Source organism: Schistosoma haematobium, chromosome 6 (assembly GCF_000699445.3).
Source record: "Schistosoma haematobium chromosome 6, whole genome shotgun sequence".
In the NCBI taxonomy this organism is placed as follows: Eukaryota; Metazoa; Platyhelminthes; class Trematoda; order Strigeidida; family Schistosomatidae; genus Schistosoma; species Schistosoma haematobium.
Genome location: NC_067201.1, coordinates 13,422,408 through 13,920,456, shown reverse-complemented (window position 1 = coordinate 13,920,456; position 498,049 = coordinate 13,422,408). Strand labels below are relative to the sequence as shown.

At 34.7% G+C, this 498,049-nt stretch overlaps 15 protein-coding genes across 26 annotated transcripts; 9 read left to right on the top strand and 6 right to left on the bottom strand.

The window, feature by feature from the left end:
* Positions 1–12,176: 12,176 nt before the first annotated feature.
* DGCR6 lies at positions 12,177–16,575 on the top strand (the record flags this gene model as incomplete). Its single annotated transcript, XM_012939304.3, has 4 exons — positions 12,177–12,388; positions 13,826–13,986; positions 15,586–15,692; positions 16,318–16,575. The coding sequence occupies exons 1-4, from the start codon at positions 12,204–12,206 to the stop codon at positions 16,573–16,575; spliced, it is 711 nt and encodes a 236-aa protein (XP_012794758.1). The 5' UTR covers positions 12,177–12,203.
* A 7,196-nt stretch (positions 16,576–23,771) lies between these two features.
* MS3_00008567 (uncharacterized protein) lies at positions 23,772–40,405 on the top strand. Of its 2 annotated transcripts, none has more exons than XM_051216904.1 (4): positions 23,772–24,289; positions 24,339–24,470; positions 24,509–24,595; positions 39,129–40,405. In XM_051216904.1, the coding sequence occupies exons 1-4, from the start codon at positions 24,263–24,265 to the stop codon at positions 39,486–39,488; spliced, it is 606 nt and encodes a 201-aa protein (XP_051065534.1). In that variant the 5' UTR covers positions 23,772–24,262; the 3' UTR covers positions 39,489–40,405. The 2 variants fall into 2 exon arrangements, with proteins under 2 accessions (XP_051065534.1, XP_051065533.1); XM_051216903.1 differs by having other exon boundaries at positions 24,509–25,898.
* A 9,415-nt stretch (positions 40,406–49,820) lies between these two features.
* MS3_00008565 (uncharacterized protein) lies at positions 49,821–55,203 on the bottom strand. The gene is made up of 4 exons (XM_012937583.3): positions 55,069–55,203; positions 51,765–51,866; positions 51,368–51,725; positions 49,821–50,842 (listed from the first exon to the last, which is right to left on the bottom strand). Exons 2-4 carry the CDS (start codon positions 51,798–51,800, stop codon positions 50,604–50,606), a joined length of 633 nt encoding a protein of 210 aa, XP_012793037.1. The 5' UTR covers positions 51,801–51,866; positions 55,069–55,203; the 3' UTR covers positions 49,821–50,603.
* Positions 55,204–67,572: 12,369 nt separating this feature from the next.
* Positions 67,573–113,012, bottom strand: PC3L (PC3-like endoprotease variant A; the record flags this gene model as incomplete). Its single annotated transcript, XM_035731604.2, is given in 14 exon segments — positions 67,573–67,678; positions 67,769–68,046; positions 70,547–70,780; positions 72,382–72,397; positions 72,409–72,729; positions 74,684–74,784; positions 78,437–78,658; positions 80,498–80,670; positions 81,293–81,381; positions 83,035–83,273; positions 85,489–85,587; positions 91,664–91,792; positions 110,795–110,929; positions 112,866–113,012. 14 exon segments carry the CDS (start codon positions 113,010–113,012, stop codon positions 67,573–67,575), a joined length of 2,289 nt encoding a protein of 762 aa, XP_035585961.1.
* Positions 113,013–119,343: 6,331 nt separating this feature from the next.
* UBE2C (Ubiquitin-conjugating enzyme E2 C) lies at positions 119,344–122,865 on the top strand. The gene is made up of 5 exons (XM_051216901.1): positions 119,344–119,606; positions 119,649–119,676; positions 121,431–121,517; positions 121,620–121,824; positions 122,590–122,865. Exons 1-5 carry the CDS (start codon positions 119,581–119,583, stop codon positions 122,697–122,699), a joined length of 456 nt encoding a protein of 151 aa, XP_051065532.1. The 5' UTR covers positions 119,344–119,580; the 3' UTR covers positions 122,700–122,865.
* On the bottom strand, positions 122,865–196,636 carry BUB3_5 (mitotic spindle checkpoint protein Bub3). Of its 2 annotated transcripts, XM_051216899.1 has the most exons (22): positions 196,549–196,636; positions 187,964–188,050; positions 180,566–180,682; positions 175,949–176,151; positions 173,129–173,282; positions 170,913–170,995; positions 167,877–167,999; positions 164,180–164,348; positions 162,533–162,652; positions 161,122–161,504; positions 156,680–156,778; positions 153,351–153,441; positions 152,018–152,169; positions 148,025–148,340; positions 145,293–145,371; positions 137,042–137,133; positions 133,728–133,754; positions 131,687–131,788; positions 130,280–130,453; positions 129,444–129,595; positions 128,159–128,707; positions 122,865–123,174 (listed from the first exon to the last, which is right to left on the bottom strand). In XM_051216899.1, exons 1-22 carry the CDS (start codon positions 196,576–196,578, stop codon positions 122,922–122,924), a joined length of 3,555 nt encoding a protein of 1,184 aa, XP_051065530.1. In that variant the 5' UTR covers positions 196,579–196,636; the 3' UTR covers positions 122,865–122,921. The 2 variants fall into 2 exon arrangements, with proteins under 2 accessions (XP_051065530.1, XP_051065531.1); XM_051216900.1 differs by lacking the exons at positions 122,865–123,174; positions 128,159–128,707; positions 129,444–129,595; ... (14 more) ...; positions 187,964–188,050; positions 196,549–196,636 and having other exon boundaries at positions 142,299–145,371; positions 150,789–152,476.
* A 3,110-nt stretch (positions 196,637–199,746) lies between these two features.
* Positions 199,747–225,211, top strand: MS3_00008561 (uncharacterized protein). 2 transcript variants are annotated; one of them, XM_051216897.1, is made up of 12 exons: positions 199,747–199,964; positions 201,661–202,294; positions 204,091–204,458; positions 206,406–206,529; positions 209,671–209,914; positions 210,928–210,987; positions 211,756–212,132; positions 212,779–212,985; positions 214,308–214,559; positions 220,024–220,271; positions 221,784–221,901; positions 224,835–225,211. In XM_051216897.1, the coding sequence occupies exons 2-12, from the start codon at positions 201,695–201,697 to the stop codon at positions 225,096–225,098; spliced, it is 2,862 nt and encodes a 953-aa protein (XP_051065529.1). In that variant the 5' UTR covers positions 199,747–199,964; positions 201,661–201,694; the 3' UTR covers positions 225,099–225,211. The 2 variants fall into 2 exon arrangements, with proteins under 2 accessions (XP_051065529.1, XP_051065528.1); XM_051216898.1 differs by lacking the exons at positions 199,747–199,964; positions 201,661–202,294; positions 204,091–204,458; positions 206,406–206,529 and having other exon boundaries at positions 208,909–209,914; positions 221,784–222,525.
* Positions 225,212–229,471: 4,260 nt separating this feature from the next.
* On the top strand, positions 229,472–307,543 carry MS3_00000605 (uncharacterized protein). Its single transcript, XM_051208307.1, has 21 exons — positions 229,472–229,951; positions 240,932–241,323; positions 243,303–243,575; positions 251,546–251,723; positions 255,667–255,912; positions 257,549–257,755; positions 263,321–263,761; positions 268,467–268,946; positions 272,375–272,833; positions 273,625–273,738; positions 277,417–277,676; positions 280,340–280,859; positions 283,013–284,175; positions 286,317–286,549; positions 292,386–293,688; positions 296,598–296,812; positions 299,028–299,171; positions 301,855–301,931; positions 304,438–304,735; positions 305,502–305,675; positions 306,660–307,543. Exons 1-21 carry the CDS (start codon positions 229,571–229,573, stop codon positions 306,938–306,940), a joined length of 7,839 nt encoding a protein of 2,612 aa, XP_051065527.1. The 5' UTR covers positions 229,472–229,570; the 3' UTR covers positions 306,941–307,543.
* Positions 307,544–328,815: 21,272 nt separating this feature from the next.
* Positions 328,816–339,152, top strand: ALG10B (putative Dol-P-Glc:Glc(2)Man(9)GlcNAc(2)-PP-Dol alpha-1,2-glucosyltransferase; the record flags this gene model as incomplete). Of its 2 annotated transcripts, none has more annotated exons than XM_051216896.1 (3): positions 328,816–331,861; positions 334,815–335,750; positions 337,263–339,152. In XM_051216896.1, exon 1 carries the CDS (start codon positions 329,522–329,524, stop codon positions 330,998–331,000), a length of 1,479 nt encoding a protein of 492 aa, XP_051065526.1. In that variant the 5' UTR covers positions 328,816–329,521. The 2 variants fall into 2 exon arrangements, with proteins under 2 accessions (XP_051065526.1, XP_035585965.1); XM_035731608.2 differs by having other exon boundaries at positions 329,366–330,451; positions 337,263–338,060.
* Positions 339,153–353,713: 14,561 nt separating this feature from the next.
* Positions 353,714–381,397, bottom strand: TRA2B_2 (transformer 2 beta). Of its 4 annotated transcripts, none has more exons than XM_051216894.1 (5): positions 381,311–381,361; positions 376,038–376,140; positions 374,628–375,013; positions 374,017–374,191; positions 353,714–353,981 (listed from the first exon to the last, which is right to left on the bottom strand). In XM_051216894.1, exons 2-5 carry the CDS (start codon positions 376,112–376,114, stop codon positions 353,843–353,845), a joined length of 777 nt encoding a protein of 258 aa, XP_051065525.1. In that variant the 5' UTR covers positions 376,115–376,140; positions 381,311–381,361; the 3' UTR covers positions 353,714–353,842. The 4 variants fall into 4 exon arrangements, with proteins under 4 accessions (XP_051065525.1, XP_012793053.1, XP_051065524.1 ...); XM_012937599.3 differs by lacking the exon at positions 353,714–353,981 and adding an exon at positions 363,141–370,482 and having other exon boundaries at positions 381,311–381,397; XM_051216895.1 differs by lacking the exon at positions 353,714–353,981 and adding an exon at positions 363,141–366,397 and having other exon boundaries at positions 381,323–381,361.
* A 9,557-nt stretch (positions 381,398–390,954) lies between these two features.
* On the top strand, positions 390,955–419,008 carry MS3_00008558 (uncharacterized protein; the record flags this gene model as incomplete). Of its 2 annotated transcripts, XM_012937593.3 has the most annotated exons (12): positions 391,887–391,966; positions 393,511–393,614; positions 393,651–393,806; positions 394,755–394,927; positions 397,380–397,619; positions 401,876–401,975; positions 408,373–408,500; positions 410,752–410,901; positions 412,280–412,382; positions 413,945–414,253; positions 416,308–416,374; positions 418,960–419,008. In XM_012937593.3, the coding sequence occupies exons 1-12, from the start codon at positions 391,941–391,943 to the stop codon at positions 419,006–419,008; spliced, it is 1,605 nt and encodes a 534-aa protein (XP_012793047.2). In that variant the 5' UTR covers positions 391,887–391,940. The 2 variants fall into 2 exon arrangements, with proteins under 2 accessions (XP_051065522.1, XP_012793047.2); XM_051216892.1 differs by lacking the exons at positions 391,887–391,966; positions 408,373–408,500; positions 410,752–410,901; ... (2 more) ...; positions 416,308–416,374; positions 418,960–419,008 and adding an exon at positions 390,955–390,992 and having other exon boundaries at positions 401,876–403,000.
* A 7,877-nt stretch (positions 419,009–426,885) lies between these two features.
* HID1_1 (cell wall biogenesis protein) lies at positions 426,886–458,248 on the top strand. 2 transcript variants are annotated; one of them, XM_051216890.1, is made up of 16 exons: positions 426,886–426,986; positions 427,021–427,234; positions 427,267–427,379; positions 427,417–427,464; positions 427,498–427,551; positions 429,196–429,549; positions 429,941–430,168; positions 437,018–437,249; positions 439,949–440,100; positions 441,793–441,871; positions 443,782–443,946; positions 445,318–445,709; positions 448,892–449,188; positions 451,530–451,828; positions 453,955–454,113; positions 456,643–458,248. In XM_051216890.1, the coding sequence occupies exons 1-16, from the start codon at positions 426,921–426,923 to the stop codon at positions 456,704–456,706; spliced, it is 2,916 nt and encodes a 971-aa protein (XP_051065520.1). In that variant the 5' UTR covers positions 426,886–426,920; the 3' UTR covers positions 456,707–458,248. The 2 variants fall into 2 exon arrangements, with proteins under 2 accessions (XP_051065520.1, XP_051065521.1); XM_051216891.1 differs by lacking the exons at positions 426,886–426,986; positions 427,021–427,234; positions 427,267–427,379; ... (8 more) ...; positions 453,955–454,113; positions 456,643–458,248 and having other exon boundaries at positions 445,213–449,188; positions 451,530–452,108.
* Positions 458,249–459,701: 1,453 nt separating this feature from the next.
* On the bottom strand, positions 459,702–467,977 carry MS3_00008555 (uncharacterized protein). 2 transcript variants are annotated; one of them, XM_051216888.1, is made up of 6 exons: positions 467,571–467,977; positions 467,472–467,528; positions 467,354–467,435; positions 465,988–466,163; positions 463,477–463,501; positions 459,702–459,865 (listed from the first exon to the last, which is right to left on the bottom strand). In XM_051216888.1, exons 1-6 carry the CDS (start codon positions 467,694–467,696, stop codon positions 459,774–459,776), a joined length of 558 nt encoding a protein of 185 aa, XP_051065519.1. In that variant the 5' UTR covers positions 467,697–467,977; the 3' UTR covers positions 459,702–459,773. The 2 variants fall into 2 exon arrangements, with proteins under 2 accessions (XP_051065519.1, XP_051065518.1); XM_051216887.1 differs by lacking the exon at positions 459,702–459,865 and having other exon boundaries at positions 462,337–463,501; positions 467,571–467,654; positions 467,691–467,977.
* On the top strand, positions 466,385–483,902 carry TRAPPC3 (Trafficking protein particle complex subunit 3; the record flags this gene model as incomplete). 2 transcript variants are annotated; one of them, XM_012937580.1, is made up of 7 exons in its annotated part: positions 466,385–466,462; positions 475,764–475,861; positions 475,908–476,007; positions 476,901–476,967; positions 480,011–480,237; positions 480,571–481,042; positions 482,656–483,902. In XM_012937580.1, 7 exons carry the CDS (start codon positions 466,385–466,387, stop codon positions 483,900–483,902), a joined length of 2,289 nt encoding a protein of 762 aa, XP_012793034.1. The 2 variants fall into 2 exon arrangements, with proteins under 2 accessions (XP_012793034.1, XP_051065517.1); XM_051216886.1 differs by lacking the exons at positions 466,385–466,462; positions 480,011–480,237; positions 480,571–481,042; positions 482,656–483,902 and adding exons at positions 474,012–474,167; positions 475,655–475,719; positions 479,618–479,932 and having other exon boundaries at positions 476,901–477,080.
* Positions 483,903–486,417: 2,515 nt separating this feature from the next.
* MS3_00000604 (uncharacterized protein) lies at positions 486,418–491,829 on the bottom strand. Its single transcript, XM_051208306.1, has one exon. The coding sequence runs from the start codon at positions 488,016–488,018 to the stop codon at positions 487,143–487,145; it is 876 nt and encodes a 291-aa protein (XP_051065516.1). The 5' UTR covers positions 488,019–491,829; the 3' UTR covers positions 486,418–487,142.
* Between the last annotated feature and the right edge of the window lie 6,220 nt (positions 491,830–498,049).

Genomic DNA, 498,049 nt, shown 5'->3' with positions numbered 1-498,049 from the left:
CAAGAAAGTGGAGGCCCTTGTGAACAACATTCACACTTACAATGGTTGCGCTAAAAGTATATGTGCTTTACTTTTCTTAAACATCCCTTCTATTACTAAATAGTTCACTGTTTATTATCAAATAATATATGTTAGTCAACATGGCAAGATTATTACTGAATATTGGTTAAGGAGACAAATTTTTCAGTAAATATAGAACATCAGACTAATCAACGCACTAATTCTTTTAAAAGACCGACACACTTATATTTCAAAACTTTGTTATCTAACACATTCCACAATTCTTCCATCTATTAAGCTGTAGACTCAAACCCCTACCCACTTCTATTTTGGTATGCAACATTACAACTAATACATGACTAAAAGCCGAGTACATGAATTTGTCAGTTGGTAAATTAATTATGTTTACGCATCTTGTGGTCAATGTCATCGTTATTCTCCTATTCTCAATAGATCATCCACGCATTCGTATAACATAAAAAAATAATTGAATGTAATTGTGAAATAAATATCACCATGATCTACTCACTCTTCTTACTAATGAATGATAACTCAACTTCTATATATATTATCAAGATCACGAATCAATTCAAGCTAGACAATCATCGGAAAGCTAGAAGCACTGGAAGGTCGTTTCATCTTAGTATGGGACTTCTCAATCACCTACGGCCACACCATAGGGGGGTCCTAACCCTGGGTCTTCGGTTTCAAGTGCTAATGCTTAACCTGTAGATCGTTGAGTCATAATCTATTGGTGTACAAGTGTAACTTCAATCAATCCAAGATATTGCGTGATAATCTTTTATTGTATTAGGTGAGAATTTTTCTCACACCCGATACAGTTAAACTATACTGATTGCGACTTCTGTATAGAACTCCAGAAGTCTTTCAAAACTGGTTATTGATGAACACTCAATTATTGTCTGTATGTGGTTGTGGAGATTATTGAACATATCTAAGTTAGATAATTTTTCGCTTTCAATACAATCTACATAGGATAAGTCATCTTTTTCTAACTAAACATATATATATATATATATATATATATATATATATATATATATATATATATATATATAAACTAGCTATTGGTCGTTGAAAAGTAATTTCTAAAATTTATCACAACAGTAAAAAGTAGAATTTTTATGAAGAGAGCAAAAACTATTACTGATTATACTTGGTTAAAGCAACGTAATACTATGACAGATGTTTTCTATTTTACAATTCATTTACTGGAAATTTTTTCATATAGCCTATTTGAAATCTAATTATACTATGAATTATATTTACTGGTACACTTTACTACTGTTTTACATACATATTTAAAATCTAAGTATATCAGTTCATTGTTTGCTTTTTCTCTTGTTATATCTTAGCCCTTAATAATTAAGGTCATTCAGCTACAACTGTTAGTTTTTTATAAGCACCTCATAAATATTGAATCTTAATTTTTATGATCGTACAGCTCCATGTACTAATCCTTGAGCTACACTTTTATTTTATGCTTTATTATCGAGACTTAAGCATATCTAACCTGTCTTATATCTGCAACACAACAGTTGAAATTGATAGTCCACGCCGTTTACACACGTTTATTGTCAGTATTATCAGGATAGTAGTCATCATCATAAGCAACGTAGGACTTGACACATATGTAGATTGATTCAATTTGCCATAAAACATGTGCACATCGAGGTAAAATTATTTCAAGACAAATCCTAGAGCAACAGAATTAGTAACAATATCAGCAGTAGCCAATGAAAGAGTTTTAGAGAGATTTCGGGACTCAGGTTCTAGAGCAAGACTAGGAATGGATGCACCTCTACGACTGCAAAGGATTATGAACCATGTCACCCAGCGTTCTCGAACCCTTTGTTATGATAATCGCACGAACCTCAACCAAGGAAATCTACATCTATTAACGTGACTCAAAAGTACATTAATAATAATTAAACATGCTTCTTAGCTGTTAAATCACTGAAGCACAAATCCTTATTTAGAGAAAAGTGAATAGAACGGCAAAAGATTATTTTTTTAATACATTTGTCATCATTAAGATTCTACATTAATGATAATGAAGTCAGCACTAATCGAAAGATAGCATATTATGTAGCAATATTACAAATTCTTAAGTATTTTTAAAAGTAGTGCTGATTAAATAGCAATAAATAAATAGTGTAAATGGTTAGGATAACTTTAATACTCAAAGACATTGATTAATAAATGAATTAGAACATACGGTATTGCAGCATCGATAGATTACCAATAATTGCTATGCATTTGATACAAAGTTGAATAATAATGATATCGGTTATGCAAGAATAAAGATAACGCTATATAAAAATATAAACGATGAGAACGTTGACAAAGGAGGTCGTAATAAGTTTGTAAATCACTTCAGTATCGATTATTTTGATGATCAAGGTAGGGAGGAAGAGTGGTTGTACAAAAATTTTTTATAAACATTTTCCCTCGTGAGTTTTATTAATCATATCATTATCATCAAACCTTTTAGCGTATAGTTTTGAGCAAAAACTAATTAGATCACCAGTTAACATATGTTTAAGCGATGAGTGATATGTTCTAAGTCTATAGTTGACACTTTATATTTATGAAATATTTGTGGACTTTTAGGAAAAAGTCTAATAGTAACAACTAAGCTAGATTTGATGTAACTGCTAAGTTTAAGTAACCAAAGTAAGTCCTTTCTAGATTAAGTTAGGCCATGTGATATATTATTTTGCAGAAGGTTTCGTTTTCTCAACTGAGTGGTTTAATGGTGAGGTTCCCATTGTTCTTCACAAACTTCAAATAGAAGTGTGCTATTCGAATTTCGCTTATGACTAACAGCTTGCTCTGTTGATCTTAACTGGTTGCTAACTCTTGTTTCGTCATCACCTAATTGTTTATTTTAAATATCTCTTTTGACCCGATTCTTGACCTTATTTTCGTTGACGGACAATAGCAAGACAAAGGTCAACAACTACCAGCTAATATCAAGGTCGACAGAACAAGCTACTAGTCATCTTTAGAGAAATGTAGACAGCTCACTTTTACCTAAGGCTTGTGCTGAACGTATTGTTTAGAAGAATAATGGAAACTTCACAATTAAGTCACTCAGCTCAGAGTATGAAACTCCACCAAAACCGTCCACCTGAGCTACAAATCACTGTGCGGTATATTATCTATTTATTAGGCTATTTGACATTGTTTTGGTTGATAAACTGAGATTTGTATGTAGGAATAGTGATTTAAATAGGAAGATAATTCTTTATCAGAGTGCGATGAAATTGTAACTCATATTTCATATAATCGAGGGTTTCTAAGGTAGTTCAAATGCTTCTGCCATCAAGTTTTTTTTAACCAGAAAATCAGTCGTTTATGTATTTCGTTGTTTCTCACTTATTAAATTGACTAAATACTTATTTTATAAAGTCCAACTTCTTTAAAAAAACGAAACACAAAATTCTGTTCATATCTTTGAGTTTGTGTATGGTGAAAAATCTTGCGTATATATAAATTTGATCGTTTCGTGTTATGATTGCTCATTCGCCAATGAGAAAGGTAATTTCAAAGATCACTGATTATCAATAACCACGGTGTTTTCTGAGGATTATCTTTCTATAGTCTTTGATTGAAAGTATATGCTCTTACTGCTTGAAAAGTTTTTTATACAACTTATTAAATAGCATTCAACAACGTGGATTACAAACCAATCTAAACATCCAATATGTGTTATGACTAAATGATTTTATTTTTATGAAATCAATATTTCGGACCTCCAAAGAATTGTCACTCAAATTTAATGTCCTTCTGAAATATTCTTAAGTTTCTTTTTCTTTTTAATTCTCAATGACATTGACTCAGCAACAGTATTGTGAAATGTTCACCAAGAATAACAAATACTCCCTTTTTGATTTTTATTGACAAGTTGAGACTATTATAACACTAAACTAAATAATTATAATATAGTAAACTATGATTGACGTAAACCTATTCTCTAAGAAAACTAGACAAAAGTTGATTCATACTTACTTTTATTATCAAATTAAATATATTGCATAATCCTTTTATCATATTCATAATATCGACAGAGAGATGTTTTATTAGAGCTACCTGTTATCTTAATGTGTAATCCATGGTCATCTGAATTCTAGCTTTTACACTATCCTACAGAAAATAAAAATACAGTGAATGTTGAACTCTGAAAAAAGTGGTCATCATTAATCGACTCAACACCATGTAAGTTATCATTTTCAGAAAATAAAATAGTACTAGTATGAACTTTTTTACCTACAAAAAAACAATGAAAACTTGAACATATCAACAACGTTATGTATGATCGTAATCAGTGGTGGATGGTGGCTAGCAATGAAATCCAAGGTATGCATTTTGTTCCATTTGAGACTCGTCAGCAGGCTGTACGTGCATCCCAGATTCGATGTGCTAGCTTCGAGTCCCAGAGTAAACATTAACTCCGGTATGCAGGCACATCGCGTTGACGAGTCTTAAGTAAAACGTGACGCTCGTCGAGGCAATCTGCACAGAATCCACATATTCTAAAAAAGAGACTGATCAATTGGAAATATCAACATCAATGTGAAAATTCAAACAATCGATACAAATAAAAAAAATGTATGAGCAATCATAGATGATATCATTTACAATCTCTCACTATTTGTAATGTTTCACAGTGGCTTATAAATGTGTATCCATATACTCGGTCCGGTCCAGTGGCTGATGCGTTTTTTCTGCTAAAATAATGTCCTAACTTTCTAAGCGCTACGCCTTCATTTTTATTAAAAAAAAATCTTATCATGTAGACGTTCAGCTGCGGTAAAAGTATTTTTTTATTACTGTAATAACTTGAAACATGACTGGTTTGTTAAGGTTGTGACTTGAGTTAATTACTGATCTCTATAACTGTGAATCACATTTGTCTGTCTCCTACTTAATACAACGGAACAGGACTGCTTTTGTTGACGCAATGAATAAAATAAAATTGTAGAATGGAGTGATTTATTCGCCAACCACTAAGTGACATTCAGGGTTCATAAACTACGTATCATTTTTAATGTTCTAGTCAATAATAAATGTGAATGTATTGAACTAGTAGTTAAGTCAACTGTCTAATATCTGCATATAAAATTTGTAGTATAAATGAATTCACTGAGAAATATAATTCATCACCAAATTATCTGTTTGTTTTATTCTTGACAAGTACCATAATACCTGTTTTTATTTGTAAACGGCTCGTATTTTCCATCTGCTAATATTAAGTTATGAAAATAATCAGTTTGTGTTGATATATATGCACCCTGAGCGGATAGGTTCAGTATTATGATTTACAAAACTTTTTATACAAGTCCACATAGCGACAGGCATTAAAATGTAGGACACACATTCGTCCCATTTTAGACTCATCAACTGGAATGTATTTGGATCCCAGTACCAATGTTCATGCTGAGTGAGACTCAGTTTCTTAGTGGACAACGGGTTTGTGTTCGGGACTAAATACAATGGGTTCGGGTCGTAGTTTCAATATAAGCACTGTGATACTGGTACATTCAGGCACCTGCAGTGTTGATTCACTCAGTCCGATTACCGGGTTACGATTTGGCATGGTGGGTACATTTAATAGCTCAGGTGGACAATGTTGTTTTGTTCGATGGTTTAGTTAAGCTGTCTACCTCAGAGGATGAAATACTAAATTGCAACCTGATCGATAGAATTTGATTAGCAATAAAGGAATATACAAGCATGAAACCAGGCACTTTTAAGTGATTGATCAATTCTAAATATTGTAGTCCATTAGGAGATCAGCCGTGATCCAAATATCTGAGTGAAAATGTCTCAGACTGGGACGCTGGGTAATCGTACAAGGCGCATCGGTCACCTGAAGCTCGCAGTTGCAACAGTCCCCAGGATTTCCTGTCGATTACCTTCAACCACATGGCATTTTTTTGTTCTGATTTATAGATAATGCAGTATACATAACGGTTTTAAAGAATAACTGTACAATATATCCACATGAACAGCCTGCTTCCTAAAAATAAGTTTCAGATCATTGTATAGTATTCTTGAGTAAAAATGAATTTTTCCGACCCGGTAAAATTTTGTTGCAATAGTAATATTGAAAATTGAAAATACAGTCGATCTAATCAAGTTTTATAGATTTTATAATACTAAAAATACGGCAGTGACTAACTTGTACGTATCTTCAAGATCCGTTTATTACAATGTCTTTCTTCCTAAAGCTTTTTATAAGACTGATCTCTAGATAATTGTAAACAGTACTGTTGTTGACCAAGAAAATACATGGAATAATTATACTTAGCACTAGCTGTGATTATAAATTTTATTAATCACATAAGCATTCAGTACAACTAAACACTTATAGAGAATGTGATACATCAAAACAAAACAACAGATTTGTTGAGGAAGTAGTCGTATTATTAATAAAGAGAAATAAACAAGTATAGGCTAATGGATAAAGCGTATAATTTTGTTTAAATTCGAAAAAGATAAGTTTCATTTAATTTTAGAATATTCATGTTACTTATTTGAGGGATGTAATAAGAATGATAGCATTATTGTTACTAGTTTTTATTCTGAACAATATCTAGTACACATCTCAATACATTGAAATAGTATAATCTCTATAGCAATGCAATCAGTGCGTTATAGTGAACTAAATAGGAGTATTAGTCCCAAACATCTATCTTTTATTCTAAATCAATAATGATAATGATTAGTGCAAAAGAGAATGTTTATTATAAAGATTTTAATTGAGTATATTTATTAGTGTATTCTAAACAAAACAAGTCTTATGTGTAATGACACAATGTATAATGTTTTTTTAAAATCTAAATAAGAATTGTAAATTATATTTCTATCTTCTTGAAACTAGATATAAAAACAATACAGATTGGTACTAATGTCGAATATGCTTTACCCAAGAATTAGAGATTCCTATAATTTATAATTCTTAACATTAATCATACAGTATTTTGAAGCATGTGCAAAGTCTTGTTTCTACAGTTGAAGAGGGATTTCAGTAAATGCTCAATCGGTAATTATTCGTGCATCCAATGATGATGTATATTTTAGTTTGACCAGTGATTGGGGAAGAAAAATATACAAAATTCAATATTGTTCATGAGTAATCTATTAATCATTTACGGATTCCCCAATCCATTTGAATTACTAGCATTTACTTTGAATGAAGTTATAAATTGTGTTTGGAACTGGGTGTCACTGAAATACAGGATGTATACATGATTGTCTATTGGACTCAACTGAATATTCTTTCCTTATTTTTTTAATGTTTTTTTTTATTTCCCCAATTATTTCTTTAAATATTAGACGGTTAATTATCTATACATGTTAGGCTACAGACTTACGGTGGACAACTTCCTATTTAACAGATATCGAGTATAAGGATTTTCTATTTTTCATATTTATCAACTCTGAACAGATAACTCGGTATTGGTTATGGTGGTTAGCAGTAGAATTTCGAGATTACTGTCTCATCTTATTGATAATTCTACAATCTTTAACTGAATATGTCAAAAGTTTCCATCTTATTTTATTTTCTCTATTCTTTATTAAAGCATTGAATCTTAGTTTTGAGGTTTATTTACTTTACAAATGTCAGAAGTTGTATACTTCTTAAATCAATCACTAACTACATGTTCATTTAGAGTATAATCCACGACGGATAAATGAAAGTCTATTTGTGACTGAAAATTATTTTTAATTTCTTGCGAAATAATTTTTTCAATAAGCGATTGATGAATTTTATTCTAGTTAAAGTCAGAATATATCATGAAATAACATTAATTGAGGGACCTTGGAAAACTGTAGAGAAGGCTCGATAAATGCCTTTTCTTGGTTTAAAATTTTTTAACAGTCTGCACCGGTCGTACACAGATTCAACTCCATGATTTTAAGTTATCGATTTGGCTACGGAACTTGAAGCTTGTCGGTGTAAATCACTCTTAGTTGATCTGAATGTCTTCACAACTTAATTTCTGTTGTAGTCCTGATTCATTAATACTCAATTTTGTATTGATCCTTAGGTAAAAGTTATCGTTAATAAACTAAACCGATAACTTATTCATGACAATCGAATTGCTTTGACTTATTCAATTTCAGCATAACTAAGTGCATGTTTTTTCTACATCATATCAGATAAAAGACAAAAAAATTCTAAATGATTGTTTAATACAATTATGGCTGAATGACAAGACGATATTTGAAAGCACGAAGTAAACAACAAGGAACAAAGATAGAAATACAGTTGACCATCTAGAGTTGCAAATGCTTATCGAAAAAATTGATTTAATTATGTTGACACACATAATTTGATTAATATGTGAGATTTTTTCCAGACAAATATACTATTAGCTTGTAGTTATTGAGTTTTGTATCAGGGTAGTGTACAACTTTGGTTTTGTATTCGATCCTATGTTTCAAAATGAAGCGACTAACTAGTATATAGTTTCATAAATGTACATATTTAGTAATAAGCAAAATAGTTTTTTGTTGAATTCAAAGCAATCAATGTGAATGTCTTGTGGTATACTTCAAAGAGAAAATATCGACTGTTTTCTGTCAGCACTTTTTAAAGTCTCGATCAGTAAAGTACCATCTAATATCAACCTGTGAAGTAACCTCACTATCCTAAAATAAGAAAACACCAGTTACTTCTAGCTTTAAGCATCAACTTCCAAAAATTATTCTTTACCTAATAAGTTTTAAACATCGATCGACTCACTGAGTCATGTTTATTCAGTCACTTTTAGGTCTAGTCGAATTCTATCGATTGACTGACCACCAGTTAAGGTGATTTGACATCGCATACATTATGTTTTGATTTTAAGAAGTGGGAGGTAGTCAGCTGAAAATCCTGAACTTAGGTTGTGTACTAATTGACACCTGCCTAGCATAACATACCTTTAATTTTAAACCAACTAATGCTTCCTGGTTGATTCATACCTGGATCATCCTCGACATCTTAGTTTTAGGTATATTCTTGAGTGCATTATAGAGAAAGCAGTTGGAAACTTTTCAGTTTCAACCTTTTTTTCCATAGACTTATTTATTTGATGATAATACTGATTGACAATTTACAATGTAATTAAATGAAATAGTTTTCCAATATTCTCGTTTTTTCACCAGTTTACTGGTGTTGGTTTTATTTTTGAATTTTTTATATACCATTAGTATTGTTCAATTATGTCTTGGTTTATGTACCTGTTAGTGTATGTGTAATGAAAGAGAACTTGGATGGGGATAACGAATTTATTGTTTAACACAAAATTACAGAGCTCTTTCGTAAACTGTGAAAACCACTCATCAATTACTTCATTTGCAAACCCTCCACCAATTGTCTCAAACTTCTTTATTCCTTCATTGATATTACAACTACTCTCTGTTCCCGTTCTCTTCTCTTCGATTTCCTAAACATCCTGCTGCCATTCACTTCTGATTTGTCTGTCAACATAAGTAGCGTACACTAAATATGTTCTATCGTTCAATTGTATTAGGTTATATATGATTAAAAAGCAATTCATGAAAGATATTTCTATATAGACAATTTCACTCTGGTAATTATGTGCAAATGTTTTGGAGATAGTGGTAATCTAGAATAATGTTTATTTATCTTCGAAATGACAAGTGTTTTGAAAAAATTTTTAAATAGAAAACAGTTATTTGTGATTTATTTTTTCAATGTGAACTATTAGTAAGGAGTACGCGGGTTCTAAGTTGTCTAGTCAACTTGCAAACACTTTTGACCATGTGTAATCTTACCAATTTGACTATGTTTTTAGTCAGAGAGTTGCATTAAGCAACCAATATTTCGTTATGTCTTTGTATTTCAGTGTTGTACATAAGAAGAAAAGTTTCTTGAAAATGAAAATGAATATCGGAATTTATGTATTTTTACAACTATGCAAATGGATGGATTAGCAGAGTGAAGTGAATAAATCGTAAAAAAAAGTACTGAGAAATGAAGCAAAGAAAAATTATCCAATTAAGTATTGAAAATTAATCTCACTAGAATAGTACAAGATTTAGAATTGTATCCCTTTTAAATCGAACTTGTACATTTAGAAAGATACAATTGTGTCAACCTCGTATACACTATCCTAGTAACTTAAATTTTCATTCCTTTTCTTAATATAGTTGTTATTACGTAACCTCTGACATCAATTTTCATTTTCCTAGAAATGATAAAAATATAAATATTTAATCATTACAACATTTAACCATAAAAGGATTGTTTCATGTTTATTACTATGATTTCATTGATTTTCAGTAGTATAATATTCGTTTTAAATCATTATTACATTTCTTTATATGTTATAAAGAAGCAGAAATAGATGAATCTATATCATTCTACCATATTTGTTATTATTCTTACTACTTTAGTAATACATTTATTAGTTTTAAAAATATAAATAAACATTAAAGTCAATTAATTCTGGCTAAAATCTAGAGTTTAGTGTAATAGCTTAACTAGTATAATTGAATACTATACAGATTCTCTGTATAAGTTAGATACATACATTTTGAGTTGATAGATAGATAGATCGATTGTTGTTAATGAACTTGTAATACATCACTAGTAACTTGAATACTATTCTCATTGGAGATGGTGAAGATTTGTAGCTCATGTAAATGATTTTGATGAAGTTTTATTCTCTTAGCTTAGAGAACAAAACTCAGAAAGTTAAATTTTCATAGATTATTCCATCTTTGTAATTGATTAGCTGGGATTAATAATAAGATTATTATATTCTTGAATAGTTAGTATAGATTTCTTTTAATTTAGATAAATACTGATGAAATAATTAATTAATGCATATCACTTCGTGTATATAGTTGATACTCTGGTTGTTTTATTAACGTCACTTACCTTATTTTACATAAATTTACATAATGCTGTTGACAAGAGTTATATGTTTATTTATTTATTTCCGAATTGTATCAATACATATTATACAATAATATTAAATTGTTGACTAGATTAAGTTTGAGTAGAATAAATTACTTCAGGAATTTTCACAATTGTATTTCATTACTCTAAACCATAAAAGTTTTATAAACAGAAATTAATGATGGTTAGTATTGGAATGCAGGATACTCGTCTCATCTTATTTGAGACTCGTCAGCTGGGATGTATCTGCATCCTAGAGTAGATGTTCAGTCTGAGATTCGAAACAAGTACCGTCCACTCCAAATGTTGTCTTGTTATCCACTTAGCTACTGAGTCCAGATAGCCACTGGTTTATACAATGAGGTGAATTTAAATTCATTTCTATCGATTGTTTGGATTTTCCCATTGATGTTGGGACTACAATTGAGTCTCAGAGTAAAAATCAACTTCAGGATGTAGGTATATATATATATATATATATATATATATATATAAGGTTCAAGCAACTAGAAGCATCAGGTGTCTTACATCGTTGTAGGCATCTGAGTAGTATCGCTCGCTACCTTTCAAACAAAACTAAAAACCTAGTTAAATTAGAAGTAAACGAACCTAAATTTGATTACTCGGTTACATTAAGTTAAACTAAACTGGTTAGCGCAGCATTTTATTGCATTTCCTTCTTTTGGATTCTTGACATTCAGATTTTTTTGTCTAAAGTCCCTTAATATTAAAGCGGAAATTCATTGTTTACCATTCAATTATTGGGGACAGAGCGTACTGTTTATGTTCAAGAAAACGACCAGATGATGAATGAGTCCGCTGAAGGTATTGTTAACTATGAGCTAGACTAAAGCATTTAACGCAGAAAACACAACACGTTCAACAAGATTATTCTTTTTTTTTTCGAACTGTAACCTATCTGCCATGTAAAGGTGTTTATGTATTCGATATTTTACAAAGCTATTTGTATAAAGACTAGTTACACTACTTTACTACCACAAACTAAAATGAATAAAACTGGGTTTAAACCTTCGGTTGTTTGTAAGTTAAACGCTTAAACCACTAAGCTGTTTATTCGCCACATTATATTAGTCTGTCGAATTGAATTCATAGGTACCTTATCATTCAATATAAGACACACTTCTATTTGTTTTAATTACTACATAGAATAGGGTTTTCAAATCTTTAATCTGTTTTCTTGTATTATTGTTTCTTCATTTTTGTTTATCTAGGAGTCTAAATATATTGTCATATCATAATGAGTTTTCAACCAGCATCATCGTCGTCATCATCACCATATTATTCATCAGATGTATCAAATTCGAATTATTTAACTCATACTAACACTGATTTAAGCGATAATCATGTTGATAGAGAATATTTTCAGCAAAAAATTTATTATTATTTGAATGAATTACGTAATTTTGTTCAACAAGCTCCTTTGTAAGTTTCATTTTCTGGTGTCCACTCTTTAGTTTTATGAACAAAAACCCTTTGGAATTTCAGTTGTTACAAAAGTTAATACAATTTTAAATAAAAATTAAAGTATAAAATAATACCTGATTAATTTCATCATGTCCTGGATTCATCAGTACTATACACTTGCGATAGAGTATGGTTTTTCTCTATTTTTGTTCCTTTTTGTGTAAGATATTGTAGGGGCTGGTACTAAGTCAAGCCCAGATAAGTTGTTCTAGCCTCTGGACAGACCAATCTATTCATTCTTCTCAAGCCACATTTTTACCCTATCACTTATTCGCTTATAAATCCTGACCGTTTTTTATACGATCGTATGTGTGTTAATTACTTACCCTACTCATTATGTGTTTATAACCTATTTTTATTCGACTATCAATATCGATTCACGCTTGGTTAAATCGAGTTGGCTAACATGCCTTCTCTAATTCGTTTCGCTTGCTTCACTTTGTCTCTCTGATTGTTCATATCAACGATTGTATGGAATATACGTATTCAAACCTTATTCTCGTATTTGGCTTATTTTGTTCCGTTATTCATTAACGAGATTTAAGTCGATAATTTTATACGAGGGTTGACAGCATTTATATTTGGATAACAATCATTCTTACGACCCAATTAGAGTCAGATACCGTGCCACCTAAAAGTGATGAGCCCGACGACAAAACTTATGCAACAAATTACATCGCTGACGAATTTTCCACACTCCATACTTTCGACGAACTAATTCAACGTAGCTTACTCAGTCGATAAACAACGCAGTTCTCAAACATGCGAGCAAATCTTAGAAAGATCACGGCACGACTAAAATGTGCATCGGAACTGGGAATGATTTGTTTTGGTATTACGGTATTCCAGTTAACTATTGTTATCAGAGATTTATAATATTCATTAAGATTATCAATTATTGTCTGACAATGTTTAAAATATATTAGCCATTACAATCAGTTTTCACATTCTGACTTATTCCACCGACTATAGCTCAACAGTGGTTTAAAGTTCAAAACACAAGTCAATGTGTGAGTCTTCTATTGTTTTCTTTTATCGGAATCGCGAACTGACCTAAGGTAGACAACTGTTAGAAGCCTGAAAGCACGGACAGCTGTTTTGTCCCAGACGGGACTCCTCAGTGGCGTTTTCGTTTGTTGCATGAAATAAAGTTATCCTGAAATGGACAATATTGTTAATCTTTATTTTCAACACTTTATTTATGAGGACTGATTTTCAGCTAATAAGTTCCAGGCTGGAATATCGTTTATTATTCTGTAATATTCATTCAATAACAATGTAACTGAATGCCCAGTTCACGATTCATTCTACTCTTGGATGCTATGTCTTACCATGTGATAACTAAATCAATGTTTTTCCTGAAATTCCCATCCTCGTTCTTTTGTCACCCTCTAGTGATATTCAAACAGGAATTTCGGAAGATATGATCACACAATTAGCGCATATATTAGCAGAGGGTAAAATATTTCCAACGGTTTCTGAGTTAGTCAGTAGTCAACGTGTAGAAGAACAAATATTGCATAAACAATTGATTGATTTACGTGCTGAACAATCTGGTCAGTTTTTATCGTTTCGATCAATCATTCTATAATTTCAATGCTTTCATTTAACTGTGTTTTTCAAATGTCTATGACATAATTTTCATTCTCATTGATATATGAATTAACTAAGTCTATGTCTGTATACTGTATATAAAAAAAGTTTTCTAGCTTGTTTACTGAAATCCTTGAAATGCCATGACTGTTGGATTATCAAAGTAGCTAAGTGTGATATGCTTACGATTATAGTTATAATGTGTAAATCCCACTTGGAATCATTGTCCCAAAATGTTGTTACTCTATTGTACGAAAAGAAATCTTCAGAATATTGAAAGGTAAAATAGAAAATTGAATTGAAATCGTTGAATCGTAATCGTGGATTCTCGAAAGATGAAAGTCTATTTCTTAACGTTATTTCTGTTTTTGCTACTAAATTAGTTGAATGTTAATCAAAGACACGTGTTGAACACAAATGTCAGTTTTCAGCTTTGCTGATTGTGAATATTATCGTTCTTGGTTTGTTTAGATATGTTTGGTTTTGAGTTCCTTTTCAAAAGTGGGGACAGCCTATGTTTAAATGATCATAGATACTTGGTAATGTTTCTCAACATATTACAACTTAATCAATGGGATTAAATTATCATAAAAAGGGCTAAACAAACATGACATATTTCAACGCTCAGTGATTAGTAAATTGTAAATATATCAGTACAATAGGAGATTAGTAGCTCAGTGTAAATGTCTCAGACTGGGTAATCCCCATTCGAATCCAACAGAAGCACCAGTCCCTTGAAGATTCCAAGTACACCTTTTTAACTAATGTTAACTAATAAAAAAGTTAGTCCCATTGTTTTCTGTCTACTATTTCCGAACAATTAAAACCTCAATATAGTGCATATAATGTTGAGTTATTCAGATTAGTGACCACATCATTAGTTGGCCATTAGATTCTAATCAGCATTAAAGGATTAGATAAACATTACATTCATCTCTTCATTGGTCAATCAGTTAGAAAGTTGTTTGTGTTGGGACGGCTTCGAGAATCACGAGGAGACTTCTAAAGCCTTTAAAGGAGCTGGAGAGATTCCATCCAGCCAGAACCTGGTAGAACCCCCTAGAATATCAACGTGGCGTTCTACGGTTGAACGATAACATAAATTGCCTCCTTGCGGATTGACTGAATTATAATGATGTTATAGCCAATACTAAAAAATCTAAATACCCCTGTTTTTATGTACATTTTTGACTCTTGCCCAATAGTCCCCCCTGTTTTTTTCGTCTTCTGATTTGCGACCGGTGGGTTCTACACGTTTGATGAAGTTAGTTGTATATCGTACTCTGCTGTAATCAAGTAGAGGACGTAATACTTTACCTTTTTTACAATCTTTCACAATGTGATTTGCATTTTCCTATTTCCAATCTTGTTAATTTCTCTTCTATCTCTTCCCCCTCTTCTTGTGTATACTCTTATTCGAAAATTGCCAAATGAGATCAATAGTCATTTCATTTTGATAATTTATTTTTTATAGTTGGCTTAACTAAAAATGAACATTTTTTATCGTTGTATAATTTGTGCTTGTTTAAAAATTAATAGCTTCTTTTTGCATTCAACATTAGCTTGTCGATCTGCTTTAAGACGAAAACATAAAGAAGAAATGTCTATGAATGCATCTCGACCACATCATCTACCGGTGTTACAAAAAGAACATGAACAAGAAATGCACGTAAATTACTCCATTTTATTTATTCTTTTCTACATTGTGTTTTTAGATGTTTGTTGTTGTTTCATGCTATCTATTGATTTGAAAAATCTGTACTTCATTTTCAAGAGTTTTTTTCAAATCTTAGAAATGTGTACTTTTAAAGCCGCGCGTTGACTCCTGTCTAATGACGATGATCTACTCTCTCGACCGATCACTGTAATACACCTTAGAAACAAAAGTTGAGTGAGAAATGTCTTATATATTTTAAACATGAACATTGACCACAGACTAACAATAAGAAAGCAATGAATATAGAAAGCTAATAGGGGGGTACAGATAGAAGAGGCCGTAAAGGACCCGCTTCAACTGTTTAACTATGAATCATCTTTGTGTTTGCAAATAGACAACGTATAAGGTACATGTAAGGTTATATATATATATATATATATATATATATATATATATATATATATATATATATATATATATATATATATATATATATATGAAGGATCCTTCCACAGTCTTTTAACTGACTAACTGGTTTCATTTAATATACATGAATTATTTTTATCTCCCTAGTCAGTAAGTGTTTAAATACTAATTGGAAATGTAGAAAATACTTTTTTAAAATTGTTTTATTTAGCGTTTATTGAAAAATCAAACTGATGCTTTACGTAATCTATCATTAAGAATATTGGATTCATTAGATGGACGTGTTGTTGAACAACAGCTAACTTTAGAACGTATAGGTGTCCCAGCATTTCTTCGAACAACAAATGCTCAGATAATACGTATCCAAATGAGAATCTTAGATTGGATTGTACGTTTAAGTCGTCGATCATTACCACAATCTTCAAGTTTATCGAATCCTGAAACTATATCATCTACATGGCCTCCATGAATCTCATAATGTACATTAAACGTTTTCATCGTATCTCATTTTCGTTAGAATTTATTTGAAAGCCTGGTTTTATTTTCAATTCAACATGTTTTACAAGTTTATTATTATTAGTTGTTATTTGTCATTATGAACTTGATTTTATATCTGATTAAAGCCATAAAACAGTTTACATTATATAAAATTTATAGGTTGTAAATGTTTAAACTTTAGCTCTTTAGGTTTTTGATAAGATTATTTTGTGTTTTATTTCATCAAATGAATAAACAAAATCAAACAGTGTATACCTTTGATTGAATGTTACGAGTAGATATGTAATTGGACAATGGAATTATGTAATAACTTTTGCACTCATCAAACTATTCTTCCAAGTTATGAAGAAAATGAATATTTATAATCTGTCTTCATCTAATTTTAATTTCGAGATTCAAATTGATTCTTTTGTATACGTATATGTGCACTTCTTTACGTATGAATATCACTTTGGAATAAAATAGGTTCAAGGGAAAGATACTTTTAAATGTCATCGGTACTATTTTTTGTCTAAGTAGACCCTAAGGGGTGGATTTTAATTTTTAGCTAGTATGATTTGACTTGATTCTATTCATGGTTAATGGGTTCTATATATCTTTATTGTAAATAACTAGGTGGAAAATGAATTAGATTGAACAACAAATGTCTCTTCACTTAAAAATAATTCAGCCAGCAGTAATAGATCTGGACAATATTTTTATGGCTCCCTTTACTTTCTTGTCAAGTTGACCGGATTGAAACGTTAACAGTTATAAGTCTAGTTAATTTTCTGCATGTTGTACACTAGATTTCTTCAAAACTGGTATCGGTTATTTATCTTTAACGTATTGATTATACGAAATATCTACAGTCTGACAACTGATTATACCAGTAGATCACCGAACAGAAACGTCACTGTCTAAAAATTTCTTGTCTATCTATATCGTTTAGAAGATCTATATTTGATTATATGTATAGGTTGTGACCAAATAGTCTATTTCCGGTCTTTAACCATAGAGGTAATTTGGAAGTTTAATTGACTACAGTTGTCTAAATATCAATGGTAGGAACAAGTATTGTTCATACCCATGCTGGTCACTCTGATGGACCGCGCGCTTCAATGGAGAAATGTCGAATCACTGGACTCAACGTAAACCACATCCGGAGCTGCAAATTTAGAGCTGTCGGCGCCAAGGGGCGTTTTTTTAAAACTACTGAACGATACCGATGTATCAGCTCCATGACTCGACCGTTCAGGAAATGTTACACTTTTTACATCTTTATTTCAAATGAGCAATCATGTGATTGCCTTCAGACAACTAATAATCGATGTAAATAGATGGAACACCAGAGTACATAATGGTATTCTCAAATATGGTGATTAATTACTTGCAACACCAATAAACACAATGATAATTAATGGAATTACAACTACGCATTTCAGTGGAAAACACTTTGAACGTTTTTCAAATCTTCATTTGTATTTAATCTAGTAAAATTATTAGGGTCTGTGTACACTAGATAAGAATACCATGTTCTGTGTCTTTTCATGTGACTTTGATTTTGCAACAACTCATCTCTTAGGGAGAATAAATAACTTAGAGCCTGGAGACTATTATCAATCATCAAGATTGATTTTCTGTATATTTTCTAGATGTTTTCCTATAGCTAGTTTATTGGTCCGTAAGTGATTTTTGTGGTCCCCGTTCCCCAGCATCTAAGTTGAAGGAATCGCCGCATTCGAGATGAATAGGAGCAATTATTCAAGGTTTTTCAAGAAACTCAAAAGCAAAGTTCAGAGTTATGGCATGATGTACAGTTAGTTAACCTCGGTTGGAGCTGTGATTATTTTTTATTTTGGGATAATACAAATGAAACGGGTTAGGTTCACTGAGTAACAACCTTAGTTTCTAGGGGTACCAATGTTATGAATCTCTCAAAGCATTTTGGAAGACGATTCGTGGTAAATAGAACTTAACTAAAAAGAGCAATTAGGTAAACCGCTTCTAAAGCCAATTCCCTATTATCAAATTCTGGGGATGGAGAATGTCGCATTTTGGAGAACCCTCAGTACCTACAAGTCGATATTGCCCATTTTTACAGCTTACAATTTCCCTGATAGGGTATATGCAACTCTTCTGTACGGTTATCAAAGCCTATTAACGATATTTCAACGGTGAAATCATAACTAGCATTCTGAAGGGTGTTGGTAGTACGAAAAGTACGGTTACTTCACTGAATTTCGGAAAAAGTTTTGAAAGTGATAATAGTAGCGATAACCCTTCCTAAGTTACTGTCTGTGCATTTTAGCTTTTTAGATACTCTCTGTACGATAGAATCAGACAATGCTAGTCTTCATTATTCTCATATAAGATGTGTCAAAGACAAACAAATAAGATTATAATTATTTCAATTGACGGTGTGTCTAAATACATGTAGAGATATAGTGTTAACTTCTATTATATTCTCTCTCCATATTTTTTTCCTGTTCCACTGCCTTTTGCATATTACTCGATTCTGTTTACTAATACTCAGTTACTCGTTTAATTTCCCATAACGTTTGAGCATATAGTGCAACTTATAACTTTCATAAGATATTCTTGAGTATTTACATGTGCCCATTATATTTAAAGTACAATTGTAATCGTGCCTTCTTAGAGCCTGGAATATAGGTCCTTGATTGCAATGTATCTGTTAGACGTTTGTTTTGTTGTGTCAACCTTGTGAAATGCCACTGAACTCAAGCCAAACTGTCCATCAAGCAGTCCGGTGAATGTCAATGCTCGGATGCGAACAGCTTGCCGTTCGGAGCCACCGCAATTTTGAATTCTGCTAAAAGGAGTATTAGCAAGCATAATTGGGACACATCGAATGATACTCGCTTGGTCGAAACACAAGTTGATGTGAAGTTATCTCAAATAAACAGAGAGTTGCTTGACGTACATGGGTCGACGGAGGAAGGATGACCTAGAAAGAGGTATGTTAGAAGTGAAACCTCAAGAAAGGGATTTTATTCTGTCCCTCACTCTCGGAGTGACAGTGCACTGGGAACGTCTTCAAAACTGGATAGCAATGCAAAGTCATTTATGGCCTTAAAGATAAAAACTTGAATACCTAAGTCATCGAGTATCTTTCAGGATTCCACAGTGTGCGTAGCATGACTGTGATTGCTACTCAGTGAATGTTGATGAATAGGTACAGATCAAGAATAAGAAACGACCTAGTGTTACTAAAGAAATTTCAATACACCAAACGGTAGCTGAGAAATTGGAGACTTATCGTAGTTTATAAACTAGGTAGCCAAATGGACTTGTGACAGAATCAAATCAGGCTGCTAAAAGTAGCATCCAAATAAATGAGTGACATAAAACTAGAGAATCGACATAAACCAACGGGATCAGGAGTATTTGTCCACTAGTGGACCGTATGAAAAGACGAGAAATTGAAAAAAGTAAAACTAGGGCGAGATAATCGCGAGAAGGGCCTTAGAATTGAAGGTTTTTGGGTGGTGACGCCTTGACAAATGATGACGCCGAAGCTACTCTGGGTTCAGCACTAATCAATTTAAATGTTCTTCGGATCTTCTTCGAGTCCTTATTACATCTCATAATAACCCATCATGAAGATGATAGCCCAATCCTCTATTATGCGCCACCCCTAGGCAAAAGTGGTCCTTGGACTTTGGTTTCCATGTAATTTTCGACAATGAGGATGTGTCAGCCCAAGTAAGACCAAACGGCTGGAAAGCAAATATGCAAGATATTATACATATAGCTTCCTTGGTAGATTGGTCAATAGAACCAGAATCCCTCGTTGAAACGATTTGGGATGTGGTGGGAAATTTATGGGTAAAGGTCACTGCACCATACATGCCTTGAACTACACCGAGGGGTTCGACAAACTCCACCGTGGTTCAGTAGACAGTTTAGCACCCTTCTCTGTAAGAGGCAAAGAACGTGAGAGAGACAGGTTAATGGATACTGACAAAACGAAATTTTAATGTTGGGAAGCTCGAAATATTTTTACCTCGACCCTCCGCCAATCCAGCAGGTTGTGCGAAGAAGAACATATCAAAAGACCTACTACAGGACCAATGGAAGATGAAACATTCCAGTATCATGGAAAGACAGTAGTACTGCATCATCAGTGGAGGAAGATTATAGTAAAGCTCGGTTATTCTAAAATTACTTTGGCAATGTATATACCGCGGCGATACACTGCTCTTCAGCCTCTTCCCATACACACATACTGGACGCTGTCTTTTGTCTGTTAAATGACCTTGATATAGGCAAATCCATGGATTACTACGGGAATTAGCAAACTGTGTCGCGAGTCCCTTAAGTATATATTTTAATCTATCTGTAACCCAGGGTCGATTACCTAGAGACTAGGACAGTGTTATAGTAAGTCGTATCTTTGAAACATATACGAGACATAAACCCGAGAACTATAAACTCGTAAACCTAACTAGCGTAGTTTTTAAAATTTTAACAAAGATTATTCAGGAGGCGTTGTCTAAGTATCTCGACGAAAACCGGGTTCTTTCTGAAAATCAGCATGACTTTAGAACCGGTGATTTTTATCTCACTAACTAAACTTTACCTATAAGTGTCATCTACATTAAATTGCACCCTAGAATAATGTTTTAAGTTATAATTAGTTTAATCACATCGTTGTTTTTAAGTAGACCTTCAGTGAATAATGTTACTGGAGAAGGAGTCATTGTGCTGTAAAATACTGTAAACTGTTGCCTTCATTTTAAAAACAGTATATTTTGTCCTCTGTTAAGTCGTACTGGCCTATAGTTCGTGTTCTGAGTTTGTGGGCTTAGTTAACTACATTTAACTACTTTGAGTAACATGTATGTGCAAATGAGACAATAAATATGACACATGCTTAATTTAGTATTCTTGGTTATCGTGTAACTAACTTCGTTAGATACAATCATACTATACTTCGATATAGTGTTTGGGGCAAATAATGAAGGCAATCAGTTTAGTAAGTAGAGTTACTCACCCATTTCCTTTAGCATGCCGAAGCGTCACAACCAGAAAACGACCAGTGTGAAATTATGTATGCATTACGGTGTATGTAACTACAGGAAGATAATGTTGTGAGCTTAGACTTTGTGCAGAATAGGAGGAGTCACGAGGACGTTATATTGATATATCATGTTTACACTTATTTATACATCACATTTAAGACTGATGCAACTCCAATACCAGCCCGCTTTTAATGAGTATACCGATTCTAATCAACCTGCTTGCAAATATGAAGAAAAGTAGCATGAATGCTGTTGTTGCTATGTATTATAAGGTAGCGTTCATTAAGTGCACTTAACAACCAGAACCAAATTACGGTTATGAATCTGTTTGATGATTAAGCTCAGGAATTAAATTTCGGGTTTTCATCACGAACTGACATAAGCTTTAATGGCAAAAATCTATTTATCCAAATGGGTGAGCGAATTTCGCGCCAAAATTCGAGACCTGTTATCTTATACATGATTATTTCGTCCATAAATTATAGTCTCGCCCACATCTTCGTTGTTTTCTTAGAAAACCTACACTCCGGGACTTCTTATAACATAGTACAACCACCATGACTTGTCACGGAAGTCTGTGAATGAACACGCATCTAATCCCATAGATGCTTGATGGGATGCCCTGATATGCAAGTAGTGCCTTTACTAGACTTACGGAGCACTAAGAACATGGTGATACCGAGTAAAGTATTGCACAGGGGTCTACGCGTTCCCTTAGGTTTCCGGTGAAAATACCGTTACAGTCCTAATAAATATGTCATAACCCCCACCTATCGCCATCATAGCAAATAAGCCTATATTCACTAAATATAAAGCTTATATTTATTGGGAGTAATATTTGTTGAAATAACTCGTGCTGAGAATTCTATGTTGTACCAAAATATAATATTGAAAAATCCATTAATAATGACAGAATTTAAAAATGAGAGTACAACGGCAATATACAGCAGATGCACATGGCGCGAATTATTTTCATTGATTACCTGAGACATAGAATATGGATATTAACTTAACAAATACATTTAAAAAGACTTTGATTTCTATTCTGAAGAAAACCATGGGAAAGTTCTACTGCTACACCATTTCAGCACTGTGCCGATATGATCTCATATCTTAAGATATGTGCCTATTGCACATCACTCATCTATTAATGTTAGGTAGTGTATTTTCAATAACAAACTTTCTGCAACAGATCGATAGCATCTCTGATTTAGTTCCGGCTTGTGAGGTGCCTGGGTTTCATAATCCTCTCGAAAACATCACTGGCATCCACAATTACTGGGTAGGCAGCATTAGTTTGACTCGTTATTAAGTTTGAATTATCCATAATACTGAAGAAAATAACAAACCGGAGATCATTTTCTTTGATTGCTCCCGATAACATCATAAATGACAGTTAGAAACGAACATGTAGACAATGAGTGTACCATGCGGCAACAACACTAAGTTTAGCTGAAAAAACTAATTTTGGCTTTCGATATCTACAAAATAGTACTAATAATAAAACGGATTAAGATTTTATGACATAAGACAAGCGAGCTTGCCTGAAGAAATAGACTGACTTTAGTAGCAGCAGAAAAACCCTAGAAAACTAGGCTGATTCAAAGAAAATTTGTGACAACACTTAGAGCATTACACTAACAACGGATATTTCAGCACTGCAAAACACCAAATGAAGCAGCAACAGAAAAAACGGTGGGAAAAAACGGAACGAAAAAAATTGACTGCCGATGCTTACAAAGGTGTTGGATATAATAATTTCCACTTCATTCTGATTTGTCGCCATGCAGACTGCTACAATTACGAAATCGAGTTGAGTTTAACTGCAGTCAGGACCTCTCAGTCGAGCGTCAGCAAGGTGTAAGGCTCTGCTTAGATGATTAATCTAGGCATCCGTACGATCTTTTTTGAGTCATCCCTAGCTAAGACTTCAAAACTACTGCAAACTACTGTGAGATAGCCTATAGAAGTTTTAGAACCTTATGATCAATATGTAAGGCCTTTAGCCATGTCGATGCTAAAACACTCTTGATTTCGTATACAGTACTCGTTCGTCCTAAACTCGAGTATTGCATACAGGTGGCTAGCTCCTGCCAAAATGAGGCAGTGAGTTGTCGGAAAGGGTTCGGAGAACCGCAACTAAGCTGATTCTCGGGATGGTGAAGCTCCTATATGATGCCCGACTGGCCAGACTAAACCTATTTCCATTGTCATATAAAAGAACGAGAGGTGACTCGACCACAGATTTTAGATTACTTAGTGGTAAATTTGCATCTGATATGCCCTCACTCTTCCTGTCTTTCGGAACAGAAAACTTACGAGGACACTCTAAAGCGTTCACAATCCCAGAACAGATTACTTGTCAGCTGACTATCGACTTCCCCATCGAATCATCAACGAATGGTATGCATTAAATCAACACGTGATTGAAGCTCGATCTGTCTACGCTTTCAAAAGAAAGTTGAATCAACTGAGAGACCACTACTGCCAAGACTAACGGAAGCTTCCTGATCTTCTGTCCTTTTCAAACTGGAACTGAATTGGCATGTGTTGTTATTTACATCATCAGATAGCGCGCTCTAAATACTGTGTGCGTTACAATGTCATGAAAGGCAGTCCTAATTCCAGAAAGTTATGGCTTCTGAAGAACTCAATAACCTAGTTGGGAGCATAGTCATTTATTAGTAACAAATTCTCTTTTTTTTTACAGAGAAAACCATCTGCAAGACGTTCGAAACCTAATATGGCGGCTCTAGTAGACCAGCAGAGGCTTTTCGAAAATCCTTGGAGTCGGAAGCCCTTATTCCAGCTAGAATCACTCGTACCAGTTGTCTCTTTGCATGTAAGAGTGTTTCATAATGTTCTTGATACTGGTTTTAGGATGTAGGATCTCACCCAAGTAGTATTGAACGGGTTGATATGACTTCAACATCCCTTGCTGAAAAACGTTTCCTCAAACATCCATCTGTTAGTTTCAAAATACACAAGTTTTGTTTTGTACTCTTACTCTATTTTGTCACCCAGTTTTGAGCAATTGTACGGGGGTTCGTCTTCCCGAAATTAGTTGATGTAAAAGTGATAGCTGTTTAACTTACTACTGAAATGTTATGTTTAACAGTTTTTTAATATAGCCCTTCAATATGTGTAGCGATGAGCCTAGTTTGCTTGGTTATATGCGTCTGAATGCATCACTTGCGTAACGAAGTCTGGTCACACCGCTGATTCATAGGTACTCAATTAATTCTGGGATCCTATTTTTTTCATTTACTGTGACCAGGAAGTCTTTCCCTTTTAACATGAATTAACCACATTCACTGGCTTAATAAAATGTTGGTATGTCTTAGCCGTGTAACTCTGCTTCCTACTACCTTCGTCGTACTCTGGTAAGCGCATCTACAGAAGTTTGAGATAACAGATCATGGTTCTTATCATGTGAATTGATAGTTATGCAACATTAACTAGCTTCTACTTTGTTTGAGACTTTCCCATTTATATTAGCATCGTTTTCTTTGTGGTTTTGTTCTGTTTTAGAAATATTTCGAACACCCCTAGTCAAATATAATAAATATAGTGGTTTTTTAAACATTACATATATATTAGTCTCGTCCTAAAGCTTTTCGTTAACATGTGATATATCACTTCTCGAGTGAGTTTATTTTGTAATAGTGGGGATCCGGGTATATCCAAACAAAAATCTCTTAGGACAGCATTAATGTTAAAACCAGATTACCTTCAGCCTAATTAATGGGTATAAGCAGTTAATGAAGTGACTGCTTTAAATAGTGCACATTACTTAATCTTGTGAAACTTGGGAGTTGTGTTACTGCTAACCGGTCAAACAGCAAATAAATGTTCTATCGGTTTCTTACTTTGTACTTTTATTATTTCACATGCTCTCAGTCTGTTTTCGTCATATGATTTCATTATAAATTCTATTCAATTCGAATCCTTTTCCATCATTTTTCGGCATAATGTTCTTTTGCTGTGCATGTTTAGAAACTTTAGCAGACCCTGTCTTTTACCAAATATTCTTTCTTAACTGTGTTTAGTTGGCTTGCCAACCTAAGTAGTGTCAAGCTCAAGGATAAGTGGCATATTTGTGATACCTTTTATTTATGGATATTCAATTTTTAAGCATATTTATATTGTCGATTGTTTCCCTTAGCACTCAGTTAAGTCCGTCAAGGATGGCGACAATATGACTGTAAACCGTGGCTCCCTATGTGTTTACTCATTTAATAAATTGGAAGCGAATAAGATTCATGGTCAGGTATAGTTTCCATGTATTTTTATTGCTGCATTATATAAATTACTACTATGAGGCAAAGTCCATATGGATTCGCCATATAAGTCTCTTTAAATGTTACCACGTGAACAAAATATTTAGAAGAATTAAACCAACATATAAATGATTACTTTACATGTGACAGCTAATAAAATGTTCTGAATATTTAGGATCTAATAACCTAGATCTTAAATATTTTACGTTGAACCACTAGCTATAGCAATTAAACTATTATTCTTTTTATCAAGTTGTTCCATTATAGTAAAACTTGTAGGAGGACTTATTCCTTCATCTCCTATCATATGCCCATATTCGTTTGGAAAGTTTCAAACTAACCTGGTCATAATATGAATCATTGGACGACGAAGAAAGTTGTTGTACCACAAACTAAACTAGGAGATATATCATAAAAATACTGTCTTTCTTCTCTTCAGTCACTATTCTTAAATCTGCTAGTTCTTTAGTATGCGAGGGTGTTTCACGAAAGGTAGTTTACAAACTCATTAACAATCCAATCGACACTTCAAAATGGAATTTCGTCATTGTTATGGAGGAAACATTCAGGAGAACTGGCACATTATAAGCACACTTTGGGATTGCTAAGATTAGTGAGTAGAGTGTTGATTCCCAGAGGAGGAAAAGCCATACGATTTGGCGGACTTATAGTTACTTATAAGATCAAGTTTTATGTATAAGCCTCAAGTCAACTGATATCAAAGCAATGTACAATTGCTCTGTAAAATAGATTTGTTTCTTTTATAAAATATAATGTCTATATACAAAATATATAAAGAAGTGAATATTATATGATTCCATATTTGCTATCGGAGGATAGTAATTTTTCAGGTCATTCACCAACTAATTAAATTAAGACCTGACTATCGATCTGAATTCTTACCAGTCATATCAGAGGGATATCATAGAAACGGAAAAGAATCAGTACACCTTAACCGTTTAAAATAAGTTTTAAACCAGGTGGCTTAAAATTTCACTGATTTTTAAGTTGCTTAAAGGTGAACTTAAAAAGACGATATTTGTTTTCAGTCTTTGTACTCACTCATACTGATTGAATTTGAAGTGATGTAGGTTATAAGTTCTGCTAAAAGCTATGAACAATATTCACAGTGGTCATGTACAAATCTGACAACCTTGGTTCCAGCTGAGCTTTGATATTGAATTGTAAACTTTTTATCTCAAGATTAGTCTTGTGAAGCAATGATTTCAATGCTTGAGGAGAAAAATACTTTGGAAGATATTCTTCTTGATTTTGATTCAAAACACTGGAAGTAGTGATTGTGTAATACAGTTTTGTTGTAACAGTTGACCTTTCGTACTTTTTATTATCTACCACAAAAGGGCGACTGATGAGAATCTTACGTAGCTTGCATCTTTATGATTTACATTTATATAAGGTTTCTAAGTGGTCACTGTTTCTCCGAACAACGATCATGATTTAGTTCAGGCACCCATCTTTTTGTGCATCCAGGTAAATGTTGGTAGCATCTCAGATAAGGAGATCAAGCGAACGGTACTGGGTTCGAGTTTCGAAGTGAACTTCAACTCTGGGATGCAGATGACGAGTCCCAAATAGAACACAACGTACGTCTTGGATTCCACTGCTAGCCACCATCCATCCTTGCTTACAAAGCTTGTGACTTAAGGCAATATTGAGGCAGTCTGCACAGGATTCTCATAGGCCAACAAGAGACTGATCAATTGCAGTCCTAAACAACAATCGGAAGATACAAGCAAACAGTACCGAGTGAATTCATTGCAACATTGTTTAAGCGTTACATTTATCTTAATTTAAAATAAAATTGAGAGGTGGTCTGTTACTTAAGATTAGTAAATGTTAAACAACATCGGTGCATAATGCATTTTTCTTCATTGCTTGTGAACACTAGAAAATAAGGAGCTAATACACAAATGACTTGACACCTCGGTAATAATTGAAGTTGTAATGTGAGTATTGAAATTAACAGATTCATTCATAATGTGACAGTTTACAGTATTAACATTGATTTCTGATGTTCAGTAACCCGTTCGAGGAAAGTAAACTTCGGAAGCAATGGATTAGCGATTTTGAGAAATCTTAGGTTAAACTTTCAGGTAGCTTCCATTTTTTGACTCTTTGGTCAGAATACTGACCTAAAAGTTTTAACCGCCAATTAATTGCCTATGAGTTTGGGAAATGTAGTGTTAGTAGATAATTGGTGCTTTAGACAGTTCTATGTAGCTTTCGGAATGATGATCCTTAATTAATCGGGAAGTTGATATTAGTCTGATTATAAATTGTGAGGGTTAATTTTGTTAACTGGTTTAATTCTTTTTTTAAAAAAGTAAATGAAATCTCTCTTTTTGGTAGTCATAAAAATAAGCCTGATAAACACTGCATCTGAAAAGATAGAATATTTCATAAGTCCCATCTGTAGCTGAGTTGTATCGACAGAAAACCAGGGGGAGAGTTTCTATTCTCATATCTGGCTTAGAATTTTTCTATTCACAGTTGATCTGATTCTGAAACAAGTTCAGATGTACAGACTTCACACCAGTCAATATAAAACTTGTATTTAAGACAATTAAGACTTCTGATCTTCATTTTTCTGCTCACAATAATATTGAGTAGGCAGTTCATTTCGTTTGTTCCTTTCTCCATACTTATATTAGCTTTTATGGATAATATTTTGTGAACTGATAAGAATCAGGACCACAATCTACACTTTCCCAATTTCACCTTTTATTAAAAGCTTAAATTAAGATATGAACATGTACGAACGATCTTTCGTCGATAAATATTTCATGAATCTCAATGATAAAAGCATAGTCTATCCAAGTAGAAGACATGTGTGGATTGCAGGTTTTTGATCATAGATATCTTGGAAGCTGGGGTATCACTCAACACCAAGTAAAAAGTCATGAGGTTAAGGCTAGGATATCATCGGTTGATAAAACTGAATTGTCAGCCAATTAGATGTCTGGAACGTATGATACGTGAACCCAACAGTGACGTCGACGTGCGATGTTAGAAAAAAGCTGGAGGTGGCCAAAAAAGATATGAGAGCCTTTGAAATCATTGACCGTTGTTCTGACCAACGTTGGGTACGCCAGATAATCACGACCATTAGTTAGAAACTGGGTAACGCTGTTCAAAGTTTCTCTTAATGACACTGACGCATTAACTCTACCTTTCTATCGATAACCAATGCCGGTATTTTCTCACATCTTTACACTTTCTCCCCTCAATTCATATTCTCAATATTTAGTTCCTAGTTTTGAGTGATAGCACACCAATTTACATCCAATGTTATTCGTCTTACTAATTTCATCCCGTTGAGCTAATGCAGTGTGACAACTTGGCAAACGCTCATTTACCCCAGGTTCTATGCCGATTATGGCTAACTGACTAATATAATGATTCTTCATGTCTGACCTACATGAAAGTCCTCGTTTACAGTAAAGAGTGAATATTCTTAATTATGGAGTTGTGTCGAAAGTTTTACGCCGCTACTAGATAAAACCTGAATACAAAAACAGTCTTGTAATATGTACTGGGGAGATATTCTAATGTCTATTTGGTACCGAGTATACAACCTAGCAGTACGTTCTTTTTTGTAATACAGCTTTAAGATATGTATGTTAGTGAAATAAGATTTTTTGGTGCCTGAATATTGCTAGTTTTGATTTATTCCTTTTACTTAAACCGTGACTTAGGTAGCATCGCTAAGAGAATCAAATGAAAATGGTTTGAGTATAAAAGTGGGACAGGAAATTGTGTCTTAGTGGTGAAATCGGTCTCGAGGTATCTGATTATTGATTTGGTCAGCTAGGAAAAGTTTAAATTTAATAAGTTAGGTCAGTAGGATTCCCGTAATTACTGATTGAAAATTCCTTTTAATCTAACCTCAAAATCAACCACATCGTTGCAAATTGATTATCTTTGTCCCGAATATTGAGTTCATAATTATCTTATACGTTATCCTACTATTAGCCACAATTCATGTGCTTTGATGTACTCCTGAAAAATATCTTTATCAAGGTAATCCTCATGGGATTCACATATACTAGCAGAGAATAATCAAATTTCGGTCTTGACTATCAACAAGATAACTCAAATGCTTACTAATATTGACGTCAAAATCATATTCTTTGGAGAAGTTAGTAGTTCAGTAAGTAACATCGGCATTTGACGCGAAAGATACGTGGTGTGAGTCTAAACGTAGGCTTAAACACTGAGTGTGGCAGACAAACCTAACTGATGAGTTTTAAATAGGACGAAACATACGTTCTAAATTTCACTACCAGCCACAATTCCTATAAGTTATTAATCTGTCTAGTTATTTTCATAAGTTGGACATTCAGTCCGTTTCATTAATTTACCTACTTTTTAAAGGGACATGCGAACTCATTTCTGTATCATAACTATAAATTGCTCTATTTCCGTCTGTCTATATAATATCTAGTTATTGCTTACTGACTCATTCCTTTCGGTTATGATAATCGTCGAATTTGTAAAAGATTTTTTTACATTATCGTCACACATTTTCATTGTTTACATTTATTACACAGTTTTATGGAAATCTTGATAATCCCTTAATGTGACTGTTGTTTTAGTTTTGCGCCTAATTTCCTCTGACAATCTGCAATGTTTTGTGTGTTTGTCAACCTATCTATTCTATTGTTAAGTAGCGCATTATCAAAAGTAATTCCACAAAAAAATATGAGCAATAAAATATTGCGGTGAGTTCTCTTTTATTTTAAATTAGATGGACAGAATACTGTTCTGGACCAATCAAAATCATGATAATAATAATAACAATAATAATAATAATAATAATAATAATAATAATAATAATAATATGCGTCAAGACTTCATTAATATAAACCAATCTACAATCATTTATTTTCAGGTTTCTCGTTGAATTAGTCTTACACAAATGGCTCGTCGTTTAAGTATCTAATATTGTCTAGGATTGAATGATGTTTGCACGAGTGGAGCAGTAGGTTAATAATGGTAATAATTAACTCATCACATACTTGAGTATGAGTCACGTTTTAAATATAAGGCTGACGGTACAATCTGGTTACCCAAACCGAAGTAGGTGGAGCGGGATTCAAACCTAGAATATAGTGGCTGCATGTCGTACGCCTTGTCCAACAAGCAGTGGATAAGTGGTTAAGACGTTCAGTTTTCAATCTTTACGTTTCAGTTCGCAATTAACCTCCACCTATTTCGGTTTAGGCAGATAGGTAGTAGCACTAGGCCTCTCAAAGTCTAGTTTTTACTTGTTGAGTTGGATTATCATTATCTGCGCGTAAACACTGACTCAATGAATTTTATAGTGTTATTAAATTCTGTCTATATATATCCTGCTCACCACGAGACTTAAAGCTCTTGCGTTTGATCCCCGTGCACGTCCACTTAGCGTGTATTGACGAACGGTTTCAAACTAGGACGTTAAAGGCCTGTCCAATATTCCTTACTTACCAATACTTCTGATTAGTGTCTGTATAATAATAAAAGTTAAAACTAAACTGAATCACGTCCAAAATATCGTCTAGCCGCAATATTTATGAAAACAAATTTCAAAGCTCAATCCATAACTTAGAGAGGATTTCTGAAAAACGTGTAAAAAATACATAATTAGTAGTAGAACATGTACGTCGTATTTATGTGTCCTATTTTTCCAAATTTCAGCGTGTTCATTTTTGACTGAACAAACAATCAGATAAATATCACGCTCTGTTATGCACTTAATAACTATTCAAATACAATTCGTTAAGTGTGATTATATCAAGGTTATCACAGGTTTCAGGCGTATAATTCTATTGTTGTTTAGAATATTTTGTATATTGAGAGAATGTGCTAAATTAGTTCTGTTACTTGTGCGTTAAATATTCGGATCTCATAGTTACTATCACGTATATAGTAGAAAAAACACTATTATCGACTAACAAATCTTAGTTTCAAACACCGTTCTACCTAATTCGGTTTGAGTATATGAAGACTATCACTACTAGACCACACATAAGCAGTATGACTGAAAGTACATAAACTCGCACTTCATATCAGTTATTAAAAAACATTTGTTTGATATATCATGAGTAATATCAGAATATATAGGTTAGTTAACTTAATTTTATCAACAACATAATCTTGTCTGGTTTTATAAGGTCCATCTAAGTTAGTGAACCAAACTTTTTATCAATATACTTATTAAAATTATTTACCACAAGACATACTACATCAGTCCAATGCAGTAGTTCAGCTGTAATATGAATAACTTCTTGTGAAATTCCTAGTGAGATTTGTAAAAATAGTTAGGAAGTCGTATTATCATCAAGTGATGTAACTACAAAGTATGGTATGACTTGTATCGAACATTCTAAAGTTAGCAGTCACTAGTCACAATATAGTTATTAACATAATGCTATCATCCTTTGTTACGATATACCTTTTTACACTAAGGAATATATTGTATGGTCATTAAGCTAAACAGCATATCAGCTTGATCCTGTATTATTTGATGTGCGTTGATTAAATCGGTATAGTGTACAAGAAACAAATTATTATTTGTACTCAATGACGCTTATCAGGAAGATGTATCCTATATCTTGCAAGAAATATTCCTGTGTTCTAATAATCGAATTCCATCTCAAAATACAGCTTTATGAGATTGATTGTTCACTGATTAGTGACCAATCAATTGCAAATACCAGTGGTACAGTAGGTTAGTCTCGACCCAAATATCCTAGTGGTAAAGTCTCAGATTGTAAGCTGGATGGTGTGTGCTAGACTCTGACAGAGGGCATCAGTTACCTCAAGGTTGCAGTTACGTTTTCATTACTGATAAAAAATCAGTTCAAGCGATTCCTCTCAACTACCTACAATTAACACAATATGTTGAACTGTTGTATGTGTGTTTTGAGTCACAACTTCTAAATGTATTTCATCTTCATTATCTAGTCGAATAGTGTCTTTGGTCCTGATGTAATAAGCCTACATGAAAAACTTGTGTTCAAATCTATATTTGCCCTGGTAAGAACGAGAGTGGGGAGAGTCAGCTCTCCCTCTCAAAATGCTCTCAAGTGGCTATGTGCATACCACCCTGCCAGAGAAGTCTTACTCACTGCCTTCTCGTGGCGGGGTGTGGTTTACAAAGTGAATATCCGGCGCTCTAACCGTGTTAGCGGATACGGAGGATCCACCTAGGGGAGTTGAAAAACCCTGATCCCAAACGAATGGTGCACATGAGCTCCAGGATTCTAAAGGAACTAATGGCGTATGGACCAATTGTTTTTCACCGGCTACCATTGGACTGCATCTCCTAACGTTGCTCCACTGTCTTGTGGATCAGACCTTTAGGTCAAAGGCTCTGTGTGTGGCTCCCTAAGAAAAGCACCTGCTTCAGTTTGGGCACCCGGTTAGTACCCCAGCCCTCACATAAATCGAATGATTTATGTGACGTATATCTGTTTGGTGCTTCCTTGTTTCAATGTTTATGTGTTAAATAAACTGACTTATATTCAGTATTTAAGTAGTATTCTTCGAATATAATTATACAACTTAATTATCGTACATGAATTTTATATCTTCCCAGTGAATTTTTCTTCATGGTGAAGCGAAAAATTACTAATCGTTATCATAATTAACTTCATTAATAGTATCCGGAATATCCCTTTGAACTTAACTTTCAAGAGGCTGAGTCATTTACATAACTGAAAAGTCTATTTCTTACCATTTCTTTATGATCAGTGTCGATTATAGATAAGTAACAGATTTTATCCCTCATTCCACACTTAACTGGATAGGGTACAAGTTTCAAGTGTGATTTACTTATTACTTATATTCGCTTTTGTGTGTGTACATGTCTAAAGTTATCCGTTTGTAAATAATAGAATTTAACAACTAAGGTTTCCAATTTATTTATTAGTTCGTAGGGTTAAAATCTGATCAACATAATGTAACTGTCATTACTCAGACTTAGTCCCTATTTCTTTCACGTGTTTATTGTGTGTTAATTAGCGAAACTATTTTTTTTGCTTATTAAAGTCCAGTTTTACAGTCAACATACATTGTCTAGTGTTATTTTCTCTCCTTTAAAAATAAAGGGTTATTTTATTTATAGTAATCATCATTTCAGTAATAATCTAAAGGAAAAGGTGTATGATAGTTCATTTCTTGATATGAATTTTAAACCCATACTTCTAAAATTTCAGCTCACAATTACACTAATGGTGGTATTTATATATTGGTCAGTCTTATGAAACATAGAACATAGTACATCTATGTATCGATTCAAGTTAGCACACGTTGAATGATACTATTTTACACACGTCATATTAACTGTTGTTTATTACTGTATTTGATTTTCAAATAAAATTATGAAAAGTCACATTGTCTTCAGGGATCAAACTTTTACTCAAAAAAGTGTTGTTACAAAAATCAACATACTTACAGACTTCTGAGTCGAGATCTCCACACTAGTTCACATTTCGAAGTTCAGACAGTTCACAATAATAAAACAATTACGATTCCAACCCAGTCAGTCTGAATACTTGATAAAAAGTGATTTTTATAAGATTAATTTAGCAATAAATGTCAATGACTATAGATTGATTCATTTTTAACTCTGTCAACGTAATTTGAGTGTTGATGATGTTTTCGAGTTTAATAATCAAAACTGCACTCACTTGATTCATTTCACTTAGAAAATACAATGAACAAACTTCCAGGTCTTCCTGTAAGCGCCATAGATTTTTATTTCGGAATCCAACTATTCGTGTGTACAACTTCACTCATATTACTTACTTACTTACTTACGCCTGTTACTCCCAATGGAGCATAGGCCGCTGACCAGCATTCTCCAACCCACTCTGTCCTGGGCCATCTTTTCTAGTTCCATCCAATTCTTGTTCATTTTTCTCATATCTATCTCCATTTCCCGGTGTAATGTGTTCTTTGGTCTTCCTCTTTTCCTTTGGCCTTGAGGATTCCATGTGAGGGCTTGTCTTGTGACGCAGTTGGGTGCTTTCCTCAATGTGTGTCCTATCCACTTCCAGCGCTTCCTGATTTCTTCCTCCGCTGTGATCTGGTTTGTTCTCTCCCACAGTACGTTGTTGCTAATAGTGTCCGGCCAATGGATCTGAAGTATTTTGCGTAGACAATTGTTAATAAACACCTGTATTTTCTGGATGATGGCTTTCGTAGTTCTCCAGGTTTCTGCCCCATACAGTAGAACTGTCTTGACATTTGTATTGAAAATCCTGACCTTTGTGTTGGTTGACAGTTGCTTTGAGTTCCAGATGTTCTTCAGTTGTAAATATGCTGCTCTTGCTTTGCCGATCCGCGCCTTCACATCTGCATCAGATCCACCCTGTTCATCAATGATGCTGCCCAAATATGTAAAGGTTTTTACATCTTCCAAATCTTCTCCGTCAATTGTGATTGGATTGGTGCATTCTGTGTTGTATCGGAGAATCCTACTTTTCCCTTTGTGTATATTGAGACCTATTGCTGCTGAGGCTGCTGCCACACTGTTCGTCTTCTCCTGCATCTGTTGTTGCGTTTGGGATAGAAGGGCCAGATCGTCTGCGAAGTCTAGATCATCCAACTGCATCTTAGATGTCCATTGTGTCCCGCACTTCCCTTCAGACGTTGACGTCTTCATGATCTAGTCGAACACCAGGAGAAAGAGAAAAGGTGAGAGTAAGCAACCTTGCCTAACACCGGTCTTCGCTTCGAATGACTTTGTCAACTGTCCTCCATGCACAATTTTGCAGTGTAATCCATCATATGAGTTCTGTATGATATTGACTATCTTCTGAGGCACGCCGTAGTATCGAAGAAGTTTCCATAGTTTTGTTCTGTCCACGCTATCAAATGCCTTTTCGTAGTCAATGAAGTTGATGTAGAGTGATGAATTCCATTCAATTGATTGTTCCACAATGATCCGTAGAGTTGCGATTTGGTCTGCACACGATCTATCCTTACGGAATCCTGCCTGTTGGTCACGAAGTTGGGCGTCTACGCAGTCCTTCATCCTGTTTAACAATACCCTGTTGAAGACTTTTCCCGGTATTGAGAGAAGAGTGATGCCCCTGTAGTTATCACACTTGTTGAGATCGCCTTTCTTCGGTATTTTGACCAGAAGTCCTTCTTTCCAGTCTTTTGGCACTTGTTCCTCATCCCAAATCTTATTGAAGAGAATGTGGAGTATCCTTGCAGTTGCCGCTACATCTGCTTTTAGTGCCTCTGCTGGGATATTGTCCGGTCCTGCTGCTTTGCCCCTCTTGATTTGTCTGATGGCTATGCTTATCTCTTCAATTGTTGGTGGGCCAACATCGATTGGGAGGTCCGTGGGTGCTGCTTCGATGTTGGATGGGTTCAGTCGGGCTGGTCGATTCAAGAGTTATTCGAAGTGTTCCACCCACCTGTTTTGTTGCCCTTCAATGTTGGTGGTTACCTTGCCTTCTTTGCTTTTCATTGGTGGTTCTGGTTTGCGGCGATTTCCAGAGAGTTTCTTTGTCGTGTCATACAGTTGTCTCATGTTTCCTTCTCTTGCAGCCTTTTCCGCCGCCGTTGCTAAATCTTCCACATATTTACGTTTGTCGGTTCTGATGTTCCTCTTCACTTGTTTGTTAACTTCTGTGTATTCAGCTTGTGCCTTGGCTTTTTCTGCTCTTGTTCGACTGGTATTGATTGCTGCCTTCTTGTTCCTTCTTTCTTGAATCTTATCCAGTGTATCAACAGTGATCCATTCCTTGTGATGGTGCTTCTTGTGACCCAGGACCTCATGACATGTTGAAGTGATTGTCTCTTTGATCCCCTTTCAGTTGCTCTCCATAGTAGTTCCTTCTCCATTGAGTAGATCATGAAAGGCCTGGAACTTGTTGCTGAGGACTATCTTGGATTTGTTGAGTTTGTTAGTATCCTGAAGAAAGGCCGTATTGAACTTTTGTGATATTGTCCACCCCGTTGTGCAGTGTTTCTTGAGTTTCAATTTCATCTTGGCGACCAGCAAGTGATGATCTGATGCTATATCAGCTCCTCTCTTGGTTCTCACGTCCTCTATAGTCCTCCTGAACGTTTTGTTGATGCAAATATGGTCGATTTGGTTTTGTGTAGAGTGATCCGGTGAAGTCCATGTGGTTTTGTGTATGCGTTTATGTGGGAATATGGTGCCGCCTATGACCAGCTTATTGAAGGCACATAGATTTGCAAATCTCTCACCATTTTCGTTTCTTTCTCCCAGTCCGTGTCGTCCCATGATGTCTTCATATCCAGTGTTGTCCGTTCCAACCTTGGCATTGAAATCTCCCATTAGAATAGTCAGGTCCTTTGTTGGGCACTTTTCGACGATTGACTGCAGTCTATTGTAGAATTGATCTTTAGCGTCTTCATTGTAGTCGTTGGTAGGCGCATATCATTGGATGATGTTCATTGAAATCCCCTCTTTCTTTGTTTTGAACGAGGCGTTGATGATCCTTGGTCCATGAGATTCCCATCCTATAAGTGCATTTTGCGCTTGTTTGGACAGCATCAATGCAACTCCTTGTGTATGTGGAGCATTTTCTTCTCCATGGCCGGAGTATAACAGGAGCTCTCCTGTAGTTTGTCGTTGTTGTTCAACTTGTGTCCAATGTGTTTCACTGATCCCAAGTACCTCTAGGTTGTATCTTCTCATTTCTGCAGCAATTTGGAAGGCTCTCCCGGTGTCCCACATTGTACGAACATTCCATGTACCTAAATAAATGGTCGCTCTGGTTGTCAGAAGGGGCATCGGCCTCGTAACTTCCGAAGGAATTCGGCTTTCATCATGAGGCGTCATAATTCTTCTAAATGAAGACCTTCTGACTCCCAGGGCAGAGTTTAAAAGTTTGAATAATTTTTTCTGGTTAGCGTTTTTTAGCGAGTTAGTTTTCTACGGGATGGGGACGCTAACCCCATGCCCAACCCTCCTCGTTTATCCGGGCTTGGGACCGGCAGTAGCCCCCGAAGGGACTCCAGGCGGAGTTACTTCACTCATATCCTTATATCTAATTTGTAATGAACACTGTATTTGTCTAACGATCCGAGTTGATATATTTGAATTGTATCAATGAATAATTTTTTTCTTCATTACTTTAAGTTAATTAATTTCTTTATGTTCTACTGTAGTTTGGCAACTCGAACTGATGTACATACGTACGAAGTTCTACGTTGTTACTGACTGAATGACTGTAGAACTCAATAATTTGCTTTCACGATTCATTCATGACTCAATATGATTAATACACAACTTATCACCAATTTTGTTAAAGATTAGTCAAAATATATTGTTATATATTTCATTATCAGACTATCTGGTTATAATCACACAATCATATTTGAAAGTTTAATTTACTATTCCAAGTATAATGACTTGTACATTTTCTAAAATCTATTAGAATAGGTTGGAGTTATCTAGAACTGTTCTACAGATACATTCAATGTGGTAGTATAGCCAAATCTACTGGATGGAAATTTCACATACTAAAAATTACGGCTTAAGATGATATATTTAATGATAATAACTCTGTCATTCTAAGCACTCAACTGAAAAAAATGATCAGAAGTATTGAGTAAAACACATTTGATGAATATGAAGATCACTTGAGAAAATTGTAGTACATTCACAGTTTTAAGTCATGAGTTGTTGAGGAGTCCCTTACCGGGACAAAACAATCATCTAATGCCTCCAAGTTTCTACTGGTGGTTTAGCTAAAGCCAGTTCAGGATTTAACACTAAGAATATAAGAATGTTGCAAATAGCTTTAGGAAATATATAATTATGATTTATTTAGAATACATTTGTAATCAGAATCAATCCTAAATAATGTTTAATTTGTCTTAAATTTATTATGATTTCGTCCATCCAAATTAAAACATATATTTTTGGTGTTTGTTTTCATTATTGGTGGAAAGCGGTACACAAATTAATTACCTGAATTATTTGTTGTGCGCTTCATCTCACTAATCAAGTAAATATATGGATACTCCAGTTTGAAATACACCATTTAGTGTAAGGTCTGTAACCGGACGGTTATCGAACACACTCGCATGCATATGTGGAACCTGTTTAATATCAAACTATTTCGAATAGTTCATTTTTGTTATATTCGTTTATCCATTCAGTGTCTTTTTTGAATTTACCTATTAATGTATCTCACAAATTCTACATTTTATTCATATTTCAGGCTTCGTTCTCTTCATCTGATGATTCAGATATTATGGAAAACAATAATATAACTTCAGTTGATGAAGATGATGATCTACCTTTGTCTACATTCCTTCCCTTGAAATCAGATACTTTGACCAATAATACAACTATTATTACCAATCATCATTATCATAATAATGATAATAATACTAACAATAGTATTCATGATGAAAAAAATTTCATACCATTTTGTCCATGTACAAAACCTGCAGTTCTAGATGATCCACGTTTAGATGGATTATTTTGTTCACCTGAATGTCTTATACGTGCATGTCATGAAGCATTTGATGTATGGTTAAGAAATCATCATTATATTAAAAATAATTCTATAATTTAAGTAATAGAAACGAATGCAGATGATAGTTATGCTTTCATAGTATTTGTTATAAATCTCATTTAAATGTGTACATATTTATAAATATTGTTCGGAATTACTTTTGCTAATCAATGTTGAATCAAATCATATATATATATATATATATATATATATATATATATATATATATATATATATATATATATATATAGGATGTTTGTATGATTGAAATGTGTACAGATCATTATGTAGAAAGAACCATATTCTAATGTTGTTCTCTTTTTTATTATTATTATTATTAATTAACAGCATTTATATGAATTGTGAATAGGAAATCGATTTTGTGCACAAGAAATAGTAGGGAAAAGAAGCAAATCTATGTATGTAATTAAACAATATAATATCCGAGTAAAATATTCAATGTGTGCTTTTTTTTTAAGAAGAAAGATATCAGTAATTCATTTGTTTGAGCTGCTTAGTTTAAAGAATAAATAATGAAGTCAATTGAAGTACCGAATTGCGTAATTAGTGTATGAAAATATACTTGTCATTGTACTGATTATAAGTTCTTCTTGTAATTGACTTAACAAGGATAATTACCCTTCTTTTTTGTAAGATGTCCTAGTTTATTGATAAAATGACTAGGATGGATGATATGATTAGGTTTTTAATGTTTAATCATTGGATCAGTTCTTAAACTTCATTTGAATTAGTCATAAAAGACAGAACTATCAACTGTCATTCAGTGTGAAGTGGTTGTTGGCTTATCTCGTTGGTATTTCTTTACTAGATTTTGATCATTCAACAATGAGGTAATTTAAAAACCATTACAAATGGGAATAAAATACATAAATTATTATAGATATGAGTAGTTGGTTATATGGACTCAGTTGAAAACGCGATGAGTGTTTGAAGTAAATGGTCCTGAATTTGTGCACCCTTTAGTGAACATCGACTCCAAGACTCAGGTATATTCAAATGACACGTTCAAAATACGACGAAACGTTTAGTTTGTTACATTTCATTTATCTTATAGAATATCTATTATTATTTGTTTATTACTACAAATTATTAAACCTAAAAATGTATAACTGAATTCATTTTACAATTGATAAACATTGTCAACAGTATAAGTACAGTATATCATACAACTAATGATTACTTCATTTGAATAAAATAAGTACAAATTGCTAAAACCACAATTTTTCTAATGTTTATTAACTTTTTGTTAATATGACACAACATCCCCCCAAATGCCCTGATACGGCCGAGAGTGGGGAGAGTCGGCTCTCCCTCTCGAAATGCTCTCACATGGCCACGCGTATATAGCCTCTGTTAGGGAAGTCCTACTCACTGCCTTCTCGTGGCGGGGTGTTTTTTACGAAAAGGAGAGGACGAAAAGCGAATATCCGGCGCTTTAACCGGATTCCAAACTAATGGTGCACATGGGCTCCAGTATCCTGCGGGAACAAATGGCGTATGAACCAATCGTTGGTCACCGGCTACCATGGGACTGCATCTCCTTACGATGCTCCACTGCCTTGTGTGTTGGATCTTTAGGTCAAAGGCTCGGGGTGTGGCCCCCTAAGATAACCACCTGCTTCGGTTTGGGCACCCGGGCAGTATCACAGCCCTCACATATATCGAATGAGATTTGTGTGGCGCATATGTATTTGGTGCCTCATTGTACCAATATCTATGTGTTAAAATAAATAAATATGACACAACATTAATTATGTGACAAACTTTGACTTGTTTTCTTCGTAACTGTAATAACATTCTTCCTCTTTAATGTCTCACATCAACTCGGCGCCTAAATACTGTGGGACTATCCGGTCAATTTAGACGAAAGATCTTATTTACTAATTAATAACTTTTGCTTCTAAAGAAAATAGGAACCGTGTCTTTAATTTCGTTCATTCATTCTTTGTTTGTTTGTTTTTCAATCTATTCTGATACTCCTCAATTTTTTTAGCTAAATTAAGTTTCTAGTCTTTCGTTTTCAGTGAATTTGATAACAATATTTTCTTGATTGTGTACTTTTACTTTAATTCTACTGTTGTACCATAAGTTTCTTAGCTCATTTATTAAAAACATAGAGAAGTGAATAGTTAAATGATTTGAGCGTTTAGCTTTCGGCTGATAAATTACAATTACATAATCTGCTTAAGCTAATTTTAATTAGTCAGTTATCAGTAGTATCATTGGCTCTCGCACAAAACACAGTTTAATTGTGTACATTAAATTAGAAAAATGTGATCATTTAATAATTCAGGCAGTTTAGTATTATATTGTAAAGTGACCAATGTAAAGATTAAATCTGTAGTTGTCCACAGCAATTGTATAAATCTAATACAATACACTGTACGAATAAAAGTCGTTACTAATAATAATTTAGAGTTTCATAAAATTTATGAAATATATCTTTGAATATCACAATTAACGGAGGGTCGGTCGCATTTACTATGATTTTAACAAATAAATACACATCAGTACAGTTGTATTCATATATCTGATATTAAAATAAACTGAGATATCTTGTAAATGATACTGAAATCCTACCAAATGTTAGTGCGCCCCCGAATGCCCTGGTATGGCCAAGAGCAGGGTGGGTTCGCCCTCCCTCGAAATACTCTCACAAGGCCACGCGTATACAGCCTCTGTTAGGGAAGTCCTACTCACTGCCTTCTCGTGGCGGGGTTGTTGTTTACAAAAATGAGAGGACGAAAAGCGAATATCCGGCGCTTTAACCGGATCCCAAACCAATGGTGCACATGGGCTCCAGTATCCTGCGGGAACAAATGGCGCATGAACCAATCGTTGGTCACCGGCTACCATGGGACTGCATCTCCCTACGATGCTCCACTTCCTTGTAGGTCAGACTTTTGGGTCAAAGGCTCGGGGTGTGGCCTCCTAAGAAAACTACCTGCTTCGGTCTCGGCACCCGGGCAGTACCACAGCTCACACACAAATATGATGAACTGCCTATAATTATGGAAACTACTTTACTTGCTTCAACTAACAATCAAATGATTACGATTATTATTATTATTATTTGCTACATTATTCACCCTCTTTTATACTTATACAGCGGCTCGTCTTTGGTGGAAATCCGACTCTATCTAAACGTTCTCGAGTCACCGTCCGGTTGAAAATTGTATGTTACCACCGAATACGAGGACTGAAGCAGTTTCTCTGAAACCACGTGCACCATTCAAACTGGCTGCCTTCAACGTTCGCACACTTGTTCAGGTCGGACAACAGATAGGGTTGGCTATGTCATTGGAAAGTCTTAATATCGACGTTTGTTGTCTATCCGAGACCCGTATTCAAGACTGGTGAAGTACTACAAATTCGCTCTCCATCTGTCGCTTCAAAAAGCTTGTTTTGCGTGCGTTTATCTGGGGACCCTGTAGCATCTTTGTCTGGTCATGCTGGTGTTGGTGTCGCACTAAGCTATAGAGCTGAGGCAGCACTAATCGATTGGATCCCCATTAACAGTCGGTTACGTGCTGTTAGATTAGAAAGTTCCATCAAAGTGAGAAGAGATCGGCGTGAGAAACCCTATCTTTTCGTCATCTCCGTCTATGCTCCGACAGATTGCAGCCCGGATGCAATCAAGGGTGAGTTTTACCACCAGTTATCTGTTCTTCTCCAGAAAGTGCGTTCGACAGATATTGTAGTACTAGCCGGAGACTTGAATACTCAGTTCGGGCGTCTAGGCACAGAAGAGAGTCGTTTAGGTGGCCGATGGGGACTCGTTGGTCGCAGGACAGATAACGGGGACCGTCTACTGCAACTTTGCACAGACCATAACCTGTTTCTGGCTAGCATCAACTTTCGGCACAGTCATCGCCGATGTGCCACCTAACGTCCTCCCTCTGCATCTCAAGCCTGGACTCAGAATGATCACATCGCGATCAGCTACCGCTGGCGTGGTTGTGTGCAAGACTGCCGCTCCTTTTGGAGTACATATCTGGACTCTGACCATGCCTTGGTCTGCGCCAATCTTACCTTACTTTTTAGTGGACAACGAAGTGACCACCACCAAAGGATTGATGTCAGCAAGTTGGTTGCAACTTCTGTTGCAACTAATTATCGAATTGAGCTTCTAGGCTAGCTATCATTCCACCGAGAGGTACAGATGAGCACTGGTTACAACTTCATGACGCCATCAAAATGGCGAGTTAAGCCGCTTGCGGCTTCGCGAAACGTCCCGCTTATAAGTACTGGGTCTCTTCTGGCTCCTTACAAATCATTGAAGCCTGTCGGTCTACTCCGGGTGACCGTGAGTTTGACCACAAACGAAGGATGTTACGTAAGGAAATCGGGCAAAGCTTGCGTAAGTTCCTAGAAGCCTAGTGGTCGATGCGTGCTAATGAACTGGAAGCAGCAGCTGCATCTGGTAACTGCCAGTTATTCCAACTCGTCCAAGCCACTGGCAGCATGAAGTCTGGTGTGAGCGAAACAATCTACGAAGATGACGGACCGCCAATCACTAACATCAATTGACTTCTTGGACGATGGGCAGAATTTTTCGAAGGACAGTCCAACTAGCCCGTTGCTTCGGCAACATCGGTCGGACTGTCCTGCCCTCCATGGCAGGTGACGACTGATCCACCAAATGAGGCGGAAGCCCGCAAGGAACTTTAACTCTTGAAGCGCTACAAGTCACCGGGCCCAGATGACTTACCTCCGGCTCTTTTTAAAGATGGTGGTGCCTTTCTGACTAAGGAATTGACGACGTTGTTTACAAAGGTCTGGGAGCTGGAGAGTGTATTAGCGTGATGGGATGAGTCGATAGTTGTCCCTATCTTTAAAAACGGTTCACGTCGTTCCTGTACCAACTATCGGGGGACAAGTCTACTTCCGATTGCGTCCAAGCTATTGGCTTCCGTCATACTTCGTAGGTTGTTCAAAACCCGAGAAAGATTGACTCGCGAGGAGCAGGCTGGGTTTTGTTCTGGTCGAGGATGTATTGATCATATCTTCACCCTCCACCAAATGTTAGAACACCACCATACGTATCAAAGGCCAACAATCGTAGTGTTTCTTGACATCAGGGCTGCCTTCGATTCGTTGGACAGGACTGTTCTCTGGGGTTGTCTATTGAAGAAGGGTGTGCCTGAGAAGTTTATTAACATCCTAAAAGCCCTATATACAAACACCTCAGGCAGAGTGAGGGCATACAACCACCTCTCTCCATTGTTCCATTCGAGCAGTGGGGTTAGGCAGGAATGCCCAATCTCACCATTCCTCTCCAACTTTGCCATCGATGACATTCTGGAAACAGCTGTGATGGATGTAAGTAATGGTGGTGTGGATCTGTTGCCTGGAGAAAGACTTCTCCGCATTGAGTATGCGGATTATATTGTCTTACTGTGCGATAATGCCCAGGCCATGCAATCCGCGCTTAATCAGTTGGCAATCACTTTCCGTAGGTATGGTATGTGCTTTGCACCTTCGAAGTGCAAAGTACTTCTACAAAACTGGCAGGATTCTAATCCTGTACTCACCCTGGATGGTGAGCAGTTAGAAGTAGTCGAGAAGTTCGTGTACCGTGGTAGCTGTATAAGTGCTGGTGAGGGTGTGAGTGATGAGATCAATGCACGTATAGTGAAAGCCAGAGCGGCTCATGCCAATCTGGGCTACCTTTGGCGCCTTCGTGATGTTAGTCTGGCTGTAAAAGGTCGGATCTACAACGCGTCGATGAGAGCAGTTTTGCTCTATGCTTGTGAAACCTGGCCTCTCCGAGTTGGGGACGTTAGACAACTCTCTGTGTCCGATCATCGTTGTCTTCGAAGGATTGCTGACATTCAGTGGCAACACCATGTTAGTAATGCAGAGGTTGGGCATCAAGTGTTCGGGCACAGAGATGATAATTCAATCGGTGTCACCATCTTGAAACACCGACTTCGGTGGCTTGGACATGTTCTCCGAATGTCGTCCCAGAGAATTCCACGCCGTGCATTATTTGCGGACGCTGGGACTGGTTGGAGAAAACGGAGAGGTGGTCAGTGTATGACATGGTGTCGTGGTATGAAAGAAAGCTGCAAACGGCTGGCTTCTGTCGGCTCTTCACGACTCCCTGGCTGGGGTCCGAGAGATGGTGCAACACAGTGGCTAGAGACGTTATCAGATATGGTTCAGAATAGAAGCCAGTGGCGATCCTGCTGTAAGCTTCTTTCACTTTCTCCATAAAAAAATGACTGTTTCTTCCTTAACTGAAGGGTTTCTTCTGATTGTACTTTGCCGTTTTTCCATTATTACCACTATTATTATTACACTACCTTACACCAATCTCTTCCTTATTGTTCTTTTTTTACCCTCCTTACTTTTTCTTTTTCCTTCCCTTTAAATTCTCATTGTTTTGTGTGGTGCATATATATTGGCGCTCCTTGTACCAATATGTATGTGTTCAAATAAATAAATAAAATGTTAGTGCGTATTCAAGACATGCAGACTATTCACAGTATATCATACTGATGATAATGATCATTATCTATTGAGATCTAAACAGATTATTTTAACACAATGCAAGATATCGATACATACTCGTTTTATGGATGAGCATTCGCAACTTCTCAATTACTTATGTATATTCTTCAGGCGAGACTATAATTTATGGACGAACCGATCAGATTTACGATAACATGTTTTAGACTTTGGCGCGAAATCCATTCATCAATTTGGCAAAATAAAGTTTCGGCATTATAGCTGATGACAGTTCGTGATAAAAACCCTAAATGTTATTCCTAACCTTAAACGTCAACTGCAAATCACGATTTAAGGTCCTTACACAGGTTTATAACCCTCATTTAGTCCTAGCTATTAGGTGGACACTCTCAAGGTCACTTTAGCATCGCTCAAAGGTTGTCCATAAACTATAGTCTCACCACTCTTCAAAATAAGTTATTCACTTGAAATTATTCCTTGATGTTTTGTGAATCTTCTAAATATTTAGTATTCTGTTAGTGAATCTTAGTTATTATTATTTTTCTTCTGAATATGTTTTTATTATGATTGACCTACTGAAACGTCGATAATTTCCTAGTTAAATAAAGTCCGTTTTTTCGTTCTCTGATTTCATTTAACTAATCGATCTTTAGTGATCAGTCTGTGTTGAACTTTTCAGAAGAATTTAAATCTCAAATTGGTTTTCATACTTAACTTCATTCATGTGCTATAGGATATCGAATTGATAACTATAACGTAGAGTTTGTTACGGATCAGATCATTCTCTTATTTCGTATACATGTTTCCTTTTTTTGAATTTTTTTCTCACCTATAGAGTATTCAACTAAAAATAGTTTTCGTTTTATTTCTTGACAAAATGAACTATATTATAATTTGTCTTCAAATACAAACAACGAAAATAATGTAACTTGTAGGTTTGGAAAGCCAGTTTGCTCGAGATTGTAAAAATTAAGACTAAGTTAATCTCATTCTGTTAACCTGTCAGGTAACAAGATCATGGTAGACGACTACCATTTAACACATGTTTATTACAGTTAAATTTGTATATATATATATATATATATATATATATATATATATATATATATATATATATATATATATATGGATACATTCTTGTGGTGCAAATAAAGTCAGACTATGTGAAGTATGAATAATAACGAAACTACTTACAAACAAACTTACTTACTTACGCCTGTTACTCCCAATGGAGCATAGGCCGCTGACCAGCATTCTCCAACCCACTCTATCCTGGGCCTTCTTTTCTAGTTCCTTCCAATTCTTGTTCATTTTTCTCATGTCTATCTCCATTTCTCGGCGTAATGTGTTCTTTGGTCTTCCTCTTTTCCTTTGACCTTCAGGATTCCATGTGAGGGCTTGTCTTGTGACGCAGTTGGGTGCTTTCCTCAATGTGTGTCCTATCCACTTCCAGCGCTTCCTGATTTCTTCCTCCGCTGTGATCTGGTTTGTTCTCTCCCACAGTACGTTGTTGCTAATAGTGTCCGGCCAATGGATCTGAAGTATTTTGCGTAGACAATTGTTAATAAACACCTGTATTTTCTGGATGATGGCTTTCGTAGTTCTCCAGGTTTCTGCCCCATACAGTAGAACTGTCTTGACATTTGTATTGAAAATCCTGACCTTTGTGTTGGTTGACAGTTGCTTTGCCGATCCGCGCCTTCACATCTGCATCAGATCCACCCTGTTCATCAATGATGCTGCCCAAATATGTAAAGGTTTTTACATCTTCCAAATCTTCTCCGTCAATTGTGATTGGATTGGTGCATTCTGTGTTGTATCGGAGAATCCTACTTTTCCCTTTGTGTATATTGAGACCTATTGCTGCTGAGGCTGCTGCCACACTGTTCGTCTTCTCCTGCATCTGTTGTTGCGTTTGGGATAGAAGGGCCAGATCGTCTGCGAAGTCTAGATCATCCAACTGCATCTTAGATGTCCATTGTATCCCGCGCTTCCCTTCAGACGTTGACGTCTTCATGATCTAGTCGAACACCAGGAGAAAGAGAAAAGGTGAGAGTAAGCAACCTTGCCTAACACCGGTCTTCGCTTCGAATGACTTTGTCAACTGTCCTCCATGCACAATTTTGCAGTGTAATCCATCATATGAGTTCTGTATGATATTGACTATCTTCTGAGGCACGCCGTAGTGTCGAAGAAGTTTCCATAGTGTTGTTCTGTCCACGCTATCAAATGCCTTTTCGTAGTCAATGAAGTTGATGTAGAGTGATGAATTCCATTCAATTGATTGTTCCACAATGATCCGTAGAGTTGCGATTTGGTCTGCACACGATCTATCCTTACGGAAACAAACTTAATCTATATTAATTATCATTAAAAGTGCTGCGGAGTAGTTTATACTCTTTCTACTTGTTCGATGTCAGTCAGAGATAGAAAATTCTATGACTATAATTCAAAAATCGACATGCTATCTTCGAATGATTTTCCGCATTAATAAGTACTCAGTTAATAGAAACCTTATTACCAACTTCATTACAATTTTGTGTTAGGACTGACTAAAACGAGAGATCATGTTTTAATTTAATGTAATATTTACTCAGTATAACACGCAGTATTTATGTAAAATCCGTTTTCTTATTACGTTTATTTCAGTTATGTATGATTTTTCTTGGTTATTCATCAAACGATAGTCACATCTACCTGTTAAATGAGTGCGTTTAGTCAAGGCTCTCGTTATGTTTTTCCGGAGGTTAGTGAAATCTACATCTGTCGTACATTTTCCTAGAATCATGGAAATCTCAGTTTTTAGCCATTTAAAACATCAATTACCCACAGGTTACATCTTTCAAATTATTCATTCTCTAAGTTGTAACAAGTATATTAATATTTAGAATAACCTAACCTTAGTAACCTGTGTATTTCTGTAAAGATTTTAATCTAGCTTCAATTACCACAAGCGGGTTACGTGACGATCTACAAGGTTAAAGAAAGATAACAAGACATAAACAGTTTCTGGGTTGAAGGAACTAGGGATAATTGTTCACTTGATGAGAACATAGATACGGGGAGCAACAGAAAACCTGGAGATGACAGCCACAAACATAAGAATTTGATGATGATATCAACAAGGAATGACCGTGTTTGAAAAATTAGACGTATTAAGATCGTGGTAGAATGAGAGGTAGCTCATGATGCTCCTGAACAGAGTCGCGCCTAAACCAATCAATTTCTAAGGCCTCTGCAGTGCACAGATTTTTGATTTGTACTACCTCTGAACCCAACCAACACATCATCAATCTACACCTAAGAATCACTTTAACTAGAAATAAAATACTAAACAGAAAACTGTTATTCGCTTTACACAAAACCTACTAACAATTTTAATACATAACGTAAGACCATCAACCGTTGCCTATCTTGATAGGTGATATTTGCTTATGTAAGCGGGATGAAAGATGGCAACAGTCCGTGATGTCATTGGCAGTTGAACTAAGTGATGTTGGTAGGTGTAGACTACTTGATCATGGTTTGAGAAACTAATGGGACCAATGTTTGGAGACTGACAAGGCTCAAGGTCAATTGCAACGAAGCAGAAACAGTCTTTTAGATCTTGAACTGACGAACATACGCGCTAGTATATGCGTTGCTTATGATTAACACTCAACCACAGTTATAAGACAGAGGGATTGCATTCAAAATATTTCTACTACACTATGTAGTCGGTAGATCGAAAAGGACATTGTACAGTTCATAGATTCATGCGATCGAGGTGCACACTTGAGCGATTAAATATTATGAACACAGTGAAAACAACTTAAGTTTACTTGATAAAATTTCCAAGATGATTGATACAATTCACGTTATTTATATCATACTTTCATATCTTCATCCAATATTTTGCCCCATATCACTATATCAACACGACCGAATTAACCAGTTCCAGAGGACATGTTCTTATTCATGAGCTGATTAGTATCCTTTATATTAAATAATAAGTGATAATAACAGGGAGCCTAAGTGTCTGATTGTCAGGTTTACCACGATTAAAAAAAGTATATCTAGAAATTTGAGTTTATCATCAACATGTGAAATTCACAAACTGACTATTAAATGGTGACCAATATCATCTTCGAATAGCCTTTAGTGCTGATCAACAGAATTCAATCAAAAAAGTAACCAAGGGATGTAGATATTCTTGTTACTAAAGGACATCAATCGCGCCCTGAATAGCCTAGTAGCGATAACATCTTCTACCATAAAGCTGGGTGATCCGGGTTCGAATTATAGGTGTTATGTCTATTTCGTCAAGTTTCCAGGTACACCTTAATGACGAATGTTGTCCCTGTAGAATGGAATGTATAAGAATTATAAAGATCGCATTTCGAATATCTTGATATTATTTCGAATAATAGATTATACCAGGAACACGCTTTGCCGATTGATACATAGCATAATTTACAACCTTGTAGACCAATGAAGAACTGAGAGTTCATTTGGTACTCATGATATACTGAAGTAACTAATTGTTAATTACTTAACAGTCAATTTGTGATCCAACACTGAGTAAACCACCTGATTCAAAGATTTATTAAGGTATTCAAAATAGGAAACACTACTGATCACAGTCGAAACACGTAGTATAAGACAATAAAAACAAGAAAAGATGATCATGTAAAAACTGATTTATTTACAAGTCAAACACTCCTCATCATTACTACTAAGCTTTCTCACACGTTTTAAAGATTTGCGTTTTGACTGCTCAGTAGAGGAGCTGCAATCAGCCTTAATAACATTATTATTATTAACACGAGACAGTATTTGACAATTTTCTTCATTAGGATTAGTTACACTTGATTTAATATCATTATTGTCATTTGAAATTCCCACTGGACCCGGATCTTGTTCAATCGAATTATGCTGATCTGTTAACAAAAAAGACATAGGAAAAAGACCAACTTCACTTATTAAACAATTTTCAACTTCTAGATTTTTACAAAACAACACAAGAAAGTAACTGGAATTCTTTGATAAACGCGACAGAAACAGCGGTAACAGCACACCGAGATAATTAGTAATCATGCCACATCAAGGCACATAGATGTACATATGTGGATAAATAGTGATGTGAACAGGGAAACAAGAAGCCCTGACAAACTACGAAAGCTATTTTTCGGGACGTTATTTCATTTTATTCAAAGCTTGTAAAACACTGACACTTATTTGTGTCCCTATTTTATTCTACAGAACATGAGCTTTCGTCCTATGTGTCATTCATTGCCATACCCCTTTTTGTTCCGAAGCTATTGTAATTTAAACACTATTTTGCATCTTATTTTCTACTCTAATTCTGTATTGCGATACATGAATAAATTAAATAAAGTTGTCAACTGTATTAACTGCCTTACTTCAAATGATCAGATTAAGCGTGATATTTAAACATAACATACCTCGATTTTGGTGCTGTATTGACAGCTCTCTCAAAGTTGCATCATTAAATGGAGGTGAAATACTGTTAAGTGATTGATCTAATTCATTCAATGAGGCAAACAATTCCTTTTCAACTAAAATATGACGAGCTCCTGATGATTTTAACATGACATTCAACGAGAAAATAATGAGTTCTGTTTCCACTATGGAATTTAGATAAACTGTATGATCGTCTGTAGATTTCATAGCAGAGATAAGATTTTTTGCTATATTGGAAAATTCTTTGGCATGTTGTTTGAATAAAACGGAGTGTTCCGCTAATTTCTCCACCATACTAAAAATCTTCTTACGATTTTCCTTTATTTTAGCTAAAAACAGCTTGTATTATTCGTTGTAATAGATGAATCACAAACTTACTTTCGGATCAAGTTCTAAACGTTGCTTCATAACCATTATAAGTAGTGGTTTACGTTATAAGCGTTTTCGTCCACAAGAATAAATTGAATGACGACTACTTAGCTAAAATTAATAAACGGCGACAATTAAAATTATTTGGTACTTAAGCAAAAAGATAGTAGAAAATAAGTTACCAAAATATTCAGTTCAAATACTTGTTTCTGTAATTATACGCACTTTACCACTCCACTCTTGTTATCATCAAAAGTGATACTAATTTGTGATCATTCCGCTTATGAAGTCTACGGCAACCACTTGATCATAAAATCAACCTTCTTGAACTAAACTTCGTCTTTCTTCTTGGTTCAAAGAGAGTTGTAAACTATGTCCATGTACCCCACCTCGTTATTGTTTTTCAACTGTATCTGCTTCCTTGACGTAGTGATCAGGCATGCATATAGTAATATTCCAGTTGATCTATATTGGCTGGAATACTTTTTTCTTTAGGTCTTGCTACTCCAGAAAATCATTTGAGGGACAGTAAGACTAAGAGCAGCAAGCTAGCGGTCTGATGTTATGCTGCTGACCGTGAAGTGTGATAACTAAGGCGTTTGCATCAGACAACAAGCACCTATAGCGACGCCAGCCTGTTACAACGGAAGGAATTAGAAAAGCCCGACCGTACATATATCACATATTATTTACAATACGATCATCAAGACAGTCCTACTGTACGGATCTGGAACTTGGAGAATCGCCACAACCATAATAAAGAACGTATAAGTAATTATAAACAGTTGTCTACGTAAAATACTGAATGTCCGTTAGCCAGATGCCATCAGAAACAGCCTGTGTGAGAGAACAAACCAACTTCCAGCTGAGGAAATCAAGAACAGACGTTGGAAGTGGATAAGGCACACATTGAAGAAATCATCAAACTGCATGACGAGGCAGGCACTAACTTGGAATCCTGAAGAGAAATGAAAAAGATGAAGCCTAAACAACATACTGCGTCGATAATTGGTAGCAGACGTCACAAAGGACCAATAGCAGCTGGAAAGGATTGCCCAGGATAGAGTTGGATGGAGAATGCTGGTGAGCGACCTATGCTCCTCCATGAGGGGTAACAAGCGTAAGCATCTTGCCCCACGAATCGCCATCTCCTGTGGTTTTGACCACAGATGCCTTAGAAATATTGCTGGCGTCTGCTGGGATCACCGGGTAAGTAAAAGTGAGGTTAAACGCAGGGTATTAGGGAATGATGGTAAATCGGTTGATGAGTTTGTTAATCTTCATCGACTGAGATGGTTGGGTCACGTGTTATGTATGCCCGAACACCGATTACCACGACGTGCAATGCTAACCGGTGTTCGGGATGGTTGGAAGAAAGTTAGGGGCGGCCAAACCAAAGCCTGGCATCAGTCCACAAAGTCACTAACTTCTAGTTTGAGTCATGTTGGTAGATGCAGACTACTTGGTTGGGGTCCGCGTGACTATCGTAACCAATGGTTGGAGACTCTTGGTGACATGGCTCAGAATGGGTCACAATGGCGTCGGTGTATACACTCTCTGTCTTCTCTTAAACTAAGAGATTAAAATTGCTTTATATCTTTCTTTCTACGAACTAATCCTTTCTTCCTGTACTATATCCTTATTGCAATCTTTCTTTTATATATTACCACCTCTGAATTAACTACTTTTATGAATCCGGTGTCCATCTTGTTGTGTTAATGAGGTATGGCAACTTGGACCGATGCATATATGTGCCTGGTCCTACGTTGTAGCTGACTGACTGTGGTAGTACCTTTTGAAGCTAACACATAAAAAGCCTGCCACAAGACAGTCGTGTGTGACCAGTTTTAAGACGATGTCCCATGGGCCTTGAGGTTACGCTCCCAGGTAGCTAAGACTGTCACTAATCCAGTTTGTTCTTCAGGTCTCTCAATAAGAAGCATCTTTCTATGGTGTGAGCAACTGAGAAGTGATAAGTGCTCTCACACATTGGTGATGCGATTAATAGATGATAATCCTAAAAACCCCATGCGCTATATCTTGTCATACGTCATAAAACCTGAAATTGCCAGACACATCTGACTATCTGGTAGTTTATCGAAAAGAGCGCCTCAGAAGTGCATGTTTCACAATAACACACGAAGTTTTTTTCTTCCCAACTAGGCACGCTAAAATCACGGTTCTTATTGTCACCCGTCACGTAGGAAGAACCTACCAAACTATATAACGTCGCGAAGCAAGGGCAAATCCATGGAACGAGAGACATAACAGAAGTTTCATGGAGAGAAAATAGAAAATGCGAGTACTAATTGCAAATGATAACCTTTCTATGGGTTCAGTGTTCAGCATTAACGAACATCACCGTAAATCTCATTTTAAAAAATGATGGGAGTTAAACATTGTTGTAGATGTTGGTTTATTACACTTCGGAATTCACGAGAGGATTAGTTTGATTCAGGATAGTAACACTGCAGTTCAAAATGGGGGGGGGTTCTTGGGAATTTATTTTTATGTTAAAATTAATTTCCTAATAAAACTTTCTCTTACCATGCATTTACTTCCTCACTTGGATGTAGTACGTTGAGACTAATTACGTGTATATTGTTATAGCGTGTCTGATTTCATATTCACTGAACAATTATGACACAATGAATAACGCATTACATTTAATTTATCTACTACATCGTAAGTAACAGCAAACTTGAGGTAGGATAAAACACACTGAATGTATTGGTAATTGGGGTCGGTCTGTTATTCATCATGGTTTACATTACATCAAAATGCTGGAAATGGAAATAAATTCACGATGAAATGCTAACATCTCAGTACTCCTCATTCACCAAATGAAAATGCGTGACGAGCATCTATTTGCTAATAATCTACCTGCAAACTGTTATTTCCAGTTAATAAAGGTTTCTGCCCAGTATGTTTTTACAATTAATCAAGCGCAATCAAACCTTTGTTTTGTAGTGGAAATAAGGGGGAACAAGGAGAACATTTGTGGCTAGGCGAAAAGAGGAAATTTGGCGACATTTCAAACATAAAGCGAAAGGGGGTCCGACACAATTCTATTTTTAGTCCTCTATATGCATATGGAATATCACGAAGATTTATCCCGAGTTCGCCTCTATTTCCCATTTCGTTTGCTTGGGAAATTACCCTGGAAAACGTCATCTAGCTGGATGACTAACCACTAGTATACTAGTGGTTAGAAATTTTAAGTGGTGAAAAAAATTAACCATTGCATGAAGTTAGAAAACGATATTAGAAAGGGGACTCATAAATTGGTCTGGAAAACAGAAATACCACTAACTTTAATCAATCCGTGCACTGAAAAGTCAATGATTCAGTGGCATCGCCCATCGTGGATGTAACTGAGCAATTGAAGGTCAAACTGCTGTAAAACCATTGGTGCGTCACCTCGACAATTCGTAAGGTTTAGCAGAAGCGGTCAAATCGAAATAACCCCAAATTTGATTTGGGTTTAGCCTCACTGTCTGATAACCTTCATCCTTTAAGTGACGGAGATGATCTTAACATAACGATGTACAATATAGGACGAATCTGCACTGATATTGTGCTATCGCGACGATTTACCGGTTGGGACAATTTTGAGACCTGCCTGAAGTACATAAGGTAATAGAACATCCTTGATTAATAGTTCTTTGTATAGTATACGCACACTAAGCATGTTATATCAGTATACAAAAAACAGAGACGACCCAACTCCAAAGTATTTTTCATCATCTATATTTGTACAAATGGACGCCCAAATTCCCAACTTTGGGGAAATCCTCAAAGTGAAATAGACTTCCCCAACGTTTGGGGGAAATTCGGAGGTTTTGTGCCATTCCTTCAAAATTTATTATAGCGGCTTCCCCAAAATGGTCCAAATTTTCCCCCAAATTGGCAGCTCAGGCGTAGACTCGACTCTACGTTGATCAGCACACCGGGACCAGATACTTGTCATCAGGATGCAAATAGTGGTAGTGATCAGCATTCCTGCAAAGAGCATACACCTCCCAACTCACCATCACAAGCTAGACAAGGAAAACGACGTCGGTCATCTACGTATGCTTCATTTCGAATGAACTTATCCTTAAGGTCAAAGTATTGCCACTGGATTTCGGGTCCGTGCAGCAAATGATGAGCTTAAAGTTACCTCAGTTAAAACCCTGCACAACTATCCTTCCCCAGAAGGATATGCTTCTGTAGATCACTCGAGATGACAGTTGTTGTCAAGTGAACGATTATATTTAATACAGTCTTTGTTGAGTAATACACCAATGCGTAGCATTCGACATCTGGTTTCTTGGAAAATTCACAAGCAGCTTACCGAGGACGATGTTGCCATAATTACGTCACAGTTGTATCCAGGTTGTTAAACATATAGTCGAATTAATTGAGTTTTGACATTAAACATAACAACGGGATCTTATAGAGCATTCAACCAAACAGAATTATTCGGAGAAAATGGGAATATTTCTATGATTTGTTTCAGTAGCAGGGAGAAAATGGCTATCTGCCACGCGTTTCTAGAGGTAGTATATATCGCCTCGACAACAAGGTTGAGGAAGTAACGAGTAATAACAACCTTAATTCGAAGTTTTTCACCGTTCTAGCTAGTCGTTACTGACAATCTTAGGCAAGAGAACATCGTTATGCATGCTCTTCGCAGACAAAAATGATGCGAAGACGTCGTAAGGCTACTCGAGTACTTCAAAGACACGTGTGGTACATATAATACACACAAAATTGTTATGGATTCCGTAGTACAGTCTGGGCACAGTCGTGCCGACATAGTGCTATGACCGTTCCAATTTTTAGGAGTACTTTTCAGGAAGCTAAGCACTAACTGCACAAATCATTTGCTGTAGTTCAGAGGTCCTGATCTTCGCAAACTCTTGGGATATCTTATAAGAACCAGGCGATCTAACACGTCAAATTCATTTTTTTAATAATCTACTATATTAAGATCTACTATGAAGTGAGAGTGCCTGAGAACCCATTTCTCACGAGCCTGTGGATACATAAGAAATAACCGGATTGACTGTAAGTCAATGTGCGTTCCTGTTATCAGCGGCCTGAACTAAGCCTGGGTAACCACACAAACAACGGTGTGGAAAGTGCTCATATACACTTAAGAGAACATCTCAGGAGAAGAGTAAGGCAGACGTTAACCTACATTTCCGTCTGTATAACGCAATAAAGAATCTTCAACGTTTCCCAAAACTTGAGGCAAAGGATATAATCAAAGTACCATCAATTTCAAATTTCAAGATCACTCCAAACTCTTGTAAATGAGCTCACAGCTTTCATAACCAAGATTGTAGTTATTAATTGCGGACGATTAGAGAGAATGAGACAGGAAGTAATAGCAGAAAAATGCATCTTATGTTACGACGAAGACAGTGTGTGAGACTGAGATGTGTTTCTGAACGTTTAAATGAGTACATGTTGCAGTGTGGTCATATTTTATATGCACATGTCAAAGATCTAATTCGTGGAGGTAAGTGTGCATTTGATGGTCGCTATAACCATCACAGCAATCACTGAACAAGATACTACATAATCGACTTAGTTCTCCGTACGTTGAATAGCATGTCGTGCTCCACGTAGAGCGACGATCTCTCGGTGAGATTCATTAATAACTACCATTTAATCCGTGCTCTTGGTGAACCTTTGACCAGAAAGTTTATTCATCTGTGCTTTGGAGCATCCGAAGATGTGTACACAAGTCCTATTGGTGGTAACGGAGAAGCTCCGTTGTTCTGACTGATCATAGCTATGCTCCTTGATAGCAAGACGTTTGTTAGTGCAGTTTCTCTTCAATTTTACATAAATTCATCCACGTGGCTATCAACTTGTTCTCACAGCGTTACGGGAGGGAGAGTGTACTATTCAGTCTTGTGATACTGTTTGGTTGTGAAATATGGGGATGATTGTTGGACGATGATACTTTTGCGTTGCCTGTTGTAATGGTCCAAATGATTTTAATGGTTGTGGGTGTGATACGAGAAGCTTTCATTAAGCAGGCTTTCGTTTCTTTTACCACTGGGTCACCGATGCCTCATTTAGGAATGCATGCATATTTAACAAATGGAAGGAAAATCTTAGTAAGTTGTAATGAAATACTTCCACGAGTCCCTGAGGATATACCAAGTTTTCTATCGAAGGACTCCAAGTAGGCTTCTTGAACTATTCCAACAGTCAGTGAATTCTGGGACTTAACTATTCATAAAGAGTATAAGGCTTGTCTTTAGTGAAATTTAGTGCGCTGTGCATCCGATTTCTGGATATTTCACCTTTGATTCCTGTTGTAACTGGGCCTAGGTAAGAATTTGGGGAGATGCTAAACAGTGTTTGTGATGACTCAATTAATTATAAGGCGATTTCTGAATTTATGAATTCAAGTGAATACATATTATTGAGAGAAAACATCGAAGTTTTATGTTTCGTTCGTGACATCTTCCAAATGGACTACTTTACACTTTTGATTGTTGTAGAAAGTAAGCCCATGGTTTTCCGCTTAATGAGTGGCATGAAAAGTATCGCTATTTAGATAGTGTAGTTTTTAATACAGTAATCAAGTTCTTAAGCTTGCCTCTGAGACCCACTTTAAGTCGTATGTGAAGCTCTTATTGGTTTACATTGCATGTGATGGCTAAAATCTGTGAAAATACTGTCGTGTTAGGAGCTTTGTGGCATAATCCTAGTTGTTAGTTTGGGTATCCATCAAAAACTAATAACTAGGAGACTACGGCCATGTCCTTTCGAAAAAAGGCTGCAGTACGCTTTCCGATTTGATACATATTTGTTCATTAGCTCGATCTAATAGCGCAGCCTATCCTCTTTCAGCCCCTTTCTGCATTGCTTTTTTGTTTTTTTAAACCACCAATGTATGTTTTCATCACGGGCTAATTTGTATTCCCACCAGTAGCACCTTTTTTAATATAAGCATTCGAAGAGTGCTATTCTTTATCACTTTAAATTGCACGTATCTTTTAGGGACTGTTTGTGGGATGAACTGATTTGAAACCCGTTAGGCCGTGTGGAGTGAGAAACGTCAGTGAGCAACTACATCAAGTTGAGGATAAATGCCCTGTTCACCTGCTGTATGTTTTCTTTTAAAGCTGACATATCTAGATGCATGAAATTCCAACTCCTATCAGTAGGATATTTGATCATAGTTTTGGTAATGAAGTCAAAGGATATAATGTGGTAACGGGTTTTACAAGGAGAGCTAGGATTAAGAAGTTCTCAATTAAGAATTATTCATTTGAAAAGATACAGTCTAAGTGTGATGAAAACTGGCCTTTTCTCCATTTATTTACCAAGTTAACACTTCTGAATAATCCTAATACTCGAATAAAGAATTCTAATAAATTTTTGGTATAGTCACTACTTTCATTGTGTATGTGTTCAGTGAAGATGAATTTATGAAGACTGACATTTGTCTGAAGATTAGGATGTGAGTGTATCACAAATGATTGAAGCAGAGTGATAGCTTCAGCATTCAGTTGTCATACTCAGTTTCAGCAGTGAGCTTTCTGCAGATGATTTCAACTCAACGTCCTGAAGTGTAACACAGTCTTAATGGGCACCATTTAAACTGATGAAGATTCATGGATGCTTGAGTGTACACTTGATGTTTAACCAAGCAAGAGTGGGTATATGATAGCGGCGCCTCCCAGTCCAGTTTCTCTGTCGTTATGAAACAATGACATGCCTCGTGTTTCCAGTTATTCAGTCGTGTTTTCAGGTGTCTATGCTACATATATTCCTGTCAAATAAGTATTACTGGCATTACTTAGTTTGAGAAATGCATCCATTTATCTTGGTGAATTGGTTATGTACGTATACCAGCGCTTCATGCTTTTGGTTAGATGCGCATGAGAGCTTTATTTTAGCCAGTCCGAATGAGCGTAATAGGGATGAAAAGGAAAACAGGTCATGATTTTCTAAGGTTGTAGAACGATTCATCGCTATGTTTAACACGTATTACTGCGAATCCGCAACCAAAATAAATAGTGCAAAAAGCTACTCTTAAACTTCTTAATAGCTTGTAAATCAAAGCACTGTACTCACAACGGAGACGTGGCAAAAAGAATCCATTTTTGGCCGCCCAATTTCCTTCAATTCGATAGACGTCATGAAGTGGAAGGCACTACAATTATCTATATGCGTTCGAACATTTAAGGATGTAAGTTTGAGAGTGAACATCGTGACGCCAATGCTGACTCCACTTGAGCTACCGTAAACTGCAGATCGAAAAGTCATCTACTGATAGTTTATGTATTACCGGATACTCCATGTGGATACTAAATTTGACAAATTGTCAACAAACATATTCTCCGTTCTGTCCCCCTAAATAAACACGTTTGAAACAACTGGAAGAGGTTTTATTCTGCTAAAAATTGTGTGGAATTCGACTTTGGTGCCGTAACAATGTGACAATTCGGTTGAAACTAAAGATTTATTTGAATGGGCCCGACAGGTACGAAAGCTGACTAGGATGAATGATATACTTGACTTGATATTCGCAATCAAATTCGGCCCTATAGCGGTGCACTTCAGTCATGAGCGTTTTATGAGTGACCATAAGGTGTCATTGAGTATATTTCATTATCCATACACTATATCACTGAACTATTAGTCTGAAACACAGTACCAGAGCATGCAGTTTAGACAACAAAACATGCTGGCGCACTGAAACTCGTATTCAACGCTTACCATGGGAATCGTACTTCACTACAAACAACATTGACATCGTGCTTTTTGACTTATACCACATGTTGGCGCATGGCTCTAACTGAACTGCTCCAAATATTGGCAGTCATTTATAACGCTAATAGGAGCCAAAATACTCCTTAACTGTTCAAGGTAAAGCTGAGAAAATTGGTGTTACGCTATCACGGGCATCATAACATGTATGCGCTTCACATTGTACCTAAGCCAACTGACAGAAACGACTAATGCCGACAAAAGTATCTTTTAACTACCTCGAATAAAGCTTCAGGTAAAAAGGAACCAGACGTACAAATAGTTCGGCTTCTCAAGTCTCGCGTGAAATCGAATCCTCTCAATATTACTAGGTTCTTCATAATTAACGGCAGCACTGTAGACGACCTTAATACTATTTTTGAGAAGTTCAGCTGCCGAATCTCGTAATTCTACAACACGGAAATCGAAACCTTTATCAGTACGTTTCCAATGTTGATATCTAGGCATCGATCCACAAGATCATATATACCAAATAGCTATATAGGGTTACTGACTAGCTCGGTATTAAGTATATTTTTATCCGCTACCAGAATGATAGACCTAATTCATAAATTGTAGATTTGCCACGATGTGACTACCTAACCAGTAAGATCTAACGTGAAAGTCACGTCATTGTCTGTGCTGACGGTCGGAGATATGCTACTTAACGCTTCTGAAGAATGTATTTGGTCTAAGGATGGAATAATATATTTAGTGTGGAAGGGAGAAAATAACATAGAATGACCACTCCTGTATAACTGTGTTATGCCATTATCATCAAGGGTTACTGCATCAACCATTTGTGGACTGTTCTATGTGTTAAGTGCTGAATACAAATGTTCCCAGTTATCGTATATTCGGTTTCGAGGATCTTGCGGTTGAGAACCAAGGGTATATGGTCGGTTATATATTTTTTCCCACTAATTCGACCGCTGGCTGTTTCGCATCTACTACGACATGGTGTTTCACTGGCAGAAATTTTAATTGTATCATCTGGGTCGTCACCAGCAAAACCGTTCATGATAAGGTCTCCTAGATTATGAAGTTCAAGAGATTGGTCGAGTTTATCAGTGGTGGTTTACTTGTAAAGTCTGAGATTCTTTCAGGATCATACTTGATTTTATGATTTTCAGGATTACGATACGTTTGGTATCTTGATGTTAGTGATAACTTGCTTATTCCCCTTTCTCTGACATAATGGCTTATCCGAGAGAATCTTAACATCTCTGGAAATCTGTTTTTTTTTCTGATGGTATTCGAGAAACCCAGAAGCCCAGTCACATCTACCGATGTGCTGAATTTAAACACCATCGGTAGACGCATATCAGCGTGACGTTTTTGGCCTTGTGTTTAGACATGGTATGTGTGTCATATTACTGGCTTTAAGCAACTTAGCCTTGGTAATTTTTACGATGTGTGTGCCTGCACATAAAACACGAATGGGTTTCCGGATCGTCTTATTCATTCAAACACCTCTTAAGCAATGAAATCCAGGAAATTATTTGTCTCACTCATTTGATTTGAGATTTCAGTGAGGTTGGGGTTGAAAAGGTATTTAAGTATATTAGGAATGTACATGTGAACTTCCAGCTCTCTTATGTCATCCATACGGTTGCAGTGACCATTTTCATCATTGTTTACTAAGAGAGTCTTGAAGATGTATAGAATGGCGAGAACTGGCTCAGGCTAGTCTGTTTCTGGGTGGATGGAGTAGCACGAGTCGTTGAAACGTCTTGAAGTTTTTTTCGGTGGCACTTCTAAATAGTGTTATTTTCCTATGTTTGGCTGGATGCCTAGAAACAGGAGCTTGCAAAATTTTTAGAGGCATGATTGGAAAGTGATTAGTAGCAGACTAGTTAAATAGTGTTGAAATAGAAATAAATAGACACAGGTTCAAGCAGAGGGCGCAAGGTAATTTGGAAATCAAGACTTATGTTTGAGATAGATGTGAGGATATATTAAGCATTAGTAAAGACAGCAAGTGCAAGAGGGGGAATAAGCACAGACGAACGTATTATATTTAGAACTCACAATCAGGCACATATCAGGTACAAAAGAATAATTAGTTCGTAAAAACACAATACACCAATTTGAAAGGTAGTGCCGAACTAATATCCAATAAGCTAAAGAGTAGTTTGCCTTCTGAGTGTTATGGTGGAAATTTTAAAGCGACTAACCAGTGTATTATTAATCAGTGCACAACCTAGGATGAGGAAATGTTTGTCACACAAAACTAATCTGCCACTAACGAGGAACGGGCAGAATATAATAACTGAAAGTAATCGAATGGATGTGCCTACTAAAAATTATCGAAATAATCTGGTCAGATAGAAGCTGATGAGGACAACTGAAAGTATTATATTTGTTACATCACATAAAAGAATCAATACGGCATAGAAAATATCACATAAGGCTGAGTTGCTAAATAACGTAAAAGCAGCAGATGTTATCGCTATAGACTTTAGCAAAGGTTTCAAGAATGTCGTGTACATTGATCTCCGTTTTAAGCTAGGACGCATGGGAATCACTGAGCATCTACTTTTGTGGTTTAGGAACTCTCCACTTGATTTAAAGAAGTACGAATGAACTCCATGTGCTCATCTTGAAAAACAGTATTTGGCGGAATACCACAGAGCTCGATACAAAAATTTTTGTTTCTCATACTCAGTGTTGACGGGATTTTAAATATCATTAATTTTCATAAATGTACGAGATACTGTATTACATTGAGAATCCCTTCTTAGAATTGGTTTCAAGCATACGTTCGACTGTGCATGAAGTACATATACTTTCAGTGAAATTCCTATTTTTATTATCTGGTCCTTAATTGTTGATCAAAATTGTTTATTTGTGTATATCTTGATCTAGTTTGCTGGTATGATTATCTTAAATCTAGTTTCGTGGTCCAATATTCAGTGCATAAGTAACATTGTAGCATTTATTTTATTTTGTACAGAATAGCAAAGACCACTGATTTTACCACAGTTGACCTTAACCTTAGGGTCATCATATCCTGCTTCTTTAATTTACTTAGATCTCAGACAAAATCTTGCTAAAAAGAAGTTTCTGATTGAAGTAAGGTAATGTATTAGAGACGACCAGTCCTCTGGGCATATCATTCCATGTCGACGTTAGCCATTTTCGACCTTTGTGAGTTGTGATTAACTATAAAGCACTCGGAAATAAGCCGCCTGATACAAGAATACATTCAGCATGGTAAGTATTTTGGCTAGTGTCCAATGTTTCTTCACTGATCCCACAGACGTATCCTCTTTATTTTCTTTGTCTCTGACCAATTATATCGTATGTTATCGAATTATACACACTGCCAACCCACGTATATATTTGTCGACTTAATTCTCGCTGGAAAATGACGGAGTAAAATAAGCCAAATTCGAGAATGAATTTTGAATACGTATATTTAATACATTCATTGATCCAGACAGATAATGGGAGAAACGGAGTGACGCTTAGAGGAGACTGCGAATAACAACAAAAATTAGTTACAAAGCTGGTCTATGTTAACTCTTCCTACACCTCTCATCATCTGGTTTATTTGCAAAAACAGGCGTTATGAGCATTCTAAAGCATTTTTATCAGGCTTGCTATATACTCTCCTCTAGACTGTCCCAGAGTTCATGATCAAATGATTCTAGCTTTTCAAAATTTGCCATTAGTTTCATCATTTCACTGTGACCTAAGTTTTTCCCTCATTCTTTTAACTTTACAGAGAAAGGTTAGATTTCTTTGTTAAACTCTTGTGGGCTGTTTTGTGGACTTCGCGGTATTGCTCATGGTATGTGAGGTCCCGCAACTTCTACCTGTAAAGACCTCAGTCCATGCAGTTCGTGTAACATTTGTTCTACTTCATTGACTATCATTATGAGTTTCGAACATAAGTAATTATGCAATTACAGATAGTGACTACGCACATATGCCAACAAAAGACTTATCCATTACAGTCTTAAACAACAATGGGAAGATTCAGGTAACTAATACCAAGGGAATTTATCACTAATTAAGGATGATATAGCTGGCTTCTTATACCTATATAGTAAAGTATTAACTTCTTACTGACCGAATATCTATCAATCACAGCAAACCTTATCTCATTCATCTTTCAGTTCATTATTAGTAGTGCATGAATCATATTATTTCTAATGAACAATAACAAAGTCATACATTATATAACTAATTATCACCACAAAGTCTTAACTTCATCCACTATCCCTTATCAACTCCGCCTGGAGCCCCTACGGGGCCAATGCCGATCCCAAGCCCGGATAAAGGAGGAGGGTTGGGGATGGGGTTAGCAACCTCATTTCATAGAAAACTAACTTACTAAAAAATCTCTAACCAGAAAAATTGCTCAAACCACTTAAACTCTGCCTTAGGAGTCAGAAGGTCTTCATTTAGAAAAGTTATTATGCCTCATGGTGAAAGCCGAGTTCCTACGGAAGTCACGAGGCTGATGTCCCTTCTGACAACCAGAGCAATCTTTTATTTAGGTACATAGAATGCTCGTACAAAATGGGAGACCGGGAGCGTTTTTCAAATTGCTGTATTACTGCACTATACCTTGTCTTTATGACAAATTATAATACATTGATTGGAATATTGTAGTCAAAATTTCAAAAGAAACGTTGAATAATTTCAATATGAATTATATCTGAAAAGATTTTATAAGGCTAAAATAAGAAAAATCCATTTTGAGTAATAAATTACATTTTACAATTAATCTGTCATTCTGTCTGTCTCTCTCTCTATTAATTGATATGTATGAGAATAAATATGTAAATTATGTATGCAATAAATAGAGGAAAAATTTTCACAACCATTAAGTTTCAATTAGTCTTTTGAAAGTTGTCTGTAATAATATGAAAGAAGAAAAAAAACAAAGAGGAGGTAAATTTGAATGGGGCAAACATCATATTCAAATTTCAGTTTATTAAATTATACAGTTTATGAATTACTGTATTCTGATTTACTATATCGCTTATTGAAACGGAATAGCTTATATCCTAACTAATGGAGTTTAGGATAAATAATCATATATATATATATATATATATATATATAATTTTCGCGCCACATTAATTGTACCCATTGAAAATTACTCAATACCGTTAGAATACAATCACAATATGAAGGTATTTTTCATAGATTAACTGACATATATAGACGAACAATATTGTTTTCGATTAGATCATCACCATGTTTTACTCTAATATACAGTAGTATTTATATGCATATATCAAATTATTAAACTAATCAAGGCAATTTATGAAACAATGGTAACAATGAAATAACTTACATAACTAAACATAATAAGTGAAAAGTACAAATCGATAGTGTGATGACAGATATACTAGTTGTGATAAGAATAACAAAGACTTGAGTCAATGTTACATAATGGAAAATAGGTTAATGATTAGAAAAAAATATAGACACTGAAATAACTGACGTTAATCATAAAATTACTTGTTCTAATTTACTCCTAATCTGATACAACACAAAAAAGTTTACGAAAATAAATTTAATATAGTTTAGGATTATTTAAGTAGTAAATTTAATTTCAATGGTTAAGATCATGAGTCAGTTGAAGCTAGACTACCATGGGAAATCTGGACGCACTGGACGGCCGTTTTCCATGGTGGTCTAGCTTCAACTGACTCATGATCTTAACCATTGAAATTACTATAATATCCACAAAACCCCTTCAGATAATAAATTTAAATTTGGGAATTGACAGATAAATCACTTACAAACTTTTTTAATTTATGATATAATGAATGAAGTAATTGAATTTCAAACACTTGATTATAATTTCCATTTTGAATAAAGACTTATTTATCAAGATGAAAATAAATTCTTTCTTTTTTTTCTAAGCAATGAAGTTGGAAATGTGACAATAGTTCGTAGATGGGGTTAACTAACGATACTAATGTGTCATAAATAGACGGAAACTGGAATTATGAATAACTTGACACCAATTAAGTAAATAAAATAGTACTAAGCTTATGGTTTTCATGAATAGGTAATGATCAGTTTCAATTCCCTATGAAATTATGGGTTAACAAGATAAAAGTTGAAGTGGCTTTGCTTCGTTAATCAATCACCTTTGTAACCGTTATTATATAAATCTCAATGGTGTTGGAAATCAGAAGGCAATAAGAAGCGGCAACTACAGTTTATTAGCGGATATTATCAAGAGGGGTTTTATGGAGATTTTCACTAGTTGAAATCATGAGTCAATTAGAAAACAAACATGAATAACAAAGCTACAAGCACACCGGGTGAATTAGAAGCAGAGGGGCGAATGTGTGTATGAAAGCAAATACAGAGGCAAATTTCTAGTCAAATCAAATAAGGCACTACTACGCAAGACAATGCCTAATAATAGGACTCGAGTACAAAATATACTTGAGGAAGAAAATGATTCACTAAGAGATATTTAAGCCATCAACATTTAAGCTAAAGAAAGATGTGCATAGGCTGTCGTGTGATCAAGACTAAACATTTCTACATATATGATAGTGATCATAATAGTACAAAGGAATATGCGAATTGTTACTGTTCTAATAACATTGTCTGTTATGTAAGGTGATAGAAGAGCTTAACCAAAATTAACTATAATTGAAATTCATTGTAGGAGTGTTGCTATAGCGTATTTTAATCAAGAATGAAATATCTAGTCAATATACTCCACAATTCCTAATAATTCTTCATTTGAATTAAGGGTTTAAACAACGATTATCTTCATAATCATAGCATTATAAATAAAACCAAAATAATAAAATGAATAGAAGAAACGTCTGATTAACAAACTACGCTAAAGTTAAATCTATCCAATGAACAATGAATGAAATGTCAACTTCACTTGATTAATTCAGTATTTTTCATTCTTAAAAGTTTCGTGGTAAAAATACTAGTGATTAAACTTTGTAAGTTACATCATTCATTGAAGTTAGGTGGAAAATCATCGAAAAATATGAAGCATAAGACAGTGGCTTCGTCGTTTTATGCGACTTATTAGCAACATATATTCACAACCCTACCAGGGAACGAACCTAGAACCTTCGACCTCGCAAGCACTTCTGAAGAAATCCGTACTAGGACGAAACTGCTCTCCAGTACCTACTTTTTCAATAGTTATCCAGCTAAAATCAATGAATAAAAAAGTCTATGGAAAGTCAACAACCCCCACAAACCTCCTGTTAGTAACAGTTAGTAATAAAAAAAGTACTTACTAAAATATTGATTTAGAAAGTGAAAATGATAAATCTCTTTGTTCTATAAATGTTTTTTTAATTTCTTCTGTTTGTAGTTCATGTCCAGAACGAGTGACCAAAGCTTCTTTACCAACTGTTGTCAATAATGGTTCTAGTAGATTTTTATTCACAGTAAATCCGTTATTGTTTTTAGATGTTCCACGAATTGTTAGCTGAACACCTGTGATAAAACCATTGATATTATTATTATTATCATCAGTGGATTGTTTTAGTTTGCATTGTCCATGATCATGAATCTAAATGAATAGAAATAAACGAATATAGATGAATTCGTTAGATATTTTTTCTTGGTGAAATAAAAGTAGATGGATTAAGATGTTTAAATACTTATCAGATATTAAACTAAGCAGTGGACCCTAAATCTGACAACGTGTAGTAAAAGTACTAACACTCCTGATATGAATTTATTTGACTTCGGAAATAGATGGAGACAATATGTGAATACATTACCTTATATGATTTCTTTATGGTCAAATTTGTATAAATTTAACTGAGTAGTACTTATAACAAATTGTTATATCCCGACGAGAATTATGAATGGTAACTTTTGAGAACTATTTATGAACCAATGTGATACAGATATTTTCATTGTATAATTGTTAAGTAGCTAAGTTATGCATGTTCATGTTCCTCTTATTAAAAGCTATATTTTGACCTATAGAGTATTATTATACGATTTACCATTCTTGAGTTATGCTCTATCTATTGATTACAGTCTCCCACACTCACAGTTACTTTTGGCTAGATCTCGGACAAATGTTATTTTCTATTTTATGATACGACGTGGTCTGTTTTGTTTGTATATATATGATTCATATCGCGGAGGCTGAGACTGGTGTTCCGGACTCAACAGGAAAGGCTTGATGGGAAGAAAGACCGATAAAGACTCTAAACTGCTCGTACGGGTTTACGCGTCATTGGTCCGGTCAACAAGTCACTGTTCTCTAATTGATAGTGTCATTACGTTATATATTAATAAGACACAAGGCTGCAAGATATAACACAAATTAATCAATGACTTATTGTTTGAACATATAATTTCATTAAATTAGAAGATCGAACTAATTGACTAATGCATATAATTACTGCATCTCACGATGTGATTACGTGGCACAGACGGTTGGAAGAAGATTAATTTCTTATGTCAATAGCATTTGAATTGATTAAGTCATGGCCCGCCATATCATATGTAATATTATATGATGGTATTCTACTACTATCCAGTATCAACTAAATGACTGTTAAGAAGAATAAATTAATATTTTAACAGCTTCATTCTGTGCCAAGATATTGGAAAATTTTAAATATTCAATTCTTTTTGAAGTGATAGAAAACATTTGCAGCTCAGATGAACGCTTTTGGTGTCGTTGAGTTCATTCAGTTGAACAGTTTAGTTGTGGAGCTGATTATGAAGTTGTTTTAAAGAACAATGCAAGCTCCACAATTCAATCGTCTAACTCAGTGAACTCAACGGTAGTAACAACAATTACAACAGAATCATTGTGAAGATTTACATTCAGCTCAAAGATTTAATGAATTCAGTAAATTAGTATTTAAAATATTGAAATTAACCCAACTGATATGAATTGTTTTCAGAAGTAAGAAACACAATCATTAGAAAAAAGCTTCGTATGTATTTTTATAAATTTTAAAAAAAGTGTCGTGAATCGAAATCATGAAGTGTTCAATGACAGACCAATATTGGAATCCTGGAATCACTGGACGGCCGAGTCAACTCAACACGAGACTACTCACTAATCCCATCACACGATCCCGCACCCGGGAATTGAACCCAGGACCATCGGTCTTGCACGAAGATGCTTAATCTCTAGAACACTGACTTAGCGTCCAACGTTGTGATGTCTGACTTCAATCAATCCACGACTGAAGGTCCTGGGTTCGATTCCCGAGTGTGGGTTTGCAGATGCGTACTAGTGAAGAGTCCCAAACTAGGACTCAATGGTCGTTCACTGCTTCCAAATTTCCAATGGTGATCTGTCATTGATCGGTTCATGATTTAAGCGAAGTTGAATATCCACAGCCCTATACTGACAAGAATAGTGGGTATTCGCAAAAATAGCATTTTACTTCAAGGTATCTTGAACTACCAAACAGTAGGAAATATGCTTAACGTTCCATAAAACTTCTTTTGATTGTGTATATATACATATGGAAGATATATGTGAAAATGTGTTAAAGTACTATGAAGTTGTCTACCACTACTACTACTACTAACTTGGATTCTTAAACATGTTTCTAACTAAAGATTGTACAGATCCGGAACTTATTAAAAAAGTATTTCATTTAATTCAGGGTATTTTATTAACTTAATTTATGTGTATATGTGCGGTTATTGTATTTTTATTTTCTTTTGTAAAAGGATGCCGGATCAGTGGTCTAGTTAGTTAAGCGCCTAGCGCGAGACTGATAGGTCCTAGGTCCGAATCCCGCGAGGCGGGGTCGTGGATGTGCATTGTTGAGGAGTCCCACAATAGGACGGAACGGTCGTCTAGTGCTTCCAGGTTTTCCATGGTGGCCTAGCTTCAATTGACTCACGATCTCAACTGTTAAAATTACTACAACCTCCACTAAACCCCTTCTAATACTAAAAGGAATTTAGTTAAATACTCTATGCAGAGAATCCTATATTGAAACATTTGTTGAATGAAGTCAATAATAATAATAATAGTACCTATAATAACAATAATAATGACGATAATATTGATTCACATTTACCTTTAACTTCCATAAACCAGCAGCAATTTCACCCCAATGTACCACTGACGTAAATATCATTGATCCTTCACCTGCATATGTATCTAATTTTCGTTGACCTAATATTAATGCGTCAGTATTTGATGGACTAATTAAACGTATCTCTAAACTTCCACGACAGGAATGTTTCCATTTAACTTCAAGAATAGCTTGTTCAACAATGTCTACCTGACATGGAGTATTTTCTACAATATTCTGTGGTAATGAATATTGAGTCAGTCCAGATAAATCGGTCAAATTGAAATCAATTATGGTATCGGAATGAGATTTAAGTGGCCTTTTTAATAATAAAAAAATAGACAAATTAATAAATTAACTAAAATTAGATAAGTTGGTCGAGAAAATAAACTAAAAAGACAATTTTACAATGTTTTGTATTTTTCTGTCATTAATATTCAAGTCTTAAGTTTGAATTATTCGTTAACGTATGTACATCCTGAATGAAGTCAAGGTATATCCACCAAATACGCAGTAGTATTTACTGTGTTCCATTACTAGTTATAATCAAAATATACTAAAATTTGGTTAACTTTACAATATTACAGTAATTCATAAATGATATTTCGCCTGTTTTCCTAGACATAGTTCATAATAAATATAAGGGGTTCATGGGAAAAATATGTTTTGAGTTTGGTAGATAACTGTAGATTGTCAAATAAAACAAACCGATGATTAAAGAGTAAATCAATATCAATGTTAGTTGAGTATCATAATATACTGCAAATCTACTGAAGTTTTTAATTTGATCTATTAGATTCTACTCTAAATTCAGATTTCTGAGCATATAAATTACACATTCATACTGGGATCTTTTTAGTTAATATAATCAGGCAAAAAACAGTAGAAGCAAATGAGTGATTAGCAATTATTTGTGATGAATAAATCTTTAAAAATGTAGACTATCACTCTTTTTGTCATACGTTCTTCAAATTCAATTGTGATATACTTGAAACTGTGATAGTTTCTTAACATTATCAGTAGAACAAAAGATTTTGACAATGTAATCCAAGTTACTTGCTAGTGATGAATTAAACTGTATTTATGTAGCAAAAGCGTAAGCATGAAACATTTGATATACTATGGTTTTAGCTGACTTCAAGACTTTCTTCACCTTGGAAATCTTCGACTTTGAACAGTTTCACAAATTAGCTCACACTTTGATGTTGACTTCGATGTAGTTTTGTGAACTGTTTATATGGCAGTAAATAATATCGAAATTCGAGAATTTGAAAAAATGGATGAAGAATTTAGCAACAGTTTATATGTTTGACCAGTTCAATTAGGTAGAAGTATGAATAGGCTGAGCTTTGAGCAATTCTCAAAGAGCTCATTTAAATAACAACAGGCATTTAACAACTGACTGAGATTACAATGAATTTTTATAAAAATGATATTGTAATTTTAAGTGAGTAAGCATTGAAATCCATGTTTTAGTGTATCACGTATCATGTGTTAGAACCCATAGAGCCGTAAGTTATATGATGCTATAGAATATTAACCCATTAATAATTCATTTACCTATTTGAGCCAATCAGTATAAACGAAGGTTGAATATATATATGTCACTTATACATTTTCATTCAATAATTAACTGAGTCACTCAGTCGTTCTTCTGGAAAATTTCAATTATAACAATGATTAATTTAAAATTACACTTTTCATAACCATAACTGATCTAAAAAGCCAATTTATAATCATAGCCACTCGTTAAAAAAATCTAATCAGTAGATAAGTTTAGTTACATTAATTCAGTGTAAATGAAAGCATAATAAACACTAAAACAAATGATCAATCACCAGCTTTGTGCATATTCTGATTTATACTGATGAATAATTCCTGCTGAACATTGGTCATCACATTGAAATAAATGTTGAACATTATTCGTTTTCTTTTTACCCTGTAAACTAGCCCAATTGTCTGGTACACTATATACTTCTTTTTTATAAGTTAAAACACATAATGGTCCGACAAAATTCCATTGTTTAGCTAATTTCACTAGACGATAACAATCAATTGTTCCAAATCCAATAAATGGATGATGAAATAGTCCAGCACCATTGACTAACCAACCTTTATCATTGGGATTAGGAATACGTGAACTCCATGGTAATAAATGTGATATATCGCGCCATGTTAATTTAGGACTAGTATATGATCAAAAAACAGTTTTCCATTAAATAGAGAAAATAATCAGTAACGAAGTTTAAAAAGGTAATTCTATCTTATGTATGATATTCTCTTAATTTAAAAGTAGACTAAATACGAACGAAATATTTGGTATGATGCAGAGGATTTGTAGCTCAGGTGGATGATTTAGGTGGCTTTGCTCTCTGTTGTTTACAATGACAGGTTAAAGGCCAACAATAACCAATCAAGATCAATCTCTACGGGACAAGCTGTGAGTCATATATGGAGAAATTCGAAGACTTCGCTTCTAGTTGAAGTTTGTTTTGATGATGCTGTTCAAAAGAACAATAAAAGCTCGACAACCAAATCATCCAGCTCAGAGAACAAAACCCTACCTAAATATTTGGTCTACAACTTTTCATACTGTTGAACTAAGCTAAACAGATAGATATAGACTATCTGGTAAAAGTGGCATGTCTAAGAATCAGTGACAATGTCACATGTACACTCAATCTTTGTCCTCCCTTAGATCTTGAGTTTTATAATTATTTCATAATTTTTATTCCATAAATGGATTCTTCTTTCAGTTTTTCATACTACTATTGGTACTATTACTACTTCCACCATTCTGGCATTTCTTTTGATAACTTCAACTTACTAGTGGGACATATTGAACTAATACATATATGTACTAGGTTCTCCTGTGTCTATTACTGATTCATATCTTATCAAAAACTTAAAGAGTCCATGTACCAGTACTACTCGTTAGTCTGACCATCATAAGGCATTTCTTCAGTTCAAAGTAATGTAATTTATGATTATTAATATGACAAGTATTTTTGAAGTATTTAACTTGATATATTTCTATAATATCTCTGGCTCAATAGCTTTCTTCATTGTGAAACCAGGTGGATTGCTAATTTGACTGGAAGAAAATATAAAGTTGACAGTTCACAGTTTTAAAAATCAAGCATAGAAATTATGAATATGACATTATTAGAATCAGTATTTATAATGAGACATTAATTTCCATACTTTGTTACTCTTGTTTTAATAAGTCCGATGGTTCGAATGTTGATGTCACTTTGTTAAAAGTGTAACACATTAACCTATTGTCTGATATTAAATGAGAATTTTGTTGGTATCAAAAATCCCTATTTAATGGCATTCAAAGTTCACTTAAACCGATATAAGTCAGACAAACATTGAAAGTCTAAAAGCATTGGACAACTGTTTCGTCCAAGTACAAAATTATTCATTAGTGCTCATCCACGACCTCACGTCAGGATATCGAATCCATTCCCCTCAGTTTTGTGCACGAGCATTTGACCTTTACACCAATGAGTTAAAATCCAATAATGTTCAAGTCAAATTTCAATCAAAATTATGATCGCATCCCTAAATTTTGACGGTTCTCCTACGGATTAAGGATTGTTGTGAATAGTTGTAAACTGGCGTGAAACGCGATTTCAATGCCTTTTGATTTTCATCATATATTTATGTAATGCCAAGGAAGAAGACAATCAAGGAAAATATGCAAACAGAAATCACATTGTTGTGCATAACAACCAACCAAATTCCAGATCAACTCAAATTTTGGAGAAATTCTAATAACTTATTTCTTTTTGAGGGATATGGTGATAAGGTTGCGTAATAAAATAATTAAAACTTCAGAACTAAACAACTCATTAGATAGAACTGAACATGTTTCAAACAATCACTCCTAACTACAGATATTCTGTATAATATCCTGTATAAAACACCATGAATGATACTGACTTTGCTCAGTTATTTATTAGTCTTGTTGTTTTCTTTCAGCTGTAGTCTTTCTAGGGTTACTGGCTGTCAGAAGCTCTGGTAAAGAAAGAGGGATAGGCATATAGTTACTAAACCTATCCTTTAAAAGGACCTTGCCAAAAAGAACAATTGCAAAAACCATCGTTCTTCTTTCCGTTTTCTTTTACAACTTACTTTGCTTCTAGTGCCAATGCTAAACATCCTGCAAACATTGGAGCAGCTGCTGAAGTACCCATAAAACTCTTCATACACTTATCATTTTCCATTGTAGTAGGCTACAAAACGAAATTTTTAAAATTGTTATTATATTACTACTAATAATTTGACAGTGAAAGTTATTTCAGTACATCACATTAATGGAAATAATTCCAGTCAGAGCTCTTCTAGTGTTACTGCCAGTCCGAATTCCTGATAAACAAAGGGGTTTAGGTTTGGAATTATCGGCCGTATCCCAGAAAAAGGAATCTCGCCAAAAATATCGTTGATCATATTGACGAAAATGACCAAAATATTGTTTATTTTGAATGCTAAATTTTATATCATTAAAAAGATAACACTAGTTACACTGATCCTGTACATTTGGAGCAACCATTATCTCGATTTTTTTTCAAGACTAATCGGCTTAAGAAAAGATAACGCTGTAAGATGTTCAACGAACAGTTTAGTCGAAAATTTAGTAATAGTTTATGTGTTGTTTTTGCAAGGTTCAACGTTAACAGAACGTTTTAAATGAGGTTAGGAAATAAGTATTTTGAAAGTTGTAGTTTAAAAGTTAAAGGTTTGCATTATTGTTAAATGAATTAAACTTTCACATTTCTAGAAAAGAACTTAGGATGAATAACATAATCTACAAGAGATGTCCAGTTGAGTTTGCTTCTATTACAGAATAAAAATACAATGATAGGATTCAATTTCATTGTATAAGGATAATAAAAAGGAAATCATAGAGAAATTTGAGTCTAGTGAACCGGTTTACTCATAATGGTGAATGCACCAGTAGTATTTTCGAGAAAATGATAATTTCTAAACTACAGAGTGCGGACTAACTTGAAGAGTTGTTTTTCACTTCGTTAATTGGTCATTAATCAACCTAATAAGTAATGAAACATTTTAATTGTCATACGTCCACATGCATTTACCGGATTAAATGCTCGTATGAAACTAGTAATGCTAGACAAGTAAATTTATTCTAACTTTTTGCTTTGTTGGTTGAGTGAAGAACAGATAACTGATAATCAGAAACTCCGTTTTTCTACATTTAGCTGATACTCTATCATAATTTAATGTGTAAAGATCACACTTCATGTCATTTATGAAACCCTAATCGACTGACACTTTGATTCAATATTTTTCCAAACAAAAATACATTGCAAGTTATAATAATCAGCATAAATAAATCTAATTCATACATTCAAATACATCACTGTAGCCTTTTTCTCTATCTTGATCATATATTTAATCGAAAGATCGGCAAAAGTAACTTTTTCATCCAGATATCTTATTTTTACGTACACAATGTTTAATAATCAGGCAAGCTGTTAAAGTGTTCATAATACTATTCTGCATGATAAACCTATTCATTCTCTTTTTTAACTATAAACGTGCAACTAAGTTAATTTATCATCGGATTTTCGAACACCACCTATTTACAGTTGTGCAAATTGACAAACAAAAAAGAATAAGAGGAACTGTTCTCTTGCATTTGGTCAACTAATAGTCATCTAACTAATAACAAGGTAGTTTTTAAGTAGTACTCACTTAAATTGTAATATAGATATAGTCATAGGAATATACATAGACATACGTAACACTTATGATTAAAGGAACGTTTGTACGATATTTTTCACTAATCTGATCATTTATATAATTCTATGCATACGCTTACATTCTATGTTACTTTTATTATACATACACAATCAGTTTCATGAAATAAACGATTAGTTAATTTATTTGGTAGTCGTTTCATTAACAACATTCTGTCATTTTTCTCTATAGTACTAACATATGATACGTGTATTTATATTAGTACAGAGTCATTAAAAGGACCGATTTGGAAAGAATTATTTCTGCACTCAGTATGTATTCAGATAAGTTAGAAATATGAATCAAAATATTGTACATCAATAGAGTGAATATCGTTTAGTTAACCATGAAGCTTGAACAGGTAAGGATTCAATAACTTCTTAGGTTTATAAGTATATACTGATGGTTCGAATTATTAACCTTAGATTTTCATTACAATTCATCAATTGAAATTTTAATTCATAATATGAATCAATTTCACATTGAACATATTACTCACAAATCATACATCAAAGTATGATCTAAACATTCACTTAAATATGTATCAAATATTTAGTTTTTTTTTCATTTAATTGCCAATTGCTAATGATAAGAATCTCTTAAATTAACTATGATATACAATAAAATTTAATGAATTCATTATTCATTTTGAAACAATACTACTACTACCACTACTACTACTACTAATAATAATAATAATAACAATAATAATGGTAATACTAGTAATAATCATTTTCATATTATGTTGTCAACCGTTTGTTTTCTTATTATTAAATCATTAAAAGCTATAATTATATAAATTAATTTTGTTAGTTATTCACTGAATTATAAAAAGTTCATATTTACTTTGTATTAACTATATGGATTAATTACTTTTTAAATTTCTTTTTATACTACAAAGAATTGTAAATACCTTTGCTCATGTATTATTAGATAGTGTTCATACTATTATCTAGTTACTGATATTCAAGTGATCAATTTTAGGTGGGATGGCGTATCACTATATGAACATTAACATTAGAATGTAAGGCATACAGTTGAGTGTAACAGATATAATTCTACTTTATTTTGCTTTACATATATTTGATTTAGTAATTGGAAATAGATTTCAGAGGTGTACAAGTATTCGAATATAACTATCTTAAAAGTATAGTTTATATGCAGTGGAATCATTGGTTAAGTGAAGTTAGTGTTGAGGACTGGAATTCAACTTGAAAAATGTAAGTTAGCTCACCAGGTTAACAAGTTTTTATTGACTAAGGTCACTGGAACATATTATAAGCACACTTAGTCAATATTTTAAAATTAACAATAAAATGATATCGTTATTCGATAAAATGATGTCAACTGCTCAATTCATTAATCCAAATTTTAAATAATATCGAGGTCGTAAATGAGATCCTTAAAGGATTAGAAATTAGATACGATAACCTTTTGATTTCTTTTATCTGGAAATAAGCAATAAATATCACAGCTTTTCAGCGATATATCGAACTATGTATAATTTATTACAACGGATAGGATGTTATATCTCATATCTAAATATTTGCGACCTACATAAACAGATATTAATCGACCATAGACAAGTAGTATTTCCATTTACTTTGAAGGAATAAGATAAAAAAATACATGGTAACTGATATTGGAGAGCTCAAATTATGCAGTTTTCGTTATTACATGTTAGTCGTTGCCTTAGAGATTAACCTTTCTCAACATTTTTCAATTTCACATTTCCTTCAGTATGCCTTGGTTTTATCTGGTTGGCTATTGTCCTTCTTAGTTTTCTAATTTGCTGTGTCTCAAGGCCATTGGCTAATCCTATCATAAACAGACTGGTTCCATTTTAATTTTTTAATTTTTTTTTGTGAACAAGAAAATCTACCCTGAAAGTTCTATCTTCCTTATATTATATTAGGGTGAAGATCATTGGCACTGAACTGCTGTAGTTTGTCAGTTGCTATTCAATTGAGTGCACCATGAAATCTATTTGTATTTAAATAATATCGATCGTTTGCAAGTAACAGTTACCGTGAGTTTAAGTGGAAATCAAATTTATAACCATTTTTATTGATAGTTAAAAATAACACGATTAAAAGACAAGAATTCGTTATTTGTATTATTTACCAAAATATTCATATCAGACATTTCAGGTGATCCACCAACAGGAACTGATACACGGATTGCAGAACAAGGTTCTGAATACATAGTTTTTTGACCAAGATTATCTACTGCTGAAACAGCAATTACATCCGGTGAACTGACAAATCCATCAGCACCACAACTGTCACCGGACAAACCACCATTTCCAGAAGCAAAAATATAAATTGAACCTAAACCATTTCGACCCTATCAAAGGTGTAGAAAATCAAATAAGTAGATTTTGAATAGATGTTTACTACAATTTAACAATATTATAACAACAATTGAAAGTAAATTTACAAATAATAACATTATGATAATGGTACTCGTTATAAATTACTGTTATTAATTGAAACGATAAATTGATCTAAGTCAGACCAGCATTGAAAGCTTGGAAGCACTGGATGGCCGTTTCGTCCTAGTATGCGACTCCTCAGAAGTGCACATCCACGATCCTGCACACAGGATCCAAACTTAGGATCTTTGATCTCGCGCGCGGACGTTTAACCTATGAACCGCTGAGCTTACCAGCATCCAACGGTGTTGATGTTTAACTTCAATCAATCCACGATATTATACAACGATGTTCCATTGTGTTCGGTGGGTAACTGCTTCACATTCAACATGGATGAGCTCCACTGGTCACCGTTTCTTAATAAAACTTCGAGAATTATCTCTCGAAGTTGTACATCACTGAGGACATGATAAATGTCAATAAAGTTCATGATTTCAATGAAATTCAACAACCTTCACAACCCTTTACTTTTATTAACTTACTATGTGGTATAGACTTATTTACTTGACTTAGAGTCACACTCAAGGTTCAGGTACTAGAAATACTAATCGGTAAACCAAACTGAGGTAGGTTAGGTGAGATTTGGACCTACAACTAAATGGTTAGACGTTGAACGTCTTAACAACTATGCCATCGATCAATGATAATAGTAGTCCTGTTTATTATTGAACTATTCAGTACTATAACACATTGATATCTTATATGAATTTAAATCAACTCCGCCTGGAGTCCCTCCTGGGGCTTCTGCTGGTCCCAATCCCGGATAAAGGAGGAGGGTTATGCATTAGGTTAGCGACCCCATCCCGTCGAAAACCAACTCAGTAAAAAACGCTAACCAGAAAAATTATGAATTTAAATCCTACATAATCATAACAAATATGTATTGGAACATATTCAACAATGCTTAACAGTCATTTATCTTCATTTTTAAACGTTTTCTTTAATACTATCTCTTTTTCATAGTATTACATATCTAAAGTATGAATTCTATTTCTTCAAAGAATAAGTAAGAACATAAATATTTCAACGACCTCGATGGGTGAATAATAAATGAACTGTAGTCAATAAGTATAAACGAATGAATTTTGATTAAATGATCTAGAATTATTACGTTTATCAATAAACTTGAAAGTTTTCTAATTCGAGTCGTCTGCATAATTGTGGCTGTCCAAATATAATAAATCCCTAACCGAGAAAGAAATGATTGTTCATTACTAGAAAGTTTTCATATGTTACCCAGTTAGTGTCAATTTGTAATGAAAAATGACTTCGTAGCAAACTGCATCGATACAAACCGCTTTATCTTAATGAATTGTTTGTTATCTAATAGATACAATTGTCTAATTGATAGGAAAAAGAAAAGAACGTCCAGAATAGTTGTTAAATATCATTCTTTTTATTGATAAAAACTGTTGTGATTGAAATTCTTCTCTACTTTCACTACACAGGAAATCACTGAGCATTTATTCTATTTCTATATGTTTACTTTTCAATAAACATTAATCTAGCCTTACATAAATAAACCTATCTGAGATTGCCATTATCGATTGTGACATGGCTTTAACTACAAGACTACCAGTTTGATGGACACTTGCCTTTTGAATGAGTAAAAAGACTCAACTATTGTTTCGTCCATCCATATAGCTAAGTAGAATATTCGAATACCATGTAAGAAGAGAAAAACTCAAACCGAATATATAAGATGTATAATTTTGAGAATATATATTTATCAATTAAAAGTGCAAAGTTACCTTTGCTAAACCATGACTTAATGAATCTTTTGCATATTTATGTGGTAGATCCATTGTAATACCATCATCAGATGGTCCCCATGATGAACAAAATATATTGATTAATTCAACTTTATACGATAAACCTTTAGCTTCTACAAAATCTGTAACTGGTCCAGTTAACATGCGTATACCTAGGAGGAAGTAGTAGGAAAGAAAAAAGTAACTGTATTGTAATACTGGATGATCAAAACCACTATAATATATATTAGATTATTAACATATGTATATGTATATAGTTTACATCATCGACTAATCTTAATCAGATAACGGTTTAAAAACAGCAAGCACTAGGCATCTACGTGTGACTCTTCAGGGATGCATATCCATAGTCCCACCATAGTGAATCGAGTGGATAATTATCAGATGAATATTAACCTTTAGACCATTAAATTTATGTCAGACGGTTTACATTCACAAATTTAGTTTTGTGGATTTGTAAACTACTACCATGTAATATCATCGGTTATATCGTTTTATTTCCCCTAAGTGTGAACTTAAACCCTACCAATCCAAAACGGAATAAGCAACGTAAACACTTTTCTTGAAGGTATTTTAATTTATTGAGTTTAATTTTATGTCACCTTATATTCATCAAACAATGTTTGTATGCTAAATGAAAACTTATATGCCAAAAATTACTATTAATTTTAACCTTTTATTATGGTAATGTTGTAATGAAATGTGAAACATATCTTACTGACTAAAGAATTAACATCAAAAAGGCATAAAGAACATTGTTTAATTGTAACTTACCACCTAATTTAGTTTTTGGTGCAACACCGTGAGAACAGAAGCTGTTATTAATTACTGCACCAGCAAGACCGGCACATCTTGTCCCATGTCTAAAAGATGAAATATATATGTATATATAATTTAACTCAATTTAGTTATTAAGCAACTAGAATGAACGATTAAAACTGAATTTCAGTCTATCAAGACGTTATATCAATTAGACTTAAGGTCTTGAAATGTCTTTACTGAAAATAACGAAGAACAGAAACATTAAAATAATTAATAAAATATCACCCTGACTAATTTAGGTTACACATCAAATACTCTTTCCATAAGTTATCAAGCCCTTAGCATAACATTATATATGAAATGGTGAACTCATAATAATAATAGTAATAACAATAATAATATTTCATGTGAATTCTAACAGATAAAAAAATGAATAAGTTATGCATTGGTATGGAATCTAATACAGTTTAACATCGGTATACTCCTTTTTAACATGGAAAAAAATAGTGTATTCTTATTATGTAATTCAGAGATTAAATACAGTGCCGTATAGAGAAATTTGAAAGATACGTCTTATATTAGGGCTAATCAAACTACTTAAGTGAGTAAAGTGTGGTAGATAGGATTGGGTTCGTTTCTCTAACCTTCTGGTTAATATTCTGATAGCAACTCATCACTTGGCTGGTGATCAGAAATACAGAGTTAATAAACATATGAAAAGAATATATCTATATCAATTTGAATTATTTTATATATCGACTTTCTTTGCTGCTTGTTTTAATGAAAGTGTAACAAATGAATTATTACATAATGGAATTCGACAGTTTTTCACACCAACATTTAATCATTTACAAGAATATTTGTCAGTTGTACCATGACGTGGAGTACTCTTCAGCAAATTTCGAGTAAAAGTAGTAGTTGTTCACGAAATAAACGGATCGATGAGCCGCAAGGATTATCACTCTTATCTATACTCTAATCAGTACGTTTATTTATTTCATTATTAATATGTGAAGACACTATCCAAATTGATAGAAAAAAGCAGTCATTATGTGATAAGTTAGTACCTGAGATGATGTCACCTCTGTTAAAAACTATCTACATGGAAACTATTCTCGAAAGAGTAATTAGAAAATAAAGTTTTTCTGTATAATATGATGAATTTATTTCTTACATTTCAAACAATCTGATCATACCTTTATGTTTCAAAATATCAAGTTACTAGAAATGTTTTGTTTGAGTAAACGGCGTTGTTCACATCAACTCTGTCTTTTCACTACAGCTTTAAAATTCGTAAAAGGGACTAATAGTTAAAAAATATTATTTTGTAAATATTACTCTTATCACTATGTGAAAATTGGTCAGTCGATCAAGATTTGTGCAAATATGAATAAATTTACGGTTTATCCTATCACTGACTGTAACGAATTACAAAATCGGTAGAGATTTCTCAGTAGTTAATAAAATGAAGAATAAGAGACTACGAGAAACTACATTTTAAATTCTGACTCGGTGGTTGAGTTATAACGTGCTCGTTTCAAAAAGGAAACTAAAGGTCTTCACCTCAATTCGGCATATGATTCCGGATGGATATCATTGAAACAAAGCAATATGGGATGGAACAGTCCTTTAATATTTACTGATTATCAATGATTATTATTAGTTTGTGATAATAGCAGTCACTAAAATAGTGAAAAGTACTTAGGAATAAAGTTTTTAAAAATATTAAAAACGGAAAATAAGCATACACTTACCCATCATTCTCAGGAATAATTTTGCGTGGTCCACGTGGACTTAACCCATTCTCTTGTGGTCTATCCATATTAACAGATATCGTCTCATCGTAATTGGCTTGTAAATCGGGATGACTTGTATCCAATCCATCATCTAATATAACAACACTTGTTCCTCTGCCAGTGACATCCTCCAAGAATATTGGATATAAATTAATATCAAGTCCAATCAAAGGACTAACACTATTACCATCATTGAGCTGTAATTTAAAAAAGGTGTATTAGGTATATATAGATTATACGAAATTATTATAATAGACTTTGAAATCTGATTTTTCATAAAGTTATTTATTATATAACAAGAAATGGATATTGATTAACACCAATATTTGGTAATGTTGTATAGTTGACTCGATATTACTGTGAACTTTGTGGGAGTTTTAATGGAAATAGACAACCGGTAAAACGTCGTGAATCTAACTTCTGTGTCGATGCATAAACGCAAGTCCTTAACCTTTTTATTAAGATTGTATTTTAAATTAACTGATTTAGAATTTGCTAACAATCGTGGCTTTGAGCTGATTAGTTAGTTAGCTCGCTAGATAAATAGATTGAAAGATAAACAGATAGATAGATAGTTGCGATGCTTTCATGAAACAATAATTCCACTGTACATTATTTTGCTCTTATTACGAATCCCAAACTCATTACCTTTGATAGTGTTCACAAAGTTCACTGTGACTTGAATACTGGTTCATACGTGGCTATTGAAGTACGAATTTGACAGTTTTGTGTATTACTAGTTAGCATACTAAATTACTTGTAATTATCATAGTAGTTCGATCGTATATTCAAACTTTTTTAAAAACTGGTCTATACATAACATACAAATACATCCAACATATAATCACTTCAGTTGATAGAAATATTAAAAGTTTCCATGAATTGAGTTAATATTTAATAATCATCCATTTTTACATACAAGTAACTCTCCACAAAATAAAAATGTAAAGTGGTTAGTTTGAATTTCGGCTCCTCTGCACAAATTAGTCGTTAACAGAGGCCTTAAAGACGGTTTCGGTTTTGTTTTCAAGGTTAAGCATGTGAACTTGAGTGGGAAACGGATGATATAGCCAGAAGTTACTTTTTGGTTTACCAATGTACCATTAACTAAGGCAATTGACTTTGTGTGTCATTAACTACTTGAAAAACAGATCAATATTGGAAGTTAAAAGATTAATTTCAAAGTACGTGTTTTGGAATTTACAACGAACGCTCAACTTTTCTTTACTAACACATATTGTCGACAAGTTGATGTAACAGTGATTGATTCACATCTCGGTTCTATCCCTGCTGAATTTTTCCTGCAAGACTAGAAAACAGACCTCTTAAAAAGGTTATTGATAAGCTTGACTTTTATTGCCGTTATACTGATGAAACTTTCATTATCGTTGATCAGAAAATCAGAAAAGAAGAACTCTTATTGCAATTTGACAATATACACTAAGCAATCAGATTTACTTGTGGGGAAGAACTTGATAACAAACTATGTTTACTTGACGTTTTGTTAAACAGAAAAGAAAGTGGTTCTGTCAGTATAAGTGCGTATAGAAAAAAGCCATTAGCAAGCCATGACACATTTCTTGAGCTTTGTACCCATTCTTTACAAGAGAAACTTAGTGAGACGTCTTTTAAATAGAGATAGAAATATATACCCAAACGTCGCTATAAACAAGGAAGATCCAGATCAGATTTCGTGTCTAGATTTGTGTAATAAGAACAGAAGGTTTACGGTCTATGTTAATACCTTTCTAATAAGCTTCTGTAATTGTCCAGTCTTCTGTTAAATGAGTCAATCAAAGGTGTGAACAACACTATCTCAAGTATCATGCTCCAGGAATTGATGAAGTAGAGCTTATTCACAATATGTTATTTGAAATGGGTTATCCAGAAGGTTTTCTTATGAAACACTCAAATGTAATTAACAGGAAAGCAGTTAAAAGTTCCATTCCTGAACATCTTTAATTATGTCACATATCCTCATGATTTTACTCATGATTTATCTCTAAGATCACTTCATTTCATTTTTACCCCTCTATAACCCATAATTATTTTGACAAAAACATTTTAATCATTTTACTTCATCCACATCATAATCCGTCGCTAGCTTATGAATTTCACAAGGCTTCACATTTGTACAAACAATCTTTTATTGCTATTATTCATATTACGTAATCCACTACATCATCATGTTTATTCCTTGTTCATATGTCTTCACGGAGCTAATTAATTTAACAAAAAGATTAATATCATCGTGTTTTTAATGTTTAAATGGGAAAATAATATTGTTCGCTTATATATTTTGTTTTAATTTACTAAATGGAGATTTTTAAAATCCTTCTTCGCAAACAATACGATATCATGTTTACCGAGAGTAATAAGTGGATTTGCAAAAAGTTACTTTGATAAACTTACGTACTGCCATACATAATATGCTGCTGGATCATTTACATTTACAGCACGTCTAATTCTTTTGGCATATTCGATGTATTGTCGATTGTATTCAGCATCCGACTGTTTCGAAAAAATAAGTATATAACAATGATAGTTAATGGATTAGTTAGTTATATATCTGTTATGCGTAATACACAATTAAAAAGTGATAACATGCTTTGATAGATTTCTGTATGTTGCAATATAAAATTCTTATTAATTTTAAGCTTAGTGTTTGTCACAACTCAGAATTTCCGGAAAAAACATGTGGGTACGATGACTAGTTTCCCTTGGTAGACAGAGAGATTCAGTGGATCGTATGGAAGAATTAACAAAGATGTTTTCATCGTATATAGAACCGACATTATGAATATGATTCCGTTTTGTGATGCTTTCACTATTGAAATAGTGTACAAACTGACAGTTATAAACTTGAAAACAATTACAAAATAATCGAACATGTATTTACTGCATTTTAATAGTGCAGTAGTTGTCAAAATACTTATTTATGTATTCAGAAAAGACCATAGTCAGTCTGTCCTTAGTATAAGAGTATCAATTTAATTTCTTCGGTAAATATTTTCATTCAGTAACTCTCTTCTTTAATTTATCTTGGTACATGTGTATTGAATACTCTAGTGAATTCTTAACAAACCAGAATTTGCAAAGGTAAACAAATTTTCGACTTATAAACGTATTTCAGTAATAGAAATTATTTTAGGACAAATTATTCGGACAGGCATTTCTCATAGCTGGATGAAGTAAACATTGTTTATATCAAAAACTGACCGATAACTACCATATTAAAACATGCCAAGTAATATATATGTGAACTAAATGTAGCTTAACTAAATAAAGCCACCTAACAAATAAACATGTTTTGAATGGATCTTTTGAAATCAAAATCACTCTACTTGTTTCCATACACTAACAAGAGCCTAAATTTCTCCGAGGAAAAACTATGAAAAAAAAGATGCCTTCGTCGTTTTTATTCTGCGTTCAGTTAAACTATTTTATGATGTTCGAACTTAAAAATTTGTTAGGGTTCACACACATGTCAAATATTGAAAACTGAAAAAACAGACAACATTTAAACAAGATGTTAGTTTATATCTCCTTTAATTTTAAAACTTCTAAGTTAAATTCAAATTCACTGCTATTTGAGATTTGCTATTTATTACCTTTAAATAGAGTACTATAGTTAGCTTACCATAAACTGTGAGTAAAAACGGTAGACATGTAAATTTGTGCAGATAAACATTCTTTTTTCAATGATCAATATAAAACGCAGCAGTTAGTATATTCTACCACTTTTCATTTTATTATTTGAATCAGAACTGTATGTAAGAGTATAATTTTCATTGGAAATTTTATTTTAATTATTCAGAGCTATCGACAGGATACTGTAGCGTATGCTAAGTTATCGGATAACAACAGTAAATAAAAGTTAAAGGTCGAAATGAAAATAATGTTCTCGTATTTAAAATTTACCCACTAGATGAGTGAAGTATTATTAGCTATTGCATACATAGTGAATACTGAGGGTCAGTTGAGCTAAAACTTCATGGTTACATTTTCTGTTCCTATACATTATTTATCATGATATCTTAATTTTTATCAAAAACTACTAAGAATATTTGAATATTTATAAGTTGATTTTTAAATATGTTACATACGACCTAATAATGAAGTTTTAAAATTTCAGCATTTCATATGCTCTTGGATTCCTTGAGAAACACAGGGAACAGTGGCTTCATAATATGACAGAAACGTTTTAGGTTTGAACTCAGTTTCACCTCATTCGGACTAGATAACAAGCTAACTAGTATTGTGGCGTGTGCTACTGATGTCGACAGATATAAGTAGTATGTGTCATCGATCGAAATTGAAGTGCCTGGAGGCAAAAGGTTAAGAAGATCAAAGAAAAGAGAACGAGAACAAAGAACGACTAGTGTGAAAACGAAAGAACAATGAACTCTGAGACGATTGACTGACATAATGCAAATGAAATATTTACTGTATGGTTCTCAGATTTTACAAACATGTTCTGTAATTTTGTATTCAAATACGTCCGATTATCCCCACTTGTGTTCTCGTTCACTACAGTATCACTAAACTGGTGGCTCATTGATGAGGGCGTTGGACTTTTAACTATTAAATAATAGGTTGGAACATCACTCAATCTCTTTCTCTTGGAACAACTGAATAGTATGTCTATGACTCCCTTTAAATTTGGTTAGAAAGAACTATACTGGTCTCTACCTGATACTGCGTTGTTTAGAGTTTAGCTGATAACCTAATAATTAAATCATGAAATGTTTTAATCATTATATTAGATTGCTTCTCTACCTATCAGTTGTTTATTTATTCATATGTACATGAGTGGTGTTAGGTTATCCATCATTTGTCCAAAGTCCAATGAAGGTTATGTATTTAGCGTTTCCAAGCATTTCTTCCATGCATTTAATCGGTCAGAAATGATTATAAGTGCATAATTTTCACTGATGACTTCATATCACTCATATAAAGATATCTACATATGTCTTTTATGAACACACCATCATAGGGCATCTGAAGAAGAGGCGAACAAAGAGGTTTAAGCTTAATACAAAATCCTCAGTGGAAATTATTCCCTCATATGCAATACTCATCCAGTAAATGAGCGAGATATTCTCAGAAAATGCTTGATAGAACACGCATATTAGAACGTTGAAAAGTGAATATGCTATAAATACATTAATGTGTATCCTACCTCCATGAAATGTAGTCTACATTAAATTATATGACAAGCATATATATTCATGGCTTAATCGAATTTCCAGTGGTAGTCTAGTAGGATAAGGTTATTTGAGCATTCTGAAACACGATGAAATCTCACTTTAACCTTATTAGTTTATATTATGTTAGTTGCCACTTTTTTGTGAGATCGTAAAATGTGATAGCTTGAGTAAACAAACCCTTGTTAGGGTGAATACATATTGGTATTTATTTATTTCTCAGTTTCGAAGCCTGTGTTAAAACTAAGCACAGCAGTCTACTAGCAAAATATAGTTCATGTTGGAAACACATAAAAAACGTTTTCTATCTATTACATTTATATTTCATGGGTGTGCGACTAAAGCTGAGTTAATATAAAGAAAGAGGATAATTTATTGAAATAATATTAGTTATCAAGATGTTCAATAATAAAGCAGTTCATTAATAGATCGTTGTAAATATATGTTTAAAAATATTAAGTGTTCTCAAATGTTTTAATTTATGGGTTGTGGAGATTGTAGTAATTTTAATAGTTGGACTCATGAGTCAATGTAAGCTAGACCACCATTAGAGACTAGGGAGCACTGAACGGCCAGTTCGTCCTAGTGTGAAACTCCTCAGAAGTGCACATCCACAATCCCGCACGCGAGATTCAAACTCAGCACCTTCGGCCCCTCGCGCAAATGCTTAGCCTATAAACCACTGAACTTGCCAGCATCCAACTGTGTCAACGTCTAACTTCAGTTAATCCACGATGTCAAAACATTAACGCCGTTTGATACCGCAAGTAGAGTGGTCAACAGGTTAGGCAGTTGCACGCGAGACCGAAGGTCCTGGATTAGAATCTCACGTGCGGGTTCGTGGATGTTCGCTTCCGAAGAGTCCCATACCAGGACGAAACAGCCATCCAGTGCTTCCAGATTTCCAATTATGGTCTTACTTAGATCGGTTTATGATTTTAATTATTTCGCATGTATAATTTCAAGATTTTTATTATCATATATAAAATGTGTTGATCTATCCACTCGATATTAAATTGATACAATTATCTATGTTCTTTTCAAGAACTATTCTCATTATTTTAAAGAGATATGTAACTAAATTAAAATAATAAATGACCTTAATTTATAATGACTGATATGAATCTGACACTAGAAACTCATTAATATTATCCATCATCATTATCGTTACCCGCATATAAGAAATTCTAGCTATTTTCTGTTGACTATTATCTTCATATAGATATTATCAATAATCATTCAACTTTTTGAAAAGTGCCCCCTAAAATATTGTCAAATTTTATAGTTTGCTTTATGGATTAATCTTAGTTAGACAAACTTTGTAGATCATGAGGCGTTGAATAGATATTTCCTGTTTGTTTAAGATTACTTATTGAGAACTGAACTCATGACCTTCAGGTTAGGTCTTTGATTTGTACTCCTGTAGAATGGTTGTCTAAGATCAATCAATACTGTAAAATATGTAGTAATCTAGTTATTAGTAAGATGTTATCGGTATTCATTGTTGATTCTGTTATATTTCATTGTTATTTTTTAAATTTCTCTTTCAAGAAGGAATTTGTACAAAATTTATTCAATGTTCTGCTTTCCATCAGTTCTACGCTGTTTTATATGATCAGAATGGGGTTTGTGGAGATTGTAGTAATTTTAATAGTTGAATTCCGCCTCTAGCCATAATCTATCTATCTTATAAAACTTATGGAAAAACGGTTATGTCAAGACAGTACACACAAAATTCACATATAACAACTGAGACTAACCAATATCAGTGCTGTATATCAATAACAGAATAATTCAAACCTTTAATCATGAAATAAGTATTTCACTATGAGATTTTACATATCAGTCGTACAATGAGATGAAAATTTAAAAATCAATGAAGTTAAACAATAAAGCTACTTTGATGCAACTAGTAGACATGTATCTCCATGGTTTTGCTAAGTTAATATGAAGAAAAACTTTAATTTATAGACTTAACATACAAATACGTTGAAAGGAAGGTGTTTAGGTACAGATTAGTGCATTTCGAAAAATAAAAACAAACCCGAAATATACTCATAAATCATAAATAAAATAAAACAAATTAGGATCGATATTTTGTGTTCGTGATTCAACAAATTTATGTTTATTTTCATTTATTTTGTATGATACTCATCTCCTTCTTACTGAACAAAGTATATATATATATATATATATATATATATATATATACATATATATATACTTAGTAGTTATATCAGTTTTGATTACATAACCGTCAACAAATGAATTTTGGCAATAAATATTTATTGATTCGTCATCAGTATTGTATGTGAGAATGTATTTTACCAACAAGAAATGTGTTTGTCTTCCTGTTAATGTTAACTTTGTCGGCACCTTTCGTTTGTTCATTTAGGCAAGTGATAATATTCCATGTTGATTTTAGAACACGTTTTACCTATGATTAATCTAAACACATTATTTTAAAGAAATGATTTATTTTTTATTTAACCAGTCAGTCATAAACCGAGTGAGATTTAGTAAAAATGCATGTTGGCTCACTTTATCGCATAGGATATCCAAGGATGAAGCTGACTCATGAACGGAGTGAGAAATAGAAAGAAATTGATCCTCAGTGTTACCCTTTGTTTCCACTCCCCCCTGCTTCCTAGTGACACTAGTAAGTTCTTTAAAACATATTTAGCTAATACAACCAAAACTATTCACATAATGGTTGCATTTGACTATTCTTCAAGTTTGCACTCAAGAGTTGATAAATCTTTAAATAATAATCTAGTTTACTTTTCAGTCGACTGACAGATAATTTCCATTTAAACATTAAAAACACGAAGTTCAGCGAAGAGATCTCTTTCCATCAAGTTGTACAATCATATATATATGAGAATTTTTCACGTTATAATTTATTAATAACTTATTAAGTCTATTGTCATCATGCAAATTACGTAATCTAGTACTTTTCAGTCATTAAACGAAGGCATGTTTTGCGATGATATGAGAATTGAGGGTTTAGTAAGTTATCATACATTTTTTAACACCCATGAAATTGATCTTTCACTGATGGTAGATAAACATGACAACTAATGGATGTCAGCTCGGTGATTGAGTGACTAAGCGTTAACCAAGATACTTTAAGGTCCTGGTTTTAGTCTCCCCTGGTGAGATTGTGTATGCACACTAATGACGAGTTCTATACTACAACAAACCAGTAGTCATACGCTTCCTGGTCGTCCGTAGTTGTTTAACTAAGGTGTTAACTACAAAATGTAACTATAAGCAACTACTCATTTTACTCGGTTTATATAATTCAACTCTAAAAGTGTAAACTCTACAAATTACATTCTAAAGTATATATAAATAATGAAAAAGGTTTTGGTTCTTACCTCAGTCATCATTTCTTTGGGTAATGGAGTCTTTTTTAAACTTTGAGCTACTTTTGCATCGAATTCGGAATTATATATAGTGAAACGTTTTTGAACGTTTAAGGTCTTTAGTGGTTTAATTTCTTGAACCTGCCAATCCAACAAGAAAAAAACTACTGATTAGCATCTATAGGTAAACTAATAAATGTGAGTTGATAGTTTAATATAATGCTGTTCAACAGTGCTAAACATAGAAGTCCTTATATTCATATAGAATATTCCATTGAAAACCACCGGTCAGTGGATAGTATGAGAGCGTTTCACACTATAGATTCACAACCTTGACTGGGATTCATACCAGAATTGATGGTTCTTTTAGAGTAATTTAATTAAGAAACAAAAATAATAAGTTTGGTATTTGTTAAGACAACTAGAAAATATCACTTATTTATAGTATTTGAATTCAACGTACAAACAAATTATATTATAGATTTCCAACAAGACAAGTAATTAATAAATATAACGTTGTAACTTCTAGATAATCATCTCAATAGTTGAAATCATGAGTCAGTTGAAGCTAGACCACCATGGAAAACTTGGAAGCATTGGATGGCCTTTTCTTCCTAGTATGAGACTAATGCGACAGTCCAGTGCTTCCAGGTTTTCCATGATGGTCTAGCTTCAACTGACTCATGATTGCAACTATTGAAATTTCTAAAAATCACAAAACCCCTTCTGATATAAATAATCTGACTTATCATTACAAAAAAATATTAAAAGAAAATAATTTTTCAACAGTTGAATGAATATATGATTATTTGAATAGAATATCACTAGATTTTGTTTGTTTATTTATGTGGAGTAAACACTAAACTATATAAACTATGAACTAAATCAGTATACAGTATGATGAACTTTTCAAACTAAATATCATGCTGTGTATGTTTTAATTGTGCAACCTAATTAGGTTTTTTTTAAAAAGTAATATAATTATACATAAATGAACAATTGAATTGTAGATTATTTAAATATGCAAACGAGTTTCAATGAACTCAAGACTAGTTAAAAGGATTAGATTATGAATAAATTGAGAAAATTCATAATTCTGGATGATTTAAATCCAATTGTGTTCAATAATCGGGGCAACATTTATTGTCCTTTTAGACAAACATCATCAATACATACTTTAAAGACAAGTAACCTAATAAAAATTCTGTCAATACTAGTTTATTTGCATTATTCTACTTACAAAGACTAGATTTAATAATTTCTAAAGACAACCACTGTAACGGAAGAGACTGCATCAGTAAGCCTAAACATACACAAGGGGAAAACCAAGATCCTCAAATACAACACGGAGAACACCAATCCGATCATACTTGATGGAGATAGTCTGGAAGATGTAGAATCATTCACATACCTGGCAAGCATCATCGATAAACAAGGAGGATCAGATGTAGACGTAAAGACGAGGATTGTCAAAGCAAGGATAGCATTCCTACAATTGAAGAACATATGGAACTCAAACCACCTGTCAACCAATATCAGAGTCACAATCCTCAATACGAACGTCAAGACAGTCAGTTCTAATGTACAGATCTGAAGCGTGAAGAACTACTACAGCCATCATCAAAATGTAGTTCTGATAATCTTCATCTTCTTATTACATTATTGATATTTATAAACAGTTGTCTACGTAAGATACTCAATATCCGTCGGCCGAATACCATCAGCAACAGCCTACTGTGGGATAGGACAAACCAGCTTCCAGATGAAGAGGAGATTGGGAAAAGACGTTGGAAGTGGATAGGACATACATTGTGAAAATCACGAAACTGCATCACGAAGCAAGCACTATCTTGGAATCCTGATGGGAAACGGAAAAGAAGGGATGCCAAAGAACACACTGTGCCGAAAATTGAAAGCAGAAATGAAAAGGATCAATAGCAACTGGAAAGGATTACTCAGGACTGAGTTCAATGGAGAATACTGGTAGGAGGATTATGCTCCTCAATGGGGGGTAACAGGCGTAAGTAAGATGATTTCAGTTAGGCTGAAGTAAAGTAAACTTATTTGAGGGCATGATATCTGCTGAACTATAAATCTAACAATTATGATGCATATTCAGAATGTTTAGAATAATAAATATGACAATTCAATCGGCAGTCAATACTATCAACACAATTGGATTTAAAATAAACTCTTTTGTGTCTTTTCTTTATTGACTAGGAGACAGAAAACTCGAGAATGTTTCCTTTAATTACTATGGTAGCTTTCTTGAGATAATAAGGAATACTATAAGAGAAGTAAGCTAAAGCACAGAACTATTCATAATAAAAGAAATGATCTATGCATTTTTATTCTTAAGGTATTCAAAATGCAATCACTTATAAACTCAATCGGTATAACACATTGATTGAAGAGAAAAAATAACACTATCAAATAATCTCAAACGATAGTGAAATATTTAAACATTCTTTTGTATATCTAATGTTAGCTATTTATTATTTCATGATACTTGAAATGTATATGTACAACAGAATGTACTACTCAAAAGATTGAATCGTTAATCAATTCAGTAGTCAGCCATAATACCCATCAAATTGTTCAATATTTCTTTTCTTTTTCAAATATTCTTATGTGTTCACTGAAATTATTTTAAATGGTTTTGTTCGATTTGTTTAATTTACATTTACAATTATTTTATTTACATAAAAATAAATCCTATTTTCTTTTCTTTTTTTTAAAAAAAATGGCTATTTTGTTTAGAGTTTAATTTAATTAGTTTTCCGTTAACTAGAATAATAATTGAGTATTTGTTAACTTATTTAATAAAGAAAAGTGTATTATTGGTACTGTATCGATTTTACAGAAGAAAAAAAAGAGAACAATATGGTTCATGTGATGAGAAAAAAAATTAGAAAAAGAAAGCTACTAAAGATGAACAAAATAGAATAGATGTAATAATAATAAACATGAACTCAGTAGTGTTCCTGTGTCAAATTGTGATAGGTGGAATTTAATCATATTGGAATGGAGGTAGTTGTGTGATGATTGAGGAATATTGTGAATTGGTTGAAGTTTCATGAGAGGCCTGAATGTTTTATGTTTGATCTTTAGTAAGATCATGTATGTGTAAAGGTGTGGAATTATTCACTAGACGTGAGCATCTATCCAATACTCCTGGTTTTTAATGATTGATCAGCTAAATTCAGTCCTTGAAACAAACTATGAAATTCCATAATCTCCACAATAGCCATATACTAAAAATTAAATAAGCAACCAGTGCTTGCTAGGAGGGGGGGGGGGCGTGCGGAGCATTTGATCAAACTAATATCGGAATTTTCAAGCAATGTTTTAATGGTGACTAGCAATCAAATCCTCCTATTTGCGAATCGTCCGTGAACTCTAGTGTTTATATTTCCACCTGGACAGGAATATTAAAACTAATAGTAGTTGATAAGGATTGGTGTCAAACTAAACAATATATAGTTTGGATTTGACTACAAGTGTTCATGTTTCTTAAATCAGAATCCATTATAATTAAGAAGTAAACATACAGCTTTGAAAATATACATCAATTTTTGTGGAAATGCCTTCTCTAAGCTAGATATGTTTGTTGTGAAGCCTTCATTATCTCTACAAATGGCATAATCAACACAAATTTTCAATGTAAGCAAGCTCTTTGAACTTCTTTAAATATCCCTAACAGCTTTTCCTGTGGACATTTAATTTTAACCACTATTGCTGACACTTGACCTTTCATTACATATTTTCAAAATACCTTCACCCTTAACCAGACGTAACTTCGAGAACACAACTCCAGAATAACATTCCTAAACTACTAATATTTCACACCACACAACAAACATTTTTCAAAAATCTTCCAGCCGAAAATTGATTTATTGCTAGGATGTAATACTAAACAAATGTAAATTTAATAAATCTTTGAGTTTAAGATACAGGGATTTCATTAGCAATGATAAGAACACACCGAGTTAAGCAAATAAACTTCACTGAAAAGTTTGATAGATGTTCCGCTTCCTTACGTATTTTTACTCAGCTATCACTTCTTTACGTTTACTTGTAGATTATGTAACAAGAATTTATAAAATTTCATCAAAAATGATTTATCAGACCAATAAACATTCAAAGGAAACAATCTAACTGACTACGAAAGTTTGAAATTACTCCACTAGATAACTAATGAATTAGATAAATAATTGCTTAATATAGACTTTATTTAACTGTAACCATAGTTCATAAATACCTTTTGAAATAATAAAAAACACTACGTAATAAGATATAAAAAGACTAAACGAGATGAGGTTTGTATACATTATGCTAATAATCACCTGAATATAATTATGTTATTTAATAACAAACATTTCTTATTTGATGATGATGATTTCAGTTACCATTTCAGTATACTCAAATAGTTGGAATTAATACAATGATTATTTTTACATTCATCTAAAAATATTCTGAGAAATGAACTTACTGAAAATAGACTAAAATGTAATAATAACGACACTTGTCAGTTATATAGTGTAGTATAAACTCTTGAGAAAAAGTTCATATTCTTTAAGTCGATGTTTTGTTAAATGATACAAAACAATGAGAGAAAAAGAAAAATGATACTGCCTGAACCGTTTAAGAAAACAACTGAGGAGTACAATAAATAACTACCGGAGATCTGTAACTATGCGGTCTAGGGATTAACTATTCAGTCAACAGACCAAAGGTCCTGAGTTAAATTCATGGATTCGCGGTCGTGGATGTGCTTAAGTGAAGAGTCTTATAGTGGGACAAAATGGTCGTTCAGTACTTCCGAGTTCTCTAGGTAGGATCATTTCGTAGTTTTAACCACGAAAATATAGATGTAATTGATTTTTACAACGAAATGTTTGTAAACTTAGTTACAATCTTTTTCCTGTATTCGTTTTTAATTTTATGAATGCATTTCTTAATCATTTTTACATCATTATCCCACAGTATCAGCATGTATGCCAAGTATATTAAACACTTTCTTATAGCTGTATGTTGAAGCGTTTGAACTTTGTGACTCGTAGTTAATTAAGAAATCAAAGAACTCTAACAAGCTCTAAGCTACAGTTCGAGAATCTTAACAGTTAGATTTTTAAATTTCTTAAAAATCAAATTTGCTTTAGTGGTATACTCAAATGGTATTTTCTAAGTCAACTCACAATCTGAACAAAACATTATATTACCATATCCACGCAATATAAAACGGGTTTAATGTTCTTAAATGAGCATTTCACAAAAGTTATAATATTCGTCTGAAAAGTGTTATCGATTCATCTCGTTTTTAGGTAATTCATCAGTACTCATATATAACTCTCTCTAAATTAAATCGTCAAGTAGTCTCGGCTAAAGATATAACCAGCATTAATTTACAATCAATTAAAATCTTGGTGTCTTAGTAATAACAATAACAACGACAAAAAACAATGTTAAGAATATATACTGCAGAAATCGTTAAAGACGAGACGGCTTTCTCATTTTCCTTGGTTTGAAAATTTTCTAATACAAAATACCATCGCATGTAATTATTCCGATTAAAAAATAATTGTAAATTAACATTGTTTCTTTGTTAAACATTGTTAATCCATTATAATATTCACTGAAGTGAACAGTTATTAGCCAAAGGTTACATTACATAAAGAATATTCATAAGAATTATGGTATCTTGTTGAACAGAACTACAGAAATTAACGATTCAAATCGTTTACTTGAGGTCAAGAATACAATAATAATATTAATGATAACAACAATAATAATAAACAGAACAAGAACTTATATCTGTAGATGTAAAGAGAAAATAACTCAACAGCACATGGTACCACTTGTCTGGCACACACCTACACACACATATATATTCTTGTTAGGACAAGTCTTAAACATCATATTATTACGCTTTTTTTCTATTCAGCATAATATTTCGTATTGAAATGTATAGGTTTGTAACAATTGCTTTCTTCTTTTTCACAAATAATCACTTCACATGATTTTTCTAGTTGTATAGAACGAATGACTAAGAGTTGTATTTGAGAACAGCGAACAATATTTGTCTTTTTTTGAATTACGTTTAGTAAAATGTGATATTTAGACAAAATACAAAAAGAGCTAATAGATTATATCATTCATACTACTACTACTACTACTACTACTACTACTACTACTACTACTACTACTACTACTACTACTACTACTACTACTACTACTACTACTACTACTACTACTACTACTACTACTACTACTACTACTACTACTACTACTACTCTACTACTACTACTACTACTACTACTACTACTACTACTACTACTGCTACTGCTACTACTACTGCTACTACTACTACTACTACTCTACTCTACTACTACTACTACTACTACTACTACTACTACTACTACTACTACTACTACTACTACTACTACTACTACTACTACTACTACTACTACTACTACTACTACTACTACTACTACTACTACTACTACTACTACTACTACTACTACTACTACTACTACTACTACTACTACTACTACTACTACTACTACTACTACTACTACTAATAGTTCATAATCGGAAAGAAATGTCAAATTCATCAAGTATGTTATTGGCATTTATCTTGTATGGATGAGTGACGACATGTACAACCATTATCAATATTACTATTCAAAATTGTATATCGTATTCCTATTGTCTTTTGAAAATACATCTTGTTATATAAAGAAAATGACGTTTGTACTATAAGGCAGGATTATATTATTAATATTTCCCAGTTGCTTCAAGACTTTTGCAAAAAAACTGTGTCAAAAAAAGAATTGAATAAACAACCTGTTACTTCACTGAATGGATATTATTCATAGAATATTGTCTATGATTTCCGTTGAGCTACCATATATTTTTCATAATTTTTCATGCTTGCTAATGAGTTGAACATCTTCACTTTAACTGATATTGAGTAGATGAGCTAACAGAGCTTCATAAATATATTTAAGACTTCAAATTATGATAGAGTTTTGTTCTCTGAGCTGGATGATTTGGTCGTGTAGCTTTCATCATTCCTCTGAACGACATCATCAGCACAAACTTTAGATAGAAATCTCTACGACCAAACCATCCAGCTCAGAGAACAAAACTCTATCAAAATCATCCACCTGAGCTACAAATCTTCTCCACCACTTCACATTATAAACAGAGGCAGAATGCAAGCATTTAAAGGTGTACTTTAATATACGAAATAGCAAATAATTATTGATGCAAAGAAAGATATAATAACCCAGCCTTATTTATGTTACTTAACACACTTGGAACAATACTTAACAGAAATGCTATCAATAAACACTATTTTACGTTTAATTGTTCTTTTAAAAAAGTATTTTTGATTTTCTAAGAAATTTATTCGACAATTGGTGAACACATCATCTCACGTGGGATTTAATCGGGGTTTTCAGCCTTCACGTAAAGAGCCTATCACCTAGCAATCATCAAGTCCTGCTCTTCATTGATCTTACTGAAATCAGGTTTCTTAATGGAATCTATAGTGACATGAAAAATACTAATTAATTAATTTCATAAATTAAATAGGTGGTCTCATGAAAAAATTATCCATTCGACCTAACATACACTAATATTATTTTTGATAGGTAGCTGAATAGAATTAAAACAGAGTACCAGTTAAAATGCTTCTTAAAAATATAAAATAACTCTGGGATACAAACACATCCAGCTGACAAGTCCCAAATAGGACGAAATGCGCGTCTTAAGTTCCACTGCCAGCCACCATCCATCTTTTCCTATAATGCTTGTGACTTAAAGCAACATCGGAGCGATCCGCACAGGATGTATATATGCTAATAAGAGACTGATCCATTGCTGTCCTAAATATCAATGGGAAGTTTCAAGTAAACAATACCAAATTAATTTAATTTGACTTAACATACTATACTAATGCAATAAATATTTTCTATGCATCATTTCTTTACTACTTCAATGAAATAGTCCATTAACCCGCGTTTATGAAACACATCAAATAAAAGATACAAATAATAAGTAGGATTTGTATCGAAGCAAAGCATCTGCTACCTTTTAAACAAAACACCCCTATTCATGATTACATCAATATAATAGAAATAAAAAGTTGGCAAGATTTTATTTCTCATTAAAATTAATACTAATTAGGGTATTTCATGATGGTCTTTCTAGAATTTGATTACACAACTGATGAACCATACGATAGAATAAATTACTTACTCCTGTTACCCCCCGTTGAGGAGCATAGGCCTCCTGTCAGCGTTCTCCATCCAATCCTGTCCTGGGCAACTCTTTCCAGCTCCTTCCAGTTGTCATTCATCCTTTTCTTATCCGCTTCTATTTCCCGATGTAATGTGTTCTTTGGCCTTCCTCTTCTCCGCTTCCCATCAGGATTCCAAGATAATGCTTGCTTCGTGATGCAGTTTCGTGATTTTCACAATGTATGTCCTATCCACTTCCAACGTCTTTTCCCAATCTCCTCTTCATCTGGAAGCTGGTTTGTCCTATCCCACAGTAGGCTGTTGCTGATGGTATTCGGCCGACGGATATTGAGTATCTTACGTAGACAACTGTTTATAAATATCAATAATGTAATAAGAAGATGAAGATTATCAGAACTACATTTTGATGATGGCTGTAGTAGTTCTTCACGCTTCAGATCTGTACATTAGAACTGACTGTCTTGACGTTCGTATTGAGGATTGTGACTCTGATATTGGTTGACAGGTGGTTTGAGTTCCATATGTTCTTCAATTGTAGGAATGCTATCCTTGCTTTGACAATCCTCGTCTTTACGTCTACATCTGATCCTCCTTGTTTATCGATGATGCTTGCCAGGTATGTGAATGATTCTACATCTTCCAGACTATCTCCATCAAGTATGATCGGATTGGTGTTCTCCGTGTTGTATTTGAGGATCTTGGTTTTCTCCTTGTGTATGCTGAGGCCTACTGATTCAGAGACTGCTGCTACACTGTCTGTCTTTATCTGGATTTGTTCATGTGTATGCGATTGAAGGGCTAGGTCATTTGCGAATTCCGAATCGTCTAATTGGTTCTGAGCTGTCCATTGTATGCCGTGTTTTCCATCAGATGTCGTGGTCTTCATAATCCAGTCAACCACGGGAAGGAAGAGGAAGGGAGAGAGTAGACAGCCTTGTCTGACTCCGGTCCCTACTTGAAATGCATCTGTCAGCTGTCCTTCATGCACTGCTTCGCAATGTAGTTCATCGTATGAATTCCGCATAATGTTGACAATCTTCTCAGGAACTCCGTAGTGACGAAGAAGTTTCCATAATTTCATCCTATGTTCACTGTCAATTGTCTTTTCATAATCAATTAAGTTGATGTACAGCGACGAGTTCCACTCAATTGATTGTTTAACGACGATCCGTAGTGTCGTAATTCAGTCTGTGCACGACCGATCCTTACGGAATCCAGCTTGTTGATCTCGAAGTTGGGCGTCTACTGCGGCTTTCATCCGGTTCAGCAACAATATGTTGAAGACTTTCCCTGGTATTGACAGTAGTGTAATGCCTCTGTAGTTTTTACATTTGCCCAGATCTCTTTTATTTGAAATCTTAATGAGGTGTCCTTCTTTCCAGTCCATCGGCACTTGTTCCACCTCCCAAATCTTTTTGAATAGAAGATGAAGCATGTTTGTAGTTACTTCGATGTCTGACTTCAGTGCTTCAGCCGGTATGTTATCGGGTCCTGCTGCTTTCCCGTTCTTGATTTTTCTGATGACCATTCTAATTCCTTCCGTCGTCGGTGGATTGACATCTATAGGAAGATCTGTGTGTGCTGCTTCGATATTCGGTGGATTCGTTGGAGCCAGCCTATTCAAGAGTTCCTCGAAGCACTCTACCCATCTCTTCTGCTGTTGTTGAATTTCAGTGATTGGCCTGCCTTCTTTATCTTTGACCGGTCTCTCTGGTTTACTGTATTTCCCTGCTAGTTTCTTCGGTGTATCGTAAAGCTGTATCATATTTCCTTCCCTTGCAGTTTTTTTCGCCGTCGTTGCCAGTTCTTTCACACATTTTTTCTTGTCGGCTCTAATTCTCTTCTTCACTTGCTTGTTTGCTTCTATGTATTCAGCTTGTGCTTAGACTTTCTCTGTTCGTGTTCGGCTGTTGTTAATTGCTGTCCTCTTATTCTTCCTTTCTTTGATCCTGTCCAGTGTTTCTATAGAGATCCATTCCTTATGATGGTGCTTCTTGAGGCCTAGAACCTCTCGACACGTTGAAGTTAATGCTTCTTTGATACCTTTCCAGTTGTTCCCCATAGTAGTTTCTTCTTCCTTCAGTTGATCCTGTAAGGCTTGGAACCTGTTGTTGAGAGTTGTCTTGAATTCACTGAGTTTGTCAGTATCTTGAAAGAAGGCTGTATTGAACCTTTGTAGTGCTGTTTTCCAGTTCTTCTTTAGCTTCAGTTTTAAATTGGCCACAACTAGGTGGTGATCTGAAGCTATTATTAATAACACGAAGTTTGTTTTACAATTGGGAAACATTTATTATGATTTTATTGATATACTTATAAATAAATAGACTTATGCTGGTGATTCTTTTCAAGATTTCAAATTTGTCAACTTCAAACATGATACTAATAAACCTTCAAACACTGGGGCATTTTCCACTAGCTTATTAGATATACCAATTATTCATTAGAAATGTAATTAATTGTTCATAAAGTAAATAACAACTCGCGGAGATATAAAATCAGTTTTGAAAAAATCAATAGTATGAATGCATGAGCTCAATTACGAACTCACTTTTCACGTAAAAATCGGAATATTGTAGCTTACTAATCCGACGGTTAAACCTTGTGCATTTGAACTGATAAAAGTTTACAACTCGTTAGTGCCGATCGAAGTCTATCGATCAAGTTGCAATGTCATCATCAGTCTAAGTGATTCAACATAGTGACAGGAGCTTAATCTATCTCAGGTGAGCCTAAGTGGGGTACTTATACTTATAAGCGACTGGCAAATTTTAAATAAAAGTAATGTTTCCATTTCTAATCCCAACACTGATAACTTAGATAATAGTATTTGTATATAGGAGCCTCCTGCATTAAGATCATTAGTTATTTATAAAAAATAGCACATTATTCTGGAAAGTATTTGGCCGTTAGTTCGAATTACATGAGGAATTTTCTACAACAGTGAAAACATTGTCATGATTTAGTATGAGTGGTTATAAGTAAGCCAACCGTCAGTTATACGTTACATAGAATCTAACATACGTGCACATCGGTTCAAATCGCTACACCCTATGAGCACAGAGAGATTAAATCGTTAAAATGAATCCTGGAGTAGAATAACCTCAAAATAAAAATTTCACTAAAATAATGTTTCTTTATATTTTCACATCTTATATATTTATCATCATCATTCGATAACGTTAGAATGAAGCATATTAACAAGCTCGACTAGCCAAGAAAAAAATTGAACTGGGCGGTGAATATTCTTTTATTCACTTTAGAACATGTTTTTATTTATAGTATCTTAAGTATAAATGTATTTAATCGAATAAAATAAGCCATGAACCACAATTTACAATATTTAAATAGTCATTTACTCATTGATTGTTATTCAGCATGGACGCTTTAAAAGAAAAAAAAGTAGTAGAGACTGGGCCTTTTGATTTGTTACTTAGTTTGACTGTTAACATATTTAATGAGTCAGAAGAAAAAATCAAATCAAAGAAGGATACTGTTCAAAAAATAATACTTTCAATCAGAGACAATGAGTACAAGAGGGGAAATGAAAAATAACATAAACCTGTTATCCAATCTAGAGTTAATATAACTCGAAATGATATATACACTCTTTCATCTACTCAATATATTAAATTTATGATTACTTGATTATTTTGGAAGTTCACATTGTGTCTTAATAGATGTATATCAAAATTTTTGTATCTATTATTTAGTTATCCAATAGTAATCAAAGCTTGAATAGACAGACAAATATACCTTGATTTATATTATTAAACTATTAAATTATTTCATCTAGATATTATGTATTATTCAACCATTAGTATGTTCCCTGAAAAAAATATTTCTTCAGTTTACTGTGTTTTTTTATGTGTGGAGTTTATTCTGTTACAAGGAATATCAACATTGAGATGAACATTCCAGCTGGTTATTATGAAAAAATAATTTTTTTGCATAGACAATCATTTATTTCATTCTTTATCATTCATCAAATTTTGAACATTCCTTTATACTCACATGCATATGGTGTGGTGTAGGTTACTTATATCCACATAAGTAGTATATAGCGGTGGTCAGATATAGAATGTATTTCAGTAGAAGATCGATAAGGAAGGAACGGGGACGGAACGCAATTGGTATGAAAATGCATGATTAATGAAATCTAAGACAATGGACTGATATTTGCAAAAGGAACAGTCACGTTTGAGACGATGGATTGATATTTTGCAAATTAACTATTTACTATATGGTTCTCAGATTTTAGTCAGATGCTTTGTAATTTCGTGTCAAATACATCCGATTGTCCCCACCCGTGTTCTTGTTCACTGTAATGATATTCCTCATTTTCAGTTCCTTCTGTTCTTCAGTTGTTTTAACTTTGACTTTCGGTTGATTTTATGAATGTGTATGTGTTTTTATCTATACAGCTACGCCTGGACCTCTTCTAGAGTTACTGCCGGTCCAAACTTCGGGTAAATGAAAAGGGTTGGGTATGAGGTTAGTAACTCCGATCCATTAAAATAACCTTGCTAAAAGTTATCCGGCCAGAAAAAATAATTTAAATTATACATATATGACAATAATAATATTTTACTCTCTCACTACCAACTTGTGAACGTGAGTACAGTAATCATCTCCTCATCAGGGAAATTTCGTATACTTCATAAGGATACTTATCGATACATCTTACAGTATACAGTACATCGCTTGTCTATCAGTATATTACATCAAAATGACAATATTCTTCTTCATCTATTCATAAATTACATAAATAAGCATGACTATATAAGTGATGTTAAGCTAATTGTGAATTTAATATTCTAATCACAATACAAGAAAAAAAGCGCCAGATGGAATAAGTTTTAATATCATATGAGAATGATAATTTAAACTAACAAAGAACTTTCATATCAAATGATAAAAACGTGAAAGGTATATTACTAAGATAATAATAATGTTCATGTGTAGATTATTTTATAGTTGTTTTATTATTTTCATAGGTGAAATATGATAGTTAGGTTACCTTGAAACAAACTTTATTACATAAAAAAATAATTTGTGGATTTAAGAGATTTTTTATTGAAGCTAAATGATGGCTATTCGCAGAATCAAGGATCCGCATTCCGTTCTGTTTGGGACTTATTAGGTGGATGTACCTGCGTCTCAATGTTAACGCTAAATTCCATACCTAGTATCCTTTTGTGTAAACGTCCAAAGCGTTATCGACTGAACTACTGAGTTTGGGTAGCCATCATCCCATTTATTGTATATGAGTTTTATTTGTAAAATTTTTTACCTTCCCGTTTAATAATCATATCAAGTGTTCAGAGTTCTTGAAAAACACTATTGATAGTTAGTTTTCCATGTAAATGTTTGTACTTGTATTTATTAAGTTCTGAAATAAAATTTCCAAAAATAATGACTGCACAAAAATCGTTATATCATTTCTGTATATAACAAGGTTATCCAAAATCTGTCAATCGGCAATAAAGTGTTTATTTTATTTCTCCACTTCCTCCTAGTTTAAGTATTAATTTCGTTTGAAGAATGTATTTTGCAATCAAATACTCAAATTTATCATACATTTCTCCAGATGATCTCGTAATATTGGTCAGGCCATAAAAAGCAATTCTTCGAATCACATAGAGACTTAGTAGACTTGATATCATATTGAAAGAGCTTCATGAATTAGATTTCTTATTTCTAATACTTTGGAATACAGCATATTTACAACACAAGTTAAACTCATGCTTCCTGTAAAAGATAAACGCTGTTATAACTTAGGGTCTCAGATAAAAATCTAACTGAAATATGAGATTGTTCCTTTGATATATCATCTGTTAACTAAAAATCTCGAAGTCTAAGACATTTAAATAATAAATAACTATATTGGTTACATTGTAGAAAATTGCTAACAGTGGATTTTTACGTGCAACTCATTAAATGAATGCAACTGCAATCAAATATTCGTATTAACATCGAAATTTTAACTCAGTACGCATCTGATCAATCTGTAGAACAGTATCTATAAAACTATTGAGTCACAATAATCACCATCTTATTTGATCATACTATTTTTTTAATAATTATAAGACGTTTTGTTTGTTTTCATCATTTGATATTTAGGACTAAAATTCAATCAATCTCAATGTAAACAAGAACATATAAATGCTGGTACATTACACTGACGAGTTGTATATTTTCCAAAACACATATTCTATTATTCATAGTCGATTTAGTTTGTAGGTATCAACATAACTGGCATGTCAACTCAAGAAATTAACATACAAACAATGACTTACAAAATTCAGTATGTTATAACAAAAGTGAGAAAACTTAATACGCCTTCGAAACTCACCGTAGATTGTATTATTCCGTTATATTATTCTAGATTTCAATTCAGTGCTGGGCTTTCAACTTGCATAAAGTTTAGTTTACTATGTTGACAAATTAATGAGCAAAATGTACAAAAACAGGCGCTCTGAGAAACATAGTTTATGGTTGTCAAAACCTTTAATTACCAGGATGGTTAAAAAGTAAAGCACTTAAATTTGTGACTGATTTACATAACTTTTAATCACTTCCCTGAATTTAATAAAACTGTTATCGTAACTAGTTATGTATATTTCAAGATTTTGGGATTTAAAGTATTTTACAATGATTAAGAAGACAATCCTTTTTAAATATATTTGTGAGCATTGCTAAATTTCATAGTTTCTATCATGGATTGATGTTATATTATTAGTCACGTGATAACTAATTATTAAAGCTGGTTACAAAAGTTCCAATGAACAGACATTGACAATGAATTCCAACCCTGTTGAATGTGAGGAAAATATCACTGATGGTTGTGGAATATTGTAAATTCATTAAATTCAACTGTGTCAATCATTAGATCCTGACAAAGTAGTTTAAGTATTAAGTATTCGTCTTGAAACATGGAGATTCTTACTTCCAGTTTCAGTGTGATCACAAATATAAACTGTCGAAGAATTCCACATTCAGATGAAATAGGAGTTTAGTAATTTCTAGTTTCCAGTGATTTCTTATTTAAAATCAGTTTGTGGTATGAACTATGGTACACAAGTCAGTAAGAAAATCATAACTGAATAAGTGTATTGTGATCCCATTAAAATACTCATAATGATGAAATGAAAGTTTTTGATTTAAAGTAATAATAAATCATACTATTATGGATACAACCAGTTTTGGCTGGATGCAATACTAGCTTAAACGCTCTCTTTAAGGCTCAAAATTATAACTTGTTACTCGTCCAATAATTCACCATTCACTTACATATGGTTTCATTTAATAGACAAATTGAAAACTAGCTACAGAATACATCATTCACAAGGAACCAATTAGTTTGGGGCATTAAAACTATAAAATAATATTATAATTTAAAACTCTGTAAAGAAAGGAATTCAGATTCATTTATACCGCTGTAATCGATTGTAAATCATGTTATGTAAGATCTCAAACCATAAATCATAGCTGTATCTGTTAGCACAACCACTAACTGAATCCATTAAATTGGCTCAAATAAACTGTTATTGGTTTTATCAGCTCCTGTTATCCTTTAATCTAATCAAAGACATTTCTTTTTGACTAGTCAGCAAAAAAACATCTCTCAGATTATAAGCACTCCCTTAGTTATCATGGTTACAATTAATTCAGGTAATTTGGAATCAGAATAATGGGCTGGATTATCTTTAATTTGTCTAATCTGGACTCACAAAGAACAATTAACAACTCAGCAATATCTGGAAGATGCGAACCCATTAAAACTGGTTAATCTCAGTACGATATGTTTAATTAAGTAATTATTTGTCACTTAAATATGCTAGGTTAATTTCAGTCTTTTAAAACTGTTCTTAAACGTCCTCATAACGGTAAAAGATATTCAATTTTAATAAGTAAATATCAAATTAAATAATTGATATATACACATTAGTAACTAATTTAACGAGTAATTTCCTTAAGTTTTAGTAAAAAAATCTTAACTGCTCAAATCAACCTAGTTCACATTGTTAACATTTATGTAATTGACTTGGTATTGTATGGCATAATTCTTTCCATTCAGTTTTTTTTATTTTAGGACTGCAATTGATCAATCTGCTATTGGCATGTGTGCATACTGGGCGTATGCCTCGATATTGCCTTAATTCACAAGCTTTTTGTAAGCAATGATGGATAGTGGCTAGCAGCGGAATGCAGGACGCGCGTTTCGTCCTACTGAGGACTCGTCAGTTGGATGTACCTGCATCTCAGAGTTGATGTTCACTCTGGGACTCGAACCCAGTACCATTCGCTTCAAACGCCACTCAGCTACTGAGTCCTGATAGCCACTTGCTTGTGTAATAACGTGAATTTCAATTCACTTGGCATTGTTTGGCTTGTATCTTTCTACTGAGTTTTTTTTTGTGACTCAATAAATTAATGTTTCACAAACTAATTCACATAGACTAGTAAAATTCCATTCCATTGGTCAATAGATATCATGCTTAATAATAGTAGTAATAATTAAAGATCCTAGGTTTATATTTATCAGACATCATAATTTGTTAAAAGAAATTGAAATATCTGTATTCTGCTTAATAATTACACCTTGGCTGACATCATTGATTTATATAACACTAAATATCGTTGAATGGAAATTAAAATGTAAATTATATTGTTTTAAATTATAAACAAAATTGTACTTAATCCGTTAATCTTAAAAAGAATTTTTTTTAAATAATACTTTCTTAATAAAATAAATTTTAATCACATCAAATTACCATAGAAACGAATTAAAGTACAAAATTATTGAAAACTATGGTTATGAAAATGTTTTATATTGAATAGCCTCTAATAAATATATGGTTTAAAGAAATTTTCACTTTATTGTTTATTGTTAATATCAAACCATTATTTTCCTGTGATGAGTTTTAAAATGAGTATACATTATTCAAAGATTCTATAAGACCTTATAAACATATATATCTTAATGTTAAACACTACTATCTAATAGAAATCCCGAGAAAATATTGCTATTGTGAATCTGATATTGAAAATAACTTCAAGATCAATATTATATTCAACGTCTATTAATAACTGAAACTTGATGAAAGAACAATGAAATTGTAAGAATCCCGACGTTTTATGTTACAAATATTTGCCATAAAATTAGACGTATATGTAGTGAATCCAGTAAATTGCATGTTAAATTAATAAAGGAATAAGTCTTCATATGAAAATTACAGTTTAATTTTTGTTACAGAAAAAGCATTAAAAAATGAATTAAACGTATAGGCTAAAAATATTTTAATAAGTGTCTTTATAGCAAAAATTGACATGTTTTGTGGAGTTGGTAAACGAAATTTATAGAGAATAATGATTATAATGAGAGATCTTAATTTTGGTATATTCACTCAAGTGATGGAAACAACTTTATATATACACATACATACATTGCCATTACAAGTTATGCGCTAAAGCAGGTACAATATCAAAAATCAATCAAGATAATCCACCAAATAAATGGAGTGATTCCATGAATCAACTAGTTATCGGCACTGACTGTCTGATACTGTTTTTGATTTCGAATGATGAGTGAATACTGTAAAGTGATCAAACGTCTCCTCATTAGTCTATATCTTTTTCCATGTTGTTCTGATAACATTTTACTGTAATTCTAAAATTCATTTCTTCATATAACCCAATCCATTTTCACAATTAATAATATTTATCTAGATTCTGTGATATTTTTCATAAATATTCTACGTCTTAATAAATACATTTTTAGTCCTACAACAAAACTAGGGTGTCACTTTTAATTTTATTTTGTCCCACTATTGTTACGCTCATTAATTCCGTTTTCAATAAACATAATGTCAACAGTCATTGTGTAGAAACGGTCTTTATTTGTGACTACAGAATTACGTTGACCAATTAACCGTGAAGAGAATTCTTTTCTGAATCAACCTTTTTTAGTTTTAAATAACTCCAAGTCATTATTTCACTCAACTTACATTTATCTCTTGTAATACTGTACTGAACATGATGTCAAAATTGATGTCAAATGTCCATGAAAACTTTAGTTCAAAGAAAAATGAAACTATAACAACATTTACGAATCAAACTCTAAATCAAGAAGCACTGATTTTCACTAACTACTCAGAAAAGATCATTTCTTAATGTAAACGATGAAAATACTTTGATTTGATAAAGGATAACTACATCTATTCATAATAAAAACTTAATTTATATAAAATGAAAAATCATATTAATTCACTTCAGATTACTAAAGAAACAATTATAAGACTGAACGGCCAATATTTTCAGATAAAAAATGTTGCTTCTGTTATCATAGTGAAAGTCCTTATGTAAAATGATCACTTTCAATGCGATAACATTTTATTTTCGGTTTATACCACAAAATCAAGAAGTTATGAGTATTAATTCCGATTACATATGGAACTTTTCAACAGTCTGCACCTATAAATCCAATTGGAAGAGAACGCTGACTATGAAATACTAAGTCGATTATCTGTAGTCTAGTTACTCCTTGCGATATCTAATGGTCGTGGGTTTAACCACAGATACTGTTAAAGATGCGTTTTGCCAAATAATCTCTCAACAGGACAAAAACGTGTGGTCCTTCTTTGCTTCTAGTGCCTGCCAAGTTGAAGTAAGCTCGTATTGTCAACCATGACTTTTTTAAAACAAGCGTTATGCAAGCAAGTTTAAAAAAAGAAGTTTCATTACACTTTGTCTAAACGTACGATTCGCGCCGAATAAATTTCCAGTAAAATCAATGAAAATTATCCCAGATTTATACCGTTTTAAATAATACAAGTAATTACTTTTTACCGTAGAGAATAAGACGTAAACCTCTAACCTTGGGATGACTTTTAATGCTTTCCTGAAATGTTTCATGATCGCTTCTTCGTGATCGCTTTAAAAAACCAAATGAAGGTCGTTCGTATTCACTGCATTCAGAGTAGCTGATTTCGTAAACATTTTGATGAGGTAGCTAAAAATATATCCGAAATTTAAGAATGAATTGTCTATTCAGTAGTTATTACTTCAGTATGAGCAAAATCAAGAGGTAATTTTTCAAATTGTAACAATGAATACGTTTTGTCTGAACATTCATTGACATAAACGAAGTCTTTTTAATTATATATTCCAATTTATCGACAATTCAAACACTGTAGGGTTTGACTTAAGAAATTCTGTAAATAGACATTACAACACTTAGTTCTGTGGTAGTGCAGTACATTTTTAAAAATTGTTTAGCCAAAATCTGATCACTTAAAGCATGAAAAGTAAAACCAGCTTACTCCTAAATCAAGTTTTTTAATTAATGTTGAGGTGCATCATGACATAGAAGTTGGAATTTATCAAGAAATAAATATAATATAACTTATGTTCACGTAGAGACAATATTTTGTTTAAAGTTATAACAAAAGTAAAAGGTTTTGTTCAGAGAGTAATTTCAGTGCACTTATTCATATTCAGTATCATAGTGTCACGAATGAATGAACAAACCAATAAAGCATCCCTTCTTATACTTCAACGTATTTGAGACCTAGATTACCCACGTGATGGGCAGTGTAAACTTACAGCTGGTTCAATTATCTGATTAGAGTTTTATCAATCTTCCCATCAATATAATATTTTGACTTTTATATTGTTTTTTAACTAGGGATTACATGATGAAAACAATGTACTGTTTTAAGAAGTCAAACGCTTTTCCGATAGCTTATACAAATGAAGTCTCTACGATCAACTGATCATGATTTGCACACTAATTTCCGTGGGGATTAACAAAATATTAACATTTGATGAGCGTTTTAACTTAAAGGTTTATAGTAGTTTTGTAACATAACGACCTATGGTCATGTCTGTCGGTGTTTATTTGGAACTAGTTACTTTCCATTTTATGGGGTTACAACGTGACCAGAATCAGACAAATGGGAATTATCTTTACTTATTAAGAGGCACGCCAGCTTCCTTTGGTAATTCATAAGGGACAAGCCCTCAAAACGAAATAATCTGATTTTATGTATGGTCAACATATGTAACTTTTCTAAATTTAGGTTAGATTGAAAAGAATAAACCGCTTTGTCTATTCAGCTGACCGATAAAAAATAAAAAAACACGACTGGGTTAATGTATCGGACGAATTCTAAATAAAAATACTACTAACCCTAAAATTATATCGTACTAACATCATGGATTGAAGTCAGTTAGACATTCATTTGCAAACAGAAGTACAGACCTCCGGTCATTAAAAAACGTCTACGAAACTACACTCTAGAGATTACTTGATAGGCGGATAAATCAAATAACTGAGGTGTTTATTTGTTCTAGGTATTCAGTGACAGTTAACCGTGAAGAACATGCCCACTATTAAGGACTTTCGTCTTATTTGACTTTGTTTTGTACGAAAGAGCAGTGTTATTGACAAAGAAATATATACTGGGATATTTTTAAGCTATCAAAAAGTGAAATAAGCTTCGGTCATTTACCAACTGACATTTATAGCAAAGTGCATTGATCAAGCCAAAGTATTTGAGGACACAAATCTTCCAGTTGGAGCTCACATAGCGTATTGTTTTGCTAGGAGGTGATTACTTTTGAAATATTGACTCAGCAACAGGAAAAGTCAAACTTTTTCAACTTAGGAATGCAATGTAGAAGTAAAAGTAATTCCAAACACACTGATCAGCGATTTTATTTAAATAAACGCAGGCTTGAAAAGCCCAGTTTCCATTTCTTTCATATACTAAAAGTATATATACTACGTTTTATTTTCAATATATGTTAAGAAAAAAATAGTAGACCACACTTTGTTTTCGGTTAAACAGCAAAGATAACAAACGCAAACAAAGTGGCAACATATCAAAATTCATCTGAAGTCAACATTCATTAAGAAGAAATAATTTTATAGTTAAATTACTTACACTTCCAGTGACTGTACCTCCAAAACCACCGACCAAATCATTTACCTCAACCTCACTTAAATCTGTTTCTATCGCATAAAATCGATGACATGTTGTCAGCACGGTTCCAGTAAGGCATAAATGGCAAAGAATACCAAATATTAACATTTTACTCCGAAAACATATAACATATTTGAGTTTGTAGATAAAGTCATTCATCTGAACATAGAGAGTTAAAACAAAATTCATATAATTAAACTTTACTAACTAAAATCAATCGACTGTTAGGCTTTGAAGTGTAAATCCAAATTTGTAACGAGATTTTATTGTCACGATGATTAATTACTTTTTCTTGAAACCTGGAACTCTAGTGTATAAAAAACTAGCGACCACCAATGTTCTACATTCATATAGTCCAACTTTAAGTGTGGCCCGTTTGTATTTCGTAAAAATAAGCTGTAATAAAAATGGTTCTGTGTACATGTTGATAATATTATTTCACATCCTGTATTACACCACTAGCATGTTAAATGCGCCCAAATGAAATTGGTAGAGTTTACTCCTCGGTTTGAATACACTTTCTGTTATTCTGATTTGAAATTATTGTAGTGGATTGACACACTCGTTGTTAAGTGAGGCTCGTGATGCTGTCAATTGATTCTAGACACAGTTCTTGTCAAATACAAAAAGGCTCCTGATTACTTCTGGAGTAAAGAAACATAGCTTTCGGGATAGAAACCCACTGACAGACTAATTTCTACTGATTTCAGGGTGCCATTGAGCATTAACATCCAGAGCGTTACATATAGTGAGGCCCTGATTCTTTAAAGTCTGAAAGTGTGATACAGGAATCTTCAGGATAGCACAGGATTAATGGATGCAGTACTATCGCATACCTCATTCGGTATTCGAATTATGAATTAATTTTATAAATACTAGGATTCTTCCCTCTGGTTTTCATAGGTCTGTTTTGGCAGTACTAAGCCTTGTGTGTACTGTTGACGTAAATCGTGGTTGAGATGAGAGTACTGAATATAAATGAAAGTACAACTACTGCTCACCATCGTGATTAGTGTGTGAATAGTTTCAGGCTTTGAACGGTTGAAACAGCTATCGCCATATCTAAACTACTGTCGCTTGAGACTGCCATCAATAAACTTGTATCCTCTCTAGCTTTTCATATATTTTCGGTCGTGGCGGTTATTAGAAAGGTTTGAGGGATTTTTTTTCTTTTCTCGAACATTGGTCGTTGCACACAAACCGTGGTGTACGGAGTTTACACTCAACACAGCCTTTCCCAAACCTCCGGGGGCTTTCCTAGATTCATAAGGTAAATACCATCCATATAAATCACATTTGCATATGACTAGTGCCTTATCGTCTTTAAACTCACGTGAAAGAACTCACTTTATATGTTGAACATGTCAAAAATATTTGGAGTTTGACAACGCTTTAACCAGTAATACCTACTATGAATCGTAACCACCTAGCGAAATCAAAAATCAGAAGCTAGGAGTTTTGAAGATATGTTTGATAAGCTAATAATATATCGAGAATCGACTGATCTATGCTGGCTAGCAACTTCAGGGGTAGTTTAGCACGGCGTTTCCACTCGTGATCTGGTGCGGATGCATGACCGAGCGCTTTCAGCTAGGTGAGTCCACTGAAACCAATGTCGTTAGCATTCAATGTCGAAAACTTACAGAGCTATATGTCTTGAGGATTTATTTACCGCTACATTGTCGCCTGGTGAATTGAGTACTGGAAGAATTAGATGACAGCTGATTATACAATATGGAGTTTGTCGTGCCTGGAGAGTTCATAAGACTCTTCTACGAAACCTCAAGAACAAATAAAACCAGCGACAGTCTTAGTGATATTTATTAGTGAGCCTTTGACTCTCAGAGTAAAGACACATCAATATCCCGGTGTACCAGCTCAACTGAATCCACACATCAGTGTCGATGATTAGTTAACGCAATTGCGTAATAAGCACAGAAACTGCTAGCTATTCCACATGTTTAGTTCATTTACTGGTCTCCTTATATAATAATTTTCTCAGTATGCGGCAGCGTTAATTGAAGGCCCAGTGTACGACTGCTAGTTGTGAGAGTCAGTAGAGCCAGCTGTCCGACTATTAGAAGCCAGTCATATCGAATTGTTATATGATCATTCAGCATATTCGTTGTAAAGATAACAGATTTACGCACGAAAACGAACCACAGTGCTCAGTGAATGACCACTTGTTCCTTGAAATCAGTAAAAAGACGATGATAATGTCTGTACGAAGAGTCTAGTGAAGACTGTTTTTGGGGAAGCGATAAAATTCACGATTAAACGGCACAATTCCTTTCTTCATAACCAAGCCCATTAAGACTAGTAACACTGATGTGCAGCGTAGCGTCAGCTTCCTCGTATATTATTCAAAGCTACAGTAAATACAGGGATGAAGAGAGACACGAATTGAATTTCGTCAGTCAATTGTAAATTGACTGCTGAAAGTTGTACTAGCGTGAAAGATATCCTTATCTTTTTACCGAACGTTTCAGGGAGTCGGACATGTACGGAGTCGAATGACTGTAGCTTTGGTAGTTATGACCGAATGATTAAAACAGGTTTCCTTGAAAACATTTTATTTCAAGCTTCCAGACAAGATTTGACTGGGATCTAAATGACATGAGATAATCGTTAGATTATGGTGTGTACAAAATCTGATATTCTCGTCAAGATAATAGATCTGAGAATGTGAAATTACTGTGGCTATGAAGTCTGTACAATGACGCGGAAAATTTACATCGCAGTGTGTGCAAATAGTATCAAATGTATAAATCCAATTATGAATGAAATGCATTCTACAGAAGAAAGTGTCTGCTATAATAGAAGATCAATTAGAAACGGTACGCGACTAATCTTTAAGTATAGGAAGTAAATACTTAGTAAAAATTAACCCAGCCTTCGTTAACCTAGAAACTAAGTTTTGAATCAAAAACGTCAAAGATATCACCAGTTTAATAAAATCAGAGGGGGCTGTGAAGTGCTTCAAATAAGAAACTTTCTTAATGAACAGAAATTATGGTCTAATTCTGTTATGATTTTGTGTCCGGCTTTTATCATGGGGTTTATCCACCAATCAAAATACGGCTTATACAATCTTAGCACTATGCCAAACCAATGACGTTCAACCGGTATGAGCAGTCTAGCGTCCTTATTGGTCATATGTCCACCTAGCCCGTCCACTTGAGTCCAGAATTCAGTACCAGCTTCTGCAATATGAATCGAATCGTTTATTTCAGACATACTCGGTTTATATATCAACGAGACAGACCACAACGTACCATAAAATAGAAATTAACATATGTACACAATAAAGCCAAAAAGTGTCTCTGAGTGACGGATGCAGTAGTTAATAAACTGAACATAGCTTAAGAACCGTAAATCGTACAATAATAAATTATAGGTCAGAACAAAGCTTATAACAAGGGGAATATAGATATATATAATCTAATTGTTGAATAGTTATACAATAAGAATATTTATAGAATATTTGTTCATTATTAGTCCTCGGAAGTTACCCATAGTTTAATCCTCGTTCGGATATAACAAATTCGATATCAGTGCACTTATCATTGCTGCTAGAATGATAGACGGAATCATGAAACCCCAAATTTGTCATGATATGATTACCCAACGCGTAAGATCCGATATAGAAGTCTCACCACTCTACATATTGACTCTTCTCATAGTGACAACCAACAATCTGATGCCTGACGTTTCTAGGGCCATGTTTGGGCTGGGGATGGCATAATAAATGTAATATGAAAAGGAGGACGTTACATAGAGTTACTACGTTTACATGGCCGAGCCATGCCATTTTGATCCCGTCTTCACGTGTTCACTATTTTTTGATCTTCTCAATGTGTTGCATATTGAGAGTAGATCTCAGTTAGTATAAATTCAACTTCGAATATCGTGTGTTTAGGATCCGATAGACGTACAAGTTATCCATACTCCAGATGATGCAAACAATTAATAAGTTTCAAATAAACCAAAATGGAAACCAAACGTATGCAGATGTAGTCAACAACAGAAGAAACGAGGCAATTTATGAAAGGACAAGGACTGTCTGGTAGCAACACGGAGGGATTTACCACATGCTCTCATGGGGATATGGTAATCGGTTCTGTAGTATACATGATTTGTCTCCAGTTTACATATTTCTGCTGCGGCAATTTCATAGATTTGTGACTTTGTGGATCATAAATTACATTGCCTTACTATAGTAAAATTAACACATATTTGAGATACTTAACGCATTGATGTGACAACTGAAGATCTCGAACTTATCATTGTAACCCAGAACGCAGTCTTTTATCCGATGATTTGGATAACAATACATTAAGCAATAGTCGTCAGACCGTATTTCGGTCTTATTTTACCCACTTACAATCTGACATGTAGTAGGTTCATGCCCCTCTCCGACACGTGAATAAACCCATTAGTACGGATCGGTAAACAAATTCCCGAAACAAGTTCTTGAATTCATTAGTTTTACTGAACACCCCCTAACTGAACGCGCTTGGTCCCAATGACATGCGAGTACGCTGTGTTACATATTTTTTTCGAGTAGAAGCCAGTCTAGATCAAACGCTTCTCGACATATCGACAACCATCTAAAAATACATTCGTACTCATTCATCCCTGACTTCTGATCTGATTGGGTTGGTCTCCTTCTATTATAGGTGTTAGAAATAAAAGTGTTATCAAACCTAAATTGTATGTGGCGTCTTCTAATAACCACCGACATTTAGTATGACACTTACATGGTAGTCATCTTACACCCTTGAAATACGCATGCCAAATGACTTCGCATGTTTACTTGGATTCAACCTTTAGGGAATAAATACGACAACAGTGATGATATAAGGAGTCTTGTGAGAAATATGCTGTGGATGTGTTCATTTCATGCACTCGTATAAGCAGATAAAATGAAGAATTATGATCGGGTCGGAAGCTAAATCCATAATTAGATCTTTTAAGAACTTAATCAAGATATTATAAAATGAAGAGAAAGTAGTACTGAGAAAGACGAAGTATTAATATGTCAAACTGAAACGACATTATGTAACCAAAGTGGTGGTAGAAAGCAACACTCAACAACAAGTTAGGTATATTGACTGAAAAAATAATTACAGCAGCTATGTGATGAATGTTACTTTGAAGTCTCTTTTGAGTAACTTCCACAAATATAGTTTACATAGTTATTAAATATTCTCCTATGTGTTTGGCGCCGATGGCATGAAGTGAAGTAATAACCCAATGATATTTTGGAGTGATTCATTCTCTCATTATGTAGAGTGATGTGTAATGGTAATGTGACGCTATTATAATCTTCACCTGTAAGCATTGGCTGATAAGACAGAAGATGGAACGACGTCGATAGTACTTATTTGAACACCAAAGTCACGTAGATACTAACCAATTATTAGTAGTTTATTCACAAGTGACACAAACAAGCAATAGATACTGAATATAAATGTGATTATACGTAAAACGTTACGAAAAACAAAAGGTACCTTCTTTTTTGTAGTTATGAGAATTACTAAATTTACATGTTGCTATGAATTCATCATACTAATAACTGGCGATACGACTTATAGAGCTTTACGTCTACGACAACAAAAGGATATGTAGATTCATATATAAGCAGGAAGTGTCAGGTCTAAATCATAAATTAGGACAAGCACAATTCGATCAGTGAGATAACATGGACATTTATGTAGTAAGTAAAGCAATTAGTAATGTCATAATGACTTATTTTCAATTAGTGGTCAGGTCTTTAATTTTATCTAAAATAAAACATTTGCATAGGGGTCTTCTGAATCTATTACTGGACACATACAATTGTAACTACCAATTTTGACATATATGTACTCACTGAGAACTGGACCCGATATAGATTATAAGGCACGTTACTTTGACAGTGAATTCATAAAGCTTATATTATAACAGATATAGCACAAAAAAGTTACAAAAAAGTATGTGAATGCTAGCATAATGTACACTTAAAATGCTTTGAGACTACTTGTTGTCCTATTCAGTACTCAGAAACATTTATTTTAAATTTACGTATTTCTATGCTTTAGGGACCTGTTATGTTTGGTCGTCGCTGATTGCTGTGCTGGAAAAAACGCTGATCGCTTATACTGGGAACGAGGGACCCCTGCAATTCCCACGATGCGAAGTAAGAACACAAAGACTGGTATAAGTGATGATTCATTAGCCCCAAACACGACGACGAACGGTGATCAAAATAGTTTAAAATACACTGGTTTATATATTGACTTTACACCCATTTTTGATTAATAATACTTAGTTATAACAAATCACAGACTGATTATAGTTCATAACAAATGAATACAAGAATATCATATATTATACAGAATAAAATATCATACGACAAAAGAAAACATATAATACAGTGAATGTTCATCACATTGGATTATAATGTATGTAATGTTGAATAAAACTCATAGTAATTAAATCAATCAAAAATTGAGTTTTTATTTCCCATCATATCAGGACCAAGAACCATGTTTTGTGATCCCGGTATAAATCATATAAACCCTGCAGATCAATATTTACGTTTGATAAAGCCCCATGTTTGTACCTCATACACGCTTCACAACTATGACTACCACTTGCCTTGAACTTCCCCGCGCAGCTGTCTTTCAAAATAATGAATGGGGATAGTGTTAGCAAAAGGTTGTTTGTCTTTTTATCACTAATGATCTATTCCTAATTTAGATTGCAGAAGGAATTAATGGAGTTGCTAGTAAGTTTTCGAGCCATTGGTCTTAGTTTATATGTCAGTTTTATTTACCCTTTTTCTTCTGTTGACTTCAAACCATATTCCCCGTTGACATTAAGGTCATTGTATCCGCTTAGTGTTATTAAATACGCATGAATGTATCTTCCGTTTCGAATTCCTGCTTAAATGAGTATGCAAGGCATCCATCCCCAACATTATAGGGGATACATTGTTATCTTACAATAGAATCCTCAGATTCATCTTTATGGTTAGTTCCACACTTGAACTGCAATCATGGCTGCACTAATATATACTCAGCATACGTCACGTGCCCAAGTCGTAAGCGGTGAACTCCCTGATTAGTAGATCTCAGCCAATTCCCGATAGCTAAAAACCAGGTTAATGGACCAAAATAACCCTGAGTTGCAGTTGCTGACATAGGTATTTACAGACAGGGGGAATTAATCCGAAATTAGTGTATATTGATGCCTGATTATAATAAGCCACAAAAACTACTTGTTTCAGTTTTTGGGTATGTCATACCTGATGACGAAATCATTATTCTGTTAATAAGTGGCACTGATTTTACAATCTGTTAATAATTTTATTTATTTTATTTGAACACATATATATTGGTACAGGAGTGCGCCAAACATATATGCGCCACACAATTTCAGTTCATTAATTGCGTGTGGGCTGCGTTACTGCCCGGGTGCCCAGACCGAAGCAGGTGGTTCTCTTAGGGGGCCACACCCCGAGCCTTTGACCTAAAGGTCTAACCCACAAGGCAGTGGAGCATCGTAAGGAGATGCAGTCCCATGGTAGCCGGTGACCGACGATTGGTTCATACGCCATTTGTTCCCGCAGGATACTGGTGCCCATGTGCACAATTGGTTTGGGATCCGGTTAAAGCGCCGGACATTCGCTTTTCTTCCTCTCATTTTCGTAAACAACACCCCCGCCACGAGAAGGCAGTGAGTAGGACTTCCCTGGCAGAGGCTGTATACGCGCGGCCGTGTGAGAGTATTTCGAGAGGAAGGGCGGACCCACCCCGCTCTCGGCCATACCAGGGCGTTTGGGGGCAATCTGTTAATAAACTAGTTTATTGATGTCTTGAGATGCTTTATCTGCAATCCCTCAGGTGTCCTGTTACTTGGCCCATCAGTAAGTGTTACTGATCCAAATCTCCGCTTTAGTTATCGAAATAGTCGTACTTCAACCTCTGAGTTGGAGACTAGAACCCCATTTTATTTGTAGTGATTTGGGCAACCAGGTCCAAAATTTTTACTTAATTATTGAGTGACAGTGATTGATTCCCAGTTATCCTTCACCAATTGGTGTGTTCATTTGATCTATGCAACGTCTAGTTCAGACAACCGACACCTTACACAATGAAACTCAAGGCCAAGTACGTGGTAAACGAGATACGTTATAACCATGTTACTCCTTTGTGACTGGGCCTCAAGAAAATGTGCAACTCATTGCCTTGGAATGTAAAAATTAGTCAATGCGTGGTCTGTTGAAGCCCCTCAGAGTGCATTGAAGACTTGACACTTACATGATTCAGACAATGTAATAATTGTATTTTATCCCGTTATTTATCGTTTGTATATATGCCTAGTTTCCAAGTTAAAAAAATGTGCAAATCGAACCAGTTAGCTTACCGAGAAAATTAGTCTAGTGAATTTGAAATATTAAGTGACCAGATTTCATACAAACCCAAAGAACACCTTATTATATTTGCTTGATATTAATTTAATGTTAATTGTTTATTACAGATGTCTAACGACAAAAGCGTGACGGCATTTCCAGATGGTGAAAATCTCACTCGTTGGCTAGCGTCTATACGTGGTCCTGATGGAACGGTAAGTATATCAACTTTTTACATAAATGTCAATTCTTGATGCCATTGTCTGGTCCTCATTTTTTTCTAATCATTGATATCTTACTGACTTTGTCTCTTAAAGGTATATGAAGGTCAGCAATACAAACTTTCACTTGAGTTTGGCCCTAACTATCCATACAGTCCTCCAAATGTGCGTTTTGTTTCGAAATGTTATCATCCTAATGTTGATACTCGTGGAGTAATATGCTTAGATATTCTGAAAGAAATGTGGTCTCCTTTACTGACTGTAGAAAATCTTCTGTTATCTATTCGAAGTTTATTAGCAGGTTAGTGTTTTAACATCGCATCTATATTTCTGAATTCTGTTGACTGCTTGTGCACAAAACAGCGTAGTCCTAGAATGTTTAGCATCCTCATCCAACGTGTGTACTAAAAGATTGTATATGTATATATATGTCTGAGCTCCTGTGTAATTGAATTATACACCTGATTGTATGTCCAGTGCTTCATGTCGGTAGAATAAATTAAAAAGCTTAGGTGTTTTAAGGTTGTTGGTACTAACCAATTAGAGTTGATTGTAATGGTGAGGCTCCATATATCTGGATTTCATTCATTTAGTTTGACTAGTAAGTATGTAAACCTAATCCAGGATAATTTTATTCCCAAGCATGATCGACAGAATCCGATCGCTATAAATCAAACAAACATTATACTAGCTACCTATCAGTGGTCAGACAGTGTGAATGTATTATTTTTACAGGTCTGTCGCTACTCAAATAGCTCGGTAGTGACTTGGCTTTGGAAATCATGAGGAGTATCAGGTCCCTCAAGACTAAGTACGCCATGTCAACATATACTAGCCGACATAAAATGTCGCGAAATTCTCTTCTGATCACTTCTAACTATTTAACATCGAAATAGTGCAGTCAGTCACTTAAACTAGTGACTAAATCAATACTAAGTACTAGATAAAAATTACATGGGTCACTACATAGTGATCGAGCAGTGTTAAGTATTCCACAACTGTCATGTGTTATTTGCAATATACTTCTGAACTGAATGCTTCTAATAATGTTTCTTGTCCGTTACAGAACCCAATAATGATAGTCCTTTAAATGGGCAAGCAGCTCAACTATGGTCTAATCCTTCTGCATTCCGTGCTGAAATGATGAAATTTCAAGCATCATCGTCCAACAGCTAGTCTATGTAAATATTTCAGTGTCTGGCTATTGTGTACAGTCAAATTTTCTCCTTAACAGTCCACAAACTTTTGTACTATCCATTCTCTTTCCCTCTATTTTCTAGTTTCTATATTCTACCTAAATCCATGTATTTATCCAAATGCAAGACATACTCAAAAGACTCGCGTATAAATATTATATACATACAAAATAAAATGTTCTATAAAACACTATATGAGTTTTCAACTCGTCGTAGTGGTCAACAAACCATTTCCAAATGAATTCGTTTGATTTGTTGTATTGTAAATTTGATTTATTGTGTTTATAAGTCGTTGATACTGACGTTTATCAGATCGTGAAAGACATGATGCAAGTCCAGTTAACTGAGATCGTGAATATTTAGTCCCATAGTTAGTTAACCAATGCTCCCATTCGTGTATAGGTATGTAAAATGCCTGAATATACTCAATTACATAATCCAGTCTAGGAAATGACCTAGAACAAAAATGTCAATAGTGAATTAATTAATGTTGTATAGATGAGCAGAAATAAAGTAAAATCTAACATTAAAGAAAAACAAAACGGAAAGTAGTCATAACCGAACTATTGGTATCTATGATCTCAGACCAAGGATTTCACTTATCTACTATTTAGTAAGCTCAAAAAAATTCAAACAAATTGTGGTATGTCTAAATCAGAATTTACGCGCAGAAGGTCATTCCAACGAATATATATGTATGTTGAGAAATATGATGAACAATAACAACATAGGTATGGTATTAGTTAGGTTGTGTTTCTAGAATGACAAGAGGTAAGCGAAACGAAATGCTTTTCATCCCGTCAGTAGTACTAGAAACTCTCACTGTTTAATCTTATTTCAACGCAGTTTAGAATGGCAAAAAAGGTTAAAGTCATGCTAAATCATGTTTTGTGTATTCCTTCGTAGGAGCTTGACTTATAATTATAATTATAAGTCAATCCCAGAGAACAGTCCTGTCCAACGAATCGAAGGCAGCCCTGATGTCAAGAAACACTACGATTGTTGGTCCGTGATAACTATGGCGGTGTTCTAACATTTGGCGGAGAGTTAAGATATGATCAATGCATCCTCGACCAGAACGAAAACCAGCCTGCTCCTCGCGAGTCAATTTTTCTCGGGTTTTGAACAATCTACGAAGTATGACGGAAGCCAATAGCTTGGACGCAATCGGAAGTAGACTTACCCCCTGATAGCTGGTACAGGAACGACGTGAACCCTTTTTAAAGATAGGGACAACTATCGACTCATTCCATGACGCTGGTACACTCTCTAGCCCCCAGACCTTTGTAAACAGCGTCGTCAGTTCCTTAGCCAGAAAGTCACCACCATCTTTAAAAAGAGCCGGAGGTAAGTCATCTGGGCCCGGTGACTTGTAGCGCTTCAAGAGTTAAAGTTCCTTGCGGGCTTCCGCCTCATTTGGTGGATCAGTCGTCACCTGCCATGGAGGGCAGGACAGTCCGACCGATGTTGCCGAAGCAACGGGCTAGTTGGACTGTCCTTCGAAAAATTCTGCCCATCGTCCAAGAAGTCAATTGATGTTAGTGATTGGCGGTCCGTCATCTTCGTAGATTGTTTCGCTCACACCAGACTTCATGCTGCCAGTGGCTTGGACGAGTTGGAATAACTGGCAGTTACCAGATGCAGCTGCTGCTTCCAGTTCATTAGCACGCTTCGACCACCAGGCTTCTCGGTCCTTGCGCAAGCTTTGCCCGATTTCCTTACGTAGCATCCTTCGTTTGTGGTCAAACTCACGGTCACCCGGAGTAGACCGACAGGCTTCAATGATTTGTAAGGAGCCAGAAGAGACCCAGTACTTATAAGCGGGACGTTTCGCGAAGCCGCAAGCGACTTAACTCGCCATTTTGATGGCGTCATGAAGTTGTAACCAATGCTCATCTGTACCTCTCGGTGGAATGATAGCTAGCCTAGAAGCTCAGTTCGATAATTAGTTGCAACAGAAGTTGCAACCAACTTGCTGACATCAATCCTTTGGTGGTGGTCACTTCGTTGTCCACTAAAAAGTAAGGTAAGATTGGTGCAGACCAAGGCATGGTCAGAGTCCAGATATGTACTCCAAAAGGAGCGGCAGTCTTGTAGACAACCACGCCAGCGGTAGCTGATCGTGATGTGATCAATCTGAATACAGGCTTGAGATGCAGAGGGAGGACGCCAGGTGGCACATCGGCAATGACTGTGCCGAAAGTTGATGCTAGCCAGAAACAGGTTATGGTCTGTGCAAAGTTGCAGTAGACGGTCCCCGTTATCTGTCCTGCGACCAACGAGTCCCCATCGGCCACCTAAACGACTCTCTTCTGTGCCTAGACGCCCGAACTGAGCATTCAAGTCTCCGGCTAGTACTACAATATCTGTCGAACGCACTTTCTGGAGAAGAACAGATAACTGGTGGTAAAACTCACCCTTGATTGCATCCGGGCTGCAATCTGTCGGAGCATAGACGGAGATGACGAAAAGACATCGTTTCTCACGCCGATTTCTTCTCACTTTGATGGAACTTTCTAATCTAACAGCACATAACTGACGGTTAATGGGGACCCAATCAACTAGTGCTGCCTCAGCTCTATAGCTTAGTGCTACACCAACACCAGCATGACCAGACGAAGATGCCACAGGGTCCCCGGATAAGCGCACGCAAAACAAGCTTTTCGAAGCGACAGATGAAGAGCGAATTTGTAGTACTTCACCAGAGTCTTGAATAAGGGTCTCGGATAGACAGAAGACATCGATATTAAGACTTTCTAAAGACATTGACAGCCCTATCTGTTGTCCGACCTGAACAAGTGTGCGAACGTTGAAGGCAGCCAGTTTGAATGGTGCACGTGGTTTCAGGGAAACTGCTTCAGTCCTCGTATTCGGTGGTAACATACAATTTTCAACCGGACGGTGACTCGAGAACGTTTAGATAGAGTCGGATTTCCACCAAAGACGAGCCGCTGTATAAGTATAAAAGAGGGTGAATAATGTAGCAAATAATAATAATAATCGTAATCATTTGATTGTTAGTTGAAGCAAGTAAAGTAGTTTCCATAATTATAGGCAGTTCATCATATTTGTGTGTGAGCTGTGGTACTGCCCGGGTGCCGAGACCGAAGCAGGTAGTTTTCTTAGGAGGCCACACCCCGAGCCTTTGACCCAAAAGTCTGACCCATAATGAAGTGGAGCATCGTAAGGAGATGCAGTCCCATGGTAGCCGGTGACCAACGATTGGTTCATACGCCATTTGTTCCCGCAGGATACTGGTGCCCATGTGCACAATTGGTTTGGGATCCGGTTAAAGCGCCGGACATTCGCTTTTCTTCCTCTCATTTTCGTAAACAACACCATCACCACGAGAAGGCAGTGAATAGGACTTCCCTGGCAGAGGCTGTGTACGCGTGGCCGTGTGAGAGCATTTCGAGAGGGGGGGCGGGCCCACCGTTCTCTCGGCCATACCAGGGCCTTTGGGGCAACAAGTACAGAACTAACACGAAAACGTCGTATATAACTGACCTCAAGCAGTTATTTCTTGGCTACTGCGGTCATGCTCTCAGGTCACTAAGACCACCTCTAACCCAATTTTCTTCTCAGGTAACTCTAGAAGGACCCTTCCACGGTGTGGGCGACCGGGAAGTGATAATCACCTTCACACCTCTAACAACATTCAAGATCACTGTATTTATAGTCAATCTCCCTATTTGATTCCCATTACTCCCCCTACCTCGACTATCAACTCTATAATTCCTCCTCCAGTGTCACCATGGCCAAGGATTTTAGTGCACGAAACACTATCCTAGGTCTACTGAAACCTCTCTCCAAACTACACATTGGAGCCTTCAACGTACGCTCCCTGTGTCAAATCGACCAGCAGGCCTTCTTGGCTAAGACCCTAGAATTTTGTACCATTAATGTATGCCGTATCTCCGAAACACGCATACAGGATCCTAGTGCATTCATTCACTTAACCTCACTTCGCCAAAACGGAGAGCCGACGGGATACACCCTCCGCGTATCTGGCGACCCGAGAGCAATTTCTCGTGGACTGGTGGGTGTAAATATAGCACTAAGTATAAGGGCAGAAGAAGCACTATTAGAATGGATCTCCGTTAACAATTGCTTACATGCTGTTCGGCTAAACGGCTCCGTAAGAACTCGGAAGGACAGGGACACACGTCGTCGCCTTTTCATCATTTCTGCCTACGCTCCCACTGACTACAGCCCGGATGAAATGAAAGATGAATTTTACAGAAAGCTTTCTCAACTTCTTCAAAAAGCTAAACGCTCAGACAGTACTCGTAGCAGGTGACTTTAATGCCCAAGTAGATAGCTTAAACCAAGCAGAAAGACATTTAGGTGGGTATTTTAGTATTCCGGCTCAGCGAACAGATAATGGTGATCGCCTACTGCAAATGTGCGCAGACAATCGTTTATTTTTAGCAATCACTAATCTTAAGTATAAGGAGAGACATTGTCTGACGTGGTGACTCCCTGCACCAAGCCAGCGGTGGACTGAAATAGACTACGTTGCCATAAGTCATCGTTGGAGAGCATTTCGAAAGAAGCTTACTCTCCGCACCCTCGACCGTACCGTGAGGCTAAAATTAATTTATACCTTTCTTTCTATAAACTTTTTCTTTATTCTTGTATTATGTCTTCATATGCAATCTTTCTTTTATATATTACCACTGCTGAAGTAACTACTTCTACAAATTTGGTGACCATCTTGTTATGCTAATGAGGTGTTGCAACTTGAACCGATACGTATATGTGCCTGGTACTACAATGTAATTGACTGACTGACTGATGCTAGTAGTAGTCTATTCTTAATAGCGATGTGATGTATGTACTAATTAAACTCCGAATAAGTTCAGTAGAATGATTTTAGCAGTTGGAAGTAGCTGAAATTTGTCTTTCCAAATGATTTACTGATATGCAAATAATTTTATACTTTACTTTTGTGTTCCTGATAATAAAGACAATACCATCAAAGTAAACTCAAGGAATGTGTTGAGTTTCAGTTAATACCTCTTGATCAGGAATCAAACACAAGGGGTTTAGGTATCGAGGCGAGGGGATTACCCTTAGGATAATAAGTTGTAACTCAATTGTCTATATTTCTAACTCTAACCAGTTACCTATGTAGCGCAATCATCGTTCAATATCATTGGTGGTAACAACTTCACTACCGACAGATATGACTGAACTCTATTAGTCATGACTCCTCATCTCTACCTTGAAGTTAACCGCTGGAATGCATAAAACTTATTTAGTTGGCTAAATGGTCACGAGGTTTAATCGATTCGACAAAAAAAACATTGGAAGTTCGCAATTTTTATCGAGTAATTCACTACAAGAAAGAATTGTTGAATTTTTAAATTAGGATTCTTATAATAATTTAGCAATTAAAGACTATTTATCAAATTGAATTTTGCGTTTTAAACATACCGTATTTTACTAGCGGATTGAGCGTATACAGCTAAAGTTTGTATGTCTAATAACATTTGACCACGTCCTTCATCTGAACATTGTTGTACACGACTTAAAGCTTCAAGTAATTGTGATGCCAAACAAGATAATAATGCTTTCCAAATAACAATCATAAATACATGGTCTTGTAAATGAAATTCTTTTGATATGTTCTGTAAAATTAATGATAAAGGATGAAATACATTAATATTTATATCATAAACATATGGATTTGGTGTGTTAGCCACTTCTTTAGTTGACCAATTCATTGCACATATATGCATAGTTAATATGTCAATTGAATCGGAAGAAGTTGATACAATTAAGTTGTTATGTACTGATGATGGAGATGGTGAGCTTGTACTGTTATTATTATTATTATTTGGAATAGATGGTTCTTTGTCGATAGTTTGTTGTTGCTGATTTGTATTGGATCCTATTGGCCATATTTTACTGAAACTTGAAGTAATCGATGCACTATTTGTTGCTGTTAACTGCTTACAATTTTTTGTTGCCACACCAGTCATTCTAAAGCGATATAAAAACGAATTTTTTATGATTATAACAATTCGAATTTAAATCTTTGGTAAATTTGGCTAGTAAATAGTTCTTGTTAGTTACAGATAGCTATATGGTTAGAATAATCCCAAGTAAGAGTGGATTAGTCCCGTTTTTTATATAGATGGTCAAACTTATTTTGAAACTATTTAAGTCAACAAAACGTTTAGTTATATATATCATAGTGACAAACTCCAGCTAAATGGATGGAACTCCTGTTTGTTTGAGTCCTACCATACACGGAAATTCAGTTGGAGAATGTTAAAACTAAAAAAAAAATAATTGAGGCACGTTGGTGGATTTTTTACTACTGACTATACTAGGTTGTGACGCCGGTAAGGAATTTCCTTCGGACAATATTGTATCACCAGAGATGGTATTGTCTTCACATAACAAATAAAAATAGAAAAAAATAGGTCCTGAAAATAACAAAACTTACTGCACGAATTTTCGTCGTCCGAGTTCAGGCTAACGCACCTCTAGAACTCTCAAAATGTTCTCCGTGTGATGACCTTCACGTAGTTTTACCCTGGATACTACTTTTGTGACGCTTCTGAGCTGCTAAGGTCAGAAGCAGTAGTTCAGTTTCTCCTCCAGGTACCTCAGAAATGAGTATCATTTTACGGTGTGAGCAATTGGGAAGTGAAAAAATCCAAACTCACATTGTTCGTGATACATAAATATAATTCACACACGACCAACTTACTTTGCGATTATGATATTCAGCAAATGTGGTGCCAGTTCGTTTGCACATGGTTCGCGGATTTGTCTTGCTGCCATTAAAGACTGTTCACGAAATACAAGTGCTAGACCACGTTTATTATCTGGAAGACATGCTGTTAAATGCGGAAGAAGAACCTGAAAGAATATATTACCCGAAAGTGTATTACTTTTGCTTTTGTTTTCCTAAAACAATACATTACTGATATGTATGTAGAAGTTTTTGACATTCAGAACAATTAATAATAATAATCACTTAAATAACTACTAAGTATGCATTGGTTTGACTTCCTACAAAAAAAGTAAATAGGAAAAAGCAGTATTAACCCTGTCTTTGAGTAGCTCGTTTACCAAGCACATATTTGTGTAATACCACAACCTACGGACAGACACACATTTAAGTGACAAATCGTCAGAAATACTTAGATTGACTGGTGGATATACATATACACCACTGGATTTTAGTTCGGTGAACTAAGGGCTATGATCTCGTGTGCGATAGTGAAGGTCCTGAGTTCGGTATCTAGGGGCGTAGCCGCGGATACACACTTCTGAGGATTCCCACACTAGGCCGAGACAGCTATCCGACGTGCTTCAAGGTTTTCAATAGTAATCCAACAAAGGTCAATGCGTGATTTAATCTATGATAGATAGTTATCCAAACGAAACATTAAAAGCGGGTTTAAAGTAAAAATTCTTCCAGGTCATATGTCAACTAATAACATCGAATTCTATCAAAACTTAATTCACGGTCGTTCTCTATCGCAAACAATAATCAAAGTGACATGTCCATAGAAATAAATATTATAATGGTGAACTTACTGTCTCTAAAATGTCTGCCAGGAAAATAACTGACTCAACTGCGACGACGTAAATTTGTATTAATTGGTGTTCACGTTTATTAATATTATCATCTCCGATTGTCGGATTATTGTCAGTAGGATTTAATGTATGCAATAATTCAATAGGTCCATGCAAAGGAAGGGAAAATCGATCCTACAGCAATGTAATTATTGAAAAAATAAAAATAAACCTAAAAATGAATTGAATTATGGTATACAGTACAAAAGAATGTCTCAAGAATCCTCAAAGCTCAAATCACGAACTGATTTCAAATAAACCACCATTGAAACCTGGAAGCACTGGACGGTCGTTTCATCCTAGTATGTGTTCGTGCGTGAGACTGAAGATCCTGGGTTAAATTTCTGGTGCCAGGATCCTGGATGCTCACTAATGGAGAGTCCCATTTCGGGATAAAACATCTGTATAATCCTCTCAGATTTTCATTGAGGGTGTAGCTAAGATCAGTTTGTGGTTTAGACTGAAAGTTCTACAATTTCCACAAAACCCTATACTTAGAATGTTTTAAGTTAGGAAAAAATTAATCAACTCACTACATACAAACCTTAATAACTCGGCACAGTTCACGTATCGACATTGAGTTACAGTCTATAGTGTGTTTGTATGTGAGAGATTATGACGTAACCTGCCTGCTCAAACCGAAGAAGGATTTTGAAGCACACAAATTATAGACCTCTGATAAGTTAGCTAAAAGAATAGATGAAGCACAAAGGAATTCGAACTGACATTTTTGGCCAGTAAACTTCAGTATTCCTAGTGTTACGTATTTGATCTTATCAAATATGATACATCTAGTACTTGAACACTTGATAGTAACATTCTAAATCCCGCTAATTCCTTAGGTTCTCCAGTTCTTGAACTTCAAGCTGAAGATAAAGGTCCGGAAGTATGAAAAGAAGCTTTACCTCCAAGGTTAGTTTGCGCACAGGAAACAGGGGTATATTTATACGTCAATGGGTGACTTTGATATTCTATGGGTTTTCGGGTTTTTCAATACTTTCAGTTAGTTACTAGTACCTCGATAAAGCGGCTCGGAACGCACGTTTCACCCCATTTGGTGCTCGTCAGCTGGATGTGCCCATCATATACCAGTGTTCACACTGGGACGTGAATGAAGGTGTAGTTTTGTTAAGAGATGAAGTATATTCATTAGCTGAATACAGACCAAAATTATTAATTGTACATAAAAGAAGTTACGTAACAATATAGACTTTTCAAATGAAACGAAATATAATCAAAAAGACATGAAAAACTTAATAAACTAAACAAGTGTAATAAAAAACGTTAAGAGAATGAAGAGTGGGGGAAAGTAATAATAATGGAAAACAGTATGAAACGTAAAAAGCATTCGTTGATTAACTAACTAACCCCGGTTAAAATACTTTGATGATTATCAGTTGTTATTAAACGTTCATTGATACGTTTTATTGTTGTCCGTAAACGTTCTGGAAATTCAGATGAATTTGATATCTAACAGAGGAAATGAAAAAAAGAAACATTTAATATTTTCAATTTGGTAGTAGTAAAATCGAATGATTTTCAACAACGAAAATGAGAACAAGGTTAGCAAGTGGAATAAAAAATATGTACCTACTTGATTAATTAGACTGTGATCCTGAAGATAAAAAAACTGATTCAGTTTAATTTGTAATGGGTTTGGACCACACGGTTTCGATATGTTTAAGTGAAATTTGAACAGTCTTGGTTGGTATACGTGGATTCTGAGCAAGTTCTTTAAATATAGTCATCATGATACAAATCCATACATAACAGATGTAATGTGGCTAGTAACGGAGTCCAAAAAATGAGTTTCGTCCTATTTGGAACTTTTCAGGTTGTTGTAACTGCTAACTAGAACCAATCAAATTTCAGTCGAAATATCAAAAACATGATAATTCAAACCAATACAAACTAAAGTTCGTACCAATTCCACAAGTGCGTTGCTGGCTATCTCAACTTAGTATCTAAGTGGAAAGCGCGTACGACGTTTGAAATGAAAGGTACTGAGGTGCAGGTACATCGAGCTGACGAGTCACAAATGGGGCGAAACGGATGTCTTGGGTTCCATCTCGAATCACATTACTTCCGTTCTATATAAACATAATTCAATGTTTTTCAGTTTTTGGTGGTTCTCTCAGATGACATCAACAAGTGATGAAAATTGACATCGAATAGTATTAAACCAGAGTTTCAGTTAAAAAATACAATTGAAAAAACGAGAGAGTGATAACTAGTGCTAACTTCTTCAAAAACAGGGTAAATTACTCAATAGGATTTTACTCAGATCACTTGGCCGTACGTGATAAGACATGGAAATCAGTAAACTTCTATCCTCATCATCTAATCACAACGTGAATTAATTTAATGATAAATTAGGCTACTCTTACTATCAAACATCAGATTTATAGTCTAATGGTTAACAATATAAATCTGACTATTATAATATTACATTTTCTTTTATTTATAGATACTCAAGTTGAGTAACAACTATAATGGACGAGGTTATCCACAATGTTTTCAATGTTCAATGAGTGTGTGTTGTATCCAGTGGTTTCAGTATAATTCTCTTTATATTTATGATTTTCGTCCATCATGTTAAAAGGCGCTACATAGGCTTGTCCATGGTAGACAGTGGCGGATAGCTTTCAAACGCTTGAAATAAATTCTTAATGGAGCATATCTCCAATAAATGAAAGGAAAAATTACTGAAAGTGTTAGATACAACAGACTTATTGAACATTGAAAACAATGTACATATAATTTCAACCAAAACAATTACAGTAAAATAACAACTTCAAATAATCAATAATTTATAACTTATTTAAACACACAAACATCGGTACAGGGAGGCACGAAATATATATGCGTCACACAAATCATTTGGTTTGTGTGAGGGCTGGAATACTGCCCGCGTGCCCAAACCAAAGCACGTGGTTTTCTTAAGGGAACACTTCCCAAGCTTTTGACCTAGGGGTATAATCCATAAGGCAGTGGGGCGACGTTGAGAGATACAGCCCCATGGTAGCCAGCAGTCAACAATAGGTTCCCAAACCATTTGTTCCCTCAGGATCCTGGAGTCCATGTGCACCATTGGTTTGGAATCAGTTTTCAAACTCTGTTAGATGTATCTTCGATATCCACCAACCGGGTTAAGGTACCGGACATTCGCTTTTCGTTCTCTCAACTTCGTGAACAACACCCCCGCCACGAGAAAGAAGTGGGCAGAGCATTCCTGGCAGTAGCAGTATACGTATGGCCATGTGAGAGCATTTTAAGAGGAACAGCTGACTCTTTCCAGCCTCGGCCGTACCAGGGCACAGATATTGAAGAAAAGAGGAACACAGCAATTAATAAATGATCACTTATACACAATGAAAAGAGAAGAATGATGTCGAATTCACACACTTACTTGAATAGGACCAAATAGATTAAGAATCTAGAAATGGGAATTAATTTTATAAAAAAGCAATCCATAAAATGCATTTTATAGAAACATAAAATTTCTATAAATATACACAATTTATATGATTATATTATATACTTAATAAAATCATAATTTATCAAGATTTGTTTTCACTAAAATTAAACTCTATTAAGTCGTTAAATATTGAATAAACTGTATATCATTCAATTGGTAAACCCAGTGTTGTTCAATATTGAACTGTATCACAAACCCTAAATATATGAACTACTGATTTTACGATTGTTTTCAGAAATAAAAACATCTTCCTTGTACAAACACTAAGTAATCAGTATAACTTTGTGTATTATCGTCATCTTACTAATCGATTTATAAGTTCGGGGTAACTTGACTTTAAATTGATCTTTACAATTAAGGATTATTTGATACTATCTGACATTCAGGCAACAGTAGACAGAGAAAGACTCAAACATAAGGTCCAATCATGGAAATCTCATTCCATGAACAATTTAACCAAAGTTTCATATACTTTGATCTTAGCATCTGTTCAGCATAACCGTAACCCATGCAATATTGTTCATTTGAATAGATGGTGGTTAACTATGTATACAACACATACTTCCAGTCAATGAAAGTTTACGATCTCATTAGCTGGATGTATGTTCCTTAATTATATAAAGAGTGCTGGAGACATACATACGTACTTACCTACTTACTAACGTCTGTTACCCCTCGTCGACGAACATAGGCCACCCACCAGGTCTCTCTATCCAACCCTGTCCTGGGCAATTGTTTCCAGTTGCTATTCATCCTTTTCATGTCTGCTTCCAATTCTCGATGTGTGTGTTCTTCGGCCTTCCACTTTTTCGTCATTTCTTTGCCAATCTCCGTCTTTACGTCGGCATCAGATCCCCCTTGTGCATCGATGGTGCTTCCCATGTATGTAATAGATTCCACATCCTCCAGAGCTTCTCCATTGAGTTGGTGTTCTCCGTGTTGTATTTGAGGACCTTGCTTTTTCCCTTGTGTATGTTGAGGCTTACTGATGTAGAGATTGCTGCTAAACTAGTTGCCTTCATCTGCATATGTTTATATGTATCGCATAGAACCAGGACATCTGCGAAGTCCAAATCGTCTACTTGGCTCTGAGCTATCCATTGTGGTCCGTGCTTTCCCTCAGATGTCGAGGTCTTCCCAAATCCAGTCGACCTACAGAAGAAAGAGAAATGGTGAGAGTAGGCAGCCTTGTTTGACTCCGGTCTTGGAATGCATCTGTCAGCCGGCCACCATGCACCACCTTGCATTGTAGTCCATCAGATGAATTCTTGATGATGTTGACGATCTTCTTAGCGACTCCATAGTATAGAATAACTTTACATAATGTCCTCCTATCCACACTGTCAAACGTCTTCTCATTGTCAATGAATTTGATGTAAGGTGACGAGGTCCACTCAACTGATTGTTAAACAATGATGCGTAGGGTCACGATTTGGTTCGTGCACAACCGATCCTTACGGAATCCAGCCTGCTGGTCTCGAAGTTGCGCATCTACTGCGTCTTTCATCCAACTCAGCAACACTCTGTTGAAAACGTTTCCTGGTACTGATAGTAGTGTGATTCCTCTGTAGTTTCCACATTTACTCAGATCTCCTTTCTTTGCTATCGTAATGAAGTGTCCTTCTTTACAGTCCGTTGGCACTTGTTCTTCTTCCCAAATCTCCCTGAATAGAGCGTGAATCACGTTTCCAATTACCTCTATGTCTGACTTCAGAGATTCAGTTGGTATATTGTCAGGTCCTTCTGCTTTCTCACTCTTGATTTGTCTGATGGCCATCCTGGCTTCTTCTGTCGTTTGTGGAGTGACATCTATATGAAGATCTGTGTGTTGCTTCGATGTCCAGTGTTTTCAGCGAAGCTGGTCTATTCTCGAGTTCCTCGAAGTATTTTACCCATCTGTTCCTTTGTTCTTGAATCTCGGTGATTGGTTTGCCTTCCTTGTCCTTGATTTACTTGGTTCACTATATTTACCTGTTAGTTTCTTCGTTGTGTCATATAGTCAGTCAGTCAGTTACATCGTAGGACCATGAACATACATGCATCGATCCAAGTTGCCATATTTCGTTAGCACAACAAGACGAACACGGAATTCACAGAAGTAGTTGATTCAATGGTGGTAATGTATTTTCCTCTCTTGAAGAGTTTTTCGCTCTTCCACGTATTTCAGTTAAATTATATTAGTACCCCAAACTGAATTCCTGATAAAATGCCCTAATCGCTGTTTAGACAGCAGAATGTCATAACATTTGAGACACTAAACAGAAAGGAGACAAATACTGAAAAATATAAAGTTATTATTAGTATGGGGATTGCGGAGACTGCTGAACTTCAGTGGGATTGTAAACCAATCGAAGTTAAACAACCATTGGAAACCTGGAACCATATTGGACAGCTATTTCATTCTATCATGGGACTTCTCAACGGTACACCTACACGACGTAAACACTTCAATAATCATGTGCTCACAAGGGAATAGCTTCGAGGGCAAATTTACAGAGTTCTAGGGGAAACCGTGACTAGTGGAGTTTAACCGTATCGGATTTGAGGAAGGTGATCAGTGAAGATAATGGATGATGACTACGCATAACTCACGTTTGAATGGAATTAAACTTGTCTACCATAGGCGCTTGATTTGGTTGTTTATAGGTTAAACGCTCGCTCATGAGACCGAAGATGCTAAGTCTGGTCTCCGGTAGCAGATTCGTGAATGCGCACTGCTGAGAAGTACCATGCTAAGATGAACCATCTGTCTAATCCATCCAGGTTTTGAATAGTTACCTAACTTAAATTGGTTCGGGATCTCAATATAAAATTATTAATTACTGATTTGCAACCAATGTCATGTTTGTTTAGCTCTTTAGCGCTAATCCATTTTTTTCGATCAAACTGAAATACAACTACCATTTTCAGTGACTTCAAGTCATGTGTATTATATCTTTTATCCTCAGTTGTTTGAAGGTGATCAATGAGAAACCTTGTTATTAGGTTTTGTGCCGAGTGCATACGATCTTGAGGGAATTCGTGATTCCCACCTGATTCAATAAGCACTAGGGATTGCCCTCTTACAATCATTCAGTGTCAATACCTCATATCTACAGGAGGTTGATAACGACTCGAATCCCTCAGTCGTATTGAGCATCAGCTAGCGCAATAGCTTTGGTTCGAAAAACTGTCCCAAGTTGCTGCCAACCATTCAGTGAGTAAAAAAATATTTTTTTATTGTTAAATAATCGCTTTCCACTTACAGAGTACAAATAATAATCAAATACTTGACATAGACAATGCATTACTTCACCAGCAATCGGCTTTAAAAGTCTCATCATTTGCAAGTAACGACCTATTACAGAATAAAACAAGAAATAAAGACAAATTAATAGGTATTCAATAATTAAACATGAAAAGTTGGGTTGGGTTCAAGTGATAAGGCGATATCGCTTGAGTGCTTTCTATCTCTCTCTCTCTCTCCCCTGTCACGTGACATTTGAATTCAATATGTTGACCGTTTGGTGAAAACCAGTTATAGACCAGAAAAAACTTTACCACTAATATGCAATACAGAGTAGTAAGCAGTATCAAAGTGAGATGCATTTTACAATATAAAAGAGTCTCTTATATAATGTAGCCGGATAAGTCTGTTTTCAATTCCTGACCAATCACATGTCATTCTGGACACATACGTATACCTTATTAGTATTATGTAGGGACGCATTATACATATTGTATGCTATAAAAAGTGTATGAAGCAGAAATATTATGGGACTGAAAAAAGGTAGTTGGTGCTGTTTTGCTTCATAGTTCAACAACTATCTACTTAATTCCAACTACATCCAACCTCATGTTTATAATATTTGTCGGAAAGTTTTGTTCAAACACTGAAAAGTCTAATGGTTTTTTTAGGTGGTGTGGCTGAAAGCAGACATTAACAACCCACATTGGACCTAACATTTACGCTATTTAGCACTAGTTAGTAAAGTGTATCTGTAATTTCGAGGAATTTAATATTATTCCATAGAGTTGAATCCATGTTACATAGTGTCATATATAAAGGAGCTAACTCCAAGTTATTTAGTCTACAACTGATCCGCTGTACGATTAAATATCAAAACTAACTGACTACAAAAATAGTGAAAAATTCCATGCTTACACTTAGTCTTCATTGAATTCTATCAATCTGAGTGTGAAATGTAGTTACTAATTCAAAGTGATTTTCCCTGATTTAAGGCGACTGCAAACAAACGAAAGGAATGATGGAATTTGTCGCATTCGTGCTGGCCACCACCTGAATATATATATATATATATATATATATATATATATATATATGGAGAGAGAGAGAGAGAGAGAAAAAGATATCTAAGTTATACTACCACCGAAAACCTGGATAAACTGGACGGGCGGGGTTCTAGTGAGAAGCCCTGACCAATTAAGCTTAACCATGTCGTGTGTGAGGCAGGTGTTCACAGAAAACAATCGAAGATAGTCACTCGATATCTTGGATCGACTACACTTAAACATTAACATCGTTGGACACCACCTCACCGGCCTAGAGGTAAAGGGGTTGGCGAGCGAGACCGAAGGCCCTGGTTTCATCTCCTGGAAGTAGGGTCGTGAGTATGTATTACTAAGGAGTCCCATAATTAAAAAAATGGACATTCAGTACTTCCAGGTTTTTAATATTGGTCAAAATTAGATCGGTTCAGGATTTTAATGAAGTTCAATTATCTCCTATGCTTACAAAAAGAAAATCATTTACGATAGTGAGTAGTAAACAGTAAACTAAAATCAAATAACTGTAATACGATAAGAGAAATATCACGTCATATTATTCAGACTGAAATCATGAGTCAGTCGAATCCCGCGGGGTGCGGGATCGTGGAAGCGCACTGCTGAGGAGTTCCATACTAGGACGAAACGGCCATCCAGTGCTTCCAGGTTTTCCATGGTGGTCTAGCTTCAACTGACTCATGATTTCAATCTATGAAAATAATAATTGTATAAGGTAATAAATTCCAAGTATATTAAGAACGATATACATTTGGAAGAGGTCAATAGTGAGAGAGGATTAAGTTCAAGGTCAAGGGGGAAAATATGAACTTTACGTCATCAATTCGATCCGTAGAGTAGATGGGACGACCTTATGTTTATCAAAGGGTGTGAATGTACTTTAGTTGAACGTAATCATTGTACCTTTTCTTTATTCAGTAGTAACTTGATAAATTCCATTCAAAAAAAAGAAAAGAAATTCTTCCTTATTTTAAACAAGTATATATAACATTCCTGTTTAGTACAATAACAACGTATGATAGTGTTGTTATTAGTATTGCTATATCTATCATAATGAATTATTTTCGAGAAATGGTAATATTTTATTGCATGATTCTGCCTAAATTCTTTAATTTTGTTATTACTAATTAACCGAAATTTATGGATCTAGAAGTTAGATGATTTGAAATAACTGTGTTATTGATTCTATATGCAAAGATTAATGATACCTATATTGAATCGCACAAGCAAAACGGAGCGGAGTTCGAATTTGTAATAAGCTAACCACTGAACTACCATTCAAAACCTGTAAGCCGAAGAAATAGATGAGAATGAGATGTATATGGATTGTTTTAAAGAAAAAGAATGTATGTTGTGGCCTCAATGGCTGAGTGGTAGCAAGACAAACTGTAACGAGGATTTGAGCTTCACTACTGGAAGCACCACTTATCTTAAGATTGTAGGAATACCTTGCTGACAAGTTTGAACTAGCGCAAAACCTAGATGCGTAGTTTCTTGTCAATTGACTCAAACGACCTAACAAAGAATGTATTTATCTGTTCCAATATAATTGATTTCGGTCTATGTTATCTTATCCGTTCCAAAATACGAATTTTGTTCACCCCATAAATAAAATTATATAGGGTGCTTCTGTAGTTCACAAACTAATAATTTACTGGCTTGATTGATTACTGGTATGTGTTTGGATAGACACTCTTAAGGCATTCTCCTTAAACTCTCAATACTAATTAACCCAATATAACAAGCTGTGGTAAATAGTAGCTTCCCATGTGAAACGAATGATCTTAAACACCAGTGTTTAAACTAATTCACAACAGCATTGTCATGAATGAATATCTGTACCTTTGAAACTCTACCTATAGCCTAGAAGTTATGAACTTTATTAAACCTGATGTACACAATCAATCGACTGATCAGTGACCAATGTCAGTTTCCTCTTGTCCTTCAGTTTTAATCGAATTTTATCAATTAAGTTGAAATTTAGTCACTAATCTAAGTGACTCGACACGGCGTGCAACATGTTTTGATGTTAAGTATTTTGAGGTCTGAACAGATCAGTAGTATCATCCTATATTCCAAAACAGTGACTCCGATTCAAAGCTCATAGACAACATCAATTCCTTCAAGATCTAAGGTATCTTACTGATGACGCCCAACTCGCACAAAATCAAGGTTCAGGATTTCCAGATAACTATCCTCAACCACTAAACATACCAAAGTAAAAAAGCAGTACCACAATTTAACTTAATTACTGACCTGAAGAACTTCACATAGTACGACCAATCCTGATATGCCAGGATAAACCAAACAGAACCAATACTATTTCAAGTTCAAATAGTAAAAAGGATGTTTGTTTAAGTAGGCTATTACGAGTAAGTGAATTATTTACCTAGGAAAGGTCACCACTTCCTACAAGCACCATGCCAATCAGGTAACCCACAAATATACATGAGCTGTAAAAATTACTGGTTGGTTATTAATAACAGAGCTTCCTTAACAGTTTGACCTTTTTGCACGACAAGATCAGTTAATCAAGCATCAGAGACGTAGAAGTGACTGGACCGGCTCATGGACTACAATAAATCCATTCAAGGCTTATGAAAACGAGTAAATGGTCCATTTTGACAGCGGTGTGCACGAAAAAGGAAAATAATCCAATCAAACTACCAGCTAATTGAGAACCCAAGTGTCAGTCTATAGTAATAATAGTAATGATAGTAATAATAATTATTATTATTATCACCATGTTCACATTAGCGACTAATTTCGAGTGGTAATTCCAAGATGCCTAGTAAGAAATCATGACCGATGGAGTTCACTCATGTCGGGACGAAAGCACTCACCTACCAATGACATTGGATGATGGTCGCACAACATAGAGAATTAATTGAACTTAAAAATGTAAACCAGCGGATGGCAACTTAGCAGTCTAAAGGTTAAACGTTGTGAATGGACAATACCAGACAGTTATGTACTGGAGCGAAACAGTTTCAAATATATGGTATAAATAAAATCAGTTCATGATGTTAATTAAGAAATTGATTGGTTGTGAAACATTCTCAATGATCACTATCATCAACCAATCAATCAGTAATACTTTTAAGTGTATACCAGATGATACAGTTATAAATTAATCCTAACCCCATAATAATGCACAAAATTTAATGAATATTAGTGAATCTTTTTAAATATCAGCTTAATCGTAAGATAAAATGAGAACTCTACCATACTGATCATATGAGTCAAATATACTTTGAATAAAGGCAGTTTTGTTTTATTTTCATGGTCATTAATACAACCCTTATATAAAGACGTATAAATTTTATATTATAAAAAAAAGAATACTTCAATTCCTCAGTTATGTGGATCCTAGAATGCAACAGGCCAAATCGATAATTAATTTACAAGAAGTATTTTTTTCAGCTTATTGTCACTAAAATAGTCTTTTCTGGATAGTCAGTCAGTCAGTAACAACGTAGAACTTCGTACGTACGTACATCAGTTCGAGTTGCCACACCACATTAGCACAGAGATACAGTTGTCGATTCAAATCCCGTAGTGGTAGAGGTAATAAGAGTATAAGCAGTAATCGGGAAGATTAGGGTTTGGAGATGTTATTTAAAGAGTATAATCCAGTGAAATAAATTTTGAAAGAGGAAAAAAGGGACATGAAGAATTCAGAAGATCAGAATTTGGGAGAACACAAAGAGTGGATGCACCTGCGCCATTGCAAACGATTTTGAGCCATGTAATTCAGGGTCTCTAACCATCGGTTGCTATCATCTCGCGGTCCCCAACCAGGTAGTCTACACCTACCAACACGACTCAGTCCACTTGTCAGTGACTTCATGGACTTGTGCCATGTTTTGGTCTGGCCGCCCCTAGCTTTCTTCCAACCTACTCCTATACCACTGAACATAGCACGTCGAGGCAGTCGGTCGTTGGGCATACGTAACACGTGTCCCAGCCATCTCAACTGATGAAGTTTCACTACTTCATCAATTTATTTGCCATCCTTACCTAGTACCCGTTTCCTAACAACTGCATTACTTACTCGATGGTCCCACGATATACGAGCAATGTTTCGAAGACACCTATGATCAAATACTAGTAGCCTACGGATATCCTCTACTCTTACCGGCCATGTTTCACTGCCATAAAGTAGGACGGAACGAACTGCTGCGCAGTAAACCCGTCCTTTGGTTGATAGACGGATATCTCGCCTACTCCATAAATGACGCAAGTTGGCAAAAGCTAGTCGAGCCTTCTGTATCCGTGCTGAGATTTCGTCACACACCAGACAACAAGGGCTGATGAGACTTCCAAGATAAGCGAAGCGGTCGACACACTCAACTACTTCACTCCCTATCACTAGTTCGGGTGTCGATGTAACGCAATCCTGAAGCAACATTTTGCATTTCGAAGGAGAGAATCGCATCCCGAACATGCTTTCATTGTTGCTTAGAGTGGTCAGAAGACTCTGCATTTTGTCAGCGTCTTCACCAAATAAAACTATGTCATCTGCATATTCTAAGTCAACAAGTGAACCTCCCGGTAGAAGTTCAACCCCTGGAAATTTAGATGAGGAGATTGTTATCTCTAAAAGCACGTCAACGATAAAGTTAAACAAGAATGGAGAGAGTAGACAACCCTGACGAACATCACTTACTTGAGGTAATCAATTATGATGACAGTTCGCCATAAGCTCTCACTCGACCAGTTGTGTTCGAGTAGAGAGCCTTTATAAGGTTAATGTACTTCTTTGGTACTCCTTTCAGTGACAAACACTGCCATAGAACCTCACGATCAGCAGAGTCGAATGCCGCCTTAAGTTCGAGAAATACTACCATTGTGGGGCGTCTGAATGTAACACTAAAAGTAGTAGTACGAAATAGCCTTTTAAATCGCATACCATTCTACATAATAGCTAGAATAGAATAAGGCTAATACTGGAACCAAAGACGCGAATTTCTGTTTAATTGTGACTTGTCAGTTGAATGTACCCGCATCTCAATGTTGACTTTCATATTCGCACTGGAATGGAGTAACTTTCACCTCACATTTCAACCCGTTACCCACAGAGCTACTGGTTTCAGGTAGCTAATAGGTTTTTGAACGAGAATGTTTATATTGCTGTAAGACAATCTGTATATGGTGTGCATATGCTAACAAAGACTGGTAAATATTCAATTCTGAGTATCAACAATGCAGACTAATTCAAACATTGACTAGTAACGATATAAATGAAAAACATGCTACTCCAGTCTTCGTGCTAAATAAACTTGGTTCCTTGATACGATTGTCTCAGTTATTTTATCGATATGATCATGACAGGTTTGTTTTTTCAAGATAGTTACCCACAAAATCCTATTCACTCTGGCAAAATAACCATAAGAATTCTTTAACATAAGGTGTAGTGTACCTTCATGGGATCAAGTAAACGCTAGTCGATATACTTAGATTTAAAATGACCATTTAAAGACCAACGTGTTCTAAAAATAGCTTAATTATTATGAGCATCTTACTTACTACACAGAGATGTTTTAGACTTTAATACGGAAAAATATGGTTTCGAATTTCAAGAAAAGTAAGCCTCAGTGCTGTCATTTCGGTTGACTTCATCGTGAAGGAACAGTGCTTCTTGTGGGATTTAGTAAGAATCCATAGTTTGTGGTGATATTGACGATCTGAAAGCGTAACTGTAGAACCTATGGGACAAGTTAGTCATTAATAGCCATTTTCTGAGTGGTTTCTAACTTAATAGCTCTGTACTTTTCAGACCTTACCACCGAAACCGGAAATCCTTGAAGGAAGTTATATTTCAACATTTCATAGAGCAATTCTATTCTAACTTCCTTTCACTTGTGAAGAATTGAGATCGCTGAATATGCTGGTTATCCATAGGAAACCCTATACTATTACCACAGCCCAGGTGAAACGTCAGTACAATTTTGCATTTGTACCATAAATTTACTGCTTCAGGTTTTATAACCCACCAACCTAACCTACAAAATGTGGTATAATTTCATGCAAAATGTGTTTCAGCTAAATACAGCATCATCAGGTCATCACAATAGGGAAACCCAAACGCCACGTCAGAAAGATAGCTTCTGTTGAGAACCAGAGTGACCAATTTCACGAAGTGAAAAATAAGCTTTTTCTCCAACGATCGTCCTGAAGATACGGAATCCATACCAGATGAGGAATTTTGTCACTTACGTTTTAGATGTAGGTAATTTGTGGTTCGGAGAGAATTTTAATAGCGAATAGGTGAACCGATAGACTGACAGAAAAAACATAATTAACACGGAGTGTGGTAAGGATGTGAGTCGGATTAAGATTAACACGACGAGGTGAATACAACAAGAGTGAGAAGTAATGTGGTATCAACTATAGAAAGAAATACCAGATCTTGGAATATGGTTTCAAAAGGCAAACTGGGAAAGCATGTATGAAGAAATATTAAAATTAAAGATAGTGAGTGAGATAAAGACTGTGAACGATTTTGTGCTGTGTCATCTAAAATCTCCAGTCACTCATCGCAGTTATTACGTGAAACCCAATATGGTAGTCTAGATCGATGAACATGACTCAGACCAATATTCGATGAATACATAGATTGACGTCGCATTTTGGTCTGTCCATTCTAGCTATATTCCAACCTAATTCTGGATATATATGCGTCGCTCATCGAAGTAGGTGGTTGTTAGGTATACTTCTTCATCTGTATCTTGCTTTATTCTCTGCAACATGTCCTAATGAAACCTCATGTATCAATGTTTTCTTTTGTTGTATATAAATAACTGTATCGAAAGGTATTTTGTCAAATAATGTTGTTCGATAGGTTTAATCTCCTTGAGGCTCCAAATAAGAGGAACATTTTAGTGTATATTTGAATCAAAAATGATGTACTTATTTCAGAAATAAGTAGTTTGTAAGAAATAAGAAAATGTACAATGCAGATTTAATCGCACAACTCAGTAAATTACGATAAAACAAGTGATTTTTCACTATGCAATGAGAGTAAAAATGTCATAAACTAAATATGGCGTTCAGTCGTCAATTAAAAATGTTAGGAAAAGTTAAAAAATTGAAGTGTTGAGTGCTTTTCAAAGAATGTCCCTTTCTAACTGATGTATCGTTTTAACCATGAGAGTAAATAGCTAGAAATAATCATATTCAATGAGAAAAGATAAATATGAATGTACTTACCGATCAAACGAAGAACTTCTAATGTAGTTGTTGATAAAAGTGGCCCACTATGATCATTTGAAAACGATGTATCATTAGACTGAAAAGTAAATTATTGATTATTAAATATTTCTATTAAGGCGTTAAAAACACAATTTGATTGAAGAAGTATTTCTTTTCAGTTAAATCCTCATCTCAAAGCTCTACAGTTATATATATATGTAAGCTTTACAGTTAAGGATAAATGAAATCAGTATCAAACAAATGATGGTTGATCAATTTAACAAAGTTCTCCCTAAAATAGTAATCAGTGAGCAGCTCAATAGATGTGAAATGTGTAACCGATCTAACTATACGATTACATAATCAGTTAGGCAAAAAATATCGTTGCGTTAGAGTAAAAATCAAGTTTGGAATTGAATAGTCGAGTAGATATGTTTAGTATTACTTGTAAAATAAGAAATTTGTAATTAATACAGTTGATGCAAAGAATAGTAGGTGACCAATCAGCCTATTAGGGCAGGTAGATCACTTTAAATAAAGTTATAAAATTATTATGGGACATAATTAAAAATTTTGAGAAATATAGTAACTGAGGAAAAGAAGGAGACGGTGAATTAAAAAGCTGAACAAACTTTTTCTGTGTACAAAGATTAGGTTTATTGATGTGTATAATAATGGGTTCGGTTGTATGTAAAAGACGAAGTCTGAAAAATATGAGATAAATTCTACGGAATTCTGTAAACGAATCTAAAAGCTAACTTCGTTTTGATATGGTGACCGCTATCTACTAAGTATGCCAAAACATAGCTTCTTACTGTTCTCTTTTTTCCCTTGATCAACCATAAGGGGTAATGTTCATGAAAATAATATGATGTATTTGCTTGGTTGTACATCCACAATAACTGCCTTCACAAGGTCAGTTTAACTGTAGAGGAGGCTGGACTAGACATTTTATTCTTATCGAATGAGTTCACTATGGGCTAACTGAAGAAAGAAAGACATAATATAGATGAATCTACTTAATTCTTTCTACACTACTTTTAACTCCTCCTGTAGCCCTTCTAGAGTTACTGCCGGTCCCAAGCCCAGGTAAAGGAGGAAGGTTAAGCATGGGGTCGGCAACCCCATCCTGTAGAAAAAAATCTTGCTAAAAAACGCCAACCAGATTAAGCAAATTAAACCCTCAGAGTTGAGGGAAGAATTATGACACCTCATAATGAAAGCCGAGACTCTTCGATCACAAGGCCGATGCCCCTTTTAACAACCAGAGCAACAATCAATATAGATACATGGAACGTCCGGACAATATAGAAGACCGGAAGGACCAATCAAATAGCTGAGGTAATGAGGAGATACAACTTGGCAGTACTCGGAATCAGCAAAAACTATTGGACCCGAGCTGAACAGCAAAGGCTGGATACGGGAGAGATGCTGCTGTACTCCGATCACGAAGAGAAAAATGCTACAAACATTCAGGAAGTTGCTCTAATGCTGTCCAAAGTGGCACGAAACGCACTTGTAGGATGGGGATCTCACGGATCCAGAACCATCTAGACATCATTCAAAACAAAGGAGGGAATTACAGTGAATGTTGTCCGGTGTTATTCACCCAACAATGATAGCAATGACGACGATAGAGATCAGTTATACAATAGGCTACAATCACCCATAGAGAAGTGCCCAAGAAAGAAACTCACCATCCTGATGGGAGACCTAAACACCAAAGTCGAAATGGACAATACCGGATATGAAGATATCACGGTACGACATGGACTGGGAGAGAGAAATGAAAATCGGGAGAGATTTGCAAACCTATCTGCATTTAACAAATTGGTCATAGGCGGCAAAATATTCCCACACAAACTCATACACAAAGCTAGATATATCTCACCGCACCACACTACGGTGAACTACATCGATCATATTTGCATCAATAAAAAATTCAGGAATGGATCTCTATAAAAACCCTGGAAACGATTTAAGAGAGGAAGAACAATAAGACACCAAAAAACAACAGTCGAACAAGGCGCAAGAGCAATATGCAGAAGGAAACAAGAAGGTGAAAAGAGATATTAGAGCTGACAACAAGAATACGTGAAAGAGCTAGCAAAGACAGAGGAAAAAGCTTCAAGGGAAGGAAATATGAGACAGCTATATGACAAAACGAAGAAACTAACAGGTAAATATAGTGAACCAAGTAAATCAAGGACAAGGAAGGCAAACCAATCACCGAGATTCAAGAACAAAGGAACAGATGGGTAAAATACTTCGAGGAACTCGAGAATAGACCAGCTTCGCTGAAAACACTGGACATCGAAGCAACACACAGATCTTCATATAGATGTCACTCCACAAACGACAGAAGAAGCCAGGATGGCCATCAGACAAATCAAGAGTGAGAAAGCAGAAGGACCTGACAATATACCAACTGAATCTCTGAAGTCAGACATAGAGGTAATTGGAAACGTGATTCACGCTCTATTCAGGGAGATTTGGGAAGAAGAACAAGTGCCAACGGACTGTAAAGAAGGACACTTCATTACGATAGCAAAGAAAGGAGATCTGAGTAAATGTGGAAACTACAGAGGAATCACACTACTATCAGTACCAGGAAACGTTTTCAACAGAGTGTTGCTGAGTTGGATGAAAGACGCAGTAGATGCGCAACTTCGAGACCAGCAGGCTGGATATATATATATATAAGGGACAATAGAATATATATATACGCAATACTTGTTTTTATAACTTACGAAATTGTTTTGTGAAATGGTAATAAACTTGGCATTATTATTAACATTACCATGAATATCATTATCTCCATGATTATGATCAGTATTATTGGGAGAAAACTTTGTATTTGACCTTTGTGTAGCCATAATATCGTTTGATGCTGACGATAAATTCATTAAATCAGAGGAGTTGGTTTCAGTTTGACCAAGATGATTGTCACTACTAACACCATTGTCATTACTGTTATCATTATTATTACTATTCTCGGGATCCTCAGGGAATTGCACAAAGGTATAAGGGAAGGCGAATAACTTTTTATTTTGTAGTTTTGGAACGCTAAACATGAAAATAAATTTATTTGAATAAAGAAATAGGTGAAGATCATAAATATGACTAGAATTAACTATTAGCGGAAATTTTTAACAATATGTTCAATACAATTGATCTTATATATATATAGAGAGAGAGAGGGAGGGAAAGTGAAATGAGTTTCAAAGATGAATTTCACAGTGAAGTGACATTCATTTGAAATAGTTTACATTACTCTTTGATGTTAAATGGTTGATCTTATGATGTACAGTGTCCGAGATTTGACACTAATACACAGTAACTAATAGCTGCATTGCAACTTGATCGATGTAATTCGATCAGCACGAAGGATTAAACAAACAAAATCGTTCACTGTCAAAAGAGATGAGATGTTGAGCCTTTCATCTTGTTTGGTCGTACCAACATTCCGTTTTATGGTGCTAGTATCACCATTTTGTGATCGTCCGTGATTGTGTCATGTGCGATTTGCAGTTGGAATCCCGAGTCAGCGAGAATATCCAACGAAATTAGGACATTTAATCCTATTATTGTTGTTTAGACAATTGTAATTGGTATCCTGCTAATATCGTTGTACCAGTGAATGAACTTGTTGTTATTGTTGAATAAACGGATCCCTGTATCATTGTTCATTCACTGTCCTGGTTTGGCAGTTGAGAATAGTTAATTATACTGTATTTCATTCTCTATAAGGAGGTCAGTATTCCAAACGTGACAATCACTAATTGATTAACCAATCAATGTAAGTTTACAGTACAAACTGATTTTAGGTTGATTACTAAATTAGGCAATTGTAAACACCTGTTTCTTTTTAGTTGTTGTTGGCAATGCAAAGCAATGCCACTCATTAGAGATAGAACTGGAGTTCTCCAGAGCTAGATGTGTACGCTCCTTATTTAGATCAGTGAGTTGGGATTCGAATTCTAACAGTTTGAAACATTGTGGTTATCAATCTCTAGTGTAGAAAAAGATCTCACATGCAACATGATTAAACTGCAATCGGTTGAGGATTTTCACTAGTGCTTCAGTAATCTTTCTTAAAATTCATCGCTTGTGACCGTATGATTTCATTATAAGGGAAAGCAGTTGTTCATTGCTCATTGGTCTTCGATGGGTGTCTAGCTTAAGTCAGTATGTGACGTAAACTATAAAACATGATAAGTCATTTGTTACGACGGGCAGACAGAAAAGTGATACTCAATGTCTTTGCATAATTAATAACTGGTTTAGTGTTAAATCATGACTTCGATTCTACATTATATGTACTTCATTGCTACTTAGGAAGTAGATCTGTATTTTGTAATCGATACCTGGAGCCGGCTTTTGGTTAGGTGTATGGATTTTATAACCTTGAATGTCATTCAAAACATGATAGGCTGCTAGCATACTCTGAATCTCTCAATTCCCACTAAAACTAATTAACTGGACGAATATCACATCAATGCTGACAAGATACAAACACGCCAATAACTTTGTTACCACATTTATCCCTTCTTAGAGGGACATCAAAAATTCAGCCTAAGCCCGAGGACCCGGCTGATAACGTCAGTCAAAGACTGGTAATTTAGTGTTGGCAATCTCGCACTCAGATAGACTTCATTGTACGAGTCGCTTCCCCACCACAAGGTCAACCTGCTGGTTATTAAAATTGAAGCCGGACTAAATTATGTATACCTAATACATATTGATCTATTTGCAAATTAACATTGAATCTCAACAATTTCGACTGAGAAACTAGAAAGTACTTTTCTGTGCAATATTAATGTGATAAATTTTGATTTAATTAAAAGAGTAAGTTATAATCTGAAAATTAAAAATGTAAAATTCCAGTATATACTACTTAAATAATTAAATATCAACCGTCTATTATGTAATATATTGGTTGCACTTAATTAAACTCTTTTGTTCCGAAAGAGACTTAATTGTAAACTCGCAATAAAGGTGATAATTAATATGAGATTTTTAAATAAGATCACTAATTCAATTATCATACGATTTATCTACCATATTGTGAAACCTATGCATAGTAATTTTAAGTAATAAGTAGTAGAAATCAGGACCTGATTTTGGCTAGATCGCAGTTGAAAGCCTGGAAGCGCTAGATAAGTGTGTCAATTCTATTATTAGTTTCATCAAGCAAATTGCGTTCACAAACTCGTCCATAAGAATCGGGCAAGGACTTTCGGTTTCGCTTAAGATGTTTAATATCTAGACCATTGGATTTGACATCCAAAGATGTCTATTCTAACTTTATTCAATCCATTATCCTGCGAAACCCTTCACCCATTGTCTGAGGTGGATAACTGTCCCACACTGACACGGATTGAACTCCGTTGGTCACGACTTCTCACTAAAACTCTTGATATCACATCTTGAAGCTAGTCACAGGTAAGGACACAACTGTTATTATTATTATTATTATTATTGGAGGTTGTAGTCTTTTAAAGTTGAAATCACCTTCTGATCATAACAAGATCACTACTGGATGATAGCCAATTGGTTTAGAGGTTAAACGTTTGGGTACGGGATCAAAAGTCCAAGGTTTTATTCTGGCGGGTAGGTTCATGGATGTGCATTGCTGAGAAGTCCCATACTAGGGCGAAAATGCCATTCAGTGCTTCCAGGTTTTCATTGGTGGTCTAACTTTGATCAGTTCGTGATTTCAGGTGTGCAAATACTACAATCTCCACAAATTTCCTATACAAATAAACAGTTATTTGTCAGTGCATGAATGTCACATAGAACCCAATTAAGGCAATGAATACAACAAAACACAACTGGAACACTTCGATTGCTATTTTTTTTCGGTTCAACTAAGAAAACGTAGAAATGTACACCATGAAAGCCATAGACTGGAACCCCAGTAAATGATCGTGAATGTTGTATTGTTCGTTACCTGAAATGAGATTATAGTAAACCTTTAATAAATCTAACTGTTTTCCGATTTGGATGTGTTGAACGAAGTTCTAAAAGAAAATGATTGGATTGTTAATTATGTTCTCGCTATACACTGCATACTTACACTGTACAAATATGCATTTGCACATATGAGCATTTGAATAATTAACACACTTAAGACAACAAAATTTCAGTTTAAAAGCTTTAGTAAAGACTGATTTAGTTTATGAGTTGTATTCGTCAAAGTTTGATAATAATTAAGGTATCAATGAAAACCGGGGTGATAGGTTTACTGGTGAAGTTCAGATATATCGAAATTGAGACAGATGTCCCAGTTGTATTAGACGATCTTCACGTTCTATTGCAAGTTGATTGAAGTTCAAATCGTACCATTAGAAAATGGCTACCGTTTTCTAATGGCTAAGCGTTTTCTGTTAGATCTGATGTTCTTGGACTCAATCTCTGATGGGGTCATGAAATCATGGTTTTTTGATGTCCTTTATACAGGGATGAAAAAGCTGTTCAGCGCCACTCTTCATGCTCTTCAATGGCATCTCAACTGACATCAATTTGTGGTAAATACAAACTATAATTACAATGACAACAGAATTTTTTCAAAAAAGGTTTATGTACACACACAAAAATCACTTGTTCAGTTATTTCCCACTTGAGCATCATTACCTAACCTACCAGTGAATGTCATGATCACTTTTATTTCCAAGCAGAATAATTATAATAATAAAATAAGGAGAAAGGGAAAAAGCAATGGATAGACTAAAAATACTTACGTTATCGTTGAATTATTATTATTATTGTTATCTGAGACTTTGCTCAACCCATTAACCGTAATGCTTTTATTAACATTAGTACCGTTGCTATTATTAGTAATATTGTTGTTAGCTGTATTACTTTCAAATAAATCTTTTACTGCTCTGAATTCCTATAATAAAAGAAAAGGAAATACAATCTCAGTAAATAGTAGGATGGATAGACAGATTGATAAATATGTATTACTAGATAGGAAATGGAAATGTAACAATGTATATTAATCTAAAGGAGTAGCCCAGTCTAAACGACGTCTTGACAAGTGAAATTTTCTTATATTCTTGTGATGATTTGTCAGTTTTGTAGGACCCTTCGTGAAAACCTTTTTTTTTCAAATTAACCAGAATCAATCTTCTAAAAAGATTAATAAAAAACAGTTTTATTTCATAAATCAGGATTCATGATGTACAGACGGATCACTATTCGTAAGATTTAAAAAAGTTTATGTAGACCTTTTCGGTTACAAACAGTCAATTGAAATAAAGAAATTTACATTCATGTTTATAGCCGTTTTTTAACAAATGAATGAAAAATTATACATTATTAGAAAACGTTATATGGTTGATAAAATTATCTTGGCTTGTTACAAGTTAGTTTAGTTTATGGCAACCAAACTAAATCTTGTTCATACAGTTGGCAAATGTATCATTCTTCTAGAGATACTATTTATTCGAAATGCCTATTGTAAAAATTGCTGTGTTCTTTCTATATTCCACTAACAGTAAAATTATAATATCCGATAAAGTACTCATCATGATCGATAGGCCATGAGAATTCCCACGTTCTCAAACTTTCTCCAATCGGAACAACAGAAAGTCATATGATTGCTAACAGGTAGTCTTACTGTTTAGACACTTAACTCTGGTGATTATATGGGTAAGATACAATGGTAAGGTGCACCGTAAATAATAAATTGAAATAATCACATAACTAAGAAATTTTCGGTACACAGTTAAGTAACAGATCTATATATTTAAGTGCCTGGTAACTTATATACCGTGAAAGGCAGTTCGTTCGGTTCTAATTTACGGCTGCGAAACGTGAACATTAAGGGTAGAAGATACTCGTAAGCTACTAGTATTTGATCACAGATGTCTTAGAAATATTGCTCGCGTCTGCTGGGATCATCGGATAAGTAATAGTGAGTTTAAACGCAGTGTATTAGGGGATGACGGTAAATCAGTTGATGAAGTTGTGAATCTTCATCGATTGATATGCTTGGGTCACGTATTACGTACATATATTGACAATGAGGTGAAAAAATAAAATAGACTGAACAAAAAGACATCTTATTACCTGAAGATCCATTACAGTGAATGAATGCTTGACAGGACATATTTTCCACGTTTCGTTTTCTAAAAACATTTTAAGTCGGTCCATATGCTTTCTAAAAAGGAGTAGCAGAATAAATTTGGGAAAAAGGAAACAATCAAACATATATTACTCACAAAGTTTATTCTAATTAATTTCCATGTAAATGAATGTACAAATGTAGGTGTTTTGATCAAGGAAAATGCACGTGAAACACTAACGTTTACTCATTTAAAACAAGTAGCTAATAAATGATAATCTTTGTGTAGATTGTAGAGAATAGGATTATTTGAAAATGATTTCCTTAATGGACTAATGTGAAGAGGAAAACCACTGGAAAACAAAGAGTACTGTAAAGCTGATTTATTAATGTTTAAAACTGTTTAAACAGCGGTGTACAGAGAACCGCAGTCAGTCAGTAACAACGTAGGACTTCGTACGTACGTACATCAGTTACAGTTGCCATACCACAAAGAACCACAACATGAATAGTGGTGGAAAATCAGATTTATAGGCCTAGTATTCAGGGCGTTACCATTCAACCACCCTGAGTTCAAATCTAAAAGTCTGTATACAAAATTATAGTATATTTCCATATTTAAGAACATGAAATTATACACTGTTTTAGTATGAAAAGTTCACATTTTACGGTGCAATAATAAATAAAAAGGATCAAGAAAGTTCGCATACAATTTTGTAATATCTAAAAGTAGTTAAGAAAAACATATGGTCAAATATTTTAAGTTACAAAGTTCGATTCGGTTTAACTAGAGCAAGAGGTTATCAACTTATAAGCTGGTATATAAGAGTGTATTTTTTATTCCTTTAATTAACTCATTTTCCTATTTTATAGGCGAAATTGTAGTCTATTACTGATACAATATGACAGAAATTTTTCGAAAGTAATCTCTTAGCTACCACCATTATCCTGTGGATTACAACAACCCAAAAGTCTGTAACCTTACAATACAGGTCACTTTGACAGTCAGTAACATCATAATGGACTGATCTCATGTCATGCTTCATGGTCAAACCTCGAAATTATTCACTTGATCATTAGATAAAAGGAGTGATAAAATTGAGCATTTTCTGTAGATTTTGAATAGAAAAAAATCGAAAAAACGTCAGGGATGTATTTGGTTTGTGTTAATGATGTCGATTAACAGATACTACAAAAAGATATATGATATTGTCTAGTTTCTATTATGTAGTTATGTGGTTAACGAATATTTGTTCTAATTTTTTGATAAATGGCTGAGTAAAACAAAAACAACCATATTTTAAATCCACTATTCACACCCGCATACTATTTCTTTGTGTATTTGGGTGAATAAAGGGTGCAAACCAAGACGAATTGATCACATATTTCAAAAACATTTAAACCAATCTCTATTTTTTCCAATGTTTATAGTCATGCCCTCAAAATTTACCTTTAAAGCTAAAGTAAAGAAAACCATGATTATTTTAACGTCAGTCGTTTGAGAGATAATTACCTACATTCGTCACAATAAATTAGAATAATTGAGCTAATACGAGCTCAGATTCAATTTAAAAATCTGATCACAACCATGGACAATTTGTTCCTGACTATGCTGTTTGCTGTAGCATTCCAGAAGCTGGAACAGCATTCAGAGAATTCAAAACAGCAATCTATTGTCATTTCTTTGCTTGTAATCTACATTTCCGTAGGAATTAAAAATCATACGTAAAGTTTTTATATGGAAGCAGTTGTCAAACAGTACCACGGATAAAAGGAAATCATATTCAGTAAAGGAAGGTAAGTTGAGAAATCAATTATCCTCTAAAAATTTATCAATACAAGTCATGTATTTAGATCCCTATCGTTTTACTATATTGGGTAACTACACAAAAACAATGCAGATAACATGATATCTCGTCAATTTAGAGATTAATTAAAAAAGCAAAGCACACTATAAATTTCCATTGTTTTAAATATAATAATACATATTGATAATCGTTGATATGGTGATAAACAGCGAGCACATGCAAACAAATTAATCAACATATACATTCCCTTTTTCTCTCCCTCACACACACAAAATCTTGAATAATAGGAGAGGTGGCATGCGAATAAACTTAACCATTGTTCTTGAACATGTGAGAGCAGATACACGAAAAGCGAAACCAGAACGAGAAAAGAAAACACAAAAGACTAAATGAGAAGTAAACGGATATAGAAAAATGTTTAACAGACTAGTAATTAATAAACATTTCTGTACGACAGAATTACACTGAAAGCGAAAGATATTTACATGTATGTAATAAACCAATGAAATGAATCTAAACTATTCTTTTTAATTAATTCTATATATATATATTTACTGTATTTTATACTAAAATGCGAATGTTATATACATGTATATTGATTCATTGAACAGGTCAAAACATGAATAAACTGATCAGACAAGAATATAGACAAAATGAAGAGTACAGTAACATTCAAATGCTCCAAGCCTTACCAATTAACTAACAGAATATTGGCAGATTATTTTCATTGATCATTTAACCAATTGGTGTGTATTATTATAATAAGGATTGATTTTATAGCGTAAAATCCACTGAGGTTATTTGGCTATGACTTTGAAATAAATTCAACGCATTTTGTTTATTTACAAGGGTGAAAACTTTGAGTAGATAATCTTAATATTTCTTTCGAAATAATAACTTGTCAGCCTGAGGTTGTCCGCAACATTTTCTATATTTAATAGGTATGTTAAGTTCAAAACTTTGGACCATTTTTAAAATCATTCGGTGAATGAGTGTTACATATTAGTGTAATTTTTTACCGGAAATTTTATTTTAAGTCTTTAATTACACTACATTTGTGATTATTTGATACCTGATGCTGTGCTATACTACTATGTCAATACGAAACAGTTACGGTCAATTCCAGAGTTTTAAAGTGAAATCTTCAATGGAAACTAAACTCTAATTTGAAGTATTCTGTCACAAATTAAGGAAAAAATACCCGAAGATCTTTGATATATCACGCATTTGGAACATTGAAAATATTATTGATAACCCTTCCATTAAATTATCTCTATATTTTTCGAAGTGTTGGTTTAAAAAGCAAACGCATAACCTCGAGACCACTGAAATATGGATCTAATGGTATATACATCTAACTCCAGTTAGTTCACAACATTGTGCGGCCATCTCCGATTGTTTGCGATTTTCAATACTTGTGTTGTAATCTGTACACATTTAACAAAATCCAAAAGCCACTATTCTAGAAATGGATAGTTAATAATAAACAGTTTTTTAAAAGAAAACAAAAATGAACATTTATTTACCGATGGAAGTCTTTAAAATATTTTTGAATTGAAATTCGTAAAGCTTCCAGTAGTTCATTCGGTGAACATTCACAAAATTCTTCACCTATATGTACAAAACTAAAGAAAAAGATAATGAAGAAAGGTTTTTTTTTACTGATAAATAAAAAACAAAGAAATATGATGAAACTTATGGGTAATGAGATAATGATGAGAATTTGAAGCTCTGATGGATAATTTTGGTAACGTTTCATTCTCTGGACTAAATGGATAGGACAAGCTGTCAATCATATATTCATAGAGGAATAGCTTACCTTCACCTAAAGTTTGTCCTGATTTTATTTTTTTAAAAGAACAATAAAAACTTCATAATTAAAACATCCAGACTAAAGAACGAAACTCAACCAATAAAAATCATTGAATTGATATTGCAAACACTATAATAAGTTATTAAATAGGGTAGATGATGGAATTATTCGTCCACTAGAGCGGTGACTCAGTAGTTAGGACATTAAACTTTCGATTACTATGTCACGGGTCTGAACCCTGACCCATCTATTGCAGTTTAGGCAATCGGATAGTATTACGAGACTTCAAACTTAATGTATGACTTGAAGTCAAGTAAACCAATCTACACTCATCTACGTTGGCGTATAGTTAATAATTTACTCTGTATTATTGTGTGAATTTTGAGTCATGTTTGAAATGAGTGTAATGAAAATTGGTTGCTGACTTTCCTCTAGACTCAAGAGTTGGTGTAAAGGTTTGAGTATAGTGGAGCGATAGGAGCTTAGATTGCGTCAGCTCAAGATTAACTGAAGGTTAGACGTGTAATTGGCCACGTCTGCGACATTAGGCTATAGAATAAATAGTAAATGTGGGATAGAGAAAATTTTGAATTCTAATTGATGACATGAACGCGTGATATCTATTAGCGTCCCTAAACACAAAAAGGTGATTCTAAATACCAAACAGGATATATAGTCCTAGCAAAAACCTGATAAACTGAGAGAGTCTAGGCAAGTTATACACCCGTTCTTGCGTTTATATCAAGGTCAGACAGTACAGTAGGTGAGACATTACAGGTAAGATACGCTACCAAAGGGAATCAAATTTGATTCTATACTACAGAAGGACAAATGTAAGTATACCAATGATTAGTGAACATAATTATTTAATTTTACAGTTCTGTTTTACTAATAAGCTTCCGTTTAACCCAGTATCTACTCATATACGACTAAATATTCCAAATTCGTTACCAGTCAATTAATTACAGCTTTCTCTATATACAGACACTTCTATCTCGTTTATTTATGATTGGCATTTTGCATTTTATGGTGTAATGCGGTCCAGGATTTCTGTAAATAAACCACGTTTGTTTTGAAATAAAAATAAAGTAGAGGACGGCTGCTGATTTCTGGACTGAATGGAAGGGCATAGAAAGGAGCTTGAGAATAACAGACCAATAAGAACATGGCTCAGCATCATAAACAGTAGACTAGATAGATCCACTCATTATCTTACACTACATTTTTATCCCTAGTATTCATAAATAAATATCGATCGACTTCTTCGTCATAAACCATATTCCAAATGTTTATTCGGTCTTTCGTATTACGATTGGTAGTAGGATTACTTTGACTTTATTACTATTCAACTTGTTGACTCTACCTCGACATAATAACAATGTATGACATCCTGGGGTAATGACTGATCATATGGAGGCTCTTCACGATCATATACAGTATATATATATATATATATATATATATATATATATATATATATATATATATATATATATATATATAAACCTTCAAAACATGAATAGTGACGCCTTTCATTTACAAATAAGAATAGTATATTGGAAATCACGAATTTTATCGATGTAAACTAGTTATTGACCACATATTACCATAGATTGAACAATATTCATTAGTAGAGTCATGTAAATAAAGGTGGAAAGTAAAGTGAATCGATTTTTCTCGTCTTAGAAGAGATTTCAACAGAAATTAGTGAATTTTAAACCTTCATTTTCTTTATCCAATAAATTAGTGTTTTTGTTTACTGATCGTTTTTAGTAAATATATATACATATACGCATTGTAATTGTCACTGTTTAGATTGACGGTACACAAATATATGTATGCATTCATAGGCACAAGAATACAACTATTTATCCATTAATATTTCATCGAAATTAATCTTTCATATAGCTTAAAGTGCGATTATCGTAAACAAAAATCGGGAACGTTGAGTGACATGACTCAAAATTCAGTTTCTACAATGTAGACACATTCATTGTTTGTCATCGTTCAAAACATAAGTTTGGGAATAATTTCATACTTTTCAATCTATGAATTCATATTGTCTTCTTGAATCATGTTTCCTACTCATAAAATTTCTTACTACTACCAAAACTTTTGCCACTTCGACGATTTTAATATTTGTCTTGATAATTTCGTGAGCAATATATAACAAATTAAAGTCTCGTATTTTACGTAGATATTCACCTTTTCATTATTAATTCAATAGGCATAACTTAATTTAAAGATACTTAGTGATTGGTGTTGACTGAATAACTGAAAATTCTGAAAGAATAATCAAAAGGTATTTTAGTAAGTGAGATTTCAGGTCGATACCTTGTATGAAATCGTGAATATTTCAGTAATTAGAATTAGTCTTCAATGAAGGTAAAACAATTGTGTGTAATTATTACTCGTTTTCATTAATTTGTTATATTGATTTCTAAGTTTAGGATGAAATCTGTCTTAAAACTGAACAAATCTCCATGAAACACTTATCTAAAATAATAAGGTAAATTAGTATAAATTGTGTAATCCACATCCTTGTTATCAAAGGGGAATCAATTGAACTCCTCGGTAAGTAATTACACACTAATGTATAAAACAATGAATCATGTACATTAGGTGAAAAGACCTACCATTTGGAATTGATAAAAGTATTATCGAAAATCAAATTAATCAATGTTACTTTTTAGTTTGTCAATGATGGTTACCTAATTTAAGGAGATGTTAACTAGATTTATCACTTATACCTGTACTCATCGATTAGGTTATTCCTGTAAAGACAGCTATATCGAACTTACTAGCACAATCAGTGAACACTCACTGAGCTGTATGAAAGGGATCAAACAAAGTCAATATTTCGTTCCGCTTCATCTCACTCGATCGACAGTGGTCATATGTAGTAGATCAAACTAAGGTGTTCAAAGTGATTTTCTGCAAACTCTCACACTCAACCAGTCGGATAAAGTCACATCTCTTATATATACGGAAAGCCATAAAGATTCGAGTCAGCAATCCTAGTTGTGTTTAAAATAAATTTGTAATATCTCGATCATGATCATCCTCTTGTCTTTCTTCACTTCTTTTAAATAACCTATTTACCATAGCATACTTAAATTGATTATTCACAACTGTTTCTTATCAAGTATTTTTAATGATTATCTGATGAACTTTATTTTCTCAAGTGTTGACCAGCTTTTTATGCTAAAATATTTACCCCTATTTTCAAGATATTTATTGATCTTATAACCACTACACATTAGTCATCTTACTAACAATTTGTACTTTTTCATTGAAATCATGAACCGATCAATATTAGACCACCACTGAAAACCTGAGAGCACTGTCCTGGTGTGGACCTCTTCAAAAGTCTGCATCCGCAACCCCACACACGGTATTTAATTGTGCAACCTACTTCACTATCATTGATTCATAAGTTGTTTTGACCGGTTTACCAATTATTATGTATCTATACAAAATGTTACTGTGGATTAAAGTAAAGCCCTATAAACAGCTAATTGAAAACAATACTGTTAGCTTACATAAGTGCTTTTTCTAATTATTAGTTGATAAGACTAAAGACAATGGTTTCGTTGGAAGAGTTTAGCAGAGATTGATTTGATTTGTAGATTGTATTCAGTACAAATTGGTGATAGTTGTTGAATCTTTGAGAATGACGGATTGGACAGCTATTTCAGCCTAATATGCGTCTCCTTTAAAGCCCATACTCAGAACTTCACCAAGTACGAACGCTTAATTCTTAAAAACGTCGGGTCGGCGTCAAACTAAATAATTTCAACTTCAACCAATTTGCCATATTGGATGACGGCCATTTAACGCCGTTAGTGACAAGTGTTTCACTTCAGAAATGCTTGAGCATCACAGGTCAAAACTTATTAAAACTTTAGGAACATCCTAAAATAAGTTTCTGGTGAGATCATGAACGAATATGCACTGTTGGGGACTGTTATACTAGAATAAATCTACTGGTCAACGCTCTTGATTTTCAACGGTACTCCATCAGTTGAGATTAATCTATGACGAATAAAATCTACAAAATGTAGACAATATTGTTTGCTAACAAACATACAATTTTCTAACATGAACACTAACAAAAAAAGACAGCGAAGAAGATGTTACTCAATCAAAACTTACTGATTAATAGTAGATAATAATGAAGCAATCTGATCAAATGTCATATCTCTGGCAAGTTGACTAATAACATTTAAAATTGGTTCAATACGTGAAATGATTTCTGACCATATACGTGACCGACCAGAATCTAATTTACACGTAACATAATCATGCCACTGTCTGGCCAATTGTGGATCACAACCATGATCATTATTTATGATAACGGATGATTTTGTCACTGTATTATTGTCATGATCAATTTCAGTAGTGACAACAATATCATCATGATTGATATTGTCAACTTTTAATTTCGGTTTATGATATTTGGAATTATTAAGTAGAGAATTTGAAGTAAATGATTTATGTTTGGTGTGACTAGATGCAGACGGATATGTTTCAGATGACTAAAAAAAGGAAAAAGGAGTGAGAATAAAATTAGAAAAGAATTAGTAAATAGTGATGAAGGTATGTATTGGTTTTGCTTTCTAGAGTGACTGATTTCAGAAAAACACAATATCAAAACATGGAAGCACTGAACACAGGTGTTTCATCTCAAACAATTCAGACTCGACCTCAGCATTATGCATATACGAACCAATATGGGAGTATGTTATTTCTCTACGGTTACTTCATACACTTCCTATGATATAAGAAGGCATAAATATTAAACCGAATTATAACGTCCATTAATCATGTGTACAAATGATTACCTTTTCGACCTAAACAAGGATATGTGGACTTAGATTTTGATTGAGTACATAATCGAATCTCTTTAGTAGTATGTCTCGTTTACAATTTTTCACTTACGATTTAACGTGGAAATGATTTATGGGTACAAGTATATGATATATCTATACTCGATCAAAATATTAGACTGAACTCAAAATTTTCAAATCTCGTGGCAACTGCTAGACTAAAATACAATGAGGTCTATATTTTCAACTTCAGTTAAAACAGATAATCTGACGATTATTCAATGTCAATGATGAGCAATTACCTCACTTTTGATATGGTTAAACTACGCTACTAGGGATTTTTTACTAAACAATGATGACACACGTTGATTTAGTAAACTGTGAGGACATAAAACATAGTGTTAACTTGTAGCTTATTAATTGAAAAACTAAACGGAATTGAAATAATGAGCATTTTTAGTTAAAGTAGGTTTGATTTCTTCATAAATTAACTCATTATCTTGCCACCAACATCTCCTTCACGTATGTACTTTAATTCCATTTTAATTGTACACAACAACAATGAATTTTTCCACAAAAATATATCTAAAAAACAGACACAAACAAATTGTACCGTAAAACTAGAAGTAACTAAGTATTCGCATAAAAATACATAGACATACTACTGAATTTATTGGAAAAATAATCATGAAATAAACTGTTATATATAAGTTATATATAAGTAGGGGAAAACGTACACTTTTGCCAGACGCTCGATTTTTATGCCATTGAATTGTACGATGATAACATAATAGAATTTCCCACATATTTTGACAAATCGATCTCAAACACCGTAGTAAAGTCCAATGTGGAAGTTGCTATGAACAATAATATAAAAAGAATAAAGAGGATACATATTTAATGAGACGCATCAATACTGTGGAGCAGCTGTTTAGAGGTAATTAAACCTCATTTGATCTTGGTGGATTTTAAGACTCAGATAGCATTAGTGGTCACATTGCAACTTGACTGACAGAATTCAATAAGCATTAATTAATGAGGACTAGACAAACGTAACATAGGTCATCCACAACATACTGATTAATTATTTTTATAGTTGAATTCATGAGTCCATATTAGCTAGGCCACCATTGAAAGCCTAGAAGCTCTGAATGGCAGTTTCTTCCTAGTATGGGACTGCTCAGCAATGCGTATCCACGACCCACCACGCGGAACTCGAACCCAGGACCTTCAATTTTGAGCGCGAACGCTCGACGTCTGGACTATTGAGCCAATATCCAACGGTGTTCATGTTTAACCCTAATCGTAGATCAGCCCGTGAATTCAACAATTAAACATACTTCAATCTCCACAAATCCCCGTTCTGATTAGTCAATTGTAAATATTTTTCCTACAGAAGGTCAATCGTGGCTCAAGTCGTCTTGTGGAAAAGTCTTTGATCTTATTGTCAAGTGCCGTACGTCGAAATACACTAGGGAGTATTAGTCCCTACAACATTGAAGGTTGGTCGTTGATATTAAGTATCAATTGACAAGAAATTTCGGTCGTAGGTTCCCTAAAGACTATGTTCAATCACCTAACAGTATTAGTAGTCACATAATCGAAAGTTGGACTTGAATTTATGTGTACACAATGAGTTGCAATAAACCTTTATAATAATATATACACATAGAAACATATTCTTACTATCTCATGTATACTTACCCAATAACTTCTTACTCATTGGGTTGCGAATATATACTACTTATTTTAGTGTATCAAATTAGATTGAATTTTATCAAATATATGAACTTATAGAAACATTTCATGTTAGCCAATTTTTTAAAATCATGTAAGTCTAAAAAATAAACTTGTTCATGCACAAGGGTTGACCATTTGAGCTGTTAACAATGTCAAGTGACTATTCAGAGTTAACGATAATGGAGAAAATTTATAGTTCAAATGGATATAAATTTTACTGGTGCTGCAGTGCCGTGGAGCCCCTCCGGGGGCTACTACCGGTCCCAAGCCGGGATAAAGGAGGACGGTTGGGCACGGGGCTAGCAACCCCATCTCGTAGAAAACTAACTCGCCAAAAAAACGCTAACCAGAAAATGCTGGTCGGCGTCCTATGCTCCATTGGGAGTAACAGGCGTAAGTAAGTAAGTAAGTATAATCACGATGTTTTCAGACAATATCAACAGTTTACTATATCCTTGATGTGATTAAAATCCATTTATTAATCTTATAATTTCAATAGTATATTTTGTTAAATTCGTTAAGTGAATACCATAATAAATTTTAAAATCTCAACGGACAGACCATTCTTTACCCATACAAAAAAACTCAGTTGAAAAAGCTCTTTTTTTATTTTTATACAAAGTATGTGAATACTGACCACTCACTTGACATAATTCTGGATAAGAATGATCAGTAATTATCTTATTCCCAGATGTATCTGGCTGAGATGCTGAATGCACATGAAATTGAACGAGATAGAATGATTTACGTTGTATAGCTGCTACATAATGCATTTGTAATTGAGCAAATGTCGTCTGAGTACTTCCTAGTAATCTGTATATTTGTAAAAATAACAATATCAAATGATTGGCATTAGCTATATACATGAAACTATGAAAAGAATGTTATCCTTTAATGGTGCCGTGACCTGGCTCCAATTAGATCGGAGGATGATGTTATCGCTATACACATTCCAGTTGTCCTCATATATTGTTATCGACATAAGTCGCGTTAGTGAATAACGGAATTAAATAAGCCAAATACGAAAATGAAGTTCGAATATACATATTTCGTACACTCATTGATCTGAATAGACAATCCGAGAAACGAAGTGATGTGCAGCAGAGAAGGCGAGTGAACCAACTCCATTTGACCAAAGAGTAACTCAATATGTTACAGACACGTAATGACCAGGGTGAGCAACTAACACACATACGAACATATCACAACAGACAGGGCTGATAAGCGAATAAGTGACAGGGTAGAAATGTGGCTTGAGAAGAATGAATAAATTGGTCTGTTCAGAAGCTAGACTAACCTATGTAGGCTCGACATAGTAACAGCCTCTACAATCCTGTTCTGATTTTTTTCGGTAGCAGAAGAAGTCGAGTGAGTTAACCAACAAGTCATGGTTACCAAAAACAGCTCATTCTCTCCTGATTCTTAAAGCTCAAAGCTATGAAGATATTAGGAGCGTGATTAGAATTCTAAAAACACTGCGGTTAAAATCACTATCAGTTTCATTGAACAATCGGTGTACGCACAAAAGCCTAATCCTTTCTATATACATATAATTATTAATGGCTTTATTCAATATTATATTTTGGTACAATACAGAATTCGCAGTATAAAGTTTTTCAACAAGTTTCTTTTACAAAAACGGAAACAAGAAAGGGAAAAGAAAAAAAGTGAAAAAAGAACGGAATCTGTACAACTTTTCAAATTAGAGAAATATTTAAGAATACAGGCTATTGACTAGGTTAACTCTGACAACCTGTTCGTCACAGAGTATATTTGCTTTCGGGCATGGATTTTAATGTATTTATGTCTCCTTCTATCAGTAGATTTACAAGGAGAAAGATATGAGTGAAGGGGATAGTTATTATCTGGTAAGATAACACCTGCCAGGGGTTTGCATGACTTTAGATGTCTATCCACAAACATATTAATAATGACTTCGAAAGATTCACCACACACCTTGCTAATTGCCTTCAGCACTCTCCGCAATACAGCAGTCTTTTCTCAAAAACCCGGGAAAGAATAATGGAGAAGAGTAACGAATAATAGGTAATACACAGGAATCGACAAATTATAAGAGTAAATGTCGAGTAATCCCTAAACCATGCAGCCTCTTTATGTAGTAAGTCAGATGGAAAACTTTCTTCGATAACACTAAAACATGAGAAGATGAAGAGAGATCAGAGGAAGAAGTAACACAAAGATAATTGACCTGAGACACTTTTTATCAGTCTCCAACGGCACAAGCAATATGGGATCCCAAAATGGTGTTTAGGTGCTGTTCATGTCTCAGGCTATAGTTAACAGCTTGCAATTTGGTGGATTAAGCATGAAATCATAAACAACAGACCACCATTCAATACGAAACAAAAACTTATTCAATTCTATGGGATGTAAAGAGGTAGAATTCGGCATACATACCGTGAGATCGTCTGCATATTTCACAAAGTTTTTTCTGTGGAAGATGGTAAATCATGCATAAGACAGAAAAGAAGAGGTGAAAGAACAACTTCTTGTGGCACACCCTCATGAGACAATAGAGACATCGAACACTTTCCTCCAAACACAGTGTCCTGTTCTCTTCCAGAAAGGTAGGGACATAGCCAATTGATTACACAGCTGTCATTGTGGACGCTGATTATCTTGTTAAGTAAAAGTTGTATTGGGATAGAATCAAAAGCAGAAGTATAGTTCGGAAAAATGCATCGAACATACTTCTTACCCTTTTACAAATTGAACAATATATTGCGATGCAGAACAGCAACGGCATCTAAGATGTTTTTTTTGCATTTTCAAGCAAACTGATACGGATCAATGTGCTCTTTTATTACAGGCTGAAGTGGGAGTATCAGTAATTTTCCCATTGTTTTGAGGAAAGGTGAAGTTGTTGCTATGGGTCTAAATTTCACATTCTTATCATCAGATACTTTCTTTGGTACAGAGATTATCTTTATCTTTCTCCACATTTTCGGTATGAGATTAGTTGAAAAGGATATGTTAAAGATACTCGTGAATGGATAACGCAGAACGTCGGCACATTTTTAAAAAGATTTGGGATACCATCAGGTCCTAAACATTGGGATGAATTAAGTGACTGGAGACATTTTCGGACATCAGTTTCAGTGAAACTAGGAACACAACTATTTTTCAAACCTGTGGATAAAGAGAGCATGACATCAGGTGGCTGACTTGTTTCAAGCACAAACATTTAGCTGGTTATCGCTTCTAATGTGCATGTCACCTGTAAGTTCTTTAAAGAGTTTCCACATACTTGGAGAGTTTTTACAAGATAGGGGTTTCTGAGTAAAAAAAAGAGTTGATTCGTTTAATCTCTAGGTTAATTAGACCGTTTAGCTTACGAACTCCAATAGTTTTTCTCCTTGCACATTCTTTCTTATACCTTCTGTAGTCGTTTTACTTGTGGAGATGTAAGTCGATCAAAACTTTTAAAAGGCGTTCAGTGGGATAACAAATATCAAAACGGAATTTAAGATAACAAGTGATGACATCAGTAGTGATTTCCAGTGAGTCATCTGTAAACAATTCCCAGTTAGTCGTACGAAACATGTTTTTCAGATTTTGAATATTTTCTTCTGGGTAATTCCTATATTTGACTTTCTTGGTCTGATGTAAGAGTGTACTCTTATCATGCTTTCCATATACTGTAGGTAGAACACAAATTATACAGTGATCTGAGCTAGACAATGGAGCACGTTTACGAGTCATATATGTACCCACACCATCAATGAAAACGAAGTCCAAATGAGCATCCAAACGAGTAGAAAAATCTACTACGTTTTGGTGATCTAGTGACGTAAGGAAGCTACAGTTACATGAATTGAAATCCTTAGGCAAAACAGTAGGTGACAAAATTATACACGGGGCAAGATACTGAAAGAACTCGGATATGTGTCTAGTCAAGGTCTTACCTATATATCCTTATCTGAATCAAAAGGACGGATGTATATATACCCATGATTTGTATACTCAGTTATTTAGTTAGTCAATTTAAGCTTCTTAATTATGTCTCATTCTTCTCACTTGCGTCGGTGGTAGGGAAAGTGTATATGAGGCGTACCTAACTGAATCGGACGATTATGGGACGGAACAGCGTCTGCAGTCTTGAAAGGATCTAATATTACAACTATTAGCACTGAAGAACTTTAGTAGTAACCGACATTTTCGTAAGACTGACATATTTATACTAGCAGATCACGGAGTGAGAAACAACCATTATCTCCTAATATTCTCTCTGAATCTTACAAGAGTTCAGTGCCACGATGTGAAATAGCATTGTTGTAATATCTTTCTCTAATACTGAAAGTACACGTATACATGACTTACTCAAATGCACGCTGAACAGTTGAGTATGATTTCTCGTCAAAATGTTCACAGCTTCTTTGTAATTCTGAATCTAATTTCTCATCAATACGTAATTCTGATGCTTTCAACTTGCTATGTATGGATCTTTGAGAAACAGAGACAATAACAAAAGACAGTGATAAATATAAAGAAATTAAGAAGGTTTGTGGAAATGAAGCTTGATATTTAATCAAACATTAGATATTGGTATGACGGCAAAATAAAATTATTTACGTTTGTCAATGTTTGCTACTATTATATGATTACATGACCAGTGACTGAGTTGGGAATATTAGCAGTAAACTAAATACTCGACCGATACGCTAGACACATATTGGATCACGTTATAACAGATGCACGATTTAAGACCAGAATAAGAGAATCAGAGTAACGATTGAACAGTAATTTATTTAACACAATTACAAGCAGTCTACACTCAATGAGTTCAGAGTAGGAATCACTAGCTGGAAGGATATCACACATTAAATAGCCAGTGAGTTGAATGTCTATTAGTTTAAACTTACTGACTAATCACATCCTAATTTCACTAAATATATTTCAGAAATTCAAAACTAACGATGTAATTTGTATACAGATTAGGAGTTGAATTCCGAGAACTATTTCTATAGCACACTTAACAAAATATTAATTAACTTCTACATACTTGTTGTTCACTATTTAACGAACTTGATATAGTGGTTAACTTTTAGGGAGAAACACTCCGTTTGATCAAAAAGGCCTTGGTCTTATTAGCACTTAACAAGAATTAAACTCGGACAGTAGATGAAATGTGTATTGCAATTTGGTACAGTAATGGAAACTTATATCATTATTTGAAAGAATCCCTTAATTCTTAATATTTAGAACTGCATTCGACCAGTCTTTGTTAATGTATGGAATGTCCAAAAGTGATGTCTCTTGTTAGTTATGGATGAATAGGTGGAATACATGAAACTGCGAAGGCTATTCTACGGTTGATTACATATGTGTATTTACTAAATATATTTTTATATTGACCTAATTGTAAGCTTTTATTTGACTCAATATCTATTTATATACGTCATACTGTCCATCAATTACACTTAATTGTTTATTAACCCATTACTCAGTTTTCTACTACAAATTGTCTAGCTATTTACAGACTGTCCTTTGTTATTATCAATGAATTCTGGTCATCTAATCCACATATATTATCATTCGAGTTGTGAGTAATAAAATATACGAATTGAATCGACTTGGTTTTATCGTTTTCTAATTAAGCACGTTGAGGACAGAAGTCTCGCAGGCCAACCAGCGTCAGTATCAGTTCGTCAGTCAATCAGCTAAAATGTAAGACCAGGCACATATATGCATCGGTCCAGGTTGCTATACATCATTAGCACAACCAGATGAACACCAAATTCATAGAAGTGGTTAATTCAATGGTGGTAATATATAAAAGAAAGATTGTATATAAGGATATACTACATGAAGCGGCGTCAGTATACTTAATCGACAAGACAGGTACAGAGAAGGTCACTAGTGTTACTTGACAAGCGAATTTGTTAATATTGTAGTTGATAAATAAGTGATTTTAATAAGTGAGTATACAGAAGTGAGGAATTCTCCTCAATATATTGACGGTCAAAAATTCTCATTATATTCTTCAATAGTGGCTAGCGAAATATTCAAAACCTGAAGTGCGAATATATGTAGTTGATGAGACCAAAAAGGGACAAAATGCTTAACTGGATTTTCACTCTTAGCCACTATCCAAAATTATAAATATAAACGATCGAATAGTGGCATTTCAATTATTTTATGTTATATAAGTGGTTCAGTTTAGACATATAATGCAACGGTACACCATTCAACTATATTTATGAACTGTACTGCCTTGAATGGCAAAAAATAAACAATTAAGCTGTTACTAATGTGATAAAAACTATTTGCAATGAGGTTAGACCAATTTTTATTTATTTATGTTCTCAATAAACTTCATACATGAAATACAATGTTCCATTCCATGTTTACATAGGTTTGCTTTTTATTTAGAAAACAAAATTTTTTCAAAACCATTTACATAATTAGCGGCTTTGTGAATTTTGCTGGTTCTAAAAAGGTTCTCTTTTATACTAGAGCGAGAAATGGAACAATCATTAAAATCATAGGGAAATGGATAATTTATTATTCCACATTGGATTTCCAAATGAACAAACGTCATTAAATTGTATCAGAGCTGTGAAAACAAACTGTGGACCTTGTGTTGAACAATTTACTTCTCATAAGATGAGAATTCAATCGTTAACTAGTTTTCAAATTCATTGTATCCAAATTAAAAAAGTGCTTACCTGCCTACAGTACAAAGTCAAGCAAACTACAAATATACGTCTGAAGTCAAGTGAGTGATATATTATTGTATATAATGGTATTTCAGTAAGAAAGCTAGGGGCGGCCAGACCAAAACATGGTACAAGTCCATGAAGTCACTGACAAGTGGTTTGAGTCATGTCGGTAGGTGTAGACTACCTGGTTGGGGACCGCGAGATGATAGCAACCGATGGTTAGAGACCCTGAATGACATGGCTCAAAATCGTTTGCAATGGCGCAGGTGCATACACTCTTTGTGTTCTCCCAAATTTTGATCTCCTTATTCCTCCTTGTTTCTTTTTTTTTCTCTTCCCAAATTTATTTCACTGTATTATACTCTTTAAGTAACATTTCCAAACTCTAATTTTCCCGATAACTGCTTATACTCTTATTACCTCTACCACTACGGGATTTGAATCGACAACTGTATCTCTGTGCTAATGTGGTGTGGCAACTCGAACTGATGTACGTACGTACGAAGTTCTACGTTGTTACTGACTGACTGACTGATATCTATAAATCTTAATAACAAAAACTCATCCAGCATTTTCTAAATACGACTAGTTATTCAATACATTCTAGCCACCACAAACTGAGCATAACTGAGATATAGGAAACATTCATGATGTTATACATATACATTGTGAAAAATCTAATTCTACAACTTACTCAATACACCGGTATGAACGGAAATCTTCCAAAAGGACAAGACTTTCACGATGTAGTTGAATAGCATCATAAAAGTCACCTTGCTATAAAAAAAACAAATAGAACAAATGACTTTCTAAGGAATAAAATGACACAGCTTAGTCATAAGTTTGGGACTATTAAGTATTACATGCTAACGACCCCACCAGAAATTGGAGCCCAAAACGATCAGGGCCCATAACAACCACTTTATATATGAACCATTGAATTCTTGATTTGATCCTCTGTTATGAGACCTCTGGCATGCACTGTCGAAGAATTCTACACAAGAGCAAAACAGTTGTTCAGTGCTGCTTGGTTCTCAGTGACTCCATAACTAAAAACAGACATGATGTAAATCTCCAAAAACAACCAATGATAAGATGTATCATCGTTTCCGATCAAGATAACTATTACGTTGTATAAGGTTAAATGGTATTTTACTGATTAAATAACGGAAGTTAATTGACTAATAGAACTTCAGTGAATCAAATGAAGCGCATCACAATAATCCATTTTTCTAATCAAAATTACTTTCAAGAGTTTTGCAACATGATAAAACAAACATCCATGCAATTGTTATTGATATTGCGAACCAACCTAAGCTAGATATACAATGAAAACCAAGAAGCACTAGATATTTGTACGAGAGTTTTCAGCAGTGAGTGACTCAAGACCTTCGGTCTCGCTCTTGAACGGTTAACCACTGGAACACTGAGTCGATATATAAAACCGATATTGTCTAACTTCAATCAATTGCAACCATAATTCATTGTTTTCAGTGGGTAATTGCCTCATACCCGGTACGTTTGAGCTTTTATAGAGTTGGATACTAGGACGAACCAATTGTCCAGAGCTTCCTGGTTTTCAATGAAAGTCGAATTTAGGTTGGTTCGTGATATCAACAACATTAAGTAATCTCCACAAAAACTTCATAATGATATATAAAATTAATCCGTTTTTCATACCAAGGATGTTACATCAAATTTCTTCAATACTTTGTAAATGAAGAGAAATGTTTCCAAATAACGTTAAATTTTAAAAATAAGGTAAGCTTTGCTATCAGATGGATATTATTACTTCTACAGAAAAAAAAACATTTTTGAAGATAAAGACCAACTATTGGTTGAACCTGAGCATCCAATGCTTACAATAACGGTTTTAATTGATCATGTAGACACTCCTATCAGTTCATAACTTTTGAATTTTAAGTAAATTCAAAAGAGTGGTAATATGAATAAACTTTTATTTCAAAACTAATTTAGGCAAACAAAATATATGAACCAAACAGATCGTTGAAGCATTTGGAACTGTCGTAATCACGTGAACTACTGCTGATAATTGAAAATGGGAAAACCGCTGAAACTTTCAAAATATCCTCAGAAGATTTATTACATCCTCTAAATAAGTTGATAGTTGTAGTAATGACAAACTACTATAACCCGTGAAACGGATAGTGTAAGGATACAAAGACAGTATATGAAGATTTATTTGACCAAAAATAATAAATCAAACTGATGTTTGGATATACTCATTATATATATATATATATATATATATATATATATATATATATATATATATATATATATATATATGCCGCTCTCTATAACCCAACTAGTTCTAAACTTTAACTAAGACAAGGAGAGAAAAGGCGCGAAACGTGAGACCTTCACTCTGGGATTAATGTAAGCACAGAAAATTGAGGGTATTAATCGAATTGTGTAACCTTCGTCTTCTGAAACATCTTGGCAACATACTTAATATGGTAACAGTTTGGGCAATTAACTAAACAAAAATATAACAGGTATTTCTTCATTTTTTTAGATATTTTTGAGAAGTTCCTATTCAATGCAAATTGGATACAAAAAACGTTTTCTGGGCTTCTAGAGACTTGGTTTTGGACTATCCAACATAAATGAATACGTAATTGATATGATTAATGGACGAAATCTAACACTGTCTGCCTAACTTTGAGAACTAATGATAATTAGTTAGCTTCCTAAATTGAAATGGGTTAAGTGATGCTCGAACCGACAACCCAAAAGTTGGGATCTGAGTGCACAAATCGCTTCACAAGAAGACACAGCACACTACTACTTCTATATTAATAATTATAATAATAATAATAAAATAATAGTAATAAACGTGTTGGAAAACATTAAACATTAAAATAGAAATACGATTACAAATCCTACTTTAATGAGTGTATCAAGCCGGTGAACATTATTTTGTAAATTACGCAATCGAAATAAAATGTTTAGTGTTTGTTTCAGCCTTAATTGTCTACGGTGATTACGTAAAACAATTAATCGTGATAAGACCAATGTTTTGTCAGCTTGTTTTAATGAGCTATCATAAAATGAAAAGAGAAAGAATACTAGAATCAAAGATAAACAAGTAAACAAAAGTATCAAAACAATTCATGATATGTTTCATCAATTAATTGAAAGGACTTAATATCAAAATATATTTTTCTGTTTACTAGTGACTAGAATTATTGTCCTTGCCTAATTTCTGCTTCATTTTGATAAAAACACTTATATTTGGCCTGCAATACTTGCATATTAAACAAACGATTGAGCCAGTCTAATATACAAACGGTATTATTGTGAGCTCGATAGTGAGAGTTGACCGTGCACAACACCTCAACAATTTCATTAAAATTGTGAGCCGATATAAGTTAGACCACCATTGAAAGTCTGGAAGCGCTCGTCCTAGTATGAGATGACTCATTGGTGCACATCTATGAATCCGCAACCTGGAAATGAACAGAGGGTCTTTGATCTTGCGCACAAACACTTAACCTTTAAACCATTAAAACGATATCCAGCGGTGTTATTATCTAATTCCAATCAATCCCTGACATTATACTTCAAAAATTAGTCGCACTAACACAGGAAGAAAATAAAATGTAGGAAAACTTGATATACAAGCAGAACAACCTGAAATGATGCAACTCAGTATGTGTAGTAATGAAGGCATGACTTTGAAGCACATGGAAAATTAGTGAACTGTATGTAGTGTGACAACGAATCGGTAAAATCCAAAGGTTATGAGAAAAATTAGATAAGAGAAACGGCACTCGTGCTTATCGTTGTTACTAGTAAAATTTTAACTTTAATAATGAAAATTGAGTGACCCCGTGATCATCTTATCACTATCATAGTTAATGACTAACTAATCCTACTGATCAAATAGCTTTAACAGTTATGAAAGAACTAATCAGCATTATTACTTAATATTTTACTGATTTCATCTTAACACACGCCTAATTCACTATAATTGTTCCGAAATCATTAGTCTACAAAATTAGAGATGTGCATGAATCCATATCCCAATTGTCATTAAGGACTGAAGCCACTTAATATTCAACTAATTGAGTTAGATTATGACAGTTCTTGTGCCCACTAATGGCTAATTTCAAGATGCAGCTCCTGAAGTTCTAGTGAAAAACCATGCCTAGTGGGATTCAGTTATGTCGGGTAAGAGGAAGTTATCCATCACAGGTAATAGATGAGGGCTGGGTAATATTGTAAATTTACTGAAAGTAAATATTAACATCGTTGGATCCCGGCTAATTGGTCATAAAGTTAGGTGTTTACACGCGAGACCGAAGGTTTGAGTTCGAATCCCAGACACGCGGTTGTGGATGTGCACTGGTGAAGAGTTCCATACTAAAACGTGATTCCAGAATTTCAATGATGCTCTAACTAAGATCAGTTCGTGATTTAAATGATGAAAGTTATTTTTCTTATTCTGAGTATAAAGATTAGGAATATTCTACAGTTAACTGTGATGTTATCACTTAAGCAACAAAGCTTTCAGCGTTGATTAAATTTAATCGGTTAATTCTGAGAAGTAGCCATTAAATTATAATGGTTACGTGTTAAATATAACACTGAATGGTTGGAGGCAATCAGACAATAATAGGACAAAGCTAAATTGGTTACCATTTAAGTTATGGAATAAAAGGATGTAAACCTATTTCAAGAACTTCGTTGAATGAAACTTATTTTTTTTAAAACTGGTGAACGGATTATGGCTACATATATTACTACTACTATGTAATTATGAGCTACCTTTCTGAAATGGCTTAGTGGATAGTTTATTTATGAAGTGGCCAAAATGAAGACATGATATCAGTGAATGTAGCCATTGGCTGTTGGACTGAATCATGTTGATAGTTTTGTACTTCAAGTGTGAGATCCAGAACAAAAAATATAATCTGTAGTTAGAGACGACAGATTACGTCATTCAAAATTCGTAGCACCAGTACAGTTGAACTTATATTCTTTATCGTCCTTTAAGTCTGGAGCTTAATATAAAGTTAAACCGTTCGTTCTTTGATCCTGTTCGTTTCTTTAGAACCAGAGTTCATATGTTTAAATGTTAGGGATGCAGAGGAATATACCAATCATTATCATGTTAAGTCTAATGATGTCCTTGGACTTAAAATGGACATTCCCTATTGGCCATTATTTATTTCACTCGTTAAATATTGTACAGATGTTGTCTTCTATTTTTATGGTACGATGTAGTCTGTTTGGTTGGTATATAAACAGAGTATGTTTGAAATATAACGATTCATATCTCAGAGGCTATGACTTGTGTTCTGGACTCAACTGGCTGGGATAGACAGCGAAGCAGGGCCAATCAGGACTCTAGGTCGTTCGTTACGTATTTTCTGTCGCCGAATCGGTCAATAAAACGCTGCTCCATCCATAAACTGCAATCCACACGTTACAACATTAAATTCGCATTAATGTAGGCCGTAGTACATCTCTTCCTTTACTTTCTCTAGATAATTTGCTTTATTACTGTGTTCATGTAAAGTATGGTGACACTTTGGATTGGCATATATTTGTAACAGTTTCTACTTCCTCGTCTATTGGTGACTCTAATATATGTATCACTTAAATCCAATCACCTAATAAGAAGTTAAGAAATGAATCACAAACAACTCTAATTTCTGAAATACTAATACATATTCCTTGCTTAAAAAAGAAGGCATTTACTTTCTAATTTCTCGACACATGCACAATGTTTCCCAGTTATCTGATTGTAATGATAAAACACCTTTCAATTCCGCTTCATATTGTGGATGCTTTTCTAGAACCAATTCAGAAACACGTCTAGATACAGCTTTATTTTGACGATCCAACGCTAAAAGACGTAATTTTAATTTGGATAATTCACGACAATTTGGTCCAGCAATATTCTGTGAAATGAAAAGATTTTGGTGTATTTACAGGAAAACTCAGTTTTTTAAATCACATATAAACGTTTAAATTGGCTAAAATTAAGTGAGGATCTGCTCGACCGCGTTTAAATACATTACTGTGTATACTGAATATCTTGAATTATTCTTGCGGAGAATTATATTTGTAGTGTATAATTATTAAATGTCTAGATTATATCTCTATATTTCTTTCATTATGAGCATTTGTAGGACCTACTAACTGTTGTTATCACCTTGCATTATTCCTTAATTATATCAAATTAACAAATCATATTTTGCTTCATTCTCTCATATATAACTTGATTGTACGTAAGGTGTGATTCTCAGTTTGGAGTATCTTGAGGTCTGATAATTTATGTATAAAAACCTATAAATCTTTACTGTTTTCTCTTACTCGAATTCTAGGCTAAGAGTAGAAGAAACAGGTATCCTGGAACAATATGAATTAAGATTGTTCCAGTCTTAGCTCAAATTTGATAGTGTCAGTTAAAATGAATATTTGGTTATAATGTATGACTTTAGTGTGTAGATAAAAACTGAATGGTGCATCTCTCTTTGTAGTGAACAAGAACACCGGTTGGGAACAATCGAATGTATTTGACAACAAACTACAGAACTTGTTAATAAAATCTAACAATCATATAGTAAATGCTTAATTTACAAAATGTCCATCAATTGTCTCAAAATGACTCAGACTCATTGTTCTTGCATTTTCATACAAATTGCATTCTGTTTCCATTCTTTACTGTTCGATCCTCTTGTCTCTCTGCTGCCAGACCTTCTGTTCACGACTAACTACTTATGTTGATATAAGTTGCACACACCACATCTTAATTGATGTCGAGTAATTCTTTAATTCATATCAGTTTTGAATACAGAGTTGTGTATACTCAATAGTTGACTTCGAACATTACTTTTGAAGGATAAGATAAATCTTAATAATTATTAGTTATTATTCTACTGTTAACTTATTTACCAAGTACAAATTCGGATACTGAGCTTCAAATCACACTTTTATTATGAGGGCTAGTGACACTACTACCAGATTGTTCTTGAGGAAGTAGGTGAAGTCGGATTCGATCCTGTGGTTTAGTGTCTGAAAGTCGATAACGTCTTAACCACTGAGCTACCACTCCTCAATCTTAATAACAAAATAAAAATGTCAAGAATTAATCAATGCTTCTTATATATAGTTGCCCTTATTACTTATTCAACGTTATGAATTTTGTAGGTATGATGGTGAAGAACAATGAATGAAAAATGAAAATTGAAGTGTAACTGTAACCAGAAAGTGAGAGAGAGAAATGAGCACATGTTTGACAAAAACGAAAAGCAGTATATCCAAATTTGCACAGGACAGGTTAATAAAAAACGTAAGAATAAAGATTTGTCTTGAATGAGCTCAATATGTGGAATGTAAACATTCTGCCTTAGACTATAACGTTCCGACCAACATTATAACTATCAATATTACTAGTCTTTCAAATCTTAAATAGGTAAATTGTTATTTCCTTGCCATATACGATTACCGTGAATACGACTGCCAAATTTAGATACGCGGACTTATACGACCAACAAATGACCCGAATAAACAGCCTGGAGTCTCGATTGTTTCGCTCTCCTTGCCTGTTAAGTTCAGAACACAAATCTCAGCCTCTGCGATAAGAATCATATATTCCAAATATACTTGAGTTATATACAAGCCAAGCAGACCACATCACACCAGAAATAGAAGATAGCATTTGTAAAAGATCAAACCAAAACGTGGTTGTGGTTGTAATAGACCGTAATTAATAAACTGGCCATAACTTAAGAATTGGAAACAACATTGCTTGCATAAATATACATGTGTTATTCTAATTTAAACAAGGGGACCTAATAGCAATTCAAAGAATAATTATTATTAATAGTATTGAACAAATTTTCAAAAACTAACTAGTATATTATTTAACCAAATGATTTATTCAGTTAAATGATTGGTTTCTAGAGATTACATATGGAGCTTAGACTTCAGCGAAACATACGTAACATTTAAGGTTCAGCTATTTTAAACACTAATGAAGTGCAAATGACAGTTACTTTCATACTTTTATTATCTAAGGAAAGATAATTTCGGATTAGAAGTAACCTAGAATTCATAAAAACAATGGAGATTACATTACTGCTTTCATGATCAATTCAATAAACGATAAAGATCAACTATAGTTGGTTTTCTTTTAGTCCACTTTAAATAATGGCGGGATTTGATAGTTAAAGCAACAAGCTTTGAATTACTGAATTACAGCTTCAAAATCCCCTTGACTACTCCAGTTTAAGCAACCACTAAGTATCACTGCTTTTCTCTCCTACTGACTTGATGGATGAATCCTTAACTCATTAAACAGTGGATGACCTACAAAATCGATTTGATCTTGTTGCATATGTCATGTGATCATGTTATTATTTAGACAAAAAAAACATTTGATCTTCTAGTTGGTGATCTTGTGTCTTTAATATTAATTCAACTGGGTTCTTACGTCAGTTATTCCGTCTGATGATCAGCTATTACTTAATCACATAGTATTAATGTATCTTATATATTAATTGGGATTCTATTCACTCATTATAACAACTAAAAATCTCATTCACTTATCAAATTTCCATATCATTAACAATTTGAGATGAGATTAATATACAAGTCTCAGTTCGGTTGATATCTAGTTCAGATTATAACACTCATTTACAAATAAAGTGTGGCCCAAAACTGATTGGATTAAGCCTACACTAGAAAACTGATTAATAGATTTGAGGGTTTCATTAACTGATGAAAAACTAACCTAAATAGAACTTCAAATTCATGCATATCGTGAAATGAATCGATGTCAGTGTTTTCTTTTACAACGGGGACAGTATTTACATGTAGATCAATGCTAGTGAACCGGTAACTGCAAAAACACCGGTCAGTATAAGCAGTATTGCTCAAAAAGTGCTCAGTATAAAACCCCATGTGAATTACTAATTGATCAGAAATAAATAATCATTATTTTCATTCCTTTCATTATTATTATTATTACTACTAATTCCGTTCACAACCGTGAGTAGTATTGGTCCAATTTTCAGTGACCTGAAGTTAGTAAATATCTACGTAAATGAAAATTTAGATTTTTTAAATCCTGTCGTGTGAAACTGAAATATTTTTTGTGGGATAAATATATACAATTAAAGTATACTGTTAAGAAAAGCCAACCCCGTAAAATAGAATAACACAGAGATTATTCAGCAGTCATTAAGATTTAAAATAAGGATTCAAAAAAAGTTGTTAGTATAAGGAGTCTGAGGAGATCGTTGAATTTTATAGTTAACATAAATAACTAGCTTTAGCTAGATAACCAATGAAAACCAGGAAGTATTGGACAGATGTTTAGTTCTGATATTGAACTCCTGTGTTTGTGCATTTACATCAGTGATTAGTAAAGGTTCAGCTATGTCAAATGTGAAGCAGTTACTCATCAATGTAATTTGAAGATGGTTGTACAAAATTGTAAGCCGACTGAAGTTAGAAATAACTCAGTAGCCTGAAGCTTACGTACTCGCCGCGAGAGACCCGAAGAATGTTTCAGGACCAATCCCTGGTAGTATAACGGATGTCGACTGCTAAGGAGTCTCATATTAGAACGAATCAGCCGTCTATTGCTTCAGGGTTTTCAATAGTTATCTAATTAAGGTCAATTCATGATACCAACTATAAAAATCTTCGAAAAATAATTGCCCCATCCTTTATGATTTTAGAATATTGTATAAATAATCTTAATTTGTAATCGATTTGATTAGTCCTGATAACAAGAATCGCATGCATGTGATAATTACTTGAACTAGACTCAATATGAAAGCAAAATGTAGGAAGATGTTTATTATCCGACATAGAATCGGTGTCCATTTAACTTGTTTGGTTTAATAGGCATTTAGCAAAGAAAAAATTAGAAATTTCGAAAGAGAGTGAGACGATATACAATATCAAATTTAGTAAATATTTAGCATATTTTAATGTCTGTAGACACATATTTTAGAAAAATGATTATATCTATTACATGCTGTTAAGAGTATCAACTATATGATCCTCCAAAAATCTAAATACGTTTAGATAAGCACAAGTAATGTAACTCAGTTGACAAATACAGATTCAAATACTAGATATTTAGCCGCGCTATCTGTGTGAGAACTAGTAGTGTTGTAGCTACCATACGGTTTAACCTGAAGGAAACTGAAGAGGATTCGAAAACACTATCCAGTGGCTAAATATTTAGCACTTTAACTATCAAGAAGAACCAACCAGTTTATAATACCGTTTTACTATCAGAGCATTTATAAATGACCTTAACTGAGTGGTTTATTTTGATCGACCAGCACAACTTACTTCAATTTCATATTTTCCAGAGTCAAATGTCATTGAATAATAAACATCTTCAACATTATTGATCAACTCTTGCATAACATGTGGATCTCGAGTTGGATTCGGTGAATCGACAGAGCTCTGTAAAAAGAAATTGATTTAAAAAAATACGAGAATAACAATAAGAGAAATCTAGTCAAAAGTGTATGGTCGTAGGTTTTGCATTAATGGGAAGTTAGAGAGTAGGATAAGATAGCTCTTTGTTTGTACCGTTTTCTCCACTTGAAGATTAAGTTTGAATCCACTGAACCGGTCATTATCGCACAGATGCATTCACTTTTTATTCTTCTCTAGTATTCCTTTATACCTTTTTCCAGTTGGTTGTTCTGTACCATATCCTTGACGCTTAGTCTTTCTCATATTACGCACTAGTAATTAGCTAAGTGGTACGTTTTATAAATTTCCAGTTGAAATCATTACTTGTTAGGCCAGTTAAGTCAGAACTGAAGGTTTTGACAGTACATAACACTGACTAAGGCATTACCTTATATTACAAAAATTAATTAAATTTTAAAACATTAACCATCGAATTTCAACTCAGTATTTTTCAGAGTATCGCAGAATGAGTGACAAAATGTCAATAAATATACAGGATTTAATCCTATGTGATGTCATGGGTGGACACAGCTAAGGCATCCCAAAATGGGGTTGGATATCCCTTTACTGATTCATCAGCGGGTGTCAATTCTCGGTAAAGTTTACTTTTGAAAATGATATTTACTTGGAATCATGTTAGAAGCCCTGTGATTCTATCCATTTAAATCAGTCAGTCACACGTAACGTTAGCATACTACATTAACATAGGGAGATAAAATTATTTTAAAACGAATCCCGAAGTAGGAGTAGTGACAACATCAGTAGTAGTAAAGATTTATTCTAGGAAAAAAAGATAAAAGACTTCGGGACTCCGGTCCCAGGGGAAGAAAAAGAGTGAAAGTGCCTGCGCCATTGAGTTTTAATTTAGTCGTTTTCTAACGTTAAGAAATGTTCAAGAACAATAAGTAAGTTTACACAGAAGAATGGTTGATTTAAAGAGCCATAGAGATGTATGGTATCCTAATAATAAGAGTATGATTCTTTACGTTTGTTATGTCCTATGACCCACCAAATATCAAGTGACAAAACCACCAACCAGAATACCAACTAAGAGAAGCGATGGAATTCCATCACTTTTGATACGAGACAATCCGTTAATCTTAGCAGAGAATGATGCCGAAAAAGCTGAAGCTTTATCGGAATATTTTAGCAAAGTTTTTTCTATCGGTAACTCCGCCTGGAGTCCCTCCGGGGGCTACTGCCGGTCCCAAGCCCGGATAAACGAGGAGGGTTGGGCATGGGGTTAGCGTCCCCATCCCGTAGAAAACTAACTCGCTAAAAAAACGCTAACCAGAAAAAGTTATTCAAACCTTTTAAACTCTGCCCTGGGAGTCAGAAGATCTTCATTTAGAAGAACTATGACGCCTCATGATGAAAGCCGAATTCCTTCGGAAGTTACGAGGCCGATGCCCCTTCTGACAACCAGAGCGACCATTTATTTAGGTACATGGAATGTTCGTACAATGTGGGACACCGGAAGAGCCTTCCAGATTGCTGCAGAAATGAGAAGATACAACCTAGAGGTACTTGGGATCAGTGAAACACATTGGACACAAGTTGGACAACAACGACTAACTACAGGAGAGTTCCTGTTATACTCCGGCCATGAAGAAGAAAATGCACCACATACACAAGGAGTTGCATTGATGCTGTCCAAACAAGCGCAAAATGCACTTATAGGATGGGAATCTCATGGACCAAGGATCATCAAAGCCTCGTTTAAAACAAAGAAAGAGGGCATTTCAATGAACATCATCCAATGCTATGCGCCTACCAACGACTACAATGAAGACGCTAAAGATCAATTCTACAATAGGCTGCAGTCAATAGTCGAGAAGTGCCCAACGAAGGACCTGACCATTCTGATGGGAGATTTCAACGCCAAGGTTGGAACGGACAATACTGGATATGAAGACATCATGGGACGACACGGACTGGGAGAAAGAAACGAAAATGGTGAGAGATTTGCAAATCTATGTGCCTTCAATAAGCTGGTCATAGGCGGCACCATATTCCCACATAAACGCATACACAAAACCACATGGACTTCACCGGATCACTCTACACAAAACCAAATCGACCATATTTGCATCAACAAAACGTTCAGGAGGACTATAGAGGACGTGAGAACCAAGAGAGGAGCTGATATAGCATCAGATCATCACTTACTGGTCGCCAAGATGAAATTGAAACTCAAGAAGCACTGGACAACGGGGCAGACAGTATCACAAAAGTTCAATACGGCCTTTCTTCAGGATACTAACAAACTCAACGAATTCAAGATAGTCCTCAGCAATAAGTTCCAGGCCTTTCATGATCTACTCAATGGAGAAGGAACTACTATGGAGGCAATCACTTCAACATGTCATGAGGTCCTGGGTCACAAGAAGCACCATCACAAGGAATGGATCACTGTTGATACACTGGATAAGATTCAAGAAAGGAGGAACAAGAAGGCAGCGATCAATACCAGCCGAACAAGAGCAGAAAAAGCCAAGGCACAAGCTGAATACACGGAAATAAACAAACAAGTGAAGAGGAGCATCAGAACCAACAAACGTAAATATGTGGAAGATTTAGCAACGACGGCGGAAAAGGCTGCAAGAGAAGGAAACATGAGAAAACTGTATGACACGACAAAGAAACTCTCTGGAAATCGCCGCAAACCAGAACGACCAGTGAAAAGCAAGGAAGGCGAGGTAATCACCAACATTGAAGAGCAACAAAACAGGTGGGTAGAACACTTCAAGGAACTCTTGAATCGACCAACCCCACTGAACCCACCCAACATCGAAGCAGCACCCACGGACCTCCCAATCAATGTTGGCCCACCAACAATTGAAGAAATCAGCATGGCCATCAGACAAATCAAGAGTGGCAAAGCAGCAGGACCGGACAACATCCCAGCAGAGGCACTAAAAGCAGACGTAGCGGCAACTGCAAGGATACTCCACATTCTCTTCAATAAGATTTGGGATGAGGAACAAGTACCAACAGACTGGAAAGAAGGACTACTGATCAAAATACCGAAGAAAGGCGATCTCAGCAACTGTGATAACTACAGGGGCATCACTCTTCTCTCAATACCGGGAAAAGTCTTCAACAGGGTATTGTTAAACAGGATGAAGGACTGCGTAGACGCCCAACTTCGTGACCAACAGGCAGGATTCCGTAAGGATAGATCGTGTGCAGACCAAATCGCAACTCTAAGGATCATTGTGGAACAATCAATTGAATGGAATTCATCACTCTACATCAACTTCATTGACTACGAAAAGGCATTTGATAGCGTGGACAGAACAAAACTATGGAAACTTCTTCGACACTACGGCGTGCCTCAGAAGATAGTCAATATCATACAGAACTCATATGATGGATTACACTGCAAAATTGTGCATGGAGGACAGTTGACAAAGTCATTCGAAGCGAAGACCGGTGTTAGGCAAGGTTGCTTACTCTCACCTTTTCTCTTTCTCCTGGTGTTCGACTAGATCATGAAGACGTCAACGTCTGAAGGGAAGTGCGGGACACAATGGACATCTAAGATGCAGTTGGATGATCTAGACTTCGCAGACGATCTGGCCCTTCTATCCCAAACGCAACAACAGATGCAGGAGAAGACGAACAGTGTGGCAGCAGCCTCAGCAGCAATAGGTCTCAATATACACAAAGGGAAAAGTAGGATTCTCCGATACAACACAGAATGCACCAATCCAATCACAATTGACGGAGAAGATTTGGAAGATGTAAAAACCTTTACGTATTTGGGCAGCATCATTGATGAACAGGGTGGATCTGATGCAGATGTGAAGGCGTGGATCGGCAAAGTAAGAGCAGCGTATTTACAACTGAGGAACATCTGGAACTCAAAGCAACTATCAACCAACACCAAGGTCAGGATTTTCAATACAAATGTCAAGACAGTTCTACTGTATGGGGCAGAAACCTGGAGAACTACGAAAGCCATCATCCAGAAAATACAGGTGTTTATTAACAATTGTCTACGCAAAATACTTCAGATCCATTGGCCGGACACTATTAGCAACAACGTACTGTGGGAGAGAACAAACCAGATCCCAGTGGAGGAAGAAGCGCTGGAAGTGGATAGGACACACATTGAGGAAAGCACCCAACTGCGTCACAAGACAAGCCCTCACATGGAATCCTGAAGGTCAAAGGAAAAGAGGGAGACCAAAGAACACATTACGCCGAGAAATGGAGATAGACATGAGAAAAATGAACAAGAATTGGAAGGAACTAGAAAAGAAGGCCCAGGATAGAGTGGGTTGGAGAATGCTGGTCAGCGGCCTATGCTCCATTGGGAGTAGCAGGCGTAAGTAAAGTAAGTTTTCTATCGGTAATGAGGAACGACCAATGATTCATCGTGACCGTGACGGCTCGCTGATGGATCCTGTAGTCATTGAGAAAGATACTGTTTTAAGGCTATTTCAGCATCTCAAACCTGATAAGTCCAGTGGTCCCGATGATATTCATCCTAGGATTATGAAAGCCATATCAGATGAAATTGCTGAACCATTAGCGATACTATTCGACATGTCTCTGAGACAGTCCAGACTTCCTAGAGACTGGAAAGACGCCATAATAAGTCCGGTGTATAAGGCTGGGAGTAGGGATTTAGTTAGTAACTATAGACCCGTTAGCTTAACTAGTGCAGTTGTGAAACTGATGGAGAAAATCATTCGGATAGCTGTTATAAACTATGTTGAAGGGCAAAATCTTTTCTCCAGGGCACAACATGGTTTTCGGAAAGGCCTATCTTGCTTGACAAATCTTCTCATTGCACGAGAAGAGTGGGCTGCGGCAAAGGATCGGAATGCTCCTGTGGATGTAATTTTCATAGATCTAAGTAAAGCCTTTGATAAGGTTTCACACTCTGGTCTTAAATTCAAACTGAAACGTTTTGGAATCCATAACACAGTCGTCGATTGGATAAGTAACTTTCTCCATGACAGGAGACAAAGGGTAAGGGTTAATGGGGCTCTCTCTTCGTGGGTACCTGTAAAAAGTGGGGTTCCCCAAGGCACAATCCTAGGTCCTCTTCTCTTTTTACTTTATGTAAATGAATTGCCAACTGTAGCAAAATCATCCGTTCTACTCTTCGCTGATGACATAAAGATTTGGAGACCCATACATAGTATGTCGGATAGAATAGTATTACAGGACGATCTTAGCTCATTGGTGGCATGGTTAGACAGGTGGTCACTAGAGGTAAATCCTAATAAGAGTGTAGTGATGCAGTTAAATAACTCTGATGAATCGTATGACTATACACTACGTGGATTCGTGCTACCCAAAGCAAGGAACTATAAAGACTTAGGAGTTATATTAAGCAATGATCTCAAAACGACTAGTCACTGTAAGGTTGCTGCTGCAAAAGGATATAGGGTATTATGGTCAATTCGTAGGTCTTTTCAGTATTTAGATGATGAAATGTTTGGATTACTATACCCGATTTATGTGCGACCACATTTAGAATACGGGATTCAAGCAGCGAGTCCTTGTTTCAAATATGAAGCAGATATACTAGAAAGAGTCCAACGACGAGCTACTAAGATGGTACAAGGTCTAGCTGGCCTATCTTATGAAGATAGACTGAGACACCTTAACTTATTTCCGTTATCTTACCGTAGAGTACGGGGTGATCTAATATTGGCTTATCGTATACTGAACGATGACCTTGGTATTAACATGTCTTATCTTTTGCTTCCGTCTAGAACCGATCATTTGAGAGGACATTCGAAGAAAGTTCAAAAACCGAGATCAAACCGTTTACGTCTGGAGTTCCGTTTCTCGCACTGAGTAGTGAATTACTGGAATTCCCTACCGGAACACGTAATATCAGCACCGTCTGTTAATATATTCAAAACGAGATTGGACCTCCACAGTATTACAAACTGCAAGGATTAATATAGGTCGACAGACCTCCTATCCTTATTACTGAAGACTGAAGACTTCTATGACCTTTTTTGTCGTACTAAACTAATTACACGTCAACTAGCACCAACAATTTTGAGTCAGCTCTGAGTCCATAGTGTTCCTCTGTATAACGACTTCCTGCTTAGCCCAGACCGTTCATTACAAAACACAAATATCAGCCTCCGCTGTATGAATCGTATATTTCAGACATATATGGTTTATATGCAAACAGACCATATTGCATCACACCATAAAGTAAAAAACAATGATCATACAAGATCAATTCAAAAGTGCGGAATACTGTAATTGATGAATTGGGAATTAGTTAAGAATGGTAAATCGTATAACAGTAGCGGAATATATCATTACTACATATTCCTGATGTTGTGACCTTGTATGCACGCATCAAGTTACTGGCAACCAGATAGCATAAATAGCATTCGTAAGATGATATTTATCGAACCAAACTACTTATCTGCTCTACCATTTCATTAATCACAAGACATCCCAACGAACTTGACCGAATACATCACTAATAACCCATTGGAACTAGCTAATCATAGGATTATATAATACCCCCATGCTTAAAAAAGCAACACGATTACGATTAATTAAGCTTGTAATTACAAATTAAACAGAAATTTTAAAATATTGGAACTTCCCGTTGTATAAATTAGAACGACATTAATAAGCAAAGAAAATTGCTCTCAACTAGATCTTCATTGAACTTTAATAAACAGTAATATTTATATCCATATATTAAAAAATATCGGATCAATTAGGGTGGTTTGTGGGTTATACTAATATTTATGTAAACATTTTGCTGATCATGTTTAGTTATGTAATCTACTTCGCTGTTATTATTAACTCAAAAACTACCTCAAACAATCATTACTTAGCGTACAACTGCCCTCATCTGCAACTCTTTCAACGTTGAACACGCCAGTTGTACCAAACTTTTGCGACTATTTAATCGTATATTTAGTGGGTAAATGCCTTACTACTAGTGTGATTTTCATCACGAATCTCAAATCAAACACTAACCCTTACTATGTTGGTGTCTTTATCAAGTAGACAGTTGTAAACAACTAGAGATTCTTGGAATGAAATCTCCAGTGAAAATTATGCATAAATATGCAACACTTAACCAATGAGTTAACGAAAAATGGCCATGAATGCTGGACACTATACACTTATTGAACATAGAAAACGTTGTAGATAACCTCATCCTGTCCATAAAAAATGTGCATATATTTGAAAAATTCTCAAGAACAAAACAGGTGGAATGAACTATTCACAAATAATATCAAAAACTGGTAAATAACATACATTACTTGTTTGTTTAGATAAAGTAAGCGGTTGAAATGATGAGACCGACTTCTCAACTTCGTCAATACCATTCGGTAGTTTCGAACGCTAAAATGGTTGAAGAAAAGAAAAGGAAACAATGAATATAAAATAAACACCCATAACATCAACAGCAGAAAATCTGCGTTTCAGTTTTTAAAAATATATGTGAGCTAATTAAAGCATATTATGACGATTTATGTTATGTCTTTGGTTTTTGAAGTATGGGTGGTATAAATTTACTAGCGAATTACGGAATATTTTTACTTTACATTTTTAATTCCGGATACTTTGTATGATTTGAATAATCCCGATAGATATTGCTTTTTCTGCTTTCTTGGGACGAGTGTAGATTAACTGTTGTTTTTTACAGAATAAATTAATTGTGGCTAGCAGTGGAATCTATGACGGAGGTTTCTACTCGTTTGGGATTCGTCATCTAGATGTACCTGGATCCCAGTTTCGTTTTTTTAGAACCTATAATAAAGTTGATTCTCGTCAGAAATTTTGCTACACTAGAGGAAATCATCGAAAAATTATAAAGCAATGGACAATTACTCTTGTTTTTAAAGATTCCCTACAGTGGATGTTAATTCGGGATGTAGGTCAATCAATCAGTCTTCATAAGTCCTAAACCAAATTCTGCATACATCGAATGAAATCTGTCAATTTTATCTAATGATATATAATACCCAAAAGAATTCAAATTTCTCGGTTGAAGATCAACTCTATGGAATCCTTCAAAAAGATATATAGAAATATACATCCAGAAAGAATTTTCGAAACTTAAAAATATCGCTTTGTTCAAAGGTCACATACTATACAATTATTAACCACATCTTATATCTTTCCAAATTTATGTATAAAAAATTGTTCCATATTCTTTTCATTGAATTTACATGATTGACAGCATGTAACCAAAATTGTTTAATTTCTTTTTAACAATTATTTATTTTCACAGTCGAAATCACGAGTCAATCTAAACTGTGCCATCAATGACAGCCTCTATCCTAGCTAGGAATACATGTTGAGGTAGGTGGCGGTTAGATACACGTAGCCTATGTCACATTTACATTGGTTAGCGAAATATCACAGCCTTATTAATAGTTTTCCATCCTCATTTGGTCCCCTATGTTTAACTTCAATACTGTTCAATTGGCTGTTCCAAGGTACACAAGTAATGCATTAGTAACACCTACAGTCAAAAACTTCCAACATACGCCGGTCTTACACTTTTATAGGTCCCTACCATAGCTATGGTACAGAATAGATTGCTGTACAGTATACTCTCACTGGTTGGAAAATGGATATCGCGCCTACGACACTAATAAGGCAAGTCGATGAAAGCCAAGAGAGTTATCTGAATCCATTCTGAGGCTTCCTCAGAAACCAACCCTCCAAGGTTTATGAGATTTTCAAACTAAAGAAAGTGTTTAAAAATCCCCATCATATAAAAATACTAATATTTGTACAAAGGATATTCTTTTCAACAAATTCTCCCCAGGTTCTACAATTATGTATACAAGTGGTTGGTTTGCTATGCTACTTCACTACCTATACAAAATCTACGTTTTAACACTAATTTGCCTCAAGCAAAACTTAGCATTTAGTGGCGAAAAAACACACCCTGAATCCGCTTGTATTCAGAGGCGTTTAGAAAGTGATGAAATTTCTAAATACTCTCCACAAATAGTAACGAAACTACTAAATCCTGACATAAATAAACTCCAAATCAGTGGTAATGAACATTTCAAAAAAGTGGTGAACCCGTCAAATGGAAGAGTAAATTATAACCTCTAAAAGCAATAATTTTAGGGTAAAGTCTATTTGTAGTGTTCGAAATGTGAGAAGCCTATTAGGACTCAAAATGACCTTTTTCAACTAGGTTTTGGTAAGTTTATTAATAGATTATCAATAAGACATGTTTTGATGCAATTATTTGATTCGTACAAACAAAAATTACCTTATGAGTAACGACATGACCATTAGCTAATGAACCTTACCATTTTGTCCTACTCCATTCTAAGATACTTAGTATCATGTCGCAATCGTAAATATTGAAAGCTTTACGTCTTTCACAAGAATGAGTATTGCATCATACTATCCATCAATAAGTGTATTAGATGATCGATGAACCAGGTTTGTTTTACCTAGGACAATGCCTTGAAAAGCGCTGGCACGGCCGAGGGTGAGAGAGTCAGCTCTCTCTCTTGAAATGCTTTCACATGACTACGCGTATAAAACCACTGCCAGGAAAGTCCTACTCACTATCTTCTCGCAAAGGGGTGTTTTTTACGAAATTGAGAGAATGTAAAGTGAATATCTGGCGCTTTAACCGGATTGGTGGACATGGAAAGTCCACCTAGGAAAGTCGGAAACCCCTGATTCCCAACCTATGGTGCACATCGGCTCCAGGATCCCGAGGAGAAAAATGGCATATAAGTCAATCATTGGTCACCAGATACCATGGAAATGCATCTCCTGACGTTGCTCCACCGCCTTGTGGATCGGACCTTTAGATCAAAGGCCCTGGGTGTGGCCTTCTAAGAAAAGCACCTGCTTCGGTTTGGGCACCCGGGCAGTATCATAGCCCATACACAAGTCGTGACTTATGTGGCGCATATGTGTTTAGTGATGCTCTGTACCAATATTTATGTTCAAATAAATAAATAAATAATGCCTAGGGCAATTGATGCTATCTTGCTCTTTGGACATTGGTATTTTTAACAAATCTATAACTAAACGGTTAAGAAATAAGCATTTTGATTAGATCAAGAAATTTGAGAACACGACACTACTACAACATTTCGAACTTCATAAGAGGTGGGGAAACGAAGTGGATTTAGTTAATTACAGCAAATAAATAGGTCAATAGTAATAAGGTTATTTGGAGTTATTCAACGAAAACATTAATACTGAAACTAGTACCAAACTGAAGTGTCTCGAAGTTATCGATCGCCGACTACTACCATTTTTTGGACGATTTAAATAATGACTTACCATAACCTATTATACTCTTCAATTGTATTGCAACGCGCGCTATTTAAAAAGGACAGTGGTATTTTTCCTCGCTGAGTAAATTTCTTTGTTTTGATCGTTTATTACGTATCAAGACTACTGTTTTTCACTTTAATTGAATTTATTTCAGTTAAAGTATTCGACTAAAGTATCGTTTTTACTGTTTTGTCGTTGGTACTCTTGAGTACCTCTTTTTCAACTGTATCTGTTAGTACTTTTGGTCCTAGCAATCTACAGCCCTTCACTTTTGGTCATTGATAAATTTTTTTTTGTTCTGAGTATCATCACAGTTTAAAAAAGAACCCCTCCTAAATGACCGGACAGTGTAAAAAAAAGCAGTTGTCAACGTCCGGGTTGTCGTTATCCTGTTGAAAGCGGCATGCAGTGCGACGAGTGCAAAGGCTGGTACCACGAAGTTTGCACGAACTTAACGCCTGCTGCTTTCAAACGGTTCAGTAAGAAGGGTTGTGTGTGGCTTTGTCAACAGTGCTGCTCGGATGCAAACAGTTTGCTAACCGAGGCCATCTCACTGGTTGATGCTGCAAAGAAGTGTTTTAGCAAGCATAGTCGGAACGCGTCAAACATCAGTCGATCTGTCGACACGCAAATCAACGTGAAGGAAACTAAGGTTAGTCCGGTGATAGATGACTCACCCCCGTCAAAGAAGGAAAAGCAGTCTCCAAAGAGGCCTGCCTTAAAAAAAAGCTCAAGAAAAGTAGGGTCTTCTGTTCCCCGTCTCCCAGATGGGATCCAACAGGAAACACCTAGGAGCCGCAATCGCAAGGCTCGATCGGTTTCAAATGGTAAACATAACACGACCCCTCAGGTCGTCGACATCCCCCCAAAACCCAACACTAGGTTTGACGCAACTGTTATTGCTTCTACCAGCACCGTTGACGAATGGGTAAAGGCTGTAAGGAAGAAAAGTATTGATATAAAAGGGAAACCTGCCCCAGTAAAAGTGGTTGAAAAATCGAAAGCTGATCATAGCGACAGATCAGCTATTTTTCATAGAATTAAGGAGAGTGATAGCTCTGAACCTAAAGCTCGTTTTGAGCATGACATTGTACTGATTAGGCAGCTGCTTAATCAACTCATGCCTCAAAATATGACTGAGGTCACCTTGCTAAAGGTGTACAGACTAGGGAGTCTAACGGACTCGAAACCAAATCATTCCAGACTGCTTAAAGTAGTATTCGGCTCTTCGAACGAACGTGACCTAATTTTACAAAATGGACACAAATTAAAGGGTTCAGGAGTCTTTATCCGAAATGACCTACCGTTGGCAGACCGTGTTAAAAGACGGGAAGCCGAGAAAGAACTACAACATAGGTTAGACGCTGGCGAAAAGGACCTAAAAATTGTAAATTTTCGGGTTGTAAGACTTCGACAGAGAATGATGCCGAAGCCACTCTGGGTGAAGCACGAAGGCACTTAAACAGGCTTCGGATCTGTTACACCAATGCACGAAGCTTACTTAATAAGCGATCGGAACTAGGTGTACATATTGACTCTACAAAGCCAGATATAATCGCAGTAACAGAAACCTGGCTGACACAGGCTATAGATAGTATAGAACTTGATTTCGAGGGCTTTACGTTAGTAAGGGCCGACAGAACACAAAAGCGCAAAGGAGGGGGAGTAGCTCTATTCATTAGGAATGCTATCCCATTTACCATTATCGATAGTGTATCCCATGAGAGTGGGACGTGTGAATTAGTTAGTCTTCGCTTAAAATGCAAGGGACAAGAGCTGCTGATTGGTTTGGTCTATCGCAGTCCAAGCTGTGAGGCAAATGAGATCCTGTTAAGCAGTCTCAATACTTGGTCCCAAAGTGGTCGATGTCTAATCCTAGGGGACTTTAATGCACCTATGGTAGACTGGGAAAATCTGCGAATTAAATCGTCGGAGAATTCTTTCGAGCAGGAACTAGTTGATGGGGTTATCACATGTGCTCTAGTGCAACATGTGAAAGAAGCGACAAGGTACGATCCGGACACTGAATCATCCTTATTAGATCTTATACTGACTCACTATGAGGATGATGTTGCGAACCTCCATCATATGCCACCCTTAAGTAAAAGTGACCACGCAGTTTTAACTTTCGACTTCCATATAACTGCCAGTCATGAGGACGCGTCAGTCCAGTCCAGACCCAACGTCTGGAAAGCAAACATACCAGACATCATGCACTCAGCATCGTTAATAGATTGGACAATAGACCCAGAGTCCTCCATTGAAACGGCCTGGGACGCATTTCGAAATTCATACTTAAAAGTTACCACACCTCACATCCCTTGGACTATACCAAAGGGGCCGAAAAACTCACCACCATGGTTCAGTAGGGAGGTCCGTATCCTTCTCCGTAAGAAAAGGAAAACGTAGGATATATTTAGGTTACTGGGGACTGATGAGTCAAAATCTCAGTATCGAAAGGCTCGGAACACTTGTGCCTCGACCCTCCGTAAGTCTAGAAAATTGTACGAAGAAAAACTTGTTAAGGAATCCATAGAATGTCCTAAACGCTTGTATTCCTATATAAACCAAAGGACAAGGAGAAAAGGAAATATTCCTGCTCTATGAGGAGACAGTACTGCTTCATCATTAGTGGAGGACGACTTTGGTAAGGCTCAAGCGTTCTCGAACTACTTTAGCAACGTGTATACCATAGAAGCGCCCTTCTCGTCAGCGTATACAGATCCCCCATACATACACTGGATAGCGTGACCATTAAAGAACTCGATGTCTTTGGTCTGCTAAATAAGCTTGACATAGGTAAATCCACGGGGCCCGATGAATTACATCCTAGGCTACTGAAGGAATTATCTAACTTCGTTGCAAGCCCTTTAAGTACATGCTTTAACCTATACGTTACGCAGGGTCGCTTACCGAAAGATTGGAAAAACGCCATAGTAAGTCCTGTCTTCAAAACAGGCACGAAACACAAACCTGAGAACCACCGCCCCGTTAGCCTAACTAGTGTGGTTGTTAAAATATTAGAAAAGATTATTCGGAAGGAGCTGTTTAAGTATCTCGATAAAAACCGGATCCTCTCGGAGAAGCAGCACGGCTTCAGAATAGTTTATTCTTGTCTCACTAACTTATTAGTGGCTCGTGAAAGCTGGTGTGCTCTTAAGGACCAAAAGCTACCTGTAGACGTCGCCTTCATTGATTTCAGTAAAGCTTTTGATAAAGTTCCGCACAACCGGCTGTTATATAAGCTAAGAAAAGTCGGGATTGGAGGCAATTTATTGATGTGGATAAAAGACTTCTTAGTTGGGCGTCAACAAAGAGTAAGGGTGAACTCAAAGTTATCTAGCTGGGAAACTGTGCTTAGTGGAGTGCCCCAGGGTACAGTTTTGGGGCCAGTGCTATTCCTCTTGTATGTAAATGACCTTCCTTGTCTCCTATCATCATCGGTCTTGCTATATGCTGACGATGTCAAGATATGGAGAACGATACGATGTGAGGGTGATAGCTTAGAACTTCAAAATGACCTGAAGAAGTTATCTGAATGGTCTCAAACATGGCAGTTGCCGATAAATACTTCCAAGTGTGTTGTGATGCATATCGGTCATCAAGGCACAGATACATACACGATGAATAACACTGAGCTACCTGTCGTCCAGACATATAATGACTTAGGAGTTATCGTTAGTCAAGACTTAAAGACTACTGCACACTGCCGTGCAATAGCCGCCAAAAGTTTTAGAACGTTATGGTCAATACGTAGGGCTTTTAGTCATGTCGACGCTAAGACGTTTTTGACTTTGTATACAGTGTTCGTTCGTCCTAAACTTGAGTACTGCATACAAGCGACTAGCCCTTGCTTAAAAAAAGACAGTGAGCTTCCGGAAAAGGTTCAGAGAACGGCGACTAAGCTGGATCCCGGAATAGCGAAGCTTCCGTATGAATCTCGACTGGCCAAGCTGAACCTTTTCCCGTTGTCATATCGCAGAACTAGAGGCGACTTGATTACAGTCTACAAATTGCTTAGTGATAAATTTGCACCTAACATGCCCTCATTTTTCTTGTCTTCCAAAACAGAGAATTTACGAGGACACTCCAAAAAAGTTCACAAGCCGAGAACAAATTACTTGTCAGCTGACTATCGACTTTCCCATCGAATCATCAACGAGTGGAATTCACTACCTCAGCACGTGGTTGAGGCTCCATCCGTCGACTCTTTCAAAAGAAAGTTGGATCAACTGAGAGACCACCATTGCCAGGACTAACATAGGCCATCGAGCCTCCTGTCCTTCCCAAACTGAAACTGAAACTGAAACAGTTAATTTGACACTTATTCCGAGCTAGACGTTATAAAAACCATAGAACCAACTAGTAAACAACACCACTTCTCAGTTTTCCATTTTACTCTAGCAATTAGCTGAATATATAGACCAAGACAGTTTCACACTGATTCAGCAACTAAAATCTTACTTCAAAAAGTTGTCTAGTCATGTATTTGTAAGGGTTTGGAATATGTTAGTGAATAACAGAAATAAATAAGTTTAATATGAGAATGGATTCGGAATACGTATACTTTGTACAGTCGTTGATCAAGACAAATGATTGAAGAAACGAAGCGAAGAGAAGAAAGCGAAGCAAAATGACGCGCGATGGAGGTGTGTGAGCCAACTCATAGTCAGAAAAAATAAGTTACGGATATGTGGTGAATAAAATGGGAATTGAACACACATGCGCTTACATGAAAACAGTATAGGTTGATAAGCGAATAATTAACAAGGTCAAAACGTGGCTCGAGAAGAATGAATAAGCTGGTTTGCCTAGAAGCTGGAATAAGCTACATGGCTCGACATAGGACCAGCCACTATGACTGACTTGTGACATGTAGATATGGTGTAATTATAAATTCATCGGTCACGGTATTCTTGTCCCACAAATAATCAAACCTTTAGTCTCAAATGACTTTAACTGAAAGCACTGCAAAGTTATTACCATCTATTTACTTGCCTCAATTAGGCACTACACATTTAATCCAATTAGAATAAACCTGTAAACATCACGTCATTTAGCATAATTCTTGCAAAAATGTTCGATGTAAGATTGGAATGGAAAAACTGAGACGGCCAAAGAATATTGTAATCGAGGAGTAAATAACAGGAAAACCAAACTTTAGGTTCGTGCGAAATTTAATACGTTCAACAATGTGCTGAAAAGCAACTATATTTTTCGAAGCCGTGTTTACTTCATTTAAATGAAGTTCACTCTAGGCTTATAACAGTAATGCGTAAGAAGGCACATGAAACACGTAAGATTAGCTCAAAAAATATTGAGCGAAGTAAATATTCTGCCCGTTTTCAGTTCCCTCGAATAGAACTGGCAACGCAAATAATTCTGTATGGCTTTATTATATTTACAACCACATGTTTTTTTTCAGACAATCAATGTGTACATTTTTGGCTATACTAAAATTAAATACATTGTCATAACAACCTTTACTCTTTGCATCAAATAAATATCTGTATAAAACAAACAAGAATAACCCTTGAAGCACTTCTAACATACGACAGTTATGTTAAACTCACTTGAGAGACAAGACGCAATATCTTATCCATTTTATTTAGAGACACGAAAATGACCGCTGCCTTTTAGACACATACCACAAGGTCAATGAGCACTCAGTGAAGTAGAAAAACAAAACATCAGATTTCTAAGATCTCATCACATAGGACATGACTAGTTTCCAACATAAAAACTACAAAAGTGAGCACGTCCTTGATTTATCTCAAGACGAACAAGATGAATAGAAAAATAGGAGACACCAAACTGTTAACCATCACACATAAATCTAGTTTTCAATATATACAATATCCTTACAACAGCCCTAGAAGAACCGACCGAATCTTTTAAGATCGCCTTTTGTCGTTTTAGTACGGTTCCAAATCCTTAATAATGTTTGATGTGCGTCAGTCTAGCTACTCGAGTGTACTAACTCTAGTCATTGTCGTCGTTATTTGAGGGCTTGTTCATCTTAAAGTCCAAGTGAGCCTGTTTGTCTCAAGTCAAAAAGGTTTCCGGAACCAGGAGCCATCAGCTTGTTGGACAATAGATTAGCTGGTTGTTATGTGAAAAAGAATACAGAGAAAGTCTGGATGTTGAGAGAATATGTTTGTTTCAAGAGGTAAATAAATAAGTTTATTAGTTACTAAAGCAGACAGAGTGAACAAAAGGAAAATTTCGGATGAAAGACAAAACGGAGATTGTGATGAGCAAGTAATGAAAAAATAACTAGGTCTGGTACTAATAACGGTAGATTGGTTAGGAAACATGAATCAGTCACATTTATTCCGAGCCAGAGATATCGTTATATTCGATGTTTTTAGTATCGGTGACTGTGGAGTGAGAATTATAATACAAACGTTCTTTGATAAATACTCCAGTAATTAAGTTCACTGGCATATACGGTTCATATAAACACCACACATTCCAATCATACAGGACGAACATCCGTACTTAAGTCAGAGATCCTAAATTATTTAGTTGTCTTCAATGCTTAAGCGGATCCGTTTCTTCCATGGCCCCCACGTGGATGGAACTGTTGACATACTGCCTGTCATAATTTCTGGAGACGCCAAGTAACCAATCAGAGAACTGGAATTTAAATAAAGCTTCTTCGATCTGGAATCATGAAAGCTTTCTAGAGTAGGACAATGAACAGAGACCTGAACGCCCAAATCTCTTTCAATAATCGAGGTAGGATGATCCCCTACTATCCATGCACCTGTAGGTTGGATGTTAGATATCTTTAAAAAAGTGTAGATTCACTTCATACATATGATGTGAAGATCAAGATCCATTTGTACTTTAACTGGTGACAACGAAGATTTATAGTTGCAGTGGACCGTAACCACACGGCCTTTGAAGCTGAGCATATGATTACTAAAAATATTTGTATTCAACAAATGACACGAAGAGTATGTTAACAATGGAGAACGTGGGAACATTCAGTTCAATCCAATCGGATGGCACGGCTCAGCCTTGCGGACAGTGTCATTCTGTATAACTTGTCTTTACATTGAATATATTATCCTATCGTTAACTTAAATGTACTAGATGAGCACAAGTGAGAGCATTGTATTTGGTATTCCTAACCATCCGTCAATTAAGTAAAAATGAATCATTAGTTCGTAAAAATACCACAATATTATGGTTAACATGATTCATCATTGTGATAGCTTATTCAAAAGACATAATGTACCACTTTGTTTTTATCAGCGTTTGCCGATACCTACACAGCCTAATTATCACTTGTGGAGCACAGGCTTCTGACTAGCAATGTCCACCTTACTCTGTCTTGAATTTAGTTGATGGTCGTTGTGTTGTATTTCAGTATCATGGTTTTTCCCTTCTGTATGTTGAGATTTGCTGATGCAGAGATTGCTGCTAAACTAGTTGTCTGCATTTGCATTTGTTCATAGGCATCGGATAGAAGAACCAGACTTTTTGCGAAGTCCAAATCTTGTAACTGATTCTGAGCTGTCCAATGTAGTCCGCGCTTTCTCTCAGACGTAGAGGTTTTCATAATCCAGTCAACTACTAGAAGAGAAAGAGTAATGGTAAGCAGCCTTGTCTGACACCTGCCTTTGTTTTGGATGCATTTGTCAATTGCATTCCACACAGGAATTTGCAGTGTAGTCCGTCGTATGTATTTTGGATAATGTTGATGATCTCAGGCACACAATAGTGTCGAACAAGGTTCCATTAGGTTTTTCTGTTCACACTGTCAAAGTCTTTCTCATAGTCAAAAGAACTGATGTATAGCAACGAACTCCATTTAATTGATTGTCCATCGATTGTCCGTAGTGTTTCGATTTGGTATGTACATCATAAATTATCACGAAACACAGACTACTGATCTTCGAAGTTGGGCGTCTACTGAACCTTTCATTCAGTTCATCAACACTTTGTTGAAAAAGTATCCTGATACTGATAGCAGTGTGATCTCTCTGTTATTCTCACACTTGCACACATCTACTCTCTTTGGTACTTTGATGCGTTGTCTTTCCTTCGACTCTGTCGGCACCCGCAGTAGATGAATTTTTATATTTTCAAAAATATAGTATAGGATCAGGATGAAAATTTATCACTATTTTCCTGATGGGAATACATATATATGCGATTATTTTTTGTGTTGAGGAGGGATAGTCTATTATGCTAAGCAATGATAATTGCAAAAGCGAGGAAATAGAGAAATTGTCACTGGTGTGTGTCTGTCAGTGTAAACAGAAAATCTGGAGTACACAAATACTTATTTGGGAGATGATATTTACTACATCAAGTCAAAAAGATGAGAATCGTTATAAAATTCATTGGAGATTGGTTAAGATACGTATGAGGAAGAGTAAATTGGCTAAGTTTAACCGCGTAGTATGTGGTCCTGCTTTGTCCTATCAGAGGTTCCTCGTTAGGATACAAGAAGTAATACCTTAGGGATTCCTTATATATAAGTGAGTGGTGATGAAATTTCATTTTCCCCCCACCACGTTAAGATTTTTCCTATATAAATGAATCCCACATAACCTTTTCAAATATCGGGACAACTGTAAACTGTTGTACCACAGAAATGCTAGAGGAAATGTACCAAATCTTTCCGATAGATAATCATATAAATGTTCCATAATTAGGATACTTCACTGAGCAACAATAGTCGATATACAACATATTCAGTTGCTTTGGCTTTCTACTAATAGTAACTTACATCAAAGTCCATATTTGTTTCTATGAATCACTTCCTGTTTGTTTGTTATCAGAGGCGTTTCGAACAACTTATTTACGCTTCCTAGATTTGCATTTACTATCACTTTTTTCGATAAAGTGATTGTAACAAGAATTTTCTAAATCATTTCGTTCTAAAACAAAATTCTGCTGTTATGCTTAAGAGATTATAGCAAACTGAATCATCATCATTAATCTGACTAATTTACACAATAACTTGAAGATGGTGAGTGTCCTTGTGACAAATTTCTCCTCGAAAGGATTTTTATAACCTTTATTTAGTTAATTGAAGTATCGTCTTCAAGTTGACCAATTATTGACTCAATGATAATTACCAACACTGAAGAGTATGTATATGGTACTATAACTTTTCAGCATGATCATGCTGAGACAACATAATATCTATAGAGGTTTACGCGTAAAATACTATTGAATAAGCGAAGAACAATATATGATCTACTCGGTTTCTTCCGAAAATGTCATTTGTGATTATGCATTTAAGCCTCAAACAGAACACTGAGCATAATCAGTCAGTCAGTTGGTATCAACGTATAGTTTAGTACAGATATGCTTTGTACTATCTTACGGAGATGGAAACATACACTTCTATTTAATGTCGATGAAAAAGTCTTACTTAATATCGATACATTGTTTGGTACATTCTCAGCAATTGTCTTGAATGATTTATGTAACAACCACATCAGTTGAATTATTTGACGAAAGCTTATATTTGGTAATGTTCCGAGTCTTCAACTTCACATCTGATGTCGTGAATCCCTTTGTTTGGATGAAATGGCCATATATTTTTTATTTAAAAAGTGCTAAGAATCGAAGTTAAGGTACTATGTAAACAAGACAACGATAATAAATGAATAAGTCTAAATTCAAAACCAGCTGTATGGTTTCACAATATGAACTGACAATAAATTGAATCAAATAGTAAAACATTCAAAACTTACTTTGACTCTAATAATTATGTACCATGTTCATCATTGGTGGGTAATAAAGTGAAAAAAACTAATGATCAAGTAGTTGATAACGAACAATAACAAAGTGAGAAAATGAGGCCTGTCTGTTGCAACTGACTTGAAAAGTTCGGATGTATATGGAGTGAGAGGGCCTTACTTTTACCGTATACTTTTAACCCACGTAGAATCTTACTTAGAGATTCAAGTGTACTCTTATTAGTATCTAAATGAAACACTGTAAAGAATCAAGCGCCAACATAGTCTGTTTTTGCAAATCTACATCGACTGACTCGAAGCTGCAAAAAATAGTATCAAAACGTTTGGTGAATTTACAAGTCAGTACAATTTCATTTTGATACACCTTAGAGTGCTGTAAACCAGATACATTTTAGTACTTTATATCTGCACCAAACCATCGAGCGTTCAATTCCAAACTCTCGGTATTCATTTCATCTAACACCATTTATGAGTAGTTTTTGTGACATGTCCGCATATCTAATCTCTGATGCTAAATCTTGCAAAGAATCAATGTTCCGAAATTTCTAGTGAAATTTAGAAGTCTAATTGGGCAGTAAGTTTCAAAAAGCCGACCGACCTATAGCGCTCAATTTCTTCTAACCAATTTTCTTACCAAGCTGTTTACTACATTTTTACAAAAACAACACAACCAAAACACTATAATCACAGCGGAATCACTGTGTTTTATTTTATTCATGAAAATAACAACGACAGAAATATCACTCTTAACAGTTGAGGTTTTTGTGTTTACTAGTGGAAATTATTTTGCTCCTATGGAATCTAGTAGCATAAGGGTGTAAGTGCCTTCAGTACTTATCAAATCTCGGTGTAATATGCAAATAATTAAGGTCTACTAGCTACCTTTTACATCATTCAGAATTATATCACTTAATAACTTCACAATAATTGTAGATCTGGTCTTCTTTTCTGTTTCAGATTTGCTGGATACAGTCATCACAATTTTAACATAATGAATCTCTCTCTTGTCATTTTTGCCTGTCTAATTTTATTCATTGAACGTCAATGCCTAGTCACTGCCCAAAACAATGGTGACGATAGTTCAAGTCCGTTTCGTTGGTTTAAACCAGACAATTTTGATATTATTTCACGTAAAATGGATCAAGCCAATCCAAATAATTGTGAAACAATGTCTGAAGCTGATTTACGCTTACCACCAACGTCACTCAGCCAGATACCACAATATAATGAAATTCCAATGAGGCAGTGGTTTACAAATCGCTCAAAACTGCTACATCTACACAATTTAGCATTAAACCGTGCATTTTTCTATAGTTATATTTTGCAGAGGCTAGATCACCCAACCAGAGATCCTCAGTATTTACCATCATTAATGTATTATTATCTGTCCTCATCAGCCGATATATCTTCAGGTCCCAATGTCATAAATATAAGTGGTGTATTTATGGATACGAACACAACGTATGCAAATTGGTATGAACTCAAAGATATTAACAAGACCTTACCATTATTCGCACCATTAGCCAGACGGTTAGATAACTGGAATGATGAAATGAATTTTTTGAGAATACCAACTAATGCTACAATTGAAGTAAGTGAATTGTTAATAGAATAGCTCTGTTGTACTGCTGACATTTTCAAAAGTCGTTTAAATTTCATCAATAGGTATGGCACAACCATCACATTTGATTTTATAATCCAGATAGCACAAAGCTATATAAAGGTTGAATCTGACAATATTGCGTAAAGATTTTCAATCATATCTCTATTAATGCAACATCCAGCCACTAACCTAGTTTTCCTGTATCAAACAAATTGCCCATTAAGATAGAAAACGTAGACAAATGCTCACTTCATATGACGTCCTACTGTACTTGCCTATTCACGTTGCCGTATCAAAGCACTTACATTGAAAAAAAAGCAGAAAACTGGATATTTTTTTGCACCTCAAAGCTCACTCCATGAAAATGTACGTTAGAAAGCCTAGTGTTTTCGTCTGTGCTCGTCGTTTGCTTGACAGTCAATACAGTGTTGATATTTTAAAACCATTCAGAATGATTAATATCATAACTTCAGATTCACTGCTCTACATCGACAATATCATGATTAAAAGGTTGAATCCCCACCTATCTACCCAAAGGGATGCTGTTTTGAACCTCTCATTAACCTGGTAACTTCTATTTTCCACCATTCGATTACATAATATGTTATTTAATACGCTTAATACCAAATTGTTTTAATGACTAGATCTTTGTAAAGCATTACTAATCTTACCCTGCTAATATTTCCGACATCGTGGTTGTATTTACGCGTCTTTGACATCCTTTTTCATTCTCTAGAAATGCGTCTCAATATGCTGTAAAATGTTTCTTATGGAACTTCTCCACTTAGTAACATACGAGTATTCGTACACTTTACCGCTTCATAATTCTTTCATAATTGTTATCGTTTATTTACTACTCTTCAAAAATATGATAAGAAGTATGTACATTCGTTATAAACAATTTTACTATTGTTTTTACATCGTAAGGAATAGCAAACGATAGTCCACGAAATAAACGGATTCATTGTATTCTACTAAGCTTGTTGTTTTTGCTTTAGTCAAAATAATTTATGGGAAAAATTATTTCTTATTATCTAACCCTTTGATAATCTAACAATTAAGTCTTGTGGTCGAACGATGTCAATCAGTCGGTCACATTGGTAACGAAATCAATATCATTTGTTCTTAATTTATCTAACACATTTAATAAAATGAATTTCTTTCGACCATGAGTGAGTGATTACATATGAAGGTGGTTAGATTCTTATGTAGTTAAGTTTTAATACTGGAACTGTAAGGTATCTAAATGACGAAATAATCACATCGCACTTATTTTGGGCTGATTAAGTTAATGGTAAACTAAAACTGATGACTTATCATTTGCGGTATATAATTGGGAAAGGATCATTGATTGGTGAATGCAAACTCTTTGAGATAGATCAGGTGGTATTTATGGTACCTCACAATAAAATCAAAATCTAGTTTAATTTACACAAGGTATTTATGCGATAAATCGTATTGTGGTTTAAACAGATTTATTCACCAACGACAATAAACAATGTGAAAATCTAAAATGTAATCTCAATTTTATGAACTGACTATATCCAATTATTGTTCAACAGCCAAAGTCTCTGAAAATGATTTTGTCACAATGAACTAGGAATGAGCAGTAGCCCACAGTCTATCGTCTTCGGTTTTGTCAGTAATTGATATGATTGCTTGTGCCAAATAGAAAGTAAATATGATTCATACATACTTCGATCACCTTTCATTTGTCTTTAAGATTTTTAATCACTTTTTTAACTCAGCCCACGTCTTATTGTTTAACATATTCTAAACATCAGATAACTGATCTTGGAGCTGGCCCAAATAATAATTATACAGCATCATGGTATAAAAATAACCCATATATACGTGATCGTGAAATGGGTATAGACTTTATTCCTGATAGACGTGGTACAGCACCTAGTAAAAACCAATACACTACAAAAATACAACTTGCAACTATAAGCGGTGATCCAATAGAAAAGTTGGAGAATACCAAATTCTATGGTCCAAATGCTCCAGGTGTTAAAGAAACTTTTCTACCTGTCCGATTTACTCGTCCTTATTATGATTGTGGGGGAACAAATCGATGGATTGTAAGTTCTGTTGCAGCACTGACAGATTTTATGCCACGTTACTCAAATATTACCAGACTGCGAGGACCAAGGTAAGTAAATGGAGACTCTAAACTAGTATTTGTATGGCCTGAAATATATGGCTTTACTTTTGTAGCAGTGAGCAGAATGTTTTTTTACTCTGAAACACCGAGTTTAATTAAACAAAGTGATCAAATGAACATTGTTCACTCCAGACAGTATCAATTTTATAACACAAATGATAGATTAGACAAGATTATATTGGCTACTACCAAGTGATTTATGATACTGTCTACATTTTCAATACTAGATAATATCGTTTCCCTCGAAATACCAGGCCTATCTTGTGAATAAATACCATTTTGCATGAAATCAGGATTAACAGCTTCGTCTTACTTGGTTCTGTTCACTTATGATGAAGGAAAATACTACGTAGTGTTTCGTCACTTAGTTCAGTAGATGCATCGCAGTTTGTATGAAGTGTATCAGAGTCTTTGGAACTAAACAAAATGATAGTAGTAACTAAAAATTGACAAGTTCGCGTGTGTGATTTAGGTCAACAAAAAGTATCATTTAAGCGTTATTGAAACTGGCATAAAAAGCGAGAAAATAAAATGATATCTTTAATGTCCTAAATCACTACAATTCTAATATATTAACATCAATGAGTGTGACAGAACTTTAGTATTTAACTATAAGTTTTATCGACGAAAATATAAACTTTCTTTCTAATGCGAAGTTATACCTCACTTGTCAGTTGAAAAAGACGAGTTTCCTTCGTAGATTATAAATTTCACCGGTTATTTCCAGACTCACTTGACAATCTTCACTACACATAAGAGCTATTAAAGTGATTTATAGTCAGTACTAAGCATACATTTTACGTTGTAAGTTGGAGTTGGTCTATAATGATAAAACATATCATTATTATCATTATTATTATTGTTTTTAAGTGGTATAAATGCAAATTTATTTTTTTGTTTTAAATTATCTTACAAAGTAAAACATGACATAGATCTGTTACTATTCAGATGCTTGTCAATGAACTCTTTTTAGAAGTCACAGATCAGGGCAAAATAACATTTTTGTATTGCATGACCCTCATCGGTTCTTCAGTTGATGTTCAAATCTTGACAAAACGATCTATAAACTTGACAAAATTTTCACAGACCATGAAATTAAGCATAACTCTGTCGCGTGATATTTTATCATTTATTTTTCAATTAAAACTAAGTTGTGAAAGCATCTTTTACTGAGAATTCCTAATTGTATTTCCGTAATTAATTGACAGTAATATCATTTTTTATCGCTTCTAAGAAACAATCCCATGAAATCATAGTCATACTGTTGTGAAAGAGAACGCAGTTGGGGACAAGTAATTGTATTTTAATACAAAATTACGGAGTACTTTCATCAAATGTTAAAACCATACGTTCAGTTCGTCATTTGCAAATCCTCTATCAATTGCCTCAAACTTGATTGTTCCTTTATCGCCATAACTATTACTATGTGTTTCCTTTCTCTTTGATACGATCATCTCAACCTTCTGTTGCCAGGTTTTTTACCTCCAATTGGTGTTACATATTACTTAAGTCTGTCGACATATATATCACACACCACAATACTTGTTTACCAACTGTTTTATACTGTGATAAGAGATCATTTTCCAAGATTGAATAGCTATATCTGAATATATCACAAACTAGTGTGTTACTTTGTTATAAATTTATCTAATGGCTATTAGTGGATTGCTTCAATTAAAAGACCGGTCATACTTAAAAGAGAAAACTGTGTTCGAATTTGAAATTTAAACTACTAAAACAGTGATATAGCATTCCAGTCAAGCTTATAATTACTTGCTAAGATTATAACAGATGATACAACTGGGACGTAGTGAGGAGTCATGATGAAACCAGAAACAAAGAATTTACTAAGATTATATGTTTACAATTTTCACTAGTTATTTTTGCCTTATTTAAGTGCTTTCATAATATCTAACCTCTTTTTGTTATCTGTAGAATGATTGGTGTTGTTGTACAAAGTATGGACTTTTACCGAATTGATTTTAATCCTTGCCCACCAGGATTGGGAAATCCAAATCATTATTTGGCTGGAATCGCTCGATGCAAACCAACAACTTTGGTATGTTTGATATACTGTAATTTATTATTTTTTTAAAGAATATCAACTACTCATAAGTAGTGTAATATTTTTAGGTAAAAGTTTCATGACATGTCGGCAGAATATGTATTCTGAAACTATAACACATTAACAAAGTTTATTCACTCACATATAATTTTAAAGCTAGAATAATTAAACGTATCCTATCCGAAACCGATACCTTAGGGGAGACCGAGGTAAATATTTACATATATGCCAGTTAATTCTATTGAATTACGTCGAAAACAGGGATATTGTCAAGAATGATCGGAACTCGGTATTAAACCATAGTGAATAGAATAATTTCGTCGAGGACATATGCTTTTATATAAATTACCTTAGGTGGCTTATGAACATTAATCCTTGAGCTAAATGGAGTATCATTCGATGGACAGTTACACTAGTTAAACGTTTTCTTCAGGATTCCAGAAGTATTTCACTCAACAAAAGAAACAACTTTTAAGACTGGAATAATTAAAACCGTAGATGGTGAATTTCCTTTTCCGTCTAGGTTTTAGCACATCAGAAGTTTAACTGAGTAGGTTTTGTAGTGCTAAGAATAATGCTTTTCACATGTTAATGATAATCGAACTGTTGAGAATTGAATAAGTTTTAAACAATTAAATTCTGATACAAATGATAAATGAAATGACTTTTTCTAATGAATTACAAACAGTTGTTGAGATGTTCCAAATAATATTATCCCGTGCTCATAGATTCCTTTGAAATTAAGTAAAGACTTCAGAAAGCTACTAATTTTTTAACCTAGAGAACCGAAGTCCATGAGGAAATAACCTGTTATTTTGAATGCCACTCAATCAAGGTGTCATACATCGTTAGCACGACTAGATGAAATTAATGTGATAAAGAGTGAAAAATTTGAAATAAGTAAGAGCAGTGATAATGGGAAAGACTAAAGTTTGAAAAATACTTTTTAAGAAGAATGAATACTGACATTGACAATCTAGGGAATGATGAAGAGTAGATGCATCTGAGCAATTGTGTTCAACTCTGAGTCACGCAACCTAAAGCCTTCAATCGTTGATGGTGATTATCTCGTAAGCCTTAACCAAGTAGTCTATATCTATCAACACGGATCAGATCAATAATCTATGATTTCATGCACAGATTTCGCTTTACCCGTCCCTTGTTTCTTTCTAATCCATTCTTAAATTGAATATTGGGTTAATAGATGATAATTGAGCATACGTAACATATATTTAAAGCTAATTTCTTCATATTTTATGTAAAACCTCTCATTTAAAATATCTGAGTTTAGAAGATTAAATATTGATACCATTCACTGATACTTTAAAAATGATTTTCATCAAACATCATTTTTCTCTGCTTGATCCATAAATCAACTTATGATTTTACCGATCAACTTTCAATGGTTTTATTTTCTTTTAAGTTTGGTAAATACTACTAATTGAAATCATTTTAAGAATTTACCTTAATAAGGGGGAAGTAGAAGAAGAAGAAAAAAAGACGAAATCAAATCAAAACTTACATAATTTTAAATAAACTATTCTTTTTCTTTTTACTGAGTGTTTATGGGAAAGTTATGAATACATTAATTAATTAGATTATAAATGTGATAAGTTTCATTAGTTTATTGATGAGAATATTGTGAAGAAATGCAAAGTAGTAATAGTTGTAGTCGTAGTAGTAACAGTAGTAGTAGTCGTAGTAGTAATAGTAATAGTAGCAGTAGTGGTAGTAGTACACTGTAAGTTGATTCAGTAAATTTTATTTTCTGTAAAATATGATATCACTGATTAAGTGAATAAATGAATTATTTCATCAAAATGGATATGATTTGAAATATGAAGATTCAGCGAGATTATAATTTATAAACAAACTAATCAAATATAAGATAACAAGTCTTGGTTTTTGTTGAAAAATTCATCCGTCCATTTAATTAAATAGATTTTTGGCATCATCACTGATCTCTGTTTGTGATGAAAACTCTAAATCTAGTTCCTAAACCTAATTATCAATTGTAAATTATAATTCTAATTCCTCTCACTGCTTTATAACCTTCATTTAGTTAGTCCTAGTTAGTAGATGGACATTCTCAAAGTCACTTTAGTGTTGCTCAAAGGTTGTCCATAAATTGTAGTTTCGCCGAAAATCTCTTTTGTCTTGTTTTGTTTTGTTGGTACGGATCAGGATTGTTGAATCTGTATTATTCACTACAATAAAGACTGAATAATTCATATTCTATAATGTAGTAAATAAGTTTAAAATCTTGATAACTTTCTAGAAATAAAATTAACTTGAAAATGTTATTATAGAGAACATATGGTATCTTAGTAATGTATTTATTTTTTTCTAATAAGAAAAAGAAACAATGTAATTACCTGCTCTAGTTCATTTGAAAATTGAATATCTTAAATGATAACTTATTCTTTAAAAGAGTATTTAGTGGGGCCGAGATTCTAACTCCAAGTAGATCGTATAAATGATTGATGTCGAAATGTATGTATCACTTATCCTCGTATATAATCATCTACTTAAATCGCCTTAGTCACTAACGGAATTAAATAAGTCAAATAACGAGAATGGATCATTGAATACACATTTTGTATATGAAGCGAATAGAATGCAGAGAAGCGAATCGATGCGCAATGTAGATGGTGGGTAAGCCAACTCCATTTAGTCAGGCGTTAATCAATATTTTAGTCACACAAAAATAGGCTACATACATGTGATGAATGGGATAAGAAATGTACACACACATATGCGCTCATATAAAAATAGTCAACATTGATAAGCGAATAATCAACAAGGTCAAAATATGACTCAAGTAGAATGAATAGATTGGCCTGTCCGAAAACCAGAATAAGGTGTATGGGCTTCACATAATAACCGACACTACAAGTATGATAATGATTGATGTTTTGATCGGTTTTTATGGATAACCTCATTGATGAAAACAAAATGTACATTTTTTCAATTATCTCTTATCATTAAAAAACAGAAAATTTGTCATTTGGATTATATGAATTACAAGTTCTAAAGAAGAATATTCATTTTTTAATCAATCGATAATCTATATACTTCATAATTATGTTCATTGATACATTTATTATTATCTGTCCTAATTTTATTTTTTATTAGTGTGTACCTCTTCCGGGTTTTGGTTTTAAACGAGGTGGTTATCAATGTGTTTGTCAACCAGGACATCGTTTACCATATGAACAAAATGGACCATTTCGTGGTGTTGATATTGAAGCGGCAACTGAAGAAGAATATCGTAATAATTTTGATTGTATTGCAGTTGGTTGGCGTGAAGTCATACCTGAAGAAACTGGTATGAAAAATAATTTAGAAAGATTTCGTCGTTCAATAGGTCAACAAACAAGTACGCAAATTAATGAACTAAATCAATATACATCTATTTGTATTGACATTGTTATCAAAATAAAATTTATTTCGTTGACAAATTTGACTAAGTGTAAATGTGTATTTACTACTTTCCTCAGGTTTAAAAACTCTTATAGCTTTCACTTAATGTGGTGTTTGCTACTTATGTCGACAGATATAAATAGTATGTAACACCAAGCTGAAGTGCAGTGCCTAGAAGCAGAAGGTTGAGAAGATTGAACTGAAACAAATGAGGGTGTCAACAGAGCGTAATTATAAAGGCAATGAAAGAACAATGAATTGTTAGATAATGGACGGATGATTTTAATGTATGGTTTTCACATTTTAACAAAGAATTCTATAATTTTGCACTAAACAATAATTTGGTTGTCCCCACTTGAGTTCTCGTTCACTACACTAATGTATCTTGATTTTCAATGGCTATCTAACCAAAGTTACTACATGATGTCGAACTTCAAATTTAACAATTCCCACAGTTATCATATTATTGTTAGTTCCTAACTTCAAGAGGTAAGTCTCTGAGTTCTAATAAGTAGTCATAACCAGAAGAGTTCAATTATGTCGGAAGTGAAATAAAAATCATCATGAATGATGGTCACGTGATATTACGAATTAACAAATGTTAGAAATGTAAACTATTGGATGACAGTCAAGCACTCATTGCGAGGCCTGAATGTCTTGAGTTCGATTCCTGTTGGGTTTTAAAAGAGTCCCATACTAAGACAGAACAGTTATTCAATGTTTTCTAGTTTTTAATTACTGTCTAACTAAGGTTAATCCATAATTCAACAATTTACACAGACCCTTACACTAAAAATGATTATCTAACTGAATTCAGTGATGAAAATTATCTTTAACTTAAAATAACTTTATCAAAACTGAAATCTCTCTGTCCTGTTATGATTAAAAATCTTTGATATTTTTAATTAATTTCAGCTGAATCAACTGTAAAGAAGGAAATTCTCATTCTTTCATTATTTTGTTTCTTAGGTACATTATGGAATAGATTTAAAGATCCATCGGTTCATTTATTGAACATGATATTAACAAGTAAGCTGAGATTATTTTCGATTGAGTGATTTCACATAATTAGTGCCCTAATAATTTAATCTTTTATATGGATAACCACCACTGAAATCAACGTTTTTAATTACAGGGAAAAAAACATTTTCAAACTCAATCGTTCGAATGTAGCAAATGTTTATTACTCATTACACATTGTCAAAAGTTCTCACGATAGTACATAAGATACGAGCTTGTTTTCAGCATACAGAAACGTTTGTCAATCATGTATCAGTGTTCATCTGTTTAAATCAAATTTAAACCTATTCAACCTACGTTTACAGTGTCTTGGTAATTATTTTACGACCAAATTACCAAGTAAGGATTTTCAGCCTGTTCTTCCATATCGTTGATAAACTCAACATTAGTCAACTGAACTACTAATTAACACATCCGAATATTTTTTAAAATATTTTAACATCACCTCTTTTCTACCTCATTAATCTGACAAATTGATCAGACCGAAAACAGACCGATTTAGTAAACCATGTCTTATCCATGTTCTAATTCCTCCTTAACTGATAAGTAAGAATCACGAATGATACACTTTAAAAATTAGTTCATTAATGATATTGTCCAACCTAGCAAAGAAAGCTTTATAATGAATGATCCAGCTAACAGAATGTAGCACAATTGAAATAAACGTGCCTCTCTATATAGTTCTAACAAACATCACCAGTTTATTAATTTCAGTATGTGTCGAGAAGGAAATTAATATTTGTATATTAAATTGTTTATTTTCCCAAATCTGACTAGCATTTGGATCATTCAAGCAGAATATCTTCCCAACACCACCAAAATTAGATGAATCACTATTAATCAATGAAATATCGGATAAACCATTTAAAACAACTAATTTAGATGACCAACCATTAGATCGTCTTGTTCCTGGATATCGATCAGTCTCACATTTGCTACCATTGGAACAAAACGATTTTAATTTAACGTATACAGAAGATGTTTATGAAGATGGATTTTTTGACAATGATACTTATATACTTATCAATAAACCAAGTAATATAGATAGTAAGGATCAGTCAAATAACATCAACAAACGCGTACGACGAAATGTTGATACACCATTTTATACAGTAGGAGTTGGTACAGTATTTGATGCAGACAGGTATTTTGAAGTAAGCTGTGTTTTTTGACATAAGAATATGTTCAGAGGAAAAGAGCATCAATTATATATTACAAACAGTTTACATAATAATAAATTAATACTGTATTTATGACTTCAGAGTAATTCGAAGAAGTAGTTTACACTAAGCCATGAAATGTCAGAGATTAAAATCCCAACTTATTAGGATCATATAAATATATCATTAATTTATTATTAATTCTCTACTCAATGCCAAAAATGGATTCGATTTTATCGTCAACAAAATACTGACAAACATTTTCCTTAATTATTCAAGTGTAATTCACATTCAAACAATGTGAATAAGTGAGAGACTATGATGTTAAAAACCACATGGGGACATCTGCAATTTATTGATCATACTGTAGACAACTTTGATAAATTATCAATATAAGCACTGAACTGCTGTTTCGTCCTAGTATAAGACTCCACATATGTAAACATTTACTACTCCAAAGGAGTGTGAGCACTGGATATTCAGGTCTTGAAACGAGCGCTTAACCTTCAGACGATGGAGTTAATATCCAGTGGTTAACATATATAAATTTAATTTCATTAATTTGCTTTATTCCATAAAATTTTATTATTTTTACAAAAACTAATATATATAATATATAATTTTAATTCCTTTTGTAAAGGTTCAACGTTTAATTGCACATGTACGCAAAGTGACTAGTCAAAATTGTCATCTAATGACAGCGGATCAATTAATTTTACCAGGAGAAGTTAGTTATGGTGTTGAGAAACAATTTGAAATGGTTGGAAGAACAGCTCTACGTTTATCACATTTTCTAAGTGCTTATTATCAAAATAATGTTGTTGGTGAACTTTACGGAAGTTTAAAAGTAGGTTTTATGTTGTAAAAGAAGTAAATTAAGTAATTCGACTGGATATATTTCTACTCCTTGGAAAATAAAACCATTTCATGGCCAATCATATGCACTTATCATTAGAAGATTTTTGATTAGCCCGCTGTATTAATTGCATTCTTTTATTGATAAATAATTTATATTCTGGAAATAATTACAGATTACATATTAATTTACAGGAATGTTAGGTTGATGATGTGTTTTTTTTAATGGAAAATAAAATAAATATTCCATCTTATTAATGATTGATTAAGATTTGTAGACAATAATGTGGAGTTTGAATCATTAGTTACTGAGAGTAAATCACAGTAGAAATGCCAACTTGGATCCAAGTACCTTAAGTCAACATTTTCCTTTGTTAGTTTTTCAATATTATACTGACTAGTTAGATGTTTGTTTGATTTTAATACCTCTAAATTAAATTTTTATTATTCATTAGCTATACTACTTATTATACATCACTAGTATTTTGGAGTGGATGGAGTTATGAAGTTCAGAAGTTATTAAATACTGTATGGTACTCGAAATGTACTGTAGTTTAACTAATATGTTATGAAGCGAGCTGTGACTTATTAGTTAAACTACTCAACTCTCAACTATTAGGTTTCCAGCTTTAATCTAATTTAATACCTTTCTGTTTAAGTAACAGTTATTGTTTACCGATCATATCAGCCACTTTGTACTCACGACTCAAAACACATACAATGATATACTGAAGATTACTGAATACACAGCACACCAAATAAGAAACCATACTCTGAACATAATGGAGTCATAAATGGTAGGTGAGAGCAGACAGCACATAATCAATCAGTAGTCATTAAGTAATAGTGACAGATAAAACAGCAGCTAGTAGGTCCATCAAAACACATTAAGCGGGATACAAAAACGTAACAATATGGTTATTTACCAATCATTCAATAAAGATTTTAAAAATAATAAAAAAATTGGTAAATAGCTTAGACATTTTCAACTTTCCTAATATTCGCTTTGTTATAACATAAACCATGAGGAAAATGACCTATACATAAAGCGTCTGTCCAGCAGCTAGAAAAGACTTATGTTATTGTAGAAAAAAGAAACCACTGCAAAAGACTGGCTTTAGGATAGAGTTATCAATATCCTAGCTAAAATCCATTTCTACATAAGATGTTAGTCAAGTTTAAAATGTCACTGATGGTGATGATATCTTGGATAGTTGTTGATGATTCCTTGGGTTTTATCACATTGTCAAATAATGCAAACTTTCCAGGAAAAATCACTGAAGTTAAACAATACTCTCTTATCTTTTATTGTAGACTGGTTTTCCAATTAATCGTTTTCAATTATTTGGTGAAGTTTTTGCCAATGTTTTATCAAATTTTGATATTGTATCAAGTGGAATATTTTTTGATTATCAAATGTTTACTGATCATGATGGTACAACATGGGATCTATTTGCTCCATATGCGTATAAACCACTCTTGGCAACCCAAGCAGCTGAGGCAATTGATATGAGTATAAATGCCTATCGAGACTATACAGAAAAACCATGGTTTCGAACATTGAAGGTATGATTGTTATTAAGCTAGATATTTTATTTAAACAGCTTCGTCAAATTTCTTAAAAATATGATTTGTTTTATGTTAGGGAAAAACACTGCTACATATTTCTCAAGGTTGGATAATTCTTGATCGATATCATGTACTGTATTGCTAGTTGGATCAGAGACAAATTTCAAGATTTTACACATTAACCAAGGTCTGAACACATATTGGTTCTAGAGTCTTCCTAACCCAGTGACCAATCAAAAGACTATGATAAGAAGTAGATTTGTTCTCTATAGTATTCAATTCAGTCATGACTCAAAACGCATACAATTATATACTGAAGATCCCTGAACACACAGCACACCAAATAGGAAATCCAACTTGAAGCAAATCCATAAGTCGTAGAGGGCGAAACAAACAATACATAATTAGTTCACATTAATCAAGCGATGGTTAAATGTATAACAATGGTGAATAGGTCCACTGAAAGCTTACAATATAAATAATAAAAATCCGGAAAATACCTCCAATAGTTTCAATTTTCTGAAATATATGTCCTGTTCAGTAATATTCACGATAACGAGATAGAAAGACAGTAAATACTTCAGTTCATTTTTCTAGGATTGTATATTTTGACAAATATTATGGTTGTTTATTTACTTAAATTATCGTTAGAAATTATTGATAGAAAAAGAAGCCGATCCTCATCGCTTTAATTTTATCCGACCTTCGAGGAAAAATCGTTCAACACCTAATTCATATATATGGTCTTTTACTATTGAACACAAAATATGACATACTACGACATTTGGTCTACTATAACTTCTTCTTTGACTAAGTAATCTCTGATCTTCCAAAAAATATACCGGTAATTTAATTGACTAACAATTAGACGAATGCGTTTTGTTATAATTATTCTCAATACAATTTTCTGATTAATTCAGTTTCAATTCCCGAACCATTAGCCTGCAGTTATCTAGTATTGTTTATATGAAACATTGCCTACTGATAATTTCTTTAAATACAAACACACAGAAACTAGGTATATTATTGTTTTCATTTTTAATAACTTGATCTACTTCTGTTACTCCGTAATTAATATATTTCTAATAATTGTTTTTAGTAATCATCATTAATTACCTGTTGAAAAACAGATTACATTTCTCAGTTATCACTACTTATAATGCGTGTATTAATGTTTGTCTTCAGATAATTTTCAGAATAGTAATAAACCTGAGGACACCCATCGTGTATGAATAGTTAGTGGACACTATGAACAGCCGCTTCACATTATATGTATATACAATACTTTTATGAATTAAACTTTCTCACCTTAGACAAAGTAGATTTTTGAGATAACTGGGCGCCGAAACCATTAGTAGTCAAAAATGCTGTAAATACGTTGTCCTCCATATTGTTGTCATTGCACCGTATTTATGAATTAACTATACATAATATCCTCATTAACGACGGAAAAACCTAATTGATATCACTGTTATTATCAGAATTATAGACTAGTTCACATGTGATATGCTAATTGTAAAAAAAATATGTTGCCATTTTATTTTTCTTTACATGACTGTTGTCAGGCAACTCAAGATGTGTTTTTTTTTCACTTTAGATTGACGTAATTCAGTGAAAAATGTAGTTGAACAGCATAAATATCAGACATATTATTAAATTAAATAAATGAGACATTGAACAATCACTTCATCTGTTTAAAACTATGTGCCGCAATAGTTTCCGTTAAGTGACGTTGAACTCTTCACAGTATTGAAATTTTTTCAAATCTATTTACATGCTTGTAAAGCATTTGAATATGTCACTTTAAATATTGAAATAGAGTGTTATAAATTAATGCACTGTAAATCACTTTAAAGATAATTTCCTTGATACTCTAACCTCATATAGAGAACCACTGAATGTCACTTATTGCTAGTTTAAAGTCTCTTCTTGTTTATATTCTTTACTGAGTTTTAGTAAAAGATGAAAACCGATTTTATCTAGAATAATCCTCAAAATACTCTAATCTCAGTGATAAGAACTATGTGCTCATTAAGGATAAGCATCAAGATCAATATTATTGAGTGATGGTTATAGTGTTTTTGCAAGTAAACCTAATAAATAAAGTATTACACCTTCACCTGAGAAACATAATAGACCTTAGTTTTATACAGTGGCAAATTTCACAAGTGCACTACTGAGTAGTTTGAAACTTAAAACAAAGTAATTATCCAGTATTCTCTGGTTTTTATTAGATTTATTAGTTCAATCAGTTTAGTATACAAGTAGCGTATAAAATCTAACATTATTACCCAAAAATATTCGAAATGGGGAATCCTACTGGTTTAGTTTAAATTACTTGGGATAAAATACCTGCTTACATATGTGGATGATACATTAGCAGAGTTTCCGTCAATGATAGGAAATTTCTTGGATTTATTCCTATCTTTTACGTTACATACGAACTTCTTGATAGTTAACTAATTAAATGTACACTTTGAAAAGATAATAATTAATTCACATAAAAACATTTTATTTCATCTGTAAAAGAAATGAATATCATTGGTAATATGATGATAGGTAACATGAATTCCACCTACCTACCTAACTAACTACCTACCTGCCTACCTGCTTACATACATACCTAACTACCTACCTACCTACCTACTTACATTCAGTTTAACTGAATAGGAATAAAAAAATTGTAAAAAAAAATCTGATTGCATTAATTCAACACAAATTGTGATTAATTCAATTTTGTATCATGTTATGTAATACTTTTTCTTTCTTTCTTTCAAACTCCTGAGAATAGAATTCAACCCATAGATACAATTTTGTTATTTTAATCAACTTCATTTGATTTTTCTCTGATAGATATTAAAATTCAATTTAAATAAATAAATTATATAATTTAATAGATACTGACTAAAAAAGGGATAAGAATTTGAAATAATTCTGAGGAAGTAACAAACCGATACATCTATTGTTAAATCGATGAAATCTAAGATGTTTCATTGACGTTTTTTGGTTTCTTAGTACAATTGTACTTAAAAATCTCAAGATTTTCAAGTTTTAATAGTAAGTCACTATGTTTGAAGTGATTATGAGTTCCAACAGTTGAGATCATGAGTCAGTTGAAGCTAGACCACCATGGAAAACCTGGAAGCATTGGACGGTCGTTTCGTCACTGATGACAATGGTGGATGTGTCGCTCAATTTTGTGGATCAGTTGAAGTTAGACAGTAACACTGTTGGATGCCGGCTCAGTGGTCTAGTTGGTTAAGCACCTGGCGCGAGACTGATAGGTCCTGGGTTCGAATCCCGCGGGGCGTGGTCGTGTACGTGCACTGCTGAGGAGTCACACAGTAGGACGAGACGGCCGTCTAGTGCTTCCAGGTTTTCCATGTTTGTCTAGCTTCAATTGACTCATGATCTCAACCCTTGAAATTACTACAATATCCACAAAATCCCTTCTGATTATGAGTTCACATAGTCTAAGAACGGAACAAAGACACTGTGACCAAATATAAATAAGCTAGCTGCTGTTCCAATGCATCTCAGCTCCGCTAACTAGAGAGAGAAGTCGAAGTTCGAATGGAGAAATATATTCCACAAGCAACTAGAAGCACGAGCAACCACGACAAGTCTAGTCGGAAATACACTCATTTATTGGTTTGTACATCCATTTTTGATTAATAATCAGAATAAATCACATACATGAAGAATAATTCATAAAAGAGTATCGTATATAATACAGAATAAAATGTTATAGGGGAAAACGAAACAAATACTATACATGATCTCAACCAAAAACTTAACAATCTCCACAACCCCCATACTGATAATTAACATGTGCTCACTAGTGACTAGCTTCGTGAGGGAATTCTCGGAGTTCTAGTGAGAAGTCGTGACCAGTGGAGCTAATCCGTGTCAGGTAGAGACAGGTATCTACCTCAGTACAATGGAAGGTGGTCGCGCAACTTCGTGGATTGGTTGATGTTAGACACTAACACCATTGGATACCGGCTCAGTGGTCTAATGGTTAAGTGCTCAGGCGCGAAGCCAGTAGGTCCTTGGTTCGAATCCCGCGGGGTGCGGGATTCGTGGATGCGCACTGCTGAGGAGTCCCATGCTAGGACGAAACGGCCGTCCAATGCTTCCAGGTTTCCAACGGTGGTCTAACATCAATCAATTCATGATCTCAACCAAATACTATACTGAGTGACCATCAAATTGAATGAAACGGAATTAATGTTGAATAAAAATCATAATGAGTAAATCAATCTAATTTTGACTTTTCATTCCGTCATAACATGAGTAAAATATTATTTCAGTTAATGAATCTTTAAGTTATTGACTCGGATTATAAACTTTAATCCGTTTTGTGATATACTGCAATTTTCAGTGAATGTCATCGAGAGATTATTGCCAAAAATCAAACCAATCGAAGATACAATTAAAACAAAGAAGTAAACAATGACAGTTTTAAGATCGACAACATCGAAGTCTACAGAACAAGATGTGAACCATATGTGGAGAAATTCGAACACTTCACTTCTACCTGAAGTTTGTGCTGATGATGTTCAGAAGAATGATGAAAGCTCCACGACCAAACCATTCAGCTCAGAGAACAAAACTCCATCAAAAAGAGATTATTGCTTTATATGTGATATTATTAATTTGAGAAATTCTGGGTTTCTAGTAGAGATTTTAATAAACCGATGTGAACTTATTTAATTATGAGCACATGAAGTAGTTAAGTTAAAAAAATATAAAACTATAACATTCGAAAACGATCTTCTGATTACTTCAGGTGTAATGATTTTCAAAGATACTCGAAAATAATAACAGTGATGACAGTGGAGTTTAATATGTGTCGGGTGGAGACAGTTATCCACTTCAGACAATGGATGAAGGGTTACACAAGATTATGGGTTGATTGGAGTTAGACATTCACACCGTTGGATGGCGCCTCAGTGGTCTAGGGGTTAAGCGTTTGCACAACGTCCAAACGTCCTGAGCTTGGATTCCACGTTTGGAATCGTTGTTGCTGGAGTCCCGTACTGGGACGAAGTTGCCTTTCAGTGTTTCCAAGCTTTCAATGGTGGTCTAGGTTAGATCGATTCATAAATTTAACTATCAGAAACATTACTACAGTCTCTACAAATCCCCATTCTGATAACAATGAATCTATCTCCCAACTAATTTTAAATCAAATCTAATTAACTGTTGGATCATTAAAAGAACTGTGTTTTGACCTGTATTGTTCGACGAGATAGACTTTAGAGTACTAGCGTTTTCTACTATTTTCTTGAAATTTTCAATGGATGTCTTGGATAATATTATCTACAAATATCAAAACAAGCTAAATGTTTGGATTACTGTTGCTATCTATATTAATATTCAGACATAATACATTCCATTATGAAATTATATGATATGGTTAAATTTTTAAAAATGGTATTTGAATTTTGTCCTTCAGTCAAGATGGGCATCAAGCCGTCAGAGCTTAGAGCGAATTACAGCGAAACCATATATAAGAAGTGATGTGAATGGTAGTCAACTACAACGTTATTTCACATTTCCCATCTATTATCGTGTACCACATTATGAAGAAGGTTATTGGACACAACCATATTTCGATTGTGATGGTCTGGTAAAAGATTGGCTTATTACATATGCAACGCCATTTTTCGGTGTTGTCGGTGAAGAAAAAGCTTTAAGATTTATGTAAGTTATATTTTTCCTTTTTTTAATTTGAATTTCGTATTTATTTTACATATAGGAATGAACCTCCAAATGAAGATCTTTCACAGTAGTTTGTTGATTTTTAAAGTTCAAAGTACAAAACGTCAGATCTCATTGTTCAGTAACAATTAGCAGTCAATAGAAAGCACAATAGCATGATTCTAGTTTTATTCAAGCTGTAGGTTTAATTAAGTCAAGACAATTCAGATTTGAATAATTTTAGATCCATTTAAACTAGTTTAAATATCAAACGATACTGCTCAGTGTATATGTGATGTTGAATCATGGTTTTCAATTTAATCGAAGTACAGAATGTATAAGAACTTCAGAAGTCTTCAGGCCAATGTAGTTCAAGTATTTAGTTATATGCCTGCGCTTCGGTGTGTCAGAAAGAACTGGGACAGTAGCCACGTGCTGAATGATATGCCTGTAATGTGTAGTCAGTTGTAGCAAATACGTTTCCAAGGAAGTGATGAACACCTACTCTTCCAGGTGGGTGAATATACCTATATGTATGCTATGAAATGCATGGGATAAAACCTGTGCTTCACCGGTGTGCATGTAACGTATATTTGCTCACACGGTAGGTATACTTATGTGTAAACCAAGGGACACTCGAATGAAAGTTCGTGTGTTACCTAGTATGCATTTAGACTATCCCTATCCAGGGTAAGTGGAAACTTTAAAAATCATGTACTTGCTTTTCGTACGAAACCCAGACACGCTCAAAGACTTGCGAGGCCGCTGTTCCCCATAACATCACATCCACGCGGCGGGTTTGTGAGGCTTGAAAACACGGAATCCATCCCATAAGGGCCTGTGGATTTCACTAGAAAAGGCTTTACAAACCAATCTGGCTGGAATACCACATCATAGCATTATCCCATATATTAAATAAAATATTATCGTGTCAATATTTTGTCAGTAGTGAAAAAGCAGCAAGATTTGTTAAATAGTTGACTCTGTAATCTTTAAGTACAATTTAATAATACCAGTTTATTTAACTTTCAGTTACAATTAGAAGACATTGACAACATCTGATACAACCTCAGTAATGATGAAGTTGTTTTACTTGTTATTCATTGGCGGCATCAATGTATATTCTATTAGCTTTTTTTCCTTGTTTATTAAATAAAAATCATTATCTGCCAAAAATATCTTGAAGACCTTAACTTTCAAGGTTCGCTTAAAGACAATGACCGATTACAGTCTTAAACATCAACAGAGAGTAAGTGCAAACTCTTACAAGTAAAATTCATGCACATTGAAAACAACAATGGCTAACTGGCCCCAATAGCTCAGTGATTCATGCGTTGGCATTAAGGGTAAAAGATCGTAAGTTCTAGTAATAGTATAAACACTGACACTACAATACTGGTTACATTCAGTTAATAAGTTAGAAATAAGGTAAAATGTATGTTCTAATTTTCTCTTCTAGTGTATACCAAACTTGATCATTTTTAGGTATAGTTAAATTTTATTTCTTATTTTCAGGGGTGTTGTAACTGCTTCTGTAAAGCTAACATCATTGGATATAAATCAATGCCCTCAATCGTTTTATACACCAAATTTCTTTAAAAATACAGCAAGATGTGATTTCCGAAGCACATATGTATGTTCTACCCTTTGTTTATCCATGCATTTGATAGAATATATATGTATGTAATGAACAAACACTCCAGTGGAATAGACGAATTTACTGTTTAATACGTAATCATACAGCGATTTAGTAAAATGTTCAAGTCATGCATCACTTGCACATCTTTGTTTTATCTCACAAGTTTCACGGTTTTTTGATCGCTGTTGTTATCCTGATGGCGTTTACTTTCCTTCTCTCTTCACTTCATTCTTATCTTCCCAATCTTCTGCTGCCAGGCATTCCACTCCCGTCTGGTGGTACATACTACTTATATCTACAAACACAAGTAGTGCATACCATATATTTAAAGAGAGAGAGAGAGATCAACATGATTCGACTAGTCATAATAAAGATCACTTAAGATGCAAACTGATATCAAATTATTTTAGTCCATACAGTGGAATGAAAACATTGTTTATTCAACAAGTTTACCAAAATGGCTCACCTATGGATATAAAACTAAAAAAATCTAACCCCGTTTCATTACTAAAAGAAATTACAATAATTCTTCAACTTGATTAAAGCAGAAATAACTTAGATTATTATACTGTTCATAACATTTTACATAGCAACATAAATATTTATAAATGTATCCTGGTAAATTCTCTTTTTATTGTATAGTTTTCCCGATGTTTGTAATTTTTTTTTGTAGTGTAGTAAAAAAATGGCGGGGAAAATGATTACATTTAGAAAAAAACTAATGACATATTTGGACCAGTTTCTTTTTTTAATTAGATTTATCCATGAAAGCAAAATATCATCATTTAAATAGTTGAACAAACGAATAAAGTATGTAGCATAGAATACTAGCTAAGTCCGATCAATTAGAGATATAAATTAACACTTCATAAGTATATGGATGCAACTTCATGTTCATATAATATAGGCATCATGCATTTTACCAGTAACCACATACTTTTAAAATTAAGTTTGGTTAGGATTTTACATACAACAATGATTAATATATAACAGCTTGAGTTTTTAGTCAAGGCATTCCATTTTTTTCAAGCATTGAATAGAGAAAGCAAACAGTCGCCCGAAAATGTTTTGTATTTATTGCTTATACAGTTTTTGAAAACATACTTAACGTTAAACGTATCCCAGAAATTAAGATTCATGTTACTGTGTGATACACATATAGTTAAACAGTAAATGTTTTTAACAGAGAGTAGTAGGTTATAAAAGGTTACAACTATGCCCTGCCCATATTTTCTAAAGGAGTTAGGTAGTATTTATAATATTTGAATCTAAAATTTACTCTTTTCCTAATGAGTGTGTTGTATAGGGTCACTGCAAGAAAATGTTGACTTGAGAGGACGTTCAAGTTTGATACTGATATATACACTTGTCGCATACTAGTTCAATCAGCAATTTCAGTAGGAAAACTTAAGATGAGTAGGAACCTTTTGTGACTAACTTGAATACACAAACCCATTCATTAATATAGATGTGTAGGCCTCAAAAAATCAAGTCAGGTTTTAAACCAAAAGTGTATATCTACCTCCTTTGTATAATTAAGTCAAATCAGTAGCATTCATCCATCAGTGTCTCTCATTTATCATCTGTCCTTGAACATATATGCCTGATTGCTCCAACCTTTCAGGATGGAATAAACTTAATTTGATGACTGGATAACATTCTGGAACAATTAATTAAATGCTGTTACTTATCCGTACTAAAAACGTATGCCAAACAGAAATATAGGGATAATCACTATTTTATTTCACTGATCATTAAGTAATATACACTATCGAATTTCCGTTTGACTCTTCCATTTTAACAGTTGAACTCACGAGTTGATCTAAACTAAACCAACATGAAAAATTTGGAAGCACTAGACGGCTCGTGACTTTAACTTTTAAAATACTACAATCTCCACAAAGCCCCATACTAATAATCTTCCGTTAGGTTCTCATCAGCTGCTTACAACCTAAAATATTTGAAATTTAACGTTATTATAGGTATTGACATACTTATACATCAGAGGGCGATGAAAGATGAATATATATAGCATGATGTAGCAAAGATTTCGTTAGAGTTAATGAGGTCATAAAATTTTGTTTCGAATATATAGAGTTTGGGAGGGAAGGTTCCAGAACATTGAATTAGTGATTAGAAATTATGAAATTAAAACATTAGATTATTATTCAATGAAATAACTGAAAATAGATTAATGTTAATAAAGAGAGATATGAATTGAAATTGGTCAGTTATCAATGATGTAATTATAAAATTCAGAAAGGAGACATCTCCTTGACGCAGGACACGAAGTCGATATACTGAAGTCCTTCAAGGTGATCAACAAACAACCAAGTTCAAACCTTTCGAAATTTGCCGAAGCAATAGCAATCAAACGTTTAAAACCAGATCTTTGTATACAAAAAGAAACAGTAATAAGTCTTTCTTTGCCCTGGTAACATTGCCCCCCCCCTTTTATTTATTACGTCATTCCAACTCTCTGAATTTTATAATTACATCATTGATAACTGACCAATTTCAATTCATATCTCTCTTTATTAACATTAATCTATTTTCAGTTATTTCATTGAATAATAATCTAATGTTTTAATTTCATAATTTCTAATCACTAATTCAATGTTCTGGAACCTTCCCTCCCAAACTCTATATATTCGAAACAAAATTTTATGACCTCATTAACTCTAACGAAATCTTTGCTACATCATGCTATATATATTCATCTTTCATCGCCCTCTGATGTATAAGTATGTCAATACCTATAATAACGTTAAATTTCAAATATTTTAGGTTGTAAGCAGCTGATGAGAACATAACGAAATAAAATGAATTCATATTATTCCGCACCAACCTTTGTTCTTGCTCTCTTTAAAATAATAAAGGGAACTATGTGTATAATACTCTTCCATTTTATTTTATCCATATTTTAGTGCAAATTAATACCAAGACATTATTTCTCATCTGGTAGTTATAAATGTGAATGCCGTCAAGGTTTCGAATATCCATTGAACGATCGTACTTGGTATTTTCATGGCGAAATGATGGAACGTGAATATCAATTAATGTTAGCTGGTAAACCGAATCGTTATGAATTATTACGATGTCGTCAAGGTGTCGCAAGTGGATTATCTAGTTCATCAGTTGTAATACTTGTATTGGTCAACTTTATAGTGATTTATTTGCATTCATTATAACTAAACAATCTTGAAGTATTTTTCCTTAAATGATAATAATAACAATACACTAACTTATTAGCATGTAATTTTTATTTTCTGAAATATTTCGTAAATAAAATGTTTACTACTTATGTGCTCTTATTAAGTAGCATTTCAGGACTATATGTACAATTTGTGAATGTGTTAGTATACTTCAAATCACTTAGAAAACATTATTAATCAGTAGTAACAAAGGACTTCTGTGTAGGTAAGAATGTGATGTTCAGAGATCTTTAGAATACTTAGCTTTTTGCTAGTTATTTATATTCCCATAATTCTTAGCATCCAAAGGAACAGTTAAGTGTATTTGATGTCATAGAGATCGAGTGAAGCAATACGTGGAAGTCTTAAAACCTAGTTACAACTGAAGAGTATTTATTACAATTGAATCAGAAGAAGTAAACGGAGCTATTTCGAAAGACTACTAAAAATACTTTACTATGATTAGAAAGGGTTTTAACAATAATATAACTGACGAACTCGAACTTCGCGGTGGTTCTTGAATAGAAATTCACTTAATCTACAAATGAAAGAATACAAGATTATTGGTGCAGAATGGTTTATATGGATTTTGGAATTATTATGGTTTGGATTATAAACTGGTCTTAAGAAGATAACCATTGAGAACGCGGATGCACTTGACACCTGTTTCATCCTAATGTAGAACTCTTTAACAATACAGATCAATGACCTCCACTACGTAGGGATCAAACTTAGGGCCTTCAGTCTCACATACGAAATGTTAACCAATAAACTACCGGTTCAATCTAAACATGTATACCATCGGATGCCTGTCATGAATTCTATCTCACATATTGTGGTCGTAGAACAGCGATGTTTACAAGTCCCATATCAGAATGAAGTAGCTCTCCAAGGCTTTTTTGGTTCCAAAAGTTGTCAACCTAAGTTTATCTTGTGTTTTAAACTGAGAATAACAAGGTCAAAACATTTAAAATAAAGTATAATTAACTCGTCAGTTTTTCGCAATTTGATTATAATGAATCAAATGATTGATGTGTAATGATTGTTGTCTAAATCAGTTGTAATGGAATAGAACAACCTTATGATATATTTTAAATGATTTGTAAAGACAAAATGATACGCATTAACCTCAAGTTAAAACAAAATGATGACGATGAAGTGACACTTAATGCACATGCACATATCTTAAAAGGTCATTCAGTAAATTAGTAGACAAGTAATGTTTAACATTTAATGCTTCATATTATGTTTTAAAGGGACTTTTTATCGTTACTATTTGGTTTTTTATATCATCAATAACTCAAGCTTAATTCATCTTACGGTTTTGAGAAGATTCACTTATAATTGGTAGAAAAATCATATATTTGTTAAAGATTTAATTATTTTTAAAAAATGCTACCAATATACATTAGACACTAGCCTGTGTTGATTGTTGAAAGAATCTTGTAGAATTTTCTTTGTTGATAGAGTTTCGAAGTAAAACGAATTAATTTACTACGCACTCTTTAGTAATCATTTTATCAGCTTATACTGAATAATTAGTGATATGATGTATGTCCAAATTCATCTTAAAATGTATTGTGTGAACTATGAACAGAGTAGGATGGTAGCAAGTAATGCAATCCAAGATGCACGTCTCACTCTACTCACGAATTGTCATCTGGATATACCTGCATTTCAGAGTTGAGGTTCACTCTAAGACTTGAAGGCAATACTTTAAGGTGCAAACAGAAGTGCGGTATCCACCTAGCTAATGAATTTAGATGGACACTAGCTTGTGTAAACGGGTGAGTTTTGATTCATTTGTATCGGCTGTTTGAATCATCGTTGTCCGGGTCCAGGTAAATTCGACTGACGAATTACAAATAGGATGAAGTGTGTATCCTGGATTTTTTTTAACATCTACCATCCAACTTCGCTTATGATACTTGTAACTTATTGGTAATACCGAGCCGATTCTCACAGGAGCACATATGCCAAAATAATCTAATTAATTGAAGTTCTAAACATCAGTAGGAAGATTCAAAAAACCAAAGGAAATGAGTATAATGTGAACCGTTGACAAGACCATATTGGGTAGGAGAAGAAAATGAAATATGTACAAATCTTGATTTACAAGTTATAACATTTGAGGCTTGTATAGAAGTAATATAACTTGTTTATTTAAATAAACACATATGTTATATTCCAACTCATCTATAATGAAATGTTAACTTGCCATGCATTCGATGTAACTTTCTATAACTTGATAAGCTTTGCTCACAGCGTACCATGTTTTTCTTTTATAATATACACTATTTACTTTAAATCTAGTACTATACGCTATAGACACTGAAGTATTTATGAAAATCTTATTACTTTATGTTTAACATAGGTTTCTTTTGAGACAGATTCCCGGATCCTAACAACAGTGCAAAGATTAACAGTTAACAAGATAAATAGTAAAATAGTTTTAATGAGTAGTAAATAAAGTGAATGATATCTAAACAAAGGGAGTTTTATTACAAAGAAGAATTTAGTTACTTCATTGTGATGGATTCTAAGTCGATTTACTCAAGGTTCCCAATCAGATATAATCTTATTTATCCATGCTAGAACTAGTAAAACTTCACCTTCCATTATTGACTTTAAGAACTGATATCACACCGTGATTTTATCACGGCAAATTTTCTTCCAACCTATATCTAAATTAACTAGCATTTTTGTTGGACATATGTACCAAATATTCTAGATATCTCTGTTGATAATGATGCAGAACAACGTCAATTAATTTACGGTCTTTATGCAGAACTTTAACTAATGATACACATGTTCTTCACTTTCATGAACCAAGTATTACTGTCATCGCGTTTTTCAAAGTAAAATAATCATCAGAAAAGAGAATTCTCTGGAGTAGAATTTTGACCTCTTGCTAAAAGTGGTATACGAATCGTTTTTATAGTGTGGCAAATTATTCAACCAGATGACAAATGTATCAAACCCTATTTTTATACCATTTTTTTGTCAAATTCAATTATAATACTCATGAAATATTGAAGCCTGTTATTCGAGGTTTATGAAATCAGTCTGACTACTGATAATACTTGGATAGGTACCTAGTATCTTAACCAGTTTCTTTCCTTATTGATCATATCATATTTGCGTCAAAGGAATATGATTTACTGGTACAATATGCAACAGGTCATCACAATGGTAAAACAATCAAACGGGCATTGACAAGAACTTAAATATATTACGATAACTGTACCAAAATATTTTCATTACTTCATTATTTCTTTCTGCATTAGTACAAAACAATGAGACTCAAGACATACTGATTGTTGAACAATTTTAAAAAATGAAAATAGTTTGGAAATAAATAGTTACATACCTACATACTAAACGTGAATGTTATCATTTCTCTAACTAAACTAAAAAATGGAACCTATTGTTGGTCATGGGCTACGATGGAACTGCATCTCTTGACGTTGCCCCATTGTCTTGTGGATTAAAAATCTAGGTCAAAGGTTCATTGAATGACCCCTAAGTAAACTACCTGCTTCACTTTAGGCGCCCACACAGTATTCAAGCCATCACACAAATCGAATGATGAAATGTGACGAATATGTATTCGGTGCCTCCTTGTACCAATATTCATGTGTTTAAATAAATAAATAAAAACTAAAAATTATCAAATCTAATTTCACAAATCTACCATAATAAAAGCAAAGCCATCAAACTACTGATTTGTGAAAAATGTAGCGGTATCAAATTCATCAAGTTATATCATTAGGACTCTGTTTATCATTCATTTGCATTAAATTATCTGATAACTATTGGAATATAAAATCACCGAATTTGTTAACACACTATATGGAAATGGCAAATATACTTAGTTAATTCACTTTAGTATCTAACTTGTGAAATATATTCATACTAAGTACTTACTTAACTTACATTGAAAATTTTTCTGTACGGATTAGTACTAGTTCCCTTCACTAAAAATTTACTTTAGTTAAAACTGTACAACTTGAAGAAAATAACTTTTATACGAATATTCGTCCAGATTAGAATGAATAGTTTGACAGAAATTAGGCGCCGAGTATAAAGAAGTCATTATATATGAAAATATAATCTCAGCAACTGATGATTTTGATTTTGATTACCCTGAAGAAGTTCAGACAAGTTAAATGGACGAAACATTTGAATTATTTAAATTTCAAATATAATTTTCACATATAATAATACTTTTGACACAATTATTTTGGTTGGTTAAAATAACACCAATAATTTGATTGGTTATATTATGATAGTTTATGTAAATAGGGATTTAATTGAACGAATTCAGTTAGTTCATTGAACCCTTAAATTCTTATATACTTTCATTTGAACACATTTACTAGCTATGTAATTAAGTTGTATTGACTTGCATTGGAAATTGCATTTTAATTTAACACTTCTTTCTTTTGGCATTCTGTTAAGAAAAAAAAATGAATCTAAACATTACAACAAAATCCATTATAACATTTTTATTATACATTAGCTTATTCATTTCTTTATGTTCAACTGAGAAATATTTCCAAAGATCTAATTCTCCTTTTGATATGATAGATACGAGTAGTAGTAGTAAGGAAAAATCACAAAAGTCACATGATCACTTTATGTTAAATGATTCACCAGCATCAAATGGATATAGTTTATTACGTAATGATGTAATTCGTCAACATTTACATGTATGGCGTGGACATTCAGCACCACTGTTACATGAACATTTGCCTATTTTACCACGTGCTCAAAAAGGACAAGTATGTCATGTAGAAGTTGAAGAATTTCAACCGTTATTATCAATGGTTGGACATTTCGAACCTAAAGTAAGTTATATTAATATCTCATTTATATTCTATCGTTGTTGGTATTCTGGTATAGATTTTAATTAATCACTTTATCAACATAAAGATTTCCTATGTGAATCGTTTAATATTACTTGTAGTCACGTATTAAGTATATTTTTTAGGATAGTGTCTCAATAAAATATATTTAGGTGTATCTGCACTACATTATCGATGTTCATATTATAGCTTTAATGTAATGGACATCGATTGAGGATCTAATTCATTGTCTACTACACTAATGGGTCAAGGAAGCCCCCAAAATGTTCAACATGAACTATATTCATTACTATTCATAAGAGTTTGTATTCGTTTCAGTATTGATATTGGGATAGAATGCGTGTATGTGAATATGTAGTGAATGTACTTTACATTTTCAATACATGTGCAATATCTTGTTCATGTAATGAGTAGATTCTGCAGATGAGAGCATAACTTTTCCTAAGGATTTTATTTTAAGGTGTAACTTTTAATTTATTTGCTTTTTCATCTGGCAAGTTGAGATGCTCTACAGTAGCATGTTCACAGAAGACATGTAGATAGATCTAGATGATTGAGATGAAATTCCTATTGAAAAGTATAAATTATAATAATCGTTAATTCGCAGTTGTGTGAAATAATTTGAAAGGAAAAACAAATAAAAATAATATATTATGGAAGATATAAGCGTAGGCCAAGACCATGATAGAACGAGGGGTTAAACTTACTGCTTTCGTAAACAAATCTTCGGTTAGAGGATGACCATTGCCTCTAGCACACATATGTTTTTAGTTTCTATCCTTTTTAAGCCGATTCATCTGACTATAAGAATGACTTTGAAGGAGGATTCTGGTGAAACAGAGAGATGAAAACTTAAACAGATGTTCCAGAATTAAACTTCCAAATGACTTTTGCGGTCCTTTAGATTGCCAGACAGGGCCAGGTTTTGAGATGAGCCTTGAGAGAGCACGGACTTATGCGGCCAAAATAAAACGTTCCACATCAGCAAGCAAACTCACAGATTCACAGTGATTTGGTTCAAAGAAGGAGCTCGCTCTTCATACAACTACAAATTAAAGGCCGATTAAAGAAGACAATAAGAAAACCAGTCGAACAGAATACTGTTTTCAAAGTTCTCGAAAGTTTGTCTTCTGTGATTTCTGCTGTAGTCTCTCCTTTAAACTGGTTGTTCATAACAAAGGTTTTCTGTTGTTTTAAAAACACTCTTTCACATTGTTATTTGAGTTTCAGATTTTTCTCACTGAATCCGCGTATATACTTATTGTTAATCAGTATCTGCCATAGTTTACCAAGTATGACATCAAATGTATCATCAGTACAGATTTGTCTCACCTTCGTGAATGGAGAATAGATCAGGTTTCTTTTTTGTATAAATATATTGGATTTAATTAGTCACACAATTCTGAGTGTTGTAGGGCTTGACACAAATCTACATACGTCAACTTAACAACAGTACATCAGAACAACGTGTCAGAATCATCAAAATGAATGCCAAATAGAGTTATTATTTATAGTTTCCAGTGATATTAAAAATTAAAGATTAAAAATAGAGAAAATTGCTCAAAAAGCGAGCGATGAATTTGTAAAATAAAATTACAAAATGATTTGAAAGTTTAAGATCATAAAGTAAACGAAAAATTAACGCAAGTTTACCAGAGACTGATTTTTGACCGTATAGAACCAGTGACTACGGTAATTGTGTGGACCCTAGTCACGTGGTCTGCACATACATTTAGTGACTTTATGAACTGATGCCGCGTCTTGGTTTTTCCCATAGCTTTCTTCCTACATACCACTACATCAATCAAGATTTTAAATCAAAGTAAACGGTAACAAGATTACTTTACGCTAGATTTCTTTTCTTTTTTCGAAGCTTATCAATCACAGTTACATGTAAAATTTTATAATCTTTACCATTTATAGAATAAAAGAATAATGTGATAATCTAAGAGCAAATTGAAAAAAACGGTATTATAATCTAAGGGAGTTTTTATTATTAAAACTAACTAATAAAAGTATAAGATCTATTCAGTGAGGAATTATGGCGCGGGTAAGGCATGAGGATGAAGAACACATTTTTTCTAGGGTCGTTCATACGATCAATAACGAGATATAAATGATGAGTGAAAGAAGGTTCATCTCTTCTCATGAATTAATTGAACGCTTTTAATTAATCCTTTCTTTTTGATTTCTCTTCATTCGGAACTTTGTGTCGTTAATATGATTTTTATCATTAATCATCATTCAGCTACACTGTTCACATCGCTTCAGGCGATTAGCTCGTTATAACAGTTAGAATAGTCTGAAAATAAATGACTACAAATGATAAAATATCTGAATTGGCGCTTTTGATTATTTTATCAATTATATAACGATTGATTTATCTAACAACGTAGAGATACCTGTGTAGTGAACGAGAATATCTTTGAGGACAACCAAATGTATTTCAGAATCTCTTAGTAAAGTCTGAGAACCATACAGTAAATAATTCGTTTGCAAAATATCCATTAAGTGTCTCAGACTTTGTTATTCTTTCATTTTTATACCAATCATTCTGTTTTCGATTTCTTTTCTTCGATCTTCTCAACCATCTGCTGCCAGGCATTCTACTTTCGACTGCTAATACATACTAGTTATATATGTCAACATCAGTAGCACACACCACATACGTACTGATATATATGAGGAATGATGTAGTCGAATGAAAGAGTAATATTGATTCTTAGATTACGCGAAATTAATATTTAGCTGAAAAACATAGATTCTTACTTCAACAAATACCTTTCTATGGACGTTTAAGGTTCGCTTCGTGAATTGAACGGTTAATTCATTATGAAATTCAACTATTACATGATGCTTGAAAGCTAAGTTCTTTTCATCAAGTCTAGAATATCTGTTGAATATCCATCTTTAAGTGAAATTTTTTCTAGGGGAATTCTTTCTTTCTATTTTATATTAGATTACTGAATATTCATGAAAAAGGCACATAATTGTGACTATTCAGCTCGAATAATGAGAAATATATTTTCACTCAAATTACTTTTAACATACTCAGCAAAGATAGATTGTGGCTAACAGTAGAATCCAGGACGCACGTTCCGTCCTATTTGGGACTCGTCAGATGCATTTACCTGTATTCCAGAGTCGATGTTCACCCCGGGACTCGAACTCAGTATCGTACGCTCCAAACACCATCTCGTTATCCACTTAGCCACTGAGTCCTGAAAGCCACTTGCTTGTGCAATCGGGTAAAGTCTAAATTCACTTGATATTGTTTATTTGAATCTTCTCATTAATGTTTAGGACTGAAATTGATCAGTCTCTCTCTTATTGATATATGTGCATACTCATCATATTGCCTCAATATTACCGCTGCTAGCCATTATCCATCTTGGCTTAGAATGTTTGTGAATTAAGACAATACTCACAGGATGTACATATGCCAATAAGTGACTGATCAATTACAGTCTTAAACATCAATACGAAGATTCAAGTAAAAAAATACCAAATGAATTGTTTTACTTTTAACATAATCCATAAAGAAACATTTCATTATTTATCATTATTTTCCCAAGTATTCATTAGTTTTAAGATTAACGACATTTGTCATTTACATAATAGTAAAACTATTATTACATAAATCTTGTTTACTGTAATGTTCTTCTGGAAAAACTCAATTAAATATGATAAATTAAGGATCATTAATCATATTTTTGTTGTTATTGTTGTTATTGTCAATTCAATGAATCATCATTGTTGGATTTCATTTATAATTTCTTAAATAAATTATCATTTTCAATAATTTTACAAATGACAATATAATAAATCAAGAAAAAATTAATTTAAATCAATTCCGAAAAACCAAAAAAACTATGCGCACTGCTGAAGAGTCCCATAATAGGACGAAACGGCCATCCAGTACTTTCAGGTTTTCCATAGTGATCTAGTTTCAATGGACTTGTGATTTCAATTATTAAATTACATTGACACTTATAATGGAAACGTTAATGTATTGTAAGTGATAAGTTCACTAACTAAATATAAATATATACAAATATATATATATATATATATATATATATATATATATATATTCATTACATTAATATTCAATTGTGTAAAATTAATCTTTTGTTTAGGTGTATAAGTGAAAAGATCGTTATTATAAGCAATTAGTAGAATCCAGGATGCGTGTTACTGCTTATTTGAAATTTATCATCTGAATATACTTGTATCCCTGAATTGTTGTTCATTAAGAGACTCAAACCCAGTGCCAAGTGAATTCAAAGATTGGTATTATTTATTATTTAAAAATAGCATATAAATTATCAATAAGATAACACATGAAGTGTTTAACAGATGTTTGAACTTATTTTAGGTTATCATTTTTTTTCGACGGGGGGGGACGGTTGAATAAAACTAACTAATCATCTTCATTTTTATGAGCTTAGTTACAAAAATTAAACTGATGGATGTGTAAATTAATGAATAATAAGTTAAATGAAGATTCTAAGTTTGATGCTTGGTAAAATCATGGACGGACCTTCCAGAGTGATCCTATACTATGATGAAGTAGCTGTCTAGGGCTTTGTGGTTATCAATGGTTGTTTTACTACGATCATGATATAAACTATTAAATGAATTAAGTTGATAGACTACATAACGAGGATTGAAATCTTTTGTTAATCCTTAAGCTGAAACTAACTGTACCAAATTTTATAACTATCCATAATCTTTTCAAATAGACAGTGATTATTTCCATGTCAACAAGAGAGTATATTTATTGAAATTTCGACCAAAACGTTTTTTTATTCGTTTCAATCAGGTAATAAAATATACAATACCTTAAACTATAGTAGTATTCAATTTAATGAAGCGAGCAATGATGGTTACGAGTCCCTGGGGTGAACTTTATTTCTGGGATGCAAGAAAATCTATCTAACGAGTAAAATATAGGACGAAACGTGGGTTCTGCTTATAACGAACTGTTTTCAGTTTAGATTCCGGCTATATCTTGATTATTTTATTATCCTACAAAGTGAAACATCATGATAACCAATAAATAATTGTTTATTTTACTTTGTGCTGTTTATTTGAATTTTCAATTAAATTAGTTGAATGGAAGAGCCAAATTTTCATGTGATTTTTCATTTGACAGTGTAACAATTGTTCAATTTTCAGTGTAAAATGATAATAGAATAACAGAGTGTTATCGCGCGTAATCTAAATCAAAATTAATACTATGTGATTAGTTCACTTTTTCGCGAATCAACTTTATTTTTCAAACATGAACTTAAGTCTAAACGTAAGGGTTTGATTATTTGTGTAAGGAGGTTGTTGAAATGGTAGACATTTACAGTTTACATCGAGAAATGATCTTAATTAAACGCCCACTGAAAATTAGAAGGCAACAGTGGATATATGCAGTCTCTCTGGGGGTTGGACCCAGAACAATAAAGTCTTGCGATAAGCGCTAGACGTTTAGGTTGCAGAAATGAAATCCAATGGTTTACATTTCTTAAAATTCAAATCATTTTTAACACTGAGCAACTATTATCTAATTCCATTTGTAAGTAACCAATTCAATTTCAATATTGGTGAACTCCACAAATCTCACGTTTTCAGTAGAATGTGAAGAGTTATTTCTTGAAACTGATCATTAGTGAACGTACGATTATTATTTGTGTAACTGGTTCGAGGATATTGTTATTTATTTATTTATTTATTTATTTTAACACGTAGATATTGGTACAAGGAGGCACCAAATACATATGCGCCACACAGATTTCATTTGATATGTGTGAGGGCTGTGATACTGCCCGGGTGTCCAGACTGAAGCAGGTGGATACTGTTAAGTTTCCTAACTATAAATGTTTCATAATTGAAACTTCAGAAAGTTTATTTTTCACCATAATATATCTAGATTATTAGTGTATATTTTATAGGCATAATTGTTGATGTATATCACATTAAAACAATGTATAAAAACAGAACAGTTAACTTCATAATATAAACTATTTAATGTAAAGTACATTCTTACATACTTTGTATCTGATCTGTTTTGTTTCGTTTTTTTTATTGAATAACATATCTACATTGATAATATTTTGATTTAAGTAGTACAAATTCACACATAGAAATACATAAACACCTTATAAGAATTAATATAAAATATCACTATAAATCTTTATTATTATTTTCTATGGAAAGAGAGAAAAAACAAACAATTGATCATAAAACTATGAACTAAATTATTCGGTTTCTAATTAGTTTTTATATGGAATAGTTTCATATTCATCTATACATTCTGTTATTTTTTTCATAAATATAATGAACAAGTAGAAGGAAGGGAGAGAGAAGGAAAGAAGGAAGGAAGGAAGAAGTGAAAGAAAATCGAATGAATTCAAGTCAGATTTTTCAAAAAAAACTAACTGAAGTACTTAAATGACGTAATAAGAAAAATGAAACTTGATTTATACAACATTCAGTAGACAGTGTACTTGATTGATGTGAGATTACAATCTCCTGTTTTGGTTTGGGCTCTTGGACAGTATCTTAGACTTTACACAAATCAAATGATTTGCATATATATATATATATATATATATATATATATATATATATATATATATATTTTGTTGCCGCGTTGTACCAATGTTTATGTATTTAAATAATGGTAATAATAATAATAGCATCATGTAGAAAAATTTCAACAAATTACAAGAAATGAAATTTCCTTTGTCACTCACTTGCTTACGTCTGTTGCCTCTCATGGAGGAGTAAGGGCCGCTCATTAGCATTTTCCATCCAACTGTTTTGTAATGATATGTTACTATCAATTGATTTGAAACACTCATAAGCCAATTAATTATCTATTACATAATGTTATTGAATGTTTGTTCAATCAATTGTTAAATATATTCATAATGGATTGATTTTAGAGTGTAGAGATGAACTTCATGTTTGTCTAGTCCCCTAGTGCTAATTAAATCCAATAAAACAAGTTGTATTTTGGCCACTAGTCTAACTGACTTGACTGATCACATTCGATCATCATAGAGGGGTAGAGAGATACGTCATTCATTGATCACTAAGCAGTGATTAATGAACTGCTTCATGACTAGGGAACGCTAGCCACAAGATAAATAAGTCAGTGGTAAAATCTGAGACTGCGAAACTGGATTTTATTCTAATTATTTATAAAACATCTAACCTTTTTTTTCTCAATTTGTAACGAAATGTACTTTCATTTCACAATATTAATTCAATTTACTTAATATTACTATTGTTCTTGTTAAAAAAAACTAGACTTTGTAAACAAATACAAAAGAACTAAATGGTTTTTACATAATGTTCATGAAGTAAACATAGTTCTAATTTAGAAATCAAAGTTTACTGTCTAATTTAAATAAGACATTAAACATATTCAGTTCAACCTTGTCCGGACTGTTTGAAATGACACTGGCAGAACGGCCCACAGATGAACTCGAGGAAGCTCTAAGAAGCTCAGAAAGAGCTGAAGATATTCCAGAATCTCTACATACAGCTACCCTACTGGACAAATGGTAAAAAACCACTGTATGCGAATTGGATGACTATAATGATGATTTCGTTTTTACTGAAAACTATAAATACCTGACAGTTTTGTACCATATTTGACACTGTTTGGAATAGCATTCCTTTCAATTGTCTTCTGTCTTCTTATTTGAGATTCGGAAGGTCCTAGAATTCTGGTGCTCAAGTTATACACGGTATATTAAGAATCTAATCTTTAGATATAGCAGACACCAATTGTAGTTCTTCCAGTTATCATAGTCATCATCGCCAAAATTGATAATGATCCGCACTGTTCAACTATTTATATCATTTCAATTCCATGCTGTTCACTTCAATCCGCTCCCACAAATCGTACTTAATCATACTAATAATTTATTCTTTCTTGTCATTTTTTATTTTACTTAATTGTAAAAAGAGAAATAATGTGTAATAATTAAGAAAATGCGATTGTAGGTAATGTCAAAATATACTGGACATTTATCCTTGCTTTCTGAGAATAGTTTTTCAACCGCTTTTCTAAATAATTATGTGGCATATGCTACTTATGTCGACATAATTAGTACATAACATCAATTAGAAATGGAATGCCTGGAAGCAGAAGGTTACAAACATCAAATAGAAGAGAGCGAGAACAGAGAGTGGTTGATATAGAAATGAAGGAACAAAAATCTTCGGGGCAATTGATGTATATTTTGCAAATGAATTATTTGCCATATGATTCTCAGATTTTACTAAGTGATGTTGAAATTTTGTACTAAGACACTTGGTTGGTCCCATTGGCGCTCTCATTCACTACAATTTTATTAGTGTTAAGAAATAATTTTCAGTAAGAAAATGCGTTCTATGCTATAATGATAACAAACTCCGTAAAAGTGTTACCGTGATTTTATGGTGTATAATTATGATTTACAGTTAGTGTTATATTCTAGTGAAGACTAACTTGCGGGTAACTTCTGAGAACTATTAATAAACTAAAATTATATATATATATGTTTGAAATAAATGATTCGCATGGTGGAAGCCGGTATTTGTGCTCTGGACTCAACTGGCAGGGCCAAGAGGAAAAAAGATCAATAAGGACTCTAGACTGCTCATACCAGTCGAGTGTGATTGGTTTGGCACAGTACTAAGATTGAATAAGTTGGATCTCAATTGGCAAATAAATCACGTGATAACTAACCGGGCTTAAAGTCACAACAGTTAGTATATATATGCATTCTTTATATTCCTCAAGTTCCAAGTTTTCACCTGGTTTAAATACTGTTAATATACATTCTTCTGTCACAAAGTTATTAGAATTTTAAGGATGAACCTAATATTCCAATTTTTAACATAATTACCGTGTTTTTAGTACATAACGTATATATTTTTTAATTATTTTGCAATATGATCCAGTTTTCCAAATACTTAATCATATATCTTTTATGAATTAGAGTATTTTTCAATACAGAGTTCAGTACTGATAATTTCTTGTCTTTCCCTGATTGAATCATGTAAAAGGAAATGTCTGTGAAGCCAATCAGAGCCACTATACAGATCATTTATTTAAGGTATTGTGAGAGTCTCCACTCAAGATTAAATCAGTAATCACTGAACTCGTTGATTGTCATTAATGATTACATTAAGTAGCTAAGCATATTAAAAAGACATTAATGTGTTACAAGTCAAGATCCTTTTACATTTAACATAACCGAAGGGCATCAAAGTACATTACGCTATAAACATAAAATATGGTCGAAATTATCCCATTCATCAGATTAAGGAAAAAACACTACAGTATAAATTCAGTTGATGCAGAGTACTTTTTAAGCTAATATAATGACCGGATACGACAAGATTATAGTTAAATTGAATTTCGTTTACATAGCTATCTAATATATCATAATATAACTCAGTCGATCATTAAGAGGTGTGTACAGAAATAGTGAATAATATATAAACATTCTCACTGACCGATCGCTCATTGATTGTCATTATCGTTTTCTTTTCCATAGTCTTGAGTGTTGGTCAAATTCAGTCGATCTGGTTGCAAGGTCCCTCCCATAATCGAAGGACTCACTGTGACGTGTACAATGTTTTAATGTTAGATGGTGACCAATTCCATGTTTGCCTCATCGATTTCTATCGAGAATTAGGTTTTGAAAGTTCTCGTGACCTGATAATTGACTCAAACAAATGATATTTTGTAGCGAAAAATAGTCTACTTTAATAGAATTAAAAAACATTAGAAAACTCATGATCTACGTAAAATCACCATAAACTTTTAAATTTTATCACATATTTAGCCAAAGATTTTCGATTTAGGCTATGATTTTACTCACTGCTCAACAAAGGGTCTAAAAATATCAAAATCACCACAATTATTACTGAAAACAAATAATATAAAATAGTTCTACTAGCATGCTAAATTCTTCATCTTATCAGCTATCAATTATATTTCCTACCAACGTTTTGTCAGTACCCATATATGACCCCGTCGAGAAGTGAATTCAGAATCTGCTATTCTTGCTTTAAGTATTTAGATTATTTAGATCATTGAACAGGTAATTAATGCCTTACATTTCTAGTTCCAAATGATTTAAGATATTACCCAACCATCTCCCTATGTCATATTTTAAATAATTGCCTCACATTCAACATGGTTGAATTGATTTTAGATCATAATGTAAAGTTTTCATAAGAAAATACCACTCTAACAATGTATTTGTGATAAAACATTTTGATTTAGTATACAATAACTATAGAACCTAGATTTAAACAAACAATGACTTGAATTAAATGTTACATTCCTCGTAGCCAAACAGATTTATAATTTCCTTTCTATACTCAACTTAAGTGTATATATTTAATTCATTATATAGGGAAATGAATTGTTTTTTTAGAGTAATTAAATGTAATACAACAATCGTGTAGAATCAGTTATTAAACTAGTCAACTGTTCTAGCTTCAGAGTTTCTTTTGACTTTTGGCCATCATGATATTCGTTCATCAGTTTACTTGCTATTTTGAAACAGATTACATTGACTGTACAAACTGTACACTTGCGTAATGAACATTCATTCTTCAAACTGAATAGCTATTCAAAAATCAAGAACACAAATCAATCAACAGTTTGATCTTTAAATATATACGTCCAACTTTGGTCACTTGTTGTTGTGTAAATAATGGTATAAGATTATCAAAATAATCAAAAGAACTCTCTTAAAAATGGTTTGGATGAGAAATTCATGCAGATTTTTAACTATAACGATCATCAGTTTAAGACTGAATTCTGTGTATTAGAGTTAAACGCATCAATGTTTAGCTTGACAACATTCACAATGAAATTCTTAACAGGATCTTAATATATCTTTCTAAATGTCATCACATCATCGTTTTAATTTTCTCTTCATCTTTACTTTTTAGAAATTTGACTGTTCTTTTGCTAATGGAGACGTGATTTATCGTCATGAAGGCAATCCACTTATAAATCATGATCATGTACAAGTGACCATCTTTTTCTTTCGTAACAATAATTCAGTTGTACAAACTGTTGATATAATGATCGATATAGAGGACCCACCAACACATTTAATCAATAATTATGATATGGACAATGTTACTAATCAAGTTATTCATAATAACAATAATACTAATACAATGAATGGCAATAATGATGACGATAAAAAGCTTAAAATGAAACAAGGTTATTTAATAGGTCCAATACCACAAAGTAGAATTCAATTATTGAAAGAGTTAACAGTGAAAAATCTTCGAGCTACAAGTGAAAGTATTAGTCCAGATATATTGAAGATACGGTAAGAATTAAGTCAATAAAATTGTACATTTTTTAATTCACTGTTAAATATTTTGTTCATTAATGCATACTGTTAAAAATAACGGTAGTAGTGTGGTGTGTGCTACTGATGTCGATAGATATAAGTCGCATGTATTACCAGCCGAAAGTAGAAGGCCTAGCAGCAGAAGGTTGTGAAAATCGAAGAGAAGAGAACGAGAACAGAGAGAGATTAGTATGGAATTGAAGGAACATCAAAGTCTGAAACATTTGATGAATATTTTGTAAATGAATTACTTACTGTATGGTTTTCAGATTTTACCAATATATTCTGTCATTTCGTATTAAAATTCACTTAGTTGTCCCCACTTTTGTGTTCTCATTTTCTACAGTAGTAGTAAGTGAAGAACCCCAAATTTAAATCAGTCACAAACTAAGTTTTTTCCTTAGATCAATAATTCAGTTATTTGATATAAAATGTCATTTGAGTTCATTGGGTTTAATAGTTATGACTTCATCTATACAATGAGATTTGAGAGTTGTCCTATAAGTTATTGGTTAAATATCAATTGTGAAATTCATGTTAAGCAGAAATATTTACTGTGTAATAAATTAACTACTCAAATACCACGATTTCTCAATATAATCAACTAATCATAAACAAACATTCGTTTACAAATCGTGAGTTGGATTAAACAATTCAACTTGAATGGGAATTCTCTGGATTGTCAATCGACAGATCCAAATAGAAATCGAACCAACGTTTTCTAGACAAGAGTATTTCTTTCAAATTACTAAGTTACAATCGAAAGGTTAACAGTTCTAATCTCAAACGATTCACTATGCAGCCTGACGACCATTAAATATTACTGTCATGGGTACTTATTACTGACAAGAGATATTCTGTGTTCTTTGTTTTTCAATCAGTCGATAACAATCTTTAATGAAAATCATTTACAAATAATGATTGTTTTTTAAATCTGTTATTTAGATATTTGCTGAACCGACGAGACTATAATTTATGGACGAACCAATCAGGTATAAGATAACAAGTCTCGGATTTTGGCTCGAAATTCACTCAACCATTTAGCTAAATGAAAACCCTAAATCTAATTCTTAACATTAACCATCAACTGTAAATCATAATTCGAATTCCTCACACTAATTTATAACCCTCATTTGGTCCTAGTTGTTAGGTGGACACTCTCAAGGTCAGTCTAGCGTCGCTCTAAGGTCGTCCATAAATTATAGTCTCACCCACTGAACCTTATCAACGTTTGTACAAAATAAAGATGTAACATTTAACTCAAATCAAATACTATTTTTGAAAAATAATTAAATTCATCAGTGGATACAATTTGGAAAAAACAAACAAATGGAACTTAAAAGAACCTAGTGTTCAAACATAGTGAACTGATGTAACAAAGATATAGATTCGGTAAACATACAAAAAATAAAACCCTTATCACTGAACCAATATCTTACATTCACTTGGTATTGTTGGTTTGAGTCTTCCCATTGATGTTTAGGACTGTAATTGATAAGCCTCTTATTGGTGCACTCAGTAGACGAATCCGAAATAGGACGAAACGTGTGTCGTGGATTTCACTGCTAGCTACTATCCATCTTCGCTTATAATATCTCAAATTTCAAAGTTTATGTGATCACTGGAATTAAAATAATGTAATCAATCACCTTAACTTTCATCCAGTTTTCGAAGAACATTCAGTTTAACAAATAAACCAAGTCTAGAATCAAAACAGTTATCATGGACAACTAACTCAAGTTTGATCACTGATATGATCTTTGGTGTAAATTGATTTAGAGTTCTTGATTTGGAAAAAAATATGTTTACATTTTCTGGACTTTCAATGCTTCCTAGGATGATATCAGTCTATTCATGTTCATCTCTAATCATGTTCAAAAATCAATTAATTTCCATGTCATTTGTAAGCATCTAACCTTTGTATTTCTTTTTAAATAATATTTTCATTTATCTAGTTACAATTTAGATAAAGAAGAATGTCGTTTTGCTTATGTTAGTCCAGAATATTTAATAAATAGAGGACAATTGGCAAAAAATACTTCTGATTGGTCAATATTAGGACGTTTAGGTGGTACACAGACACCAAAACTTGGTATGCCATTAACTTCAGGCAGTGCTGTTGGTGGAGTACGTAGATGGCCATTATTTGGACAAATTGTACATTTTAATCGAACTATGGTTGATTATATTGATAGAGATTGTCAAGAAGCACTATTGCAAGGTTACAGGTAAGTGATGCGTATATACAGAAAGACAATTAAGTTCATTTTAACAATTTAAACCATTGCATCTCGATTCAGTAGTCTAAAGTTTAGTCGCTTTCTACAAGATCTGAGAGTCTTGGGTTCAATTATTGATTGAGTTTAAGATGAAAACTATTGAAGGGCCCGTTACTAAGATAAAACAGATGTTTGTTTACTGTTGGTATTGAACAGTTCTCTAATTAAAGTCATTTTATGATATAAACTTTCAAATCAGAAAATCTCCTCATATTCTCTATACAATAATGGATTCATTTTATTCAACGGATTTATATTGATCTGTCACTGAAGCAAATTTAAAACTGTACCCTATCCGAAGAGTTTATTTTGAAAATACACCATCTTCAGGTATGCTGGAACTTAGACATTATTTTCTTTCTTTTTTCAAATATACTTGATTGGATATGTTCAACCGATTGTTCCCTAAATTGACGCAACATATTATCAGATGATAACTTTAATTAAAACCGATCTTATGCATTACTTACTTACTTTCTAATCGAAAAATTAGATACCTTTCAAAACATAGAACAGCTAGACAGTAAAATAGATAAGGATGTACAGCTTAAGTGGAGGATTTCGTTGAAAAGAAAATTTTCTTCGCTAAATACTACTTATTCTTATTCAATGACACAGTAAGTTATTTTAATTATCTGAAATAGATCATTTAAATAAACTTTCGTTCCAAACAAACATGTGTACATGTCGATAGGATTTGATCTGCACTAAGAAGGACCTGACATACACCCAGTGATCAATCAATGGTAAATACGTCTCAGTCCTACAGGAGGCCGATCGTGGCCTGAATATCTCAGTGGTAACGTCTCTGACTGTGAAGCAAGATGACACAAGATCAAATCCTTCAGAGAGCATCGGTTCCCTTAAAATTACAGGTACACCCTGCTGACGGGTGCCATGTAGCACAAAACCTAGGTCCAGGGTTTCCCGTCGACTAAATTCAACCACCATCTTATCATTTGTACATGGTCAAATCATTTGAAATAGTAAACATTTGAGATAAAAATAAGGTCAAACTATTAATCAATTGTGATTCCAATAAAAATTGTCTGTGATCACCGGCAGTTATGACACAAATCTGCTTTCTTTCCTAATTTTAGAAGTATTTCATTTTATATGATGTTCGGAAATTTTGACACTTATAATTTGTATTAATTTCTGATACATTAGGATATATTGAAATGAAAACAATATTTTATAGTTTACATCACATAATCATGGTAGTTAGAAAATCATAGGAAACTAGGAATTACTAGGTAGTTGTTTCGTAGTAATATAGGATTTCTCACCAGTATGCGTCCTTATTTCCACTGGGGATCGAACTCAACACTTTCAGGTTTCGTGGCAAGAAATATCATGAACTGATTGGAGTCGAACACGCAAACCATTAGATATCGAGTCAGTGGTCTATACGCTAAGCGATCTCATGAAACCTGAAAGTTCTGGGTTCGATCTACAGCCAGGTTGTGGATCAGAGTTGATGTTAAGTTCCATATTAGAAAGAAACAACTGTCTAGTAGTTCCCGGTTTCCAACGGTTGTTTAACTAAAGTCATTCTATGATCCAAACCATAAAATTGAATGATTCCTAAAAATCCATATACAAAATGAGAACAATATTGTACGTTTAACTGATCTATGATCAAAATATCGATAGTTTACTCAGAACGATTCATTTTGAACTAAATTTCGACTTGATATTCGAACTGATTTCAATTATTGTCTTTTAATCCTCTAAAACAGATGAAAAATCTATCTGAAATTCATTTCCATACCATTTTTTTCAATTAGCAATGTAGTCATGAATATTCTGATTTGTCACAACTTGACTAGCTTGTCTCTCATGCGATTTTACACATATGTACAGTAATTTACTATCGATCGTCATGCCTGACAGTATGACTTTTCAGTTCATTGAAAACCCAGAGAAAGAGTGAGAAGGAGAGTCATTGAATGAGAGACAAGATCCTATCATAAAAATGAAACTATAATTGTAAATTTGACAAACTTTATCAATAATACGTGGAAAACAAACTCGACCTACCAAAGTATGATAAATGGAATAAATATCTGATGGTTTCCGTAACAAAGTCCGTCAAATACAACTTCATACATCATTTTTCCTTAGTTCGTCTGAAAACTAATTTTATATCAATTGACTTGTAAACTTACATAAATGAGACTTACTCACCTACTTATGCCTTTTACCCCTCGTGAAGGAGTACTAGCCTCCCACCAACATACTCCATCGAACTCTGTCTTGTGCAATCCCCTATATATTGCGTAATAGTATGATAAGTGTTGTTTATCTTCCGTAAAATCAGACCACTTTATTTTGATAAACTGTTTGATTTTATCTGTCGTGTAACAAATTCTTGATACAATTTGAACAAAAACAACTTCCTACCCCTATAATTAGCCCCTTACTAATCAACCTTAGAAATTAAGTATGGCCTAAAGAATAATTTTAGTTTAGGTGTATTACATATATATGTATTTGCAGTATATTCGGTATTAAAATGATAAACCGACCACATAAAAATATTGGCGAACCAATTAAGTAAAAATTGTCTTTGACCATCAAAGAACATGAAACTTGGTTGTTGTAGAGACTTAGATAGCCTTGAAGAGTCAAACCATTTTCAATAAGAATGTTGAAGATTTGCTTAAAAAACGATACTTATGACTATCAAGGTCTGTCAAATAATTCCCATCGCATTAGTAACAATTTGAGTGATTAAACATGTTATTCTTATATTGCAAACATCTTGACTTTATACTCATCCTTGAGCTATGCAGTTTCCATGTGACTTAACAATAGCATATGACTAGGTTAACCAAAATGATTGAATGACGAATGAAACTATAACTTAATAGTAGAAAACTAAATGCTTGAACAACTAAGTCATCAGTTTGATGCTGCATGGTTGTATATACCATTATTAACAAACTTTTCAATAATCTCATCCCTAACATTTAATATTAGTGAATACTATGTTGAAATCACTGGTACTGGATTTGAACATTGAGCTACAAATACTTTCCATTAAAGAGTTCCAAGTAGGACTACTAATTCATTCTATTCTGCACATAAATGAATAATATATCTGTAATATCCCGATGAGTAGAAAAATTAGATTTTCTGACGTTTCGTGACTTAGTGTAAGGCACTTCTTCAGTGGATAAATAACCAAATTAAAATCAATCCAAGTTTAAATAGTACGACAGAACAACACAAATATTATGTGATTAATCAAAATACAGGTCTGAATAAATCAATGTCATGTCATTTCGGTCAAGGTGATTCATAAGTGACATGTATGCAAATTTGTGTGTTTGTATGTGTGCACTGTTAAGGATGAAAATTGTGTGACCTTTATGATGAGAAAGGATAGAGTTTAATTTGTAAGGTAACAGTGTGAATTGTGAACAATATCAGACTAGGTGGCAAGGATAGATAGGATGCATAGTGAGGCCTTCTTTTCTATTGAGAGCAGTAGGATTAAGCATTATATGGAACGCTTCAGCTACTCGCCTTTTTTGTAATTCGAAAAGCCTTTTTGTAATATTCTGATATTATTGAAATCGATTTGTTTTTCGTTGAAAATGGCGTGAACTGCTATTACCGACTTAATTTTTGAAGTCTATCCAGTTCTACGGGATTATTAGGAGGTTTCTTTGTGTACCTAATATGTTCTTTGGCACCAGTCAAGATGTCACGAGATGACTTTCCAATATAGAAGGCACCACAATCGACACAACCTAATTTGTAGACGCAGTTCTGTGTTGACATGAATGGGATTTTTTCTTTTAAGCGAACTAAAGTTGTTTTGTAATATACTTTAATTCTGTGTTGTTTCAAGATTCTTTGGAGTTATTCTGTTGTGCCATGATGGTATGGTGAAATTGTAGCAACAATCCATGACAATTCATTCGAATTATTATTATTATTATTACGCACTGAAAGGTCTTGTTTTAATAAACTTCCAATAATCTTCATAGGAAAATTATTAACCTGTAAAATGCTAATTACATTCTTTTGTTCTTTTTGTTTATCTTCTTCTGATGTGATGATCTTGTTAGCTCTTCTAAAAAGATTTAAGGCTAGCGAGATCTCGCCACTGAAAGGATTTACTGAATAGAAGTCAATATAGCAATTCGAGTGTGTAGGTTTTCGATAGATGGATAGATTTAGAATTCTATTTAGATTTGTTTTCACTAGGCAAACTAAAAATGGTAGCTCACCATGTTCACTTTCATTCGCGTTCATGAATTTCATGTGAGATGAAAGTGTACTGATCTGTTTTGAAAAAGATCCTGGATGAGTCTTTTTTTATCATAACAAATGTATCATCTACATATCTAAGCCAAATTCTGTACATAGTTAATATGTTCCCTTAAAAATATTCTATTTGGAAATTTTATAGTCAGGTATGTACGTTTGAATTATGTAAATAATAATAACAGCTTCATTATGATTGTAAATATTTCATAATGTCAAGTTTTACGAAAACATTTAAAGCTTCCTACTGATTAAAGAGGAAAAATTGTATTTGTATTTTTGAAGTGAATCCAACGTTTCGCTTGGTAATCTGGTCCAAACTTTCTCAAGAAAATATCCTACTTAATTGTTTTTCTTTATCAACAATAAACAATAAATGAGAGGAACGATTTCAATGAAAATAACTTTTGTTTACGACTGGATATTATTTGTTATTTTTCCCAAATATTATTTACAAATGGTTAAAAGAAAATCGATTGTTATAAAATAAAAGCTGGTTTTAAATAACAACATGATAAAGATTACCATTTGTATAGTGGAAAGTTTGTTTTATGCGCTGTTTCAGGGCCATAATTTCACTGTGAACAGACTGGTTTTCATTTACTGGTTTAGTGTTTTTCCTATCGTTTAATGATATAATTACGTACGATTTATTTTCAATTATTATTGTGATATTTAGATCACAAACCTATCTAAAATAGTCAACCAGGAAGCCCTGTACGGCAGTTTGGTTCCAGTATAGGACTTACCAGTAGTGCGTGCTTATGACTTAAAAGCCTGGAATCGAACCCAGGACTTTCGATCTCGAGCGTGAACGTTTAGCCTGTAGATGAATAGACTGGAATCCAAAGGTAAACAACTCTAACTTCAATCAATCCACGCTGTTAAACGACTATTATTCATCGTCTTTACTGTAAAAATTTCTTAATGAAATTCAACAGTCCTCACAAAATTCTGTGCTGATAATAATCGTGTACTTACTAGTGACTGATTTCTGAATGTGCTTCTGAAGATTTAACGAATTGTAATCAGTAGAGTTTAACGGTGTCGGGTATTAAGAAGTTACCCACTGATGACAATGAAAAACAGTCATTCAGTACCATGGATTGATTGGAGTTAGAGTTGTTCATCTTTGGATTCCAGTCTATTGGACTACAGGATAAACGTTCATGCACGAGATAGAAAGTCATGAGTTCGATTCGCGGCCTAGAACCAAACTGCCGTACAGGGCTTCCTGGTTTTCAATGACTATTTAATTGATCAGTCTGTAGTATAAATAAGATTAAATTAGAATTCTAGACATAATTTTTTGAGTGAATGGTTAACTAGTCTTAACAAATCAATGTCATTGTTATCTTGTTCAACAATTGAAGCAGAAAATTGAGAGGATTTCTTTGGTTAGTGAATGACATTATTCAAACTAATTATTCAATAAAAAATGTAATTAACGTAAGGACTAAAAGGAATTTACTGATCACAAACACCAGTTTTGTATTGAGCTTGATATTTCATTACATTGAAATTTTTTTCGTCTCATGATCTCAAGTTTTTCTCTTTGAAATATGATCACAAAATTAACAAATTCGGATTTCATGATTATGATTTGTCGATTTATTGAATCAAAGTTCTCAGCTAAGGATAATACATTTTTCTGTGACTTAATCAATGTAGGATTGTGGAGATTGTTGAGTTTAAATTGAGATCATGAATCGATTAAAGTTAGACCATCAGTGAGAACCTGGAAACACTGGACTTCCGTTTCGGCCTATTGTGTGACTCATCAGCAGCACGAAACGGCCGTTCAGTGATTTCAGGTTTTCAATGGTGGTCTAATATTGATCAGTTCATGATCTCAATTAAAAGTTTATTTATCGATAAAATTATGGATTACAAGTTCGATTAAAAACAAATAATAGAATACTATTTCACTCATCGTTGTTGTTAAGTTCTTTGATTTACATCATGAATTAGGGGGAAATGATGTTGTTCAGGACGACAGTAACAGCTTAACAATTGAATCTTCTAACTCAATAAACTTATAGTGACCTATTGTGATCCTTAATTACTTTAATAATAAATACTTAATCAAATTTACAATCGTATTATGAATTAACAGCAGACTTATATGAACTGTTATGTGACTTTGTCTGACCCTTGCAAGTGCAATTATTTGTTTAGATTATTCTTTGTCTATTTCCATAAGTGCCCTCCTATTAACAATTTTTAGTTGAGTACGCTTTATGCATGCCTATCGTGTACAGTTCATTTGGTCATCTATAATCATTCACTGAGTACGTTTTTATAGCCGCTGCTGTCTGCATTAATTCAATCTCCATATTCCAGTTATTCAGTGAGTCCTGCTCACGTAAATGTCTGAGATGTACACGTGCTAAATACAACCCGTATTCGACTTTTTATTTCTACCTTTTGCTAACGTAATTAGTAGAGTGAGAATATGCGAAGTTAAATGGATCTTGTATTTTATTGACATCAATATTGTTCTGTAATATTGGATCCTGACAATCAGCAAGAAAAGTTAATCAATACCAAAAGCATCTAACTCAGATGTAAATTTTTGCCAACATTTCAGAATACAGTACATATACACTTCTCTGCCGTGTCAACTGGTAATGTAATGCATCAGTGATTGAAAAACACTTTTAAATTATGTAATCTACCAATATCGTAACTACAAACTCTACATAATGAGTAGAGATGAATGGTACCTAACAGTAGAATCCAGAACGCGCATTTTGACTTTATTTGGAACTCACTAATTGGGTTTACCTGCTTATGACTTAAGATAATATCTCGAAAATCCGCACTGGTCGCAAATATGTCAATAAAAGACTGATTAACTGCAGCCCTAACCATTAATGGGAAGATTCAAACAATCAATACAAAAATGAATATAAACTCTACAGTTTTTCTAATTCTTCACTGAAATTTAATACAATCCGTTTTGAAATAAATCCGATATACGCTAACACGTTACTGGATAATTCAGAAGGAAACGACAGTTCTTAGTTCAATATTCAATGTAAACTGTTAGAAAGTAAAATCACATGCCTGAAAGTGGCGACCTGCTTGAACATCTGTGTTACCTGTTCGTGCCATCTAAATATTTTAACAATTTATCTAATTTTATTTGTTTTAATACATCATTATGGCCATTGATCGCAAAAACTATTCAGGTGAGTTTTTGAAAAGTGTACAACATTTCGTTGTACAAGTTACGAAATATCCAAAGAGAGAATCGTGGCTCCTGGCAATATGCAGCGAAATGAATGTACATTGTTTCAATGTCGATTGACTAGACTGCTAACTTCTAACTGGCGATCATTGAATAGTTATCGTCAGGATCGACCAAGATGTAAGAAACGGAAACTTGTTGAAATACTTCGTGCTGAGAATTCTATATTGTATCAAAAATCTAATACTGAATAAAGCTAAAATTAATAATAATCTAGAAATGATACACCTACAATTTAAGATAAATATATAGGATATCAATCATCAATATTTGCAGAATAACATCATTAATTACCTCATCTAATGGGAATAATTTCCTTTTTCTTTTATAGATAATCATAATATTTCACTAATGAAAGTATTATCATTATTATTACTGTCTATAGGTATTTACATCGTATAGGTAATAGTTACGCAACCGATTACATACCAATTCAAATAACAATATGGAGTCGTATGAGTGATGGTTCAAGAGGTCAACAGATAATTGAAAGTAAATTCCTTAAAGTGACAATTTCAAATGCACAAAATCTGAAATCACCTGTACTAGGAGCATTTCGACAAGTAAATTTATTTGAGTAATTGTATTTTTATTTCAAACAAGAAAAAAAACAATCATAGAAACATATGATGTGGTACTAGCTTTCTTCAATGTTCTGTTCATTATTTGTAATATTATCTATTATGTAATCTTTTTTTATATATGCTGCTACCATTGAAGTAACTGTTTCTATGAATGTGGTATTCATCTTGTTCTGCTAATGAGGTATGGCAACTTGGACGGATGCATATATATTTACCTTGTCCTATGTTGTAGCTGACTGTCTGACTGACTAACATTGGACAATTGTATCATCCTACTTAGGAGCATTTATCTATAATTCCATCAAGGATAGAACTATAAGATGAGGTCGTGTATGCTTGCTGGTGAGGAACGAAACAACTGTCCGTAATGTAGCATAAAATATAACTATCTCCACAAACTTTATTGAACCAACAATCATATATATAAAGTGAACTAACTTAGCAGGCGGTAATACACAGAGTTTCATTTTTAAATCAAATAAAAACATCGACATTACATTCTTACCACATTCTTTCATTTAGTGATCAACCTAATCAAATTAACCTGACAAGTTTGTTATTGAAAAATGACGCTGATGATGATAATTGCGCTGATTACGATAATGTTGATGATGATGATGATGATGATAATCATGATGACGACTTTGTATTGATGTTTCAATAGTTCATTTATTCTTTTAGCAAAATATATAAAATAATTTCATTTTTCTATTTGTACTCACAGCAGGTGTTGACAAAATTCACTAGATATAATCAATGCATGAATATACATCTAGTCAACTTATCAGGATAAATGAAAGTGTTTCTTTGACTGTTAGGTTAGAGATAACAGTGTACCTATCTACCTTATTTTACCTCTAAAAATAAAATAAATTAAAACGTATATTTTGACAAAAACCAAATCATTAAAATAGTTTTCTTAATTATAAATCAGTATTTAACTACATTTCAAATGAAATAATGTCATTACAACTTGTAAAGAACAATATTTTTATCAGAAAGGGTTTCGTAGAGATTGTAGTAATATCAATAGTTGAGATCATAAGTCGATTGAAGCTAGACTACCATTAAAAACCTGGAAGCACTGCACAGTCGTTTCGTCCTATTGTGGGGCCCCTCAGCAGTGTGCAGTTACGATTCTGCCCCGCGAGGTTTGGACCCAGGGCCTATCAGTCTTTCGCGCGAGCGCTTAATCACTAAACCACTGAGCCGGCATCCAATGTCTAACTTCAACTAGTCCACGAAACTGAGCGACACATCCACCATTGTCATCAGTGAGTTACTATTGATTGGATGTTACACTTTTTGAATATATACACATATACATACTATTATAGTTGACAACTTTGTTGCATCGACTGCATAGCATTACATTTTTATAATTATTAGACATGTGAATATAACCCATAATCTTAGCAACAACAACAATCTATCTAATATTAAACACATAATAGTAATATAATAGTTATACTTCGTTGAATTTAGGCATTTCATTTCAGAGGTGTAGAGGTTAAGCGTTTGAAGGCACTGGGTTTGAATCCCACGAGAGGGATCGTCGATGCGCACTGCTGAGGAGTCCCACAATAGGACGAAACGACTTTCCAGTGCTTCCAGGTCTCCAATGTTGATCTAACATCAATCAGTTTATGATCTCAATCTAAAACACTTCATTTTTCTTTTTTTTTGTTTTTCAATTTGAGGTAAAGAATTAGATTTGCTAATAAATTAATTTTTAAATTAACTGTAACTGATTAATGAATAATTTATAACATGAAGGTAATTTAAATTAGAAAATGATTTTGACTAAACGAATATGATCAACTTAAGAGTATTTGGACAACTGTTTCGTCTTAGTTTCCTAATCCTCTAGTGTATGCTTACATGTACTCGACCCTGTTGAAAAAAAATTCTGATATTTGACTGGACAATATTTAAAAACATTCTATTCCATTAACAACTATGTTCTTGTGAATAAATAATTACAAATGCGGATGAAAAATTGAAAATTGTGACCATATAACCTTATAGACTGTGAGACAAGTAACATCGATGACGATTAGTAGCAGTTGTATATTATGGCTAAAACATTCACTTCACTTACAAATGTATACCATCATATTTGAATCCGGTGATAATAGCCTGAACTGAACACAATTACTCATAGAGTAGATGATACTAGATTCAATACTAGTGGAATCATAAATATACATAGTTAAGGAGACCAAAACTAGAAAGAAATATCTTCCTAATGCTCCTTGTTTTCTATCTAACTATAACCAATCTTTAATGTAAACTACACTGAGGAAGTTCATTTTCAGTTTGGCTTCCATAAGAACGGCTACTTCAACAACTTCGTTTAAAGATATCTAGCTAGTCAACCTAGCGTCGAATAACCAACCTCAGAAACCAAGAAAAGAATCGTCTTACATGAGTGAAAAATAACTCAGAAACCATTATAGTGATCGTGAAGCCCTTTGTCACCAACATTACTCACGAACCAATACAGTCACTTCATTCAGTTCTGTGCAGATCGAAAAACATAACACACAAGAAAAATGCAATGCCATTCATTTTAAACAAAGTACACTAGCTGCGGGAAATAATACACAAGACAAAGTGAGCGCCTACTTTACTTATGCATAAATGAACGTAGATTAACAGTGAGACAACATGGTTCACACTCACTGATATAAATGCATTCAGGTAACCATGGACAAAAATTCGACTGAAAAAACTTTGAAATTTCGGATCACGGAAACTAAGACATTCAGATCAATTAGCAAACAACAGACACAGTGGCATTGGCCCAATCTACGGATCCATGCAAAATAGGTCAACCAATCAAGAGGCTAAAATTCAACAGACTGAGACAAAAAACGTTAATCCAAACGCAAATGAGGAAGAAAAATCCTACGAGGATAGCCAATCACAAAGAAGGCTATCAGGATGAGCTGATATAACACTTGTGGAGTAGCGTACACTTAGTTGCCTTTATTATCTTGAAGAGAACAAGAACAAAGAATTGAACAGAATAACCTGTAATCATTTTATTTAAGTTCTCATCAGCTACCTACAATCTATAATATTTTTAAATCAAAATTTTCGTAAAGTCTACATACCTATAACAGTATAGTTTAGTCCCAATCATCATGATAGAGTAACAGTTCGAGTATTTATAATGCGATTGAAGATACGTAAATAATTTAACGTAATACTTATAGGATAGTCACAAAGAAACTCATTTCTACATGAAGTAAGCGGTAAAGATTTTGTCCAAGATGACAGTGAAAACTCAGTCATTACATCATCCATCCACCAGAAATTTCCTATACTCAACCATAATATGTTTTAATAAGAATTGTAGGAACACTCGTGAACATGATTTAACAAAACTTGATAAAACTTGAGTTACAGTGAATAGATAGTATTATTTGACTTGTATCTTCCCATTGATGTTTAAGACTACAAATGATCAATCTGTTATCGGCATATGTGCATACTGTGCGTATGCAGATAACAGACTGATCAATTGCAGTCTTAAACCTCAATGGGAATATACAAGCCAAATAATACCAAGTGAAGTGAAATTCACCCCACTGCACAAGCAAGTGGCTATCAGGACTCAGTAGCTAAGTGGATAACGTGATGGCGTTTGAGGAGAATGGTACTGGGTTCGAGTCCTAGAGTGGATATATATATATACTCAATTCTTCATCAATGTAAGCTAGATTTAAGCCTTACTCTTCCAGAACATTTATTTAAATATTAAAAATGAATCCAAAATTGAATGATCTCAGTCTATAATATGTTAAGGAATATATTCACACTGAATGATTCAACTTGCATTTTTCATCTTATTTCTGTCATTCTACACATTCAACATATTTAACTGATTCTTACCAATTTCTTTTTCCTACTCAAGATAAATGTTACACACATAGGTGGTAGTTTATCAATTCTTCCACGTGATAGTATAAGTATTCCAAGAGATTCAATTCTTAGTTGGGAATATTTAGATATAAATATGACTAGAATGCAAGGTCCATTACAAGCTCAAATAGTGAATCTACGTGACCCAACAAGACCAGTTACAAGTTTTCGTTTAGCTGATCTTCGTCAAGGATTAATAGCATTACAATTATTGAATTATGCTGAATCTTTAGTGAAAGTAAGTTTGTAGACGTATACACATGTAGATAATTTAATAAGTTATTTTCACTTCTATATTTGTTTCAACTGATAATAAAGATTATCTCAAATATTGAATTATCATTCATTATAATGAATATTCTCTGTTACAGTGTTTAGATTTGAATTTATGGTATTTAGTCTTTTCTTCGCAGTCTATACTATAAAAATTAGTCAATTCGGCAAGTAATTAAGATGAGACTATAATTTATGGATGACATTTGAGCGACACTATAGTGACTATGAGAGTGTTCACCTACTAATTAGAACTAAACGAGGATGATAAAGCAGTATGAAAAATTAAAATTATGTTTACAGTTGATGGTTAGGTTTAGGAACTAGATTTAGGGTTTCAATCACGAACTGACATAAACTCTATTTAACAAAATGGATGGATGAATTTCGCGCCAAAATCCAAGACCTGTTATCTTATATCTGATTGGCTCGTCCATAAATTATAGTCTTACCGTAATAAAAACATTTTCACGTGTCTAAGACGAATAGCCTCTAATCTTATGAACTTGTCGTACTTTAATTTGTTTACTCATAGAATATTATCAATTGGATTCTATTGAGGTAGACAGTGCACAAGAATAATGCTTCGAAGATCAGTATGTTAGGAAAGTCCTCATATTTCCCACATTCAGTAGTGAAATCTCATCCGCATTTAATATAATAGTGTGGATTTGAATGCACTTTACATCCTCTTCGATAAAAAAAGTGACATTTTGTCCCTTGATATCCAATAAACATTCCATATACATGTTTCGATTTAGTGATTTAAGAAAACCGAAGTTGATAGCATAATTTTGACATTAAATAAAAATTGCAAAAGAACTGGCAACTTCAAAATAGTTAAAATTGAAGGATTTATGAGAATTGTAAGATTTTCGTAGTTTTAAATCACAAATTTATCTTAGCTTGATCACCATTGTAAAGCTAGAAGCGGAATCATGGATTCACATTGCTGGGGATTCCCATAGTAGGAGGAAATGATCTTCCAATGATACCAGGTTTTCATTAGTGGTCTAACGAAGATGAGTTTGTGATTTAGAACTATGAAGATTTTAAAATTTTTGTGTATTGGTTTCAAAGACATTATTGTTCAATATAATTTAAAAGCTTTTTTTAGTATAAAAATAGTTTACTCCATGGATTGAATCTAACTAGTAATTAAATGAAAATGCAGGAGCACCAGATAAATGTTTCTTCTCTTTATGGAACATCCCTTCAACGTGCACTAATTTACACCTCCCCAACAGGAATCGAATCAAAGACCCTATTGTGTATATTTCACAACTGGTCTAATTAACTTAATTAAGTAGTGTCTTAGATTATCCCGTTGTTGATATTTTTGACTAAGTTTTAATCAGTCTTGATTGGATTACGTGCATCCTATCCGAATTTCTCAACATAACCATTATGATACCAATTTATATAGAATGGATGGTATGTCACTGGCTGCGGTATCCAAAATGTCTGTTTCGTCTTAGTTGAGATGCGTCAGTGGTATGTACCTGGAACCTAAAATTCCTGTTCACCCTAGAATTCGGGTTTCAGATTTTTATTTTCCTTCTAAATAATCTTTTTTACATTCCATTTTTCATTCTATGTAGGTATTTATTATTACAATGACGGCAATTGATCCATATTTTCAAGTTAGTCAACCGGTGAATTTACGCATTGCAACATTTTTACAACCTGTAGTGGAAATAAATTCTCGTACATTGGCATCAAATGCACCGCCATCATTTCAGGTTTTCAGTTTACCATTATTTACATATACTGGTGCAACTTCATTGATACAGAAACATAATATTCAAGTAAGTGCTTAGACTTATGTACTGATACCTAATTTTGTCTTGCTAAATTTGTTCCGATATATACATATATATATTACTAGTCGTCTCCAACGCTTTGCTTCCAAACAATGAGCATTATAGTGGCTGGTCCTATGTCGAGCCCACATAGCTTACTCTATCTTCCGGACAAGTCAGTTTATCCATTCTCCTCAAGCTACATTTTGACCTTGTTAATTATTTGATTATCAACCTTGACTGCGCTTACATGAGCGTGTGTGTGCACTTGTTTGTAACTTATTCTTGTATGGCTATAAATATTGTTTACGCTTTATTGAAAGGAGTTGGCTCATATGCCTTCTCCACTGCGCGCCATCTCGTTTCGCTCACTCTTTTTCTATCCCTTCGCTATGTCTTTCTGATTATCTGTTCCGATCAACAATTGTACAAAATATATGTACTCGAAAATTCATTCTCGTATTTGACTTATTTAATCCCGTTATTCACCGACGCGATCTAAGTCGATAATAATATACGAGTATAGACGATTTATATATTATTAACAACAATCATTCATACAATATAACTGGAGTCAGATATCGGGCCACTAAAGTGGTGAGTCTGTCGACAACATAGTCCAATCTAACTTACGTCAAAATGACGGGCCCCACCAAAGCATTATGACACCGGAAGTTCACTCAAACTGGTGGTTACACTACAGTTTGAATAGTGGATTGACACTGGTTATTGTAAGCGGACGGTTCATGCACAAAATGTTTATGACATGACTCTAAATAACTATCCTTTAACCAGTAATACTGATACTCCGACTAAGTGACCTGGCATGTTAACACTTATTAGCACATTCAAAATCCTTGTCCCCAATCCTGAATCGGAGATTAAGACAGTTGATATAACTTTTTTATCTTTAATTCGAAAGCCTACATTATTATGTACATAAGTTACAGGACTACAATACACCATAAACAAAAAATTAGAATATGTATTTAACTAGGGAAATTCGAATACAAAAAGTAGACGTTTACAATTAGGAAAATATAAAAATCACGTAAACTGTGTGCTTAACACATACACATTAAAAAATGTATAATTGCTGACCTTTCTAAAAAAACAACCTCCAAAGTTGGTCATTTTCACTTACCCCTAACTGTTTACTAATCGATAACCGTTTGCAATCTGACTCAGTGATCAGAAATTATCATACTTATCAAAAGCCCTTATTGGTTCTGACATTTTTTTGGTATGTGGATTTACGAGTGTATAGTGTTAGGCACTTTCAAAGTAATGTTAAACATAAGAAAATTTTCTTCAGTTAAAGATAAATACCTAATAAGTCTTATTTGGAAAAATCTCCACTGAACTACTGTAATCAAACATATTTATGAGATTTAATAAGAAATCAACCATGTAAAATTAACAAGTCTTCCACTTGAACCCTTGTTACTGACTAAGATTGAGTCCATATCCTTAAACTACTTCTAAACTTGGATTGGACCAACAGAAAAAAGGCGAGAAATATGAACAAAAGCTTTACTCCAAGGTTAACTTATATATAGAAAGTCAAGTTTGTTTATATAAGTTTATCCAATGACTTCAATTTGCTGGAAACTTCTGGAAACATGCCTAATGTACTAGCAAAATACAGTTATTCAATCAAAATTTGACAAAAAAATCCTTTATTCCTTTAGATGCTACTGAGATGATTCTATTCAATATTAATTGAAGAATACGTTTTCAAACCTTTCTAGGTTTTTGAAAACTTTTTTGATAGGTTATTTTTGAACTATCAGTACGGGGTTGTGGAGATTATTAGGTTTGCAATTGAGATCATAAAACGATTGATATTAGATCACCATTGAAAACCTGGAAGCACTGGACTTGCGCTTCGTCCTATTGTGAGACTCCTCAGAAGTGGGCATCCACAATCTCTCTCGTGGGATTCGAATTCAGTGCCCTTAGTCTCACGCGCGAACGCTTAACATCCTGACGATTAAGCCGGTATCCAACCATATCAATGCCTAACTTCAACCAACCCGGGAAACTGCGCGACCGTCTTCCATTTTACGGAGGTAGGTACCTGTCTATACCCGGCACGGATTAGCTCAATTCGTCACAAATTCTCACTAGAACTCCGAGAATTCCCTCATGAAGCCAGTCACTAGTGAGCACATTGTAATTATCAGTATGAGGTTGTAGAGATTATTAAGTTTTGGATTGAAATCCTTTTTGAACTATCAACAAAAATAAACAGATACTATTGTCTAATGTTAACTTTTTTCAACTACTTCTTTACCGCATATAAATACTTGATGAGAAATATCTTTAAAACGACCAAAATGTTACAGAGGTAATAAAAAAACATATATAAGTAATGCTTTCCAGGAATTAAATAGTATTAATGAATATTAATACTACTATTTTTGATTTGTCCAGATTTCAGTAATCATGTTCATACTGAAGCTTTAAACTTTATTATATTATTCCCCTTACATATTGAGACCATATGTCTACTCTCTTATTTAACGAATATATTATATTTACGAATACAGATTTATATTATCTCATTATTAATATTCAAAATTGACAATGAATTCATGTTTCTTTGTATATATGAAGATGACTTGATATTAACTTCTTGTTGAATGTACAAATGCCAACAAAGATTGATCACATTTCAGTTCTCATTATATCAATAACGGTATCATGTAAACCTTAGTGTATAGTTAGGGAAAACAAAAGTTCACTTATACATTGATAAACATATAGAGGTTTATCTATATGTACATAGTTTTACCTACATCATTAATAATACTTTAAAACAATGATGATTTATCATAATTTATATTTTATTTTCTAAATAAATAAACAAGCATAGATTATCAAATACATGGAGATTGAACCACGTGTTGTTTATATACAACTACCACGAATTCAAGGTATCTTCGACCATCTTTTTTCTTTTCTTTATGGTCTTTTCAACAAACTATCTTCTTTATATAGTTCATCTTTCATTTTATTTTAACTTGAAATTGGCGCCAAATTCTTTCAATACTTTAGTTTTTAAATTTAGTTTTAATGCTATGCATAATGTCAAACTAAAACACATTACTGTAAATTCATTGTCTATATGTGTTTATGTATATATGTATGTGTATGTGTATCTATGTTTACACCCTCATTATTCATAAAAAGATTACAGTGAAAATTAAGGAGACATTTTGACCATTATTACTACTTAGTTAGTAAGAATTATTACTAACCTGACAATAAAGTATTCACTTATCTCAATTTACAGTGAACTAATAACGATAGCATTAATAAGAATAATAATTAGTAATGAAGTTTACACTAACTAGCCAGTTTATATAACTGAATAATAAACATTAGGGAAGTATAACCGAAATCATAGTTGTGTATGTAAGTGTGATGATGATAATAATAATATTTCACTATATACAAATCCTCAACTTATAGTCAGTTGGCACTACAATTCATTTATTAACTAAGTGTGTATATGTTTAGATTTTCTTCAAATATATTCTCTTTCCTTATTATTCTTGTGTGTATTAAATGAATACCATTCATACTAATAGGCGCCTATACTAGTTATGACTAGTTGCATATGACATTCATTCATTCATTCATTCATTCTATTTTTCTAGTTAAATGGATAAAAAGTTAAGAGTTTAAAAATAGTCATAAGAAAAATAGGCAATAGTAGTAGTAGTAGTAGTAGTAGTAGTAGTAGTAGTAGTAGTAGTAGTAGTAGTAGTAGTAGTAGTAGTGGTAGTAGTAGTAGTAGTAGTAGTAGTGGTAATAATAATAAATGACTTAAACAATTGACGAGTTTCCATCTTATCTCATTGAACATTCACCTTATTAACTTCATCCAACATACAGTCCTATTCAAATATTCATTATAATATTGGAAGCTTTTTGAGTAAAACAATTAGAAAAATAAACAAACAAATAGTAACTGACTATCTAAAACTAAGTGGGAAACATTTTAAAAAATCAAAGAAGAAAAATGTATGACGTATATGTACGAATTGGTTAAAAGAAAAAAAGTGTTAAGTATTTTGTTTTCTACATAATTATTCATGCAAACACACTTTTTGTTTCTTTCGACCTTGATAATCAGATAGCGGAAGATTTTAAATATTTTAAATGTGACACATTGGTGGATTGATTTGGTTTACCTATAAACCAGCCCTCAAATGCCCTGGTATGGCCGAGGGTGAGGAGAGTTCTCTTTCCCTCACCAACTGCCCTCACATGGCCACATGTATACAGCCACTGCAAGGGGAGTCCTACTCATTGCCTTCTCGTGGCATTACTGTTGTTTACGAAACTGAGAGGACGAAAACCGAACGTCCGGCGCTGTAACCGCGTCGGTGAATATGGAAGATCAACCTAGGAGAGGTGGAAAACCCTGGTTCCAAACCAATGGTGCACATAGGCCCCAGGATCCCGAAGAAAAAAATGGTGTATGAACCAATCGTTGATCAACGGCTACCATGGGAATGTACTCCTTACGATGCTCCACTGCCTTGTGGATCAGACCTTGAGGTCGAAGGCTTAAGGTGTGGCCCCCTAAGAAAACCACCTGCTTTGGTCTAGGCACCCAAGTAGTATCACAGCTCACACACACAAATCAATTGACTTGTGTGGCGCATATGTATTCAATGCCCCTTTGTACCATTATTTACGTGTTCAAAGAAATAAATAAGTCTATTTACTTTCAATGACTGAAATTTCTTTCCCTTAAAGTATCGTATTTATTTGTACTTTTAAATTTATCAACTTGACTGTAATTCATTACCATAAAATTTATGGTATTTGAATGCGACTATAAACAATATAAGAGTATGCAAGTTATGTGGTGCATATGATGTGGTTTTTTACTCAAAAGAATCCTAGTAGATTTAATTCAGAAAATGTTGCAAGTTTTTTTGATGATAATCTTTTCATTTGAAACATTTTACATTGAATCAAGTTAACTGTAACAGCAATCAAACGAAATAATTCACTAAGAACATATTTATTCTATGAGCTAACGGAAGATGGATGTGAATACATGAATAATGGGATTACCACTTATTTATTTTTTTGTTTATTTAATTGAAGTATTAATATTTTTCATAGTTAACATCACTGACTGATCTTAGATCAATAACTATTGAAAACCAGGAAGTACTGGATAACCGCTTCGTTCTAGTATAGAAAAACAATCATGTTGAGTGTGAGATAGTGACCAAATAATGGTATTAAGAGATGGTTAAACATTATAAATAAATAAGGGGGGTTAAAGATACGAATCATTGGACTCCGACTCAGTGTTCTAAACGTCAAATCCTTGTTACAAGACCTATAGGTCCTATATTCGATCCTAGATAATGTCATGGAAGCGTATTGTTAAAGAGTCGCGTTTGTTTAACTAAGATCAGTCCCCTAGTGTGAACTATCAAATTTAACAAACTCCGCAAATCCCCTAAGTCGTAACAAATATATTTTGGGTCAATTTTATTTACAGTTTCCTTAATCATATTTTCTTCCTTTAAATTATAGGTTGTTGGTTATATCGATGAAAGTATGATTGTCTATACAATCCGATCATGGTTAAACGAAGATATCAATCTAAACAATAAATTATCAATAAATAAATCACAAGGTCAATTACTATTAGATGGTCAATCAGCATATGATGTCAATTTTGGTCCACCACATATTGCTTCAATGAGTTTAGCATATATTCATAATGGTGAATATGAACCAACTGTAGAACGAATTCCATTATCAATAACAATTCCTAGTTTATTAAATTCACGTTTAAGATTAAAACGTGAACAAAATACAACTATAAATAATGATTATTTCAATGAAAATAATAATAATCTTTATCAAAAATATGGTTCTGGTAAACAACGTAGAAAACATAAAAGAATAGCAAATAGTTTACCTGTTTTACAATTAGAATTATCAATAAGAATTGTAAGATTATATAATCATGTAAGTTGTTTGTTTTGTTCTGTACTTTTAATTGTACATAATCATAAGTTAATGTATTATGAATATTCATTTTCATTGTTACTTAGGATAAAATCTTAGTTATTAACACTCTTGGATGCCGGCTCAGTGGTCTAATGGTTAAGTGCTCGCGCACGAAATCATTGAATCCTGGGTTTGAGTCCCGCGGGGTGCGGGATCGTGGATGCGCATTGCTGAGGAGTCCAATACTAGGGCGAAAAGGCCGTCCAGTGCTTCCAGATTTTCCATGGTGGTCTAGCTTCAATTGACTTATGATTTCAACCCGTGAAATTTCAATAAATTTGTTTAATATTACAACTATGTGAAAGCTTTATTACGTAATGAAATGTTAAATTGACTACTGAAATAATTAAATGAATTAATTAATTATGTTCTAATAAAGAGTGGTAACTGGTTATTGCAATCTTGAAGTGTCAAGTTATATAGCTATGTACAGCTGAAGGTCATTGATATTATGAATGGTTCGGCATTACTTTGGCAAGTTTTACTGACTGTTCATGCACAACATTGGTTTGCTGATTAACCGATTGCATTCATACTGGTGGTTGCTTTTCAGTGTTCTCAAGGGCCATTGTCATTGGGACATTGTAAGGCATGCTGCCATTGCTAATAATAATGAGTTTGACTGTCGTGTAAGTGGACTAGGTCAACTTTGGCCTGTTCGTGCTGTGCATAACTGATTCACGCGATTATTGATCGGAATAACCATACATGTGATGTGAATGTATATATGTATGGTGCGAATGGTCCACCAGGGTGCTTGGTACCTGTGTAGTTGCGCCACAAGATTGAGCTGTACTGTTCAGATTGCAGCGTTAAGGCCTACACGGTGTCTGGTTCTCCTGTGAAGCGGGATTGAGCCGTAATATTTGGACTACAGACTTTAAGCATAGGCAGTGTCTGGCTCTCCTGTTAAACAGGATTGGGCTGTACTGATTGGGTTGTCACGTGAAAGTCTGGATGGTGTTTGGTTCTCCTGAAAGCCAATATAAAATTACCCTGACCCACAAGGGTACATTATATAACTAACTATGAATAATTTAATAGTTCAATTCATGAGACAATTGAAGCTAGACCGCCATGGAAAACCTAGAAGCACTGGACGGCTGTTTCATCTTAATATGGGACTTCTCAGCAGTACTCATCCATGATCCTGCCCCGCGAAATGGCTGAATTGAAGTTGAATCTATTTTAAATAGCAGAATCACTGACAAATAAATTAAACACATAAAAAGAATAATAAATAATTAAAGTCATAAGATATACAAAAATAAACCTTGATTGGTATCAATTGAACAAGTATTCAGTTTAATCTCTACTGATTACTTAGGCTTTTAAAAATAGTGAATAATGAATTAGCAAACTATGAAATTCTCCCTACAATGTTAATTTATCCAATTGAATTGAAGTAATTAACAGGCAATGTATAAAGAAAAACTATATTTTAATGCATTTAAATAAAACGTTAATACTTGGACAATTATAACCTCATTAATTTATACTAAAAGATTATGCTATTTAAGTAAAACACTCTCCCATCCAAATTATAGTCTCCGCTCATATCAAGTTGGTCAGAATGAATTGTCAAATGATTGATGATAATCGACCAGTGACCGTAGATATAAGTTTTATGCTAAATAGAATCTTCAGCAAGATATACCTAAAATCTTAAAAGATCTGACGCTATCTATGTAATTCAAATTCATATTATCCAGCTTCACAATCCAAAACATTATCACAGAGCTATTTGACCAATGACTGAATTTCAATAGAACTAAGATGTTTACAAAGCTTAGATCGATTATTTTCTTTCAATTACTTGTAACTACATGATGATTGATATTATGATTTCTAGATTGTAAATAGTTGAAGTAAATCCATTCGTTATAATCATTGTGTTTGCCTTATTCAAATCTGAATTGTATCATAATTGATAAACTCATTTAGATATTGCAGTCTATAATGTTATTATTACTTCTATCAATCATTTATCACTTTGGAGATACTTGTTAACAAAACATGAGGACTAGCAAACATATATATATTCACTAAACTTGTCTTTAACAATAAGACTCTGTAATTTCATTTTAACATTATTTAAATGAAGAAATATTCTGTCGAATATCATGTAAAACGTTTATTTCAACTATTATTGTTATTATTAACATCATTATATTATTATTATTATGTAATGACTTAAATGAAAGGTGTCCAATGAAAGTAACCATTTAACAGTTGCTTCTTGTTATACGTTTAAATTCATGTTCAATGTTATTTAACATGTATTTCAAATGAACACTGTCTCATACAATAAACAAGAATATCTTTAATGAAATATGAAAAGGGATGTCAATGGTTAAAAAGTATATATATATACCAACTATACATATTAATCATTGTAGAATTGAATACGATGTGATAAAGTGTAGTGACGTGAAATTCTTCTTTTTTAAAAATGAACGACTGTAACTATGAATGACAAACAGTGGAATGATTAAAATAGATGAAGGAAGAATTGTAGAACTATTTTGTTTAGCACAAAACTTTTTACTTACTTATGCCTGTTACCCCCAATAGAGTATAGGCGGCCGACCAGCATTCTCCAACCCACTCTGTCCTGGGCCTTCTTTTTTAGTTCTATCCAACTGTTGTTCATTCTTCTCATGTCTGTTTCCATTTCTCGGTGTAATGCGTTCTTTGGTCTTCCTCTTTTCCTTTGATTTTGAGGATTCTAAGTGAGGACTTGCCTTGTGATGCAGTTGGGTGCCTTCCTCAATGTGTGTCCTATCCACTTCCAGCGTTTCTTTCTGATTTCTTCCTCCGTTGGGATCTGATTTGTTTTCTTGCATAGTAGGTTGTTGTTGATATTGTCTGACCAACGGATCCGAAATAAAACTTATTATTCATGACCAAATGTTCAGACATGATATAAACCAAAATAGATGTTGTTCTATGAAATAATTCAATTTTAGCTAATATTCATTCAGTTTAAATTTGTTTATATTATAGCATGTAAATTATTTAAATTTAGTGGGAAAAATATGTTATTCCCATCGCTGATATCTTATATCATATTTCACAAATTCACATCATCTACTTACAACGTTAGAGAGTTTCAATGTTTATTCAGGAAATTTAAAAACGATTCGTATCATTTAAAGAAATGTTGGTGTTATAAACTGAAAATTCGGTTGTGAAACACTGAAAACCTATAAGGACTAGAGAGTTTATTAACCGAAGTATGAGACTTTTAAAAAGTGCGCACATATGATCGGATACGGATTGTAACTGAATGTGTTTTAGTTCTTTCTTCAACCAAAATAACATTGTAATTAGTGAGTCGAATATTCGGTGACTGATATTCTCAATTTTGATCCATCTGTAACGATTATACAACATCATCCCTTAGTTATTCCCCAAATAGCTTACTTCATTAATCATTAGTGTTTAACAAATTGTATAAATAGGAATATACGTATTCAAATAGATGGACAGCATTTAGGTACTTGGTCTCTATTAACTCAATGGTAATGTCTGGGACCATTCAGTTGATTCAATCAGATTCTAGACCTCATAGATAATACCAGACTTATAGTTTCCTATAGACTACCTTTAATCAACCTACAACTCGTCTCAATCTTTTTTTTAATAAAATTTCTTAGTTGGGAAGGAGGGTAATAATTTTGAATAAATTACTGATGTTGTAGATGCTTGACAACTGCTACGTTTTTATAAACTCGTCAAGATATAATCCGTTTTATATGTTGCTTAATAAACCAAAATTATATCTATGGTGGAAAATGAAACGAATGATGAGTTTTGAAAATATATAATAAAGGATTTTATAGAAATAAAATTAAGTCAGTTCTTTTCAAAGGACTATCTAATTAAATATTAATCGTAACTTCATTAGTAACTATTTTAGTATTGAATTTTTAATGATCTAGTAGAGTAAACAGTATGAACATGCAGATTACAAATATTAAATTTTAGTTACTGAACTGAAAGATCTCGGTTTCAGTTCCAAGTTTTGGTTGTAAGTGTGTACAATGGTATGAAATCTTTTTCTTTACCAGAATAAGATAGCTGATCTAGTTCTGTCTTGTTTTTTTTTCAATAATTCTTTAATTACCAACAACTTGTGATAGGAATCACTTACAATTTCCAAAACGTTTTGCTTTAAGAGGACTCACAAAAAAAGAAGTACATTCACTTTGTTCACAATTTAAATCTTTTATAAACATCAATGACGACCTGCTTGAACATTTAGGTTACCAGTTCTTGCCATCTAAATATTTTAACAATTTATCTAATTTTATTTGTTTTGATACATCATTATGACTAATAATCGCAAAAACTATTCAGGTGAGTTTTTGAAAAGTGTACAACATTTCGTTGTACAAGTTACGAAATGGCCAAACAGTGACATCGTGGTTGCTGGCAATATGCAGTGAAATGAATGTACATTGTTTCAATGTCGATTGACTAGACTGCTAACTTCTAACTGGCGATCATTGAATAGTTATCGTCAGGATCGACCAAGATGTAAGAAACGGAAACTTGTTGAAATACTTCGTGCTGAGAATTCTATATTGTATCAAAAATCTAATACTGAATAAAGCTAATAATAATAACAATATGTATATATACATTTTCCTTGTTTCAGATTAACAATGGTGCTTTAAAATCCGGGAATACATTTCGTTTATCAACATTATCATCAATATGTTTTACAGCTGAAGATTTTCTTACACCAGAAGCATTAAAAGCTATACGTAGTGATATAATTAATTTAGCATTTGTTGTTAAAGTAGCACCTAATCAAGGTGTATTAATTCGATTGCCTATTGTAAAAAATTTCACTACTTATCATTATTTTCATAAAAATAATAAAGATAATAATCAACAATTGAATATGGATTATTTTACAAATGAGAAAATTCATGTAGATAATAATGAAGTAACATTTGTTGAACAACAAGAATTAATGGAGAAATCACAAATTGGTGTAATTCTATTATCTGATTTAGAAACAGGTGAAGTATGTTATTTAAATCAACGTCATGATCGTTCAACTGATTTAATGGGTATTAAACAAATTGGACGTGTTGATTTTCCAACAGTTTATATGACATTTGAAATACAAGTAAGTTACTGTTTTCATTTTTATTCATAATAATAATAATAATAATAATACGAACTCCTACAAATAATCAGAATGGGGATTTGTGGAAATTGTAGTAATTTTAGTAGTTGAATTCATGAGTCAGTCTGAGCTAGAGAACCTAGAAGCACTGGACGACCGTTTTGTCTCAGTATGGGACTCCTCGACAGTGCGCATCTACGATCCTTCACGCGAGATTCGAACCCAGTATCTTTGGTCTTAATCAGGAACGTTTAACCTAAAGACCACTGAACCAGTACCCAACGGTGTTAATGTTTAATTTCAACCAATCCACTGAGTTCAGTACTTTATTTGAAATGGGATCGCTCCTAATGGGTAATAGGTGCTAAGTTCCAGTTTCAGTTTGAACATCAACACTATACTGCACATCTTTCCAGTTGATAAATCTCAAATGGCATAAAAACTTGCGTCATGAATCTCACCACTAGCTACACTTTAAAAATGATACATATTACATATTATTTATTTCTGTTACGCTATGTTACCTATATTTACTCTGATCATGAATATTACAAGTTTATTTAATGTATAACGATTTTGTCTTATTTTACAAACATTCCTAAATTCAAGAGGAAGAATGTATTTGAAGTCCAATGTTTCGTCTAGCAATCTTGTTCAAACTTTTTCAAGAAAATATAATCAAACATCAAAATTATCGAATATAAATAGGTAAATTGTTCTCTGGTTTACTGTATACTCAATACGTTATTCATTCAATGTCAATAATGTTTAAAGTAGGTAATTGCTTTAGTGTGTAAGAGACTTGTCATATGAAACTAAACGTGTTATGATGACATTATATTCTTTTGAACAAACAATACTTTAAGATCATAACTAGTAAGAGTCAAGGATACACAAGGATGAACAACAAAATTGTGTTTATGAAATCATATGTAGTGATTGTAATCCTATATATGAAGGTGAAACATCACAACAACTGAGTGTGAGAGTGAAAGAACATAAACTGTGCTTGAAGCACATTTCTAAATCCTCAGTTGATGTAGGAAAACTTGAGAACTAATCGGCGATAGCATTACACTCTATAGAATCGGATCATACAGTTGATTTCAACGGCACAAGAATCCTTCAAAAAGGTTTTAATTCTTACAAAGAAAGACTAACATATGGGCAAACCTAAAGAGTATTAATAGGAGAGATGGAATACAATTAGCTGTCGCATGGCAACTAATAATTAATAAGTAAACCTGAACTACTTATTCCATTTTATCAATCTCTTAATATCTGAATAATAGCAATGACATTCTGAAATTCTAATCAGTTGTCTTATCTGAATATGTTAAATGATTAACTGGAACAATTAAAATAACACAAAACATTCATTTACAAATACATTCTTCTTCTTTAAATTCAATCCGTTATTTTGTTTATTTATTTTCATTTTATGCATGCTGTGATATATTTGACTCGTATCATGCATAAAAATTGTATGTTTTCTTAAAAATCCACCCACCAGAGATAATATATAGTGAATGAAATTTCTTCTTTCATCACTTACGTATATACACAATTTGTTATCTTAACACTTTTCATTTCATACCACAAGTCTCTTACACACTAAAGCAATTACCTACTTTAAACATTATTGACATTGAATGAATAACGTATTGAGTATACAGTAAACCAGAGAACAATTTACCTATTTATATTCGATAATTTTGATGTTTGATTATATTTTCTTGAAAAAGTTTGAACAAGATTGCCAGACGAAACATTGTATTTATTTCAAATTTATTAGCTGATATTTTACAAATATATTCTTATCAGAAGGGGTTTTGTGGAGATTTTAAAAATTTCACTGGTTGAAATCATGAGTCTGACTGACTTCAAGAGATACTCCTGGAGTTCTACTGAGAAGCCGTTACCTGTGGAGTTCAACCAGGTCGGTTGTGAGATGTCAACTCATTGAAGACAATAGTGTACGGTGGCTCAACTTCGTGGATTGGTTGAAGTTGGACATTAACACCGTTGGATGCCAGCTCAGTGGTCTATTTGGTTAAGCGCCTGGAGCGAAACTGACAGGTTCTGGGTTCGAGTCTCGCCGGGGTCGGGATCGTGGATGCGCGCTGCTGAGGAGTCCCATACTGGGACGAAACGGCCGTCCAGTGCTTCCAAGTTTTCCATGGTAGTCTAGCTTCAATTGACTCATGATTTCATTCAGTGAAATATATTCTTCCTCTTTAATGTTCCACATCATCTTGGCACCGGAATACTGTGAAACTATTCGATCAAATTTAGACGAACGTTCTTATATATTCCTAAATTCAAATGATAGAATTTTCAAAACTATGTAGTTTGCTTTAAATATATCGACTTTTCGGATTGATAACTATAGAACCTGAAGAGAATTTATTGAGAAGAATATTTTTCATTTAAATATTAATGTATTACTACTAAGATTGATTACTGATCAGTAAGATTTTATATTTTACAATGAACAATTCATTGTTTGATCCTTGAATGTGAATTCACTCATCTGGCTTGACGAAAAGTCAGATCTTGCCTGGTCAACTATATTGAAGATGATGCCATTTAATTTGTTAGTAATATAAATAGATTTTCTAGTTATTATTATTGATTAACTGAACATGTAAAATAAACATTTTTATTGTGACTTTTTGGTGGCCCGATATCTGAATCCAGTTAGATCGTATGATGATTATTATCGAAATATACATGCCGCCAAACCTCGTACATAATTATCAACTTAATTCGCGTTAGATAATAACGGAATAAAATAAGTCAAATACGTGAATGAATTCTGAATACGTATATTTTATGCACTCAGATAGACAATCAGAGAAACAAAATGAAGGAAGCGAAGTGAAACGAAGTAACTCTCAGAGGAGAAGTCAAGTGAACCAACACGTCCTGATCAAGTGTCACTCAACGTTTATATTCAGGCAAAAATAAGTTACAGACACGTAATGAATAAGGCCAGCAATTAACACACATACGATCACATAAAAACAGTCAAGATTTTACTTGAGAAGAATGAATAAATTAGTCTCTCCAGAAGCTAGAATAGCCTATGTGTGCTTGATATAGGTGCCAGCCACTACAGTTTATGTGATTTCATACCAATCTGTTATTTACTGAATTGAAATGTCTAGTTTTAAATTGAAGAAGAACTCAAAAACGTTTACTATGCAAGAAACTACAGAGTGGAGGTAAACCGACCCTTATTAAATCCAATTCTTAGAATAATCAGAATTCATGTATATAACAGCAATGAATCCCTCAAGGGTATATATTATAAAACCTTATAATAAGCTTCAATAAAGGTGTACAAATTTTTTTAAATTTTTTTCTTCCATCGTTCTATTTAAACTTTGCTATCTTTTCTGTTTTTTTTTACCTGCTTCATAAAGCCTCCTATCCCTATTATACTTGTTGAAAGAATGGATCCAAATGTTGTACTACGAGTACGTGAAACAGCTTCATATGTTCCATTAACATCATTACACTTAAATTATGGCATGGAATGGAATATACCATCTCATAATTTTGAACAATATAATCAATCAATGTTCAATAATCTTGGATCGGAAAATATTGTTTACACTATAGTTCAAACACCAAGATTAAGACAATTAGAAGACATAATAAAAATGGATAAAAATGCATATATTGGAACACATGATGCTGGTCGTTTAGTTAGTTTATCATCGATTACATCTAGTACACATGTTGGTGATATGAAATTACAAGCTGGTTTAGCAATAAATCTTCGTGAAGCTCAAGTACCATGTGTTACACAATTTACACAAAGACAAATTGATGAAAATGACATTGTTTATGTGCCACCAACTCAAGATATTGGATATACAGTAAGTAAAAATAATGCAATTATATATATATATATATATATATATATATATATATATATATATATATAAAGCAATTTTAATTTCACGGTTTAAGCAAAGACAGAGAGTGTATACACCGACGCCATTGTGATCGATTCGGAGCCATGTCACAGAGTCTTTCATATTAGAACTAAAGTCTTCAATAATGTATGTTTCTGAAAAACGAATATATTCAAATTTTCTTTTATATATACAAGATGTAGTTTAAATACTTCTGGAGATACTCTTTCATCAAGAAACAATGCTATCTGAAGAAATCTTTAAATTCATAAATTATTGGATAAATATTTTATTTTTCACTAATGGTAACGACCTGATGCCCTTGAGATCGCACATCAGGGCTCACTGTCAAAGTATAATATTTAGGATTTTTCAACTTTAATTAATCATGTATTATGAAATGGCCATCATTCAAAATTCATCCATTGTGAAATATTATTCATTCTCAAGTTGACTGGTTCGTGTTAAACAAAATTATTCTAAAAATTCCTTGAAGTAATAAACCGATCTAAGTTAGACAACCATTGAAAACCTGAAAGTACTGGGTGTTCATTTCTCTCCGGTATTAGACTCCTCAGTAGTGCGCACACATGACCCCCGTACGTGGTGATCAAACCCAGGATTTTCGGTTTCCAATGTTGGTTCGACTTAGATTGATTTATAATTTCAATGAAATTCAACAATTTTCACAACCTCTTATTGGCAATTTGAAATTTAATTCAGAAATTGTATTATTTATTTGTTTTTCTAAGGATCAAGACTTAATAGTACGTTATAGTGTTTCTGGTCCCAGTGGCTATGAATTAAATAATCGTGAAATGCGAATACAACTTGTAGCTGAAGATAATCAAATACCAGAAGTTAAGGTGAGCTATTCAATCATCAATTCATTCTTCAATCATATAAACTTTCTATTTTAAATTAAAATATGCGAGAAATTTGAAAGTAACATTCTTTAAATTAATCTGATTTTGTGTTGAATCATTCAATTAATGTTCCACTTTTGATACTTCCCACGAGCGAAATGGATTTTAATCTCACTAAACTTTATACTAATCAACTCAATTCCTGTGACATTATATTCACTTGTAATATTAGATTATATGTTACAATGTAATATGAACACTGATAGCAAGGTAAACGGGTTAACAAGTTTTTGGAGTCGAAAATTATGGAAGTAATCTCTATACACAAACATATATCCAATTGTTATAAGCAACGATGGATGGTGACTAGCAGTAGAATACAGAACGCTCGTTTCGTCCCATTTAAGACTCGTCAACTGGACATCCCTGCATCCGAGAGTTGACGGGGAAGATACAAGTAAACAATACCAAGTGAATTTAAAATTCATCCCATCGCACATACTAGTGGATATCAGGACTCAGTAGCTAATAAGATAACGCGATGGCGTTTGAAGCGAACGGTACCGGGTTTAAGTCCTGTATCGAACATTGACCCTGAGATGTAGGTACATCCAACTGACGAGTCCCAAGTAGGACAAAACGCTCATCCTGAATTCCACTGCTAGCCACCATTCATTTTTGCTTATAAAGCTTGTGACTCAATGCAATATCGAGACAGTCCGCATAGGATGCACATATGCCAACAAGAGACTGATCGATTGCAGTCTTAAACAACAATGGGAAGATACAAGCAAACAATATCAAATGAATTTATATATCCAGTTGTTTTAACTTTCTATAACTCATGACTACCAATCATCCTTCAGTCAGCTAACCATAAGTAATGGATTAATGACTATTTTCAACACGGTGATCAGGACTATTTCTTCTTAATTATTAAGTTTTGCGTAGATGAATATTACTAAGAAACACTTATTGTGCAGAGTAAGAAAAGAATGTCATGCAATTCACCGTTGCTTGAAATATTGTGTAAATTACTGGCTAACAGTTAAACATTCATTTTCAAAGTACTATTTTAATTGATATACCTAAGAAATAACGCATGATTCACTTTATTTCTAGTAAGTGTTCTTTTTAGCAAGGTTCTTACCTAAGGGATGAAGTTGCTAATCCCATGCCCAACCCTCCTCATTTATCCAGACTTGAGACTGGCAGTAATATTAAAAGTGCTCCAGACAGAGTATGTACGCAACTATCAGAAGTAAACTGTAAATATTCTACGAATACAAACATTATACACACTCATAAGGATAAAATTTAATGTAAATTTAGTATCATTCATTAAGTCATTTTGCATTCTCAACATCGGGCAAATGAACTGTTCAAAATAGTACTGCAAACTGTTTCGTTTAAATGAATAAAATAAAATATCTTTTAAACTAATTTTCATGCTGCTTGATACCCGTTATCAAGAAGTATCGTCATTTGTGGTATAACTGGAAGGACTTCGTGTGTGATCTGAAACTTTGTTCATAAGTAGTGACTAGCACGAAACCTATGTCTAATGTTTCCTGAATATTACCCCAGATTACCTTACATGATCATTCATTATAATAAAAGTTGGATACATGAAATATTAGACTCCGATTTGGTAGTTTAAAATTATCGTACTCTTCACAATACAAAACTGTCTTCAGTGTAGGTCTCACATAAGTTGTTTTAGGTGCTTACCGATAATAAGGTCCTCAAGAAGATGAAACACCTATCTCATGCTTTCAGGTTTTCAATGGATTTTTTTATTCCTCAATAATGAACAATCAGATTGCCACCACTATGAAGTTATGGAGGTTGTTGAATTCAGTTCAAATCATGAATTCATTTATTTTAAACAACGACTAAAACCAAGGAGCACTGGTAGGTCATTTCATCTTAATATGGAACTCCTTAACAGTATACACACACCCGGGACGCGCAATCAGAACCTTCGTTCTCTTACGCAAACACTTATCCTGTAGACCACTGGACTAGTACTCAGTGGTGCAAGAGTTCAAATTCAAGCAATCCACAATATTACATGACCATTTGCCATGGTCTTCAGTGGCTATCTTCCTTAAAACTTACAACTTACATTCTTGCAGTGGAAATGTAAACACTGAGTTATCAGATTAAAACCCACTGATAAGAATTAAATATTTCCAATCATTCACTGAATATAATCTTGTATTACCTTTTAATATTCAATAATATTTCAAATAACCCGGTGAGACTATGATTTATAGACAAACCAATCAGATTTAAGATAACGCGTCTTGGATTTTGGATGGAAATTCATTCATCCATTTTACCAAATACAGTTTTGACATTATAGCTGATGTCGATTCGTGATGAAAAAAACCCTAAATCTAATTTCTAACTTAAATCATCAACTGTAAATCATATTTCTAATTCCTCAAACAGGTTTATAACCCTCATTTGATTCTAGTTATTAGGTGAACACTCCCAAGGTCAGTCTAGTATCGCTCAAATGTCATCCATAAATTATAGTCTCATCAATAATTAATTAGTTACTACACAATTCATTTTCAGTATGAATAGCACATTTATCTAATAAATATTTCAATGAAATTTGTATTAGAGTGAATTAGAAAGTAAGTTTTGTTTTAGATACGTTACTTTAATGAATACATGAGAAGAAGAAGAAGAAGAAGAAGAAGAAGAAGATGATGATGATGATGATGATGATGATGATGATGATGATGATGATGATGATGATGATGATGATGATGATGATGATGATGATGATGATGATGATGATGATGATGATGATGATGATGATGATGATGATGATGATGATGATGATGATGATGATGATGATGATGATGATGATGATGATGATGATGATGATGATGATGATGATGATGATGATGATGATGATGATGATGATGATGATGATGATGATGATGATGATGATGATGATGATGATGATGATGATGATGATGATGATGATGATGATGATGATGATGATGATGATGATGATGATGATGATGATGATGATGATGATGATGATGATGATGATGATGATGATGATGATGATGATGATGATGATGATGATGATGATGATGATGATGATGATGATGATGATGATGATGATGATGATGATGATGATGATGATGATGATGATGATGATGATGATGATGATGATGATGATGATGATGATGATGATGATGATGATGATGATGATGATGATGATATGATGATGATGATGATGATGATGATGATGATGATGATGATGATGATGATGATGATGATGTGTGTGATGATGATGATGATGATGATGATGATGATGATGATGATGATGATGATGATGATGATGATGATGATGATGATGATGATGATGATGATGATGATGATGATGATGATGATGATGATGATGATGATGATGATGATGATGATGATGATTTGGATGATGATGATGATGATGATGATGATGGATGATGATGGATGATGAACTATTAGAATTCAATACAATGAAAACTTTACATACTGACTTTTGAAACATACTATCGTCTTTAAACAACATAAAAATCTATACATATTCAATGATCAATTATTTAATACTATATCATTCATTCATTCATTCACTGAATTTTATTGACTTTTTTTCTCTCTTTATATTAGATCATTTCCCCATTAAAATTACATCGTGATGGTGAATTATTGATTGATTCAAATGTTCTATCAGTTATTGATTTAGATACACCAGAAGAAAAATTATTCATTCAATTTGAACGTTTACCAAAATATGGTAAAATTTTATTAAATTTAATTCAATCTACTCAATATAATCAACGAAGTAAACATTCAAATATGACACAATATTCAACAATTAATAAAGCTCAAAATATATCATTTAGTTCATTTAAAAAGAGAAAATTAATGTATGTTTTCAAAGATTTTTTTCTGTTTTTTTCTCGATTCTCAATCAATATTTTTGTTGCCAAGTAATCAATGAAAAGTTGCATGAGTATAATGACTAATACATAATCATTGTTTGTTCATGTTCTCTTTGTCTTCGATCGTCTTAAGCTTCTATTATCAAACATTTCACTTTCGATTGATGATACATACTACTTATATCTATCGATATTTTCATAAAAAGCTTGGACTAGATTGTCGAACGATACGTTGAATTTACTTCAAATTCATTAGTTGAGATTTTACAAATAGATTCTATCTTCTTTAATGTATTAATTGCTTGTTGGCACTGATTTGAATGTTTAAGGTTGAGATCTTTGAATGAATTAGAATCTATGATGAATATTAACAAATATGTTGTACGATCACAGATTGCTATCATTTATTTTCACAGTCCTACCCATAAATATATCATTCTAGTATTAGTGAAGATTAAGGATTACACATTGAGTAATTAATCGCTTCACATAGGCTCTTCAATGATGATTTACAACTCTTCTAAAATATAACATTATTCAAGTTTTTTTTATTTTTATAATGTACTGCAAATACTAGCTGGAGTTATAAGATTAACAAAATCGATAATATTATGCATTAGTTTAGCCGATCACTGAAAATCTTAAAAAATACATGTATGTAGTGGTCTTTATAAACATTAGTCTAGAAAATCTCACTTTACAGCACTAACATACTGGCCACAATTTCAATAAGTTAGGCTAAAAGATCTAAGAAATTTTGTTTACTGAGTTTTCCAGCTAGTTGAAATAAGCGTTGAAATTCTATTGTGGTGTGTGTAACTGATATCGACGGATATAAGTAGTATGTATCTTCAATAGAAAGTGAAATGTCTGGCGGAGTAAGGTTAAGAAGATCGAAGAAAAGAAAACAAGAACAGAGAATGGTTGGTGTGAAAACGAAAGAACAATGAAGTCTGAAACAACTGAATAACATTTACTTTATGGTCCTCAGATTTTACTAAAAGATTCTGTAAATTTGTGTTTAAATGCATTTAGTTGTCCCCCCCCCACCCTGTGTTCCCATTCACTACACTATCTTACCTACAAAGACTAATCACTTCATGATAGTAGTTTGTATAGCTTATATTCACCTTTGAAGTCTTGATTTCACCATTTTCATTCTTCAATATTTAATCAAAAAAAAAGAAAAAAACATGATGACTATCCTAAAACAAGTTGTTTTTACTTCACTGCGTTTTCTAACTAACTAACTATTTGACTGACATTGACATCAGAGAAAAAAAGTCACATTTTCAACATATCAGTATGTGATATACCATCAATTTATCTCTAAAACTATTTACATCATATTTACATCTTTCTATTTATAAAGTTTTAAGGATTCATATAATAATATTATGATTTTAATATGTCAGTCAACTTAAATTGAATTAAAACTACCGCGGAAATGTTCAGTATACAATATATTATAAACATCTCTACCTTGTAATAATCATATCACTTATGTTGCCAAGTGTTTTCCTGATATAAATTTCAAGCGTTACGGAATTTCGGCTACAATAATAATAATAGTAATAATAATAATAATGGTAAGATCAATGATAATAACAGCAATAGTAATGATTGTGTAATAACAACTGGCTCTGTTTATGTATCATAACTGTAAGGTCAGATTAGATTATCCGACAAATAAATCAATTTATTTATTTATTTACTGATTATTAAGTTTATTTATTTACATAACTACTGAGAAAATAATTCACATGTACTGTCACCATACTAGCCATTTGTAAATATACACACAAGTGTATTGTTAACATTATAAAACGCTTAATGAAATGATTTCTGTTTTATAGACAGATTTTCTATTAAATAGATGAATTAGAGATAATATTGGCATGCAGGATGTAGGTCTTCTCTTATCTGCGACTCGTCAACTGAATTTACCTGTATTCCAGTGTTGATATTTAAATGGAGACTCAAACTCAGTATCCGTAACTTCAAACAGTAATAAGATATCTACTGAGTTAGTGGTTCTAGACAGACGCTTACTTGTTCAACGGGTATAAGTGTTTCGAAAAAATCCGCGATGACATAGGAATTTCTAAGACATCATCTTTTACATAGATTACTGCAATTAGTTCTCTTCCCGATTTTAAAATACTAATATAAATAAACTAGACTATTAGATTTGATTAAACAAATAATTCTAATTGATTAAAATTAAATAGAATGAAAAATGTTACGTTGTCAAAGATGGTCGACAGGAAACTCAGGAAGAGGACAAAGTCAGTTAGTTCTGGAACGAGAATTTCCTGTAAACTATCTTCAACCACATAATATAGAAATATAGCCCATACAATTTTAAGTCACTTAGATTAGTTACGTATATTACAACTTGATTGACCAAATTTCAATAACCCTTCAATATAATATAGAAATCATACTGACTATCACTCAGCGATCAGTCGATTGTAGAATAAAAAATTCCTAACTCAAGAAATATCCATGACAATTTGTTACATAATGTGTTATGTTATACACTGATAACTAATCAGATTAAATTCCCACTGTAACATTGATTTACGGTTAATGTGTATTTTGTCCTGCTTCTTTTTTTGTTGTCTCACCATAAAACAATCATCAAGTTATCAACAATCTGGTGAGAATGTTAAACAAGATGATTTCATTCTAACAATAACCGATGGTATTCAAACATCAACACCATTAGAAGTACCAATAGAAATTAAACCAAGAATATTACAAGGCAATAAATGGCATCAATTGGTCAACAATACAATATTAGTGAAAGAGAATTCAAGTGTAACACTTACACCATCAGTTTTCCCAATGGACACAACTGATATGAATGCTTCGCCAACTGATATTTCAGCTATTTCCACTGCACCACAATACTTCGTTATTGTATTTCCAACAAAAGGCAATTTATTAATAGATCACAAAAATAAAGTGTCACAATTTACATATAAAGATATTTTAGAAAATCGTTTAAGTTATCGTCATGGTCCAGCTGAAATAGGTGTTAAAAGTGTTTATGATTTTGCAAGAATATGGGATTTCAATGCTGGTGAAACATTCAGTTTAAATTTCACAATAATGCCAGTGAACAGTCAACCACCAGTATTAAGAAGTGAGACGTTATTACAGGTTAGTTTTCTTGGTATATATATACCGATTTTCGTTTTTCGAAACACTTTATAAGCTACTTATTTGGCTCATTTTATAGTAGTATATATAAGCAGCCTGAAAAAAATGTTAAAGATATTACAATCATTTCATATCATGATGAAATATTGTTTTATTTTCACGATAAATGACTGAAACTAAACAAGTATAACTATTTCAAAGATTTATCTCAGTCGAAGTGACTAACCAGTACATGCAACTTTAACATACAGGCAAATTATTTCGACGAGCTATTAATCATGATTAATTATTTTGAAAATTTGATTTGTCTGAAAGATGTATTCAGTTATAAACTTATATCAATTGGTCATCTCCAGTGAATGTCATATAGAATTGGTCAGTTGTGCTTTTGCTATTTTTTTCAAGTATTACTTTTAATTTGACAGTTGGTCAAACAAAATACAACTACTTAATGGCGCCAAATACATTTTATCAAGCGTCTGACTTTAACATTAGTTTATCGTCATATATATTCTCAATAAGATGATGGTCGAATGTAACTATTTGACACTCGTCACCACCATCTTATCTTAACAAAGTGCATGCGCAATGTCGAGTCATCTAGACTAATGGCTACATGAGAACTTAGTCGATAGAATTCGATCTACACAAAGAAGAACCTAACATACATGACATTGATCATCACCTAGTGATCAATCAATTATGAATATATTCTCAGTTAATAACTTCTACACTTTGAGATGGGATATTTTTATGAACATTCTTACTAAAACATTTTAAAACTCACATCATTTCTATTTGTAGAGAACAAAAACACAAGTGGGGATAATCGAATATATATTTGAACACAAACTCACAGAACGTCTTACTAAAATCTAAAAGCCATACAGTAAATAGTCAATTTGCAAAATATCAATTAATTGTTTCAAATTTCACTGTTTCTTTTGCAAATATCAGTCCATTGTCTCAGATTTCATTGTTCCTTCATTTCCCGTTTCTGTTTTTTCCTTAATCTTTTATTAAAATACATTCTACTTTTAATCATTGTTATATACTACTTATATAGATATATAAGTAGCTCAAACTACATAGTGAAAAATACACAATACTTTGTTATTGTATTTCTAAAATCTCCAAAAACCCCTTCTGATAATAATCATCTGCTCACTAGTGACTGATTTCAAGAGATACTCCTGGAGTTCTACTGAGAAGCTGTTACCTGTGGAGTTCAACCAGGTCGGTTGTGAGATATCAGCTCACTGAAGACAATAGTGTACGGTGGCTCAACTTCGTGGATTGGTTGAAGTTAGACATTAACGCTAATGGATGTCAGCTCAGTGGTCTATTTGGTTAAGCGCCTGGCGCGAGAATGATAGATCTTGGGTTCGAATCTCGCCGGGGTCGGGATCGTGGATGCGCACTGCTGAGGAGTCCCGTACTAGGACGAAACGGCCGTCCAGTGCTTCCAAGTTTTCCATGGTGACCTAGCTTCAATTGACTCATGATTTCAATCTGTGAAAAGGCAATTTATCAATAGATCACAAAAATAAAATGTCACAATTTACATATAAAGATATTTTAGAAAATCGTTTAAGTTATCGTCATGGTCCAGCTGAAATAGGTGTTATTTTTCTTGAAAAAGCTTGAACCAGATTGCCAGGCGAAACGTTGGATTTACTTCAAATTTTTTCGCTGAGATTTTACAAATACATTCTTCCTCTTTAATGGTGAAAAGTGGTTTAAAAAAAACAAAATAAATTTATTATCAGAAGGGGTTTTGTGGTGATTTTAGTAATGTCAATAGTTGAAATCATGAGTTAATTATGAAGCTAGACCATCATGGAAAACCTGAAAACACTGGACGGTCATTTCATCTTATCGTGGTACTCCTCAGAAGTGTACTATTGAAATTACTAAAATCTTCACAACATCCCTTCTAATAATAATCATCTGCTCACTAGTGACTGACTTCAAGAAGCATTTCCTGAAGTTCTAGCAAGAAGCCATAACCAGTGGAGTTCAACCAGGTTTGTTGTGAGATATCATCTCACTGACTTACAGTGATGTACGGTGGCGCAATTTCATAGATTGGTTAAAGTTAAAAAATAAATTTATTATTATTTCATAATTTAAAGTTCATTTTATTTTAATAGGTTAAAGAAGGTGATAAAGTTGAAATTACTCCATATACATTATATGCTACTGATCCAGATACAAATGAATATGATATACAATTACATATAATACATCCACCAAAATGGGGTCATATTGAACTCATTAATAAAAAATCAATATCTAATCAACAATACAATCAATCAAATCATATCCAATTAATCAATAATCAATATAAACAAAATATATTAAATTTTAATATGAAAAATATACGTGATGGTTTAATTTATTATATTAATTCAATACATCAAAATGGACAAGAATCTATTGAAGATCTATTTAGTATTAAAGCATATGATGGTCATTATTATTCTATTAATATTATTGAAATTAAAATAGCTATACAACCAATAAATGATGAAATACCAAATGTACGTTTATTAAAATATTTTTCATGTATATTAAATACAAGAAAAGTATTAACCCCATATTTATTTCATGTGAATGATATGGATATACCAAGAGATATATTACAAATACGTTTTATTAAATTACCAATTTATGGTTATTTATTAATTTATTGGCAACATGGTGAAAAATATATAATAACACAATATAGTAATCCAATTACTGAATCTTATTTAGGTATGTTAAATTTAATTTATATACAAAATAGTTCATTAATTAATCAATCAATAATTAATCAATCATCTAATTCATCAATGATAATTATGGATCAATTTACTGTTGTTGTAACCGATGGTAAACATATTGTTGAAAAAGAAGCTTATGTATTAATTAGACCAATCAATCAATATCCACCAGAAATGTATATTGATAATAATAATAATAATGATGGAATTATATTAGATGGTCAAAAATGGACAAGATTAGATAGTAAACCTAATGGTCTTATTATAAATGATATTGATACATCAGAAGATGATTTAATTATAATAATATTAGAAAAACCAAAATATGGTATTATTCAACGTTTACCACGTATGTTATCAAAAGATGGTATAACAGATAATTTAGATTTAATTGAAGAAGCATGGGATATTGAAGAAATGAAAGCTGGTAATGATTTACAAGCATTAGCACAATTATCAATTGCAGGAAGTATTGGTGGACCGAAAACAATTAGAATTTTAGATCGTGGTGATCAATTTACAAAACGTCAAATGACTACTGGTCGAATTCAGTAAGTATTATGTTTTAAATTCTTTAATTTATTAATATATCATAAGTTGACATCATCAGTCAATTGAAGTTAGACCACTATGGAAAATCTGGAAGCACTGGACGGCCGTTTCGTCCTAGTATGGGGCTCCTCAGCAGTGCGCATCCACGACCCCGCACCCCGCGGGATTCGAACCCAGGACCTACTGGTTTCGCGCGCGAGCACTTAACCATTAGACCACTGAGCCGTCTGAGGAGTCCAACACAAGGACGAAACGGTCGTTCAGTGCTTCCATGTTTTCCATGGTGGTCTAGCTTCAATTGACTCATGGTGTCAACCTGTGAAATTTCTAAAAATCTCCACAAAACCCATTCTGATATTATTAATATATACCATTAATGTAACTAATATAACTAATTAAATTCACTTCATATTGTTTACTTGTATCTTCCCACTGTTATTTAGGACTGCAATTGACGAGTCTAATTTCGACATTTATGTATTCAGTGCGGATTGCCTCGATATAGCTTTAATTCACAAGTATTATAAACAAAGATGGATAGCGGTTAGCAGTGGAACCCAAGACGCGTGTTTCGTCCCATTTGGGACTCGTCAGCTGGATGTATCTGCATCCCCGAGTCAATGTTCACTCTGAGACTCGAACCCAGTACCGTTCACTTCAAACGCCATCGCTTTATCCACTTAGTTGCTGAGTCCTGATAGCAGCTACATCCAGCTGACGAGTCTCAAATAGGACGAAACGCGCATTTTGGATACCACTTCTAGCCACTAGCCATCTATGCTTAATGTAACTAATGTTAATTTTAAAAAAGAAAATTTCCTGACTAATTTCTAAGCTTAATAAACTTACAGCTCGTCACTTTTATTGTCAAGCTAAATGCTATAAACTGTAATTTTTTGTAAAAATGACAGTCTTTAATTCCACCAGTGAATTAAAACTTTTTATGGAGTAGACTACAAAAAATTCATAAACTTTAAACTGAATAAACATGACGACATAAATATAATCAATCAGATAGTTCAAAGAATAACAGATCAAGTGAAGTGATGATCCAGCAATAGTATGGAAATATGATTGCGAAAATCACAAACTAATTAACGTTAAAACAATATAAACCATCGAATGGCAATCCAGTAGTATAAATGTTAGGTGCTCGTAGCGATATCTGATAGTCCTGGGTTCGATTACCAGTGAGCTCGTGAATGAGCACTGTTGAGGAGTCTATGTTACACATAAAATGTAATTAGTTGTTCATTCAATGTAGACATGATTATTCACCCTATTAAAAGGGATTTGTAAGTTCCCTTGTACAAGAAAACATTGAGTTATATCATCTATTTTCTAATATCTTACCTTCCGTAATGAAACGATTTTAAATTAACATTCTGTAAACTGAAATGTAGTTTTGATATTAATATTTCCCATCTGAGATGACATTTTATGAATAATGAGAAACCATGATTAAATCATTTAATTTTGAAAGGTTCACTTTTTCTATAGCCTCTGCTACAGGCTAGATAGTAAAATTATCCCCACTTGTTACCTTCAAGGTGAGATAATATTTACATAGAACTGAAAATTGGGTAAGCCATCGATAGATCATCTATTCTGACTAATAAATACTAGAGACATTTATCTTTTAGAATATAAATTGCCATTTTCAAATATATTAGTTCTTATTTATTTCTTGATTAATCAAATCAATCCTCTCATTTGACGATTCATCCACTGAATTATGGTTATTTAGTCACTTTTCCTACATGAAACTAACTTTTGTCTGTATCTTTGGAGATAAATCTGTAGTAAACTCTGATCCTGATGATTTCGAATACTCATCAAATAATAGTATAACCAACCAGTAGATTTAATAATCGTTCACTATTATGAGATTTTCTCTTACAATCTCATCTCACTATGCTAATGGAGTATGGAAACATGAACCGATGTACACATTGTGCCAGGTTCTAAGTTGTTTGATTGGCTGAGTAATAACTAGAAAGATCAAAGAAATGATGTTTACACTCACTAATTGAAATAATTGATAAACGTTATCTTTTCTAAACTCTCACATTAGTAATTCTTAAAAATGACATCACTCCTCTATCATTTCATATTCTACCTATTTTATTTATACTTATAGTTACCTTTACACAGGTCCTTATCAAGAACAATATCTTACTGATTCATGTGTACTTCGTTTATCTGATGGACAATATTCAACTGATCCTATTACTTTACGTTTCCGTATACGTCGAGTGGATGGAACCAATGGGGGATTAAGTCATTCATCATTGCCTTACCTTCCTATTACTAATCTACAAACTTTACGTCCATTAGAATATCCAGAGATGAAAAGTACAATCACTGAAGAGAGTAAGTAAATATTTATTTTATTATATTCAATGAACTATTGGAATATACACTATAGAAAATGAAATCATATTATCATCAGAAAGTAAAAAATAATTACGTAATTACTGAAAGAATTCGTAAAAGTGAGTATTTATGGATACAATGAGTGTAAAAACAGTCAATTGTAGTGTTGTGCGAATGCCCGATTCTGCTACTGAAATAAAAGCTTCCTATACCAATCAGTTACTTGAGTGAGAAGGAAGCATTATTGTGAAAATTAAATCAACAGTGTACATAATAGCTTATTAACAAAATTATGCCACGTTATTAACCATTAGTGAGTGTATCCTTCTTTCCTTAGTAAGTGAAGTCAGATCTTTGCGAATAGCATGTGTTTATCATTTAACCTGTCTGGTTGGCCTAATGTATCATCAAGATAAATTTCCTATGATTGAAATCTATAGCTTACTAATGATGAAGAATAAACAGCGAAAAATTAAAATCGGATTGTTCATCGTCTCCTTTTTGAGTTTTCTCATTAGCTTCTGTGATGAAGTGAAAAATGTTGACGCAAAAGAACTAAAAAAGCAAGGTAGTCTTTCTAAAATCTTTTAGAAGTTAACTTACTAATAAAATATCCACACTCGTTGTTGACTTTTATACTGCCTCGTATGTTGCTTCATTACTGGCTTATAGACACAGCAATATGTCGATCCATTCCGGTGCTTTCCAGTTTTTTTATAACCAGGTAAACTTAACGTAAGCCACTTGAATATGCTACCAAAAATTATCCTACTTTATGGAAGTTTGTTGGTTAAATCCACTGAAATCAACATAATACATGTAAGTCCTAACATATTAAACCACTGTCATTATAACAAACGATTACAAACTATTGTTCGACGCTAAGTATTTGTTATGTTCTAATGTCTTCCGCTTTTCCTTAGAAAACTTGGTAAGAGACTATTGTTTTATCATTTCGCTGAAGAACTACTGACGTCTATGAGCTTCTGGATGATAATCTAACGATTTTCATATTTAACTTCTCTTCATGATTTTACTTAATGTTTTCATCATATGTAAAGACCATGTTGCAGATAAACTACTATGTTGAAATCAAATGAGTGATATTTCCTACATCCTGTTAATTAATTTGTATTGATAAGGTACCCTTTCAATACCACCTGTGAACGCATATCCTCAGTTATGAAGTGTTCTATCTCCTGAAAAAGTAGTTCTTATTGTAATCATTTAGTAACTTAACGTCACCCCGATCGAAGCTGCTACCTTGACGCGGTGGTCGGGCTTGCCTATCGTGATGACCCAACCGAGCTATATTGGCTGGAACATATGTTCCTGTAGGTTCTACCATGCCAGGCAGGTCGATTGGTGAACGGTAAGACTAAAAGCAGCAACTCAAGGTCTGAGGGCGAAGTCGTACTGCTGACTGTAGAGGGGTGTGACAGCAGTAAGGTGTTTCCTTCGGACAACCAGCATGACAGCGATGCTGCCTTCCCACAAGGAGGGGTGGGGTTAGAAAAGGTCGACCCTAAAAATGTCACACCTCACCTTACCTCACGGATTTCCGTCTCCGGCGGTAAGGCCCTTTGAAGAACGGAGCTAACACGTCAAAAACCTTCCACAAAAAGGCCGTGCGCGACCGGCCTCAAGCAGTTGTCCCTTGTGCTCTGCGGTCACGCTTCCAAGTCGTTAAGACCAACACTAATCCAATTTCCTTTTCAGGTTCCTCAAGAAATACCCTTCCACGGTGTGGGCAGCCGGGAAGTGACATCAGCCCTCATACCCGTAACAGCACACGAGACCAAGTTGGTCATATTCAAATCCTTCCTACACCTCCTAATGCCTCTCTTATCTCCATGACTAACCCTCCTCACGTCTCTTTATCATCTCGCACCGCTAGGGCAAACGATCCGAGTACGTGGAACGCTATTCCTGGTCTCCTGAAACCACGCTTTAAACTACACGTAGGAGCTTTTAACGTACGAACACTGTGCCAAATAGGACAGCAGGCTTCCTTAGCTAAAACTTTAGAATCTCGCGCCATCGATGTGTGCTGCGTCTCCGAAACGCGCATACAGGATCCGAGTAGCGTCATTCATTTGACCTCACCATGCCAAAATAAAGAACCGACTCGATTTACGCTTCGTGTATCTGGAAGCCCTGATTCTGCTTCCCGTGGCCTCGCCGGCGTAGGTATAGCATTGAGTCCTAGGGCAGAACTAGCTCTCTTAGAATGGATCCCAGTAGACAGTCGTTTGTGCGCTGTCCGACTGAACGGAACAGTAAGAATCCGGAAAGATAGGGACACTCGTCGTTGCCTCTTCGTCGTTTCTGCCTATTCTCCCACTGACTGCAGCTCAGATGATGTAAAAGATGAGTTTTACAGAAAGCTTTCGGACCTTCTCCTAAAAGCTAGGCGTTCGGATGTAGTAATAGTGGCCGGTGACTTTAATGCTCAAGTAGGTAAACTTAGCGATAGGGAAAGACACCTAGGTGGATCTTATGGTGTCGTGGCTCAAAGAACAGATAATGGCGACCGTCTGTTGCAGCTATGCTCAGATAACCGCCTGTTCCTTGCAAATACTAACTTTAAACATAAGGAAAAACATCTTTTAACATGGCGACCCCGAATTCGTCCCAACGTTGGACCCAAATAGATCACATCGCTATCAGCCATCGATGGAGGGGCTCGATAGAAGACTGTCGCTCATTCTGAAGCACATGCCTAGATTCAGATCATGCTCTAGTGCGAGCGCGCATTTGCTTGCGTCTTACTGGACGTAGGAAAGACGCTGCAAGTAAACCTCTTAGGGGCCTACTTAATGATAGTCAAGCTAAGAGTATATTTCAGGAACAACTAGGAATAGAGTTAGGCAGCCATGTATGTGATGCCCACCCCGATGCAGCATGGAATGATATCCGAAAAGCTGTGGAAACAGCAGTGATATCTGCTAGTAAGGTAAACCAGAAGGTTAGGGAGCAACACTGGATCTCAGCAGCATCTATCGCACTGATAGATGCTCGGAAACTCATTCCACCCGGCTCTGAACATAATGAAGAGCGGAGTCAGCTTAAGTGCAAGCTGACAAGAAGTCTACGCAATGATCGCGAACAGTGGTGGGTAGCGAAAGCAAGAGAGATGGAAAAGGCAGCGGCAATAGGTAATAGCAGACAATTGTTCAGACTCGTTAAGGAAACCGGAATTAGGAACCCGACCGTTAGCGAAACAATCTCAGAAAAAGATGGACATATTATTCATTCTCAATCCAGGAGATTGGATAGATGGGCAGAACACTTTAGGGATCAGTTCAACTGGCCTTCAGCCACACTTCGGTTTCCCACGATCTCTAGTCAACCTGAATGGCAAGTTAATGTAGGTCCTCCGTCCCTTTACGAAGTTGAAAAAGCCATAGGAAATCTGAAACGAGGGAGAGCAGCAGGCCCTGACAGGTTTACTCCTGAGATTTTTAAGGATGGTGGTCCAGTATTAGCAATGAGATTAACTGAGGTCTTAGGTAGAATTTGGGAACTGGACGTAATCCCATCTGACTGGTCTCAATCACTGATTGTGCCAGTCTATAAGAAAGGACAAAAGTCCTCTTGTGACAATCACAGAGGAATCAGTTTGACTAATATAGTGTCTAAGATATTAGCTTCAATAATACTTCGACGCCTAATCAAAGCTCGTGAAGAGCAGATTAGAGGAAACCAGGCCGGTTTTCGACCTGGACGTGGTTGTATAGATCAGATATTCACACTACGTCAGGTTCTAGAACACAGACACACATTCAGACGCCCCACAATGGTAGTATTTCTCGACCTTAAGGCGGCATTCGACTCTGTTGATCGTGAAGTTCTATGGCAGTGTTTGTCACTGAAAGGAGTACCAAAGAAGTACATTAACCTTATAAAGGCTCTCTACTCGAACACAACCGGTAGAGTGAGAGCTTATGGCGAACTGTCATCAGAATTGATTACCTCAAGTGGTGTTCGTCAAGGCTGTCCACTCTCCCCATTCTTGTTCAACTTTGTGGTCGACGTACTTTTAGAAATAACACTCTCCTCATCTAAATTTCCAGGGGTTGAACTTCTACCGGGAGGTTCACTTGTTGACTTAGAATATGCAGATGACATAGTTTTATTTGGTGAAGACGCTGACAAAATGCAGAGTCTTCTGACCACTCTAAGCAACAATGCAAGCATGTTCGGGATGCGATTCTCTCCCTCGAAATGCAAAATGTTGCTTCAGGATTGGGTTACATCGACACCCGAACTAGTGATAGGGAGTGAGGTAGTTGAGTGTGTCGACCGCTTCACTTATCTTGGAAGTCTCATCAGCCCTTGTGGTTTAGTGTGTGACGAAATCTCAGCACGGATACAGAAGGCTCGACTAGCTTTTGCTAACTTGCGTCATTTATGGCGTAGGCGAGATATCCGTCTATCAACCAAAGGACGGGTTTACTGCGCAGCAGTTCGTTCCGTCCTACTTTATGGCAGTGAAACATGGCCGGTAAGAGTAGAGGATATTCGTAGGTTACTAGTATTTGATCATAGGTGTCTTCGAAATATTGCTCGTATATCGTGGGACCATCGAGTAAGTAATGCAGTTGTTAGGAAACGGGTACTAGGTAAGGATGGCAAATAAATTGATGAAGTAGTGAAACTTCATCAGTTGAGATGGTTGGGACACGTGTTACGTATGCCCAACGGCCGACTGCCTCGACGTGCTATGTTCAGTGGTATAGGAGTAGGTTGGAAGAAAGCTAGGGGCGGCCAAACCAAAACATGGCACAAGTCCATGAAGTCACTGACAAGTGGACTGAGTCATGTTGGTAGGTGTAGACTACCTGGTTGGGGACCGCGAGATGATAGCAACCGATGGTTAGAGACCCTGAATGACATGGCTCAAAATCGTTTGCAATGGCGCAGGTGCATCCACTCTCTGTGTTCTCCCAAATTCTAATCTTCTGAATCCTTCATGTCCCTTTTTTCCTCTTTCCAAATTTATTTCACTGGATTATACTCTTTAAATAACATTTCCAAACCCTAATCTTCCCGATTACTGCTTATACTCTTGCTACCTCTACCACCGCGGGATTTGAGTCGACAACTGCATCTCTGTGCTAATGTGGTGTGGCAACTCGAACTGATGTACATATGTACGAAGTTCTACGTTGTTACTGACTGACTGACTGAACTTAACGTCACTCCCAATTGAATTATGTTGAGCAATTTTCAGTTAATATTGTAGATCTAAACCAAAGACAAGCTCTAATAGTGACCAACTTCCTTTATAACACCCGAAAACAAACCTGGAAATCTATTTCAAGTTCCGTATCACGGACAGGTTTTTGAAATGAATGATCGTCATACGAAATTGCGAAGTGATTGAAATTAGAAATGTAAACCATTGAATTCCAACTTAGTCGTCTAAAAGTCAAATGCTCGTCAAGAAACCCTAAATTTATGTGTTCAATTAAAGGTTTAATCTTGGGTGCGCAATACTGTAAGTTTCAGACTTCGACGAAACAACTATTCAATCCTTGCTGGTTTTCAACTATTGTCTAACCAAAAATCAGTCTGTAATTCGCAAGTTTGGGTTCAACATTCTCCACAACATCTTATCAAAATAATTTTTACTCTCGGTCTCAAATCTGACAAGCAATTAGGCTTATCTGATAACACATTTGTATAAACTAGCTTCGTAGGATCAAGAAAATCAAATTAAATTTGAAAGAACAAGCTCATATAGCGGAGAGTATTTTTTCATCATTTCATTTTAGTTACTTATAAGTAATTCAACTTTATATTCTAAAATCTTTCCGTTTCATTACAGATGACAAAGAAGGGAATCAAATGCATCAAAATGATGCTTCAGACACTATATTAGATTCGTTTAACACTGTTATACTAATGGCTACAATCAACAGATTCACATTTATCCAATATAAAGACATTCAACCGGACAAATTGAATCATAATCAAATCGAAATAACATTTCATTTAAATGACAATAGTTCATTGTTTCCATGTGGCTTAATATCACATATATCAAATCCATTAAAAAATATTATAAAATTCACTAAGAATGAAGTACAAAATCATCAAATTGTTTTTTATGCTATAAATTGTGAAAATTATTTAAATAAACAATTTCAAATCGATTTTCAATTAATCAATTCATACGGTGATTATTTAAGTCAAAAATCAATAATAATATCAATACAAAAAAATAATCATCATTTATTACCTGAATTAGAACAATTTTCTGATTTATTAATTTTACCATATACAGATACATTAATTAAAACTAATCATTTATCTATTAAAGATAAAGATACTAATCCTAATTATTTAATTTATATTATATTAAAATATAATGAACAATATAAACAATATGGTCAATTCATTAATAATAATAATAATGAAACAATTCAATGTTTTACACAATCACAAATTAATTCAAATCAAATATTATTTAGTTCATATTCAATGAAAAATCAATCATTTTCAATTGATTTATTGATATTTGATGCTGGTGATATTGGACAAATTATTGATTTTAATCAATTATGTAATAATATATTATTAGAATATCATTTAATAAATAAAACAAATAATCAAGAACATTTTCATCCATTTATTGAAAGAATGAATTATATTATAAAACAGAATAATACAAAAATGATTCAATCAAATGAACCGCTTAAATTTAACATACGATATAAACAATTGAAACATTTAAATGATAATAATCATTTATTAATTAATAATGCTCCAAAACCTGACACCTTAGAAACTATTCTTCCAGGTTATGTAGGATTTTATTTAAGTAGTGAAAATATTTATACATTAAATCCATGGTTACAATTTAAATTATTGAATAATGAAAAAATGAATTGTGAATTATTTAATAAAATTGAAAATAAATCAATTCATGATTATTTTTATCAAAATGATTTAAATCGACGTAAATTAGTAGTTATTTTATTAAAAGATAAAAAAGGATTTAAAAAATCAAGGAAAAAGTCATCATTGTCATCATCATCATCATCATCATCTTTATCAAACGATACAGTTTGTGAGATTCAATATGAAATTCAGAATGTAAATCAATCAATTGAACGAAAAATATATAGGTAAGTTTGTCTGTTCTATATTTTTGATTACATTACTATTTAATAGGTTATTAATAAAGAAAGCGTTGGGTTTGAAGCGGTTACGAGTTCACTTAATCTGTGAACAGAACAAAGACTCGGTGAACAAAGATCAATAAGCTAGCTATTCGATGCTTCCTAGCCCCGTTAACTAGAGGAAGAAATCCAAGCTTGAAATGGGGAAGCATAATTCACAAAAGCTAGAAGCACGAACAATAACAACAGACACAAATCAAAACGTATATATACAGCAAAAAACTGTCCTTGGGGAGAATTACAAAATAGCATACTAAGAGACACAACAGCATTTAAGATTCTCCCAAGTGGGAAATACGACATGAAGATGACAAGAGCGCTTTTGGCGCGAAAATAAAGAAATTCAAATTTTCTAAATAAAATTACAAAATTAGGTCCTTTTCCACGTGAGTTCTGGGGATCTAACGTCTCCAACAGAAGGATACCTTAAAATTATGGTTATAGTATTCTGTATAGATTTTGAGAAAAAGATTGAAGAGGAAAAAATATATATATAGTCGTCCTATGAGAAGTTATAAAAAAACCTATGCCACTCAATTCATTTTACTTGCTTGAGTCTAAAAAAAAAGCATTTCCTACTTATCATTTAAGTAGAGATGATAGTAGCTAGCAGTGGAATTCAGAATGCGTATTTCGTTTTATTTAAAACTCGTCAGCTAGATGTACCTGCATCTCAGAGTTGATGTTCACTTCGATTCAAATAGTCAGTACAAAAATAAATTACATACACATAGTTCCCTTTATTATATTAAATAAAGCAAGAACAAAGATTGGTACAGAATAATATGAATTCATTTTATTTTATTAGGTTCTAATCAGCTTCTTATAACCTAAAATATTTGAAAATCAACGTTACTACAGATATTGACATACATAAGAAGGTAATTAAGGATGTAGCAAAAATTCCGATAGAGTTAATGAGGTCACAAAAAATTTTGTTTCTAATAAACAAAGTTTGGGTGGGAAAGTTCCAGAACATTGAAATAGTGATTAGAACTCATGGAGTTAACAAACATTAGATGATTGTGTAATGAAGTAATTTAACCGTCAAATAGGAAAATTAGCTTTTATTATAATCAAAATTATCAATCACTTCAACAGAATGAGTTTTCATTAGGAATTTAAGTTGTTCGATTTTATAGATAAATGATCTATTTTGATATTTTTCTATAATAATCGTTGACGAAAATACACTTTAATTGTAAATATACATAATTTAAGCTATTTTCAGTTAGTTATTCTTTCAATCAGTTGGATTGTAGTTTCGGTTACTATGTTAAGCTCATATAACTTGTTCTAGCTTCTGGACAGACCGACTTATCCATTCCTCTTGAGTCAAGTTTTAACTTCGTTGATTATTGACTTATCAACCTTGACTGCTTTTATATGAACGTATACGTGTGTACACTTCTTATCTTATTCATCACATGTCTATAGCTTATTTTTGTGTTTATAAATATTGACTAATGCTTGATTAAATAGAATTGGCTTACATGGCTTCTCCATTGCGCGTTATTTCGCTTCGCTCTCTTTTCTTCGCTTCATTTCCCTGATCGTTTGTCTGGATCAATGATTATATGAAATATATGTATTCGAAATGCATTCTCGGATTTGACTTATTGAATTCCGTTATTCACTAACGTGGATTAAGTCAATAAAGATATACAATGATTGACGATATATATATTTCGACAGCACCCATTCATATGACATAACCGGAGCCAGATATAAGGCCACTCTAAAGGATAAAACGTAGAACCTGACTATTATGGTAATATGTATATATGAATTACTCGCTTGAAAAAACAAGTTGTTTATTATATCTCAGACCATTGCTTGCCTTCAGAAAAACTCAACGTAAAATTCATTCTTTTCTGGAATAATAAACGAGACATAGTAGATTCATTTATATCAAGACAGTTAATAGGATGAGAATAATGTAGGGATACCTATTGAATATTACTGACTTCTAACTACAGAAAGTATTAAAATGAATTGGATTGAGAAATCTGATTTAAATGAATACACTCTTCATTTAAATGGAATCCAATTACTTAGAATATAACATTCAGTAAATTAAATGTTAGTCGACTGGACCAATTAACCAACGATTTGATCAGCAGAAATTCGTTAAAATACTCTTAAGGAAATAGATACTATCATTTATTTTGAGTATGAGCTGAACCGGACAATGATATTATTAGAAACCCTCTGTCAAGTCTACATAGATAAACTATGTCATTGGCTAGATCTTGAATTAGTTTCTCGAGGGAAAACACAACACCGTACCCTAGTTTCTCAAATATGATTTCATTCTGTAAAGTTATTGGAGGTAGTTGACATAAACCCCTGATATTGGAACTCGTCAGCAAGATTTGATGAAACTAATACTCCAAATCAGCACTGAAAAATTGACATACATGACACTGGTCACAGCTATATTGTCAAACAACGGTAAATCTAATCTTTGTCTATCGGTAAAAGAATTACGTTGAGCAATCCAGACGTAAAGTCATTCAGCTTGATAGTAACGCAATATAATTATATTAAGAGGTTTCGAACTACAGTCAAAAGTGCTGCGTAATCGTGGTTGTTATCTTTGACTTCTGATCAGTATGTCATGATCAAGTGTTATGTGTAATAGTGCTACTTCAAGATTTTCAGTTAATTATAGATCTAATCAAATTCAATTTAAATTCCAATAAGACAGAGTAAGAAGATACTGAATATTAAGGATGTGCTTGAAGGGGACTTTCGTAAATTCCATTCAATTATCTAATTTCCAGTGTTATTATTAATAATACCTATATTATTGTACCATTAATAATTGTATTTACCTTTCTCATTCCTGCCAGTCTGGAATTAAGTTGGATTACTCTTGGCTTTGATCATAAAGTGTATACAATCTGTCCAGAAAGAGGTATTCTGACATTAACCGTGATACGAAAAGGTACAAATCAGGCGTTACAATCAACTTTAACTGATGTCTACGTTGGACTATCATCTGATACAGCGATTGAAGGGAAAGATTTCAGTCTACATTCACAAAAACTAGTCGTTTTTCATAAAGGTATTTATATGCATAAATATGAAAATGAGTAGCATATATAATTTGAACTCAATTTTCATTTTCCACCTATATTCATAATTTTGATGTATTTAATTAATGGTTTATGGTTCCAAGTGAATGTGAAGATAATGACTATCATTAAAAATTGATGAGAACCGTAAACATTGAATCACAATCATCATCTTAATCTTGTTCAATGTATATAACTTATCTCTGAATTGTGAATGTTCTCTACCTTTATTTACATGATTTTTGATATAATATCCATTTCTATGATTCCATACACATGATTCAAAGTTATGTATGGTTTCCATGTGAAAGGGACGTACAGTAGGAATTGAGAGAAAAAAGCCTTATCATACCAATAATAAGAATAGTTTATTTAAATTATGTATAATAAAAAGACTGTTAACTTGAATATACATGATAATTATCAAATGGGAAAGAGTATATAAATACGAATTCCACGAGATCACTTAAAAATGATCCCGTATGACTGATCAATTCTGAAAAAAAAGAACAATATTCATTACAAAGTAAATTAATTTAAAGTATGAGTAAACATTTGGAGAGCATTATGGCTTTTTTGTTGTTGTTTGAAACATCTGAATTCTTCATGTCACTTTTTTTACTATCCAAACTTTTTTCATCGGATTATATTCCTTGAATAACATCATCAAACTCTAATCTTTCTGAATATTGTTTATACTTTTACTACCTCTACCACGATGGGGTTCGGATCGACAGTTGTATCTCTGTGCTAATGTGGTATGGCAACTTGAACGGGTGTACGTACGTACATACGTACGAAGTTCTACGTTGTTGCTGACTGACTAAAACATCTCATTATTATTGGCTCTGATATTATGACAAAATATTTTTGATACACTAGTAACAGATGAACTGAACTAAACACAAATAAATGTTAAATATGACTGTTCATTTAACGTTAGGTCAAATATTGAGATTTTAATAGTTATATGAAGCATGTTCATATTAAATTAATGATTGAAATTTTATGAATTCAAACTTTATTTACATGTTGTTATGTTATGATCTTAGGATAAGACTAATTAATTTGTATTCTACAGGTGGTAGGCTAATTTAAGGTTGAATGATTAGTTAAGTGGACCTTTTACAAATTACTTTTCAGCTCAATTATCTTATCCTTAGACGAATTTCGGGATTCAAGTTTATCTACAGATCGTATATATATGAAATATAGCTTGGTTCCATTAGGGTAAAGCGGAATCTTATTCACTCTTTATGTTACCGAATACATTAGATATGTAGTACTGAATGTATTGACGAAAAACTCGCATTCGTCAGGAAAACTTTGGCTGAAAACGGCTATCTAAGACGCTTTATAGAGAAGATGAAAAAAAAGTAGGGACAAGAAATCCGCTAACTCCGTTTCAAAGAAATACCTTTATGTGAATCTGGAGTTTAAAAGTGACTCAACTACTGATATAATTTAAAATCGGTTAACGGCAATGATAAAAAGAACGTTCTGTGTAGAAAAGCTGCAAATAACGTTCACTTGTAGGAACCTGTTTTCTGTATCTGTAATATATATAATTCGTCCAAATAGACCTAGATTTATTCATATCCAACTCCTTAAAACAACAGAAGTTCTTGCCATGTATTAGTTGAAGTCAAAACTGTGCATGCAAAAATAACTACGTCTTATCGTTATCGTTACCTTGACCTTAAACTAATATTGTTACCATTATTGTTTTTATTATTATTTCAATTCGTATTTGAAAATATCCCCCTCTTTCTTTAATTATGTTTCATATCCTCATGATTTGATTCATAATTTATTTTGCAGATCACTTCATTTCATCTTTGCCCCTCTATTACGTTTAATTATTTTAACAAAATCATTATAATAGTTGAATTCATGAGTCAATTGAAGCTAGGCCACCATGGAAAACCTGGAAGCACTGAAGGCCATGGAGCAATTTCGTGAATTGGTTGAAGTTAGACGTTAACAGCGTTGGATGCCAGCTCAATGGTCTAGAGGTTAAATGTTTGCTCTCGAGACCGACAGATCATGGGCTCGAATCCTGTGGGCGTGATTGTGGATGTGCACTGTTGAGGAGTTCCATACTGGGACGAGACAGCCGCCTAGTGCTTCCAGGGTTTCTATGGTGATATATATATTTATTATTTTAACGTTCCAAATGTTGATAACATTATTCCTTTTATTCAGGTGAAGTAAAAAAAGACGTATTAATAAGTTTCCATCCAACCACAAGAGATTTCAACCATCAGAACTTACGATTTTATGTTGATCTTAAATCACCAACAGGAGCTATTCTAGATCGAAAATATAAAGCTGAAGTTGTTGTAACTAGTAAGTTTATATATATATATATATATATATATATATATATATATATATATATATATATATATATATATATATATATATACGAAATTTTAGTACATTCTATAGTCCTGAAGAAATAGTTCTAACCAGATTTATTTTTCATTAGAAATATTAATCGAGTTTCAAGTTATATTTTAAGACTAGAAACTTCTGCCCAACAACAGAATTGTTTACATTTAAATCTATTCAAATAGATTACATAACATTAATTATTCATCTGTTACATAATATAAACATTTAGACAAATCATAGAAATGATTGTAATGATAAGTTTCTCTATGATAAAATATTACTCATTGATACTATAAACAAGACAATATTTTAATTAAGAAAAATTAGTTCAGCGAAGAGTTTTCTTTTCGGCGAATTCATTTTCAAAGCTGTACAATCGCAAATATATATACTTATTTTAACAGGATGATGATAATAATACTAATAATAAACTTATATTAGGCATGTTGATAGTTCCTTCAAATAAATGAATTATTACGGCGGTGCACTTGCAATGTACAGTTTACGTTCAACGACGTAACTTATAGACAGAAGGACGGCATAGCAATGGAATCCCCTCTTTGTCCATTACATACAGTTTGCTTCATGGCCAGTTTAGAAAAAAATCAACTCAAAGCGACTGTAGAAAAACTTCACTTGTATAAGGGATAAGTAGATGATTCTTTATCGTTTGTGACAACAAATATGACTTGAGTCATCTTCTGAAGATATTTAATAATTGCCATCCAACAATAAAATTCAGCTTAGAAGTTGAAAATGGATATCCTTCGATATTCATTGATAAGAATATGAAGCCGAAAACGCCAAAAACACAGATAACTACAGTAGAAAATAAAACTTTGTACATGAACCTCGAATTCAAGGGTGACAGAGCCACACACACACACTAGAAAAGAAAATTTCCAAATCTTAAAATAAAACATTCCCTGCAGCAACATTGCGAACAGTAGCACACACCACAATACTTTGACTGGTCTTTTGACATTAATTTCTAAACATGATAACATGAAGAAATATGTTTTAGTCTGATTGACACTGAGTAATTTAAATCACAAACAGTTAATTACAATAAACTAATCGAATCTAATTCACAAATATCAAAACTTATTTTTACTTTATTTTGAAAGTGATTAACAAAAGGGATACAGAATTGTTTAGACCATATTTGTATTAAATGCCTGGTAACTTTGAAACAGTATTAGTAAGAACTCAGTGTTATATGATGTTAATTAGGAATTAGTGGAGAAAAAATTTCTCTATTCATTCTATTCCTATTATTAGCAAATATTTTCAAGTTAGTACTAATCAACTAGAACCTAGGTGATTAGATTTTCAACTTACATTAATTAATTCATGATGATTAATCAATATGATATAATCTATGGAAAATTAGTAATTACAACAGGAAACTGTACGCAAAGATGGATAGTGACTAGCAGTGGAACTCAGGATGTGCGTTTCGCCCTATTTGGGACTCGTCAACTGGATGTATCTGCGTCCCAGAGTTGATGTTTACTCCAGGACTCGAACCCAGTGCCGTTCGCTTCAAACGCCATCGCGTTATCCACCAGCTTGTGCAATGAGGGGAAGTTTAAATTCAATTGATGTTGTTTTACTTGTATCTTACCACTGATATTTAGGACTGAAATTGATCAGCCTCTAGTTGGCATATGTGCATCCTGTGAGGATTGCCTCGATATAGCCATCTTTGCTTATGATGCTTGAGACTTAAGGATATATCGAGACAATCCTCACAGTATGCACATATGCCAACATGAGACCGATTAATTGCAGCCCTAAATAACAATGGTAAGATACAAGTAAAACAACATCAGGTGAAGTGAACTGTACGATTCACAAAAGATAAAAAGATAAAACTGATGGTATTAGTAGGTTTTATTTATTCTCCAGAAAAAAAACCAATGACAATCATTTCATCAAAATATACTTCTTTATACATTGATATTACATTCGATGACTGATTAACGAATATGACATGTAACCAATACAGGGTAAACAGAAAAATGAATATTACACATAATTAACGCAAAATGAATATACCACTTCAAACTGAACAAGATTTACAATGAATGCAAGGTTTATTGTACTTAGGAAAGATTACTCTGACTTAAAATGACTGTTATGTAATTATTCTTTCTTAAAATGTGATTATATGTTATGAGTGGTTAAAGAAAATCAATTTCGTACTTCACGCAAACTCCAATCAATTTAAGCAGTGCTTATCAGATCACTTCGGTAAGTTACTTACTGTCTTAATGTTAACTTTATCAGTCATGGCTGCTTACTAAAATTACACAAAAATTAACATCAAAGTAGATGACTATTGTTATTAGTTGAGTAACATGACGTTTGTATATTTATTGAAAAACATTCTTAGTATGCACTGACATTTCAGTCTGCAGAATCAAGTTAGGGTAAGATAATTATTCAACAGACCCCAATCCTGTTTGGGCTTCCAGTTTTCTCTTTTAACCATTACCAGATTGTGATTTTTAGAAAATCATCTTGAAACTTTACCAACACCTATCTTTATTGTATTAATTCGTCCATTTTTTATTCATGTATATACTGTCTGTTCATTTTATTCGTTAAACTGTTATTTATCATTATTTAGACAACCATGGAAAGTGTCAATCAAAATCCTACTTTACACCGATAAAACTAGGAAACGAAACAACTAAAACAGCGAATGTAAGTAAATAGTGTTTGTGTACCTTTACATAATATATCGAGATGGTACTGTACTATGATATTTGTAAGCAGTTAGTAATGAAACCAAACATTTTCTTAAATTTATTATCTAAATAGTATACAAATTAAGACTAACGCATACTAAATAAATAAACTGAAGAATGCTAAAGTTAACAATTTCTCAGTAAACTATTGACATTTAACAGATCTCTGTAATTGTAGTACAGTAAACGAATGTAACTCTACGTCTTAAATACCATATGTGGGATAATTCAAACCCTTACTTACAATAATCGGGTAGCCCGATTTGCAAAAGGCTATAGAGTAGTGTGAGGTGGTATTGTTCTGTGATAGATTTAAAAAGACGTGTATGTTATATATATGTGCCCAACTCCTTAATGGACCCGATCAATAACAACATAAACACTACACCCTTCGAACAAGTTCGGACGGTTATCCAGACTCATTAGTTTAACGAATAATACATTGAACGTTTTAAGAGGAAAGTAGAGTTTTGAGTTTCAATGTGAATATCGACGCTAGGATGTAGCAAATACATCCAGTTGATGAGTGTCAAATAAGATGATACGCGCATGCGCAACCCATCTATTTTATGTGATTGTACATTTGAAAACGACCCACTAAAGAACTATACCGAGAAAAAAAGATTTTGACTGGTTAAATTGATTTTTCTACACTTTATAAGACTATTTTTGTTGAATGATTAAATTATCAAGTATAAGTCGTAATGTGTGCCACCAAGATTCATAAACCTTGCAATTTGGATTTCAATCGAAAATCCCGAAATTATCTTACATCTAGATCTCAAATGAGAAGACAACCATATGAAGTTTAACCAATCGGTATGATTATGAATAGGAATTTGATTTAAACCTTTATCTCAACAGTTGAGATCATGAGTCAATTGAAGCTAGACCACGATGGAAAACCTGGAAGTACTGGACGGCCATTTCGCGCCTGGCGCGAGACTGATAGATCCCAGGTTCGAGTCCCGCGAGGCGGGGTCGTGGATGAGTACTGCTGAGGAGTCCCACAATAGGACGAGACGGCCGTCCAGTGCTTCCAGGTTTTCCATGGTGGTCTAGCTTCAATTGACTCATGATCTCAACTGTTGAAATTACTGCAATCTCCACAAAACCCCTTCTGATATTAAATCTTTATATTCCAAAAACAAAAATATTATTTATTCTGTAAAAATTATAGTGCAACTGTTTGATTACAATCAGAAAGAACTCCCTGAACTTCTTCTATAGATTTTGATTATGGCTATCAATGAAATCCATTATCTGCATCAAATTGTATTTGAGATACATTAATGTGATGTATCTGCATCCCGTTATTAACGTTTATACCGTGTATCCAACCTAGTGTCTTTCAACTAAATGCGTTATCTACAAATCTACTGAGTTCAAGTGGTCTCTAACTTGTTAAACGAGTATAAATGTCTCAAAAAAAATCATTTTCCCATTGTCGATATTGTGAACTATTGATCAGTCTCTATTAATATAGGTGATTAGGATGAAAATCCAGTTCTTAATATTAACGACGGGAAAACGTGAAAACCCTTACAATGAATAAATTGAATAGTTTAAAGATGATTTTCATCACTAACTGATATCAACTGAAAAACTATTCTAAACCAGAGAGCATTAAACAATTATTTCATTCTAGTTTACAACTACTCGAGAATCAACACTTACAACTGTACACAAAACTAAATACAGAAACTTCCTGTTTCGCTATATGCGGAAAACCACAGTTTAAACTCAGCGACTTAAATTCTCAACTACGAACGATATGATTCCCTTACTCAATGTAAATTACATAAGTAAAATCAAAAGCTTTTACAAACAACTGAACAGCTGTATAAAAAAACTTGCCACACTCACAAATATTCATGCATCTAATCCTGTGTTACTAGTATATTTGTTACTCTCGTCTTTTAAGATAAATTTATTGGAATATTATTGCGTATCATTTCTCTATAACCGAACTGCAATACAGATTTCCACTCGGAGATACTTGAATTTTTTAAGTTAAACTCTCAATTTGTTAGTATATAAGCCGCTTAGTCTTCTAAAAAAAATTATCACAATACTAATGCCCCCGTGGTTACGTCACTGGTGGCAAAACTAGATGACAAGGGTTTTTATGACATTTTAGGTGGAAAATAGCCTGCTTAAAACTTTATATATGCCTTTTCGAACGATTGCATACATCGTACGTACAGGTCTCTTTTTCGACTGCCCATGTCTAACCCACTTGTTTTCCGTACATCACGGACTGACTTTACTTAAACAACCACAAAACGACCAGAATAAACTTGAAAACTGTTTAGTCTTAGTATGCAAACTACAGTGAATCGAGGCCTTGACCTGAAACTTATTGGTTGTAAGCCGATCACTTTAGCATATATATAAACTATATCAACCCGTTTTGTTGGCACTATTAAACCACCTTTCGTTTATTTTATCTTCCTCTCAAGAATCCAGTAAAACGAGATCTTACAAGTATCATTCATTCCAATCTGGATAAAACGCCTAACAATCCTATTTATTTATCTGATGCACAAATGAATAGTGATAATCACGACGAAGATTATTATTTGAAAGACTTTAATTGGCAATCAAATCAACAATACAGAATGGAAAGTGATCCAATCAAAAATCATATTAGTTTAACCGAATGGCTTGCAACAAATGATTTACCAGATTCTAAAACGTTAAGTGCATCCTATGAAAACTATATGCACTCAAATAAACATATAATGCATTGTTTAAATGGTCAGTAAATTTTATTACTGTTCTTTAGTGAGTAGTATAAATTTAGTTCAGTAAATTAACGCCCCTTCTTCCAGCCTACCCCACGGTTTTGGACTACCTGTTTGGTGTAATTGTAAGGTTAACATAATCTATTGATATATTTAGGCGAAATGTAACTGCTTCAAAATAAATTTATACTGTTGTGGAAATTATTTGATTTATCCCACCTGATAATCTTGACTGAATAATTGATCAGTCTCAGTTGATACACGTGTATTGTGTTCGGATTGCCTCAAAATAGCCACTTTCCGACCAAAGAGTACTAGCTTCAATCACCAACGTGAACATTAACACGGATCCAGGTACATCCAGCTAGAGTCCCAAACAAGATAAGACGCACGTTCTAGATATCATTGCTAGCTGTAATTCATCTAATCTATAAAATATTCGAATGTTGTTATTGGACCTTATTGTGAAAGAAAAACATGCTTTCATCAAATAAAATCTTAGCTGTACGCCGACGTCAAATTTTGAGCGACTTTACATTGTTGATTCGTGTTAGCATTGGGCTTTCATCAGAAAATACCGCCTAAACTAAACCAGTTTCGAATGAATAAATGCATGAATCATACCAGTGAACTGTTGGGTCAGCTTATTAAACTTCTACTGATCCTACTAATTGTTGAGTAACTCAAAAAATCAAGTTTTAAAGTATCTTGATTCGAAATATTCTATCAGAATAATTGATTCTATGGTTCTATTTTTCATTAATACATACGTAACATAGGATGGAAATTTTATCAACATCGTTGTTATCGACTATATGAAAATAAGAAAATAACTTGGGAAGAAGCACGAAATTATTGTGAACTACAAGACGGATTTCTGACTAGTATTACAGATGAGACAAATTTGAAATGGTTAGCTCAAATATTTCAAATACGCAAACCATTTTGGATAGGTAAGTTTTGCTATGGCGTTATTTGAGGAAAGACTGAAATGTATAATTAAATGTTTTTTCGGTAATTTAACACAAATTCCATATGCGAATTGAATCAGTAATATATCCAAAACTATTCTTAAGTTAGATTCATGGGAGCATTGAAGTTATGCAGTACAGCAGTCGTTAAAACATCAAGAGGCTATCAAGATTTTATTTAAATCTTTTCATCAACTAAGAACATCAGCTGGGATTTCATTGAACACAAGGAACCGATAGACAGATGTTTCGCCCCTGTACGAAACCCGTCAGCAGCGAGTAGTTTGTAGGGTTTCAACTATGTTTCAAATGAAACAGTTTCCTGTCAAGGAGACTAAGTGATAGTCACAGTACATCCTGAACTGACCTAAGTTGAAGGTGTGGACTATGTTTCCAATTCAGTAATCTAAATGTGATGGGCTAGCTTCAAGAACTGAAGCTTATGAGTTCAATCACTTGCAAGGTTATAGATGCACAATGCTGAAAAGTCATATCCTATGAATAAACAGTCAGTAAACACTCGTTTTCAACGATTTCTCGAGCAACCGTAATTCGAGACAAAAGCCACCTACGAAGAAATTTATCCCTAATAAAACTCGATAAAAATTATATTCAATTTGATTGGAGTGATCTATTCTAACCACGTTCCACCTACTTCTGAGGTCTGAGGAACCAAATAGGACCACTAGACCTCGAACAAAATAGTGGAAGTTCAAACCCTAAAATATGAAACTGTACTCGGCAAATAAACTAAATGACTAGTAAATTTAGACAAGACATGAATCGAATTTAGTACAAACTTCAAATAAGTTACCCAGTTGAATGATGATTACAATGTAAAGCAAATGACAATGGTTTTCCATTTTAAATTTTCTAATCCGTATTTATACGATGTATATATAAAAACATGCAATAAAATACTAGTGAGATCAAATCTAAACTACAAGCTTTTTTTCTTAATTATAGGTCTTCATCAAACACAACCACGCGGACCATGGGTTTGGCATAATTTCGAACATGTTGGTTTTACAAAATGGGATAAAGGACACCCTGTCAATACGAAATGGCGATCACCAACTAATAAACAGATAAAACGTAAATACTACCTGTCACAAAAACAAAAACATTACAGAGGACCTAAAGCTTGTGTACTCGTAACCCCTAATTTATATTGGCAAAATCGACTTTGCAACCGAATAATTACAAAAGTGAATTTTATATGTATGAGGAATCCCGAAATATTCTAAGAGATAAGAAAACAACTATGATGCTGATAGAATTACTTGATTAACGAAACGGTCATTTCTTTCCATTTGTTTACGCAGACAAACACCCTTTCAGTCTTTTCCTCTTTATTTCTTCTGATATATATCTCTCTATTGGTTATAATTAATTTACAAAACAAAATATGCTTCAACATCACCAATATAATGAGATTCACAGGAAGTATATCACAGTATATATGTATATAAACTTCACTAATATTATTAATATTGATGCTACTTATTATTCAAAAAAGAATTAGTAGCAACTGATCATAGTTAGTTTAACTATTTACATAAACCTATAATCCACTAACATACCTTTACAAAAATACATTCACAGGAATACTAACGCTAGTACAAATAAAAGACGCACAAGTTAAAACTGATACAGTCTGACTTCAAAAAATATCCGGCTTCCTTTCTACTTCCTTAGGAATCATATGCATGTTGTACTCTTTTTTCTACTTCGCAGCGAAACAAAACTGTAACTCTCCACATTTTTACTCACAAATTGTAAACTTTGTGCTATATATCTAACGTTCCGATATAGTTGATTTATGTTTACGATTAGAAAACATATGTACGAATTGATAGGTAACAGTTTTGTGTTTTGAAAATCTTTAAGGATTCAATCAACTTCTAAGAACACATCTAAATGCGGTGATCTCTAAGTAGCGAGCAGTAATAAGCTTCTGATTCTTTACAGTTTGCTCTTTATTTTTTGTAACCTACAGGTTGGTCAAATTTAATGAGTGGATTTCGATATTATCTTTTTCCGAATGGCATTTAAAACTGAGAACTTTACCCAACTTTAAGAAAGACAATTCAACGTTTGACTTCCGACCGACCTACAAATACATCTAAAGTTTGGCTGAAATAACCATTGAAAGAGGGCCAGTTGATAAGTGGAACTTGAAAAACTCGTAAAATTGATACTAATACCACTATTTCATTAAAAGCTTCAATATCTGATATTTGGGCGTGGCACAGTATAAGCTTGCATCTGCATAGTTTTTATTAATAATTATGTGAATAGTTTGACCCATTTATTGCAGCACAGGTCTCATCAGCTAGTACAGAAAAATAGATAAACTAGCTTACAACTGTAATATGAATTACAGTGAGACTATTGCTTAGTAATTGAAATATCCTAATTCCTGCTAATAGACTGAAGGTTCAAACTCTACTGCTAATCGAGCAGCAGGAAGCTATAACTAGCCACTAAACAAGGCAGTTGTAGGCTGAATATGTTAACCCTGAACCTAGTAAATGATTTTAGTTTATAAAACATGAATTTTCTATGCACCTAGAATGAACCATAACATGCGCTAAGAGAAAGTAACAAAAGTTACATACCGAAAGCGATGGCTTTCGTTGTCCTCAGGATTTGAAAACGTACATGGTATAAAGATTTACTGAATTTCTTGATACACTAGTAGGTTATATGACCATACAATTACCAATGCTGAATACGAGAAACTCTGAATCCACGACAATTCTGCATTCTATACACCAACCAATTCGGTTTTTAGGTGTGACGTGTACATATCGGTGCTGAGTTATGTGAAAATGACTACTACAATTCCTATATAAAAAAAAGTTCATTGTGAGCTAATTTTTCTAAATGACACACAGAAAGATCAAGTGAACGAAAACTGAAGTGCGATGGTTATTTATAGTGGATCCAATAATAGGAATAAAAATTTCCAAAACGAGACAAATCGTAAGTAGGTTCACACCTTAGACAACAATAAATCATCTATACCTAGTCCACATATTCCCACAAATTTTATAGGCTAATAGGTACCAATGCAGAAGGCCAACCGCTTTGTTTGCTGCAATTATTTACAGCACAGAATCGTCTCCCAAGAATACTGAAGTCCATATCCCAATCGAATTGTGACAAGATAGTTTGTTGATATCCCAACCAACATTCTATCTCTTACAGTAAGATAAACTAATCACTCAGTCTGGTGCCATTACTGCATAACTTTGAAACTATTACTATTTTCATAAGTGAAAAGTCTTTCAACGACTAACACCACTAATCAGATTACATAGCAGCTCGCTCGTCCTAGCATTATTATTTCAACACATATTGGTACGATGCACGAAATACGCATGCGCCACACAGATCTCATTTGATGTGTGAGGACTGTGATACTGCCCGAGTGACCAAACCGAAACTCGTCCTAATGCTTAAAACCAGGCACTACACTTCTAATCAGAGATTATCTTTGTTGCTTACTAGCTCAATTCCGACATTTGGTTGGGAATGAAATTATCAGCCAAGTAATTAGCCCTCAAACAGGCATACATATTAAGCATGACAGTGGGACCTAACTGAACTGTTTAAAAGCACCGACAATAATGACCAGTTGCAACTAGTCCCGAAAAGTTTGCCACAACTTGCAGAAATTCGAGACTTTACTAACGAATATACACCACACCGAAGATGAGTATGATAAAAATACTAATGGAACATATACGCGACGTTATTTTCACAAATAATTACTGGTTCAATATAGCGACTCATTTAATTTTTACCATTATCTCAAACCACTTGTATGGAATGCTCTACTTAATAATAGTGTGTGAAGCATCTTTGGATAATGGTACTGCTAGAAAAGTCAGATTGGAAGGCGATGATGGGCTGAGGAATAATATATTTTACCCCCTAACTACCAACAATCAGACGTTATCAGCGATGAGTTTGGTACAAACGAGGATTGAGCTGGATTTCCATAAACACTAGTACAAGACAACTTAAGATGAGTAACAGGTGTGCCGAGATAATACAGCAATAGTAATACGTAAAATTGAAAATTAAGAAGCTGGTCCGAGAAGATTGACAGCAACGCATGACGACAAAACAGAAATAAGTATTTAAAGGACTAAAACGAGTGCATATATTTGCGCCAATGACTGACTAGGTTACCACTCAATGTCTGCAACCACTGATCTCGGTGGAGGTTCGAATACCAACCAAATAGTCTTCACTAATCTAGATACCCTACGCCAAAATCGACTTACTAATAGCTATCCGTAATACTGCCAACGTTATGTCCATTCGAAAGACTATTATAAGTTATTTTAGTATAATAGTGCTAGTTGATAAGGTCCGTTTTTTATGCTACGAGTATTTTTGGTTGACTGCCAAATCAAAGCGTATATAGGCTCGGTAGCAGCCAAAACTTTAATTACAACTCTAGTACTTTGTTTAATATACTGAACTTTTGCCACGATCGAAATGTGTGGCTACAACTCCATATTCGATAAAATAAGAGATCAGACAACATAGACTATATGGTTCCTCAAATATGTAGCTGTGACTACTGAACCTTTTACAACTAATTGAATGGTTAGATATTTAAGTGTAATATTTATCTTCAACTTTTCGGCATTTCCAGATAGGAATTCATGAATCGAGATATCTCCTGAATTATCATTCCTAAGCTGTGACAAGAATGTAGACACTATTACACTGTTATTGTCTGACTGCTATATTGTAGAAAGGTTAACATGTAAGCTGTCGGTAGATATTATACTAAACAGACAGACCAACACTTCACAATAATGCATTATAACAGTCAAAGACCATTTAACAGCTGAGTTGTAAAACTTGATTGTCTCAAGATATTACACCAATGACAAATTTCTACTTTATAATTTATTTACGAAGCCACAATCATGTATCAAGAAAAAACCAAGGAATCTGATCATTATAAAAGCCTTAATACCCATCTACTCGTAGCACGAACATATACAGAAGCTACATGTTGTGAGCAGTAGTTTAGGTAAACTAAACGGATGAGCATATACACCAACGACCTGATAAGCTATGTGATCATCGAAACATGTATAAACGGATTTACGCTTACACTAACTGGTCAACAAGGATTCAATAGTTTAACACCCAAATTACAAGCTAATTTTAGGAATTGCCACGACAAATAAGAACCAGATAACAAATACCAGAATTTCCTCTTTAAATTATTTGTTTAACAAAATACCATCAAACTTTGTTTGGAACCATTTCATAGCTTCTTCCTTCTGGACATGATGACTATTGCCAACCCGGCTTTGACAACGACGTCTAGTTCAAAAATTTAGTAACTGAAGGTACAATTACCGATATCTAACGCGCATCCCAGGTCTGCCCAAAATGACGTAGAAGTTCATTCCATAAATCCCAATAGCCGGATCGTATTTTAATCCAAGATCAATATGTTCGGTCAATCCAAAGCCGAAGTTTCCGGTTTTACTGAAGCATGATTTAGGAAGCTCGTATTCCTTCACCTTTAGACCCTTTTCCAAAATTTCTGAAAAATTAGGGATTAAACTGCCGTACCCTCTGCTTTTGGACCCCTCACAGTACAGTGGACAGCAATTTTTTCATTACGTCTGATCGAAAAACTTCTGATAGTCTTATGTGCTTTACTGAAAACGGGTTGCTGACCAGTCAATTGCTCTAAAACTTTGGCAGCTCGAGTTAGTCTGTCACCGCTTTCCCCAACGCAGATATCAAGGCATAGCTTCTGGATTTTTATTTCTCGCATCGGGTTATTTGTTTTCTCCTTAACTTCTTTTTTTACGACCATTGTGCGCAGATATATGGACTAACCACGCGTGCGTACCAACGCGCCAAAAGTGAAATTACTGAGATTCGAACTTCCGAAGCACTATAACAAAAATATTACTTCATCACAGTTATTCAGATATCATTGCACCCCAATAAATGTACACTTTCAAATGAGAATGAGTAAGGATAGGTCACTGGATGTCATGTGTTGGTCCTCGTTCAATAGTCTCATTTGATTCAATTGTAATCGTAAATGGTTCAAATGGTTCAAATGGTTGTGGACGGAATAGAAGAAGCTTTCGCTTAACAGGCTTCCGTGTCTAGTAGCAGGGGATCACCAAATCCTCCAGGCAGGAACCTAGGTATGTTAACAATAAAAAAGGAAAAGAAATTGGTAAATCATAATGTGATGCTGTCCTTGGTCCTTAAGAATAGGTCAAGTTGCCTCTTGAAGGACTCCTGAGAAGTCGCTTGGACTAGCTCGGCCGGCAGCGAATTCCAGCTTTTGACAACTCTTAAGGAGTAGAAGTTGTGTCTACATTCCGTCTTGCTATGTTGTGTTTCCAGTTTCTGGGTGTTACCCCTTAGATTATTATTCGAACTAAGCTTAAGTAGGTGTTTAAGAGGATGTCCAGAAGTGTTAAGAATACTATAAGCCATTAGTAAATCACCTCTAAGACGCCTATATAAATCCACAAATTAAATAGCTCCGTAAGTCCTTGACATCTGATGCTGAACGCGTTAGTCTTGATGGACTCGCCTAGCTGAAGACTCTCGGCACCAGATCACAGGTTATTACGCCATGCTTTACCTCTCGTAAAACCGCTAGCCAGCTTAGAATAGTCACTTCTCAATATATCGACAGCCTATCAAATATATCTTCGAACCACTTCGCTTCTAACTTCTGATTTCACCGGACTGACAAGTCCTGATTATGAAAAATGTTGCTCATTAAAGTATTGTCAAACTCCGAAAACTTGTGGCGTTTTTGCAACCTTCTTAGGGGTATGTTAACCGAAGCATCTCCAACTACCTACTGAGAGAAAGAGTCCCACATGTTGATTTCTTGACTAGAAACCCGGCATTCAAGCATCAAGTTACTGGTTCTTGGCATGAGAGGTTTCTTGGAATCCCGTCGTCAACCTTTTTCAAAAGAAAAAATGGCTCTTCCCATACAACAGCATCTATGTCCCTAGTATCAACTTAGCCGATGTTGTTTACATTTTCCCAAAAGCTTAAGTACTTCAGATAATAACTATGTTTCTCAGTTATATACTCACGTTTTGACGAAAACATTGAGCTCCCGAGCGACGCGTAACCTAACACCAATAAGTGTGTACCTGCTTCTGCCTTGGTGACCAGCATGTTTCATCATACACCTTATAACCTTTATTAGAGCTTTCTAAATACTCAGTCGTTCTGATAACTTCTTGGGATCTTTCGGAAACTCTGATTGATCTTTTTTTATTTTGAACCACTTTCCATATCTCCGTATCGTTAGCACATAACAAAATCAGAAAGATAACTGACAAATAAGAGGAGTGACGCTAACATCAAAGCAGTATCTCTAATAGTGGTTCTACTAAGTATCACTTGCCAGACAGACAACCATTACTTTTTGTTTACCTTCCGTAAGAAGGTTCGAATGGTTCTGGATAGGAAGTAGGTGGCTTTTGCTCAACAGGTTTCTGTACGTTGTAGTAGTTAATCCCTGACGCCATTTTTGCAGGCATGATCTACAAATTACAACATTTGTTGAGTCACATTGTATTTACCAAGTAGCGTCGTTTAATAGATATGATCAAAAAAGTGAATGACAGTACATTCGTGCAGACGTCTTGGAGCGTTAATGGTTAGGTTTATGCTTTAGTATTACACTGAGTACAGTCTTCAAAATATTTTTCAAGATGGCATCGCGTCCACATTACACTCCAGATCCAATCTCAGCATAATTGTGTTATAATTCTGGTCCTGCTAAGTATCTACGAGATACAACTTTTTAGGTTTATAGTTGTTATGAAGTAGGCATGTAGAGCGCCTGGTGTAAACTATGACCTTGAGAAATAATAGTGAGATACCGTCCTGAGACCTGAAGAATATGCCAATCACGGCTACAGGAAGGCATTTTTGAAGATTATGTCGCGTATCTCTTCCGGAGAGAGGACTAAGTGTAACATTCTTCCAGTCTCTATAACACCATCGTTTGTAAACAGCCTGGAGCAAAAACATAAAGGATTTTCGATGAAATGTTTAAGTTCCACCTATGCGTTTCAGCAGGTCTCGTTGCCTGCATTCATCTGGTTTATTCAATACTTTAAGGAGACTGCGGTCTTACGTGTTCAATATCCAGAAAGAAATTAAAATTATTTGACTTGTCCTTCGGGGGAAGAGTCACATCACCTCAGTCACCATGTAAACCTTACAGAAGAAAGTATATAGACTATAACTAAAGTATTAAAATGAGGGATAAGCTCGTAACCGAACAATCTAACTTAGACTATAGTCATCCATGTAAGTAAAGGTGTTTTAAAAAGGCCAATGGTTCCGAAAATTTTCCCTTTTTTGTATGGTTATACCTAATGCTATACTCAAATTAGAGTTCGTTGTAAGTTTTCACCAATTCATACGAAGATCTCATTAACTGTCCCTCGCATTCTAGTAATATCTTATTATAATCTTTATTTCATTTTGCTTGTGTTGCATTCACAACGTTCATCATTTGTGCCATTTAAGCTTACGTCTAAGCTAACCATTTTTTCATCCACAAAGTAATAGGTCTGTGTTGCATTTATCTAATCTCAAGGCACTCATGTAAGTTGAACGCTAATAGGCTCTTATAGGTTACTAAGTTTACATTTAGTGATAGTTCCAGGTGTAAATATCTATGTTTAAAAGTTCTGTCGATAGTTTTTCACATTATTATCTCGTTCGATATGCTATTAAAAAAACAGTTGTAACTCCTGATTCAGAAATCGTTTGCCAGAACTTTCATTTATGGTGTGAGTTTATTTTCACGTTAAATCCCGTATGATCGCTCGCATGTTTAACCATAACTCCATGAAGTCAGAACACTTAGAAGATATAGGATTGCTAAGGTGGACTTTATTAGAAGGGCTAAGATCTCTTCCAGGACGACAGTCGCTCGCATACTTTCCACTAATTGGGTTTTCTTCATGACTTTTGCCCTCTGATCGGTTATCATGTTTTTTAGTTCGCTAAATTGCCTGTAGCGGTAAATAAATCCCCAAAATAAATAGCTCTGTAAGTTTTCGACATTGGATGCTGACCACATGTTTTAATGGACTCACCTAGCCGAAGGCGCTCGGTCATGCATCCACACCAGATCACGTGTGGTAACGCCCTGCTCAACATCTACCGCAATCACTAGCCAATCTCTAGACCACGAGAGACGGATAACCCCGACTGGTGCCGGTATCATAACCAGTATGAAAAGTCCTCCAGAAATTACAGAAAACCCTGCAATTTTCCCAACACGAAACCGACCGACTCGAAAAACAACTCAAAAACTTCCAAGCCGGCACGCGTTAGCGGCAACCGTAGCCGGCGAACACAGCCGTCTGTTATACGTCACAGATGTGACAACGAGAGTTTGCTACCTCGTCGACACTGGCGCAGAAGTTGGCGTTCTCCCAGCGAATCCCAACGACCTGCTTCACGAATCGGCTCTAAACTTGCAGGCGGCAAACGGAAAGCCTATCGCTACGTATGGCAAAAGGTATGTTTACCTTAACGTGGGTTTACGCAAACCCATTCACTGGATCTTCGTTGTTGCAGATTTTTCTATGCCAACCATTGGTATGGACCTTCTACAACACTATAATCTAATCATCGATACGCGCAAACGAAGGCTGGCAGACGGAAACACTAATTTGTCCGTTTGCTTGACTTCCTTCTCTGGTTGCAGATTATCCCCAGTCACAACTAAGCATATGATAGACCCACTTTATCAGCCACTTCTCGATAAGTATCCTGGGATACAATAAACTCTACCGAGATTGTCGTGTGTAACCAGCAACGTTACACATCACATCACGACTACAGCACCACCTGTATTCTCTAAAGCACGACGACTAGCTCCCGAAAAGCTAAGGTTAGCGAAAAACGAATTCGACCATATGATAGTGTAGGATCCAAACCACGTTTGGATTGCTGGACAGCTGCCTGGATAAGTTGGATACGCGCCCTCGCCCGTTTGAAACCAAAACAAGGTAATTGGGTAACTAGCGGTTCTAAACAAATATTATCACCCGGCTATTCAACCAATGATTGTTCAATCAATTAAATCAATCACAACAAATGAACGTTATTCTATCCTGACTGGATAGATCACACACAACAGGAGGAACAAATCAATATGGCTACCGCCAAGAACAAGTGTCAAGTAAAACAACGCAGATGCAGTTCAGGAAGAAACACAAACTTAGTGAATGTGTAATAAAAACAAAAACTATAACAAAAATACAAATATTAACAATTCAAATGTAATCAAAATACAACAATATACAACTAAGGGGATCAATAGGAACAAAGTACAAGTATATACATGGAGGGATTTTCACCAACACACAAAACCTTCAAAATGGATCTTACACCGGCCCCCAAAATCCCTCCATGCCACACAAGCTACCTTGATGCCTACGGTCATGGTTCATTATATAACATATCACACCATAGGAACGAGTAGGACTTACAACAGTACGCCTACTCGACCTAACTACATTAATAACAACAAAGACTAATCCAAAGCTTCAAGGAGACCTGCTTCACCTGTTCTCTGATGATGAACAATAACAGTCGTGATATAGACCTAATCACTCTTCCCCAAACTCCACCCATGCTTTTGGATGAGGGCCTCGCTGACAATTCAATGTTTATCTTCTGATTCGACTGCTGCACAAACTTGCTTAACTCAGAAACTGTCACCACGAAGCTTGACGCACGGTCACTGTAAATCTCCTGAGGTTTCCTTCTTCTTCCAATAAAACGTAATGGAGCCATTAAAAATGAATCAGTAATCAAATTACACATCATTTCAATATGTACTGCCCATGTTTGCAAACAAATAAACACATATCCATACCCTTTTTCTAATGATCTTCCTATGTGTCCTTGTTCTTTATGACAATGTCTAACTATCATTTCCGTCACTAAGTGTCGACTGGGTAAAATTACTGGATGTTTAAAAGCATTTGGGAAATCTGAGTATCTTAGTCGACCTCCAACGCAGAGTAACCCATCAAGCATCATCAACGATAAACCTTTCAGATCATCATGGCTTACTACTTTACTGCTGTTCTTAAATTCACTAAGTAATTCTCCATACACTTCTCTCTGAACCATCAATAAAATCTTACGCTTGGCAATCTCAAGCTCTTTGACCTTTAAACATCCTAGATGAACGGATCCTTCACAACTCGGTAAACGAGGTACCATCAGGAATTCGATGAACCTTCTAAACCAGGTTACAGCTCTGACTAATTTCAACCACTCGGATTTATAAGAGAGAATAGGTGACATGTTTTGATTTATACTACTCAAGTTAACCACAGCAGTTTTTCTAAACTCAATATCGTCAGGAGTAGGTTCCGGACAGTCAGTGATTGTTATATAAAATTCGCCATGCAATAAAGTAGGACATTTGAACCAATATTCAAGATCGGTCATTTTTTGCATACTTCCTCTACATAATAATTCACTTATATGCTTAACGAAACTCTTTGCTTGATCATAAGTGGGAATGGATATCAAGCAATCATCAACATAGAAATTATTCTTGACAGCATCTACAACATAACCATCATAACCGTCTGAGAATATTTGGGCCGTCTTATTCAAGGCAAAGTTCGCGCAAAAGGGCGATGATGTGGCATCAAATGGATGGGATGTCATTTGAAACTCGGATGGTTCCCTAGACATGTCTCCCTCCTGCCACCACAGAAATCTTGAAGCTCCTCGATCAGACTCAGGGACCTTCACTTGCATGAATATTTCTTCAACATCTGCAGGGATTGCAACTGCCTCCTTGCGAAAACTTATTAATATACACCTTAACTCAGCGGTGGTATCGGGTTTTTGATAAATCATATCATTTATGGAAACCCCTGCAACTGTGCGGCACAACCAAGGATCACTCTAAGTTCTTCTGGTTTTTCCATGTTTAATACTGCATGATGAGGTAAATACCATCGAGGGCGATAATAAGACTGCAGATATATTTCAAAGACCCTCTCCGCATAAGTCTTAGTAAAATCACTTTCAATACTTTTGATATACCTGATGTGCAGACTGACATCCTTCGACAACATATCCTTCAAACTTGGTAATCTACGGTTTGCTACTTCATAATTATCCACTTTCATATCTGGATTCTTTTTCCACGGTATAGGAACTACAAAATGACCGTTGCCGAAGCGCGTGCCACCTTCCACAATCTTTATAGCCGCCTTGTCGTCTACTGATAATGATTTATCACTTGAATAAGCATCTGAAAACTCATCATAAAGCTTACGTATTTCGTTCTCCAGTGTCTGTACCTTACTGATATGATTAACAACTCTTTTCCTATATTCCAAGCATGATGGCTTATCATTTACGACGTTGCCTGTCGAGTCAGTGTGCAGCATAACGTGATGTCTCTTCTTACAACTGTCAACGTTACAGAGCCTTGTCATCTTACATTCATTAACCTTATGTCCTTGTCTAAGACAAACAAAACAGATACCCTTGCTTTTAGCGTGAGACCATCGGTCTTGGACTGTAAGCGCTAAGAACTGTGGACATTTATCAATAGCATGGTCGTAGGAACACATACTGCATTTAGTTTTCGTTGTCGAACTATTCCCTTGCTCTGATTGCACGTGACAGTTCGTCTTTACGTTATGTCCTTTTCTTGAACGGTTTACTAACCGTCCAAATCTACTACAAGCCACTCTCGCACGCGATGCGATAAACTGAGTGAGCTCGTCGAAGGTCGGTTCCCTGTTATCTTCAGTCAATTTATCCACCCAGTCCGCCCACTGGGCTTGCAAAGGTTGCGGCAAGAGTCTCACTATTCTTTCCAAGGTAACTAAGGAATTTAGATCAGAAGTATAATTCATCTGTTCCAAGACCATGGCACAGTTTTCCATTTTGATAGCCAAGTTGGATAGTTGGTCCCCATCAATATACTCGAAATTCACAGCACTGAATAAGTCCTCTAGTGTTTCTCTAGCAATTACGTGAGACTGTCCGAAAAAACGTTTTAAAATCTCCCTTGCTCTTTTATAGCCAGAGGATGCCTCCATCATGACGCAACCTTCAATAGCTGTTTTAGCCTTGCCCTTACAGTAGTGTATCAAATAGAGCAAGCGCTGGCTATCATCCGTGACTCTTGATGCTACATACGTCTCAAATTGCCTTATAAATTTCCAATAACCTCTTGGCTCTCCATCGAAATAACTCAGTTCAACCTTTGGTAGCTCTGGGCCAACAACATGGACTATAGGCGACATGCTCTTTCCTAGTAATTCAGGCCTTTGCTCCTCCTTCAAACTAAGATTTTTTACATCATCTGACATCAAATTAAGGCTAGAATCACTGCCATGATAATTAACCCTATTTAAGTCTGAACCATGACCCTTAAGGACGTCAAAAGGCACTTGCTTGACAATAGGGGATTCTTCGTTAACATCGACGAACTTTGAGCCTGATCTCCTTCGACGATTAACTGGCATTATAAGCGAAACGACCAATTATTTCCAGAAAATCCGCGAACGATTACCAAAGGAATTCGGCCAAGTAAGATTTGTTTAGAACTGTAGGATCCAAACCACGTTTGGATTGCTGGACAGCTGCCTGGATAAGTTGGATACGCGCCCTCGCCCGTTTGAAACCAAAACAAGGTAATTGGGTAACTAGCGGTTCTAAACAAATATTATCACCCGGCTATTCAACCAATGATTGTTCAATCAATTAAATCAATCACAACAAATGAACGTTATTCTATCCTGACTGGATAGATCACACACAACAGGAGGAACAAATCAATATGGCTACCGCCAAGAACAAGTGTCAAGTAAAACAACGCAGATGCAGTTCAGGAAGAAACACAAACTTAGTGAATGCGTAATAAAAACAAAAACTATAACAAAAATACAAATATTAACAATTCAAATGTAATCAAAATACAACAATATACAACTAAGGGGATCAATAGGAACAAAGTACAAGTATATACATGGAGGGATTTTCACCAACACACAAAACCTTCAAAATGGATCTTACAGATAGACTTAGGAATCATACGACCGTCAAATAGATCATGGGCATCTCCGTTGCACATGGGCCCTAAAAAGGACGGCAACGATTGGCGTCCAACTGGTGACTATCGGCGATTGAATGCAAAAACCATTCCCGATCGTTACCCGATGCCTCACATTCGCGATTTGACAGCTACCTTGAAAGGTACAACTGACTTTTCGAAAATCGACTTGGTTAAAGCGTATAACTAAATCCCCATGGCCACAGATGACATACCGAAAACCGCCATCATTACTCCCTTCGGACTCTATGAGTTTTGCGAATGCCTTTCGGTCTAAGAAATGCTGCTCAAACATTCCAAAAATTCATAGACGACGTTTTTCGAGGTCTCAACTTCGTACATGCGTATGTTGATGACTGCCTAACCGCAAGTCCAGACTGAGAAACACATCTCAAGCATCTGGATCTTGTTTTCGAACGACTACAAAAATATGGCATTACTGTAAACGTCCAGAAATGCCAGATCGGGACTGACTCATTAGACTTCCTAGGACACACTATCGATGCTCAAGGCATTCGACCTTTTAGAACCAAAGTGGAGGCCATTCTGGATTACCCAGAACCGACCACGATCAAGCAGTTACGAACGTTTAACAGCCTTGTAAGTTTCTATAGACGATTCATACCTAAATGTGCATTACTCATGAGACCTCTTACCGATCAACTTCGTGGAAATGCGAAATCCATTAATTTGGACGACACCTCACGAAAAGCATTCTCCACAATTAGGGAACTTATCGTTAAAGCAACAATGCTTGCACATCAGGACATTGAAGCACCCATTAGTATCGCAGTAGACGCATCCGGCTCAGCAATCGGAGGAGTCTTACAACAATGAGTTAACAACTCCTGGCAACCTTTAGAATTTTTCTCTAGACGGTTGCTAGACACTGAATCGAGGTACAGTACATTCGGTAGGGAACTCCTAGCTATGTATTGTGCTGTACGACACTCTCAACACTATATCGAAGGCTGTGAATTCACTCTTTTCACTGACCATAAACCTCTTACTTTCTCGTTAAGCTCCTCTTCAAACAAGTGCTCATCTCATGAGTCACGACAACTGGACTACATTTCGCAGTTTACTGCAGATATTCAACACATCTCTGGGGCAAACAATGTAGTTGCAGACGCCTTATCTCGCATAACTTCCTTGAACAGTTTCCAAGGAATCGACCTTCTTAAACTCGCCCAGCTTCGAAAAAGAGACACTGATCTTCAACACGAGTTATCGTCTACAACTCTCAAGCTATGCATCAGACAGGTGGGAACAGGTAAGAAAACCTTACTTCGTGACACATCTACAGATAGGGATAGACCAATCGTGCCGAAACATTATCGACGCAATGTTTTCAACACATTGCACAAACTTTCTCATCCACGTGTCCGTGCAACCATCAAGCTTATAGCAGAACGTTTTTGCTGGCCTGGCATGAATAAAGACGTGAGAGAGTGTGCACACTCCTGTGTAAGCTGCCAAAAATCTAAGGTTATCAGACACAATAAATGTCCCTTAGACTCATTTAAAACCCCCGATGCTCGTTTCGACTATGTTCATCTGGATTTGGTAGGACCTTTACCAGATTCAAATGGATATTCTTATCTTTTAACCTGATTAGACCGTTTCACTCGATGGCCAGAAGCAGTACCTATCAAGGATATCACTGCTGAAACAGTGACCCATGCCTTCGTTGAACGATGGGTAGCAAACTTCGGCTGCCCTTCAACCATCACTACAGACCGCGGACGTCAGTTCGAATCTGAACTTTTCCGTCGTCTGACCACACTTTTAGGAACCACTCGCTTCCGAACGACTGCCTACCACCCACAACCAAACGGGTTGGTAGAACGTTTTCACCGACAACTAAAAGCTTCACTATCAGCTGCAAACGTTTCACAGTGGACCGACGCTCTTCCACTCGTCTTACTAGGTATCCGCAATGCAGTGAAAGCTGACATTGGATACACTGCGGCTCAACTCGTTGATGGAACGACACTTCGACTTCCAGGAGAATTCGTGGATCCTTCGTTCTCTTCAATGAACATGGATCTAACCTCCTACACGAACAGGCTTACAAACGCACTGCGTTCAGTTAAACCTGCTTCCACTCGACCTCAATCGACTGATGTTTTCGTTCAACCTGACTTACGATATAGTACACACGTTTTCGTTCGTCGAGACTTGCATCGACGACCATTCGAATCAGCATACGAAGGACATTTCAAAGTTCTTCAACGCGAACCGAAGTACTATATAACCGATAAGAACGGAACCAACGATAGTATCAGCATCGATCGCCTCAAAGCAGCGTATTCAGAAGGAAATCCTATCTACGTTGATTTTCCTTCGGTACAATCGAACGACACGACTCCACTCATAATTCCTCAACCGACAACCAACACTAGCGATGATACTCCGAACGTATCTGAAAATAAACTTAAAACGACGCGTTCTGGAAGAAGAATTAGATTTCCAGAACATTTAAACGACTACTGCAAGTAAGGCACTACTAGACATTTAATATTATCTCGATCTTTCTTTTTACAATATATAATATTTTTTTAAAAAGCAATCTTAATATGCTTATATATGTATATTTTTATTTAAAAAACAAACAAAAAGCATTATAATTTTTTAACGCTATTACGTGTGCATGAGTTTATTTTCATTTTTTTTCGCCGACATTGTGTTTTTACGCACATACGAGTGTATTTACACATGCACTTACATTCTCTTTTTTGTTTTCCAGGATGGCTGGAAAAGAACGATGGAGTTTATGAGGAGCCGAAGTTTTCATTGTACTCCTTCTTTTTTTACTATGTTGTGCCTCGGTCCCATATAGTAAGGAAAGACGACCAGACGCTGCTAAACTTAGCAAGCTATCAGAAGAGTGTTTACCAACGACAAACTCCTTGGGTTTAAACTTCTGGCTGACCACGTCTTGGGGTCATAACTACCCCACTAGGGGGGTGAGTGATCTGTAGTGGTAAATAAATCCCCAAAATAAATAGCTCTGTAAGTTTTCGACATTGGATGCTGACCACATGTTTTAATGGACTCACCTAGCCGAAGGCGCTCGGTCATGCACCCACACCAGATCACGTGTGGTAACGCCCTGCTCAACATCTATCACAATCACTAGCCAGATTAGATCAGACAATTCCGATATATTGGTTATCGCCAAATACACTCTTCCGATCTCCTCGACTCCGTCTTTTGATTTCTCTTGATGGGTACGAATTATATTCGAAGGTGTTGCTGGTAAAAGCGTTGTCAAACACTGAATACATGTGCCATCTTCAGCCATATGATCGAAGGCCATATTCTGCTACTGTAGTGACAACTTTGGTACTAATATTGTTTGAGTGGCTTGTTGTATAACATGTATCAAATTACCTACAATTCCGTCCTCTCCCTATCTTAGCAATCGAGGTTTGACATGTTGAGCATAATAGACTGTTGTCAGTTCCAAAGAGAACATACTGTATTCGGAAAGCACAATCGTTTTTGTTCCTAAATCCATAGCGTCGCAGACTGTACTGAACCACAATAACATGATACGACAAGGACAGATTTAATGAGCAGTGCATGTTACTTACCAAATGGTACTATTTATTACAGAATATAGACGTAAACAACCGCTGTGTACATAATAATAATGTTCCTATTCTGAGAAAATTGTTGACAGATCACAAGCTATTTCTCAGGCACAATCGTGTTGATGTAACTAAGCTTCCATATATACAACAAGTTATTTTAATGGTTTTGGTTGGTGGTATACTTCTAAAATAACGTATTTAAGCTCCCAGGATGTTCGCAGTCGACTGAATTTCAAAAATAAGGAGTTGATTTTAACCATTTCGTCATTTCAGTTATCTGAATTTTTGCAGGCTTGCTAGTTAATTATCAAACAACCCATGTGTATGGTGAGAGACGATAACTTACGTTTTTTATGTTTATTTGTCCACTAAAATCTTAATCATGGAATATAATCTAGTTGCATTAACAGCAAAGAGACGTTGCTTATGTTGCATAACCAGTAAATTTACAAATATAAGAGTGGCTTAGATTTATAGTTTCAAATAAATGATATCCATGAGCAAAGTCTGTTTAAACCAGTTGGTTTCCTTGGACTCACCTCCTTCTGTTTTGCTGAGAGTCTAGGTATATGAATGTTTCATGGTCGGTATCATAGCCTTTCAAATGCATACATTCTGGTCGACTTGTTAGTCATTCATAGACCTGTATAAAATGTAATCTATGTGAGTGCGTTTTTATCAGAGCAGTGACTTTTCGGGAACCAATAACTACCACTTTACTGGGCAGGAGACATTTATCACGCACGGCAAATCTAGCGGGAGATGATAATTTACGTGTTAGTATATGTATGTCAAGTCTCCACTTGAAGCCAATTACTAAGGCGGTTTTGATTACTTCGGGAAAAAGTATGGGCGTGTATGGCTTTTCGGCTCTCGACACGCAACTTTCGAAGATGTGGGTTGCCTCTAGGAATGTTGGTGACACTCCTTTAACATGATTGTTTTGGGGTAACCGGAAGAACTTAGTGTGTTTTGTGCTACTGTAAGATCACCCTCTACTCTCCCACATCTCAGCAAGAACAAGCCGGTGTTGGAATCCACTTTCGTCAACTTCAATCCTTACCCCTATCGCCCATTCACCTGCTCGTCTGCGTAAGTGGTTTGATGTCTCTGTTGAAGAAAGGGCGGTACCATAAACGTGAACTTTGAAGAAAGACCATGAGTAGGATTTAAAGCGTTTTAGAAACAGTCCTCACATGATTTCGTCAAGTTGTCTTTGAATAAGGTGATGAATTCCGTTTGTTTTGACTGCATCTTAGATGTATTTTATGTATTTGTAAAAGCTCATAGATCTAACACACCACTGTAAAAGTATAGAGAGACGAGGAACGTGAGTAAATTATGCAAATTTATTTGCTTAGGATCTGTAGTTACATACGTATTATCTTTGTTATGTTTGCGAGGAAAACAACGATTGGTTGTTTGCCTAGTTAAACCGGTAGATGGCCTAAAAGGTATTAGAATAGTTTTATATTTTCCTACCCTTATCATTACTGTGATCGTTGTCAAATGTTGGTGTGGAAATATATTTACTTCCTAATCAAGCGAGTCACATATTATTGATCCGAAATATGTTGAATCGATACTGGGAGGCTATCTGGTGTAGACATTCGTCTAAGATAAATTAACATCCCATATATGTAAGGGAGAAAACCAAGCGGAATTTCAATTTTACTAGGTTATTTGGAGACGTATACGCCTACTGAAAAGAGCTTTTTTTTCATCACATGCGCTAATATAGAATGGTGATCAGTTGTGACAATGCCATTTGTATGTCGTATAAAACATTGTCAAGTTCTTAAGTAGAACAATAGGTGTGGATGACAATGAGTAGTAGAACCAGAAGGCTATAATTCGTTCAATCATATCGCGAACAGTTTAAACCCAATGGCACTTTGATCCAAGTCAACTTTACCGATCCAACAAAGATATACTGGATTAAATACCCATGATAAAGGTTATATTGACAATGTTGGGCGAACAAAATCTGAGAGTACAATACTAATGCCTTTGAAATTATTCTAGAGCACATTTCATCGCAAAGCGAATGTGAATCTGTTTAATCACAAATCTGGTGTATCAGAAAGGACATGTTGAAAACACCTCCAAAGAGTTGTATTGGATGGTACTGTCACTTATTTATACCTTTTCCCAGTTTTGTATCCTAACATTTATTCCCGTCTCTTTAAATCACACATAATGTCCTCCAGTTTTCGTTACCTAGGCTTATACTATCTGACCTTGGTTAAACATCTACCGGACCATTGACAATAACGTCGTGCTTGACTGAATGCAAGGTCATGACGTGGTCCAGTCTAGGATTATTAACCTTTGACTATCTACTTAGAAAAGTTACTGAAATTTTCGCCGAAAGTTACCTGGTCCTATTTCGTTGGGAATATTTTTTTTATTGATTCTCAGGTATCTAACTCTTATTTACTAACTATTACGTTTGGCGTTTAGTACATTACTCTTTGCTCGAGAAACATTTGACTGTATAACACAGGCTGTACGGCTTGAGGTGCATTGTACTTTGATATAGTGTATCGTTTCCTTAATTAGAAGTGTTTAAGTTGAACACATGGTTCGAGTTTTGATATAATTTAGTACGAATCACTCAAAAACTTCGTATGCTATACAGAATGTAGTTTGGCTTGATCGAATAAGCTTTGGTTCGTTAGTTCAAAATTCAGACTGAATACTGGAAATACGGTCACTACATTTAGATCGGTATTAAATGTGTACATGTATTTTACAGGAATAATAAACTTAATCGACAATTGTAGATTATCAATAATGTGACTACTTAACATATCAGACATTATTATTATTCACATACATCTTATGGGTACATATGTGTTGTGCAGAAACCATTTCGAGTTTCTTCAAAAATGCGATAATACACAAGTTTCAATAATGTTAGCATTATATTTGCCATATTTGAAAAAGAGAATAGTAATAATAATAGAATAATAATGGATCAGGTTATGTGTAATTGAGAAAAATATCGAATTGAGTTTAAAGAAGGAAAGGGGGAAAATAAGGGAAGTCATATGATCGTCTTCACAGGCTTGTCCAGTTGTGGCATTAAAGGTCCTTTGAATTGATGTAGCTAAACTACAACTAGTATTCTCCACACGACCAATAATCACTTCGAGGTTGAAAGATAAATTACCTAGACTAGCCACCTCCTTCTGTATCTATCAATTCAACTGCTCCTGTGGAGCAAGTTATATTGGCAGATGTTCTAGGAATTTGTACATTCGGGCTCGTGAGCACCTACCCGTGTGGTTAAGCAAGGGTGTTGTCAAAACTGTTAACAGCTCCATCTTAGACCATTTAGTCTAAACAGGACATGCAGCAAACATGGAGCAATCTTTGCAATAGTTTATCGTGTCAACAGCAGTCTACCTAATTCCGTCAGACTGCGAATCCTACAGACGGCTGAAGCAATTGCTATACGGATCAAAAAGCCAGAGCTTTGTATACAAAAGAAGTATGTTCAGCCACTCCTTTTACCCTGGCCAACTCTGGGGCCAACTACCTAATAATCAATCTTATAATGTGGTGACGTAATCTGGTTAATGTTCACTTTATGTCCCAAACTTATTATTATTATTATCACTGTTATTTTTATTATTACTATTATTGTCTTTACACTTGATAACCCCTTTTTGAGGAATTTATTCAATATCCACCCCTGAATCCACTATAGTTGACCTAATTATTTTACATATTACGTAATTTCCGATTTGTAATCACAATATTCTCTCTCTCTTACCCAATGTTGACCATATTTATTCTGATAACTTATCTCACAATTTTATTTCGCTTATAAACTGATTCAAGTTAACACTTCATATTAGTCGTCCCAACACTAACGATTTTATTTATATAACAAACAATTCCTGATTCACATATTACAATTTCCAAATGATGTATTTTGCCTTAAACCTGGCCAATTTTATGGATTATTAATCTGGATTTATAATTGTAGAACCTGATGAGAAATTATTGAAAAGGATATTTATATTATTGGCTATATATAACAAGACGCCACCTTTTCTACATCTATGTCTATCACTTCTGAGATAATGGTATCCGAATAATTTTGGTGTAGTGTCCAAGTCATGGACTAACCAAGTTTCTGTCACTGCTACGATGAGTGGCTTTAGTCTGTTCACTAATACTTCTAGTTCATAGAAATTATTTCTTAGACTATGAGCACTGGCATATAAAACTCCTAAGTAGAACGGCCTATCCACACAGGCCTTGGTAGCATTCGCTTCAAAGATCTGAGTATCTGAAAACCCACTAGCCTGAGATTTTCCTTACCGTTTTGCCGATGGGTTTCTAGTTCAGCTAATTCTTTCTTACTTTTTATTCTATCTTCTAGAGACATATCAGGTCCAACCCGTATATCGGAATTGTCGTGACAACGAGCGCTACTTAACAGGAGATCCTGTTGCTTCTCCGATCCTAGGATTACTTTAAGGAGTCTTCATGTTCGGGGTTCAACATTTTCCTCAGTCCTCTTGTCTATTCTAACCAGTTTTTTTTAACCCGAACTCCTTTAGAGTCATCTGGTAAGATACTACGAATATATTCTCCAAGCTTCTCTAAATCATGCGCGTGTCTAATTTTTGGATCAGGGTCGTTTGACTCGAGCAATTTGCTTACAATAATATTCGATGAGATTAGATTCTTCTTCTCGCTCACGCCAGGGTGGGCTTCTCTCTTACTATCAGATTTTGGCAGCTCATCAGGTTTTGGTAGTGCAGTTAGTGACTCAAAGTGGGAGTTCACCAGTGACTTGCTAACCATCTGCGCACTGCATACGGCCTTTTTCTTTTCGTTTCGTTTTCTCCGTGCTGTAGTCCATTTTTCATCCCTCAGGACACTGTGACTATTTGGAGCAGTGACTGTTTTATCCAGATCTTCAGTTTACACTGGGGGGCATGGTTACCGGTATCAGTATCAGGTAGTACTACACCCGTCGTTAATGTTAACGGAGATTTTACTTTGCCGTCAGTCAAAGTCGGTTGTTTAAAACGTCTCGTAACAGCACGTACTACACTGACACATTCGTCACTGTCAGTGCTCGTGTTATCAGCGCATGCGCAATCGTTCTTCTTACAGGCCAGAGCCAATAGGCTCATAGCCTCCTGTATTAGTAATGACTTATTTGCACAGCAAAACATGCAGAGCCAATGTGAGTTAAGCTTCGAACATCTTTTGTATGCAGTGGGACTTAAACGGGTGCACATCTTATGGAACCACTTTTTGCATTCATCATACTGCATTCCTTCTTCCACAGGGAACAAACAGTTTGGTTGTCCACATTTGTGAGTACTACCAACCGTTCTAGTCAGATTAAGGTGTAAAACACAATATGATCGATGTATGAACACAGTGTCACTCAACGAGCAAAAGGGTACTACAAGACAAGCTTTAGCAAGATTTCAGACTTCAAATAATGTACTTTGATTCAGACCAAGGATGCTTTTCATGCAATAATTACACAAAAGCAAGGATAATCACAACATGTACAAAATCACTGCCCTTTTTGAAACACCGAAGATAAACTAGTATGGAAGCAGAAACGATCCTGTAATCGAATACTTTAACTGAAATTAGTTCAATTAAAGTGAAAACAGTAGTCCTGATACATAATAACGATCAAAACAATAGAATTTACTCAACGAGGAAAAATACCACTGTCCTTTTGATTAGCGCGCGCGATGGATCAACTGAGAGACCGCTATTGTCAGGACTAACACAGGCCATCAAGCCTCCTGTCCTTCCCAAACTGAAACTGAAACTGAAGTCAGTCAGCCTGCTGTTCTTATTCATGAACGATAAAGATATCGAATTCCAAGGTCGCTGTTTAACCGTGGACGTAACAAGTAAGTATCCTTTGAATTTGTGTTGTTAATGTCAAGGTCCTGGTACAGACTTGCCGTAGTTTAACACCGTCATTTACTAGTGTTCACCGGTCTTGGGTTTCACTACATACCATTGTCTCTGTTCACTAATTGTGAACTGATGATACGTACATACATATGCGCGTCATCCTAACTCATAATTGCAGGCCACAAATATTAGCCAAGTACCAGAAAATGAGTTACAACTACATAGTTTCTTGGTTGCTTATAACATTCACTGCTGCCGTATCATGTGTCCTGACTTATGTATTCTCTAGATACCAACACGATCCTTACATGGATGAAGTTTTCCATGTGCGCCAAACATTAAAATATATTCAAGGAAACTGGAAGTTCTGGGATAGCAAGATCACCACACCTCCCGGTCTTTATGTGGCTTATGTGTCCGCTCACAAAGTTTTGAGTTTATTAGGTGTACTTCCACCTGAACCTACTGCAATGCATTTTAGGTTTTCGAGTGTCCTGTTCAGTATAATTAATCATGTGATTATACTTAGGATTGCTAAAATCATGAAATGCAACTCTCCTAATATTCTAGCCATCACTATCGCATCAGAACCATTATTCCTCTTTTTCTCTGCCTTCTACTACACTGACCATTGCTCGATATTATTCGTCATGGCGTCTGTTTACTTTATTTTATTACATCGCGACTGGTTAAGTGCTCTGTTTGTCTCCTATGCTGTCTTCACACGCCAATCTAATATTATATGGGTTCCTCTGCTTATGTGCATCCACACTTCCGGGAGCCTATCACAAAATATGTTCGGACATGACCGATGTTCCTCAACCATGTGGATCAAAAGATTACTGTACATGTTCGTCACACATCCACTTTCTGTCACACTTGTTATGCTGAAAAGTGTCTTCCGACCGTGTTTACCTTTTGTCTTAGTTTTATTTTCGTTTATATCTTTTGTTATTATTAATAAAGGTATTGTTTTGGGTGATAGAGAAGCACATACTGCAGTTTTGAACATCCCTCAATTTTTCTACTTTGCTACTTTTTGTGCACTTTCTACTCCTATTCAGTTTGTGGGTTACATAGTAAATAGCATAAAATCATTTAGAAACTTGCTTGTTAATCGAAGTTGGAGGGTGTTGACTATATTTCTTCTGCTCACACCAACTTTTGTCCTAATTATATTAATATCTTTGAAGTATTGTCTTTTTATTCATCCCTATTTGATTTCTGACAATAGGCATTATACCTTTTATATCTGGCGAAAAATAATATATAGAAATGTCTTCACGTACTACGGTCTGTCTGTTGTTTATCTAGTAGCGACAGCGTACTTTGTGAACACCTTGTTCTTTTCTTATCGAAACATACCATTCGGTCCTTTTATAGAACGCTTAGTTTTCTTAGTGTGCACTTTCATTGTTGTAATTGCTTCTGGTTTACTCGAATTGCGATATTTCTTGATCCCATTTGTATTATGGCGCGTCTTCTCCTTTTCACATACTCATTATAAGTACTTGCTCTGTGAAGTTTTATGGAGTTTATTGATTGTGTTTATTACAGCATATCTCTTTATCTTTAAGCCGTTTGAATGGCCAAGTGAACCTGGTGTGTATCAGAGGTTTATGTGGTAGCTTTTTTTAATGCCTTTTAAATAACATTTTATTCATGTCTAAACGCGCATTAATGTGACTGAGATTTATTGAAAATATCGAATGACTGTAATGCGAGCTGTTAAAATCGTAACTAATTTATGTGCAACACATTTGTTCATGAAATGTATTTTTAAACTTGGAACTTGTTCTTCAAAATACCGTGACAGTTGTTACTAGTCAGCCGAGTTACTTCAAATGCCTTCGGTTGATAATTATACTTTTTTTCTATGTAACAAAATACAATCATCTACTGTGTTTTAGTATTCTGGACGACACTTAAAATAACTTACTGGATATAATTCAAGCATTGGTTATTCTGTTTGTTTTTTTTCAAATGGAGAAATAAGAAATTTTTTATGTGAGTAGGGATTAAGATATTTAAACATATCTCGAAGACATTACTTTTATGAAATACGTATAAGTTCATATGGTCTTTAGAAGTTATTACGACGGAAAGAGTTACGAGGCTGCCGTTAGAATGTATTCTGATGCAGCATCAATTCGTGTAGTTCTCAGCAAACTGTCAAGATACTTATTGATATCTCACTAATATGTTTAACTAGAAATAAATTCAGATGAGTTATAAATCTGTAGTTTCAAAATTTAATTTAGGATTTATTTTTATTTTAAAACTTACTGTTATATGACCTTTTAATTAAGTGAACTCACAAATTACTTACCCAAATTTGCTAATTCAAACTTCTAAATATCTCATTATTTTTAACGTCAAGTGCTGTATCTGAAAAAAACAGCTTGTTCAGTACTGGTCGATGTTTAACTATTATTGCGAAACATAGTTCTACCATATGCTTCATGTTATGACAGTTGAAACTTGCACTAGTAAGTGATAATGTTAGGTTTATTGAAATGTTATTCAGTTTCAATCTTAAACGATATTTCAATTCATTCATTGACTTAACCCCAACTATTTTAACCAACCAACTAAAAGAGAACATGAAGAATGCTGTGTAAGTCTGAATATGTATGTACCAACATATGAAATTTGTTGATTCGAAAGAACAGCATAAATCTGTTTTGTTAAAAAGTACTCATTTACAATATAATAGATAATACTCAGTAGAATCCACAAGTTTCGAAATTCCTAACTAGAATTATACCGTATTTACATCTTTTATCCAATATCCAGAATGTAAACCTTTAGTTAGCATTCACTTAGTGGAGATGTTTATTGAAAAGATATTCAGGCTTCGCATGTGCATTGTCAGATTATTAGGAATATAGAAGTACTTGACTAGCGCTATTTTAATGAGTAGTAAGAATTAAACCACAGCGCTTGTAATTAATCCACTTCATAACTAATGATTTTCTAACTCTTCAGTAGATCAGATTTGGATTTCAATTTCCTAACGATCGGCAATGAATATAGCATAACTAGTGTTTATGCTTCTCTATTTAATGCCTAGCGAAGTTTTTTCAAAAGACATCTATCAATTAACTTAAGCTGAACAAGAACAGACCTAAGGAAACCGTCGTCATGAGGTAAATCATCCCAGCACATGCTATTTACTCAAATACTTGTGATTGGGGTTCAGTTCAAAAATAACTGAATTGACTACATTCAGTAATTTACTTCAATACTGCCTATCCTAGTCTTATATACCTCTGCAATATGCCTTTAAGACTAGCTTTTTTGAATTCAGGACTTGATCTGACTAGAGGAATTCTTACTGACTTGTAGTGTACAAACAATATAATTTTGCTGAGTAACTGTTGAAAAATACAGTCTTCCAGACAAACTAAGTAACAGTACTGATTAGTACTCGTTCCTTTAAACCTAAGCGCAAACAGTCGTTTCAGATTTGGATTGTATTGATGCCTATTGCAACATATAAATGAAATAACTATATAAACTAATTCACTTACCCAAAGAGTTATCGTTTTAGGTTAGGTTGACAGTTAATGGTGTCGGAACGGATACAAAAGCTGAATCGATTTTTACCCACTGACAATACTCACAGTACAGGGGATATACGTATATACCTCTTAGAAAGTGAATTTATTTCAGAGAAGTCTGTTCCGTATTATTTTGTAGCTATGAAAAGTGTACTCTAACATTGGAAAATATACATAAGTTCCTAGCGTTTAGCCATAGATATTTCCCAAATGTACGCACATTGGTATACGAGAGATGAAAATGTGAAGTAAAGATTGCTGGTTAAAGTAGTGATTTGGTGGACTGGGTCGTGAACTTTTATAGACTCAGTTGGCTAAGGTTTATTACATGTCTACCATTTACCCTGACAAATTAAACTGGGTAGCATAAGAATATGTCGGAAAAAAGCTATGTGATCAAATTAAAACTTGGCATCAGTAATTAAAGTTACTGGTTAGTAATCTAAGGGGGGGGTATCGTAGGGGCCATAGTTTCTTTGTGAGGCTCACGTTGATGATCGTGGTAAAATAGCTTAAGATCGTTGGCGTTGCCATACCCTCCATAACTTTCGCAATCCAGTTCCATTCATTTCTCGATTCTACTAATTCTTACTATTGACTACTGGAAATAGCGTTACGGCTACCCTTATTAGTATTTTGTTACTGTCTTCTTTCTCTGTACTTATGTGAAGAGTTTAATAACTTTAGCCAAATTATTATTATTATTGGCTCTACCAGGCACAGCTCTACTTACTTTGCTTCGACTCATAATTTACGTATGAGAGCTAGTAATACTGTGTTTCATCAGACTGAAATATGTGGGGCGGGTCCTAACCTAGGATTTAGTATCTAAAATCCAAACACCTTAGTCCAGTTTGACCGATACATGCATATTGAGCAGCTAAGCCTTTAGATTCTGATCTAAATCTAGAAAATGCAACGTTTAACGACCCGAACTCATATCACTTTGAACCAGATGGTGTAAAATCAAGAGTCACTTATAGAAGTCTATAGGGACATACATGTCAGGCAACCAATGAAACTAGAAAGAAGCGGCAATATGGGCGCAATAACAGATTATTCGAAAGAGACAGGTAAAAGTATACGTATGCAGTCAGTGGAGTATAGGGTGTTTTCAAGCAATCAGCTAAATAGTCGAATGTATGCAACATGAAAGTGACTAGAATACAAAAAGCCAAAAATATTTCAGATGATTTACCAACTTTCATGAGTCAGATCAAGTGTTCAATAGTATGCAATATATATATATCCTGCGTTGAGTATACCTGTCTATTGGAAAAATCGCAACTCAGTGGGTTCTATTTATCAACTAATTGAATTTGTTAAAAAATAAACCCATTAAGTAATTCAACAGACTATAAATAAGTAATATATTTGTAATATCCCAATGAGTAAAAAGATTAAATTAATTTTCATTTGGCTTACGCTGAGTCACGAAACATCAGAAAACCTAACTTTTCTACTCATTTGAATATTACAAATATATTATTTATTTATAACAATCTACCCAATGCTCAATTAATTCGAAATTATCAATTCAACAGACTGTTTAAACTTCTGTGCAATTTTTAATCAAGCAAGTTTCGGACAGTTGTGTCAGTCCACTTAAAATATATTTCACATCGGTACGATAAAAGTTTGTAAAGAAACATTAATGACTAATTTTTTTGAAACCAATCGTATTCCCCCCCCCAAATAAATCCATTAGCTTAACTGATCTCACAAATGCTTACTGTCTAAAATAACAAATGGATAATGACTATTTACGTTGTGAATATGTCAAATGATATAAAAGTCCAAAGGTTATAAATCGATTCCGTTTGATTTTGGTTGGTACTCACCTTATCACTAATACTGTCATTATGTTAATCAATTTTAGTCCATGGTTAATCACAAGTTAAATGAAGATCGTTCTCTGAAAGAATTTGATGACTGGCTAACTAGATCATCCAGCCTGCACACTGCATATCCTGGAAGAAGTTTATTGAAAATTTCAAACAACTTAAAATTTGGCCAACGTGGTCTAATTGCTTGTTGTGAAATAAAAGCAAAACAATGCTGTTATTCTGTACCATTAAATGATTTACGCTTGATTCTTACACCGTTACGATGTGCTTATCTACTTAATCATTGTCCATGTTTTGAACATTCCAAACGTTATCAAGCTAATTTAAACTCTATCGATACTCTTATAGCTTTTATTTACCATTGTAAATACTCAACTTCGACCAAATGCATCTTAAGAAAGATTTGGGCACCTTATCTATCTGTTCTGCCAGAAGTTTATTTGGATCCATTATCTTGTATCTTATTCGATACTGACTGTTTATTTGAGAGAATATTGGCAGTTAACCCTTCGCACTATTTTCATTCAAATGATGTAAATATTAAATTACAACGTTTGCTAACACGACTGTTAAGATCGTGGTATTGCATAAGACCAATTTTTACTAATAACAATGATTGTACAAAAGGTTTGCACTATAAAGGTTATAGCATTCCGCCAAAAGAATTTCTATGGGCTTGGTGTACCGTGAATTCACGTTGTGTTTCATGTCCTTTTAAAGAATCTTTATCAGAGGTTCAACATCTTTATAATCTACTAATCAGTTTTGATTTAAAAGATTTGAGCTTTTGTAACGATTTTGAAGTTGTTTCAATTTTTATGAATGCGGAGAATAGCCACACAGTTGCTTTGATACCATTTTTTGATTTTTTAAATCATGGTCAGAATGTACCAACCGCTCTATCACTGTCTAAAACAGAATTATCATTGGAATTATATTTGGAACGTTCAGTATCTGCAGGTGAACAGGTAGTCTTTTGTGTTTTCTCTTTATAATGCGAAGAATGTTATAATTTACCTTTTAGCTGTAATATTGTATACTACTAAACAATAAATATGATGCGATATAATTTACTGTAATCAGTCAATCACAACTATTGGCAAATTAGACTCTGAATGTGTGTAAGTACGCGGTAGGAAACCCTGCATAACCTGGACTTCATGCTAGTTTGCTGCCACTCGTCAGCAAGATGCTTAACTGTACGGTCTTGAGGGAACTGATACTCCACGTAACTTTCTCACATCACCCAACTACATAGTCTGGGACGTCATCACTAAATTATGTAGGCTGGACTAAAGAGCTAGACATTCGTCACTATTCACTGCCTTCTAGTTGCGGTGTTGTTTACGAAATTGAGAGGACGAAAACCGAGTGTCCGGCGCTTTAACCGGGTCGGTGGATACGGAGAGTCCATCTAGGAGGGTTGCAAAGCCCTGATTCCAAACCAATGGTGCACATGGGCTCCAATACCCTGGGGGAACAAATGGCGTATGAACCAATCGTTGGTCACCGGCTACCATGGGACTGCATCTCCTGACGTTGCTCCACTGCCTTGTGGATCAGACTTTGAGGTAGAAGGCTCCGGATATGGCCCCTTAAGAAAACCACCTGCTTCTGTTTGAGCACCCGGACAGTATCATAACCCACACACAAATCAAGTGAGTTGTGTGGCGTATATGTATTCAATGCCCCTTTTTACCAATATTTATGTGTTCAAATAAATAAATTCACTGACCAATCAGTTGTACAGTTCACGATAATACTTGTAACAACTGAATAATTTGTATACAGTAAATTACTGTATTCTGTTATAGTTTTTATTGATAGCCCACAAGCAAAAAGTAGGAAACATGATCAGTTCAATATATTGCCGTGTACTAACACCATTTATAATCACTTGTACATTTCTTCATCTCGACTCAGATAAACAGCCCTATCAATAATACGGAGTATTCACGTAGATCATGCGGCCAATAAATTTCCAAACAGCCTCTGTTATTCATTAAACTCTGGTCCGCAATTCAGAAACCGGATGGAACTACACAGAAAATTCAAAATAAAAGTACACACTATGCCTTCAATAACTTACCAACTCCTTCTCCAACAATTCAGTAGGATATTCTCTCTAACAGTCAAATTTTTAACTTATGTTTCCTTGATAAGTCTAAATAGTTTCCAACTATTACTTATGGTCACCGCCTTTCCCATATCTTTGATTCTCGTTGTCCACCACTGTTCATGATCATTGAGTAGGCTTTTTACCACCCTACGCCTAAGCTGCCTTCGCTGCTCATCGTGTTTGAAGCCTATATATAAGCAGTCGTTATGGAAATTTAATAATTCTCAATAAATTCCCATACTAATAACGTAAATTAACCAAAACCAAATTAGTTACTATTCAAAACCCGGTTTCATTGTTTTGTTTTATTTGTTTCATATCCTGTTGATTATTTTTGTTTCTAATTTCTCCTAACTTCCAGGTTTTAATCAATTACGGAGCACATGATAATTTAACTCTATTCACAGAATATGGTTTCATTCTTCCATTCGATGAGAAAAGCACCAATGAAGTGATTTACTTAAGTTACTGTTTCATCATGGATTTATTTCATAATTTAGTCGATTCATTCATGACATTGACTAGTAGTATTAGTAATAGTAGTAGTAATTCTGTTAGTATATCTAATCCAATCGAATTGTTTACTGATAATCAAACTATCGAGAATAAATTCAAGATATTACCACAAGTCTACTATTCATTACGTCTTTATTTTCATCGAATTCTTGAAAAGTTAGATCTATCGCTACCACATAATTCCACTGATAACGATGACGGTAATGGCAATGATGATGATGATGATATTACATGGAGTTCAGTTTATTTATCACTTGATAGTAATAATAATTTTGGTCCATCCTATCACCTAAATTTAATATTATTTTTAATGTATACATTTATGAGTAATATACATAACAATGATAATCAACAACAGTGTTATCAATCTCTTGATAATTTGTATAATATTTCAGAAGACACTATTTACTCAACTATTCAAACATTATCAAATCGAATTTATACGATCCTTTTAGAACAGCTGAAACATGATCGGGAAAAAATTGTTCATTTAATGAATAATCCCGCCTGTCAGCACTATTCGTCAACATTGATGTCATCTACTTTAGCGACATCTATTTGTTTAGTAAATAAATTTTGTAAAGATTTTTTATATTATTTTGATCAACGTGAATGTTTTATTAAAAGTTTAATGGGTAGTTAATATTGCTATATTATTGTATGTATGCATGTGTGTATGTATTGTAGGGAACATAATTGCCCTTTTCATGTGTATGTTTATTTTAAAAGGTCTCAACTGACTTGCATATCTTGTTATATATTGTCCTTGTTCACTTATTTGTGTTATTTTTGTTGATTGAGTTCCACTTCTCTCGTCTATTTTTTAAAATACAGATTACCTCTATGTGTTTGTACCTAGTTGTACCGGGACAGACGTATTCACTCCTTGCCTTCCTCTAGAACCTGAGTCTCGAAATCTTAAACCTTTTTTTCTTTGTATATACCTAATATCTTCTATTAATATGGGATTTGTCTTAGAATAATTTTATCTCGCTCTACTAATATGGTATGTATGACGACCTGAACATGTGTCAGATTCTACGTTGCATATAACCGACTGAATATTGTACCGGTGTCTATGTGTATTTTCACTTTTACAACTGATCTATTGACAGTTTCCAATAAAATAATGAAACAGAATAACTTATTTTTCTACGAAACCACACCCTCCCCCACACTCCCTTAACATATTAATAGCGTTATTTGTTTGAAAATTGGTTTAAAATTAACATATGTAGCGGTGACGTTTTAATGGGGAAGACGTTCAACTTTGAACGAATAGGCCGCAAGCTCGAGTCCTTTTTCCGTTTCCGAATGGTTATTACTAGCCTTCACATACACGTAATGCAATCTAGTTTTCTATGTCGTAACAAATGTATGTGGTAAGAAATTTTTTGTTTGTTCCGTCTTTAATTCAATAATCTCTACTTATTCAACCGATGAGCTAGATATTCTTTACCCATCTTCATTACTATAAGTCAAACTATGTTGTAATCATTCGCATATCAGCTGAATAGGTTATCCTAAAGATACAACTTGTTGAGGTGTGTCAACTAGCACGAAACATGTATAAAATAGAGCTACTTCCTGCCGTTTGCCTTCAAACACCAACTAACATTTAGACAGTCTTATTCATTTCATTGGTTACGTGAAACAGTATCATATGAAGCTGATGTGTAGCAACATTTCCTTTTCAATATAACAGTCAGTCTCAGTTATGATAAGAATGACTGAGTATATGGTACGTAATGACAATAAAGACCTGTGTATAAAGGGATATTGAAAAACAAGAATGCATCTGTGCTATCGTGTTTGATTTCGAACCATGCCGCCCAAAATATCTAACCATTTTTACTATAACGTCACTAGGAATATGAACAGTACTTTGGTTCTCATCATCCATTAACTGATATATATTAATATATTAGTTATGTATCGAAATTCTATTTGTAAAATAAACAAATCAACGCTATCGTTTACTAAATTGTGTTGGGGTTTTTTTGTACATGTTCGGATTTTTGAGGTAATATTGATGTAAGTTATCACGGAGAGTTTGAATTCTTTCCTCCACTTAACTTGAAAAACATAAACGTAAGTGGTGGATAAAAATAAATATGACAATATTCTAGAAATTCGAAAGAGGAGATATTGAGTATAGTGATGGTAGTAATATCAATATAGTGAACAATTTATAACTTAAAATGTAATGTAATACTCTTCTTGTCCCGTTGCTCTTAAAAGGCTTGCGTATATAAAGGAAAACGGCAATAAGTTTTTGGGTAATTTCCATTATGTTTAGTAGATCTCAACTAATTGGGTTGTTTGATCTCTGTGATAAGACCGTGGGTACATGGAATACCGCATATATAAGCTAACATTTCACAAATGACATTCGTTCTACGTTTCTATGCCATAAATCAATCGCTTTCGCTTGTTGGCTACAGCCTGGACGTATAATAGAGAGATAATTGCTTGACTTTCAACTAGTCGATCTCAACTCCGAAACACACTTCATACACCTCAGTTTGGGGAGTTGATTATTATCATTAGGCGTACATAAACCTGTACTTGGCAAATGAGTTAAGTTACATTACACAATTATCAATATGAAAACTACTGCAATGAAATAAACAAAGTGTACGCGAGCTTCTCATCTAAATTAATTGTTGTAATCAAGTTCCGAATAACAATCTTTATTATTCTCAATAATATTTATCAGGTTTCATTACTACTCATATAATATTGCCATTAAATGTGAGTATTCCTACAGAAACCACCATCGTCAATCACATTAAGCATATGAACGCTCTCATCGTGGTTGCGTCAGACTGCATATGCCTGAAGTAAAACTACATGTTCTACAAACACTAGACAGTCAGATTTCTAGAAAGCATAACATGTTAAAACAGAAATTCCACATCAAGTTTTAGTTTAAGTACCAAAACAGTCATTTAGCTACAACCTAAGACCAGGCACATATATGCATTGGTCCAAGTTGTCACACCTCATTAGCACAGCAATATGAACATCAGATTCATAGAAGTAGTTAATTCAATGGTGGCAATATATAAAAGAAAGATTGCATATAAGGACATAGTACAGGAAGAAAGAATTAGTTCATGGAAAGAAAAGTATGGAGCGGTTTTAATCTCACGGTTTAATGGAGGACAAAGAGTGTATACGCCGAAGCCATTGTGACCGATTCTGAACCATATCGCACAAAGTCACCAACCATTGGTTATGACAGTCACGTGGACCCTAACCAAGTAGTCTGCATCTGCCAACATGGCTCGGACTAGAAGTTAGTGAATTCAAGCACTGATCCCACGTTTTGGTTTGGCCGCCCCTAAGTAACATAACACTTCGCATTTCTTTTTGTAAAATATCACATAATGCTGCTTTATAAGTAATCAGTAGTTAATTGAGCGCTCGAGTAAGATAAAGTTTGTATTCAGCTGGGATATTAATTTAATGTTTATACTATGTGTAAATTCTATCAGAGTTCAACAGCACGATTGAGATACTCGTGATACCAAAGTCCAAAAAGCAACTATTTCTCTAAGGAATGGGTCTATTAATCAAGGAGTAAACGTAAATTGGTTGCAAATCTCAACTGGTGAGGTGTCTGTGGCAGTTAACGCGTCTGTGAGTCTGGAAAGAGAAAGGCTTTCTGTCATCACAAAATAAAAAGCAATTACAATACACGATGTCGTAAATGACAGCTGGGAGATTTGTCTAATGTCAACCGAAATGCGAAATAAGTGCACACAAATATGAAATCTGTCTTGTTCAAACAAAGATTGAAGTTTACAAAAACTAGGAATAACTGTTACGAGATACAGAGAAAGTAATTAAAATAATAATTATATTGTATGTTATTAATTGATTTAAATACTTTAGGAAATTACATAACAAATAAACGTGCGTTACACCATGCATTCATAAACTATTAGATATTGGATTGTTTGCTGAATATTAACAAGTAGTGTAAAACAATTCACAATCATTCGATTAAGGTAAGAATAAGGACAGAAGGCAAAAGAACCTAACATTGTCTGAAACAAGTACTTATACACAAGTTTATTGAAATGTTCGATCGTCTTTTGTGTAAGTAAACTGAATTATCAACCAGTGTCTTTTTATCATCACACAATAAGCGCAAAAATAGTTATTCGGTCTTAAGACACTTTAGACGTATGAGGATTAGTGATACTCTACCCGATGACTGCATATACCGAAATAGATGGAACAGAGCTCGGACTTACTACCTGACGATTGAAAATTTAGTGCTTTAACCACCAAGGCTGTTCATTTGACCTATTCAATTTTGAATCTGAATGTAGATGTTAAATATATATTCAGCCTCATCTAGGCGAGGTAAAGTTGCATATAAAAATTTCCGGAAGCAAATACACGATATTGCACTACAATCTCTAATTGACTTCGGTAAGTAAATGCCTCAACCTGACACGGTTGAATATTTAATTCAGAGTATCCCGGCAACAACCTGTAGTGCTTCAAGGTCGAAACTATAAAGTGAATTGGAATTACCATCAGATATGGGCTCAGTTGCAAGTTAATATGAACAAATCATAGTTTAGTGTAGTAAGGATTAAAGTTAAATCAAGAAATTGTATACAATATTGCAACATACATCATGTATTAGAAAAGTACCCTCGAACATCTTGATAGTCTCGAAAGACTGAATTGTTGAAAATAAAAGAGTGCGCACTGGACACAATACTGATAGGCAAAAAATAAATTGAATAACATTTAGCTAACTAAGAATAAAATTTCTTCGCTAGAAGAGAGTCGAAAAAAGTAAAAATGACAACAAAATAACCAAATGCGCGACGTCACTTAGCGGGAATTGTATAATCGGGATAAAGGAAGGTTGATAATGTTTACTTTTTTGAATAAATAAACCAAGAATCTGGTATTTGATGGCTATGGATTCTGTAAATTTCGTAGAATTAGTGCCTAACTGTTTACTAATCATCAAAGATTCATTTGTGTCGATCCGATTTTCTATACTACAAAGATGTTCAGAAATTGCACTGTTCAACAACCTGAATCCAGATAATTATTTACTTTTACGGAGTTAAATCAGATATTTCATTAAAAAAAGCTATATTTATTGGTTATAACAGTTTGATATTATTATTTTTTAAAATTGTATTATCTACAAGTGCCCAATACTACCCTGTTCAATATAACTGAACTTAACTATTGATCATTTGAAGCAAAAAATGTGGAACTCAGTGCGTTTATTTTTGTTGTATAATAAATCTTGATCTATCATTTGCATTACCTTTTCATTGAGCCATACCAGTTGCTTTACTCTATTAGAACATGAAACTAATGATTGTGAATAGATTTTTAACTAAATGCACCAACGTATATATGATGATTAAAGAATGATCAGCTGTGTAAAACTGTTCGACTTTCTGTTCTCGTTAGCTTTCACTGTCAAATAGATGTGAATTATTCAGCTTCTGACCATTTGGATGGTCAAGCGTAACTTGTAATTTTATAATACCTCAATCGACTATATGTATTGTTTCTGATCTTTAAATGTCTACTAGATATGAATCATTAGGTCATTTAAGGTAATCAGTTTTCTTTTAAAATTACATAATGAATACATTGGAATCAATGAAATCAGTTGAAAAGTTAATTTATAGGAAAAATATATTTGATATAACTGCATAGTTGTAATAACAGGATGAATATTGTAAAAGTTGGAACTGGTTTTCGAATTATTAGTATTTATTTATTTATTTTTTGTTGTATAATTTCTAAGTAACTGGATTATCATATTTATATATTGCGTTTATCTGAAAATCTCATTTAACCTATGAACTATTATTAACAGAGATCGATATTATGAATGGATCAATGTCGGACCACCATTGAAAGCCTAGAGGCACTGAACAGCCCTTTCGTTCTAGTATGGGACTCCTCAATAGTGCGTATTCACGACCACGCACACGGGAACCGATCCCAGAAACTTCGATCTCGCGCACGAATGCTTAACCCCTAAACCACTGAGCTTGCATCCAACGGTGTTGATGTCCAGCTTCAACCAACCCATGATATTGCTGAAGAGGCCCATATCGGAACGAAATGGCCGTACAGTGCTTCAAGGTTTCCAATGGTGGTCTGACATTGATCCATTCATGATATCAATGCAAACTCAACAATCTCCACAACCCTATACTGATTATTATTATTATTATTATTATTATTATTATTATTATTATTATTTCTACTTTATTCCTAATCGATTTTTCCCAGCTTATTCTAATTGAGGCAACTCTCAGATTTCTCGTTTTATAGTGAGATGAGGCCTAATATACTTGTTAATAAACACAGATATGTTTGAAATAGAATAATATTCAAAGCTGACCTTTTGGGCTCAAGACAGTACACAGTAAAAGGTTCGCGAATAGCGAACTAACAGAAAAGTAGATGAATCAGCTTAAGATCAACTGTGCTCGCCAAGTGCATAACTGATCAAGTTATGGAAGAAATAATAGACACGAAAATGAATAAAAATTACAATTGGAATTTTGATGGAGTCCCATGATAGCCGGTGATCAACGACTGGTTCATATGCCATTAGTTTCTCTAGGATCTTGGAGCCCATTTACACCATTGGTTTGGGATCAGGGCTTTGCAACTCCCCTAGGTGGACTCTCTGTATCCACCCACCCAGTTAAAGCGCCGGACACTCGGTTTTCGTCCTCTCAATTTCGTAAACAACACCGCCGCGAGGAGTCAGTGAGTAGGACTTCCCTGGCAGTGGTTGTATGCACATGGTCACTTGAGAGCATTTCGAGAGAAAGAGCTGACTCTCCCTACTCTCGGCCGTACCAGGGCATTTAAGGGCATATTAACAATAAGAAGAAATAATAATAAATAAATGTGTACTTTATCAAATTAAACACAAATTAATTTGTCTTTATAAAAAAACTTACTTACTTACACCTGTTACTCCTCGTGAAGGAGCATAGGTCGCTCACCAGCATTCTCCATCCAACCCTGTCCTGGGCAATCCTTTCCAGCTCCTTCCAGTTGTAATTCATCCTTTTCATATCTGCTTCTATTATCCGACGTAATGTGTTCTTTGGCCTTCCTCTTTTCCGCTTCCCTTCAGGATTCCAAGTTAGAGCTTGCCTCGTGATGCAGTTTGACGATTTGCGTAATGTATGTCCTATCCATTTCCATCGTCTTTTCCTAATTTCTTCTTCAGCTGGAAGTTGGTTTGTTCTCTCCCACACAAGGCTATTGCTGATGGTATCCGGCCAATGGATGTTGAGTATCTTGCGTAGACAGCTATTTATAAATACTTGTACTTTCTTGATTGTGGTTGTTGTAGTTCTCCAAGTTTCAGCTCCATACAGTAGAATTGCCTTGACGTTCGTATTGAAGATTCTCACTTTGATATTGGTTGAAAGTTGTTTTGAGTTCCATATGTTCTTCAATTGTAGGAATGCGGCCCTTGCTTTGCCAATCCTCGCCTTTACGTCTGCATCTGAACCTCCATGTCTATCGACGATGCTTCCCAGATATGTGAAGGATTCTACATCTTCCAGAGTTTCGCCATCAAGGGTGATTGGATTGCTGTTCTCCGCTTTGAATTTGAGGACCTTGGTTTTCCCTTTGTGTATGCCGAGGCCTACTGATGCAGAGACTGCTGCTACATTGGCTGTCTTTATCTGAATCTGTTCACGTGTACGTGATAGGAGGGCTAGGTCATCTGCGAAGTCCAGATCGTCTAATTGGTTCTGAGCTGTCCATTGTATTCCGTGTTTTCCTTCAGATGTCGAGGTCTTCATAATCCAGTCGACCACCAGAAGAAAGAGGAAGGGAGAGAGTAAACAGCCTTGTCTGACTCCGGTCCTTACTTGGAATGCATCTGTCAGCTGTCCTCCATGCACTACTTTGCACTGTAGTCCGTCGTATGAGTTCCGGATAATATTGACAATCTTCTCAGGAACTCCGTAGTGTCGAAGAAGTTTCCATAATGTCCTCCTATCTACACTGTCGAATGCCTTTTCATAATCAATGAAGTTGATGTATAGTGACGAGTTCCACTCAACTGATTGTTCGACGATGATCCGTAGTGTTGCAATTTGGTCTGTGCACGACCGATCCTTTCGGAATCCAGCTTGTTGATCTCGAAGTTGGGCATCTACTGCATCCTTCATCCGGTTCAGCAACACTCTGTTGAAGACTTTCCCTGGTATTGACAGTAGTGTAATGCCTCTGTAGTTTTCACATTTGCTCAGATCTCCTTTCTTTGGAATCTTGATGAGGTGTCCTTCTTTCCAGTCCATCGGCACTTGTTCCTCCTCCCAAATCTTTTTGAATAGAGGGTAAAGCATGCTTGTGGTTACTTCGACGTCTGATTTCAGTGCTTCAGCTGGTATGTTGTCGGGTCCTGCTGCTTTCCCGTTCTTGATTTGTCTGACGGCCATTCTAATTTCTTCCGTCGTTGGTGGGTTGACATCTATAGGAAGATCTGTGTGTGCTGCTTCGATGTTCGGTGGATTCATTGGAGCCGGCCTATTCAGGAGTTCCTCGAAGTATTCTACCCATCTGTTTCGCTGTTGTTGAATTTCAGTGATTGGCTTGCCTTCTTTGTCTTTGACCGGCCTCTCTGGTTTACTGTATTTCCCTGATAGTTTCTTCGTTGTATCGTAGAGCTGTTTCATATTTCCTTCTCTAGCAGCTTTTTCTGCCGTCGTTGCTAATTCTTCCACGTATTTCTTCCTGTCGGCTCTAATGCTCCTCTTCACTTGCTTGTTTGCTTCTATGTATTCAGCTTGTGCTTGGACTTTCTCTGCTCGTGTTCGGCTGTTGTTAATTGCTGTCTTCTTGTTCTTCCTTTCTTTGATCTTGTCCAGTGTTTCTATAGAGATCCATTCCTTATGATGGTGTTTCTTTAGGCCCAGAACCTCTTGACACGTTGAAGTCAATGTTTCTTTGATGCCTTTCCAGTTGTCCTCCATGGTGGTTTCTTCTTCCTTCAGTAGATCTTGAAAGGCTTGGAATCTGTTGTTGAGAGCTATCTTGAATTCATTGAGTTTGTCAGTATCTCGAAGGAAGGCTGTATTGAACCTTTGTATTGCTGTTTGTCCACTTGTCCAGTTCTTCTTTAGCTTCAGTTTTAAATTGGCTACAACTAGGTGGTGATCTGAAGCTACGTCAGCTCCTCTCCTGGTTCTCACATCTTCCATTGTCCTTCGGAATTTTTTTGATGCAAATATGGTCTATTTGGTTCTCTGTAGTGTGGTCCGGTGAGATCCATGTAGCCTTGTGTATACGTTTGTGTGGAAATATTGTGCCTCCTATGACTAATTTGTTGAATGCACACAAATTTGCAAATCTTTCTCCATTTTCGTTCCTCTCTCCCAGTCCATGTCGTCCCATAATATCTTCATATCCAGTGTTGTCTATTCCGACCTTGGCATTTAGATCTCCCATCAGAATGGTGAGGTCCTTTCTTGAGCATTTCTCTATGATTGACTGCAGCCGCTCGTAGAATTGATCTTTAATGTCGTCGTTGCTATCATTGGTGGGTGCATAACATTGGATAATATTCATTAAGATCCCCTCCTTCTTTGTTTTGAATGATGCTTTGATGATTCTGGATCCGTGGGATTCCCATCCTACAAGTGCATTTCGTGCTACTTTGGACAGCATTAGAGCAACTCCCTGTGTGTGTGGAGCATTTTCCTCTTCGTGACCGGAGTATAGCAGCATCTCTCCCGTAGCTAGCCTTTTCTGTCCAGCTTGAGTCCAGTGGGTTTCGCTGATTCCCAGTACTGCCAAGTTGTATCTCCTCATTTCCGTTGCTATTTGGCTGGTCTTCCCGGTTTCCCACATTGTTCTAACGTTCCATGTACCTATAAAAATTTTTGCTCTGGTTGTTAGAAGGGGCATCGGCCTCGTGGCTTCCGAAGGAATTCGGCTTTCACCATGAAGCGTCATAATTCTTCTAAATGAAGACCTTCTAACTCTCAGGGCAGAGTTAAAATGGTTTGAATTATTTTTCTGGTAAGCGTTTTTTAGCGAGTTAGTTTTCTACGGGATGGGGACGCTAACCCCATGCCCAACCCTCCTCCTTTACCCGGGCTTGGGACCGGCAGTAACTCTAGAAGAGCTACAGGCGGAGTTCTTTATAAAAAAGTTAAAACAATATTGTTGAATACGCCTTTATTATCATATAATCATGGGTTAAAAAAGGGTGTTTTGTATTTTCAAGGTTAATTTTGCTTTCATAGATTCAATTGAATTGGAAAACTAGGAATCATTACGTAAATGTTTAGTTTTGGTTTTAAATTTTTAATATTGATCACTATGTATAGGCTTACTAGTCTCATGGACAAAGCGTTGGCGTTTGAAGAGATAGTTAATGAGTTCAAGTCTCACTGTGAACATTAACACTGAATTACGGATATAATTAGCTAACAGATCGCAAATAGGATGGAACACATATTTTGGATTCATCTGATCCAGTTATTATAAATAAACTATACTATCAGGTGAGAACAAACCAGATCCCAGCGGAGGAAGAAATCATGAAGAAGCGCTGGAAGTGGATAGGACACATATTGAGGAAAGCACCCAACTACGTCACAAGACAAACCCTCACATGGAATCCTCAAGGCCAAAGGAAAAGAGGAAGACCAAAGAACACATTACGCCAGGAAATGGAGATAGACATGAGAAAAATGAGCAAGAATTGGATGGAATTAGAAAGGAAGACCCAGGACAGAGTGGGTTGGAGAATGCTGGTCGGCGGCCTATGCTCCATTGGGAGTAACAGGCGTAAGTAAAGTAAGTAAGTAAGTAAGTAATACTATCAGGCTAGAAATCAATTGCTCATATTAAAAACAGGCAGTTATGATGAAAACTAAAGCTGTTTATAATTATCGTCGCTGATTAGATGAGTAATTTACAGTAGATTATCAAAGATTTCGGTAAATGTTTATATTAATCAATGGTTGAAGTTGTTTGTTTAAATGTCAATAGAAATATCAAAAGCGAAAATAACATAGATGTAGGAATTTATTCTAGCATAAAAAACAATCAGAACTTCCAAATGCAATCAAGATATGAGAAACGCTATTCTATTTTAAGTTGTTAGCTAAGTAAATAAACAGGAAAAAAAGACGATCCATAGAAGTTATGTATCGATGATATTAAGGAAGACTTTTGACAATCAACACTTATTCCGCGCCTATGTAAATTGGCGAGATTATAATTTATGGACAAACCAATCAGGTATAAGATAACGGATCTCAGATATTGGCACGAAATTCACACATCCATTTGGTTAAATAGAGTTTTGGCATTATATCTGATGTCAGTTCGTGATGAAAACCCTAAATCTAATTTCTAACCTTAATCATCAAATGTAAATCATAATACTAATTCCTCACACAGGTTTTTAACCCTTATTTGGTACTGGTTATCAGGTGGACAATCTCAAGGTCACTTTTGGTGTGGCTCAAAACGTCGTTCATAAATTATAGTCTCACCTGTAAATTTGAGTCTAATAATAGGTCATGAATTGTAATCGTATACACTAACCTAAAAAAAGTTTATTTTTGTTTACATACCATCAATAGAGCTAACATTTGTAGAATAAAGTGGGTTAGTACTGGTAAATAAGATAATGTTAGTGCTGGCTGAAAATACGCACAATGTTTTTGATGAGCAGTATCTTGTACCCAGCACCTCCAGTCATTTCTTTTCCATCTATTTAATGAATGAAAGCTGCTTATCGGAATTCCATTTTCATTTTAGATTTCATTTCACGTCTCCATAGTTTCTATAACTGTTTTCTATGAAGATTAAAATATAGCTTAGCCCAATATGTCGGATAAAAAAACACAAATTTAGTAAAAACCGGGATTCAAAATGAAATCTTGAGTAAAAATTTCAGTGTAATGTGCAGCACTCAATCAGTATAAGAACAAAAACTGTTCGAAAATTCTGGGTACAGTAATATTTGTTGAACATTGAAAATGTTGAGGATAATCATAGACCTAACAAATACATCTATAGAATGGTCTGAAATATTTATCCACTCAAAGCTTCACTATCGTATTAAAATCTCAAATTAATGAGAAGACTACTGTACTGATAAAACACAGTCATAACTCAACAGACCGCTGGGTGGATGACGTACAAGTATAGATGATATATTATTATTTGGAATATTCACTTTACGAAGCTCAGTTTCATCACTAATTAACAAGCATGAAAACAAGGCATTCTTGTTTAACTTTTTAAGGTAAGGCCTCCTACACAGTCCTTGTCTTCTCTTGTAAAACATAGCTAATCAAGTATTTTCAAAGTGGTTACACGTGAGTAATTGGCAAGGTCAAGCATATGTGTGATAGGATAAATGGAGAGATTTGATCCATTTTTCCATCGAAAGTTTAGAACAAATCACGTAAATATGTGATAACAGACCAGCTAAATTAATTTAATGATCAAAAGTAGTTGATGGGGTAACAGTCCAAGTAACTAAATCAAGGCCGTTAGATTAGAGTTTAATCCCCCACCCAATAGTTGAAAGGTGAGTTCTTCATAAAGTAATTCATTTGATTGATATTCTATAAATCAGCCATTTAAAAATGAACTGAAGAATTTATATCCGACATAGTTACACTTGTACCAGATTGAATTCCCTCGTCCTAAACTTCACGTAATCACACTCAAAATGCACAAAGACAGTACAAATATTTGTAATCGTAAGTCTTAAAATCCCATGCTAGATCGTTGGATGGTTCAAAGAAAATAATATTCATAATTGGCTGATGGAAAATAGCGTTTGGTTATGAAACAAGTTTTGTAAAATTGTAATCACAATTTTGGTTGGTAGGAATTTGAATCAGCAGTCTACATTGTAATACATCTGTTCATTATGAAATTCAACCTATAAAGATTATTTCAGTAACAAGATAATTGTAGTTATGTTTTTTTTTTAATATAACCGATAATTAAAACATGTGAAAAGAAGTTTATCTCATCTACTACTCAACAAACTAACTAAACACCAAACACTGGTTGGCTATTTTGTTAGATATGTGTAAAGAATCGACAAGAAGCCAAAAACCTAGATTTTAGGCTAGTTATTACTAGTCAACAAAAGCTTCGTTACACTATTTAAGCAAATGATGTTCACAGAGTTTTGACCTGCCAAAAGCTATATACAGTTATCCTTAAATGGTCTGAAGTGATTTTATTAACTGTTTTATATAGTCTAAGAAATTGTAAACTGATCATATGAAAATTGGTTTTTGTGTAACATATATGTAGTGAACAAGAACACGGAGGTGGCGGTAACCGATTGTATTGAAGAAAAGAATCTCTTGGTAAAATATGAGAATCATACACTGAATATTTTATTTGTAAAGTTCTATAACTTGTACTTCACATTCTGTATGATTCTTCCAGTTCGTAATTGTTTCCTATTTTCCCTTCTATTATCTTTAACTCTATGTTCTTAGCTATCTGCTGCCAGGTTTCCCACTAGTGATTGGTGTTACATACTACTATATGTCTGTCAACATAAGTAGCATACACCACATCTACATCATCAGTTACTGTTATGACTAGTGAGTTCTTGATTTCAATACATTTTTGTATTAAATATATTGTGTTTAACATCGACTGTTATATTTTCATTTCTGTTTTCGTTACCTATAGCATAATAATTCACTGGATTAAAATTCTACACGAACATTCATATGATTCTTATTTATTTAACAGTTGGTGATAGTTAAACACTTCTTAACAGATAATTATTTCCAGAATTTTTATCCATCAAACAAGTAGAAAACGTAAAGTTGACTTGGGTTTTGGACTTGCTTTTATCAACTTCTCATGTATGGATTTATTTTTCTACTTCATTACATGAATTCGTTACTTTGAACTGTTTAATTTACTACGATATCTGATAATTCAGTAATTATACTGTCAAATTCACTGGGACTACTTACATATGATACTCACTAATTATGTGTAGCTTATAATATGCAGCAAGAATATGAGGATTTATTATGAACGGCTGTCGGAATCAAAGAGTTCTGGACACTATTCATCCTATTTGAATCAAATCAACTTCAAGTACCTAGCTGCTGGATTTGGTCTACTATGGGGTCTCAATAGTGCCTAGACACTAGGTTTGAATTACTTGAATTATGACTAATCTATGTAACTAGTGTTTTAAATAACCCTTTTTTAAGAAGAGATGGATAGTGGCTAGAAGTGGAATCAAGGATGTGTTTCGTCCCAGTTTGTACTCGTCAGTTGGATGTACCTGCATCTCACGATTGTTCTTCGCTCCTGGATTTGAACCCAGTGACTTTGGCTTCAAACATCAACAAGTCATCCACTTAGTTAATAAGTTCAAATAACAAATGATTTTGCAATGGCGGTGAAGTATAATTTAGTTTCATAGGTTTCAATCTCCTTTCACCATGTTCATTATTTTGTAAATAAAAATATTTTTTCCTCGAAAAGAGTTCTACGCTGATCCTTTGTGATGTATTTCGATAGTATAAGCAAATTAATACATTTGGAATATCTCAATGAGTAGAAAAATTAAATTTTCCAAAGTTTTGTGACTCAGTGTAAGCCACTTATTCAGAGAATAAATAACCAAATCAAAATCAATTCAAGTTTAAATAGTACAACGGAACAACAAGAACATATGTGTTCAGTCAAAAAAACAAGTCTGAACAAATCAATGTCATTCCGGTCAAGGTGATTAATAAGCGACATGTATGTAAATTTGTATGTGTGTATGGTTAAGGATCAAAAATGTGTGACCTTTATGGCGAGAAAGGTAATAGTGTGGATTGTGAACAAGATCAGACTAGATGGCTAGGATAGATATGATGTATAGTGAGGCCTGCTTTTCTATTGAGAGCAGTAGGATTAAGCATTATATGGAAAGCTTCAGCTACTCTCCTTTCTTTGTAATTGGAAAAACCTTTTTTAATATGTTGATATTTTTGAAATCGATTTGGTGGTTGTTGAAAATGGCGTGAAATGCTATTGCCGATTTAAATCGGCAACCTATCGAATGCTCATTTTATTCGAAATTATTAAGTCAAACATTGGTAATGATACCTATTTCGATAGTAGTTTATTTGGGAGCTTACATTAATAATCCAGTTCTATGGACTGTTACCAGTCATTGTTTAATATCAATCGATCGATCTTAACTAAATTTCAGTAAGAGTCATTTGATAATCTAGCTTTAATACAGACATGTCACGAATCGGAAAAGATTGTGCATCCATTCTCCAATGTTCAGTATTTATGCGGTATCAAGCATTTTTCCATTCATTTAATGGGTAAGTTTTGGATATAAGAGCGTAACTTACACTGGGGATTTTATTTCAACTTCAAACTTCCACTTTATTCGCTTTTTCCTTCGGCACTACAGTTACATGTTCATAGAAGAGATTTGTAGATAGCCTTAGATGATTGAAATAAAATCCCTACTCACCTACTAAATGAATAGAATAATGTTTGAATAAAAGTTAAATATTGAACTTTTATCGAGAGTGATAAACTGACATTATTTGTGGCAAAATTTAAAATTAACCATATAGACTTCTCATTTTAAAAAAAAAGTAAAACAGTGTATCATTGTTGGTAATTTAATCATTTGAATATCTGGGCTACGTGTTCCTGTCATCTAGATATTTCAACAATCCTCTGAGGTGGATGTTTAGGTTGTGGAGATTTCATTGTTCTTCTGAACAACATCAGAACAAACTTTAGGTAGAAGTGAAGTACTAAAATTTCACCACTTACGACTCAAAGCTTGTCCTGTCGACCTCGATCTTGATTGGTAATTATTGACTTTTAACTCTGACGGCCTGATTGAATATCTGGGCTACCTGTCCCTGTCATCTAGATATTTCAACAAGTTATCCGTTTTCTTGTTTGTTTTAATACATCATTATGGCTATTGATCACATAACCTATTCAGTTGTGTTTCTGAAATGTGTACAACTTTACGTTGTACAAGTTACAAAAAAGAGTTCGATCAGAGATATTGTGATTGCTGTCAATATGCAGCGAAAAGAATGTACATTGTTTAGGTGTCGATTTCCTGGATGGCTAACTTTTAACTGGTGACCACTCAATATCTGTCGTCAATATCGACCAAGATGTAAGAAACGGAAACTCGTTGAAACATTTTGTGCTGACAATTCTATATTATACCAAAAATATAATATTGAATAAAGCTAATAATAAATAAATATTTCTTATATTTAACTATGTTTTTCTTTAGACAACATTTCACATAGAGATATGTTATATTTTTAATTTTAATTTTTGGAAAAGACAATTGAATTATATGCAAATATACGAAGTTACATTTTAACTTAACAATGAACAATTTGATGTTCCTTTAAAGTTTGAAATTAATGGTTCTCGATAGGCTGATTTACGATACACCGAATATGGCAATTGTATGATATCGAAATATTTTCTATTATTTAGATAGTTATATTCATTTCTAGAATCAAAACAAAACAAAACAGAACACCGATAGGAATGTAATACTTATGTTGTATATAAAAAACAATCGATTATCATTATTTTTTCTTTTGACTTATAAGGAATCTGATTTTGTTTTTCTTTCTGATATCAAAATATGATCGATCGAAAGATTAGTCAAAAAATAAGAACGAATTTTGATAAATTTTATGAATAGTAAAACTAGATTTAAATCTTGATTGTAGTTACTAAGATGATGTGGTGATCGGGTTTGAACATTGTGATGATCTAATACTGAGTAAGATACTGATTCGTTTAGTTGATATCACAACGGGACAGATCAGTTGGAGAACAGTAAAACTGAAAAAGGTAACCCCATAGTTCATAAGAGAAGTCAGATGTACTGGAGTATGAAGGCAGTCGGATGCTTCTTCTAAACAACCTCAGTCTGCAACGATTCTGGTTCATAACAATAAAAATGCCACACTTGCAAGACAAAATGGAAGACAAATAGGTAAGTTTTCTGATTTATCAGCTCACTAAACAGATAAGAAAGACTATGCTAAAACGACTTTTAATTTCTAGCAATAGCAAACTTTCAGGATGAAGTTAGATATCGTCTAACATGCCGACTCAATGATAGACGCGAACAGACCATATTACCATCGGCTATTGGTGGAGGAGCTTGGTGTTATATACTAGTGAAGATTAAATTATACGCAACTTCTGAGAACTATTTATGAACAAATATTATACGTATATTCTTATTGTATAACTATTCAGTAACTAGATTATGTACATCTATTAATTACAGCCACTTTTGGCTATTTCCGATTTGATGGCACGATGTGGTCTGTCTGCTTTGTATATAAACCAGTATGTTTCAAATATATATGATTCATATCGCGGAGTCTGAGAGTGGTGTTCTGGACTCAACAGGCAGGGCTAGGCTGGAAGAAGGACCGATAAAGACTCTAGACTGCTCGTCAAGGTTTACGCGTCATTGGTCCGGTCGATAAATCACTCTTCTCTAATTAGCGGTATCATTACGTACTATACTGATAGGGCACATTGCCACAAGCTGTAACATTTAATAGACGGTTCTCACTCTTTCTACAGCACATGTTTTGACTACAAATATGTTTAAACGAGAAAATAAGTTTGCCTGTGTGTTACCAGAAGAAAAGAAAATAGCCCCACAAAGAAAACTCAGAGTTTAAAACTAAAGTTTAGCTTGATGATGATAAGAGTAAAGAGAATAATTTAAGAGAAACTAGAGAAGCAGTTACTTAATCAAGAAGACGATATTCACCACGATAACCAAAAAGATGTCGAAATAGAAATCATATCTCCCAGTAACTTCAAAGATTACGAAACATCAGTGAAGTGTGCTGAAGCGACTAACTGTACTTTGGCATTTGATTTACTGTTTATATTACAAGATATTCAAAATCGTATCCTACCTCGAGATAGTGAAACGGATTTTTAACTAAGGAACGTCATTTTGCTGAAATTCTGCCCTTTTATATAAATCATTTGAGACACGCGAAGCTTACATGACAAAATTTATTAGACATCATCGACTTATTCCCAATAAAATATTTTCAATTTGTAAATGAAATATACAAATAAACGAAAAGAACGCGAATGAGATCATCAATATCCCAAGCAGCGATTATAAACTTTGGTTATACCAATAATCAAACCAAAATTGTGGATCCGTAATTTCGACACAATCTTCACCATAAAAAGGAAGGGATAGAAGTCCGTATAGCTTGATCAACAAGGTTGTAGAAATAAATCCCCCATTGAAAAATCAGCTGAGCAACATATTTTCAGTAGAATTCATTGGTCACTGGAACCAACAGTTAAAACTGCAAATTCAGGTGCATCGAAACCTAACACACATACAGATTAAATTCTCGAATAAAACAACTCACAGAATTAACTATGTACAGATTATATTCAAAAGAGTGAAGATACAGTGTAGCACACCTACCATACACACGAAACGAAGAAAAAATAGTGACTGTTTTTCAAAGGAACGAATTTCAATGGAACTTCATCAAAAAGTGTTTATCGAACATGTTAACAAGCATTAAATCAAAAATGGGAAATAAATAAAGATGAAGTATTTTACCATATATGAAGGACATTACAATACGATTATCGAAGCCATTACGAACGAATGTTGATAACAAGCTAAGAAAATGACATCAATCCTCACCTTGAAAACTAAATGACAAAAGAAAACAAACCGAACATTATACACAAAATAAACTTCTCTAAATGTGAGAATTATTAGATCAGACAAAGTGGATGCCATCTCTTTGTCTTCAATTACATGAACACCAATCAGTTATTAAACGTCACGATATATCTTTGCTTGAATCAATACTTGTAGACAATTGTAGGCATATATTCAACTACAAAAAAACACACTTAAATCTTGGACAGAAGCAACATGAAGAGGACTACAGAATCTTTATAATCTTAGAACTGTCAGTCAGCAATTAAGGTAATTATAAACAACCATTCAAACAAAACGTAAGACTGTTAACATAAATGTTAACAATATTTAATTGGAAATCAAAGTCAACACAATTAGTTGTTAGGTCACATGAGTAGAAATCGGAATAGCTTACTTCTATTTGAAGTTTGTATTAATATTATTATTGTCTATAAAAACAATAAAAGTTACATAATTAAGCCATTCAGTTCACAGAATACAATCTCAATAATGTTTCATACATAGATTTACAGGTTCATAAGTAAATCAACCACCTTGAAATAGGATGATTAAAGTTAAACAACAACAAATAACAAATATATAATAGTCTCACTTTACCTTAGAAATATTTGAGTGCCTTTTTTTAATACTATGTACATATATTTTAAGTATAAAAGTACCGATTTTTTAAGTACTATAGAAAGCTTATTCATATTAGTTATCAATATCAAAGTGGAACTTCATAATTTCAAATAAATTGAACATTGAATAAGAAGTTAATAATAAAACAATCGCACAATTCATGACATCCCAACGCGTAGAAATGTGAATTTCTGAAGTTTTGTGATTTAGTATAAATCGCTACTTCAGAGTAAATGAATAAATAACTGGATTCAATTAATATGTTTTATTAATTTAGAGGAGTAAGCTAGAATACTTAGTCTAACTAAAATAGATCTGATTATATCAATGTAATGTTATTTTGGCAGAGGTTATTCTGTGTGAGACAACTTTGTATGTACATGAGCATGGAAAATGCAAGGTTTGTAATACGAAGTAGAGTTGAAGTCTCTGCATTTGTGTGTCAGAGTGAAATGAAAAGTTAAATGTGGTTTTTTGAATAAACGGTCGAAGTCGGATGACCAGTCAGGCCTTCTTTCTTTCTATTGAGGGTAGTTGTATTTAGCATAATATGAAATGCTTCAGCTAATCACATTTCTTTATAGTTGGAAAAACTTATTTATATTGTATATATGTTGCAAGTGACTGCTACCCTAGAACATTTTTACCAGGTAGTCTAGGAAACGTCAAGGCGTTTCCTTTATCACTGAATGATTTCGAAAAATGACAAAGAAATATTTAACAAAATAAGTTCTGAATTACTAGTGCTATAGTGACGGGCTCTGAAAAATAATTGTCAACTACCTACAACACTGAAGGTAAAGCCATAAAATCATATGAATCAATAGATAATATATGTGAACTCAATATGTGAATTTTATTTCCTTCTTCATCTAGAATACAGTAATTAGGAAACATACTGTTCAACATCGATGTTGTTTTTGTAAGTATACATAAACCTGTTACTTGGATGCACTTTGACCAATCCTATTCAAATGATTACTAAATCTAAGCATTACCTATAGATAAACTACTAACTTATGGTACTTTTATTCATCGGTGAACTAGGTACCTAAAAAAACTAATAATAATCAGTTAACTATACTGCCCGACATAAATATTAGTCAACAGAAAACTACATAAGGTTATAGAGTTATTATTAATTGCCCAATTTGTTCAGGCATAATAGGATTCTGAATGTTTAGTTGACAAAAATCTTGCTACATGTAACAATGAAATTAGCTTGATAAAATAAGAGGATGAGTGAACTTGCTAAACTTATTATTTGCTTACAGAAGTAGTCAGAAAATACATTTTTGAACATAAGCAAAGAACCAGTTCTCAACCAATAAGAGATTAAAGCTAAAATTTTACCTTAATATGATACAATTTATCGGATAGGAAACAAATTAGTGAAATTAAAGGTTACAATGCAACCAATGTCCTTGAACTTCTGTTTGTCATTAAATCGATAACATTTTCCAAAATTCATTTACATTGATCTAATTTACCAACCCTTAAAATTGTTTTTGAAAAACAATATATTATAATTCACTTGGTATTGCTTGGCTTGTATCTTCCCATTGAGTCTTTTTTTAAAGACTGCAATTGATCAGTCTGTTATCGGCATATGTGCATATACCTCGATATTGCCTTAATTCACAAGCTTTTTGTAAGCAATGATGGATATTGGTTAGCAGTGGAATCCAGGACGCGCGTTTTGTCCTATTTGGGCTCGTCGGCTGGATGTATCTGCATCTCAGAGTTGATGTTAACTCTGGGACTCGAACCCAGTACCATTCGCTTCAAACGCCAAACAATACCAAGTGAATTTAAATTCACCCCATTGCACAAGCAAGTGGCTATCAGGACTCAGTAGCTGAGTGGATAACGCGATGGCGTTTGAAGCGAATGGTACTGGGTTCGAGACCCAGAATGAACATCAACTCTGAGATGCTGGTACACCCAGCCGACGAGTCCCAAATAGGACGAAACGCGCGTCCTGGATTCCACGGCTAGCCACTATCCATCATTACTTACAAAGAAAATATATCATAATGTTTAAGCAACGAAAATTGAATACTGATATCATATTAAAAAGTAAATGACACTTTAATTCAGAAATATGGTTCTAATGGACACAATTCTAAAAAACAAACCATCATCCGTAAATGGGATGTAAACTTTATTTATCTTTATGTATATATAACGGAAAGGGGTTTTGTGAAAATTTTAGTGATTTAATGGTTGAACGTATCAGTCAATTAAAGCCAAAGCATTATGGAAAACGTGAAAGCAGTGGACGATCATTCACGATCCATTTTAATGCAAAATGTCAGTACAGTGAATTATTACATTCCACCTTCTTGAGTTAAATAACTGGTGATATTCGAAAACCGTCATATTCAAAATAGTATTTGAACGTACAATCTAAATCAGAAATCATTATTTCACTTGTTCATTTATAATACAAATGTTCAACATTATTACTGTTCAGTTTAATGAGAATCATCATTAGATTCTTGTTATTGTCAGTGGAGTTGTTTTATTATCAAATTAATTACGTTGTATAATTCAACTTAGTCAAATTATGTAATGTATCAGGGGTAAACTGATTTAATTAACACATGAAAGGTTTTTTAAGTAAAGATTCTTAATTACACTTAGTACTAACAGATTTCTTCAAATACTGATATTTATGAAAAGCATTTATTACCGGTTACAGAATACACAGATATTGTTGATATTTATTTCTATGTATAGTAATCAAGTGACGAGTTGTGTCATTTTTTTAATACACAATATGAATGTGATTAGTAAGAAAATTCACTTGGTAACCATAACAACAATGGTATTAAACGTTCAAAAAATAACCACTTTATTTCATTACTTCTTATCAAGAGGTACCATTATTTTGGTAAAGATAGCATATAAGTGGCTCAATTGTTTATTGAAACCTAGTCATGCCTTAAATTTGGCACAGTAACAAAACTGAAATCACATGGCGTCACAGAAAAAACGAAAACATTTCATCGTGTGTTGTATTACACAACATGCCAATTTAAATTAATTGAGATTTGATAATATTTGGTAAGTCCTAGTGAATTTATATTACGCAAAGTAGTAGTATTTCAATCAAATTTGAATTTTTCAATTATAAGAAATTATAGGTGTAGATTGCATGAAATATAACCTGCTTTTCCAACCAATATTGGAAATTATGAATTAATTAAAGTTAGAAATAAACACCGTTGGGTCCCGGCTCAATGGTCTAGAAGTTAAGGGTTCGCGCGTGGGATTGAAGATCATGCTTTTGAGTGCTGGAAACGTCCAGTGATTCCAGTGGTAATCTAGAAAAGATTAGTTTGTGATTTGCACTGTGAGGACCAGAAATGTTACTCACATTATTGATCACATTTGTGTGTAATTAGCCACAGGACAGAACTAAATAACCGTATACGTAGATAAACAACTTTGCAGTATAGCATAAATTCACTAACTGAATATTGACTTTTGATGATTCAACTACTGACAGTAGAAAACCGTCGTGATTGAAAGTTAAAATAATAACAACTTGTTGCTAAGTTTACGGGACAGGTGACCACAACTAATAGACTGACAGACAAAATTAATGGAAGAAAAAGAGATTGTCCTGGTAAATAGCTCACATGATCGATCTTAAGAATTGGTGTAAAGAATCTATGGAGTTGCAGAGTCCTATTGAGGGCTCAAAATGTTAATGTTTATAAGATTCCCACTTAAATAAATATAATCAAATTATCAGCAAATATGAGATTCAAGATAGACTCGATCCATCACTTAATTGATGCACCGAGAAATAGAATACAATGTTTGTCTTCAACGGACGTGGAAATGTAATAAGTTATATGATACTTTAAAGAGAAATATATACAATGAACAGGAAGTCAACAACAAAAATTATTTCTGAAAACAACCTATTTTGAAACTTCACTTTAGCAAACACATAAATAAGGATTTGGCACGGTGGCATAGTGGTTGAAGAGTTTGATTTCTAGCCATTGGACCCCGGGTGCGAACCCCAGTCCACCTACTTACATTTTAAGGACTGTGCACTCCATTTAGCGCTCATATTTAAAGCATGCCTCATACTTGAGTACCTGGGGAATGAGTCCATTTAATAATATTGATGTCATACAGCATAGATTAGCTAGAGGAGTTAAAAGGATTCTTTATACAACCGATGGTTATTTGTCATTTTCTAGTCGAAAAGTGGTGGTTATATTGTGGTGAACAAAGAGCTTTGATGAGCAAAACCGATTTATTTTTTAAGGCAAAATTACACCATGGCTTAGTAAAATATGAAAACCGTACATTAAACATATCATTTGAACGTAATTTTTGCGTTGTCCTTTACATACTTCATTCTTCTTCTAACTCTGTTGTGATTTTGATTCCTCTCCGATTTCCTTTCTGTTCTCTTCAATCTAATCTTCTGCTGTCAGGTATTCCACTTCAGATTGCATAAGTAGAATACACCACAGTATAATTAAAAGAAAGTGTATCTGGTTTCCCCACTTCAATGTGTATTCATCATGTCAATTACTCCCATAGAGGAGTGCTCGTAGTACTTTGGAAAGATTATATAGACTATGGGAAGCTCTTTTTTATCATTTGGTCAACGGTGGTTATGTAGTAGATAAATTCATAGCAGTCTGAGTGATTTATTATACAACACCATACTTCCGTAACAGGGTTTAATTTTATCTTCGAAAGCAGTAAAAGTTTAGACCAAAAACCTAATTCTTTATATTCAAAAGGTGTATTACCTTTGATTCTTCCTTGGCCAGATAAACAATACCTGGGGAACCTTTTAATATTAACCTGTCCTGTTTTCTTTATTACACTTCTTTTATATCGCTTTCATAATACTTTAACATCCACATACATTTTAGCATGTGATTTACAATGGTTTTTATTTTAATAAGCTTATTTACACATGTTTTGAATTAATTCCCATACTGAAATATTTGTCGGTCTTTTTTGCTGGTACAATTACTACTTCTACAAATAAATGATCACAGAGTGAGTAATGGCCAATTCTAGGTACGCTATATCCTTACTTCCTGTCGACTAACTTTATTCACGACCATGTTATAGCTCGATATAGCGGATATGATGTCGAGGCACTTAGACTAGTAGTGGGCATACTATCAATTGATCGATAGAATTCAATTAGTATAAAACAAAGTTTTGACATACATGAGAGAGGGCGATAGATAAATTACGCAAATCAGCACTACACTACCATAGTGAGCTTGTTGGACAGTAATATATATCGATCGTATGTGTTAATATAGATCACTAAGACTGGGAACTGATACAGCAACAAAATATCTTGTTCTGAGGCTAAAACCTAACAACACGGATTCCTATTGGACGAATGATCTTTTACGTGGATGGAATTCGCTAAAAAAATATATTAGGAACTAGAAAACATTTAACAACTATTCCTTCCTAGTCTACGAATGTTATGTAATATCTACGTTTCACTAAATATATACAGTCCGATATCGAATAACATCTAGATTTCGCAAACACCACTATGCTATTTTGAGTAACTAAGCCCAGAATCTAGCAGTCTACACCGAGAATCTTATCTGTGATACTAATAAAATTGTTTATCAATAAAATTACATAGCCAACTGAAGTAACATGAAAAATATTAAAATGTATTCTTGAAGATTAAAAATAGCTACAGTAAGCACAAACTTGACAGTTTCTTTTTCCCATCAGATCAACAACAACAACAACAACAATATTATTTGAAGAATAAATTCAAACTATATGATAGCTATAAGTGATACATTTGAAAAAAGCACACAACCACTTACACATCAATTATCAATCATTTCGAGTGTATAACAATTGTTAATTTAGTTGAGTATAATAAATAAAAACGTCATTATAGCATACATGTAAACCCGTTTTCTATGTTAAATATTCCATGATTAATGACAGATATTAAGATCACAATTACTAATTAATAAAATACACTTACGTAGTGAAGAAAAAAAAGTAATAACAATTAGAATTTGAAGTGAATATTCTATTTTTCACTTGATCAGACAGGTACACTTGAAAGAGATATTACTTGTATATAAAAACTTATTACAACAGAATAACACAGTGTGAATAAACTCGTGTTTATTATAACTGATACAATTATTCACATAATGTCATTTACAGAGAAAAAACAAAAGATGTTTTATTGAATTGAGAAATAAGTTAAAGGACTATTTTGTAAAAAAGGAAAAAAACTAATTTAATTTTAAAGCAAAGTAAAATCTGTGAACAAATTAAAATACAGGATATATTTTGTATGATGAATTGAATAAAGATGGTTAGTTAATGAGTGTTAATTGATGATCAAATGAATTATTGTCATTTGTTTTTATTGTAGACTTATAGTAATGGATAAAATATAGGACAGAAAAGTATAGCTATTTGTTATCCAGTTTAAATTATGTGTAGTTTGACTACGGAAGACATTTACATGATTTTGGGAACGATTTAAAGACTGTTATCATATGTATATTCTTACTGTATAACTATTAATTAACTAGATTATGTCTCTTATTATAAGCTTTCAATTGACCTATTGGCTACTGTTGCACGATTTACTATTCTTAAGTTGCCCATAATCTATTGATTGCAGTATTTCCCACTCATAGCCACCTTTGGCTTGAACTTGAATGATTGTTATTTTCTATTGTGTGGTATGTTGCGGTCTGATTTTGTTGTATATAAGCCAAGTATGTCTGAAATATATGACTTATGGTATGAGCTGAGATTGTGTTCTGGACTCAACAGACACGGCAAGGGGAACCAGTAAAGACTTAGAGTTGACTCTAGGCTGCTCGTGCTGGTTAATGCGTCACTGGTTTGGCACAGTGCCAAATCTACATAAATCGGTGTTCTAATTGGTGATTCAGTCACGTGACATTTGACGGGACATAGAAGATTTTATGTAAGAATATATGGAAAAAAAACATTGGAATTTTGAACACATTTTTACACAGAATAACGAAATAGTTGATGTGTTTTTACTGGACAGATTATATCGTAACTATAAGCAAAGTATTAGAATTAAAAAGTTTGTTTCACTGACTAAATAAGAATGTGCAGCTGATGATATGCGATGACTAACTTGCCAATAAAACTTATGTTTTCTTCAGAATGAACACAGACTACTACTTATAAAGATTGACTAAGGGTAAGTAGATCATATTAATCATATTTTGGCAATTTTCGACTGAAATCTAATTCAGATGTTAAGCGTATAGACAATAGATAATAAACTATACAAAATAAAAGCACCATTTCTACGAAATGATTGAATACCATGTTGTACTCTGGTAACGCGTTAGAAAAACAGTAAAGTTAAACGTGCTTGGCAATAGAATTGTTATTTAGACGGATTTTCTGTGCTTTAAGAAATGAATGACTAGAGTGGCTAATTCAAAAAATTGAATCATACTTTGATAAGAATTACACTAAGAATAGTATACACTGGTTAAAATGAATTATAAACCCAACAAATCAAAACACCTTGAAAGTTGAACGCGCACTGTAATACCGGTTAGTTTGATGGAAAATCATAAACTTGGATGGCAAATATCCCGCAAAATCTTTTGCATATTGATGAAGATCATTAGCATCAACTAGTTTCTTCACCTTTTACATGATATCCACGAATATTTAAATCGACGAGATATTAGTCTATTCATGAAAATTACCAAAGTTCATTATACCGCTATTTATCACGGGACTGAAGAGAATTCATCACATTTACTTGACACGTCATAAACACGTTTGTTATTTATTTGATGAAACTTATGACTCTTTGTTTGTTGCACTCCTGATGCCATATTACTTGGTCTACTTTATCATCAAACATGCACCAACTTCATTTTTATATAAACTCATAATTTGATTATTTCATCATTACTATATCCGTTAATTGTCAAACCTTCTAGTAGGAAATCTTGTTTTGAATTAACGACGTGAAATTCAAAATTAGTGCCTGTTGGTTAAGCGCAATCACTAAGGTGCTTAGGACTCCTTTCAAAACTTTGATCCATGAAAGTTGTATCAACAATATTACACCTTGTCAGATAATGACAAGTGAGCAACACTTCAAGATACCACTTGTCAATTACTAAAGCCTGGAAGAACCTCATGCATAACCGAAGTTACTTAATAATTTAATCAATAACTTACATTAAACACTGCGAACAGTATACAAACCGTTAAAAACAATGCATACACCACCTTCACCATTACTCTTGATATGTAGATGTAGTTTAAATAAAATCCTGTATAGGTAGAAAAATATTTATAAATTGCTAAACAGATAATTACTTACTAGAGTACAATTCATGCCAATATGTTTGATCTTTGATTATTCGATTTGTGAAATGCATACTTCCTATTTTTATGCCTGTCGAGGTAAATCTATGATAATATCTGCAACTTTATGAAGATTCTAAGTACTGTTAGTTCAGCCTACAGTATAACATTAACATTGAGTAAGTCCCTAATACATTATTTAAGATGCTCGACTTTGAATAACCTAACAAAACTACCTCGTAAACATACAATAAATGAAATGTGTGTAGCAGTGGGACCCAGGACACGAATTTCATCTTATTTAGGACTCGTCAGCCGGGTGTACCTGCATCTAATAGCATATCCAGATGACGAGTCCCAAGTAGGAAAAACCACGAGTCCTGCATTTCACTGCCACCCAAATCCCACCTGTTCAATATCAACTTGTGACATAATGGCTGTGTCGAGGCAATCCGTACAGGATGCCCATATACTAACCAAGACTGATCACATTTCAGTCGAAAATATCAACAGGAAAATTCAAATAGAACTATATCGCGTAGGCGGGTACGTACAACAAAATTGCTTTGTCATACACTCCTTTTTAGCAGGTTTCATCAATGAATTGTTTATTTGATTATAGTGAAACAATAAAATTACGGCAACTAAGTTGAGACAACCAAATCGCATTATTCGTCCAGTTTAAATCCCATTAACATGGAATCTAAACCAATCACCTGTAATACAATAAAGGTTTACTTACATTTCGGAATCTGACTTGCAAAAGTAGAGATTTGAGATCAATTAGTCAACAAATTTGTTAGTGGACAATTTGATTTGACTGAAGCCCTAATCCGTATAAGTTGTATTTCAAGAAATGATGTCCGACACTGAAGCATATGTGAGCGAATATAAGTAAAATTGTAGGTTAAATTGGATCTTAAATGTGTTTCATACAGAGGACATGTACTAATCAAAGTACTGGCAATAATTCTTTCTCCTAGTTTACACAATCGATGTGTCTAAATCGAATTTTAGACTTATATAATCGAGTTAGGCGATAACCAGACTCCAAGAGAAACATCAACTGGAATTTCAAAACAAACGAATCCTCTGAAAAAATTATGTATTTTCAAAAAAATAACAAGGAGAAATAATATTTCGCAGTTGATCATTCATAATATCAAGATAAAACCAAGGTTTTAGCAGATACACTAAATGGATTATAAAAACAAGTGGAAATATGGGAAACAAACTTTTTTTGAAAGCGTTTACTAACAAGGAAATTTTTCATAAAACTAAGAATAAATAAACAATGATTAACATATTTAATTTGTGATCAACTCAGTTGTTCAAAATTTCAATTTCTTCATATTCCAAACGCTGACAGTGATAGTACAACGAATTTCAAATATAGGAACTTCACTAGAACATACTGTCGACATAATTAATGGGGTTAGTTAAGGGTAAATTGTTAATGATTATCAAAATTCCTTTTAGAATCATTTATATATTACCCCAATAACTTTATCAACAGAATTAGACTCAACATTTAAGTGGCGAATAAGTAACAAATTTAGTGGCAGACGTTAACTAAACGAATTATTCATAGTACTAAGTATAGTGACCGGTCATGCAGGCTGATGATGGTAACTAAATAAGTACAATTCAAATTAAATAAGTGTAGTATTCATTCGATTAAGCAGTTGCAAGATATCTGGTCAATTAAAAGTTATTTAGCACGATGGATTTATATACAACGGTTATTTAGTAGATGTCAGAGTAACAACTTTTCCACTTGGTTTTCATTAAACCGAAGTTGATTACAGCAGCTATTCTTCTGGATACATGTTACCCGGTTGTTCAAAATAAACATTTACACCAATAACATGAAGGGGTTATCAATACGATTCAGCACTATTTAATTTATCCTTGTCTAGTGACACTTAATTACTATAACAATCCATGTAAACAAACAATTAAATCTATCAATACCGTACGGACTTTGAAGACTCCAAGGCTTCCCACTTAAGATTAATCATTTAACAGGAAGTAAGCTACGATTAATCAACATTAAGTCGACCAAACATATTACATTTCAGTTTATGTTTCATAATAGAACATTTTTTCCTTACATGACTCTTGAGATCAAATCATTTACATTTACGAAGCAAGATTCCACGATCGCATACACGCATGACATTGTGTTTATGGCAAGCAAACATCGGCAAATTCCTGTAAACTCGTTTACATTCTGTCGGGACTGAAGTAAAATTGGCTGACTTACATTTAAATAAAATACAACTCCAGGATATTAGACTTAACAACCTTTCAGCTTTATTTAGCTTCTCACAGAATTAACTGACTGAATCCTTCACGTTTTTGCCCATTGATTCTTCTAAATAAATATTGGAATTTTGAGAATTTTTGACAAGGGAAAAATTGTTCTCTACAATCTCTGGTGTACTCCAGCTTGAAATTCGATTATAGCAGATCGATTAAATTGACAACACACCGACATAACTTCGCACCAACCCTTAAAACAATCAAGTTTAAAGACGCCCACAAGCATTATTAAAATGAAGTTAACATGTAGGTAGTTGGCTAGCAAGTAAATTGAACGAAACCAATTTCTGGGTTTTGTTTACACATTTGCAATCAGCTGCGCCGAATCTCGGTTCTATCAATCCTCACTTTGTAAGATAATCACGCTTTTGATACTAAGTCAATAAGATATGTTTTCACAACTTGAAGGCTAGACAAAATGTGGTTACAAAAAAGTAGTTAAATATGATTTATTTTCGGACAAGTCTTGAAAATGTTAACACCGGAAAGCTGCACACGATGCATTAAAAAGTGATATACATTCGAAAACTATCCATAGACTGTAGGAATCCAGTAGTTTGTTACATCAAATGCAATAAACGTGACTGTTGGAGGGGGGTTGACAATAAAGTTATAGTGATTTTAAGTCGTTATTAATAAATACAAGAGTTGTTGCAGAAATAATTTTTGCTAAATGGTAAGAAGTAGAAAGCGTTCACATCACTCCAAAGGTTTGCTAAGATATCGAAGAATCAGACATGAACAAAAGTAACACCAAAATAAGAAAGGACTCAGTTGGAGTTGCCCGTTTCAAAATATACGCATCTGAACTAATTAAATGCTTTTTATCACGGTTGATGTCTATGAAATTTTTAAACTGATATTTACAATAAAATAATGACGGAGAATCGTCAACAAATATTCAGAGGATATTTACAAAGAGAATGCTAACCAACTTAAAGGTTTGCACAAATTCCAAACTAATCTCAATATTCAACACAAGCAATAAATATGACTTTCGCCGGCAGTTATGAAAGTTAACCCAGTTTATTAATTGTTTTGTTTTAGGATTTTCAAGGATTACATTCTTTTACTCTAGCAAAAGTCCCGAGAATTCAAAAATGTGCTACTGCAATTCACCATTTTACTATGTGCATAATCCTTTAATTTTAATAGTAGTAGTATTATTGTTGTGGAAAGCAATGATTTGGGTAATTGTCGTTGTGATTGCAGTTCGATGGATTGATCTGAGGTACAATATTGCTGCGATTAAAACAAGCCCCATTCTTTAAAAAACCTTTATTTTAATGCAGAATCCGTTACCAACTTCTTTAGCTGAATCATTTTTAGAGAATATTTAACAACGAAAACCAGTTATGAGTGCTTTTAAAGTCAATTGACGGGAATGTGTACCAAGAAACTCCAATAATCGAAGGTTGAAATATACTAGTTTCCACGCTATGAGGCTTATACTACTGGTAGAACTTTGGTAATCTTTCGATGGAAAACTCGATCCTTAAGGATGAAAACAATTTGGTATAGTGATAATCCATGAAAGCTGACACACGCAAACATAAATTCATCAATATAAATCCCGAAAAACATGCAGATAGTATTCCAAACTTATGATTTATTCAATTTCTTGAAGTTTAGTAACAATTTTGATTATTATGTTTTTTGTGATAGATTATTCTTGTTGAATGTCCGTTTGTCTTGAAGAAGAGTACTAAATTAACAGTCCTAATATTTTATTGATGTGAGTAATTTAAGAACGACTGTAGCATGTGTAAGGTAACACATCTGATGGAAAAGTGCCATTGAAAGCACATAAGGGATTAAGATTTCTAAAAAATTAATTTTATTTAAGTTCAACTTAGATAGATGTTAGGCAATATTCATGGATAACTATACTTGAGAAGCACAATACAATCCAGAAAACACTGGGAAACAAATAAACGTGAAGACGCAGTTATGCAAAAAACCGGTATACAGTACTGCATATGAAAAGCAGCCGTAAGAATAGTTACACGGTAATATTTGGAGTGGGATCGATGATTATCTTAAACAGAGGACAAATTCTAAGAGCACACTATGTTAGTGAAGAACCTGTAGGCGGAAAAACTGGAATTTTTCCGAATATTCCACACCATCTTTATTCATCGTTCATGCAATTTTATTATATCGATATATCCATGAATCCAGTGTTATTTGCTTTCTCAGTAACACGTAAAAATCCAAATCCCACTCTCCAATGTACATCTAGGAAATTTCATGAGATTAATCAATTTATTCTAACAATACCATTTTACTCGTGTTTCCAACAGACTACTCATTAAAAGTAGTGAGAAAAGAGGACAAAGCTCAACTTCATTTGATTAGATACTTGATATTGAACTACTCTTGTTCTTCATTAACGTAGTAAGCTCTGTAGCTAACGCGTAAAACAGTTCTTAGAGAATGAAAGACGATGTACACGTTTACTGTCCCAATGAAATTGAATTACACAATTAAATTAACTGAAAACCAACAACATAATGGAAAGTAGTAGTGATATTCAGCCAGTTTTCAGGTAAATACAATAAGTCTATTTTTTTAAAGATACAGTGGTATAAACTGAAATGCATTTTGTTATCAGTGTGTTGTAGAGCTGTAGTTCATTGACGCATACTCATTTTTAGGTTGGCGTCGCATGTTATATGCATTACGCATCACATCAGAACGTGGTTGACGAGAACGACTTTGTTGGACACCATTGTTTGTTCTCACTATGCGACTACGGCTATTTGAATTGTATGCTAACGAATTACGAGGTCGGCTGTTTTCCTCTGGAGACTGATGGTAACGATCGGGTCGCTCACCTGTTGGACGTCGAGATATTCTTTGAGAAGGACGTGGTCTGGAATTTCTATCCCCGTACGTGGATCTCTGGTGCTCTGCAAAGTTCGACCGGCGTCCAGATTCACCATGATTTAGTCTAAAAGAATAATTTCAGAATACTTGCGTCGATATGTCCCAAATATAGAAAAATTCTAGACTTGTAATGTTTAAAATGACTGAGACAGGCAATTCAGAGATTAGGAAAAACGAATACACATGGTCTTAAAAATTTAGTTTCTAAAACCAATCATACAAACTCGATAGTAAATATGACTAAACTGTACCGTGTTATGCACAGATGTCACTTTTGTACAAGAAGTATGTAATACAAAACGAGAATACTGAGAAAACTGACACTACTGGATTTCAGTAACTGGACCTAAAAAATGTTTATCTATAGCTCATAAGTTTTATGGGTTCATGTGCGTGATGTAAATTTTTAATAAATTCTAACTACCTTAATGAAACCATGGATCAATAATCTAGACAGTATGTTACTAACCACTGAATGAGGAGTTTGATTCCCGTTAAATTCAAGCTGATAATAGTTGTCTGGTGCACACTGGAAACTTAGTACAGGAACATAAACGCAAATACTAGACGAACAATGATATCAGCCTAATATTAACTAAATAATGGCAATGTGTTCATTTTTTAGCGTGATGAAAGTTATTTTCATGTTGAATTCCCTATCAGGTAGGAAGCTTTGAAAAAAATCAGGTTTCTTTAAGAGTACTTTTTATGCTAGATGATTCGAAATTCCGCACAAGAACAATGCTTAAGATCTGTAGTTACGAAACTGATGTAATAATATCGCAAGATGAAAGAATTGCTTTCTTATCGCTGCTGTCAATTATAGAACACTTCCAAGTCACACTCTTGAATTCGCGAACGATTTATAGGCAATGAAAAGATGATTCAGTGACAACAGCTTCTAATAATTATTTTCCAAATCCAAAGCATATTTAGTAAAACTGCAGAAAGTTTTTTCAACTGCTTGATAACTACAATAACGATGAGATGAAATAGTCTTAGTTATGAATGAAAATTCACGTTCGCTGAGATATAAAAACATTATCAGCGCGAAAAACCATGAAACATAATGTTAACGCTAATGTACAGCAGAAATTCAGTGTTTTGTCTTGTTTAAGTTTTGGACGATAGAACTGAAAACATGTTGAAAATGTTGCATATAGGATCCAGTTTCATTTTGTTTATGTTGAGTAACTATTGGATTCTGAAATTTTGAGTTGTATATGTTGTCATCAAACTGGCATCTGTAAGATCCTCTTGATTTGATCTTGCATTTTCCTCAGTCGTATGTTATAAATTAGAAAGTTGGCCTTTACACTTAAAATAATTGTTGAGGTAAGATTTGCTATCCTCTGGATATTTAAATTTGGCTTTTTACGTCCAATCAGAGCATGTCAAAACTCCACATGAGGTATAGCGTCTTTCCTTTTGGTGAATGTTGAAGTAGGAAACTGCCATATGTACACTTATTGAGAACGAAACATAATCCATTATTCGGTAACTGTATCATAGGTTGTATACTAAGTACATGGAACATGCAGGAACGAGATGTTAACTAAGTATTGAAGATATCAGAAGGGATGCTTGATGTGATATTGTTAGTCACATGCTTGACTTCGTGCCACGACACCGACCGAAAATTTGAAGACTAGTTGTAAGATAGATAGTTTTACGTAGCATTGAGTTGTATGCAGAAGTTTAGTATCTCTTTACTTTGACTACTGATTATTGAGGACTTTGTGCGACGTGACTCAGATGCGTTCATTTTGTTTTTTGTTACTATTGAGTCCCAGTGTTGCTTCATATATACCTTTCCATTTTGTCATTTTATATCGTATTCTCGACATTTAGTTTTTCGCATTACCATTGCTACTAAGTGATTATGGTTCTTTTGCCATTTAGCTTGTTAATTTCTGCTTCAATCTACATTTTTGCCCGACTCTACATTAATTATGACTGACAGACACAGCTATTCCATAGTATACAAGAATATCAACTTCTACATAGAGTTGATGTTTACCAAATGAGATGATTTAGACGTTTTATATTTTATGTATTCAGCTTGTTAACCATTCTCACAGTAATCATTCTAAAAGCGAAAAATTATTTTGTATTCTTTGATTTGTAAACAATCTTGCAAAAATTGTTAAAATATAGTGAGTAAACTTATAAATAATTTATTGGTTTGGACTCATCAGTATTTCATAAAAATTATGTAAAAATCAATTGTGGTGTTTTAAGAGTTCTTGCATTCCCATTTAACATTCATATCTGGTTGGAATTCATCTAGATTCATTATGAAATTAATTCATAAATAAAAAGTAAGATGCCTTAGATACAATGCGTAAGTTTTCTCTCTCATCTGAAACGTTTTACGCAGATGGAGGTTAACAAAATGGAAATTTACAATAAAATAGAGTAGATTAGCATACATATTATTGAGTTTAATATGACACCATGCCTTATCCATCCCACTCATTTAAAAGCCATGTTATGGCAACCTACATAGATTCAAAAGTCTGACAAGTTTAACAGTGATTATGGCTGGCTGACTTAGGTTGTCGCACTATTGTCTTGTATACATACACAAATACACGAAAAGTTTCACAAATCTTGCTATTTTAATTTAAATGTTTTGAAATAAATTTAAACTAGTCAACATAAATGTTGGTTAAGTAATCTGTACATAAGATTTTGACTAGTGTGATTAGGTCATTAGGAAAAATGTATTCATTATAACCACCAAGACATGAAGTCAATGGTTGTTGATCATAAATTTATATATGGAAATTTGAGTCTTCCGTGGGAATTTGTTGAGATATTGGAAATCAATCAATGAAAAAATATTTCGTCAACAAAAATTATTGACAAGAATTCCATTCAGTATTTCCCGGTCTTAGTATCAATGGGGTGTCATTACATTGTTTTCTTATGAGTAAATCTTCTTAACACACAGAGAGATGACATTTCTTGTGTCCTATTCGAATGATTATGTTTTTGAATTTATTTTCCCTTTTTGTAAGGTTATTGTGGAGTGTTGAGTAGATGAACTGTGTTGGAATTTTAACTTTTTCCTCTACATGTAGTTTCTTGATAACACTGTTCTGAAATTTGTAAAGGACATTAGATACACAGTAACAACAAACTGGATATGATGAGACGATGTTCAAGAACAAGATGAATCCGTTAGAAATAGTTTTTGCATCTTTTATTCAGTAATCTTCATCTAGATATTTCCAGGTTCTCTGTCTGGTGTTGAGTATTTTTTAATAAACCATCAGTATGAGTACAGTACTCCTTATGTATCTTCAAAATGTATGAAGAAACAAACATAAACACTCTTTATATATAGAAAGATAGGTATTTCATTTACGAACAGATGGACAACTGTAGATTAGCTGAAGTTATTTTCATATCCAAAGCTGAAACCAAATCCCGGTTTTTAGTTATTATCAATATCAGTGAACAAGAAAGCTAGAGAAGCACATAATTGAAACGGGGTGCAAATGTACGACAACACAAAGAATACGCAAACCACAGATTACAATATATGCATGAATAATATTTAAGCCATCCTTATTGTACTATGAAAATTTACCGTTTTTCTTTGCCCATATATATTCCAGGTGTAGGATTGTGTGGTCGCTCAGTGTAGCTGTAATCAATGCGAACAATACGATCATGTAGTTCCAAACCTCGAGCGCATGCAGCGCGCGCTGAACGAGCACATTCAATAGACCGAAAATATATAAACGCGAAACCACGTGAACGCCCTGTTGATAGACAATTGAGAGTATGAAGAAACATGAGATGGCATAAGAACGAGATTTTTATCCTTGACAATAGTGGAAACTATTGTGAAGATGATAAACAATATGTACATAAATACTTTTGTCCAAAAAACAACTGAGAAACATTTTCACAACTGTTTACGCAGGATGGGTTATTAGTGTTTGGCAGCTAATTTTACTCAAATACTTTAAAAAAGGGCAAACAAGACCAACTATCCAAAAACTAGTTAACAAACACCGAAATTTGGATATGAAATGTCACTTATCACACCTATTTTGTTTTTATTCATTTAACACATATATTGTGATACAACTGGGCATAAAATAGTATGCACCATACTTTAATCTGACTATATGGTTGGAACATCTTGTAAACATTGTATAAGCTAACTATACAGAATAATCTACTTTGACTTACCAGATAAATTATCTTGAACAAGTTTTATCTCCTCTATTTCGCCGTACTTTTTCATTATGTCATACAAATGCCGTTCCTCGGTACGCATAGACAATCCAAAAGCACCAAGTACACGAGATGGTTTGGGAGGAGATGATTCGACTCGACTGTCCATTTTACTACGTTTTTTCGGAACAGGACTAGTGTTTGAATCACGACTGTACCGCGGGTCTTGGCGAAACTTCTCTACATCATGTTTACTACGTCGAAGTTCTTTACTGGGGGAAACATATTCCTTGTTTGGATTGTAGTAGTCATATTCCCTATCTTTTAAATCATTTTCGAAAGGCATTCGTGACTGGAATGGAACATCCCGATAACGTTTTCTTGAAACGGAATTTTCATATCTAAAACGAAGAAAAAATAATACATCATAGACCCTATTCCACGTTAAGTAGCTAAAGCAGTCTAACCAACGATAAGATTAAATAATTCATTTAGAATTATCTACATTTCCCAAACAATGTTCGAAAAGGCATATTTGGTGAAATGTACGGACGGATAACGATAATTCATATAGTGAACATAACTTATGGGCGATATTTATTCGAGTTATTAAAGATCTCAGTTAAGTATGTAGATTATAGCTTACGAATTTACATATGAAAATTACGTTTTATAATTATCACCTAAATATATATCCATATGAGATCAACAAAACAATAAGTACAAAAATATTTAACTCATCAACTGCAAACAAGAACATGTACCAGACTATGAATCATATCCATTATCTGAGTTCCGATGGTACTTCCCAGTCATCCAGACATCTGTTAAAATATTAGTTGTTAAAAACGAGATCTATAACACAACGTAAACTAGACTGTAGAACTAGGTTTTTTCGTTTGCTCAATCTGAGTTTCATTCAAAATAATTGTTACAGTGTCAAGTGAGACAAAAGTAAGACCGAGTTGGATCTAATATAAAAATTTAAGTTGTTTTGGCGAAATTTCAATTGGATTTATAACCGATACACCAGAGAAAAAACGAAATCTTTGATCAAAGCTTAATAGACTTAGGTAAAGAGCCACAATGATAGCCAAACAAATGCACTGTCTATAGACTACAAATTTCGTTAATTTCTTATCCAGCTCCTGACATTATTAATAATTTTAGTAGCAATAATTCAACAATTATATTTAAGTTTCTATGTAATACTACGAGCTACATCGATTACGATTGAAATACACTGGATATACAAACTTTTACTAGTGTGGTATACAAATTCAGGATGCTGGTTAAAGACTGTATCCGAACCAATGTAAGCTGCAAATCAACATACGTTATCAAACAATGTAGTTTGAATTATTTGGACGTGATAACATACAGTATGACTCATAATAAATGCGAACTATGAATGACTGCACTTACGCATGTTCAGCATGGCGAGAACCGTTACGATAGTCCCGTCCACTATCTCGATTCGAATATATCGTTTCATAGGCCATTTAGTACTTAGCTTTTAAGAGTATAACTGAGGGAAAAAGGGAAAACACATTTTAAAAATGTCAGTGCACTTTAAAAAGGCATCAAACTAATTTGCCGACGTAATTAACCTAATTACCTTAGCAACTAACCCATAGATTGGTGGTTGCGTTAAGATTCTCGATTAAAACCATGAAAACCAACGACGGTTTCAGTTATAGAGGAACTTCGATAATTACTAAAGTACAGTGTATTCAATTCGAATAACTTTGATCAACAGCGACTTATTGTTTGCTAACGCTTGTGAGACTGATTACTCTGACATTTTCCCTACATTAAGTCTATTTACACCCATGGATTATGAACATATGACGGTAAATGTATTCACCCTGAAAATTTAATTTAAATTAGCTAAATCACCAGGTACTTGAATACGAGCTACTGTGTAAGGGCGAATGATACTACTCGATTAGCTAAAATAAGGTCGGTGGAGTGGGGTCTGAACCAGGAACTTAATGAGTGAAGGTGAAATGGCCTAACCACTAGATTACTGCTCCTGCATCCTGAAGTTCATTGAACCAGGAGATTGTATAAAACCTGATTTCACATAACTTAGGTAGTAGAAAATGAAACTATTTACGTCCCAGACTCAAACGTAACTGAAACGCTGAAACATGTGTTTAAGCCGACGGAAGTATGACTACGTGGGAATTATACGGCCATAAAAAGGAAATTCTAGGGGGGAAAATGGGAAGCCAAAACTGAGAGCGGGTACGAAATAGCTGGTGACAAAAATTTCACTAATCTGAAGCTTACACAATAAACTAATCTAGAATGAATGTTACAGAACAGCTCTTATCTGTAAACAAATGTAAAAGTCAATAATTCAAAGCCTTTAACCTCTGGTAGCGTCTATTCGCGGACTCCAACCAAGTAGTCTACCAATAGTTAACGAATGATCACGTATGCTAAATGGAATAAAGTTAGGTGCCCGTAACTACATATGTTTTCAAAAATTTACGACTTTGTATTTAGAAAAGAGCAAGAACAAAGATTCTAGCAGAATAGCATGAATTCATTTTATTTCGTAGGTTCTCGTCAGCTGCTTACAACATGTGATATTTAAAAATCATAATTACATAATGGGTTTAAATTGCTAACTGAATATTGTAAATATATACCTAATGTGAAAGAACATTTTACAACATTAATTGTGACAACAGTTCAAAAGTGTGTTAGAAACAATGATGGAAGTCAAGATTTCTCCGAAATCATGATGCCGATACCCCTTCTGACAGCCAAAGCAGAAATTAACATAGGTACATGGAATGTCTGGACAATGTGGTAGACTGGGAGGTCCAGTTAAACAGCTATGAAATAGAAATACAGCCTTCATTCAAAATACTGAGAAACAACCAAGTCACAACAACTCTCAACAACAAGTTCCAAGTCTTACAAGATCTACTCAAAGAAGAAACTACTGTGAAAAACAACTCGAAATAGATCAAAGCGTTAATTTCAAATTGCCAGAAGGTGTTGGGTCGCGAGAAGCACCATCATAAGGAATAGACCTCTATAGAAAACCAGGACAAGATTCAAGAAAGGAAGAACAAGAAGACAGCAATTAACAACAGCCGATCACGAGCAGAGAAAGTAAAGGCACAAGTTGAACACACAGAAACAAACAAGCAAGTGAAGAGCATCAGAGCCGACAACCAGGAATATGTGGGAGACCTAGCAAAGATAGCGGATAAAGCTGCAAGAGAAGGAAATATGAAACAACTATATGACACAACGATGAACCTGACAAGGAAATATAGTGAAACAAAGATTGGTCGAGGACAAAGAAAGTCAGCCAATCGCTGAGATTCAAAAGCAGAGGAACAGATGCACAGAATACTTTGAGGAACTCTATAATAAGCCAGCTCCACTGAACATCGAAGAAGCACATACAGACCATCCTACATATGTCACCCCACCAACGATCGCAGGAATGAGGATGGCCATCAGACCAATCAAGAATGGGGAGGCAGTGGGTTTTGACAGTATATCAGGTGAAGCACAAAAGTCAGACATAGAAGTAACTGCAAACATGCTTCACGCTCTATTCAGGAAATTTGGAAGGAAGAACAAGTACCGATGGACTGGAAAGGACACATCGTCAAGACACCAAGGGAAGGAGATCTGAGCAAATGCGAGAACTACAAAGGCATCATACTACTGTCAGTACCAGGAAAGGCTTTCAGCAGCGTTGCGAGCCGGATGAAAGAATCAGTAGACGCCCAACTTTGAGATCAACAGCTCGGATTCCGTAAGGATCGGTCGTGCATAGACCTAGTCGCGACACTACGGATCATTGTCAAACAATCTGTCGAATGGAATTCATCACACACATCAACTTCCTTGATTATGAGAAAACATTTGAGTGTGGATAGGACACTATGGAAACTCCTTCGACACTATGGTGTACCTGAGAAAATCTTCAAAATCATACGGAATTCATACGACGGACTACACTACAAAGTAGTGCATGAAAAACAGTTGACAGATGTATTCCAAGTGAGGACGGGAGTTAGAGAAGGCTGCTTACTCTTTCCCCTTCTTTATCCTCTGATGGTTGACTGAATTATGAAGACGTCCACATCTGATGGGAAGCATGGAATAAAATGGACATCATGGATGTAACTAGATGATCTGGCCTCTGCAGAAGACCTGGCCATCCTATCACATACACACGAACAAATGCCTCCAAATGCGCTAGTACGGTCAAGAGTGGGGAGTCCGCTCGCCCTCTCGAAATGCTCTCACACGGCCACGCGTATATAGCCTCTACCAGGGAAGTCCTACTCATTGCCTTATCGTGGCGGGGGTGTTGTTTACGAAAATGAGAGGACGAAAAGCGAATATCCAGCGCTCTAACCGGACCCCAAACCAATGGTGCACATGGGCTCCAGTGTCCTGAAGGAACAAATGGCGTATTAACCAATCATTGATCACCGGCTACCATGTGACTGCATCTCCTTACGGTGCTCCACTGCCTTGTGGGTCAGACCTTTAGGTCAAAGGCTCGGGGTATGGCCCCCTAAGAAAACCATCTGTTTTGGTCTGGGCACCCGGGCAGTACCACAGCACTCACACATATCAAACGAGATTTGTGTGGCGCATATGTATTTGGTGCCTCCTTGTACCAATATCTATGTGTTAAAATAACAAAATAAATGAACAAATGCAGGTAAGGACAGTCAATGAAGTAGAAGCCTCTGCATCAGTAAGCCCCAACATACACAAGGGAAAAACCATGATCCTCAACAAAGAGAGCACCAACTCAATAACACTTGATGGAGAAGCACTGGGAGAGGTGGAGACATTCACGTACCTGTGGAGCATCATCGATGAACGTGGAGGGTCTGATACAGACGTAAAGACAAGGATTAGAAAAGCAAAGACAGCATTCTTACAGCTGAATATATGGGACTCGAAGCTGCCAACCACATATAAGGTAACGGGTCTCGGATTTTAACGCGAGATTCACTTATCCATTTTGGATAAATAAAATTTTGGCATTATAGCTGATGTCAGTCAGTCAGCTACAACGTAGGACCAGGCACATTTATGCATCGGTCCAAGCTGCCATACCTCATTACCACAACAAGAATGGACAGCGGATTCACAAAAGTAGTTAATTCAGAGGTGGTAATATATAAAAGAAAGATTGCAATAAGGATATAGTACAGGAAGAAAGAATTAGTTCGTAGAAAGAAAGATATAAAGCAATTTTAATCTCTTAGTTTAAGAGAAGACAGAGAGTGTATACGCCGACGCCGTTGTGATCGATTCTGAGCCATATCACCAAGAGTCACCAACCACTGGTTACGACACTCATACGGACCCCAACCAAGTAGTCTGCATCTACCAACATGGCTCAGACTAGAAGTTAGTGACTTCAAGCACTGATGCCACGTTTTGGTTTGGCCGCCCCTAACTTTCTTCCAACCATCCCGAACACCGGTTAGCATTGCACGTCGTGGTAATCGGTGTTCAGGCATACGTAACACGTGGCCCAACCATCTCAGTCGATGAGATGGTGTCAGTTCGTGATGAAAACCCTAAATCTAATTTATAACCTTATTCATCAAATGTAAATCATAATTCTAATTCCTCACACAGGTTTGTAATTCTTACTTGATCCTCGTTATGAGGTGGACACTCAAGGTCAGCCTAGCGTCGCTAAAATGTCGTCCATAAATTATAGTCTCACCCTGTTAACCAATGACATAATCTTCAATACGAACTTTAGAAAAATGCTACTATATGAAGCTAAAACTTGGAGGACTACCACAACCATCATCAAAAGCAACAAGTATTTGTAAACAACTGTCTACGCAAGAAACTAGAAGTTTGTTGGTTGGACACTATCAGCAACAACATACTATGGGTATGAAAAAACCGACTCCCATCTGAGCAGGAAACTAGGAAAAAGACGCCAGGGAAGATACTATATAGATTGCGGAATTCACCAAACTGGATCACGAATAAAGTTCTAACTTGTAATCCTGAATGAAAGGAAAAAAGGAAGACTAAGGAACATATTGCGTCGAGGAATCGGAGACGAGATTCATAGGAATGATTGCCACTTGTCAAAAACTGGAAGGTTAAACAAAGAACAGAGCTGATTGTAGAACTCTGTTCGGCGTCATATGCAGCACCACGACGGGTATCAGGTGCAAGTCAGCAACTCGCTGAGCTTTTTAATCAAGTAATATATCACAAATAAAATACACATCCCAAGCAACCAATAAAGGCGAAAAAACGGAAATAAAGGGGACGAAAGCGTAAATAAAGGTGGAACGCCGCTTTTTCGCTTGTACGTCAGTTATTTAGGGGAATGGTCGAATTTTTCCCCTTACGTCGCGTATTTGGGGGATATTTGTCGACAATCATGTGTGTATATACACGCATAAGAAAAGCGCACAGGCTTGAAAGGCAAGTATGTTATTACTAATTGTTTTAAACTGTATTCACTAATACCTCTGTCGTGTTGAGATTGATAGAATAATTTTTGCACAAACGGTGAACGAGTCATATGAATATTAAGCATCTCACTTTCCTAGGCAGAACTAGGGAACTATTTGTTCTAGACTAAAAAAATCTAAAAAACTAAAATAGACATGTAAAAAAGTATTTCTCTATATATATTAATTAGTAAACACAAAACATACAACGCAACTGACCACCTATCGACAACAAGCTTCTTAGTCGAAAGTCGCAACAAGTCCTGCTACTTGACCTACTCAAACACAACCAGGTGGTTCAATGTAAAATGAAATTATTAAATAACCCTTCACACACAAATAATGAAAAGTTGTTATTGTAATGTCAGCTAATTGAAACTCCTTGATTTCAAACAGTACTTTCAGATAAATCTCATAGAACTAAGAGTACTACAAGCCCTAAAGTTTCAGTTTCAGTTTAAAAAGGACAGGAGGCTAGATGGCCTGTGTTGGTCCTGGCAATAATGTTCCCTCGGTTTATCTAACTTCACTTCGAAAGAGTTGGCATATGAAGCTTCAATCACGTGTTGAGGTAATGAATTCCATCCGTTCATGGTTCGGCGGGAGGGTCGATAATCAGCTGACAAGTAATTTGTTTTGGGCTTGTGAATCTTTTCGAACTGTCCTCGTAAGCTCTATATTTCGGAAGGCAAAAGGAGTGATGGCATGTCAAATGCTAGTTATCATTAAGTAGCTCAGTGTCATTCATTATGTACATATCTGTACTTCGATGACCAATATGTATAACAAAACATCTAGTTGTATTTATAGGCAACTGCCAAGTTTGATATCATTCAGATAGTTTCTCCAGGTCACTTTGAAGTTCTTAGCTGTCACCTTTGCTTCTTATCGCTCCTCATATCTTAACATCGTCAGCATATAGCAAGACCGATGGTGATAGGAGACGAGGAAGGTTATTTACAAACAAGAGTATTGACACTGACCCTAAAACTGTGCCATGAAGCACTCGCTAGGCACAGTTTCCCGGCTAGACAACTTGGAGTTCATTCGTACTATTTGTGAAAGCCCAAATAGTAAGTCTTTTATCTACAATAATAGATTGCCTGCAACCCCGACAATGCTTAACTTAACCAACAGCTGGTTACGAGTAACTTTGTCAAAAGCTTTCCTGAAGTCGATGAAAGCTGTGTATATGAGTAGCTTTAGATCTTTAGAAGCACACCAGCTTTCGCGAGTCACTAATAAGTTAGTCAGACAGAAATAAACTATTCTCAAACCATAATGCTTTTCGAAACGATCGGGTTTTCTTCGAGACACTTAAAAAGCTCCTTGCGAATAATCATTTCTTAAAATTTAACAACCACGTTAATTAGGCCGACGGGTCGGTAATTCTCATACTTATGTTTCATATCTGTCTTAAGGACGGGAATTACAGCAACATTCTTCCAGTCTTTTGGCAATCGAAAGATTAAAACACATGCTTAAGGGGTTCGCAACGAAGTTAGCTAGTTCTTTCAGTAGCCTGGGATGCGGTTCATCTGGTACCCACAACAACTGGAATAGAAATTAAAACTTGTTATGGCAAGAATAATTAACTTCGCGTCCCTTGAGATATATCTGCAAACAGATGTAGTGGTTTCTTGGTCATCGGGAAGTATATACCTGCTCAGTTTTGAAGTGCGAAAACATTACTGAAAAATGGGAGAACTGACCGAATATTAGAAGCATAGAATAACTTCCCCCCAGTATATTCTGAAAGAAATTAAGTGTTGAGTCTCATTTCCAAATATCTTTTGAACTCAGGTGAAGGCCAACTGACTTCTTTTAGTTGCTTCTTGGGCCCGTGTGGTCGGACAGTAATTTAAAAGAGTAGTGGCAGTGATTTAGTTCCAGTAGTGTTTGGTTCCCCTAGACTGTTTATCTGGTACCCATAACCTTTGACAATTCTTTGTTATATAAGAATACGACGATATTCCTGAACTTAAATCACGATCATGAACCAATCCCAGACTAGAAGTCAGTGGTTTAGAGACCTCGCACTTTCAGTGAACATGGATAAAGATCAATTAAATGAAAGATGAAGGTACTGAACCATACCTTCTAAATATTATCGAAGTTGTACAACACTATAATAACCAGCTAACGGATAAATTTTCAGACATAATGTGTCACGAATTATGATAAGTCGAGCACATATTCACCTACATTGGCTACAAAGTAGAGTCATTTTAAGACTGTAAGTGATAAGTATGACGAACCAATTATTTATTCCTTCGTTGCAAGCAACCCTCCAATACCACTGAAGCTTGTTAATGAAGCACATAGGCAGCCGACCGAAAATTCTTTCAAAAAGTCATATAATTATCTATACTGACTCGTTTTATGTGACAGTCAGTAATTTAATGTCTAGCACTTCTGAATGCAGATTTGGGCTACGAAGAGAATAATATATTTGACTCGAGAAACGAGAGGTTACATAACGTGACTACACCCGGATATCCGAGCATTCCCACGCCGATAGTGTTTCTGCATTCACCATTTCTGACCTTCTCTATGGTGTTAAATGCTGACTCTAAATCTTCTCAATTATTATGGGTTCGAATTCAAGGATCGTGTGATTGAAAATCCATACCACTAGAAATTTTCCTCATCAGTTGCTCAAATTTTGGAACCAATGTTGACGATGCGTGCAATTACGACTAAAAAATTATGGGATGCCTTTGCCCTTCATTCATCACAATGTCAACTTCACAAATAACCCATGTGCTCACCATGCATGATGGTGGGATTATATTTCAACTCCCATGACTTCTTTCACCTATCGGTCACTTCCCTACTGCCCAGTACAATAAATGACACGTAGTACCTGCTCAGAAAGAATCAACCAATTAAAATCTCCTGAGCACTCGTAACACTGAGTTTGTTTAGATAAATACATCTTTGTCACATTAAGTGGGATAATATCACAATCTCAAATATCAACACAGAACTTCCTACTGTCGTGTCATATCTAGACTTATTTTATACATATACACGCACCGAATTTCCAGCTACCATTCGTAATTCGTGCACTCAATCACGATTCATTTGTTTGAAACCATTTTTACTTACACAGTGTTCGGTACATATAACCCTTTACGATTACCTCTGTAACTAATACGAAAAAGTTTACAAATTACTGAACTTATGCAATCCCATGTATAGTACGAGAATAGAGACAACTTTCTAAGCAAAGGAACACTAGGTGCGGTAAAAATAGACTAAATTTCAAGAGCAACAATAGGCTAATTTGTGGTAGTATTGGTTACTAACTCCATGATTCTCGAAGCTAAGCGTACAATTACCGAGAAGATTTACATTCTATATGTAACACCTTGGGGATGTCAACAGTGATGAACGCAGTAACAACTGATCAGCATGTCATGGCACGACCATGCAGGCGTGGTTACACTACAGAACCTATTGTTTTTCCATTGAATATACATCTACCTACACAGCAAAAACGTGCTTTTTATAAGTGCTAAACGCCATATTGCTGATTGGTACGATAGGGCTAGTCAGTGTAGATGGTGATGTGACTTCCATGTAGTGTTGAAGTGACATTGGACCCTAACCATTGTAAATGATCCGTCCTTAGAGTCTTCTATGTGGAACCCTATCATGTTTCTCACTAAAGTCGTTGCTGACAACATCTGCTGAATTTTCATCATCCCTTCAGAGTACGGGTGACACTCTGGCTGAGGGATTTCCTGAATATCGTAGTCAGTTAGATAGAATTGTATGTCGTGACCTACCTCAGGATTTTAGAATGTAGCTCTTTCAGTACGGCTGCTTCTTCTGTATTTAGAGAGCCTAATATCTAAATTACATTGTCGTAGTCAAGTTCTTGGTAAGTAACCCATCCTATGTCACTGGTTCTGTGCCCAGTTCTTCGTCGAGTGGAGGACCATGAGTGAATACCACCCCGAAGTAATCAACTATGGCTTCTACTTTCTCCCGGTATTACTCTGTAGAATTATGGTCTACTTCGTTATTAGTACTGCTCTGATGATAAAACTAATCTTAAGATTGTAGATTTGTCATGGTTTGACTGCCTAATCTTTAAGATCTTACTTGGACATGTTATACAGAATGGTCACGTCTGCGAGGCTGAGCTATGCCATCCGATTTAATGAATGAATATTCCCGCATTAATCTTCTCTTTGAGTCAACTGCCAAATATAAATTTTTTTACAAGTTATATCCTCGGCTTCAAAGGTCATGTGGTTAGGGTCCAATGCCACTACAACTCTACCACTTGAAATGCATTCTTCAGTAATTGAACAGGGAATCCACGGATGTATTCTTATGATGTAATAAATATATGACTTCATTTTGTGATGATTGATTTTTGTGTCTCATCTATGATACACTTATTGTGTCTTTATACTTATTCCGAAGTGCCTTGTAACGCTTATTTAATTTTTTTGCACCAAGACTGATGATGACTTTCCAGTCCTTTCTAAGTAAATGTCGAACATCTTGGTTATCCAGGGATGGCTGCGTTTTTCTCCTTTGTGATTGCTCAGGGAATAAACGGTCAACAAATTTGGTTGTGTGATTGCTGGATGTAATTCCATTCCTCTCTCACTGGTTTGGCTACGTCGATTTTTCAGTCTTCAACTGAGGTGACAGCTGACTTTCTTCATGTATGCCATACATAAGTTAGGATACACTAACACATTTGCTTAGAAAACTGTGGTAGGAACAAACGTGTGGTGGGTGACTAGGTGATCATTTCTCAAAGTCAGCGTCAAGTATTTTATTAACATGACCTCATACTCGTAAGCAAAGGGTGATCCATGGACGGAAGAAACCGTCATAAGTTGTAACTGATTGGATTTTTAATGTTTTGGACTGAAACTATGGAAATTACGGTTCCCAGAAGTTTGTAATAAAACGATGTTTTTGAAGATCTTGTCTCTAGGTTATTATGATGAGCGTGTGTTCTAGTTAATTACTATAAGGCTAACTTACATGTTTGACTAAGGCTAAGACTTACTTAGAACGAAACGACTTACCATAAGTTCAATTTGATGATACACTACAACTAAGTGGTTGTTTTACCTTTGTCTCTTATCCGACATCTCGTCGATATACAAATCCCCGAATAGTATATCACTTTTTGAACAGCTTGCATAATCAAGGAATTCTTTAATTACTAGTTAACGTCAACCTCCAACGGTTTATTCTACTGTTCAAAAATTAGAAAGCCGAAACACTGAATTTCGATACCATCTGTTCTCGATGTTAGCTCGATTTTTGAAATCACGTTGATATTAGGCCTTTTGGTATTCACCTGACTTCTGAGTTCTAATAAGAGGCAAGCACTTTGTATCTTTTAAGTGTTGATATCGCTATTTCTCATCCGTTTGATTGAAGTATCTTCTTCCACGGTTATAAACGTTTATCACAATTCGGTCATTGATTTTAATTTAACCATAGTCAATAGAAACTCCGCCTGTAGCTCTTCTAGAGTTACTGCCGGTCCCAAGCCCGGGTAAAGGAGGAGGGTTGGGCATGGGGTTAGCGTCCCCATCCCGTAGAAAACTAACTCGCTAAAAAAACGCTTACCAGAAAAAATAATTCAAACCATGTTAACTCTGCCCTGAAATTTAGAAGGTCTTCATTTAGAAGACTTATGACGCTTCATGGTGAAAGCCGAGTTCCTTCGGAAGCCACGAGGCCGATGCCCCTTCTAACAACCAGAGCAAAACGTTTTATAGGTACATGGAACGTCCGAACAATGTGGGAGACCGGGAAGACCAGACAAACAGCAACGGAAATGAGGAGATACAACTTGGCAGTACTGGGAATCAGCGAAACCCATTGGATCCAAGCTGGACAACAAAGGCTAAATACGGGAGAGATGCTACTATACTCCGGTCATGAAGAGGAAAATGCTCCACACACTCAGGGAGTTGCTCTAATGCTGTCCAAAGTAGCACGAAATGCACTTGTAGGATGGGAATATCACGGATCCAGAATCATCAAAGCATCATTCAAAACAAAGAAGGAGGGGATCTTAATGAATATTATCCAATGTTATGCACCCACCAATCATAGCAACGACGACATTAAAGATCAATTCTACGAGCGGCTGCAGTCAATCATAGAGAAATGCCCAAGAAAGGACCTCACCATTCTGATGGGAGATCTAAATGCCAAGGTCGGAATAGACAACACTGGATATGAAGATATTATGGGACGACATGGACTGGGAGAGAGGAACGAAAATGGAGAAAGATTTGCAAATTTGTGTGCATTCAACAAATTAGTCATAGGAGGCACAATATTTCCACACAAACGTATACACAAGGCTACATGGATCTCACCGGACCACACTACAGAGAACCAGATAGACCATATTTGCATAAAAAAAAATTCCGAAGGACAATGGAAGATGTGAGAACCAGGAGAGGAGCTGACGTAGCTTCAGATCACCACCTAGTTGTAGCCAATTTAAAACTGAAGCTAAAGAAGAACTGGACAAGTGGACAAACAGCAATACAAAGGTTCAATACAGCCTTCCTTCGAGATACTGACAAACTCAATGAATTCAAGATAGCTCTCAACAACAGATTCCAAGCCTTTCAAGATCTACTGAAGGAAGAAGAAACTAGTATGGAGGACAACTGGAAAGGCATCAAAGAAACATTGACTTCAACGTGTCAAGAGGTTCTGGGCCTAAAGAAACACCATCATAAGGAATGGATCTCTATAGAAACACTGGACAAGATCAAAGAAAGGAAGAACAAGAAGACAGCAATTAACAACAGCCGAACACGAGCAGAGAAAGTCCAAGCACAAGCTGAATACATAGAAGCAAACAAGCAAGTGAAGAGGAGCATTAGAGCCGACAAGAAGAAATACGTGGAAGAATTAGCAACGACGGCAGAAAAAGCTGCAAGGGAAGGAAATATGAAACAGCTCTACGATACAACGAAGAAACTATCAGGGAAATACAGTAAACCAGAGAGGCCGGTCAAGGACAAAGAAGGCAAGCCAATCACTGAAATTCAACAACAGCGAAACAGATGGGTAGAATACTTCGAGGAACTCCTGAATAGGCCGGCTCCAATGAATCCACCGAACATCGAAGCAGCACACACAGATCTTCCTATAGATGTCAACCCACCAACGACGGAAGAAATTAGAATGGCCGTCAGACAAATCAAGAACGGGAAAGCAGCAGGACCCGACAACATACCAGCTGAAGCACTGAAATCAGACATCGAAGTAACCACAAGCATGCTTTACCCTCTATTCAAAAAGATTTGGGAGGAGGAACAAGTGCCAATGGACTGGAAGGAAGGACACCTCATCAAGATTCCAAAGAAAGGAGATCTGAGCAAATGTGAAAACTACAGAGGCATTACACTACTGTCAATACCAGGGAAAGTCTTCAACAGAGTGTTGCTGAACCGGATGAAGGATGCAGTAGATGCCCAACTTCGAGATCAACAAGCTGGATTCCGTAAGGATCGGTCGTGCACAGACCAAATTGCAACACTACGGATCATCGTCGAACAATTAGTTGAGTGGAACTCGTCACTATACATCGACTTCATTGATTATGAAAAGGCATTCGACAGTGTAGATAGGAGGACATTATGGAAACTTCTTCGACACTACGGAGTTCCTGAGAAGATTGTCAATATTATCCGGAACTCATACGACGGACTACAGTGCAAAGTAGTGCATGGAGGACAGCTGACAGATGCATTCCAAGTAAGGACTGGAGTCAGACAAGGCTGTTTACTCTCTCCCTTCCTCTTTCTTCTGGTGGTCGACTGGATTATGAAGACCTCGACATCTGAAGGAAAACACGGAATACAATGGACAGCTCAGAACCAATTAGACGATCTGGACTTCGCAGATGACCTAGCCCTCCTATCACGTACACGTGAACAGATTCAGATAAAGACAGCCAATGTAGCAGCAGTCTCTGCATCAGTAGGCCTCAGCATACACAAAGGGAAAACCAAGGTCCTCAAATTCAAAGCGGAGAACAGCAATCCAATCACCCTTGATGGCGAAACTCTGGAAGATGTAGAATCCTTCACATATCTGGGAAGCATCGTCGATAGACATGGAGGTTCAGATGCAGACGTAAAGGCGAGGATTGGCAAAGCAAGGGCCGCATTCCTACAATTGAAGAACATATGGAACTCAAGACAACTTTCAACCAATATCAAAGTAAGAATCTTCAATACGAATGTCAAGGCAGTTCTACTGTATGGAGCTGAAACTTGGAGAACTACAACAACCACAATCAAGAAAGTACAAGTATTTATAAATAGCTGTCTACGCAAGATACTCAACATCCATTGGCCGGATACCATCAGCAATAGCCTTGTGTGGGAGAGAACAAACCAACTACCAGCTGAAGAAGAAATTAGGAAAAGACGATGGAAATGGATAGGACATACATTACGCAAATCGTCAAACTGCATCACGAGGCAAGCTCTAACTTGGAATCCTGAAGGGAAGCGGAAAAGAGGAAGGCCAAAGAACACATTACGTCGGATAATAGAAGCAGATATGAAAAGGATGAATTACAACTGGAAGGAGCTGGAAAGGATTGCCCAGGACAGGGTTGGATGGAGAATGCTGGTGAGCGACCTATGCTCCTTCACGAGGAGTAACAGGTGTAAGTAAGTAAGTAATAGTCAATAGAAGCACCGGTAAGGGATCTGGCTGAGGATTAACCGCCAATTGTGGTACGTAATGTGGCGATGCAAAGGCTGATTTCAGAAAACATGCGCATAGCTCTCAGCAACTGTTTGCAATAAACTCAGTAGACCAGCTAGTACGTGATTGTTTTGCCCAATAAATATAAGTGCCGGGGACATGTTGAGTAACTTTTATCTCCTGACAAAAATATGAAAAAGCCGTCTGAACTGGTAGTTATCCCTCGTTTTATATGCATAGAAAGCCAGACTAGTTGTTGTAGTATATCTTTATTTAGATCGTGGAACAGAACAGCTGAAGCGCGGGGTTCTGATTTGAACTCAATATAGGATTATATGAAACAATGCGTGCACAAAATAAGTAAGTGAATAGATATTTGGGATATAATTATTTGACGTTACCAAGAGGTTGTCGGCTAACTCTTAACCACTCCAACTGAAGCTGTGACAAAGCGAAGAAGAGGATCTCTAGTAAAACTAGTGTTGGCGGGCCGGGCACCAACACCAGTGGAGATATATTCTGCATTGCAGCATTGCTATAACATCGACGCTGACTTTGATCATTATCAACGATCTGGTAGATAAAATTAGCTCAACGGCACTGATTTACGCAGACGACGCAAAGGCTTGGAGATTCATAAAAAGCGGAAGGGATGCACTAATGCTCCAAAGGGAGCCTACAATAGTGACGGAACGGGCGGTAGACAGTGGGTTGAAACTTGACCTGTCTGAATTTCATGTCATGAATATTCCGTCTTATTTGATACGATTCGCTGACGCCATCCATGGAAATTATGGGATTAAAAGAAGTTTTAAAATATAGTACAGAAAACGATATTCTGATACACAAACGGCTGTCTCCCATTTTCATCGTACCTATTTCAGCTCATTTTTATTTTTTCGCTTTTACAGGGTCATGGGCAGATTTCATTTTTGGCGTATTGTCTAGTTTTGCTTGCGATAACATTACTCGGTAGGAAGTGAAACCAATTCAACGTTACAAACACGAGTTAAAGAGGTATTTTGCGTAATAAAGCATCATCAATACCATAGCTTCGTGACACCTCTTTTGATCATAATGAGTCGTAATTTAACAACATGTACAGCCCTACAGACATGAGTGAATTGATGTTATCTCCCCACTATCATATTTGCTGGTCAGTAACGCCCCCCATTCTCCTATTGTAATATTAGGCTCTCTTACGTTTGTGGTGTGTATGAATATTGCTTTCACCTAAAATCTTTTCTGGAATGCACTGTCTCGACTAGCTCCATGTTACAAGCAAATTAAATGGTGAAGGCTCCTGTATTGTGGGTTAGACATCCATTAAGTATATCACACTGCTATGAAGATAACTAATGGTATAAGTTATAAGACAGTTGTCAGATTATATGTGGTTAAGAGATGTTAAGGATAGATAGAACATCAAAGAGTATGCAAGAGTTTACGTTGTGAAGTTTTGAGAAGAAAACAAAGCAATGAGCGACTCACAATAATTTAGGACATTATGAGCAACTTATGATCGGCAATACTTTATCAGCATCCATGAGATTAATGAGTTATCTATCTGCTTGCAATAAAAAAGAACATGAAAATCAGGAAGAATAATGCAACTTTAACCATTAAAGGAGTTGGGGATCTGAAAAAGAGGAGTACGAGCAAAAGGCTGATGTTGTCGACTGAGTAGGCTACGTATAGTTCGTTCGTTGAAATTAAGGAGTGTATAAGGCTAAGCGTGAATCGATGTTTAAAATCAAACAAAAAAGTTACAGACGTGTGATGAGAAATGCACACACATACGGTCACATAAGAAACAGTCAGGATTAATAAGCGAATAAGTGACAGGGTAAAAATGTGGCTTAAGAAGAATGAATAGATTGATCGGTCCGGTCGCTAGATGTACATAGTAACAGCCTCTATATATATTACCAGATACCTGGAACCGTACCGAGATAACAACAAGTGAGATAAACAGTCAATTGATCCATTCATATTTTTGATAAATATTCTGGTTATTGTTTAGTGAACAGCGTGTATCATTTTCGGAGGTGTGCGTTACTATAAGAAACCTTCACTCGAATTGGAATCTTAGTTACTCGTAACCATGTTTTTGCAACGAGATCTTGGGACGTAAGTTTTTGCCAACTCCTTTTTTGTTTCAGTCGGCAACTATTATGATTTTTTTTTCTAGACAATTTTCCAAACTGTTCTCCTTTAGAGTAAATGGCGTGCCTATATAGGCAAGTAATATTACTTGCCGTGAATAAGCTAAATTTTGTGCTATGAAATAAATAATACTTGTTCTGGATTACAATCAGTTTAGCTGCTCCAAGCAACCAATAAACGGTGAAATACGCTGAAAAATAAAGGGGGAAATAATGGGGAAACGCGCTTAAATGTCTGCTTTTTCGGCTGTCAGGAGGAAATGGTTCGGATTTCCCCCTTTATGTCATTGTGATGTACATCACAACTCGGGTGGGACATTTGATATCTTCAAAGAAGTGCTATTTTAAATATATCGGGATAAATACTTGCGATAATCCCAACATAGTTTCCCACTTTTACTACCACGAGTAGCAAAGTTTGTCTCTAAAATAACAGACAAACCTCTGCACTAATTCAGACAGTTACGTGCACCTGCCATCCAATTTTAGATTACCTAGATCACATTAGCTTTAGGTGAGTTTTGGGGATTTCCGCTGCAGAGAGAACAGTAACATTCCCTAATTGCATTTATTTTATCCTAAAACAAAAACTTTGATACACCTTGGAAATACATAAATATGCCAAACGAAAGTTAACTGCTATGGGGTCGTTTGAATGTGAAACGAAGCACATGTGAATTTCAGTCTAACTTGTATCTATGCATTACGATTCATTTCTTTTGTAGCGTGCATACCATAGCAAATTCACCACTAGTCTGTTTCTTAACTTTATTTGATAGCTTTCCGAATTCCCTAGTCGCTTATTCCCTGAACATCTATCGTGGGCCATTTTGACAGTTATAATGGGATATTTTTAGCATTTACTTTAACGGAGTATCCCGATTTATAATACTGGCTAGAATAAGATTGGTCTTTAAATGTCAGTTATATCTCGAAAAAACTGAAAATAAACTCATGAGATTTTTAAGTAGTGGTTTTATGTGACTGCAAATATGTACATATTATACAAGCCTCTTGGTCTGTCATTCATTCAGCTACAACGTAGGGCCAGGCACATGTATGCATCGGTCCAAGTTGCCACACCACATTAGCACAGCGAGATGAACACCGGATTCATAGAAGTAGTTAATTTAATGGTGGTAATATATAAAATAAAGATTACATATCAGGATATGGTGCAGGAAGAAAGAATGATATGAAGCGATTTTAATCTCATAGTTTAAGGGAAGACAGGGAGTGTATACACCTACGCCATTGTGATCGATTCTGAGCCATGTCACCAAGTGTCTCCAACAATTGGTTACGATAGTCACGTGGGCCTCTTGGTCTAGCCACAGACTTGTAGTTAAATAGGTTATTTTTCTAAGGTCGTCGTTCAGTCGATTTTTATTGTAACTATTTCCAGTTACTGCTTACTTAGTAAATAGACAATGGATTACTACTGTATATTTACCGTTAGATTGAGTGTTATTATAACTTTTACTCAATAATCTATTTATTCATTTCCAGATCTGTCCCAATGCGTTTGTATACAATGAAAAAGCGTTATTTCGTTGTTGTCACAGTTACATTCTCCCTAATTATTGGATGTTCTATAATTTTTGGTCTAGTTGGTATGCTACAATTATTTTAAAATTTACTCACTAAAGGTCCCAATGTTTCAAATTCCGTTACTGTTTCCACTTTGATTCGTCCAAGTATAACTAGTTTAGAATCTAGTGTATGCGAGGTAGATTCTCCATCTCTTTCAGTTTTTCATCGTGAGCTGTGGTTATCTGCTATAATTAATCGTGCGCCCTTAGAACGTATGTGATTTGTAATCTTTTTTATTTGTTAATTGTTTTCTGTATTAACTTTAGTTTTGTAACGAACTATAGTTTTTGTTATTCTCTGGTTATTTATTCAAATGGATTTTGATCCCATTTCCAAATTATTTGATAAAGTATGTTTAGATGAAATAGAAAAACGAATCTTTAAAAAATCTTTCAAAACGAGATATATAGTGTCAACTTATTTATGCAAGAATTTTTATTTTACCCAGAAAACAATTCTACATGATTCATGGATTTCAGCAACACAGTAGCTTATTAAACTTGCGCTCTGGTTATTTGAACTTAGTACCTTTACATTTGTAGTTTGGCGGCTGTCCTATTTTGCTGTCAACCATCGTTGAACTACGGGTTCAGACCTCGTTTAGTCTTCTATGGTTTGTGTTTCAAACCAGGACACATAAAACTGATTAGTTGCCCAGTTACATTACATTTGAATGCTAGCAGCTGTAATGTAGTTCCAATAAGTGAAAGTCTAAAATTGAAGTTATTCAGTAGTCTATATGGGGTGGCTAGTATTGTAATGCAGGAATCACGTTTCGCCGTTTTCGAGGCTCGTCAACCGTATAAACATGTATCCAACCACTGGTGTTCTGACAGGGACTCGAAACCGCTCCTCTTTATTTCAAACACCCAACGAGTTATTCACTTAGTTTCTAAGTCCAAATAGCCACTCACTTGCATAACGAGTTTGACATGTGTTTCATTATTATTAGAAAGGGCTTGAGTTATGCCAACAGACTCATCAAAATTCAGTCAAGAGTATCAACAACGCAATCATCCAAACCCTTTCTCATAATGACATTAATTAGTGATTTTTTGGTTAACGATCTATGTAACTATGCTTTTATTCCCCACATTTCCATGAACTAACTGTAATTCTTTTTCAAAAAATTCATTAATAAATACTTTTCATTTATAAAGAAAATGCCAAAGTATCAGTAAATATCAATACGTCTATTCAAGTACAGATACCCCATCTAGCTACTGCTGGGAGTAGAATTGGAATGTTTAAATCAGATCCGAATTATAAAACTTTTGTAGTCCAAATGGGTCCAATTCACAACCGGACTATTCAAGTGAATTGTCCCGATACAGTAAGTTGAACATTGTATTTTTTATGCCCAAAATATCCGATTGTTTATCTAAGTCTCCGTTACTTCGTAACAATTACATGATCATACTTCCTCTTCAATTTTTTTCTAGTAATCTGTTGTTACTTACCACAATTAATAGGAAATCATTGGAAGATATGTTTATAAAACTGTCTTTTTGTTACTGAATTGATATTAAACATGCTATTTAAGCTTCCTGTACAGAAATCACGATAATCTGGTCGATAACCTCTAAAAACAGTATTTTCTTTTTGCTAGTAACACCAAATTTACCTTGTTCATTCCTAGATGAGGTGCTACTAAACAGTATTACTGGTCCATAATCTGTTTTGAAACTGAACATAAGTTTATGAAGTTTTACATTTAGGTATGTCAGCCTTTAAACTACTGGGTCATAGCAAAAAATATCATCCATTTGAAAAGAATAAGTTAATTTAGATCAAAAGATTTTCATCTTGAAGCTTAAATGTTGCACATACAAGTGTTTATTTCAAGTCCTACTGCACAAAATATAACCATTACTTATCGTTTCCTAATTTTCAGTAGTCTAATTTATTTCATATTGTAATTAAACCCTTCGATTTTGTTATATGGTTAAAATGTAATAATGGGAGAGCACCCAAGTCAACATATTACTAGTTCTTCAATTTGTTGACCATTAGTCTGAGTCCCATAATAAGATGTAAGTATCTTGTGTTAAGTCCCCATAGTGCTGAGAACTAATGATTAAAGGCCTTGCGTGACAAGGTTTAAAATCTCTCCCAGTAATGAAGATATGTTCTCTCTTCATATTCTTTTGTGTTTGTTAAATACTTAGGATAATAACTGAAACCAAAGTAATTCATTACCGAAGCGCATGTTCATATGATCGACTTTTAGCCACACTCGTAGCGTCAAGCACAATAACGTTATTAAGTTTCCTAAATCAAAGTTGGTGGAATGTGGATGAAACCCGATCTTACTGGCTAAAAGTCAAGTAACTCAATCATTAAAACATTCCCTAGCTTTTGTAATTGCCAACTACTTTATCTATTTTTACTTGTTTTTGTCTTTTTTATAAATTGGCCCTTTACGATTTATAGTGAAAAGATTTTTGAGGATGATTAAATTAATGTATAAAATGCGTTAATCGATTGGTAGTATGTAGTAATACAACGTGCCGCTCACCAGACTGAATTATTGATAGTTACCTAACAAAATAATATATATAAATATTTGTTTAGCTAGTCATTTATTGGTCACTTCCAATTATTCTGATGCGAATCACATCAACTATGACAATTAAACAGCTTAGCTAGCCTTTAAATCATTTCGTAGCATCTGTCCGTTATATGCTTACTTGGATAAGTATGTCTCCAATGCTATTCAAGATTGATGAAAAATTGTAGTGAACTTTTGTTGTACTTTCATCTAGCATTTATTTAGAATTTACAAATTTAGATTAACTCACTCTCCAGGTACTTAAACATAAACTACACCTTAAGTGCAATGGATAGCGATACTACTTGCTTGCTGAAACAGAAGTAGGCAGAGCCGGGGTTCGAACCTCGGACTTAGTGGCTGAACGTCGGACACCTTGGCCACTAAGCGGCTACTTCGGCCAGTATTCACTTGACACTCCCGTGTTTCTACTGACTTTTCGGCGCACTTCAGACAGAGAAGAAAATTAATTATTCCCATATAACTTTAAACAAATGTATCGAATCAGTGTCGTGTGGACTTGTGCAGCATTAAATTGTCAGTATTGTGAACCTTGACGTATAGTCTGAGAACTAATTTGCTTTCATTATTTTATTTGACTTTCATCCGATCAAAGGGTTAACAATAATTATTTTCTAACTGTCTACAGCGGCTACACTGCTGTCATAGAAGTATAGATTATTGATTTAAACAATTTATTCTTCAGTATTGTCCTGAAAGTTTCTTTGCTCTGAACTTTATTGGACAACAATATATTATCATTATGGTGCATAGTGTGTTTGTCGTTTATTAGGTAGATCTATTTATAATAGTTGAACTCTGAGTATATAGCAATAATTTCTATTTGTGAACACAATACAAATTAATGAAGTTTTCAAGATAATAAATTGGGGCTTAGTGAATAACATGTTAGCGTTTAAGGAGAAAAACAGCGGATTCGAGTCTCGTTGTGTGAACATCAAGACTGGGACTTAGGTATATCCAACTAGTGAGCTCCAAATAAAGCGAGATACGTGTCCTATATCCCACTATTAGCCGCAACTAAACTTTAATAAATTTTCACTGTTTTTATGGAAAATGTCATTCCCGTAAACATTTTGAATCAATATTCAGGAGCAATATCAAGTTAGAAGTAGTTTGATCCATTCATTTTTTTTCGAGAGGGCGTCAGAATTCCACTAGTAACTCAGTAACTTTTATGTATTTGTGTTGTTTATTTTTTTATTTTTTTCAGAAATGTGACGAACTATTCCTATTTCATCTTATTCCAGTTGATTTCACCATTTATAAATTCCATGTAACATTCTATCATGAATTAAGTAATAATCATTTAAAATACGAAGATTATGAAGGCGAACATTTATTATTTAAAATAATCAGTGTGGATTTCATTTTTCAATATTATACTATTGAATTTACTTATATGGAATTAGTAGTGAAGTTCATACTTTTTGTTATTTCAGAGGCAGTTACTGTAAGTGAACTTGATTATTATTACTGTCATTATTATTATTATTATTATTACTAAGTTTCTGACCAACACATATATGTGTTTTATGGGTTGTATAACGAATTAGCGTTAGTTAAGCAATCTTTTTAAACAAGGAAATACTGAGCAGCCGTTTCGTCCTAATATGAAACTCCTCAGCAGTGCTCATTCATAACCCCACTAAGGATTGAATCCGGGACCTTCAGATTTCACAGCAGGCGCCCAACCTTCGGACTACTGATTCAGGATCAAATGGTTTGAATTTCTGTGTTCAATCAGTTCGTGATTTTGTGGATACTAGAGAGAGGCAGCTGTCCAGTGATTCCCAGTTTCCAATGTTTGTCTGACTAAGGTCAATTCGTGTTCTACACTATAAAATTCAGCGATCTACACAGACCTCCTACGTTGATATATATATATATATATATATATATATATATATATGATGGCGAATCATGATATTGATAAAAATCGCAGCAAGCGCTTTGCCTCTAGACTATCTCATCGTAATTTCTCTACGATTATGATCTATTAGTTTTCATTTGAATATCTAAAACCAATAATGAGTAACTATCTCACTTTCAAACTAGTTGGAGTTCAGTAGTTATAAATCCTCACCAGAACTTCGCGGATACATGTACAAGTTATTCAATAGTTATGAAGGTGTGACTTGATTAAAGCACTTCAACCATTAGGTCGCAAGCTCAATCCCAGGTTCAACTACTTCGGTTTATGCAACTGGGTAGTATCGTTAGTCCTCACACAAACCGTGTAGCTCATAACCAAGTACATAAACATGTACGCGGTAAATAAATTAAATCACTCTTTAGTCACTAATGTGTACACGGTTAGGGTTTTTGTCATAAATATTCGAGTTCCAGTTGTTTTGAAAATTTTTTACAACAATTTCTCTATTTCGGTTTTTATATCTGATATTATCATTGACTTTCATATAGTAGGTGTGGTCTACATAATGCTTCCTATGTAGTTATTGTATTCTATTTGTTTTTCATTACTCAGTCAGTCAGTCAGCTACAACGTAGGACCAGGCACATATGTGCATCGGTCCAGGTTGCCATACCGCATCAGCACAACAAGATGAACACCGGATTCATAGCAGTGGTTAGGTCAAAGGTAGTAATATGTAAGAGAAAGATTGCATATAGAGATATAGTACAAGAAGAAAGAATTGGTTCGTAGAAAGAAAGATGTGAAGTGATCTTAATCTCTTAGTTTAAGGGAAGACAGGGAGTGTATACACCGACGCCATTGTGATCGATTCTGAGCCATGTCACCAAGTGTCTCCAACCATTGGTTACGAAAGTCACGCGGACCCCAACCAAGTAGTCTGCATCTACCAACATGGCTCAGATTAGAAGTTAGTGACTTCAAGCACTGATGCCACGTTTTGGTTTGGCCGCCCCTAACTTTCTTCCAACCATTTCCAATACCGGATAGCATTGCACGTCGTGGTAATCGGTGTTCAGGCATACGTAACACGTGGCCCAACCATCTCAGTCGATGAAGATTCATAACCTCATCAACTGATTTACCATCATTCCCTAATACCCTGCGTCTAACCTCACTATTACTTACCCGGTGATCCCAGCAGACGCCAGGAATATTTCTAAGGCATCTGTGGTCAAATACTAGTAGCTTACGAGTGTCTTCTACTCTTAATGGCCATGTTTCGCTGCCGTAAATTAAAACAGAACGAACAGCCGCGCAGTATACTCGTCCTTTTATTGATAGACGGATATCTCGCCTTCGCCATAGGTGACGTAATTTGGCAAAAGCCAAACGAGCTTTACGAATCCGTGCTGAGATTTCGTCAGACACCAACCCATTAGGGCTGATCAGACTTCCAAGATAAGTGAAGTTGTCAACGCGTTCGACTACTTCACTCCCTATCCTTAGTTCAGGTGTTGACGCAGACCAGTCCTGAAGCAACAACTTGCATTTAGAGGGAGAGAAGCGCATCCCAAACATTCTGGCATTGTTGCTTAGTGCTACCAGAAGACTCTGCATTTTGTCAGCGTCTTCACCAAACAGGACTATGTCATCTGCGTATTCTAAGTCGATAAGTGGACCTCCTGGTAGGAGATCAATACCCGAGAACTCAGTCGACGAGAAAGTTATTTCCATCAGTAGATCTATGATGAAGTTAAACAAAAATGGAGGAAGTGGACAGCCTTGACGGACACCACTTGAGGTTTCAAAAGTAGATGACAGTTCGCCATAAGCCCTGACTCGACTAGTAGTGTTCGAGTAAAGAGCCTTCACAAGGTTTATGTACTTCTGGGGTACGCCTTTCAATGACAGACACTGCCACAGAATCTCGCGGTCTACCGAGTCAAATGCTGCTTTTAAGTCGAGAAAGACCACCATTGTCGGACGCCGATAGGTATGCCTGTGTTCTAGAATCTGACGAATGGTGAATATGTGGTCGATGCAGCCACGACCAGGTCTAAAGCCAGTTTGGTTCTCTCGTGTTTGTAGTTCACGAGTCTTAGTTAGGCGTCTGATAATTATCGAGGCTAGTATTTTAGATACTATGTTTGTTAAACTAATCCCTCTGTGGTTGTTACAGGATGATTTTGACCCTTTCTTATATATTGGGACGATAAGTGATTGTGACCAGTTAGATGGAATAACGTCATTACTGTATGAAATACAATATGAATTTCACTTTCAAACCTCAGAATTTTCAACCTCGCCATCATTTAGTTTTGAAATAGTGAAGTGATCGAATGTTTAGGTCATTTTGATTATTTACAAATCTTAATGGTCTTCGATTAGCTTGCCGTTGACTAAATGTCAACATGAATTTACCAGGTTCATCTGGCTTGGCAAACTTATACCATTTATGTACCAGGTGTATTTTATCCGACTATTTATCCAAGAGTGAATACTTTTTATAGTAGTTCACTTCATGATGCTCCACAACTGTAAGATGAGGCCATTAAATATTTTAGAGACATGCGTAACTCATGTATTTCTTCTTAAGTATCTTCGAAGATTTTATTGCGTAACGTTTAACTACCAAGTAACCTGTTTGAGGTATAGAGGATAAATCCGTTGAGAATGTACATAATTTACTCTAATTGGGTTTTGTATTGCATAAATATGTATGAACTCAGTTAATAAAAAAACCTAAGGGTTAATCATGTATAACAATAAAATTATTTTATACAGTCTCCGACTTGTGAATAAAGTGGAGTGAAAAAATATGAATTTTTTTAAGTAATATCTTTAGGTTAATAAAAATATTAGCATTTAAATACCTTCAAAAATACATCACAAAATCAATTCTTATCTATGGAAAGATTCGATTTCACAATAAAAACATAAGTATAGGAACGAGCTTGAGCAATTTCCCAAATGATCACGTGGTGTTGAAGCCAATTCGCAGAGATTTTGTGTCAATCAAAATTATTTCTCAACAGAACTAACAAAACCTGTTAGAATTTAATGGTTTTAGGAAGGTTATTAGTTTTACAAGGGTTATTGTCAGTTTTCCAATATTAATTTTGTAAAAATATTGCTACATAACATCATTAATCTTAGTAGTAATATATTTGCACTAATAACTTCCGAATCTTCCTCAGTCATTATCACCTATAAAATGTCTATCCGTAAATTCTCTGTATAATTCCAAAGATGAAATTATAGGTGAACCACCATTGTCACCGTATTTTTGTGAAGAAGTCGTACTTAATAAAATTGTTATCTATTTTAATATTCTCACTCTACCAACTCATTGGTCATTCAATAAATCACTAACAAAATGATTTCCTTACAAGTTTACCATCAACAAAGTAAATTAAAACAATAGTTAATTGTTTTACGTCTTTTTTTTTTTTAAAAAAAAGAACACTTGATATATTGAACATTGTCATGAATACCCTTTAATGAAAACAAAAGTTTGTTTCTAACAATTTCAAATGTTGTAAACACTATACGAAGTGATTTCAATTGTAAATATATTTTTCATATAATACAATGGTAACATTGATTCATCTTTGAATTTCACATTGAAAGGTGAAAGAAGTTCTCTCAATTTTGGTTGATGCCTTTCTTAGTTACAATTATAGTTTTACCGTTTATATTTTCCAGTTAATTTACTCCTAAACTGACAGTCTTTTTTGAGATTTAATTTAATACTTTTATTGAGTTATTGTAAATAAGTGTTGACTTTACTTTTCTTTACAACTGTTTTTTTCTCTGTTTGTTGTTATTAGATTTGGTTTTATATTAAGATGAAAAAATTCAGTCTTAATTATTGGACAATTGAACAGTGTTGTATGGCTATCTTATTGCCTCTACTCATACTTCATAATAGTAAGTATTAAATCATTGAATAAAATGTAAACCTAAGAATAAAAGAAAAAAATTATCTAACAGTTTTAAATTAGTGTATGAATTACCGTAAATTCACTGGTTTACACTGATTTTATATTACTACTGAAATGTGTACTACTTATACAGACAGATGTAAGTAGTATGTATCAGGAATTGGAAGTAGGAACGTTACCGGCAGAGTAGGGAAATGAAGAGAAGCAACAGGAATAGAAGAACTATGGAGCTTGTGAAAGATTATTCAAAGAAGATGAGCAAATTATGTATTCAATGTATTGTTTTCATATCTTCAAAATACAATGTGTGATTTCCCTTAATACAATAAAGTGGCTTACCCTACCCAAGTACTTCGTTCATTACAATACTGTTACTAAACTTAAAATAATCTGTTCACTAGATTTTGATGGATTATGTCTACAATAAAGTACGGACTGAGAGAAAGGTGAGAGTCAATTTAATAACAAAAAGAGAATTCAGCGAAGAAAATTTTATTTTCGATGAAATCATTTACTTAAGCTGTACATTCGTATATACAGATATATGGAAAATGTATGTCTATAGGAAGATAGAAAAGATTGCATAATAAACGGATTCGAGACTAAATAACAAATGAGGTTACGTATTAATAAAAGGGTAAGGAAAAAAAATAATTTATGGGTCAGATAATAGTCCAATTGACAGATATGAAGACAAACGACAAACACAAAGGTCATAATAATAAACTGAATAATAATAATAATGTCAGTCAGTCAGCTACAACGTAGGACCAGGCACATGTATGCATCGGCCCAGGTTGCCATACCTCATTAGCACAACAAGATGAACACCGGATTCATAGCAGTGGTTAGGTCAAAGGTAGTAATATGTAAGAGAAAGATTGCATATAGAGATATAGTACAAGAAGAAAGAATTGGTTCGTAGAAAGAAAGATGTGAAGTGATCTTAATCTCTTAGTTTAAGGGAAGACAGGGAGTGTATACACCGACGCCATTGTGATCGATTCTGAGCCATGTCACCAAGTGTCTCCAACCATTGGTTACGAAAGTCACGCGGACCCCAACCAAGTAGTCTGCATCTACCAACATGGCTCAGATTAGAAGTTAGTGACTTCAAGCACTGATGCCACGTTTTGGTTTGGCCGCCCCTAACTTTCTTCCAACCATTTCCAATACCGGATAGCATTGCACGTCGTGGTAATCGGTGTTCAGGCATACGTAACACGTGGCCCAACCATCTCAGTCGATGAAGATTCATAACCTCATCAACTGATTTACCATCATTCCCTAATACCCTGCGTCTAACCTCACTATTACTTACCCGGTGATCCCAGCAGACGCCAGGAATATTTCTAAGGCATCTGTGGTCAAATACTAGTAGCTTACGAGTGTCTTCTACTCTTAATGGCCATGTTTCGCTGCCGTAAATTAAAACAGAACGAACAGCCGCGCAGTATACTCGTCCTTTTATTGATAGACGGATATCTCGCCTTCGCCATAGGTGACGTAATTTGGCAAAAGCCAAACGAGCTTTACGAATCCGTGCTGAGATTTCGTCAGACACCAACCCATTAGGGCTGATCAGACTTCCAAGATAAGTGAAGTTGTCAACGCGTTCGACTACTTCACTCCCTATCCTTAGTTCAGGTGTTGACGCAGACCAGTCCTGAAGCAACAACTTGCATTTAGAGGGAGAGAAGCGCATCCCAAACATTCTGGCATTGTTGCTTAGTGCTACCAGAAGACTCTGCATTTTGTCAGCGTCTTCACCAAACAGGACTATGTCATCTGCGTATTCTAAGTCGATAAGTGGACCTCCTGGTAGGAGATCAATACCCGAGAACTCAGTCGACGAGAAAGTTATTTCCATCAGTAGATCTATGATGAAGTTAAACAAAAATGGAGGAAGTGGACAGCCTTGACGGACACCACTTGAGGTTTCAAAAGTAGATGACAGTTCGCCATAAGCCCTGACTCGACTAGTAGTGTTCGAGTAAAGAGCCTTCACAAGGTTTATGTACTTCTGGGGTACGCCTTTCAATGACAGACACTGCCACAGAATCTCGCGGTCTACCGAGTCAAATGCTGCTTTTAAGTCGAGAAAGACCACCATTGTCGGACGCCGATAGGTATGCCTGTGTTCTAGAATCTGACGAATGGTGAATATGTGGTCGATGCAGCCACGACCAGGTCTAAAGCCAGTTTGGTTCTCTCGTGTTTGTAGTTCACGAGTCTTAGTTAGGCGTCTGATAATTATCGAGGCTAGTATTTTAGATACTATGTTTGTTAAACTAATCCCTCTGTGGTTGTTACAGGATGATTTTGACCCTTTCTTATATATTGGGACGATAAGTGATTGTGACCAGTCAGATGGGATAACGTCTAATTCCCAGATCTTAGCTAAAATATTAGTCAACATAATCGCTAAAATTGGACCACCATCCTTAAAGACCTCTGGAGCCAATCCATCTGGACCAGCTGCCCTTCCTCGTTTCAGATTAACTATAGCCTTCTCAACTTCAGCAAGAGTTGGGAGACCTACTTCAATGTTCCATTCACTTTGTCTGGGAATGGAGGGTAGTTGTAGAGTAGCTGAAGGCCAGCTGAACTGTTCTCTAAAATGTTCCGCCCATCGTTCTAAACGTCTGGACTGGGAGCAGATGAGAGTATCATCTTTTTCCGAAATAATCTCACTTACACTTGACTTATTAATTCCAGTTTCTTTTATTAGTCTGTAAAGCTGTCTTGTGTTCCCTATAGTCGCCGCCTTTTCCATCTCTTTTGCTTTCGTTACCCACCACTGCTCACGGTCGTTCCTTAGACTTTTTCTTAACCTAGATCTGATTTGTTTACGCTCTTCATCATGTTCAGAACCTGATGGGACGAGTTTGCGAGAATCCATCAGTGTGACAGACCTTGAAGAAATCCACTGGTTCCTTGTAACTCTGTGGTTTAAGTCACTAATAGATGTCACTGCTGTTTCCACAGCTGATTGTATGCCCTTCCAAGCAACATCTGGGTCAGCCTCGTCTTCACAACTACCTAAGTGTGACCTCAGTTGTTCCTGGAATCTACTTTTGGTTTTCTCGTTACTCAACTCAGTTCTAACGGGTCTTTTTAATGTGGCTTTTTGCGTCCAGTGAGGCGCAAGCAGATGCGTGCCCGTATTAGGGCATGGTCGGAGTCCAAGCAGGTACTCCAGAATGAGCGACAATCTTCTACCGACCCTCTCCAACGATGACTGGTGGCAATATGGTCTATTTGAGCCCATCGTTGGTTTGGTGTAGGGGGTCGCCATGTTAGACGATGTCTCTCCTTATGCTTAAAATTTGTGTTTGCTAAAAATAAACGATTGTCTGAGCATAGCTGCAGCAGACGATCACCATTATCTGTTCGCTGTGTCGGAATACTAAAATATCCACCTAAATGCCTTTCTGTTTGGTTTAAACTGCCTATCTGAGCATTACCACAAACTTCAGATCTATCTGAAGTTTGTGCTGATGATGTCGTTCAGAAGAACGATGAAAGCTCCACGACCAAACCATCCAGCTCAGAGAACAAAACACCACCAAAATCATCCACCTGAGCTACAAATCTTCTCCACTATCTGAGCATTAAAATCACCTGCTATGAGTACTATGTCTGAGCGTTTAGCTTTCTGAAGAAGTTCGGACAGCTTTCTGTAAAATTCATCTTTCACTTCATCTGAGCTGCAGTCAGTGGGAGCGTAGGCAGAAACGACAAAAAGGCAACGACGTGTGTCCCTATCCTTCCGAGTTCTTACGTAGCCGTTCAGCCGAACAGCACATAGACGACTGTTGACGGGGATCCACTCTAGCAGTGCTTGTTCGGCCCTCATGCTTAGTGCTATGCCTACACCTGCCAGTCCACGAGAACTTGCCATCGGGTCACCAGACACACGAAGGGTGTATCTCGTTGGCTCTCCGTCTTGCCGAGGTGAGGTCAAGTGAATGACCACACTGGAATCCTGTATGCGTGTTTCGGAGACACAGCATACATCAATGGAAAGAGACTCTAGGGTTTTAGCCAAGGAAGCCTGCTGACCGATTTGACATAGGGTGCGTACGTTGAAGGCTCCAATGTGTAGTTTGGAGCGAGGTTTCAGTAGACCTGGGACAGTGTTTTGAGCACTAGAATCGTTGGCTACGGTGACACTTGAGGTGGAAGCCGAGAGAGGAAATATAGAGTTGAAAGTCGATGTAGGAGGAATAATAGGAATTGAAGAGGGAGGTTGATTATGAATACAGTGGTCTTGAGTGCTGTTAGAAATATGAGGGCGGTTATCACTTCCCGGTTGCCCACACCGTGGAAGAGTTGTTCTGGAGGTACCTGAAAAGGAAATTGGATTAAAGGTGGTCTTAGTGAACTGAGAGCGTGACCGCAGTGCCCAAGGGACAACTGCTTGAGGTCGGTCACACACGACCTTGTTATAGGTAATTTTTGTGTTAGCTCCGTACTTATTGAGACCTTACCGCCGGAGACGGATATCCGTGGGATAAGGCGAGGTGTGCATTTTTAGGGTCGACCTTTTCTAACCCCACCCCTCCTTGTGGGAAGGCAGCATCGCTGTCATGCTGGTTGTCTGAAGGAAACACCTTACTGCTGTCACACCTCTGTACAGTCAGCAGTACGACTTCGCCTTCGGACCTTGGGTTTGTTGCTTTTAGTCTTATTGCTCTTCAACCGACCTGTCTGACATGGTAGGACCTTGAGGAACGGTTGTTCCAGCCAGTATAGCTCGGTTGCTTCATCACGATAGGCAAGCCCGACCACCACGTCAAGGTAGCAACAACGGTTGGGATAATAATAATAATAATAATAATAATAATAATAATAATAATAACTGACTAGAGATTAAAATTGCAAAACAATTTAAAAATTCAATAACAATCAAATAAAAGTTCAGAGAAAAAAAAAGAAGAAAAACCAGGAACAAACCCATTAAGGGGATTAGAGCCAAGAAAGGATGAGAGGTTGGACGAATCGTTTCTGTACGCAAAGTTCAGACTTGAGTTCGTGGATTGCCAATGCCTCAGTAGTGCATAAAATATTGATTCGACCCTCCCCTTCGATGCAGTTCCTTTGACTCTGTAGATTACTTTAAAAGAGGAATCCTTTGGAGCGATGTGTCCACAGTTAATTAAATGCTACTGTATAGAACTAATGATTGTCTTATATTCTCCTTTTAAGAGCCAAGCCGGATAATGTTCTGAGATGCGTTTGGGAAGTGATCTCTTTGTGTGGCCTATGTAACGTTCTAGTCAGTCATAAGCAACATAGAATGTAGCATATATATTCATCGATCCAAGTTATTACACCATATCAATGCAAGGAGATGAAATCATGAGAACAAATATCGTGGCAATAGAAGTAATATCACTATCAGACATGTTACCTATTAATTTAATAACTGGTTAAATATGGTGAGATAGGTAATGGACTAGCTGCAACTTTATAAAAATATACATTCTTCTTCCTGATTTTTATTTGTTCTTTAATTTTAGTCATATTACACGTACTTCACACTAATCACTCTTATTCTTGTTAAGAATTCTTAATAAAAAATACCCACCAATATTTGATAAAAGTATATAAATCGAAAATGATAATTCAGTTGTACCAATAATATTTAAAAATGTTCACATCCTTGTCATAACTGAGTAAGTAATGAACAACATTGAACTTTCGATACTGTACTACTAACTGAAGTCATTATGTTCTTATCCTTCAATAATGAAATATCTAAGTTATTGTATTTTTTATTCTCCTGTTTGTAAGCGTTTTTTTAAATTCATAAACTGTAATTGTATGTTGTGCCTTTCTTAAGTTATTGTTAATTGATTACACACCTACTACTCAGCTCTCACCTATGGCGTAGTTATACTGACAGTGATTTCTTTATTGTATTAATATGTGGTCAAGAGTCTACTCTTTATTGTTGTATGAGTTGAGTCATGAACTGAACCTAATAATTAGAAATTCCTACTTGTTGTGCATGTTCTATCTTGCTATTGCATTTACAAGCGTGAAGGAACTGCTTTCGTTAAGCGTTATTCTTGACTGTTATCTCATTATTTTTGTGTCATTAATTAACCGAAGGTTATAGGTACTGGTCTTGAAACTCTAGGCGAATTAATCAGTACTTGGACTAGGTCAATACCACTTCTTTCCTGTATTACGGTCCGATCACACTCTCGCTAGAAATCACACAAGAAGTCTGTTTGTTTATTCCATCGCATTGTATTGTATGACAAATGTTTTTCATGCTTAAAAATTTGTTTAATCCTATTATATCATGATGTACAGATAATTAATTCGTTAAAGAAGTTTCAAAAAAGAATTTCATTCTATGCATTATGTAGATCCTTTATATCCCCTTCAATATTTAACAACAAATTGGTTTCCATCATGTCTTGGTTATCTGTTTCAAATCACATTTGTCGCTGTATTATTATTAGTTTGGTTATGTATATTCCATGGTATACGAATTGTAAGTAAAAATCTAATTGTATTACTGTCTTTCATAACTGAATTTATTTTGTTAAATCTTTCAATGTGCAATAATCCTCTGTCCAATAAATACATGAACTAAAGTTATAACAAATTTATTTCATAAAATTTAGAATGAATGGATCTTTTTCTTTTCAAAATACTCATAATTTGTGTTAGTACACTTGTACGATCTCCATCTTGATTACTTAAAACATCCTTGAAAGTCTTTGGTAGTCGATGATTTTAGTTACTACTGGTTGCCTCATGCCTCCCATGAATGGTAATTTCGCATTTCAGGAACTAGAAAAAGTCATTTTGTGTTTTATTCTAGTGACTATGTAGGAAGATCCATTTTGTGGTGATCATTGAGTTACGCGTCAGAAACTCATGAATATCCATCCATACACCAACTATTCATTGACTAGTAATTTCATAGAGACAAGCTACCGAGATCAGCCTAAGCGTTTGATTACAATGTAATTGATTATTTATTTCGTTATGTTTATGTAACTCTGGTATTCTTGGCAGCTCTCAGTTTAAATACTTACCAAACATACTGTGTATTAGCTTATCCAGTTGTCTAGCATTAAAAAAAAATCAGAATCAGATAAACGAAATATCGGATCGTATTTTTCAGATTTTAGAATTTGACTGGAACAAATCAATCGAATGTAGATTCATGTGTTTGGTTAAGCTTTAAATCACATTTGTATCATATGTAAGTCAAAGTGCTATCATTCCTCAACTATCTAAACTGAAAAAGGATTACAGGTAGTAGGATGAGAATCTACGAACAAATAGTTACGATTTGAACATGTAATTATAATCCACCTCAACTATACAAGTGAGATACAGCTAAATTAATAGATTGCTTATGATCAATTAAGCTGCGGTATGTTTACTTAGAAATCCCTATAATATATATGTTTATTTTTTATATTTCCATATACGTAATTAATGTATAGACTAATCGGAGTTCTCCATAAAAGTGTATTATCTGACTGATCGATCGAATTGAGAATAATAACTAAATTACTTAGCGATTACAGGCTTCTGTATACCGTTTTGAGCCACACTTTATTGTGTGCGAGGACTACTGATGCTTCTCCCTCACCCCTCAGTTATTCTAACCAAAGTGACCGAAGCCGTGTTCGTACCTTGACAAGTGATTTAACCACTAAGCTATCACTCTTGATAACCAGTGGTCAAAATAGTACCGAGTCATTTACCCTTTACCTTATTCTTTATTTTTAGTCCCAGTATTTCCTCATATGTACCTCTTCACTTAGTCTTGTGGGATCATATACTTCAATGTTGAGTCGTTTTGATTATCACTAGCATCACATTAGTCCAACTCCTTTGTTATTCGTCTTTGTAGATTTGTCTCATCGTACTAATGTGGTACAGAAACTTGCGCTAACGTATATATGTGCCAGACTGTATGTTAATTATCAATGGCTAACTCAATAATGGGACTGTCTAAAATGATCTTATATAATGATTTTTGTTTCTTTACGATAATCATCATTAGTATACTACTATTGAATATAAAATTATAATTTTTGAATCATCAATTCAATGGCAGGTGATATGTTTATTAAACTTCTTTAATTTTAACACCAGGTCATTCCATAAGTAATGAAGTTGTATTGAATTATGTCTACATATATTTCCTATTTATACAGTAGTCAACTATAAAAAGCTTAGTGATTAAATTACGATAATTTGGTTATGTGTGTGGAAAACATTTACGTTCTTCTTTAATGACATATAGACATCAATAGAATTCGGTCAAGACTAAAAGAGTAGAAAGACATGATAGTAATCACCACTTAGTGACCAACCAATTGTAAATGTTTCAGTCATATAGGACTTCAGTCACTAGCTGAATATCTCAGTAGTAACATCTCACACTGTAGAGCTCGGTTGTGAGGATTTGAATCGCACAGGAAGTATCAGATAGACCTTGTTAACAAGTGCCAACTAGCACGAAACCTAAGTCGATCAAGATTACCTGCTGACTACATCTATTCACTTAGCAAACGTATAAGTATTGAATTCATGATGAAAGGTGAGGCAGTACAAATTGTCTGTCGCCTCAAAAATTCCCCTTCAACTTTGATAAACATCATCTCATCAAAAAATACGTTGCTTATTTTATTAAGGCTGTATTCTTGTTGAGTTTTTTATTTGAATTTCTTCTCTCAACTAATCAACATTTGTATCTTCTTGCATATATATGTATACAGTCGAAAAGGACGTTTCAGAAATTTTATCTACCGAAAATCTGTTTGATTAGCATATTCTGGTTAATCATATTCTTATTAATTACTTGGAAAGTTTATGTGGAACATCACGAACCAGTGTTTGATATTCTAGAATATACGGATCTTCTTATCGTAAGTTATTTTTTTGTACAAATTAATGCTTGAATAATTTATTTTGATTATATATTTTACCAAGATATCTATCACGGTAATCACTAAGACTTATTCGTTTATCTGTTTAATACACATAAAATCTGGTACAACTGAATGCCAAAAATAGTGTACACCGCGCAACTAAAGAAATAACACCAAGGAGAATTGAGGATGGGAAGTGAAGTATAAGGAAATATAGGTGGATAAGAACAGTGTTTAATAGAAGATACAGTTTAGATATAAAAAAACTGATCAAGAGGTACATTCGAGAGAATTCCTCTGGGTTTTTCAAATGTAATAGGAAATTTCAGTGGAATTACCATTTTTTTATAACGTCTGAAGCCACTGAATTGTGCATCATCTCCAGGATCTTAACCAAAGTAATATAGTGGACCGATAGATGCCAGTTGTATATAACTTTCTTCTATACCATAGCGGTGCCATAAACTAACCACCTTCCTGCTTTTTTTTCACCCAGTTCCAACCTCAGCAAATAATGCGCTATGTAGACGTCTCCATGACGACATTCATAAAACAAATCTAAGCTACCGAAGCTAGTGTTTCAAGATGATGATATAATTCAACGAAGTATTTTTAATGACTAAATTTAGGGTTTTTTAATCCATATCAAAATGATGTGTAGATATATTTAGCTTTGATAAAACTTTCTATAAATAGACATTTTCGTCTTAAAATTGACTTCAGCTGGAGAATAAGTAACGACAAGAAAGTACTGAATGGTTGTTTCGCCCTAGTCTGGGACTCTACAACAGTGCACGCTCACAATCTCCTCACATCGGTTTGGGTTCAAGACTTTCACGTCTCATAATGAGCAATGCTATTCCAGTTGGTGTCAGACTGTAATGTAAACTATCCTAAAACTGTAAAAGTCACTCCAGGAAAAATGAGTAATTAAGCAATAATCGTGTAGTTAATAATCAGACTATCTTTGGGTTGAATTTTTGTCAACATTGTTGTAGGAAGCCATAATTTTATTGGAATCGTTCAACGAGTGCAAAGCGGATGGATTATTTTGTCTATAACTTCATTTAAGCACTACACCATATAAAAATGGTCGTATAAAGCTAGAATCATACACCATTGGATTGTTGTCTGAGTGTATGGTCTTGTTAAATAGGTGTTCTCATATTGGTTAGTTTCTTGCATATGTTCTGATTATTGCGGGAAATTTACCATAGAAAAGGATTTGCTCACTCCTGATCTTTAATGAATAGTTATTCTCGCAGTGAGAATAAACAAATTTGGAAAACAGTTTTTTTCCTTTTCTCTCTCTCCCTCTCTCTCGAAAAACCATTAAGGTTGTTTATTTTTTTTACCCTTTCATTGTTTGTTTTAGTTTACTGTGGTTTTTATTAGTCTGTTTGGTTTTATCTATGTGGTACTATTCACTGTGCTATTCATTCGAGCCTGTCATAAATTAAGAAAATTACCATATTTTAGTAAGTGATTGATATTTTTTTATGGATTTATCTTACTACCAGGTTTTATTTGAATTATTTTGTGCGCTTTTACAGTATATAGATGGAATATCGCTATCAGTCGAATCCAGTATGTAGGTTTTTATTCTAGATGGAGCTCGTCAACAGAATATACCTGCCATATGTCAGTGTTAATGTTCACAGCCGGACTGGATCCCAGTACGTTCCACTTCAGATGCTTAGCGCATTATCTATTAAGCTACTGAGTTCAAATAGCCGCTCACTTTTAAGATGGATATGAATAATCAATAAGGGTTTGTATTAACGTTTATAAATATAAATATTCATACTCTTTGCACATGTCAGTGGCTATTTACACTCGATAGCTCAGCCGATAACCCGTTGGTAATTTTAAGTGAAAGGTACTACGTTTGAGTCCTAGTGTAAGCAGCAGTCATATATTGAGATTGAGGTTCGTCACGGGTCTGCTATAATGGCTAACTAGAGGAAGATCGAGAATATTCTTATTTGAACAGGTTTTATAGAACACTCAATGGAATGGTGGCTAATATACAACTTCAATAATCTACACGGTAATATGAGACAGAGAAGTCGAGGTTTTCAGGTAGCTTCATACTCCGAACAGAAATCAAAGAGTGAGATCAATCAATTCTGTTCATATTTTCAAATCTAATGTCTTCGAGACGCATGACAAAATTAGGATACTTGAAATGGTAACAACCAGTTATATATCATCAAAAGTCATTCCGGTGATATAATTTAGAAAAAGGTCATCGAGGTTATCCTTTAAAGCAATAAATGATGCATAATAACAAAAACAAGATTACCTGAACTTTCTTTTGCTATATTAACGCTGGAACGTAGATATATCTAGCTCACGAGTCCTTGATAGAACGAAATGTATGACCCGAATTCTTTTGCTAGCCATAATTCATCTATTCTATAAAAACTTATGAAAAGAGCTACATGGAGGCGATCCTCACAGGATGCTCATATGCCAAATAAGACTGGTCAAAATTCAGTCAAAACTTTTAACAATGGGATTATTCAAAGCCTTACAAAATAAATTAGATTTTTATACATTTGTATGTATAGAACTTGTTATACGATTGAATCTGATAATTTGTAGATAAATTACTTTTGAAGTTTAATCATCACCATTTAGATGTTCTGTGTACTCTAGTCTACCTATACTTTGCTTTATTCATGCATGTAGTAATCATCAGTAATGTTCACAATCGTTATTCAGCTTTCTTGCTTGTTATAGTGGGACTTTAAGTAACAAGTAACCCAACCAATACAGCTCGATTAAGTTATCACAATATGTGAACCCGGCCAATGTGTTGAAGTAGCAGCTATAGTGGTGCACCCCCTTCTGTTTAAACAATCAGTTAGTATCATTAATCCTCACACAAACAATGTACCATAAATAATATTAGCTTCATTACCAGTTTTATCGATATGTTGGCTTATTTTGTAACGTAGTATTACGTAATTTATTTAAATACGGAAAATATTTATGATGTCCCCTATAAATTTTTTATTGTTAATTTTCATTTTAGACTTGCGTTTATATTTTCTAACATTCCAATCAATAATCTTCATTATCGTCTTAGGATTTGCATGTCTATTACACTTTAATGAGAGATTATTATCTCAATCCATGGATTATGTCCGTAATGTTAAGGGTAATATCAGTAAAATGACTGTACAACAGCAGAATTCTCAAAATTACATAGGATTACAACATCGATTTAATGATATACTCGGTTATCATTCAACACTTGAATTCTCATTGATACAATTCACTATTAATTCATACATAATTCTATTGGCATTTGTTTACTCTCCACCAAATAATACACAAATAGGTAAGATTGGTTTAATGACTTTAAATATGTGTACATATTGGTAATTTCATTATGCTGCATTGTAAAAATATATTGTGAAGGAAGGGGTTCTGATTGATGTTTTTCGTGTTGTATTAGTCAGTCAGATAGTGATGATCAACTTAGTGCCTAGCAAAAATAAATGTTGACCAAAATTTCCAAATCACAATTACCATAACGAAATAAAGTGAACTAGATGAACAGCAAGGGGATTAAGATAATTTAGTAAATAGTACAACTAGCAGGACTGCTTCACCTTCAGACCATGGATTTGCTATTTTTATTCTTACCGTGCTCTTCAACCAATCTCTATAGTATAATAGGACTTCAAGGTATTTTCTTTTGTTCTGTTAACTGGATGGTCTAATTACAAAGATTTTATTGTTTTATTTGTTATGTCCTATGGCCTGTCAAATATCAAGTGACTAAATTGGATAATCGAAGTTAATAGATCAAATGAAACCTCATGATAAAATGAATATATATACCAATTGATGAGATTACAGATGTGTGAAAATTGTATGCGTGATATCGAGTGCAAAACGAGGAAAATTATTGGAGTACTTGAAGTACAGATGATAACTAGTGGATTTTAGTTATCAGATTCAGATAGTGATGCGTTCGAGAGTAGACAGCTTGTGAAAGTTCATCATATATCTTTACCGGTTTGTTGTCTTTCTGTGGACATCAACTAAAGATGGTTTACGCTGGTCAGTAAAAAGTGTTTCTTCCTTTCAGTTTATGTTTAGAATGAATATTTTTACGGTACAGTCAATTACTGCAAATGATCTTTTACATTTTGATTGTAACTGTTTGAGGACTAAGTCAACACGAGTAAAATGAACCTTTCAATGTTTTAAATACTTACTGACATTTTTGTGATGGGTCTTCATACATAGAAGGATATTAGCTTAAGTTGTCGTACAAATTGTATCAGGGGACTTGCGAATGCATTATTGTTATTCAAGGTTCCATCCTCCACACTAAAAAAATTATACTAGTTTAAAATTATGTTATGCACGAACTGGAGTGTAACTAATATATTCTTGAACGGTCAAGTATTGTTGTTAAGTGATCACTCGGGTTTGTATTTATTTATTTTAACACATAGATATTTGTACAAGGAGGCACCAAATACATATGCGCCACACAAATCTCATTCGACATATGTGAGGGCTGTGATACTGCCCGGGTGCCAAAACAGAAGCAGATGGTTTTCTTAGAAGGCCACTCCCCGAGCCTTCGACCTGAAGGTTTGATCCACAAGGCAGTGGAGCATCGTAAGGAGATGCAGTCCCATGGAAGCCGGTGACCAACGATTGGTTCATACGCCATTTGTTCCCACAGGATACTGGAGCCCATGTGCACCATTGGTTTGGAATCCGGTTAAAGCGCCGGACATTCGCTTTTCGTCCTCTCATTTTCGTAAACAACACCCCTGCCAAGAGAAGGCAGTGAGTAGGACTTCCTGGCAGAGGCTGTATACGCGTAGCCATGTGAGAGCATTTCGAGAGGGAGAGCGGACTCTGCCTACTCTCGGCCGTACCAAGGCATTTGGGGGGGAGGTTTGCAACATTGTTCCGAACTGTAATCGAGCTTTCTAGACTATTGTCTTCTGTATAGTATGAAGTAGTATTTATATGGTCGGGAAGTGATATCTTACCGTTAGCTTTCTTTCTAACTAGGTTGACTATCCGCAACCTCGACATGATACGAAGTAATATATATATATATATATATATATATATATATATATATATATATATATATATATATATATACTCGGAGATTTGTCAAGAAACAATTTCATTTCATTGTGCTCATGTGATATGGGAACTTGAATTGATGCACATTTCTGTTAGGTTCTACGGTGCGTATGACTAATGGATAATGTATGCCATACAGTAATTTGTTCTGAACAATTCACGAATAGTCTAATTGTAAAGATCTATGACCGTTTTATAGATGTTTATTTTTGAAATTAAGTACAATTTTACAAAAATGTTGATAAATTCACTTTTTTCTTCTAATTATAGAAATGGATGTAAAGGATAATCCATCATTATCAATGATAAATGATTCTGACGAAGATGTAATTTATGAGTGAGTTTTTAATGTAGAAAATAAAACTTTAATCTATATTTGTATACATAGAAAGTGGCTAGCAGTAGAATCTTGGACACTTGTTTTATTCTACTTGAGACTTGTTAGCTGGATGTACCTGCATTTTGGCGTCATTGTTAACTACCGTATTCAAACCAAGTACTTTTCGTTACAGACTCTACCGTGTTATCAACAAAGGAGTAATCCAGTCCAATACTATTCGGATTAAAATTCTTACTCGTTACACAAGTGAGTGGTTGTCTAATCTCAGTAGTCATGTGGGTAAGACTTTGGGCGTTCGGAGTGAAAGATATTGGGTTCGAATTCCAGATTGAATATCAATTCCAGGATGCAAATACATCCAGTTAACGAGTCTCAAATGTGACGAAACAGGTGTCCTGGTTTCCACTGCTAGACACATATTATCTATGTCTATCTAAAATTCTGACATTGTGGTTATATTAATTCATACAGAATGCACATGTTCCAATTAAGACTGATCAGAATTTAGTTATACTTTTTAGATGGTGGTTGGAGGTAGTCAACAGGAAACCCTGGACCCGGGTTTCGTGCTACTTGGCACTCGTCAGCAATGTGTACCTGTAATCTCGAGGGAACTGGTGCTCCCTAGCGGATTCGATCTCGTGTCACCCAGCTTCACAGTCAGAGACCTTACCACTGAGCTATCCGAGCCGTGACTAACATGATCGATAGCATTCGATCTGCACTAATAAGGACTAGACAAGCATGACATTGATCACCACCCAGTGATCAATCAATTGTGATAACATCTCAGTCCTATAGGAGGTTAGTCACGGCTCGAATAGCTCAGTGGTAAGGTCTCTGACTGTGAAGCTGGGTGACACGAGATCGAATCCGCTAGGGAGCACCAGTTCCCTCAAGATTACAGGTACACCTTGCTGACGAGTGCCAAGTAGCACGAAACCCGGGTCCAGGGTTTCCTGTTGACCACCTCCAACCACCATCTAAATCTCAATACATAGTGCCCGCAGTGTCGAGTCACCTAGACTGGTGGCCACATTGCAACATGATCGATAGCATTCGATCTGCACTAATAAGGACTGGACAAGCATGACATTAATCACCACCCAGTGATCAATCAATTGTGATTTAGTTATACTGTCAAAAAAGAGATAATCCAAACCCTTACAAATTAAATTTAATCTACCACGTCCAGTCAATCGTCTGCCTTAATGGCTGTTGGTTTTAGCAGTCTTTGGTACATGGACTGCAAAACTTTATAAAGGTGTTTGGGAAGATGTTCGCCCCAAAAGTTAGGTTAAAATCCACTTTCTATCATCATAATCATCATGACTCCGAAAATCCGTCTATTCTGAACCGATAACTATCATTAACTTTTCGTGTTGACATATTGTAGAGGCATCCATGTTACAAAAGCTAAGACTACTGTACTATGGGAAGGATCCCAAAATATCCTTCGAAAAAGTCTCTAGAGGCCCAGAAATGCTAAGAAACGTTTTGTCCAATCAGCGTTAAATTGAATCTTCGCGGAGACATCTAGAAAATTCAGAATCACATGTCACGGTTTTGGTTAAATATTTACGTATACTGCTACTTTATTTAGTGTGGTTTCAGGAATTTTCTAATGCCCAAGGTCGTGTATAACTAAGTACCCCTTTTTTTTCTGTGCGTGAACTAACCTTGGAGTAAAGCCTTAACTCGCATTTCACGACTTCTCTCTGTTGTTCCGGTTGACGTGTAGAAGTAGTTGGAGTTGTAGTAACCGGATAGGAAGACAGTTTGAGCGTATCTCTAAAAAGATTCATCACATACAATTACCGGTCGATATTCTATTAGTTGAAAGTCGGAAATCTGTACTAACAAACCATAGTCCCATTGTCAAATACATAACAATAGAAATTAAACGATTCTGTATGTGATAAATAATAATCAGAGATAGCTCCTTTTCACTTGTTATCACTTTCAAATTCATATTTATGGAGCAGGATATTTCTGTAAACTGTCTTTTCAATAATGTGCAAATTATATTTCACTTCTCTTCATACTGTTTCTGGGTACTAACTGCAAAGTTAGACTGAATCATGCAATTTAGCAGTACCGTAAATGCATATAGCATATCACTTGTTGAAAAGTTTCAGTCTGAACATGATATAACCCACTGATTCACTACAATAATACCGATGTAATCGGATTGACAAAAAATACAATTGCTATCGTGCCCCCCTTCCGTCGCTAGTACCTTATATATCATTTGACCTCACGAATACTATAAAACAACGCCTGTTTTGTAACTGAATAGTATTATTAGTAATTAATGAAATAACAACTCTTTGTAGACCAGCTTAAAATGATTGACTGATTTGTGGTATAGATTCCCCTATACAATTAATCGGACTACATAATAGCATATATCGTAATCTGAAGAAGAAAAATCTCCGCTACCTTATTGTAATCACTGTTTTTCTTATTCTATTTGAAATCATGTCGAAAAATGCCATATCTTTGTATTCAATATATTCCACATGTTTGTTGAGAAATAAATCTGTCCTATATGCTTCCTCGTTTCCACTTTTCTCTTACAGATCAGATACTGAAACAAAGACATTTTTATTCTCCCAACTTATGCACTAACAATGATAATGATGTAACATATCTGTTTATATGTGAACAATTCGTGTATCCGAATCAGCAGTGTATTTCTATGATTAATTCGTTTCGTGTTTGCATTTAAATAAACCAGTGGAAATCATGAAGGTGCTTCCTTTTTACACACACACACACCATTGGATTTTATCATGCGGATTTCATATAGGTTGTTTTTTTAGATCTTCACTTAAAATTCCCCGGCTATTTTTCCTTGTTTTTAACTAAATCATTCATTGTATATGCATGTTTGTGTGTGTGTGCTATGATGTGGTGTATTTAAAGCGTTCACCTTCCAATCATTACTTTACAGTTTCCAACTCTTCCAAATCTGTAAAATGTACACTATCGGTTAACGATCACAATCCACTAGATCAAACGAAATCTATTATTAGATTAAAACCTTGACGGCATTAACAGAGCTCCAATTTGATTATTGAATTATAATATTCATGTAAGAATATCCCTACATTATTATTATTATTATTATTATTGTTTGTACATATTATCTATGGCTGTTGTTTGTTTTTGTTTACCCATTAAATTATTTGGGATTTCAGTAGTTTACATTCAAACAATCATTAATGAACTGTGATATATCTTTATTCGTATATTCATGTTGATTTTATGTAGTTTGTTTATTTTCAGTAGCTTTTTGCATTTAAAAGAAAAAAAGTAATATTCATTTTGTCACATCGTTTATCAATTTGATTCATTTTTCTGTGTTGGTTGTTGTGATATATATATATATATATATATATATATATATATATATATATATATATATTAAGAAATGTCTTGTTTTCTTTGGAACAAACCTATTGTTTAAATAAATTTTTCTGATAACTTCTAATTGGTGTTTTCCTTACGTTGATTTTTCATGTTAACTACTTATCATAAAGTCTTACCAACTAAGTAAATCTACCATTGGCTGTTACTCATATAGGCGACTTTCTTGAATATCTGGGCTACTTGTTCCTGTCTTTTGTTTGTTTCAACAGATTATTATGTCAATTAATTGCATAACCTATTCATTTGCGTTTGTGAAAAGTTCACGACCTTTCGCTGTATAAGTTAAGAAAAAGAACAATCAGAGACATTTTGGTTGCTGGTAATATACATAGAAAAGAATGTACATTGTTCAGATATCGATTGACTGGACTACTAACATCTAACTGGCGGTCGCTTAATGTTTATCGTCAGGATTGATCAAGAAATAAGAAACGGAAACTTGTTGAGATACTTTGTGCTGAAAATTCTGTATCGTACCAAAAATATAATATTGAGTAAAGCTAATAATAATAATTAAAATTTAAAAGATAATACTCAGTGGTAAATATCTTAGTCTTGTGCCAGAATATTATCGACCTTAACATTTCAATAGTAACACGTAGATTCGATTCCCGCTAGATATATGTATCCAATCGAGATGGTAGTTATGCATTGTGTTCATGAGTATGAATTTGCACGACGCCTAGATTCAGAGTCTCCTGTCAATCTTTATTAACCACTTAGTATTTCCACTTCTTAAAAAGTGTAATAAGTTATTGGAGGTTGAAAGATAATGATTAAATGCTTTTAACAACTGGTGAATTTAGTGTGGTAGTCTTTGATTCATTTACTCTGTTCCATATAGTACACAGTATTCTCTCTTCATTGAACAGAACTCGGATCATGAATTAAGTCATTAGTCACATTATAAAGTTTCAAAAAAATATAAACAGGTTACTGGTGTATACCATCTTCAAACGACATAAGTATCTTATCACAATAAAATAGTCATTTTGACTTTAAAGCTGCTAGAAATCATTTTTTCATCATAAGGTTATTTACTGATGAAAAACTAGTTAGTCTTCCGTACGAAGTTAAATTCAAAAATGTCAGTTAATTATTTTAATTGATTATAAAGCCCGCATAATTAACACTCAATTTAGTTCAGATTTGGTGCAAACAATGCGATAAAATCTACTCACCAATGATTGGTCACTTAATGATAAATATTGGTAAAACCTTTATCAGAATACTGGCTTTATTTAAGCGATTAGCTGAATCAAGAGTTTAGGACATCAATTTTCGTTAAATCATTAGAAAATTTTGGTTGTAATAATAAATTCACTTAATGAATATAAAGTCCCAGGTTAAAGATTTCTGCTAATCTTGTAAAGCTACTCGAGGAATTAGCTTCTAGGAGTTGTATTGAGTATGGTAATATCACCCAAATACTGGCCTCAACCCACAATGTGAATGCTTAATTTACACATCTTCGTGTAACGGCTACATATCTCGATAACTGAAGGGCCACTTCACCGCAACCTAATGGCGATCTTATCATGTCACTTTAGTGTAGTCTAGAGAATAATTAGATTCTTAATAAGCAAAGATGACTTCGAGGAGTTGAGACGAGTTATATACCTGTGTTGATCAGTTTTCTGAAATTAAAATTTGATGGGCAGCACTGTTCCTACACTATCGCTGATTTGAAAATTCTTAATTTTCCAGTGTAGTGACTCACTTTCATCACGAGAACACGATTGGTTTACTGAAAACAATTATTATTATAACCAATTGTACCAGTGACTGTTTTAATGTGCTTTTGTTTAACTGTGCTAAAAAGCATCCATTATTCTTACACTTTGATTGTGATTTCGCTCGAATTCGGTTACGTTCTGTAACCAAGCTTGTATCCTAGCACGGTCTCGGTATCCTTTCGATACCACGAGATCGCCAGCAAATATATCTCGACTTGGTCTATTAACTGCCTTCTGATATTTGGCTTCCGGGGGACTTTATGAATTTATTTGGCACGTGTTTCTCTGTAGCGGTGTTCATAGTCAATTGGGACTCGACGCCATGCTACACCAGCAACTGGGGAATTTTAACGCAGTGATAAACTTCCAGCTGCAATAACATTAACTGATCGTTGTTGAATTGTACTTCCTGACGTTTAAAATGAACAACATCGAGATCGAGTATCGATAAAGACGAGTTCTGTTTAATCCGGCGATATACAGAACTTTATGTGCTTACCCACCTCAATCGCTTTAGATACTGCACTTCAGGATTCTTGGACAAGCCTCTCAAATTAAGTCTCCGACTAGGAAAGATTCGTAAAAACACAGATGCTATCAATGTCAATTCTACTTGCATTTTATTTGCATTCTCACCTCACCCTGTTAATTTTTGTGTGTTACATTATACTACTTGATAATAATCAGTATCCATTTTCGATTATAATAATGGTACGGCTTGTTATGTCTATCAGTTGTTTGATATTTATGTACATAGAATTCCTACATACTATTTCTTTATTGTTCTTATTCCATCTTCATGATATTTACAACACTTACTTTTGCTTCTAGAGTATTCATAGAACATTTATTTTATAGTGATAATTTACATTTCTGGTGTTCTTCATTCCCATGTTCTAACTGTCTGGTATTGTAGTTTCGACACAGCTATTAGCTGTCACATAATCAGTAGAAACTTATTGTATTACTAACATGAATATGTTGAAGATAGTAGGTAATTTTTTAGACATTCTCCGAAAAATACAGAGGTAGTTCATCAGTACCATTCTTAGAGAAATGATAGCAATGCAGTACATGCTATTTATATGAAGCAATGATCAAACATGAATTTAGTAAATTACCCGTTTGTGTAAAGTAAAGAGAGATCAGAAGGGCTGCATCATATTACGAGAATTTGGTTTGTTATTGAAAAAGAGAAGTGCAATAAACCTAGGCTTTTTAGGTTATTAGTAAGAAAGAAATTTACATAGTGAGTAAAGTGTAGAAGAGACAGATACTGAAGCTGCTCGATATTAAAAGCTCATCTAAGCGTTCCGTAAGCTTTAGCCTTCTCCCATAGAGCGTTGTTTTAAGCCGTTTGCCAAATACCACCGGATTTTCTTTGTGGTTGTTAATTATCAGGTGGGATTTTGTAATTGTGAGACTCTTGTCGTCCGAGTGTACCGGAGGAAAATCAAGATTATTAGAGTGTTCTCCTAAACGAACGACTTTAGGACGATCGATGCCGATGTTATTGTTTGTTCCGTCCTTATTGATCATATAGTACTTATGTATAAGCTAAAGGACATTGAAGGACCCTTCGTATGAAATTTCAAGAGCTCGCTCTATTGAGTCGCGACGTACAAAGACGTGTGTACTATGTCGCAAGGCAGGTTGAACGAAAACATCAGTTGACTGCAGTTGGGTGGAAAATGTTTAACTGGACACATGGCGTTTGTAAGCCTGTTCATGTGAGCGTTTAGATCAGTATTGAGTGAAGAAGATGGACCAGTAAGTCTCCTCGGAAGTCAGAGTGTCGTTACGTAAACCCGTTTAGCTTCAGTGTACCCAATGTCATCTTTCACTGCATTGGGAATGCCGAATAAAACGGTTGTAAGAACGTCAGTTTACTGCGAAACCTTCGCAATTGGGAGTGAAGCTTTTAAATATCAGTGAGGGCGTTCTACCAACTTGTTTGCTTGTGGGTGGTAGGTGGTCGCTCGGAACCGTGTGACTCCAAGTAGCGTAGTAATACGATGGAAAAGTCCAGATTCCAACTGGCGTTCACGGTCTGTAGTGATAGTTGATTAGCAATCGAAGTTTGCTACCCACCGTTCAAAGAAGGCACGATCCACTGTTTCAGCAGTTATATCTCTGATGGGTATTGCTTCTGGACACAGAATGAAACGGTTTACAAAAGTTAAGAGATAAGAGTATCCGTTTGAACGTGGTAACGGTCCTACCAGATCCAGATGAACCTAATCGAAAGGAGCATCTGGAGTTTCGAAAGGGCCTAAGGAATATTGACCGTGTCTAGTCACCTTAGATTTCTGGTGGCTTACACAGAACTGTGCCTACTCCCTCACGTTTTCGTTCATCATTACAATGCATGGCTAGGAGTTCCCTGCTGAAAGTGCTGTACCTCGATTTAGTGTATAGCAACCGTTCTGAGAAGAACGACAAAGGTTGCCAGTCGTTGTTTATGGGTTGTTGTAAGACACCTCCGATCGCCAAGTCGGATGCACCTACTGTGACACTAATTGGTGCTTCGGTGTCTTGATGTGCGAGCAATGTGGTTTTCGTGATAAGTTCCTTAAGTGTGAAGAACGCTTTATTCGCGATATCGTCCAAATTGATGGATTTCGCATTTCCACGAAGTTGTTCCGTTAAAAGTCTCATGAGAGACGCTCAATTCATTATGAACAGTTAATAGAAACTTACTGGTCCGTTAAACGTGCGCAATTGCTTGATTGTGGTCGGTTCTGGGTTATCCGGAATGGCCACCACTTTGCTTTTTAAAGGTCGGATGAATCGAGCATCAGTAGTGTATTCGAGAAAATCTAGATATTCGGTGCCGACTTGACATTTCTGAGTGTATACAGTAATGCCGTACTTTTGTAGTCGTTCGAAGACGAGGTCCAGATACTGGAGATGAAATACTCTGTATGTACGCATGTACAAAGGTGAGACATCGAAAGACGTCATCGATGAACCTACGGAAGGTTTAGGCAGCATTTCTTCAGCCGGAAGACATGCGCAAAAACTCGTAGAGACTGGAAGGAGTGATTATAGCAGTCTTGGGAATGTCGTCAGAAGGCATGGGAATTTGTTTATAGGCTTTAACCAAGTCGATTTTCGTAAAAAACAGTTGTACCTTTCAAGGTATCTGTCAAATCGTGAACCTAAGGCAATGAGTAACGACCAGGAATGGTTTTCGTATTCATCCTCCGATAGTCATCAGTTGTACGACTGTTGTTGCCTTACTTTTTAGTAGCCATATACAGGCGAAATGCACATGCGCCTTTTGGTAGCCGAACGAGTCCTAAGTCTATCGTGTGATCGAATTCGTTTAAAGCCAACTTCAGCTTTTCGGGAGCTAGTTGGCGCGCATTTGAGAATATAGGTGATCCTATAGTGGTGATGTAATGTGTAACATTGCTGGTTAGACGTGGCGATTTCTGTTGCGTTTCGTATATCTCAGAGTACTTATCGAGTTACGCAAACAGGTAAATTAGTACTCCTGTTTAACAACTTCCATTCGTTCGTGTCTATGCGCAAGTTATGATGTTTTAGCAGGTTCAAAAAAAAGATTGACATAAAAACATCTAATGCAACGTAGATCTAATGGACGGGTTTGCGTAAACACACGTTAAGATAAAGATAACGCATACCATATGTGGCGACCGGCTTCTCATTTGCCATTTGGAAGTTGAAAAGTGCTTCGTGCAGTTGGGCCTTAGAATTCGATGGAAGAACGTTTAATACTGAGTTGACACCGACGGAGTAGCGAACGTTGGTCATCACGCCAGTGATGACTATGTTCGACGGCTACAGTTGCTGTTAACTCATGTCGACGAGGAAAGTTCCAAAGAGTTTCCTCGTGTCAGACTGTTTGTAGATTTCTGAAACTTCAGGGTTCCCTGCAAGTTTAAGGCTTGCCATACTTATTGTGGTACAGGCATCGACCAGTAATATCCGCTTCTCACGGTTTTGAGACAAGTCTTTTTCATGACGAGCTTCTTTAAGGAGTTTGGCAGTGTTTAAGTTATGATGGATATTAAGACGGTGAGTGAGACAGATTTGTGCCATCATTTTGTGTTTTTTAGGCTTCTCTTTGACAGAATAAGCCTCGGCACTGGAGGTTCAGTAATTTTCGGTATCCAGCTAGCCGATGCAGCCAGTTCGTCTACGACATTATTTTCAAATAAGACGAGAACAGCCTGCACGTAGTTGGGAAGCTCGGACAAGAAAAGCTATCTGATTAGGCTGTCGTCAAAGGTCGGTCGACCAATCAGTTTCTCGCAGATGTAGTAACATCTTTATTACTGAGCCATGCTACAGCTCGATGTTGTGAAAAAGTTACCCTAACCTTTCTTGATCGAATTGTTTTCCATGCATAAGGTTAGCCTTCTTCAAAGTGTCGTGAGGTTACGAAACAGTACCAATAACATCCCAGGTGTTACGCATCTGTTAGAGCCGCGCGGTAGTGTCTTCATTATTGCGAGGAGATTTGCACGAGTGTCTATCACTCTGTGCCCATGGAAATCAAATTATGTGTAACAGAACCAGTTTTCTATATTGTCGAGCCAGAATCGCATGAGTTCAAAGGCTGGAGGCAAAAAAGTTTACATCTTAAGTAGCTTAGGTGTCCGTCACGATGTGATAAAAGTAAGATATACAAAGTGCCAAGAAAAAAAGTATCTGAAAATGAAACCAACTTTATTATATGCAAGAATAGAAGTTAAAATTATGATGGAACTAAGAATTCTTGTGGGATACGGCTTTCCCATCGAGTAATCAATACTTGGTTGAAGTGGTATATGCACCATCAGTTGACCTTTTCTAAAGAGAATACGCGTATACATAGAGGCTTATATATAGAAAGTTAATGAAAAAAGTGTCCGTCTGTTCTCAAAGTACAAGTCTGAATTTATGTCAAAAGGTTTTAAGGCGCCTCAGAACTTGACACGTAATGTTCAACAATTTTATTCGTCTACATTTAAAGTACGGGAACAGTAATCCCTCCCTCACTTCAGAAGTGTAAGAACAAACTTATGGGTAACATCCAGAAAGTGGGGAAAAAACACAGCAGAACAGACTGTAGACAAACCCTTATCTAATTAAGAGTAGTCAAATGCTGAACTACTCCAAACAACCTCCCTGGAGTCCTTCAAAAGGAAACTTGACATATTCTTAAGGGATACGGTCGTATCTTACCATGACTTACCATCTTTTTCTCCTCCTTTTTTATTATTATATATTTAGATTCTTGCCTGGAGGTATTGCTGATCCGCTGATACTAGATACAGAAGCCCGTTAAGCGAAAGTTCCTTCTATTCCGTCCTAAACCATTCGAACCGAGTAGCGCCTAGTTCAAACATAAAGCTACGCTGATGGGTGGCGATAATTCTAAGCTAGGCTACCGAAATGCAGTTATACAACTCACTACGAAAACCCAAGTATTGCTAACATTTCAGATTACTTATTGATTAGCCTGTTGATTCTAACGATGATAACTTCTGGGACCAATTTTGGGCTGAACATCCAATGTCTATCCAAGATATTTTTGCTCTTATCCCTGCAGCCGAAATCCGAGCTTTAAGAACAGAAGCCCCAAATAATCTAGCTACTTTGTGCTATAAAGCCATTGAGCGTATTGCACAAGTGTCTGAGTCTGCCTCACCAACCACCAGAGACCAAACTACAGGTTAGTTTATCCAAGTTGTATATGTTTTGCAGTTCTAAACTGCATTCGGTTGCTAACCAGGTTATTGCCATTCATATTTGAAGACACCGGATGGCGCTCGTTTTTCTGGTCCCCTCTCCCAGTTGATCCCTCTGTATCCCGAGAAGTACGTTGTCTTAATATTTATCTTATCAAAAAAACAGCAGGTTGAATTTGTTCCACTTGCTCAAAGTTTACTGTCAGCACTCTGTGTAAGTGGCCTTTTTAAATTCAAACTTCTCTAGGATCTGCTATTCTGTCCAGATTTTACGGTGCATTCCATTTCCAAATCTGGTCCTGTAAGTTTATTCGATGTGTATTGTCTATACATTGTATTATATTCAATAAGGACATAAACATTCGAATTCATAGCTGCTTAATGTACGACTGACGATCACTAGTATTCGTATTGTTTGGAGCAAGGTTTATTTAGTTCATTTGGTAGTACGCAGCCTTTGTATTTATCACGGTTGTATGTCCTCGGCTTTTGAATTTCAAACATATTTCGTAACATGTCGATGATTTGCAACAAAATGCAAAGACAAACCTATAACCACGATAAACTGTAAAGTGATACTCGCTAATGCTGTATATATCGTAGTTTTATTTTTTACCACTTGATAAAGAGACTAATTAAGACTGACAATTCACATAGATGGTTTCATTCTGAAACTGGCCGATTAAGCAACAGTTTCATTTCTCGCCATAATCATTTTCCATCTGAAATCCTATATTTTCTTCAAGTATCCAATGGTTAAACTTCTCATTACCAGTTATGTATGTTGAGTCAATTTGCTCCTGTCATTTTCTATCGAAATAATTAAGGGAATTATTTGTAGTTAAATGCACTAAAGTCACCATGCCATTTTCGTAGTACGGCTATCGGTAGTAAGTGGCGTTTTCGGTATGAAGTTAGTAGTTTAGATCCCGACGTTTTACTTTGAGCTTTCAGTTTGTCATTAAAAATTGCACCAAAGAAATACATCATCCTGGTGAAAGCTTTATATCCGAATACTACTGAACGAGTCAGATTGCGACGTACTGTCACCAGAATATTTGACCTCGAATGTTCGTCAGGGTTTCACACTGTTCTCTTTTTTTACATGAGTTCGTCATATATAACTTGGTAATGACTTTTCGTTCAACATTTTACGGATTGATTTGCCAGAAGGTTCATTTATCGACTTAGAATACCAAAATGAAGTAGCCATAACTAATTAACTTGTGACCACTTTGAACAATGATATAAGCATGTTTGGGATGCGTTTCTCCCTCTAAATTCGAAATATTACTTCAGGACTGGTTGTCATCAATGACTGTACTAGTGGTAGGAAGTGAAGTAGTGGATTGTTTTGACCACTTCACTTATCTTTGAATTCTCATCAGCCCTGGTGGGTTAGTTTCTAACGTATTCTAAGTACTTATTCAGAAATCTTAGTTGACTCCTGTCAACTTGCCCCGACGGGTGATGTCTGATATAGGAGCAGGTTAAAGGAAAACTAGAAGCGGTCGACTTAAGAAAGGGTGTCAGTTAATGGAATTATTGACAATTGGACAGCCACGTTAACAGGTGTAGCCTCATTAGTTTTCCAATATGGACCACATATTTTATGTGACGTACTGTTTGTTCGGTTAATTTGTTCACCTATATGGTTTGGTTCTATCTTTTTTATTCTCGCTAGGTTCCTTTCCGAAAGGTGACTCAATTCATCCTGACTGCGTCTTTATCATAACACATTTGCGATTGTTATTCTATAGAGCATTCTTATCTATGGACAGAAATGCTGTAACTTGTTTTCTAAAAGCAAACGCTTCTTGAGATATTAATTTCCCTAAAATGAGCTTCGCTGATAAATTGTGTAAATAAATTTCATGATAAGTCTGGTTTATTTCTTGTATTAGAGGCCTCTCAGTAATATTGCACAGTTAATTTCTCATTCTAGGAAGGCCCAGAAGATATGCATACTATTGACAGTTGTGAGTATATCTGGCAGTCTGGTGTGGGATTTGCACAAGCTCCTGCGGTAAACGCCATTCATGATTCTAATCGGACAGAAATTCTCAAACTTATTTTGACTTGTTTTTCTGAAACTATGTATTTGGAACAAGAGGAGGCTCACCGTTCTGAAAATAGATGGGTTACATTTTTCACGAGTACGGTGAATCGTCACGCACTGCCATTATTTGCTTCTTTGTTAAACGTTGTTTGTGCATATGATCCAGTTGGTTTAGGTGTACCATACAATCACCTTATGTTTTCTGATTCACGTGAACCTCTAGTCGAGGTAGCTTTACAGGTAAGTTGATAATTTAGTTGTCCTTACTTTTCTAAAGTTAATAAAGGGAATTGTACATATGATACTCGTTAATTTACTTAATTAAACAAACAATTTTTTAAAATCTCTGATGCTTGTGTTAACTTTATACAAGTTTATGATACTTCGCATTCCATATCTATTCATATTTCAATTATAACTTAAGTTTTCCTAACAGATAAAATGAGAGTGGAAAGTGACTTTCTTCCTTAAATCACCCAAATAACATGTTTCTTATGTGTAAATGTGGTTGCCGTATAATCAACCTTATGTCAAAAGGACGGATAAATACATTGTAGTTAATTTTTTTTTGTATAACTAATGTATCTTTCTCTGTCATATTTACTTGGAAAACTATATTTGTTCCCCATAGATACTATGTATAACCTTAGAACCTGATCATATGATATCAAGTCCTACCTATTCGAATGCATCATTTCGTGATTTAAACTCTTCTCACAACCATCCTTGTTCAGATGTTGACGAACAGTTAAGTTTAAATGGTACTGGGATGACTAGTCAAAATAGTGGGAATGGAGATGTATGGAATAACGAGATGAATCTGTTCGTAAATTACATGTCTCGTATACACAGAGATGAGGTTAGTTTTATTTTGATATCATTTTCTTCTAACACACTACTTAGCTATCTGCCTTTTTTTACTTGTTTGAGATCATTAGTCAACCAATGATAATGTTCAATGAAGTCTCATATAGTGTCTTAAAAATAGTACCTTTAGCTATTAGCTATTAGCTACTTTTGAAGTACTTCACATTTTTGTCAAGCAGGTGTTTTGGCACTTTCTATACACTGTATGAGGTTAACATAAATTCGTAAATTTATGAGCCTTAGTATGATGCCTTATAAGTTAATGGATCTCTGTCTTAAATCAGGTGTATTCAAATCTCATCATCCAGATTATTGGTAGTTTTATTTTCATGAATTTTTACTAGCTAGTTTGATAATAGTGAAAACTGTAATCGGCTGTGTCCTTATTTGATATTTATTTTCCAACCAATTAATTTCATTTTTCTATTAATTTCCTACGAACTTAATCAATCTTTTCATGTAAATTGTAAAATCTACAACCATTTAATCACTAGATTTTTTTAAACTAGCAAATAAACAGTGTCAAAGTAAGGGCCGGGATTTTTAATGGGGAAGATAACAATCGTTTATCTATGCCGGTTAAAGTGACCGAGTCTAAAAGGGGTGCGTTTGGCGACATCACTGGTCGACATTTACCCTGATTTCGAGCGTTCTCATCGTTATAGTGAGTCTCCCAAGGCAGCAAAACCAATCCAGAGATTTATACTAAACGTTAGTGTCTTATTCGTGTGCGTATTTCAAAATCCATAAATATGGTCAATAACAATCATGTTAGCAATATAGAGATTGGCTTTTACAGTAGTTCATTCGTACTACATAAGTCATAACATTTATTATTTGAAGTATTAACAGTATAATATTATTAACTAAGTTCAGTTTAGAAACAGTAAAGTTACCCACATCTCATGTCTTATTTAAAAAAATTGTATTGGTCAGTGTGTAGTGTATTCAGTATTTCGAAGTATACTCAAGTATGTCATTTTGTCCAAATCATAATCACGTTAGGTTATGTTGCTTTTTGATCTGAGTAGGATAGGTTAAAGGTTCTAGCTTTGAAAATTGTGTATCCTGTCATATTACAACATCTCATTGTTTCCACTCATGATAGTTCGAATGCGAATCGTCTAAATTATTTCTTGATCTTTCTAGACACAAAATTAACAATCCTATTTTTTATAACTTTGAAATTTTTTCTATTTTTATTTTTACTGTGGGTTACAGAAAGGTATAAATCAATTTTGCACACGTTCGAAAATAAAAATCTCTCTTGACTATAAATGATTACTTCTTTATATTCTAAGATTACCAACATTTTTGCCTTAATAGTTTTTTTATCAGTATGGGCTTGTGGAGGTTACTAGTTGTTTTCGAGATCACGAACGTATCTAAATAAGACAAACAATAAACACCTGGAAGCACTGAACAGAAATATTACTGGCTTATTGAAGTCAGATTTTGGCTTAGTAATCTACAGGTTAAAGATTCACATACGAGACTGATGGTCCTAGGTTTTGTCCTGATGTGGGGCTCATATGTGCTCTCTACTGAGTGGTCTCACAATAAGATGCATCATATGTCTAGTGCTTCCAGGTTAACATTAGTTGTCTAACTTGGGTCGATTAGATATCTCAATAACAATTGTTTCTGCTAACTAATCTGCTTAGACTCCTGACATCAAGCTGTTGTTAACTGTTAACTTTTTTTGCTTAAAATCCCACCTTTCAGTACATGAAATTACAGCCAGTTAGATAAGACTAAAAACTATGTTTGCAAAACGTGTTATTTCAGTGACACTCGTAAGAATAAATTATAGTTATTTATGTAAATTTACCTGACCCATATGGTACCTTATAGGAAGTACTCTTAAAATTCCTGAGGATTCAATCTCTCAGATCCCAGATCCCCCTATCTACCAGTCTTTTAATAGTCGATTCCAGCTTGTACATCTTAGTAGTTTTTAAGGTTTCTACATAAATGGTAAACTTCTTTGCTTTCAGTAAGTCAGATTAAAAGTTGTTAAACTTGCTGCAGGGCGAATAATTATATACGGTTATAGTTGCTGGTAATGTAGGTTCGTCACTTGGAAGGCGAAGGGATTACTTACTTACTTACGCCTGTTACTCCTCGTGAAGGAGCATAGGCCGCTCACCAGCATTCTCCATCCAACCCTGTCCTGGGCAATCCTTTCTAGCTCCGTCCAGTTGTAATTCATCGTTTTCATATCTGCTTCTTTGGCCTTCCTCTTTTTCGCTTCCCTTCAGGATTCCAAGTTAGAGCTTGCCTCGTGATGCGGTTTGACGATTTGCGTAGTGTATGTCCTATCCATTTCCATCGTCTTTTCCTAATTTCTTCTTCAGCTGGAAGTTGGTTTGTTCTCTCCCACAGAAGGCTATTGCTGATGGTATCCGGCCAATGGATGTTGAGTATCTTGCGTAGACAGCTATTTATAACTACTTGCACCTTCTTGATGATGGTTGTAGTAGTTCTCCAAGTTTCAGCTCCATACAGTAGAACTGCCTTGACGTTCGTATTGAAGATTCTCACTTTGATATTGGTTGAAAGTTGTTTTGAGTCCCATATGTTCTTCAATTGTAGGAATGCGACCCTTGCTTTGCCGATCCTAGCCTTTACGTCTGCATCTGAACCTCCTTGTTCATCGATGATGCTTCCTAGGTATGTGAAGGACTCTACATCTTCCAGAGTTTCGCCATCAAGAGTGGTTGGATTGCTGTTTTCCGCTTTGAATTTGAGGACCTTAGTTTTCTCTTTGTGTATGCTGAGGCCTACTGATGCAGAGACTTCTGCTACACTGGCTGTCTTCATCTGCATTTGTTCATGTGTATGCGATAGGAGGGCCAGGTCATCTGTGAAGTCCAAATCGTCTAATTGATTCTGAGCTGTCCATTGTATTCCATGTTTTCCCTCAGATGTCGAGGTCTTCATAATCCAGTCGACCACCAGAAGAAAGAGCAAGGGAGAGAGTAGACAGCCGCGTCTGACTCCGGTCCTTACTTGCAATGCATCTGTCAGCTGTCCTCCATGAGCCACCTTGCACTGTAGCCCGTCGTATGAGTTCTGGATAGTGTTGACAATCACCTCAAGAACTTCATAGTGTCGAAGAAGTTTCCATAATGTCCTCCTATCCACACTATCAAATGCCTTTTCATAATCAATGAAGTTGATGTACAGTGACGAGTTTCACTCAATTGATTGTCCGACGATGATCCGTAGTGTTGCAATTTGGTCTGTGCACGACCGATCCTTACGGAATCCAGCTTGTTGATCTCGAGGTTGGGCGTCTACTGCATCCTTCATCCGGTTCAGCAACACTCTGTTGAAGACTTTCCCTGGTATTGACAGTAGTGAAATGCCTCTGTAGTTTTCACATTTGCTCAGATCTCCTTTCTTTGGAATCTTGACGAGGTGTCCTTCCTTCCAGTCCATTGGCACTTGTTCCTCCTCCCAAATCTTTTTGAATAGAAGATAAAGCATGCTTGTGGTTGCTTCGATGTCTGATTTCAGTGCTTCAGCTGGTATGTTGTCGGGTCCTGCTGCTTTCCCGTTCTTGATTTGTCTGACGGCCATTCTAATTTCTTCCGTCGTTGGTGGGTTGACATCTATAGGAAGATCTGTGTGTGCTGCTTCGATGTTCGGTGGATTCATTGGAGCCGGCCTATTCAGGAGTTCCTCGAAGTATTCTACCCATCTGTTACGCTGTTGTTGAATTTCGGTGATTGGCTTGCCTTTGTCTTTGACCGGTCCTTCTGGTTTACTGTATTTCCCTGCTAGTTTCTTCGTTGTATCGTGAAGCTGTTTCATATTTCCTTCCCTTGCAGCTTTTTCTGCCGTCGTTGCTAGTTCTTCCACGTATTTCTTCTTGTCGGCTCTAATGCTCCTCTTCACTTGTTTGTTTGCTTCTATGTATTCAGCTTGTGCTTGGACTTTCTCTGTTCGTGTTTGGCTGTTGTTTATTGCTGTCTTCTTGTTCTTCCTTTCTTTGATCTTGTCCAGTGTTTCTGTAGAGATCCATTCCTTATGATGGTATTTCTTTAGACCCAGAACCTCTTGACACGTTGAAGTTAATGCTTCCTTGATGCCTTTCCAGTTGTCCTCCATACTAGTTTCTTCTTCCTTCAGTAGATCTTGTAAGGCTTGGAACCTGTTGTTGAGAGCTATCTTGAATTCATTGAGTTTGTCAGTATCTCGAAGGAAGGCTGTATTGAACCTTTGTAGTGCTGTTTGTCCACTTGTCCAGTTCTTCTTTAGCTTCAGTTTTAAATTGGCTACAACTAGGTGGTGATATGAAGCTACGTCAGCACCTCTCCTAGTTCTCACATCTACCATTGTCCTTCGAAATTTTTTGTTGATGCAAATATGATCTATTTGGTTCTCTGTAGTGTGGTCCGGTGAGATCCATGTAGCCTTGTGTATACGCTTGTGTGGAAATATCGTTCCTCCTATGACCAAGTTGTTGAATGCACATAGATTTGCAAATCTTTCTCCATTTTCGTTTCTTTCTCCCAATCCATGTCGTCCCATAATATCTTCATATCCAGTGTTGTCTATTCCGACTTTGGCATTTAGATCTCCCATCAGAATAGTTAGGTTCTTTCTTGGGCATTTCTCAATGACTGACTGCAGCCGCTCGTAGAACTGATCTTTAATGTCTTCGTTGCTATCATTGGTGGGTGCATAACATTGGATAATATTCATTGTGATCCCCTCCTTCTTTGTTTTGAATGATGCTTTGATGATTCTGGATCCGTGATATTCCCATCCTACAAGTGCATTTCGTGCTACTTTGGACAGCATAAGAGCGACTCCCTGAGTGTGTGGAGCATTGTCCTCTTCGTGACCGGAGTATAGCAGCATCTCTCCCGTAGCTAGCCTTTTCTGTCCAGCTTGGGTCAAGTGGGTTTCGCTGATTCCCAGTACTGCTAAGTTGTATCTCCTCATTTTCATTGCTATTTGACTGGTCTTCCCGGTTTCCCACATTGTTCGAACGTCCCATGTACCTATAAAAATGTTTGCTCTGGTTGGGCATTAGTAAACGTTTTATTAGGTTCACAATCGAAATCCGCATAGCAGCTGAAAATGAAAATATTTTATCGTACCTTCACAGTGTGCCAGGGTTTGGTATAGTTTAAGCAGAGTTGGTAACTAAATTTTTCGTCGACTTAGTCGTCAAAGAATTTGAGTTTGGACTGTCAAACAGTTACACGAACCCTGGCAAAAAATACATTGCTTTAAACCGGGTAAAATAGTAATACAATTCATCTTTAAGTACAAATTGATGCACTCGTTCTTATATAATGTTTTTAGTATATTATGTTTTTCATTACCACCTAATTGTCTAAATCGTAGCCGTCGAATTTGAATTTGCACTCACAATACAACAGTTTAGAACTTAGCATTTACTGGGTTGGATATTTCGAATTGATTATAGAGTGAAATCGTACCTTTTTTACTCAGTGAAACATCCTCTATTCAGATGTACAGTTTTTGGTGTAGTAATATGTTTTTAACATCTTCATGGTAGCCAGATATCAGTAGTTTCTTAAGGTGGGCGTAGATTATGAAGGGAACTAGGTCGTATAGTTGAAGTTCTTAGGTTTCCTACAAATCAAACATTCGTTCATTCCTTATCTCCATTTTTTTAATATTATAAACACTATTCCATTCAATACTTATCTGGTGCTTATCAACTTAGAGTCGTTCACAATGACCCTTTATCTTACTCTATATTGAATTTCAATTTTCTCACACACACACCTTTCTACAATATCTTTTGGAACAATATTCTCGATGCTTAGTCTTTCTCATCGTCACATCTACATTATCTTGATCTTTTTTGTTATTCATCTTGTCTTGCTTATATTGTATGGCAGTTTGGACTAACCCATGTTTGTCCCAGTGCTTAGGTGAATGATGTCTTATTGTTTCTCATCTAATTATTCACGAATTCTTGTTTATTTTAAAATTTATCGCTTGTTTTATTAAATTCTTCAGAAAAACGGGAAAAATGAGACTGTGTCGTTAATGGTTATAAGTAGACGGTAGGAAACTCTGGATCTAGGTTTCGTGCCATTTGGCACTTGTCATCAAGATTTGTCTGTAATCTTGAGGGAGATGGTGCTCGATTGTGTCATTTGTTTGTCAGTTTATGTACCTTTTGCCTTGGCCATACTATGATTTTACTTTTCTCAATATAAAAATATTCAGATAGGGGTTTTGTGGATATTATAGTAATTTAATTATTGAATTCTTGAGTCAATTAGAGCTAGACCACCATGGAAAACCTGGAAGCACTAGACGGCTGTTTCTTCCTAGTATGGGATTCTTCAGCAGTGCGTGTCCACGATCCCACCTCGCGAGACTCGAATCGAGAATGATAGATCCTAAGTTCGAGCCTCTCGAGGCAGGATCGTGGATATGCACTGCTGAGAAGCCCCATACTAGGATGAAACGGCCGTCCAGTGCTTTTAGTTTTTCAATGGTGGTCTAGTTTCACTTGACTCATGAATTCAACAATTAAAATAAAAATATTCGTTAGTTCGGGGGTCTTCGAGATTGTTGAATGTCACTGAGTTCACAAACCTGCCTGGTTTAGACAACCGTTGAAAACGTTAAAGGACTGAATGATTATTGCACCTAGTATGAGGCTCATTACCCCTACCACAAGTTACTGAACTCGTGCAAACACTTAACCTGTAAATCACAGCCGAAATTAAATGGTATACATGTCTAACTTAGAAATATTCTTACTCACGTGCTTTAAAGTCTATCAAAATTAAGATTTTCGTATTAGTTATTTCTACCTTTTCTCTTTTATTTTTAAAAGGATTTCGCATTTATTCTCTCTGGAATAACTCGCTTATTAAATAATCCATTAGTACAAACATACCTTCCTGGATCCAGCAAAAAAGTTCAAATGCATCAGGAACTTTTAGTGTTCTTTTGGCGAATATGCGAATGCAATAAGAAATTTATGTATTACGTGTTAAAATCAAGTCAAGTATTAGATTTACTTGTACCTATACTCTATCATCTTAATAATTCTCGTAATGACCAATGTAAGTTGGTTTTTTTCTTTATTGAGGGACGTATACCATTATTACTACTATTATTATAAGAAAATGTATAGCTTGTTTAAACATGAATTAATTCATCAAGTTATTTAATACTAAAAGCCTTTTTAGTGTCTTACTTATACTTAAATCATGAATTACATACATAACTCAAAGAAGATAACTTTTCTAATCGATTTAAAATGATGTTGATTTGTATTTGATATACTTATCGTTTTCATTGTCATTTTCGCTAATATTGTTTACTTGATATATATACTTTTTGGTTTCGAACACATACTGGATACTATCTTGTTCAATCTTTGATTTCATTATATTCTTTTGAATTATTTGACACCATTCAATAAAACTAACAGTATTACAACAATCTACAATATACTAAAATGGTTAACAAGCGACTATCAGGGTATATTGTTGTTATCTTCGCTAGTTTTTTTTTGATGTGAGAAAGAATAAGTACAGGTAGTGGGGTCTTTACAAGTATATTCTGAAGTTCATGAAATTTTACGAAGGGATATCTTCTCAGTGGATTTATTACCATTAGATACTTTCGTCGAATTTTATGTTTTTGATGTTTTAGTCAAAATTATACTGAAAGACGAATGTAATACATTTTATTACAATTCGAAAGTCGCATAAAATTTCCTATAAATTCATTTCTAAACAATACGTATTTCAATAATCTAATTATTTATTTTCTACCGCTAAATTGAAATTTGTTTTGAATGAAATTTCAACCTCTCTAAATACTAATTGAACTCACAAAAAACAAAAAAAATTATTAATTGGAAATTTTGGATACTTAAGATAACTTTTGAAACTTATCTATTCTGTAATTCATCTTATGGAAATTTGAGTTGAATATTTTTGTGCTAAAGTTTGCTGCGTTACTAGTTTTCGTTTACTTAACACTTAAAAGAACTCTGTCATTATTTTGATTCGCTTATATTTTAGTATAATGTTTTGATACATAATCTTCAAGAGCGTTATGAATATAGTTATCTGCGCGAGTTATACACTATAGGATCCTCCTTCTTATGGGTGTAATGAATGTTCTGGTAGAAACTCTGATTCTGTCTGTTATTACCGAGCAAGGAATAGGAGAATAGGGAGAACTTTTATCCATTGGCATTGAAGTCAGAGTTGAGAATTTTTAGTTTGGGACATAGATATTTTAGTTATCGATTCAAGTTAAAGAACGTAAATAACACCAGTTAAATAAAAAAATTCCTTGGAAGGTAAGTTTAGTAGTAACACTGAAGTGACTGTTTAGTGGTTAAAGCACTCAGTTTTCAGCCAATAAATCACACTTTGGAAACCTATTCTATTTACATCAAATCAGTTAGCTGGCTATAATCGTTCGATATCACAAAGAAGTGTGACGTAAAGCCGAGTATATGAATCTGTACTTTTTAAATGTGCCGTTCGTATCCATTAGTTAAAATTTGTTATTAGCTTCCTAACACCATGGGTACTGTTCTGACAGAATTATGGATGGAACTTTTCAAACAATTATTATTATTATTATTATTATTATTATTATTATTATTATTATTATTATTTACATTCTTATCATATCGTTAGTAGAAAACTGTATTATTGTGTTTCTATGTTCTCTTCATGGTAAACTTCCAAGTCGACCTATTAACTGTCGTTATACGTTAAACTGTCCGTAGTTATTGCTAATTAGCTGTGTACTATTTGTTCTGTCTTTTTTCACTTATGATATGATTGTGTCTATAGCGCGATTCCTTATTTGGTGTACTGTGCGGTCTAATAATTCATGTATATAAGCTAATGGATGTTTGAGATAGTTGTTGCTTAGTCTGGATTGTTGAAATGCACACATTATTTGAAGCTAGTTGTTGACTTCTCTTCAGACACAAGACAATGGGTTGAGAAAAGTTTTTGAACAGTCGAACGGTAGGAGTGTGGCTTGCTTTGGCTCAAGATTAACTGTTCAGGTCCGAACGTAAAGTCGGACGCTAGGCTATATAGACGGAGTGTTGACTCGTGATAAAAACATAGAATTCTGACTGGTGAATTTAGCATGTGATATCGATTACTGTCTTAATTCGTAACATGTATTTCAACAACACTAGATTTCTCTATACTGCTCAATTTAATGACTGTTAATTACCAAACTAACAAATATACTCGGTTCCGCGGTACTTTCTATGTATGACGACTTATAATACTATTCATCTTTTGAAAATAAGTAGGTTGGGGGTGAAGTTAGAGTCGGCGACCCAATGTTTATAGGTTATTTAATCTGACCATTGGTTTTTCCATTTACCAATATTTCGTTTCACTATTGCACGTTACGATCAGTAACTGATTCTATTTAATAGCTGTCACATTTCTTTTAGGCAGTCATTTTTACGTTTTCTGTTCTTCTGAATTAACTTAATAACAATTCAACGTCAAACATCGACGTAGCCTAGTTGTTTAGTATCGTGAATTTTATCTGATGTTATTGTTTACGTTACATTACAATTTGTTTATTATTACATCATCTCAGTAACTTTACAGTATAAAACTCTGTGTATGCTCATACATTTTGTTCCTAATGATTTCTATTTCTACAATCAGTGATGTGCACTACTGTCAAATACATTCACATCTTGTGTTGATTATTTAATTTATATTTTCATCATAATATTCTTGGTTTATTTTTCTCTCAGCTCGTATAGGATTAATACACGTTGGTGTATTCATCTTATTATTACTTAGCGGTGAAAGAAATTTTGGTGTGCGTTTAAATAAACCTTATCGCCATCGTTCCTTGTTAGATGTCCCAGTGTTTACAGGAACACATGCTGATTTATTAATCATAGTATGTAATGAGTTATTAGTGTTATTATAACCTTTTATTTGTTTTAAAAATATTTTTTTTGATTCATTTATTTGTAACTTTATAGTATGATATTAAAAGCAAATTCCCTACTCATTGAATTGGTTCTCACCAATTTTTTTTGTAAATTTAATTATCACTTCTTTCTTTGTATATGGTTCATTTAATATAATACTTGGATTCATTGAATAAATCACGAGTTCCCATGCATTAATATATCTACCTACTTGTATCTCGTTAATTAGATTGTAGAGTATTCACCTTCTATAAATAAGCAGATCTTTGACAGTGACCTTTGTAATTAATCGTTTAGTAGGAATATATATATATATATATATATATATATATATATATATATATATATATATACATTATGGACTGGATCTAGCTAGATCATTTATCAATAAGGAGACATTGGACATCTGTTCCATCCTTGAATGAACCATTTTCTGAATGTAGACTCACAACCTCTTCAGAATATGAGCCCAGGGTTTCCTTTGGTTCTGTTAGTCATATATAGTAACCAGAAGAGTTCACCTGTGTCAAGGCAACCACCAGTAAATAATGACCACTCAATAGTGTGAATCGAAGGAAAATAAAAATCTGAGCCATTGAATGGCAACTTACTGGTTTATAAGTAATCCACATCTTTGCCGCAAAGTATAAAGGTCTCAATTTCTATCTTCTACATTACCATGGGTACACGCAGCTATACAGTTCCATATTAAGACAAAATATTTAAATGTCGCTAGATTTTATTGGTCCTTCAATACCATATATACATGTAATCCAGCGCATCATGTAAGTTGGGCTTTAATCTTCATTCACGACAAAGTTCAGTTATATTCACCTACTGATCTTATTGTTTATTTATTTGAACACATAAATATTTGTACAAAAGGGCACCGAATATATACGCACCACACAACTCACTTGATTTATGTGTGGACTGTGATACTGCCCGAGTGCCCAAACAGAAGCAAGTAGTTTTTTTAGGGGGTCACACCCGAGGCCTTCTACCTCAAGGTCTCATCCACAAGGCAGTGGAGCCAACGTTAGGAGACGCAGTCCCATGGTAGCCAGTGACCAACGATTGGTTCATACTCCATTTATTCTCTCAGGGTATTGGAGCCCATGTGCATCACTGGTTTGGAACCAGGGTTTTCCAACTCCCCTAGGTGGACCCTCTGTGTCCACCAACCCGGTTAAAGTGCCGGACATTTGGTTTTCGTCCTCTCACTTTCGTAAACAACGCCCTCGCCGCGAGAAGATATTGAGTAGGACTTCCCTGACAGTGGCTGTATACGCGTAGCCATGTGAGAGCATTTCAAGAGGGAGAGTTGACTCTCCCCACCCTCGGTCATATCAGGGCATTCGGGGGCCACCTACTGATCACTAATGTTTATAGGATCTAGAAGCTTGTACTGATGAACAAATCAGTATTGTCAGTTATAGAAATACATATACTAATCATCGTTTGTTCACTAACAATCCATTTTTTACTACAATTTACAGCATCTCTGTTACTTGTAAATTATAATCATCATCATTTAATATCCTGTCGATTTATTGTTGTTGTACCGGTTGTTTTTTTGCCACCTGGCAATTGGTTTTCTTCAAACCTTATAGAATCCATGATTGGTCATTATTATTATTATTATTTTGTTATTCTAGGTTTCTCATAGATTAATTACAAGCGGACATAATCGTCTAAATCCTTTATTCGATTGTTTGCTAACAATCATAGCTAATGGTAAGCCATCATATACTTTTTTTTATTAAGCTTGCCAATTTACTATATATATATTCACCCAATCAATGTAAGGATCCTTTGTGTTGATTCTTTGTTTGTGATGTTCATTTTTTTCTAACCGTTTAATTAGATCATATGTTATTGTCGTACCATTAAACTTATTGTTTACAGAATGGACAGACAATTGTTTAAATGTCTGCATTGTCTTTATTTATTGGGTCTGTTGTTCAATCGAAAATTCCATGTTAAATTTGCTTTACCATACCACATTTTTATTTTGCGAAACGAACAAGACTACATTTTATACCGTGTGTGCTTCAAGGTTACAGGTTATATATCGATGAAAAATACAGACTAGTGACGTCATCATGAATACTATCAGTCAGGAGGACATGATAAGCTAATTTTAATACGTTAAAGTGTTAAGGGTGACGCTGATTTGAAATTGTAGACGTGAAGCAGTCGTAAGACAATCCCAAACAATATGACATATCGATATTTTTTTAGCGTTTCGGTAAAAGAAATCAATTGTAAGCAATAATTTTCCCCTTCGTCAACTGGAAACTTAGACAAATCATGTTACTTATATTACACTGAGTAAGTGGAACTCGACCATCTACTTCAAGGCGAGTTTGGCAGATGCTTCGTGCACTGCAAAGAAATCTACTCCTGAATTTTGACACAGCTACCATTATCTCTTGCTTATACGTGGGGAGTTGTTGAAATAGTTAAGAGTCATATAAAATCTGTTCATGACCGTTAAAAAGCTGTCAAGGAAGGATAGTCTGAAGTAATATCCTGTACTTATATACCATAATTTTGAATGATATGATTTGCCTTAAACTTAGTCATTTTTGAATAACTTATATGCAAATCTGTAAAATCTCATAATTTATCAAGTAGAATATCTGCATCTATTTCATGCGGGTCGGTTTTTCACCAAACGTTCTTCGACTTCAAGATAGACGAATAAAACAGTCATTTTCTTAATTGCCCAATAATTATATATTCTCTATTCTGATTGGCTGTAAGCTATGAAAACGTGCTCCATTTCCATTTAATAGAAGTAGCTCAAGATGATCCTTTGTCTTATGCATAAGTAAGTTACTAAAGTGAACCAGACAACTATAAACAACATATGAACCTGACAAAACTGTTTCTGTTCAAGTTGATGCACCATATTAGCACAACTTGGTAAAATCGTCAAGAAAAATGTTTTGCAATGGTAGTAGCATCAAGATTAGTGGTCGTAGAAAACATTACGTATAAACAATGTGATTCGAGAAGAAAACGTGAATTTGTTGAATGAAAGTTAAAAATTATTTCGAAACTCAAAATCTAGAGGAAAAGTGAATACATCTGCGCCGTTCCAACCAATTATAAGCAATATAATTCAACGCCACCAATCACTGGTCACTACCATCGTACGATCCTGAACCTAGTCCGTACAAGCGAAATTTACCACATTCTCAAGCATTTAGACGGAATAGGGTAGTGACTAACAGTGAAATTCAACATGCGCGTTCCACCATACTTGGGGCTTGTCAGCTGGATGTACCTGGGTTCCAGTTTGGATGTTCAAATAAAAACTCAAACCCAATACTTTTAGCTTCTAACTCCCACCTCGTTATCCACTTAGCAACGAAGTCCAGGCAGCCATTTATTTGTGCAACTGGGTAAACTTAATTCGTCTTATTGGTTGATTGTCAAACGGAACTGATCAACTGCAGTCCATAACATCAACATAAAGTTTCAGGCAACCAAGATAAATGAAATTACCACAATCTCTTCATTACAAATTTCACGATTGTTTTCTCCACCGTTTATTCGCAACTGTTATTGAAGTAGTTAATGTATCCTGCTCCACTTGTATGTTTATTTTCTCTCAAAAATCTTTTTCCCCTAACTAGTTTCACCTTACTTGAAAAGTTTATCAATGGTCTCATCAAACAAAATATTACATTTATTGGATGCATTCAGTCAGCCATGGTTTTTGTACAGTAATCCATCAAATCATCAGTTAGTCTTTCTGTTATTAGAAGTATTCAATAATATTATTCAATATCAATTTGATGGTAAGCGTGTTTGGATTATCTATTCTCATTTTCTTTGTTTATCATTTAGTCTATCGTTAGTTTTATAGAGCGGCAGTTTAGTGGTTAAAGCATCTGACTTTCAACCAGTAAGTTACGGGTTCGAACCCCACCATGTCAATTTTTTCTGCATTATTATCTCTCAGATGTAATTTTTCATGAAATATGCATTGATCCAATCTGTCCTGCTAATAACTGTAAATACAAAATACTCTCTTATCTGTTAAATGATATTACCAATAATTTGCCTGCTTAATCCGCTAATTCTCATTACTTTTTCGAAAAAACTCACTGTTATATTCTGATGTTCAGTCTTCTCTGGTCATGACACCACTTGACTCTCCCCAATTCAGAACAAAAGTTGTAAGCGAGCAAATGCATTTTGCAAAAAACCTGAACAATGGGAATACAGTAGCAAAAATGTTTGAGTTAGTAACGAATTTGCGTATGGATCTTATAGGTTGTCGATTCATTTACTGACACTTTGGTTAAAAATAGACTGATCAGCTTTTCCTACTTTTAGCGCCTGACCAGATAATGCAATGTTTAGGACTTTTTGCCAACCCTAACCAAGTACAAGTTTATATACGTTTTCCGGAGATGTAGTTTTAAATGTGAGGGCTGGTGATACCATTGAGCTATCCATACCAAACTGGGTGAATAATTGTTCGAATCTGCAACTTAGCTGTGCCTGTAAGCTGAGTCCTTATATCACTAGATCATCTTTGTCAGTATATGGTATTTAATTTTGTGCAAATTCTTTAGTACCTCTGTACGTTAGTAACACATGAATAAACTGTGATATTCGGGTTGTAAATATCGTTAACGATATCTAGTTCCCTCGAAGATTACCCTCTTTTAAGGTTTATTTATAATTATGAATTTTTCGGAACATTGACTAAGTGGTTAAGACATTCGGCTTTGAGCTAAATATCAGGTTCCAACTTCACTCCACCCTCTTTGTTTTGTTCAGCCGGTTAGAATCATTACACGTCGCACCGAGAGTGTAGCTTAAAGCTAATTACATAAATATGTAAGCGAGTTAATAATCTAATTAATTCAGTGATCCAGTTATTGTCAGCTATTAAATTTGTAGAACCTAAGCTTCATATTTTCGAAATAGTTGTCATCTATATATATATATATATATATATATATATATATATATATATATATAGGTCTGGATTCATTGTGCCAGCAATTATTTCTTTTGTAAGATAACTTTCTTCTGACCAATCGACTACTTTTCTTGTATTCATATCAAATGAGTTCTTGCTTTGCTATTACTTTATCGCATAAACCTTGTTTAAATTTCGCTTTATTTCTTATTTGTCCTTCTCTCTCTCTTTCCAGGTAATAGCAATTTAGTATATACTTTAATAAGGAAACGTCAAATATTTTATCGGCTAGCTAATTTACCCACTGATCAACCTACTATTCATAGTATAGTTAATAAACAAATAAAATCTCAAAGCAGTGGTCATATTACAATGGAATCTACTACTACTGTTCCTTCTAGTACTTCATCTCGAACATCTAGCAGCAGTGGTGGGATTAAAAAATCTCCTGCTGACACTTCTGCTTGTAAACCTTTACCAATATCGGAAGTAGCAAAATCTTCATCTACTTCCACTTGTTTATCTGTTGAATCATCTGTTTATCATAATGACGATAATGATAATGTTGGTAATGGTAATGTTGACAATTCAAGTATTGTCGAGTCCATGGATCAAGTATCTTCTCGGGTTTGTTTTGTTTCGTTTATGTGTATAGAGTAAAAATGGAATGCTTTGCTTATTTTTCTATCGATTTTGTACACAAGATCTTCATCGGCAAAGTTATTTATAAGTTCTCAACAGACCCTCAATCGATCTAGCTTTCTTCTAGTAGGAAATGTCAGTTTCAATTGAGAAAAGTAAAAAAACGGATAACAAATTCATCTCAATGTATATCTTGATCAGTAGCATCTAAACTGTCGATGCTTATGTATACAAATCAATGAACTGATGGTTTGGAAAGGTTTATGCTGTTTTTAATTTGAATAATCTATTCTGACAATCATTATACAATTCATTCCAAAAGTGAACTGTATCTTCGATGCTTAATCTTTTCTATTACTACTCAATAGAAGACCCTTGCTCCTTCTGGAACACTTGTTTAGACTCTGATCGTCCTCTAATAGGAGCACGCATTTGCTTGCGCCCTACTATAAGCCGAGAAACCACACTAAGAAGACCCATAAGAGTTGGATTCAACGATGAGAAAACCAAAGATAAATTCCAAGAACAACTGAGACCACACTTAGGCAATTTCGAAAATGAGACTGACCGAGATGTTGCTTAGAATGATATACGAACAGCTGTGGAAACAGCGGCGACATCTATTAGTGATTTAAACCAAAGGGTTACGGAACACCAGTGGATTTCTGCAACATCTCTTGCACTGATAGACTCTCGTAAACTCTGAACACGATGAAGAGCGAAAACAGATCAGGTCTAGGTTAACTAAAAGTCTACAAAACGATCGTGAGCAGTGATAAACAACGAAAGCAAAAGTGATGGGACCGGCAGCGACTGTATGTAGCACCAGACAGCTTTTCAGACTAATAAAAGAAACTGGAATTAAGATGTCGAGTGTAAGTGAGACGGTCTCGGAAAAGGACGACACCCTTATCTGCTCTCAGCTCAGACGTTTAGAACGATGTGCGAAACACTTCAAGGAGAAGTTCAGCTGGCCTTCAGCTACTCTACAACTACTCACTATTCTCGTATAGCCTGAATGGAACATTGAAGTGACCCTCCCGACCTTAATTGAAGTTCAAAAACCCATAGATAATCAGAAACGAGGAAGAGCAGCTAGTCCAGATTGATTAACTACAGAGGTTTTTAAGGATAATGGTCTAGTTTTAGCGATTAGGTTGACTAATATTGTAGCTCAAATATGGGAGTTGGATGTGATCCCATCTGACTGGTCGCAATAACTAATCGTCTCAATATATAAGAAAGGATCATCCTGTGATAACCACAGAGGGATTAGTTTGACTAATATAGCGTCTAAAATACCAGCCTCAATAATTATCGGACGCCTAACAAAGACTCGTGAACTGCAAACACGAGAAAATCAGGCTGGTTTCAAATCTGGTCGTGACTGCATCGACCACATATTCACCATTCATCAGATTCTAGAACACAGATATGCTTATCGGCGTCCGACAATGATAGTTTTTCTTAACCTAAAAACATCATTTGACTCTGTAGACCGAGAGGTTTTGTGGTAGTGTCTGTCTGCAACCTCAAGTAGTGCCTGGCAAAACTGTCCACTATCTCCCTTTCTGTTTAATTTTATCTCAGACCTACTGCTGGAAATAACGTTCTCGTCGACTGAATTTTCGGGAATCTTTCTCCTACCAGGAGGTCCACTTATTGACTTAGAATACGCAGACAACGTAGTCCTGTTTGGTGAAGATGCAGTCTTTTAGTAGCACTGAGCAACAATGCCAGGATGTTTGGAATGCGTTTTCCCCCCCCTTTAAATGCAAATTTTTGCTTCAGGACTGACCTGAACTAAGGATAGGAAGTGAAGTAGTCGAACGCGTTGACAACTTCACTTATCTTGGAAGTCTGATCAGTCCTAATGGGTTGGTGTCTGATGAAACCTCAGCACAGATTCAAAAAGCTCGTTTGGCTTGTTCCGACTTACGTCATCTATAGCGAAGGCGAGATATCTGTCTACCAACTAAGTGACGAGTATACTGCGCTGCAGTTCGTTCTGTTGTACATAACGGCTGTGAACCATGACCATTAAGAGTAGAAGATACACGTAAGTTTTAAGTATTTGATCATAGATATCTTAGAAATACTGCTCGTATCCTCTGGGATCACTGGGTATGTAATAGTGAGGTTAGACGTAGGGCATTAGGAAATGATAGTAAGTCAGTTGATGAGGTTGTGTCTTCATCGCCTGAGATGGTTGGGTCATGTGTTACGCATGTCCGACCACCGATTATGAGGGTGTGCAATGCTTACTAGCGTTGGAGACGGATGGAAGAAGTTAGGAGAGGACAAACCAAAACGTGACATTAGTCCCTGAAGTCACTAACTTGTTGTCTGAGCTATACCTGTAGGTGAAAACTACTTGGTTTGGGTTCGGGTGACTATCGTAACCAAAGGTTGGAGTGACATGGCTCAGAGTCGATCACAATGTCGTTTATCTTTATGATTACTTACTGTATGATATTAAGTACTTTTTCATCCAGATATATAATTTTACTATCTAAGTATTACTCATAGTAATAATAATCACTTTATTTAAGTTTATATTTTTAGTTGAATTTTGGATTTTCAACATCTTGGCGGTCTGTTACGTAACCAAACACGGGCATGAAAAATTTGGTCTCCAAGTAATTCAAAAAAGACCGTGACACATTCTCTCATGAACCAGTTGCGGGTTAATAATTGATCATGTAATGACTGAAATCCTACAAAGTTCAGCACCTTAGAATCTCAAAGTTTACACTACAATTATAGCTTTCCCTATCTTCTTCCTCCAATGTTCTGTATAGGTGACTGTGTCATATATCACCTTCTGGAACACCTTCGAAATGCTATGTGTCTCATCGTAAAACAGTCCAGAAATTAGTTTTACATCCACGGCAAGCTAAATGACGAATGCTAGTCTTTTTAATAATCTAAGTTTTGTTACGTAAAATGTTGCAATATCATTTAGCTCCTCCTTTGCTCAAAGCTTTAGTACGTTTTTGAATGATCAGATATGATTTAAACCTAAGTACAATTCGACTTGTAAAAACTAAACTATAAAAAGTATTTTCGTAAACTAACATTTATTGCTTCAAACTTCCATAATTTTATTTTTCAGTGATATCGTCCTTTGAAAATATTCTTTTTTTTTTCAATTTTTTCTAACCAAGTTAAATGAACTAAGTGTTGGTAAACCTGGCGATTCGATTCAAGCCAGTCTAGCTGATGTCCCTCCATTGCATAAAATGACAGGTAAACGTTTAGGCAATGCTACTCAATTAGATGAACGTTTCTCAAATTATCATTCAGAAATCGAGAATAATTTAATATCACATTCTTCACCTAGTCAGCGTATTCCAGTGGATAGTAATAATAATGGTAATAATAACAATGAATCTGATAAAGATTCGACAGTACATAATGTTCAAGAATGCCCAATAAATAGATCTGGAATTTCAGAAAGTTCTGTAAGTCATTCACTTTTCCTGTCTGTAAAAAAAGTTTTTTAGTAGGTTTTATTGGTTCCCGTGTGATTGAGCAGCGATCATGAAAAGTAGTTGTCTGAATCTCTCTCTTTAGTCCGGTTATCAATTAGTCCATATAAATTGGCTGTAGGACTGATGACATTTTAAGTATCAATTGACATATCGACCAATGAATACTAATCAAGATGTTAACGTTTATTGATCGTTAAGAACTTTCTAACCTAATGGTCATTCAGAATTGAATACCTCAAGTGGTGTTCGTTCGGGCTATCCACTCTTTCCATTCTTGTTTAACTTTGTCGTTGACGTGCTTTTAGAGATAACACTTTCCAGGAGTTTAACTTTTATTGGGAGATTCACTTGTTGACTTAGAATATGCCGATGACATAGTTCTATTTGGTGAAGACGATGACAAAATGCAGAGTCTTCTGACCACTCCAAGAAACAATCCGAGCATGTTCGGGATACGATTCTCCCTCTCGAAATGCAAAATTTTGCTTCAGGATTGGGTTGCATCGACACCCGGAATAATGATAGGGAGTGAAGCAGTTGAGCGTGTCGATCGCTTCACTTATCTTGGGAGTTTCACCAATCCTTGTGGTCCAGTGTGTGACAAAATCTCAGCACGGATACAGAAGGTTCGACTAGCTTTTGTCATTTATGGCGTAGGCGAGATATCCGTCTACCAACCAAAGGATGTGTTCACTGTGCGTCAGTTTGTGCCATCCTATTTTATGGCAGTGAAACATGGCCGGTAAGAGTAGAGGATATCCGTAGGTTACTAGTATTTGATCATAGGTGTCTTCGAAACATTGCTCGTATATCATGGGACCATCGAGTAAATGACGCAGTTGTTAGGAAACGGGTACTAGGTAAGGATGGCAAATAAATTGATGACGTAGTGAAACTTCATCAGTTGAGATGGCTGGGACACGTGTTACGTATGCCCAACCACCGAGTGCCTCGACGTGCGATGCTCGATGGTATAGGAGTAGGTTGGAAGAAAGCTAGGGGCGGCTAGACCAAAACATGGCACAAGTCCATGAAGTCACTGGCAAGTGGACTGAGTCATGTTGGTAGGTGTAGACTACCTGGTTGGGGACCGCGAGATGATAGCAACCGATGGTTAGAGACCCTGAATTACATGGCTCAAAATCGTATGCAATGGCTCAGGTGCATCCACTCTTTGTGTTCTCCCAAATTTTAATCTCCCGATTCCTTTTTGTCTCTTTTTTCTCTTCCCAAATTTATTTCACTGGATTATACTCTTTAAATAACATCTCCAAACCCTAATCTTCCCGATTACTGCTTATACTCATACTACCTCTACCACTACGGGATTTGAATCGACAACTTCATCTCTGTGCTAATGTGGTGTGGCAACTCGAACTGATGTACGTATGTACGAAATTCTACGTTGTTACTGACTGAATAGTCATTCAGAAGACAAGGGTTGAAAGCAGATCAGTTCTCTGTTGTACTCGACTTAATCATACCTGCTATGTCTGACCACATAACAACATACTTAAGGAATTACAATGTGTACATAGCTTGGTCATAAATGATATAAAACCAGAGCAAATGAGAAATAGTTGAGTTGGAACAACAAGATACATGACTCCGATTTATAGGTCAAACAAAATCTTAGAAATAGAAGAATATAAAAATACAAAAGTTTAGCGTCTAATAATTAAGCAATCAAAATATAAGTGGTAATTCTTCATACGTTACTCCCACGAGTTGTAATTTCACACTACTCGTCTCATTATACCAGTCTCTCTGGCGTTAATTTATAAAATGTTAATCCATTTTATCAATTGAATATAGATGGTATCATTAACATTAGTTCATTAGTCATTTAACGCATAATATTTGAGTGTCGATATATGTAAAGTGCAAAAATAAACTTCGGTCCGAATTGTCTATTCATATTTCTTGATATCGTTAAATTCACAGTCTATCAATAACTTTGCTAGCTTTTTTGAGCTAGTTGGCAGAAAACCCTACACCTAAGTTCTCTGTAGCAGGTGGCAACCATCATCGAAGGGTATTTGTAATCTTAAGAGAACTGATAATCCCTATGAGATCGGAATGCATATCATTCAGTTTTATAGTCTATAACATTATTAATGAGTTGTTTATATAAACTGTGACTAACCTTGAGTTGAACTGAAATATTTACAAGTGTTTAGCAAATAATGATCAATGATCATATTCGAGTGTTGATCGAATTCTGTTGATCAGTTAATTTTTGTTAAGGATATAAGTTTCTCCTTTTAATAACAATAATATTCTGTTCATTTTTCTTTTTTTATTTCATCAGCTGACAAGTACAAATCAAACGAAAGAAACACAAAACAGTTCATTAACTTCTGATACACAATCTTTTCATTCCATTGGAACAATCACATGTAAGCAATCACGCACCAGTGGTAGAAGTAATTCATCTCATTCAGTTAATGATAATAATGATAAGTTACAAAAATTGAATGAAAGAAATTCATCGAATTGGGAACCAACATCAGAATGGGTTCATAGTTGGAAATTAAAAATGCCTTTTCAAACAATTATGCGTTTATTGCAGGTATTAGTGCCTCAAGTTGAAAAAATCTGTATTGATAAGTAAGTTCTGATACTGTTATTACTTCCCATTTTCTGTGATCTTGTCATTGAATTAAAGTTATTTGAATATCTAGCTGTAAAATATGGTCAGTTATAAGTAGTGTAGAACTTAGCGCATATGTGGATCGGTTCACATTTCCTTTACATGTAACTCAAGGAGATTTGGCAATGCCATGTTCGTCATAGCCATTGAGTTTCTTCGTTTTTATTAACTCCGACATAGAAATTCTTTAAGAGGTGACACCCTCTTCGTTTGACTATTCAAGAGATTGACTCGTTGACTTAGAATACGTAAATGGTATACTTCTGTTTAGCTGAGACGCTGGCAAAATGCAGATTCTTTTGACCTTTAAGCAGCAATGCAAATATATTGGAATGTGATTCTCTCCTTCCAAATGAAAAACGTCGCTTCAGTACTGACGAGCACCAGTGTTTGAATCGATAACAGAGTGAAGTAGTTGGGTGCGTCGATTATATCACTTATTTTAAGTGTTTCGTCAGTCCTGATGAGCTGGTGACTGACGAGATCTCGGTACTTATTCAGAAAGTTCCGTTGGCGTTTGCCAACGTGGGTCACTTGTAGCGCGGATGAGATATCCGTTTTTCAACCAAAGGATTAGTTTACTGCCCAGCACCTCACTCCGTTCTATTTTATGACTGAAACGTAACCTTTGAGAATACAGGATATTCGTGGATTACGACTATCCGATCTTAGGTGTCTTCGAAGCATTTCTCGTGTATTTTTGAACCATTAAGTACGCAATCCTAATGTTACACAAAGGGTGTTACCCAAATATGGCTAGTGGGTTAATGAAGCAGTAAAGCTTCAACTAAGGTGGTTAGAACATGAATTACATATGCCAAACCACGGTCTACTTCGACAAGCGATGTCGTCTAGTGCAAGAGTAGATTAAAAGACAACTGATTTTGGCCAAACCAAGACATGACACCAGTTCATGAAGTCATAGACAATCGGTCTGTGCCATGTAAATATGTGTAGATTACCTGGTTAGGGTGCACAAGACAATCACAATATTTTGGCTCCGTGCTTTAAAAAGGTTACCACAGAGACGAAAATTTGTAGGGCAAGTTTTGGTGATCTATTTTTATCGCTGACCTTGTCTAACCCTCTTTCTCTTTGAAGCATCGCTTCAAATGTTGATCATTCGAGAGAAACACCTTACTGACGTCATATGCGTATACAATCGATTGTACAACTTCTCCGTCAAACTACAAGCTTGTTGCTTTATTCTTAGGTATCTGTCAAGTCTGATATTTAATATTGTTTGACGAAAAACACAGAATAAACACTTTATTCTTACTTTGATTTGGACAGACAATTAGTATAACTATCATCATTGTTAGGCTTAAAGTCATGTACGTGAACTTGAACGTTGTAAATCAATTATATTATACTATTAAATATTTCAAAGATGTTTATATTATTGATAAGTGAAGCTTGATGAAAAAACAAGACACAAGAGCATGAAGTGTTGAAAAAATGGGTAAAGCTGATTACAAAACTTGGGAAAAAAGATCTTATAAGCCACATCGAATCACCACCATATTATATACATTCGAGGTCTATCGCTTTCTTGTCGATTCTGACGGTCTGTTTACTCATTTATTTGTTGGGTACTAAGAGGCGTAAAGTATTCCATATCTGGCGCTACTCAAAATCATTCCTATATAGTGAAGGTTCACTGAAAGTTCAGTACTTTCCTTCACTCCCATTTCATCCTATTCTGGCCATATCATAGTGAGCAAAGTAGAATGCAGAGTGATTTGAAAAATATAGAAATCAGGTGGATGATTTTGGTGTTGTTTGATTCTCTAAACATGATGGTTTATTGGCAGAATTTTCATTGTTATTCTGGACAACATCAGCACCTCATACAAGTAAGAGCTGATGATGCTGTCCAGAACAACAACAATAGCTTCATCATTAAATCTCTGAAAACTCAACAATATCTAGAGAATGGAGAGTTGTATGTATGGGGATGATTAATTGTGATGACCAACAAGTTTAGTTTTTCACTTATCTCTCAATGCACAAAACATATTACACTTTGTTCCACTGTAATGATTAATTAATGTATAATGAAATTTTGTTTCGTTTTTTTTAGAGGATTAACAGATGAAACGGAGATTGTTCGTTTCCTTCAAAATGGTACTCTGGTTGGTTTGTTACCTGTACCACATCCAATTCTTATCCGTAAATATCAATCAAATACTGGTACAACCATATGGTTTCGTAACTATTTATGGGGTATAATATATTTAAGGTAAGTTTGTGCATTGTGTATATACTATCTAACGTTTTAACGATAATAATTTCCGTAATCAGGAAGTATATTTTCACTGTTTAGCTAATTACGCTCACCTTGACGCGGTATGTTTTCTATTGTGGGGAAGTAGGCTGGGAAAAGGCATTTAGAAGCTCCTAAATCAAGATATGGCATTATCCCATGAAATCATTGACTGTTGCAATGAGCTATGTAAGTAGATTTCGATCGCCTGGTAAGGGATCCGCTCGGTAACTGCGGTCACAGGTTGGAGATGTGTAAAATGGCTCATGGTCGGTCCACATAGCGTAGATTCAGTCACTTTTTTAGATGGTTGGGAAGATCTGTAGATCAAGTGGATGGTTTTAGTGGAGTCTTGTTGTCTGATTTGGAAAAAAAGCCCTGTCAAAATCATTCACTTGAACTACAAATTTACTTCACTATTGAGTATATTGCAATAACAATAGCGTAGATGTAGTAAATTATCGTAAAGTAAACTGTTTATGTTTATAGTAATAGTGAGACTGTAATTTATGGTCTTTTAGGGGTGCCAAATTGATCTTAAGAAAATTCACCTACTTTCTAAAGTCAAGAGGAGGTTATAAATTAGCATGAGGAAATAGAATTAAGACTAATACTTAAAAGTTAAGGTTTTCACCACGAAACGACGTCAGCTATGATGCTCAGATGCTGTTGAACTACATTAAATGAATGAATCTCGCACCAAAATCCAATACTTGCTATCTTGGCTTTCATTCATTTGTCTGTAGAAATTAATTTCCTCTATATCTGACTCCAATAAATAGTATCCCGTTAACTGAGTATTTAATGCAGGCTAAATCTTCTAGTAGAATTATGGATTTACTCGAGATTATTCAAAAACCCAAACACCAGTTATAGAGATGATTTATTGTTAAAGCTTAGTAAAATCGGCAAGCATGCAGAAAGCAAGCACACAGGGAAACGAGTGAATGTATATGTGAGTATTAGAAGTCCATATATATTTTTGAGTGTTAATTGTTTGTGGATAAATTATTGATTGTCTCTGTGTTACAACCAATGGGACATGCGCTTAATCAGACTCGCACATAAATTTACATAGTATGTTAAATGTCTAGATTACAGTGAGTAGACAATTAATACAATGGTTGAATGAGCTTACTACACGTCCATAAATTATTATAGTCTTATCGATAGAGATTGATAGATTCGTAGATATTTAGGTAGTTTCATAAAAAGTTTTACCAGAAAATGATTTCCAACTTAAGGTACACTGATTTTATTCATAGTTAATCGATCCAAGTAGTTCATATCACATTTGTAAATCTTATTCTAAAATGTATTATAATACATACAGTATTTATTTACATATTTTAACATCTTGATTGTTATATTCTTATTTGATGAATAGAATCTATTTTTTAAAATTGTCTTTCAACATTTACCAGTTAAGATTTATTGTTTTATTTATTTATTTAAACACATAAATATTAGTACAAGGGGGCACCAAATATTTATACGCCACATTTCACCATTCGGTTTGTGTGAGGACTTAAATTACTACCCTGGCGCCCAAACCGAAGCAGGTGGTTTTCTTAGGGAGCCACTCCCCAAGCCTTTGACCTGAACGTTTAATCCACAAGTAAGTGAGTGGGGGAACTTTAGGAGATGTAGTCCCATGGTGGCCGGTGACCAACAATAGGTTCATATGTCATTTGTCTTTTGAGGATGCTGGAACCCGTGTGCACCATCGGTTTAGAATAAGGGTTTCCCAATGTCATATACGTATGACTTCAATCATTTCGTGATATTGCGTGGCTATCTTTTATTATCCGTATTGGATAATCATCTCACACTTAATCTCATATGATGAGACCCGTAGTAAGACGGGAAAAATGTCCTTCGGTGCTTCTTGGTATTCAATTGTTGTTTAAGTAAGATCTATTCGTAGTGTAGACAGTTTATCATGTTTTTGTGTGCGGGCTGAGATACTGCCCGGGTGCCCAAACGAAGCAGGCGGCTTTCTTAGGAGGCCACACCCCGTGCCTTTGACCTTAAAGGTCTAACCCACAAAGCAGTGGAGCATCGTGAGGAGATGTAGTCCCATGGTAGCCGGTGGTCAAGAAATTGGTTCATACGCCATTTGTTCCCGCATGATACTGGAGCCCATGTGCACCATTGATTTGGGATCCGGTTAAAGCACCAGACATTCGCTTTTCGTCCTCTCATTTTCGTAAACAACACCCCTGCCACGAGAATGCATTGAGTGGGACTTCCCTGGCAGAGGCTGCATACGCGTGGCCGTGTGAGAGTATTTCGAGGGTGAAGGCGAACCCACCCCGCTCTCGGCCACACCAGGGCATTTGGGGGCTCATATTGTGTGGCGCATATATATTTGGTGCCCTCTTGTACCAATACTTATGTGTTCAAATAAAATAAAATAAAAAAATATCCGTAGTGTAAGTTATGAGACCTGAACACTTCATAAACTCCTCCTATACGTATATATTTATTTCTTTATATTCATAGGAATGTCACTCCACCTATCTGGTATGAAACCAATGTTCGTTTGTTCGAAATCCAACGCCTTTAATATTGTGTTGCATACTATATTTAACCAACTACCAAATTGAAAATAAATATTCATTAAACAACTTACTTTTTCTAACAGTCTATGTTTACTTGTTTGTTTGTTTGTTTTTCATTTTATTTCATTATTACGTTTATGTATACATCATATGCTTGAATAAGTAGATATTTTCAGTGTTGAAAACAATACAGTTATAGACATTGTTTGTTTACTTACTCTCAAGTGTTGGTTTTGTGTGCTCTTCTTTTTATGCTTACTGTTAAGTGATCTATGTAATTAAGTCGTGCTGATTTTCGTTTGTTTTTTCTTCTTTGAATTGCAAAAATATTCTTTTCAATTCAGTTTGTATCGATCAATACTACTGATATTATTACTTTACTAATAATATATACACATAGTTCATATCTGTATACTTTTAAAATGTCAATTTATTATCACTATTGTTATTCCATTCTTTCACACTCCGGTTCGAAACCTTTCAGCATTTTGTGTGTTTATGTATTGAACTATCAATTACTCATTGTAATTTTTAGTTCAGTTTTTTCTTTCTTTTGTACTTGTGGGTTTGTTTTTTTTGTTTTCTTTCTTCCATATTGTGTGATATATTTAACATTGTTTATATACCTACATAAAAGAAACACTGTGATATTGTCTATGTGAATACACATGTACCTCAATAATATCCATATGTAATATTTATAGTTTATGGATTGTTCTGTAGACTTCTAAAATAAGTCTTCTGTTCTAAGTGGATTCTCTCTCTCAAAACAACACATTTGATTGTTATTAGTAGTGTACATGTGTTGTGTGTGTGTGTTTAATCCATTCAGTTGTAGGGATTTAAGCGTAAAAGAAAATTGGTAATAAAATAAAGACGTCCGACTTGTATTCAGTATTTAAATCCTTATCTATTGTTTTATGTCATAGTCAAAAGTGTTGATTCGAAGTAGTTTTTGAACTGTATAGGTGAGAATGCATAATTGTTATATGAAATATTACTTTCAATTTATTTTACTTAAATTTTAACTTCATATTCAGTTGACTACTTTAAATAGTTGTTTTCAAATAATAGTTTTGTGATGTAATTCAGAAATTTTTTCAAAATTGTTGTTAAATAGTCAATCATATACTTGTACAGTAACCTAAGGATTCGCAACTCACGTTTTTATAATGATGAACGAGACGGCGAGACTATAATTTATGAACGAACCAATTAGATACAAAGTAACAAGTCACGAATTTGGGCGCAGAATTCATCCATACATTTGGCTAAATAGAGTTTTGGCATTATAGCTGATGTTAATTCATGATGAAAACCCTAAATCTAATTTTTAACCCTAACCATCAACTGTAAATGAAAATTCTAACTGCTTTATAACCCTCATTTAGTCCTAATTAGTAGTTGTTCACTCTCAACGTCACTTCAGCGTCGCTCAAAGGCCGTCCATAAATTATAGTCTCACCAACGAAACTATCTATGTTTTCTTATCTTCCCGTAAACTAGTGATAGAAATCTATGCTTCTCTTTTGAAGCTTTATTAAAAGGGGCTTATGAAGATTAATTTACATCCAAATTAATATAATTACATGCTGATTGAATTCAATGATTATCATTTATAGAATTTATCAAACTGAGAAATAGTCACTTGAAAATAAAATTATAGTGAATGATCAACGCTGATTGTTAACTGAACAAAAATCATCTTAGATCAATATGCAAATTTTAAGGTTGATTTTCTTCCTCATACATTGTGTATTTGGGGGTTTCACATTCTTAACATGATATAATCTGGTTTGAAAATTTGTTAGGAAGCGTTGGTGGTTACTTTTATGGTTTTAAGGGTTATATGCAGTGTACTTATAATTATCTTATAGATTAAGAGCGGTTTAACGGAATTTGGCGTGTCCTAAATCTTATACAAATCAGATAAGTAAAAGCACTTCAGTTAGCAATTTACATATCACTGTTTTTACATTCTGTATTATTGATATATATAAGTGATCTATATAACTGCTATGTAAGTGAAAAATTCTGAGCGGTGACTAAGGAACGTTAATTGGTAAACATAATGAACAACATACAGATTATTGGTTTGTCGTTCAAACTTACACAAGGATATACAGGCTAGGACCTTAACTAAGTGTATAATTGACTTCATCCAATTACGCTATTTATCACCTTCAATCCTCTGTTTGGCTTTGGGATGGTATGTGAGGACAGTCACGTTATTTTTCTAAGTTCGCTCAACCTATCATTACACTAAAATAATTAGTCATTGCATCCAAAAGCTAGTCTTCAAGAGTACTCTTCTGCAACTGTGTGTGACTAACTAACTTGGTATATTGCTGCTGAAGAGAAAAACAGACTCGGTGCATTATTACTTCTGAATTCAATCACTTAAAAGCTAGCTCCGTTTCTACTTGTCCATTCCGAAAACAGTTGATTATCTACTCCTGATTGTTAATATCGTTCGTGGGAAATGATTACAACTGAACAGTTACCATCATCTTGTTTAGTCTTTAATTGTAAAAACTCAATTCAATCTGTCGTGGTTTGGATTATCTCATTTTTACTCTTCTTGACTGAATTTTATCTAGCCTTGGTTGGCATGTGTGCATCCTGTGAGTATCTCATCGACATAGTTCTTACGTCACAAGATTTTATAAAACATGTAGGATGTGGCTAACACTGAAATCCAGTACTCTTGTTCTGTCTTATTCGTGACTCGTGAGCTAGATGTGTCTGCGTCCCAGTCTTGATGTTTACACCAAACTAAGTAGACCACGCCATGGGCGTTTAAAGAAAAAGATGTTGGGTTCGAGTTCCCTTTTGGGCATCACCACAGACACATTCAGTTTACGAGTCCCGAATAGGTGGATGTGTGTATCCTGAATTGCCTCTGTAAGTTCTGTGTTTTCTGAGAAACGGGTTGATAAAACCAGTGGTTTTTTGAAAATAATATTCTTTATTTTATTATCATATGAAAATTTCATAATAGGATCATAGATATGTAGGTTATTTTCATCCAAAATGTGTAACACGTGTGTAAACCCTTGATTAGGTGAATTATCAACGATAAAGATCAGTTTCTTGTATTGTGGCGTGTGCTACGTATACGGACAGATATAAGAAGTATGTATCAGGAATCGGAAGGTGTATTCCTACTGACGGAAGAGGAAAGTGAGAAGAGAAAGGAAAACAAAAGCAGTCGGAGTAGTAACAGGAATTGAAAAATGATGGGGTTTGTAAGAAAAAATATGACGATGTTCAAATGGTGTATTCAATGTGTTGTTTTCATACTTTACTAATGCAGTGTGTGATGTTGATTAACACAATAGATTGGCTTACCCTATCCAAGTCTGTTCATTACAGTATTATCTCATAAATATCTTGTTCAGATTTAAATTGATAATCTTCCAATTTTTACGCAAGTTCTTTAGTTTTTATTTTCAACGACTATTATCAATGTGAATTATGATAAAATTCATAAAAAGAATTCCTATTGTTAAATCGAATCCCAAATGATGAACAAAATACACTTGGACAGTCACCAATATGGAAATGATATCACTTGCCATAGGAATTATGGTTATTCTTTGTCTTTTGGTAATGACGTCACTTTCTTGGTGCCTTACATGTAGATAACAGGTGACATCAATACAGTTCAAAATAGTTTTCATCAAATCTTTAAACAGCGCTTGTGTATTTTATCGTCAAAACATTTTCGGGTTGAAAATTCCATGTATTCTCATTCTTGTTGACTTTCGGTATTTTCTTGTGAATAACAAAATTGAACATGAATCATGTATCAGATGCAAATTCGTGTACTTAGTTTTAAGCCACACTTTATTTTACAGGAGCCAGTGATATTATGCAGCTAATTAACCACATCAAAGTAGGTGAAACAATAGACTCAAATCTATAACTCAGCAGTCGACAGATAAGCGCTTCAGTCGGTAAACCACTTCTCTTTTAGTGAATTTCTCACTTGTTTCGTTTATATATATATTTTTTATTTTAAAAAAATGAATAGTTAGATCAGAAACATTTTAAATTTATGTGTGAATTAGTATTTGGACTTGTGTGTGATTCCATGTTGAATAACTCTCAATAACTAGCATAGTCAGTTAGTTATCAAAGAGGCATTGGTATGTTAATCGATATTATTCTCTGGTTCTAATCACTGATTAGTCTTTTTTCAAGGCATGTTATACAATAACTAATCATCATAATGCAATACTATGTACTTTTTCATAGTGCATGAACCAAAAGAATCTTACAGTATGTCAAATTTATAGCATCTAATTTCTATATCTTGAAGCACACTGAACAATACCACGTGCCAAGTCACCAGTCAGAATTCTAGTTCATTCTGTTATCTACTCAATAGCTTAGTGTCTTTGACTTGACCAATTACACACTCGACCAGCACCATTGACCCTAAGACGGCAGCTAGGCCCCTATCGGTCCACTACTAATTAGATCCCATCTATGCTCAATCTTGAGTCCAGAAGTAACAACTAGTTTTTACTATCAGTCAGACGAGGTTTATATACAGACATACCAGACTTCACATGGTAAATAAGAATGAAACACGAATAAACCAAAAAGTGGTCATGAGTAAGGGAGATTTTGAGTGATAGACTGACAACAAGTAGTAAATCGTGTAACCGTAGCCAACAAATTAACTGAAAGCTCACGATAAATAGAATACATATACATAGTAATCTAGTTACTCGGTGATTATACAGCGAAATTACAATTAATCATAATTCGAAAAACCAATTTAAGCTTTTCTAATATTCGTTCCGTTATAACGCCTGATAAGCTCAGTTTTGTTTTGTTTTTTACAGTGAATGTCAACATTTCACATCATCACTTTGAAAGAACTTGGCATATCTTATGTTTAAAACTTTACACTGTTGACTAATCATCAAAACCGAACTTTATCAAGTCGACTTCTTCCAGCTACTGAATATCAACATATTTATTGTTTAGTTATCACAACTCCTACTCACTTTTTTTTAGAAAGAAAGTCCTCTTTAATTTTTTTCTCTGATAGCGTTGTTTTCATTCCTAATTAACTCAATATAACAAACATAGAACCTGATCATTTCATTGATGGTCTTTTATTTTACAACAAATCATTTTTCGATTTAATTAAGATAGATCAATAAATTCAAATCTATAATAATAAGTTAACCTTTCATATAATCCTTCAATTATTGATGAATGAATAAATATTTAATTAACTAAAATTTAAATAGACGCCTAATTTGATAAATTTATTATTATCAAGAGTTTTGTGGAGATTTTAGGAATTTCACTGATTGAAATCATGAGTCAATTGAAGCTAGACCACCATGGAAAACCTGGAAGCACTGGACGACCGTTTCGTCCTAGTATGGGACTCCTCAGCAGTGCGCATCCACGATCCCGCGAGTCCATGCACCTTAGTCTTGATGTCCGCATCGGCTCTTGAACCCAGCACATTTCGACTTAAAAGATGTGTTTTCCGATGAGATACCAAATCCATATAACCACTAAACCGTTCAAGGTGAATGATGTTTGTACCATTATTAGTGTTTGAATTATCCAATTGTCGACATTCAGGACAAGATGAATCACACCAAGCCAATCAGCACAGGATGCACAATGTCAACAGACCCAACATTCAGTCCTAAATACCAGCAATGGGATAATTCAAACCCCTATCAATAAACTTATTCATAGTTGTTAGGATAAAATAACACTTGGTTATGGATTAATTTGGGGTGACATTCTTCTAAGATAGGAACCACTGAGTGAGCAACGCTGAGGTTAGGGTACTAAGTAAAGATGATAAATAAGTCGAAGAGCTAGTAAAACTGCACCAACTGGAGTGGCTGGATTATGTACCACATATTCCAAATCACTGCCTACCTCAACGGGCGTTTTCTAATGTAGGCTGGAAGAAAGCTAGGGGTAGCCAAACCAAAACATGTCAACAGTCAATTATGTCACTGACAATCGGGCTCAGAAACATTAATACGTGGAGACTAACTATTTCAAGTCCGCATAAATACTGTAACCAAAGGTCATACTTTGGGAAAAGCCTTAGAATTGTGTTCAATGGCATTGGTGCATTCACTCCTTGTCTTCCTTTTGAAACCAAATCAAAAAATCCCTTCATACATTTTGTTTTTTATACTTCATCTTCCCTACTGCTACTACCAATATTATTACTTTGGTGGAGTTTTGTTCTCTGAGCTGAGAACAAAACTCCACCAAAATCATCCACCTGAGCTACAAATCTTCTCCACCATCTCAATATTACTACTACTTCTACTACTCTGGGATTTATCTTGAAATAATTTCATCTCACTATACTAAAGTAGTATATCAACTTGAATCGATGTATATGTGTTACATTTTATGTGGTAGTTCTGGGTTATAATTATTAAATTTAGTTTTGATATCTAATAAATATTTTACAGCGGTCATCTTTATTTTCTTATAACAAGTCGAATTAATTTTATTCCTGTCATAAAAAGATATTGAAATTCTTTGGAACTCCATTGATATCATAAGTTTAAAATGAATAAATTTATATCAATAATTTAGGCAAAAACAGAACGAGTATTTTATTTTTCAATAATAATATAAAACAATTATCGAAATAATAATATACATAATACAAACAGGAAGGTGAACAGATCATAAATATTCAGTTATTAACATTTCAATTTAATTATTTGACTTTGAAAATTTTGTATGCTGACTTCACATTTACCTTTCTCATCATAATCACACCAAATCTGGAAACAAAAAAAGGAATTAATGAGTGAATGCAAACACAATAACAGTAATAAATGTCAAAAACGTAATTATTTCTTTAATTTCATAAGTTTATGTATCAATTTCAAAATTCCCATAGAGTATTTATAAAGACGGAGTATTAGAGTGAACAATAGTCTTCAATAACTATCATTAGGCTTTACACAGTTATCAATCTGAAATTATCATTTCTTTTTTGTTACAATATATTATTGGTTAGAATTCGTCAGTTTAATCAAGCCCTAATTTTCCTTACCTTTTATGTATAATCTTTGTTCAACATTAACAATGATGTTACTTTGTTTTGTCAGTAATTTGTATCATTTAAGACTCAATAGACCCGAAGTTTGGTATTTTCAATTTATAACATGGATTAATCCAACTTTGATATTTTATCTATTGTGACACAAAAATGATAAGTTTTGGATTTATAACTGAGTAGAGACTGATGAAAAAATTATTGGAAACGATAATTCCCTTAAATAATTTTTCTTTTTTACAAGTTAATTTTTAGGAAATTGTTTTGCTGTCAATTTGCAATTACTTTTCGTTTTAATTTAGATTAGTTTGGAAATATCATACAGACCTAAACTAATGGTTTAAAAGTTAGCATTTTCGATAATCCGGTGATCCAAAAGTTAGGGTCTCCTACTTTTAACCATTACGCCACAGGTTCTAACCTCATCACATCTACTTCAGTTTGGGTAACCAGATAGTATCACCAGCCCTTACGCTTAAAATCTGCCTAATAGTCAAGTATACGGATTTGTACTTAGCAAATGAGTTAATAAACAGTCATTCTTGGTTCAATCTTAACCCTTAGAGGCGAGTGTTACCATCGAAGACTCCTTGAAAGCTTTAAAACAAGTAACGCCTAACACTTGTAGATTGTCACTGTTGTCACCTTATAACACCAGAATTTGTATGTTTTACACAAATCAAAGTGTACCCGATTAATAGTCACCAAGTAGCAATTTCAAAATCACTTGAAGTATTTTAGTGTGGGAGACTATCTGGTGTTTTTTCACTGATAGGCAATAAGTTCTTCATCTAAGACAGTGAACACTGAAGCCAACCTCATAAATATATGATAGTCATTCACAAGAAATATCTTGCTGCTGCTTCGTAGCGATTGGCGTGAATTTACTGTCGTTCTAAATTTACTTCGTATGTTTTTATCGTTCTTAACTCAGCGGCATAGAAGAATCCTATATTAAACAATAATCACCATTGTGTCACACTGTCACTTCCATTATGCTTCAAAATAAGCTTACAACGAAATATGACTTTTGTGGATGGAATATGTTCAAAGCATTATTTATTCATTAATATATGAAAACCTTTGGTACATATCGCCAAAACAAAACGGGTCACACAACAAGTACTTTAAGCTACCTTTGGACACTAAGTAACAATATCTTTGTAGAGATGTGATGAATAAAGTTTCTGATCAACGACGGACATTTCGATGAGTAATCAAACCGAAATTCGGTGTAATAACTTAGTATTTTTTTCATATTTTTGTCCACAATTAACTATCTTACAACGATAATGATAAAATGTGAAACTTTAGGTGCACTTTATATCTTATTACAGGCATAAATATCACCACGATTATGAGGTAGGTATTAAATGATCGAAGTAAAAAACGACAGGTATCCAACCTCATAAAGTATTGGTGAGTTTAAAATTAGGTAGACTAGGTACTTGTACAAAACATCAACTACATAGCTACGGCATAAAAACATTTTTCAATGTTGCTCATAAGGCATACAGGATTATTTGCACAAATTAAGATGCAAATTAGTTAACCTGAAGCTGCAATCATGAACTCGATAAAATCACCATATAACACGTTAAGTGCTGATGGATGAAATTTAGAGTAAACAGGGTAGAAAATCACGAATAATGAAATAAGAATGTAAGATTAGAAAGTAAATTTAGAACGTACACTAGTTCATTTAAATACAGTCAAAAACTGTTTCTAAACTTTTATTACAAGCAGTGCTACGGAACGAAATGAACTGGGAATGTGGTTAGATGCATAAAAAACGTGAGCTTAATATTTTTACGTTGTCCGTAAGTTAAGGATCCGTTTTTAGTGAATACAAACTATTTACGTCCATCAGATTAGAAATTACACGTAAATAAGTGGTTGGTCTAAGAAATAATCAAGAAATTAATTACATGCGGTAGTCAACTGAAGTAACAGTAGCAGACATACGTGTTTACACAACGTGCACCTCACCGTAGCTACCAGCGAGACTAAAGTTGTTGCTTCTCTTTGAGGCGAGTAGGCAATCAACATGGAAAAAGTAGTACATACAAAAACATTTGATGTTTACAGACAGTTATAGTGGGTATGGCGGACCTAGTAACATGTTAATAAACTTTATAATAAATAATTAGGATCATTTTCATTGGTATTGGAACTAAATATAATATTAATTGCACTGTACTGTTTTACCTCATCCGTTAATGAGATGTCATCAAAAACCGCATCGGAGTTGACACTTGAAGCAGACCAACCACAACGAGGAGAAAACTCAGTAAATTCTAAACCACGACAGTCAAATTTTGCAATGGTTTTGAAATGACCAGAATCGTCAAGTGAGTATGGAAGTATGCTACCAGGAATAATATCTGAAATTTGGGAACATGGAAACAACCTGTCTTAATGACTGCAGTCTTATACATAAAAAATGTTAGTCTATATTATACTAAATGCAAAATAGGCGGTAAATAGCCGCTTAAATGATTGAGCAAAAAGCAGATTTATTTAAAAAGCATTTACCGGCCCATGATTCGAGATGTTTCATTGGTCCTTAACTAAAATTGAGTTGAGAACAAACTGACCAAACTTTATGGAAGCCGGTAGTCATATTGCATACACCTGGAGGTATTTGCAAAGTTTAACTGGCTTAAAAGATTTAGAAAACCAGGTTAGTATTTCAGACTATTGTAAAACGATGACTTAGTGGTTATAGTACATGATTTGTAACTGGTTGCCTTTACATACAAACATGCTTTTAATAACATCAGTCGGAGTGTTACTAACACTTACATATTGCGATTCAAGGCTGAATAAATGGATATTTATATGATTAATGAGTTGCTTTACTTTCTCTGGAAAGGCTGTTGACTATAAAACAATGAGTTGTGGCTTCAAAATCTATTTCGTCTATCCAGCAGAATTTCAGGAATCCAACAGTACAACTACGCTAGTTACCAAAAACGTAGCAACAACTGTAAGAAAAATAAAGGGCTAAACAGCACTGCTTTATGTTTTATCATGTTTGGACTTACGCTACATGTAGTTTTTAAAAGAAACATTCCCTGTTACAACAAGCCCCATTGACATCACGAAGTCATGTCTATATTCAAGTCATCATAAAATGTGGTCTCTGAGTCGATGTTTGGTCATAGCTTGGCACAAGTGTGGATAGGGTTGTTGTGGATTCCAGAATAACTGAATAAATCACTAAAGTTAAAAACTACTACGTAATTTACATGTGTATAACATTTACGTGGGATAGGGTCGGAGTGCTAACATTGAAAGCTTAAGATTTCACTATCAACTCAATGGAACGATTTATCAAAAACTATGGTACGGTGGTCTAAGTGAGAAATGGCAAGAAATGTGTACTGTGGTAGCCATCCACCAAGTCGCTTTACAATAAGTATTTACGTGGACCACAAGTGGAACAAGCCGATGAGCTTTTGCTGGGACATAAGTTCCACTCAGCAATAAGCAGTCAGTGAATTATAAACCTCTTTTTGAATCTCATGCCTTGAAGTTTGAAAGATGCACAACATATAAACAGACTGCATACCAGCATTTGAAACTCGTTTACAAAATTTACACCGGATTACTAAATTCGCATCCCCGCGACTGTCTTGAATTGGTGTCTTTTCCTGAAATTATTAGACCACATAGGCTCGCCAACTTACTACACTGTTAATGTATACGTAATCATGAGTATTTTCGCCGCAGTTCCCGCACTTTACCTATTCGTTGTCAGGTCGAGATCATAATTCGAACGTTCGTACCTTTAAATACCAACGAAAATTATCACATGAAGGACTTAGATTAGTGACATTCGTAAGTTCACAACTAATTTGCACACCAAGTAGCTTGGAGATGCTATTATTCGGTTTATTAAGGCTTACTACCATTAGTATTTTGGAACAATTGGGCTAGTAAGATGTTCGGTAAGGATTCAGTCACAAATAGCTTTGATCAGTACACGTATTTCACCGAGAGTGAAGCAAAACGAGTATTAACAAAATCAAAAAATGACCTTGACTACCTCAAACTCCCTCCTGATTAAAAATTACTCTTGATCAGAATTTTTTACTCAGGCTTATGTGAAAAGAAGAACACTTAGCACTTTAGAATGATTTTGCATGGTAATACGCGAAGTGGATGGTTTATTCGGAAGCGGTGTGTTTTCTGATTATTATTTTGGAGAAATAATTTCTCAAGATGTTTTAGTATAATAAAACATGTAGAGGAAAGTCCGTCAAATTAATTTATGTTCCCTGGAAGATCGAAGGTTTTCGCCTGAGTGACTCCGCAAAATTTTATTGAGTCACTTGGGGATATGTACGAGTTCAAGAGTTGACTACTTTCAAGTAGTAGAAAACAAATATACAGCCTAACCTGATATCCTCGGCCTCACTGTAGCGAATGCTGCTCTGAACTTTGGTGTTGTGACTGAATTTTATTGCCCTCTACAGGATATAACCATCTTCCGAACCCTTGATATATAGGCAGTTCCCATATTGTTTGTTCCAAGACAGTAGTAGTACAACTCTATTTTTCTCACATCCTTATTCAAATGGATACCGATCTCAACATAAAATGTACACTTCGACAAAAATTGTTGACAAAGCGAGGAGGAACGATCGAAAACTTTTGACGGTTAAGCTCAAGCGGGCGAAAATTAGTGTGTTTTATGAAGTGAAGTAGTCTAAAAACTTTTGTTGTGAAGATGACACAGGTATTCAGTGTTTGACAACGCTTTTACCAGCAACATCTAGTATATTCTGTACCCATCGAGAGAAATCAAAAGACAGAGTCGAGGAGATCGGAAGAGTGTATTTGGCAATAACCAATATATCGGAATTCTCTGATCTAATCTGGCTAGCGATTGCAGTAGATGTTGAGCGCAGCGTTACCACACGTGATCTGTTGCGGATGCATGACCGAGCACCTTCAGCTAGATGAGTCCACTAAAACATATGGTCAGCATCCAATGTCGAAAACCTACAAAGCAATTTATTTTGGGGATTTATTTACCTCTACAGTTGACTCTTATAGCATATGTAAAACAGGTGCTTTAAGTATAGGTGTTCGGTCTGTGTTCAAACATAATATTATCAAGCCTAATCTTACAACAGCCAACTAAATAAGCTGTAACTATCTCTAAAAGTAAAGTCTTCCCCTGGGATAGCGATACTGTATAAGTTTCACCGTAGAGAATCATGACCAAATTTAAGGGGCTTTTTGTAGGACCTATATTAATCGCTGTCATAGAAATTTCTAGGTGCTGGTCACTATATAGAAAATACTGACTTCTATTCACCTGATAATTCCTTCTGGACTTTTGGTTGTCTCCGGCACAGATTACTCCTAGAGTCTGCAAGATGATAAAATTTGATAATTAATATCATTTCGAAGAGCTTTCGTAAATGTGAGGACGGTTCATGTATAAACTCGAAGAATCTCTAAGAAGCTCAGAAAGAGCCGAAGACGTTCCATCCAATTATCATTTAGAAGAACATTTCAGAAACTCGACGCGTAGCTTACCTATTGGACAAATTCTAAAAAACCGAAGTATACGAATTGGATGAATATAATGTTGATTTTGCCTTTACTAAAAATTATAAATACCTGGGAGTTTTGTACCATGTTTGACACTGTTTAGAATAGCATTTCTTGTTACTCGTCCTCCGTCTTCTCATTTACGACTTGAAGGGTTCTAGCGTTCGAGTGCTCAAGTAGTACATGGTATTATCAAGAACGTAGGCCCTAGATATAACAGTAAACCAGAGCATTTCTTTGAACGCATGCTTTGGGATAAGGTTACATTTCATCCCAGTATTATTCGACGGGAGCAGCCAAGGCGTTTTACTAAACTAGTCCTGGTGAATTCAACTTGTCATTAGCTTATGTAAATGAGTTTGTCAATACATATATCGGCATAGTTCCTTCTCAGATATTTAGGCCTTATTATTCTGACCATATCGGCTTCTCTCCGACTACATGGAAAACTGTTAATCAGTCATATAACTTAATGTCTATTTGTAGAACACTTCGACAGTTTTCTCTTCGTAACGAAAGACTGCGAACTTGTGTTATTAGCTCCTAACCACACAATAATCCCAAACCAGATCATATCCATACGATCCCATGAGTGTTCAGTTTTACGTGTGTGATGGCGAATGCAAGTGTGATTGGTCAGTAAGTATGGACAAACATGCTTTCAACCTTGTGATTCTCTTTCTTTGTATCGATTTCAGTTTTGAATACACTGATTGTGACTGCTTGAATTTGTTTGGAATAAACGTAAACATTTTGAGTTATTGTGGTGTTTGAACGAACTAATGATCCTTTTGTACTTGTTGACTACTCGATTTAAAATTCCAAATACAATACGTCCGTTTGTGCTTTTGTCTTAATTCTTGATTCAATTGCGTTATTTCTGAGATTCTTAGTTCGTACTATAATTCAAATATTATACTGGCGTCGCGATGGAGCCTGCGATTGAAAAGTTAGATATTCATCCAACTTCTGAGGCTTTTGAGGATTACTTTGAAAGGTTCGAAATCTGGGTTATGACCAAGGAAGATGATGAGGACGTTAATATTGTAGCACATTTCCTCATATTCATTGGAAAAGAAGCATACAGCTTATTAAAAACTCTGGCTATGCCGGAAAAGCCCATTTCGCTTCCTTATACAGCTCTCAAGGAACTACTGCTAGACTAGGTTCGGTATACAAATTTCGAAAGCAATAAAGGAAGATTTCCTGAAATGATTCATGAGGAAATAAAAATACCACTGCATTTCGTCATCCCAAGCCAGTGCATACTCAAGGTTATGCAGATAATCCATTGAGGAGTTGCGATGCATTTCACGAAGATGGGCATAAGTTTGGTTAGTGTTTGTCTTGTGGCAAGTTCCACTCTTTTAATTCATGTAAATTTCGTAATTCTAAGTGTTTTAAATGTGGTGATATTGGACATATTCAGTCAGTTTGTAATACTGATGTTCATCTTATTGCAACTAATATTAAGTCTTGTGATTCTGATTCTACGAAGTCGAGTATTTATAATGATGGTTTATCTTTATCAACGATTGCAATAGACAGTGTAGAGTCATATAGCAGTTCAGAGTTAAATGAAACTCAGAATTCTTGCGAGACAACAGTTTCTAACTAATCGATTTATCAGAATTCTCATGTTATTGTACCAGGTATGACTTTTCCTAATGATTCACATATTTCTGATGAAACTCCTTGCCAATCTGAAGAAAATATGTCGAGTGAACATAACGCGTTCCGTGGAGCTGGTCTATTCTAGAGTTCCTCAAAGCGTTTTGCCCGTCTGTTTCTTTGTTGTTGAATATCCCCGTCAGTTTTTAAGTTGTATCATATATTTGTTTCATTTTATTTGCAAATTTCTTTAGTAAGTATCATTTTTCTCATATTTTTACGGACGCAAGTTTGAGGCATCGCCCTGGTTGTATAATAACAAATCCAACCACCTTTAATAGGTATTTGTCGCCGTTTTAGTTTCAAACTAGAGTTCGTCTCTGCTAGTGGGTTTCACAATTCTCGATCTTTCTTCTAGTTGTATCCCAAACCACGAAAGTTACTGTCGGTTGTTGTATTATATTCATTTCTGGAAGAAATAACGCATTTGCCACTTGATTTTCGACTTATGTTTAGGTTACTTTTCGAAGGTTGAGGGTTGGATTTGGTTGGGTTTAGAAATTCCGCTAGTATACTCTGGAACTTAGCATTTGTTACTGGCGGAGTAATTTGGCTTGTCGTTGTATTGATTCCTAACCACTCGAAGCCGAACATATAATTAATTAGAAGATTGACATTAAACATGTAACCCTTGGTAAAGATAGAGAATGTTGAATGCGGGAACATTTGTTCGGTATAGCATGGCTTGACATGGCGAGCATGAGAATTCTATGAAACTTATCCTCATTCCAATTAAATATTTTATTCTACCTCCGGTCCAACTGTATCTTTCAGAAGTGCTAAACATGTATCACCGGTTGCCGCGATAGGACGAGTCGAGCTTTTTGTGCTAGGCTGTCAAATCAAAAACAAATTCGGCATCAGGATTATTTTACAAACAACAAAGACAAGTGTGTTAATACCAAACTAGATCATAATTCTACAAACGTTCGTTGCCTTCAGTGTAATTCAAGTTTTCTCTGAGTGTTAAACTTTCTTTATTCGTGTCGAGCGGAATTTCATATCTCTTAGTATTGACGGATCCACTACGGTGAACACCAGGGGAGTCACTTCTTAAATCCCAAGTATTGAGCAAAGGTTTTTGCACACATGTCGTGATTTTAGTTTTATCAACAGCTTGAAGTGTAACTCGGGAAAATACTCGATTCAGCCTGGTTTTGTTCTGTGGAATGATACTAAGTGCAGCACAGATATCCGCCCAGGAGTTTAAACTAGAATTTCAGTCCCTAAGTTTTCGTTTGATCTGTTGTTTAGGCATGGTACCCGTTCGCACTCCTAATCTTCGACTTAAAGAACAAGTGAACCAAATTCCGTTTTAGGTACATACGGTTTGGTCGTAAATCATAATCAATCAAACCAAATATATTATCTGGATAACTGTTATGGGGGCTAAACAACAGACGTTCAATTATTGGGTTTATGGAGCAAAATTTCAGAGACACCAAATCTAGAACAGTTTAAAACCGAAAATGCCCGAAGTCAAAGCTACAAATAAACAAATTGAAAAGTTTATAAAACAAATATATTCGAAACGCAGTCAAGTTGATGGTATTGAATATGTAAGTGATTTATAAGCTAAATGTTTTTAGTTCCTTCTGTAACAACTATTCACAATGATTTATGCACAATCAGATCGTAAGATTTATAGGAGCACTCAAATTTGCGTGGATTCACTCCCAACTGTCAGTTTCACGTCTCAACGCAATCTCCGTAAAGCGCGCATTCATATGCGAGAATTATTATACCCCATACTTTTATGATCTATGGGCCTTATAAAATATCAAACAAACTGAGTAATCCACCACAGTGAAGACTGTATGTTCACTAACACTTTGATCATGCCTGTAAACTAACATACCGTATGTGACAGACTGTCATTTGAGAACAAATTATTGTCATCCAACTGAGTAGATTAGTCTAGTTGTTTTTTGCAGTAATCTTTCGCGAAAGTGTAGTGTGACGAATTGGTCAACCTAGTGGTATAAATTACTACGCAATGGATGCAATGCTCTTGTTCAGGGTTACTGTCTATTAGGGTCTTTATGTTATTGTAGGTAGTGATCTCAGAACCATAGGCGACTGGGTAGCTGCCGCTTCTAGTTGTTTTCTGATTTTGCTGAGGAATCTTACGAGATTTAGGGAACCCCTATGTAGGCATGTTCAGGTTATGCAAGATTACAGTGAGGATACAGGAATTGAATACCAAGTATCAGTTTGAAACACAAAGTGTATATTCTGGAATGAGTTCAACTATCTTACGAAGACAGTTTGTTTGTCCTATCCTAGAACAATGTTAATTGCTGTATACTGGATCGTGATTTATTAATAGTATCTCATTTGTCTATGCAATCTATTACTAAGAATTTCAGAGTAGTTTCTTATAGTATTGAATGGTGAAGGCCTAAATGTCTACGTTCGACGTCTGATTCTTATACTATACACTCGTGGATAAGTAAAACTTATTGCACGCAGTTAGAAATCTGGAACCGCTATCTAACATCCAGTCTGAATAGATAAAAAAATATGGTTTTTCTCTGTGACAAGGGATATAGGTTGTTTATCTAGTTTTTAGCATCGACATGGCTAAAGACTCAACATACTGACCATAGGGTTCTACAACCTTTGGCAGCCGACGCATGGCACTGTGCAGTAATTTTTAAGTCTTGGCTAACGATAACGCTTAAATCATTGTATGTATGGACAACAGACAGGTCACTGTTATTCAATGTATATGAATATGTATATGGGTGACCATCGTGCATCATAATGCACTTGGAAGTATTTATCGGCAAATGCCAAATTTTAGACCATACAGAAAGTTTCTCCAGGTCATTTTGCAGTTCGAAACTATTAACTGAACTATATGTCGATGTCGACAGCAAATAAAAGAAAAGCCGCTGTCAACATGTTCGAAGGAACGAATAATATTTGCAGCACTAGAAATCGTTGGGATTAACTGTAGGTCACTTGACCTTCTGTTCTTAAAATAGACGGTTGAGTATTGGCGGCTTTTGTGCTCTCTAGGTCACTTGTCGAACTTAGGAAAGGGATTTCCCATTTAAATTATCTTAACACTGGGAAATACTTGTTTCTAAATTGCTGGTAACATTTCCTATCGCTAAAGTAACTATTAAGCTTGAAAGTCACAAGTAAACTAACTTTATAAATCGAAGTTATCTGTGGCAAAATAATTATTCTTCATCTCAATAAACTTCGCCTTTTTTTATTGTTGTTAGTCAGTAATAAGAGGTTACTAGTTGTTTGTAAGGATAATTATTTATATTCTTTTTGTAAGGGAATATACATCTGGCTGAACAACCACATGCATATTTTTTAATATACCTAAAAATGTATATTTGGTAGGGAGACTGGGCTAATTTTGAGTAATAAGGACACCAACTTCAGATAATACGTAAAACAAAGTAGTTAGCGGGGCGAGACCAGTTTATGAGTGGACTGACCAGATACAACGTACCCATTCTTGGATTATTTTGTTCGAAATCTATTTATGCATTTGTCGGTGAAACTCTACTTTATGGACGACCTTTGAACGAATTTTTAAGTGACCTTGAGGACATTAGCCAATCAGAAGAGAGTTAGTATGAAGTGAAAATATATAATAAAAAAGTGATGAATTACAATGGATATTCTTCTTTTACATTATTTAAGAACTTGTTGAGGTTTGATATAGGTTCAGAAGTTTTGAAATCATAGTGCATGCGGTATAAGAACTCGTCCATATGACTCCATAATAATCGTCCTCTGGAGCCGTGGTAGGGTCTTAAAGAATACTTCAGCCTAGACCACATGCCCTCATTGTTGTTTGTATGGACCCCCCGTCGTTGGATCAAAGAAATGACGTTTGTGCACCACCACATGATGCACAAAACCAAGTCTTGAGAGGCATCTATACGCTTTCCAATCATCGGTATAGCCGCAGCTAATGTTACTGGAGACTTTATGATCCAATTTGCAACGATTATCATGGTTTGTCTTAGCCTTAGCCGTGACCGGGCAAAAAAAGTGCCAGTTCGAGCAGATCTTTTTCTACAACATATAGTACAACGAAATACAATGTCATCGCGACAGTCTGCACACCGTGCTGCGGTCATTTAATTGCCGCAGTCACAGACACAGGAACTTCTTAATAGTCCCATCTGCTGTAGTCTCTCAACGATCACCTATTCTCTAAAATCTGCTGTAAAACGATCGAATGTGAGTATCTCGCACTGAACTTAGCGCCGTGACCTTGAAATTCCCTAAACGCTTCTGATTGGCTCGTCCATAAATTAGAGTCCTACCCATTTGTCTAAAGAGCTTTTTGGCATTATAGCTAATGCTAGTTAGTGATGGCATTCTCAGGGTAACTTTAGTTTCGTTCAAGGGTCGCCCATCAGTTATGGTCTCACCGACTTCGTCCATATTTTTATCCATACAAAGGTATTACCAAGTAAAACAGGTGTCAATCCACAAAAACGATGAAATTTAATGTTTCGAAACGCACGGACACACTTTAGTGATTATAAAAAATAAAATCCACCTAAAATACGTATATCTGACTTTCTGCAAATACAAGTTATCAACATTTTTCTGTCACTTCACAATAATGTTCGTTTTCTTTTTCTTAAATTCTGAGTGAAGGAAACTACTGGTTAGATAAAAATGGCCCGTCAGTCGCGTGGATTGGAATCTAAAAGAGTGGTATGATTTTTAAGTAAAACTTGATGTATCTAAAAAATCGATAGACAGCTGAATTGTTCACTTTGACATATGGTGCTCTTGTTGCTAATATTGTTAGAGATTTCGATACAGATGCAGAAATTAATGAACAGTTGGACAAAATGTAAGCCGCCTAATTCATCTTATTAGATGTAATTGTCCTCAATTAGCGGATTTAATATTGGTCTAAAGTTGGTTGAAGACTACTTAGCGCGTGGGAATCCTGGTCGTTGTAACGATTTCAAAGAAACCGCTGAAGCAGTCGTAAAAGTAAGCAAATAACAAGACAGTTCTCGCTTGTTTATGTGTTTGTTCTCACTTCATCTTGTGAGTATCTTAGACCAACAAGTTGATAAAGGCTTTAACTGCTTTCAGGACGTGAGAATTGACCCTATGTTGCAGAAAAGAACAGTTTTATACTTTATTGATGGATGATATCTTCTAAGGTTGTTAGCATTGGCGAATAAAATTCTGACCGACAGATGATGATCGACTATTGTAACACCTAGTCAACCATTAGTTACTCACGAGACTGAATTACCGGCACTAACCATTGGATGAACTGATACATCAAAGCCAACTAGGCAGCAAAACAAGCTTTGTATTCAAAAAGAATTACGATGTCACTTGAAACATCAAATGAGTTAGTGAATATAACTTTTTAGATCGCTTAATTTCTGATAAATTTGTAGACCGGGTTTAAATTTGAGTTGCAAGACTTATCAAAAGATATGAGTCGCTGCATAATTCGAGAATTAGAAAGTGGACGAAATATATTAGATAATAGCTCAAATTTTCTGCAATCAAGCTTCAGTTTCTTACGGTGTAAATTACACCTAGTTGGGATGTTGGCATTAAATCATCAATCAATAAAGCGTTCTGTTAAGCAGACTATAATTTTTTACGAGATAAAACAGATAGTGAGCAAATATTGGATTTCAACTTAATAAGTCATATGCATAAGTTGGAGGGTTGATAGTTTTCGTTAAAAAAAAACAGGAAAACCAAGGAGTCTGTAGATATATAGTTTATATTGTTTAATATTCAAACCTACACTAGTATACAAAATAGAATCTGCGCTATATATTCCGCTACTAAGACTGCTGTTATCTGTGACTTAAACTTACTGGTTGCATTTTTTCAATTTATCTTTCCTGTTTTAGGGCTTCAAAATCTTTTTAGGCATAACTCCAACTATTTGTAAATTCAGTTCAGCTGGTGATGAATTCAGTCTTGTATTGGAGAATAATCCATTGACAGAATTTGTTGATCTTCCTGCTGAACATCAAAACCTACTTTATTCCAACGTATTGGCTGGTGCGATACGTGGTGCTTTGCATAATGTAAGATATATACATGTGTTTATATATATATAAGAATACGTTAAAAAAAAGATAGGGACTGCCAAACCATGACTTAAAATCGGTCCATGAGCAATATACTTAGATATGGACTTGTTGGTTGGGGTCAGAGCAATCATTATAACCAGTGATTGAAGACGTTGAGTGATATAGCTCAAAATTAGCTGTCATGGCGCAGATACTTTTACTTTTTATCTTCGCATTTATCTTGTTAATTACATCTCATTATGCTAATACAGTATGATGACTGGGATCGATACACATCTGTACCGGGTTCCACGTTGCTTTCGATTGAATGACTAGTGAACTCTATTTCATGTGGGTCATTAATTTTCAGTGTAAATGTAACACATTCCTTATTAGGCTTGAGTGTCCTGAGTTTGATTCCGTTTAAGAGGCTCGGGTTCATATTAATGAGTAAATTTCTGAACTTTAAACAAAATACTTGTTCATAAATCTGTAATTTACAACGTAAGTATTTTTGGTCACCTATTTTTCTTCCTATGAATCTCGACAATTCAGCATGCACTGAAGTAATATACAGTGTGATACTCTTCATTTAGATCCCTTACTCATTAGATGTTAGCATTAGTGACTGACACACTTGGTGTTTTTGCAATAAGTTTCTTTTCCACTAACGTAGTCACTATATATGCAGATAAATTATTAACGAAAACCAAGTCGAAGCAATACAAATATTTATCTTATCAATATAGTTGATCGTAATACTAGATCACAAGAGTTACATGCCTTTAGTTTCAGTCGGAAACCATGACGGAATATTATAAAAACAGTGAGTAGGGTTTGTGTTCATGTATACATGAGTTCATCATTAGTGTATCGGAAAGAATTTAACTTCTTAAGTTTGGTTATCCTAATCACACACAAGTTACGTAAATCTAGTTGGACAGATCAATACTATTAAATTGGCTGGGTAGTTCTCTTCGATGCTTATCGTTTATAATATTTACAGTAACTCAGCCCAAGAGGTTATTTATTATTTATTTATTTGAACACATAAATATTGGTACAAGAGGGCACCAAATATATATGCGCCACACAAAACAATGAGAATTCAAAGAGAAGGAAAAAAAGGTAAGGAGCGTAAAAAAAGAATGATAACGAACAGATTAGTGTAAGGTAGTGTAATAATAACGATAGCGGGGGAAACAGAAACGTACAATCAAAAGAGATCTTTCAGTTAAGGAAGAAGCAACCAATTTTTATGAAGAAAGTAAAAGAAGGTTACAACAGGATCGCTTCTGGCTTCTATTCTGAGCCATATCTGATAACGTCTCTATTCGAGAACGTTTAGATAGAGCCGAGTTTCCACCATAGGCGAGCTGCTGTATAAGTCGAAAAATAAGGATAGACAGAGTGAGAATAAAAGAGAGTGAATAAATGACGTAGTAAATAATAATAATAATAATAATAATGATAATAATAGCAATAATAATAATAATGTGAATCGGTTGATTGTTAATTGGAGCAAGAAAAGTATTTCCCATAATTATCGACAGTTCATCATATTTGTGTGTGGGCTGTGATACTGCCCGGGTGCCCAGACCGAAGCAGGTCAGCTCAACCACTTGGTCTCAGGTTCGAGTCCCCTCATCCTTAACGGTTTGGGAAACCAATTAGTAACCCTAACTCTCACACATAAAGTGTGACTCAAAGCTAAATATACGAACACGTACTGAATGATGCTACGTTCAATATTATGATGGATGTATTTTTTTCCATAAAATTGGGATATTGTTAATTAACGTGCAACAAAAAACTTTGTTAACTGCATGCTGCAATTAAGAATTAAGTACAGTACACTCCAGTGTTTTTTATTGTTTAACTTTACTGATATTCTCTAAATTCAGCACTTCGTTTCTCATTATAAACACCTGATAACATCATACAAAATGCAAGGTCTCATGTAATATTACTGTGTGGTTAACTTTGTTACTTTAACAATTAGACATTAAAATTTTTAAAGCCCAGTAGATTAAACTGGTTTTACGATTGTAACACTACATTTAATGACATATTGAATCCTTAATTTATTAAATACTAACGTACGAAAAGTTTGCTTCCCTTATTCACCCATTTAAATAAATAAGTACACTCAATTTCCATCCACATCCTCTAACCACCTAAAATCAAAAACATAGGGTTTGCGATGTTGAGTTATCTTAGATTATTGACCATACTGCAACATGAAAAATGCAATTTCGCTATCACTGAGGTCCAGTAAAACATGGTATTGATTACTACTCAATAATTGATCACCATACATATCTCATTCCTACAGTAAGTTAATTGAGGCCCAATTCATTTCGTGATAATATTTTCGATACTGAACAGTAGTAGGTTCAAATGCCTCAGGGAGCAGTTCACCTAAGGATAAGTATACGCTTTTCTGACGAATATCAATTAGCACAAAACCTGGACCTTGAAAGCTTTTAATTTATTTTCATAGTTTATTTTTGTAATTTAATTTTTATATTTTATGCACAATCTTATTTAAGGTACAACTTGAAGTTGAGGCTCGATTTGTTCAAGATCAATTACGTGGTGATCAAATCAATGAGATACGCGTAAAATTTATTCGTCGTATAGAAGAAATTATTCAAGGAGATGATTAATTCATCATGTTTATTTTAATATTTCCAGTTCAATTTTATAAATATATTCACTGAATGTATTTTTACGTTACATAACTTTTTCTATGAATTTATTCTTTGATAATAATAACAATAATGATAAAAAATGCATTTTCTGTACTAAAACTTAGGAAAAATCTAATGGCTGTGCACAAATAAATACCATTCCTATTTTCCAAAGTGTTTTTATTTAGATTTTTCAAACTACTGAAATATATATTAGTAAGTGAATATTTTGATTATTTTAATATTTTCTAGCTATGGCCTTAAATCCACAATATTCACATACTACTACACCAATTATAGAAGCTTGGTTAATTAAAGCTCTTCGTCTTGTACATTCAAAAAAGTCTAGTGATCGTGATAAACTGCGTAAATTTTATAAAGAAGCTTGTGAAAATGAAGCACAAGTTGTACATATGACTATTGCTGAAGCTCTACGTGAACCTCAGGAGTGTATTACTACAAATTATGAATCAAATGATGTAAGTTGCTTACAACTTTTGATCATATTTAAATACTAATTGTTCTGTGCTAATTATTCGTCCATATATTCACAATATATCGATTTCACTTGCGCTACAGTGATATGAAAATCAAGGTTATTATCTCAAAGAGAGATAGAGCTCTCTTCAAGATAATATACGAAACTAAATGTATCAAAGTTATTACTTCAGTGAATTATCCTTATTTCATCGATGTCTACTAATATTTTTGGAAATCTTCCATTTTTTTTAGCGATTTTCTTTAGAAAATCACCTGTTTATGTAATTTATTATATCTTCAACTTCCCCTCATATTTATATATCCTAATCTAGCGAGATACATCCACTTCTACTCATTCTACGCAACGAACTCGTGTAGCACAATCCGTGAATGATCCAAGCCAATCTACGTCTTCGTCCATTTGTACAACAACCAGTAATAACATAGTTACGAATGAATCTATGAGTTCAATGAATACGAATAGTAGTGGAACTTCAATGTTTACTACTACATCCACCTCTAACCCTGATCAAATTATAAGTTCCACTACTACTGCTACCACTAATAATAATATTACTTCTGGTATACCTACTTCACCAGTGATTGGAACTACCACGCATTCTTCAAATTCAACTACAAATCGTGCAAATAAACGTAATAAAGTGGCATTTTTCAATATTTTTGACGTTGCTTCATCGACACCCAACAACAGTTCCATATCGAATACTCCGATAGTGTCAAAAAATAATACGGCACAACGATCTTTAAACCAGTTAGATAATACATTATCAATCGAGTCAGTTGGTATGTTGTAATCTTGAAGTGTATTTCGTCTTTTTTTCTTTTGATTTTTCATTATCGAATTAATGTTTATTGATTTCAATGGTAGTCTTTGTTGTTGATATGGTGACGAATATTTGTAGCGTAAAATGAGGATTTCGAAGGTGCTTTGCTATTTTTTTGAGCTTCATGGCCTAGTTATCAAGCTTTTGTTGTCTTTCTTGATAACATATATTAGTAAATGTTTCGAAAATTCTCTATCATGAAAATTCTAATTCACTATTAGGAATTTATCGTATTCGATGCGAAACTTAAAATTTTTTTACTCGATTTTGTATTGAATCTCTCGCTTCTCTTTGAAGTCCTGTATCGGAATGATATAACCGTTCTAGATTAGCGTCGTTTATGTTTGATTGTATAGTATAGTTTTATTGTTTCTTGGAATCCGTCAAAAACACTAAGAGGGTAAGAATTGTTTTTTTAGTATTGTTAAAGCTCTCTTCAAGATATAAAAGATAGTGTACATTACTTAAAAATCGGTAGCCACTTATTTTTTTAGAAACTAATTCTTATCTTATCTAGTCTTACACTATGAACGGTGAAGTATTTTTGGTAACGATCGTCAATAGAGGAGGGACTTATTTCTATATTTAATTACCAAGTATGATTTTATTGGTTTCGTTACATGGAGGAACGATGGTCTCGTTATCTTTCCTTTTAGACAATGTCATCGCAGTGGTATACAAAAGTAACATTTAAATATATCTCTGAAAGCAGCAAACTAGTCAATTCTCTTGAACTCCAGTGAGTGATGATAAAGTGTAGATAAAGCACTCTGGTTAAATCACTAGTCTAAACGTCGTTTCACCTACTTTCTTTTGGTCAGCTGGATAGTACCATCAGATTTCATATGCACAGAAAAAGGTATAACTCTAAGTTGAATAGAGAAATCTTTATTTAAAAAATAATTAAATGAGTTTAACTTACAATAAGATTACACAATCGTTTTATCAAACCTTTCGGATTGAAGGGTTAAATTATCAGTTATGGTGGGTTTTAGGCTAAAAATGCGTTTCACTTATCTCCATGTCGGCAATAACCAGGTACTAAAAGTAGTCCTCTCTTTAGATGTAACGTGGTTAAAGGTAGTTGACAGGAAATTCTGTACCTAGGTTCCGTGCTAACTGGAACTCGTCAATAGGACATACTTGCAATCTTGGGGGAACTGATGCTCTCGGATAGGTTTGAGCTCGTGTCGCCCAGTTTTACAATGTGAGATATTACTAGTAAACTACTTGTACGGCGAATGGCCCGTTGTTTGACTGAGATATGTACAACTGATTAACCAAAGAGAAGTGAGCGGCCAATGTCATGTTTATCTATTCCTCGAGCACTGTTTGTATTCTATTGAATACATCGCATGGACTACTAGCAGTAAAAAAGGACTTGGCAAACATAAAATTGGTCACTCACCACCCAGTAATCATTCAGTTGCAAACAACGTGTTCTCGTACAAAAAATATGATTTAAACCCTACTATAAAAACTTGTATCTAGTTATTCAATCACATCAATTTAATGTAAAAAGTACGTACTTGTGTGTTTTCATAACACATGTATGTATTTAACTGTTTCTAGATTTTAGTAATACAACAATTCGACTATGTACTATTTCTTCAATAAATGATGATAATCAAGAAATAACAACGGATTCAGTGATAGGCAACACTGGAACAACTAATAACATTCCAATGCATTCTAATTTATCTAATCCTATTATAGATCTTACATTTACAGATAATGAAACCGCGTCGATTTCGTCTTCCTTGGCTATCAATACCACCACGTCTGCTAATACTGTTGCTGTTACTCTGCCTTTAAGTGAAGATAAACAAATGGCCACTGGGAAAGTGATGAATCCTCCTACTGTGAACACTACTACTACTAGTACCATTATTACTACTCCAACTACTTATATTCCTACAGTGTCATCAGTATCACTACAGCCACCATCACTTTCTTCTGTTGTTACAGTTATTGGTGCGTTGACAAAATCAACTCAAGATAATTCTAGTTTTAATACTAATACTACTACTACTAATAATAATAATAATGCACGTTTATTGGCTGCAAGTCTAGTCGCAGATCTTGTATGTCGTCTATGTGGTCGTCTGTCACAACAACCACAATTAGAACCGGACAATAAAACACTGAATGCAAATGTACTAGTGGAGTGCATTAAATGTGGTTCATTATATCACCAATTATGTCATCAACCATTAATATTAATGTCAACACCCAAACAACAATGGTTATGTATAAATTGTTCGATCACTACCACTACTAATACAACTATTTTCAATCCTTCGTTTGTATCATCAGTATCTTCGTTAACATCATCAATATCTTGCACAGCTACATCGTCTTCGAATTCTTCGCTTACTACTTTAGCAATATCAGCTAATTCAACATGTGTTAATAGCATGTCAGCCGATCCTATGATACCGTGTAGTGTAATACAATCTGATGGGGATATTTTATCGAAAGATGTAACAATGATTACAGATAATAATAATAATAATAATAATAATAATAGTAATAATAATAATGAGTATTCGTTCTCATCATCAACACATCATTCATCTGTAGTTTTATCTAATCCAGTTCACTTTCAGTCTCGAGAAACAACTTCAACTGTTATAACACCACAAACATCATCATTACCAGTGTGTACTTCTACTTCTGCTACTACTAATATTTCTATTACTACCGCTAGTTCAACTACATCTGCAAGTACAGTCAATGTTGGTGCACGTAAACGTAAACCGGCATTCACAAGTTCATTATCTGGTCTACCTCGTAAATTAAAAGATGATTACAATTGATTTACTATCCTTCTTTTTTTTATTCTTTAGAATTTAAATTTGGAGAAATGAATATTAAGTTTAAATTTTGCAAAATAATGTACAATTACTTTCTTTTCTTTTTAATGTTATGAAATACAATAAGACAATTGCTTAATATTCTGCGTTTATTTTTCTTCATTGTCGGTGCTAAAGATTGCAATTGATTAGTTACTTTTTGGCATATGTGTATCCTGAGCAGATCATCTTCGTATTGCCATCAATTACAAATATGTTTGAGCAGAAATAGGAGTGGCTGGAAAAGAAGATTCAATCCTTTACAACTGGACTATGGTTGATTCTTGCTGCACAACCCAGTGGCTATTTAAACTCAATTTCTAAGTGGACAATTCGTTGACATTCAGAGCGAAAGGCACTAGCTTCGAGTTCTGAAATAAACATCAACACCAAGACCCAATTACATCCAGTTATAAATGAAATGCGCGTCTTGAATGTCACTACAAGTCACATTGGATCTCTTCTTGAAAAAGATTTCTTTAAATTGTTCATAATACTTGTTAGATACAGATAGAACGTTTGTCTTACGAGTTCAGCTTTTAGACTGGGTTTAGTGTTGAGGTCATTGACATTAGTTGAACTGTCACAACTGTGTCCGTGTCGTCCCATGATATCTTCATATCCGATGTTTTTCATTCCGGCTTTTGCGTTTAGGTCTCCCATTAAGATAGTAGGGTCCTTTCCTGGGCACTTCTCTACAAGCGACTGCAGCCCCTCATAAAACTGGTCTTTATCGTCATCATTGATAACATTGGTGGGTGTATAACACTGGATAGCATTCATTGTGATTCCCTCCTTTATTTTGAAGGATGCTTTGCTGATCCTGGGTCCATGAGATTCCCGTCCTATGGGTGCTTTTCGGGCTTCTCTGAACAGCATCAGAGTAACTCCCTGTGTGTGCGGATCATTTTCTTCGTGATTAGAGTACAACAGCATCTCTCGCTAATCTAACCTTTTCTGTCCAGTGGGTTCCACTGATTCCGAGCACCACCAAGTTATATCTCCTCGTTTGCACAGCTATTTGATTAGTCCGCCCGGTCTCCCACATCGTCCGAACATTCCATGTACCTCTATATGAGTTGTTGGTCTGGTTGTTTGAAGGGGTATCGACCTCGTGACTTCCGAAGAATCTCGGCTTTCACCATGAGGCACCATGATTCTTTTGAGTGGAGATCCTTCAACTTATAGGGCAGAGTTTAAATGGTTTGAACTTTTTTTTCTGGTTAGCGTTTTTTAAGCAAGGTTGACTTCTACGGGTTGGGGTTGTTGATCCCATGCCCAACATTCTTCCTTTACCCTGACTTGGGATCGTTAGTAACCTTAGAAGAGCTACAGGCGGTGTTTCATATTTACATTGGTTAAACTATGATGATGTATGATGCTCTGATCAAGTCACTTTGAGTTATTGATTGACTTTCGGCTAAACGGTGCTCAGGTTCGAACCTTACTCCATCTGTTTTGCCCCTAGCATTTGTGTAGTATCACTAATCATGAAATAGTGGGGCTTAAAGCTGAACGTATATGTCTTTACTTCATTATAAGTAAACGGATAATCCTTGTTAGAAATTGTTATTCATTCCGTTCGAACTCTTAACCCATAGGAACTTGTGTTGGTTGGATATCTAATATTACACAACTAGAAGTAGAGGATATAGTTATATTGTATATAGATTTATTTTTCCATCCGTTCAATATTTAATATCCTATTCATCTTGTGCTTTTTTTCCATCATTGATGTTTATATGAGCAGTAACAGCAAATACAAATTAAGTGGTCATACAGGATGTCGCAAGTGATCTAGTAATTTGTCTATACTTACTTACGCCTGTTACTCCTCGTGAAGGAACATAGGCCACTCACCAGCATTCGCCATCCAACCCTGTCCTGGGCAATCCTTTCCAGCTCCTTCCAGTTGTTATTCATCCGTTCCATATCTGCTTTTATTTCCCGACGTAATGTGTTCTTTGGCCTTCCTCTTTTCCGCCTTCCTTCAGGATTCCAAGTTAGGGCTTGTCTCGTGATGCAGTTTGACGATTTGTGTAGTGTATGTCCTATCCATTTCCATCGTCTTTTCCTAATTTCTTCTTCAGCTGGAAGTTGGTTTGTTCTCTCCCACAGAAGGCTATTGCTGATGGTATCCGGCCAATGGATGTTGAGTATCTTGCGTAGACAGCTATTTATAAATACTTGTACTTTCTTGATTGTGGTTGTTGTAGTTCTCCAAGTTTCAGCTCCATACAGTAGAACTGCCTTGACGTTCGTATTGAAGATTCTCACTTTGATATTGGTTGAAAGTTGTTTTGAGTCCCATATGTTCTTCAATTGTAGGAATGCGACCCTTGCTTTGCCGATCCTAGCCTTTACGTCTGCATCTGAACCTCCTTGTTCATCGATGATGCTTCCTAGGTATGTGAAGGACTCTACATCTTCCAGAGTTTCGCCATCAAGAGTGATTGGATTGCTGTTTTCCGCTTTGAATTTGAGGACCTTAGTTTTCTCTTTGTGTATGCTGAGGCCTACTGATGCAGAGACTTCTGCTACACTGGCTGTCTTCATCTGCATTTGTTCATGTGTATGCGATAGGAGGGCCAGGTCATCTGCGAAGTCCAAATCGTCTAATTGATTCTGAGCTGTCCATTGTATTCCATGTTTTCCCTCAGATGTCGAGGTCTTCATAATCCAGTCAACCACCAGAAGAAAGAGCAAGGGAGAGAGTAGACAGCCGCGTCTGACTCCGGTCCTTATTTGGAATGCATCTGTCAGCTGTCTTCCATGCACTACTTTGCACTGTAGTTCGTCGTATTAGTTCCGGATAGTGTTGACAATCTTCTCAGGAACTCTGTAGTGTCGAAGAAGTTTCCATAACGTCCTCCTATCCACACTGTCAAATGCCTTTTCATAATCAATGAAGTTGATGTACAGTGACGAGTTCCACTCAATTGATTGTCCGACGATGATCCGTAGTGTTGCAATTTGGTCTGTGCACGACCGATCCTTACGGAATCCAGCTTGTTGATCTCGAAGTTGGGCGTCTACTGCATCCTTCATCCGGTTCAGCAACACTCTGTTGAAGACTTTCCCTGGTATTGACAGTAGTGAAATGCCTCTGTAGTTTTCACATTTGCTCAGATCTCCTTTCTTTGGAATCTTGACGAGGTGTCCTTCCTTCCAGTCCATTGGCACTTGTTCCTCCTCCCGAATCTTTTAAAATAGAGGGTAAAGCATGCTTGTGGTTGCTTCGATGTCTGATTTCAGTGCTTCAGCTGGTATGTTGTCGGGTCCTGCTGCTTTCCCGTTCTTGATTTGTCTGATGGCTATTCTGATTTCTTCCGTCGTTGGTGGATTGACATCTATAGGAAGATCTGTGTGTGCTGCTTCGATGTTCGGTGGATTCATTGGAGCCGGCCTATTCAGGAGTTCCTCGAAGTGTTCCACCCACCTGTTCTGCTGTTGTTGAATTTCAGTGATTGGCCTGCCTTCTTTGTCTTTGACCGGTCTCACTGGCTTACTGTATTTCCCTGCTAGTTTCTTCGTTGTATCGTACAGTTGTTTCATATTTCCTTCCCTTGCAGCTTTTTCTGCCGTCGTTGCTAGTTCTTCCACGTATTTCTTCTTGTCGGCTCTAATGCTCCTCTTCACTTGTTTGTTTGCTTCTATGTATTCAGCTTGTGCTTGGACTTTCTCTGCTCGTGTTTGGCTGTTGTTTATTGCTGCCTTCTTGTTCTTCCTTTCTTTGATCTTGTCCAGTGTTTCTGTAGAGATCCATTCCTTATGATGGTATTTCTTTAGACCCAGAACCTCTTGATACGTTGAATTTAATGCTTCTTTGATACCTTTCCAGTTGTCCTCCATAGTAGTTTCTTCTTCGTTCAGTAGATCCTGTAAGGCTTGGAACCTGTTGTTGAGAGATATCTTGAATTCGTTGATTTTGTTAGTATCTCGAAGGAAGGCTGTATTGAACTTTTGTAGTACTGTTTGTCCAGTTGTCCAGTTTTTCTTTAGCTTCAGTTTTAAATCGGCCACAACTAGGTGGTGATCTGAAGCTATATCAGCTCCTCTCCTGGTTCTCACATCTTCCATTGTCCTTCGGAATTTTTTATTGATACAAATATGATCTATCTGGTTCTCTGTAGTGTGGTCTGATGAGATTCATGTAGCTTTGTGTATACGTTTGTGTGGAAATATTGTGCCTCCTATGACTAATTTGTTGAATGCACATAGATTTGCAAATCTTTCTCCATTTTCGTTTCTCTCACCCAGTTCATGTCGTCCCATGATATCTTCATATCTGGTGTTATCTATTTCAACTTTGGCATTTAGATCTCCCATCAGAATGATGAGGTCGTTTCTTTGGCACTTCTCTATGATTGACTGCAGCTGCTCGTAGAATTGATCTTTAATGTCTTCGTTGCTATCATTAGTGGGTGCATAACATTGGATAATATTCATTGTGATCCCCTCCTTCTTTGTTATGAATGATGCTTTGATGATTCTGGATCCGTGATATTCCCGTCCTACAAGTGCATTTCGTGCTACTTTGGACAGCATTAGAGCAACTCCCTGAGTATGCGGAGCATTTTCCTCTTCATGACCGGAGTATAGTAGCATCTCTCCCGTATTTAGCCTTTGTTGTCCAGCTTGGATCCAATGGGTTTCGCTGATTACAAGTACTGCCAAGTTGTATCTCCTCATTTCCGTTGCTGTTTGTCTGGTCTTCCCGGTCTCCCACATTGTTCGGACGTTCCATGTACCTATAAAACGTTTTGCTCTGGTTGTTAGAAGGGGCATCGGCCTCGTGGCTTCCGAAGGAACTCGGCTTTCACCATGAAGCGTCATAAGTCTTCTAAATGAAGACCTTCTAAATTTCAGGGCAGAGTTAACATGGTTTGAATTATTTTTTCCGGTAGGCGTTTTTTTAGAGAGTTAGTTTTCTACGGGATGGGGTCGCTAACCCCATGCCCAACCCTCCTCCTTTACCCGGGTTCGGGACCTGCAGTAACTCTGGAAGAGCTACAGGCGGAGTTAATTTGTCTATAGATAAAGCATTTTACCATATCAAATTCCTCTTTGAATGTTTGTTTGAAGACTTGAGTTATGTGATCTACATAACGTACAGAATTTAACTAAACAACCACTGAAAACTAGGATATATGGGATGCTTTCTTCAGCCTAGTATGGCACTGCTCAGCAGTGAACAACAACGATTCCAACGGCGAGTATAACTGTAATGTTTCGAATTATTTGAATTATAGTACGAACTAAGAATCCCAGAAATAACGCAATTGAATTAACAAGTAAGACACAAGCACAAACGAATGTACTGTATTTGGAATTTGAGATCGTGTAATCAACAAGTACAAAAGGATCATTAGTTCATTCAATCACCACATCCGCCACAGCTTAAATTGGAATATAATTGTCTGTAATATGTTGTACGTCTTCTTCTTTAGTTCATCCTGAGTCTGTCTAACATTGTATTGGATAAAAACTCCGTAGTGTCTAGAATGTGCTCATTAGTATTGAAATTAACAACCGAAATCGGAACAGACTCACCTGGAATTGTATACAATCAGCATGTTGGTTTTGTACTGAAATCATCAATATCTAGAATTTGAACCATAGATTTTTCAACACTATCCTCCCCCACGAAATAATGGTGGATCTTTATATCTCCAAGTTATGAATAATGTGGCTTCACTCAAAACATATTTATCACATTGACTAGAGTAAACATTATAAGTGTTTTTGCTATAAGGATAAACTGCATTTGATATGAAATCATCTGAATTGTAATCAGAATCGAGTTCATTTAGTTTTCCACAAGGAGCAAATGCATTATGAAGATAGGTAATATATGATATGACATCAGGATCTGATTCTTCTGAAATATTCTCACGAAATTCATTAAGAATGTCATTGTAGAGTAATGGATCATTAGTAAAATTAGCATCTATAAAAACTACATCAGGTTTTCGATCATAATTATGTTCACTCAGCATATTTTCTTCAGATTTACAAGGAATTTCATCAGAAATATGTGAATCATTAGGAAAAGTCATACCTGGTACAATAACATGAGAATTCTGATAAATCGATTAGTTAGAAACTGTTGTCTCGCAAGAATTCTGAGTTTCATTTAACTCTGAACTGCTATATGACTCTACACTGTCTATTGCAATCGTTGATAAAGATAAACCATCATTATAAATACTCGACTTCGTAGAATCAGAATCACAAGACTTAATATTAGTTGCAATAAGATGAACATCAGTATTACAAACTGACTGAATATGTCCAATATCACCACATTTAAAACACTTAGAATTACGAAATTTACATGAATTAAAAGAGTGGAACTTGCCACAAGACAAACACTAACCAAACTTATGCCCATCTTCGTGAAATGCATCGCAACTCCTCAATGGATTATCTGCATAACCTTGAGTATGCACTGGCTTGGGATGACGAAATGCAGTGGAATTTTTTATATCCTCATGAATCATTTTACGAGATCTTCCTCCTTTACCGCATTCGGAATTTGTATAATTAACATAGCAGTTCCTTGATAGTTGTATGAGGAAGCTAGATAGGCTTTTCCGGCATAGCCAGAGTTCTTAATAAGCTGTATGCTTCTTTTCCAATGAATGTGAGGAAATGTGCTACAATATTAACGTCCTCATCATCTTCCTTGGTCATAACCCAGATTTCGAACCCTTCAAAGTAATCCTCAAAAGCCTCAGAAGTTGAATGAATATCTAACTTTTCAATCGCAGGCTCCATCGCGACGCCAGTATAATATTTGAACTATAGTACAAACTAGGAATCCCAGAAATAACGCAATTGAATTAAGAAGTAAGATACAAACACAAACGAATATACTGTATTTGGAATTTGAGATCGTGCAATCAACAAGTACAAAAGGATCATTAGTTCATTCAAATACCATAATAACTCAAAATGTTTACGTTTTGTGTCAAGCCCTTGGCCTTTAGACCGTTGGAGTGTCATCTTGTAGTGGCTGGTCCTCTGTCGAGTTCACATAGCTTATTGTAGCTTCTGGACAAACCAACTTATCCATTCTATTCAAGCTACATTTTGACCATGTTAATTATTCACTTGTCAACCTTGACTGTTTTTATGTAAGCGTGTGTGCCTTTCTTATCTTACTCTCACATGTCTGTAACTTATTTTTATCTGACTATAAATATCGATACATGCTTGGTTACATCGAGTTGGTTCATAAATCTTCACCACGCTTCATTTCGCTTTCTGTGCTTCGTTTATTCGATTGTTTGTCTGGATCAACGATTGTATGAAATACACGCATTCGAAATTCATTCTTGTGCTTGACTTCTTTAATTCTTTAAAGTCGATTATTATATACGAGAATAGTCAGGATGTGTATTTCAACAGCAATTATTTGAAAGCAATCAGAAACGATCCGAGTGGAGTCAGATGTAGGGCCATTAAAGTGGTGAGCCCATCGACAACAACCTCCAATCTAATTGGCGTCAAAATAAAGGGCCACTAAGATCTAACAGCTTACATTCTTAGCATTAAGAAATTCGTGTTACTGAGTAACTGCCTCACACCTAACACAACTGAACTCCACTGGTCACGGCTTCTCATTAAAACTCTTGGGATTAACTCTCGAAATTATTCACTAGTTAGAAGCAATGATTAACTGGTTTCAACCATTTTGGATATAAGGCAGTTATCCATCAACAAAGCTGAAAGATAGTTACGTGTATATTCTACATTATTTTAAGAAGATAATCTTTATCACAAACATACATCAATTGGGATTCCATGTAAAATTGTAAAATACCGAATAGGTGTTTTTTTTCTTGTTAAGAACTCTTTTTTATTAATGGGCATCCATGACTTTGGACATGCTTGAATCTATTACTGAAGAATTTTACTTCTGGATAAAACATCTTTTTAATGTTTTCCGATTTTCTATAATTCTTCAATCGATATCAGTTGATTATTTGGAAAAAAATTTCTTCTTTGTTTTTGTGAAAATCTGCCTGGTTGAAATAAACGTCTTGAAAATTTATTACCTTTAAATTATGTAGTTTAATTGACATCAGTCGTAATACCATAATAATAATATAATTGAAATAGGTAACCAGAATGACACATCATCAGGTGACCATATATATAACAATGATACGGACAAACATCACTGGAAAAATTAACGATATTTTACCAGGTATTTTTTGTTCATCATCATGATAACAGGCTTTTGTTATCATCTTATTGACTTGAAGTTAAATACTATTCAGTATTAGATGGTGGTTGGAGGTAGTCAACAGGAAACCCTGGACCCGGGTTTCGTGCTACTTGGCACTCGTCAGCAAGGTGTACCTGTAATCTTGAGGGAACTGGTGCTCCTTGGCGGATTCGATCTCGTGTACACCTTGCTGACGAGTGCCAAGTAGCACGAAACCCGGGTCCAGGGTTCCCTGTTGACTACCTCCAACCACCATCTAATCTCAATACATAGTGCCTGCAGTGTCGAGTCACCTAGACTGGTGGCCACATTGCAACATGATCGATAGCATTCGATTTGCACTAATAAGGACTAGACAAGCATGAGATTGATCACCACCCAGTGATCAATAAATTGTGACTATTCAGTATAAATTGTAAATGGATTCCATTTTATTAAATCATAAATGTGCGTAGTATGAGTTCTTTAAATTTGAAAATATTCAAGGAATAAAATAAATTTCCTTAAATATGTCTATAAATGATTACTACTACTACTTCTTCTTATACCCGTTACCCGTCATGGAGGAGCATAGGCCGCCCACCAGCATTCTCCATCCAAATCTGTTCTTGACAGTTATTTCCAGTTACTAATCTTCTTTTTCATGTGTACTTCCAAGTTCTTTGATCTTCCCGTTTTCCGTTTCCCTTCAGGATTCCGAGTTAGTAACTACCTTGTGATGCAGTTTGATGATTTTCACAATGTATGTTTTATCCATTTTCAACATCTTTTCCTAATTTCCTCTCCAGTTGGAAGCAGGTTTGTTCTCTCCGTCTACAAATGACCTACTATTCTTTTCAATTTAGTGAACTTAACCAGTTGATATCAGTTACCGGATTTTTCTTATTTTTCTTTTGTTTTGTAAAAAACTTGTTGAAGTGCTTTGTGCTGAGAATTATATATTGTACCGAAAATACAATATTGAATGAACTCACAATATTAGTAATAATTCTAATACTAATACTAATTCTACTACTAATAATAACGGAGGGCTGAACCCATTACTCTCAGATCGCGCGATAAGCGTTTACTCTAAACTGTAGTGGTTTTGCTTCGTTAATCAATCACCTTTGTAACCGTTATTATATAAATCCCAAGGGTGTTTGAAATCGGAAGGCAGTAAGAAGAGCGAACTACAGTTTATTAGCGGATAGCATGGATAACAAAGCTGTAGGCACATCGAGCAAATTCGAAACAGAGAGGCGAATGTGTGTATGCGAGCAAATACGGAGGTAAATTTATAGTTAAATCGAATAAGGTGCATTAGGGAAGGCAAATGTTAATAATAGGATTGGAGTATATATATACATGGGAAAGAGGATGATTTATCGAGCGATATTCAAGATTTCGATAATGCAATGAGAAGACGAAGTTTAGCAGAATTATGTAATATATTTGCGCAATGCATTTCGAACAATCTTATCACACAGATACTTGTTAGGAACATTTATATATGAAAATTAAAAGGTCAACTAGACAGCTTAAAGGTAAGCCATAACAAAGAAAAAAAATCAATCGGTTCATGATCTCAATAAAAAAACTTAACAATCTCCACAACCCCTAAACTGATAATTACCATGTGCTTACTAGTGACTGGCTTCGCGAGAAAATTCTCGGAGTTCTGGTGAGAAGCCGTGACCAGTGGAGCTAATCTGTGTCGGGTAGAAACAGGTGTCTACCTCAGTACAATGGAAGATGTTCGTGCAACTTCGTGGATTGGTTGAGGTTAGACATTAACACCATTGGATGCCGGCTCAGTGGTCCAGTGGGTTAAGTGTTCGTGCGCGAGACTGAGGGCCCTGAGTTCGAATTCCATGAGCGGAATTGTAGACGCACTGCTGAGGAGTCCCATAGTAGGACGAAACGGCTGTTCAGTGCTTCCAGATTTTCAATGGTGGTCTAACATCAATCTGTTCATGATCTCAATCAAATAAAATATTAAAGTACACAGAAAGTGTGATTACCACTCTGGATAGTAAATCAGTATTACCAGGGTAAGTTAAGTGTAAGGACACATAAAGGGGGTTTCAATTTCCGCATATTTAAGATATTAACATTTAATCTAGAGTCTGCCATGTGATTAAGCGTACATGTTTATACAGATATGGTAGGGATCAGTCAGTCAGTAAAAACGCAGAACTTCGTATGTACATACGTCAGTTCGAGTTGTCATTTACACATTAACACAAATATGTGGTAGTGATCATATTAGTACAAAGAAGTATGCATATTGTTACTGTTCTAATAACATTGTCTTTTAAGCAAGTTAATAAAAGAGCTTAGCCAAAATTTAACCATAATGGAAATTGATTGTAGGAGAGTTGCTATAATGCCAGTGGTTCGTATGTTTTACTTCAATTAGTTCGTGAAAATACTACCATCCTCTAATCCCATTAGTGTATAATTGTCTCACACCCAGAGAGGTCATACATATACATTTCTAAAGAGTCCCATATTAAGTTATCCTGTACATCTTAGTCTACAGTAGTTGTCTAGCTAATGACAGTTCACAATGTAAACTACAAGATTAATTTTGTATTGTTGTTTTGTAATGCTTTTTCAATCAAAGAAAAATATTCCGGCTTTTCGCACTATTATCACAAAGTATAAAACTTCAGACGGTCATAAAATTCTTATTCCCTCATGGAATAAAATTGTAAATGGAATTCAAACACAAAAATGATCACTGTCCATTTTATTGAGTTTAGAAAAATGGTTTGGGAATTTTCCAACCTTTAAATCTTGAAATTTACTTTATTAACGCTTTAATGTGTTCGTGACCTTATAAGTTTGTCCCTTTCGGTTCATAATAATAAGGGGGCGGTCAAACTGACGTATATTAATAAAGTAGACCATTAAAAATGGCTCATATTACTAAAGGTGAACATTGAAAGGAGAAATACAATTTTCAAGGGTGTGAAATCTGTTCAATTGACCCTTTATCCTTTCACCTTTACAACCACTCAGAAACGTAGCTTTCTTAAACGTCTAATAAAGAGTTTACTTTTAAAAAATTAGTGTAATTCTACGAGTTTAGTAACATTGTGTTATTCTTACTACCTCGGTCATTTGATCCCATACACCTGTTACGAATAACTAGAGGATAATCTTTTAATGGTTAAGATCATGAGTCAGTTGAAGCTAGACCACCATGGAAAACCTGGAAACAGTGGACGGCGGTTTCATCCTATTATGGGACTCCTCAGCAATGCGCGTCCACTACCTCGCCCCCGGCGAGATTCGAACCCAGGACCTACTGGTCAATTGAAATTACTATAATATCCACAAAACCCATCTGATGATAATCTTTTAAGAGGAATTTTCGTATGTTGGATTTTCAACTAAACAAGGATGTTGAAAAATTTTGGTGGTGAAAATGTGATTGTATATAAAGTAAATATGTACCGATTAGTTTTTAGAAAAAAATTGATTAGAGCTGAAAATGAAACAATTGCATTTAAAGACGAACTTCATCTTAAGTTATAGGTGTTCGAAACAAATGTATGAGAAAACATGACTAAATTTATAAGAATAAAACATTGTAACTGAATTCATAGAATTATAGTATTTTTCTAAAGTAGACTATTCAATAGACGTTTCTGAGTGGTTGTAGAGGTAAAAGGACAGAGGGTCAATCAAAGAGATTTCACACCCTTGAAAACTATATTTCCACTTTCGACGTTCACCATTAGTAATATGAAACATTTTAATGACTCACCCTATTAACCCTCGCTCATATTGACGTGTGCTCTTTTTCGACTGAGCCCTTACTATTAGTGTGAAAACTTCATTTCGGCTTTACTGAAACAAGAATGAGTGTATAAGAACACATCAATGAATATGAACATTAATATAAAGGCTACTCTCAAAGACGAGAGAGCATCGAAAGGGAAAGAATTAAAAACAGTAACAATTCTCTTCAAGATGATTCGATTGAATATTGCTTTCAGCTGCAAATGACAGGAAATACAATGATTAAGTAATTTAATATCAGAAGGGGTTTTTGTGGATATTATAGTAATTTCAATAGTTGATATCATGAGTCAAGTGAAGCTAGACCACCATGTAAAACCTGGAAGCACTGGATGGCCGTGTAGCTCAATTTCTTGGATTAGTTGAAGTTAGACATTTAAACCGTTGGATACCGGCTCAGTGGTCTAGTGGTTATGCACTCGTACGCGAGACTGCTGAGGAGTCCCACAATATGACGAAACGGCAGTCCAGTGCTTACAGATTTTCCATGGTGGTCTAGCTTCAATTGACTCATGATCTCAACTACTGAGATTAAGTAATTGTGATGAAAATGTGATTGTATATATTTTGTCTGTTCTCTTTACAAAGAAATAAAGTTCACAAAGGTATATATCAACAATGATGAAGTACGTTTCAACTTCTATTTTCTTATAACTATTGGAAATGGGATTAGAATACGCTAGAAATTACAAGGGAAGTGAGTTTTTGATAGCGAATAGCTACATCTTTGGGAATGAGAAAATGATAAATGACAAAAGGATTTGAAAATGTACGGAATATCATACAACAAAGTGTAGGTCATGTTGTCATAAGAAATGTGATACTATTACAAAGCAACCAAATGAACATAATCATGTTGTAGATAATGCTAAAGTGGATGTAAAAATTTAATTTATATTATAAAAGATCGAGTAGCTTCATCAACAGAGGAGCTACATCAAATCGTAGCTACGTTATCAGCCAGTTGGTCATATGTACTGTTAGCTCAACTTACAACTATGAGTCGAATGAAGCAAACCATTCAACGTGTAAAACATAATCATCAACTAACAGTATAGAAAAAAAAAACTAGAGATAGCAACGTGAATTATATTGGTCATTGAAGATTATGGAAGCATATCTATGCTAAAACATTGACACATAAAAAGCACACAATTTGAATTTGGACACTTAGATCTATTGAAGTGTAGTATAAAGATTTTGAAATGTAAATAACATTTATATTTTAGTGTGGCTTCGAGTCGCGGTTTACTACAAGAAGGCTACGTGCCAGTTAACTGATAAGATTCCCCGTAGGCCAAATATCAGATGGCAGTTGATGGCTGTAGTCGAGATGTATTTGTTAGCGATCTCGTGGTATCGAAAGAATACCGAGACCGTGTCAGGTTATAAGTGTGGCTACTGAGCGTAAGCGAATTCGTGCAAGGTCACAATCCACGGAAGAAATTTGTTTACACTTTGGAATATTATTGTATTCTTTTCCATAAATTATCAATTATTATCTATTATTTTTGATTGGTTAAGAACTGGCTGGAAATTCTTCGCGGATATTTCAAACTCGTTTGCCTATAATTTGTATAGGAATTCTAGTTTCATATAATCTTTTATTTTTCTTACAGTCCGATTTAGTCACTCATTAATTTATTTAACCAATTAAAGGAAGTGATTTCAAACAGCGTGGTATGATTTATTGTTTGAAGGCAGAATAATGAATATTTACAGTTAACATGTAGGTGTTGGTAATCTTGGATAAATGAGTAATCAAATTATTCATTACAGTACACTAATACTTAGACTCTGTTAACTGTGTAACCTTGAAATAGCAAGTGGTCTTTCTAATATTGCCCAAAAATCTATGTCATTATAGTTGATTTCTTGAAAAAGAAAGTTCTCTAAACACAGAATTGGTAAGATTTTAAGATGTGATAAGAAGATGAAGACTATCAGAACTATGTGATGATATATTAGCGCAATACATTTCGAACAATCCGATCACACACATACTTGTTAAAAGGTCAACTGGACTGGAAATGGGGTTAAGAGGAGACAAGGATAATAATAAGAGTAATAATAATAATAATGT

Coding starts and splice junctions, on each gene's coding strand:
- MS3_00008567 (XM_051216904.1), top strand. CDS start 24,263: ATGGCTTCTGAAGAACTCAATAACCTA. Junction 24,471..24,508: donor TACCAGTTGTCTCTTTGCAT/GTAAGAGTGTTT, acceptor TACTGGTTTTAG/GATGTAGGATCTCACCCAAG. Junction 24,596..39,128: donor GTTTCCTCAAACATCCATCT/GTTAGTTTCAAA, acceptor TTCATATTTCAG/GCTTCGTTCTCTTCATCTGA.
- MS3_00000605 (XM_051208307.1), top strand. CDS start 229,571: ATGAATCTAAACATTACAACAAAATCCATTATAACATTTTTATTATAC. Junction 273,739..277,416: donor ATCAAATACCAGAAGTTAAG/GTGAGCTATTCA, acceptor TCTTTATATTAG/ATCATTTCCCCATTAAAATT. Junction 296,813..299,027: donor ACTAGTCGTTTTTCATAAAG/GTATTTATATGC, acceptor CCTTTTATTCAG/GTGAAGTAAAAAAAGACGTA.
- MS3_00000604 (XM_051208306.1), bottom strand. CDS start 488,018: ATGGAAGATGTGAGAACCAGGAGAGGAGCTGATATAGCTTCAGATCAC.
- UBE2C (XM_051216901.1), top strand. CDS start 119,581: ATGAATGGGGATAGTGTTAGCAAAAG. Junction 119,607..119,648: donor GGGGATAGTGTTAGCAAAAG/GTTGTTTGTCTT, acceptor TTCCTAATTTAG/ATTGCAGAAGGAATTAATGG. Junction 121,825..122,589: donor TATTCGAAGTTTATTAGCAG/GTTAGTGTTTTA, acceptor TGTCCGTTACAG/AACCCAATAATGATAGTCCT.
- MS3_00008565 (XM_012937583.3), bottom strand. CDS start 51,800: ATGGTTATGAAGCAACGTTTAGAACTTGATCCGAAA. Junction 51,726..51,764: donor GTTTAGAACTTGATCCGAAA/GTAAGTTTGTGA, acceptor GAATAATACAAG/CTGTTTTTAGCTAAAATAAA. Junction 50,843..51,367: donor AATACAGCACCAAAATCGAG/GTATGTTATGTT, acceptor TTTTGTTAACAG/ATCAGCATAATTCGATTGAA.
- BUB3_5 (XM_051216899.1), bottom strand. CDS start 196,578: ATGGATAAGATATTGCGTCTTGTCTCTCAA. Junction 176,152..180,565: donor CTGGAAAATATGAAATTGAA/GTAAGTTGTGCT, acceptor TTCATTTCACAG/AATATTGCTGGACCAAATTG. Junction 161,505..162,532: donor ATCGAGCGTCTGGCAAAAGT/GTACGTTTTCCC, acceptor TCCTTTTTTTAG/TCATCTGAAACATATCCGTC.
- MS3_00008561 (XM_051216897.1), top strand. CDS start 201,695: ATGAATCTCTCTCTTGTCATTTTTGCCTGTCTAATTTTATTCATTGAA. Junction 212,986..214,307: donor AACTTTACGGAAGTTTAAAA/GTAGGTTTTATG, acceptor CTTTTATTGTAG/ACTGGTTTTCCAATTAATCG. Junction 221,902..224,834: donor GTGATTTCCGAAGCACATAT/GTATGTTCTACC, acceptor TCCATATTTTAG/TGCAAATTAATACCAAGACA.
- HID1_1 (XM_051216890.1), top strand. CDS start 426,921: ATGGGTGGCGATAATTCTAAGCTAGGCTACCGAAATGCAGTTATACAA. Junction 427,552..429,195: donor CCATTTCCAAATCTGGTCCT/GTAAGTTTATTC, acceptor TTCTCATTCTAG/GAAGGCCCAGAAGATATGCA. Junction 454,114..456,642: donor TGGGGTATAATATATTTAAG/GTAAGTTTGTGC, acceptor TTATATTCATAG/GAATGTCACTCCACCTATCT.
- MS3_00008555 (XM_051216888.1), bottom strand. CDS start 467,696: ATGGTAGTAAGCCTTAATAAACCGAATAATAGCATCTCCAAGCTACTT. Junction 467,436..467,471: donor ACGTATACATTAACAGTGTA/GTAAGTTGGCGA, acceptor TAATAATTTCAG/GAAAAGACACCAATTCAAGA. Junction 466,164..467,353: donor TAAACGAGTTTCAAATGCTG/GTATGCAGTCTG, acceptor CCCAAATTTCAG/ATATTATTCCTGGTAGCATA.
- TRA2B_2 (XM_012937599.3), bottom strand. CDS start 376,114: ATGGCCTATGAAACGATATATTCGAATCGAGATAGTGGACGGGACTAT. Junction 374,192..374,627: donor TGTTCAAGATAATTTATCTG/GTAAGTCAAAGT, acceptor GTCTATCAACAG/GGCGTTCACGTGGTTTCGCG. Junction 370,483..374,016: donor TATATGGGCAAAGAAAAACG/GTAAATTTTCAT, acceptor TTATTCTTTTAG/ACTAAATCATGGTGAATCTG.